This window comes from Arvicanthis niloticus, chromosome 10 (assembly GCF_011762505.2).
Source record: "Arvicanthis niloticus isolate mArvNil1 chromosome 10, mArvNil1.pat.X, whole genome shotgun sequence".
NCBI classification, from domain to species: Eukaryota; Metazoa; Chordata; class Mammalia; order Rodentia; family Muridae; genus Arvicanthis; species Arvicanthis niloticus.
In genome coordinates this window covers 39,658,067-40,234,782 of record NC_047667.1, presented here as the reverse complement: position 1 = coordinate 40,234,782, position 576,716 = coordinate 39,658,067, and the positions used below count along the sequence as shown (strand labels likewise).

The 576,716-nt window shown below is 43.1% G+C and overlaps 7 protein-coding genes, 1 long non-coding RNA gene and 1 pseudogene across 18 annotated transcripts in view; 4 read left to right on the top strand and 5 right to left on the bottom strand.

Moving 5' to 3' along the window:
* The window catches only part of Nmnat2 (nicotinamide nucleotide adenylyltransferase 2), a 166,116-nt gene extending 96,408 nt beyond the window's left edge, over positions 1-69,708 (bottom strand). The window contains exon 1 of the mRNA XM_034513036.2: positions 69,500-69,708. Within this exon, the coding sequence (XP_034368927.1) occupies positions 69,500-69,584 (85 nt within the window). The 5' untranslated portion in view covers positions 69,585-69,708. The remainder of the gene's footprint in view (positions 1-69,499) is intronic.
* Positions 69,709-74,164: 4,456 nt separating this feature from the next.
* Positions 74,165-75,118, top strand: LOC117716293 (small ribosomal subunit protein uS5 pseudogene; annotated as a pseudogene).
* A 42,509-nt stretch (positions 75,119-117,627) lies between these two features.
* Smg7 (SMG7 nonsense mediated mRNA decay factor) lies at positions 117,628-181,162 on the top strand. Of its 7 annotated transcripts, none has more exons than XM_076941342.1 (23): positions 117,953-118,104; positions 140,327-140,465; positions 147,121-147,152; positions 149,426-149,543; positions 151,309-151,441; positions 156,162-156,333; positions 157,511-157,582; positions 158,523-158,809; positions 160,875-161,037; positions 161,510-161,663; positions 163,060-163,130; positions 164,925-164,985; positions 168,474-168,593; positions 169,512-169,800; positions 172,103-172,247; positions 172,661-173,043; positions 173,863-174,234; positions 174,846-174,995; positions 176,706-176,786; positions 177,114-177,273; positions 177,824-177,994; positions 178,115-178,260; positions 178,831-181,162. In XM_076941342.1, exons 2-23 carry the CDS (start codon positions 140,362-140,364, stop codon positions 178,942-178,944), a joined length of 3,498 nt encoding a protein of 1,165 aa, XP_076797457.1. In that variant the 5' UTR covers positions 117,953-118,104; positions 140,327-140,361; the 3' UTR covers positions 178,945-181,162. The 7 variants fall into 7 exon arrangements, with proteins under 7 accessions (XP_076797458.1, XP_034368787.1, XP_034368788.1 ...); XM_076941340.1 differs by having other exon boundaries at positions 117,965-118,104; positions 169,512-169,938; XM_076941343.1 differs by lacking the exon at positions 140,327-140,465 and having other exon boundaries at positions 117,628-118,104; positions 169,512-169,938.
* Positions 181,163-182,290: 1,128 nt separating this feature from the next.
* On the bottom strand, positions 182,291-214,021 carry Ncf2 (neutrophil cytosolic factor 2). Its single transcript, XM_034513292.2, has 15 exons — positions 213,685-214,021; positions 211,387-211,469; positions 204,309-204,417; positions 199,971-200,105; positions 196,992-197,099; positions 195,279-195,338; positions 194,037-194,080; positions 191,323-191,464; positions 191,073-191,141; positions 189,959-190,034; positions 188,329-188,354; positions 187,672-187,823; positions 187,405-187,516; positions 185,010-185,187; positions 182,291-182,565 (listed from the first exon to the last, which is right to left on the bottom strand). Exons 1-15 carry the CDS (start codon positions 213,856-213,858, stop codon positions 182,453-182,455), a joined length of 1,581 nt encoding a protein of 526 aa, XP_034369183.1. The 5' UTR covers positions 213,859-214,021; the 3' UTR covers positions 182,291-182,452.
* On the top strand, positions 187,830-197,710 carry LOC143443691 (uncharacterized). Of its 2 annotated transcripts, XR_013112874.1 has the most exons (3): positions 187,830-188,854; positions 189,312-191,610; positions 193,684-197,710. It is a non-coding gene; the product is annotated as an uncharacterized LOC143443691 (long non-coding RNA). The 2 variants fall into 2 exon arrangements; XR_013112873.1 differs by having other exon boundaries at positions 189,312-197,710.
* A 27,535-nt stretch (positions 214,022-241,556) lies between the features above and the next one.
* Arpc5 (actin related protein 2/3 complex subunit 5) lies at positions 241,557-249,209 on the bottom strand. Its single transcript, XM_034513335.2, has 4 exons — positions 248,936-249,209; positions 246,831-246,903; positions 244,293-244,469; positions 241,557-241,770 (listed from the first exon to the last, which is right to left on the bottom strand). Exons 1-4 carry the CDS (start codon positions 249,076-249,078, stop codon positions 241,708-241,710), a joined length of 456 nt encoding a protein of 151 aa, XP_034369226.1. The 5' UTR covers positions 249,079-249,209; the 3' UTR covers positions 241,557-241,707.
* A 249-nt stretch (positions 249,210-249,458) lies between these two features.
* Positions 249,459-493,395, top strand: Rgl1 (ral guanine nucleotide dissociation stimulator like 1). 4 transcript variants are annotated; one of them, XM_034512785.2, is made up of 19 exons: positions 249,459-249,890; positions 335,622-335,785; positions 387,122-387,232; positions 425,698-425,906; positions 440,979-441,056; positions 455,112-455,296; positions 458,531-458,655; positions 460,194-460,409; positions 464,071-464,174; positions 467,901-467,985; positions 472,434-472,523; positions 474,560-474,646; positions 476,057-476,089; positions 478,697-478,818; positions 480,799-480,888; positions 483,683-483,869; positions 487,228-487,482; positions 490,870-490,984; positions 493,024-493,395. In XM_034512785.2, exons 2-19 carry the CDS (start codon positions 335,654-335,656, stop codon positions 493,209-493,211), a joined length of 2,412 nt encoding a protein of 803 aa, XP_034368676.1. In that variant the 5' UTR covers positions 249,459-249,890; positions 335,622-335,653; the 3' UTR covers positions 493,212-493,395. The 4 variants fall into 4 exon arrangements, with proteins under 4 accessions (XP_034368676.1, XP_076797453.1, XP_034368677.1 ...); XM_034512786.2 differs by having other exon boundaries at positions 249,752-249,890; positions 335,619-335,785; XM_076941338.1 differs by lacking the exon at positions 387,122-387,232 and having other exon boundaries at positions 249,480-249,890.
* Positions 259,210-265,552, bottom strand: Apobec4 (apolipoprotein B mRNA editing enzyme catalytic polypeptide like 4). Its single transcript, XM_034512791.2, has 2 exons — positions 265,450-265,552; positions 259,210-260,390 (listed from the first exon to the last, which is right to left on the bottom strand). Exon 2 carries the CDS (start codon positions 260,358-260,360, stop codon positions 259,338-259,340), a length of 1,023 nt encoding a protein of 340 aa, XP_034368682.1. The 5' UTR covers positions 260,361-260,390; positions 265,450-265,552; the 3' UTR covers positions 259,210-259,337.
* Positions 493,396-502,010: 8,615 nt separating the features above from the next.
* Colgalt2 (collagen beta(1-O)galactosyltransferase 2) overlaps positions 502,011-576,716 on the bottom strand; it is a 98,880-nt gene continuing 24,174 nt past the window's right edge. The window contains exons 2-12 of the mRNA XM_034512788.2: positions 541,936-542,046; positions 538,747-538,864; positions 537,047-537,181; positions 530,832-531,036; positions 525,434-525,553; positions 517,527-517,603; positions 513,328-513,434; positions 510,362-510,494; positions 509,161-509,288; positions 505,177-505,383; positions 502,011-503,613 (exon numbers count right to left, since the gene is read on the bottom strand). Coding sequence (XP_034368679.1) covers positions 503,337-503,613; positions 505,177-505,383; positions 509,161-509,288; positions 510,362-510,494; positions 513,328-513,434; positions 517,527-517,603; positions 525,434-525,553; positions 530,832-531,036; positions 537,047-537,181; positions 538,747-538,864; positions 541,936-542,046 — 1,618 coding nt within the window. The 3' untranslated portion in view covers positions 502,011-503,336. The remainder of the gene's footprint in view (positions 503,614-505,176; positions 505,384-509,160; positions 509,289-510,361; positions 510,495-513,327; positions 513,435-517,526; positions 517,604-525,433; positions 525,554-530,831; positions 531,037-537,046; positions 537,182-538,746; positions 538,865-541,935; positions 542,047-576,716) is intronic.

Sequence of the window (576,716 nt, the reverse complement as noted above, 5' to 3'; positions counted from 1 at the left end):
AGAAACATGGACAAACAAATAATAGTGGATCCATGGAGTAGAATACAGCTCGGCAATTAAAACAAAACAAAAAAACAAAAAACAAACAAAAAGGACACACTATGGTGTGCTTCCAAACATCTTAGGTGTATGTCTAAGGCCTATGCGTGCCATTCTTTGTATATTTTGTAACACTGATAAGTGCAGGGCGTATAGCTCGGTTAGTTGATAAGAGTGTTTATCTAACAGGTTTGAAGCCCTGGATTCTATCTGCAGCACCATGTAAAACCAGGCATGGTAACAGTAGCACACGTCTGTAATCCTAGCACTAGCCGTGTGGAGACAGGGGAACCAAACGATCAAGATCTTCCTGGCTGCATAGTGAGCTCAAGGCCAGTGTGACTTAACTGGAAACCCAGTCTCACCAAATCAAACAAACCAAAACCGAAATAACTACAAAAACTGACGAATCTCCAAAACATCATGCTAGTCCGGGAAGCCAGTAGGAAGCAGTCTGTCCTATGTAGCTTCATTCATCTGGAGCTCATGAATGCAAAGTAAATCTGAGTGACAACAACCAGAACACAGCTGCCTGTCAGGGACAAAGACTGCTGGGAAGAGTACCCCAAAAAATCCTTCAAGGTAATGGGGGTGGTCGGAACCCCACTGTCTGTGTCCAGAACTGATTACATGGGTGGACTTACTTATCAAAACATCTTAGATGTATATTTACAATTTATGCTTGCCATTCTTTGTATATTTTTCTGTCATTTAAAAATACAAAATGTTTTCCACAATGCAAGAGATAATGTGATAATGTGGGGAAATTTGGGAGAGAGAGAGAGAGAGAGAGAGAGAGAGAGAGAGAGAGAGGCTTCTTACTTGCCAATGATGATACACTTTTAAAACTGTAAGTGCTTTAATTGGATGAAAACACAAATCTAATTCTAAAGTCTTTATTGCCATTACTTGACACTTTATTTTTTTATTATTATTAATTATTATCATTGTGATATTTTTATAAATAAAAAGCCAGTGACATAAAGTTACAAGAGAAGGTCATTTACTGAAAATTAAGATCTTGAGTGCAGGTCTTCTTCCTGCCAGTGATCTTGACCAGCTGCTCTTTGAGCAGACACACCACACAGTTGAGAAACACTGGTGAGAATGGCCTCAGTCAAGGGGCTTTTATGATTATGACCTCAAGAATAATGGACCGGGAAGCCGGGGAAGCTTCCTCTGCCAGCAACAGTCATTTCCTGCCTCGAATTTAAATTCTTAATCACTTGATACCTTGTGCTGCCAATATCTCCAACCATTTGCGCTATTACTGCCATTTCCAAGAGTCTAATGACGTGCGCGAGGCCGGAAGATGCCACAAGCTTGCTTTTTATGTAGGAAAGTTGTTGCTTTGATATCTACTGTTCCGACAGTGGGGATGTTGGGGGCACACATGCTTGTAGAGCTGGCCCTTTATTTGCTAGAAAAACCTAAAAAATAAACCAGCCTTTCCTCTATCTCCTCTCTCAATCTGAAAGTCTTATGTAACCCAGGCTGGCCTTTTGTAGCTGAGGTGAGCGTCAGCTTCAGATCCACACCCCTACGACAGGTCTGCATGCACGGGTCTCCCTGCTTGATGTGTGTTTGCTGGGACTGAATCCAGGGCTTCAAGCTTGGTGGGCAAGCACTCTACCAACTGAGCTACACCCCCAGCCGGAGAGAAGTTCTCATTACGGATGTTTAGGTCTCCCATCCCCTGAATGAAATGTATACCAAGAACTATCAAAATGGGAATGTCACAGAATTCAAATGGAAGATGGAAATGACTCTAGAGATCACAGTCTTGGTGCAGGTGCCAGAAGTGATAGTTCTTGAATGAATTACTACAAAGGGAGAAGCTGAATTACACTCTATCCGGGAGCTATAAGGGACCACAATGACTTCTTGTTCCAAATACTTTCACGTTATTATGAAACGGGGAGGGGTCAACGGTGTGAATGTAACATTGGAATTTCTATTTTAAAAACCTTGGTTTCTCTTCTGACCTGGTTTTTACTTACTAGAGGGACAACCTTGACCATAGGCTTAATCTAAGCCTCTTTTTAATAAAATGGAAATTAGAAAACCAGTCTCTGTCACCTCCAATGAAATAAAGGTTTGGGAAGCTGTTTTGCTAACTCTATCAGTGCTGGCTTTTACTGTTGTCCAAGCTGGTAAACGAAAAGCCTTAAAGCCAGCAGCAGTCCAGTCTCCCAAGGCAGCTCCATCAGTCCGGAAACTAGTTCTGGAGCAGGCAGAAATCTATTGTCACCAAGGACAACACAGTGACTATGGAGCCGGGAGCATTTAGAAACTGGGCTGTGTTGAGAGGTTTAGCCAGGAGTTAGACATGTTAGACTGTATTCCCAGCACTCAGGAGGCTCAGGCAGGAAGGTAGTGAGTTCAAGGCCAATCTGACCACACAGTAAAATGAGAGGTCAGCAGAAGAGAAGGAAGAGGAGGAGGAGGAGAAGGAGAGGGAAGGGGAGAGAAGGGGAGGAGACAGATGGAAGGTCAGAAGAGAGGAGGAAAGGGAGGAGAGGAAAGGGAGAGGGGAAGAAGGGGACGAGGAGAGGAGAGGAGAGAAGAAGAGGAGAGGAAAGGAGAGGAGAGAAGAAGAGGAGAGGAGAGGAGAGGAGAGGAGAGGAGAGGAGAGGAGAGGAGAGGAGAGGAGAGGAGAGGAGAGGAGAGGAGAGGAGAGGAGAGGAGAGGAGAGGAGAGAAGGAAAGGTTGGAAAGTGCCCATTTAGTGCAGGTTGGAACTGGAATGGGAAGGGTAGGGAATTAAGAGGATCAGCAGAAGAAGTGTCAGAGGCAAGCACCTCATTCATCACTGGCTACATTCACATGTCCTGTAGTTGGCTCTCTTCAGTGGCTTTCTGGGACAATCGTTCCATCATGGTAGGCACGGCAGCCATCCTGAATCCTTTGGGATGAGAGCCTGCTCGGAGCTTGGAAGGCACCTTTGTAGTCCCTTCTGTGTTTTAGAAGACAAAGTACAGTCCAGCTGTTACAGGTGAACAGCCCCTAGGTGAGAAGAAGTCCAGCTGTGAGGAATCTTGAGCATCTACAAGTTAAAGTTCCTTGGGCAGGAGATACCCCTTTAGCCCAGATAATAATAATATCTTCTTTATGGACTTATCAGGAGAAGGGTAATAGCAACGGTCGGTGTTAACTGAACACTATCTGCTGGGTACTGTTCAAAGCTCTTGGCCCACTTTATCTTGCTTATTCATCACACAGGACATTTGTGGTTGTTAACTGTCTTGGCAGACAGGAGGGACCACGTGTAACCTTCCAATTAAGTTTCTTTTGACCAAACACTCTTATCTCTGCCTTCCAGGTGGCCTAGCCAGAGGTTCTGAAAGAGGCACGTCTGCGCAAGGTGTTAGGAGCATTCATTGATGCCTAAACAACACAGGCATCAACTAGAGTCAGGACGGTGCTTATTAAAGACCAACGCCCCAAGTTAACAGTGACATGAAGGGAGGCTTGGCTGTTCCAGACCCTTGAACACATAGCCCTTTTGGCTGGTTATCATGATTAATGTAGGCAGAGAGCTTGGTCCCACCGCATTCCTTAGGTCAACTGACAACCAGCCTTGCAAGGAAGGGTCTCAGGCTACTGAACATGTCCGTCTGCAGTAGACCAAAGCACCAGAGAGCAACATCTGTCCTGGTCCACCCAGACTCTCATACTGCCTTCCACTGGAAATGGAACTCAAAACAGCTGTTTACCCGGGTGATAAAATGGCTGGTGGCCATTTGGGGGTGCCTTTTTGTTTTGTTTTGGGGTGCCACGTGGTCCAGGCTGGCCTTTAAATCATTATGTAGCAAATGATGACCTTGAACTTCTTTTTAAAAATTTTTTATTTGTGGGGCTAAAGACACGACTCAGTGGTTAAAGAAGGTGCACCCTTCTTGCAGAGGACCCAAGTTTGGTTCCCAGAATCCCCATCAGGCAGCTCACAACCATCTGTAACTCCAGCTCCAGAGAATCCAACATCCTTTTCTGACCTTCATGGAAACCTGTACCCACAATGTGCATAAGTGTACACAGAAATGTACACACTGAAATTTATTTAATATGTGTGGAGCTATGGAGTAAGAAAGACAACTCCATGTGCCACCTTCAGCAAGGGAATCCACCTTTTCTGAGACTTATCATTGGTCTAAAGGATAGGTTGGCTTGCCAGGGAGGTCCCGGGATTTTCCTGTCTCCGGCATTTCCAGTGCTAGGATTCATGAGTGGATACAATCACTTCACTAACTGAGCTAACTCAGCAGCCCAAAAGGTGAATTTCTTAACCTTCATAACCTTCCTTATGCTGGGGTCACAGGTGTGCAACTCTGCCCCCAGCTTATCTAACACTGGGAAATGAACTCAAGTCTTCCGTGCATGCCAGGCAAACACTGTACTAACTGGGCTATACCCTCAGCCTCTCCTGGTCCCGTTGGATGCTGACAACTGTTTCCTCCGATTGGCTGCAGCTTCTCATTGGCAGCCAGACCGGGAACCTGTTTGTCTCCAGTGTGAACACACCTGGCAGGATGCTGAGAGGTATCTGTCCTCCCAGGTCTGTCAAGCTGGGCTGAAGAGCCACAAGCCAAAGGCAAGTTGCCAAGCTGCCAGCGTATTTAATTACAGTATCCAGCAAGTGGCCAGATGTTGGGAGTGTTCTTGACCCAGGGCTCCTCCTGGCAACCTGGATTTATGTTAGGGTGGGGTAGTGACTACCACACGAATATCCTTTATTTAAAGGCAGACTACAGTGAGCATAGGCGTTAAATAATTAGAGCTGATGACAAGCTATGAGCTAAGGCAAGATGTGTCCTCATTCTACCAAGCAGACCACGGTTCTGACAGTCTCCATGACTGCTCCATGTCTGCTAATGCCTGGTACTTGGCTCTCAGATGGCTGTGAACTATAGTTGGGTGCTTTCCTGAGGCTCACTTACTTCAAGATTCGGGAATCCTGGGTCTGTATCATGAGAGTTTTGAAATGGCAGTCGCAAAGTGACGAAAGAATGGAACTAAGGCCTTTGGAACAGCTGGCTATGCATAATAGGTGCCCAATAAATGCTACTTGTCCTTAACTCTGGGAAACTGTTTCCTTCAGTTTTCAGACTCTGTGCTGACGACTCCTTTAATTACATTAAATGTTCCCACGCTAAGAAGCATACAGAAAAGCATCAACCCATGTGGGTAAACTCCCTTTCCTCTCTGGCTCGCATTTCACAAGCCCTAAGCAGAGCCACATAACACCCTATCTAAATGGGCTAGAGACACTGGACTTATGGGGAGAAGCCACAGCACACACCTCCTTTTTGCATGGGCAATAGGGGTGAAGGCTTCCTTTAGAAGGGCTCTGATTCTTTTTCCAGATCCTTAAGAGCTATGCCCCCCACTTTCCATATACACTTTTCCATGGTAGAAGGAAAGAACCAGCTCTCCAAGTTGTCTCTGACTTCATATACAATGTGACAGATACACGTGTGCACGAGTTTGTACGTATGAGCACAAACCCACAACAAGCACAAATTTAAAACAAAACAAAACAAAACAACAACAAAAAACTGTTAGAGGCACTTTGGTGGTCTCATCCTTCCACCAATCCTCTTGTCTTGCTCGGCCCTAATTCTACCCCCCCCCCCCCAGGCAACATTCCAACTTCGTTTTAAGTTTTTTGTTGTAGAGTGTCACTGTAGCTATTCAAAGAAGTCACATTGTACCCTTTCTTGGTGTCATCACCCTTTGTGTTTGACAGACATTCCCTCGCTACTTACCTAGCACAGGTCTGCTCATCCTTCAAGCCCTAGGTGAAGTTGTTTCTGTAAAGCTTTCCCAAATCCCAGAGGCAAGCAAACACCACCATCATCAGACACAGACTCATCATGATAACCTTTGTGTTACTGCTGTAGTGGTACATGTGTTAGTGCTGTTGTGGTATGTTTATTTACTCCCCACACATTACCACACAATGAAATAAACATAGCAACACGTGTGTTAGATAAGACACTGAAGTTCACAGGGGTTAAGTAGCTGACCCCAGACAATACTATAAGAAACACACCAGGGTTTCAAATGCAGGGCCGCCTAGCTCCAAACAGGCTACTTTCAACCATTAGGCCACATGACTCTACTTGCTCTTTTGTTGGAGATAGGGTCTTACCATATACCTGTAGCTGGCCTGGAACTCATTATGTTGACCAGGCTGGCCTTGAACTCACAGAGCCCTTCTGTCTCTTGAGTGCTAGGACTGAAGGTGTGAGCCAGGATTCCTAACACCAGTTTCTCTTGTGTGTACTTCCATGACAGTGTGTAGCTTACACACATGTGGTTGGTTGATTGCTTGATTGCATGCCTTTTTCCTCACAATACTTTCAGATCGTTCAATGTACCATTTTGTCTTTTCTTCATGATTTCAGACACTCTATTTAGAACTAACACCCAGTGGGTACTTTATAACAAATGAGGGCTGGCCAGATGGTTCTGTGGGTAAAGGCACTTGCCACCAAGCTGAACACCTGGGTTCAATCCCTAGGACACATGATGGAAAGAGAGGAAGTTGTCCTCTGACTTCCATGCATGTATTGTGGCATGCTTCTTGACTTCCCTAGCCATACACACACTTACAAATAAAACACAAAGTATAAATAAACAAGCAAACAAACAAGTGAGTGAGTGGCTTAAAGGTTTTTTCAACTTAGTACTATTAACATTTTGGATCGGATAGTTCTTTATCCTGGGGGCTACTGTGTGTATCATATCATAAGACTGTTAGAAACAGTCCTGGCCTCTATCCACCATATATGAAAGGCTCATATTCTAGTTGTGATAACAGCAACTGTTTCCAGATAGTGCAAAATGCTCCCAGGGAGAAAAGCCAACCCCCAGATGAGAACTGCTGGTTAGGGACAATGACAAGTGGTCAGCGGAGAGCCCAATGCCCAGAACCTCACCTAACTGCCGTCCATCTGATGTGAGCTAAGCATAATCTGAAAAGACATCTTGTGATTGAGACATGATTCTCTGCTTACTTCCATACAAACCCCAATACGAATCCTTTCATGCAGCCCTGCTACTATTAGCTTTGCGCCACTTACAAAGCTAAGCACCACTCCCCTCTGGCTGGGAAGGGATCCAGCAAGTCCCTTCATCTGCTTGGATTTCTCTCTAAGACGAAAAGAAAGCCCCGACTCTGCAAACACATCCAGACAATGCTGAACGGAGTATCTAGAGCCCCTACTCAGTTATGGGTGCTTTCTGTGTTGTCATAAACCCCATTTTTCAAGTGTAGAGGACGAGTTGCAGAAGGTGGACCTTCCTTCCCTGTAGAGCACAGGGAACTGATGGACGAGCACCCGCTTCCTCACCTTCCTACAGCCCTGGAAACCCCCAGGCTACTCAGTGTCTGTTGTCAGTTGATTCAGAGCACCAACCTGGAGGATTATGAGAAGCTGCCGTGTCCTAATCACAGCCTATCAGCCTAGACCAACTGTTCTCAACCTGTAGGTCAAGACCCTTTCGGGAGATGCATATCAGATATATCGCCCATATCAGTTATTTACATGAAGATTCATAACAGTAGCAGAATTACAGTTATGAAGTAGCAACAAAAATAATTTTACGGTTGGGAGTGACCACAGCATGAGGAACGGTATTAAAGGGTCGCAGCGTTAGGAAGGCTGAGAACCAGTGTCCGAGACACATATCTCTGTTCTGTCTGTTGCAAATCTCTCTGGAGGGTTTGTTATCGACTAAATTTACTCCGTCAACACACAGTCTCGTCTTTTCACCCACCCCACACGGCTCTTGGCTGACTTGCTTCTATTAAAAACACCATCTCCTTTTTTAGAGTTACCAGCCCTTCCCACTTCCTGCTGGGCTTCAAATGTGAAGTGTCTGTTACGTTTCAAGGCTCAGTGTGTTTGAACACTTGGTCTTCTTGAGCAGGTGATGCCGTTGAAGAGGTCTTGGCATCCCTTCCAGCATGTCTGTCACCCAGCCGAAGGGTGAAATGAGATTCAGGAGAGCTATGTGGCCCAACACAGAATTATAAACTTATTTAAAACGTGGGGCAGAAACACCGTGCTAAAGAGTCAGTAACATCTATGCACCATATAATAGACCCTACATGTTTTATTTAAGTGTAAGAAGTAGAAGGAGAAGAAACCAGGACTCTCTTTGAAGAAGCCTTTCTGTGTGCATGCCATGGTTTGTGTATGAGTATGTAAATGCTGGACTTAGTGAGGACAGAAATCATTTATTTTGGGAATTCTGGAGACTTACTGCTAAGGTCCTCAGATCTCACCTCCACGTCAGTGCCTGTCCAGAGTGTCCCTGAGCATAGGGAACTGCATCATACACAAGATTTTAGAGGCCTCGGATACTTACGTTCTCTTCCACAAAGACCTTTGTACTGATGTCAATATACTAGCAACAGAATGGGGGATGGGGAAAGAGTAGAGGGCCACAGGGAAGGAGTGAAAAAAGAGAAATGCTTTTGTATGATGAAGCAGACCGGCCTACAGGTCTGAAGTACTGGATTGAATGTGCGTGCTAAGAAGCATTGTAGGTGGGGTCTTCACTTACCAAGACAAAACTCCAGATCTCTCACTTTATCCTCCAGTCCACTGCAGATATGAAGAAGGGATCACACTTGCTAAGTTCTTGGCTTTGAGTGAAATCCTGACCTGTGCTTTATTGACTTACCATTTCAGTTTGGATCCTACCATTAGCTAGTGAGGATAACTCCCTGACATTACAGAAGTCTTTACTGGTGATTCAGAAGCAAAGCCTTGCAAGTCACCACAGCTTCCCCCACAGTGCTTAGGGAAGACACAGCTCTATAGTAGGCTGTTGCCAGGGGAAAGGACACTGAAGCAAACTTGGGGTGCATTCAGTATAGCAGGCTACCCCTATCTTGTCTGTCACAAAAATAAAGCATCATCTATGAAATCCAGCCCAGGTACGGGGCTTGGCTGGCTCACAGGACCTGGTCACCTGTCAGCTGTCTGTCCCAGGAGTTGCCTGTGCTGAAATGGCCCAGGTGAAAGCTGCCACACAGATTATGTTTCCTCAAAGGACAGAGCTATGCTAGTCTGCCATCTCGAGTAACCGATTTAATAGCTGCACGCTGCATGGTATGGAAGGCAAGCGCACTTGGAAATGTTCACTGCCAAGCTTAAAAGCCTCTGCTCCTTCCGGTTGCCTAGGAGGAGCTTTCCACATTCACAGCCAACACAGCCTTCGCCTGCTCACAAAAGGACCAGTCAGTCACTCTTAAACCGTCACACCAGCTGAGAAAAGGCTGAACAACTCCCAGGCAGCTTGGGTACTGAAGGCAAGGGGAGAAGCTGAAACGATAAGACATTAAAAGCCTCTCGTTCAGCCCACTGAGAATTTTAAATGCCTTTTCCTCTGGCATATTTGAAGTCTGCGTGTTATCGTCTGTTTAACTTACCCCCGCAAGCCTCTGAGGCAGGCTCTGGGTCAGGAGAGCTGAGTCTTTGCATGATTGTGTGTAATGCTGAGTGTGTTGTTGGCACGCAGAACAGCAGGAAACAGCATGGCTAAAATCAGCGGCAGCCAAAGTGGCCTGCATCCAGAAGGCATAGGCCAATGGAGAAATGTCCCCTTGAGTTGGTGTGAAAGGGCATAATGTTTCCAGAGCTGGAAGGCACTGCTGGAGGAGGAAGGGACTACCAACGACAGATATCTTTCTAGAAAAGAGCACTGGCCGTGCCCTGGGAGAGTCTGGGAGGCAGAGCTGGGAGGCTCAGCCTTTGGAGCCACCCTGCTGCAGATGTTGCCATCAGACACATGTCTCAGGCCAGGTAGAAGGTGCCCTTGCTGCCACTGGAAGAGCAGGAACTCCACAGCTGGGCTTGTTTCTGAAGGCCAGATGGGGCTCAGTTCCACAGGATACTCGAGCACACCCACATGTGTACACACACACACACACACACACACACACACACACACACACACACACAGAGTGAGTTTATGCTAGGGTTTTGAATCCAGGGTTTCCTGCATGTTGGGCAAGCACTCAAACAACCCAGCCACACACCCCAGCATTTCCCACACATTTCTGTAGTTTGCATACATTGAGTCCAGCTGTATACCCAGCACGAGGAAGCACAGTGGAACATTTAAAGGTGTGGATGATACACCTCCACCCAGGTAATAGAACAGGATAGGAAGAGTAACAAGTTAACCAATTAAGAGACCTTACAGGGTCTCTCCCCCCCCCCTTCTGTTACACATCAAAATTTAGAGCTTATAAGAGGATAAGCAAGTCCCTGGACCTACTCACCCACCAAGATCAGGAAACTGTCTTGCTAGGTTTTTGTGCCCTCCCCACAGCCTTGAGCAGGCCTGAAAGACCTTGTTTGCCACAATAGACCAAATAATAGGACCTAGGTGGAGTTATCCACCTTGGCTGCTCGTACAGCCTGCTATAGGAACTTAGAAGAATAAACTGCCCACTGAGCTTGCCTTGAGACATCTCTGCCTGTGACTAAGGATGCGTTCACCCACCCATCTCCAGCAGTGACCAAGAATGGGTTCCCCAACCCATTTCTGGCTGAAACAAGAAGGGGTTCAGTGGGGCTTCCCCTTTAAATTGAAGAACTGAACATTAAACTTCGAGCTTTGAACAGAGAGAACTTAGAGGCTTACACCTGAACTCCTGAATTGCCCGAATCCCCTGCAATCACGGGAGAGATAGAGATAGGAGGATTCACACAAATTTGAGGCCAGCCTAAGCTACACAGTGAGGTCCAGGACAGCCTGGGCTACAGAGTGAATCCGTGACTCCACAAAAGCAGAATCAGCTCTGGAAATGCATTTTACATCTCAACAAGCCCCTTGGGAGCGGAAGGAATTCTTCACGGACGGGGTTAAAGGATGCTGTTACAGACACAAAAGGACAGGCAGTAACTGACACTCTACCTCTGTCTCCGGCTACATCTTACTCGTCCATTCAGTCTATACCACAGCCCTGCTGGGTAGGCAGGTATAATTCCTCCTTTTACAGTTAAGTAAACTAAGGAGAAATGAGGTGCCTTCCTCTGAGATCACAAAACCACTAAGTGGCTGAGATGGAATTCCAGTCATCAGCCAGTTAGTTCATGGAGAGGGACTGAGGGAAATCTCACCAGTTCCAGGTAGAATGGCAGGAACCTCAACTCACCATAGAACCTGTCATTGGGAATTGGGGCAACCTCGGTAGCTATGTCTTGTCACAATCTCCAGCCAGCCCACCTTGGTTCCCAATGTCCCTCCCTCTCACACTCCAGATCAAGGGTCAGCACCTGGGCCCTATTTTTCTAATGCTGTTCTTTTTGCTCAGCCATTCATATCTTCTGTTACTAAGTTAATGGAAAACCATTTGCCTTCTGGGTTTACATGGCAACTTATTACAAGCCTGCTTATTATAAATCAGCCTCTGAGACTAGATCCAGGGGATGCTGTGACCATCCCAACACTTCCTGCAGGGAGGTCCTGACCTGATGAACTACAGGTTGACAGGCAGGTGGCTCTGCCTCCATCCCCCGCTCTGTGCTGATGTAGTTTCTAGTTTGGAGATGTGAATTCTCCAGAAAGGAACACTAGGGTGTCTGAGAGGCCTGGGCCCTGCGTGTGATGAGATGAGTGATCCTCAGAAAGGGCTGGGCAGAGGCTCTGTCCTTTTCTGACTGCATCCTAAGGAGAAGGAAGAGCCAGGGCAAATACTCCCAGAGATCTTTGGAAACCAGAAGAATATTCCCATTTATCTTTGTCATCAATATATGTAAAAGTTGGGAGGTTTTGAAATACTCTGAGTGAATTTCAAGCCAGTAGGGAATCTCATGTCATCGGAGTCTTCTGTCCTAGACCAACTCTGCCTGTGGAAAACCATTGGAAACTCCATCAAATGTCAAGTACCCTGTCATTGCAGAGACTTCCATTCTAAGTATTTGAAGGGTGGCTAGAGATTTTCAAAACTGCAGCTGACTTGCCTCCATATTGCTGGTCTCAAAAAAAAAAAAAAAAAAAAAAAAAAAAAAAAAAAAGAAGAAGAAGAAGAAGAAAAGAAAAAGAAAGAAAAGCAGCATTCTCATTGCCATGGGAACATCTTCTTTGACTCAGCAGCATCCAGACCTCCAGCTGGGAACATCCTGTTCCTGGCCTGGTTGCAGCTCCTGACCTACTTCTTCTTGTTTGAGCAAGAGATCCAATGAGACACCTGGGAGGTAAGTGCCTCAACCCCACTGCCCACACTCTGGAACTGTCTCTCTCCTTCTCTAAGAGGGAGCAAGGAACATTGTTCCACCCAATGTTGCCATGGTTAAGCCGGATGATAACACTGAACTCTCTGTGGTAAATACAGTATGAGTTTAGCAGACAGAAGGCTGAGTCTACGGCTCAGTTGGTAGACTTTGTGCCTACTACGCACAAAGGCCTGGGTTGATTCCCTGATGATGCATACACCAGGCATGGTTGTGCATACCTGTAATTCCACCACTTAGAAAGTAGATGAAGGAGGATCAGGAGTTTAAGATTGGGGTGGATTGGGACACATGAGACCCTGTTGTGGGGGGTGGGGGGAAGAAAGGGAGTTCAGTAGAATAGAGAAGATCCAGAGTCTGGACAATTCTGCTTCCATCGTTTCTCAGCACAAGACCTTTCTCAGACTTGCCAGACTGAGCTTTCTTTGCTCTTATCTCTGAAAGTTTCTTGCCCCAGCAAACAGCAATTAGCCCAAAGACAAGTGACAGAGCAAAAAGGCTGGCTTGAAGACAAAGATAAAAAGGGAAGAAAATGAGGGTGACAGCTGATTGACATCTAACGTGGGCGGGATGGACATGCTCCCCCCTCTTCCTCACATCTGCTCTGCTGCTGTAATTCTATCATATGTCCCAAGAATCATCTTTAACTTGCTTTTCTCCTTCTCCCCAGTATCTGACCCACTGCTAAATTCTACCAGTCTTATCTCTAAACTACAATCTCTCAGTCGCCACAGGAATCACCCAGCAGCCAAATCACCACCTAGGCCAGCACTCTCTGAAAGCTTCATAACCACTCTCCCTTCACCCTTCCCGCCCCACTCTCATCCACCCTTTGCAGTGCCAGCAAGCCACATTTGAAAGCGTAAATCAGAGCATCACTGTTCTGCTCAGAAAGGCTCCTCACTGGGCACAGCACACAATCTCAGCCCCCTCCTGGCCTGTGGGCCCTGCACAGTCCATTCAGCCATACCCTGGTGATGTCACAGTCCTGCTTGCCCAGTCTCTACCAGACTGTTGTGGTGACATGGTCACCAATCTCCAAGTCACGCCTCTCTTTTCCTTCTCACATCTTCCCATCATTCTTTCCCCAGTTTTACTACCTCAGAGCTTAGTTTAGATGCTGTTTCCTCAGAGAGACCTTCCGAGACTCTGCCCCTGTGAGTTAGGGCCCATCTAGCTCTTCCAGAGCCGCTTATCCCTCATCCCTAGAATGCATCACTGCCTATTTCTAGTCATTGGTTTGGCTCCTGGAGCAGCAGCCTCAGTATCACTGGAAACCCAGGAATGCAAATGACTGAAGCCCCGTTTCAGATCCATTGCATCAGAAATGAAGTGTTGGGACATCAACTGAGTTCTAGCTGAACGTCTGGATCGATTTGATACCCACAAAGATTGAGAACCAGTGCCATCATCTGTGGCAGACTAATCAGCATCTGATTCTCTAACTTGAAAAATATTCAATTTCATAAATCCTCAAAAATAATGTCATAAGTAGGCTATCTTTCCTTTTTTTTTTTTTTTTTTTTTTTTTGTTTTTTTTTTTTTTGGTTTTTTTTTTTTTTTGTTTTTTTTTTTGGTTTTTTGAGACAGGGTTTCTCTGTGTAGCCCTGGCTGTCCTGGAACTCACTCTGTAGACCAGGCTGGCCTCGAATTCAGAAATCCGCCTGCCTCTGCCTCTGCCTCCCAAGTGCTAGGATTAAAGGCGTGCTCCACCACCGCCCCGCCTCTCTTTCCATTTTATAGATGTACATGTATACGTATATAATTTAAAATTTAAGACAGAATTTCCCTGTGCAGCTTGTGTTGGCTTTAAACTCTTGATATCCCTACCCTATCCCCTTGAGTTCGGGGATTACAGGCATGTACCACCACATTGAGCTAGATTTTCAAGTTATATTTATCAGTTTTCTCGGTAGCTGAACTTCTGATTCTCTGGTCTCCGCTGCCCCAGATTTTTTTTTTCTCAATGAGCCATAAAGAGTATTTTGACTTACAATACTTCTTCCATAGTAGCAAAGCCAAAAATTTTAACCTAGTTCTGTCCAAATAGATTCTTTATTGTAGCCTCAAGGCTATACTGTTCCACAGAGTCGTGAGCCACTTCTGGTATACTGCCAGTGTGGGGATGACCCAGGGTACTTTGTATCACCATCCAGATGTGCAGGCTAGCATGTACCTGCTAAATCTCAGAGCATGAAAATGTAGTCACTATCATGCACATCTGTTCTGGATCCCAGATGGTTTTGTTTCAACTTGGGCTTACATCTGGCTCCCAAATAGATCACAGGTCTCTGGTAATCCCACTAACATCTTGCTAGACACAAGACCAACTAGATAAAATGTAGGTTCTACATGATAGGTTTTTGACAGTGTGTATTCGTGATACATAAATGAGCTGAGTTAACTAGCAAGGAGGTGAGAGGTGTTTACCTCTGGAAGACAAAATAATTCTCTCAGACTGCAGGAGCTATTTATATAAGTAGAAGATGGAAGTTTCTGGATCAAATCAGATACATCTGAAGATGTATCTCTTAAAACCCAAGCAACTTTTCACTAATAGGGTGATGTCTGGTCTTAGTATTCATAGAACAAATGTATACTTTTTCAATTTTTTCTACTTTTTAAAAAAGATTTATTTATTTATTTTATGTATATTTATTTATTTATTTAATGTATTGCTGTCTTCAGATATACCAGAAGAGGACATCAGATCCCGTTACAGATGGTTGTGAGCCACCATATGGTTGCTGGGAATTGAACTCAGGACCTCTGGAAGAGCAGTCAGTGCTTTTAACTGCTGAGCCATCTCTCCAGTCCTCCAAATTTAATTTTCAGTGCTGGCAGTGGTCTGAGTTTGTACTGAATTCTACAGAACATAAAAATAAGGGCTGTGGATGCCGCTCAGTCAGGAGAGAGCTTGCCTGGCATGCACTATGTCTTGGGTTTAACCCTAACACTCAATAAACTAGTTGTGGCAATACACACCTGTAATCCCAGCATTTAAGAGGGGAAGAAAGGATTATTATAAATTCAAGGTCAAACTCAGATTGTAGCAAGTTCAAGGCTCAAAGAGACCTGTCAACAAACAAACAAAACAACAACAACCAGGCACAACAGCTTTCCTTCAAGAACTTACATTTACGTCATGAGATAAAAGGAAAGTAGAGTGTTGGTGGCAGGTAGAGGCAGAGTATAAGGCACAGGTGCGTAGGTGACTCCGAGAAGAAAGATGCTAAAGTCAATAGAACCCTCCAGAAACCCTGCACAGGGTGTTTTTCTGAAGGACAGTGAGGAAAGAGGAAAGGCTGGGACAAAGATACAAAGTAAATACATCTGGCAAAGATACAAAGTAAACACATCCTGCGACACCTTGTCCTAAGTTCAGATGGAGATAGAGAACTGAAGAGCAGGTCTGAGAGACAGATTTATTTTGGCTCACAATTTGAAGGCACAATCTACCATGTTGGGAAAGGCCTGGCAGGGCTCATCGTATGGGGAACATCTTCCTTACATCTCAGTGGACCTAGAAACAGGGAGTAAGCCTGGAGCCCACAACTCCCACCACATCCCATGGTCCACTTCCTTTAGCCACCCACTTTCCTGAAGATCCTAAGGGTTCTCCAAGCAGCTCCATCAATCAGCTGAGGACAAACTGTTTAAATATATGAGTCTGTGGGGAACATTTCACATGGAGATGATAACTTTCTATCTCAAACCTAAAAAACAAAACAAAACAAAACAAAAAAACCCAAAAAAACCAAAAAAACAAAAAACGCCCAAACTTAATATCAACTGGGGACATACAGAAGTGCATATTATCATATAGATAGGTGATTGTGTTTTTAATGAGCTATCACATTTCCAAAAATAGTATCCTCTTTCTGGACGCCAGTGCTGCATTTACTATCTAGTTAAATGAGAACCTCTTAGAACCCATGTCCTGTGTTGCTATTGGGGGAACTAGGAAAGGGAAATCCCCTTTCTCCGTGCTTGGGGCAGCAGGAGCCATACTGCAGCCCATCTGGGTGTCTGCTTCATTGTGGAAGGAGAAAAGGAATCCAGATAATCCTGTTCTCTGGACTTTCTGGATTATTGTATAACTTGAGTCATGTGACCTTCTAGATGTAGCTGACCTGCCTTGGGTACAGGACAAGAAGGAGGTATCTAGTCATCTTAGGGGACGTATGAGATGGAGACAGGCTCAGGCTCTGGGAAACACAGCCTTCTGGGCTACTTCCATTCTGCTGCCTTGCCAAGGCCTGGCTCAGCAGGAAGCAGGGGGAGGCAGGCGTTTGTTCTTACAGCTGTAACTGGATATGGAATGTTCTAGTTCTTCTTGCAAAGAGCCCCATAAGGTGATGTGGTTTGTTTATTTATTGGTCACAACATTCTAGAATAAAAAATTCATTGTGTGCCTTTGATGTCTCCTCCTAGCATACCCCTTAGATAAAACTAAATAGTAAACATTTTCTTTTTCTTGTTGTTCTTGTTGTTGGCTTTGGCCTGTACTCTGGAGTCTGCTGGGTCATTGTGCAAGTTTGCAGATTTCACTCACCCTTGAGTTCCTCCAAGTCTGACATCCAGTCACTAGGCTGTGGTTCTGCTTTGACTCCTTCTCCGTCATGAAGAAGCCCCACATTTGTTCCCAAAGAACTTAGACTTTGTTTCAGGCTAAAGCTAACTAGATTTCCCTAAAACCTCTGAACTCTGAAGCCCATTCCCTAGATAAGAAAACAATGTCGCAGCCAAAGGCAAATAGCTTTCTAAACCAATTCTGTAATTGTAGGGCCGGGTAAGACAGACCTGCGCAGCTTCACTGGGCTGAGAAAACTCCTTCCATCCCTGGTTGGAATTCTCAGGCTCTCACTCCCAAGCCTCCTACCAACAAGACTCCTAGAGGAAGAGTCTGCTAGGAGATTTCTCCAGATGCCAGCTATCTGAGAAGTACCAGCAGGAAGCATCTGAGAGCTACCCTGCACAGAGCTGAGGGTTTGAACATCTGCCAGGCTATCCATCAACATCAAGTGACAGCAAATTTGCCCACAACGGAAAAACAGGCTGAAGAAGCAAAAAGCAAGTCTACAAAACTGGCATCATGCCCTCTCTGGAAAGGCTGCTCTGGGGCTTACATAGAGAAGACCAGTCTCTGAGGGTCCCTAAATCCTAAATAAACCCAGGGTTGGTTTTTCTCAAGTGTTCTAGAATTGGTGGAAACATTTTAATCAGCTGTGTCTTAGGACATAGTGGATGATTATAAACATTTTTCATGCCTTATAAGGGAAAGAGAGACTGACAGCTGGAGGTGTATTTCAAGCTGGAGGCGTATGGCACAGTGTTTACCTGGCACACATGAGGCTTTAGGTTCACTTCCCAGGACTAAAAGAGGAAAAAAAGGGCAGGGGTGAAGCCATTCTTTATTTATCTGTCCTCTCTCTCAGCCTATACTCCGGGCCTCTCCATTTAGTGATAATCCCTTTCCTCAAACCATGATCTTGAGCATATAAAGGGACTATTAAACTCCCTGTGTTGAGTGTCCATTATGGGCCATTATGTGCAGTTGCAAGCCTTCTTGCGTGTACATGCTTGTTAAGTTGGGAGGACATCCTGGTGAGGTCACAGAGGGAATAAATGGGAGTATGTCTACATGCCATGACACGACCTCGAAAGTCCCAGGACAGCTTGCTGGAGTCAGCTCTTTTCTTCCACCACGTGGGTTCTGAAACTTGAACTCAGGTTGTCAGCTTGCCAAGTGCCTTCACCTGCTAGCCATCTTGGCAGTCCTATATATGACTTTAAATTATTACTGTATTTTTATTTATATGTGTGTAAGTGTTTTTGATTACATGTATGTCTGTGTATCGTGTGCATGCAGTGCCCGTGGAGGCCAGAGGAAGGCATCAGATCCCGTGAGGCAGGAGCCAGAGAGTTGAAAGCTCCCGTGTGTGTGCTGAGAATCAAACCCAGGTCCTTTGGAAGAGCAGCTGGAGTTTAAATTCTGAGCCATCTCTCCAGTGCCCGTGGCAGTTTCTGAATAAGTGAATATATAAAAGTGGCAATTGCTGACCGTAGTGCTAACATTACATTGTTCTGTCCTTGTCTCCTGCTGGCTACATTCCCCTGTGCACCTTAATCTCAGTAACATTCCTTAATACCACCCATATTGAGTGAAGTGTTTTCCAGAAAAACCAAATGAAGCATTCTTTCTCTTTCTGATGTCTATCTAGAACTACACTTCCAAGCCTTTTACATTCCTGGTAAGCATTCTGTAGATCCTTCTCCCCCACCCCCATTTTTATTCAATGTGAACTTTGTTTACTATTGGTTTCAAGGATTCAATTTGATGGGTGGGGTTAGTTTGGGTTTTGTTTGGTACAGAGTCTCAGCTTTGGCTGGCCTGGAACTTGCCAAGTAGATCAGGCTACCCTTGAACTCTCAGAGATCGAAGTGCCCCTGCCTCCTGAGTTGTCAGGATTAAAGGCACATGAGTTTGCTTCTGGTCCATCATTCTGATGGTTCAATTCTGTGCATAGCACCCAGTATTTTTCCTAAGTAGGCGTGGCTACATGCGCTTAAGCCAGCCCTCTGGCCACAAACATTATAGAGCAGAGCATTAATTCTGAGATGTGCAGTTCCATGGGTCTTGGTATGTTTACACAGCTGTCCACCAATCACCACTAAATGATTCTACAGCACTTCATCACCCCAAAGAGACACAGCAAACTCCAGCAGCCTATTGTCATTTCCTCATCCTCTTGTCTCCCGGCAGCCATGAATATATCCTTATATTTGCCTGTTCTGGGCAATTTATATTAATAGAATTATATAATAGAAGGAGTTTGGGAATTGGCCTTTTTCATTTAACATAATACTTTAAAAGTCTATCCACACTGTAGCGTGCTTTAATTCTGCATTTATTCTTATGGCTGAATAATATTCCATTTTACAGATAGACCACAATTTATTTCTATTGGCTGCTGGGATTTGGGCTTTCCCCCCCTTTGTCTATTATAGATACAGTGAATAAAACTTCTATAACTAGCCATGAGCAGATTTTGTGTGAACATGTCATTGGTTCTCTTAGCTATAAAACTTGGAAGTGCTCTTTTGGGGGGGGCCTATGGCAATTCAGTGTTTAACTATTTGAGAAAGTGACAGCGACCATTTCCTTAGGCACTTGTACCATTTTGCATTCCATACCAACAATGTGGGGGGCTTCAAATCCCCCCACATCCTCTCCAATGTGTCTGTTGTCTATTCTAGTGGGTATAAAATGATTTTAATTTGCCTGATGAGCATTGGCATCAAATATCTTTGCATGGTCCTACTGACCAGTTGTATATTTTCTTTGAGGATATGTCTGCTCGAATCCTTTGCCTGATTTAAAATTATGTTATTTATTGACTCCAGATATTTTTATGACTGTGGACAGATATGTGGCATGTTAGAGGGACGGCAAGATCATCAATATTGGATTCTGGCTCTATCACTTACCCATGTGACCTCAAGAAAGATGAATTGATTTCTTGAAACTTCAGATTTATTATCTGTAATGGGGAGGAAAGCATCATAGCTCTCTCCCATGGCTGTTATGAAGAACAAACGAGACTCAGAAACATCAAGTGCACTTTGGGAGCCCCTAACAGGCACTCAACGCTTTAGACAAGCATTTCCTTCGGAAGCCAACCATGACCTTAGTAGGCCAGTTTCAGTGTGACCGGTGAGGCAGATTGAAGTCTAACAGATAGTGTCCCTAAATGGAAGAGGTCTGTGAGGTTATTACTGCAGCCCTCTACACACGCAATGTCTCTACTTTGAAGCTGGGGGTGATATGGCCGTCTGACCTCAGCATTACATTATATATACCCTCTCAGCAGCTAGAAAATGAGGAGGAAAGTGCTGGTTAGAAAAGAGGAATTCTGACCCTTACCCAGCACCGCACCCTGTGCAATCTTTGTGCAGCAAGACTGTAAGAACAGGCTGGCCTGAGAGAGTTGAGCAACACGACATTTGGTCTGGCTTTCCGCAGCAGCCAGTCTGGCTCTTGCTTATTGACAGTCTAGCAATGCCCAGGCCTGTCATTTGTTCTTTCCTTAATGAATGGATAGGCTGTTTAATTTCCTGATAGGCAACCTAGTAATTTTAGTCTCCTACTCTGAGCCTTTGTCTGGCTCATTCCATGTGTATAAAAACAACTTTCTTCCTCCTGTTATGGTGTGCTGACCTTTCCATTATGGCTCAGCCCTGAGGCCGTTTCCCTCTAAGGCTTAAGTAGTCTCCCTTATTAGGCTCATATAAACCCCAAGTGAATGGTCATACTGGCAGCTGCACTTGGGACTGAGATCATTATCAAGCCTGGGTGAGCTTGATGTGGGCAAAACGTTGCACTGTGTACCAGGAACATAAAAAAAGAATATGACACAGTCTTGGGTCCTGAAAGATCTCATAATGTGTTGGGTGAGATCTCTGGAATCTTGGTAAAGAGATACAAATAAAATCATAGTTCGATGATTGCCCTACAACAGTTCTTGTCATTGGAGATCATGGAGAAGAACTTGCTAGAAGAACAGACACTGAAGTCTTGCCTTTCTTCCAGTATCTATGGATGAGCCCTCTATATACATGTAATCAATACTGGGAGGAGTGGGGCAGATAACTCTGTCCTTTATCACATGGTGGAGAAGGAAACCAAGGGAGGAGGAAAAAAAAGAAAGCCTGGGAACTCAGCTCGGTGGCAGAGGCCCCCGAGTTTCATCTTTGGCACTGGAAAAGAGAAGAGGGAAGGAAGAAAAGGGGTGAAGGAGGAGGAGAAATGAGAACAGATTTTTATTTTTCTGAACAGAAACACAGGCACAATCATAGGCATTAAAATCAGTTTACAGGAGCTCAAGAAATGACTTGGTAGCCGGGCAGTGGTGGCGCATGCCTTTAATCCCAGCACTTGGGAGGCAGAGGCAGGCGGATTTCTGAGTTCGAGGCCAGCCTGGTCTACAAAGTGAGTTCCAGGACAGCCAGGACTACACAGAAAAAACCTGTCTTGAAAAACAAAAAAAAACAAAAAAAAAACAAAAAAAAAAACAAAAAAAAAAAAAAAAAAAAATAATAAATGACTTGGTAGTTAAGAGTTCTTCCTGGTTAGATTTTTTTTTTTTTTTTGTCAATTTGACACAAGCTCAGGTCATCTGGGAAGAGGACACCTCAACTGAGAAAACGCCTCTTTAAGCTTAGCCTGTCTGTGGTCATTTTCTTAATGCTTGAGTTGAGAGAGCCCAGCTCACCACGGGTGATGCCAACTCTGGGATGGTGGTCCTGGGTTGTGTAAGGACCGTGACTGAGCAAGCCAGGAAGAGCAAGCCAGTAAGCAGCATTTCTCTATGGTTGGTGCTTCAGTCCCTGCCCTGACTTCCCTTTATGATGGACAGTAAGCTGAAAGATGAATTCAAGAAAGCCTTTCCTACCCATGTTGCTTTGGGTCATGGTGTTTATCACAATAGAAAGTGAACTAAGACACTGTCAAAAAAAAAAAAAAAAAGTTCAAATTCCAACGCCCACTAGAGCAGGCGTCCTGTGCATCCTGTAAGCTTCCTGTGAGGGAAGATGAAACAGGAAACAGCTTGTTGGCTTCCGGCTTAGCAAAAAAACCCTGAGTGCCAGGACTCAAGGAGAAACCCTGCATCAGAGAGTGATATAAAGATATGTAGACATCCCCTTCTGGCTTTCCTATGACCGTACATGCTCCCATACCTATGTATATGTGTGTGTGCACACACACATACACACATGAACACACGCACACAGGCACCCATGCACACGCACAAACACACACAAATGCACATACACAAATAATAAGTCTATCTCTTAAGAAATTAATTCACAGTTCCATTTTGTTATATAAAAGCAGACACTGCCAGAAGAAATTTAAGCAGGGGGAGAATAAATCCCATTTCCCATTTGACCTGTGTCCCACACACAGACTCCTTGGCCTTCTTTTGCTCATGTTTGAAATGAAGACATCACACCAGCCATGTTCTAAGACTCTTTATAGTTCTCCCAACCTGTGAGTGAGGGTGGGCTGTTTGTGTATTTCCCTTCAGTCAGGAGAAAAGAATGAGGAGCTGTCTTAGGATAGCCTTGGCCGTGGGGTCGTGGGGGTGGATGAGAGGGAAGGACCTATCACTGTTCTTCCTTCTCAATGGTGAGGGTAGGACAGTGGACTGTGGCACAGAGCCCTACAGAGCTGGAGAGGAAGCTGGGGGGATCAGCACCAGGAAGATAGCAAACAGCCCAGGCAGCTCTCCTTAGGAAGCACTCAGCATGATGGGACAGAAATACCAAGAATGGACTTTTTGTTGTTGTTGTTGTTGTTGTTGTTGTTTTCTTTTGTTTCTCAAGTTAAAGTCTGGCTCTACAGACAGACTGGTCTTGAACTCTTGATCTGCCTGCCTAAGATGCCCACGTGCTGAGAGTATGAGTACCTCTATTCCAGCTCAAGAATAGATTTTTAAAATAAGGAACATAACAGGTGGTATAGCACAGCACAAACCCCAGGTATGTCATTTCCTGGGGACACTTGTCACAATGCTTTTGTAACTAGGGCTGCAGAGGCAAGATGCCAACATCCTTCTGCAGGGACAGACTGCAGAGAAGCCATCCTGACTCATGCCTTCAACCAAAATAGTACTTTGAGCTAGCCAGCTTCCTTTCCTTCTCCATCAAGAATGTTTTAACCCTTTCTTTGAAAGAAAAATTTTAAATCACATTCATTGTGTGTGTGTTTGTGTATGTGTGTGTGTGTCTGTCAGTTGGTCCATCTGTCTGTCTGTCTATCTGCTGTTATATGGGCTAATTTTAAGTGAATGTAACATAAGCTACCCATTCAGCTACTAGGAATTCCAAGAGGATTATTAAGTCTTCCTTCATGTCTTTAGAGAGCACATGGCAGTCAAAAGCAGTACCCTTACAAAAAAGCGTTCCAGCTTTATACTGCAAAGAAATTATTTAAGATGTAGTAAGGAGGCAGAATTAAACAGATAGTAACAGAATGCACAAACGGGTGAGGGAGGGGAGGAGTCTGATGCAGGGACAAGGATGACGAGGTGCCATTGATACACTAAGGTGAAGTGATTGGATGATGCTTGCAAAGCTGGCAGCTGCACAGACTGGGCATGGAGTTGAGTGATCTGGACCCACGATGCCGGTGGTGACATCACTGAAGGTTAAGCCACAGTGAGGGGACGAGATGCCCCAAAGAGGCCCAGCAAAACCTTTTTCCTTTTCTCAAGACATAATATTATGTTTTTCAGGACTGGAGTAATGGGTAAGCACTGGGTGCTCTTGCAGAGGACCTTGGTTCTGTTCCCAGCACCTACATGGTAGCTCACAACCATCTGTAATACCAGTTCCAAGTGATCTGATTCTCTCTTGACTTCAGTGGCACCAGATGCACATGACACAGGTGTATATACATGCAGGCAAAACACTCATCACATTAAAAAATTAATCTTCAAACTGATTTTTTGATTGGTGCATAGATATTTCACTATGATTTTTTACCCATATATACCTGCTGCACATTGCTTATATTGGAGTTCCCCATTGCAGCAATGATGTTTCTATGAGTGGTGGAGGGTAGCCAGCTTTTCACATCACTTACTGCAGAACTTCTGGTAAAAAGATGGAGTACAGCTCACCATACATAATTTACCTTTGTATAAATTATATACAAGTGTTAAATTACTATTGAAAACATACACAAAATTAAAAGATGCAATAAATATAAATAAAAGTGTCTTAGTTTTAAAACATTGGTCTAGGGGCTGAAGACATGGTTCAGCTTTAGAGCATTGGATGCTTTTCCAGAGGACCCAGGTTCAATTCCCAGCACCCACATGGCAGCTCACAACTGTCTGTAACTACAGTTCCAGTGGATCTGACATCTGCACACAGACATACATGTAGGCCAAACACCAAGTGTACATTAAAAAAACAAACGAACAAACAAAAAAACCAGAGGTCTAGAATAAAGCCATTCAGAATTTGGTTCAGCAACCAAGCACATGTCATCTTGTTACTGATCTATTGCACACACACACACACACACAAGCAGGACAATGAAGAGAGAAAGCCACTTAGAGACTTCAAGCAGTATAATCAAGAGGATGCATGTCTGCTGAATTTGGTAATTTTTTTTAAGGTTAAGTTGGCATGGGAGCTCATACTTGTAATCCCAGCACTTAGGAGATTGAAGACAGATGGTCACGAGTTTGAGGCCAGCCTGGGCTATATAGTAAGTTACAGGGCAGCCTGGGCTCCCTTCTAGGCCAATGATCCTGTAATGGCCTATTGCTGTGGCCTCCTGCCTCAGCACCACACTGTGGCAGCTGTATCGTTCCTGATCTAACCTCTAGGAATCTCTTACCTTCTCCCCATCCCTGCTGACCCTCCATAAATGGTTAGCAAGGCCACTGAAAACATTCACACTCCCCTCTCTTCTCAGACATATTGTGCTGAGACCTCATCATTGGATGCTTTCTGCATTGGGTCTGTAATTATTTAGTCTAGCACTAACCACCAGCTTCAGCTGCTCCTCAGAAGAGGCAGCTCATGGGGTGAGTCTTTGTGCAAAAGGGGGGCAGTTTAAGAAACAGAGTTCCATTTATAAGCTTAATGCTTGCTGTGGCAGCAGGCTCTCTTCCATTAAAATGTCCTGACAGCTGTCTCATCATAGGGATGGGGAACGGTTTCAGATGGAGCTGTGAAACCCTTTCTGAAGGTAGTATAACCTCAGCCAAGTGGCAGGAGAGTGCTACAAAGTTCTGCCAACTTGTGAGCCTTTTGTGGGTGGGGCCAAGACAGGGACCTACATGAGTAAGTACTGTGTGGTCCAGGCTCATCCCTAAGACCTACTGAGGGTGTCATTCTGGTTTCTTAAATTGCTAAGTATAAATAACACAAAATTCAACTTTTGGGATTCACGCCTGTGCAAGTGCACATGCACACGTGTAGCCCAAAGTAGCACTGAATTTGGGATCCTCCCGCTACTGGCTCTCAAGTGCTGGGTTTGCAGGTATGTGCCTGGCAAAACTCAGCATCTTAAACGCTAAAAAGCCGTGGCTTGGTGGTATCGAGGACACGCTCACCGTTGACCTGCCATCACCATGTCTGTTACCATAACATTCTTGTCTTTTTAGACTGAACCTCTATGACCAGGAAATGTAAGTCCTGATTTTCCCTGCCTCTACTTTTAGTTTCTATGGTTTAGTTACTCTGGAACGAGTGGAGAGTTCTCATTACAGAAGAGGAAGCTGGGGCAGTAACTATAGCTTGTCCAAGGTAAGACCACTATTGAAAAGAAAACTAAGATTAGAACTCAGGAACTCTGGCTCTGGAATCTGCAGGACATACTAACAGGAGGAACTAGAAGCTTGTTCCCTTAGGACATCACATGTACCCACACGTCGCAGCAGGCTGACCAGAGCAGAAGTGCAACCAGGTGCTTCAATGTACTGAGTATCTGTCCTTCAAGAGCATGGCTGTGCCTTTCTGAACTTTTTTTTTTCTTCATCTGTGTGAGAATGAAACGATCTACTTCCCGTGTGTGCTGAGAATATAGACAGTGTGCACAGAGCAGAAAACCTCCTAGCATGAGCTCCCGCTTTCACCTTCCTCTCCATTCCCGCTTCCCCGAGAAGGAAAACTGAAAGCCTCCCATGGCACACAGGAGCCCAGGCAGCCTTTAAGCTGCTCTCCACAGGCAGTGTGCTGGGGATCCGGGACTGAAGAAGAAGAGGAGACAGGGCTGTGGGAAGAATTGGTGGGAAGGGAGTAAAAGCCCTGGAACGTCACACGGAGCCTCGACGTGGCCTCAACGTGTCAAGTATTGGCAAGAAAATTGCAAGGGAAGCCTGGTGGGCTCCTAGCAATCCTGAAGAACCAACCCTCTGCAGCCAGGCAGTGCCCGCCTGTCTATGGTCTCCCTGTCTCATGGGGCAGGACTTAAAATTAACTGAAGGTTGAGTGGAGAGCGCCTGACCACGGTGCCTACCTAGGATCTTCCTACTTGGGAAGTAAACTACCTGCACTCAGCTGTGCTTTCCCACGCCCTCCACAAGAAAACAAAAAGCATGGGGGATTGAGTATGACTCAAACGTTTGGCCATCAAGGGCATGAGGCAAACTTCCACACTGTAGATCTGAGGACTTTAGATCCAAGTGCTAGAAGCCAACTGCAGAAGACTGTTCCAGTGATCTGAAGATGGTTAGCCCCCACTGAGGTCTTAGGAAGGTGAAAATTTAAATGGAGCTATGATGCATAAGGCAAAGCCTTTGGGTAGTGACGACTTTGGGTAGTGACTAGAACTACCTATTAGGGGGGAGGGTCTGCAGCTGAATTCGGGTGGATTTATCAGAAGAGGAAAGGACCAGAGCAAGCACACATGATCCCTGTTTCACTGCTGGACACCATGTGTCATGAGATTTTGTCTATAAGAAGTCTACCACCAAATGCAGTCCCTTGACCTTTGGCCTCAAGAACCATAAACCAAACTAAACCTCTTTTTAAAAACCCAAGTCTACGACACAATGATTTTGTTCTGTTGTCGTGGGCCTGTTTTCACCACACTGAGGGATGGAACTGCACACCTCACTAAGGACAGGCAAGGGCTCTAGCACTGAGCCAGTCGATACTGTGTTATTAATAAATCAACTTAGTTACACACTATGTGTACCTACTGTTTGATTCAAACTCTTGGACATCCGGGAATAGACTGGACAGTGGCGACACTAAAAAGACGAGTAGTCGCCAGGGCTTGAGGAAGGGACGATGACAGAGAGGAATAGCACAGTGTCACACTATAATGGTAGCCATATGTCATCACCACTATACATCACCCAAGAGTGAGTCTGAATATACCAGCCAGTGTGATTTCCAGGTGGTGATTATGTATGGATGTAGGCTCAGCAAATGTTACAAGTGTAGCATTCTGGTGGAGAATGTTGTTATGAGAAGACCATGGGAGGAAGGGTATAAAATAAATCTCTGTACCTTCCTCAGTTTCACTGTGGGCCCTAAACTGCTGTAAGAAAGGGAAAAAAAATTCATTTCTTTTCAAAAGATGGGACCCAGCATGATAGCACCTGTCTGTAATCCCAGCATTTAGGAAGTAGAGGTTACAGGAGCAGGAGTTTAAGGTCATCTTCAACTATACAGTGAGTCTGAGACCAGTCTGGGCTATATGAAAGCCTGTCGATAGGTAGGTAGGTAGGTAGATAGATAGATAGATAGATAGATAGATAGATGGCAGCCAGACAGATGTATATGATGGATAGATAGGCAGACAGGTGGATGGATGGATAGATAGATAAGATGGGATGAGAGAAGAGAAGAGGAGAGGGGAGGGGAGGGGAGAAGAGAAGAGAAGAGAAGAGAAGAGAAGAGAAGAGAAGAGAAGAGAAGAGAAGAGAAGAGAAGAGAAGAGAAGAGAAGAGAAGAGAAGAGATAGGACCTGGACCCGAGGTGCTCTGAGCTCCACTGGTAGCTGGAGGGTGAGGAGAGAGACCACTAATGTACTTTGTAAATTAATTCTCTCCTTTGCAAAGAACACATTAAAGGTGAGTTATGACTACTTCTGGGGGAAGAAGGGGGTCAAGCTGGGACACTGAAAACAATTGGGAAGTTTCTTAAGAAAAATATGCCCACAAGGAACCCACCCACTGGACACTGGTTAGTGAAAAATCATGGAAATCACATCAAGAGTGTAGGACATCACCTCAAAAGGGCATAGTTACAGAACAGTGAATCCAGAGGACTCCGCAGCACCACAGGGGAGGGAGGGAAGACAAAGAAGAGGACAGCTGAGCTAGCAGAGACCCAGGGGAAAGTAAGGAGACCAAAAACCAGTCTTGGCCTTGAGTGACAAATGAGTATGTCATCTGCATGGGGCCACCTGTGCAGAAGAGCAGATGGAGCCCCAGGTCCTAACTGTTCCTCAAAATAAAATAGATTCTCATTTGCATAAAATTAATGTTCAGAACCACTGAGGAACTGCATGCTTTATTGTCTGCTACTTCTGCAAGCAAGCAAAAAAAAAAAAAAAAAAAAAAAAAAAAAGCCTTTCTTTTTTCGTTTCATTTTATGGTAGATCCTTTCCAAGAGGCTTTGGCAAATCAAAATCCAAAAGTGGGCCTGGGGAGTGACCAAACTGAGCAGCTGAGTTTAGAGAGATATTGTTACGGTGTTAAGAGACTTTGCTATACCAAAAAGAACCTGCCCTGGAGTCCTGTGCATAGTTCAGCCTGGAAGCTGAAATCGGCAAAGAAATGAATATGGAAGGTTAACACCCAAAGCCTACAGGTAGGAAGCACTCTCCATGGAGTCTTTCTCTGAACCCGAAGACCTGGGTATCTTTCATTTTTGTATTCCACACAAGAAGGACCAACTCCCCAAGGGAGCCATGGAGTCAGGCCTAGATGTCCCACTCCTGGGCAGGAAGACTCTACCAGCTACTTGCTACCTAGTTTTATGTCAACTTGACACAAGCTAAAGTCATCTGAGAGGAGAGAGCCTCAATTGAGAAATGCCTCCATACAAGATAGGGCTATAAGCAAACCTACAGAGGATGCTCTTAATTTGTGATTGATGGGGGAGTGCCTACGTCATTGTGGGGCCACCCCTGGACTGGTGGTCCTAGGTCCTGAAGAAAGCAGGCTGAGCAAGTCATGAAGAGTAAGCCAGTAGACAGCATCCCTCCATCTCTGCATCAGCTCCTACCTCCAGATTCTGGCTCTGTTTGAGGGTGTGTGTGTGTGTTTCTTGTTTTTATTTAGGGTGGGAGGCAGGATGGAAATACAGGGTGATTTAAAGGACTGAAAACAGGTGACCTCCTAATTTTTCTTCTTAAACAGGGAGTACTGCCATTCTGACAGCAGGCTCACCTAAAGGGCACATTTTGAGTTTGTAACAGCATCCTGTGAAATTCTGAAGGAGAAAATGTTTGCTTCTTTTGACACATATGCCCACCAAGCATTGGGTGAGGTGGGTCTGACTGCATTTCTAAGGAGGACAGGTAGAGGTGACTGTGTGTGGCTTTTACTGACCGAGGCTTGTCAGGGTAAAGCTTGGCAGTGGGGCAGAGGACTCAACCACTGGGACAGTAACCAGACACTTGGCAGGGAGGGGATGGCAGAGCAGACAGGAGCACAGGCAGACCTGTGCCAGGGACTCCTAAGCAGGCAGTGCTTTTGAGGAGGGATGCAAGAGAAGAGAGGGGACAGAGACAAGCGAGCAAAGGTCAGAGGGCAGAGGTGAGAAGGAAGGAGGCTTCTGTCAATGGGCTGTGACTCAGGATAGTAAGGCAAGCAAGCCCTTCCTCCAAAGTCACTTTGGTCACGGTGTTTCACCACAGCAACAGAAACCATAAGTAAGACAACCATTAAACCAGAGTGCCTGGAATGGCACCAGCAAGCGGGAGCACAGGGGTGCTCTACCGCGGTCTGCTTTAGGTCTAATAGAACAGGTTAGGTTGCTTCTTCCTGCTGGGCGTGAGTAGCTTCTCTCTTCGCTACTCTGCCTTTCCAGGTATCATTTCTTGACCATTTTAAATAGGAAAAAAGGTAAGACCACAGCACCAAATTAACCATCCGAGTCTCTCCGAAAGACTAGCCCTGTCTTTTTCTGTCTCTGTAGCTCAGGCTAGTCCCAAAACCCGGGATCTTCTTGATTTAATCTCCAGAGTGCTGGGATCACAGGCATGTACCACCATCCCTGGCCAAGAATACTGACTTTTAAGTCAGGTGTGGGGTGCAGCCTTTTTAATTCCAGCTCTGGATCCTTAGTTCCAGGTCAGCTTAGGGTACATAGTGAGATGCTGTTGCCTAAACAGTCAGTATTCCCTAGGTAACTCAAGTACTTGGTTAATGTCCTCTCTGTGGAGCCTGACTGCAAAAGGACAGTTTACATAAGTCCTATCAGTAAGCCCGAGTACTACACAGTCTGTCATGGGCAGCGCCTGTTCTCCACGGCTCCTTCTGTGATAACCTCTTCTAGGAAATCGTCAGGACATCCACAGATCCCACAGTCAGTAGGGAAGAAACAGGTGTCCAGAGCAAGGATCTGCACACTCTGTAAAGAGACTTGAGCTTCATTCTTTATTAGCAATGAAGATGAAAGGGATGCAGAGTTGGCTCAGAGGTTAAGAGCACTTGCTGAAAAGGACCCAGATTCAATTCCCAGCACCCACGTGGAGGCTGGTCACCTCCTCCAACACCAGCACAGTGAGGTAAACAGTCATACACATAAAATAATAAATATAAATTTAAACAAGTAAAGGGGAATGACTTTGTACAGAGCTCTCATATGTGTGTGAATGTATAAATGTATGTATATATGTATATATATGTATGTATGTATGTATGTATGTATATTGACCTAGAAGTTGGGCTCTATTGTCATTGGTTCTCAACCTGTGGGTCACACCCCCATTGCATATCAGATATTTACATTATGATTCATAACAGCAGCAAAATTACAGTTATGAAGCAGCAATAAATATAATTTTATGGTTGGGGGTCACCACAACATGAGGAACTGTAATAAAGGGTCACAGCGTTAGGAGGGTTGAGGACCACTGATTTAGGTAAATCAACAATGGAAACACATTAACTGTTCTCAGGGTCAAAGCTCTAGGGAGAAGGGCTGGGACTGGCCCTTCCTAAGTCCACATTTAGCCTGTACACTAGCATGGCATTTACGAACTTTGAGAAGCATAAATAATTATTTAAAAGCACAGGTGATAGTTCACCAAATGGAAAGACACTCCAGAGAGCTTTTCTCCTATCCCTGGCTCTGGGCAACCTCACCCGGGTGATTCCAGACTAGGCTGTGTGTCCCAGAAGAGAATGCTCATCCCTGTATCTTCTACCCTACAGAGAACAGCCTTTCCATCCCCACTGTGGCCAGATCAGTTTCCTAAACTAAGACAGTTGTAATCAGTCGCTCCAGAAGGGGCTGTGATTCACATCTGAGCTTCAGAAAACAGTGTTCATTTCATTTAAAGGGGAGACAAAACAAGGCAAGTGCTTGGGTGCTAACAGATTTCTCCAGACCTTAATTTGCATTCATTCCGCTTCCCAAGCATTTGATTTGTTTTTATTTCCAAACTGTGTTGTACCACATGCTAGGAAGATAGATTCACTTAATCTGGATCCTGTGATTTCATTGTTTATAGATGTCAATACCAAGGAATGTTAGGGACGCATCAAATGGCTTTCCATGTTCCCTCTGGGAAGCAAACCAGAGAATAAGCCAAGCCCAGGCTTTCAGAGGCTGGGACAGCCATCAGGGCCAACAGCCATACCAACTGTCAGCTCTCAAGATATTCCCATGCAGCCAGGCTGACCTTGGCAGAGATTCGACTGAGAGACCTCAGTTCCTTCCCTAAAAATAGGCTGTGTGTTGATGTTCCCAGCGGGTCTAAACTTGCCCTGTGTTTAGCTTGAGGGCAGACCTATAAACATTTCAAAAGAGGGAAGAATTCCTGCCTGGCTTTCCTGGAGGCAGAGAATGTGGAACTGCAGGACTCGGACCACAGGGGTCTTTGTTCTGTTTCTAATCACTGTGCCCAAATCCCTGAACTTTAAGGGATGAAGGAGTCTGGGCACAGAATTTGAGGACAGACAGCCCACTGAGCTGAGGAAGCCTTAGCAGCAGCAGCATAAGGTGGCTCCTTAGATTGCCTCTACAGGGAGCTGAGGCTCATGCCAGGATCCCCTCCCCTCCCCTCCCCTCCCCTCCCCTCCCCTCCCCTCCCCTCCCCTCCCCTCCCCTCCCCTCCCCTCCCCTCCCCTCCCCTCCCCCTCCCCTCCCCTCCCCTTCCTTCATACAGTCTAGGCTCCCAGCCCTTGAACTGGTTGCTGTCTACGTCAAGGTGGATCTTCTCTTCTTAGCTAAACCTCTTAGGAAACACCCTTGCTGACAGGCCTAGAGGTGAGCCTCCAAGGTGATTGTGATTCTAAGCTGGCAAGGGAGAATAACCAGTGCAGGGGCCATTTGGCATGATCTGCATAGCTTCTTGCCCCATGTGCCTGCATCTACTGAACCTTATTTCTCTGCTCTTCACAAAGCTCCACCATTATATAATTACACAACTCCCTTACTCAAAATCATTCACCACTGCCTACCAAAACAAGATACCAAAGACCTATGTGGAAGACTTTCATTTCTCTATCCAAGCATCGGAGTCTCAGCTGCTCTGTGCTGCCTCATTTGGTTGTGACCACCCTCCTCCTGCTGCCCTTCCCACCCCCCAGCAGGCTGCCCTCATCTCCCCTGTCCCTGAGACTTCACTAATTCCATTTCTTCATTTATTTTTGAAACAGCCTTTTATTGTGTAGTCCCGGCTGGCCTGGAACTAGCCATGTAGACTACAGTGGCCTTGAACTCACGGAGGTTCACTTGTCACTGCTTTCTGGGTGCCAGGCCTAAAGGTGAGTGCCATCTCTGTGCCTTTGCCTAAGCTTCTTCCACATCTCTATATTAGAGTTCTGTTCAGTCACCAGGACAATTCAACCACTTCTTTCTCTATAAAATGTTCTCATATTTCTTCAGGTCTGTGTTAATCATTTCTTTCTGACCTGCTATTGCCCTGTATGCTGGAAGGGGTTCTTCCTGTCTTTGAACCTGCTGACACTGTTCCGAAAGCCTCTGTCTGTTACTTCCTACACTTCAGTCTTATTATTTTGTTCCGTTCACTCACAGTCCATGGTCTCCTCTCTCCACGTAAGTACAGAAAACAACAGCCACTCACATTTATAAGAGAACAGGCATATGAACCCTCTCTCTCCTGTTCTCATAACCTTCTGTGTTGTGTTCATTGATGCTATCCCGCCTTGTGTTTTAAACATAATCAGTATAAACTACTCAGAACAAAAATTATGTCTTTATATTTGTCTTATGGATCTTTTTAAAAATTCTTCAATAGGATCTAACAGCAGGCACTCACTAAATACTGTTAAGATCGAAGATAATAAAACTAAATTTTTTTCCCAAGGTAAACCTTGGGAAAGGATCAGTGGAGAGTCGGGTGTGGGGTCATGCCAGTCAGTGACTGTTCAATCTGGATAACATTATTAGGGAGATTGATTATTAAATTAATTAAATGCTATTAAGAGTAATGGCAACAACAAACTGAAGATTGATGTATTATTTGCTGAGTGCCCGTTAATGACACACATTTGAGAGCTAAGTTAAATACGACAAGATAAATGTGGCATGATCTGGATTTCCATAAGGTCTGCAAGACTACAGAAGACAGAAGCACATGAAAAATCACCCACGAGGATGGGCATGATGGTTCTATCTGTGAGTCCAGCACTCGTGAAGCTGTGATAGGATTGCCCTTCATGCCAGCTTGGGCTACACAGTGAATCCCAGGCTGTCCAGGGCTATACATGTCACAATTCTATCTTAAAAAAAGAAAAGAAATAAACTGTGTTTATTATAGAAGCAGTTCAAACCTGACGTAATCCATATCTAGGACAAGAGGAAAGGGTAAACTAAGTTCACTTTAAAAAATTAAATATGCCACATTTCCCGTAGCTAAATACATGCCAAGTAAGGGATCGACTATTCTAACAGTGTGTCCTGTACTTGGGTGGGTGTAGGGGTGGGTGAGTATATTCAATGTCCCTTTATATGGGAACAGTGTGATAGCAGGTGGGTAGTTTTAGCCTGATAATAAAGCTTGAGAAAGTAATGTAGATCCTCTCTGTTTAAAAAACATTTTTTTGTTGTTGTTGTTTTTGAAGACAGGCTCATGTAACCCAGACTTGTCTCAGACTTGCTATGTAGCCAAAGCTGGCCTTCCTGCTCCATTTCCCAAGTGTTAGGATTACTAGCATGCACTGTGTGCCCAGCTCCCAATTAATTCTTATTTCTATTACTTTCCCCTAAACCCCAAACCTAGAGTCCACTATTCCTCTGTGTAGAACTTGAACTTGAGGATGTATTTCTTTGTGTGGTAGGGAGAGTGAAAACAAGCCTTTTTGCCAAGAAATACAATCTACAGGTGCTATAGCAGCACCCCACCCCAACTCACTCTCTCTCTCTCTCTCTCTCTCTCTCTCTGCAGAGACAGAGTGGCAGTCTCTTCAGGCCTGAGAACTGTTGAGGAACCTTAACTTTCATGAGAGGAGTCAACCCCACCCAGTGAGCTGTCAACACCCCATACTGAGGCTACTTTTTGAAGGTTTTTTCTTTAGATGTGACATCAGTGGCTCCTCAGGGAGAAGTTTCTTGTAGTTCTGGCTAGAACAGATCCTGATAGAAATCCACCCGTCTTCTCCAAGGAGGAAAACACTCCCCAGGAAGGGCAACACAACTACATGGAACAATGATAAGAATTCTCACAGGCCAACCGTCAGTAAGCAAACAATGATGGGATGGCTTCCTATGATGTATTCTGCTTTGGTTTCCTTTTGGTTTTGGTGTCCTTGGGAATTGAACTTGGGACTTTGGTGACACAGTCTTCCTGTGTTATCCAAACACAGGAAAACAAATGCTGGTTGTGTACTTGTGTGCTCAAGAGAGCCTCTTCATTCAGCCTCCCAAGTAGCTAGGGCTGCAAGAATGTACCACTGTGCTCAAGCTTAGAGTGCCGTTCTTAAAGGAAAGAAGGGAAAGAAGAAAGTAAAGAAGGAAAGAAAGAAGAGAAGGAAGGAGAAGGAGGGAGGAAAGATGGGGGAGGTATGGATGGATGGAGAAAGGGAGAAGGGGAGGAAGGAAGAAGCTATCAAAGTAAGAGAGAAATAGACTTCCTTTGACAAACAAAACCAGGTTACTCACTGTAGTGGTCTGAATGAGCATGGCCCCCATAGGCTCATAGATTTGAATGCTTGGTCACTAGGGCACTATTTGAGAAGGATTAGGAGGTGTGGCCTTGTCTGGAAGAAATGTGTCACTGGGGATAGACTTTAAGGATTCAAAATTCCAAGACAGGTCCAATGTCTCTTCCTGCTGCCTTCAGATCTGTCTCAATGAAGAACACTTAGCTACTCTCTAGCACCATGTCTGCCTGCATCCCACCACGAAGATAATGGACCAAGCCTCTAAAACTGTAAGCCAGCCCCAATTAAATGCTTCCTTTTATAAGAGTTGCCGTGGTCACAATGTCTATTCAGAGTAATAGAACAATGACTCAGACACTTATTATCAACAGATCTACGCCACAGGAAATAGTAAAGGAAGGTTTTCAAGCAGAAGAAATGGAATACAAAAATGTGAGCAAAGAAAGGAATAAGGAAAAATAAAGCTTTTTCTTGGTTTTAATCCTTCTAAAACACAAAGAGGATAACAATGTGTTGTATGTTCATAGCATATGTAAAAGTGAACTATATCACAATAATCCCATAGGAAGTGGGAAAGACGGATGAGAATCAATCATAAAGTTCTTATGTTCCACTCCAAGGGATATTGTATGAAGAAAACTCAAGTTACTGAAAATAAGTATTATAGGCCCTAGAATCATTCTAGTATATATTGAAAGTCAATGAAGAAGGTAAAGATAAAACCATAAAAATTTCTCAGGCTGGCCATAATGGTGAGTGTCTATAACCCCAACACTTAGGAGGTAGTAGCAGAAAGATAGGGAGTTCAAAGTTAGCCTCAACTACACAGAGAGTTTGAAACGAACATGTACTACATGAGAGCTTGTCCCTGTCCCCAACACATACACACAACACAAGCATGCATACACACATAAATACATGCACATACATAGACACAGTAGCACACAAACACACAAATACATGCACCCACATAGACACACACTAAAACCAGTATTGTCAGGTTAGATTTTTAAAAGAATCCAATTCTATGCAATCTTCAAGAACCTCTTTTATTTTTAAATTTTTGTTCTTCATCTTCATCTTCATCATCATTATCATCATCACTGTGTGTGTAGATGTGTACACGCCACTGTGCACATGTGAAGGAGTCAGAAAAGAACCTTTGGAGTTGCTTCTCTCCTCCCATGTTGGGACTGAACTCAGGTTGTCAGACTTACCTTTGAGCCATCTCACCAGCCCACAACCCCTGCTCTGAACGTAAGACATAGCTAGGTTAACAGTGAACAGATGGCAAAGGATGAACAGGGGAACACTAACTGAAAGAAAGCTGAAGTATCTATGCTGATTTTAGACAAAGTGGACTTCAATCCAAGGGATGTAATCAGGATAAGGAGACACCTACGTAATGATCAAGGAGTCGACTAGAAAACCCAACAGTCTCAAATATGTAGGTACCTAACAATGGAGCTTCAAACCCAAATGTCTGCCCTTGACTCGGAACAGCAGTGCTTACACTAGAGAGCTTGCCCACAGACTTAAGCTTTCTCAAACAGTCACAACAACTGTATTACCATAGTCAGTAATTCAAGGATTACTTGGAAGACAAACAGTCTACTGATTTTAAATTGCATTTCCTAATCCAGTCAGGCTGTTAGAAAGCCGTCTGCGTGAACTGTACTATTTTAGAACGTCACAGGACTCTTTTCTTGATTGCACTTTGATGTTGTGCCAATGACTGTAGCAGAGAGATGCTGTAAGAAGAGCCCATATACTCTTTATTGGTTTAACGCAGGCTTATTGTCCGGAAAGTCAATAGATCACATGATGTTCTCTTGCTAAGAACCTTATGAGAGAGATTTTGCTCAGGTTTCAAAACCTTGGGACATCTCATTGTTTCTGGTCATAATTCTCCATTTTTTGGAGGGGGGCAGATAGGGAAATCAGAGGGAAGTGTTTAGTTCATAGAAATTGCACGATGCGTTTTCTCTTCTAATTCTAACCCTGACTTCCTTTTTACTGTCCCATTTTTTCTTTTCATCCTAATTTTCCTGTTTATTTTCGTTCTGTTGATCTTCTGCCATGTCATTTTGTGCTGAACGCAATTTTAAGATGGTATAATTTGCATGAAATCAATGAACCCATCTTCCATGTACATCTTAATGCGTTTGGGCAAATATTACCACATCAAACTTGTTAAACATCTGAAAAGCAGTTGGCAAGATATAAGTGTAAATATAAATGTCATAAGGCAGTCAGAACTAAGCGCTATCAGAGAGAAACAGATCCCCATGGGAGTTATAAAAGGACAGAAAATGCTGACTGAAAAGGTACTCACTCAGAAGAAACACAGGCAGAAGCTTCATATTAAAAACTAGTGTCTCGGGCTGGAGAAATACCTGAGTGTTTAGGAACACTTGTTGTTCTTTCAGGGGACCCAGGTTTGTCTCACAACCAACTGTAACTCCAGTTCCGGAGTATTCCGTGCTCTCTCTGGCCTCCAAAGGCTCCCACACAAACATGACATATACAGACACACAAACACAAAAATGCACAAGTCATGACTTCAAGGCCAGCCTGATCTACATAGCAAATTCTGGGCCAGCCAGAGCTACATAGTGAGATCCTGTCTTAAGCAAAACAAAAATAGGAGTAAATAAATCTTTAAAATATTGTCAGCCAGGTGTGGTGGCGCACATGCCTTTTAACCCCACCACTCAGGAGGCAGAGACAGGTGACCCCTATGAGTTCAAGGCCAGCCTGGCCACAGAGTGAGATCTTGTCTCAAAAAAGAAAACAAGTGACAACAACAAAAGAAATAAACAAAACAAATCTCAGCTAGGCATGACACATGTCTATGATCCCAACACTTGGGAGGTGGAGGCAGGAGAATCTAGAGTTTAAGATCATCCTCAGCCAAAAACAAAGTTGGAGCCCAGCCTGGGATACAAGATGGTTTTCCTCAAAACAAACCAACAAACAAAACATTTAAAAAAAAAAAAACCCAATACTAATAAAGATGGAGATGCCTGGTCCTTAAAATTTAAAGTCAGAAATTCTTCTTATTAAAGCAGCTGAAACAAGTAATTTGGAAAAAGAAAGGCAGCAGGTTGAGCTGTGGGGGAATGAGGTCTCCTCATAGAGTAGGAGGTTCTCAAAGCTAAAAGAGGCCGTCTTCTGCTACTGTGCAGGCAATAGGAAGGGGTGCTAACCTTCATCCGAGAAGAACGGCGAGGGAATGGCTTAGGGAGACTGCTTTGTGATCGGTGTGAGAACTGGAGGGATGTCACTGGGGCTTGGGGAGATAGAGAGAAGAGTCAGGGAGTTTTCAGTGGTTCAACAGTAATAGGACACCCTGATCCAACCAAGTACTGTGAGAGTCTGGGAGACATGAGAGGGTGCACTGTGGCAGGGAGTCTCCTGAGAGGATCAGATATCGACCATGAGGTGCTGATGTTCACAGAGGGAAGAGGAGCATCGTGACTGCCTGTCCTGGGTGGAAGATGGACCAGATCTGGGTCTTCCCTCTCCCAACATTCTGAAAGCAAAGAAAGCGCATGTTACCAAGCACACACTCTTACCTAGCCTAAATTAGGGACAGGAGAATATATATATATAAGGTGACCGTATCTTCAATCAATTGGTTAGCTTAGAAATACCAGCTAGTGGGGCTAGAGAGATGGCTCAGTGGTGAAGAGTACTTACTGCTCTTTCAGAGGTTTGATTCCTAGCACACACATGGCTGCTCACAACCATCAATAACTCCAGTTCTGAGGGAAATCCTTCTCCATGGGAACAAGCCATGAATGTGATATATACATATACATATGCATATATATATATATATATATACTTAAATATGTACATGCACACAGACAAAACATTTATATACATAAAAATAAAGAAAAATAAATCTTTGAAAAGATAAAATATCAGCTGTGTGATACACCACTGTAGGCACTAAGCTCCCGTGAGCTGGGAGCGATGATACAGCCAGTCAACATGAAGAACTGGGACACAGACAGAATGAGTGTGTTGCTCTAGACTATACGGATGCTAAGGAGCAGAAATAAGGTCGGAAACATTGGTTCCAGAGTCAAGTTCTCCCGCAGTCTGCTCTAATGCCGATTTCCCTGGACCTGCTAATCACTCCTCCACTCAGCTTCAAACCGCATCTCAGCAAACCCCTGGCTGAAGACAAACACAAATTAGAGAGAAATCACACAAGATGGCTACCTATGGTATTATTTATTTTGTTCCCTGATGGTCACCATGCAGAGTCCCAGTCCAGATGTGCATTCACTGTGATCCAGGCCATCATTGCAGAATACAGACTAGCTACCACAAAACACTGGGGATACTCAATGCTCATGTCTGTGCTTGGAAAATGTCAGCGGTTGTCAACGGCTAAGTGAGGATGGAAGCCTGGCCTAAAATCCACAGTTGGCAGAAATTCCTGGAAAAAAATTCACCAGCTATCTAACAGTCTAAAAATACATCCAGAGAGACAGAAAGAAAGCAGTTCGGACCCAGAGAAGATGAAGGAAAATGCAAGCAGGTTTCCCATCTCCAGGCCCACTGAACTTGCATGTCTTCTGTGAAGACCTGAGGCCTGGAACTCTCACAAAACCAAAGCCTTGAATGGAAACAAACAGACAGAGCCTGGATCCTTTCCAGAAAAGCCCCCACCGCCATGCAGCAGGCCTTCCCGGTCCTCCCGTTGTCTTCGCCTCCAGAGCGAGGCTCGGCCGCCCATACATTTAGGCAACAGATGGCGACTATCTGAATGTGTATGGAGTGGAAATCAACAAATGTTGAAATCTGCGTACGGCACCCATTTGAAATTTGTACCAATTCTCTAAGATATTGGAATGATTCCTTATCACGTGACGACGTGCGGCTCTTATCCCTTACGTTCTGACTCCGGATTCCTCGAGACAGTGTCTGCCCTTGGGACACCTATAATCTAGTCCAATGGTTCTCCACCTTCCCAATGCTGCGGCCCTTTAATACAGTTCCTCGCGTTGTGATGACCCCCAACCATACAATTATTTTCATTTCTACTTCATAACTGTGATTTTGTTACTATTATGAATTATAATGTAAATATCTGATATGTAGGATATCTGATATGTGACCCCCCATGAAAGGATTATTCAACCCCCAAGGGGGGTGTGACCCACAGGTTGAGAACCACTGGTCTAGTCAGAGATTTGCCTAAATTGCTAACTGCTGCCTAAATCAGGGCATGGGAGGTCGGCTGCAGAGAGCCCCCAGGGGACAGGTCCTAGGTACTGAGAGTACAGGACAGCACTAAGCTACAGGTCAGGGAAAACGGAGAAGAGACATTGAAAAATGGAGATCTGATGTCCATTGGAAAGACAACACTAAGAATTAAAGTTCTGTGTGTTCATTTTTGTTTGCTTATTAAACTCTAAAATGTTGTTACCTGAAGAATTACCTTTCTAGCAAAATTATACCCACTTAGGTCTGGGAGTGCATTTCAGTGATAGAGCACTTGCCTAGGGTCAGCCAAGCCTTGTGTTTAATTTGGCATATCACACCACCCACACACTCACCCATGCCCACACCCTGTGAGGTATACACACATTAAACGCACTTTGAGATGATCAAGGCCGTATGTATGTATACACAATGCAAATTTTTTTTTCTAAGAGAAAAGAGACCATATACGTCTAAATACAATTTGAGGCTTCCCAAAATATGCCGCAGGAAAAGTTATCTCATAAAAAAATCTTTATATAACGGGGTCAGTAGAATGACTCAGGGTAAAGGTCCTTACCACCAAACAAGAGGACCTGAGCTCGACCTCCACATGGTGGGGCTCTACACAAATGGCCCTTTGACCTCCCTCCATGGGCGCACACATACATGCACTTGCACTGGCACTATAAATAAACGGTTAAAAATTTTAAATCCTTATAAAATCTCTATTTTGAAGCGTTCTTCAGTTACAGCTACATGCCACTTGGCAGACCTAATATTGACTGCAGACACTTCTCTTCCATGTAGGCATCTGTAGAAAAGGTTTTACGATCTTTTTTTTTTTTTTAATCCTTTTTTTTTTTTTTTTTAAGATTTACATATATGAGTACACTGTAGCTGTCTTCAGACACATCAGAAGAGGGCATCAGATCCCATTACAGATGGTTGTGAGCCACCATGTGGTTGCTGGGAATTGAACTCAGGACCTTTGGAAGAGCAGTTAGTGCTTTTAACCACTGAGCCATCTCTCTAGCCCAAGGTTTTACGATCTTAATAAAAGGAAAATCAGACAAATCTAGCACAAGTATAGTGATTCCTCCTGGGCACTAAAATCACAACAGCAAGGGTGGGCATTGAATATGAGATCTAAAAAAAAAAAAATTAAAGTAACTGTGTGGGATGTTGTTTTTCCATAATCGAAGTTATGTGATCTTTCTATAATTATGTATCATAGAATTATAGAACCTGCCTTTTCCACTTGGAGTCCCTACACCAATATTTTGCACAAAATGAAAAATTCTTTAGCAATTAAAAAAAATGTAACAAAGTATACAGTAATATGGGAGACATCATTTGTACAGTAAAATTTACCCTTGACTGAAAATACTCATTTGTGTAAGATAAGAACAAACTGAATTTTTATTTGCGCTATAGCTAACTTTTTCTTTCTCTTCCTTCCTTTCTTTCTCTCTCTCTCTTTTTAAGACTGTGTAGCCCAGATAGATCTCTAATTTATGGTGATCCTCCTGGCTTATCTTCCCAAGGGCTGGCATTGCAGGCATGTACCTCCACGCCCTACAAAAAGTACCTTGCGTTAGACAACTTAAACATGAATGGAACTACTTGTACAGACAGACTTGTGCTCTGAAGTACTAGTCAAAAATCTTTTGATGATTCAAAAATCCACTTTGCCGTTGACAAAGACCCTGATTTTGAGAATGCCTTTGATGAGCTGGAATAAAGCTGTCTGATGGGATGCAGATGAGGAGCAGCGTTTAAGGCTGGCTGTGCGGTTTGGTGTTAGCATGCTTCCAGAGTTTGTCTGAAGCCCTGGCTCATTTCCCCAGCACTACAAAGGAGGAATGGGCAATATTTATAAGTGAATACATTATTTCGCAGAACATACAATTTCCTAAATCCATGCAAATAGCTATACTTGTAGGATAGATTTATTTTAAATGTCGCTTGTTTGCCCTGAAAATTTATGTGAGTGATGAAAAAAATCCTTATCTGTTTTTTATATCTTCTCAAAAAAATGTGGAATAGCTTGATTTAGAATATATAGTTAATTCATTTGTTTTCTTGGCCAATTCCTGAGGAAAATCTAATAGACAGACAAAACTAGCTAAATAACAACTTAAGAAAGTTTTTAAAGATTATATAGCTTTGAGTCATTTAGATTTGGGGTAACCAGCCCTCTGACCTATATACCTACATAATGATAGAGATCAAGTCAGGATCCTCTCCCAATCCACAATAGTTCCTCATTTGTCGATAAAGACAAAGCATCCTTAACATTCACCTCCTTCCACAGAGTGTGAAACAGCTTCCGGTGCTTATCTGTAGTCTTGACTTTGTGTCAGATAAAAGAAACAAAAACAAAACAGTGTTTCAATGCCACCCATCTTCAGGACTATAGTTCTTCTGCTCACAGTGTTTCCTCTCTTGTTAAAATGGCCTTCTCTGTCCCTCCCCCTAAGTGTCTGCATCCTCCCCCACCCAAGGTCCAATTCAAATCCACTTCATTCAGTTTCATGGTCTCAAAGAGAAACACATCTTTGTTTCATAATCCTAACTAGAGCACTGATCCTTCTGAATGAAGGACAGAGGTTCTCATGAAGGGGAATCTTGGTGAGATTGGCTAACACCAGAACAGAAACAGCTAACTCTAACTAAAACACTGCCTGTGCCAGGTAATCTTCTACTCACTTTAGATACATTATTGAATTTGGTCTTCACAAGAACCTCATGAAGTTGGCTTAACATTAGCATCTACAGATAAGCTGTGGCAAGGGATGTAACATACCTAAGGTGGCTCAGATGTAAGGGATCAGGTTGAGAAACTGGACACAGCCATTATGCTGACTACTTACCTTGGTAAAGACTAGCGGAAAAATGACCAGTGTGAGCAGGGAGACTGATGTGAAGGCCTACATGTTTAGTTGGGGGTGGTAGTGATGTAGAAGCGTTAAATAGGTAGAGATCAAACCAAGTGAGAACACAGATTGGGGTGAAAGTGGGTTCTGAAGATTTTTCTCTCCCCTGGGTCAATTTCAAGGTTCTAAAGAAATGAACCTTGGCCAAATACAGTATAGTTTATTCATTATGGGTACTTAATCTCTTCTTAAATAATAATAACAGGCCTGTCGCATCTTTACTATTGACCAGGTACACTTTGAAGAATAGCCAATTCACTTACTGTACTGTCAGAACTGGACTTTGCACATGATCAATAAAGCTCTATCAAACAAATGTCCACAAACCATCAGTCCTCTAATAAGTAGAGAGTTGTCAGAAATATTTAGGAAGACATTTATTCAACATTTAAAAATTAATTCTGCACTATCATCTCCTTTATAACACTTTGACGTATTGTTTGTTTTTAAGTTGCCCATCTCCCTCAAGTAGGGGATAACAGATACTAAGGGAAGAGCCGTTATCCTTGTTTTAGCAGTATTTCTGGCAACACAAACAACACCTAGCACATAGAGATAACCACGTACATACTCATGAAGTGAATACTTGAAAAAGGACCTGCTTTGAGCTCATTCGCCAGCCCACTGTGGGCAGCCTTCCTTCTTGCCAGGGCCCAGTCCCAGTTAGCAAATAGGCACTGTTCAGTTTCCTTCTTTCATGGCTCAAAGCATTCATGTTTCGGGAACACAAAGAGAAGGAAGGACTTTGCTGGACATCTTGGAAGGCAAGGGGATGATAGAGGAAAATGAATGAGAAAAAGAAAGAAAAGGAGACATGACTTCTCCTTGGTAGGGTGGAGGAGAAGGTTTACGGTAGATAAGAGGGAGAGCATAGCCAGAGGCATCTTAGAAGAGTCCAGAGTGAACAGGGCCAGACTGGGTCAGGCCAAGTGAGGAGGGATGGGAAGGAAGAGCTGTAGAGAAGGGCAATCAAGAAGGGCAACCTGGGCTAAGACACTGGCGTAGGCAAAATGGCTGAGTCATATAGGGGTCAGAGAAACTGGGGAAAGTCAAGCCCAGTCCTGGGGCTGGAGAAATTTAGGGTAGGGAGTAGGGTATGCCAGCCAGGAAGACCCTGTAACAGGGAGATGCTGAGAGATGCTGGGAGAACCTGGTGGCCAGTGTCCACTTTGGTTTGTTACTAGGCATCGTTAGCCATTTGTTCCATGTTTGAGACCTAACAGTGGTTCATTCCCTCCCCGTCAAATCTCTACTGGGCCTCTATCCTCAGCAACTTGCCTTCCCTGCCAGCTGCTATCCCTCTACCCTCTCACACTACCCCCTCCTTTATTGCAGGCCACTGCCATCCTCTGTTCCTCCCACATCTCTACATTTCTCTCATTATTGTTCAGAGTAGAGTCAAGTGAAGAAGAGCAAATGACCTACACATTGCAATACGTTCCTGGCTCCGTAGAAGGAAACATGGAAACTAAAAATACAGTTTCTCTCTTACAAATATCATTATATTTCCTGTCACAAACAAAGGCCTGGATCTAAACTCAGGTCTTTACTATTTTGTATGTGCAGAATGTTGGTCAAGTCACGTAATTCTCCATCTTATAACATGGAGCTATTCTGCAAATTAAACAGGACACAATGGGCAAGAACATTTAGTGTAGAATAGACATTAAGGAAGACATGAGTTTTCTCTTTGTCCCTGAAGTTCTATTTGTCTTGACAGTCTACGGAGGCGCAGCGAGCAAGGGAACTTGAGGTTCCACTGAACAGTCCAATAAAGGTCCATCACTATTTAACACATTGCAGTACCCAGGGCTTGGAGTGTATCAGTTACTCCAGTCAGTGCCCTACGACAACAGTGTCAAGGGGGTCAGGAGTGCTGCTGATTTTTCTGTGTGTTTATGATTCAGAAGTTAGGAAGTAGGGTGAGCTGTATGCCCATCACTGTTAAAAAGAGTTATTAGAGAAGACTAGAAAAGCATGGCAGTGCATACCTAGAATTCTATCCCTTTAAAGGCAGAGGCAGGAGGATGAAGAAATAAGGTTATCCTGAGCTACATGGGAAGTTCTATACCACTCTGGGTCAAGAAAGAAGGGAAGGCAACTAGAGTGGAGGGACAGAGAAGTGGAGAGGAAGAGAAGGGAAAAGAAAGGAAATATCCATGAAGTCAGCCAGCCTTGGAAACAGAGACATACACATCTTAATGACCAGAAGGAATTTGGTTTAATGCTCAAAATGAGGAAAAGCCACAAACCAAGGTCCCCGCCTGTCTTAGTTACTGTTCTACTTTCTCTTCTAGGTCAGATGCTTGAACAGTGCTGGCAGGCAAAGCCAACTCATGCTTTCTGCTTACTAGCATCCCCTCTCACCTACTCGAGGACCTTTGTCCAAGTTTGGGCCCCTCCATGCCTTCCACAGCCAGGTCAATATCTGTTGGATGGTTTCTAGTATCATGCTAATGAGTTATTTCTCCCATCTTGAAAAACTAAACAACAGCAAAACAGCCCGTGGCCCTGTCCTGCCCCACTCCTCTCTGCTCACTCTATAGTTAACACTTCTTAACAGTCTAAAATATGCTCTCTCCAATTCTGCTTTCCTTTCCTTAATATTTTTTCTTTCTTTTCTTTTTTTTCTTCATTCAGTCCTCTTGCTATCTTACACCCAGCTCAGGCCTGGCCTCCACTGCTCTAGCACTTCCCCGATGCCCTGATTAGTTTTATTTTGAAACAGGGTCTTACTATGTTGCCTTGGCCAACCTGGAACTCACTATGGAGAGGGTGCTGGCTTTGAGCTCACAGAAATCCATTTGCCTTCTGAATGCCAGGATTGAAGGTGTGCACCACCACACCTAGTACAGACATCCATAGATTTAAAATGATGTGAGTGCGTGGTAACGCTGTGGAAGGGAGGAACAGAAACTGCTGATGAGTAGAGCAGAAGTCATGTCAGATATCCAGTAATAAGCCACGGGCATGCTAGTCATAAAGCCTGTGTCCAATAAAGAGGTAGATGGTGCTTCAGATCACTGGCTGGGAATGCCACAAAATATGTTATTATACATTGAGGCCTCAAAATGCTTAAGGGTCCCAGTATGGATGGTAAGGATTTGCCTGTGTTAAAGCTAAGTAAAACAGCCTGGTGGGCACAACCAGAGGCAACACAGAGACCAGCGATCAGGAACACACACTTTGTCATAACTTCGGATGAGCTTTCTAACAACTGAAGCTGCCCAGCAAACTGGGAGTGAGCTCAGGTTGTGGAAAGTATCCAATAAGCGAACACATGACCTCTGGACTCTCTTCCAGGCAGATCTTACTATTTTCTGCGAGCCTCTCTCTGCCCTTTTATCATCTGTTCCAATGAGAGACTCCAGAAAAGTAAGGAGAGACCATGGGCTGAGGACAGGCATAGAGATCTGGCCCAAAGCATAGTTTTCTTGCCAGCACTCAGGAAGGATGGCTTGTCGTGTGACACTGTCCCAAGATTCTTCCAGCAAGTAACAGGACCCTGCCTCTGCTGCAAGAAACCAAGGCTGCAGGGAACAAGAGTTTGAAGTTAATCCAGGTCCTCTGTCCACAGGGCACAGACCATTTCTTTTTATATCCCTTTGTTCTGACAGCTAATCATCCCACAGTGATGCCAAAAAGAGGAGCCAACTGCCCTCCACAAGAAGCTGCCTCTTTGTGACTCCAGGAGGCTCGGTGACAATATAGACTTGTCTACAGGCCTTCTGAGGTCTCGGCCAGTTTGCAGCATCCTGGAAAGCAATCACCAATCCTTCTCTGCCTTTGAGCCCTCTTCTCTGTCTATTCACCTGGGCAATTAGGCTTCTGCTGTGACAGTGTGATGGCCCAGGCATGATGTCCGACCACAGACACTGGCTAATATTACCTCTATCTATCAAGCGCTTACTAGGAACCAGTCACTAAGCTGTGTGCTTAGGATTGCCAGGTGTGTAATTATGAGCTATAACCCTGATATGTGTGGTGGGGACATGCCTGCTGAAGTACAACTAGTCAGAGTTTCACGAGCACGATGGCCTCTGATTACTGTAATGAAAGAGGCTAGCTAAGGGACTTAAGAGAGGTGGTAAAGGTGACAAGGACAGATGGGCTGGGGAAGATGGAGGTGGGTGTAGGGAAGCACAGTGTTGCAGTGAGAAATGAACTCACTCCATAAAGGGAAGTACCAACTTCCCTGTCCCTGAAGTTGACGGGGACATCATGGATGTGTTGGGGATGTGATTTTATAGAGATTGCACTAAAACACTGGGGACAGACTCGCTGAAGAGGCACACATTATTTCATTAGTTCCTTACATCGGCCAATGAGGTGGGCGTTATACTCAGCTTACAGGGTATGTGGAGAAACAGGTTATGGAAAGAGTCTCTATGGAGCTTCTTGCCATTTAATATGTGAAGGAGGTCGCTCAGGGAACACTTTGCTAGGCATATACCATACTCATTTCTTATCTTTCTCCACCTTCCAGCTTTGTCAGGACTGAAGAAATACGGTTTTTTCCTTTCATTTCTTTAAACAAAATGTTCACACATCACAATAGACTGAAGTAAACCAACCTGCATCTAAAAGAAATCATGTGTAAGTGCAGGTATGCACGTGACTCGGGTAGGTCAAGTGCAGGGTTAAAGCAGCTGGGTTCTGACCTACCAGCCATCATGCCTTTTTCATTCTCTGTCAGAGTCCAGATCCTAAAGGAAACCACAAAGGGTCAATCAAGAGGGGCGAACCTCTGGGCTTGAACAGATCTTTTCAGTGAATGCTCATAGTCATATGACTTACTGGGAAGCTGTGTAAGGAGCACTGCCGCTCTGGTCTGGGCTCCAGAAGAGTTCTTTATCCATTACATTTAAATGCAAATGTTAGCAAAGATGACTTTATACTGAAAAGTTGATTTAAAGCAGCAGAAAGGGAGGACTAAGGGACAGACAAAAGGGTCTTATTTTAATTTTATACAGAGTTTAAAGTAAAAAAAAAAACAAAAACAAAAAACAAAAACAAAAAACAAGGCAAGAATCCAAATGCTTCTTCCACAGGATCCAATTTTGCCACCAAACAGAATTTGTTTAATTATTTTCCTGCTCTTGTGAGGAAGTGGAGAGAAAACCATTGCCTTTGCTTATCGAGGGCACCTATAGTGGGGTGGGGATAAAACTCAGTTGCTAAAGTACTTGCCTGGAGTGCAAGAAGTCTTCAGTTGGATCTCCAGCACCACGTGCCCTGTGTGGCATGCATGCCTGTGACCCAAGCCCTCAGTTGTTAGAAGCAGGAGGGTCAAAAGTTTAAACTCCCCTCAGTTACACTAATAAGTTTGAAGCCAGACTGGGTTTCATGATAGCTCACCATTAAAACAGAGCAAAAGAGCAAAACAAAAGAAAAGCGTAGTTTGAGGGTTAGTGGAATCGGTCAATTCCTAGACTGGACTCTTATTCTGAATGTGTGAGAATGTACGGCTGTTTCAGCCCCCAAGCTGGAAATCACCGATGCGGGAGCATCTCACTAGTCAGGACATAAAGACAATGGGCAATGTTTTGTGTCAAGGAAGAATGGTCTCTTGTGTCCAGTGGGAACTGCACTGGAGGGATGCCTCGGAGATGGCCCGTGATAAAAGAAGGGAAGGGACATAAATCCTGGGCTTCTGAGGCCAGGCTCATACAAACATGTCACCCCTGCTAACAAGTGGAAGCATTGTGTTGTCTGTGCAGAGACTGTCCCCATACCAGCCCCCTCGGCAACTCAAAGCATCTAGCAAGCAAATAAAATAACCAGAGGAAGACCTGGCTGGGAGAAAGGGTAAGACACACAGAAGCAGTTCTATTGCAGCTGAAAGGGTCTCCCCTTGAAATAACACAAGGCAAGACTGAGGGTGTCAATAAATCAAGATAAGTGGCAAATTGTTCATCCCTAAAGCCAGGCAAGGCTGATAGCTACTCTACAATTCCTAAGAGTGTTCTGTTCACTTATGTATCTGTTTTGAATTTTACAAAGTGGCTTTTCTTTTTTTTTGGAGCCCGCCTTAAAGTCATAAAGATCCACCTGCCTCTGCCTCCCTAAAGCTGACTTTATTATTTTATTTTATTATCTTTTATCTTTTTAAATTCTGTTTCTCTTTGTAAGAGCTCACCTTCCATACTTAAAAGAAACACAGAATATATGTGTTGGAAACGACTAGCCATGGCAGAGAACAAGGGCATTTTCCCCACTGCTATTAAAGCCTTGAGAGTTGAGCAGTGTTCTGGGAGTGGCCAGGAGGGGTGTGGCTAGGTAAATCAGGGTGTTTCAACAGGGACAAGAGTTAGTGGACTTGGAATCTCAGCAGAACACATTTAAAAATAACCACCTTTTTGGTGAAATACCAGAGGAAAGGTGATACTTCTAAGCCAGCCATGGTAGTGTATGCCTGTAATCTCAGCACTGGAGAGACTGAGGAAGGAGAATCCAGAATTCAAGATCATTTTCAGCTACATGTATCCACCCTGACTACAAACAAAACAAAAAAGAAAGAAAGAAAGAAAGGAAGGAAGGAAGGAAGAAAGAAAGAAAGACAATAGAAAAGAAAATTGATAATTTCAGAATTTAGGAAGCTCCAGTCTTTGTTTTCTTCTTTACTGGATATTTTATTTACATTTCAGATGTTATCCCCTTTCCCCATTCCCCCCTGACCCAGAAACCCCCATCACATCCTTCCTCCTGCTTCTATCAGGATGTGCTCCTACCCCTTCCTCCAACTCCCACCTCCCTGCCCTCGAATTCTCCCACACTGGGGCATCCAGCCTTCACAGGACCAAAGACCTCCTCTCCCACCTATACCCGACAAGGCCATCCTCCCCTACATATATAGCTGGAGTCATGGGTCCCTCCCTATGTGCTCCCAGGCTGGTGGTTTAGACCCCGAGGAGCTCTAGTTGGTTGGTATTATTGCTCTCCTCATGGGGCCACAAACCCTTTCAGCTCCTTCAGTCTTCTCTCTCACTCCTCCATTGGGAACCCCATGATCAGTTAGTTCAATGGTGGCTCATGCCTTTAACACCAGCACCCGGGAGGCTGAGGCAGGTGGGTAGATCTCTGTGAGTTCAAGTCCAGCCAGGGCTACATAATGATACTCTGTCTAAAAACAAACAAGCAAACAAACACTAGGAAGCTCCACTGTTGATGCTAGTAGACTTGGTTTAGTGACATTAGAAATAAAACTGAGGGGCCAGCAAGATAGCTCAGCAACCTGCCAACAAGCCTGATGACCTGATTTTGCTACCAAGGACCCACATGATGGAAGGAGAGAAATGGCTTCAGAAAGTTGTTTTCTGACCTTTGGAAGTACAGTATAGAGTACTGGCAGGAAGAGAAACCAGGCTTTTTATGGGGTTGGTGGTTTGGGCAGAGTTTAGCAATTCCCCAATAGTATTTACTTTAAAAAAAAAAAAAAAAGTTTCTTGTATGAGGTAGAGATCAGTGATCAGTGTGTCCTTAGAGCCACCCTGGTCATTATAGTGCATCTGGTCCCTCTGGTCCCTGCAATGGGAGTAGGAAAGCTGGGAAATGCATGTACTATACACTACTCAAAGAGTAAGAAAAGGGCAGGGGGAGTATAAGTTATAGTTTATCGGCTCTTTGTCCATGAGCTCCTGACTAGTCTCAGCTCTGAGACTCTGCAAACCATCTTTCTTACTGAACATCTTTCCCAGAGTATGGCTGACAAACTCATAGGACTAAGCATATGAACGCTGCTCTGCAAAGTTCCAAAGACAGCCCGTTTTAACAACCGGTTAGACTGCTTTAACAAATGGGGAGTTGTTTAACAGTTTAATCCACCAAACTGGCCCAATAGTCAAGATGTCAGGATATCTAAGCCATGCAGGTATCCTAACCTGATTCAGTGAGAGCCAGCTACAACATCACAAATAAAGGAAACCATCACCTACAAAGCCAAGATAAATAGCAGGTCATCCAGTACACATCAGGCCCTGTCAGAATGCTGTTGCATAAACTGGGTGTACCATTTCAAATTGATGATAAGAGATGATAATAAGAGGTTAAAAGAAGAGCCAGGGCACCATGACAGCTAGAAGTGCCATGGCTATCAGTGAAAGGAAGCCTATAGATGAAGTAGCTGGCTTCAGTTGTGTGCATGTCTCACAAGGAGAAGACAAACTAGACCAGCTTTTCGTGTGTCAAGAAAAAGAACTAAGGCCAATACATGGGAGTCCCAAAAAATCAGCATCAACCCTGAAGGAACCTTTCTGGAAAAAGTACAATTCTGCCAAGAACTGTTTGGTGTTATGTAATAGTTTCTTCAGAGATTAAAACATTCTACCCTTGCAAAGAAGCTCCTTAAGCAGAAAGGCAAACAACTCAAAAAGCTTCAGGAAGTCCCTGAAACTGACCAGATTCACTAAGCCCCTCCCTGTCAGAGTAAGCAATAAAAGTTGAGCATCCCTCTCAGATGTAGGAATCCAAGCTGCAAAGAAGACTAAACCTGGTGCTGGGATGAAGCAGAAACCAATAGAGATGCCTGGAAAAAGTTTAGACCAGCTAAGGCACATGGAAAGGACAGGCTCCAACTGTTGAGCTACCTACAGGCTGTACAGTGTGTTCCCAGGTTCCCAGCTTTGTGAATTGTTATGCTGAGGTAAGCTTTGGGATGCAGCTGTCTTTGAGTCATTTCTGATCTTATGACTAATACCTCTCCCATTATCCTGTAACCCCAATAAAACCCCATTAAAAAATAAACAATTGGTTCACCACGTTTTACTTTGGTGGTTTCTGTATTTAGTCTGTTGTGGGCTTCCTATCTGGGGTGAGTAGACATGGTATGTTGCATCTCCCCAGGAAAAGTTTTGTCATACAACATTTGGCACCTTGGAAAAACAGTGCTTTCCCCAGAACTGACAAACCTTGAGTAGAGAGTGGATAGACACTTGGGAAGCCATTTTACAGAGGACTTCAGGATTAGATGCATAGCCACATGTTTTTTTGCTATCTTCCAAGAGAGACTTATGTGATTTCTAAAGATGAACACTGACAAGCCACTGGGCATTTTTGTTACCATTGTTTGTCTTGATCATTTGTCGGAAGCTGAGTACATAATTTACAAAGCTTGCCTTTGCCTGGTGCCGTGCACATAAAAACCTTTTTCAAACTGTGAATAAATCAACTCCACTACTTTCTTCTCCTCAAACCCACGATTATCACACTGAGCACCCATGCCCGGGTGAATGCTGCATCTGCCTACAGGATCCCATGGCCAGCACCAGCATTCAGCTCCACCCTCAACACGTTGCTGCTCAGCTACACACTGCGCTCCCAGGAGTGACTCTCCTGCCCCGACCATCCTCCATTCAGCAGAAGACTGTATTCTATGAGGTGGTTCCTCTTCCTGGAAGCTGTTTTGTCTTTTGTTTGTTTATAGTTACAGTTATTTGGGGCACACACCTATGAGGAGGCTAGAGCATCACTGTTCTTTCCTATCTTGAGAGTCCTGGGATTTGAATTCAGGTTGAAAGGTGGCAGCAAGAGTCTTTACCAGCCGAAGTCTTTTCCTCGGGTCTTGTTTTTGTTTGTCTGTTGATAGTTTCCCTCTGTAGCTCAAGGTTAGCCTCATATTCACCATGTAGCTCAGTCTGGCATCAAATTCATGGCAACCCTCCCACCTCAGCCTCCCAAGTGCTGGGGTTGCAGCCATGAGTCACCAAACTAACCTGAGCATTCTCATTTTGTAGCAAGAATCATCTAATCTTTGATCTGCTTGAATCACTGGCACCTTGTATTGGCTAACCGTCTTGTTTTCTAACACGGTCTTACTTGACGACCTGCTTCCCTTTATTTCTTTGCTCTCAAATAACTGTCTTTTCTCTAACTATTTGTTGTACCGAGATTCTGAATATCATTCGTTTGTGAAATATTCACTGTACCTTCCATGTGCCTCGGAGCACTGTGCTAGGTACACAGAAAGTCAGATGACCCTGGCAAAGTCCCAAGTCCGAGAGGGAGAATGGAGTAGAGGCATAAATAGCCACAACCAACGCAAGATGTGCTAAGTGTTATAAGAGAGGTACAAGCCGCGTGCTGCGAAGGCTCGGAGGGAGGAGAGAGGCTGCAGAGCTGCAGATGCCTGCCTGAGGAGCCTGCAGGCTCAGGGTGCAAAGGATGCTGTGTTTTAAACCTTCCAGTGTAAGGGATGGAAGCTGTGAACAAAAAAAAAAAAAAAAAAAAAAAGAGGTAGCTGAGAGCCAAGAAAGGACTGAGTTCGGAGAAATCGAATGCTCGTTCAACAGCACATGGATACCTGACAAAGACCAGAGCTAATCAAGGTCCAGCATAAGCCAAACACCAGAAAAGTGTCCCCCTTGTATGTCCTCTTGATCATTTGCCCCGTTGGCCAGGAAAATTACAGTTGTGACACTGGAACCACTTGCTGCCTAAGTGAATCTTTTTAGCGACTTGGACAGACCGGAAATTGTTCGTTAAATGGATTCTGTAGGTAATGGCCTTGAACAGCCCTTCCTACTCAAGGACCCTTCAGACTTCCATTCCAACCGCCACAAGTAGACAGCCTTTCTCTACAAAGGGCCATTTTAGATTTTTGTGTTTCTCAGGTTATAAACTCTTTGTTATAACTGCCCAGTTCTACTCTTAATGCAAACACATTTACAAACGTGTAACATGCATGTGAATGAATCTGGCTTTGTGCTATTTACTCCATTAATGATACTAAAATTTTAATTCCAAAAAACTTTCACTCGTCACAAAATAGTACCCTCATTTTATATTTTTTAACCATTCCAAAATAAATAAATAAATAAATGTATGTAAAAGGCACTCTTAAATTTCTCGCACTTTACAAAAGCGGGTGGTAGGCCACATTTGGCCACAGGCCGCTGTGTGCCAACCTCTGAGTTACATGGATCACCCAGTATCACAGAAGAGAAAGTAAGTGTAATTGCAAACCAATCATCAGATGGCTTGTTATGTTAAAGAGAAAAAATGCCTCTGGGGGGAAAACTCAGTCAGTGAACTGCTCAACTTGCAAACAGGAAGGTTCAATCCCTAGAACTCATATTCATAAGCTAGGCAAAGTTGAAAGGCAAGCAGATGTTTGGCACTTACTAGACAGGTAGTTAATCCAGTCTACTCAGTGAGTTCCACACCAAAGAGAGACACCATTTCAATGATCTAGACCAATGACAGCACCCAACTTCTACACGTATGCACACACATATAAACACACATGTGTAATACATGTATATTATACATATATATACATGTCTATTCATATATACATTAATGTATGCATATATATATACACACACAGAGGCAAACACACACAAATAGAATTTTAATAAAGGAGAAAAAATGATATATTTACCCACTTTTATCAACACTGTTTCCAGCAGGGAAAAAAATCATATATTATACATCAACGCTGACTCCCTGGAGCAAAACAAGTAAATAACTTTTTAATGACGCTTAGCAAGATTGGCTCATAGTAAATGAAGTAATTGTGACTTGAATTTATATGTTTACGATTTTATTGTCTTAGTTTTAGTTTATAACGAACGACTCTCGCTAAATTTTAAAACACTGCCTTATTCTAAAGAACTTGCAGTTTATCTGATGAGTCAGGTGCTACTAAATATTTATCAGCACATAAATACTTTCAAAACCAGCATGGACAGTTATTGATGTAACTCAATCTTGGCACATCGTGGAATGAATATTCCACTTCTCTGTGGCTACCAAGATGAAGTGTTGGGGAAAATGTTGAAAGTACTGTGACGTCCATCCCCTCCCTGGAGTGTCATTTAGTTGAGTCTTTAAAGGGGTATAATAATAAGTTTTACAGTGATAGAAAACAAGTTTTATACCAAGAATGGGGATATATTATTTGTTTAAGGCCTCCAGGACAAATTAACAAGTGTCAACGGAAAGGTCTTCCAACTATTTGCTTTTCAGTTAAGTGGAGAAGATTGAAGGCATATCCAGATTCTTCTAAATCATAAATATAACTAGGGTCACGTAAACTCTGGAAACAGCAGAACGGCAGGCACATCCGCCGAGGCTCAGCAAGACAGCAGGGACTTAGAACGAGGTGACCATGGCTTCTCACCAGGGAAGCAGGAGTTTTGTTGTTAATATTTTAGAAGTTTGTATAGCAGTATATTTCATCGCTAGAGGGGGTTTGCACAATGCACCGTGATTTCATTTCAGAAAAATCAATAAATAAAACCATGATAAAAAGAAACTCCCATTTCAAAAGTAACAAAGAAGAATAACATTTAAATATTTAAACATCACAGTCACATATTTATTTCAATTGGAGGTGGCTAGTAGGAGAAATGCTTACATCTGGGGTGCAGGTCCCGTGACTGGGGGGCAACCCCAACATCTCCCCTCTAGGGCTCAATAAAAGCACTGGATTGAGAGTAATTATTTTAAACATTAATAAAACTACTGAGCTTTGTCTGAAGCCCTTAGCACCTCTAGCTGCCCGTTTTTTTGCCTCTTCTCTCTCTCCTTCCCTTGTGCCCGTTCACACAATCATCCTTCTAGCCAGCTTTCTGGAAACTCTTTAGCATGCCACACTGTTGGGGACCTTTACACTTAGCCTGCTGTCACCCCCAAATGCCAGTCCCCATCCTGCACCCTGGAAGCTCCAACTTTCAAACTCAGATGTTCATAGCTACTCTTACCCAAGCCCACGGGCTAAGGTTGAACATTCCTGGATGACCATTCTTCTCTGGCAGCCAACCCCAGTGTTCTCTCCAGACCTGCCTGAGGTCTGTTTATGGCAGAGAAAACCCAGATCCAGAGATGAGATGGCTAGTGATCATGTGACCTGCTGGGTTTGCTTTGCTTATCCCTAGAGACCATCCACAAGATGATCCTCCAGAGGCACGTCGGGGAGTGTCATGAATTTCCAGATTTCTACAGTCTCAGGCATGGCCCAGGGCATATTCAGTACTCAGTAAATACACTTGGAGTGATCAGTGAGTGCTGAGGTTTCTAATGACTCCATGCTTTCTGACCAAAAGCCTACTGAAGCTTTTCGACAGAGGATGGAGAGCTGACTCAGCAGTTAAGAGCACTTGTTGCTCTTGTTCAGGACCTGGGCTCGATCCCCAGCACCTACACAGTGGCTCACAACCATCAGTAACTCTAACCCCAGGGTCTCTGATGCTTCTGGTCTCTGAGGGCACCAGGCACATTTAGGGTGTGCAGACATGAATTCAAGTAGTGGATGATACTACTATCTTGTCTATTGACTCATTCAACAGACGTTGGCTGAGCACACACTGGGTCAGGCACTGTGCTAGAAAGACAGGCAATAAATAAACTTAGCAAAGAAGCCAAAGCTTTGTGGGAAAATGATGAGAGAGCAAGGGAAAGAGGTGCAAGTAAAGTGGGATTTAAAAGACCTGGGGTGGTAGGAGATGCAATATCAGATGTTCTGCCCCTGGAGACGAGGACTTGCCCAGCCCAGGGAAAGAGGTTCCAATATTCAGGGCAACAAATGAGACCTGGGTCTTCCAGGCAGAGCTGAGCATAGATAAGAATGAGATGGACTAGAACTTTAGGGTGGATCAGTGGGAAGAGACCTCTCTCTCTCTCTCTCTCTCTCTCTCTCTCTCTCTCTCTCTCTCTCTCTGTGTGTGTGTGTGTGTGTGTGTGTGTGTGTGTGTGTGGGGAAGTGTCTGAGGGGGAGGATGGATGGGTTGGAGTGGGACAGATCATGTTGACTTTTGCTCTGAATGAAACAGGAAGCCACTGGAGGATTTTGTAGAAAGAATCCTCTCTGACTTAGATCTGGCATACAGTTTTTAAAGGATCTCTTGGACCCTTTGCTTAAGAACTAAGCCCCAACTCTGATTCCACAACATAAATGAATGCAAAAAGATAGGAAAAAAAAAGAACCAGGTACTGATGGGCAAAGACAAATGTAGAGTCCAGTTAAGAGGTTATAGCAAGCTTGGGAGGTAGCTCCTTGGTATGTTCAGCACTCAGTAACACATAAACTGGGTGTGGTGTCCTATGCCTGTGAATCCCAACACTCAAGAGGTAGAAACAGGAGAAATAGAAGTTCAAAGTCATCATGAGTTCAAGGCCAGTCGGAGCTACAGGAGACCCTGTCTCACAGAAAATGGAAACAAATTTTTTAAAAGGCTGTTGCAGTCACTTTGAGAAATACCCACAGTGCCTTGGAGTAGGCGTGTAAGGGAGGAGAAGTGATTGATCCTGGTCACACGGAGAAGACACAAAGGTCCCCAGATATTTGCTGACATTGGTATGGTACAAAAAGGGGAAGAATTAAGCATAGTTCAAGAGTTTTAGTTTAAACAGACTTGTGAAACACCATGAGCTCTTACTTTTACTTGGGGACAATCCCCTGTTCCAGCTCCTATTGTGTGGTAAGTGATGTTTTGGTTTGGTTTGGTTTGGTTTGATTTTTTATTGAGACAGGGTTTCTCTGTGTAGCCTAAGCTGTCCTGGAACTTGCTCTATAGACTAAGCTGACCTCGAACTCAGAGATCCTCTTGCCTCTGCCTCCCAAGTGCTAGAATTAAAGGTGTGTGCCAGCACTGCCTGGCAGTGTATACTGAATGTTAAATAAAGTCCATGGCTGCTTACATGAGGGTAGCAACAGTGAAACAGATGACAACCTAGAACAAGGGTGCCACCTGCCCTTTAGGGACCAACTCTGGTCTCCAACTACCTCTTCCTTGAACTTCACTTTCCCCAAGATTATAAGAACTGGGGGTGTTTTTCATTTTTACTTCCGTTGTACGGGGGTTTTTGCCTGCATGTATGTCAGTGCAACACATGCATGCAGTGACCATGAAGGCCAGAAGAGGGCGTTAGATCCTCTGGAACTGGAATTATAGATGGTTGTTACTAACCACACAGGTGCTGTGAATCAAGCCCAAGTCCTCTGGAAAAGAAGCCAGTGCTCTTAACCTCTGAGCCATCTATGCAGCCCCCAAATTATTGGCTGGCTCCTTGTCCAAGACCAAGAACATTGAGCAGGTTTAATGAAAAGCAGTTGAATGGTGGTAGGTTTTTCAAAGCCCACATAAGGTAGCCCCACAGTGAGGATGGGCATTATGACGGTGGTGGTGGGAACTGCACTTGTCTTTGCTGTAAAGCGCACAGATCTTAGAGAAAGTGAGAAGTGCAAAAGGAAAAGCGAGTCAGTGTCAAGACAGTAGCCTTGGTCACACCATGGAAGCATTGAAACATCATTTAAAGCTAAAATACTTCTGGGACCAGCTGCCAAAAAGTATCAAAAGGAAAAAGTCTGATCTGCGGCCATGAATGCTTATAATTAGAAGCTCTCCCGCAGTGGAAACCTTCCTTTGTTACGAACTGATGCCGCGTTTACTTATTCTGAGACATGACATGGTTCTCTAGCAAAAAAAGCTTCTATGTCATGGGTCCATAGCATCCAATCCGAAAGAATTATTCTAGTGAAGCAAAACTGTATGTGTTGAGAATTGCAAAACAAAACTCATATTGAAAAAGTTCCCCCACCCCCCAACAGGATTTCTCTGTATAGGCCTGGTTGTCCTGGAACTCACTCTGTAGACCAGGCTGGCCTTGAAATCAGAAATCCGCCTGCCTCTGCCTCCCAAGTGCTTGGATTAAAGGCGTGCACTGGAAAAAGTCTTTACTGTGTCTGTGCCTGTTCTTTGGTTTTGTTGTTATTATTTTGTTTCTTTCTTTCATTCTTTTTTTTTTTCTTTTTTGTCTTGTTTTTGGAGTTTTGCTTTGGAGACAAGATCTCACTTTGTGGTGACATCTGACTTGGAAGTCACTATGTAGCCAGGGCTGGCTCAAACTTGCAGCATCCTTCTGTTTCAATTTCCCAAGTAGTGGGATTGCAGGCAAAAGCCCCACATCTGGTTCAAAGAAACATTTTGAAAAAAAAAAAAAAAGCAGTTTTCATTCTTTTCTTTTGCTTCAATCACACATTGACTACTTCTATAACTATTGGTTGCCGATAGAAAAGTGACTTCATGTATCTACACATATCTCTATCAGCATAAAACACACACACACACACACACACACACACACGGAGAGCATCTTAAGAACAGAGGTTCAAACTTCAGTGTTATTTTGTGTTTTCACCTGTTCATTTGAGATAGTCTAACATTGGAGATTTGTACATAAATGTTTCTCTGTGATTCATAACATTTCAATTCATACTAAGTAAGAATTCAAACAAGTTTTGACCAATAAAGACTGTACTTACTTATAGGGTATAGCGTAAGAATTCAATACATGTATTTAATATGTAATGGAAAATTAAAAAAATTTTTTAAAAATGATGAAAGTCTCTCTCTGTCCTTAAACACGTGTGTATGTCAGGAAGCATCAGACTTGTTTTGTTGAGACAGTCCTACATACCCCCAGCTGTCCTTGAACTCTCGACCCTCCTGCCTCTCACTCCCAAGTGCTGAGACTATAGGTAGATACTAAAACAGTCATTTCTCAAACTGTTTCTTAAAGGGCCAATGAACCTCTTAATTATGAGGGGAGTTGGTATACGTGGTGAGTGCACTTGTATGTGTGTGTGTGTTTGTGTTGGTGCACTAGCATTCCTGTGTGTGATGAGACACGGTCTACTACTCAGCCAGGAGCTCGTGAATCCAGGATGGATGGTTAGCTATGAGCTTCTGGAATTCACCTGTTTTCTCTCACCAGACACAAGCCACTACACCACCTCACTCTTGAAATCCTGAAAGTTCTAAGCAAAAAAAAAAAAAAAAAAAGGCTTAGATAAATAGACTATGATCAAGCAAAACAAAAAGAAATAGTTCTTCATTTCAAAACTCTAAGAAAATCAACCTTTTGGGTCACAGCCCTTAGATGTTTAAACTGTGAAACACGACCCCAAATGGGACCCTGTGACTAAATGTGTGAAATATTTGGCTACAGGAAAAGGGTTCTGATGCACAAAGGCCAAAGATTAATTCAAAACCAAATGTGTGGTGAATCTGAGGTGTTTCTGGAAGTACTCACCCATGATGCATCTGGGGACTTCACTAGAAGATACACCTTATAGTCACACTGTGCATTGCACATGTCATTAAGCCTTGTCACACTGATATGTGCTGTCTGAAACTTCACGTAGCAGACAGTTGCATGCTGTGCTGCTACACTTGAAGGTTTTCTGCTCACAGAAACTTAGTGATTTAATGACAGGAAACAAAGGCTTTCCAGGTCTTCTTCTTGTCACACGTCTGCATGTAAGCACCAAAACCGTATCTTTTTGTATTGTATTGTGTTAGAATTTTTATTTTAAAAAAAATTGCTGTTTTGAGTTGCTGGCTTGAGTTTCATAAAATACTGTTAAATGAATTTTGGCTTGGGGTTACGTTCTAGTTTGCTTTCTGTTGCCATGATGGATCCCATATCCAAAAGCAGCTGAAGAAATAAAGAGTTTATTTAAGCTTACATGTTACAGTCTGTCATGGAGGGAAGGCAGGGCAGGAGCTCGAGGCAGAAACTGAAGCAGGAATACAAGGAAACACTGTTTACAGGCTTGCTTCCACTGGCTTGTTCAGCATGCTCTCTTGTACAACCAGGCCCACCCGCCCCGGGATGGTACTGCCCACTAGGGTGTTCCCGTATCAATTGGCACTCAAGAAAATGCCCCATAGACATAGGCCAATGTGATGGTGCCTATTTCTCGGTTAAAGCTCTCTCTTCAGGTATGTCAGGTGACAAGCAAGCCCAGCCATCACAGATTAGGGTAGAACTCCCAACTGTTTCTGAAATGGCCTAAAACACACTTCTGCCTGTGTGTGTACGTGAAGCAGAATTCTGAGCACTGTTGACCATAACATCAAAACAGCAGTAACTCTCAGAAACATGAAGATGTTCCGCACCTCATAGTATCAAATATTCTGTCAGGATTTAACTCCTTGGTTTTTTGGTTTGTTTGCTTGCTTGATTGGTTGGTTGCTTGCTTTTTTTTGTTATTGTTGTTTGGGGTTTGGTTTTATTCTGTGGGGTTTTTTTTTTGTTGTTGTTGTTGTTTTGTTTTTTTTTTTTGGCAGCTTCTCATGTAGCCCAGATTGGCTTCAAACTCATTTTGTAGCTGAGGATGCCCTTGAACTTCCAGCCCTACCCCATATGATTCCTGAGTGCAACACTGAACTAAGTTTATTTGGTGCTGGAGATCACACCCAAAGCCTCCTGAATGGTCTGCAGACACTCTACCAGGTGAAAGACAGCCCCAGCCTTAAGCCTCAATTCTTTATGTAAAAACAAACAAATACATCCATCTCATTAACATGCAAATTTTCTTTAATCTATATAATAATAAATATAATTTACTTATATTTATAATACAATTCATATGTATTATATTTATCTATTTGTACTTAAATGTATTTAAAGTTTATTATATTTATATATTATATTTATAATAAATATAATTTGTCATAATAAAATAACAAAAGTACACGTATATCAAAGAGTTGTTTTAGAATAAATTTTTCTGATTTATTATCAGTAAATGTTTGGTGTGTGTGTGTGTGTGTGTGTGTGTGTGTGTGTGTGTGTGTGTAAAATCAATCGGGGGTTGGGTAAAAAATGCCTTTAGGTAGAAAATTTCTGCAAATAGAAAAATCTTCAGGAGCCCTGTTCTTTGGCTTAGGACAACTTCTCTAGTGGAGATTTGCTTCTTCCAGTCAGCTCCTGTCCGAATGGAGGCAGCCACTCAATTCAGGAAGAGAAAGCCCATCAAGCTGCCTGATTGGACCAGCCCAGCTTTCCTGTATAAGCACACACAGCTCATACCCAAGAAGCAACCACAAGAGCCCCAGGTAGAGCCCTTAGTAGGCCTTCAGTTTAGCCTGTGTTTAGTGGGACTCCCTGGTACTGCTTGATGGTGTCGATACAACCACCATCTTGGGGATGGGCACGTTTTTGAGAATTTTGGGACCTATATATCAGCTATTTGAATTTCACAGCCTTCACTTTAAAAAGAAATCAATTTAAGATCTTGGCTATCTTCCAATTTCATAGTAAAAAAAATAAAACCAACCCTTTTGATCTTTTTAATTTCCTTAATGTTGATGAGCTTCGGCATTGTTGGTGTGTGGAACACTTTGAAGAATGCATCTGGAGCCTCCTGGGAGCTTGCTGTAGAGCAAGCAGATATACCAGGCCACAGAGAGACTTTGAAGTTACCTATTTTCTTCTCCTGCTTTAAAACTTGGTAAGAATATAAATTTCCTAAAGTTTTGAAGTAAAATCCACTCATATTCACTTTGTCCACCAGCTAAAACCTGCTTCTCCTCTGGTGTTTTCTATTATCTGTCCTGGAGAGGCACATACAAACCAGCAAACATGAACTTCTATTCACTCTCTCAGTGACTTTCAGATACACTCTGTGTCCTTCCCGGATAGCAGCAGCCAGGCCAGACGCCCATCTGCTCTCGTGATTCTGTATTGCTGAAATGTGTGCCTAAGAAATCACCACGTTCTCTCCCTTCACTAGACACCTGTGCTCAACATTCAGTTAGTTACAAGGGCTAGAGAGAGATCGCTTGGGGCTTCAGAGTGCTGGCTGCTCTTCCAGAAAACCTGGCTTTGGTTCCCAGTACCCATGTCAGGCAACTCACAACCATCTGAAACTTGGAGTCTAGGGTAAACTATGTCTTCTGGTCTCTGAGGCACACACATACACATAAATAAAAATAATAAACTCTTAAAATCCTATTAAGTATTAATTTAAAAGATATGTCTATTTTCTTTACTTAAAAACAATAGTGTCCCTTCCTTGCCATTGGGAAAAGTCTGAATTCTTTAACACGAGTCACAGGCTTTCACACCTGACCAGACCTCAGGTACTCTAGCATGTGTCCTCCTGTTCCCTTTTTCTTGATTCTGATACCTGATGACTACGTCATTGCCTCAGCCCATGAGCATGCTCAGTCCCTCTGTCTGGCACAGACTTTACACTGTCCTTTTATTTCCTATTTATTCAGCAACTATGGTGAACATCTTCTCTGCGCTGGGTCTTAGGAAAGAGTCAGTGACGATATTACACAGCGTTTCTCTCCTTATAGAAATCCAATTATAGCGTGGAGTTTGAGCTGTGTCACAGAGACAGCATCAGGTGGTAAGAAAGCAAATGTCAGGGAAGCCAGACTTATTTAGGAGTCAGCGCGGTTCTCATGAGAAAGTACTGTTGAAATGAGAATCTAAATAAAGGTATCAGTCAAAGTAAAGAGTGGGAAGGGAAGAGAATGCAGGGTGGGGAGGAGGTGGTAGAAGCATTCTGAGCGTACAGAAAAATTGGAAAAACAAGGCCTATTCTTGATATGAGCAGAAATACCTCTATTGGTATATTTAGCTAGCTGTAAGAGTCTCCTCATCCTTGTTGTCAGCTAAGTGTCAATGGCTCCCTCCGTCAGCAATACTGGTGGTTCTCAGTATCATTCTTGCTGTCACAAGCATAGGCATGAAAGGGTATTGTGGATTCAAGTCTGAACATCTGAAAACTGGTTCCTTCCAGATTTTCACACATACCCTTGTTCAAATAACACACTTGTACTCCCGATTTGCCATTTGTAATGAACTATAGAAATGACCCCTGAAAGTAGAGCCTTCTGCTTTGCCATTTGTAAAGTGGGCTCTCCTATGTTCTAGTTCAGCCAGATATAGTGGGACATAGCTGTTAATCCCAGCAGCTTAAAATGCTGCGGCAAAAGGATGGTAAATTCAAGACTAGCCTGGGCTATATATCAAGTTGTAATACAGCCTATGCTACATAGTAAGAACTTGACTCAAACTCTCCCACTTCTGCCCTGTCTCTTATCCCAAATCTATTTTGTCTCATAGGAAACCAAGCAAATCCATAGTATGGATCACTATGTTGTGTTTAGTGACCATTTAATAATGTAAGCATTTCAAGCACATTAAATGCTCCCCCACGCCCAGGATAAGGTCTTGTGTAGCTCTAGCTGACCTGGAACTCTCTATGTTGACAAGGCTAGCTTCTTAAATGCTTTCTTGCTTTCTGGTAGTTATTGTTGGCCCTCAAGTTCATTTCAGCTGTGACAGCAGAGGCTACATTCCATCTGCACCCACAGAGAACAGAATCAGACTCTTTTCAAATGATCCAATTACTCAAAGGAAAAAAAAACACGCTGAAATAGAAACACTGGAAAATCTATTTTACAGTCATCTAAAGCAGGATATTATTTCTGCTCTGATTAAACCATCTTGTTCTTCTTTTATGCCCAAATTAATCAATCGGCCTTTCTTCTTTTCTACTCAGACTTGCTGCTTGACCACTCAATGTTAGACTTACCAATAAATATATCAATATAAATATCTATTAGTATTCTCTTTTTTTTTTTTTTTTTTTTTTTTTTTTTTTTTTTTGGTTTTTTGAGACAGGGTTTCTCTGTGTAGCCCTGGCTGTCCTGGAACTCACTCTGTAGACCAGGCTGGACTTGAACTCAGAAATCCGCCTGCCTCTGCCTCCCAAGTGCTGGGATTAAAGGTGTGCGCCACCACTGCCTGGCAGTATTCGTTTTTTAATAGAGATTACACATCAGTTTGCTGGAAATGGTATTTCAGTATAATTTTCTTTAAAGTTATGAAAACAAAGAATTTACATAAAGATCCTTGAAGCTTCACATTGTCTTCTTATGTAGTGAGGTCGACCCATGAACAGTGACCTCATTAGTTCACGGTTTTGCTTTGCTAAAAACTTTTTACTCATCCATGAGAACATTTTAGCTGTGAATGAGATGCTGTCAATTATCTTAGTCACCAATACTATGTTTTCCTATGCTTCAGTACAAATTGGATAAATAAATTCAACTCCTCTTTTATAGTAAAAGAAAGATTCATTCTAAAATATTTTACAAATATCCAAAATTGTACTAGGTATAATTTATACAAATGAAGAATGAGGCTTGGGGAATGGCTTAATCGAAAGTACTTTCTTTACAAGGACCTGAGAACCCACATTAAAAGAAAAAAAAAAAAGGTTGGTGACACATGCATGTGATGTCAGCACTGGGGAGGTGGAAACAAGCAGATCCCTGAGGATCTGAGAGGCCAGTGAGAGGCCTTGTCTTAAAAGAGGTGGTTGTCTCCTAAGAATGACATGCACACCTGTTCACACACGTGACCCTGTGCACATATGTGCTCCTGAACACACAGGAACAATACACAAATGCATTAAAAAAAAAAAAAAGGAAAACAGTGAGTTCTTTAGTTCTAAGTGTTGATTTTGTTTGTCTGCTTGTTTATATTTTGTCTCTCCCCCCCCCCTTGGTAAGCAACTCGATTTAAAAAATACAGGTGCTCTATTAAAGCAACTTAAGGGTTTTTTGTTTTTGTTTTTAGTTTTAGAGTTTTTTGTTGTTGGGTTTTTTTGTTCTTTTGTTTGTTTTTTGTTTTGTTTTTGTTTTTGTGATACAGTCTCATGTAGCTAGCTTTACATAACAGAGACTGTCTGGAATTCCTGATCCTCCTGTTTCTGCACCTCAAACTCTGGGTTATAAGCATGCACCCCCAACGTTCACATACCTAAAGAAAGTTTGATAATATAATTATGTTAGGTACTTATGTATTTTGGGGGAGAAAAACCTTAAAGCCATATTTAAGAGGAAATAGTTTTCCGGGCAGTGGTGGCGCACGCCTTTAATCCCAGCACTTGGGAGGCAAAGGCAGGCGGATTTCTGAGTTCAAGGCCAGCCTGGTCTACAGAGTGAGTTCCAGATCAGCCAGGGCTACACAGAGAAACCCTGTCTCGAAAAACAAACAAACAGACAGACAAAAAGGAAATAGTTTGTAGATAGCTTGTCCAATGCTATCATCCACATCCTTTTTTTTTTTTTAAAGAGCTCTTAAGAAAACATGCCACCAAGGATTCAATAAGCTGAAGGCCAATTTCATTCTAATTAGGGAACAGTGCTCATACGATGACCCAACCAAATTAGCCGAGCATGTCTTCGTAGCTTATGCAGTATGGCAGCATCTGTAAGAGGGATCTGCGATGTGAGGCTCAAGTCAACTCAGGACTGGGTGTCCTTGTGCAATCCCAGCATTCAGGAGGCAGAAGCAGGTGTGTGAGGAGTTCAAGTCGCCCCTGAAGCACAGCCATGCTGACGCCAGCCTAGGGCACTTGAGACCCTGTCTCAAAACCAAGTCATTTTATTACCTGCTCAGTCTCTAAAACCCAGTTCCCCACTCACAAAAGAGGTGATGATATCTGTCTTGCTAGACTGTTAATATGACAAGTTTAAAGCATATGTGAAAAGCTTTTAACTAGAAATTGCCATACAAAAGTAATTTATAAAGCCAAACACGGTAGCTCGTGCCTGTTTCAGTACTTGCAGAGGCTGAGGCAAAAGTAACATGACTTTGAGACCAGCTTGGGCTAAGAGTGAGACCCATTATCAAGACATATAAAATGAAATAAAACCAACTCACAAGGAAGAGGCAGGTAGATCTCTGTGAGTTCAGGACTGGCCAGAACCACATAGTACTAGGCCATCCAGGGCAATAAAACTGAGACAGGGTCTCCAAAAACAATGAAAAAGAAAAACAAACAACAACAACAAAAAAGAAATATTATGGGGCTGCTACAGTGGCTCTGAAAGCAAAGATGCTTGTCACCAAAGCTGACAACCTGAGGTCAGTACCCGGTACACACACAGTAGAAGGGCAGCAATTCTCACAAGTTGTCCTCTGACCTCTGTATGAAAGCTGTAGCACACACACGCACACACACACACACACACACACACACACACACACACACACACACACAAATAATAATGAAATAAATGTCATAAAAATCATTTTCAAAATGTGGCCAAAGCTCAAAGATACCAATAAGAGATCCCACAATAAATGGTTTAATATCTATTTTGCCTTCCGTTTCTTGCTTGCTTTTCACATGTTTCTGTACTTTAGAAATGCCTCCATTACATTGTAAGCTCCTTCCACCCAGAGTGAACGCACATCACACAGCCTTTTTCTTGTGTTTCTTTATGTTACACTTAATGGACACTTAAAAGGGCTTTCTTGACAGCTATTCTTGATTGGTCCTCAGAGCCAATGGGAAGTGACTAATGGCCACTGTCAAATGTCTTCTTTCACTTAATCTAAATGTAAAATCTTCTGCTACAACCAGTACCTGCTTTCACATTTTATCCCCAAAGCTCCCGGAGAATTGGCTGGTCAGCATCCCCTCAGTAACCACTTTTATCGCTGCTACCAAACTCTCCAGCTGCAGTACCAGGCCTTTGCTCTCAGTCAAAATCTGACCCACTTCTGATCTTACAGCAAGTGGGATTTTCCACATCCTTAGCCCCCGAAAGAAAGGAGGAGCACCCACTGGCCCACTAAAGATTACTAACGTGAAAGGGTTCCCAAGGAAGCTCGATCCTGCCTGGCCAAGGGAAAGGGAAACAATATCAGCATAAGACTGCCTATGGGAAAATGGGCGAGGAGGACGAAGAGTAGAAGAGAAGACACTGGACTCACAAGAAGGTACAAAGTGGTGGCTGCCCGGGTTGCTGCTACTTCAGAAGACTGAGGAAGTGGCCTACCCTGCTGCTGGTTTACCTTGATGCTGGAACAAAGCATCCTGTTTAACAGGCAAGTTGGTGTCATTTCTGAATAAACACTTTTAAAGCTTACAGAATAAAGTGGAAGGGATGACTGCTTCCTAGGCGTCCTCTTCCCATTCTGTAAGGTGGCTACTGGACCTGCCCTGTGTGCAGGGTAGTTTTATTACGTTGTCCTGAGTTTTTAAATCGTCAGACCCAGTGCAGATTCATCTTTTAGGTTTAGGGGCGAGTATATTTAGCTGGAGCATTGGGGTGGTCTTCACGGATATGCTGTGACTTTCATTAAACAGCCTAGGAAAGCCCTGGCAGTCCTCCAGACCTGGGCAAACACGTGTGCCCGCAGCCAGTAGCAGCGCGCTGCGTTTCAGCACCGCCGCCTGTGGAGAGCGCCTCACCGCAGGGCCGGGTCAGAGACTCTACCCTGTCCTTCTCCCATCCCCAGAGCCCTGACTCTCTCCCTTACTCATTTCCTTGAGTCCCAGCAAAAGAAATCACCCCCAACTTCTAACTTCTCAATTTCTGCTTTTAAAGTGACCCCGCGTCCCTCTCTCAAGGATCTAAACGTGCACACACCCTGCGCCTTTGGGTCCTACAGCAGCAGCCTCTGAGCCTCGTGGCTTCTGCACCGGCGGCGAGAAATTTCCAACCTGCGCGGAAAATCACCTCTTCTCCTGCCTCTCTGTTGGACCTTATGCACGCAACCAGACGCGGGGGCTTTCCCCCTCTCACTGTACGTCCCAAACCTCAAAAACAAACTCGTGAAGACGCGTCCCTACCCCACACACGAGCTCTTACGCACATTTAAACATCCATCCTCACACTCACACCGCAAGGATGCCGAGTGTCATCGCCGCCTTGGCCAACTTGGGCCCGGATCCATATCGCCGGCTCGTGGACCACCTCCCGGAGCAGCCGCCCCGCCCCCTCCCCTTTCCAAGGCTGCCGGAGCCAAACCTCAGCAGGGCAGTGATACCCCTCCCTCGCCATCAGCTAGCATCCACCGCTTTGGGCCACCAAGGCTACAATCCCTAAACACTGTCCGTTGTTTAGGACACTCCCGGAACTGCCAGCCAAGCCCAGTAGTAGTCTCCTTGAAGCCCCAGTCCCTGCCACTGGTGTGTCGTGTGCGAGTGTTTGTGTCTCCGAGGCACATTTAACTCCTTCGAGCTTTCTGACCATCCTAAACAAACACCACGTTATCTCCAGCCCCTCTCCTCCCTTCTTCACACCCCAACCTCTGCCCCTATCCCCACCCTGGCCAGCTAAGTACTCAAACCACCGCACTCCAGGGCTCTAACCTGGAGCCCCCACCCCGCCCCAGAGGACACTCACCCCCAGCCCCGCACCTCCCCCATCCTGGCCCTCAGCGAGGCGATCTGGCCCCAGGCTAGCGAAGCCTGGAAAAAAAAGAACGCAGTTTGCGTCGGCCCGTGTCAGCGGGGATAGCTATAGCTGACCTGGCACCAGCCGGATCAGCGGGCGCACCCCTCAGAGGGGCGCACGCCTTCCTGCTCAATCGCCCTGGAAAACCCTGATATTGGCGAGAGTAGAGCAGCGGAAGCAGCCTCCGGGGTGGGCGGGAGGACTCACCGAACATCTGAATGTGCCCTTTAGTGATGGGATTGAAGCTGCCGCAGGCCAGCAGGATAACGTGGGTCTTTGTGGTCTCGGTCATGATGGGAATAGGTCCCTCGCACTGATCCAGGGGTTGCCTCTTTTTGTGTCTCGATATGTCTGCAGACGGAGAAAGGAAGGCGAGGCTCCGGCGGTGGATGCTGTGGACTCCAAGGAGCCGCTCTAGACGCAAACCGCGTCACTCCCCGCCTCCCTTTAACGCTTGCCACTCCGGCTAGATCCGAGGCTGCTTTTGTATTGCTCTCTCCTTGGCTCTGCTCAGTCCTACTTCCTCTCTAGCTTCTTTTGCGTCACTGGTCCTGGTGCCTGACCTTATCATTTCAACACGCCCTCCCCCTCCAATTCCACCTCATTGCATCTTAGTTTACAAGTCAAGAAGTGGTACCCAAACCCAGAAACTTGCATCCTTATAGCTTGTTACTGGCTATGTCCTCCCTCTGTCAAATTTTCCTGTCTCACTTTTTTGCTCCCTGTATATATTCCCTAACATATCTGACTTCAAAAATGTTTGAATTTTATGAATTTTCTTTCTCGTGGCCTTTAATATTTTAAGTGACAAACGATAGTTTTTCTTTTCGCTATTGTTCATTTCGGATGTTTTGTTTTCCTCTATTATTTAGTGATTCTAAATTATTGACTGGAATCCAAATCTTGACCTGTGGTTACTAAGAAAGCCCTTCTGTTAGTGTTGGTCCTTTTTGTGGGTTGAATTATAGGTTTGAGAGGATATGGATGGGAAATTAGTAAGGCTAGGGATGAGAAAATTCTCACATCAGCTATCTAAGTTGAGACAGTCGCCACTCTCGCTTATTTCTGGATGCTCACTCTCTATTGGACGCTGTTATGGACCCCGCATGATAACTGAATTAACTCACTCTCTGACAGAGCAGATTGGACAAAGAGTCAGAGAAAGCCTCTTTGGCTTATAAGGCAGGCCCATTTAGACAAGGAGTTGTTAGTGCAGAGATGTGGGGACAGGGTAGGGGCTCCTGTGCTTGAGAATATGAGAGAAGGCTCATATAACCAGAAGTCCCAAACAGGTGGGCGGACAGTAGTAGAGAAGTGTGCCCTGGTCATCATCACAAGGGGCTAGGATAATGGGCCAGAAGTTTTTAAGAGTTGCTAACTTACAGTGGAATAATAAAAGGAGGCCATTGAAATCTTTAACAAGAGAGAGTGTAATTGATATTCTTAGGAGATCTCTGACTGTTGGGAGGAAGAGTCAAGGGAAGATGAGACTGTGAGAGGAAGCTGGCAGCCTCAGACAGGTGGCCTTGTCTTGGGACAGCAGAGAGGAAATGAGTCAGCTGCAGGATAGATTTTGTAGCTTTTAGTCTTTACAGATGGATGGGAGATAGAGACATCCAGGAAAACTCCTTAAAATTTGAGTTTAGTAAATGAATGGGCTAAGACTCAGAAAAATAAATAGGGGGAAAGGAAAGGTTTGAAGATGGGTCAGCTGTTCTGTTTGGATGCATTACAGAACCAGTAATTAGCTTAGTGATTCAGAAGCACAAGTATTGCTTTCTTGGACTTTGAGTCGCTAACAGTTCCTTGCAAGAGTCAGCTCTCTCCTGCATTGTGGGTTCCAGGGGTTGAACCCAGGTCATCGGCCTTGGGAGCCAGGGCTTTTGCCTGTTCAGCCACCACACTGGCACTGCTGGTTATTTCTTATCTAAGAGTTTGTGGCAGGCATGAAGTGCATATTTCTTCATTTCTGCTGAGTGATAAATCAACTCCAACTATGGAAAATTTTTCTAGCTTATTACTTTGTATGTGTACGAGTGCACACACACACACACTACAGCACTACCACAGAGCTCAGAGGACAACCTGCAGCTGTCATTCCTCTCCTCTCTAAGTGTGGGTCCCTGGGATAGAACTCAGGTCATCAGCCTCCGTGACTTCTGCTTTACCTGATAAGCCAAAGCACTAACCCCAAAGTTTCTGGTTTCAATATAAGAGTCTTAAGAACCAGTGAAATGCATACAGAAGTTTGTGTCTTCTCTAACACAAGATGCAAATGAGTGATGAGTGGGGTAGAAAGAGCAAGAGATGTCAGAAGCTGGGCAATTAACATAATTATAATTAAGCAATAAATATTTATTGAATGCCTGCCATCTACCAAGCACTGACTTAGGGGTTGTGAACAAGATGAGGTTTGCTGCTTTCATTCAGTTCACACTCTAGGTGAAAACAACAGACCATTAAAAAACGAATAGATTAGTAATTGGCTCATATAGAAACGTAAAGCAAGGAAAGAAACAGGGGTGGGGGGGCAGGGGTGGGGGCGGGGTGGGGGCGGGGTGGGGTCAGGGGCCGGCAGGCTCTTTGCTGAGACAGTGTCTGAGCAGGAACTTCAGTCACAGAAAGGGTCACGTTGCATGAACCTTTGGGGATGGGCCCACAAGGCAAAATGGGAAGTAGAAAGAGTCTAAGGAGCAAGACCCTTTAGGGGGTGTTCAACATACAACCGCAGCATGGCTGAAAAAGAAGGAAGTCGCCAAGAGTTGAGGGATGGTCTGCAAAGTAGGACACGGTGCGCAGAGCTTCCCACAGGCTCTCGGCAGGGCTCCGATTGTTTCTCGGCCAGAGAGGTGGGAAGCCCTAGCAGTGATTTTGAAGAGAAAAGTGACATGAACTGGCTCACATTTGCAGAGATTGGTTTGGCAGGAGACATACATTTTGGAGTTGCTAGTATAGATTATTTTTAAAGTCATCGAGATTTTAAAGAGATCGAGTGAGGTCACCTAGCGAGAAGCAAACACAGAGAACAGACAGGAGGCACTCAGAATCAGCCCAGAGCACAACAAATTAATAACGGTGGCTACGTTCATTTCACATCCAGAAACCCTGGGACTGTGCACTGTTTAATTTACTTTACATTTTATTTTTATTTATTTATTTATTTATTTTTGGTTTTTCGAGATAGGGTTTCTCTGTGTAGCCCTGGCTGTCCTGGAACTCACTCTGTAGACCAGGCTGGCCTCGAACTCAGAAATCCGCCTGCCTCTGCCTCCCAAGTGCTGGGATTAAAGATGTGCGCCACCACCGCCCGGTGGGTAATCTTGATCTCCTGATTCTCCTGCCTCCAGTTCCCAAATGCTAGGATTACAGGCATGAGCTGCTATGTCCAGCCACCAGCTTCATTTCATTATATGATCTGATGATGATGATGGTGATGATGACGACGATGACAACAATTGTGGTGGCAGCAGCGGTGATGGTGATAGCGGTGTGTGGTTAAAATTGTTCCCTCCTTCTACCTTTCTGTAGGCTTAAGGATAAAATTCAAGTTCCCAGGCTTGTATGGCAAGCACCTTTCCCAGCTGAACCATTTATTGGTCCTTGACCACATTTTAAAAATAAAGATAATGGTACCTACTAAGACACAAAGACGTGCTGGTCATTGGTGATGTAGGTAGAATACTGAGCGGATACTAACTGTCAGTTAAGGAGACTGTTTAGCAGAGTCTGGAGCGAAGTTGGTGGTAGTTTGGTTTTTGTTTTTTTCAAGACAGAGTCTCAGGGTATAGCCCTGGCTATCCCGGAACTCACTCTGTAGACCTGGCTGGACTTGAACTCACAGAGATCTGTCTGCCTCTGCCTCCAGAGTGCTGGGATTAAAGGTATATGTCACTAATGACCCCTACTTTTAAAAAAAATTCTTTATTTACTTTCACTGTATGAATGTTTTGCCTTGCATGAATGTTTGTTCATCATATGTGTACCTGGTCCCTGTGGAGATCACAAGAAGGTATCAGATGCCCCGGAACAAGTATTACGATCTTCTGTGAGCCACTGTGTGGATGCTGGGAATTGAACCTGGGTCCCCTGAAGGGCATCCGATGCTTTAAGCTGCTGAGCCAACTCTCTAGGCCCCCCAGAAAGCAAATTTGGAATAAAGTTAAATAAATACATTTTCAGTCTTGTAGGCTATGTCTTAAGTAACAGTTTAGATTCTAAACTTAGAGTGTGAACCTAATAGTGTCTCTTTTCAATTTAAAGTTTTTTTTTTTTTACAAATAATTAACGGTTTACATTATTATTTATTTATTTACATTTATTTATTTATTGAGGAGGTGCAAGGTGTGCATGTAAAAACCCAAGGACAGTTGGTGGGGATGAGTTCTCTCCGTCTATCATGTGGGTTCTGGGGTGGAACTCGGCTCATTGGGCTGCTGGTAAACACCCTTGTCATCTTACTGGCTCTGTAATAGTCTCTTTCACTCTTCATATTCTTGCACATGTTCATATATGCCTAATACAGTTTCTGAGATAGAATGTGAAGACCTGAAGGCTGGGGATAAGGATCTAACTCAGTTGGTAGGGTTCCCATCTGGGTGCATGAATGCTGGGTTTGCTCCCGAGTATGACATAAACTGGGTGTGATGAACATACAGGGTGCAGAGCTTAGGCCAGCTCAAAAATGCATGAAACTCTGCCTGGAAAACAAGGAAAGGGAAAACAGAGGGTAAGATGTGGCTGGCTGGCTCAGCCACTTGCTAATTATATGGCTTTGGGCAAATCCTTCATCGCTAACCCTTTATTTTCTCAAGTGGAGTGGTACCTATTTCTAGGTTGTTGAAATCACTACTATAGCATGTAGTAAGAGTGCCTAGATCCTGCCAGATAAACACATTAAAAATAATTTCACACGCTTCTTTTCTGTGAAAACACCAAATGGTGGATGACGCCGATGCAGCGGGAGGGCCCAGAGGACCCTGGGGCCCAGGGTTAGGAGGCCATGATGGCTTCCTTGGAGGATTCTGGAGGATTCCGGAGGATTCCGCAGCGGCAGTGATCTTACCACAGGGACCATGGTCGAGGCCGCGGGACTCGTAGAGGTAAAGCTGAAGACAAGGAGTGGTTCCCGGTCACCCACACTGGGCCATCTGGCTAAGGACATTAAGATCAAGTCCTTGGAGGCGATCTATCTGTTCTCCCTGCCCATTAAGGAGTCTGAGATTACTGACTTTTTCCTGGGTGCATCTCTAAAGGATGAGGTTCTGAAAATCGTGCCAGTGCAGAAGCAGAATCGGGCTGGCCAGTGGAGCAGATTCAAGGCTTTTGTCGCGTTTGGGGACTACAATGGTCACATTGGTCATGGTGTTAACTGCTCCAAAAAGGTTGCCACTGTCATTCAAGGGGCCATCATCTTGGCCAAGCTTTCTGTTGTTCCCTGTGAGAAGAGGCTACTGGAGGAACAAGATTGGCAAGCCCCACACTGTTCCATGCAAGGTGACAGGCCGCTGTGGCTCTGTGCTGGTGCGTCTCATCCCCGCCCCCAGAGGCACTGGCATTGTCTCTGCTCCTGTGCCCATGAAGCTACTGAGGATGGCTGGTATAGATGACTGCTACACTTCAGCCAGAGGCTGCACTGCCACCCTGGGCAACTTTGCCAAGGCCACCTTTGATGCCATCTCCAAGACCCACAGTTACCTGACCCCTGACCTTTAGAAAGAGACTGTTTACCAAGTCTCCTTATCAGGAATTCTCTGATCATCTTGTGAAGACCCACACCAGAGTTTCTCTGTTCAGAGGACCTAGGCTCCAGCTGTGGCTATCACGTAAGAGTTTTTATACAAGAAAAATAAATGAATTAAGTCTGTTAATTTCACATTACTAGCTGTAAGATGGATGCTACGCTGCACACTCTGTGAATTGTGATGTGAGTCAGAAAAGTGAGTAAAGAGTAGTCGGCTTTTTGTTTGTTGATCTGGTTTTGCTTGAGGCATATTGTCAACCTTACACCAGATTGCAAAATTCTTAGATATAAAACACCTATGGTTTTTAAGTGGCTTTTCCCCCCTATTGATAGCTATAAAGGATGCTTCTGGAATAAACAATCAGAAGGGAATGGCTCTGAGGATGTGCCAATAATTTGTGTCTCAACCAGTGGAAGTAAATAGATGAAGACATTACCAGTAATGGTGATTTCAACAGTGGTTATTAAGAAACAGAAACGGGTAAAATATAGAATGCGGCCTCTTGCATAATGAATATATCTTAATATTTATAGTGCTCTATTCCTAGGGCACTTATTTTAACTTAGGTGGTATAATTTGCTCTAATATTTCAACTTTCTGGCAGCTGGGAATTGCTTTAGGCTAAAAAGGAGTCAGTCAGTCACTATCCCATTGCCTGCCTTGCAGTCCATTTCAAACAGGTGAGCCTCCTAACAGCTCCAGGAAGCTCATTCACCCCGCACTTTCTTATTGTAAGTCCGGTCTCTGGCGGACAGGCTTGTATGTCCATTAAGTTTGGCATGAAATATGCATGGGTAAAGTCAGCTCACACATGCTCATTCATCTCCTTATTTATCTATTGAAAATTATTATATATTTTCTTTTTAAATTGTTTCTTAAGGTTTATTTTATTCTTAATTATAAATGTGTGCATATTTGTGCATGTGAGTACTGGTGCCCATGAAGGCCAAAAGGCATCAGATCTCCTTGGAGCTGGAGTTCAGGTTGCTATGAGCCGCTGGACCTGGGAACTGGAAACTACATTGTGCTCCTCTGAGAGAGCAGCATGTGCCATCTTTCCAGTCTTCTTGCACATTCTCATAACAAATAGCTCCATGTCTATGAAGCTGAAGCCAAAATGACACTAGGAATCATCTCTTGCATTGAGAGCAAAAAAGTGTACTCAGAATGGGGCTCACTCAGTTCCTGGGACCAGGTCATACACTAAACATGTATATTTTTCTGGTAGAAAGGGAAATATGATTCTGAGAAAGCTATGATGTTTAGGGCTCTCTGAAGTTCACCATTTCCTTTATGGGACTTCTTTGCATGGGGAAGGCTAACAGGATTGTCACTGTTCCCCCAACACCACCCCAGTTTCTCTACAAGCAAACACCATTATTTCATTCATGCGATAAAACGTTCTTACAGCAAGATTCTCCAGGTTCAAACTCCACCTCAGAGCTCACTCAGGCTGCTCAATTTTTCTAATGGTTCAAATCCCATATCACAAATGAACTATGTTCCTAAATTTAAAACCTGGTCATCAGTTTTAAACGGGGCACTGTTGCTGTCCTACAGAGAAAGGGGGAAAGTCTATATAATAATCACTGTCTGCTACTAATATGTTTCTTCATCAAACGAGGTATTTGCCAGTCTTCTCTCTCCTGCTTTTCTCAGATATCTGGGATAATACAAACATCACTTCACCAGGAGGCTGAAAATACTGATGTTCCTATTTTCCCAAGTGCAGAGATGGAGCTAAAGAAGTCAGTTCCAAGAGAGTTGGAGAGAAGTATCATTGATTAAGGGGTAAAATTATTCCCTGAAATGTCATCTGAGAGTATCTCTGCCTCCTGCCTTTAAGTTACCATAATGCAAAACACAGACTCAAGGGAGTAGTAAATAAAGGACAGAGAACTTAAAATGCAAAGTATTTTTTTCCCGTTAAGTCAATACTTGTGATACAGTTAGGTCAGACCTAACCTATAACTTCACCCAATGACTCCATGCATATTGTAACACTACCAGGGCCACTGAGACACAGTGGTAGCTTGTCACAGTCACAAAATTTACTGCCAAGGAAATGGAGTAGTAAGAAAATTGTATCACTCCTCAATCTACCGGTCTTGGACTTCAGAATTTATACTCTTCCTACAGCTGGAATGAGGCAGAACAAACTTAGTGACTGCACACTTCCAGATTTTTATCTCCTTGTATTATGCAGAACAATTTCAGAAGCAAGTAGCAGAAACTCAAAGTTCAAACCAAAGAGGGAATTTTGGTGTGTGTGTGTGTGTGTGTGTGTGTGTGTGTGTGTGTGTGTGTGTGTGTGTGATTTTACTTAAGGTAAGCTCTAACTCTGCAACCCAGATTAACCTGAAGCTCCTATGTGTAGAGCATCCTCCTGCTTCTGCATCCCAAGTGCTGAGGTCTGCTCCTGCATCTCGCTGGGGTTTACCTAATCCCAAGACTCTGTTTCTATCTCTCAGCATCTCTAGCCTGCTTTCCTCTAGAACTGCTTTATTCTCAGATGCAAGACCTCCATATCAGAGTAGGACGACTACTGACAGCCTTGCATAGCATTTTCCTTATGTGGATCATGCTCTCATGGGCACTGAGAGCATCTCTCCCAAGAACAAGAGCGAAATTCTCCAGGAAGGGGCTGCAGACATGGCTTGGTGGTTAAGAGCATTTGCTGCTCTTCCAGAGGACCCTGAGTACAATTTTCAGCATCCATATTCGGTGGCTAATGACAGCCTATAGCTTCAGTGTCATGAGGAACTGATAACTTCTCTGGTTTCCACAGGAACTTGTGCTAATGTGCACACACACAGAGAGACAAGCATACGCATGCTCATAAACAAAAGTAATAAGCCTAAAAGGGTCTCAAGAGAGACTGCTTAGTGTTGACCTGAATGCCTGCTGTATCTGATCAGACCCTGTGAGTATAAAGAGGAAATATCCTAATTGATCAACCTTATCAGGAAGGCAGAACAGCTTCATCCAAAGAATTTAGACTGAACAGTACTGAAAGAGCAAAAGAGCTTGGCAAAATTATGTCCCCAGTGTCACAAAAAGGAGAAAGCATACCGCAATTATCAAAGTATAATCAAAACCAGAAAGCGTTTTGTTGATATTAAGAAATTTTAGTACCAAGCTAAAGAGATGACCCAGCAAGTGCAGGCATGTTCCACACTTCCAAGGAACCTACATTCAACTGACATGAAGCAGCTCTCTGTAATTCCAGCTCGGGGAGATCTGATACCATTCTCTAGCCTCTCTGGGCACCTGCATTTCTGTGTGTAGATACATACATGTGCTCTCTCTGCTCTCTCTTCCTCTCTCTCTCTCCCTCTCTCTCCCATGTGTGCATGTATGTGCACACATGCGCATGTGCGCACACACACACATGAAAATAAATTTAAAAAACCAATTGGGTTATTTTTTACAAAAATAAAATTTAAAAGAATTGGGTTATTTTTAAATGTATCCTATGTGTACGGTGTTTTGCCTGCATATATGTCTGCGCACCACACATAGTGCCTGGTTCTCTAGGAAGCCAGACGATGGCATCAGATTCCCTGGGACTTGAGTTACAGCTGGTTGTGAGCCTCATGTAGGTGCTGGAATTGTACCCAGGTCCTCTGGAAGAGCAAATAGTGTCCTTAACTGCCGAGCCATCTCTCCAGCCCCTGAATATATGTTTTAAAAGGAACTCTGGTACCCTGTGGAGAGAAAAAAAAAACTCTGAGACTTACTGGTTTGGAAGGAGGATAGGAGTTGATGGAAAAGGAGCAACCCTAGGTGAATGCAGTTATGGACTAGTGAAGGATGCTTTGTTATAGCTTCCCAGTACTGGAGACACACAAAGATGCAAGTGTGCTTATCTAGAATATTCTAACATGTCATCCATGTCGTGTACCAGTGTGATAGTTTGTATACGCTTCGCCCGGAGAGTGACACTATTTGGAGGCGTGGCCTTGTTGAAGGAAGTGTGTCACTGTGGGCATGAGCTTTAAGACCCTCATCCTAGCTGCCTGGAAGCCAGTCTTCTATCTTCCTTTCAAACAAGATGTAGAACTTTCAGCTCCTCCTGCACCATGCCTGCCTGGGTGCTGCCATATTCCTGTCTTGATGATAATGAACTGAACCTCTGTAAGCCAGCCCCAATTAAACGTTGTCCTTATAACAATTGCCTTGGGGATGGTGTCTGTTCACAGCAGTATAACCCTAACTAAGACAACTAGTGTCTGCGTCTCTTCTCTGTGATCTTCTTTGTCTTGCTGCTCCATAAGAATGCTTTGAGGGGTTTTTTTTTTGTTTTTTGGTTTTTTGTAACCAGACTGAATGTCACGTGACCTCTGGCTTCCTCATCCTGGACGTCTCTTTAGAGAGAATTCTTTCAGCTCAACTCACACCCCACAACCATCCTGGTCCTTTCCACAGTGCTCCCAGATAGCTCTGCCTCCACACATCTCTTGTGTGGGGGTCATAAGCGATTTGTTTCCATCTCTGCTGCTCCAAAACCACCAGATTAAACTCTACAATGAAGTAGTTCAGGAACCGGAAGAAACATGGATTTATGTCACGTGCTCCTTGTGGCCCTTTGGGATGGCTACTTAGAAAAGCTTGGATGGAAAGGTTATCCTTCAAGAGAATCAATGGTATATTTATGAGAAATATTTTATCTTTAGTTATGTGTGTGTATGTGTGCATGTGTGTTTGTGTGTGTGTATTTGTATGTGTATGTATATATGTGTACTTACTCCAGAAGAGGATGTCAAATCCCCCTGGAGCTGGGGTTATAGATTGCTGTAAGCTGCCTGACGTGGGTGCTGGAATCCAGAACTTGAGTCTTCTGCAGGAGCAGTACATGCCTGTAACTGCTGAGCCACTCTAGCCCTTGGCACTGTCTCTAAACAACACTGCAGAATTTGAGGGCCACCAAGGCAAATGCACCTTCTTCTTCCCCACCCAAAGCCTGAAATCGGAATAATGTTAAATAATTATGTGGGCATGTGCTCTCTCAAAGACAAGCAGACAAGACAGCACTGTTGTTCTAAGAGAATAGCTTATTAAAGGATTTCTGTATTCTAAACAAAATGAATAAATTGAAAGAAAAGCTGGTGGAATGTGACTGAAGTAGGAGGATTATGATTTCAAGTCTTGAATGTACACTGAAACGCTGTCTTAAAAAATCAGTACAATGAGATTAGATGAGCACATTGTAACAAAGGGAATAAGGAAAGATAAAGGAAAATATACAGATCACAACCAAGAGCTTACTTGGCTTTTTAGCCAATCACCTGTTGAATGCTTCCAGAATGATACTGCTGTATCTTTCTACCACTCCACAAGTCCTCTTCATTAAAGTCTGGTTACTTTTTACTCTCAGCTCTTGTCAACACTTCAGCCAGAGGAATATCTTCAAAGGTATGAGTCAGATTATACCACCTTCTACCTTTAAGTCTTCCAGTAGTTCATAAATCCCCTCAGAGTTAAACTCTTTAAAGAACCTTAAACACCACTCCTACAATCTGTAAGGTCTCCCACCTCACGTGTATCCCCTTTACCTCACCTGTACCCCTTTACTTTAGCCATACAGGGAGCTGCACTGAGACCTCAGGTGTGACACAAAGGAGCCAGGTGTGGGGGCTCACATCTCCAATCCCATCTGGTGCCCCTGAGCAACTTGTTCAAGCAATATAGTAAGTGGCAGAGGTTAGCCTTGAACCTGAGTAGTAAGCAAGCCATTGAATATTCTACCTTCCCAAACTCTGCAGGAATTTTTTTTTCTCTCTTTTGAACACTTTTATCTCTCTAGTGTCTGTCCCAGTCTGGTACACAGCAACAGTTCAAAACTGTTGTTTTAAACTGTTCAAAACATGTTTGTTTAATAAATGTGGAATGCCATCATTGTTATCACTGTTATCCTCACCATCACTTGATCCAGCCTCCTTGCACATTTAAAAAAAAAATTCTTTCTCTGAGTTAGGTGTATTAAAACTTAAGAAAACACAGGAATAATCTAACTGTCAATTGCAACCATGCAATTTGGGAACCCACTTCCTTCTGGCCTCAAGTTCTCTATTGGACTATGGTTTTGCTGTCCCCAATCTGTAAGGAATTAGAGTTCTTTTTATTACACAGGCTAACATCTATTCCCAGAGCCTCCTATATGTGTTCTTGAACTTCAGACGGCTAGAAAGTTTCTCAGCCTCCTTTACAGCTAGATTTCTGGACACTAACTAGATCCTATCAGAGAGTTGCCTTAGCATGAGATTAGAAGATATTATGGGTGGAAATCATTTTTGTATCGCTGTTGTAGGTATGTGTTCGAGGTCAACATCTGTGTGCCTCTAGCTACCTAAGTCATGAGCATCGAGAGGCGATTTTGACAACTGACTTCTGTAGCTGTTACCGTGTGCCCTTCAAACATAACTTCAGTTTCTTTATCCCTTTTATTGGCATTTAGTTCATTGTTTTTAATCCCTTTCTTATTGAAATGCCTAGTTGTGTCTGTTTCCTGAACTGACACACCCCCTTGATTGCTATGTCTACTAGATCTACTTCTTATGCAGGTAAGATAAATATGAAAATGCAGTTCTTTAGAAATATAAATGTGTGGTGAATAAAAAAATCAACCAACAGGAGCTAGGATGATGGATGAAAGAATTATAGTGTTCGTGTGTGCACACATGCAATTGTGTGTATGCTTCGGAGTCGGGGAATGGAGGTATGTGAAAGGACAAATCAAGCAGATGATAGAAATGACTAGAAAGAGAATGAGAAGATCATCAGAACACCCTAGGGTTCTGCATGAGAATAGCAGAGCTGATTTGGAATTAAGTTACTATTATGAATAGTGTGGGGGCAGGTGAGATGGCTCAATGAGTAAAAAACGATGGCCACACAAACCTAATGACCAGAGGTGGACACTTGGAATCCACATAAAGATGTAGGAAAAGCACCTACTGGACAAAGTTGTCCTCTGACCTCCACATATACAGCACAGCTTAATCGTGCCTGCATAGAAGCACATCCCACACATATACAACTTAATAAAGAATATAGTGCATCCCTATTGACATGATAGGAATGCTCACAGTGCTTAGGTGCATTCACTATCTCAGTGTCTTTACAATGACTGGGTCTGTAAGCTGCATCAGCAAACCCTGTATGGGTGCTGCATATGAGGACAAATGAGGACATATGAGGACAGGCTTCACTCTGGTCAGACCCGAGTTCCAGAGTCCTACTGTAAGTGACTGGCAACAGAACTTACTGCTAGCTTTTAACTGAGTGAGGTTGGGTTTGGTAATGCACACCTGTAAGCCCAGTGCTCAGGTTGAAGATGGTGAATTGAGAGTTCAAAGCCAGCCTGAACTACATAGTGAAACTCTGCTTTAGACAAAACAAAGCAGCAATAAAAGGAATATGAAAAAACTGAGAAATTTGGACTGTCAAAATAAGAGGCATGCTGAGTATATATATCCTGAATACAAAGGCTGCTGGGTCCTGGTGCAAAGCACCTCACTTTTCTTGGGACTAGAAGATGTCTGTCTTTGCCTTTTTTTTCTGTGACTAGTCCCAAAGAGGAAAAGCCTTACTGGCTGGTCACGGAGCTAAAAAGCAAAAATGGAGACAGTCTTTATGTTGGATGAATAAAAAAAATTAGCACTGTGACAGTCTAGGAAGGCAAGTGACTTGATAGCCAATATTTTCTGCTTGAAAATCTGTCTGAACACTTCTTTACTTATCAAAGAAGACCCTAAGGTAAAGTGAGACTAAACCAGATCCCAGTTTCCACAAATCTAGAAGGCAGACATCCTTTGCATGATTGGAGTTGTGACTCATGTGAATGGGACACCTTCTTTGCAGAGAGACCTGGTGACCTTGTACATGGCTTCCTTGTAGTTCTCACACTTACCATCTGGTCATTTCTACTTTAAGTAGGCTGCAAGGAGGGAACATTTGGGGAAGGAGAGAGCAAGATGCTCCTATTGTGTAGCAATTTCCTCTGAATTTAAGCTTACAAACTGGAGAGAGGCTTGCTTGCTGAGGCTCAGGAAGTAAACAGAATATACAAAGCTCTGAAAATAAGCAACTCACAAGTCTCAGGAAGTTCCTAAAACTTAGAAGATTTATAAATCCTTTCATCAAGGTTATATAAGCTGTAAGGAAGGCTGGGGAGAGTATCCCCACCTATGCAACTGCCTGTGAGGCATTTGGATGAGCAAAGAGTTGTTGTGGTCATGCTATTTCTTCACAGCAAAAGAAACCCTAGCCAGGTGGTGGTGGCGGCGCACGCCTTTAATCCCAGCATTTGGGAGGCAGAGGCAGGCGGATTTCTGAGTTTGAGGCCAGCCTGGTCTACAAAGTGAGTTCCAGGACAGCCAGGACTACACAGAGAAACCCTGTCTCAAAAAACAAAAAAAAAAACATAACCAAAAAAACAAAAAAAAAAACACAAAAAAAAACAAAAAAACAAATACCAAACAAAAAACAAACAAAAACAAAAAAACAAAAAAAACAAAACCCACAAAAAAACCCACAAAAACAAACAAACAAACGAAAAACCCTAACTAAGACAAGCCCCCACCACTTCAGTGTAACAAACAATTAGCCATTCAAAAGTAGTTTGGAGGATGGAAGGATGGACAATCAGTCATTTCGGAGTACCAAAAAGAGCTTGCTTGATTTCTTATTCCCTCTGTCCTGAAGGCATTATCTGGTCAGGCAAAAGGAAGATAGCCTATGACAAACAAGCACAACCATATATACCCATGGTTCTGGACCTGACTTTAGAATCATGGGAAGATGAAAACACTTCCTTAAGGTGACTGTACAGCAAGTACCTTTCTACTTTTGTCAGGCCAGCTGCCATTTGACATGTCCTAGCCTTCTTACCAGAAAATCCAGGTAGCAGTCACCCTGGGTTAATTGGGCCTGGATCTGAAGTAGAAAAGGAAATGCAAGAAGGAAGGAAAACCTCACTCAGCTAGCAACTGTCTCTCAGGAAAGAAGGCAAAAAGAGGATGCAGTGAGCCAGGAGAATCTGAACTGGAGAGCTGTCAAGTGTGCATGCATACATAGAACTTTCTGAAATTACATCGAATGTCTACAGGACATGGCAGCATAGTGGATGTCCACAGTACTATGCACATCCTCAGTATTAAGACGGGACCATTTCTTTAAGCTGACACTCAAGAGACATTTAGAGAGCCTGCAAGCTCAGAGCATCTGAGATCTCCTCTTGCAAAGCAGGAGGGGAGCGAACCTTTGTGTGACTCAGTTTTATGGATGCTTTTGGTTCATATTGTTTTCCTAAATATTCATCAGCCTGAGTGGTGAGGTGGCCATATACTTTTCTCCCACCGTTTGCCTGGACAGGGGCTTATCCCACTCTCCACACTGGTGCAAGGAAATGCGCTTTCGGGTGGTAGAAGAAAATGAAACTACAAGAAGACTTGAGAAGTCAGATGCTTTGTGATTTTTCTCTTCTCTCCCTCTCTGTGTCCTGGAGAAGTTTGGAGGGACTGCCATCACATTTCCCAACTGAGGAAATAGTTCAACAGTTTTAAGTTCTTACTGCTCTTGCAGAGTTCCTGGGTTCTATTCCAAGCACCTACATACATCTCACAACCATCTGTAACTCCAGCTCCAGGAGCTCCAGCTCTTCAGATGTCCATGGACTCCTGCATGCACACTGTGCAATCCATACACTCAGGCACACATACACATAAAATGAATATTTTTGAAGGTTCAACACAGGAATTTTGGAGGCACACATTCATATCATAGCAATGAACTCCAGGGATTTATTTGCTCTTTAAATGAACAGTATGATGACAGAAACATTCTAGGCTGACAGCACAAGGTCAGTCTCACAATCTGAGCTTCGTTGATCTGTCCGAGGACACTGGTTTCCAGAGATGGATGGATCCATATAGGCTCCCGACTTTACTGTGTAGACTCTCAATTCACCAATACAGCTTTCTGGCCCGTGTTTCCAGACTGTTCATTGTCAGAAAACAGGCAGGTCTAACAATGAGGCTGCTTGAAATGTACGGCAGACACGACCTTCCCAGTAGTCCCAGGATTAGCCACATCTCTGACTTCAACAGTGGCCAGCACTGCAAGGGCCTGGACGATTGTGATAGAGCCAGCTGTGGATGTGGATGCACCGTCTGCTGTTTGCTTTCTTACCTGCACTCCATTCTAAGTTAAAGGTATCCGAGGTTTCCCTATCACTAGAAAATGCTTTGTAGTTTTATCTGGCTGAGTTGTTTCTTGCTCTGTAAAGCCCCTTTGCTTGTCATTTATACCTCTACCTCCTTCCAAAATGCACCTGGGATGTCTGATCCTGCCATTGACTGTGCTAACCACAGCCCTTCATTCTTTTCCAGATCATCTGTTTCTCTTTGCCTTGAAGCCACACTAAATTTGTGACAGCACAATCATCTCCATGGCAACCGGATATGGTCCTCACCATTGGATCCTGATTTTATCCTGACCAAAAACCAAGCAACAGTAGGATGAGTACTTTTCTCATTGTTGTGACCAAACACATGGCAAGCAGCCACTAAAGAGAAGGTCGGTTGCTTCAGCTGTAGCCTGAGGGGATACAGTCCACCATAGCTGGAGAAGGTGTGACACCAGCTGCCCCATGGTGACAGGAGCCCAAGATAGGTGGTTACATTATGTCCCTAGTGAAGAACTGAATATTTGACAGGAGATATAACTGAGCTGTAAACCTCCAGTAGCCCCCAGTTGCCCACTATCCTCCAGCCAAGATTCCCCACCTTTAAAACAGCACAACCAGCTGGAGACCAAGTCTTCAAATACCTGAACCAGTGGGGAAATAGTTCACATTCAAACCACAGCTGGAACTATATTATAATGTTTTCCATTACTGTTTTTGTTTTTGTTTTGTTTTTGTTTTTTCTTTTTTTTTGAGGCAGGGTCTCAAGTAGCCAAGGTTGGTCTGAATTCCTGGTCCTCTTGAGTCAGCCTCACGTGTACTAGGGTTATAGGTGTGTGCCGTTAGCCCCGGTTCTTGTTTGTTTTCTCTTTGAAAAAATTTCTAATTGTGACTCTGTAATCTTGGACTCGGCCTGAATATATGCTTAAATAATTTATATATGAAGTATTTGTTCAGCAAAAAATTCAATATGCAGGTCAAAAATAATAATTTGGAATAAAAACACATAAACCTACCCCCTCCACCCACACTGTGCTCTAAAACTTAACTGACGGTGCATGACGAGCAGCTCGAAGCCTTCTGGCTTGGAGAGAAGAGAATGAGGAATCCATTTAATAGACACGAAACTTCTAAGGCGAAGAAATAGGCTTTGATGACCGATAAGCAGCGGAAGGCAGCTGACCCATTTCCTGCTCAATGGCTTTCTTATCATGCTCAGCACAAGAACGACACAAAGGGTCTTTTCATCTGAGTTCAGATTATCTAACCAGAGGAAGATAAATGGGAAGCTGTATCCTCATAATTGACCAATACCTGCATATGTTGTCCATTTGCTTTAATCTCGTATGACTTAATTATTGTTTGGGGGAAAACTCTGAATATCATTTGCTATGTTGGGATATTGAATAGGTGTATAAATTTTTTTTTCTTTCGAACTAGTTGCATGAGGATCAATAAAAAGTCTTATCGGTCCGTTCATGTCTTTTAAACAAGTGACAAGGACCGGATAATGACACAGTGCTGGACATATAGCATAATGCACATGGTGCGCATGACAGGAAGGTAACAGACACAGAAGGGAGCATATTGTGTTGTAAGGCTATACGTATAAATGCTTTGTATAGATAGCACTTGTAGCTCAGAGACGAGTGGATTTATAAGAATTGGCCATCTTCTCCCTCCAGCTTCCTCGAGAACCGACTAGTTGAGGGTAAGGTAATGGGTGGGTAATAGTGTAACTATTATGTTAAAAGAGATGCCAAAGTAAATTTTAAAAAGGAGAAAGAGGAGGAAAAGAAGTAGCAGCAGATAAAGCTAGGTGGGAACTCGCACCTGTTATCCCAGCACTGCCAAGGACTCAAACTGCAAGGCCAGACTCTGCAACCATGTCTCAAAAAGGGGAAACAATTACAATGGAAAAAAATCTAGAAGGAAGAAGGTATAGAAGAAAGTAGGAAACTGTGAGCTGAACCCAGTGGCTACAAAGCTGAGCCAGGATATGAGAAGCAACTGTGCTGTGGGCCTTCAGGGAGTGAACAGGGAAGAAAGACTTTAAGTCCTGTTGCTTGCTCTGGGCTATGATTCAGCAGCTTGCTACGTTTTCCAGAGACCGAAGAAAACAAATTATTGTTCAAGCTCTTTAAAGACAGTTTTGTAAAAAATGTTTTTAATGGAACAAAATAGATAAGCCTGGAGGAAACCTATCTTCACATTCTGTCGTTCTTACTCTCTCCCCACTTTCTCCTCTCCCTCCCTCTTCCCCTCCCCCCAAATTTACACACTTACGCATGAGTGCTTGCACCTTGTCCAGGTAAAGGAATTTTGGGGTTTTGCGTATTTGTTTGTTTTGTTTTGCGTTTTTTGTTTTCTGTGGGGTTTTTTGGTTTGGTTGGGTTTTTTTTTTGTTTGTTTGTTTGTTTGTTTGTTTTTGTCAATTTGACACAAGCTAGAGCTATCTTAAAAGAGGAGCCTTAACTGATGATGATGGAAAATGACTCCATCAGACCATAGGCAACTCAATGGGAGTATTGTCTTGATTAATGACAGATGCGGGCGGGCCCAGCTCACTATGGGCGGTGCCGACCCTGGACAGGGGGTTCTCAGTTGTATAAGAAAGCATCCTGAGCAATCCATGAGGAGCAAGCCAGTAGGCAGTGTTCCTCCACAGCCTCTGCCTCAGCTTCTGCTTCCAGATTCTCTCCCTGAGTTCCTGCCCTGACTTCCCTTCACCATCAACTATATATAAGTTGTGAGATGAAATAAACCTTAAATTTCTCCAGGTTGCTGTTTGCCACCCTACTTTGTCACAGCAACAGAAAACAAACTGACACATCCTCATTCCACCCCATCCCCTTCCCAAACCCCCTCCCCCATCAACATCCATCTCTTACTAGTAGAGATTGTTGGCCAGGATTGTTTTACACTTACACCAGCCTTCTATGATCCAGAACCTCTAACTGTATTGAAATTTAATTTTAGCCTCAACAGATTAAAAACAAAATTAGGTGAATCAAAGAAATAAGAGTGAGGAGGGAAAAGGGAGAAGAAAAACAGCACAATTTCCTCAGAGAACCCTAAGGCCACAAATTGAGGCCTAAGAAAGATAGGATAGCATTCCAGAGAGCACCATAGGGCCCGAAGGACAGGCTTTATTGAGATACAACATGCAGATTTGCTCCTATCTGACACTGTTCTTGAATCTTGTTATACACTGCTATTACTTCAGAAGACATAAGGCTTAGCCAGACTCACCGCCAGTCTGGAACCAGCTATGAGACTCTGTCCCCCAAATCCTCAAACCAAAAAAAAAAAAAAAAAAAACCCAAAGAATTTCCTGTTGAACCCATGCATTTTTGAACCCATGCATTGAAGTGTGGTTGTTAATGTTAAAAGTGACCTGTCGCCGGGTAGTGGTGGCACATGCCTTTAATCCCAGCACTTGGGAAGCAGAGGCAGGCAGATTTCTGAGTTCGAGGCCAGCCTGTTTTGCAGAGTGAGTTCCAGGACAGCCAGGACTACACAGAGAAACCCTGTTTGGGGAGGAGGTGGGGGGGAAGAAGTGACCTGTCACAGAAGCTTCCCCATCATTTAACATCATCAATAGCTTCAAGGCACGAACCATCGTGGGGGTATGTGGTCATTCAGAGGAGAGTATGACAAGATAAGGTAAAAGTGACTAGCCGACTATCTGGATAGAAAAGTGAGCTAAGGAGCCAGTATGCAGTCACAGTTAATCCCGTGTCCCAAACAACAGTCTGACAATTTCTGGTACACTGCATATTTCTCCCACTGGGGAAGTGCACACTTCTGCGTTAGAATCTTTGTGAAATACCATCAAGAGGAAAATGTACTGAACTACTATAATGAATTGCTCCTGGGAACACATGCTATGTTTGGAACATTACTAATGCTACAAAACACTAGTATTTTCAGAATATGCATCAATGTATTTGGAGTACATGACGTGTACAAAAGTCTTACAGCCCGCATACTATTATGACAGCATCCTATCCCACCCACACAGCTGAAATGCCCAGGGCCTCTAGGATTCAATCACTGTAAGCTTCAGCCTTTCTAGCATTTCAGTGTAGAGTGTCACCCTCCTGTAAGTTAGGGTGTGCTTCATAAGTTTGTATCTGACACCAGTATAAATTTTAGCTTTTCCTCAATTTCTCCTAAATGCTTAGTGTCCTCTGGTGGCTCATACTACCCAGGAAGCCTGTGACAAACATCTCAATGTCAATTTCTTTATAGAGCCATTTGAGAGTTCATCTTCCTCCCAACCATCTAGCTTTGTGTCTCTAGAAATGGCTCTCTTCCAGAGAACCTGCAAATGAACCCACGCTCATGTTACCAGATGAACCTTGTTGAATATCTGTAGCAAAACACAGGCTTTTTGAAAATGGAATGCTTTCATAATTAATTAATTAATTAATTAAAATAAAACATGACTTCCCAGGACTAAAGCAAACTAACAGGGTTGGTTGGTTTCTTGGTGATTCAGGGATGGTATGAGCGCCATGCCTGGCTAGCCTCTTCTCTTCAGATGAGGAAGATTTAGTCTGCAAGGTGATGTTCTCCTTAAAGAAACCTTTAACACGCTGGAGCGTGTGGTATATTTCTTCAATTGTCAAAGAGTTGCTGTTTCACAAGTAATTTAAGTACTTATGTGTGTGTGGTGGGGGTTCTATTTTAACTTGATGAATAAAGAAATGGCTGCCTCTGACTTCAAGCAGATTTTTATTTTAATTTTTTTTTTGAACATGTGTCGCTCATACACAAATCAAAGGCAGAAAAGGACACATTATGAAATGTATTTTTCCTTCCCTTGGCAACTGTTTCCTCCCCACGTGTAACCTCCCTCACCAGTTCCTTGACTTTCCCTTTAGCAGTGGTCTGTCTTCGCCCACATGCATGGCTTCTTTTCTTCTCACAGATAACATCCCAGTAGGCACTGCTTTGGTGGTCTTCAGTAGCTTAGACGTCCTCTACATTAGTTCAGTGCAGAGTGAAGGCTGGGCTCTTTTGTCAGCTACTTGGTTCTCAATGAATGCTGTGGCATTTTAAGTCAAGTCTTTGGAGAGTCTTGTTGGCCACAGGTTTGCTGATCAACTCTCACAAGTAGAATTTGTGTTCATAGGCACATGTATGCTTATTTTGAAAGATAGCTTTAAATCACTTTTTGTCCCTTACACAGCCTTCAACTATATATCACTATTTCCCTAAATCGGTTATCAAACCAGCATTTCAACAAAAAGTTTGACAGTATGAAAGTGAATACACACACACAGACACACACACACACACACACACACATATACAGAGGAGACATGGGAACTGTCATGGTTACAATATGAACTATCCTTCACGAGTTCACATGAAAAACACTTTGACCCTAGCTGATGCTATTTGAGGAGGTGGTGTGAATATTAGGAGGGGACAGCTAGCTATAGGAAGTAGGTCCCAAAGGGTGTGCTTTTGAAAGCTACACATGGTCATTAGTCCCTTCCTCTCTCTATGCTACTTGTCCCCTATCTCAGGGAACCATGGAGTCGGCTTGGCGTAGCTGCCTTGAGAGGCATGCATTTTAGAGGTTTCAGGTTAGACTCCATGGCTCCTGGGGCACCGGTGCACCTTCCATCACTGAGAGACTGATGCATTCCCTCAGACAGTGAAGCTTTTCAGGCTGCTTTGTATTTCTCTGTATGTTCTCTTGGTAGTTAAGAAAGCATGGAAGCTTGACAGGACAATTGGTCTTGGGCATTAATCTTGTGTACCCTGTGTACCTTGCAAACTCATTGTATCCTGGCAACTACAACTGTATTGACCCTGGCAATTGCCACTATATTCTGTTTCTGATAAAGGTATAAAAAGTCTGATTGCTCTCAACAAAATTGTCACAGCCTCAGGCTTGCTGTGGCCCCTCCGACTGGTTCTCTCTGGCTCTGTCAGGTGGGCTCTTGATCCCATAGTAAGCACAGGTGCTTACTTACCATCCTTGAGGCCATGTTCTTCTTCATTCAGTTCCAGATTCCACAGTGTTCAGCCTTACCTCAAGCACAAAGTAATGGAGCCAGCCAACCACAGACAGAACCCTTTGAAAGCATGAGCCAAAATAAGTGTTCTTCCCTTTAAGAGGTCCTTGGAGAAGTATTGGTGACAGCTACAGAAAACTAACTCACACAGGAGCCCAAAACCTGAGGATTTATAAGCCAGTCCTTGACTCTAGCTTTTCCACTGATATTGTGGGGCAGACTTTCTCATCTCCTGAACTCACCTGACCTGGTAGAGTGGAAGAGTTCTAGAAGTTAGCAGTCGATCAAAAATAGGTTACTTCAAAAAGTTAAAGACCTTTTCTATCACAACCCCTCACATACACTCACTTCTGACGGTGACAGTTTGGAAGGGGCAGCAGGCACAATGCTTCATGGGGGTCTTCTACCCAACGCTATCAATTATCAACCCACCCATAAGTGTAGCTTATAAAATAGACAGAAAACATTTATTTTAGAAATTACTAAATATAAACGAGAAGAAAAAGATCTGCCCAGGTAAAATTCATTTGTCCTCTTCTCTGGTTCACTCCAGCCTCCTAGTCCTGGGGCCGACTTTGGGACCTTAGATGAGCTGAAAGCATTGGATAACACAAGGGTTTTTTCCTCTCTCTTTCCCTTACCTCCCTCCTCCTCCCAGTCTTCCTTTTTCTTTTTTAAAACCTCACAAAATCCCTTTCAATACTCAGCTTCTACTCTAATGGCCGTTTCATCACTGCCCAGATTTGTTCTTTCATTTCCCAGGTTCCTCTCCTCTTTCTCTTCCTTCCCTACCCAGGAACACCCACATCTACATCAATACCATCCATGTTTGTAGGAGAAATGAGTCAGCATACCCTGACTAGTGGCCCATAATGACTCATGCATGTGCAACGGTGGCATCCACATTTTACAACCTTAAGATCTGCCTGGCACATGGAGACAAATGATAACAGAGCTCAGGACCAGGCCAGCCAATCAGATGGCAGCAACAACAAGAGGCAAGATGTCCTGGACCAATGGGGCATGTGTAATGTGTATAAAGGCAATCCCCAATTCTGCAATAAATGAGTCTATTTCTGCTTGTCACCTGACTCTTGGAGTCGGTGTTGCTGATTTTGTGTCATTGATTGATTCCATGCCTCTTACCTCTTACCCTCAAGGACCATCCTGAGGCGCTGAGGGCTAGGGCAACACATGTTTTTCTTCACATCTCAGAAATGTAAACTTAGATGCTTGTACAAGGCTTTATTTTCCTCTGTATTTGGGTGTGTATGCACACATGTATTGTAAGCCAGATGTCAATCTTGGGTGCTGCTTCTCAGGATCCCTCCACTTTGAGGGATCTCTCTGTCTTTGAGGCAGAGTCTCTCTCACTGCCTGGAGCTCACTGACTATGGTAGATAAGCTGGCCAATGTGCCCCAGGGTCCAGTCTCTTTCCGGGTCCCCAACACTGGAATTCTAAGCACGTGCCACCACACCTGGCTATTTGTGTGGATCCTGTGGGTGGAACTCAGGATCTCATGCTTGTGTGGCAAGGACATTACTGAGACATCTCTCCAGCCCCTAAATGCTTTTTCTACGAATAAACTCAACTTCAGTTTTAACAGTTTCTATTCTAACACTGGCAGAAGTCGAATTTTGGCTAATTCCCTTTCTATCTCTGAGCTGTGTCTAAATTTTAGAGTTTAGGAGTTGTATAGTATCACTGGGAATAGATGGATCTTAGGCCCCCATGTCATACATACTGCAACCATTGCATATTAGTTCTGACGTGATGCTTGGGTTAGATAGGAGCTTAATAAACATTCATTAAGTAAACAAATCAATGTTTTCTCATGTATAGTCTTAATGTTTTTCTAAACTTTAGATGTCTCTGGATTATAAGCATTTTCACCTAGGCACGGTATGTCTAAATCATTCCCTAAGTCATCGTGCACATGTGCTATCTCACTAGCAACAGAGGATACATTTCACTTCCCTAGAGCTTTGTCAACACACAATGACATCAAATTTTGAAATTTTTACTAACTAAGGAATGTTTTGATTTGTCCTTTTCTGATTATTAGTGAGGCTGAGCATATTTTACTTATCTAATTTTCTAATTAGATTGCATTATCTTCATTTTACTTATAAAAGTAACTTATATTGTCTGTATGCGGCTTTGTTTGATATATATGATGGTTTGAATGAGAGATGTTCTCTAGAGGCTCGGATATTCACTTGGTTATCAGTCAGTCAGTGGTGCTGTTTAAGGGAAATTATGGAACCTTTAGAAGGTGCAGCATTGCTGGTGGAAGTGTGTCATTAGGGGAAGGCTTTAGGTAGTGTGGTGGTTTAAATGAGAAATACCTCCCCCGTAGGCTCATAGATTTGAATACTTGGTCACCAGGGAGTGGCACTATTCAAAAGGTTTGGGACCTTCTTGGAGGAAGTGTGTTACTGAGGGTGGGCTTTGAGGTTTTAAAAAGCTCATTCCAAGCCCAGAGTTTCTCTCTTCCTGCTGCCTGCAGATTCAGATGTAGAACTCTCAGCTACTTTTCCAAGGTTTCAGCCACAGCTGCTGAGACCAGGAAATATGTACAGTGTGGGGAGTCACTATAAGTAGGTACCGAGAGGCCATTGCATGAGTCTCTGGAAGTGAAATCTAGGTTTCTATGGAGTCCCCAAGATGTTGCAGATAGCTACCAAAAAAGGGCTGCATGTCGGAAGTGGAACCAGCACAAGAAAGAGATATATGCTGCAAGCAACAAAGCTGGAGGGTGGAGCTATTCAAGTTCTTAAACTGAAGCCCCAGATATCAGACATGGGTCTACAAAATTTGGTGTTTGTCTTGCTGGATTCTAGGTTTGCTTAGGTACAGTGGTTCCTTACTGTGCCCCCACTCCACCTTTTTGAAATGAAATTTATATTATGTGCTATTCTACATTAGAATTGTGTAACTGTTTTATTTTTATCTTACAAAGGGGTCATAGTTAAAGAATTTTTGCCTTAAGTCTCAGAAGAGACTTTAGACCTTTGAACAGTGTGAAGGCTTAAATATTATCAGGACTTTTTAAGTCGAACTAAATGCATCTTGCATCATGAGATGGCCATGAATCTACGAAGGCCAGGGAATCAGATGTGGTGGTTTGAATAAGAATCCTCTATAAGCTTGTGTGTTTGAACACTTAGTTCTCAGTTGGTAGTGCTGTTTAGGGGAGACTATGGAACCTTTAGAAGGTACAGCCTTCCTGGAGAAAGCATGTCACTGGGGGCAACTGAGTGTTTATAGCTTTGTCCCATGTCTTAGTTAGGGTTTTATTGCTGTGAAGGGACCCCATGACCAAGGCAACTCTTATAAAGGCAAACATTTAATTGGTGCTAGCTTACATTTTCAAAGTTCAGTCCACTATCATCATGGTGGGAAGCACAGCAGTGTGCAAGCAGACATGGTGCTGGCGGAGTTAAGAGTTACAACTTGATCAGCAGGCAGCAGGAGACTGTTTTTCCCAGGCAGTCAGGAGGATGCTCTGATTCCACTGGCAAGACTTGAGCACATATATGAGACCTCAAAGCCCTGCCTTCAGAGTGACACACTTTCTCTAACAAGGTCACACCTTCTCTGATAAGGCCACACCTCCTAAATGTGCCACTTCCCATGAGCCAAGCATATTCAAACTTCTTGAACTTCTTGAACTTTCTCTGCTTCCTGTATACAGATAAAATGTAATCAGCAGTTTCCTACTCACGCCATGCCTTCCTGGTTACTGTAGACACACAAGGCCCCTGAAACCAACGTATCCTAATAGTTAACAAAGCTTTTATTTTCTTCCAGGTTTAGATATTTCTTTTTGGTTTTCAAGACAGTTTCTTTGTATATCCCTGGATGTCCTGGAATTCCCTCTGTAGATGAGGCTGGCCTCAAACTCAGAGATCTGCCTGCCTCTGCCTCCTGAGTGCTGGGATTATGGAAGTGTGCCCACACTGTTCAAACTTAGGTATTTCTTATTTAGTTTTAATTTGTAGAATTTTTTAAAATTATAATATAAAGAAGTCTGGAGTTCCCCAAAGACTTTGCATGGCCAAAGACATTTTTATATTACTAAAATGCTGTTCCTTCCATTCTGATTCCTCCGTGAGCAATGGAGTCTTCCCAAGGCTTAACAACATGTAACGATGTCATCATTCTGATGGCCAATGAAATGTGTGTTATCTCATCATATAATTTATAAATTTGCTTTAATTTATAATGTAACAAAGATCAATAGATATAATTCATATAATCAAATAGGTGGGGGGACTTTCCATTAGTTTTTTTTTTTTTTTTTTTTTTAAAAAAAAGCATCTCTAAACCAGTTTGAAAACTCCTGGATTAAGATATGATTTCTTGCCGGGCAGTGGTGGCACACGCCTTTAATCCCAGCACTTGGGAGGCAGAGTCAGGCAGATTTCTGAGTTCAAGGCCAGCCTGGTCTACAGAGTGAGTTCCAGCACAGCCAGGGCTACACAGAAAAACCCTGTCTCAAAAAAAAAAAAAAAAAAAAAAAAAAAAAAAAAAAAAGATATGAAGATATGATTCCTTTTTCCTTTTCTTGTTAGGACAGAAAGTCAAAAAACCCTGAACCCACCAGGTTTATGATGTCCAAGTTATCAAATATCAAGCCCCATATCCATTTGTGACCTACTTTGTTGCTCTTTTTAAATGTTGATACATGGCAGGACCTAATACTGTAATCTACAGTGAATCTCCTTCCTTAGGCGGAAGGGAGCAAATTGCACTTCACTCACTTTTTAGAATTGTTTTGGCTTCTCTTAGACCATATCTATACATAAGTGACTTTAGTGTCGGCCTGTCAAATCTCACACACACACACACACACACACACAATTGTTGGGATTTTGAAAACACAAAGAACCATGAAAAATTATACTACTTTTCTTATTGACTTTCTGTTCTGATTTGAATATTATGTCCTTTTTTTCTAGTCCCTTCTTTGACCTTTGGTGCTCAAAATATTTTTCATGAAGGTTTTGCACATTCTTGGCTAGGTTGCTAAGTTCTAAGATTGTTTCTGTTGTGATTGCAAATGAGATTTTCCCCCACCTGTGTACAGGTGCACAGGTTTCCTGTTACAAGGGAATGAAGAACTGCCATTGATTTTTCCTATTGATCCCATATTTAGCAATGATGCTAAGACAGTTATCTTATTTTTTTCCTTGTTGAATCTCTTGTAAGAAATTATAATGTCTACAAATAGTTTTTACTTTTTTTGTTTATCCCTCAGTAGCTTTTTTCTCTTAAATACAGAACATGGCACTTGCGGAATCATGTTTACCTGCACAGGCCACAGCAAGCTTGCTGTGTTCTCCTGGCAGCAATGCTTCAATAGCCTATCATACATTGCTATATGAAGTTAGCCAAGCGATTTTACTTTGAATTATGATTCTTAAATCTTTAGTGCTTTATTTCTGTGAATTTTAATTGACATTTTTGTGTGTGGTGAGGATGGGAGACATATGTGTGCCCAGTGCACAGTTGGACATCAGAAGACAACTTAAGGGAGTTGATTCTTTCCTTCTGCCACATAGGCCCTGGGAATTAAATTCACATTCTCGGGCTTGGTGGGAGGTGCCATTACCCACTGAGCCATCTTACCAGAACTTAATGCTTTTTTTCTACCAATTGAGAGAAACTATGGATTTCTCCTCAGTCTGATAATAAGGTATCTTAGAGAATAATTAAGAATTGCATTACCATAAGAAAAAAAACAAAACAATCAATTGTAGTACCATCTTTAAAATAGTTTACATTTGTGGTAAACTATCTGTCCTTGATATTTTATACTCTTTGCTGGAGTTGATATTATAGCTATTTTAAAGTTTTTGTATTTGGGCTAGGAATGAGCTTCTGAAAGCCTTTTTTTTTTTTCTTAGAGAAACTAGAACTTGTAGTCTAATGTTGGTAAAGAGAGACTTGCCTCCTGTACCCAAAGCCCTCGGTACAATTCTTGGTTGTTTTGTTTTGTTTTGTTTTTGCTTTTCAAGACAGGGTTTCTCTGTGTAGCCCTGGCTGTCCTGGAACTCACTCTGTAGACCAGGCTGGCCTCGAACTCAGAAATCCGCCTGCCTCTGCCTCCGAAGTGCTGGGATTAAAGGCGTGTGCCACCACCGCCCAGCTCCTCAGTATAATTCTTAACACTAAATAAAACTGGGTGTCGTGCTCAGTCTCAGCACTTGGAAGGTAAAACAGAAAAGTGAGAAGTTCCAGGTCTTCTTCAGTTGCAGTAATGAGATACTTTTGGGGGTGGGGAGGATGTTCACAAGTGAGATTCATTTTTAAGACTGTAGTGTTGGGCTGGAGAAATGGCTCAGTGGTTAAGAGCACTAACTGCTCTTCCACAGATCCTGAGTTCAATTCCCAGCAACCACATGGTGGCTCACAACTATCTGTTATGGGATTTAATGTCCTCTTCTGGTGTGTCTGAAGTCAGCCACAGTGTACTTGTATACATAAGACAATTTTAAAAATTAAAAAAAATAAAAGGACTGGTGTGTGCATGTGTGTGTGTGTGTGTGTGTGTGTGTGTGTGTGTGACACAGTGTGTCTGTGGAGGTCAGAAAACAACTTCTACCTGTTGGTTCTGCCCTTTACCATGGGGATTCTGGGATTAAACTTGGCCACCGGGCTTGGCTTGTAAGCACCTTTATCTGCTGAGCCATCTTACAGGCCCCTTTATCATTTTCTTTTCTCTTTCTTCTTTTTTTATTTTGGGACAAGATCTCATGTAGCCCAGAGCCTAGGCTGCTATTCGACCTGTGTATGGTGGTTTACACCTGTAATCTCAATGCTTGGGAAGCTGAGGCAGGAGAACTGCCAGAAGTCTGAGGCCAGTATAGGCTACACAGTGAATTCTAGATCAGCTTGGGCTAGAGTGAGGACTTGCCTCAAAAAAGAAAAAAAATATAGAAAAGAAAAACAAAACAAGCAAACAAAACCAAAAAAACAAATACACAAACAAACCCCAAAAAACTAGGCATGGTAACACACACCTTAATTGCAGTACTCTAGAGACAGAAGCAAGCAGATCTCTGGGAGTTCAAGACTAGCCTGGTCTACATGGCAAGTTGCAGGCCAGCCAGGACTATATAGTGTGATCCTATCTTTAAAAAAGAAATCCAGAATCCTCTATAAAAGAGAATACACACTGTGATGGTCTTAAATCATGCTTACAATTTCTCTTAGCACTAAAAAAAAGGGCCAAGGCCTGCATCTTGAGCTTGCGACTAAAGGTAGAAGGGATGCCTTATGATTTCTGCAGTTGGATGTCCAAAGGCCACAAAAGCTGTTTGCTGGAACACTCTCTGTGGGAATCCCTGAACCTCCATGTAAGAAGTCCAACCACCCTGATGTCATTATGATATGATGAGACCCAAGCCACTTACAAATGTCACATGGCAGCATTCCAATTCATCCCTTGTCACTCCAGCCTTGTCCTCTAAAAACTTCCCAGCAATTTTAAGTTCAGGTTTTTTCTTGTGGCATCTTGGACACTGTGAAATGGAGACTAACTGTGCCTGGTGGGATCTGTGAGCCCAATAACATGGCTGCTATTTCCCGCCTGTGTGTTCTGCAGAAGTTCCTTACACGGAGATACACAGAACACAAGAAGGACATATCTAATAGTATCTTCAGGAAAGAAACAATATAGTGGGGGAAGTTATAATCAAAGATGGTACTGAGAATTTTCTAACATTCTTGAAATTACATATACAACCAAGAGAAGCACTGAGAACTGGACTCCAGTCCTGTGAAAGAGCAGCAAGCACTCTTGGCTGCTAAGCAATCTCTCCAGATGCTGCATTTTTACTTTTAATGGAAAAAAAACCTAAAGTATGTGTTGCACTAAGAAAAGTGAATTTAGAATGAAATTTTAGCATAGATAAACAAATGGTGAGCATAAAAAGTAATAAATTATGCTCATAAATTGGTTCATTGCTTGTGCAGTAGTTTTATGCTCCCACAAATATATAATCAACTTCTAGATGGAAATAATTAACTAATACATCAAGTAACTAAAACATATCTTTTGAGGTATGAGGATGGCTGTATTTTTAAACTGTGAGGAAAAGATAGAATTAGGTAGGTATGCTTAGAAATGTAATGGTAGCTTTTAAAAGTATATGTAGCTGCCTGCGGCCACAAGTCAACTGGGTTCACCTGAAAGGGGGCTGGGAATGAAAGGGGGCGGAGGGCAAGAAGAGATAAACCAAGACAAAATTCTCTGATCAAGGCTCAAAGCTTTAATGTTCAGCTCTCAATTTAAAGGGGAAGACCCAACCCACAACCCCTCCTGGTTTCAGATGAGTGGGATAATCCATAGTCCTTTCCAAGTCATGGCAGGAGATGTCTCAAGGCAAGCCCAGGGGCAGTTCTGCTTCAGTGTTCTGGGCAGCCTAGGTGGGTAACTCCACCTAGATCCTATCACTTGGTCTGTTGTGGTAAACAAGGTCTCTTAGGCCTGCTCAAGGCTTGGGGGTAAGGGTACAAGTATAGACAAAAGGTAATCTTCAGGGCCAGTGAAATGCCTGGCTGAGTAACAGTGCTACACTCTGACCACCTGAGTTTGATTCCTGGGACCACTTGGTAGAAAGAGAAAACAGACCTCCACAAGTTCTCCTCTGGGTTCTTCCACCCTAGCACCCTGCTCACAATAACAAATACAAAGTCCAAGTCAGCAGAGGTAAAGTGAAGTGAAATTTTTTAGTTTTGAAACAAAACAAAAAGAAGAATTACAAGTAAAAAAATCAAAATACATAAGAGGGTCAGGCATGGTGGTGCACATACTTGATTCCAGCACTTGAGAGGCAGAAGCAGGTGAATCTCTGAGAGTTTGAGGCTAGCCTGGGCTACATAAAGAATTCCAGGCCAACCAGGGCTGGGTAGTAAATCTCTATCTCAAACAAAAACAAACAAACAAAGAATAAATAAACAAACCAAAGCACATAATGGAGGCTAATGGAGGATCACCTCATACTGATTATACTTCTGTGAATTTAACTTTGCAGTTATAAACAGAAAGTTTAAATCCTTTCTTTTAAATCCTGAACTTTCTGTTCAGTTATAAACAGAAAAAAGTTTATAAACAAAAGTTTATAACTGAACAGAAAGTTCAGGATTTAAAAGAAATGATACCACAGCTATTTGCTGTTTATAAAAAGAGGTGGCTATAAAAGAAATGAAGAAAAGGGTAGTGGGCTTGATTATTGCTGGTATAACAGCTTCAATTACATTCATTGCTAGCATCACTGATTCTGCAATTGCTTTGACACAAGAAGTTAAGATAGCTACTTAATCATTTACCAAAAAAATGTTACTGATGTGTTGAGTATACAAGAGGATTTAGATAGGTATTTGAAACAACTGATTGATGCTCTTTATCCTATTCAAATTATTGGAAGGGGGTTCAGAGTTTAAGAGTAAGGAGCCATCTCAAGTGTCATGCCAAATACCAATGGATTTGTGTTACTTCTAAAAGTTACAATGATAGTCATTATAATAAGGAAAAAGTTTAAATACACATGCAGCATATTTGTCATAAATTCTAACACCTCTCTGGATGTTTTAACTTTGCATAGTAAGATTATGAATTTAAAGAATGCTGGCTCTGCTGAGCTTTGATGCTGCAGATAATGCTGATAAAATTATCCATGGCTTGAGGTCAGTATTTCCATTTTGGTCAAGCTTCAAGAATGGCATATATAGCTGGGTGGTGGTGGCGCACGCCTTTAATCCCAGCATTTGGGAGGCAGGGGCAGGCGGATTTCTGAGTTCAAGGGCAGCCTGGTCTACAGAGTGAGTTCCAGGACAGCCAGGGCTACACAGAGAAACCCTGTCTCTAAAAAACCAAAAAAAAAAAAAAAAAAAAAAAAAAAAAAAAGAATGATATATATAACTTGATCATGCTAGCCCTTTTTGTCCTTGGAATACTTTTACTCCTGCCCATTGTGTTAAAGCTTGTCTTTAACAGCATCAACATGTTGGCAGCCAAAGTACATAGCTTGAAGCTGAAAATGGACTCCCAGACAGAGTTATTAATTTAACAGGCTGGCAAGCCAAGAACAGGTAAGATTCTACACAGAGCCTTACCAACCTAAGACAAAAATGCCTTACCAACCTAAGACAAAAATACTTACAGGTAAGTAAGGCACTCTTGTCAGAATGACCTAAGACAGGATCAGTCTTGTTTATGAAATAAAAAAAAGAGGGAGATGTGGAGAGCTTTTGGGGCTTCTTGGCAGGAATCTGACACTAGGCTAGAACAAAGAAGTAATTTCAGGCAAAAATCTAAATCTTAGGCTAGAACAAAAAAAGTAATTTCAGGCAGGAATCTAAATGTTAGGCTAGAACAAAAAAGTAGGCTTCAGGCATGAAAATGACTTTGGGCTAGGACAGGGAAGTAGGCTCAGATATTTTGGTCATCCTGATAAACCCTTAGAAACAGTGATTATGAAAGTGATCCAGGGACTTTGTTTATTGCCCTGGTTGTTCTTTGACTATTTGTATTTATTGTCTTGCTTGTTCCTTGACTATTTGCATCTATTGTATTGCTAGTTTCTCAACCTAGAACTAACCTTAATACTTGTTGTATATAATTAAAATGATATAAAAGCGGATAGGGAAAAAAGAATGTATAATCCAGTGAAAGGTATATTGTATATTTTTTCTATGTGAATACATTTAACAAATATGCATTTAAAAATTTTTAAAAAGGAATAAAGAAAGCTGAAAATAAAGGGGAAAATTCCAGAAAGAACATGCCAGAGGAAGTATTCAGAGTACAGCCCTTAGGTCCCTGTGCCCACAGATCTCTAGAGAAACCAGGAATGCTGAACATGCAGGATTGTCTTTTCAATGGAAAAGATATCCTGTACTGCTATCCAGAAAGTTGGGAATTAAAGGTGTTTCATAACTGGTGATCTGTATTATATGTTGGGCCAGGCTATAGCAAGTCCCTACAACCAGGACCAAAGTGGCTAGTTATTTAAATTTCTCTGAAAAACATGGCCTCTCCAAGATCCCTCAATCAGCACCAAAGATACCTAATAGTCTAAATGACCCTTACATTATCTGTATAGTCATAGGTTCTCCCAAGTTTCCACAACCAGTACCAGAGGTGGCTGATAGCCCAAATGACCTCTACACTATCTGTATGACTGAGACCAGAATGGATCCTTTCTTAGGCCCTTAAACTCTTACAGGTAACTTATCTCTAGAACCCATCTTGGAAGAAATGACATGTACCCAAGTTTCAATGTAATTATGGGTCCTTGGGCCTTGGGGGTTGTATTATAGCAGGAAACCTTCTTTCCAAATTATATTTAAGTTTGTTGGTTATAAGACACCTGTTATCAGACTCCCTGAAGTCTTTCCAAAGTCCAGCTTTCCAAAGTCAATCTAAACTAAGTCATGGGGTCTATTCACCGTGCGTGCCTTACTTTCCTGCCTGTCAAGACCACCTGCAGCATCCCACACACAAAAGCAAGTTAAATATTAATATCAGACAAAAGAGTACTAAGCAAAGGTATTAACGACAGAGAAATATCATAACACAAAAAGTTAAAACTTATAAAAGTCCTATCCTGCTTACTATATAATCGTGATTTAAGAAATAATAGAACAACAAGAAAAAAATAGTTCAACAACAATATTGGAAAGATTTCCTGTATCTGTCTTAGGGTTTTATTGTGGTGAATAGACAACATGATCAAGGCAACTCTTATTTAAAAAATTATTTAGTTTCAGAGGTTCAGTCAGTTATCATCATGGCTGGAAGCATGACAGCCTGCAGGCAGACATGGTACTGGAGGAACTGAGAGCTTTACATCTTGATCCAAAGGCAGCTAGGAGAAGACTTATCTTCTGCAGGCAACTAGAGGAGGCTATGGATCACAATGGCCAGACCTGAGCATAACTCCCCTCCTCCACAGTGACACTTCCTCTGATAAGGCTGCACCTCCTAATAGTGCCACTTTCCATGGGCCAAGCATATTCAAACCACCACAGTATCCTTATTATAAACACAGATTAATTAAAAATTGGGAGGTTAGAGGGAACTTTGTGTTAATTTTCCTTGTGTACAATTTATAAACAGAAGTATATCTTTTAAGATTGTTTTATTATGTTTGTTTTGTGTGTGTACATGTATGCGCATGACACTGATCATGTATGGAGATCAGAGGACAACTTGTAGTTGTGAGTTCTTTCTTTTCACGACTCGGGTCATTGGGCTTGGCTGTAGCTGCCTTTCCGGTCTTACCAGTCCACTTCATTTTCCCATGACAGTTTCTCTCTTTCTACCTTCTCCACCCACTTCCTATTTTAGCTTGCTTCTCAAGACATTCAAGACCACATTGTGTGACTTTATTCCTGGGGAGACATGAACAAGTGCCTACTCACCCAGACAGGAAACTGTCATCAATCCAAGTAAAGATACTGACAAACTCCAACGTGGTGAGTCAGTAAGTTTTATTGGGGTTACTTACAGGAGTAGAAATGACTCAAAGATATATGTATCAGTAAAACAGACCAGCGTAGATGACAGCTCACCAACGCTGGAAACCTGGAAACAACTACACAGCTGCTCAGGTAGCCCAGTTGGTCTAAACCTCTTCTGGGTAGCTTGGGTGATTTCTTTTTCCCAGGTCTCTTGGCTGCTCTGAGACTCTTCTAGAAGCCTCAGCATTTGTCTTTTCAGCAGTCCTTACTGCTTATATACACTTGGGGGACAGGGGGAGTTGCCTAATGTATCTGACCAGTTTCACGGACTTCTTGAAGGCTTTTGAGTCGTTTTCTGATCTGAGTTTAACGGGCTTTCTTGCAGAATGGAGTGTTTCATCTCCCCTTAGCATAGCAGCTCTCAACCTGTGTTTTGCAACCTTTTTGGTCAAATGAGGATTTCATAAGGTCACATATCAGATATTTACGATTCGTAACAGTAGCAGAATTACAGTTATGAGGAAGTAGGCAATGTCTTTAGGGTTAAGGGTCATCACATGAAGAACTGTATTACAGGGTCACAGCATTAGTAAAGTTGAGAGCCCTTGTTTTAGACCATTCTGCTGTTTTGCCCTTCTTTTAACATTGTGTTTTAAAATATTCTGATGTTTCATCTCTTCTTTAACACCTGTGTTTTAACAAGCTTTCTCTCAAGATGGAAAGCTGTAATTTCAGAGGACACTACTACACAACACATCCTATCAAGAATCTTTGTAAATTTCCCCAGGACATCAGACTTGAGGTAGGAGGCAAAATATAAAATCTTTCTCCCTGCCTGACTTTCTTGGTTCAGTAAAATTCCAGTAGAACAAAAGTACGCTCTTATCTCGTTGCTGTGCCACCATAGATGCCTTTCTGCACCTGCATTCTGGTACCTATCTCCTCCCTCACTTTCCTCAGAGGCTTCACTCTTGTCTGTTAATTTTTCCTATCTCTATTTGTTTGTGCTGCTTGTTTCCTTTGCCTTTTAATTTGACAGAGCCCTTCTTATCTCTCATTCATTATACGGGCAAACTCTGGGAAAGTCATCCAGATAATCTTCAGTTACTACCTTACGAGCTGACGACCAGCAAACCAGTGATTCCAAACCAGATTCCTCTTAAATTCTCAGATTCATAAATTCTCTTAATCCAGACAAACATATTTCCAGTGATTAAGATAGATAGCTCAGCGGGTAAAGGCTCTTATTGTTTAATCCTGACACCCGAGTTCCATCCCAGAATTGACATATCTGAGGGCAGTCTGAGGAGCCCTGGGTCTCTAGAGTTCCTCCTCCTTCTCTCTCCTCTACTGGTCCAGTTCAGTCCAGAGTCTTCCAGATGCCTCTGGTCTTACTCACCCTTACATCTTCAATAAACCTTCTCCTCAACCACACCTAGGAGAAGTCACGTCCTCATTTGTCAATTTGATGTCAATTCTTCAAGAAAGAATTCTTAAGGCCAGGTCTAACCAAATCAACAAAAAAGGTAAAATAAGATAAAAGCAGCTGTTTGTGCTAATGAGAGACACCAAGAAGATGTGGAGTAGAAGCCACCCAGAGACAGTGTGCAGCAGAAATGACTGCTGCTAACACTTCATTATGTCCTCACCAAATTCTATGTACATCTATTTCACAGTAACACTTTCCATTTTTCAGTCTTCCAGGTATAACGTAGCATGTAAGACTTCAGTCTTGAAAACTGCTGGAAAGTTTAGTTGTATATTTTCCTCTTCCAAACGGAAAATAAAATTTGAAAGCAAAAATCCCAATGTTTCATTCTGACAGAGTTTGTAGAATATTATCTTGATTACATATCTGTATTTCATCTGTAAGTGGAATGACTTCAAATCTCTTTACCATAGCATTCTCTCTTAAAATACTGCTGCCCTTTTATGTAATTCCTGCCACTTTACGCACTGAAAGCAAGACCCTAGCCACTAGCATAGGAGCCAATACAAGGAAATCTTTAATACATATTTGAAGATTGCGTGAAAGAATAAATAAGCAGACACTAGATGATTCTATCAGTACTCTTCTCCTTAACAGCAGGATATGCACACATTGGGGTTGCCAGAGGCAAAATGAGGATCACATGCCTGGACTTGAATATTTGTCTTGGAAGAACAGAGCATTCCTGTCTAGGAATTGATCATTCAGACAGTCTCTTCACATCCTAAACTCTTACATCCACTTAATGTCCCCAAACTCATGGACCCATAAATATTTACCTAAACTTAACCTGCCTCCTTTCTACAGCTAATATGCATTGCTGTGTACAGTGGGAGATGTTGCATTCCAACATGTGCCATGCCTTATAGATTTGATCCAACGACAGGACCAAGTGCTAAAGAATTAAAACCATGTGTGTCTTGTTGAACACAGGATAGACTGACTTGGAGGACTAAGACAGAAGCACCTCAACCAAAGGTTCAGTGAGCACATGGGAGGGAATGGGCAGGACAGCGAGAGAGCCGGGATGGACAAGCCAGCCAGGTCAGCTGGGTTAGCGCCTGAAAAGCTTCCTATTCTCTTTAGCTTTCAGACAGATCTTCATCTCATCTCAAAACTGGGCTGAGACCTTCCCCATCTGCAGAGGAGGGCTGTTTTCTTTCTTAGCAGTTTATCCTTGGCTATGAGCCATGACTGAGTTGGGGGCCGTGCACTCTTTGCCTCCTTCTCCTTGAATGCAGTTCTGGATCACTTTCTGTTTGTTTTTCAAAAAACAGGTTTAGCCCATAATGACGTTAGTATGTAAGTTCCTTTTCATTTTGTGTACATTAGAGCAGCAGCATCTGCTAAGCTTCTATCACGTACCAGCAATGCTCAGATAGTACATGTCTTAGTTACTGTGATTGGGTAGTTTGCCTCCAAGTTAATTGTCTCATTTGCTTTGAAAAAGTGACTTTTCAAGAATCTTATATCAATTTACTTAGCTCCATTCCATTATAGGAGAAAAAAATAACAATAATGTTAGAATTTAGTAACATTTTCTTGATGAAAAATAGAGATGCTTGAACTTTTCATCCCATGCCCTGATGCAAGTTTCTTTCTGATTAAATCCATTATTAAAATATTATTACTGTGTGTGTGGATGCATACTGTGTGCGGTGGATAGGAGGTCAGAGAACAACTTTGCAGAATCAGTTCTCTCTTTCTACCTTTATGTAGGTTCCAAATACAAAAGGCTCATGTGGCAGGTGCTTTTATCCACTGAGCTATTTTGCCAGCCCTTTATTATGATTTATTATTTAGTTTTTTATTGAGACACGATCTCAGTTCATATCCTGGGCTGACTTGGACTGTATGGTGGTCCTCCTCCAGTCTCCAGTACTGGGATTACCAAGGACAGCCACCAGTCTATGGTGGTCCTCCTCCAGTCTCCAGTACTGGGATTACCAAGGACAGCCACCTGCCCAGGTTCTTTACATGGTAAAGTTCCATTGTCTGTACTATTTTCTCATTAGCTGATGGCCTTTCCTCTCCTTTCTAGAAAGAAAGTGCTCTAGAAAGAGAGAGGGGGCATGGAGGCAGATGTTCACAGGTCTCCACCAGTCAAAGATAGTTTTTATATCTAGGTTGGGTATTGGGTTACACTTCTGATTGAGCATTACCAAACTTATAAATCCTTTGATTAACATTTTTAAAAAATTGTATAAAAGCAAAAAGGAAAGGAGAGGCATGGGACAGGGGTTTTCTAGGGAGGGGAAATGGGGAAAGTGGATGGCATCTTAAATGTAAATAAAATAAAATAACAAAAAAAAAACCAAAAAACAAAAAAAATAAAAATAAATAAAAAATAAAAAAAAAAAAAAAGAAAGTGCTCATCTTTTTTCTGCCATGTGATGATTGGCTTGAGACAGTTCCAAATTAGTAACAGAGCTAAATTTAAGACTTGAACTTTTAATGCCTTTTCCATACAGAAGGATGAGATTTTGCTGTGAAATAAACTGAATTTTGTGTGAGTTCCCTTTACTCACTGCCTAAGTAAATGTTATTTAATTAAAATTTTCATTTTGTTAAGTATAAGATCAGGTTTCAATTATCCAGGTGGGTTGAAGGTTCAGTAGAATTCTTTTCTAATTGCTTAGCGATTTCCTTTAGAGAGCATTACTCAATGAAGTGATGAGGACACTTAAGCATGTCCTTAAAAAGTCATGGTCTAAATTTCCATTACAGTTTTTAAGTTAGCTGATTTAAGAAGCATTTATTGAACATGGGTATACCAGCCACTTTGCAAGGGGAAGAGTTACAGTCAGCAAAGAGGAACAATATCTAATTCTATGGAGGTAAGAGTCCAAGGTAACAAACCTGAACAAAGACATGTGTCCAACATGGCTGTCATGAAGAAGGGCACTGTGGGACATACGAAAAGTAGTGTAGCCTCTTCCTTGATGCCCGGGGGGGGGGGGGGGGCGGCATTGAAAGTTCCTTTAGGAGAGTTCAGCTTGCACCCTGGTGCATGAGAAAAGAAGTCTGGAAAGAAAAGGTAGTCATATAGAGGAAACAATTTGTGCCAAAGGCTCTGAGATGAAAAGATTTATTCAAAGATCTAGGAGGTCAAGGTAATGATATCCAAACTGGTCAAGATCAGATTGTCCTGGGGTTGTCCAAGGGGTAGCCGAATTCCTTCCTTGGTGCTGACAAGGAATTGGAGACCAGAAAAGACAGCAGAGATTGCCACAGAGCAGAGCAAAGTACCAACTTTATACATGTGGGAGGGGAGAAGCCTGAGGCTGAAATCTATTAACCAGATGCTGGCTTGGGCACAAAGCCCTGGGCTCCATAGTATAAAGCTTCCCTTTTCACTATTGGTTCTGTCTAGAAACTTACCCTATGCCTTCTTTCTCCTCACAGAGTTTTCTGTAACAAGAAGCAGCTATGTCAGAAAGCCTGCTTTTGGGTTTCCTTGTTTACCTATGTCTTTCTGACTCTAAGGTTGGGTAGGTAGGGGAGTTAGGGGAAAGGGCAAGAATAGAATCATCTAAAGGCTGGCAACTTTGCCGTAAGAGTAGTGAGAAGAAACCCAAGAAATGTTAAGTCATGCAAGAAAAGCTTCTCAGGAAGACAACGTGTTTTGGAGTCAGGTCATGTCTTACTCCAACAATACTAAGAAGTTTTTTTTTTTTTTTTTTTTTTTTTTGTTTTTTGTTTTTTTAAAAAAAAACAAGCATGGGACAAACTATCCAAGTTTCTGATATCCAGAAGTTTTTTGAGCAAGACTGTGGGGAATTAGGCCAAGTAGGAGAGTACTTGGGTACATAGCCTTTGTCATGCTTCAAAGTGATCTTTATCACATTGTAGCTCGAATAGCAAATGGAACTGCTAACGTAGCGATGGCAAGAAAAGGAGAAAGACGTGTGTATTTGCATCTATATATGTTTTCCCATGATTTAAAGAACAGATTTATGGCGATGGCAAGAAAAGGAGAAAGACATGTGTATTTGCATCTATATATGTTTTCCCATGATTTAAAGAACAGATTTATGACAATGAATATCAGTATCTTATAGTTTTTGTGCTAGGAATGGTATCTACCTTACACAAATAAGATAATAAAAAAAAATACTAATTATGTTCTCATAGTTAGATGACATAGAAAAAGGTGGCAGTTTTGGTAGTAACCCAGACTTTGACATAAATGTACTCTTTTCAGATTTGGGACCAGAAGATGTCTTTGGTAGTCTTGTGCTTTGTATACTAAAATATTGTGTGAACACCAAGGCCCTCTGTCAATAGGGTGAAAGAGAGGCAAAGTTTTTTGCTGTGTTTCAATATTCTTCTACCTTTCCTAATAGCATTTGTCTCTACTACACTTTATGTATTTATTTTGAGAGAGATTTTCTATGTGTAGCACTTGCTGTCCTGGAACTCACTATGTAGACCAGGCTGGACCCTTGAACTTATAGAGACCTGCTTGCCACTGCCTTCCAAGTGCAAGAATTAAAGACATGAGCCACCATGCCTGGTTCTGTTTCTATACTTTAAATTAGCAGATTTTCTGGTATTATAATTTCTTAGAGGTGTTTGCTTATTGGTAGTTGTAGAAATTTCTTTGTAGTGACAATTTTGGAATTTTGGTTTCTTTCAAAAACATTATATTTCTCTAAAAAACAAAAATGTTGTAAGAATAGTTTTGTTTTGATCATAAATTAGGGATATGGGGCTTCTTCAGATTGTCTACAGCAGCTGACTATGATTTGTCTTGTGCTCTAGCAGGGATGTGACCTTACCAGCTGCAGATAGTTTCTGATATTGTCTGACATTTGGAATTCTGAGAACGGTTCAGAGGGTATATAAACGCTAGAGCCCCCAGCAGCAGGCTGGGGTTTTAGCTGGGGTTTATTAAGTAATTGTACAGAAGGAAGAGATTAGGTATCCTGACAGCGAAGGCCAAACTTACCCCAGGCCTTCTCTCCACCCCTGACTTTATTCAGGGGTTTCTTTCCTTTCTCTCTACCATTTCTGTTATCTAGTGTTAGGGGTTGAAAGGCTGGAAGAAAGAAGACCCATAAAGTAACTAAGGTCAGCTATAATTCTTAGAGGTTAAAATTTTCTGTAGCAAAAGTAAACATATGTGTGAACATGTGTGTGTGGGTGCTTGTGTGTACATGTGTCTGTGCACATATGTGGAAGACATAATTTGATGTTGGATGTTTTGATGCCTGTTCGGCTTCTAGAAATTTTATCATTATTGTCATCGTCACCACCACCACTACCCAGGAATTCAAATCCTTATTCCTGTTCAACAAGTGCTTTATCCACTGAAGCATTTCCCCAGGCCTCAAATGCAAAGGTTTTTAGCCTGAACTTTGGGCTATAAATCTTCACAACTATTTTTCAAGCTAAATGACTATTAGAAATGCATGTGTAGATAAATACTTGGTAAGTTCTTTGAGGAAGGCTGCTGACCCCTGATCTAGGGAGGCCTGAGTTTGGATGTCAACTTGTATCTGCCTCACTATTTGAAAAACATAAATCACTCATTTGACTGAATCAGCTCTATGGTTTAAGGTGTGGCCCTCAGCAACACCAACAAGCTTCATGTGTAAATGCAGATGTGAAATTCATAAATTCATCTCATCAAAATAGAAACATGTACATTAATATCCAATTGCATGCCTATGTTTTGGAAGCATTCAGAGTATTTAGGCTAAATATTAGAATAAATTAGTGCTTGTTAAAGTCTTGTGCAATGGGTGAGAAGTCTATTATTATAAACAGGGAGGAGACTTGATATGTATTAATTGTCGGGTCATGGAAGCTCTGGTTTTATTCCTATGAAATAGGAATGTTAAGAGTAGCACCCTGAGTTGGGTGGTGATAGCACACACCTTTAATCCCAGCCCTAGGGAGGTAGAGGCAGGCAGACCTCTGTGAGTTCAAGGTCAGTTTAAACTATGGAGACAATTCCAGGACAGTCAAGGCTTCATGGAGAAAGCCTGTCTCAACAAACCAAAGTAACATCTTTGATTCAGTTTTATTTAAGGGGCAGGTCACTGAGAGTTTGACTGTGTTCCAGTGAATATATAGGCAACACAAATTAGACTTGTTTGGTTTTATTTTTTATTCTTATTTTTCTTTTATTTTTGGTAGGGGGAAGGTCTCAAGGGTAGTAAGGCAGACATGGAAGGACTGGAAGTGAGTATGGTCAGGAAGCAAGATGTGAAATTCCCAGAGAATAAAAAAAAAAGTGTTATGTTAAAACAAACAAACAAAAAAGGCTAGCAGGTCAGTAGTGGTGCATACTTTAACCCCAGCCCTCTGGAAAGCAGAAGCAAGGGGATCTCTGTGAGCTTGAGGCCAGCCTGGTCCACAGAGCAAGTACCAGGACAGGGAGGGCTACACAGAGAAACCTTGTCTCAAAAAAAGCAGCATCTTAACAAGTTCTTCGTAGTTGGTGGAAAAGTCAGTTTTTTATGTTCTTGGGTAAATGGTTATATTTGGCAGTTTAGTAGTAATAAAGTCTTTTGATGTTTCAAATATCTAAAGAAGGACTCAATGCTTTGGTGGCCACGGCTTTTTCAGTAACCAGAAGCATGTATAACAAAAATCTATACTCTAGCACTGAATAACAATAGATTTGACAGTGTACTCATCTCTGAGAGTATCACAGAAAAAAACCAGAGCACTATTTTTTAAATTACTTTACAAATAATTTTTATGTTGAAGTGTCTCTAAGTTTCTCTAAGTTTTATCTTGATATAAAAGAGCAAAACAGAAAGAAAATGAACATTTCTTAAGAGCCAGCATTATGTATCAGACACTGAGAAGATCACATGTGTCATCATTAAAGCTTATAGGAAGTCTGTAATAGGTAACGTCTTTAGCAAAATGAAGTGCAGATACTGAGACGGCAGAGCCAGGAGGCACACTCGGGTCTGTTAGCTTGTGAATGTCTCAAGAGATCACTTAAACAAAAGACACACTGCACAACTGCAGAATCAGGTAGGGTTAATGGAATGAGGCAGCTGTAACTTTTCATTCAGTTTACATGTAATTTATATCTATAAGCAGCTGAGTAAAGCTGCAGAATTGTTTGTATTATGTAACCCCACTGGTTTTTGATTCTTTGAGAATGGTGATCAAGGCTCTTGGTTAGAACACGGAGAAGAGAAGAGAATGTGTCCACTGGTGCATGTTTGTCTCTGTCATTGTCCGTTTGTGTCATTTTACACAGAGTTTCCCTTATGTAGTCCCACCTTCCCTGGAACTCATGTACAGAGTCTGCTGGTTGCTTTTATGTCAACCTGACACAAGCCAGAGTTATCTGAAAGGAAGGAACCTCAATTAAGAAAATGCTTCCATCAGATCCAGCTGTGTATTTTCTTAATTAATGATTATTGGGGAAACACTGTGGATGGTGCCATCCCTAGGCTGGTGGTCTTTAGTTCTATCAAAAAGCCAACTGAGCAAGCCATGAGGAGCAAGCCAGTAAGCAGCACTCCCCATAGTCTCTGCATCAGCTCCTGCCTCCAGGTGCCAGGCCCACTTGAGTTCCTGTTCTGACTTCCTCCAGTGATTGATTACAATGTGGAAGGGCCAACCAAACTTGCTTTTGGTCATGGTGTTTCATCCCAGCAATATAAATAGGTAGTCTTCTAACTATGACAGCTAGGCTGCCTTAGACTTGTAATGTTCCTCCTTCCAATTCTATTAATTTTTGAAAATAATTTTAAAGATAGAATCATCATTTTATACTTTGTAAGACACAAATATTACCACCATCCTAGCTACTTATTAGGCATATTGTAAATGGTACTGAAGAATCTTACTACATTCTTAGGAAAGCTTATGTAAATGCAAAATTTGTTTCTGACCTCATCTGTGCTTCTGATTTGTTCTTATCTCAATTACCAAATCCATCACTCTACATTCTCGTCACTTCTTGTACTGCAACCAGAAGGTGAGTTATTCTAAGACAAGTCATCTCTCTTTCACTGTGGTAGCCATAGTAACCTGGACAGTTCCTGAAATGTAATAATTCTCAGTAAATGTTTGGTGAATAGATCAGCCAGTGGTAATAAAAAGGATTTCTCTTTCTTATCTCATCTTCTATTTCCAAACTTAGTAGATATGCACACTTTCATAGAGTCAGCATCAGAAGTACATACATGCTTATTATTTACTGGAGACATATGCCCTGAACATAAAAAGGTTGCTACGAGCATTATTTTATTTAGTATGAAATTACATTTTGGTAAAAATCTAACCAATGCATTTCAAGAAAAAAAACCCATAGAATATTTTGCATAGTGTTTGAAATATAGATAGAGCAATAAGACAAAAGAATGATTAAACAGATATAAACAGAAAAGAAAAAAATTGAAGTATCTCTACTTGTAGATGGCATAATACTGTACTTAAAAGATCCTAAAGATTCTACCAGAAAACTCTTAGACCCCCTACCCACTTTCATCAAAACATTAGGGTACAAAATCTACACACGAACATTGGTAAGCTTTTAATATAGCAATAATAAATCTGTTTATTAAAAAAGTCAGGAAAAATTCCAATCACAATAATTTTAAAAATTCCTTAAAATAAACTCAACCAAGGAAATGCAAGACCTCTACAATGAAAACTTTGAGACACTGCAGCAAGACTTTTCCTACTTGTGGATTGACACAATTAAGAATGTAAAAAGGGACATCCTGCAGAATCAATCTCCAGATTCAAGGCAATCCACAGAAAATTCCAATGACTCTCTTCATAAAACAGCAGCAAGCACAAATTAAAAAGTACACTTGAACGTACAGAGATCACATGGTCTAATCAGTCCTAAGCAGAAAGAATAATGCTGGAGGTATTGCAGTAGTCAATCTTCAAATTATACTAGAGCCATAGTAATAAAAAGTATGTGCTACTGGCAGGAAAAAACAAAAGAGACACGTAAACCAACAGAATAGAAGTGGAACCCACAAGCAAATCTATATAGCAACAAAATTATCAAAATTATACATCAGGAAAAAGGGTGCTGGACTCCATGTATAGAACAACGAAACTTGAAACATATTTCTTTACTGTGCACAAAACAAACATAAAATGGAACAAGGGCATTATAAGACCTGAAAGTTTGAAACAATTAGAATAAAACAGAAAAAAAACATCTCAAGGTGTAGGCATGGGCAAGGGATTTGTGAAAAGGACTCTATTAACACAGGATATAACCCATGGACTGACAAATGAGATTACATAAAACAAAGAGTTTCTACTTCAAAGAAAATAACCACTTGACTGAAGAGACAGCCTGAAGATTGGGCGAAACCTTTGCTAACTACACACCAAATGGAATCAATCGCTAGAACAGTAGCTCTCAACCTTCCTGATGCTGCAACCCTTTAATACAGTTCCTCGTGTTGTTGCTTCTTCATAAGTGTAATTTTGCTACTGTTATGAATCATGATGTAAATACCCGAGATGTGATATCTGACATGACCCCTGTGAAAGGATCATGACCCACAGGTTGAGAACAGCTGATCCAGAAAATGCAAAGAACTGCCAAAAGTAAACACCAAAGGACAAACTATCAGTAAATGGGCTAATGAACAAAAGAGATGGTTGTCAAAATAATAAATATAAATAAAACAAGGGAGCATACAGTATCTTCAGCCATCAGGGAAATGCAAAGTAAAACTGCCTTGAGATTCTAACCATTCATAAAGGCTGTGATTTAAAAAACCAATCACAGCTGGGTGGTGTGGATAGAGGCCTTTAATTCTAGCACTTGGTAGGCAGAGACAGGCAATCTCTGTGTGTTCATGTCCAGGTTGGTCATAAAGAGACCAGGCCAGCCAATCCTACACTGAGAAACCAGACTGGAAAAAAAAAAAAAACACCCTGAAATAAACAACCAAACAAAAAGAAAACAAAGAAAAAAGAAGGAAAGAACAAAAAAGAAAGAGTAAATAAAAACCAAGCACAACAAATGCTGGTGAGGATGTGGCTGGGAAAGGAATTCTTACACATGGCGGGTGACTTCTCTGGAAGTCACTGTAGAAGTCCCTCAAGAAACTAAAAAATAGAACTACCATAAAAGTTTGCTCTGCCAGTCTTAGAGACCTTAAAGATTCTAAGTCAACATACCAGAGATCCTGGCACATCCATATTTATTGTCATTCTATTCCTTATAGCTAAGAAATAGAACCAGATGAGAAAATGTATATATACATAATGGATTTTTCAATCACACACACACAAAAAAAGACTAGAGATCAAACATTAAGAAAAAATAAGCCATAATGGAAAAGACAAATATATTTTCTTTCACACACAGCATCTAGATTTAAAATGTGTGTTACAAAAGTTCAAACAGGGCAGTGAAAAGGGAAGAAAGGGTATCAAGGCAGGGAAGTGCTGGAGAATCTAATGGAATTCACACAATAAAAGCAGAATGGAATACTAAAAAGGGGAGAGCACCAGGAAGAGAGGAGAAAAGTAGAATGGAGGAAATCAGTGAATAAAAAATATACATGTGTGTGAGCCATAATGGAACGCTATATTCTAACTTAAAAAAAAAACAAACACGAAACTAGAATATTTGAGTGTATATAGTAGTAACTTCCATTCTTTGACTTTCAGAGTTGAAGTAGGAAGCTACACAGCAGAGATGTGAACAGTTTCTCACTAGGTGGCTCTCTTTCCCAAGAGTGGGCGGCGCCTTGGTGGAGCATAGGAGCCATTGTACTGCTGCAAATGCGGTGCACGTCATAGCGCATCATACTCGCGCTTGCTTGCAGCATGAGGGGGCATAGTTCACTTTCTATTTCGTTAATGACAAGCTGTCCTTGAGACTTATTTCCAAGTGGGCTGTACTTTCGTTTCCTAAGAACCGAAACATGTTCCAAATAAACATTGTTCTAGGTTAATAGGCATTGGATTCAGAGAAAGACCTGGAAAGCGATTCTTTAGGCAGCACGGGAAAACAGAAGAAATCAGGTACCCAAACTCAAACCAAGATCCCATTGAAATGCTCATTTTAACTATACAGTGAGGACTGCATTCTTGGATCTTATTCTAAAACATTTTAAGATAGCTGCTTATATAATTTATCAGTATCAATTGAAAATAAAATCTGTAAAATGTCACTAATTACTTCATCAGAATGACTTATTTCTATTTTAATCCTAAATCTGACACAAAATAAAATATTCGTTCTCAAAGTGGAAAATTATTTTCTTAAGACTTCCTCATGCTGATAAATCCAGATACTTAAATTTTTTTTTTTTTAAAGTGGCAAGTTCTAAAACACTGTAGATGTTTTTGAGGAGGGGGTCTTTGGAGATCAACCTTCGATGACGAAGCGTCATTTCTCACTGGAGGTACCTCTGGAAAGAATGTCATCAGCCTTTCTGATCGCTCTCAATTCTAAATGCCTAAGAACTGAGTGTTAGCTTCCTAGGCTGGGCTGGGTTCCAGCTCTTACTGAGTCGTCTCCCGGAGGTCTCGCAGGTGATACTAGTGGGAATTAGGCAAGGATCGACCGACTAGGAAAAGTCGAACATTCTCGACTGCCTGAGCCGCATCTCGGTTGCCATATGCCAATCTCTTCCTTTAGGGACCTGGTCCCGGCGGGATCCCGCTGCCCAGCCTCAGACAGTTTTAGGGAAACCCCTTCCCTTTCCTCTCTGACTTCGCAGTATCGCCCTCGCTTTCTCTCTCCAACCCACCACCCACCCGCCAGCCTGCATAACCTGCCTTTTCTTCTCGAGCTGGGCCCTCTCCCCACCCGGCTCTGAGAGGAAACTATGGAGGTGGTTTCCACCCTTGGAAGGCTGGAAATGCCCAGAATGAATGCCTCCGGGTCTCCCCCAATTTTTACTGGGAGAGTGAGGGAGGAAGAAATGGATTTTCCTGCTCGGATAACAATCTCGTCTCCTGCCTTTTTAAAAGGCAGGGAATCCAAGCGGGGAATCCTGGGCGGTTTCCCGGGAACCCGTTTCTCCAAGGGAGGGTCACCCTGTCTACACACAGCAGTTACTATGACAATACAACCACAGCCTCCAGTTTCCATGGCAGCGGCCTGCCCAATCTGATTGGTTTTCCTTTCTAGTTCTCCCTGGGCTCCGCCCTATCCCCCCTCCAACACTCTTCCAGAGTGCCTGGGGAGGGGCAGCTGAGACGAGGGAGGCCTCTGCGTCACTCTCCGGCGCGCGAGGGAAGACAGGAGTCGAGGAATTGGCGGGCGGAACTGTAGGAGGAAGGGGTGGCGTTTCCGGTGGGGAAAAGTGGAGGAGTGGAAAAAGGAAGCGAGAGGTGGGTGGGTGGAAGGGCGGAAGGCTTTGAGTGTAACTCCCGGCTGATCTGGGCTCGATGTTCGCGTTGAGCTTGGGGTTGCCCCCTCGCACGGGAGGAGAAGGACGCATCGTTAGGAAGCCGCCAGGCGCTATCATCAGATCGCTCGGCCGGCGCGCAGGCGCCACACAACTTGCTGATCCCAAAAGGGAGCGATATAGAGAAGCGGAAATCACCCAGAGGGACCGGCACTGCTAAAGTCTCGCGAGAGCGGACCGGACTTCCTTCCTCTGGTTCGCCCTCCTCTTCCCCCGCCCCCTTCCCTTCTCCCTCCTCTTCCCCCCTCCCTAGCCGGAGCGTCCCTGTGTCCCACAGGCCGGAGCCGCAGCTAGAGCAGCTTTCCCCACTCCCTCCCCCTCGCCTCACTCACTCTCCCCCCCCACCCCGCGCCAAGCGAGGAGGAGTCGGAGGAGAGGAAGATGGCGGCGGCCGCCAGCACCCGCGGGGCCGCGGGGCCGCTCCGAGGAGCCTGAGAGACCCACGGAGGCTTCGTGGCGAGACGCGGCGGCGGAGGATGAGCCTGCAGAGCGCGCAGTATCTCCGGTGAGTGCCGAAGCCCGGCCGAGGCCTTGTGGGGCCGGGAGGAGGCTTGGGGGCCAGAAACAGCGGACTCCCGAGGTGGTGGGGGAGTTGCAGCGTCCTTCTGTCCCCGAGCGGGGAGGCGCGGGCTGAGCGGGCAGCTGCGGGAGGGGGCGGGCACACACATGGCTGCCGGGGCCCCCGCCGGGCGAGCTGAGCTCCGGTGAAGCGGGCGATGAGCGGAGGGAGGTTGGGGAAGCGTGAGAGAGAACGTGTGTGTGTGTGTGTGTGTGTGTGTGTGTGCGCGCGCGCGCGCGCCTGTGGTCTCCGGCTGCGGGCCGGGGTAGGGAGAGGCACCCGGAGAGCAGGCAGCGACCCGGGGTAGAGGTGGGTGTGAAGGGGTCTGGAAGCCACCGCCGGGGAACCGTGGGGTGCTGACCGGAGCGATGCATGCGGAGAGTGGAGGATGGAAGTCGGCACACCTGGGGGTTGGGAGGGCGCAGACTGGAGGGCAGATTAGAGGAAGGGGAGCCCGCAGGAAACGCGAGCTGATTCTTTTATCGCGGGTTGGGAGTAGGAGAAATAATGCCTTCTATCGTTGGTTGGAGGGGTAGGGGAGCCCGGAAAGCGGGGAAATGGATGTGGGGAAAGGAGGGAAGAGGGAGGTGCTTATGAACAAGGTGATGTTCTCGAAAGAAACTGTAGTTGGAAGATACCATTCTGAGAGTCGTGTGCATTCATTAGGTGCGATGTAAGGAACTTGTATGAAGGAGACAGAGTGACGCATGGGTTGGTGTTGTGTGTGTGTGTGTGTGTGTGTGTGTCTGTCTGTCTGTGTCTGGAGTAAGGGAGGTTAGCAGGGTTTGATGCACACTTAAAGAAGGCTCACATGCATTGACACTGATGTCGAGAACATTTTGAATGGAAAGATAGCAGCTGTTTGTGCAGTCAGAATAGTTTCATGGATTCTGAGTGAGAGCTAGGAGGAAACTAGAGGGGAAAATAAAGCCTTGATGACAAAGGGAAATAAGGTTATTAGTGCCTGGGGTTAATTAAGGAGTTGCCAAAGACTCGGAAATTTAAAAACTGGGCTTTCTTTCTTTCTTTCTTTCTTTCTTTTCTTTCAGGAACATTTTTTTAAAGGCACATCTTATATGGGAAGATGCTTTTAAAACGTGATTTTATACCTTGAGGAGAAGGGAATGGAAGGGGTAGATAACTGAATGATAAAAGTTACTTCAGCAGTTTAAAGATTAGTGATGTGGAAGTCAATGTGTGAGAGTGGTCTCACATATATTTATATTGCAAAAGAATTGATGTGGTTCTGTGATATACAGGGTGGCTGTTCTGTCCTTGAGAATAGTTGTTCATTACACTGGAGAAAGGATGGTGGGATCTCTGAATCTTTGATGCATGAATTTCCAGAGTTTAGCACAGTGTGTATGTCTGCTATTATAAGCTGACATCCTCTTATTTTAACCTTTGTTACCCTTATTACCACATTAAGTAAACTTTACATGAGCTGTGAATATAGGTGCTGTAGACAGAAATAGAAACTACCAGGACAGTTTTTCATCTTAAGGAATTTACATATCCAGTAGGTGAGTAAATTAATAGCACAGAATAATGTAGTTATCACCACAAAAAGGTACCATGTTGATGAGTCCTAGATGACCCGTGTAGTTGAGGGAATCAGGAAGGCTCTCTTTGTCTGCTCATTTATACTCCTATGATTCATCAGTTGTTTGGTTGATCACCTGTATGTAAGGCATTGTACCAACTGCTAAGAATAGAAAGTAAGAACTCCACCCTCCTACAGAGCTTACAAGTTAGGTTTTAAAAGAAACAACACTTAAACTCTTAAGGATGGACTCTTCTGACAGCTGTGAACTAAGAAAAGGAGATTCTAAATGGAAGGACATAGACAATGAGGAATGGAGGGGAGAGAGGAGTGTTTGCTGAGGGAAGGAGGATGGGCGGTACAGCTGGAGAGCTTGAACGGAGTTTAACTTCTTTCTTTTACATATTAGGAAGGTGAGGCCAAAGAAGTTATTGAGGATCATATGGCTGGTGTGTAAAAACAAATTCAAATGCTTGTCTTGTAGCTTCATGTCAGCTTGCTTTCTTTTGGGGGGCGGGGGGTGTCCAGACAGGGAATTCTCTGTGTAGCCCTGACTGTCCTGGAACTCACTCTGTAGACCAGGCTGGCCTCAAACTCAGAATTCCGTCTGCCTCTGCCTCCCAAGTGCTGCGCTACCACTGCCTGGCCTCATGTCAGCTTTCTGTGCTGCATGGCTATGCTCTCTATGCCTAAGTGTGAATTGAACTCAGGGCGTTCTATATTCTAGGAGCTGAGGCTGCACTGGTGAAAGAAGGGTGAGCATGGGAGAGTATCTTGATAGAAAGTCAGTAAACATGAATAGATAAATACACTGTAAGGTCCTTTGAAATGATAGGAAAATAAGGCCATGCATTTTTATATAAACACAGGAAAACCTATTCTGTAATATGATGCTAAAAGGGTCTTAAATTTTATGATCTTTAGTTTATAGATAAAATAAGTAGACATTAGAAATTTTTGTGATTAGGAATATAGTTTCATTTGTAACATAGCATGCTCTCCTAAACTGCACTAAATAAAACGGAGTGTTATATAGTCAGCCTGTAATCCTATCATTCTGGAAGTGAAAACAGGAAGATTAAAAGTTCAAGGTCATCCACTCTTTAGCAAGGTCAAGGTCACTCTGGGCTTCTTAAGCCCCTGTTGCTAAGAAATCTGAGATGACCTGTTAAGAGGCAATTTGTATGTTGACAGCTTTGAGAAAATTACTGTGTCATAAAATATGCGGACCTTTAGGGCTTGAAATAAGGTCTTGGCAGTTGGAGGACTGTGTGATGACAAACATTAGGAAAGTGCTGATACTTTTAATGCACAGATAGCTGGCTTTGAGAAGCTTCTGTGCCAGTGTATCTATCTTCTTATGTATAAATCTGCTTGACGGGAAGAATTACCCTTAGGTTATGGAGTCAGTGACAGGTTGCTGTCAATTTGGCTCTGAAGAATCAAGAAAAATGGAATGACAGCTACATCTCCAGCTGCAATCCAATAGGCGAAAAGAGAAAGGCATGAGATACAGAAGTCCTTCCAAATTTCTTTTACTTTTCTAGATTTGTCCTAAGTCTAGAAACTAGCAAGTCTGATACTTAGAGGGACATGCAGGAGGAAGGGGGCCAGTAATAAACATTTATGCTAGCTTGTTTTCCTCTTAATTTCAATTAAAAACTACTGAGGGGAGACTGGAGACTGTCTTCAAGGAAACAGTACCTTGAATTTCTTTGAAAATAGAAGCTTATTTTTTTAATTTAGTAGATTTATTTTTATTTTATATATATGGTGTTTTGCCTGCATTAATGTCTGCATTCATGTACAGTGACCATGGAGGCCAGAAGAGGGTGTTGGATTCTTTGGAACTAGAGCTACAGATGGTTGGTTGTGAATGGGCATGTGGGGGCTGGGAGTCTAGCCTCTGGAACAGCAGCCAGAGTTCTTAATTGTAGAGCTATCTCCCCAGCTCCCAGCCCCCAGAACAGCTTGCTTGCTTGCTTTTCTTTTTCTTTTTCTTTTCTTTTCTTTTCTTTTCTTTTCTTTTCTTTTCTTTTCTTTAATAGAAATTAGGGGAAGCTGCCTGTGACCTTGACTTTAGGAAGAGTTTTGTTGCCTACCTTTGTCAGTGGGAGAAGACCATGAGTGGACAGTTTTTAAACTGCATAGCTGCAGATTTTCCCCCATATAGAATGAAAATTTATTTTCTCTTAGCCAAATTTTAGTTTGTTAGAGTAAGTGAGCAGGGGGTGTCTAGTATTGAAATGGTGGGGTAGTGGAAATGTAGGGGCAAGGTGGTACTTTCAAACAGTGAAGCATACGAATATGACGTGAAGAACAAGAAAGTAGGGGACTCAGCATTAGAGGGACTGAATTCATCTCAAAGAAAAAGCATAGGTGAAAAGAAGGAAAGCCCTGTAGAGGAAAGAGATGATACTGTGAACAAGACTGCAGATTTCTTTTATTAGAAGAAAACTATCCTTTTCCTCTCCTAGTAGACTGGCACACTCCTGCCCAAATAGATGTTGAAAAGGCTTAATTTTTATAAAGTAAGAAATGTCATTAAACATAAAAATTCTAGGTTGGAAGCATTGTGAGTATATTACCCAAATCGAAGCAGAAGTCAGATTCTTTCTCTTGATGTGACAAAATGAAAGTTTTTTTTAAAAGACTGAAACTTTGTTGAGTAAAAGAGTAGATTGAGCTGGGCAGTGGTGGCACATGCCTTTAATCCCAGCACTTGGGAGGCAGAGGCAGGCGGATTTCTGAGTTCGAGGCCAACCTGGTCTACAGAGTGAGTTCTGGGACAGCCAGGGCTACACAGAGAAACCCTGTCTGGAAAAAAAAAGAGTAGATTGAGTAGTTTTTCTGTTATGTGCAGAAGGGTGAGGGTAGGCCATAGATGAGATTATAAGTAAGGCATAATATACTTTAAAATAAATATTTTTTTAAAAGTTTATAAATTACATACCAAAGGCACTTTCTTGAGTTCCCAAAATGGTCCCTAAATGCTGGGACCATCCGCAACAGTTGATCGGGAAAATGCCCTAAAGACTTGTCTATAGGAAATCTGATGGATACACTTTCCCACTCGAGGTTCTCTTCCCAGGTGACTCTAACTTGTGTCACTTTGACAAAAATCTAAGCAGGACACATAAGGGAGAGAGAGAGAGAATATGAGAATATTGAAGTATGAGGAAGAGAAGATATCAAAGTTGTTGTAGAATATGAGTAAGTAGAGTTATCATAGTCATAGAGGACACCAGTCAAACAGGTCAAATCCTATTGTAAAGTGTCAGAGGTGTTACCAAATAGCATCTGCTGTCATTGTGAGAGGTATTATTCCTAGTTTGTATACTTTTCAACTTTGCTTTCTTTGTTATTCTCTTAAATTTTCTTCTATGCTGGGGTGTTTTAGTGAAATCAGTTTCAAGTTGATTCCCTGGTATTAGATTCTTTTACAGAAGTGGTCCATAAATGTCTGCTTTGTCAAGAGTTGATACTGTCTATTGAAAGGTTATTCTAGTGTCATATTCCATGTTAGAAGAAACTTTAGAACCAGAAATGAAACAGCAGCCTTAAACTTGTCTTTGAGGTAACAGAAAAATGGTTGTCTTTTGAATTGGAAGGAAAATACTTCCATGTTATTGTAAGATAAAATACATCATGCCAGTCTTAGCTGAGGCTGGGTAAAGTAGCAAGCATAATCATAGGCTGGTGAGAGAAGCTAGGAGGATAGACCATTAGGAGGAATAGATAACTAAGTAGAGTGGGCTCTACTTTCTAGAACAATCTGGTAATGCTGAGTCTGATAGAAGGCCTCAGAGAGACTTGTAAGGTGTACACTGATAAACCCTTGTGGTCCACAGAGTTTGGTGTGTTGTTTCCCCCACCTACCCACTCCTTCCCACCACTCTTAACCTTTCTAGGATGTGAAGTAGCCTTAATTCCAGAAAATCAAACATGACTGGTTTACCAAATATGGCAATTAAAAAAAATAACTTGAGGCTTAGAAGTTTTTGTTATAATATGTTAATAGCACATTGCTTGCTTGGATATTGACTGGCTGAATTATCATGTTTGTTAATTTTTGCTTCCTTTGTGGTTTCAGTTGAATTAAAAATGTATACTTCCTGTCTTAGCTACGTTTCATTCTTTGCTTTCGCACAGCTGCTGTCATCTATCTTTATGATGGAGGAAGCAGTCACTGAGCTTTTTGTTGGTGTTTTTAATGGGTAAGTCATAGTAAGATCTGGACTCAGTACTACAGCCAGTTTCTTATAAAGCACTTGTCAGGGGTGGAGGGTGGTTCATACTGTAAAAGGACTAGGTTGTTTTATATTGTATTAAGTTATCGAGTCTTCAGCTATGTCTCTAACCCTGAGTAGACTTTTGAATTTTTATTGTGTGAATTTGTGCCTGAAAGTTTAGATGGGCTAGTTTAACTGATCGTCTTGTTCAGAGATGAGCAGATAGGTGTATTGAAGAAAGTGGTTTGTGGTTTGTTCATATGTATGCAGTTTGTTGTGAAGGTATATTTAGTTGCTGTAGTTAGACTTAGCAAAGGGCCTGGGAGATTGTCACTAAGAAGAGCTAATCATCCACAGGAAAGTAAGAGACATGTCACATGGTAAATGAGAGCTGTAACCAAGACCTTACTAGTTACATGCAACTGAAGTTGCTCAGGAAAGTTGTTTGATGCCAAATTCTTAGTCAGTCGAAACAAGAGGTAACTAATTGTTAAAGAAATTTTTAGAAAATCTCAAGTACATTAAGTAACAACTCTGGTTGTCTGTTTTTTGTTGTTGTTGTTGTTGTTTGTTTTTTCTTGATTGCTTTATTTTGAAAGGGATTTTTGCAAAGTTTGGCACTTGGTTGACATAATAGGCCAGATATGCTTCATTCAAATGGGCATTGTTTGTCCTATGCACCTTGTGCTATTAGCGCCTAGCTTCCTTAGCCTATACCCACCAAATGCCAATATCATTCTCCCTCAATGTCACCATACATTGAGAGGTGTTCCTTGGAGTGTAAAATTCTCCATCAGCTGAGGATACTGATTTTAAAAAGTATATATTCATAGTATTGTAGTTTTACATCATTATAGGAAATACATAATCAACTTACAGAAACAGCAGGTTTATTTCAGCTTAGTTTGTGGAGGTTTCAAACCATGGTCAGTTGTTCCTGTTGAGTTTTGCCCTGTGGTGAGGTAGCAGGTGTGTGTGTGTGTGTGTGTGTGTGTGTGTGTGTGTGTGTGTGTGTTCATTTGTTTATTCAGTCATGTTACAGTGGCTGGGAAGCAGAACAAGAGACTCATACCCCAATCTCCCCTTTGAGGGTATACATATGCTCAGTGACCTAAAGCCGCCTATGAGACAACCTCCCCCCAGACAGCAATACCCCCCCCCCCCCAATAATCTCCCAGAAGTACCAGTCCAGGAACCAACCTTTTAATGCTTGTGCCTTTGGGAGATGTTCCAGTTACAAATAGACATAGCATGTGTCTTTTTTCCTGTAAGCAATGGATTATTTCTTAAGCTTTCTCATCAGTTTTCCCTTAGGTAGTACTAAGCTAGCTACCATGTTCCTACTTGTAGACACATGTACATATTTCAGCTTGGTTTTGTAAATTTGAGTTTTGCTCTACTGGCAGTTACTGAATATTACATGTAGAGCACCATCCCAGAGCTTTTCAGTTGCAAGTTTAAAGTTACTGGGGACACATGAGTAGCCAGCCAACTTACTCTGTGCTGTAATAGAGAAGCAAAGTCAATGTGTGAATGTAGGGATGCTGCCTATTGCGGTAGGTGGAGATGGGGATGAGATTTCACGTAAGTATTGAAAGATGAGCCGGGCGGTGGTGGCGCACGCCTTTAATCCCAGCACTTGGGAGGCAGAGACAGGCGGATTTCTGAGTTCGAGGCTAGCCTGGTCTACAAAGTGAGTTCCAGGACAGCCAGGACTACATAGAGAAACCCTGTCTCGAAAAACCAAAAAAACAAACAAACGAAAGATGAATGGGAGTTTTAAAGGGGGAAGGAATTGAGTACTTCGTATTGTACAAACAGGCTGAACATGCTCATACATCTTTTTTTTTCAAATACCTTTAAAAAAATTGTATCTGCCCTGATACAATGTATAATATTAAATGTTCTAACCAGGCACAAGTTTCTCAGAGATAGGAGAAGCAGATATGAAAATGGCGGTTTGAACATTTGGTAGCTGGCATGGGTCTTAAAAAGGGAAGAGCAATTAGGTCTTGTCTGGAAGCCCCATCTTTTCCTTGTGCTCTTGATTCTACCTACTATTCTTCCATGACCAATTTCATGTGTGGTGTTACTTTCTTTACTAGTGTTTTCTGGGAAACAATGTCGTTTCCCCTCAAGCCAGTTTTCATTCTGATTTTTCCCTCTGCATTCTGTTGTTCATGCTTTTGTCTTATAGCTAACTCTCAAGTTCATCCTGCTGCCTGTTTATCCTTTCATTGTGCTCCATTTTTTTTGTTGTTGTTGTTCTTTGGTACTGACATCTTCAAACGTGCTAAAGACTTCATAACGACCCAATTTGCCAACTATTTTCCTTTCTATTATCACACCTTTGTCTCCCTTCCTCTCATTGTGTGGTTTTTTCCTATATCTATCTGCACTATCCCACTAGTTCGGTTTGAGCCAGTGTGTATTTCAGGACTCTGGAGATTTGAAAAAAGGAGACCATGCTTTTAGCTGTGGAGGCTTTCTTGTTTTCATCTTTGTTTGTTTTGATAATAGGGTCTCACTGACTCCTGGCTGACCTGAAAATCACTCTGTAGATCAGGCTAGCCTCTTAACATAGATCCATCTACTTCTGCCTCCTGATTGCTGGGATTAAAGATAGTGTAGTACTATCCCTTGCCTGGATGGCTTTACTAAGCATACATGTACTCAGTTATCATGTAACTCATACTAGCTATGATTTATACACATAGCCACATGGAAAGTTCTTAAGCTCTGCTGCTTCCTGCAACCTATTCTGATTACTCAGTCCTGTTTTGTTGTTCTGTCCCATTTCACCAATCAGTGGCAAAAGCAAAGGTGTGCCCTATTATTTACTCCCCTCCCCTCCCCTCCTCTCCTCTCCTTTCTTTTCCTGAGACAGGTTTCTCTGTGTATCCCAGGCTGTTCTGGAACTCTCTCTATAGTCCAGGCTGGTCTCAAGCTCACAGAGACCACTTACCCCTGCCTCCTGAGTGCTGGAATTAAAGGGGTGAGCCACTACCACCCAACAGCATTCTTTTTTAGATACTGTGTCTACCCACAGACTTTTACTGCCATTGAATCATTCTTTACAATTTATCACGCATATTGTCTAAATCATTGTGGTAGTCTTGGGTGGATGATTGGTCTAAGATGTCATTCTTTCCTTTCAGAGACTCATGAATCCCTTAATAAAATGGGACAAAGATAAAAATAAATGCAGTTGAATATTCTTTAAAGTGTATAATCTCAGCTGGAAATGGTGTTGCAGCCATTAGGTAAGACTTTAATTTCAGCATTTAGGAGACAGAGGCAGGTGGATCTCTGATCTACATAGCAAGTTCCAAACTACACAGTGTCTCAAAACAGCAGCAACAACAAAAAGCAGTGTAGTGTTTGTCACTCTGTTGCCCTGAGCAGTTCACTTACACTTTCTGTCCCTCTTTTCTCTATTCTCTTATCTGTGAATTAAGAAGTAATGTCTGTTATATAAAGTTGTAGAGAGTTAATGTATCAAGAGTGGTTCTGGTATATAGTAAGTACTATATGTTTGGGTGTTCATAATCTGAAAGTAGGTGTAGCACTGACTAATCATTTTGTGCCTCTTCCTTCTGGTCATTGGTCATTTGAGAAGTCTTACTGTCCAGGCTGGACAGTTCTATTGCTATAAAAGTTACTTAGAGGGAAAGGGGTTTATTTTAGCACACAATTCTACACTGCAGTCCTTTCGTTTGTGGGAAAGTAAAGGCAGCAGGGAACTTGAAACAGCTACTCGCATAATATCCACAGTCAAGATTGAAGAAAAATGAATGCATACATGTTTACTTAATGCTCAGCTCATTTTCTCCACACTTGCGGAGTTCAGGACACCTCCCCATACCCAGGGAGTGGCGATTTCTTTTTGTTGTTGTTGTTGTTGTTGTTGTTGTTGTTTGTTTGGTTGGTTTTTGTTTTGTTTTGTTTTTGTTGTTGTTTTTTTGTTTTTTGAGACAGGGTTTCTCTGTGTAGTCCTGGCTGTCCTGGAACTCACTCTGTAGACCAGGCTGGCCTCAAACTCAGAAATCCACCTGCCTCTGCCTCCCAAGTGCTGGGATTAAAGGCGTGCGCCACCACCGTCTGGCGGGAGTGGGAGTGGCGCTTTCTACAGTGGGCTGGGTCTTCCCACATAAATTAACTGGTTAAGAATCCAACTCTTTTCCCAGGTAACAATAAGTTGTGTCAGGTTGACAGTTAGGGCTAACCATCCCACTGTCATATCAAACTCTTTCCACTATAGTGCGAGTTTGAAGCCAGTTTGGGATACATAAGGCCTTGTCTTATGATAAGGAAACTTTATATCCATTTATATCCATAAGCTTTCTCATGTTCCTCATTGGAGGCGCTCCTTGGGATTCTGTCCCTCACCCCACCCACCCAGCTTCATTCAGCCTTGCAGTAATTGAGTTCTCCTAATTTCTTTACCCTCCTGAATGTTTGTACCACACTGGAAGTGTTGCCTTTCTCTTGTTTTCTTTTTTCCTCACTGGTTCTGTCCATGTTTTACTCATACCCTTCTAGCCAGTACCTTACCTGTAGTTCTTCCTGTGAAACAAGAAATACTGACCAGGCTTTAAATACTGCTCATACCTTTGTTGTTTGTAAAATGGAACATGGATATGAAAAATAGTGTAACAACTTCTTGTTCTCCTTCAGACTGAATTCTTTTTTCTTCAGACTCTACACCATCTGTCCTACCACAAATACATATTTTGCATTGGTTCCAAATTAATATTGAAAAAATATTTATGTATGGCTTTTCCTTAATTATACTCCTTAATCTGGCATTGTTGGCCTTTCATAAAATAACTCATCTATTTCATTCATTGGTGTCAGGAACAAAAACAAAATGATTTGCCCGTTGTTTCTGAACATGGCATATTTATTTCAGATTAAAACTATAGGAAGTTCTCTCTTCCATTAGCCTAGCTATACTTCACTTTTTAAACGGTGGCTTCCTTGTTTACTCTATTGATTTCTTTTTTGATACTGTATTTCTTTTTAATTTTTCTATTTTCATGTGTTAGTCACTGTAGCTGGATTGTAATAGAGGAAGTGTCCTATCTGTCTGCCTATCTGCTTGTCTATCTAGGTGTTTGAGGGTAGGGTCTCCATACCCGGTCACATGTATTCTATCGTTGCACAAGTCTTCACGAGCAAGTTCTCCCTAGGAGTACAGTGAAAGCTTCCAAACATGAACTCTCAAGTTTTTGTTTGTTTGTTTTCACTTGGGGAGGGGTCCTTATTTTTTGGTGGTGGTTTTCATTTTTTAAATTTTTTATGTGTATGGATATTTAGCCTGCATGTATGTCTGTGTACCGCATGCATGTAATGCTTACAGAAGCCAGAAGAAGACATTGGATCCTCTGAAGTGGAGTTAGAGATGATTGTGACCACACATGTGAGCTGGGAATCAAGCTCAGGTCCTCTGGAAGAGGAGCCAGTGTTCTTAACCACTGAGCCATCTCTCCAGCCCCTGGTTGTGGTGGTAGTGGTGGTATTCTTGAAACAGGGTTGTGGTATACTGCTTAAACTGTTCTTGAACTCCTGAGCTCAAGGAATTTCTTCTGCTTCAGTGTTCTCAATGCTGCACTACCTGCATGTGCCATTGTGTCCAGCCTGGGCATACATAGTTTTAAAGCATGTGCAGGAGTAACCAACCAAGTTAAATATTGAAGAGAAAGGAATACAAGAGAAAGGCAGTAGTTCTTTGGGATATGCAGGATTTGAGTTTTCTCCTCCTTTTAGTAAGTAGGCTCATTTTTCATTAAGCTTTATTATTTATTTGGAATACTTGTAAATTATGTGGGAGATAAAATTTAGCAAGTGAGATTCTGAAAAAAAAATTGAATTGTAGGATTTATTTTCTAGCATTCTCAAGTCCTGTGGTAAGACAGTAGAGAACAGCAGGAGCTTTGTAGTTTGTTCCCAACTGTACCCTGCTCCCCAGCCCTTGCTGGAGATAGAACCCAGAGGTTCATACATTCTAGGCAAGTGCTCTGCCATTGAGTACCCCTTAGCTCATTACAGTTCCTGGTGGCATTTCCTTTCGTTGTTGTCCATCTCAAGTGATAGTCCTGGTTCTGAAAGTCTGTTGTATTTATATAACTGTCATATTACTGCATCAGTTTCCTCAAACCCAGTGTTCACAGACCACAGAGGTTGAGTTCTTTTTCTTTCTCTCTTCTCAAGGCATAGTGTTTCAGGGGTATTGTCAGTTATAATGTAATATATTAGATTCCAGTAATGCTTCTTAAGTAATTCCATTTTTATTAGGCTGTCACCTAGCTATATTTTCTTAGATGTATAGCAATGAGGTGTTTTGTTTTGTTTTGTTTTTTTAAATTGTGAAATTGGCTGAAAAGGTTGGACCTCTTTCATTTGGAAATTTTCTTACAAATGATGAAAAATAGAAAGCTTAGTATTAGGAATTAACAAATATATTTCAATATTAAAGAATTTCTTGGGCATCTCCAAAACTTTGCATGTATGTATATATAGAGCTTGTGGAATGTATCTTAAAGTATATTTACTTTTACTTTTAATATCTAATCCTATAAGATTACATTTCTTAAATTTAAATGACAAAATGTCATTTGTCTGAATTTTTGTTCTTTAATGAAACAAGATTAGAACATTTTGAGAAACACAACTCAAATGATATGGCTTATTGGTTATAAAATTGCCTTAAAGGATGAGAAAAGAGACCAACACAGATTTATTTTCTAATTTAAAAATTATTGGTTGACTAAATTTATACACAAGGGTCTTTTTTTGTAGGCTTCTTAGGACAACAGTGTGGTGTACCATACTGACTTTAGAAGGTCTTTGAATTAAAACTGCCTTAATTTTTTTTTTAAATTGTCCTAAGTTCAGGTTACATATTAGCAGTGTAACCTTAAGCCTCTCTAGTTTTAATTTTACTGCTAGTGATCATGATAGAAGAATTACATGAGAAGCTTGTAACTTTCTTTTTTTTTTTTTTTTTTTTTTTTTTTTTTAAGATTTATTTATTTAATGTATATGAGTACACTGCAGTTGTCTTCAGACACACCAGAAGAGGGCATCAGATCCCATTGCAGATGGTTGTGAGCCACCATGTGGTTGCTGGGAATTGAACTCAGGACCTCCAGGAAGAGCAGCCTGTGCTCTTAACCACTGAGCCATCTCTCCAGCCCCAGCTGTAACTTTCTTATGTAAAGTCCAGTTTAGTTTTACATAGGAAATGAGCCTCTTTTCTGCATTGACTTGATTTTCTAAATTTTTAATATATTACTATTTCATTTTTAAATGGGCTAATATAGCCCTTGAGGTAATTGAGGGGTCTATAGTGTGAAATGAACTTCTTCACTGTATGAGGCTATCATCATACCTTATTAATATAGTTTATACTTTCAAAATGCCTTTATGTAATTGTCTTCGAATCCCTAGAGCCTGTGAATATTTTGGTGTATGTTAGTTGATGAGAAGAAATTAAGGATTCACATAGAGCTGGCAGACTTTAAAATGCTATTCTTTATTGGACTCAGTGTAATCATAAGGACCCATTACTTGTGGGAAAAAGCAGAAGAGCTAGAGTTAGAGATGGCATTCTTTTGTATTTGAATGTGGAAGAGGAGGCCCTGAAGTTAAGGAATTCAGGTAGCCACCAGAAACAAGAAAAGGCAAAAATGCTGATTCTTTCCCCAGAGTCTTGAGAGAGAAGTGCAGCTATGGTGACACCTTGATTTTAGTACACTGGAAATCCTGTTGAGCTTCTGATAATGTAGTTCATTCCAGGCCACAGATTTATTGTAAGCTGTTAAGCAAAACTAAGAAATTAAAGCAGTGTTTTCATAGAGCATCTCAAAGTTTAAAGTGTTGATGATTCCAGCAGGGTTTAAAAACACCTGTTTCAACAGAACCTTCTGTGCATCTCATTTTAAAAGCAGATGCCTTACTGTTTTTATTTGTATTTATGAATGGTAAAACTATCCAGTATCTAGCATATATTAGAATATATTCTTCTGATCAGCATAGCATTCTCTGTTAGGTATGAGGATTATCAGTACTTACAAGACAAAATAAATGCCAGTAGTTTATTACAAATCAGCGCTATTAGTTTTATCTAACTAAAGCTAGTGTTGTAGCATTTAAGTCTTCATTTCTCTACTCCTTTGTATTTGTGAGTTTGATATCTGTGAACCAACTGTAGATCGAAAAAAATGTAAAAATCATGTTCAAATTAAACATACAGACTTTGGGCTTCTCATCACTGTTTTCTAAATAATATAAGAACTATTTATAGAACACACAGTACCAAGTATTACCAGCACTGTAAAGGTGGCTTAAAGTATATGTAGAAATTTATTTCTTCCTGTTTTGGAGTTTGAAGCCCATTCTGGGTGTTAGCATAGAATCTGAGAGCATGGTCACAAAGAACCCTAGCTAGTTCTCTTTAGCCCCTTTATAAGGCATTAGTCTCATTCTTGAAGGCTAAACCTTCATGTGGTATTCATTTCCAAGAGTCAGCATCTCTTAATATTTTTGCGCTGGAGATTAAGTTTCAGCAAGCATTTATTTGGAAGGAGATACACGACATTCAAATGAGAGCTAGTTTAAGTTACTCCATTTCTAAATTTTCTTCTAGAAATTTTATAGCCTAAGTCTGCAATCTTATTTTAATTTTGTATATGTTGTGATGTATTACTTGAGTTTGTTTTTTGGTTAAAATTTTTATTCAGTTGTTAATAGTATCATTTATTGAGAAAATATTTTTTCCTCCTTTAAATTCCTTGGTACTTCTGTCACAAATTGGCTATACACAGAAACATATTCATATACATACACACATACATACGTATGTACATGCATACAGACAGACATGCATACATAAGAGTCTTAGTGCTCTATCACTGAGAAAAGACATATTACCATGGCAACTCTTATAAAAAGAAAGCATTTAATTGGTAATTGCTTATATTTTCAGAGGTTTAGTCTGATATCATCAAGGCAAGGAACATGGCAGCTTACAGGCAGACATGATGCTGTAGATATAGCTGAGAGTTATACATTCAGATCCACAGGCCCCAGCATGAGAACCACTGGGCCTGAGTTGGGCTTCTGAAACCTCAAAGCCCATCCCCAGTGACAATTTCAACAAAGCCACACCTATCTCAAAAAGATCACACCTCCTAATTCTTGTAAGTAGTGCCACTCCCTGACGACTAAACATTCAACTATATTAACCTATGAGGAGGCAGGGGAATGGGTGAGAAGCATTCTTATTTAAACCACCACAATAAGTATATAGATGTTGATTTCTGACTCTTGAAATCAATAAGGTATCTATGTATCTCCGCTCACATTTCCTTGATTACCATAGCTCTTTAGTATGTTTTGAGATCGGGTAACATACAGATTCCTAAACTTTATTTATTTGGAAAATCATTCCAGTAATAAGTGCTTGTCTCCAGATAAACATGAAACTCACTAGTTTCTATCAAAAAACACATACTCTGGTTTTTATTAAAATTGTATTATAATGATAGATCATTTGGGAGTAACTCAGGGGTATTTTAAAAAATGACTTTGGTTCTTACTTTTTATTTATTTTCTTCATATGAATTTAGTATGCCCCCCTTTTCAGCCTCTTACAATAGATGCTTACTTAACTCAGTGCTTTTAGACCTTTCTCAGAGTTTGGAAGGCCTTGCTGCCACATTTGCTTCACACTACACATTGTGCTCATTTTCATTTGGTTCTTTAGAAATACATTTTAAAATGCGACCAACTAACTGCAGCTGGCTTTCTATATTGATTGTGTTTAGTTTTAAATTTCTAAAGAATTATTTTGTGGTGCAGCTTATTGTCTATCTTTGATTTCATGTGCACTTGGGGAAAAGTGTGTTTTGTTTGTCAGAGTATTCTATAGATATTAATTTGATCAAGTTGTTCCGTAGTATTGGTCTAACCCTCCTTGGCTTTCTGCCTTGCTTATTGTATTATTTACTGAAAGGTAAAATTTGAAGTATCTAAGTAATTGTAGATTTTTCTGTTTTCTCCTCTGTGTTTTCTCTGTGTGTGTGTAAAGTTTTAACAGTGTACTTTTATTCCATTTACTCCTCCTTCCCCTTTTTTTTTGCGTGCGTGTGTAGAAAGGACCTCATGTAGCCCATGTTGGCCTTGACTTTTTAAGCCTCCAAAGTCCTAGGATTAATGATAAACACTGCCATGCGTGGCCTTATTACCTCTACCCCCCTCCCCTTTTTTTGCTTGTCCTATTGTGAAATGTCTACATTTGTTTTAATCTCTGTCATCTGGTATTTTTTTACTTAAAGTAAACAGTAATTTTAAAGTAAATTTAAAACAAGTAAAGTGCTATTTTATGTTTACTCACAAGCCTATTTGTGAACATTTTCACCTCTTTGCTTAGTTTCAAGTTTTCATTTGGTATATTTTTTTCATCCTGAAAAGCTTTTAATACTCTGTGAATATTGATCTGTTGGCCTAAAAATTTCTTTGTTCTTTTACTTCTGAAAATGTTTATTTTCTCTTTAATTTTGAAAGATACTATTGCTGGATATAAAATTATACGGGTTGAAGTTTTCTTTTTTCTGTACTTTGAAATGATGCCTCTAGCTTGCCTTTTTTCTGATAGTAATTCAGCCATGGTTCTTACCTTTCTTATTCCCTATAGGACATTTTTTTCTTTACTTGTTTTAAACGATTTCTCCTATTAAAATGACTCCATAGGTTTTTGTTTTTGTTTTTTTTTTTTTTTTTTCTGTAGTTAAAGTTTATTGAGTATCTTAACCTGTGGGTATATGGTTTTCATCAGTTTGTAGAAATACTTGATCTTTTCAGGCATATTGAAAATCTGAATTTTGATGATATTTAAATAACAAGGATCCAAGTTTATTTTCTGTCTGATCTTTATTTATGAGGATGCTACCAAAGAAAGTGGGATAGTGACACATAGTAGCCCTTAAAATTGTGTATTTTTGACCTTTCTCTGTGATCAGCATTCAGCTGTAGGCCAGAGGAAGCCGTAACATTTTTGTGATGTCTTAGTTTCTTTCAGGGACATTCTATAGTTGCCATCCACGTATGTACGTACGAATGTATGTATGTGATAGTTCTATACCATTTATACAAGAAATTACAGAATGCCTATGTTCTTTTATAACTGAATCATTTCTAAAATTGGGGTGGAGGAGTAAGGTAGAGAAGAGGGTATAAAGAAACCTCCTGTCTAAGAGCTTGATCTAGAAACTAAAAACCAAGACAATTTCCTGGAAACTTTTCAGGTTTAAGAAAAGGAGACTTGTAGGTGGACTATATGCTGGTAAATTGGCAACTTAAATCCTAAGCAGTAGCATAATATTTGTAATTAGGGTTTGACTACCTGAGCCATTGAAAAGTGAAAGGTTCTGCATTATGAAAATGTTTAGGCTCCTGAATTCTGGGCTTGAATCCCAGTGCTAAGTCTTTGTAGCCTTCTGCAAGTTTCCTATGAAGTATTCCTTTTTATATTTGGAGAAATCTCAAGTTTTTATGGAAAAAAGCTGAACAATTTATGTATTTTATGTTATGTATTGTAGGCTCCAAGGGATTATTAGTTGTCATTCATTCTCTATAAATTCACTGTTAATTTCATCTAGTTCAGGAACTTTTTTCCTTATATGCGTGTTTGTTTGTTTGGCTATGGAACTGGAAATTGAACCCAAGTTCTTTATGGTAGTTCTGCCATTAAACTATTAATCTCTATGTCCCCCATCCAATTTTTAAAAATTTTATTTTAAAACAAATTGGTCTTGAACTTGTATCATAGTGCAGGCTGTTGTCAAGCATTTGGTCCTTCTGTATCAGTCCCTTCCTAGGTCATACAGAATATTCAGTCAAGTTCCTGTGGCTAACAGGAAATGGTTTTTACCCATCTTTTCCCTCTCTATTTTTGTGTTGTTTCTTATCCTATCCTATCTTATAAAGAAATGTTATATATGCATCTTAAAAATCCTTTTGTAAGCTAGAAGTGACTGAAACAAAAGGATTGCCATGAGTTCAGGCCAGCCTGGGCTTCAGAGCCAAGACCCTATCTATACTTAGTCACAGCTGAATACTGTCTATAGTCTTGTGCCCCACTTTTCCAAGGAAAAATTGTTTTAATAAGATTCTCAGTAACTTCACATTGTTAAATCCAATGGTCACTTTGTAGACCTTATCTTTCTTACTTTTTACCTGTCAGCATTTATTTACAGATACTGCCTTCTTGATGCCCGTTTTGTTTGTTGGTTTTTTTTTTTTTTTTTTTTCCCACTTGGCTTCTAAGATAACCATGTTCAACAATTTAGTATGTTTTCTATCCTGTACTCTATTTTCTAAATGTCTAGATTCCTATACCTCTGCACTTTCTGAAAATGCTGTCCTATGCTTTAAATCATGTTTATATACTGGTGATTCTTGGAGATGAACACCAGAACTCAAAATATTTCCTCTAAACCATATATTCCTAAAAGAGCCATTGCATATTTAAATCTCAGATCTTACCATTATCAAAATATTAGAAGATGTTTCTAATTTACCTGCCAAGTATTGTTGACCCCCAATGAACTCTTTCCTTCTAACACCTATTCCTATTGTCTTCTCCATTAGTATGCTAAATCCTCCCAGTTTTCTTTTTTTCTGTTGAAAACCATGGAACCAACTTGGACCATCTCCTATACCCCAACATTCGGTATTTGACAAATGTTAGTTACTAGAGACTGACCACATCTACTGTCTCATCACTGCTGCCTATTGATAAGTCACTCGGGGCTTAATGTAGCAGCCCAGTGGAACTAAGGCAGGTCATAATTGTGTCTTCAAAATCTCCAGAGATTTTGCCCCAAAACCCCTCCTTTCAGACTAGCTCAAGTTGGTGCTGACCTTCATATTCTAATGCATTCATGGTCTTGGATGGCTGTAAAAGTTGAGAAAATCAGATCTCTTTTTGAGTGTTCTCTCATCCTCAGCTTCATTCTGTGGTGATAGTGTTAGAAAAGGGCAAGCACAAATGCAGATCAAGTGTCTGTCAAAGAAAGTGACAAGACAAAGCCCTGTATCTGCAGAGTTGAGAAGGGTGCAGATGTCAGGAATTATGTTATTCATTGGGGCCAAAATAGTGGATCATAGGGTCTATATGATCTGATTGGGTTTAGTTTATTAAATTATTTGAATATGGAATCCATTTCTTAATCAGATATGAAAGTCAATAAAAAGGAATTGTCTAGATAAAACTAAAAATGGAGGATATGTAATGGTTTCTGGTAAAAACTTCAGAGACCACCTAAAAGTCGAGAATATTCTTTGTATACCATAGTATATAGATTCTTTTTGTAGTTAGCTCACTGTCTTAAGTATTGTTGCTGATAAATTAACTTGCTCACCTCCCATATTGTCTTCGTGCTGCAAGTTAGGCAGTTGGGCTTTGTACCTCTCTAATCTAAGTGTATTTGGTGCTTTACATTATGTAAAGGACTGTGATTACTTTGTCCATTGTCAAAGGATAGTCATACTCCTATTTTCCTTTTTAGACTTAAAAACATTCTCAAGACTTTCAGGTTCTCGCTGAAGTTATTCCTGTCGCCACTTTTTACCAGTTTGCCCTACAATTAAAATCATATATTTAGCTGTGTCAGATTGGCTTTGTTCCCTGAGCAATATGCATCAAGGTTTCTTTCTCCTTTTTCATGTGTTAATAATAAAAAACAATTGTCTGGATGTAACAGATTTTCTACACGTTGTAGGACATCTTGGATGCATCCAGGGTTTGATAAGAATGAATAAAGTTGTTATAAGCATCTGTGTGCAGGTTAGTGTAGACAAAGATTTTCATTTTGTTTGTGTAAGTGCTGAAAGCACAGTTTCCAGATTGTGTGATGAGCATAAAGTGTGAGAGACTTTTCTCATACTTTCTGTTCTCTGTTGGCTGTTACTACTTTGTGCTACCTACCACTGACAGTCAGGGAGTGCACCTGCAAAGCCACAGACTCATCAACACTCTGGTTTTGTCAGTGTTCTGTCTGGCTTGACCATTTAATTGTATAGAGAGGTTCTTTAAATTTGCATTAACAATAGTTTCAGATCTATTTCCTTTTTCATTGTTATGGTGATTTCATATTCTGTTAATCCTACATTTGTTATTCACATATACAAGTATCTGATTTCTTCATTGGTGTCTTTTAAGGTAATCTTTTCTGAACATTTATCTATCGTGATGCTAACTTAGTTGCTTTCTTTAAAAATTTTTTCCCTGAGTGTAAGACATTTATTCATTTTAATGTAGATTGTATTGCCTGCATACCTCAGTAAGTTTTAGGGGTTATTACAAAGAAGTGTTTTTTAAAAGCTCATTTAAAACTATTGCTTTAGTATATCTCATCTAATTTAAAAATTGAGATGAGAAGAAATAACTTCTGGTTGTTGATGGCGTAATCTAAATTTCTTGTTTAATTATGTGAACTACCAAACTGTCTTATTGTATGCCTCAGATGTGTTAATTTCTGTAGAGTTAATTTACTGATCGATACATACTACGTACACTTGAATTAAAAGAGAATCTGGATTTTAGAAGGATAACTAAGTGCTGTGTTTTTCTCTAATTGTATAAGATGGTGATTCCTGAACTTAGAAAGTTTTGTTATTCTTGGTTTCTTGGTTCTTGGATTTTCTTGTTCCTGAAATACCTGAAAACTAGCACCAAGTTTTGAGTAACCAAAAGTTTAGGATCCCGACTTTAAATTGAGACACCATCACACTATATTTATTTGGGTGAATGTCTAGTAATCACCATGCTGGTGATATATATATATATGAGAATAGATCCAACTTTCTTTAGTTGAAACATCTGTAAACCAGTGATTTAATTTGCATGTGCACGTGTACTGGAATAGCTGGCCAAACCATACCTTTCTTACAGAAGTTACCCAACTTTTAAAATCCAAGAAAGAGTTACCCAAATGAGAAAAATGGGAGTGCATTTCAGGTTGAGTTGGGGAAAAAAACGGAAATGAAAAAAAAAAAAAAAAAACCCACAAAGATTTGGATACTGAGAGGCAGAAAGCAAGAAACTCCAGTGCCAGAGGCTGACTGGTCAGTCACAGCTTTACCTTGACTTGCTATGTCAAGGAAGTTGGAATTGCTTTATCTCATTTTTTCCCACGAATATATTCTTTGAAAGGATAGCAACAAAGCCCCCTCCTGCATGCTTGACATTTCTGTCAAGACATACTTTAGTGCTAAACATGAAGAACTGTGCATGCTAGTCTAAAATTTATTGGTATGAGTTCCTAGCTTCACATTCCAAATTTGAAGAAAAAAATATTTGCATTTTTTGATTAATTGGTAGTTGTGATTAACTATAAATGATAATGACAAATGCAATAATCAGTGCTCATGATGTTCATGACTTTTCCTCCCCTTCATCCTCAGAGCATCTCAGTAAACTGGGTAATAGCAGTGATTCACTTTGTTACATGGTTAACAGATAGCAGCGCTTAAGTTGAACCCAGGCAGTCTGAATAAGAAGACATTCAAGTGTCTCTTCTTACACTCCCATTCTGTGAGATCACATATATAGAGCACTTAAGTATAATGTCTAGCACTTAAGAACTATAAATGTAAACAGTGATCAATAGCTAATAATTAGCTCATTTTACTTAAATCATTTGAGTCAATACTTCAGGAAACTGTTGTTTTACGTATGGCTTCCGTTCCAGCACATCATCTGTAATAATAGCACATGATGATTCTGGAACCATGCTTTTAACCACTATCGTCTGTTACCTGCTTCTTTCTTAATCTGTTTATACGTTGGATATTAAGTCTCTAGCAAGGACTGTTACCTGTCTTGTCACTCATTATATATTCTGTCCTTAATCCAGTGCCCAGAACATAAAAATGACCACATACTGTTGTGTGACTGAGAGAAACCTAAAACCTGACCTGCTGGCCTTAATTTAAACATTATTTATGCCACCTGGGCCTGTGCTTTAATTGCCTTTACATGTTTTTTTGTTGGTTAAGAGTTTATCTGTTTGATGTTATACCTGGGCAGTCTCACCCTGCAGATTGCTGCTGGGTAGGAAACTGGTGATCCTGAAGAGATCACTCAGCGTATAAGCACATGAGGGCAACATATAGGATCTGAAACCAAAATCTTTTAGAAGTATGCACAAAACAACATTTAAGGTGTTTAAAGAAACTAAGATTTAAAAAAAAAAAAAAAAAACCTTTGCTTTTTTTCCTTTTTTGTATTGTCATTTTAAATATATTTTTAAAAGTTTTTTTTTTCCCCCAGGGACATTCTCTATTTTTTGTGTTAACTCATATTTTCCTCCTCTCCTCTATCTAGAGTGTCTTAAACCATTCTACCTTGTGAAAAATTGGATGTTCTTACAGATAGTCATTGTGGGAGAAAACGTTTCATTTAAGTCCCAGATGAGGACCGAAAACTTGAAATCAGAGGAGCATCTGAAATCAAGTAATATTAGGTAGGATAACAATTACAAGGGATTTCTGCACTGTTATTAATTTCCAGGATGTATGTTAAGTTTTGCATATTTTGTGGACATTGAGGAAAGAATGCTCGACTTCTTGGAAGGGGCGGGGGTATGCTAAAGATTCTGGTTTTACTTATGTGGCTTTATGAGGAATGATCTAGGTTTACTTTGACATTAGCATGTATGTCTTATGGTTCAAAACAACTTTTTAAAAAAAATGCACTAAAATACATTTCAGGAATTTGTATATTTAAATGTAAAGTTTCTGAGTATTTATAAGCCTTGGGATATGGATTTCATCTTTTTCAAATATAATGTCTCATTTATTTATGTATATGGGTGTTTTGTCTGCATGTATGTGTATGTACCCAAAGCATGTAGTATGCAGAGTCTAGAACAGAGTGTTGGATCCCCTGGGACTGGAATTAGAAAAGGTGGTGAGCCCCATGTTGATGCTGAGAAAGGAACCTAGGTCCACTGGAAGAGTAGCCAGTGCGCTTTAACTGCTGAGCCCAGCTTTTCCAGCTCCCTGAGATTCGTCTTATAAATTATCCTTTAGAGTTAAAGAAAATTTCTGTTATAGAACTAATGATTTATTTAAGTGCAGGTAACATCTGTTGTGGTTCTCTAAGTCAATATAGATGGAATTAAATGTCTCAAAGATCCCTGTAGAATTTTGTGATAATTTATTACAGAATATATTGTATACAAATAATACAGATAATGTATTACAATGCATCTATGTGGTTCATTGTAACTCTTGCTCTCACATCTTAATAATGACATAGCATGTTTGATTAGTATTAGGAATGTGGTTTCAGAACTGATGGTTATAAGTTGATACTATGATTGACGGTGACACTTGGAGCTACTCCAGCCCCCCCCCCCAAAAAAAAAAAAAAACCGCTTTCTTTTTATAATGCTGATGTGCTCTGGTTCTAGAATTACATTGCTCTCCTACTTTCCAATCCTGTGAGAGTGGGATATTTCATCACTCTGTTCCTGTTTCCTTGTCCACAAATGTCCACTCCTGGTCCAATGGAATGACTAAAATTTAAAGTTGTTTGTTTTCAGTGCTGAGGGTCAAAAATGGAGTACTAGCATTCTACTACTGCTACATCCCTACCCATGTTTTGCTGTTTCTTTTAGATAAGAGTCTTGTTATGTACCCAGGGCTAGTCTTGAACTTCTGTGTTACCCAAGGGTGACCCTATACTTTTTGAGTCTTGCTTCCTCTTTCTTGGGACTGCTGATGTGTTACAGGCATATACCCCTATGCCAGGTAAAATGTAAAGACTTTTTAATAGATGAAAGCACAACAGGATGACCTAACAAATAATACATTATCAAATAATATTATTAGGCTATTAAGTTTTAAGTGGTGTGTTTGCACTCTATTATCAGCACGGCATTTCAGTCATTTGTCATTTGGTTCGTTATTGGGTCTCAAGGTTTTAAATTTTACTGTGAAGTAATCAGATATAATCATAACAGGTTTAGAGAGAAATAACAGAACCTAACATATTGATCCAGTTGTTCTGTAATTTCTCTGTGTCTGTTACCAATGTTATTTTCTACTCATGCTAAAAATATAGTGGCTTTATTTTCTGATCTTGAGAACATAGTTCTATGGCATCTGAATAGATTGCTTATTCTTTAGAATTATGTGGAGGAAAAGAACTGGAGCTTTTGACTGCCACCCTGAACTTTGTCTTTAATCCATTGTGTTCTTTGAAGCAGTAGAGGAAGGGACACCTGATTTACAGTTAGAATCCAGATCAGTAAGTAGTTTGGTAGTCACAGATTGTCCTTTGAGAGGCCACTTAAAGCCTTTGTCTCAGTTATTCCTCATGACAACAATCCCCCTACATGCCTGCCTGTATACACTGCAGCTTTCTGAACTACCTCCTGTCCAAGCTAACTCCCTGAAGTGATTTCAGAGTCTTTGCTCTGTGTTTGTGCCCCTTCCTCCCCCTTGCTAGTTTCTTTAGAGAGTTTTTGGAAAGGAGTTTTTCTCATTAGCAGTATCATCCTTATCTCATTCCCAGTCTTGACCTTTGATCCATGCTCCATACATTTGGTATCATTATCCCATGGTATGTATGTGCCCGGTATGTACTCAGTGCATAGATGCAAGGCAACATAGCAGTTATACTGTTAACTTTCAAATCAGCATTGATTTCCTATTACAGAACTGAATTTAAACTCTTGAACACATGCAAGTCTTCTCATGATCTGCCACCTTTCTTGGCTCTCCAACTTCATCTGTAGCTTTTGACTTTACATTTTATCTTTGTTTTACATAGTTTTTGCTCTCATCTTTGAAATTCCCAGATCAGAATGGCCCTTAACAAACTATGCACACACTCAAAAGAATATAGGTCATGGAGTGAGTGTATGGTATAGAGCAGTGGTTCTCAGCCTTTCAAATGCTCTGATCCTTTGATACAGTTCCTCCTGTGCTGACCCCCAACCATACAATTATTCCGTTGCTACTTTATAACTGTGATTTTGCTACTGTTCTGAGTCATAATGTAAATATCTAATATGCAGGTTATCTGATATGTGATCCTTGTGAATGGGTTGTTTGATGCCCATAGGGGTCGTGACTTACAGGTTGAGAACACTGGAACATTGGAGTGTGCAGAGATTTTAAACACTGAGAGAAAGCACATTCATGTTTGTCAACCTGAACTGAGAAAAACCCCTCGTAACACCATCCTTCCTTAGAGTCTCTTCTGAATGACATTCAGCAGGACAATAGCATTTAATTTATTCTTTTGCAGGCTATTAGGAAAAAAATATTATTAGAAAACTTGCTGTCTAGAGAGCCATATACATTATGTGTTTTCTCTGTGTCCATAAGTACATACCCACCTCACAGTCTTTTGCCTACTACTTTGCATAATTAATTACAATTTGGTTTTTATGTTAAGTGAATATTGTAATTATCCCAAATTGTTCCTTAGTACTATATGTTGAACAAAGTAACAAATTTAAAAAAGCCAGTCTTGGCTCTCCCATGGTAGGGAAGGAAAAAAAAATCCCAATTACTCTAACCACTTCTCCCAAAATAAAAGAAAGTGGTTTAGCGTTTGTATGTTTTCTTTTGATAACTGTGAGTTTAGAATGACTTTTGATTTTGTTAAAACAGGGAAAGTGGGTCAGAAGTTCAAGTAGAAAAAAAATCTTATGTGTTCCAGTACTGTGGGCTGTTACTATCATGTTTGAGTCTTATTTTCTTACACTCAGAGCTTAGCTGTAGTTAACTAGGAACTATACTCTGAAGTCAGACTGCTGAGTTCAAGAACTACTTCTATAACCCTGTAATCATGGGCTTGTTACTTAATCTTTATATACTTATGTTTTCTTCCAGTGTAAAATGGAGACAGTAATAGCACATAGCTTATGTTAAGTTATTCCTACAAGGCCTTTAGAACAGTGTCTAGCAATGGTGTTACAGTAGTGTGCTAACTCTGGAAGTAGCTAGTGTTGAGACTGCATTAAATATATTTATAGATCTTGATTCTGGTTTGTGAATTGTTCCAGATTGTTTTAGCCCATTAATTTTATTTTTTTTTTCACTGATTAACGACATAGTTTATTTCTCTTAACAAATAACAAAGAGCTACTAGGTATGGTGGGATACCTGGAGTCCTAGCACTTGGGGAGACTAAGGCAGGATGGCCATGGAAATTCAAGGCCAGTTGGTGATGCATAACAAAATAAAAAGCCGGAAGATAATATATAATAGTATTTTGAAATTTTTATATCTTATAGCTATATTTAATTGTGCTGTTTTATTACTAAGAATATGGTGATTTAAATTTTGGATTCTTGGTATATTCATTCCTTTCACTAACTCCTTCGGCTTAAATAAGAACAAACAGAAACATTACCATTGCTCACATTTTCAGCTGAGAGAGGATATTAAGACTTGTCTCATCCAGGTGAGTGGCCCTGTAAAGGCAGGTGTATAGTATGACTATGAAGACAGCCTGTTCTATAGCAAATTTGAGGACAGCCAAGGAGGGGGGGGGGGGCTGAGAGACTGAGACTCAGACACTAGTTTTTTGGGTTTTTAAAAGATCCATATCTCTTTGTGAGCATATTAATTTTTTTGAAGCTCTTTATCAAGATTTTTGGAGTATAGTTTGTTTTGTTTTTCTATAGACTGGAGAATATTCATTTTGGGGAAAGATCGGTAAAGATGTGTTCTCTCAAGCTGTATAATCTTAATGGTGGAAGTTAAGACCTAAAGTAACCAATGAAGCTGGACTTTTTATGGATGGTGAAATTTGGTATATAACTAAGTATAGCTATCTAGTTATCATCATTCATTTGATTGGATAGTTCTTTTGTGCTGGATTCTCTTCAAAAACAAACAGTGGATATCTTTATAAAGACTAAAGGACTTTATGCAGGCTAAAAGGATTCATTTTATATTTTACTGAAGTTAAAATTTACAGTTACTGAAACAGTAAGAACACTGGCTTCACTCTTCCTTCACTCTTCCTACCCACATGGCAACCTTTAACATCCTCTTCTGGTCTCTACAAAAGTAGTGCACAGCCATATACTTACTGTCTTAGGTAGGGCTTCTCTTGTTGGGACAAACAGCATGACAAAAAGCAACCTGGGGAGGAAAGGGTTTCTTTCACTTAGACTTCCAGTAATAATCCATCATAAAGGGAAGTCAGGGCAGGAACCTGGAGGCAGGAACTGCTTATTGGCTTGCTTCCTTACCTGGCTCACTCACATTAACTCAGGATCACTTGCCCAGGGATAGCATCTCACCCACTCAGCTGGGCTCTCTCCACATTAATCAGTCAGATGCCCTGCAGGCTTTTCCATGGACCAGTCTGTTGAGGGAATTTTCTCAATTAAGGCTTCCTCTCGAATGACTCTAGCTTGTGTTAAGTTGACAAAAATTAGGACACAGGCAGAACACATATACACATGAAAAATATTTTTTTAAAATGTGCAGTTGGTGTAAAATATTTATGTAAATACTGCTTTCTGTAAAATTAATGCTTTAATATTTTTAGCTTTTTGTCAGTTCTTTGAAATGAAATCTCAAGTTGTAATAATCTTTAATTTTTTTTGTTAGTTGACACATAATCACACAGAGGGTACAGGGTGATGTCGAATATGCATAATCGTTGATTAATGATCCAGTCTCCTGGTGTTTGGCATATTCTTCACCCCATGTATTTATCACTTCTTTGTGGAGATGGCATTAAAAGTCTACTTCTCTAGCTGTTAAGATTAGATAGTCAACATGTATTGTTAGCCATAGTCATTCTTCTATGCCAGAGAATTCCAGAACCTGTGGGAGAACTTGTTGTAGAGCTCCTCTAAGCATTATGCTAGTTGAAGAGATTCTAATGATGTGTACTTTTAGAAGCCGTGGTACCTACTTACTAAAGTGACTTTGGGAGCCTAGGAATTTCCTTGCCCCAGCTGGGTTCCACGGGACTCTTTCAGACACAGAGCATGAGTGATTATTGGCCAGTAAAAGTGGAAGTGGTATTCTTAATAGCCCAGGGACTCTCCTTTTCAGAAGTCCAGTGATAAGCCAACTAGACGAAGAAGAGAAGAGTGGTGACAGTTCAGAGACTACAGAATTTGTCACTAAAAGTTTTGTAGTGAAAAATCACTAAATGTTTTAAGTTCAAGTGGATAGTTAGTAAGATCAAGCATGCAAAAATGTCTTTTGGAGTAATTCAGATGAGGGGTGGGTATAACACAGGTGGATGGTTAAAGATGTAATGCAGTAAAAAAAAAAGGTTTAGTAAGTGCTTAGAGAACATCATTTCTCTGGAATTGGCAAATACTGAAACTTAAGAAGAAGGTTGACATAGAGGACTTCTGTGGGGAGGGGGAGTTGCCTTCCACAGCTGTGAAGCCATGATAAAACTGCCAAGAGGAAAAAACACGGAAGAGAATGGAGTGTGGAGTTAGGGATGGACCATGAGGTCAATCTTGGACCTCACTAATAACAGACAATTCTTGAATTTCAGATGGGGGGAAATTAGGTTTTAAAAAAATGTTTGGGAAACTTGAATATGTTTGAATGCCAAAGAGATAGGAAGGTCCAGTAGCACGGGAACTTTAAAGATTGTCAAAAAGAGGAGAGAGTAATCAAGTCCTGAGAAAATGATAGAAGGAGTTGTCCATTGAAATGAACTTTGATCTCATAAGGAGAGCGCTGTGTACATGTAGTGCATGCCCAGTCGTGGAGATTGTTTTCCAGAGCAGGGCTATGCAACTGTAGTTTGCCATTGGGAAAAGGGACAGGAACAGCAGCATGAGAAGAGTGAAAATTTGAAATGTTTATGGTAACCAGTAAATTGAAAACAAACTAGTCTTTAAGGTATTGGGAGATGGGGCTTGTAATATCTTTTTTACTCAGTTTTGGAGAACAAGAAGTGAACTTTTGGGGAAGTTACCAGTTTAATCTGAAGTAAATTTTAAGTTAGGCTATCATGTTAAGTGACCTATTGCTATACTGGGTGTTAAAGGAGGGCGTACATTTCTATACTAAGTTGCCTCGTTGTAATGCATTGTTCAGCTTGATGATTTAGTGTGTTTGTTAACTGTGATTCATTTTTTTTTTTAACTCTTGTTCTTTTTTCTTATCTAGGCAGGCAGAAGTCCTGAAGGCTGAAATGACAGGTATCTGCTGTCTTCTTTTTTACCACTTATTTTGTTCTTTTAAGTTAAAGGAAGAAAATTGCCTTTCTCACTTAAAATGTAGTACCAAACCCTATGCTGGTTCCCAGGAGCAATAACTTTGCTTTAAATGTCTCTTGGTCTTATACTTTGGATTCTTCTTAAAGACTTTTAAGGAATTTAATGTAGTATATGCCTCTACTCAAGAGTATATACTGTATGAGTATTTAATGTGTATGATTATTTAATTTTTATGAACCTTTTACTAATAATTTAAGATATAAAAATAAAATAATTCACACTTTATATAACTAAAGATGTAGTATTTGATTACTATAGTCATAGGAAAATGCTCTTTTCAATTTATAGTGATTCAAACCCAAGTAGAAGGTAAACCTTCGGAAAAAATGTTGATAGGAAGATTGCACTAAAAGTCTGAAATTCAGTGAGCTACCTTTTCTTACACGTCTTTTCTGCTCTGAGTAATATCTAAAGCCCTTTAGGAAGAGTTTTTGGACTTAGCTGCTGAGATGAACAAATAATTTAAAGCTGGTGATCAGCATGTCCTTCATAACAGCACGTGTTATCCTAACCCATCAGATATTTGATATGTGATAGTATCTTAATTTGGGAGGAATGTAGCTATATGTTTAACTCATGAAGAATTCAGCTACTATTGATTGATAACCAGAATTCTGACCAACATTTATCATTGAAGAAGGCATATACTAGCTACTATGGAGGTGGTGTTTCTTCAGCTTTGACAGTTGCAGACTAATGTTTATGAGGAACCTGATTATTATAAGGAACAAAAGAGGAAGAAGGCTTACAGTGCATTCACTGTTGTCCTTCCATTAACATATTTGTGGTCATCGTCTACGTTATATGTTACCAGTGTTGGAATTATACTCTTGAGTTGCCATTGAAAGTACTATCTGTAGAACAGCATCAAGATGCATATACATACCATTTGTTCTTTCCTAAGTTTTGAGCATTTTTTAAAATTTACTCATTTGAATGACTTCTGCAATTCCCTAGAGTTTCACCTATAATCTTAGCTCATGGAAAGTGAAGGTGGGAAGAACACAAGCTCAAAGCTAGTGTGAACTTAAAGAGAGTTCCAGGCTAGCCTCAGCTACAGTGGAATCCTGTCTCCAAATAAATGAACAAAAACTACATTATCAGACCCAAATCTGACTAGCCAACAAACTATTAACTCAAATATCCAAGGCATTCTCTTTGCCAAATAGGATTATGGTAGCATACCGATACTAATAACTAACATAAAGAGGAGTAGAAACTGTGACATCATATAGCAGCAAACTCCTAGATGAAATTGAATTGTTTATCTGGGTATTGGAAACTTATAATTGATAAGGTCATTAAGTAATTTTACTGAGGCAGCTTATTGTCAGCATTTGAACTGATCACCCTATAGGACTTTGAAAAATGTGGCACCAGTTCATAAATACAGAGCCTAGCGCCCTGATTTTCCCCTATACACAGTTACCCTTCCAGCAGTTTGAGCAGTTAAATCCCAGGCTTCTGCCTTTTTTCACGTTAAATGGCTATAGTGTGCACTGATTACAAAAGTGTAATGGCTATGTTCCATTCATGAAAGTAATTCTCATTGTTTCAGTAGGGCAGCATATAGACATTTGCTGGATGGTGACCAGATAGAAAAAAATTGTGAGGATCTTTATAGGAATGATTCAAAATAAAAAGGAAACAGTATTTGGATGGAGATAGAATTATTGGGGGTAAATGACTTACTATAAATCCATTATTTCAAATGGAGTGACTTAACTATCAGATATATGACCTGCTGTGACATGAACAGTCAGAAATCCAAATAAAAGCAAAGGATAAATTATTTTAATGGCCATTTTAATTTCATAGTGTTCTTTTAAAGCTGAAAGATGAGGGCTGGAGAAACTGGGTCAGTACTTAGGAATTCTTGTTGCATGAGCATGGGAACTAGATTCCAGCAAACAGGTAAAATCATTTTGGGCATGCCTGTAATGGGGCTTTCTCACTAATGGCCTCACTGAAAAACCTGAAGCTACAGGCTCAGCGAGAGACCCTGCCTCAAAGTATCAGGTGGGAGTGGTAAAAGGATAGCTGATGCCCTCCCCTCTCTGCGATACTCACCCAGTCTATACACCCCACAAATTCACACATACCTTAGTACATGCACACAGACAGAAGTCATTGGTTTGGCTTGTGATTAAGTGACTTAACTATACAATGATGTTTTTGTTTGTTTCGTTATGCAGATTCTAAGCTGGGTCCAGCTGAGGTCTGGACATCCAGGCAAGCTCTGCAGGACTTGTACCAGAAAATGCTTGTTACTGATCTGGAATATGCTTTAGACAAGAAAGTAGAACAGGATCTGTAAGTATTATCATTTGGGACATTACTATGCAATCAGGAATCTCAAGATTTTAAAGCATTATGGTTAGTTAATTGTTTTTCAGCCTACTCTACTGTAAACTTTTTCAAAGAAATTCTAATACTTGTGACTTTTTAAAAACAAAATATTTAGCCATTAGTGTTTTTTTTTTTTTTTTTTTTTTTTTTTTTTTTTGGTATAGTCTTTGAAGGTAACAGGAGTAATGCTTACATCTGAATTTTACCTAAGGCAGCTCTTTCAAACATTCTGGAATAAACAAATCTAAACATATATATGGTAAATCAGATTCTAAGAATTTATCTGTATTGAGTCTTATATTTGAACTTAAAGATAAACTTTTCTTTGATCAGTGGGATTTTGCATTTTGGTCTTAGTCCAAAGGCCCAGAAACAATGATCAATGTCATCCTGTTTCTTCAACAGGAAAGTGTATTTGCATTGTAAGAAAAGTTTATGTAATCAAATACATGACTATATCCTCCTTCATGCTCCCCAGAAAACTAAAGAAAGATTTTGTGTGTTTAGACTATTCTACTTGTTCTTTCTACGAAGGATGAAATGGCAGATAACCAGATTCCCCAGTGAGTAAATAAAGGTTTTTATAGAAGATCTTGTCTTATAAATTAAAGCAGGGACTGTTAGCTTGATGGAAACTTAAACATTGATTAAGAACATTTCCAGCCGAGCGGTGGTGGCGCACGCCTTTAATCCCAGCACTTGGGAGGCAGAGGCAGGCGGATTTCTGAGTTCGAGCCTGGTCTACAGAGTGAGTTCCAGGACAGCCAGGGCTATACAGAGAAACCCTGTCTCGAAAAAACGAAAACAAAATAACAAAAAAAAAAAAAAAAAAAAAAAAAAAAAAAAAAGAAGAAGTTAAAAAAGACAAAATAATAATAAAAAAGAAGAACATTTCCATCTAGTAAGACCTGATAGTCCACGTTGTGCTGAATTTGGTTTTTCCTTTTTTATGCTGTGTATTTAGAAAATCTAGTAATTTACCTGCCTAACTAATTAGAACTCATGTTTGTAGTATTTGAGTTCGTGATAAGAAGAGATCACCAGTATTGAGGGAGTATTGACAAATGTCCTAAACTACTTTAGAAACCCTCAGGCTCTAGAACCTCAACTTTGATGTTGACATTTGGTACTATATTTCACTAAAACTGAATTTAAGCTGATAATATAGTGACGGTTATTTTAGTATAATGTAATTCAGCACTGTGTTGTTAAAGTAACCAAAATTGAAATGTGCTTTCTGTTTTATGCTATAAAGAATTAAGCCTTAACCTAGAAGATAAAATAAACAAAATCATTAAAGAGGAATGGAATGAGTGCTGTAGCTAATTAGCTTGGGTAGATAGGGGCGGACTTTACTCAGTACACACACAGTCTTGACTGAGGGTGTAATTTTTGTTGGCCCAGTGTGTTAAAATTAGTAATAGTTTATTCGGATTTTTATACAGGGATTCTTAAGTAGGTCTTACTGTAATAGCTCCAAAGGTTCATAGTTGCACCACAGTCTGCCTGCTGGAGCATCTGGTAAGTGTCTGCTAAAGTCAGTTGCATTCTACTGCATGTCTAGTCTTGTTCAAAGAAAAGCATGAAGTTATTTAAATAAATAACTTTAATGCTGGCTTACTGTTCAGTGTGGTATAATATAACAAACAGTTCTTTCTTGTTCTCAGGGGGACCAGTGTCTGCCCAGTGAGTCACTACTATACCAAATAGAATTACATTTTGTTTTCAGCTGGAATCATGCCTTTAAGAATCAGATCACAACACTACAAGGCCAAGCCAAGAATCGAGCAAACCCAAATCGGAGTGAAGTCCAAGCAAACCTTTCTCTGTTCCTAGAGGCAGCTAGTGGCTTCTATACTCAGGTTAGTTCTACTTTGTATATGAATTCTTGTAGCTTTAGTGATGCCCTGTTCTTTGTATACATCTTTTGTATGTATAAACACTTTATATAACAACCATATGAGACATCTGAAAGTTAATCACATATAATCTCACATAATAGATATGTCTGAAATGACTCATTCCGTTTTTTTAAAGATACAGACTTAACGTTTGGGAATGTAGTATGAGGTCCTGGGCTTAAACACCAGTATTGCCAGAGAGAGGGAGAGAAAGATACATGCTTAGGATGGAGGTTTAATTCTGAATAGAACAGGTGTGATGGGAGCCAAGCAGCAGAGGAACATGAGAGTAGCTATGTGATCAGATGAGATGTGCTCATTATGAAGGTAGGAGCTGTGTAGTGTCAGGTAAGTTGTTAACAGTTATGTCTACAGCATTAGCTACAACAGTGGAATTGATATGGATCCTGAAATTATTTTACGCTAAGAGACAGGTATTTTTTTATTTGGTTTGAAAGATAAGCTATATTATCATCACATACTTTTCCTCAGTCACATCCTGGTATAATCTACAAATGAATAGATGTTCATGGAATTTTTTTAAGGTATAATTCCTTAGAATAATTGCTATTTCTGGCTGGAGTTGAGAGCACTTGTTGCTCTCGTAGAGGACTGAAACTCTATATAGCAACTCTCAAATGTCTATAATTCCACTTCCAGAGAATTGGATGCCCTCTTCTGACTTCCATGGGATTTTATACACACACACACACACACACACACACACACAGAGAGAGAGAGAGAGAGAGAGAGAGAGAGAGAGAGAGAGAGAGAGAGAGAGAGAGAGAGGAGAGAGAGAGAAGTATTTTTAATTGCCATGTGCACCATGGCTCATGAATGAAAGTCAGAACAGTTGTGGGCACCAGTTCACTCTACCACATAGACTCTGAGGATCAAACTCTGGTCATCATCCATGGTAGCAATCACCTTTCCACACTGAGCCATCTCATCAGCCCTTGTAATGATACAATTTTTAAAAACTGTGTACTGAAGAAATCCCTGGCCCGTTTTCCCTGTGCTGCTTGCCCCCGCCTATACATTGGCTTTATTTTGGTTTAACCATTTCTTTGAATGAAGTAAAAGAAAATAATATTTGTATTGGAAGATATTAAATAACTGTCATATTTAATTAGTTACTAATGGTAGCATGTGCCTTTAATCTCAGCATGCAGAGACAGAAGCAGGCATATCTTTGTGAATGTGAGGCCAGCTTGGTATATACAAGTTCAGGCAAACCAGGGTTTCACAGGAAGGCGCTGTCTCCCTCTGTAAAAGAAGGAAAAAAGGGAAGAAGGGAGATGATTTGTCTTTCACACTATAAAATCCACCACAGGTTTTTGCTGATAAACCTCAAGTACTATTTTATTCTCAAGATTTATGCCAGTTTTTAGTTGATGCTTCTGGAAAGGGGATTGATGTTCAACTGAATAAATAATTCAAAAGGTAAATAAAGAAAATGAAGCATATACTGGGCCAACAAGATGGCTCAAGGGATAAAAACATATAACCACTTGAATCTTACAGTAAAATGGGAGAATTGACTCTCAACACATGGCCTCTGACTTACACACACACACGTGCACACACACAAATATAATTAAAGTTTAAAGCAGGAACAGGAGAGATGCTTAGTGGTTAAGAGCATTGGGCTGCTCTTCCAGAGAACCCTGGATTCATTCCCAGAATCCACATGCCAGCTCAAAATTGTCTGTAACTTCAATTCCAGGGAATCTGATGGTACACAGACTTACATGCAGGCAAAGCACCTATACACATATAAAAATAAATTTTAAAGGATAAGATGAAAGTAAAGCATCAACTAAAGGCTTGTTCATTTTGCAAGTAACTGTCAGAAAACCTGTTACTTTTTTGCTTTGCAGTTTTGTTTCTATTTTGTTTACTACTAAGACTTTTACATTTGCTGAGTAAGTGCTGTGCCACTGAACAACTTTCAAAGTGTTTGTTTCTAAGGTGCTGTATTAGATGCTGAGACTATGAAGGGAAATGATAAGCTCTGTGTGGTAATTTATGCCTAAATAAAAACACTCAGGATTATTGCAGGTTAAAGTTCAAGACCAACCAACTAAGTTCCGGGGTAGCCAGGTCCTGTCTCAGTGTCCCTCCCTACTACCACCACTATCACGCACCCCCCCCCCAAAAAAATTGAATGGTTATCCTGGGAGAAAGCAAATGTGTCTGTGATTAAGTCAGTGAGATGAGAAGCTTCTTACATTTAAGAAGCTATGCTAAATAGATAATAAGTGTGGAGCCCAGATGAGAACAAACTTAGAGCAATTACTATTATAGTTAGAGAAAGTAAGGGATATGGCCAGGTTGAAAGACACCTACCCTCCGCCCCCAAAAAAGAAAGGTTCTAGTGAGGGCAGAGGATAAGTGATATGCCTTGTTCCGTGCTGTTAAGTCAGAGAAGGGTTTAAGGATTTGGGGTTCTTGTTTTTTTGTTTTTTGTTTTTTTTGAGACAGGGTTTCTTTGTGTAACATCCATGGCTATCCTGAAACTCACTCAGTAGAACAGGCTGGCTTCCAACTCAGAGATATATCCCTGCCTCTTCCTCCCAAATGATGGTACCAAAGGTGTGTGGCCACCGCCTGGCCAGATGAGGTTTTTTAAAGGGGGAAAAATCATAGAAGTCATTGAAAATTTTAATGTGCACCATATTTTTTCCTTTTTAAATTTTTAAAACATATTCTAGGTGGTGCACAGCTGTCATTTCAGCACTTCGGAACTGTGTTCATTCAAGGCCATACTTATGACTTTCAGGATACCTGGCCAGGGATCTGTGGAGAGACTCTTTCTTAAAACAAAACAAATATCAGTGTTTCTGTAATAGGGATACTCTTGCAGGAGAATTTTTGGATAACCAGCATTTTAAAAGGACTATTAAGTTACTGTTGGCAAGATTTTTTTCTTAATATTATATAAAATGGTGGCTCCTCTCTTAAGGCACAGTATTTTGGGTTGATAAAATGTAATTTGATTAGAGTGGTAGAGATCCGATGGTTGTGTGTTTTTTAAAAGTTTAATATGTGATTACCATAATCAGATTTCCTTTGTAAACAGTTTTGACTTTTTTTAATCACCTAAAAGTCAGTACCTCAGGCACTACCGAATTCTTGGTCAAAGTGAAAGCATGTAACATTTTAAGATGCTTTTATTTCCCATGAAGAATATAGTAATTGTCTCAGATAAGTTTCTTTTTCTATAATAAAACACCGTGAACAAAGCAACTTGAAGAGAATGTTTATCTCAATTGCAATTTGAAGTCCATTATCCAAAGAAGTCAGGGCAGAAACTCGGAATAGTAACCCGAGGCAGGAGCTGAAGCAGAGGCCTTCGAGGGGTGCTGCTTACTGGCCTGCTCTGCCTGCTCTCTTAACAATCCCCGGAACCACTGTCCAGGACTGACACCAGGCCAGGCCCTGCTACAACAATCAAGCTTGTGGGACATTTTCTTCTTTGAGATTTCTTCTTTCCAGATATATAGCTTGCATCAATTTGATATAAAAGTAGATAGTACAGTAATAGTTCTTACTCGAAGAAAATGGGAGGAGAAAGCATTGCCATATTCCTATGTAGTGTAACAGGGAACTGTTTGCTTCATAGTCAACTCTTTTTTGGCACAGAGTAAGGAGTAAGGAAAAGAAAAGAAAAAAAGAAAAAAAAAAAAAGGAAAGAGTAAGGAGCTGAGGAAAAGCGGGCAGTAGGTAGTTTTTCCTCAATGAGCAGGATCCCAGAACTGTCTAGTACTGTCATGCTGAATGAATGAATGAATGAATGAATGAATGAATGACTTATGTACCATACACCTGATAGAAGGCAGATATTTGGATGAGTCTAGTTGTATGTAAAGACCAGTGAGAAGAAAATGGGAAGAAAAAAGACAGACTTTCAAATGCTTGGCAAGATGGGGGAGGGACTTCGAATAAAGGAAACAGAAAAGAATGGTTGCAAAAACGTTTAAGAGCTGGCTAGCCTTCAGATCTGCACGTTGAAATGCGGCATGGGGTGCAGTAAGATGGTGGCAGTGTAGGGATCGTTGTGTTTGGCTAGCTAACACATAGCAGGTCATCTGACTGATGCTTCAGGTAGCCAGTGCTGAATTGGGGCAGAGGAGAGTGAATGAAAGTCAGGTGGGAATGGATGTAAAGAGTAAGTAGGTATTGAGAACACAGATGAGGAAAAAGATGGACTCCTTTAGAGGAGTCTTGTGGAAATGAGAAAGACATTATTGGGGTAGGATGTAACAGAAAAGAGACAAAACAGTGGAATAACAGGCCTACACAGAGTAGGTAACTTTGACCAGAGGAAAGAGTCCTTCACACCTCAGAATGAAGAGTCTAGAACTCGAGAAAATAAATGTCAAGACCTTGTCTTGCATTTTAGAAACATTTCTAACCAGTATTTAATGATTATTTTTAAGAAGTAGATACTTTCATGGTGTTCCTTATTTTTAGTGCTTGCTGAATGTTTTTTAAAATGCTTTATATGAAAATGCTTTGATAAATGAGAATTAACCCATCAAAGATTACATTTAATCTCCATACAGTTCTTACTGGAGTCTCTGCAGTATGTGATTACTTACATACATAATCTTGTGTATATAAAGTTACTGTTAGAACATTCTGACATTACTAAATTTTTCTTATATTTTTTCTTCAGTTATTACAGGAACTGTGTACAGTGTTTAATGTAGATTTGCCATGCCGTGTGAAGTCTTCCCAGTTGGGAATTATTAGCAATAAACAGACGCACACCAGCGCCATAGTGAAGCCGCAGTCGAGTTCCTGTTCCTACATCTGCCAGCACTGCCTCGTCCACCTTGGAGACATTGGTGAGCCTGTGGACAGGATTAACGACACACTCATCCTTTTCTTTGAATAATCATAGGAAGAAACTTCAAGTCTACATGTTTGGCCTAGATTGACATATGAAGAAACTACAAAATTCACTTTTAGGAACTTTTTCTCCACGTTTTGAGATTGGCAGAAGGATTTTGGAAAAAGAAATTCTCAAAATTAAAATTTAGATTCTCTTCAGATTTGATCCAGGTATAGGCAAATAGTAAACACTAAAACTGTAGCCAAAGGTAAATTATTAAAGTAATATTGTATTTCCTAAATTAGAAATTTATACTCTTTTAGAATAAAGTTTATAAATTACTTCTTTTAATCTAGTTTGTCTATTATTTCTTCCTACTGGTGCACTGAAAGCTCATTTTATATGCTGCTTCCTTTCAAAGGTTAAATTTGCATTTCCATTATATACATTTTACCTGGGGTTATTATATAACTTATTTTTCTGTTCATTCCTTTAAGGTGACCTAAAAAGGTTATAAAACAAATTAACTATAGGATTATGTTTTGTCCTGAAATAACAAGGAATGAGGAACATTAGTGTGTTTAAATTAGTAGATTTTAGATTTCTTAATGTCATAAATGAGTGACAATTTGAGAGGTCACATCAGAGTTATCAGTGAGCTCTGCAGGGAGGTGCAGTATGTTTAGGTTGGTTTTGCTTTAAATGTCTTCTTTGCACACACATAATATTGCAGTAGATGCAAGGCATTTTTCAAAAATCACTTTATAAGATATTGAGAAAATACTTCATTTTCAGATCATATTGTATAGTGTTTTTTGTTTTGTTTTGTTTTTAAGTGCCATATAACTCACCCCTTCTTGTGGGCCGGCTCCAGGTCACCAGCATAGTCCATAGTGGGAGCTGGTGATGCATGACACTGGAGGACCTGAAAATGGGGGCTAGGTAAGCTTTAAAATTGGTTAACGCTGAATGTCCCAAATAGAGAAGATTGGATGGACACTCACACATAATCCTATAGTTAATTTGTTTTAAATTTTTCTGTCTTTAATAGTCTGTAAAGTAATTTTAATGTCTTTATTATTTCTAGAATTTAAAACTCTAGCTGTTTTGGACATGGCCCTCCTCGTGGTTTTTGTGTATGTTTATGTATATCTATATGATTTTAAACTGAATTTTCTTTTTCTTCTCAGCTCGATACAGAAACCAGACTAGCCAGGCAGAGTCCTACTATAGGCACGCTGCTCAGCTTGTCCCCTCCAATGGTGAGTGGACCTGCCATCTTAAGGGACCATGGTCCTGCGTTCTTTATAGGACCATAGCAGATAGATTTCATTTTTTAAAGTGTATTGGAGCTGTAGATGTTGAATTTCAGCAACATTGAGTTTCATGTTTTTCTTTTTAACTTTATAATTTCATATACTTAAAATGAAACTTTTAAGAAAGTTACTCTATAAGCCAATGTAAATGGAGTTAATCAATGTGGTCTAAAGTTTTCTACAACTCTTGCATTCTTAGTTGGCCTACAGAGTGATGATCTTTCAGGATAGCCATTTCTTAGAAATCTAACCAGTTACCTAAAAGGTAGTGCTTTTGATGACTCCAAAATAGCCATTCTTGGATAAAATTGTTAAACAGCAGATACTTACTGTTACAAGTCATTTGTGCCTAGCTACATTGAAATTTTAGAGTCTAGATAATGTCTCAGATTGAGAGATTATCTGGACACACTATCCATTTCGTATTTGCTTCGTATCAGCTGTCACACCTCAGTAGCAGAGCTGAGTGCTTGGGATGAGTCCCTAGCACCTATATAGTCAAGGAGATTTGCTAGCTAACCCTTTCTGAAACCATGATTGCTTATTGTACTGATCCTAGTTTTATGACTTGTTTTGTTTTGAGACTATCTATGTGGCCCAATATGGCCTTGAACTCTAATTCTCCTGTCTAAGCCTTTCAAGTGCTAGAATTACAAGTGTGTGCCTCCATAGTCAATATTTAATTGTATGACTTTTTAACCTGCACATGATAGGATGTGCCATCCCTAATGTGTACAATTTCACATTATGTCCATCTGTAATTGATAGTCATAAGATTTGCCTTACATAATACTTTGCATTATTAATTCAAGGATTTAACTGAGCATTTGTATTTTGATAGCAAGATTGGTTCTTGGTAACTTTAAATCTTAACCTTCTCCTCTAGGTCAGCCGTACAATCAGTTGGCTATCCTAGCGTCTTCCAAAGGAGACCACCTGACCACGATCTTCTACTACTGCAGGAGCATTGCTGTGAAGTTCCCTTTCCCAGCCGCCTCCACCAATCTACAGAAGGCACTTTCCAAAGCACTGGACAGCCGGGATGAGTTGAAAACCAAGTGGGGTGTTTCTGACTTCATCAAGGCCTTTATTAAATTCCACGGTCATGTATACCTGAGTAAGAGTTTGGAAAAGCTGAGCCCTCTTCGAGAGAAGTTAGAAGAACAGTTTAAGGTTCGAGTTAAAAACAAAAAAATGTCTCAAGTCGGAAAGCTTAAAATTTGGAGAACATTAACTTACAGTTTTGTTATTTTGTGGTGTTGAGGGGTGGAACCCAGGGCCTTGGACAAGCTAGACAATTCCCCCACTGAGCTATGTCCAGAGGACTAGATTCCTAGTTTCTATGTTGCTACGTCATTATGAACCCATAGTCAAAGTTGAATTTGAAATATATGAAGTTCTTGCATCCAGCTTCCCTCTTGTTATCTGAACTATATGGTATCCATTCATTGTTGAAGCAACCTTCTCATTGACACCTGCCAGTTGGCAAAATGGGTCAAGGTATAACTATATTAAGAAACAAGACAGTTATAAATACAGTGAGAAACTGTCCAAAACAACAACACAAAACTTGGACAGTGAAAGCATAAATAGCCAAATGTAGTCAATTTAAAATAATTACCGATAACTGCTGAGTTGATCATTTACAGTAGAAATAGTTTGCTGCAGAATAGTTTTTACTAGGTGTATTTTCTTCTTCCCAGTGGCCTGTTTAAACTTAGGAGATACACACACACACACACACACACACACACACACACACACACACACGGGTGTAAAAGGAACACTATCATTTGAGTGCCCTCAATTACTTAGCCTAGAAAAGAATATTGTAATCTGAATAGAGTTGTTGGATTTAAAGTATTATCAGTATAAATAGCTTATTTAAGAGGCTAGATTCTTTATAAATATAAAAGCAGAAAATAGAAATCTCAGTATACAGATCTGACAGGAGCACCAGTCAGTCTCTGTCTGTCTGTCTGTCTGTCTGTCTGTCTGTCTGTCTGTCTGTCTCTCTCTCTCTCTCTCTCTCTCTCTCTCTCTCTGTGTGTGTGTGTGTGTGTGTGTGTGTGAGATCTTTAGATAAGTCTTACTGCGTTAGCTCTTGCTGATCTCAATTGCCCACATCATTACAGCCATGTCAAACCTGACTCCATCTGATGTATTATCAATTCTTACCGGAATACTAACGACACTTGATTCTGCTGTCCTCTAGACTGCTTCCTGGGGGAGAGATGGACGAGGGATGGCTACAACTAAAAGTATCCATCCTAGTAGCTGTCAACTTTTTAGGAATTTAGGTTTGGAAATTATTCCATGTGGGTCAGATCCCATCACAGATGTTAAAGCAGAAGTATGATCACATTGAGACCACTAGCTCTGAGAATATGCATGGTAATGTCACACGCTGCTTAGCAGGTTACCATGTACACAGTCACTATGTAAATGAAACTTAGTAAAAATCATATGTGGATTTTCCTAGGAAAATTTCAGCATGATCACTTTAAGGTGCTTATTAGACATCCTAATGGCAGCTTCAGCATATCATTTGTCCCTATGTTCCTAAGTATGTGGCTTCTGCATTGTTTATAAAGGTTTTCTTTTTTGAAAGTGAAAAGTTTAGGACAACTTTGTCATGCTTCATGTATCAAGGGTTCAAAATAATACTTGAATGTTTTTGTTTGGAATTCTTTCACTATATACTTTTAATCATTTGTCCCTTTTAAACATTTTATTCAATATATGTCTTATAAGACAACCTCTAAATGGATTAAAACCTCTAAATGTCTAAATATATGTATAGCCCAAATACTTTCTACTCAGGCCATATCACAAATATATGCTGTTTCTGGGGCTGGAGAGATTGCTCAGCTCCTCTTCCAGAAAACCCAGTTCTATCCCCAATACCTACAATATACTCAGGCAAAATTGCTATATTTATAAAAAATAACAGTAGATAAATCTTTAATACATGGACAGTTTCTTAAAGCAAAAATGCTCAAGCAATAGGTTAAACAACTGAGCAGTGCCTGAATTGATCCTTTCTAGTGTAGGTGGGGTTTTTTTTTGTAGACATTAGACCCATATAAAATACTAGAATAAAGAGTAGGACAGTTTAATCATCCAGTAATGCTATTACAGCACTCTGTGATTCTGAGTGTAGATGTTTAGTAATTCTTGTGTCTTAAATGGATCCTGCTCTTGATAATATATGCAGTATCTTTCTCTCCCATTACAGAGACTGCTGTTCCAAAAAGCTTTCAACTCTCAACAGTTAGTTCATGTCACTGTCATTAACCTGTTTCAACTTCATCATCTTCGTGACTTTAGCAATGAAACAGAGCAGCACAGTTACAGCCAAGATGAACAGTTGTGTTGGACACAGTTGCTGGCCCTCTTTAGTGAGTATTAAATCATTCAACTTTGACAGGTGTAATCTACATGTATTTTTGTATATTTGTGTATTTTTGTAAATGTAGCCAAATGCAATGATATATAAAATAAGCCCTATATTCCTTAATATTGGATCAGAGAGATTTAAACATCAAATTCTGCCCTTTTATCTGCTTTATACCACTTATGTACTTTATATAACATTTTAACACAGAAAGTGTTTTCTCTCTTTCTGTTTTTTGATAGTCTTACTGTGTATTCCCAGGCTGACCTTGAACTTCATGGTCCTCATGTTCCAGCCTCTTGGATACTGGAATTATAGCCATGGAGTGCCATGCCTGGCTGAAAATATCTATTTAGAAGGAAACTAAGATATGTGAATGTTTAGTGCAGCAGAAGACTCATAGCAATATTGTAAACTGGTATGCTGTTTGAAATGCTTTATACATTCTGCATCTTTCTCTCCATCCCACCCCCAAGTGTCTTTTCTTGGCATCCTGTGCAAATGTCCTCTCCAGAATGATTCTCAGGAGTCCTACAATGCCTATCCCCTTCCTGCAGTCAAGGTCTCCATGGACTGGCTAAGACTCAGACCTCGAGTCTTTCAAGAAGCAGTGGTGGATGAAAGACAGTAGTAAGTGTTGTAAAATTTTAAGGTGCTTGGGTGGTTTGTTTGATATTCAGAAACACAGGAAAACTGCCTTCTAAAAGAATATTGAACAATTGAAGACTGCTGCCCGCTCTGTGAAAATTGAAATGAAAGCATCTATGCATATTTTCATTTGTTTTGAATTCGTTGTTAGGCACATGATCTTGGATAGAAATTTGTGACTCCTATATTCCCCTGTTCCCAGTTGCCATATCATGAAGAGATAGTCTTCACATTTCAAAATGAACTTGACATTAAAAATCAAGTTGGTCTCTGTAAGCTATCTCTGGGCCACCCTTTTCTGTTTTGTTTAAATAATAAACTTTGATTTTCTATACACAAATTGATTCTTCCTTGTAATTTTTATTATAATTTTTAATTTTATTTTAATTTTACTTAATTTTTATTTTGTTTAACCATAAGTGACTGAAAATAATTCTTACCTTCCTCAAGACAGTAGAAACAGTTCTTAAGAACCTTTGATTTTAGTGATGAATGACATTTTCAGTGTACTTTTGATTGTAGAAATGTTTCAAAGAGACTGCAGTGGCAAAGTTTCTCCCCTGCATATGTTAGTATTTTTGACTCTGAAGTTTCTGCTATACCTGGGATGTACACACCAACAAGGGATTATCTAACTATTAAATAATGGGACCTCATTAGAATTCTCCTCATCCCTAAACACAGATACCTTCATTTTTGACATAGTTATGCATGTGATTTAGGAGTGTAGCATAGGATAGTGTCTGTCTGCTTTTAATATTAATATGGGCAATGCTAGTACAGGGTTTTAGGTACTGCTTTTTTTTTTTTTAAATAAATTATTTTGCTTATGTGTACTCTTAAAAGTCAAACTTGTGTTTTATTTAATAAATTGTCAGGAACTCTAAACTATGGACTCTTTGTTTTCCATTGGCTTACAGGGGTTTAGTGTTTGGGGGCAAGACTTATCTGCTGCTTTTGTTTCTACGGGGATTTTTTCTGTTGCACATGTAGTAGACAAGGAGATTGTAGCTATGTGTACTTGGACCCTAAAAAAAGAATCACTTTGAACAGAGATTTGAATTTAGTTTAGCCATTCTTTGTCACTGGCTGAAGAACATTTCCACTGTTCTGGAAATGTATATATTCAATCTTTGACAAATTATTTTCCACCCATTAAACGAGCATTGGGAAATAGTATAGAGTAGTGCGTCTCTCACATGTGTTTTTGCCTATGTAGTTTTGAAAATGTCTATTGCGATTTTACATAGCCTTTAAGATGTCAAGTAGTGGGACAATGAGTAAAGAGTGGAGTCCTTAGAGATGCCATTTTTGTAATTTATCAGTATTCTAAGTTTTCTTGTATAGAATAAAATCTGAAATTTTCTTTAATTTACAGCATTTGGCCCTGGCTAATTTCTCTTCTAAATAGTTTCCATCCCCATGAAGATGATCTCTCAAGTACTAATGGTAAGAGATGCCTAAAGTGTGTATTGTCTCTCTGATTTTCTATCAGTAATGGGAGGTTGAAAACCAGGGAAATTGGGCTTTTGATGAGGCTTGTTTGTTTTACTTTAAGTTTGGTGTTTCAGAGAGGCTCTGACTTCTGGTATTGATGAAGTGACTGCATGTGGGTAACTCTCCTAAAGTCCCCTGAAACTCGTTAGAGTAGATATTCATGACCTTTAAACTCTCCACTTTCTTCCCTGTCTCGTCATCATTACTAGCTGTTTGGGATCTTTGTTTGGATTTAGGTTTATATATTTTACATGTTTGAATATTTTGCCTGTGTGTGCATATTCATACCATGTATTTGCCTAGTGTCCACCATGACAGAACAGGGGCTTGGATTCCTTGGAACTAGAATTACAGACAGTTGGGAGTGGGTGCTAGAAACCAAATTTGGGTTCATCCAGTACTCTTAACTGCTGAGCTCTCTCCCCAGCCCCACTAGTGATCTTGTTTGGTTTGGTTTGGTTTGGTTTTAAGGAAATGATGTGAACACCAGTCTGCCAGATAGCTACACATCACACAGAATTTAGCACATAAGGCATAAAAGACACACATTACCAATAGATATCCCATAGTATTATAGTTTATATTGTCCACATGATAGTGCATAATCTTAGGACATTCTCCTGTGTACAGACATAATAGTCATGTACTACCTTAAACATGCTTTTAAATTTAGCAGTGTAATATTAACATTTTTATTTGCTCCTAACCAGTTTTTACTGACTGCATAATTTTTTACTTCATATATGTGTCACAGTCTATTATCCTATCTTTGACATTTTCCTTATCAAGGGCCAGAAAACATAACTCAGGTCAGTAAAATGCTCACTTCTCAATCATGAGGACCTAAATTCAATACCTAGAATCCATGTAAATAATTTCCTTCATACCTGGAATCCCTATACTGGCAAGCCAGAAACAAGATGATTCCAGGGCTCTCTTGCCCACCAATCTAGCCTAATCTAGTTTTATTGGCCTAGTTCCAGGCCAGTAAAAGACCCTTTTTTTCAGAGGACGTGGACTACATTCCTAAGGATGACACCTGAGGCTGTCCTGGCACACAAACATAACGTGTACATGTATACACTTTCATAATTTAAATTTTCTTCCTAAATAGTGCTGTACCAAGCAGCATGGGGCTTCTCCCTTCTTCTATCATTAGTAATTTGCAACAAGTCACTGGATCGGACTTGGAATGTTTGGAATAATACCCAAGATTATTTCTCGTACGCTCTCATTGATATTAGTGTTGTCACTGGATAACTTACGGTCACATGTAACCTAAACATTGGGCTTACTAGATTTGATAATGAAGCTCTGGATTCTGTTTTTGATTGGTTTGTTTGTTTTTTCTTTAGATTTTTCATGATAGGGTTTCTTTGTATAGACATAGCTATCCTGAAACCAGCCTATAGACCAGGCTGGCCTTGAATTTAGAATCCACCTGCCTCTGCCTCCTGAGTGCTGGGATTAAAGGTATTGCCACACCTAACTAAAGTTGTAAATTCTTGAGAGAGTAGATGAGGAAGTTCTTTGTGCCCAGCAACTTGAGTGTTTAGTATTGAATGTTAGGGATATCTAGGGCTGAGAGGTGACAGGCAGGGTTTCCTTGGATGACTTACCGAAGAGCAGAAAATGGACATGAAACAGTCTTCCCATACCTTTAATTTATTCACTTTTTCTTATATCTACAAAATAATAAGATTTTAATTGAAATGTTTACAAATTTTGGCGTCTTCCTTTCTTTAGCCACACCACTTCCAGAAGAGTTTGAATTACAAGGATTCTTGGCTTTAAGACCTTCTTTCAGGTAAGTAGCTTTGAAGTGTTTCCAGTGTTAAAATTTGTAGAAATCTGGCCTACTGGTAGAGGAGTCTTTGATTTGTCCAACTGTTTCATCTTTTCTTTAACATTGGTTGGTTGGTTGGTTGGTTGGTTGGTTGGTTGGTTGGAATGGGGGCCAAGGGAGTGGGATATGGGCATAGTTTGCGTGTGTGCATAGGTGGTGAGATCAATGTGAAATGTTTCAAAGAAATACAGAATAAAGAGATGAAAAATAAAAATGTTCTCCCAGGTGATGCTTCACAAATTCTACTTTTTTACTTCCCTTAAAATTAAGGGCTGTCTTAAAAGGGAACCTTTCAGCCATGCATATTCATTCTTACATTTTGAGTCAGGGTCTCACTCTGTTGCCCTGACTATCGTAGAACTAACTTTGTAGACCTGGCTGGCCTCAGACTCAAAATCCCACCTGCCTCTGTCTCCTGAATGCTGGAATTAAAAGGTTTGAGCCACCTTACCAGGCTATTTTATTTTTTGAGACACCGTCTCCATAGTCATTGGTGAACTGAAGCTTGTTGCATAGACTGTATTAGTGTCAAACATGCAGCAATCCTACTGCCCCTGGCTCTCGAGTGCTAATATTATAGGCATGCGCTGCACCACACCGATACTCAGCAAATACTAAATTTTAAGTAAAGTTGACTTTGTTTTTGCATACCAGTTGTAGTGACAGGGCAGTGAACATGGCTCAGTGTGTTAGAATGCTTGTACAAGCATAAGTGTGGATCCCATCATCCATATAAAAGCCAAGCATACTTTCCAGTGTATAGCTGGAAAGAATGAATGAATGAATGAATGAATGAGAAACAGGTTCAGTGAGAGACCTTGTCTCAAGGGAATAAGGCGAAGAGTGATAAAGACATCCATAGTTCTTTTCATGTGAGCATGTGCGTGTTACGACTAAGTCATACACACCAATTTTACAAGAAATTTTTTAAAAAATCAGCAAAGAGGCAAAGTAATCCCCTTCTGCAGTTCCCCCCACTCCCACTTGGTCTCTTCCTGCCCTGCCTCTTGATCTACCTTCTGTCTTGTTCTTTCCTCTCACTTTGCTATCCCCCACCTTTTACTCTGCTTCACAGTGTAGCTCCCACTGGGTTTTTTGGTTTTTTTTTTTTTTTTCCTCCTGTTTCTTCCCAAATAGCTGTCTTCCTTTAGCCTACAAACATGTTTTTTGGTTTTTTTTTTTTTTTTTTTTTAATTCTGTAAAATAAAACTCAGTCAGTCTCTGTCTTTCTCTGTTGCTGTGCATTTCTCAGTACCACAGATTTTCTTAGGAGCAGTTTACTCCTCATTTCTCAACCTGCTGATACTTAAAACTAACCTTGTCATCTTAGTCACCAAATTCTAATGGCTCTGTTCTTACAAAAGCTATGAATTTATTTTTTTTAGCTTCTTTAAACTGCTACACAAATAGTCTATGAAGGATTAATACTGAAAACATAATCATAAGCTTTAACTTCTAAAAAATTAAAGCAAAGACAAAAAGTTTAGTCACAAATACTGTTTAGCATCTTTGTAACAGTTTATCATTCTTGCTTTATTCATTTTTAAGCTGTTTGTTTGTTTGTTTGTTTGTTTGTTTGTTTTTCGAGACAGGGTTTCTCTGTGTAGCCCTGGCTGTCCTGGAACTCACTCTGTAGACCAGGCTGGCCTCGAACTCAGAAATCCGCCTGCCTCTGCCTCCCAAGTTCTGGGATTAAAGGCCTGCACCACCACTACCCGGCATTTTTAAGCATTTTTAAAAATAATTTTACCTTTTTAAATTCTTGTAGCATAAGGTCCATTGACGTACTTTATTTACCAGTCCAGAAATTAGAAAAGCCTTTTTTTTCTCATCAAGGATTATAATTCTATTACCAAAATGCCTTTAATATTTAGCGCTCTCAAGTGACTACTGACAGTGTCTCCTGACTCAAGTTTACGTATTGATCATTATTCTTGGATCTTCTTTAGCTTGATGTCCAAGTTTGAGAACTGTCCACCTCTCATTGCTCCTCACACCATCAGCTCTCACTTGCTCACACCTTCCAGCTTTTAGCCCCTTGGCCCTATTTTCTGTCTCTTTTTCTGCCTACCTCCATTGTGTATATTCACCCTGCACCCACTGTGTCCTTCTGGGTGGCTCTGTTTTTTCTCTGTATACTTGGTTCACGCCACACTAGAGCATCGCCATCTGCTTCTTGGCCTTTTCCCTACTGTCTTGGTCAGTACCTGTTCTGCCTGACAAACTCCAGTTCAGGTGTCACTCAGAAACCTTCCCACAGTTTTTTAGAAGGAATTCAATTCTTTCACTTTTTTATTCTTTATGTGGTTTTATTATAAGGTTATCAGGTTTAATTTTAACTACTTTTTTTCTGAAGATGGGAACTGTTTTTCACTTATCTTTATGTTCCTAAGCCTAACTTGTTCAATGACATTTTGGATTAGAGATATGCATGATTTCATTATGAAAAGCCCAGGGTGTCCTGAAACCTGCTGCCCTGCCTCCAACTCTGAAATGCCAGAATTACAGGCATACACCATCACCCCTGACTCTCTTTTTCTTTTAAAATTAATGACAGGAGATCTCAGGAACCCCTTTGCAAATTTGGTTTATTCTCTGTCCATATACTATATAACAGTTGTACACTTCTGATTTAGAGAACAAAAAGTACAGTGATAGTTTTTGTAATAGGTACCTCAGAAGCTAGAGAGATGGTTAGCTAACACTTTTTTGCTTTTGCAAAGGGCCTAGGTTTGATTCCTAGTACCCACATGGCAACTCAAAAGCACTTGAAACTCTAGTTCAAGGGAATCCAATGCCTTATTCTGGCCTCATGGGTTTCAGCCATACATATGGTGCATATACACACATATAGTAAAACACTTCATGCACATAAAAAAATAACAAATTAAGAAATGTGCACCAGAGACCCTTAGCACTATGTTGTTTGAGACAGAGTTTATTTTTATAGCCTTGGCTGTCCTAGAACTAACTTAGTAGACCAGACTGAAACTGATCTCAAATTCACAGATACCCACCTGCCTCTGCCTCCCAATTGCTGGTATGAAAGGCATGCATCACCACTGCCTGCGTATAATGATTATATTTTTAATTAGTCAAAGTATTTAGAAAATGGGTATTTGGGGTTTCATACAATAATAGAGCTTTTTCCTGGCATGGACAAAGATATGGGTTCAATCTTAGGACCCCAAACAAGCAGAATCTTTAATAACAAAACCTATGGATTATTTGATTTATTACCTAGAAAGTAAAAATATTATATTAATATAATGAACCTTGATTTTATTTCCTGCTTTGTTTCTTGTATTTGGAAATATAAATTCAAGAAAATACAGTTGATCACATGTAGTCTATAATCTGTGTGGGAAACATCTTGATGTGTTTACATTTGCTTTCCTGGAAATTTTTTCCAGTATTTAATCTGCTATAATGTGCTGTGTTATTTTTAGGAACTTGGATTTTTCCAAAGGCCATCAGGGTATCACAGGAGACAAAGAGGGTCAGCAACGACGAATACGGCAGCAACGTTTGATTTCCATAGGGAAATGGATTGCTGATAACCAGCCACGGTACGCCCATGGCCTACTTTTGCACTCCTTTCTGATCCCTTTATTGTCACACACATGTGTACCTCGTGTATGTTTTAGACTTTGGGATAAAACTATGATGAACTAAGAAAGCATTGGTGGCATATCTTGTTAGGAGCCAAGTGATCATAAATGTATTTAGTCTCTCTTTTCTTATTTATGATAAGAAGAATTAATCTTGCCTTTCTTAATTATCATGAGCTGCTCCAGTTTGTAAACATCTGTATTATTTGAATTGCATTGGACATTGTTGTGTCCAGTGAGTGATTTGTGTGGCAAGGATGTGCAGGTCAGTTTCAGTCAGGACAGGGCAAGACCATACTTCTAGCACTAGTTAAAGACAAAGCAGATGAAGTTGCTGGTGTAGTGAGAAGAACACAAGTTTTGGAGTCGGTTAGGTTCGTGTCGTTTCTAGCTTGGATCTTTTCTGCGAACCTGCCATCTTTCTGATGGGACGTATCCTGTTCAGAGTCAGTCACCTACTGTTATTTCTTAGTGTTTGTATTTAAACTCCTGCCATGCTCTGTGCACTTGAATGCTTGCATGTTTAAACAAACTTATACCATTTCTGGGCTTCACTTTTATCTATAAGATAAATATATATAGCTCCCTTATAGGCTATGTCAAGGACAGACTAGTGTCTTAAATCATGCTCAGTAAGTGTGACCACAGTTATTAGAAGAGGAAAGACGGGAGAGTGAATGTGATGTGGTGATGTGAAATAACACAAGAGTCTCAGTTACTGAGTAATACTGTTCATGCTAAGTGAATCTATTACGTTATTCTTTCCCTTTTTTTTGTCTAAAAATAATCATTGAAGCTACACACAAGTCACACAATTGAGTTACTGGTTTTTGTAGTTTATGTTTTTTATATATGAACTTATTCTTGCTTTTTTAGGCTGATTCAGTGTGAAAATGAGGTAGGGAAATTGTTATTTATCACAGAAATCCCAGAATTAATACTAGAAGACCCCAGTGAAGCCAAAGAGAACCTCATCCTACAAGAAACATCTGTGATAGAGTCACTAGCTACAGATGGGAGCCCAGGACTGAAATCAGTGCTGTCTACAGGCCGAAATCCAAGCAACAGCTGTGACTCAGGGGAGAAACCAGTGGTCACCTTCAAAGAGAACATTAAGCCACGAGAAGTGAACAGAGACCAAGGAAGAAGCTTTCCTCCCAAAGAGGTGAGAAGGGACTGTAGCAAAGGAGTAACTGTAACTCAGGATGACGGACAGAAGGACAGCAGCAAGAGGAGAGCTGAGACCAAGAGATGCACCTTAGGAAAGTTGCAGGAAACAGGAAAGCAGAGTGTGGCAGTGCAGGTAAGCTGTATTTGAACTATAAAGCAGGGAGAGGAAGGCTCACACCAACGGCAAGGTTTCTCGTTTTGTTCATAAAGACCAGTACATTAGCCAGCCATTCTGAAGTTTCAGTGCATTCTTTTACCTATAGGAAAGTATGTGTAGACAAAGCCATGGTAGATGGTGACTTTATCAATTTGAAGGAGTTCCTGTGTCAGTGACGTTCTCTTTAACTAAGTGTTCCGCATGGGGTTGTATTTTTCTTTGGAAAGTATAATTACTGATTAATATTACAGAAGAGTTTTGGGTTTTCATAGCATCTAGTAGAATTAAAAGTGTATCGAAGCTTTCTGTCCCCCGTCCCCCCCCTCGAGTTATTGCAGGCTGGGTGTGGTAATAATATACACCTTTAAACCCAGCACTCAAGAGGCAGAGGCATGTGGGTCTTTGAAGTAAGAGACCAGCCTGGTTTTACATACTAAGTTCTAGGCTACATAATGACCCTATCTCAAAAACAAACAAGGTTCACCGTACAAAGTAAAACTTTTTTTTTTTTTTTTTTTTTTTGAGAAAAATGAAGCTCCTTTTCTTGACATAATACCTGTTTGAGCCAGCGGTATTGAACAGTAGAATCCTGGTTCAAAAATTGGTAAAGCAAGACCTTAAATCTTGTTTGAGAAAAGCACTTCCCAGCTACTGTAACCCTTTTTATACCTTCCCAAAAGGGATACTGTTAATTTCATATAATACAAAGGATCTTGATTTTTATTAATGCTATTAATGTTCTGATGACTGTAAGGAGCTGTGTGATTAGTTAGCTCACTGTGGCAAGCGTACATGTGTGCCTTGTGGGCCTCCATTGCAGTAGGCTGCTTATCAGCAAAAATGCCTTGCTTGATGGAATAGGGGCAGGGGTGGCAACAGAATGTGGTTCCCCTCTTCTTTAATTTGATGCGTGTTTTGCTGGTACACTCGTGTACTTATATGAAGGTGAAAGGACAACCTTAGGTGTCATCCTCAGGAAGACCATCTGCTTCCTCTGAGACAGGGCCTCTCACTGGCGTCGAGCTCAGCAGTTAAGCTAGACTGGCCAGCCATCGGGCCTTCTTCCTGGCTCCTCACCAGCACTGGGACTATAAGTATTGCAGCTGGTATCTTTGCTGGGTTTGGAGATTGAATTCTCATTCTCCTCATGTGTACAGGCATTTTACTAACTGAGCCATCCTCTAAACTACACACAAATAGGAAATGGCCTGAAGAGAAGAAAAGGCAAAGAAAACAAAAAAACAAAACCCCACCAAATAACTAGACCCATGTTTGAGGACTAAGTCTAGCACCTTCTGTCTGTCCTCTGTCATGGCCTCCCAGGAAGGCCCACACTGATAGTAAAAATCTCCTTTTCTGTCCTCAGTCCTTCTCAGATCTACTGGTAGATAACAAAAGTAAATCTGACATACAGGTGTGACAGTACATTCCTGTAATTCCAGCATTTAGAAGACAGGCAGGAGGATTGCAACACATTTGAGGCCTGCCTAGGCTACATAGCAGTTTCTAAACTAGCCAAGACTACATAGCAGAACCTTGTCTCAACAATACAGAACAACAGTTTGCAGACATGATTATCATGCTCTTTTTCTGTACCTATTTTCTTGCCTTTTGCTCAGCCTTGAGGACTGCCCGTGGGACCTCCTTGTTAACTTGATATTTAGAACTTTGGGCCTGATTGTTGCTGCTGAAAGTATTCTTACATTTGTTTAAAGAGCCTTAAGAAGTGCTACCTAGTTAAAATTAAACCAGGAGCCATGGTATGTCACCTGTGAGATAAGTTTTCATTAAATCAGAATTCAGCATGAAGAGCCCTAGCTGAGTTGGCGAGTCTTTTAGCCTGTGGGTATGAGATATCTCACTTGTACAACAAATGATTTCTACATTCCTTTTCCTTATTTTTCTGTGCTTATAAGAAAGCAAAATAATTGTGTTAGTAAATGAAAGTCTTTCTTTTACTAGTAGTTTATTTTAATTTTCTTATATTAACTTAGATGGATATAGTAAGGTTTTACATATTTTTCTTAGAGGAAGTGCTTTTTTTTGGTTTTTCGAGACAGGGTTTCTCTGTAAGGAAGTGCTTTTTTCTAATACATGAGTACCAGGTTTTTATGGTTAGTTTTGGTTCTGTTGATTGTAGGTAAAATCCCAGACAGAGCTAAGAAAGACTCCAGTGTCTGAAGCCAGGAAAACTCCTGTCACTCAAACTCCAAGTCAAACGAATAATTCTCAGTTCATCCCCATCCATCACCCTGGAGCCTTCCCTCCTCTTCCCAGCAGACCAGGTAAATACACATTCTTCTGCTTGATTCCTTTAGTGTGGGACTTTCTGTTCAGTCACTGGATAGTTTGTATTCTTAGGGCAGTGTTACTAAGCTGAACTATAAAGGGAAAAGAAGTCCAGCTTCCCAAATGGTTATGGGACTGTGGTTGAGTCATTTCTATATAGTTAACACATTTGTGCTGGTCAGTTACTATGAATATTCCTCCATGCTGTCATTAAAACATGAAAGTATCTTTAGGAGAGTGATTCCTTTATGTTAGAGGAAAAGAAACCAATAGTCTGTATTTCTTAATGTCATGTTAAAGACCTGCATTGCTGCTTTTATAATATGTAAGAAACATCCTCTTCTCAAATTTTACAGCTTTCTTTTGTCAAGTTTCTTTAGAACTAAAGCTATGTTCTTCTGTTTTGAAGGGTTCCCGCCCCCGACATATGTTATTCCCCCTCCTGTGGCATTTTCTATGGGCTCAGGTTACACCTTCCCAGCTGGTGTTTCTGTCCCAGGAACCTTTCTTCAGTCTACAGCTCACTCTCCAGCAGGAAACCAGGTGCAAGCTGGGAAACAGTCCCACATTCCTTACAGCCAGCAACGGCCCTCTGGACCAGGGCCAATGAACCAGGGACCTCAACAGTCACAGCCACCTTCCCAGCCACCCCTTACATCTTTACCAGCTCAGCCAACAGCACAGTCTACAAGCCAATTGCAGGTTCAAGCTCTAGCTCAGCAACAACAATCCCCTACAAAAGTCATACCAGCTTTGGGGAAAAGCCCGCCTCACCACTCTGGATTCCAGCAGGTAGGCAACAATGTGTACTGTCAACTAAAATGGCAAGAAATGCTGAGATAATTCCATGTTTGAACATTCAATAAATACTACTTAAGTTTGTATTGTTGGGAAGGTTAAATGTTTGCCCTGTTGCTTTATTTGCAAAGGGTGATAAGGTAGATCCTTTGTAGATCCTTTTCCCATGCTGCTTAATTGCTAGCTCTATTAAAGATTTTCTGTAAATCTTACTTTCTTAATGTGGGTGTGTACATGTATAGGTGTGTGGGTAAGTGTATGTGTGTTTTGTGCTTTAATGTGAAAGCTGGAAGACAAGTATAGCATCATCCTTACAAATGCCTCCATCTCCTTTCAGACAGGGTCTCACTGGCTGTAGCTCACCAGTTAGGCTAGGCTACTTGGCCCTAGATCCTCCTGTCTCCACTGAGTTTATAAGCATGTGCCATCATGACCAGCACTTTTGCATGGGTTCTGGGGACAGAACTCAGTTGCTATACCAGCTTTATCATCCTTCTCACCCCTGCACCATAAGAGTTCTTCCCTTAACATAGACCTTAGAATAGAAGTAGAATTAAAATCTTAAGGTGTTACGATGAATGTGATTTATATCATGTTCTTATGGCACATGAAACAGAAGGGGGAACACATTCTGTCTCATGTGCACATTCATTAAACTTCTTAAATTATATAATTGAAAAAAGTTGGTAGTTCAAAGTCTTTGTCTTCTCAAAATCTCTGAAGAAGTAAGGAAGCAACGTTTTTGCCTAGAATGTTAACTATCCCTGAGATTGCAGTTTATCTTCATCTTGTTGACAGGCACTTCTTTTTTAGTACCAACAGGCAGATGCCTCCAAACAGCTGTGGAATCCCCCTCAGGTTCAAAGCCCACTAGGGAAAATTATGCCTGTGAAACAGCCCTACTACCTTCAGACCCAAGACCCTATAAAACTGTTTGAGCCGTCATTGCAACCTCCTGTAATACAGCAGCAGCCTCTAGAGAAAAAGATGAAGCCTTTCCCCATGGAGCCATATAACCATAATCCCTCAGAAGTCAAGGTCCCAGAGTTCTACTGGGACTCTTCCTACAGCATGGCTGATAACAGAGCAGTAATGGCTCAGCAACCAAATATGGACCGCAGGAGCAAACGGTCACCTGGAGTCTTCCGTCCAGAACAGGATCCTGTGCCCAGGATGCCATTTGAGGTATGTGTGTGTTTCCATCACCAGGTTCTGTGGAGATCGGTCTGGGGTTGCATAACTTGAGACTATCTCAGATACACACAGCTTTTTAAGTTGATACATATTTATGAGAAGTAAACATTATAAGGACTACTCATGATATAGGACTTGGCCTCTTCAAAACCATTTGCTTAGTTTGGAGTAGAGTTTTGTAGCTGAACTGTACTACTGAACTGTACTGGTCTGGCAGAAAAATTACCTAATGGCATTGTGATAGAGAATTCTGAGAAGAGCTCCTTAGTTGGGTTGAGTCAGAGTCAGTTGCCTTCTTTCTCTCTCCTCACGAGAAGTAGGTGTATAGCCCTGGAAGCGCTGCTGTCTCTGTCAATTACTCACTAGCTGCACTAACGGCTGTGTCCTGCTCTGTTGGTAGTCTAACTCCTTCGTGTCTCTGTCTTCTTCACTATTGGCCTCACCACCTTTCATTTGTATTTTTGCCTTTTCCTCTGTGTGCTACATCACAATTACGTTTCTACCCTTGCCTTTAGTCATGTTATCTGACTAACCAATCACACTACTATTCTTACAAGCTTTTGTCCCTAATTGCATCTCACAGTGATCCTTTCTGTCACTAGGACCCCAAGAGCTCCCCTCTGCTTCCTCCGGACCTGTTAAAGAGTCTGGCTGCCTTGGAGGAAGAGGAAGAGCTGATCTTTTCTAACCCTCCTGATCTTTACCCAGCTCTGCTGGGTCCTCTCGCCTCTCTTCCTGGACGAAGCCTCTTTGTATGTATTTGACATAATTCTGCTTCTTGCTCTAACCACAGCTTCTTTTCTGAGGTTTTTATAATACTTGTATAGGTGAGCTTTTCTTTCTGGGGCTTTCCTCTGTATAGGAATATGAAGTATATTTCCATATTGCCTAAAACTAATCTGATAATGTAGAGCACAGCCAGTTAGTACTAGCTCTAGTTCCCTCAAATTACAGAGTCATCGCCTAGATATGTGTCAGTCAGAAAATGTCTTGTACTGGTCTGCCCATACTCTATGTGATGCTGGCAAATTCACTTCCTTTTTAGGCAGTATGTACACCTTGACTCAAATTTCAGATGTTGTATAATGCATTATTTAAGGATTTAGAGGTTTTTTTAAATTCTTAAATGTACATAAAATATTAAAGGAAATACATTCTAAGTTTTAGAATTGATTAATTGAATTGTTTGGCTTACTGAAGCATAAAAGAGCCCTGGTCTAAATTCAGAGTTGGAATTGTAAAACAAAATGGATAAAAATGGAGAAACTGTCTAGAAAAAGGGATAAAGGAGTGGCTATGAATATATATAGTCAGTATAATATTGAATAAAATGAAAGAATTGGTTACTGATACCTGTTTGAAAACAGTCTTCTAGAACCCAGGCTGTAGAATATCATTCTTTATACTCAGTAGTATTTACATCATTTTAACTAAGGGTTTGGGATATAAACATAATGAAGCCTCTCCTCCCCCACCCCCATGTCCCACCCTCACACACGCACACATCTTAAAACAACTTGAAAAGATTTTTGAGTTTTTCTTTCCTATAAATACAGGGCAATAATCCATTCATCGTAGAGTCAGAAGAAATAGCTGCCATTCCTAGTACTTGAGTGTGCCTGGGCAAGTTGGCAGGAGAGGCTTCCCTGAGGGCGGGAGGTAGACAGGAGCTGCAGCAGCTCCGCGGGATGGCTTGCTACTGCAGGTGTGCCTTCGCGTCCTTGGCGTTTAACTCTACTTACTCCTGCTCATTTGCCTGGAACTGGTGCTGGTGGAATAAATGGGACCTTTTCTCATGTTTCTTTGGTTTTTGTTTGCTTTAAAAAAAAAAAAAAACAACAACAAAAAAAAAACAGTTAAAAAAAGAAATAGCCTTTCTTGTACTTAACATAGTTGACAATGTAATGTGTGTGAAAATGCCTTACATATGGTGGATGTTCAGCAAATTACTAAACTGCTGTCTATTAACAGCAAGCATTAGATCCAGCTTTCTCTCCCCTGACTCCACCCCCAATAACTTTCTTAGGGCCATTAAATAGAAACTCAACTTAGTATATCACAAAGGCAGCTGCTTTAGAAAACATGAAAACAAAACCAGCTATCAAAATGGATTTGAAAAGCTTTTTATGGTCAATAATGTTTTAACATTTTAGAGAGTAAAACCTGCCAGGATAATTCATCTTTTATAAAGGGAATTCCTGAGGGTCATATCCAAAAAACAATCCTGGTTTCTGTCAGAATCTCTGCACTGGACCAGATAAACCCAGAAAAGAAGGTTCTGATTCACCTGTGACAACTGGCACTTAGCTGGTGTCATGGTATTGACAGAGTGAACTTATTATTAAGTTTTCCTAAGTCCTCTACCGTGAGACACAGACACATGCTTAAGCATTCCTCTTTAACTTGAAAATAGAAGAAATCACCTTTTTTTTTTTTTTTCCTCCCTCTACCTGGGACTGAAGAAATCCTTACTGGAGAAGCCTTCCGAGCTCATGTCCCATTCGTCCTCTTTCCTGTCTCTTACCGGGTTCTCTGTCAACCAGGTAAGCAAGCTTAAGGATTTCGTTTTATGTTTGTACTGTAGACTGATTTGTCTCTGATTACTGGTAGACTAGAAACCTGTATACAAGTTTGAGCCTTTTAATTTCTCATCAATACTGGATTTTTTAGAGCCTGGTTGGCTTTTTATGGCCTTTAGATAAGATAGTTTACATAGAGCAAAATACAGAGTGAAAGGCTAGAAAACAAAAGTGAAAGAAGTTAAAGTCATTGCGAGTTTGTCTTGCTAAGAACTTTATAGGTCTGCTGAGCATCCGTGAACATGACTTTCTTAGATCTCTTTTTCTGGGTTGTTAACTTAATCTTTTCAGGAAAGATATCCAAACAGCAGTATGTTTAATGAAGTGTATGGGAAAAACCTGACAACCAGCTCCAAGGCAGAACTGAACTCCTCCGTCGCCTCCCAGGAAACATCACTGTACTCCCTCTTTGAAGGGACCCCGTGGTCTCCATCCCTTCCTGCCAGTTCAGGTATCAGCTTAGTCCTTAGATTATAAAATTTGCCTTTCCTATACATCCATGTTAACTAAACATTAGTCAGATTCTATAGTTAGGGGGTTTTATATGTTGCTTCTCGTTTTAAAAATGTTTTGGGTATTCTTTATGTGTATGACTGTGTGCCACATGTGTGCAATGCCCGTGGGGGCCAGAAAGAGGGTGTTGGATCCCCTGGATTTAAAGTTATAGATGGTTTTGAGTTGCCATGTGGGTGCTGGGAATCAAGCCCAGGTCCTATGGAAGAGTATCCAGTACTCTTAACTGCAAAGCCATCTCTCCAGCCCCCTTTTATTTCAGTTTTATAAAGTCTTAATTTATAATAATTCTTAGGATCTAAGATACAGTCAGATACAACAATGATTTAACATGAACGGTGTTTCATGGCCTTTATTTGGCCTTTTCTCTGAAACCTTATTATAATGCTTTCACTCAAATTTTGACTACCACATCTGAAGAAAATGTTAGTTCTTGGTTTGGTGTGAGAAACCCCTGTTTATGTTCTTACGTTGCTATTGTTCAACAGATCATTCAACACCAGCCAGCCAGTCTCCTCACTCCTCTAACCCAAGCAGCCTGCCCAGCTCTCCTCCAACACATAACCATAATTCTGCTCCATTCTCTAACTTTGGACCCATTGGGACTCCAGATAACAGGGATAGGCGGCCTGCAGATAGGTGGAAAACTGATAAACCAGGTGAGATGCACATTTCTTTATCTGCCAGGTGAAGGGGAATGACTTGCTCTGGTTTTGGCTGAAGTTTGATATTTGCCACTTAGAAAACATTTTGTATTCTTGCCTGTTGTTCTCCCTCAGCCATGGGTGGTTTTGGCGTTGATTATCTCTCAGCAGCGTCGTCATCTGAGAGCAGTTGGCGTCAGGCTAGCACTCCAAGTGGCACCTGGACAGGCCATGGCCCCTCCATGGAGGATTCCTCTGCTGTCCTCATGGAGAGCCTAAAGGTGAGTGGGCATCACAAGGCTCCTGCTGCAGCAGTGTCTCTGCTTTCATCCACGGGGTGGAGAGGCATCTTGAGTACGCTATCAGGGTGTCTGAAATGCTAGAGGGTTTCATTTCACCCTAATGTTAAATTCTGATAAGTTTGAGTTTAGCCTTATTTGACTTACTAATTAAAGAGTGGTCAAGGGCGGTGGTGGCGCACGCCTTTAATCCCAGCACTTGGGAGGCAGAGGCAGGCGGATTTCTGAGTTTGAGGACAGCCTGGTCTACAGAGTGAGTTCCAGGATAGCCAGGGCTATACAGAGAAACCCTGTCTCGAGAGTGGTCAAAGTAGGAGGAATGACCCTGGCTTGGGGTTAAATACTGTAATTTCACTGTTCACAGTGGTAAAATTATCTTAGTTAAGAACTAACTAGCCTTGAGAATTTCGTGACTTTTGTAGAGCTGAGTTGATTGGCATTTAGGATGGATTTAAAGGATATACTTGTCTCTATGGGTGCCTGAGACTTAAATCCCTTTCAGAAAGCCAAAGCATTTGCCCTCTGCTGACAAGTTTTGGGGCTGTTTTTCAGTCTATCTGGTCCAGTTCCATGATGCATCCTGGACCCTCCGCTCTCGAGCAATTGTTAATGCAGCAGAAGCAGAAACAGCAGCGGGGACAAGGTGCCATGAACCCTCCACACTGAGGCCACAGTAGCGACCCAGGGAATGAAGGCTCCATAAACCATGGCATGTTGGGTTTGCAGGACTGGCCCACACAGTCCCTGCAGGTGGCAGCCCTCTTGTCTGTTTCTTGCTGTCGAGAGGGTGTAAGTGTTCCACCAGCCCGCTGAGTGTGCACGAAATGTTCGCAGTGCAACAAAAAGAAAAAACCATCAGGAACTCTCGTTCCCCCGGGGCTTTCCGGAGGGAGAGAGGAGCTGCTGTTTGTCCCACTCGGTTACTGATAGCACGCCTCTCACCTTCTCCACCGCGCATGTCCCCATCACGTGGGAAGTGGAAGCTGAGAAGGGAAGGCAGATGGGAGAAGCCAATAGGAACTTCTCAGTCCTTTTTTCCTCTTTGGGGAATAAAATAGGAATCCATTATGAGTGCTTTGCTGACTGAGAATGTAGTTGAAATTATTCTTAAACATCTTTTATTATTACTCTCAGTAGCAAAATATCACACTGAATTCTTCCATACACAGGCGAATTTCTAGTCAGTGTGGAGCAAAGACAGTCCCGTTTGCTGCTCCTGTGAGAGGTCGGTGGTGACAGGACAGGGAACTGACCTCTTAAGCCAGTGGGAGTGTTCCATAAGGGAGAGCACAAGGCCTCTTAGAAGGTTCTGGTAGAGGCCTTCCTCCAGCCTGGAAACTCCAGCAGGAAATGCCCTTCACTCTGTAGGTGCTCGAGCCCCAATCGAGGATGCAGTGTGGGTGGTGCTGCTGGGCTAGACCAGCAGATGGCTGCTGTACGATTTCAAATTAATGTTGTTGATTCCTACACTTTGCAGTAGCGTAGCAAGCAGTCTCAGAAAAGCAGGCTAGTCCATTCATGGCCTGGAACCCATTTTAATAGGTGGATGCTTTCAGTGTGGTTCTTTTTGTTGAGTTGGTTTTTGTGTCCCCATCCTGCTTCCCAGCCTCTTGCACCAGTCTCCACCCCTTTAGCCATATGCTGTACTGTAGTCATTGTTTTTTTCCCTACTGTGTACAACATCTCGCCAAGAAACAGCAGCATGGGGCCAGCACTTGGGGCCCAAAAGCCGGTCTGAAGAGGAAGGAAGCAGTAGTGTGAGCATCGCTGCAGAGGAGCCAGGTTCTGCCCAGTCAAAGGCTCCTGGCCTTCACCTCAAGGATGAAGTTGAAGGCCACAGGGACAGGTGCACACTGTGCATAGAAGAAAATACAACAGACGCCACTTTGGAGAGGGCAAGAGAAAGGAATAAACTCTATTTGATATTTATTAGCAGGAAAGAGGACTGAACATGTTCTGTGTAGGAACAGAAGGATGGACAGCATTTCTGTTAGTCATTTCCTGGAAAAGTAATATTTTAATGGGAAATTATGGAAACAATCTAAATGTCCAATTGCTGTGCTAGGGTAGGGATTATTTTCTGGGAGGTGTGTGCGTGTGCGTGTGTGTGTGTGTGTCCCCACACATGGCTGTCTACTCTCCCAGAGGGCAAGGGCTAAGTGTGGGAATTAGTGTGGAGCTTAGCTGAAAGACAGCTGTAGAGCAAAGCACATCCAGGAGCCCCAAGTGTCACTGGGGTCTGGGCGTCCCCGCAGTGAGATAGATGGGGTAAGGCATTGCTTGTGGCTCTTCAGAGAGAGTGCTTGAAGCCCCAGGCTCTTAGTTTGATGTGGTATTATTTTATTTTTTTGGTTTTGTTCTGTTCTGTTTTTGAAAGGTCTGAAAGTGAAACCCTTCACTCAATAGCAAAAGAAACTGTCTGTGCTGCTCCAGTCCCTCCCTGTGTCCATCTTTGTCCTCTTCCTGTCCCTTCCCTGCTACCTTCACCCAGTTTGTGTATGTAAGCTCTGCATTCAGACAGCTGCAACATTCCGATGTTGGAAATGTCACTGATTCTTGCACCTTAGACCAGCCAACAGGTTTACCAGCTCCCTCCCTGTAGTGCCCACTTCCCATCCATAGCCCCAGTCTGCATGAGAATTTGGTGTTTGGAATGTTTATGACTCTCGGTGGGGTTCTTCGCCTTGCCATCCTCACTGTGGGGTAACGAAGAAGGGGAGGAGAATCTTCATCAACTGGTTTTGTGTAATAAACTTTCGTGTTTTGTTTTGATTTAATTTGATTTGATTTGGGGTTGTTTTTTTTTTCCCTGTCTGTCTGTGCAAGATCTGCAGCTGCTGAAATCAGCTTTGCCTTTAATTAAACCGTGTTCTCTCCAACCAGATCTCTGTGTAGAGTATTTATTCTACCTTAAAGGATACAGAAGTAAAAATACAGCTTAGAACTTCAACTGCTCACTCATCAGGAAGAAACAAAGATGGTCGGTCACAACTGGGTAGACAGACTTAAAGATGAGTTTTGCTCAGCATCCAGTGGCTTGTTGTAGAAATGCTGGTTTAAAATGGCTGCCATAGGGACTTCTGTAAAGGCTAGAACGGTTCATTTTGTAGCTCATCAGGAGGCAATTCAGAGATAGTTGTCTTCTGGCCTATAGAATTCACTGAATCTAATTAAAAAGCCAAATGTTATCCTTGGGGTGGTTGTTTCTCTTCCTGTTTGTCCAGAGTTTCCAAAGACAATTTCAACAGTGCTGAAGACCAGGGCCTCACACTGGCTTGCAAGCTTCTCATCTAGATTTTGATTCCATGTAACAGTCACATCCCATCTGCTTTTCACTTGCACTTACACAAATTTGAAAAAGAGCAAAGCCATACATGTGCTGCTAGGAAAGACAGGACAGAGTGAGGTCCCTGGCTCCAGTGCTCAGGGAACCTTGTCCCCAGTTAACCTGAAGTGTCACCAAAATGACATGGGTCCTGTCGTGCGCATTAGTCTTGAATAACACTTGTAAAGCCCCAGAATGTCTCTGAAGAGCTGCCTCTGAATGCAGCCTTTCATCGATCCAATTGTTAGTGGTTTATGTTTACTATTGAACTCTAAATAATAAATGTCCATCTGAGAAGGCATAAAGGGCTATCAGTCTAAGAGTTTCCATGGGACTGGGTGTTGTGCTTAATGAGGCCCTGATTCAGTCTGCCTTTTTTAATGACTTGTCTGTGTATGCCTTCAGGATTACACATTAATTTCCTTTGAGCTTCTGGAACCCAAGCTATTAATAAAGGAAGAATATTTTTTTCCACTTAGCTGTTGGGCTTGGACACTGGGTGTCCTATTTTCATAACAGAAAGGTGTGCCCATTGGTGTGCAGCGCCGGTGGAAATCTGAAGTACATTCACTTAGCCAGCACAGCACCCACCCACCCCACCCCACCCCCAAAAAAAAAAAACACTTCATTTCCTTCCAGAAAATTCATCCCCCCATCTCCATCTGTAAGGTAATCTGAGTTGTCATATTACCATGTGACAGGTTCAACTTTAATAGGGAAATGTTAGTCTACATTTCCAAACTGGTGTGTCTGTATAGCGCACAGCAGAGATGGGTAAGTCTTGCAAAAAAAAAAAAAAAAAACAAACAAACAACCCTTTTCTTCAGCTCCGGTAGATTGTAACGCATCCTAAGCTTCTCCAGGACTGCCTTCCAAATTCTTGGCTGCACAGCCTTCAACAAATGCTTTAGGGAAAATGCCAACTCTCCCTTTGCACTCCCCTTCCAGCCATTCTTCATTCACTGATAAAAAGCAAAATAGACACTGATTACTAAAAACAGGGAAGATTGTACCATCATGAGTGGTCCACAGACCTTGTTAGTCATCCCTTGTTCCTGTTTGTGGTAACAAAATAACTGGAAAGTAATTTGAGGTTAAAGTGAACATTAGCATTTACCACCTTAACAGTGTTCTGTTGTAGATGTGATAAATACATAATAAAATGTAGGGTGAATTACCATAAATAAGACTGAACATGAATCAAGTCAGATTTTGTGTGTGTGTGTGTGTGTGTGTGTGTGTATGGTTTTTCAAGACAGGGTTTCTGTGTAGCCCTGGCTGTCCTGAACTCACTCTGTAGACCAGGCAGGCCTTGAACTCAGAACTCTGCCTGCTTCTGCCTCTCAAGTGCTGGGATTAAAGGTGTGCACCACCACTGCCCAGCATCAGATTTTTTTTATTTTATTTTATTTTTTTTTTTGAGAAACAATTTTATCTGAGCTTTTCTGGAATTCATTTTGGTAACATGAAAGGGCATGTTGGTGAGTGCCCTAATAAGATTCAAGACCTTAAAAATTGGAACCAGTGATGGGTTTAGTACGTCTGTAAAAATAAGCATTATAATAGCCCTTTATTTTAGACTTTTAATAAAATACAGGCACTGTGACTAAATACACACTTGGGCCTCACAGTAACTCAGTTACAGCTATTGTCTCCATTTTTACTAAGGACAGGGATATACAGAGAGTTTAATCATTCATCAAATTGAAATATAAGTTCATTATATTATCTAGACAGATCACAGGCACTCAGAAGTTATCTTTGGGTATTAGAACCGTCTTGCCTTCAGAAGTTATGTAATTGGGCAGGGCATAGTGATATACACCTTTAATCACAGCACTTGGAAAATAGAAACAGGGAGATTTCTTGAGTTCCAGGTCAGCCAGGGCGACATAATGAGACCCTGTCTTAAAAATATAAAGACATAATAATGAGACCCTATCTTAAAAAATAAAAACAAAGCTGGATAGTGTGGGAGTGTGACTAGGCATTAGTTTTCCCCAGCTTCTCTCTGGAGACTGAAATGTAAACCATGACCATCGTCCTTCCTATTTATGTATGAGTATGGGTTGGAAGCATCATCTTGGCCTGGGTTTTAAGAACATATCTTAGCCAATGTCCACCTGCAGAGAATCCCAGCAAGTCACAAGCACATTGAAGTTTAGGAAATACTTTATAAATGAAACAAACCATCCGTGACTGGGAGCAGTTGAACTCACTCCCAGCTCCATGTATGCTGAATTCCGTTTCCCATTGTTATCTTGAGTTCAACACAGGGCCCACTTCCCAGCTTAAACCAGAGACTTCCATGAGTCATAGGATACAGTGTCTACGAAAGGTTTTTCTTGTGCGATCTCTGTTATTTTGCCTGACACCACTACCACACTCACCAAAGTTGGATGTTAAACAGAGTGGTGCTGCGTTCTTAAGCCCAGTCCTTACTGATTTTCCAATGTCCTTTGACAGAAAACTTTTCTTCTTTATATGCTCTATCCAGGTAAGCTTCAGATCTCTTGGTCTGTTAGATTTACTGTTTTAATTGGCTGTATGCTACCATGTATCACTGATGCTCAGCATTCGTGAACAGAGGAATGGCTCAACTGAATCACAGCAGTGCTTCCTGATAGTAATTAGACCAGTGTCCCCTGGGAACTGCTGAGAAGTGCATCTGACCCAGACTCTGCAAGATGGGCCAAGAAACTTAACCCTTCAAAGGCTGCTTAGGCATAATGATTCTTCATAATGAGAATCACTGAAGACTTCTTCAGTTACTGCTTCACTTTTGTGTGAGGAAGTGTGTGTGTGTGTGTGTGTGTATGTGTGTGTGTTGTGTTGCCTAAGCTTCTGCACACACAAGGGTCAGAAAAAGTTGAGTGTCCCACTCTATCCGTTGTTCCTTTAAAATGGACTCTCACTAAATCTGGAACTGAGGTCAGGCAAGTCCCACCAAGCCGCCTGTCTCTGCTCCCATAGCACTGGAGTTAGAGGTGTGAATGTGGCCAGATTTTCACATGGATGCTAGCACCACCACGCTACCCTTCCTGCCCATGTCACTGTGTAATCCCTAGGTTCCTAATCAGGTAAGTCACTGGCAATTGTCTGCCTCTACAGCAGAATTGGCCTCCCCTTTTCTCTGGAAAGTACTTGATGGTTTCTAGCAGAGGCAGACTAATTCCAGCCAGTTACATTCTGGAACAGTCAGTATGTTGTCATTTTGTGCCTAATAAAGTAACAGACAGTAATAAAAATAATAAATAAAAAATAAAGTAATACACTTTGAATTCCTAGAAAGATAGGAATTCAGCTGAAACTATTGGCTAAGAGTTGTTTTCCTTTGTCTGCCCTTGACGTTGGTTTTGCTGATACATGCATGAGTCTGGTTCTGTGGCTTTGGAGTAGCACTTACCATGGGATAGTACCAGGATTATATCTCCTTCCATAAACTCCAGGTCTTCTGGCTGGGCAGCCTCATAACTGAAGATTGCTACCACCTGGGTCCCCTCCTTAGGCTGAGGCTCTGTTGTCTGCTTATTGGCATCAGAGTTTTTCCTTTCCTTGGGTTCATCTACAAGACCTTGATCACCCTGAAACGGTAAGGGGCCTATTAAATTTGCTAATTCGTAGCCAGCAAATATTGAAAACCACTAATGGAAGCAGTAGATGCTCAGTACCTCCTCACAGTGCTAACACATTCGATGAATACTGAATGGGTAAATGAAACCGAAATGTGTGCAGAACCCTATGTGGCCCTAAATTGCCTTACATAATAAACCTTACAACAGTCCCAGGGTAGAGTAGGCATTGTTATTTTCAGATTGGAAAATAATTTGAGCCACAAGTAAATAGCAATCTGTGGTATAAATTCAGCTAGTTTTTATCATATTTTGGGGGGCTGAGGGGATGAGAGGACAACTTGGGCAAATCACTTCTCTTCTCCTGTGTGGGCTCCAGGCTCAAGTCATCAGGCCAGCCAGCAAATGGCTTTTCCTGCTGGTAATTCTGCTGTCCTTAACTAAGCTTAGCATTGAATTCACCCCTTTTCCCTAGCACAAACATTAAGGATCTATCTAAAACCTACTAAGATAGCATTCCTTCGAGCCAGCTCTAGGTAGTTCTGATAACTCTCTAAAGCTTCAGAATGATGACTTTTAAAAATATTTTGAGACAGGAGTCTTGCTTTGGTAGCTCAGGGTTGCCTGAAAGACATATTTCTTGTTTTAGCCTCTAAGTTATGAGATTGCTGATGGGTGGTACCATGCCTAGCTGTTCTTTAAGGTGGTCCAATGTGGTGGAAATAGCCCCACCAAGTCTACACTGGTTTGATTTGGCTTGACCTAGTTTGGGTTTTGTTTTCTATTTTATGTGTTTTGTTTTCGTATATGTCTGTGCACCACCTGTGTGCCATTTGGTTCCTCTGGAAGAGCAACCAGTCGATTAACTGCTGAGCCATCTCTATAGCCCAGTCCTAGGATCCTAGGTTTTCATACCTGCTCCCATTTACAAGCTGTGGGTTCCTGTGTAACTGTATAGCGTCTCTGAACCTGTTTCCATACCTGATGTTGAAACTAAAGAATGAAATGAGGGGCCATGGCATCATGACAGTTGGCCCACTGAATCCTACTCTTGTAGCAAGTCTGTCCAGGGAACCTGGACGTACTGGAATCTGGCTGCTGGTGTCTACATGTTGCTACGCTAGGTGTGCACACAGCAAATGGCAATTTGCTTTGCTTCTCCTAATCAGTGGGTGAGAACAACGGAACAGCCTCTGTGGGCAACAGTGGCAGAGAGCATCAGCAGTGATGAGCCTGGATGGCGTTCTAAAGGCATGCTGGGAGTTTGGGGGTGGGGGAGATCAGTATATAGAGATGAATACAGATAGACTGGCCTCACTGAAGGGATAATTCACAGAACATTTTGAGTGAAAGCATTTACATTTAGAGTAGAATCCTCCCTAGACAAATGTTCCCCGACAGAGGAAATTGAAGTTACCCACACAGCGTACACCATTTAACAGTCAAAAGGAATGGGATCAAAATCCACTTTATAGGCTGACAGAAAGCAAATGGAATCACCATAGGGGGACAGATTGAGAAATGGGAACTTCTCTCTGGAAACTAAGGGACAAAGTTCAACTGTCCGCTCACCACTGTCACCGCCATTGTCCCTTCTAGCCTCTAACTTTTCTCCTGATTCCTATGAATCCAGTGAGACCTGTCTAGACTTCACAGCTAGTAAGACAGCTTGGCCTTGTCACTACAGCATGGTGATAGAGCCAGGCTCTCCACCCCTGAGCAGCTCTGGTGGCTAGGTCAGGTCATGTGACCTTTCCCTTATTTCCTAAGTTACACCATGTAATATACCAGCATGTGTAGGAGCACTGGGAACTTTAAGAATTCCTTCACAGAATGCACTTGGCTCAGGGTCGAACCATGATCAGTTCTCAATAGATGCCGACTCTGCGGGAGAGGCTAATACTTCTTCCTTTGTGAAAGAAATGCTTGCTGTCTCCATTCATCCTCAAGTGTTCCTCACAGGAACCCAAGGTGAAGAACAGCTATGAGCTCCGCTTAGCTGTAGCTTCAGGCCTGTCCTTGTTGCAAGTGATGGCCATGATCCTTGACCCAGTCAATCTGGTGGAGACAGCTTGAGGCTTGCTATGCACTTCTGGGCCCCACTCATCTGAAGCCTTCTCCCTGCAATAACTGGATGAGCCCGTAAGCCACTGTCCCCATCACTGAGCCAGTGTGTGACATGCGGGAGATGTTGGAAATGGCCTTCAGTGCCCAACTCCCTCCACTCACCACTGTATGCTCACACCAAAGAGTCAGGCAGTAGTTTTTCACTTGGCTCCAAGCATCCTTCATACTTTCTTCTGACAGGAGCAGAAGCTCGGTGCTGTCCCGACGCTGATAGCTGGTAGGGATGATGGGTAAGGACCAAGGCAGAAAGTATCAACACAGAAAACATCCCATGGCCAGTCCTCTGCATCAGACAAGACCCACCCTACCCCACCCTACCCTATCATCCACCCCTGCTGCATCCCCAGATGCCAGCTTCATGGGATTTACCTCAGTTTAGTATGTTCTGGCAAGAGCTCCAGCTTCTTAGACACCATGTTCCGGAGCTGACTGTAGGGGAGGCCAGGCTGAGTCTCCATGACGACTGTGTATTTGTAATGCACCTTGAGTGTGTAAGGCATGGGCACACTGAGCTTCACTTCCTGAGGGAGGACGAAGAAAGAACACCTTAGAGTCTGAAGCTGTTGGCAACATCCTGGACCACCACAGTCTTCTACTACCACTTTGTGTATAGGCACTAGGAGTGCTCCAGGGAAAAGGGGGGTGTTTAATAAACAAACAACTGCTTTTTACCAGTTAATAATAATTTACCAGTTAATAATAAATGTTATAAAAAACCAAACAACTGTATATAAATAAATAAATAAATAAATAAATAAATAAATAAATAGTAAATAGCCAGTTTCTGCATTCCCTGAGAGGCCTTCAAAGGGCTCCAGTCTAACACACTGAGCCAGAAGGTTCTACTGACCCATGTGCTCAGCTAGGGGCTAGGATGACCTGTGTAGGGGTCCCTAGTCTGTTGATGGAGTGTCAGGTGACAGCCTGTTCAACCCCTTTCATTGATTTTCCACAATCTAAGAGATATCCCACGTTAGACAAGCCACGGTCACCCATCTTCACTTGGAAATAGAAGGAAGAACCTACCTTGGGCCCTTCTTTTTGCTTGTGACCTAAATGGAAAGGAAGATGGTAAACAAACACTCACAGTGGCCCTGCCACCCACAGTGCCCATCTCCCTACCCTTGAACATCCAGGGTGGACCTGGAAGAGCATAGAAAGCACAGATATGTGAGCAGAGCTGGTGTCTGCTTCCAGGGAGCTGCAGGTAGGTCACCATGGGGACTGGTCCAAAGGGCGGTTACGCCAGGAGGATTCATGCCGGAGAGAAGGCAGACGTGTGATGACCCCAGGGCAGAAGCACCAGAACAATTACCATTTCAAGGTCATGTTGTTTTGTGTATGTTTGTAGTCTAAAATGCACAGTATGTTACCACAGTAGTGCATCTGTAAGAGCAGTCCGAGGCTGTTTACTACTTAGGATGTAAGAAGCTCTGCACAGCTGATTATTAGAACCCCTTAGGGACTTTTACTAACATCAATCAAAGGCCTAGGAACGTGGTATTCCAACCTTTCCGGTGTGTGTTCCTTTGTGAACCTCCAGACAGAAAAGGTAAGAAGAAAAAAACTGTGTGGGACACTGAATGGGGCCACTAAGGCATTTGCATGTGGAATAGGTGATATTATTCATGGTAGATGTTCTGGATGGGAAGTACACTCCTTAGGCAGAAGCCATGCTCGTTCACAGGGGACTTAGATCCAGGTAGGCTTGATCGTTGATCTCTAACGTGGAGTAGGGGTAGAGAACAAGGCAAATACATGATGTAAAAATGTGTGCGCGTGAACAAGGGCACACGCCCTGACATGGGTAGAGGCCAGAGGACAACTTCTTTGTGGTGTGGATTCTCCAGTTCCTGCTTTACGTAGGTTCTGTTGATTGCACTTGGGCAATCTCAGAATTGTGCAGCAAGTGTCTTTGGCTATGGAGGCACCTGGCTGGCCCATAGCTGCTGTATTTAAGGGAAAAGTGTTGTTGTGTTCAGTATACCCCACTTTGCACTTTTCTGTAGGCTTGCAACTTTCCAAAGAAGAATGCAGGGGAGGGCCACCAAAGCCGTTTTGGCAATCAGGTGGTGGTGAGCAGGATGTCTCTGTCATCTACATGGCAGTCTGCTGAAGCTCACCAGGAACAAAGGGTCGTCATTTTCCCACCCCAGATTATGAGGAAGCCTCCTGGAAAGATCTCCTATCCATACCTTCCAGTGGTCCTTCGTTCAAGCCCCAGGGCTCTGCTCTACAGACATGCGCACCTCAGTGGTTTGACAAGAGCTGAGGTGAGACAATGCACTTGCTGCAGCCTTTCTTCTCCCAGCTGCTTTAGGTAGTTAACAAGGATCATCTGGTGACTGCTCTGATGGTGGCCACTTACTACCCCTTCATCTGCACTCATTTCTAAGCAGGTGAGGGCAGGGCACTGGCCTCATTTCAGTGGGGGTGATGGATGGTGCAGGCAAGACCAGGCTCTGGGAAAAATGTAGTCATAAAGCAAGGTGCAAGCTGGATAAAGCAAGGGGCATAGTGGGTAAAACAAGGTGCATGCTGGGTAAAGCAAGGGGCATGCTATGCAGAGAAACCAGAGTTTCCTAAATGTCTCTGAAAACAGCTGTCTGTTTTCATGAAGCATCTGAGAGAGAGCTCTTTCCCCACGGACACCAACCTGGTGACAACTGGAGTCTTCCTGGGGGACTAGAATTAGGAGGTGGTGGAATATTGGTTTCCAGGGAGGTGTCTTCCTGGAGGTGACAAGAGGAAACAAAAAGATCAGACAAAAACATGAGAGAGCTTCCTTGGAAAGAAGCTGGATGCAAATGGCTTCCTGAAAGTGTAATGATATGACCCAGGGAGGTGACTAAGGAAAGGGGGACTAATTCTCAGCAGCAGTAAGAACCCTAGCACCTACATACAAAGCCCTTTGCCATCTTTTCAGCCATGTTGAAAACCCACCAATGTCAGGTGACACGACATGCTTCTGTCTCAGCAGCAGAGCGTACTGAGAAAGGGAAAATCCCATTTCCCATTGGCAGGGAATTTGAAACTTCAAAACACCTCAATTTTATGACTCAGCAGGGGGGCTCAGCACACGTGTGTCTCATCAGTGTGGAGAGAGAATCCTGGCTGTCATCGGAGCACTCTGTGTAGCTAAGGATGACCAACTTCTGATCCTCCTGCCTCCACGTCCCACGTGTCAGGAGCATATGGCATCATGTCTGATTTGTTCAGTGCTGAAGATTGACCCAGGGCTTCTTTTTTTTTTTTTTTGGTTTTTCGAGACAGGGTTTCTCTGTGTAGCCCTGGCTGTCCTGGATCTCACTCTGTAGACCAGGCTGGCCTCGAGCTCAGAAATCTGCTTGCCTCTGCCTCCCAAGTGCTGGGATTAAAGATGTGCACCACCACCGCCCGGCGACCCCAGGGCTTCATGCATGCCACGCAAATGCTCTGCTCTGCCAACGGAGTACATCCCCAATCTTTGGTTTCCTTTTCAGTGGCATTGTACCAAACATGTTGACTGTTCTCCCTAGGAATACCGAGCCCTAACTGTTAGGCTTTGCTGCCTAAGTCTCCCTGACCAGGAGGACTCACAGATGTGGGCCAGACCAGTAGAATAACTTAGCTCTGGGCATCTGATACCAGTCTGAGTGGCCCAGAACTACTGAGTTGTGTTTTTTTTTTTTTTCCCCATGACAGGGAGGCTGTCCCTTTCATGACCCTTTCAACCCTAGAGAGTTGTGTGAAGCGTGAGAGAAACAGGATAGGCCTCAGCACAACAGTACCTGGGGCTGCGACTGAGGGTGAATCCGAAGCTCAACTGGCTCCAGGTAGTTGCAAGGGACAAGCCCCTTCTGCAGCGACACATCCCAGAATCCAGAAGGGAAAACAAAGACTCATTAGTCCCCAGAACACAGAACAACCTGCAGCCATGGGTAGGGACAGCACACAGGTGATAACCCTTGGGAGTTCTGCAAATAACGCAGCAGATGCTGTCCCTATGTCCTTAGCACCTCCCCGACCCCTCTCCAATACCTGTCCATTGAACATGACTGTGGCCCAGTTATCACTGCCCTTCTTCAAGACAAAGACGATGTTCCCAGGCATGACCTGTAGTTCTTCTGGTGTCTCTGGCACAAAGCCAAACAACACACGGTGTGCCTCACCTTCCAGAGCCCTGGGGGGTACACAGAAGACAGAGCCCATCATTCAGCTTGGACCACATCTCCGTACTGGAGAAGCTTGGTGCTCACTCTTAAACGCTACATCTTACTGCCTACAAGACCAGTGCAGGGTGCTGCCTAGGACCCCCGAGAAAACAAGGTGAGAATCTGTACGTGAGTGAGTTCCATAACCACACAGGAATTCCCCTTGTCCTCGGGGAATGTGAGGTGATCCAAGAACCCGAGATGGGCACAGCCTTGTGTGCCCGTGCACACAGTAATGTGATGATGCTCACGGAAGAACTGGACACACTGCATAACATGCTTGTAACTCTTGTAGCCTGTGGTGCGCCACCAGATCCAGACTACATTCCTTTCCGCTAGCACTTAATGAACAGAACACTCTGTGTACCACACCAGTCCCCATTACTCATCCATTTTATTTTGTCTTTGTTTCTTGAGACAAGCTGGCCTGAGCTTTCAGCAATCCTCCTGCCTCTTCCTCTCAAAGGCGGGGATTAGAAATGTGAGCCTCTGTACCTTGTTCATTTCCCTAGTAAGTCAACTTTCACGTTTTAACATAAGAGCCAACTTTACAGCTTTGGCATGAACACATGACCGCTCTCAGGGTTACCCTTGCGTTTTGGGTCCATTGTTAGTGAACACAGAAGGTGTTTGAACAAGCACCATGACACTGTGCCAATCCTTCCCCCAAAGATAATATTTTTGCTTTATTTTATTGAGCTTGCTTCTTTTCTATTTTTCAAAGCTTTAGCTATTGTGTCGAGGGGTGGGGAGGGTGGGCATGTGTGCCGCAGTGCACAAGCAGAGAGGTTAGGGGACAGTTCTGTGCAGTCATTCCTCTCCTTCCACCTGTATGTGAGTTTGAGGATCCAGCTCAGGTCAGCAGGCTTGCACAGGCAACGCCTCTCCCCTCTGAGCACCCCACGATCACGGTTTTGTTTTTGTTTCGTTTTGCTTTAACTAACATACACAGTATTAGTTTGTTTGGGTTTTTTTTTGTTGTTGTTGTTTTTGGTTTTGGTTTTTTGAGACATGTCTCTCTGTGTAGCCCTGGCTGTCCTGAAACTCACTCTGTAGACCAGGCTGGCCTTGAACTCAGAAATCTGCCTGCCTCTGCCTCCCAAGTGCTGGGATCAAAGGCGTGCTCCACCACTGCCCAGCACGTATTAGGTTTCATGCTGGCATTTTTTCAAATGAAGTTTGATTTTGTTGATCTTTCCTCCCTCTCTTTCTCTCAAACCCCACTCCCCCTTCCCCAGGACCTTTTACACACACACACACACACACACACACACACACACACACACACACACACACACCCCAACCTCCTCCTGCTTTCATGTCACAGGTGTCCCATCACCCTCTCCCTCCCTTTCTTTCCTTTTGTACTCTCCTGGCCTGACAGATGATCCTGTGTGGACAGATAGCTACTGAGTGGCTAGCAGGCAGGTGGCACACCTCCAGGATATATGTCCCTGAGGGGATGAATCTCAGGCCGTGGGATTGCCTCATGCTGCTTAGAACGAAAAGCAATTTAAAACTTCCTGTGGTTGTTTCTTTGCTTGTTTTTCAGACAAGGAGAGGGATTATTTGGCTCTAGCTGAGGCCGGCCTCACTCCTTATCCTCTTTCCCCTCTAAGGAGGAAGTTAGTTCCCAGGTCTTGTCTGTGGTAGACAGGAAGTATGGGGAAGGCAGTGAACAGGCCAGCCTTGTGGGAAGGGATGGAGAGCCAGAGGAAAGCCAGGCAATGAAAGGCACAGTGGAGAAACTGCAGCTTCTTTGCTTTGTGTTAGCCATGTCCCTCCCCTTCACTGACCCCTCAAGGTCCCAGTTACTCCTCCACACACCTGGAGAGTCTCATTCATGCCACCTCAGTGTGTGAGGAAGGCGGCCCAGGAAACCGCCCGTGCATGGATGTTCGTTCTGCTCAGCCCTGCCCTTGTTGGTGAAGTCCTTGCCCGGTGTGGGGAATGTAGCCTCTTCAGCCTAGAGAACTTGGGAATGAGCTCCTTCAAGCCCTTCACTTTGGCATCACCTGTAGCACCCCCGTACCCCGCCACACACACTTTTCCTGACCCCCCTTTATTAGAGGGGGAAGAAGGCTTGCTTTGTTCTTTAGAAGGATTTTTTTTTTTAGCTGAGGTTAGGCCGCTTTGCTTCTCAGTTTACTGAATGACTTCCTTTTCTTGAATCTTTCCCCTTCTTCAGAAAACGTGTATCAATGGTGAGTGACAACGCCCACACAGGAAGGAGACTCTGATGGCTTCTGGGATCTAGAGAGCTTCTGAGGGGCCTGTAGTCAGTACAAAACTGAACTAACCTCTCTCACCTCTGACCTGGGCTTCACATCAATGGCTTCCCATTCTAGGGTAGCCATGTCCACTGGGACACCAGGTTGCTGCAGCTAGGCCCTCAGTGGTCACCTTACCCTAAGACTCCCATTCCAACGACATCACTTGGTTCTAGCCTTAGACAGAAGTCTACCATCCTTCAGATCCTCACTGTCATCAAGTCAGACATAGAGTGTGGGCATTCTGCATGCAGACTTAAATCTAGCTTACCTGAAGATCTCTGGGGTTTTGGGTCTGGGCGGAGGCTCTGCTGACTGTGGAACATTCAGGAAAAATGAAGGGGAGGATGTCCAGAGAAAGAGTGAGGGGGAGGGAGAGAACAGACTGTTAATGGTAATTTGGAACGTTGCTCCAGATCCAAAAACAAAGACTTCTTTTCTGGGTGGTCTCTTGGGGGAAAAGGCACAATTCGGGAAACTGAAAGTCTGCCACCCACCTAGGCGTGGGTGTCACCACCAGTGCAGCAGCTACAGGACCCGGAGCTGGTGCCCAGAGAAGGTTTTGTTGACCTGGAGCCTCAACTGGACTCTTTCCCAGTATTTTTCAAAAGCTCTGTTCTACAATTAATGTTTGCCACAGTATGTGACATTTCTGGGTATTTAAACTCAGCATCTACCAGCCAGACACGAGTCTCCCTTTAATGTATACTCCCTGTTCTGCACTGAAGGTCATAGAGCATGCCATCTGGGACTTTCCTTCCTTGTCCTCTAGCTGGGCTGGAACTCTTGGGACTGCAGCCAGCCTTTCTCCAAATTTACCATGCCAAAAGGAGTCAAGGAATCTAGATACTGGCCCTCTTTCTGCCCCTGTGCTCATCCTGTCCCCACGGCCCAAGCACAGGTCACATTATGGTCAGGCAGCAATCATCTTGCCCCATATTTGGAGTGGGGATCAGTGCTACCCTAGAGAGTATATATAAATGGCAGGAAGGTGATCAGGTCCTTTCCTCTGCTATTGCTGATGACCCTTCTTACCCATCACCAAGCCTGAGGTTTCCTTAATCTGCTCCACTGTCTTCCTGTTACAAGCTTTGTCTGTCTCTGCCACATGCTATCAGGGACCATCTCTCTGGACCCAGCTTGGGCTGGCACCCTGCCTTGTATCTCTTGTACAGGAGCGATGGCTAGAGAGCCAAGAGAGTCAGGGTCCCCAGGCTCCAAGCCTTGGTATTCCATCCCCCGCAACCCACACTCCTGAATGCATGGAGACGCTTTATTACAAAGTGCAGGAGATGCTCGAAGTCTCATGAGGGGATCAGTGGGTCTCTTAGGACTTGAAAGAGTGGATTGGGATTTGGAAGAGCCCAGTGATATAGCGGGAGAGCAGGAGACAGAGCTGACAGGGCGGGCTCCCGACCAGCCATGTAAACTGGGACTGAGAGTAGGGGTCAGGGTGTGATCACTTTGTCAGTTCCTCTTACAGGGGCTATTTCCCAGAGAGATCTGGCCTCACCTGTGGCTGCAGAGGGGCGAAGCCAGAAAAGTTGTCTTGGTGAACCACAGATGCTACAACCTGAAACAGACAAGAGAGGGTGAGCACGCTGCTGCCAGCTCCTTTTGCCCATTGTCTGTGTTCTTCCACAGAGCCATTCTCACTCGTGTAAGTTCTGGAGGGAGATGGGAAGTAAGGCATCTCTTCTGAATTAGAACTTTCACTCTCTATTTTAGTAAAAAAAGAAAAGCTGCTGACATTCATATAACAGCAAATTAATGACCATTTTAAGTGAAAATTCACTGTCATTTCATACACCTGTCTGGTGCCAAAACATCTTAATCATCCCCTAAAGAAAATGTTGGAGCTACTAAGAAGATTACAGTCAGGGCTGGAGAGAAGGCTCAGCAGTTAAGAATACTGGCTGCTCTTCCAGAGGTCCTGAGTTCAATTCCCAGCAACCACATGGTGGCTCACAACCATCTGTAATGGGATCTGATGCCCTCTTCTGGTGTGTCTGAAGACAGCTACAGTGTACTCATATAAATAAGATAAATAAATCTTTAAAAAAATAAAATACATTAAAAAAAAGATTATAGTCTCCTCTCCTAGCCTGGCAACATAAGTTGGTAAAGACTTTATATAAATAGAATTATATAGCATGTGCCTTTTCTCCTCGTTTTTCGTGTGTGTGTGTGTGTGTGTGTGTGTATCACATCTGGGAGCACATTCGTGTGTATCTGAACATGCAAGTAGAGGTTACAGGTTAATATAAGGACCATCCTCAATTTCTCTTCCACCTAATTCAGTGAGGCAGGGTCTCTCAGTCAAACTCCGAGCTAACTACGATGGGTAGTCTCACTCACTTGAGGATCCTGTCTTTACCTTCCGACTCTGGAATCGCCATGGCTACCTGCCGACTAGGCAGGTCCAAGGGATCTGGAATCCAGTCCTCATGTTTACACAGCCAGCACCTTAACATCTGAGCTCTCTCCCCAGCCCTCGACCATGGCGTTTGTGTTTCTTCTAGACAACATACATCTCCACCCGTGCGGTAGCATGCATCAGTACTTTATCCTTCTTGTGGGTGTGTAGTCCGCCCTATGGACATGTCACACTGAACATATCCATTCGTGTATTGATGGCTCTTTGGGGAGTGTCTCTATTAGTCTCTGTGATTCTGCCAGGTCCAGCCATCCAGACTGGGCAACTCACATGCCCAAGCTGTCAAAAGTCAAATGCAGATTGGATAAGGTCCTACTGCCTCACCTCAAGTCATGTCTGAAAGAATTTAAAACCTGTGTTCAGAAGAAATGCAGCTAAAGAAGGATTCTGGGCATAGGACTGAGAAAACGGGAGGGATTACCCAGAATTCTGAGCAGTATATTGCAAAAGCATCGAGCCAAGGGCATCATCTCCTGCTGGCCTTCTCCCATAGCACTCTCCAGACTCTCAGTGAGCCCCCACCATGTCATTTTTCCTTTGTCTCTGTCCCAAGATTCAGCATCCCAGGAGAAACCTTAGGAGTTGGTGAGGGTTGGGATGATGGAAGAAGCTGGAGGATCCTGAAGAGATTAAACTGGAAGTGTTTGTTCCTTACTGTCAACAAGATCCTCACTGCCATCCCTGAATGCCACAAGGCAGGGAGAGGGGGTGTGTCTTCTTGAAGTCTTTCTGCCAGGCCCCATGCAATCCAAGGCACAGGAGAAGTGGAGAGATGGACAGCCCACCTACCGTAGCCTTGCCCAGATAGTCCTTTTTGGCCAGCTGAGCCACCTGCCTCTCGTTTGGACGGAACAGCCTACCCACAGGGATCACCACGGGCTCAAACAGCTTCTGCTTCTGTAAACAGAATGTCAGTCACATGTCACTCAGCAGTATCCGGTTCATTCTGAGCAATACTCTGTTAGATGAGCTCGTGTGAGCATCATCATAGATTGTGCCTGGACAAACTTGGTGGTTCAGTTATTGTGGAATATGTGATTGGTTGGCCAAAACATCTTTGTATCTCTCAGGACTGTATCTCTTTGTCTGAGAATGGGAGTGATAAAACCATTCCTGCTTTCCTCATCAAATGGACCATGGGAAAACATCTCAAGAGAAGTGCTCTTTCAAACCATAGAGGCTTGTTATTTGAGAGGGCTATGCAGGAGCGGTTGGGTTTATTTATTATTAATTCTTTGAGAATTTCAATGCACTTTGATTGTGTGATGGTTTGTATGTGTTCAGCCCAGGGAGTGGCACTATTAGAAGGTGTGGCCTTGTTGGAATAGGTGTGTCACTGTGGGTGTGGGCTATAAGACCCTCATGCTAGCAGCCTTCAGATGAAGATGTAGAACTCTCAGCTTCTCCTGCACCACGACTGCCTGGATGCTACCATGTTCCCACCTTGATGATACTGGACTGGACCTCTAAATCTGTAAGCCAGCCCCAATTAAATGTCCTTTATAAGACTTGCCTTGGCCATGGTGTCTGTTCACAGTAGTAAAACCCTACCTAAGACAGATCGTATCCCGCTAACTCCTCCTCTTCACTCTCCTTAATCTCCATAGCATTGTGTCCTTTGTTTATTTGTTTGAAACAGGGTCTTGCTGTATAGCCTTAGCTGGTTTGGAACTCACTACATAGACCAGGCTGGCCTGGAATTCACAGAGATCTGTCTGTTACTGCCTCTGGAGCATTGGGATTAAAGGTGTGTGCCACACACACACACCCCCCCATATTCAGCTTCTTTCTCTTTTTAAAAATAATCCCTTAACTCCAGTTTGTGTTATTTATATTCTTCTGTATGTGGCTCTCCACTGGAGTATGGTAGACCTATCAGGAGACACACCCCTTTAAAAAGACTAGCTCTCCTTCCCTTAGAAGCCACCAACTGTCCGTAGCTCTTCAATTAGGGGCTCATGAACCCCTTTCTGCTCCATGCTAAAAGGTTGACTGGCTTGATCCTCTACAGGCAATCAGAGATGCTGGGAGTTAAGTGCAGTCAGTGGTCCTGTCATGTCTAAAAGATACTACTTTATTCTGGTCCTCCATACCTCTGGCTCTTACAATTTTTCTGTCCCTCTCATCTGTGATGGCCCTGAGCTTTGGCGATAGGATGTGACACAGATGTCTCCTTTGCATCTGAGCTCTACTCAGTCATTGATTCTCTGCCCTTAGACAAATTGTGGGTCTCTGTGTTAACCACCATCCACTGCTCCACTGCAAAAAGAAACTTGTCTGATGAGGGCAGAGGCGGTGGTAAACTATAGGTATAGGGGTACTGGTTTAGAGGGCAGTGTGATACTGTGCCCTTTTAGCCAAGTGATAGTAGTAGGTTCACCATTGGGGCCTGTGAGCTCGCCAGCAATGGATGGGTACACGGTCAATTTTGCAGTAGAGGCCTGTGTCTCCTCCTATGCAGTACGTCCTAGATTCAATCATGAAGCAGTCCGTTACCCCGGAGCATTCAGACCACCATTGCACCCCTGGACAGATCTGACAACACTGATCATCACTTCAGTTCACCAGGCTCACAGCTGAGTAAGACTTTTCTCCCAGCAGCCTGCATAGAAACGTCTAGTACCATCAGAGCTAGCCAGCATGGAGGAAGCTTCTTGGTCACCACCAACTTGATCTCTCCACATCCTGTGACCAGTGTGTGTGCTGTCTTAAGCACTGGGGTCTCGTTGGAGCTACCCTACACAGAGGGTGATGTTCATCCCAGGAGCTCAGAGCCCGGGGTGGGATACTTCCCCTTGAACCATCAGACAGGAGTGTCCAAAAGACCACCCCCCCAAAAAAAAAAAAACAATTCAGGCTATTTTCAATGTTCTTGGTTGCCTACTGGAAGTGGTTGGCTTTAACATCACCTTATGTTGGTATTATTTACCCAACACTCTCTTTTTCTCAAGCACTGATCCTTTTCTACTCTGTGTAGTATCTTGAATTTCTGTCCCAGCATAGAGGACACCACTACAAGGATGGCTCAAGAGCCAAGCAAGGGCTCTGACAGTGCTCTCTCGGGAACAAGAATTGTTCATGTACACAGGCATACAAAAACTCGAGCCCTCTTCTGGGTGTTTAAATACAGCTTATTTAAAACTAATTTTAGGGGGGCTGGAAGATGACTCAGAAGTCAAGAGCGCTTTCTGCTCTTCCAGAGGACCCGAGTTTGGTTCTCAGCATGCACATCGGACAGCTCACGACTGCCTGTAACTCCAGCTCTGGAGGATCCAGCACTTTTCTGGATGCTATGGCCACCTACCCACACATGCACATTCTCACACATAGCCACATAATTTTAAAATAAAATAATCTCCAAATAAAGAAAGAACACTTTTGCTTCCCAATGTAATCAAACTCTCTATGAACAATCATCTTCACAATGGAACCTTGGCAGAACTGGAGCACTTCTCTGGGGACCACGTTGAACTCTGCATTGTGCTGGACAGCTAGGACTCAGGGCACAGGAACACGGCCCCTGTCTTCACGGTGTTTGGAGGTTGCACATCTCCAAGAAACCACAGATACTGCCCAGGGCTCTACTATAAGAGATCCAGGGGCTGTACTGTTCCGTTCTCTAGGGTGTAGCTTCTTAGCGCAAATACAGGATGGAAGATGTTGAAAAGAGTATTTGTTGGCCAGAACCAACGAAGAAAATGTTCCACCATCGTGGTATCCCAGGAAACAAATGGGACTCCAAGGAATCCCACCCGCCACCACACTCACCCAGATGCTCTCCATGGCCTTGTCGATTTTGGAGTGCCTGGGCTCAGACTTCATGTTTGTTGCCAATGCTAACTGCTCTTCTGCTTTTTTCCATTCCTCTTTCTTGGCATGCATGAGAGCAATATTATACAGCACCTAGAAGACCAGAGGCCACGAGAAACTTGAATCTGCTCCAAAAAACAACAGGCACCTGGGAAGGGTCCATATGTACACACAGGGAATGCTATCCTGTGACATAACTCCCTTCCCCAGGGAATAGGTAACAATGATTCTAGCTACTGAGTTATATCAGACATAAGTGGTGTTAAGAAAACACTTTATCATCCTAAAGCCAGTATCAACTGCATCCTCTGACAACCAGGTCAGGAGGCGACAAGGGCTAGTGTGTTGTTCTAATAAAGAAAAGCTTTTCCTAGGGCCCCCTGGGGAGGCAGAGACAGAGCTGAGAAGGAAAATGAAAGTGTGTGATCTCTAATCCCTGCTCTTGCCACTGAACCTGGACTGAGCCCTATGTCCAGCGAGGTGGGAAAAGGTTCCAGATGCATTGTTCTGAGCCAGCAGAACCTGGCTGAGATTCTATGAATAGCCCAACTGTAACACAGCAGCGTGCATGAGACAACTCCATGGTCAAAGTCTAAGGAAGGTGGAAAGAGAGTTGCCGTACACAGAGCCCAGGGAAACACATCAGCTGCAGTGGGGAAGGGAATGGCAGAACTTCCCAGGCCTTGAGCTGAATTGTAGGTTCCTTGGTGTCTGCTAAAGCAGACATTATTATAATGCCGCACAATGTACAGAAGAACCAGTTAAACTTTTGTACATATTAATAAGATAAAAGAACGTCAGGCAGGGCTGTCCCATAGTAAGAATGAAGGCCTCTTGCCCAACAAACAATTCTATCATGCTAGACACACCTGGGCGGAGGGACTGGCGTTTCCATGGAGTTAGCGGCTGGTGCTGATGCTGGGAGCCAGGATCAACCCCAGAAGCAAAGTTCTAGCTTCCCTTTCACACTCAGCCCTGAGGACCAATGAACTGGTACCTTCTATACAGGTCATCATTGGCTTAGAGTGGTTGAAATAAGGAGTTTTTTTTTCCACACGTATTTATTGCATGTGTGAGTCATAGCACATATGCAGAGGTCAGAAGACAACGTGTAAAAGTCAGTCCTTTCCTTCTACTGTGTGGGTCCAAAGGTTTGAACTAAGGTCATCGGCCTTAGCTGCAAGCAACTCCAACCCATTAAGCCATCTCCCCAGGCCCAAGGACTCAGGATTTGGACTCAAGATTTTTTTTTTTTAAAGTTAACTATAGTACAAAAGAGAAATACACTCAGTAGAAAGAGGACTTCAGAGTTTTAATTTTGATCTTTCCCCACACTATTGACATACCACAATACCCTCTTGCAATTCGGTTAGTGTCGTAGAGCCTTGCCTCCTACTCGACATGCAACCACAAAGGAAAGCAAGTGGACCACTGGGGGAGGCGAGAAGGTTGGTATGGCGTGTGGGGGGTAGGAGGTGTCTCTGCCACCACCACGACCAGCAGAATAAAAACCCACAGGAGACAGGAAGGCAGTTTAGCTCAGCACGACTAAGCAGCTAGTGTTGGTTCAAACGCTGACAGTCTGACCCCAAGTGATTTATTTTAGGCGTATTTAAGCACAGCAGTTTGGTGGAAACTCAGTCCTGTGTGCACAATAAAGCACAAAGTAAACCAATTAAAGATTGGAGATAGGAACATAAAAACTCTCTAAAGGACATGTGACATCTTCCATAAAGATGGGTTCTGAGCGAACTGGGTGGCAGTACATGCCTTAATCCAGCACTTGAGAGGCAGGGGCAGTGAATTTCTGAGTTCAAGGCCAGCCTGATCTACAAGGTGAGTTCCAGTACAACCAAGGCTACACAGAAAAACTCTGTCACAAAACAAAGAAAAACAGAAGATTGGTTCTATAAACTGAGAAAAACAAGCTTATGGTAGGGGCTGGGGAAATTAAGTGTGGATTTGGCTACACGCGAAGGTCACCAGCTATTGACCACATCTGCCCCAGGCTTCTGAGTTGACAGTGGGATATACATCCCTTCCTTTGAAGGAACGATACCATGTGATTAGCATCCCAGGTCCCCTAGTGCCCATCTGTGAGCATAAGAGGCTCCATGCCTGGTACAACACAGTGGTGTGCTGTGTCATTAAACAATGATGCACGTGGAGTAGGAGTGCCAAATGCATTTTTGACTTAAAATAACGTCCACCTTAACCTGGACTGAGGCTCTAGCTCAATTAGCAGAGTGCTTGTGTAGCATGTGCTACTCCCTGCGTTCCGTCCCCAGCACTACGCAAACCCTACTGGTGGGGCTTGCCTGTGATCTAAGTACTCTTGAGGGGGAGGGAGGAAGACTTGGTTACACAGCAAGTTTAAGGCTAGCCTGGGCTACAAGAGTCCCTCTCAAAAAGAAGGAGAGAGGGAAGAGGAGAATGAAAGAGAGAAAGAGAGAGACAGAGAGAGGAAGAAAAGCACAAGAGACAGGCAGAGAAACAGTCAGAGGCAGAGACACACAGAGAGAAAGACATGAGAGAGATAGAGACAGACAGACAGACAGACACACAAACACACAGAGAGATGGGTTTTTTAATCTGGACAGAACCTGTCATCATAAGTCGAGAAGCATGTGGCACAAACTTAGCTGACCTAACCTATTTACAATACGTGACAGAAAAGAGATGACATCAAGCTTTAAAATTTTCTTATTTTTTTCTCAGTTGCCTTCTCTTTTTTTTTTTCTTTTTTTTTTTTTGGTTTTTCGAGACAGGGTTTCTCTGTGTAGCCCTGGCTGTCCTGGAACTCACTTTGTAGACCAGGCTGGTCTCGAACTCAGAAATCCGCCTGTCTCTGCCTCCCAAGTGCTGGGATTAAAGGCGTGCGCCACCACTGCCCGGCAGTTGCCTTCTCTTTAGGCTTTCCCCCATAACCAGTTTTCACGACTAAAAGGACCTTGGGACTCCTCCACAAGAATGGCTTAGGTAGGGAAAACCACAGGGAGGGCTCCCTCCCATGAAGGAGTTGCTTGGTACCACAAGGACCACTTCTTTTTCTGGAGTTGCCTGCTCACCCCCTTCATACCTGCAAGTGACAAGGGACCCTGGGCAGGATAAATGGCAATGTTTGGAGACCATTTTGATCATCGAAAGGTGAGGTGGGATGCTTCTGGTGTCTAGTGGGGAGAGGCCAGAGATAGAGCCAAAAATCCCACAAGGCACACGGCAGACCTTATAACAAAGTGTTCTACAATTTACAGAGAACAATAATCCCTGCCCTTGGGGAACCAGCCTGATGCCAGCCAATCCCAAAGCAAAGGCACATCTTCCCTTGTGAGCAGTGGCATAGCTGTGTGCCTGCTACAGAGCATGTCACCAGGGACTTGGGCAGAGAGAGAATCTATTTTTATTTGCAGCTCCAAGCAACCCTGGGAACGCTTCACTTCTTGTGCCTGAGAAACCGAAGCAAAAGAAGACGTCTGTTCTGCAATGCTTCTAAATAAAAGTCAATGACATTTCCAGGGGTTTTTGTTTTTAAAGCTGGTGGTATATATTTGGAAGTTTGATAGGAAAGATTATTTGTGGAAGAAAAGTTCATAAACTCACAACTCAAAGCCAGCCATGCCTGTCCTTTTTAGTAACACAGGGAAGAAGTTGTCCTTGTTTGGAGAACTTCACCTCACTGTGTACTTAGTACTTCTCTTCAACAGACCCGTACCAAATGGCTCACGGTCTGTCTTCCAGTATTAGCCAAGTACTCAGATGGGTTACAACGGGCTCCTCACAGACAGAGAACCCATGATTTTGAACATGGTAGGATAATGGTGAGCAAAAAGCTTGTCAGCTTGAATTGCTGAGTAAAATATGCAAATTGCTGTGAATGCTCTCCCGGGCCAGCACACACTCCTGTCTGGTCTCCCTTCAAAGCACACAGTGAGCTCATTTTTGCATTGGCTTTTGAGTCAGAAACTAAGAAAATAAAGTTCCCTCTCAGGTATCTAATGACTCTATAAGGAACCGGAAGTCATCCAATCTCCCCTCCCTTCCTCATTCCTTTCCTCCGCCGCAACCCCCTCTCCCTTTCTTTCCTCTCTTTGTCAATGCTGGGGTCAGATCCTGGGTCTCACACATGCCAGGAAAACACTTTTTCACCTCTAAGCTACACGTATCTCAGTATTTTCTTAACAAGACAACCTGAGTCTCAAGGCACAGAAGTCACGTGACTTCAGCAAGCCTCTGGCAGAACTAGCAGACCACTGTGCTTCCCAACTGTCCTCTCCAGGCCATCCCTGCCCTCCTTACCTCACAGGCAAACAGCTTGAACTGCAGCCCCAGGATCTTGTAGTCTATCAGCTGGTTCCCTCGAAGCTGCGTCAAGGCCTCTTTAAGGTCTTTGATAGCAAGGTCATATCTGCAGGACAGGGGCAGAAGGAAGCTGGTTTCGCACAGGTCATGGAGAAAGGCAGAACCCACATCTCTGTGTTTTTTTAGTCTCCATCCATCTCACTAAAAGAACCCCTCCTGTTCTGATTGACCTTCTACCTTTTCACCAACCCTGAGCTCAAAGGCTCTACAGACTAGGTATGATTTTTGCACACTGGGGCTAACCAGCAAAGCTTGTGGGGACCTTCGGTCTATGACAGCAATGAAGATTCTTCTTCTCTGGGTGTTGTAGACATACATCTTTCTGATGACCCGAGTGACCTTCAAACACAGCTCTCTGTCTCACTGGAGAGCTCCAAGCAGGACCACCCTGCTTCTCTCTGGTAGAGTCTCAGGACAGAGTCAAAGCAGTCCTCACCATCCTCACTCAAGGACAAATCTGCCTGGCATGGCTGCCAGGGGTTCCCTGTTACAGCTATAGTTGTGGGCACCACCCTCCGGCCCACAGCCTTCTGTATTTCCTGTTGAGTTCAGTTTAGCGTTTGGTTTTGTGGTCTCTTGCCTCCTCCACACATTCTGGGAAAGAGGGAGAAGTTACTCTCACACACATCTCAGGCTCTCTTGTAAGGAATGAGAAGATAGGCTTCCTGGACCCCTCTCTGTAAGCACAGGCTGTGTGTGGCTGGCTGTTTCCCTGTAGTAAGGAGAGGGCAGGTGGAGGTGCAAGTGTCCTGTTCTCTGAGCAGATGCAATTCCCACTGTGTTCCACAGCCTGTTTGGGAGCAGGGAAAAATCTCAGAGGGGACACTTTAAGTGTCATCAGCACTGACTTACAACCGTGCCTGCCTCGCTCCCTGCTGAGTTGGCTGAGCAGGTGGTTTTCAGCTGTGGAGATGCCCTGAGTCTACCTGGCACTGTAGGGACTCAGCAAAGTTCTCCGTGTAATTCTCTGTCTCATCAAGATGTCCACAGTGTTTAAAAAAAAAAAAAAAAAAAAAAAGGCAAGTTACCCAGAGTGATTGTTTTGTGTGAAGAAGCTGGTGCCCTGCTAACGTCCATTTGTCGGCGTTATTTTGAAGTAGGGTTTGATGTGTCCAAGACTAGTGTTAAACTCAGTGTGTAACCTGGGATGACCTTGAACTTCTGAATCTTCTGCTTCTACCTCTCGAATGCTGAATTGCACTCAGTGGATGCTGGGGATCACGTGACCTAAGGCTTCTGACAAGCTAGACAAGTGCTCTACCCATTGAGCTACACTTCCAGTCCTGATGTCCGTTTTTAAACTTGCCTTTGCGCAAATCATTTGCCTGGCAGCCCCTCCCACTTGGCTGCGGCTTCTCTTCCTCACCCCTGCGCTTGTGACTTCAGCGGCACCCACAGCAGGAGCTCAGTTTTACCACACGGCTCTGGATCCCGCTGCACAGGTCTGAGTAGGATCCGTTCTGAAAGAGGTCCAACCCTACTGGCCCACTTCCAAGTGCCCTCTGGTGCCATCTGGAGGCTCCCGGAGACATCTGCCACACCCTCAGAGCAAGCAGGCTCTCGGCTCCAGAGGTCTTTTCCTTGGCGTTTCTGCCGTAGACCCCACAAGGATTCCTTAGTAACTGCTGAAGCTGCTCTTTGCCTTGTGCTACCAATACACACAGCCTAGTCCCAGAGCTCATCCTCTGAAGTAAGAGCGTCTCGGTGAGAGGGAGGAGTCAAAACGGGCAATACCCCCAGCATGGTGCCTGTGCAACACCAACAGGTAGACAGGGCCAATCCTCCCAGCCCAGCAGGAAGAAGGCCTTGCCTTCTCCCCTTTCTCGGTCAGCTCCGCCTTATTCTGAAAAGTTTCACCTGCTTGTATTTCCACAGTCTGAATATCTGGGAGGCTCAGGGTATGAAGGTAACTTACAGTGCCCTTCCCCACCCCCTTTCTTTGGAATGACAAAGGTGGGGACAGGGATGTTTGTTGAGAGGGAGAGAGTCACCCTGAGCTACCATCTGCTGCTTGGGAGATGCCTCTGACTTTGTTCTGTTAGAATTTAAGACAAGCAACACTGAAGCCAAGTGAATGAGTGGTCAAGGGAACAGACTGTCCTTGTTGGGAATGACCCTGTTAAGACAAGCCCCACTGCAGTGGGAAGGAATGCCTAACCCACCTCTCTAGGTCGCTAGGTCACTGTGCACTTCCAGTCTGTTCACACACTAGCCCAACTTTGCTTTGCACCACAGTCACAGGCCCTGATGACTTGGTTCCCCTCCTTTTAATCTACGCCTTCCTTGAAGTAGACAAATGTCTACCTCATTTAATATTCATGTAATGAACTCAACTTATATAAAGAGTATCACTATTAGAAGGTGTGGGCGGGGCTTGAGGTCTCATATGCTCAAGACATGCCCAGTGGCTCAGTCACCTCCTGCTGTCTGTGGATCAAGATGTAGAACTCTCAGCTCCTTCTCCCGAATCATATCTGCCTGGACTCTGCCATGCTTCCCACCATGACAATAATGGACTGAACCTCTGAAACTGTAAGCTAGCCCCAATTACATGTTTGCCTTTGTAAGAGGTGCCTTGAAGACGAGAGGTGGCTTAACAGTTAAGAGCACTGGCTGCTCTTCCAAAGGTCCTGACTTCAATTCCCAGCAACACATGGTGGCTGTAATGGGATCTGATGCCCTCTTCTGGTGCGTCTGAAGACAGCTACAAGTGTACTTACTCATAAAATAAAGAGTTGCTTTGGTCATAGTGTCTCTTCACAACAATGAAACCCTATGCAAGACAATGGGTCCGTAAAGATTTCATTGTTTAAAAAATTCCAAAGGAGCCGGGCGGTGGTGGCGCACGCCTTTATTCCCAGCACTTGGGAGGCAGAGGCAGGCGGATTTCTGAGTTCGAGGCCAGCCTGGTCTACAGAGTGAGTTCCAGGACAGCCAAGGCTACACAGAGAAACCCTGTCTCGAAAAATACAACAAACAAACAAACAAAATTCCAAAGGAGCCAGGCATATCGTACGCCTGTGATCCCGGACCTTGGGAGGTAAAGGCTAAAGGACCAAGAAATCAAGGCCAGCCTCAGCTTCAGAAAAGATGTCGCAAACAAACAAATGATTTAATGAGAAGAAAAGGAAAGGAAAGAGAGGGAAAGAGGAGCTGGGAAGGCAGCTTAAGTGTAAAGCATTTACCCCTCAAGCCTGAGGACCTGAGTTCAGATCTCAAGGACACAGTGGCTGGAGAGTGGCTTGGTGGTTAAGAGTCGTGTCTGCTCTTGATGAAGCACACACATGGTGGCTCATAACCATGCATAACTTCAGTTCCAGGGGATCTGATACAAGCTCTGGACTCCATGGGTATCAGGCACACATGATACTCATCTATACCTTACATACTTGGACACATGGAGGACATGGTGCAGATGGGTTTTGACTTTTGCCTTTCTCCCCTTGCTAAAAACCCTTAGATTGCATTCCTAAAGCTAGCCCCAGGGTCTATTTCCTTATTTGGCCACTTCTTCCTCCGGAGGAGGCAGACTGCCAACATCCAGCTATCCGAGGCCCCCTTTGGCTAATTAACAAGCCCAATCAAAACAAACCAACCTATCCTAACTCAGTCACCTTTTACCTATATAAAGTGTCATTTGCCTATGGGCCACATCCGCCTCCTCTCTATCCAGAGGCAGTCCTTTGTCCCTCTGGGGCACCCCTTCCCCCTTTCCTTTGTTTCTTTTTTTCTTGTTCCTTATTCTCTGTCTCCAGTCTTTGTCTTTTATTACATGCCCTTTGACCCTCTGGGGCAAATAAATCTCCTTTGTGTTGAGAACTTGGTCTTGATGTGTCCTGGGCTGACTCTGGTTCTTTCACACACAAAAAAATACTCTCAAAAGAAAAAAAAAAAAAAAAGCCAAGCATGATAGTATATGCAGAGACAAGTGGATCCTGGGATCTATTAGCCAGTCAAATGAACAAAGTGGCCAACTCTGTATTCAGTGAGTGAGCTCTGGCCCTAAGGGCCACTTTGGAAGGCTTTGATCTGAGGGTGTGGTCAGCCTGGAAAGTGGAGAGCTCAGCTGTTGCTAAGAGCAACCACTAGTGCTTATAGACCTTCAAAGGCTCTCTGTAGATGCGGTCAGTTTCCGGAGTGAGAATAAAATGCAAGTCTTATTGGAAGAAAAGCCACGGACACTGGTGTGATGGTTTGTGTATGCTGAGCCCAGGGAGTGGCACTACTAGAAGATGTGGCCCTGCTGGAGTAGGCGTGTCAGTGTGGGTGTGGGTTTTAATAGCCTCATCCTAACTCCCTGGAGGCGAGTCTTCCACTAGCAGCGTTCAGATAAAGATGTAGAATTCTCAGCTCTTCCTGCACCATGCCTGTCCAGATGCTGCCATGCTCCCACCTTGATGGTAATGAACTGAACCTCTGAACCTGTAAGCCAGCCCCAATTAAATGTTGTCCTTATAAGACTTGCCTTGGTCATGGCGTCTGCTTACAGCAGTAAAACCCTAATTAAAACACACAAAGAGCATCTGGAGAGGGGGCCTGGGCTTGGGGAAAGGTGGAGATGTCTGCTTCTACAGACAATGTGGCCGCTCACCTCACAACATTCTCTTCTCATCTCTGCTTCCTGAATCCAGAACCTTCTCCAGAGGTGTAGAATGTCTACAGAGGCCAGCCACATCCCACCCTACCCCACCCCACCCCAGCCTGTTCAATCTCAAAAGAGAAACTCCAAGGTCTTCCTTTAATTATCTCCTATAACCTATGACAAAGAGACAACAGAAAAAGAAAACAGGCTTCCAGAAGGAATTTCTACATGAAAATATCAGTAAGTTCCAGAGTCTGGAAGGCTAAGATTTTGAATAACTTATGGGAAAAATAGGGGTAGAGGGGGTGGGGGTGGGGGGCTCAGACATGCTAGCTTATGCCTGTAGTCCCAGCACTTGGGAACTGGAGGTAGGAGGATTAGGAATTCAAGGTTATCTTCAACTAACAGCCTTTATTACATAAAACCCTATCTCAAAAGCAGAGGAGAGGTTGAGGAGAAGAAAGGAAGGAAGGAAGGAAGGAAGGAAGGAAGGAAGGAAGGAAGGAATGAATAAGATGGGGGAGGTTGAGAGATCCAGAAACAAAATGCAGAACTCCATCTGAATGATAATGGTTAAATCTGAGAAAAATAATCTGCCAAATTTGATCTTTAAGTCTGCAGTTCTCTAATGAGAAAATAATAGCAAGTCTAGCATATTCTTAGCTCTAACTATCTCACCAAGAGATTCCGAGGAAGTGTTTTCCCTGACACACACCTGGTCTCAGCAGGGCTTGCATTTGGAAGCCCATTTGTGATCCTTTTTTTTTTCTTTCTTTCTTTTTAAGGTTTATTTATTATGTATACAGCATTCTGCATGCAAGTATGCCTGCAGACCAGAAGAGGGCGCCAGATCTCATTATAGATGGTTGTGAGCCACCATGTGGTTGCTGGGAATTGAACTCAGGACCTCTGGACGAGCAGACAGTGCTCTTATCTTTTAAGCTATCTTCTCCAGCCCCCATTTGTGACCCTTAAGGAGCCACTGTCTATCAAAGCACTCAGCTCCATGTGAGTAGCCAGCTACTGCCTGTGTGACAGAGTCTACCCAGAATATGTCTGCCCTGTGCCTTGTCAGGGTAACCACCTCTGAAATGCACTTCTGGTCCTTGTACTGGTGCTGCCCTGATTCAGATCCTCATTGTTCATGAAGACAACTGTGTTCACTTCCAAGTTGAGTTCCCAGGGACCAGTCTTCTCCCTTTGTTCATAGTCTAGAGTGACTTAATCCCTCCGTGATCTGCTTGAGAACTTCCAGGAATTCATCGTCCATTCTTCTTCAGGGTATCTCAGTCCCCCTTGATGCCTATGCCCCAGCCTCAACATGCTTGCCCAGTTTCACTGTTGGAAAATTCTTCCTTCCATTCTTCAGCCATTTCCCTCTTCCCTAGAATGTGTGGACACACTTGGACACTTTCCTGAGTCAGTTTGCTGTCTGACTTTACCTAAAATATCTGAAATTCACATTTTGAATATTGTCCCTTTGATATGTGTGTGTACATGCATGTGTGTGTGTGTGTGCGCGTGCGTGCGTGCGTGCGTGCGTGTGTGTGTGTGTGTGTGTGTGTGTGTGTGTGTGTGTATGTTCTTTGGGCATTTGAGGGTAGAATAGGGAGTTGAAGTTAGCATTCATTTTGGATTTTTGTTTGTTTTGTCTTTTTACTTAAAACAGTAAATAGTCCAAAACATGCACAGGGTGATGGAGGGAAAGGGACTTCATTATCATCCCAACATTCAGAAACAACTAGAATGGTACACTGGCCAATGCCTTCCAGTCTGTGCAACAAATGGGTTTTATACAAACATAGTGTTTGGAAACCATTCTTTAAATTTTGGCATTAACTGTAAACTCTATATCTGTCTATCTATCTATCTATCTATCTATCTATCTATCTATCTATCTATCTATCTATCCACACACACACACACATATAACACACACATAATTTGTATGAAATAACTCATACATATGCTGCTAACAGTTTGTATTCTTATTTTTGTGATAGGATCATCCTCCCAACTCCCACTCTACAGTTTAAACTGGGTTTTGCAAACACATTCAGCATGAGTGAAGGCAGGATTGATTTGATTGTATGGTGAGCCTTGTCTTGGGACTGCTCAGTTCTGCACAGGGAGGCACAGTGAGTGTTATCTTTAGGGACATTGGCGGGAGGGCCAGGTAGCCAAACAACCAGCCAGTGGTTGTTTCAGGCTCCTTGAGGCTGTGCCCTGATGACTTACAATGAGGTCAGGCTTGCCTCCCCTCCCCAGAAAAGCCTCTTGCATGCTATTTTTTGCATAACTGCCCAGAAAAAGTAAGCCAACCTTCCTACCCACAGAAGCTGGAGGGTACTTATTGAATGCAAAGTCTACAGAACAGAGAGTGATCAGGTTGCTGTCACACTCGCACAGTGTGAGTACCCCTGGACCACTTACTTCTCCATGCTGTGGTAGAGCATTCCTCGCTGGAAGTAGGCCACTGCCGAGTGCTTGTCTCTATTGATGCTTTTGGTGAAGGCCTGCAGGAGGAAGGGTCCATACATGGTCAGAGAGCCAGGCAGAGAGGAAGTGTCAGAGTATTGCCAGGGAGAGGCAAGACGTGTGTCATAATGATTCAGCAATTCAAGGTGACAAAATTGGCCCAGGGTATAGAGATCTTGGGTCAAAATGCTCTGGGGTGTTATTTCCTCTTTGCATAGCCTGTGGTAAGTTACCTAATCTTTCTGAACGTCCCTGTTTTCCTCCGTAAAATAAGTGATGGGGACAGAGAGGTGGCTCAGCAGATAAGAGTGCTTGCTGCTCTTCCAGAAGACCTACATACAATTTCCAGCACCCACAGAGTGGCTTACAATTATCTGCAATTCTAGTTCTAGGGGCTCTGATAGCCACTCTGGCCTCCTTGAGAATCAGGTACACATGGTGCCAAAACATACATGCCATCAAAACACCTGCTTGCATAATAATGATGATGATGATATACTTAGAACATATATTGATTGTTATTGCTTGATATAATTTTTTGTGCAATCATTTATACTGCTCAAATAATCACAAATAAGAATACAATATACTATTATTCATATTGGATTAAACAGGAAGACAAGGGGGGGGGGATGAGAGTCCTGGCAACAGAAAAATGGAAAGAAAGATCTTGACCAATAGAGGTAGAAGCCAGTGATCTGAGAGTGTGAGGTGGCCTTTGGCACAGCATAGCCAAGAGTCCCAGGTCCAGGCCAGGGTATAAGCACCCAGGGGCTATGGCAGAGCTTTGTCTAGGAGTGCTGCCTCCACAGCTGAGGGGCTCTGCCCCCAGCCGGCCCTCTGAGGGGAGGAGGTGGAGGAGGCAATCCACCCTCCAGGCAGAGGCTGGATGGGCGGTGCTCAGTGCCATCTGCTTGCTTGTGGAGTCTGAGCCTACCAAGTCACTTCCTCTCCTCCTGTCAGGATGTGGGCAGTGTTTGTTCACCTGCTGACCAGAGGATGACCAGTGTGGACTGGTTCTTTAGCGGTGGTTTAGGCTGGGGAGATGGTTCTGTAGGTAAAATGCTGGCCTCATAAGCTTGACAGCCTACAGGTGTGGGATCAACTCACATCCTTTCTGATCTCAGTGCTGGGGAGACAGAGACAGGCTCTCAAGCCAGCGGAGCCTAAGTTCTGAGCCAATAAGAAACCCTACCTAAAAAAACCAAAACAACAACAACAAAAACTAGGGTGGACAGCTCCTGAGGAACTATGAGATGGTTGAGCTGGCAAAGACACTTGCTGTGCAATCCTGGAGATTTGGGGTTGATCACTGGAACCCAGGTAAAAACGGAAAGAGGGAACTCCACAAAGTTGCCATGTGTGCCATGACATATGCAGCCACCCCACCCCACCCCCACCTACCTCTCTCTCTCTCTCTCTCTCTCTCTCTCTCTCTCTCTCTTCTCTCTCTCTCTCTCTCTCTCTCTCTCTCTCTCTCTCTCTCTCTCTCTCTCACACACACACACACACACACACACTAAATCAAGAGGTCTGGTGGTCATGTTGAACACCCTTGATCCCAGCACTTGGGAGGTAGAGGCAGGCGGATTTCTGAGTTCGAGGCCAGCCTGGTCTACAGAGTGAGTTCCAGGACAGCCAGGGCTACACAGAGAAACCCTGTCTTGAAAACAACAACAACAACAAAAAACCAAAAAAAAAAAAAAAAAAAACAAAAACAAAAAACAAAAAAAAAAACCAAAACCAAAAACAAAAACAAAACAAAATAACAACAACAACAAAAAAGATGCTAAAATGCCCTACCCATACCCTGGTGAACTTCATGACTTAATCACAGTGTGGTTTTCCTCAGCTAGACTCAGAATCCTTAGAAAAGTACCCTGAGTTGTTGATCAGAATTATTCTTTGAGCAGACCAGAGAATGGTAAGTTCCTGGAAACCATAAGAGGCATTTTACCACTGGATGCAAGGGTAAGACAGAGAAAGCTTATCCAGGAGGCATTGGAAAAGAAAACACAACTGAAGAGGTCTTCACAAAGGGTTAAAAGATGATCCTGGATCATGTAGAGATCTTGCAAAAAGCAGAGCCCCACCCAGAAAGCCTGCTCGGGCTTTTAAAACTGCCTGCCAGGCCAGGGGCACTTAGTTGAGGCCTCTGAGGTAGTTCTGGAGGGCTTTTGTTCCTTTCAGGCTTTGGGAGATGAGGTTTCCAGAGTGCAGAAAGGCTATAATTACAGGAGCCCCTCAACTTACTTGCTCAGCTGCCTGCATGTTTTCCAGGATGGTGTGCATGCAGCCTATGTTGAAGCAAATCCTCGAGTGGGGGTCCTGCACCTCGCTGAAGGCCTCCAGGGCACCCTTCCAGTCCTTCTTGTCAGCTGCAAGCACCCCTTCATTCCAGAGTCTGATGGCCTCAGCTAGGGACATGGTTAGGTGTTTACCAGGAGACAGGGTGGTAGTTCAAGGTATCTCTCCTCAGAGCTGCGGGGCACTCCAGGCTTCAGGGTCGCAGCCTAGTACGCAGAATGGGGTCTAGCCTCCCTTTGGGCGGCTTCATATCATCAGGAAGTTTCCCCACTGTTCAGGAACTGACGTATAAGCTTGCATGAGAGAGAAAAGGAAAGAGAGAAGAGGGCTGGAGGAGGCTGGGAAAGGGGAAGTAATCAGAGCCGTCTGCAGTGGACCAGTCAGTTCCTCTAAGTGCTTCTGCTAAGTCCTGTCCTGGCCACCTCCTACCTGTCTCTGCCTTCCACTCCCTCTGTGGCAGCTTCAGGATAGGGGGACCTCAGCAGGTCTGGGCACACCCCTGTACTTGACTCTTTTCATCCTTGAAAGACTTCCTTGCTCTGGGCCTCAGGCTCTGGGTCTCAGGCTGTTGACACGCTTGCTTGTGATCTGTGTAACCCAGGCTTGACCGAACTCCAAATGCTCTGGCCTCAGACTTTCAATTTCTGGAGTTATAGGTTCGAAGCCTCAATACTAGCTGTTTTGTTTTTAAATCTGTGAGTGGGGAGGAAGCACGCTACATACTTCTGAGACAGGATGGGGCATCTTGAGTATCCATTCAGGTCTGAGATAACTTTAAGGGAATTCACAAGGGTCTAGTTTCTTGTAAATACCCAAATTAGGAGGCAGACATGACAGCAATTACCATCTCTCTGTCGGTCTGTGAGAAGCTGAAGACGGGACTCCTTGTGTTGATGACTAACGAGGTCACTGGTCTCTGTAAATACAGATTTACGAATCCTTTACTTACTGACCTGGTAAAGTCAAAGTTAATTTAAAAACAAACAAACAGACAGACAGACAATAACAACAACAAAACTTTTCTGAGGAAAACCGAGGTAGTGTGTCTAAATGATGAAATCTGCTGTAGTCTGGACTTCTTGGTAGGCGAAATACAGGGCCAGATACATGAACATAGCTTTCACTTCCCCAACTGGCCTCTATGACCCATGGCTGTGATCCCCCTGTTCTGTCACAGCACACAGTTCCCTCTGATAATCTGTGGGTCAGTTTGTAATTATGTCCCCAGAGCAGAGACAGTCATTTTAGTCAATACTTCCCACTGTTAGCCAATGGTCTTTCGGTCCCTCTTCCTCCCCAAGCATCCTTATGTCAGAACCCAAGTTCTGTTCAAGTACCTGTTTCCTGAGTCTGTGTGAGGGTTAAGTCATATCACATCTCCCACAATGCCCAGAGAGAGGGTTTGTCAAAGGCCAGCTCCAACAGTATGTCCTCAATCCAAGTTGGGGATGTAGGGTTGGTGACAACGTAAAGCTGGTGTACACACACACACACACACACACACACACACACACACACACACAGAGAGAGAGAGACAGAGAGAGAGAGAGACAGAGACAGAGAGAGAGAGACAGAGACAGAGACAGAGACAGACAGACAGAGAGAGAGACAGACAGAGAGAGAGAGAGAGACAGAGAGAGAGAGAGGATGAAGCAAGGATCCAACAAGCCCCAACAACTTTATATACATACATATATACATACATATACATACACATTTGGTGGATGGAGCAAAGCTCCAACAACTCTATTTTTCCTGCCACAGAAAAAATTTCTAAGCAATACAAAAATCACAATATACAGGTGAAAACCAAATTACTACCAAGAATCCACATACATTTGTAACTAAGCAATTTGTTATAGACTAACAAACTGTAAGCCGTCAAGGCAATTTTCTCAGCCAGTTTCTCTTGCTGGCAGGCTGCAATTTGCAGCCAAAAAGAAAGGATCAATTATTTTATTATTTATCTTAAAAAGAAATCTTATAAAACTCTTAAAAGAATCACAAATCTGAACTTTTATATAAAAAACAATCAGTCATTTCTACTTTAAATCCTCAGGGTGCCCACCCATTCACCAACAGTTTTTATTAAACCATACCAGGAAGATGAGGGCAAAAATGGGTACAAGAAATTAATTATCATCTGATTATCTTGACCCAGGTTTGACAAGGAAGGCACATTAGCTAATGTTAGCCTGCTGCCATTATTCTTGTTCCCTGACCTTAAAACATCCTTCTCTCAATAATCCAAAGTGTACCTTTCCAAGTTGTTCCCCAGGATTTTCTACATCAGAATCACTATCAAAAACATCTTAACAACTTAACTAACAACCTTCATCTCCAAATTCTTTCCAAGAGTGGTTGACGTTACTAACCATCTACATCTCTAAGTTCTTTCTGAGAGTGGAGGTTGAACCATTAATCTGCTCTGTCAGCAATGCCTGGAAAAGATCAATCACTATTCTTGTAAGTGCCAGTGACACTGCCCAGTGAGGAGCTGGAAAGACTTTAGAGTTTTTATACAACTCTTAGATCAGGAGGGACATGATGACCTCGAGGACAAGAAGCAGAGCCATGGTCCATAACAGCATGAAGTCCTTAGTCCTCGGGGTTTCTCTCGCAGGGACACACTAATTGGATTAACTGGTGGACCATACTCCATGAGCTCTAAAGTTATTTGCTGTTCCTTTCCACAGCCTGGCAAGTGTCCTGATTGGTTCAGGCACAAATGCTGAGTTTTGTTTGGTTTTGTGTCGGAAGCCATCTAGGAAAGCCCATGGCAAACAAATGAGTTTTCTGGAGATGGCCCACCATTCTGCATGGCTGTGATGGGTGTGCTATGTGATGCAGGGTCCTCAGAGACTTTGTTCCAGGATTGCTTCTTGCTGCTGATATGCCTTTCCTGTCACTGGTGCATGACCTAATGATCCCTGGGCATCCACCTACCCTATTGGGAAGCTCTCTTGCAGAATCAGTGTGAAGATGTATTTTCATGTAGTAATGCTGTGTAGATGAATTGATGATTTCATAATTCCTGATAATGATTTTATACTCCTAAATTAATACAAGTAATTTCAAGACCCCTATAGAATAAAAGCTGCAAAGTAGAGTTTTGTAAACCTTCATTTTCATGAGCTAATTGCTCTATGAAAATAACGCAGGCTTGGAACAAATTCACATTAAAGAAAAACATTCCTTCTAAGTTAGGAATGAGGCCACTCTCTGGTAACTAAAGGTTATAAACTGGAAATGGGCAATTTATTGTAGATGCAAGGACAGAAAATAAATGATGAGGTAGTTTATCTATACTAGACTTAAAAATAATAAGGCACAAAGCAGATAATTTGTCTCTTGACAAATGCTAACTTGGGACATAAGAACTATTGCTTTAAACTTATAATGAACTTGTGGAGCCATAAAATTCAAAATGAATGTTTAGTCAGGTGCTAGTCTTAATGGAAAGACACATAAACAACTCTACTGTAACTCCTGAAGTCTTATTGACCCATGACATGAGCTATTGCCTTAAACTTAACAACAAACTTATGGAATGTGAAAATGCTTTAAAAACCATGTGATCAATTATTCTGAGAAGGTATAAAAAACTAAACAATAAAGTGGTGGTGTAGCCCTTTTCTGCCTCTCTCTCTCTCTCTCTCTCTCTCTCTCTCTCTCTCTCTCTCTCTCTCTCTCTCTCTTCATTCTGGTTAAGGAATCTTGGGCCAGGTAGAGGCCTGAGTCAGAGTAAAGAGCCCTAGTAACTAAGTTTCTTTTCTTAATCCCCTGCTGCTGTCAGCAGGAGTTAATTGTCAGAAGTGGTCAGCTTTTTGCCAACCCCCTGCCCCCCCACCCCACCCCCCATAGCAAGAAAGAGTTAAAACTGCCAAAAGCCATCAGCTTTGGCCCCAGAACAGTAAGAGAGGGTTAAAGGCCAGAGGACATCAGGGTCTGGTCTCCATCTCAGTACCTGAATGTCGGGTTGGGACCCCCGCAGTTTTGTTCGGTTGCTTTTGTTTTTTGTTTTGTTTTGAGACAAAATTTTGCTATGAAGCTCTGGCTAGCCTGGGATTTGTAATGATCCTCCTGCCTCTGCCTCCCAAGTGCTAGGATTACAGATGTAAGCTACTAGTCCTGGATTTTTACATGTACTTATTTGTTGTATATGTATATGAACATTTATGTAAATGTGCGCGTGACACCACACACTCGTGGGGTTCCAATCACAGCTACAAGAGCTGTTGTTTATCCCTTTGTTGTCCCATCTAAACTTTATGCTTCAGCAGGGTACAGAATCCATTCTGGTTTCATCTGGTACTCCACTGTATCTCTCATGTCTATCATTTGATTATTAAATTGTGTGTTAAATATTGATGCCAGGCACAGTCCCTTTAAAATCATGACTGTTGATTTAGTTGGCTGGCTTATTACCCTAGTCACAATGATTTACTCTTTCAAAGAATCCTCATATTAAGCACGCAAGAGACTGGGGTCATTTTCAGCGCTGCATACTTTAAACAATGCCATGCGTCTCCCTAGGGGTTCTTAGTAAAAATCTGATGATTAACTGAATTAGTAATTAATTGAATAAACAATTGGGACCTTACATATGGATTCTCACCCTACATTTCTCTGAAGACTTTACCCTTATCTGTCCTGCCACCCTCCCCTCCCCCACCCCGCCGGTACTGCAGATCAAACCCAGAGCCTCTTACATGCTGGGAAAGTACTTTACCGTTGGACTCCATCTCCAGACTCTTCTCTGGCTTTTTAAAAAAATGACTTTAAGACAGGGTCTCATTAAGTTTCCAAGACTAGCCTTGAACTTGCTTTGCAGCCTAGGTTTGGCTTGAATTTGTCACCCCGCTGCCACCTCCTAAGTAGCTAGAATTCCAGGCCTGTACAACCAGAGCCCACCTGCCTGTCCTTGGAGAATCAGTTTTGACTCATATCCTACATGAAATCCTCCCAAGATGGCCACAGAGATTTGTCTCTCTTCCTCTACATTTCTCTTCCTTCTACAACCCAGCACCCGAACACAAGGGCTCTGGTGTCTAATCTCTGCCTCAGCCACCCAGTCAGCTGTAAGTGCTCGAGGCAGGGGACATCCTTCCTGCTTTCCTTGTTTCCCACAGAACCTACCACCTAACATCCTGCATCAAAAGCTGAGTAAATATGGCGGATCTAAAATATTTTAATAAAATAGCATATCTGGCTTGAGTCAAGTCCCACACACCTTAGCTCTCTTTTGGGGTACAGTCATCCTTTTTGGGTCTGTGTCTTTTCAGAATGCTGAACCACCACACGTTTTCCCTTCACCGAGCTAGTGGGGGGTGGGGCTCTTTCAGGTAACTTTACTGTATTTTTTATACATGATTGCGCAGAGATTGCCTATGCAGTTTCTTCTGCATGCTTCCTTAGGCCTATCGCTAGAAGCTACTGAAGATGAAGTGGCAACTGATATCACAGAACCTGTTGTAATCACTTTTCTTCTCACTGTGATAAAACACCCAGACAAAATCGACGTAATGAAGGCAGGGTTTATTTGGGCTCATGGGTCCCCAGGGTTCAGTCCAACATGGTGGATGAATGAATCGTGGTGTCAGACCCTGAGGCAGCTGGTCACATGGCACCCACTGTCAAGAAGCAGGGGCCTGACTCATGCTCCCCTAGCCTTCTCCTCTTCATGCAGAGAGGGACACAAGCCCTGGTCACTTTTCATAGCAGATGCTCTACCTCAGTTAACCTAATGGGGACGATCCCTCAGAGGTGTGACCTGAGGCTCATCTTGGTCCTGTCAAGTTCTCAACAGGAAGCTTCGTACTGACTTTGTCATCATAGGAAAAGGAAGAGTGACATGAGTTAGAAACACACTCCGAATTAAAAAAAAAAAAAAAAGAAGAAGAAGAAGAAGAAAAGAAAAGAAAGAAGAAAGGGAAAGGAACATGACTGTTCCTAGGTATGGTGGAAGAGACCATTCATTATAGCTGTGTGGGAGAGCACAGCCAGAGGCAGAGACCTGTGGGAGAGTGCTGAGTGGATGTGAACAGACTGAGCTGTACTGTGTGGGAAGAGGGAGGGGGAGGAAGAAGGGAGGGAGGGAAACCAGGCACCGCAGCCAGGAGGCCCAAAGGCATAAAGGGAGCAGGTAACAGAAATGGCTGGATTATACAGGGAAGAGCAGCCCTTGAGGCTGCAGAGTTCAGGGGATGCCTGACAGGAAGCCCTGTGACAGATGGAGGATGAGGGATCAACCTGGTGGTGGCCAGGTCTGCTTTGATGTGTTAAACAGCCACCTTAGCCATTTGTCCCAAGTTCGAAACCTAACTAAGAAAGAAATCTCTAAGATTCTCTGTTGATTCCTCTAAAGTAGCAACTACAAGTGTGGGCCATTCTTCGTGTGTCTGCCGAACGGCAGTAAGTGAAGCACCCAAGTGTGCTCCCTCCCCTTTTCTGGGATCTGTTGTCTAGATCACAGCCATGGCCCATGGACACATTTGGATCGAAGCATTCCCAGTCAGAATACAATGGACACACAGCAAAGCCAGGCCTGTGAAGTTGTAGCTTTCTTTTTTTTTTTTTTGTTTTTGTTTTGTTTTGTTTTTTTCGAGACAGGGTTTCTCTGTGTAGTCCTGGCTGTCCTGGAACTCACTCTGTAGACCAGGCTGGGCTCGAACTCAGAAATCCACCTGCCTCTGCCTCCCAAGTGCTGGGATGAAAGGCGTGCGCCACCACCGCCCCGCTGTAGCTTTCAAGAATCAGAATTTAGGGTCAGGAGAGGGGAGCTGTAGTTTGGCCATGCTCTGCCCTCCCTGAGGTCATGGAAACCAGTCTAGATAGAGAACAAAGCAGGGGTCAGAGGTTGGGGGGGGAGGGAGGGAGAGAGGGAGGGAGGGAGAGAGAGAGAGAGAGAGAGAGAGAGAGAGAGAGAGAGAGAGAGAGACTGAGAAGCACCTAAATTCAGCCTTCCCCAGAGCTCATCTGAATTCCAGCCCAAGCCTATGCCTTTACAATGTATTTAGTGTGCCAGCAAGCTTGGTTTTAGTTTTGGATTTTCAATACACGGTTTCTCTTTGTTAGGCCTGTCAGTCCTGGGACTCCATCAGTAGGCCAGACTGGCCACCTGAGAGGCCAGACCTACTCCATCTTGGGACTGGCCTGCATGTTAAAGAAAAGGAAACAAGTCTGAAAACTTGACCTGCAGCTGAACCCAGGCTGCACCCACGTATCCAGAAGGACCCCACAGCTTGTCCTTGGCCAGAGTTACTCCCTAGCTACTCCTAGCAACAATTAATCAAAGATTAGCCTGATTGTTTCAGGTGTACTTTCAGACCATTTGTGATTGTATACGGTCTTGCTTCAGAGCACCCACCTGTGAGCTTACAGTCATTCTGTTAGATGCTTGCCAGACTGGACACCCCCTTCCTAACCCCTATTGCTCCTATTTTCCTATAAAAACTTGTCCTGCTGAGGGTTCAAGGCTGCTGTTTTCCCTCCCTGTCTTGCTGTTTCAGGGTTGGGTTGGAGGAGAACCCAGGCCCGAGCTTGTCATAAAGAGACCCTAATGCTATTACATTGGGAATGGCTCCTTGGTGGTCTTTTGGGATTCAAGGATACTTCCTGGCACAACACATCTGACTCACAGAGATCCGCCAGCCTCTGCATCCTGACTGCTGGAGTTAAAGGCCTGTGCTACCAGGCCAGGCAAATAAGTAACCATTTCCTTCTTTCCTTCCTTCCTTCCTTCTTAGTTTCTTCTTCTTTCTTTCTTCTTCTTCTTCTTCTTTTTTTTTTTTTTTTTTTTTTCTCCTCAGGATGGGGTTTTTCTGTGTAGCCCTGGGTGTCCTGGAACTCATTCTGTAGATCAGGCTGGCCTCAAATGTTAATCCTCCCGAGGGAATAATAGCATCACTACCACAATTTTGAGCTGAATTTAAAGCAAGCTTTATTAAATACTGGCCAGGATGATACACTCTGGTCAGGCCCATTCATGTGTTCTCAGAAAACAGCAAAGAGTCACATTTTGCAGAGGCTTAAAAAGGCAACCCCAGAAGGCCATTGTAGTTTGATCAGATCCAGTTAGGGGCAAGCATCCATCCTGACCCATTTCCTGCCTCTGCTGTACCTCCCGCCCACATGTGATCAAGCACTTTTGGTGTAGTTGGGTCAACCAAACTTGTTTAGGGGAAACTCTCGAACTCCAAGCAGGCCAGATGCCCGAATGATGGATGATACATGGCTTCTCACCATCCAACAACCAGATCAAAGTATGTGAAAGGCAAGACAAACTCCAGGGACGTCTGTACTTTCAAAAACATCACTAAAGACACGACATAAAGTCTTTCTTAGCACCGGAAGACGTGTGTGTGTGTGTGTGTGTGTGTGTGTGTGTGTGTGTGTGTGTGTGTGTGTGTGGGATTTCAGGGTTTTGCAAGTAGTTCAGTAGTTCAGGGAGTTGAAGATACAGAGTGGGTGTGGGTGGTAAGAAGGCTGCTTTAGGGCCCAGAACGCTGGCTCAGTGAGTAAAGACACGTTTCAAGCTGACGACTTGAGTTTGATCCCCCAGAACACACAGTGTGGAAGGAAACATCTGACTCCCTCAGGTCCTTTGTCCTCCATACTTGTAGCATCGTACACGTGTCTCGTGCCTTCTGCACATTCACAAACACACACCGTCTCTGACACAAACTAATACATGTTTTTAAAAAGGGGTATAAAAAGAAAGCGAGCTGCTCTGAAGACAACCCAGGTATCAAGCCCAGACCCCTTGAATTCTGGGAACTAACAACACCTGCGAGCAAGACCCTTAAAAACCTTGTCAGTAATGGAAGCACTGATTCTCGACTGATGAAATGGGCCAATTCAAGCTGGATTAGAGTATTAAAGGCAGGTTTAGCGGGAAGCAGCTCTCGGATGTGTTCACTGTTCCCAAGGACCAAGGCCAGGGAAGTTGCTATGGGGAAGGAGACAAGGAGTGGAAAAAGAAAGAGAAAGAGCTCATGCATACAGGGAGAGAGAAAATGCAGAAAAGGAGAGAAGGATAGAACCCAAAATAAGTAGGAAGAGCTTCTAGGGGAGGGGAAGCCCAGCCCCTGGGCTGGAAATTCATCATAGAGGGCGGGGTGTAAGAGGTAGGGACTGAGGGATGCTGGGAGAACCTGGAGGCCAGGTCTGCTTTGGTATGTTAAATATCCACCGTAGTCACGTGTCCGGGTCTGAATCCCAACAAGCGCTACGGAGGCTGCGCGCTGGAAGCTGAGACGCTGTAAAGTGGGCAAGTAATGGTTGGACAGGTGGGATTCTACTACTCTAAAACACCAACCATGTATCATTTGACTGCTGAGAGAGGGGAAGGCATAATTCACCCGGATCGTTTGTTTCTTACTGTAGACTAGTTGTGGAAAATAAGAGGTTTCAGCCAGGCACAAGCCTTTAACGCCTTTAATCCCAGCACATGGGAGAAAGAGGCCGGTAGATTTTTGAATTGGGAGATGGGGGAGGGAGAGGGAACAGGTCCAAACCCAGGAAGCGGATGGCTCCCACAACAGTTCATTGGAAGAAGCTCTGCTATATGAGCCAACTATTATTAGCCTTTCTGAGCATCAGATCATGTGTGCAGAGAGAGCAGCCTCAGGCTGTGTCAATAGCAATTCGAACAAGTATTGGATTCAGCGCCTGCTGACTCAACCATGCATGCAGAGGTTCAGAAATCTGTCTTTGGGCTAGCTCTGGAGACTGGCACTACGTTCCAACTCCCATAGCCTCTGCTGTCAGCAGCCGCTCTTCTCTGTCATCCAGGGCTCCCAGCCTGACCTGGCTGGCCTTGGCAACCCTTTCCCTGGAACCTGAATGCAGAGTCTAGTATCTGGAAAGTCCCTGATTCAGTCCTCTTCCTCATGCATACCTAGATGTAGTCTTCGCAAAGACAGCACCCTTCCCTCTGAGGCGTGGTGGCTTCTCAGCTTCACACAGAGGTCATCAGTAAGTGACTCGCAGGGAATCCTCCATTTCCTTCTCAGAGTTGGTATTGAATCTCTTGTCTGAGGACCTTGGCAGAGTTTGAGGGTGCATATGAAGACCATCACCCTGTTCCTGGGACCACCAGAGTGACATGTCCCCCAGTAGGGACATAAATGATTGTCAGTTTGCAAGATGATTTTAGTATATGGCTAGATATTTCTTCCATGGTTCTGGTAGTATTATTTTAATTCATTTAATTTTGGACAAAGTCAATATTTACATAGCTTAAAAATTAAATATGGAAGATTTTTCTCTCCTCCTTGCCAAATGTTTCTGGAACATGGAGAATCGTTTTGTTAACTACTGTGGCACTCTTCCAGTGGGTAGGTTATGTAAGCATGTGCCGTGGAGTTTGCCATCTCCTGCCCTTCTGCACACATACATTTGAAACATCATTCTGTACCTTAGTCTTTTCTTTTGGCATTCCTGCCTCACCAGAAGACAGCATCCCCACTTCTTGTATATGACCGTGTTGCTTTCCATTGTGTAGCCAATCCCGTGCAAGAAGAACAGCCAGGTTGGTTTTAATTGCACACCACCATACTAACTTGGCAACAAACATATATATGTCATTCAGTATCTGTGCACGTGATTATGGGATAAATTCACAAAAACTGAATCTCTGGGTCCAAGAGTCTATTTTAAGTGTGTTAGGGGAAAAATGTAGGTTGAGTGGTGGTATGTGCCTCTAGTCCTAGCACCCAGGAGGTAAAGCAGGAGGATTGCGGGTCTGAGGTCAGTCTGCACTTTAGAGTAAGACCCTGCCTCAAACCAGAAAGAAAAACATAAAGGCAATACAAACCAAACAAACAAAACCCAAATCCACAGTAGCACAATTAGCTTTGATTTTACTTTTCATAACAAGAATACGTTTTTCAAAGGTGAATCAATGAAAGAAAAAATACTAAGTGTGCTGGCTGTCAACCTGACACAGGCCAGAGAGAGTCATTTATTTGGGAGAGAGAAAACCTCAAAAGACAAAGTACCTCCATAAGACTGGCCTGTGGCTGGGTGATGCTGGTGCACGCCTGTAAGATCACAGCACTCGGAAGGCAGAGGCAGGTGGATCTCTAAGCTCTGAGTTCAAGGCCAGTCTGGTCTACAGAGAGTTCCAGGACAGCCAGGGTTACACAGAAATGCTGTCTCAAAAAAAGGGGGATGTGGGAAGGCCCAGACTACTGTGGATGGGGCCGCTCCTTTGCTGGTAGTCCTGCATGCTATAAGTAGGCAGGGCAGGCTGAGCAAGTCATGTTGAGTAAGCCAGTAAGCAGCACTCCTCCGTGGCCTCTGCATCAGCTCCTTCCTCAGGTTCTTCCCTGTTTAAGTTTCTGCCCTGACTTCCCTTAGCAAGGAAATGTGGGCTGAGACTTGTAAGTGGAAGCAAACCCTTTCTTCCCCGAGTTGTTTATGATCATGGTGTTTTATCACAGCAATAAAACCCTAACAAAGACACTAAGCAAACAGCAGTGGCATTGGAGGTCTGAGAATTTAGTTAAAATTAAAATATGGAGATTCCCCTAATGCTATTTTCCCACAGCATTTGAGTAAAGAGAGAGTCAGGTTCAAAGGCTTGGCTAGGGACTTGGGCTTTTCCCCGAGGCTTGTAGGGGCTTGCAGTGTGTTGTAGCCCTGCTTTTCTGGACAGCGATGTTCAAGTCTAGAAAATTCAGTGTACTTGATTGACTGTGGCACTTGTCATTCAGATGTTTCCAGTAAGCTGGGGAGAAGAGAGAAGTCAGAATCTATGCCTACCTTTCCCTTTAACCCAGTTGCTCTGTGAACACTGTCACAGCGGTTGGAGATTGAACCAGACTGGAGCCTATGTGACAGGGCAAGGCAATGAAGGCAAGAGCCCCTCTGTCTTGTAGTCTTTGCTGAGGCCATTTTAGGTTTAACCAGAATGTGGTGTTGATGGAGAATCCTGTGGAATATTACGCAGCCCTGTTCTAGGAACCAAAGGTCAGGATGTCCTAGTGAAGACCCCCAAACTCGGGAGACCCTTCCTCAAGTCTCAGGAAATCATGACCACCCAAAGATCACAAGAAACCATACCTGGATGCAATCAGCAGAGGTTTATTGGGGAGAGTTGGCTAGCCAAGGTCAAAACTGCTCGTCCACGAAGGAACAGAATTTTGACAAAAGGCCAGCAAGCTGAGGGGTTTCTTTTATAGGGAAAGGGAGGAATTTCCGCGCACGCGCGCGCGCAGTTACACATGATTGATTGTATTTTCTCGCGGTTACACATGATTGGTTGCTTTACAAAGTTTGAACACCAACAGGTTGTAACACTGGAAAGACCAAGGGGGAGGGGGGTTAACCCAGAACAGTGGAACATTTCAGAGGAACTTCCCCTAAATGATCATTACCAACTATTTCAGGTAAGCTATTTTTCACTTCTTCCGGCTATAGCCCCACCTAGATGGCTTGCATCTTTCTCTGTGGTCAGGACTGTGTCTTCCTGCTTTGAGAGTTTCCCACCCACAGGTGGGCCTACTGCCTGAGGCTTGAGGAATGTAATCCAGCAAGTGTCCTCTGATTCAGGGATAATGTCCTCCACCTGGAATGTGCCCCGGGGCAGTGAAGGCCTGAAATCTTATTTTCAGTTCCGAGTTCTGGAACCTGCACTTTTTCTGCTCAGGTCTAAGGCAAACAAAGTCTACACATATTTCATCAAATGGCCTTTATAATTTTTCACTCTACATTAGCTAATTCATCTCGGTGTCTGTTAAACTGCCTGTTAGTGCAGAAGCCCCTCCAGCTAACCTCTTACTTCAGCCGTGTGTTCAAACTGTTTACTTGCGGGCTGGAGAGATGGCTCAGTGGTTAAGAGCACTGACTGCTCTTCCAGAGGTCATGAGTTCAATTCCCAGTAACCACATGATGACTCACAACCATCTGTAATGGGATCTGATGCCCTCTTCTGGTGCATCTGAAGAGAACAATAGTGTACTCATATGCATAAAATAAATAAAACTTAAAAAAAAAACCGTTTACTTGCTTTGCAAAACCCTTCCACCCCCTTTTCAGCTACTGAAGACCCCCATACTCGGGAGACCCTTCTTCAAGTCTCAGGAAATCACAACCACCCAAAGATCACAAGAAACCATACCTGGATGCAATCAGCAGAGGTTTATTAGGGAAGAAACCTGGCAGCCAGCGGTCTCACCACGCACTTGTGCAGGAGTGGGGTTCGACCCCAACATCCAGTCCGTGGAGGGTTTTAAAGGGAAAAACCACAAACCAGAGGGAGTGGGAAGGGGGATGAGGGGTTGCCAAGGATACATAACATAAGAATAGTGAAACATTCCAGAGAAACCCACCCTGAATGGTTTACCATGTCACTGTGTCCCACCCTGTCATTTATCAACTATTTCAGATTAACTATCTTTACTTCTTCCTGCTATAGCTCCACCTAGGTGGCTTGCATCTTTTATCTGTGGGCAGGAATGCCTTCCTGCCTTGGGCCTTTTCCACCCATAGGCAGGCCTACTGCCTGAGCTTTGATTCAGGGAATAATGTCCTCCACCCGGAATGTGCCCCAGGGAAAGTGAAGGCCTGAAATCTTATTTTCAGTTCCTCATTCTGGAATCTGCACTTTTCTAAGGGCAAAGAATCTACACATATTTCATAAAATGGCCTTTATAATTTTTCACTCTACACTACCAAGTGAGATGCCACAACATGATTTCTGCCTTCAAAAACTCCATGTTCTGGACACTCAGGACCCTACCTAGGTCCTTGAACACTTGGGTGTGGTCCCAGCTATAAAATTGGCTATAAAATGTGTTTGGGTGGTCATCCTGGTGGGCTCCCTGTAACATATCATAGGTGTGTGGCCTGTGCAATCAGTCACACAGCTGCATGCTTAGGAGGCCCCAGACTTCCTTTGCCTTCATCAGCTTGCCATAGTTAGTGATTCTGAACACAGGCTGCAGTTTGAATCTGCAGGAGGCTGTTCCTTCCACCTTCCCTCACAGGCTGGCTCCTATGGCTCCTAGAGGATGGTGAATGGAATTCTGTCCTACAGTCTGCCCACCCAAACAGCCTAGAATTTAGTCCCTTATTGATCCCAAGGCTGACCCCATCTATCCTGTCAGAGCTTCCTTCCCCCACAGGTCATTCCAGTCACACACACCCCCCCCCCCAGTAGAGAGACTTTTGGAACCTCGTTTCCCAGTCTCCTGGGTTTTTCTGATCCTCAATTGGCTAGATCCTGGGTCTGGAAGCCCTGAGCTCTGTAGAAGCTTTTACACTATGACCTTTTCACCTTGAGTTTCATCAGAGAAAGCACTGCACTGGGAGCCAGAGATCCTGGATTTAACTCCCTAGGTCTGTCATGTACCACCTAGGTAAGCTTCCATTGGCTCCTTCTGTTCCTGGGTCTTAATCTCACCATCTGCTAAATGGTTATAAGAAGAATTTCTAACCTGCTGCTTTCTTGCCTGACTAGAATAATGCCTTTATGATGGAGGGAAAAAAAAAAAAAAAGGAACAAGCGATCTTTTGTCATGGAGCCTGATGCTCTGTCCTGACATTCCCTTCCTCCTACCCCATGCTGGTTCCAGCAAAGAGCTCACAGTGTACTGGCCACCACCCCCTCAGCTGGCCCCAGGAGCTCTCAATTGCACCTCTGTCCCAGCTACAAGCCCAGTTCTCTGAGGCACACTGGATCACACAGTCAGCTGTGTAACCATTTCCTCTTTGTCGTTCTTAGAAGACAGCACTCAGCAGGACAGTTACACACAGTCCAATGAAAGCCGTGGGTGACCACACCCCCTAGGATCCTTACACGCTGACCTTTTAAAAAACACAAAACACTGGAGTTCGTACTTGGAGATCAATTTTTCCTACATCCCCCTTTGCTTTGGATTGTACGCTTACAAAGCACTAGGTGAGGAAAAGCATCTTTTTTCTTCCACCTTGGCTGTCTTGATCTCCATTTATATCCCATACACATTCCCTGGGACATAAAATCCTGGAAGGAAGATGAAGGGAATAAAATACATATTTAAATTAAAAAGATTATTTATTTGGTGTGCAGGCAAAGAGGCCCACGGAGAAGTCAGAGGATGGTTTTAAGAGCACGAGGGTTCTGGGAGTTAAGCTCAGGTCATCAGATTTGGTAGCTCCTCTCTCTGCTGAGTTATCCTACCAGCCTGGCATGAAGTGCAAGGATTAGTGCAAGGATCCTAGCAGGGCAAGGATTCCTATTAAAAAGCCACTGTAGAGGCCTGGAGAGTTAGCTCAGCTGTTAAGAGCATTTGCACTTGCACAGGACCCAGGCTCAGTTCCCAGTGCCCACATAGTGCTTCACAAACATTCATCTCTCCAGATCCTGGAGACCCAACATCCTCTGACCTTCTCAGGCTGTGCACGTGGTGCATATACACGTGCAGGTAAAATACACACATAGAATGATGTAAATATATCTTGAGAAGTAAGCTGTTGTCCTGTCTCATGTAAGGAAGGATGCTGAACGTGGATCCGCATCAACAGAGCGAGGGGGATGCCCACCCCCAACTGCACTAGCAAGCGCCATGCTAATCCATAACCTTGCACTTTTACCTGCTAAAGTCATGCTTCTGGCTCTCCCAGAGCATAGAGCTGAGATTAGCTGCCGTGACCGTATTGTTGTTGTTGCTGCTGTTGGTATTTTGTCTGTGAGAAAATGTCACTGGGGTCTGAGAAGAATGAGGGCAACACAGTCAAGTCAGGACCATAACTCTTCAGAGAGGGAGGAGAGGAGATCAAAGGCTTGGGTGAGGTTACTGGCGGAGCTGGGCAATGAATGGGGGATGGGAGGGGAGAGGCAGCAGGTTGGAATGTGCTGAGGTGGTGGTGGGAGCTAAGGAGCCGTGGGCTGTTTTCCCAGTGACCTTTGCGGTGGAAGGAGCTTGACGTTCCAAACAGGTGGGACTGGCACATCACCCATAACCCCATGTCTCCCTCACTGTGGGCCCCAGGCAGATTGGCCTGTCTGTGGGAATTCCTGTCCATGTGATCTGCTCCTTCTTGTGTCAGCCCCAGCTGCCTTCCGCTTACAGAGAATGAAGCAGCTCCTTGAGGGCGGAAGGCAGTTCATATCATGGAGATCTCTATGCAAGCCCAGGAGAACTGCAGACTGTCAAGAGCGGGGACTCCCGGAAATTCTTTCGAGGGGTCATGTGGTATGCACTTCAGGCCCAGGGCACAATCTTTAAATGTGGGACATTCCTCAGAGGCAGTGAGGACAGATGTGAAGAGAGCAGTGACCACGTTAGCTGGCTAAGGGCTCCCGGAGTAGGTGTGCAGAAGAGGAAGGGGCCAGTTAAGGTTGTAATAGCCATAGGGCAGAGGTTTAGAATTCCTCCGGGGTACCAGGATGCTGGTAGGAACTCTAACAATACCAGTTCCTCTCCGAAGGCTTAACGTACTTCGTGGGCATCATTGACCTCATATATGACCAGTCGAAAGCAGACCTGTCAGTTTCCAAAGCTGATGCTCTGGAAAAGCAGAGGAGAGAAGACCACTCCCAAAGTGTTGCACCCAGTCATAATATGCTGTTGTCCTTCATAGAATTCAGTTTGTGAAAGGCAAGTCAGCTATAAACCGGTTTTATTTCCACTAATAAATAACAAACACTGTCACCTGGAGGGATGGCTTAGTGGTTAATGCCACTTGCTGTTCTTGCAGAAGACCTGCCTTGTTTCCAGCACCAATATAGTAGCGCAGACATAGTCTGTAGCTCCAGTTCCAAGGGATCTAATGCCCTCTTCTGGTCTTCTTGGGCACTGCATGTATGCATTTTGCCACACAGGCGGGCGAAATGAAGTGTTCACGCATATACATTTGGAGAAATGTAAACAGAACAAAACAATAAGCACTGAGCCAGGGAGATCACTTAGTGTTTGAAGTGCTTTCCACACAAGGAAGAAGACGTGAGTCCAAATCCTCAGAAGCCACATAAAAAGCTGGATGAGGTAGCACTTGTCTGTAATCCCAGGAGAATGCCTGGAAGCTTGCAGGCTAGCTAGCCTGGCACTCAAAGCCATAAGCAAGAGACCCTGTCTCAAACAAGGTGAAAGGTTAGGATGGACATGCTAGGTTATCCCCTGATTTTCAGACCCCTTCTCCCTCTCTCTCTGTCTTTTTCTCTCTGTCTTTCTCTCTCTGTCTTTCTCTCTCTCTCTCACCAATTAAAACAACATCACCAAGCTACCAACCAACACATAACAACAAAAGACACAAATGAAGGGAATAAAGTGACTTATAGAGGTGTCCTGAAATTCTGACCCTTAATTCTGAACAGCTTAAGTTCTTCTGCTGACACCCACCGTGCAAGAGCTGTCCCCTCCTCTGCACAGCTGGGAGCCACCATGACCTCTGCAGCTGGAGTAGAGAAGGCTGGGAGCCCCTGAGGTCAGGAATTCAGCAGGGTTGGGTGTGGGTGGGTATGGGAGGGGAGAGGTAGGAAGGTAGGAGGGTGATAACACATACCTGATCCCCAAGATACCTCCTGCTTGATTCACAGCCATCTGATGGTTTAGTTTAGGTAAACTAGATATGTTTCTTAAGCCCATGATTTCAAGCAGGGTTCGACAAAGGCAAATGAATGTAAGAAGAGGCAAAAATAGCCAGATTGGGGGAAAATGCCTGGAGTGATTAGATTCCTGGTTTTCTGTTTAAGCTGTGGTTAGTTCAGCCTCCACAGGAGCTGACTCCTTTGGACTTACACTGCTTCTTGTTTCAGTTTTGATTATTTATCTTTATGTGCATTGATGTTTTACTTGTATGTATGTCTGTGGGAAGATGTCAGATGCCCTGAAACTGAAGTTACAGACAGTTGTGAGTGGCCATGTGGGTGCTGGGAATTGAACCAGGGTCCTCTGGAAGAGCAGCCAGTGCTCTTAACCACTAAGCCATCTCTCCAGTCCCTGGACTTACACTGTTTTAATTGAAGGAAACCGGGGCTGTAACTCCAGCTATCTGGTTAGGTCACTGAACCCAGGTGCCTTCTCCAGTTCCACAGGCCACTTGAAGGGTTTCAAAATCCTTCTTTAGTTTGGGCTGGGGCACTGTGGCAGACACATAGGTATTGGGACAGTTTATCCTTGCTGTAGGATTATAGTTAGGTTCTTCTCCCTCCCTTGATTATCTTGGAATCTGCAAAGCTCCACAGGGCTTAGAGGTCATTAGCCAAAGGCACTTGGAACAGATTGTTCTCAGATTCTGCTTCAGCAGAAAGCAGGTGACTCTTCGGTCCCTTTGGGACACATTTGTCCCATCTGCTGCTGCCCACTGTTCTCAGACAAGTGCTCACTCTGGCTTCTGATTCTTTGCACAAAAGCCTGGGTGCCAGTACTTGGAAAGCCAGGAACACAGCAGGGTCTGGACTCCTAGAGTCCAGGAATGGTCCTGCACCAGTCACCAACAGGAAATGCCATTTTTACAGAGGGTCCTGTTTGTTCCCAAGGTTAATAGCTCTGAGGAATGAATCTTGTGTAAGTGGCCATAAAGCAGCTTTAGCCAACAGAGGCTTTGAACCCGCTTCCAGGCAAATGACTAACAAAACTGCTCTCCGCTGTGGTTTTGGTTTGTTTTGTTTTTACATCTAATGCTCATGCTTTGATTTATGCAACTCAAGATCCAGCTTTCCCTTCCACTCAGGCAGAATGTCACAGTGAGGTGCCTCTAAACTAACTGTCTTCTGAAGCACACAGGAACCATGTTCCAACCAAGCCCGTCCTTGCTGTTGGCCTGTCTTGCTGTTGTTTTAACTGAGCAAAGGAACTGGGGAACAGACACTCAAGGTGGACACCCTCTTTCACTCCTACCTCCCCAACCCTGCCTCCCTGTCCCACCCCACCCCTCTCCACCCCACCCCACTTCTTTATTGTTACAGCCTTAAGCATAGTCGATTTACAAGCTTGAGTGGTCTTAGGAGAAAAAGTTAGGGAACAATCCTAGCCCTGAGGAAACTTAGTGACATGGCTTGCTAGGGTGAACAATGCCCTGCTGTGCCACTATTGTCACACGTGACTTGAAATGATCAGGTAAAGCCATCTGGGTCCAGGTTTGTGCTGGATCCCACTTCCAGAAGCTATGGATGGCTTATACTTAATTTTTAAAGATTGTGCAGAAGCACATTCAGAGTGGTTCTGCTTTCTGGCCAAATTCCAGCAGGGCAGACGACCTTCAGTGAATCAAAGGGATGGTCCCTTTTTACTGTCTCTCAGCACGTGGGCAGCTATCCGAGTTTCCTGTGCTCTTTGGAAGGTGGAAAACGATACAGTACATGGGAGTCAGAGCTTCATGTGGCTCCACTGGGCAGGCGTTAGAACCTCTGCAGCCTCATCTGATTGGTGCCTATGACTACTCTTGCTTTAAATGCTCTTTCTCAACCATTCTTGAGCATCCAAACTGGATTTCTACACTTCGGCTGGTTGCCCCATACTTCCTCCGCCCAGCAAAGGATCTTAGGTTCACTGGCTGTTTGTGAACTATAGTGGGCGGGGAATATATTTGCAGCTTGATAGATGGCCACTCAGTTCGTGGAACTGAACACACAGGCCTCACTAAGTAGGTGTGGGGTGGGAGAAGGGCTCCAGTAGGCCCTAGCATGGCAAATGTGGCTCTGAGAGGCCTTGCTCTTCCCCCAGTCCTTCTTCCTTGCTAAACTGTTAGATTACATTCCCCAAAGCTAGCCACCAAAGTCTACTTCCTTATTTGGCCACTTCCTCATCCTGAGGATGACAACCATGGTCCAGCTATCAAAGTATTGAAGTCCAACAATCAAAATTTTCCGTCGGTTCACTTAATTAACATGGCCAATCAAAACAAGCCTACTCTTCCTAACAGGGTTTTCCCTTTGGGCCAATGGCAGTTTATAGAGGGAAAACCTCTATCCAGAGGGCGTCATTTGTCCCCCAAGGCAAATAATCCTTTCCCCTCCTTCTTGTTTCCTTCCTCTTCTCCCTCATCCTGTCTCTAGCTTTGTCTCTTATTCCCTACCCTTTGTCCCTCTGGGGCAAATAGATCTCCTTTGTGCTGAGAACGAGGTCTTGTGTGTCTGGTGCCTGGTCCTTTCAGTGGGATGAAAGGGTAGTTGGGATTTGGGACTAGAAAATATCACCACTCCTGGGGAAGAAGACTGGGGGCCGAGGTGTCTGTGTTGGGTTCAGGGTTAGGGGAAGCCTTTCCAGCCCCTTCTGTTGTTCGAGACATTGCAGCCACCAGGTAGTGTCTACTAAGCAACTGGACAGCCACCCATGATCCTCCCATTCCTGGTTGTCCCATGTGTCCGATTCAGGGATGCAGAAGTAAAGACAGCGGTGGAGCAGACCTGTGGTCATGGAGTTTCCTAATGTAGTCTGGCCAGCATGGGCACAGGCTTGTGAAGCGTCCATTCTTGACTCAGGAGTACGACAACTCTACCTGAGACAAGATGGTCACCCGTCTCCTGAGAGCTGTGGCTGGGGTGCAGCTGGTAGCTTTTCCTTCCGCTTTGATTTTTAGGCCCCAAAATACATCTTCACATAAAACAAAAGCACATGCTTCAGAGGAGTGTACATGTATGTGTGTGTGTTTGTGTGTGTGTGTGTGCATGCCCCCCCCCCCCATGCCACAGAGCACATTGAGGTCAGAATAACTTTTGGGAGTCAGTTCTTTCCACCTTGTTGAGGTACTCTCTCTTGTTTCTGGTGTTGCATTGTGTACCCCAGGATAGCTGGTGCACAAGCGTTTGGGCAGGTCTGCTGTGTGTGCCTTCCACCTTTGCTGTAGCAGTGTTGGGATTACAGATGCCTGCCACTGCACCCAGGGTTGTTGGTTTTGTTTGTTTGTTTGTTTTGTTTTTTTCTTTTCTTTCTTTCTTTTTTTTTTTTTTTTTTTTGTTTTTCGAGACAACGTTTCTCTATGAAGCCCTGGCTGTCCTGGAACTCACTCTGTAGACCAGGCTGGCCTTGAACTCAGAAATCCGCCTGCCTCTGCCTCCCAAGTGCTGGGATTAAAGGCGTGCGCCACCACTGCCCGGCTTGTTTTTTTCTTAAATTTAGTCTTCAGACACACCAGAAGAGGGCATCAGATCTCATTACAGATGGTTGTGAGCCACCATGTGGTTGCTGGGAATTGAACTCAGGACCTCTGGAAGAGCAGTCAGTGCTCTTCACTGCTAAGCCATCTCTCCAGCCTGCACCCAGGTTTTTAAGAGGGTTCTGGGAATGGGAGTAGGGAGGTCAGACCCAACTTCAGTCTGGAATGTCTCAGGTGGGGGCGGGGCAGGGTGGGTGGGGCAAGAGTTGGGCTGGAAGAAGTGTTAACACTGGAGAATGAGGAAGACTCCAGAGACATTCCCTGTCCTCTCATACTGTGATGATTTGAATGAGAGGTCACCCCCTCCTCCAACAATGTATTTGAATTTTCAGGCTCCAGTTGGTGGCACTGTATGTGTAGGTTATGGAACCTTTAAGACGCGGAGCCTTGCTGGAGGAAATATGTCACTGGGGGCTGGCTTTTGAGAATTTATAGTCTTGCCTGCTTCCAGTTCACACTCTCTGTTTATTTTCAGTCAGAGTTCTGGCACAGCTAAAATGGGTCCCCTGGCTAAGCGATCCTCAAGGCCACAAACAAAGTGGCCTAATACAAATGTGTATTCACCTGTATTCATGCACAGGAATGCACACATGCATATACACATGCATATCACAACACACACACACACACACACACACACACACACACACACACACCAACCCAGAGTGTAGAGAGAGGGGCGGAGGTATCTTAAAACCTGTCCCTCAGTTATCTCAGTATTTCCGACCCTGTGAGCATTAAACAGCAGGCATGCAATTCCCAAGCACAACAGCTCATTTTACTGTCCTTTAAAATGATTGAGTTCCACAGACTTGGTTCCTGGCCTCTTAATCCACCTTCGATGGTGAAACTACATTCTTTGTCAAGAGGACTGCTAGGCTAAGTGGGAACATTACTACTATATGAACAAATTCTTTTTTTTGTTTGTTTTTGTTTTTTTTCGAGACAGGGTTTCTCTGTGTAGCTCTGGCTGTCCTGGAACTCATTCTGTAGACCAGGCTGGCCTCAAACTCAGAAATCCACCTGCCTCTGCCTCCCAAGTGCTGGGATTAAAGCCGTGCGCCACCACCGCCCGGCAGAACAAATTCTTTATTTGAGAACAAAGTGGGTAAAAAGGGACGTGGTAAGATAATTTGATACAAAAGACACTTGCCTTTATTTAACTCAGCATCAGTTGAAGAAACTGTTCAGGGTTGCTTCTGCAATCTCGATTTGATTTTGAGAGACACAGAATGGAGTATGTTAGTCAGCATCATTTGTACTACTGGGGTGGCACCTTTAGAAAAAAACAACTCTATCCAGGAAAGGTGAGCAGCTACTGGGACTTTAGAAGTATCACATGAGTCACTAGAAAGTTCAAAGGGCAGCCACCTCAGGGCATGAACCAAACAGAGCTGGAAGGCAAGGAACATCTTAGAAAGCTGGACAGGAGTGCCATGCCTATTTTCATGCTGTGTAGAACTTCAGGAATTCTTCTAGACAGAGGTGAGGTACGGAGAGAGAATTTGTGTTCATTATACTAAACTTGTGTGGAACACAAGGAAACAAGTAGGAAAGAGGCCAGTCCAGGAGCCTGTCCCTGGGTCAGCATTGGGAAGCAGCGCCACCTACAGGCAGAACACACTGGCCCTGGAGATTCCCCAGGCTGCCCCTGCTTGAGGAAGAGGAAGTACTTACCAGAATGCACAAGAGGAAGCTGACCTGGAGTCCTGCCTGGAATGCAGGGCTGAGGTGAAGAGGGGGACGGGAAGAGAGGCCCAAGAAGAGAACATCTTTGTAAGTGTTAAAAGGCACTGGTTTAACTTAGTGCTTAGTATATCTCTTCTTTATTATTTTGAGGCTTTTTTGTATTTTGCCTGTAAGAAGGGTAAAATTATCAAATTCTAGTTATGACCAGTGTGATGGTTTGTCTATGCTCTGGTCAGGGAGTAGCATTATTAGAAGGTGTGGCCTTTTTGGAGTAGGTGTGTCACTGTGGGTGTGGGCTTTGAGAGCCTCACACTAGCTGCCTGGAAGCTAATATTCTGCTAGCAGCCTTCAGATGATATAGAAATCTGTGCTGACTGCACGGTGCCTGCCTGGATGCTGCCATGCTCTTACCTAGACGATAGTGGACTGAAACTCTGAACCTGTAAGGCAGCCCCAATTAAATGTTGTCCTTATACTGTTTACAGCAGTAAAATCCTAACTAAGAGAACCAGCAATCTTTTGAGTTTGGCTAATGTAACGTAAGAGTGCTGCCCTGGTTCTTGCTAAATGGAATTGTCACAAAACTGAATGGCAGTTCATTAGTTAAAATACATCGTCTGTGCAAACAGACTACTGCGGGTAACTATCAACTGGGTTAGAGGAAGATGCCTGTAATGTAGCCCCACTAGGGAAAGTGGCTGGGTTTTGTGCTGCACATGGTTTTCTTTGGTATTTTTTTTGGGGGGGGATGGGGTGGGGGGGAACTATATGGCATACTTTTTCTAGAGACTTTAAAGTTGTGCTGCGGAGAACTTTCTCAAACTTTTCTTCTGACTTCTCACATGTCAGCTTTTGTTCATAAAAGGCTCCTGGCTTGATCTCACAAGTATCTAAGGCCCAGGGTTTGGGAATTGTAGAGAAAAGCCCAGTCCTCACTTCTCCTAAAACAGCTTTCTTGCCCACGCAGCCCACGCAGCTTGACATAACTGCAGTGATACAGGTCTAAGGTGCTCTGATGTTAGCCGACTGATAGTTTCTGAGCTTCCCGTCTGGAGGTGGGTTCCCAGAAGGGATGGGCTATCCTTTCCAACTCCTCTGTCACCAAGATTCTGTCTTTGAAAATTAAGTCACACTACCACAAACTAGGAATGTCTTCAGTGCCCTGCTGTATTTTACAGAGTTGGTATTATATTCACGTAAAATCAGTGTTAACTCAGGGATACACAGACGAGTGTTGGACTGCTAGCGTCTCAGTAACAAGGCACTAAAGGTCAACCGTAGGAGACAGAATTCACCATTTATAAAAATCAAGAATAAAGAGTAACCACCACCCAAATGTATTCACTTGTGTTTATATGTGCATGTCTCTGTGTAGCATATACACCTGTGCATGTGGGCAGCTGACTGCCCTGGAGCTGGAGCTGCGGGTGTTCTGGGGGCTCCAGGCTTGTTCCCAGATGCTTTGATCCAAACTCCAGGCCTCATGGTTGTGCAGGAAGCACCCAACCACTGAGCCCTCTCTCCAGCAGCTAGAATCAGCTATAACAAAGCTTTGTTGCTAATTTAAGATGCTTTCCTTACAAAACTTAATTTTCCCATTCTTTCTGATATAAAAGGCACGAGACTAAATGACCAAATAATTTATTTGGCTAAAACCAAGCCAAAAGCCAGCTTCTGTAATTTCCTTACCATCCTGAATCCCGAGGAGACTCCTTAGGCCACAGAGTTGTTTTCTTTTTTTCATTTCTTCTTTTGTTTTGTTTTTTCAAGACAGGGTTTCTCTGTGTAGACCAGGCTGTCCTGAAACTCACTCTGTAGACCAGGCTGGCCTCGAACTCAGAAACCCACCTGCCTCTGCCTCCCAAGTGCTGGGATTAAAGGCTTGCGCCACCACCGCCCGGCCACAGAGTTGTCTTCTGTTCATTCTTCTATGTCATTTGGACCCCCTGTCCTTCCCTCCTAGTGAGACTTAGTGTGGACTGATCTGACTCACTGGCTTTGGACTCACCCTGTTTCTGCTGTTTACCCAACACTAACTGCATTCAGTCACCTGTTGAATTACAGACATCAATTTTCAGATACCCAAGGCTTACTTCTCATTATAGGTGAAAGCAACAAGACCCAAATCCCATTCTTCTGACACAGCCCTGCATGATTAATTTGTGCTACTTGCAGTTTTTATCTGTGCACCAGTGCTTTTCCTGAAGTCATCAGCATACTTACCACCATTTCCTAAATGGTGCTGCGACCTAGGAACCAAAAGACAAGTGCATTTGCTATGTGTTTCCATTTTTGGTGTGTGGAGCTTGAGATGAGGACCCTATACAGGCTAGCTCCTACCGCTGGACTAAACTGTCAGCCCTTGGTTTTCTAAGACAGGTTCTTGTTAGCTAGCACAGACAGGCTTATGATCTGCCTGCCTCAGTCTTAAATATCGGGATTTCCAACTGCTCCCCCTCCCCCTTTGAAAACAAGCCTGGTGTGGTACACATACCTATAATCTCACATGGAGGCTGAGGTAGGTCTAATGTTTGAGGCCAATCTGGATTAAAAATTGAGATACTTTCTCTATACAGAACAGGGTCAAACCAAACCAAACCTAGGCACTGAGATGAAAGTCGAAGAGAAACAGGTAGCGACCTGGAAGATGGTTAGAGGCAGAGGGTTTGCTGAGACAAGCACAAGGACCTGAGTCCAGACAGCTTACCCAAGTCAGACATGGTGGTGTCCGTAATCTCAGCACTAGGGAGGAGGCCACAGGGCCCCTAGTGATGTGCTGGCTGGTCAGGCAAGTCACTGGTAAGCTCCTGGTTCAGTAACTCTCAAAAATAAGGTGAAAGTGCGACTGAAAGACACTGGACACTGACCTCTGACCTCACATACACTAGCTCCCACCTGACACTGACCTCTGACCCCACATACACTAGCTCCCACCTGACACTGACCTCTGACCCCACATACACTAGCTCCCACCTGACACTGACCTCTGACCTCACATACACTAGCTCCCACCTGACACTGACCTCTGACCCCACATACACTAGCTCCCACCTGACACTGACCTCTGACCCCACATACACTAGCTCCCACCTGACACTGACCTCTGACCCCACATACACTAGCTCCCACCTGACACTGACCTCTGACCCCACATACACTAGCTCCCACCTGACACTGACCTCTGACCCCACATACACTAGCTCCCACCTGACACTGACCTCTGACCCCACATACACTAGCTCCCACATGGGCAATGAAGAACAACTTGTGTGCCAAAGTACCTGGGCTGTCTGTTAGTTGTAACGACCTAGACAGCTTGTTGAGCCTACTGTCTGCAGACGGCACCCACCCCGACTCGGTTCCTGTGCTGTACGGCCTGCACATTTTCACTCTCCACCTAGCAGAGCCAACAGGGTGATGGATTTACTACATCTATTCCTGTGAATGTAAGCTATGAATACAGCACTTGTCCCAGGACTTCAGGTCATGGAAACAGTGTAAGCACGCTCCCTCTTGTTTCTAAGGTGGTAGCTGTGCTATGCCTGCTTGACCACTTCCAATAGAAACTGCTTAGCTTCTCTTTAACCAAAGTCCTAACCTGAGTAAAGCAGGAATCAGGTGCAGTTGAAAAGCAAAGTCACTGCGCAGACAGGCGTTGAGAAACAGATCTGAGGTCTAACAAGGGAGAGTTTAGAAGCTGGGAGTGTCTCTGACAGCGACAAGAATTTGGTCCTCTAGGTCACTGATATGTCCTGCTGGATCAGAGAGTTACAGAGTCACACAAAGGCCCCAGCAGGGCGCTGACATCATTAGTGGCTTTTCTCTCCACCTGCCCCCAAGTGGCTTGATACATCCTACCATACAGACAGCAGCATTGGAACGCCTTTCTCCTTAACTGGAGATTTACAAGTACTCAATTAAGAAAAGGATTATTCAACACTGACATTTTATTTTCTGAAGTTTATCATAATTGTACAAAACAGAACAAAACAAAAAAGCAGGTATCAAAAACAGCAGTTTATAGAGTTTCTGCACTGGTTCTCACCTCAGTCAGCGACTCTGGAATTGGCATCTTAGGGAAAGACAACCAGGCTGATTCCCTCTCGGCCACGCGCATTCAGGTGGTTGGTTTCAGAACTACTTTGTAATAATAACTTTTTACAAGCACCGGTCATTTTTTGAGAACCGATTTGGTTTGTCCAACAAAGTAAACACTTTTTTCTTTTACTGTGTGGCATTTTTCTTTCTTAAAAAACACTGAGCTGAAATACAGACTATGTATGTATTTGGATCAGAACCAAATTTTCTGAGATCCCCATTTCCTGAAGAACACTGAAGACATCATAGGGCACATGAAATGTTACAGTGAATACTTGTGTAAATGTCTAAGGCAGCTACCTTATTTCTGATGAAAGTATTTCATTCAGAGGCTGCTGGTGTCCTTTCTCTGACTTAGGATAATTTCCCCAGGCAGCCTTATTATCAGAAGAATACGGGATGCTTGTGCCAAACAGGCGCTTATATTGTGTAAATACATTTACATAGATAGAGCAAGACTCCTTGCTCTGGACCCTGGGTCACCACAAAGAGATTGAGAGGCCATGATAACTGGATGCTAACAGGAAGTCGCACACTTACACTCATAACATCATCTGGAGGCAAGCAGAAAGAAAGCTGGAAACTGGTAGTGGGCTCACCCACTACTTGCTCTGGAAACACATTTTGCTTAAATAAGGGAAGTGTGGTCCAGTTTTGCAATGTTAATAGCTGCCAGTCTCTCATTTTTAAAAATAAAGATCACTTCCTGACCAGCAATGAGTTAGAAAACTGGCCCCAACTTTGATCACATCTCCCAGTATTGGTTAAAAATAAAATAAAACCCTCGAACCAGTCAACAGAGTTAAAAATTGCACAATCAAACTTGAATATAAATTACAGAATGGGATACATATTATTGACATGGTTATGAAAGGATCAAACACCCCCACTGAGACAAAATTTTCTCCACATTATTTCAATTTTCTTTAAAAGAAACTGATATGTAATTTTCTTCTTTATAGATATGAAAATGGAAGCAAGAAGGCCAAGCTGAGAGAAACAGATGCTACCCACAGGGCAGCGGTGCCATTTGGTTGTTTTGGTCTTTGTACCAGCAACTCCCACTCCTGTGAGTGATGTCCAGGTCCAGCTGGACTACACGGTTTTTCTTGCAGTCAAAACGCGAACGATAGACCCTACTCCTCCAGCAGCAAGTGCCTAAAAAGCCGAATACACAGAAACGGTGAAAAGGCAAGTCTAAGATCAGGCAAGACACTGAACTCACTAATGTGGTAAGTACTACCTGAGATCAGGCAAGACACTGAACTCACTAACGTGGTAAGTGCTACCTAAGCACCTATTATGCCCCAGGGAGGTCTCAGCATGAAACCAACGACTGTCTTATTACTAGGACTTAACAAAAAACAAAGACCAATCTCTCAGGGTTCTGCCCTTGTGAACTTACTTCCAAACAGACACTAGTCACTATTCTAGTATACTATATCTAAATAATGTTTAAGATGTCTGTAGAACAATGTTTCTGACTAAAACAGGTGTTCAAATATAAATTTAGTACATTCTCCATCTCCCATCCTCACTGAGGTTGGGACCCCAGTCTCAGTTACCCCAGCTTCCACTTAGTTTGCAGATTCCCCCCCTATGGTAAGAAGATACAACTTAAGAGCTAAGAGCTGCTCTCTGACTTGGAGTCTCTGACTTGAGTCTCTGCGAGTCGTGATTAAATCTTAGCAACTGGAAATTTTGGTGTACTTATTTGGTCAACTGTAAGACACTTAGGCAAGAAGAACATTTCAGTATTGTGCATGAAGTCCTGTGCCTTATCTTAAGGGAAGCTGCTAACCTGATACCAGAAAACAGAATGGAGGTGTGAGGGTGGGGTATATTCAGGGAAAGGCTGGTACTGAAGCCTAAGGAAAGAGTGAAATGGGTCATCAACAAATGACAGGATACCTCTGGATTTTAGATCTCATTCCAGTGATTAGGTAGAAAACAGAATGGCACAAACCAGTTAGGACACTACAGCCGCCGCCTTAAGATTCTGCGAAGGGTGCATCAGAGACCCACTGGCACGGATGCACTTGAGTACTCGGAATGTCAACCCCGGAGAGATGTGGAAAGACCAGACAACACATGTATTACTCTCCTCACCTACACGAGTTTTCCCTTCTAGTATTGAACCTGGGTGGTGGTGGCACACACCTTTAACCCCAGCACTCCAGGAGAAAGAGGCAGATGGCTCTGAGTTCGAGGCCAGCTTAGTCTACAGAGTGAACCCCAGGACAGTCAAGATACACAGAGAGCCCGTCTTGAAAAACCAACTTCTCCCTCCCCGAAAAAGACCTCATAGAGCTACGAAGAATAAATGAAATGTAAACAAGAGTAGAGCCTAGCAGTGTCCAAAGTAAGATGACCATACAAATTACTCCACAAGTTCCGCTCAGTGCAACAGGCCGCTTTACTTAGGATGGGTGCTAAACTGGACAATGCAAAGAATATTACTCATAAACACTAGCTCTGTGGTAGTGTATGTAAGATAAAGTGATTTAACTAAGGGTCAACAGCAAATTTTACTTTTAGTAAAATTTACTTATACAGTGCTTTCACTTAGACTCAAGAGAAGGCTTCAAAGAAGAACTGACTTTCAGGGGCTGGAGGAGATAGCTCAGCACATTAAAAGCGCTAACTCATAGAGTTCAGTTCCCACAATCTACACACAAAAAAATCATGCACAAATTTAATGGTTATTACCTGGAATCCCAACATTTCTATGGAGAGATGTGGCTATGCTATTGTTTATATTTTATCAGTACAAGAGCTAGGTATGAAAGGTTACTTTAAAAAAGTTACACTTGCTTTGTGTACACGTGTGCGGGTACAATGTATGTGAGTGTGTGAGTGTGTGAATGTGTGTGTGCGCGCGTGTGTGTGTGTGTGCAGTTAGTTCTTTCCGTCCACCAAATGGGCCCCAGAGACTGATTCAGGTTGTCAGGCTTGTTGGCAGGAGATTCTACTCAACTGAGTCACCTGGTTCACTTACCTACTAAATTCTTATACAGAAATAAAAATAATTTCCTTTTCTCTCCCTCCCTGAGACCCAGTCTCCCAATATAGCATATAATTCATTATGTAGACCAGGTTGGCCTGGGATACCTCTCTCTAGAGACGTACACTACCATACATGGTCAATGACAGTTTTTGAAATACAAAACAAAACTACAGTGTTGGGATCCATGGCTAAGAACGCTGGGCGAGCACTCCCTTCTCCGTGGTCTGTGGTGACTTCTAGTAACTTTCTACCCCTTTGAGCTTACTATTTCAGATTATTTCACGTAAGTAGAAGTATCAACACTTATTCTTTTATGTCTTGTTTATTTCTAAGTTCATCTATACTGTAGAATGTACAAAACCTCTGTTCCCTTTCATGGATGAGTAACATCCCACTGTCTGTAGGTACCACATTAGTCCTTCATCGTAGGTTATTTCTATCCTTTGATTAGTGTAAAAGAATTCGTATTTCAAGTATATCATCACTTAAGTACTAAATATATGGAAATAAATATGTAGTGCAAAAGGCAATCTCTTAAGATCAAGGCTGGTAAGCAAATATAAACTTTTCATTTTAATAAAGATATACAATCAAGTCATTGTTTTTCAGGCGACAGAGGTGTTTTTCTCCGCTTTAAAGGAGCAGCTCTAAGGCTCTGTAAGCTGTAACTTACCTTTTCATGCCACTGTAGCAGCACAGCACTGCTGTTGTCAGACGGGCTCTCAAAGCCTTTATAAATATACTTCATTAGAAGGTCCACACCATTCTTGTCCAGAGACTGAACAGCCTTCTCAATATCATTAGCTTTAAAAGAGATGAGCACCTTCAAGACGATGCTGCCTGCCCGGTCCTGCAGATAAATACATAACAAAGTATTTAGACATGTGTGCTCGAAACCAAGTTTTAGAAAGGCCACGCTAGAGCAACATTTGAAGAATGACATGGAGGATGTGAAAGAAGACGCCTTGGGAACATGGCCAGCGTTTAGATGAAGGAAGAACAAGTGCTGTTAGCGTGGGTTTCAGAGTGTTCAGAATGTTCCAAAGACTCTGGTGAGACAGAGCTGGGTGGTGGGAGAAGTGGGAGCTGAAGTGAGAAAAATAGGAGAGGACAGACCACGTGAGGAACAGCAGGCCACAGTAATGGCTCATGAGAGGACAGGCCACGTGAGGGCCAGCAGGTCACAGTAATGGCTCAGGCTTTTCCTGGGAAAGGAGACAGTGGAGAGCTTCAAGAGCAGTGACCCAATCTGTTTCTCCTTTTAAGACTGTCTGGTGTCTCTGTGGAGGACAACAGTGAGGCAGAGTAAGCCAAAAGCAGGACGCCCACTGGGGTGATTCTAAGAGCTAGTTCTGGTTGGCACGAGAGTTGTGGTGGTAAGAAGGGAACCCCTTCTCTTTGTTTGTTTAGAGACCGGGTTTCTCTTGTAACTATGGCCGTCCTGGACTTTTACTCTGTAGAACAGGATGGTCTGGAGCTCAGAGATCTGCCTGCTTCTGTCTCCTGAGTTGTGGGATTAAAGATGTGCGCCACCATGTCCAGCTCAGGGACATGGTGATAGAACTGAAGGTAGAACTGGGGATTTACTGATAGACTAATGGGAAAATTTAACAATTTATTATAACATTTAAATTCTACTTCTTGGTCAGAAAAAACTCCTAACCAAAGAAGAAAACTGAATTATCTAATTCTATCTTGTACTATCTTTCAAGAGTAGTTATTTTCTTAAAAGATTCCTTTTAAAACCATTAAAAAAAGAACTTTTTAAAGTTTCCTATCTATAGACTTTAGATTTACCTATCTTTATCTCTCAAGTTTTCCTCTGGTAGAGCCTGTTCTAGAAGCAAAGGTATCTCCTAACTCATCATCTAAACAGAGGGAACGTGTAACCGACCCTTTCAACTTCTCACTGCTCCTTCTGTTCAACACAGTCTGTCTTCGGCCTTCCTATGGGTGAGGTTTTACAGAACGTCTGTACCACCAATGTTCTCTTTAGTTTAAAGACTGACTGACATTTTCCTAGATATCTTTGTAACTAGAGCTATCACCTTCTACCCACAAGCTGTCAAAAAACAAAACAAAAAACCAAAATTGCTGGGCAGTGGTGGCCCACACCTTTAATCCCAGCACTTGGGAGGCAGAGGCAGGCAGATTTCTGAGTTCGAGGCCAGCCTGGTCTATTGAGTGAGTTCCAGGACAGCCAGGGCTACACAGAGAAACCCTGTTTCGAAAACCCCCCAAAACCAAACCAAACCAAACAAACAAACCCACCACTACCACCAACAAAAAAACCCCACCAAAATCAATAAATAAACAAATCTAATTTTATCTAATTTTATTGTAAATCTAATTTACAATAAAATGGATTGGTTTCATATAAGATGTTACATACCGGTGTATAACAGAATGCCACAGAAAGAATCTTATTGCTAAGGAAAGATCATATATATAAGTTGAAGTGTAAGATTCTATTTATTTTTTATTTTTTAAAAGAATACAGACCCTTGTAGAAACTCCTTAGGTACACAGCAATACCATATAAGGCAGTAACTGTGGCCCAAGGAAGTTGCACGGTAATCACCTTTTTAAGCTCTCATGCCTTTGTTTTCTATAATATTTAATATTTACATAATTAAGAAAAACTTAGGAAATCAAGAAGCAGCTGTGTGTGTTTTGGAAAAACTACTTATTTTTCAAGCCTGTTTAAATTCAACCTGAGTGGATTCCTCTAAAGCACACACAGAATTGATGTTTCCATTCTTTAAATTTACTGTGTTTCACATAGCATTAACCTAACTCTACATCTCAGTGCTATTTTTCATGATATTTTTACTTATCAAGAGCTTTTAAGTGGTGTCTCACGCCTTTAATCTCAGCACTTGGGAGGCAGAGGCAGGCGGATTTCTGAGTTCGAGGTCAAAGTGAGTTCCAGGACAGCCAGGACCACACAGAGAAACCCTGTCTCGAGAAAAAAAAAAGCTTTTAAGATGGATGTGGTGGCCTTTAATCCCAGTGGAGGCAGGAGACTTTTTGAGTTCCAGGCCAGGCCAGGTTATAGACTGAGGTTCAGTCTCAAAAAAAAAAAAAAAAAGTCGAATTGAAAACTCATGTCAAGGACAGTAAACAGGCAAAATGTTTGTTGACTGTGGGGTGTCAAAGGATTTTGATAATAGTAAAACAGAAGAGATTAATGCTGTAGTTTGCAACTCACCTTTACTGCCTGGCTCTTTGTGTTAATAGGGGGGTTTTTCAGAGCAGCCTGGAGAGCAGCTGTCATGTTTCCTGTAATGAAGGTTAAGGGCATAATAGAAAAGGATGTCCCCTGCTTTACAGGACTATTGGGTTTTAGACTTGACTTTCTCAATAGTAACAAAAATTACTATGGTCATTATGATATTGGAAACTGCATGGGTTTGTTTCCAATACGTCAACCAAAGGTTAAAATACTGAAATTAAAAGAATATAAGATTTATGTTTTTAAAAAGCAAAGATGGTTTTGACCTCGGTCCTATCAATCAAGTAGATTACGATTTCCAATAAACACACACACAATTATCTAGATGGGTATTCAAGAAATCTTAGAATATGCAAGAATTATTAAGTCACCAAACGATGCAGTTTATCAACAAAGTATACTATCTTGTCTGTGTGACTCTTACTGGAAAACAACCCTAAATTTTATACTAAAACTACACTGTGTATTAACTGAAATGCTGGCAGCTTACTCTGGCAATCAGAACGGAACAGGCAATAATAGCTTAATATGGATGAACAGGGCTCTGGATGATGTAGTAACCCACACGACCTGTAGGTGGCAGCTTACTTTATTTCCTACAGGTTATTCACACTGGGCTGGACCATCTATACCTACTCAGTCTCGGAAAGCACTAGTGAGTTAGCAAGCATGGGAAACAGAAGGCCAATCAGACTGTCAGAATAGACAGTCATTTCCCTAAAAGGAAAACCAGAGTCACTTGTGTCTCCATCTGTAGTACCCAACCAATCTGTCGTCTCTCCTGGTTAGAACGAGAGACAATATCTTTATATTTTAAGATGGACTGACGAAAAGGTAGACTGAATTGATAATGAACACAGCAGTAGGAATCACTAGAAATTACCTAAAATACCTTAGTTTAATAAAATATCATATATCCACCTCCATCAAATATACTCCTTATTCTTTGTTTTTTAAAACAAAGAATAAGCTCACCTCTTCTGTGGAAAAGGTCTAGTAAAAAATTATCTACAGTTGGTGATAAACTACTGTCAAGCCTGCATGGTCTTTTAAAGAACACTTTTTTTTTTAAAAAAAAGAAAAAAAGCCCCAAGTATTTTAATAAATAATCAAATTAGTAGCAACTGATGTGAAAGTTGTGGTATTTAAAGTTAAACCTATATGGCACATCTGTGAATGTTCGATGCTGTCTGTGGTTACCTCTAAATATTTTTGCTCACTTACTTCACTATGATCTTAGCAGAAAATTGATGAGGGAAGAGCCGTATGAACAGACTTAATGAATACGATTTTTCTAAAGCTCCAATTTGGATTTTTGTAACATTTCTAATTTTCTAAGGGATCCATGCAAATGAATTTCAAGGTTATGAATATTCAGATATGCAAACCAAGGAACCAGGAACTGACAGCCATGTTTTAACTAGAATGGAAACAATTTCAGAAAAACGATTTTGATTTATAGAACTGACTGACTCATTCTCTGCTTTATTCACTGGGGTTCATTTTAAATTATCCCCAGGGATTCTCTACATGCATTCCCTATCCTTTTTCTAGTGGCCTTTTCTTAGCAGGTCAAAGGTTCCAAACACGAACTGGGAATTTTGGAGAAGAAAACTCCCTTCGTCCTGTTCATGAATTACATGCAACCTTGCCCAAACCCTTGTCTCTTAATAAGTAATGCTGCCGATGAAAAAGCTCATGGGCTGAATGTACGAAGGGCCTCAATTTGCGAACCGCTCCATTTCTCCTGGCTAGGAATAAACTATCCCCGCTCCGCAAACCACACACACCCGACAGAAAAGCAAGACTCCAAGCGGGACGCCCGTGTCCCCACCGGGTAGGAATTTCTGGAGCTCAGAAAGCCCTCTAGGGCGCCGGCTGTGCCCCGGAGAAGGCGCGGCCGCTTAGGACAGCGCACCTGAGGAATCTGGGCGCCGGCAAGTTCGCGGGCGCGGCCGCGGGGTGCAGGCGGCCTGCTGGCCCCGGGAGCTCCTGCCCTCCGTCCCCGCTTACAGCTGGGCACAGCCGGCCGCGTGGCCCCGCGTCCCCACAGCCCCCCGCCGCCGCGAGCATAAGGATATTGCCGCAGGCATGAGTCCACCTCGCCCTCGTCGGGCCCGGCCTGGCCATCGCCGCCGTCCTCCTCATCCACGAACTTGTTCTCATCATATTCGTCCACGTCCACCTTCCGGAAGCGGGCCGACGACACCGTGTTCTTCGACATCCCGGATCGCGATGCTGGCCTCCCCTCCGCGGTGCCTCTTGCTCAGCGAGCCCAGCCCGGTCCGACTCACTTCCCTCTTCCGCTCTGGGGCGTCGCCGGCAGCCGCTGCTCGCTCGCTTCTGGGCCTGCGCGCAAGCCGGCGCGGCTTCCTCCTCAGCTTCCAGCCATCCTTCAGCCCCCGCTCCGCCCCCGCGTCCCCCGGGAGCGCGCGTCGGCAGGGGAGCGCGCGGGACGCACGGCGCACGCGCGGGCCCGCTGCAGGAAAGGGGCGGAGCTGGAGAAAGAGGCGGGGGCGGCGGGAGGCCAGAAAGCTGGCTGAGGCGGCACGGAGACGGGATTGGCCGCCGGGGAGCATCACGTGACACACGGGAGGTTCCCATAGAAACGCTTTTCTGCGGTCCAGCCTTGCGGGGGGTCTTGGGCTGGAGGCTATGGGCACCTCCGGCGCGTGGCCTGGAGTGCTGTCGCCGCCGCCGCCGCCGTCGGTGCCAGCTGCTTGTTGGGGTCCTGTGTGAAGTGTGGGTGACCGGACTCGCGCGTGGGGTGGGATGGACTGGCTGCAGAACCTAGTCCCCTGCAGTCAGCGGGAGTATGAGGCGGAGTGATGCCCAGCGTGGGACTAGTGATCGGAGCCCTCCATTCGAACCGAGCGCCACCGGGGGGCTGCCTTCCCGAGCTGAGAGCCCCTTCCCTGGCTTGGGATCTTGGCACGCTGTCGGTGGGAGTTCCCCAAGGACGGAATCGAAAGGTCACTTCTTACCTGTCAGTGCTGTGTGACAGCGTCGCGGCCGGACCTGCAGAATCTGAACTCGGTATTCTTTCCATCTGGAGGGAGGGAAAAAAGATGCTTGGGCCGGGGCTGGGGACTGGTTGCGAAATTGGGGGCAAACTTGTAGCATTTTCTAGAATCAGTCATCACATCTTAAAATAAGTAGTTATTTGGAGCAAGAATGCCAGAAGAGGGTGGGCGAGTTAGGCTTTTTAGTGCTGAGGGAAAATAGCGTGTGCAAAAATTAATAGAAACTGGACTTTCAAGGTTGTTATTTATTGTTTAAGGTTCCTGGGAGCACGTCAAATCAGCGTTTTGCTATATTCCACATTCCCGTTTCTGAGATCAGAGCTCCTATTGAGGAGGCAGAGGCACTAAGATTAAACAAATAATAGCCGTACTCTGTGTATTATACTGTAGTACAAGTATTTACAGAATAAAATCAATTCGGACACTTGACTGTGCCCTGCTTAGATGCAGATATACCTTGTTTCACAGATAGCAGAAAGCTGGATGTCATCCTGTTGAGTTACCTCGTTTGCTATGCCGTACTGAAAAAGAGCACTGGGCTTGGGATCAGAAAGCAGTGGCTGAGTCTCGACTTTTTTGCTCTCATAGTCTGCATGATTGAGGCACGTTGCTTAAAATTTGGAACCTCGGATTTCTTACTGCTAAAAATGGGGCTAATGTGCTTTTCACAAGAACGTTCCCAGGGTTCAGTACGCGGAAACGCTTCAAAAAGACTCTAAATTTCTGCATATGTGTGCAATGTATTATTGGTTTTGTAGCACGAGCTTCATAAATTACCCAATGATATGTTTTATCTTGCTGGCGAAAGAGATTCCAAGATTCTGAAGAGTTGAGTCTAATTTTTCTTATGTATCTTTTTTCATATAGAATAAAATTAAGTATTGAGAAGGTAGTTAGTCCATGCTTCATGAGTTAGTGGATATAAAAGAGTCACATTGGGAATAGAGAATCAGTCAAAAGGAGAAAAACCTCAGGGTCAAACATCTGTTGAATATAGACACACATATATGTGTATATATGTGAATGCGTTTATGAAGAGAGAGCACTGTATGTGAAGTGTATCCCCTTTCCTTGTGAAGAAGCAATGTAGCACCCCCTCCAGGTATATCATTCAGTTGATAGAAGTGACATTTCCTTGATTAACACATTATGAGCTAGTAAAAAAAACTCTCATGTCTTAGGACAGCAAAGGAGAAATTTCTACCTGCCAGCGGCACTTGTTTTGAAAGTTTCATAATGAAGTATAAGAGCACTGTTCTGGTGATGACATTATGTAACTTAGGATAAAGATTTGTTTAATTTTTTTTTTTTTTCTGTTTCAATCTTGTGTAACTCCCATAAAAGCTGCACGGCACACTCTTTTAGATGTTAAAACTAGCTGTACTTTTTGTTCTGTTAAATTGAGATTTTCTTTGAAGAGAAAATTAAACACTAGATGCACTGCTCAGTGCATCCGGAAAGGAGGAGTTAAGAGCTGACACAGCCCTTTCTCAAGCCCTAGTTTTTCCTATTGTCTTACTTGGATACATACACACACACACACACACACACACACACACACACACACACACACACACACACTTGTTCTCTTTAGAACTGGGAAAGAATCCTGGGGTAGAAAACAACTTAATGGAACAGTGAGGAAAACAAATTCAAGGATGTAATTATCTTGATTGCTCAGAATTTTGGTCTTCATGTGGATTGTGTTAAATTCGACAGTTTTTTTTGTTTTGTTTTGTTTTTTGTTTTTTAATAGTGCCTCACAGTGCTTAGGATGTAGTGGTCGTCACCACTGCTAAGTAATCAACTAATTATCTCATAAATTAATTCCAAGATAACATTTAAAATTTAGTATTTTAATGGATACCTTAATTACCTCCCTCCTATCCATTAGCCAATAGTTATTTTTTTTTTACAAGATTTAAAGGAAATGTTTGTCTCAGAAGAATCCTGTTCTTAATTATCTTCTAGTTAGAAAATGCACAGTATTCTACTTTCTTGTAAATTCTATATTTTTATTGTTACTTATGATACTTAATCAGCATCTTAGGTAATTTTATTTTCTTTGGATTTTTCAAATGAATGCTTTCCTCTTATATAAAGGATTTGCTTGGTGTAAGATGTACTTATGATGCAAATAGCTAGCTTAGCTGAATTTCCAGAGGGTTACAGCTGCATTTGCAGATTCTTGTTTCTATGATGTCTCCAAAAGCCAAGGATCAGGGCTGGTAAGCTGGTGCAGCTGGTGAAGACCCTTGCTGCCATGCCTGAGTTCAGTCACTGAGACCCACATGGTGAAAGGAGAGAACCAACTAAAAAAATGTTCCTTTAACCTCCACGTATGCACTGTGGCTTGAGTGTGTGTGTGTGTGTGTGTGTGTGTGTGTGTGTGTGTGTCCCTCTTCCCCATGTATGTTAAGAAGAAAAGGCCAAGGACCTAGTGAAGTTCTCTTATGAGGTTGGTTCTTAGACGTCTTAAGCTAAGTGCTTTACCTTCTCTGTGCTTTTTTTCTCTCACAAACTCTTGCCACTAAACAATTAAAGAAAAATTCATTGAGCCCCAGAGCATAGCACTGTTTTTGTTTGCTCTCTCTCTCTCTCTCTCACACACACACACACACACACACACATACACACACACACAGAGTTAAAATCTTTTAAGAAGCAGAATTTAAAAATTAAAAACAATATATGTGGATAGCCATTAGGGAGTGACACCTGAGAGTGACCTCTAGCCCCCACCTGCATTGTACACATGTGCGTGAGCAGTGGCTCCCTGATGTGTATTTGTACATGCAAGCATGCATGTGCACGCACACACACACACATACACACACACACACTCTGGCACACCTACATACATGCACACCTCACACACCACATACACTCACACACCTACATACATGCACACTTCTCTCTCTCTCTCTCTCTCTCTCACACACACAGGCACATCTACATACATGCATGCCACACACACACACACACACTGGCATACCTACATGCATGCATGCCTCACACACACACACACACACACACACACACACACACACACACACAGGCATACCTACATGCATGCATGCCTCACACACACACACACACACACACACACACACACACATTGGCATACCTACATGCATTCATGCCTCCCTCACACACACACACACACACACACACACACACACACACACACACACTGGCATACCTACATGCATGCATGCCTCACACACACACACACACACACACACACACACACACACACACACACTGGCATACCTACATGCATGCATGCCTCCCTCACACACACTCACAGTTTGCTGTCATAGCTCTTCTGCAATGTATAGGTATTTGGTCTTAAGCACATTCACATTGTTGTACAATCTTAACCACGATCCATCATTTTACAGAGCTGAACTTCTAGACCCATTAAACAGTAACTCTTTACTTTCTCCTCCCTCTAGCACCCAGCAATCACTTTATTTTATCAATGACTTACTGGGTACATCATATAAATGGACCCCTACAGTGTTTGTCTTTTTATGACCTGTTGCATTCACTTGGTATAGTGTCCTCAAGTTCATTCACTTGTGGCATCTATCAAAATTGCTTATTTTTTTTGAAAGGCTGAATAGCATTCCATTTCATTTTATTCTCATTTTAAATATTTGTTTTATTAATCATTTATTTGTGTATGTGTGTGTTTCGTATGTATATGCGTGTAAATACCAGCAGAAGCCAAAAGAGGGCATCCGATTCCCTGGAACTAGAGTTATAGGTGGTTGTGAGCTGCCATGTGGGTGCTGGGAATCTAACTTGGGTCCTTTGTAAGAAAAGCAAGTGTTCTTTATTACTGGGACATGTCTTCAGCCCATAACATTTCATTTTACATAACAAATGCCACATTTTGTTTACCTACTTGTGTGTCAAGGGATATTTGGTTTATTTTCTTATATCTTTGGGTAATTTGTTACTGTAAATATGTGTTCATAAATGCCTTAAGTCTTTACTTTCAGTTCTTAGAAATTTATACCAAGAAGTGAGTTTATATTTCTCTCTCTCTTTTTCTTTCTTTCCTTTCTCTTTTTTAAAAACAAGTGCTTTTAATTTTAACAAATTTTAAATAAAAATGAGTGCATGAGTCCACATTCCATTTCCTTTGATCCCCTATTTGGTACAGCACAGAGTGAAATAATCTTGGGAGCTTTGGTATGTGGTGCTGTGTGAGGGGAAGTGGGGTGAGTTAAAAGCCAGGGCTCTGGCATCTAGAACATCCTGGGAGTCCCCAGCCTAGATCGTGCAGGGTACTTGGCTTCCTGAGTCTAGAAGACGGCTCTTGGCTGTATACTTTGAGCAGAATTACAGAGAAGTCACAAGGAGGCACTGATGGGCACTGGGTTTCCCAGGGTATCATACCATTAGAGAAGTCCGAGGAATAGAACAGGGGATCTGGAATCAGACAGTGCTTTGACTATCAGCTCAGTCATCAGGTTCTGACTTACTGCTCAGGCCATTACAAGCTCTCTGTGGTACTGCCTTTTTATTTGTAAAACAGGTATCATAATAACACCTGCTTTATAGGATTATTGGAGAGATTGAATGAATTAATATGTAAGTGCTTAAAATACCTGATATACAACTGTCAGAAAATGTTGGCTAGTGATAGTATTAGTTAGTGTGAATTGAGTTGCCATGTGGCTTTCCTTAGAGCCTTGGCAATGAGGTAAACAGAGTTATAGTCTATGGACATTTTGCTGAACTATATGTATTACGAGTCAAAAAAGATGCATAGTAGAGGGCTGGCAAGGTAACTCAGTTATTAAAGGCTGATGCTCACATGCAAAGTCAAGTTACATAGCAGGAATGTAACTTTCAGGTCAGGGCATTAGGATTACACTGTGATTTGATGAAGTTATTGAATATCAAGAAGTCTGGGTGTGGTGCCTCACACCTGTAATCCCACATTCGGGGGCTGATGGAGGAAGCTTGCCTTGAGCTGGAGGCCAGCCTGGGCTACACAGTGACTACTAGATGGCCTGGGTTACAGAGTGAGAACTTGTCTCAAACATCATCAACAATGAATGTCAATAGAAAATCAATATTCTAGACATAACAAGAGTCAGTTATAGACTATGTTGTCTCTTACAGGCTGCATCTACCCAGACACTTCAGGAGACAGAAAGCCTTGCATACACTGTATTATTTTATCCCCGTGACAGATGCCTGTATCCATACAGGTACAGCATCAGACAGCACAGACATTTAACTCATAGAGTCAACTGCTTGAATCCTCATTCCAATCCAGCAAGCTTCTGATTCTGATTAATATGCTTGAGAAGACTGTGTAAGTGGGATGATTTAAATATTTGTATGTACATCCGGTGTATGTCCTACTGGAAATCAGTTTATTAGCTGTCTTTACATGTCAGTCTTGGGAGCTTTGTAAATCTGCCTGTCCCTAACCTAAATCCATTCTTCTTGTGTTGACCACATATGACATAATTGGGGCTACAAAGATGAGAGTCCAACTCTGAGCCAGACTGAAAGTCTCCTCCCTCCTTCCCTCCCTCTTTCCCTCCCTGGGTTTTTTCAGACCTGTGTCACTAACTGATTTAATTTGTTGGGTTCTATTTTATTTATTTGGAATTTCCTTTGGTGGGTTGGCAGTGGTTTTTTTTTTTTTTTTCCTCCTGAGACAAAGTTTCTCTATGTAGCCCTGGCTGTCCTGTAACTCTCCATGTAGACTAGGCTGACTTTGAACTCACAGAGATCCACTTGCCTCTCTGCTTCTTGAGTCCTGGGATCAAAGGTTAGGTGCCAACAAGCCTGATAGTATATTCTTAAACATTACCATTGCCATTTTGCTGAAGAAGAGTCGGAGCATCTAAACTTTTCCCTCCCTCCTTCCTTCCCTCCCTCTCTCCCTCCTTCCCTCCTTCCCTCCCTCCCTCCCTCCTTCCTTCCCTCCCTCCTTCCTTTCCTCCCTCCCTCCTTTCTTCCTTTTCTCCCTCTTTTCTTTCCTCCCTCCCTCCCTCCTTCCCTCCCTCCTTTCTTCCTTTTCTCCCTCCTTTCTTTCCTCCCTCCCTCCCTCCCTCCCTCCCTCCCTCCCTCCCTCCCCCCCCTCCCCCCCTCAATCTCTGGTCTAGCCATACAGGACCAGGAACCCTCTGTGCATTGAGTGAGTGAGACATCATTGTGTGTAAGAACTCACTCCTTGGAAACATTGCTTTGTTGTATATTTTCTTAAAGCAAGTAGCGTTCAAAAGTTCCTTAAAGATGAGTTACATCAGGAATGTAGCTGAATTGGGAGAATGCTTGCTTAGCATGCACAAGGCCCTGAGTTTAATATTGAGTATCCCAGAAAGGGGTGTGGTGGTGCATGTCTTAATCCCAATGCTTGGAAGGTGGAGGTGGGGATATCAGGAGTTCAAGATTATTCCTGCTCTTACTCCTGGTTTTACAGATGAATAGATTAAATTACTTTTTTTCTGCTTTAGAAAAGGTCTCCATGTGGTGGTGTCACAAGCTTGGGAGGGGAAGGGGGAGAGGCAGAGAGAGAGAGAGAGAGAGAGAGAGAGAGAGAGAGAGAGAGGAAGAAGGAGGAGGAGGAGGAAGAGGAGGAGGAGGAGGAGGAGGAGGAGGAGGAGGAGGAGGAGGAGGAGGAGGAGGAGAAGGAGGAGGAGGAGGAGGGGAGGGAGGCAGAGAGGCAGAGAGGCAGAGACAGATGGATCTCTGTGATTGAGGACAGCCTGGTCTCTACAGACTGAGTTCCAGGACAGCCAGGGATCCACAGAGAAACCCTGTCTCGAAAAACAAACAAATAAGCAATCAATGTAGCCCATGCGTGGCTAAGGCTGTATATTTTCTTCTTTATAGTATTGGCTTGAACTTGTAAGTTGTCATTCACCTTCCTTTTCTGAGTTGCAGGCCTATCTAATTAGTATAAAAATGTAGTGATCAAGGACACCTCTTTTTTCTATAGTGTCAACATTTCCTCTCTTGTTATATGCCTATGAAAATCAAATTCGTAGATTCAGGCTCTACACTTTGTAACCTGAGGGATGTCTACTTCACCACTGTGAAGACTGGTTTTGTGGCAATGATTTTATCTTTGTAATTTGGCAGGGGAAGTGCTAGCGACTCAGATCCAGGGCCTTGCTAATGCTAGGCACCTACTATGGAGTTAGATTCTCAGCCACTGGCTCTATTCATAATCAGAAATGCCAAATTCATTATATTGGTGTCTTTTTCCCCAAACATAGCATTCCAATTTATGGACATAGAGTTTCACAGTTTAATAATAAACTTCAATGTATCTCTTTAAATAATAATTACTATATACCTGTGATAAAATTATTTTCCATTACTTTGATCAAAATCTGCAGGCTAAAGACAGACATTTTCTTTAAAAAATTTATTCATGTTTATTTTAATCACAATTTTTTTTTTTTTTCGAGACAGGGTTTCTCTGTGTAGCTCTGGCTGTCCTGGAACTCACTCTGTAGACCAGGCTAGCCTCGAACTCAGTTTTAATCACAATTAAGACAGTTTTTTTCTTATCTCTTCTTCCCCCTTCATGGAATATTATTTAATGTTAATGTTAGCATATTACCTTATTAAGGTAGCATGACTTTATATAAAGATTTTATAGAATCAGCGTTGACTGCATATATGAAAATGTAGTAGGAATTGCATATGAATGCACTTTTCCTATAGTATGTATTTACATATTTTCAAAAGAGAAATAAAGCAGCATGTGTGGGTTTTATATATACAGGCAAAGTAATTTCATTTAAGTGGCTCAGAGGGTTAATCAAAGAACATTTTTTAAAAGAAGTATATTTTTGAAGAACTTCAGTGAATGTACAAATATATATTGGCATAGAAGTATCCAGAAAACTGGAAAGGAATACATATGTATTTGCACTGGGGAGCTGTAATAGAAGAAAGACAATGATAACAGACACAACCAAAGATACCCTGTTGACTGTGGTGAAACAGGCACCGCCCAGAGAGAGAAAGGGATGCTGGTGAGCAGATGCTGGTGAGCAGTGGTTGGTTATTGAGATGGAGAGTCAACCGTGCTGCCTACATTTTGAGTGGATATTGTACTATATGTCACAGGAGAAACCGAAGATTAAGAAGGAGGGAGAAAAGGAGAGGGAGGAAAGAGGAAGGGAGGGAGGGAGAGGGAGAGGGAGAGGGAGAGGGAGAGGGAGAGGGAGAGGGAGGGAGGGAGAGAGAGAGAGAGAGAGAGAGAGAGAGAGAGAGAGAGAGAGAGAATATGAATGTACTCTTTGATTGATTTAGGGTGCCCTATAGGAAATTGCTATCTTGATGGGATAGGAAGTAAAGAACCTTGGAAGCCATCTCAAGTGGAGTGGAGTTTGGTATAACACCGATGGAGGATGCCCTTGAAGATCTCACACATCATTCTGCCTCTATGATCTGCTCTGGAGGGAGTGTTCAGAATCAGAAAGATTAAACGGAGTAGCTGGCTAGGTTTCAAAAAAATCAATTTTTGTAGCTATATGTAATCAGTTTGCAGAAGATCTTTTACCCACACAAAACAATTTTGAATCACTTTAGGAAAAAAAAAAAGATCTTTCTAAAACTCTTTTGACTGTAGTCTACAATCAATGCAAAATCACCACTTTGCCCAGGAGATGGTATTAATGTTAGGAACCTCAGGTGGTCTCTAATTTTGGGGTATTCTTTTTTGTTGTTGTTGTTTTGGTTTTTTTTTGAGACAGGGTTTCTCTGTGTAGTCCTGGCTGTCCTGGACTCACTCTGTAGACCAGGCTGGCCTCGAACTCAGAAATCCACCTGCCTCTGCCTCCCAAGTGCTGGGATTAAAGGCGTGTGCCACCACTGCCTGGCTTGGGGTATTCTTATATTGAAACCAATGTAGGAAGTTATTTATCCTTTTTGGAAGGATGATGTGGGTAGACTAGACTAGTAACACTCTTTTTTGCCTTAAAACATTTATTTTGGGGCTAGAGGGATGTCCTATTGTTTAACAGCATTGGCTGCTCTTCCAGAGGACCTGGGTTCAATTCCCAGCACCCACATGGTAGCTTCCGATCATCTGTAACTCCAGTTCAGGGGATCTGATGTCCTCTTCTGGCCTCCCAAGGGCCAGATGCACATGCTGCACAGACATACATGCAGGCAAAATACCCATATACAAACAAATAATAGAACGAAAAACCATTTATTTTATTGTTGTTAGTTTCAGAGAGATAAAGTTGCTTATGACAATTTTGGATTATGTTGAAAATAGTGTTAATTATGACACTGATTTTTTTTTTAACATCAATTTATTCCCATCTTAGCTAGACCTAGGAGAGAGAATTCAATTTTTTTTTTGTTACCTCTCCAGTAATGTTTGGCTTGATAAGTAGGGCCTGTTTCTTCCATTTGCTTTTGTTCTTCTTATTTGCCTCTTGTCTACTTGCAGACACCTTCATGGCTTCCACCTCCTCCACTGGCCTGCCTGAGGGAGGTTTTTCCTTAGGCCTTTGACCTTGAAGGATGACAGTTGAAGCATATTTAGGTGCCTTACCACGGTCCTGGGTTTCTGTGGGTTTGAACCCTCGTGGATTGGTGGTAGATCTCTGTAAGGCACCAGCATGGAAACGGCAGGAGTCCTGGAGTCCTGATTCTTGGTGGGTTGCCACTGTGCAGGATCCGCATTGTTTAAGGGGTAGTATTCAAAAGCTGGCCAGGCTTTCCCGCTCTGATTCTCTTTTTGCTGGCTTTGAAGAACATCAATGAAATAAGGGTTCACTCCTGTGATCGAGTTGATTTCATAAGCATTATACCTGTCAGCCAGGATTCTCCCATCTGTAAAGGGCTGCAGAAGAGTTGATCCAGAGATATCACTAACAAACTTTTCAAGAATAGAATGCCAAAGGCCACCACTTATTGGACTCAAAGTGACCTGGGGCCATAAGCTGGCCAGGCTCCGGAGAGCTTCACGGTTCCATGCTGAGGTAGGAAATCGGTTCTCTGTATGATAGAGCTGAGAAAAGAAAACACTAAGGGTGAGTTCTGGATAGTTCATCAGGAAGTTGTACATTTTGCTGATGCAGCAGTGCTTAGCCTCGTTACAAGGGGAGTTGTTGGAATACAGAATGATATGTCTAATGTTGCTGTTATGGAATATGACAGCGTCAAGGTAACCATTCTTCTCGAATAGCATTGACTCTGGATGGCTGTGACTCCCAGTGCAGTTGCTAGCAAGGCCTCTCTGTATCAGGTCCTCAGAGGAACTTCTCAGCTCATAAAATGTGAGATGTTTTGTTTGAGGGTATGTTGACCATGGGAATCCAAAAGTCTTATGAAATTCTGTGTAGGGAACTCTCGCTTCCTCGCCTGTCCGAATGTGGTATGGGCAGTTAGTGCAATTTAGAGAGAAGCTGAGCCAGTAGTAAGGTTTGACTATTGTTCCACCTTGGGTTAGATACTCCTCATACAGTGGCTCCATTGCTGATTGTATTATCTTCTAGCTGCAGATCTAAACAAGGAAGAGAAATTACACATATAACCAAAGCAGGGAAAACTGAAGACAGTGCGTGCATTTTCTGAGCTCTTGTTTCCTTTAAGGAATCTAGCACAATTGCACAACTGCTATCAGTAAAGTGCAATTTAACCTAAAGGTGAGACATATGAGTCAATTACAGAGTTCACAATTCAGTTTTCCTTGTTGAGGCTCTGGTAGGCGGTGGGGGAGACTAAAGAGAAATGCAGACTACAGCTTTACCTGTTTCATAGATTCCATATCTGTAGAGTGAACGGGCTAACAAAGTTCTAGAAACAAACTGCCTGCATTCAAGACTGGGTTCTTCTGCTTCCCAGCTCAGTGGTCTAAGTCCTGTAGCCTCTGGAGCTGCAGCTTCCTTGTCTGCACAGATGATCATAATACCTACTCGTAAAGATGTCTCGGGAGTTAATAATATCATACTTATAATAAATGTCAAACGCTTTACTGTGAACCAGACGTGACTCAGCCAACATTTGCTCTTCGCGGCAACAGTCCAAGTCCCACATCATCATGGTGGAAGCCCAAAGAAGCAAGCAGGCTTGTTGTTGTTGTTCATGGTTTCTTCCTTTGACTCCTCTTCTCCGAATGTGGTAGTAGCTGGTATATGGGACACGGGTTCCAAGTGTGCCTGCCTTCAAAAGGCACAATGAGCTGCTTCTGAAAACTATTGGCAGTAACTTGAAGATGCTGTCTTTTAGAATTAGCTCATTGGGTCAGTTTTGCTCAAGGAATCACTACTTTACTACATGCTAAAGAAACAATAATGTTATTCCCACTATAGTAATTTGAGGAACCCCCTCTAACAAGGTCCACCAATCAAGAATGCAGTGGATGGTATAATTTTTCTATGTCAATTACTTCAACAAGCAATGTTCATGGTTATTTATGATTTTACTTTATCACTATAAAATTCCACAGTCTTGCCTCTTTTAGACGTTAACAGCATTTTGGTGAATGTTTTTTATAAGTAAGTCATTTCTATGTCTGATTCTATTCATTTAGTCTATATTCAGTCATACTGTCAGGCTAACTTTGTCTAGGAAACTTTTTTTCCTAGAAAGGCTGATTAACCTTGCTGAGTCCCAGTGGTTAATGTCACCACGTTTGCCCGTTTGAAAAGTGTGCACTGCTATCGTTTGGCTGTTGTAAAGTATACCTGTTCTCTCTAGTGCACCTGGACATATTCCACTTGCTTATTGGTCTGTAGAACTTATTTTTCTAGGAACTATTCTTGACCCCTTATCTTCTTTTAAGCCTAATGGTTTCCTTATTGATTTACAGGAGCTTTTTATGCATTGAGAATCTTATGTCTGTCATTTCTTAAAAATGAAGAGTGCAGAGATGGCTCAGTGATTAAAAGTACTTACTTCTCTTCCACAGGACCCAGGATTAGTTTCTAGTACCCATGTGGTGGCTCATGATTGTAACTCTAGTTCCAGGGGGTTTGATACCATCTTGTGGCCTCTTTGGGCACCAGACATACATGTAGACAAAACACTTGTACATATAAAATAAAAATAAATCTTTAAAAATACTTTATCTAGTATATAGGGGCTTTTGATTATGTTTGTTTATTTTATTTTTTTCTGTTTTATTACACAGGGCTATATAAAGCCATTTTTCATGCAAGCATATAATATACTTTGAGCATTCCCCCAATGTTTAATTGCACTAAATTCTACAGTTTATCTGGTAGCGGTGAGTCTTTACTTTGTGATTAATTTTTCTTGTGGTACCAAGAAAAACCTTTTTCATTAAACATGATTAAATAGTTCTCATGCTTTTTACAATATTGATTATAATGTTACTAAGTAAGTGCTACCATCAAGCTATATCCCCAACCCTTTTTCAGATTCTATGTTTTTTTTTTTTTTTTTTTTTTTTTTTTTTTTTTTTTGTTGTTGTTGTTGTTGTTGTTGTTGTTGCAGATATGCAACAAAATATCCTGGGGCTCAGGCTGGCTTTGAAGCTGATTGTAGCCAAGAATGACTTTGAACTCCTGATGGTCTTTGAACTGCCTAAACTCCTGGCTGTCAATCGCTATGACTGTGGGCATCCTTCATCTTTCCAGGACCCAGCTTTTTTTTTTTATTTTTTTAATTTTGTTATATAGTATCATTAAGTGGTCCCTGTTGGCCTTGAATTTATGTGGCCAAGCCTAACCTTGAATTTTTTTTTTTTCGAGACAGGGTTTCTCTTTGTAGCCCAACCTTGAATTCTTAATCTTCCTGCCTCAGCCCTCTGAGTTCCTGAGTAGTGGACATTGCAGATGTATACACCAGGTTAAGCAAGCAAGTCAAGCAAGTCTGTCTGTCTGTTTGTCTTTCTTGGTTCTCTGAGATAGGGTTTCTTTGTGTAGCCCTGGCTGTCCTAGAACTTGATCTGTAGACCAGGCTGGCCTCCAACTTAGAGGTCCACCTGTTTCTGCCTCCTGAGTGCTGGGATTAAAGGTGTGCCCCACCCCCACTTCTGCTGGGTTGGCTAGCCACACTCCCCAGGGATATGACTGTCTTTCCCTTCCACCAAGGCCCAGGTTTACCTCTATGACTTTACACATTAAGTCTTGGGGATCCCAGCAAGCACTTTACCTGCTGAGCTATTTCTCCAGCAGTCTGACTTCAAAGTTCAAATAAGCTCAAACACTGTTTTATCTTATCAGATGAAACCTGTGAATTTCCTTTGGGAATTATGTCCTGAGTGGCAAATGTTTAAAAGCTTTAGTGTGGCCCAGGGTGGGGTATGGCCTTGTTTACGCTGCCATTATCCGGTGGCCCTGTGGCAGCTCTGGAACTTGGACTTTAGACTGTAGTTTTTGTTTGTTTTAATCAGGTCTTACTGTGTAGCTCTTCCCTGGCTTGATTTGGTACCTGCTATATACACCATGATAGCTTTGAACTTGCCGAGGTCTGCCTGCCTTTGCCTCCTGAGTGTGGGGATTAAAGATGTGTGCCACAGCTGGCCTATGTTGTAGATTTTTGTTCATCTCTGAAGTTCCTTTAACCCACAGGATTGGGTGTTTGCCTCAGCTTCCTCCTTAGGACTGCATTTTCCTCATGCAACTGCATCCCTTCAAGGCTTCCTCATCCTTGGAATAGCTTTGCTCTGGGAAGCTGGTTCTAGCCCTTGGCAAAGGACAGATGTCTTGGAACCTAAAACTATTTCCTGCTAATCTTGCTCGCCAGTCTTCCCTGAACCTCCTCAGCCAAACTCATCAGTCTATCAAAGGTTGTTAAACCTAAGCCTAGTTTTTGTACCTAGCATTGTGCCTTTCATGTGGCTCACCGCTGAGTGACACCCAGCTCACAACTCCCAATTATAGTCCCCGTTTGCCAGGGAATTATGCTGTGCCACAATACAAGTGAAGAAAAAGAAAGGCTTACAAAGGCTTACAAGATGGTTTTCTGGTATGTATAACAAGCACACCAGAAAGACTAGTAGGAGCCCAGAGAGATGGCGCTCATGTTCTCTTTCTCTCTTTCTCTCTCTCTCTCTCTGGTGTGTGTGTGTGTGTATGTGTGTGTGTGTGCTATGCAAAGGAGAGGACTTGGGGTTTGGATTTCCAGAACCCACATAAAAGCATGGCAGCCTATTTGTAATCCTGGAGCTCAAGGGAGACGAGAGAGAATCCTGGGGCAAGATGGCCTGCCAGACTAGCCAAAATGGCAGGCTCCAGGTTTAGTGAGAGAGTCTGTCTCAAAACACAAAGGTAGAGAGCAATGGAGAATGACAGTAAGAGGTCAGCCTCCGGCCTCCACATTCTTGTACACACAGATGCACATACATCCCACCACATGCTCACACAGTATGTACAGGCACACACATGGGCACGCTGGGCACACACACATACACTTAGGACAGACGGGAGGATAGTGATGCCATCAGCAATCAGATGCACTGATACAGGTGAAGTTTTCTCCTTTCGTATCAGTGTTTTGTTCCATAAATGATAGGAAGGGTACCATGGGGGCCTTTTATGCCTTCATTATTATTTTTTAAGCTGGTGTGTGGAACTAAGAATATGGTGACCTTTAACTGCCATTAGGAAAGCAAGAGGCCCTTAGTCTTTACAGTAAAGGCAGCAACATGAAATTCCCGATGACTTTCCCAAAATACCATTATTTTTACCTGTCTCCTGCCTGTTATTTCTCCCCTCTTCAGCCTTAGGCAGACAGTGCATTATTGTTTGCAAGGTGATCTTTATGACCAATGGCTTTGGTAGGAGTGAAGGCCCTATGGAGTCTTGTTTTTCTTAATGGCTTCTCTGTGACAACGATCTGAGGTTCCCTGCAGGAATCTTCTCTGTTTTGAGAGTCTTACCGGGTTGCCTTTCTCCAGCCTGCTCTGAAGGGAGAGTGCCATTCCCTTTAAGCCTTTATAGAACTCAGGGTTTATTGTATGAATTTGTTATTGGTTACTCTTATGTTGATAATTTTTATTATCTGTCTCTTTCTTCTTTCCTATCTAGGTGGCTCAAGGCTACCTCAGCAGCCTGGATTGGCTCACAAGCCAAGTGGGTTTTGACTCTTGTCCCTGGCTACTTGTGTCACTACTACCCCAACCCCCATCTGCTTTGCCTGTGTTTGGTACATATATGTTGCCCTCTGAAGAGCAGATTTGTTGATAGTGAGCATGAGAGATGTGGGGAGCCCAGTTTGCTGAAGGGCGTTCTTTCATAGCCAGTGTGAGTGGCCCTGGACCGTGGCTGAGGGAGGACACACTTCCTTTGTTTAACACAAACACACACACACACACACAGTGAGGACAGGCTGTTCCTGCTTCAGCAGCTGGGACACACAGTGAGGACAGACTGCTCCTGCTTCAGCAGCTGGGACACACAGTGAGGACAGACTGCTCCTGCTTCAGCAGCTGGGACACACAGTGAGGACAGACTGCTCCTGCTTCAGTAGCTGGGATCTAGGGAGCGCTGCTAAGGCACAGTTCGCACTGGAGTAGTTGGGGAATGGAGTTTGCCCTTCCCAATCCGCGTGCAATCTGCTCAGAGCTAAAAACAACTGTTAGCAGTTATAATTACCATCTTTGTCTCCAGGCTTGGATCACACTGCAGGTGTTAGAGGCACTGGTCCATGTTCTTTGTCTCCTTAAAGTCCCATGCCTTGTTTCATGTAGATTCAGAGGGCACCTGTGCCATTAAGACTCACCTCTGATACCACAACAGGACTCCTCTGCTGTTTCAATTAGTTCTTTTAATTTTTCTGGCCCAAGTTAGTCCTTGCTGAGGTGTGGCTGCCTCTAAGAACACTGTTGAATTGGTGCCATGGTAACGTTTAGAAAGTAGCTACTGCTAGGATACGGCTCTGACACTTATTACTTTATTTGCATATCATACCACCTGTTCCAAAGATGAAAATATACGTCTGCTTACTTATTCCAGCCCGGATAAAAGGGCCATATCTGTTTAAGTACATGTGTTGAATTATTTTCCTGGTGACTGTAAGAATAAAACCTCAGGTCCTCTTCTCAGCATCTTCTCTCACAAGTAGAATAGAATCCAGGCTTAGTGTGTGGACAAGGTGTGGGACTCTATTGTCTTTGCAGTAGTCAGGGAGATCTGCCTTTGACTTCAGGAGGAGAGCAAGTTTAGACAAACAGACCCTTATTCCACAAAGGGGCCTTTTTTTTTGGGGGTAACATTAAAAAAAAAAGATTTATTTTGTATGAGAGTTTTGCCCTGCTTGTTTGTATATGAGTGCAGTATCTGAGGAGGCCAGAAGAGTATGTCTGAACTCCTGGAACTTTAGTTACAAACTGTTGCAAGCCACCATATGGATGGTGGGAATAGAACCCAGGTCCTATGCAAGAGTGACAAGCGCTTTTAACTGTGGAGCCATCCTTCCAGCCCCAAAGGGGAGTGTTTGATTTTGTCTAAATACAAGTTATGGGAAGTGATAGATAGCACTCTCCATCCTCTTAAGAAGTTCTCTGGGAAACTCGTGCTACCTGTATGTGGCTTCCTTCTTGTTCAGACAAGCCTCAAACGCTGGGACACAGTTGTGATCCCCTGTTCTTCCTCAGGCTACATGGATGAGTTAGTGCGGACTCTCCGTGTACGCTATTAGTTACTATGAACAGCTTTTAAGCATAAGCTCTGATTGGTTCTCCAGGGAGAATGGGCTCCCAGAAGACCCCACCCCCAGTCTGCTGGTTTTGGTGTTATTTGTGGTGTGTTTCCATTGTCAGACTCCAGTGGCCATTGCCAGCAGCCCTCTCCCAGCCATGGGGCTCCTTGGAGGCTGGTTGTGTCCTCTTGGGTTCTGTGTTTTCCCAGGGTTTCTTGTGCACTAGTCAGTTCTCAGCTAATGATATTCAGTTGCTTTCCCTGCCTGGTTTTTGTGGCACATACGCTGTTCCATCTCATCCTACCGCCTCTTTTGCCTGAATCATGCCCTTTTTGTTTTTGCTGTTGGGTCCAGAACATCTCCTCACTGAATTTACAAATGACTGAAAGCTGATTCTCATAGCTCATCTTCTGCTTAGTTCTAACAATGATACCCCACTACACAGTATTATATAAACAAATTGTGCATGGTGTATATGCCTTTATTCCTAGCAGTTGGGGAATGGGTTAAAGTTTGGCAGATCTTTGTGAGTTTGGGGCTAGCTTTGTATTGAGTCCCAGGCTAGACTATATAGTAGGGCTATATAGTAGGACCTTATCTATTTTTTAGTAAATCTAAAATTTTTTAGAAAATATAAAAAATTACTTTAAAAAGTGGTAATTTTAGAAAACTGTTGAGATACTTATATAATAATAATAAAAACAGGGTTTGGCGTGCCATAGGTTCAGTAAAGCTAGGAAGAGGAAGCAAGCCCCACAGATTCTGGATGGTCGTCCCATGTATGGCATGCAACTTCAGTGGTGGGTTGAATACTTACTAAATCGTGTCTTAAAGAATACTGAACCAGAAGAAGCAGCAAACACACACCGTGTAATATTCAGTTGTGTATTTGGGTGATTTTGGAAAGCTCAATTATATTAAGAATATATATTAAAATTCTAATTATCACATAACAATGGAACATACGTATGTGTAATGATTAGGGTAATTGGTATAATCATCTGTCTTGGTTAGGGTTTTACTGCTGTGAACAGACACCATGACAAAGGCAACTCTTATAAGGACAACATTTAACTGGGGCTGGCTTACAGGTTCAGAGGTTCATCCATTATCATCAAGGCAGGAACATGGCAGCATCCAGGCAGGCATGGTGCAGGGGGATCTGAGAGTTCTATATCTTCATCTGAAGGCTGCTAGCAGAACACTGGCTTCCAGGCAGCAAGGACTAGGATATTAAAGCCCACACCCACAGTGACACACCTATTCCAACAAGGCTACACCTCCTAATAGTGCCCCTTCCTGGGCCAATCATATATAAACCATCACTTCAAATATCTCTTATCTCTTTGTGATGGGAACATTCAAAGTCCTCACACACTTTTGCAGCACACAGTTAACTGTAGAACGTTAGAGGTTGTCCTTTCATCTCGTTGGATCCTGTACTTGTCAGTCTCCTCACTCCACTCCTTTCCTTTCGATTCCCAGACTTTGGGAACTGCTGTAAAGGTGTCCTCTCCTCTCTCCCCTCCTCCCTCTTCCCAGCCTTCCCCTCCCCTGCATGAGTGAGTGTTCAGGTGCCCTTGCATCTTCAGAGGACAACCTTGGGTGTGACCTTCTACCTTGCTTGAGACAGGGCTTCACTGTTTACTGCCACTGTCTCCGGGCTTGATGGTCTCAGAGCTTTCTGTGATTTCCCTTTCTCTGCCTCCAGTGTCTCAGAGGACTTGCTGAATTGCAGATGCTTGTGCTATTGCACTTGGCTTTTACGTGGATTCTAAGGAAACAATAGACTTTATTGTCCAAAAGAAACAAACAAACACCACCACCACCAACAGCAAAACAAAGTTTTACCCATAGTTCTGAAGAACTTTGCTAGCGCATCCTTACCAGAATGGAGAAGCTTCTGTCTCAGCCCACCTCCCATGTTTCATATTCATTCTGAAGAACTATGTGCATTATCCATATAAAAGTATGTCGTTATAATGAAGATTATAAAATCTACATTTAAAAAGACCTTTACTCAGTTGAATATTTCAGTCAGTGATCTGGCAACCTGATTTGGGATATAGCCAGGGTGGCTGTGCTTGCTAAAGACTGCATAGGAAGTGGTGCTCCTTTTGGGTGACAGAGTAATTTATATTTTATCGCTCGGGTTATTAACTTTTATTTGAGCACATTGTACTTAATTACATAATCTATTCTGTGTTGCGGTTTGGTAGATGCTCTCAACACTCAAATCTGTGTAGCAATAATGAGTCCCAGGGAAACAGGACCTGGGTTTAAAAAGCAAGCCTGAGGTGAAGAAAGGCAGAGGACTCAGGAGGCGCTGGGGAGCTTGCCAGGTAGTCCGATGGAAAAGAGAAAACAGAGGGTGGGCAGGAAGGAAAGGGAGACAGAAAAGCCAGGATGCTGGGCATGGTGGCACAGGCCTGTGGCCCCAGCACTAGGGACACAAAGGCAAGAGGATCAGGAGGAGCTCAGTTTCGTCATTGGTTTATATAGGTAGTTCTAGGTTGACCTTATCTCAAAGTGGGGTAGGAGGAGCAAAAGATCTTCAAAAAATCTTCTCATTTGAATTTGTAGATTAAATGGCCACAGGGTGGCAGCACAGTCCAAACTCTGGGACTGTTTTGCCTTTTCTTAATCACACTTTAGAATTCTTCCTTGTGGATTTCTCTCATGGTCAAGGAAACAGCAGCAAACGCTCCGGATTAAAGGTGACTTCCCTGGAGGAAAGGGAGGTGTAGGGAAAGGCGCCACTGTGACCTCTGCAAGCTCCAAGAAGGCTTCAGACTGGCAGGACTCACTTAAAATTCTAATCATAAATACGACTAAACTAGATCTAAAACACAATCATTCTTAAATGTAATATGAATTATTTTATGAAAGAACAAAATGGCAGTTAAAACATAAGTCCATTTTCCCACAGTCAGTCCAGCCGATCTGTACATTTAAAAAAATGAGTGCTTAATAAATACAAACAGAATGCTTGTCTGTTTTTGCTTTTTCTGCCACTGAGAGTCGAACCCACAGCCATGGGTGTGCCAGGTGAACACTCTGCCTTGAAACCATGTGCCCAGCCCTGGCTTTGCCCTCCTTGTGTGTACTTCTGTTTTTGTAGATGAGAAATGGTCACCAAGACCTATGGGGTAAAGATTATGCTCTAGGTTCTCCCAGGAGTTTTAGTTTCGAGTCCTGGTAGCTAGATCTTTAATCCATTTTAAGATTGTGTGTGTGTGTGTGGGGGGGGCAGAGCTCCAATTTCATCCGGTAGCTTGTGGATAATCCAGCTTTCCCAGTAACATTTGTTGCCTGGAGTAGCACTTCCCACTGTAGTGGTGTAGTACCCTTGCTAAAAATCATGTGACTATGTATGTGGAAGTTTATTTTGGGTCTCTATATTTTTATTGGTCTATATGTCTTCCATTGTGTAAATACCAACAGAACAAAGAAAAGAATTTTCTTTGTAGAAAAAGAATAGAATAGAAAAAGACATAGATACAAAAATGATACACAGTGGTTATTGAAAGTATGTATATTGTTAATTAACATTGAGAGTCACTGTGATGTCATCAAACCTATGGAGTAGAAATATGTATGTTTTAAAAGGTGTGTGTGTGTGGGTGCACACAGTGTGGAGGTCAGAGGACAGTTGTTAGATGGTAGTGGGCTTTCTCCTTCTTTTCATCAAGGTCTCTGGTTATCTCTGCCCTAGTGCTGCATCCGTGGTCCAGGCTAGCTGGCTCACAAGCTTCTGTGTGAGTCTCCTGTCTCCACCTCTCATCTCACATAGGGATGTAGGACTACAGATGTGGAAAATTGCATCTGTAACGTGCTGGGAGTTGACCTGGGGTCTGCAGGTTTGCTTGGTTAGTAGTTTTTATCTACTGTGATGTCTGTCTGGTCCATAAACTGTGTATTTACTGTTCTGTGTACACATATTTTATGAACACTTTGTATGAGCGTGTTCATTTTTAAAGTCTTTATTGTGATCAACAGGTTTGCTTTATCTGCTTAGTCTGTGTTGAGTCAGTGTCAACACTAGTTAGAGGATATATTAGTTAACCTGTTATGTTTTTGTTGAAAAGCATCAATAACGAAGAAAATCAGTCAAAGAGGTGTGTTGATGGACATACAGGAAGACGTTTTAGAGCAATCTCACGAGCTAAGGATACCAATCACATGAGCTAAGGGTACCAATTCTAAACACTTATTTGAAATAAAACCAAGGTGTGTTCTCAAAATTCATCACCAGTCCTTTATCCATGGCATTTTCTAACACTTTATTCCAACCACATCCATTGAATTTAAATCTTATGTTAATTAAAGTGGTGGTGAGGTTTCAACAAATATCCTATACACTGTTCCTTTATTGTACAGAATACAATACTCAAGTATTTTATGAATTGTATTAACTATTTGATAATCACTTTTTGCTGATGTGCTATGTCAAAGTCATCCGCTTTACTGGTAATTATTAAATTATGCAACATGGCAAAGTATATTTTTCTAAATACTCATATTTATTTTGTCTTTTCATCTGCTGCTGAAAAACAGGCATATTTTCTATTTCTTGCTTCCTTGGAAATATTAATATTCTACTGAAGATTCTATACATAGGGGAAAATCTGCCTGCTCACTATCTTTGAGAAGTTAGAAAGCTTGGTGTAGTGGTGCACACTTTTAATTCTAGCACTCAGGAAGCAGAGGCAGGTAGATTTCTGTGAGTTCCGGGCCAGCTTAGTATACATACTGGATTCTAGGACAGCCAGGGCTACATAGTGAGAATCTGTCTTGAGAAAGCAAAAAACAGAAACAAAACAGAACTGCAAGTAACAGCAGCAAGTTAGGTTGGCTTGTAGCTGATAGAGGGCCTTCCCAGTATGTACCAAGCCCTGGATGTGAGCCTACGTGTTGCCCCCACCCACCACGCCTATAATACCAAATAATGACCTTGGGCCTGAAAGTGTTTTGTACGTTGGTTATGCAACCTTTCTTCTCTAAACACTGCCAACCCTGTGGTAACTGCTTCTCTTTTCCTGTCTCTGAGTTCTTTTCCCTTTCTAGAAGGTTATACAGTTGGGATCATACTGTAGAATCCAGATGGCCTTTTTCACTTAATGTATCTTTAGGGTTCTGCATCTTGGTACTTCTTTTGTCTGTGCTAAATAATAATCATCCTAATTGCCCAGTTTGTCCATTCTCGAACAGAAGGACATCTTGGTTGCTTCCAATTTGATGCAGTTTTGAGTAAAGCTGCTCTAACTTCCTTATGCAGGCTTCTGAGGATGTAAGATTTCTATTCCTTTGGGTAAATACGAGGGGGCATGGCTGATGGCACATGTGGTAATACTTTATACTTTAACAGAGATTTAAGTTTTCTTTCTGTGTGTGTGTTTGCCTACATGTATGTATGTGTACTGTGTGCCTAGTGCCAGTGGAAGCCAAAAGAGGGTGACAAATCTCCTGGTACTGGAGCTACAGATGGCTATGAATTGCCATATAGTTCTAGAACTAAACCCAGGTCCTCTGCCATAGCAATACGTATTCTTTGTTTTGTTTTGAAACAGGTTTCTTGGTGTGTAGCCCTAGCTGTCCTGGAGCTTGCTCTGTAGACAAGGCTGTCCTCTAACTCAGAGAGACATTTGCCTCTGCCTCTTGAGTGCTGGGATCAAAGGCATGCACCATTACCATTGGCTGACTTTGTTTAATTTAATAAGTAATTACCACATCTTCTGCCTGGCTGGACGTTTCTGCAGGTGTACCAGCACCAAACATGAGCTCTCGTTCCACATTCTTACCAGTATTTGATGTCAGTGCTTTGGATTTTGCCTCTTTTTTTAAAAAAAATATTTATTTAATTTATTTACGTGAGTACACTGTTGCTATCTATCTTTAGACACACCAGAAGGTGGCATGGTTGTGAGCCACCATGTGGTTGCTGGAAGCTGAACTCAAGACCTCTGGAAGAGCAGCAGTCAATGCTCTTAACCACTGAGCCATCCCTCCTGGATTTTTGCCTCTTAATAGATGTATTTTATTGATGTTTTCATGTGACTTTCCCTACTGTCAAAAGACAGTAGACATTTGTCCATATGCTCCTTTGAGTTTGCATATCTTCTATAGCAAGATGTCTGGACCTTGTGTTCATTTTCTTGTAAGACTTGAAGAGTTCTTCCTGTTTTGTGAGTAGCAGTTCTTTGTGGGATGTGTCTTGCTCATATTTTTTCTATTCTTTGGCTTGTATTCTCACTCCCTTGATGTTGACTTTCCTAGAGCAAAAGTTTTAAGTTTTATTGATATCTAACTCAACAATTATTTCTTTTATGGATTGTGCCTTCAATGCCGTATCCATAACATTCTCATTGTTTCCAGGGTTACCTACGTCTTATCCTGTGCTGTCTTCTCAGAATGTCATAGTTTTGTATCTACACTGACTTCTGCTATACGCTTAAGATTCTGTCTCGATGCATTTTTAAAAATCATGTTGGTACTGAGTTTCAGGACTGTTTGTTGTAACGACTGTCTTTGCTCCATTTATTGCTTGTTTGAAACAGAACCTGGAATGGATTCCCAGTATCTCTCATTATCAGTGCCCAGATTTACCACTGTGTTGTTGTTATCACAGTAGGAGAAAGTAAGTGGGGCAGGGAGGGGGACTGGGGGAAGAGGAAAGGACCAGACTAACACTCCTCACACTGACTTGCAAAGAGATTTGTTTAACTCATCTGATGCTCTTCTTGGTTCAGAAGGATGTAGGATAGACAATAGGGCTTCCCCCCACCTCCAGACAGGGTTTCTCTGTGTAGTCCTGGTTGTCCTGTAACTCACTCTGTAGACCAGGCTGGCCTCGAACTCAGAAATCCACCTGCTTCTGCCTCCCAAGTGCTGGGATCAAAGGCGTGCGCCACTACCTCCCGGCTGCCAATAGGGCTTTGACAACTCCATTCTCCAGGCCTTCTGTGTGACAGGGTTCAGACCACTGGCCAACTTTTCAGCAGTCTCTGGAGTCAGGGGTGGCTTTTCCTTGCCTTCAGCCAGTGTGCCAACAGTAGTATTTTTGGACAGTAGTGAGTTGTTTCAGGCAGTCGCTGAAACAGGCTAGAATACATCTGTTTTTATATAACACAGCTGCCATAATCTGTCTCATGTCTCTTGCCCTGCAGTATGAAAAATCCCAAGTGTATGGCTGTCTACCAATCGTAACTGTGACTGTGTGGTTATTAAAGTCAGGCGGTACAGACTGGATGGTTAGCTGTTGTATCAGGAAACTCGTTTGACCAGCAGTGTCACCACAGTGCACCTAATTGTTTACATTACTGATATAGTTTGTATTCGTTTTACACTTGCTACTGACCTCAGCAACTCAGTAGCAGGTTCCCAAGTTGGAGAGTGTCAACCCTCTGGTTTCTTTAATTTCTTTTGGTATAGAGTTGGCTCTTTGGTCTTTTGACTTTCCATGCAAACTTAGAAATTTCATTTTGTGTATGCATGTGTATTGGAATGCACAGAGGTCAGAGGACAACTTGCAGGAGTCAGTTCACTCTTTCCACCACATGGGTCCAGGGAATCAAACTCAGGTGTCATGTTTGGTAGCAATTACCATTACTCACAGAGCGATCTCACCAGCCTCCATTCAAGTGAGTTTGCCAACATCTGCAAAACCACTTCCTGGGATTTACACTGGGATTTCATGGGCTCTATAGAGCAGGCTGGGAAGAACTGACACCTGACAACAGTGAGCAAATTTTCTTATTCATGAGCATGAAGTGTCCCAACACTTACTAGTTCTTAGTATCTTTCATCAGAGTTAGTTTTCTTCAAATAGATCTTGTATAAACCTTAACAGATTTGATATAACTATTTCATTTATGGGGAAACTAATATACCTTAATTTCTGTGGTTTTGTTGCTGATATATATTTAGGAGAGAAACTGACTTCTGTATATTAACTTTTTATTCTTTAACTTATGTATCACTTGTTATTTTCAGAAGTTTTTTTTAATTATTGTGGATTTTCTACATGAATAGTTAGGTTATTGTGCTGGCTAGTTTTATGTAAATTTGACACAACTAGAATTATTTGAAGGGGGTAACTTCTAGCGAGGAAATGCCTCCATAATAACTGGCTATAAGGCAATTCCATAGTGACTGATGGGGAAAGGGCCCAGCCCATTGTGCATGGTGCCATGGGCTCCTGGGTTCTAGAAGAAAGGAGGCTGAGCAAGCCATGATGAGTAAGCCATTAAACTTCTGTGGTCTCTGCATCAGCTCCTGCACTCAGGTTCCAACCCTGCTTGAGTTCCTGGCCTGACTTCCTTCAGTGATGGACTATGATACAGAGTGAGCCAAATACACCCTTTCCTCCCCAGTATGCTTTTTGGTCATGGTATTTCATCACAGTGCTAGTAATCCTAACTAACATAACTAGTAACTAACATAACTAGTAACCCTAACTGACATAGTTAACAAAGACAGTTTTATTACTTCTTTCCCGTTTCTTACACTTTTTATATTACTTATTTGTTATATTGTATTAGCCTGGATTTCTAATGTAATCCTAAAGAGCGGTGGCAAGGGGAGACGTCCTGATCTTAGTGAGAATGCTCTGAGTTTCTCACCATGAAGTATGATATTTGCTATAGGTTTCTGTAGATGTTCCCTACCAAGTTGAGGAAGTTCCTCTTTGTTCCTAGTTTTCATAGTGCTTTTTAAAACTAGTTTTTAGGCTTAGTATCTATGTAGACCATATGTGCATTCTTGGTGCCCATGGAGGTCAGAAGAATGTATCAGATTCCTTGGAACGGGAGCTGTGGATGGCTGGGAGCCACCCTGTGGGTGCTGAGACCCAAGTCCAAATTCTCTACCTGAGTGAATAGTGCTCTTAACTGCTGAGCTATTTCTCCAGCTTCACTTTTTTAAAAAAAATTTAAATCATGAGTGTGTAGTGTTGGATTTATGTTTTTTATGCAGCTGTTGACATGCTCAAATGGTTTTTCTTGAGACTGTTGATGTGATGGGTTACATGAATTATTTTTGAACTTACATGGCTTTGTTGAGAGGCACCCACCAGAAAAGATTGGGTTCAAGCCAATAGAAAGTCTTTATTAGCTGGCCATTGACAACATTGGGTGTTTAGAATCTAAGTGCTGCCTTGAGCTTGTTTCAAGGTGGGCGTTTAGGCACAAAAACCACATTCTTGGTTAACACATATTTGTTATCAAGAACAGTTAGCCAGAAGCAGAACTATAGAAGCCAAAAAGCAAGGCTAGTGCATTTATGGACTTTCCCAGAACTACCGACTTTGATGGATTATGCCTTTATTCTTGTTCTTGGTGGGTGGTGTTGTCTACACGCTGGGTTCCAAGGCCTGAGGTACTTCAATCGTGGTGTCAGTTGTGTTAAATAAGTGGGGGGGGGGGGCTGTTACAACTTAACATTATTTGTGCTTAGTAATATGCATGTTTGAATCCCAAACCAATATTTATACCTTTTCTTAGATATTAAACTTTTGTCTTTGCTTCAAGACACAAACACAAAACAAAACAAAGTATCCTCTTATCTTCTTGGTTATCTCTACCAACAAATGCCTTCTAGAAGGCCCAACTATTACTATCAGTGCAATATTTATTTATACTATTCCATGCTCTTGATTCTAGAATTTTCCTGTTCTTGATTTTAGAATTTTTTTACTTTCCTGTTGGCTCATTTGTACATTTAGAATCTTTGTTATATTTCATCTGGCAAGCGAGGTTGCTCTGTTTACTAGAAGTGCTGCCGTGAAGTAACTGTGCTCTTTTGGCCCCAGCCTGAGCTGTCATCACATATTACTGACACCTGGCTGAAGCAAGTGGGGACGTGCTTGACCTGATGTGCTCGGTTTCCTAGTGCACCCCTGGAAAACAGGCCTTGAGCCTGAGTGTGTCCACAGCCTGTCCTTGGGCTGCTTTCTCTTCATCTGACTCCAGCTGTTCTGTGTTACCCAGGTCCCAGCATGTTTTGCATTCCAACCCACCTGAATTATGTCAGCCTCAGTTCTTCTGTTTCCAAGACTCTTCATCTTCATGGACTTGCCGAGTTCAAGTCTGGTTTCCATGTACTTTCTGCACTCAGCCTTCCACACAGCATCCTGTCCTGACTGGAGAGCTTGTGGCATAGTCCATAGCAATGGAGGAGCGCGTCCAGCAACAGCTCAGAGATCTAGGATGCATGGATGGTCCAGAGAAGCTTCTAACTTTCCATCTTATTAAAGAAATTAATGTATAGGATATGCAAATCCAAAGACTTTTTATTAAATGCTGATAGTATCTGTGCCTTCAGTAATACTTGAAGGCAAGTTCTGACTTAGTTGAGGAGTTTCTAGCAGAGGTCGGCCTTTTGATTTCTTTTTATTTGCCCAGTTGATGAGTAGTGATTGCCCTGTGTTCTAGTCCACACCACCCTTTCACTCTGAGGTCTTGAAAGGAAGGTGATTTTGGTGCAAACATCCAGAGGACTCTTGGCAGTTTGATGGATCATTTACCCCAGTTTGAACTTTTTCTGCTTTTAGGAAACTCTGACAAGGTCACTACTGAAGTTAGTTTTCCTCAGAGGGCAGCCCCTGGGGTTTTGCTGATGTGTTAGTGTTTGGTTAGGAACACGGCTTTGAAGATTATAACAAGTATCTGGTGTCATGAGCCTGCCATGTACTGGCAGTGAACCCACAGGAGCCGTGGGTTACACTGGTGGCCAGCAGTAATGACAGCTTTCATCTATCACGTGATCGTTATGGACTCATTAGTCCCTGTTCTCCTTCAGTCGTCCTCTCCGTATTTGGGTTGGTTTCTTACTTCTTTTCCTTTCTTGGCAGTATCTTCAAAAGAAGTTAGGAGGCTGTCCCAGGAGCTGCCTTTGAAGATTGTTGCAATATGTATACCTGTCAAAAAGAGTTGACCAAGCCCTGTGGAGAGCTATTTCACTCATCAGGTCCTAGGCTCAGTGCTAGCTCTGCTCTGCTCCTCCAGAATGGTCTGAATAGAAGCCATCAGATTGGATTGTAGACGCACAGTGATTTGCGGATCCTCCCTTCTCCCGTTTACTCATAAGGGGCATCCAGAAATTATGAACTCTGGGTGAATCCAGCTTATGTTTGCATGGGATGAAAGAGAACCCCTAATTTCAACTGCACATAGCTTCCTTTCCCTTTTCCCTCCCTTCTGCTTTGCCGTTCCCTTTCTCCCATAGATCAGAACATGCTGGAATCTTCAGGAAACAGGAGGCAAAGCATTATTCTCTTATAAAAATGTAATTTACAGTGGAGCTTCAGAAACGTTCCTCTACTTCAGCCATTTAGTTGATGCTTGAATCCCTGTGACTACATCTGTGGTCCATCTAGGAGACTCATGTTAGCTGTAGCAGTGGGAGACGTGAATGTGCCCATTACAGCTTGAGCATCGACGTGACTTAGCTGCTGTTTATGGTAAGTTCAGCATATCTTACTGAAATACTCATCCACTGGCTTTTAATTTATTTCTTTAGGACATTACAGAGTAGTGTTTTTTGTTTGGTTATATGTTTTTGTTGTGTGTGTGTGTGTGTTTGTGTGTGTATGTGTTTTCAGGCTGAAATCAGGGTTTTAAACAATTTAAAAAAGAAGAGAGAAATAGAAAACAGTGGGAACAGAATAGAAAATATCAATGTTTATTACAAGCTGTCAAGTCTTCTTGTTTAGCATGCAGGTTTCTAGGTTAGTCCCCAACACTGCGCGTGCTAGTTGAGGAGGCACACAACATAACCACCCCAGCACTGAGGAGTACAGCTGGGGAGATCAGAAGGTCAAGATCATTATCAGCTATCTAGTGAGTTTGAGGTCATCCTGTGCTACATGAGACCCTGTCTCAAGTAAACACAAAGCAAAGCAAAATATAACATCACTGTGCTCCACATTGTCTTGATGTTCAGTTTAACCAGTAAATTACTTAATTAAACACACACACACACACACACACACACACACACACACACACACACACACACACACTAGATCTCAAAGGCCAAAAAAACCCCAAACCAAACAAAAACCAAAAACAGCCTAGAAGCCACTGAATGGTACACACTTAACTTCTCTGAGGCATGGACTTAGCTTTCATTTCCTTGGCTTTCCCTGGGCTAAACATTTTCACCGCCTTCCATGCATCCTATCAAGGTCATAAAGTCTCCCTGCCATTCTGAATCCACTTTTGAATGTGGTCTGTGTGAAGAACTGGAACCTGGAATCCAGTCTGGAAGATGCTGTGTCTGTGGTGTCCGCCATCTCCTCTGGCTCTTAACAATCTTTCCACCTCCTCTTCTGCATAGATTCCTGACTCCCGAGGGGAGGGGTTTGATAAGAACATCCAATCTAGGACTGAGCATCCCAAAGTCTCTCATTATCTGTTCTTTGTCCAGTTGTGGGTCTGTATCAGTCCCCAGCTAATAGTAGGAGGTTATCTGATGATGGCTGAGCAAAATCTGATCTATGAATAGAGCAGAACACTGATCTGTGGGCACAGTAGAATGTCATTCGGAGTCTTTTTATTTCTATGTTCCTTTAGCAGAACAATAGTATTTGCTTTTTCCCTAGGTCTAAGGTCTGTCTAGTATCAAGTTCTTGGCACCTGAGCAGTGTCAGGTATGGATTCTGTCTCGGGGTTGGGTTTTAAATCCAATCAGAGTGTTGTTGGTTACTCCCATGACCTTTGTGCCACTATTGCTAGCATATCATGCAGGCAGGTCACCAATGTAGACTTTGGTGTTTGCAACTGGGTTGGTGGTTATCTTTTTCCTCTGGTAATGTTCAGAGAGCCTTCTAGTACCATGAACATTAGTTGAAGGGGTAAAGGCTCTAGTTAGGTACCAACTCAACTTCCCCATGTTCAATGAGATACGTAGGTATTGTCTTCAGCAATAGGGCCTTACCATCAATTGTGGAGACCGGCCAGTCACCTTGACAGTAGCCTGAGGTGTTTGCCTGTTTCCATGCAGCCCCTTTGCCTTGGCCTAGTTTTCAGTTGGATTATGTTGTTGCTGTTATTGTAGGGTTTTTAAATTATATTCTGGATATTAATATGCTGTCAAGTTAATAGCTGGCAAATATTTCCTCTTCCTTCTCACTGAGGGTAGGGGCTGTTACAGACTGAATTCAGGTTCTTTGACTTATGATTGTTCCTTGTTCTCTGGTCCCCAGAGTAACCCATTTTAGAGTCCCATCAAATATGGTGATTATTCACAGTACTTTAAACCAGGGGGAAGAGTAAAATGGGGTTTGCTGTACTGCTAAACTGTTCTTCTGAAGAGGTCATTGTCTCACCAAAACCTGCAGCAGGATTTGAGGCTTGCAAGACTTCATTCCGTGGATAGGATTGCCAGTCTGTTTTTACCAGACTCCAGACTTACCTTTAGGATGAGACCTCTGCCTTCCTCTGTCTGCACTATGGAGCCCTGCAGCTGGGTGGGGTGGGAAGCTTATCTTTCTCCATTCTTTTGAGCTTACCCTTCCCCTCTTTTGAATTTCTGGGGCTCTTTCTCTGTTTTGGAAGAGTCTCTTCTCTTTATCTCGACCCTCTTCCTTCACGACATTACACAGACACAGCTCCTAGCCCACCATTCTATCCTCTCCACACTTAAGTGTTTCTGCTCTTTACTCTTTACCTGCTATTGTGATGGTAGTTGTCTTCCTTCCATTTCTGGGCATAGATAGGTCCTTCATAACCGTCTTTTATGGTTGTGCTTGGCTGATGGCCATGATTTCCCTTAGTGTTAGACATTTCCTTAAAATGTCTTTATTTTTCTTTGGATTCTGAAGGATGGTAGTTACCTCTTGGCAGGAGAAGATAGTCTAAGGAGAGACCTTGTGCCCTTCCTTATGGTAGTAAGAACAATGGAGCCCAGGGCACTAGAATTTCCCCAGAAATCTCTTGCCAGTGAAGGGAAGGTGAACCTTTTGTGCCAGACAGAGTGAACTTGCCTTTGAGGAAGAGATTTCATAAAATTCTGATAACTTGTGGAACAGAACTTGGAGCTGCTGAGACATCCATACTTTGGTGGTGGATGGGACCATACTTTGATCAAGACCATTTAATTACTTAAACCTCATTATCAGTACCCTGAAGATAGACTAGGTGTGTGTCTGTTCCTGGATCTCTCTTCTTGTTCCTCTTCTTAGTGTTTCCACATTGAATACATTCTGTTTTATGCCTTTCATTATTATTTGTTTGGTTAATTAACATATTGAGGATGGGTGGCAAAGCCATCTTGTTAGAGCTGCTATGGTCTAGGCCCGTTCCCTAAATGCTGTGGTAACAAGATAGCCTTGCTGGGTGTAGTCATTTTGGTTCACAGTTATTTTCTCTCAGTACTTAAAATGTGTCCTCCTGGGCCTGTAGAGTTTCTGCTATTAAAACATTTGTCATGTGTCTAATGGAGTTACTTTAAATGTGGCTCAGTGCTCTTTCTTACTAAGAGATTTCAAGTCCTCTATTCTGTTGTTGTTGCTGTGCTGTGTTTTGTTTTGCTTTGTGAGTTTCTCTGTGAAACAGCTATGGCTGTCCTGGAACTAGCTCTATAGAAACAGGCTGGCCTTGAACTCACAAAGATCTGCCTGCTTTTGCCTTCTGACTACCACTGCTCAGTTGTCCTCTGCTTTTGATGGTTTGATCATAATCTTTTATGATGAAAATCTTTTCTGGACATGTATATCTTTTGGGGGCTTTTAAAGGTCTATACATGGATGTCCATGCCTTTCCTAATATTAGGGAAGTGTTTTGTTATTACTTTATTGGATATGTATTTAAAAATTTTTTCTTTTATCTGTATGGCTGTTTTGCCTCCATGTACGTCTGTGCACAATGCCTGCTTGGTACCTGCAGGGTCCAGAAGAGACCATCAGATCCCCAGAAGAGGTGAGTGCCCTGCAGCACTTGCCCTCTGATTAGGCTTGGTACAGATCTAGGTGCTTTCCAGGGGAGGCAAGGGCAGGAGTCATAGCACCCATTGGTGGCACTCATATTTGGTTTTGTCAGCAGTTCTATGATCAGACAAAGTTTTGCAGTGATCAGTGTGAGGGATCTGCATGGGGTATGGTCTTCCCTTCTGCTCTCATGGGCATGCTGGTCCAAGAGTAGAAATCTGGCCCCATGCATGCCACCCTAGCTGTGTGTTCTCTTCCAGTCTTCTACTTATAGTGTCTGCCAGCCATCAGGTAGGAATGGGTCACAGCTGGAACTGGGTAACATTCCTCTCAGCTGAGGTGCTCCCAGGAGCGAACCAGAGCAGAAGCAGCCGACATCTGGCAGTTTCTCTTCAGACCATTTAAGACTGTGTCTCAGGGGTGAGGCTCCAGCAGGAGTCACCTTGGTATTGCTCCAGGCCACCCAGAATGCCTGTGCTGGCAAAGGAGCAATGGAAACTCAGAGTCCTGCCTCCATCTTTTTGGCAACAGGCTCCCTGTGCATGGTGCTGGAGAGCGGGGCCCCATCCTTGGCATCTGCGGTAAGCCATTGGAGGTTGACTTCATACTTCTGGACCAAGAGCAGGCTGTCCCCAGTCCGGGTTTGAGAGTGCACCTGGTGCTTTCCTCCACATCACTACTCTTTATAGTTGGTCCTTCTCCATGGGGCAGTGAGAGTCATTCCACTGGGGCAAGTCTGGCTTGTAGGGCGGTTATCCACTGACCAGGGGAATGTTTGTGGGTCCCAGGAACAGGAGCACACCACAGTTTCTGACCTCTCAAGTAATTCAAACTCAGTGGGTCCTTCCCAAGGTGGCTCCTGGCTGCAGCGCCCCAAGTGCTTGCCAGGAGGTAAGATGAAGTCCTTTCCCAGAGCCAGGATGCTGTGTACATTCAGGTTCTTAGCCTCCTAGGCTGCGAAACCGTAAGGGCTGTGGGACTTAGCAGTGACTAGGTTTTAGATTGCTGGTGTTTGCACTAAGAGAATTTCTTGTGACCCTTCCACTTTTACCCTGCGTGGGACACTCTGGGTGTGGATCTGGGCAACAGGTGCTGGGCCATTTTGTTTTATTTCTTTTGTTGTGTGGTTGTCTCAGATTCATATTCTCTCTCTCTCTCTCTCTCTCTCTCTCTCTTCTCTCTCTCTCTCTCTGTCTCCCTCTGTCTCTCATTCTCTCTGTGTGTTTAAAAATGTGCATGCATGTGTGTGTATGTGTAGCCCGGAGGTAGATGTTGGGCATCTTCTTCAGTCACTGTACACTCTATCTTGTGAGACAGGGTCCATCCATCATTAAACCTGGAGCTCGTGCATTCATCCACATTGGAAGGCTAGCACGCCCCCAAGGACCCTTCTGTCTCTACTTCCCCACTCCTGACATTATAGGTATGTCATGCCCAGTTTCTAAAATCTATTTTATTTTTATGTGGGTTCTGGGCATCAAACTGAAGTCACCACTTTACCAAGGAGCTGTATCCCCAGCCCATTTTCTGTCTTTTATTGTTGTGCTCCAGTGCCGTCCTGTGGTCATGCCTCTCAATGGGCGGTCGTAGACACCTGTTGCGTGGTTCCTCTTTGAGAGGGAGCAAGTGCATGCCTCTAGCAGCTTTCCTGCCGCCCTCTCACTCTTAATAATATTTTATATTAATAAACGTGCTAATTTATGCAAACGACTTAAGAATGGGCATTTAGTAAATGCTGCCAAATGTATTTTAAAACAACACCAAGCTGTTGGCCCATTGGGTGCCTTGTCTGTTCAAACGTCTCAGTGCCTTTGGCATGTGCTGCATGCACAGTGATCTTATGCCTCAGTTTGCCCATGGCAGCCCCAGGTTTCCCTGTTGTCCTGGCATTATTATAGCAGCAGTACGCGCTTCAGTCTCAAGGGCTTGGCTGGGACTTCAGGTCTGTTGGTCTAAGAGTGTGTTTGGGCAGTTCCTCGTTGTAGTTCGAGCTTCTTCTCTTTTGTACTCTGTCAATGCTGTGCCTCTGTGTCAGACACAACTTTAAGAACCCTGTTGAGCTGCCTCTCAATTCTCTGCACATCACCACCATTCTCCTGGTCAAGTGGCACAGCCAAGCTTCAAAGAAGCACCTGCCCTACTGAAGGCCTTTACTCTTTCTGCCAAGTCACCTGGTTTTAATTTGACACATTGTTTTATTCCATAAAGGTCTTTTAGATTCTGATTCTGTCATCCAAAATGTTTACCATGTTAATTCATGCTGTTCATACATTTTTTAAAAAGTTCATTCAACATCTGATGAGTCCCAGCAGCATGACAGGCTCTGGTCCAGGATGGACAGTGGACCATGCTATGAGGCCTTTCCCCCAGAGAGCTGGCATTTCTAAAGTGTGTTTTATGTCTCAAACCAAGCCAGCAGGGCTCTCAGGACAGGGCTACTGTGATGACTATTCTTTCTTGTCAGCTTGACTACATTTATAATTAACAACACCAACAAACCAAATAGCTGGGTACAACCATGGGGGTTTTAGTTAACTGGATCATTTGAGGTTGGAAGACCCGCACCTTCTCGTGGCAGCCAGTGTAAAAGAAAGACACTTTTGCTTTTCACCTGCTCACCTTGTTTTCATAGCAGGCTCACTATCCTGCTGCTGAGTTGTTCCTTCACTGGCATTAGAGCCTCTTCTTCAGGATTCCAATGTATACTGAAGAGCAGCTGAGACAGCCAGATCCTGGACTGAACAACTGATGGAATCTTGGACTTTCTGCCATTGTTGAGCTAGCTGGACCACAGACTGTAAACTATTGGGGGGGGGTGTATAATGAATATACATATGTGTGTGTGTGTGTGTATGTATGTACACATGCATGTATATTTTATTCTACTAGTTCTGTTCCTCTAGAGAGCCCTGACTAATAATACAGCTTCCCAAGAGGTTCATCTAAAGTCCTATGGCTGGTCATTAGACACTATCTTCTGGATTAATATCAGCTAGAAAATAGAATTCAGTCATTATTTAACAGATAATGAGTCTGTATTATCACAGAACTTAGATTTTTCCTTGCCAAAAACCACTTTTAATTTAAAAAAAAATCCCTTTTAAGGAGTACCGAGAGAGAGAGAGAGAGAGAGAGAGAGAGGAAGAGGTGGAGTAAGGAGAGGAGAAGATGAAGGAGAGGAGAAGCTAGGTGATGAGAGAGAGAAAGAGAGAGAAAGAGGGGGGGCATGGAGGCAGATGTTCATGTGTCGCCACCAGTCAAAGACAGTTTATATATATATAGGTTGGGTATTGGGTTACACTTCTGACTGAGAATTACCAAACTTACAAAGCCTTTGATTAACATTAAAAAATTGTATAAAAGCAAAAAGGAAAAGGGGGCATGGGATAGGGGTTTTCTAGGGAGGGGAAATGGGGAAAGGGGATGGCATCTGAAATGTAAATTGAAATATAAAATAAAAAAATATTCCCTCTTAAAACATTTCATGTGCCGGGCAGTGGTGGCGCACGCCTTTAATCCCAGCACTAGGGAGGCAGAGGCAGGCGGATTTCTGACTTCGAGGCCAGCCTGGTCTACAGAGTGAGTTCTAGGACAGCCAGGACTACACAGAGAAACCCTGTCTCAAAAATCAAATAAATAAATAAATAAATAAATAAATAAAACAAAACATTTCATGCCTGGGCCTGGAGAAGTGGCTCAGCGGTTAGATCCTGCCCTGTTCTTCTGGGGACCTGACTTGGGTTCCCAGCGTCTGCATCAGGCTCGCACAGGCTCCTGTAGTTGCAGTTCCTGATGTCCTCCTCTGGCCTCCCTGGGTGCCAGCACACATGTGGCACTCACACACACATGTACATGTAAAGAAATAACTCTGCCATGTCTGTCTCACTTCCTGGGTTTAGTCTGCTGTGAAGGAGGATATTATCTGCTTGAACTTGGTCATCTTCTGTGACTGAGCACTGCTTCCTTCCTGGTGGCTCCACAATGCTCTCCATGTCTACATATTCCAGTGATCTGTTTTAGATCTAGTGTGGTCTAATTGTTTACAGAGCCACAAGCTTCCTGTAGTTTTTGCTTCTGTTTTCTTTCCTTTTGAGTTAAGGTCTCACATAGCACAGGCTAGCCTCAAATTTACCTGATAGTTCAGTCCTGTGTGGACTTGAGCCCTACTGGACCCTCCTGTCATGCTTGGATGGAAGGCTGGCATCAACATGACTGTCTCTTGTGTTTTGAAAATGAGGATTTTCCTTCATTCCCTCCTGTGGTTCCTCCTGTAAGAGTCTTTAAAGACAGAGTTTCCTTCTTTTTATGTTCCTTATAAATATAAAATAACTATCAATGTATTGTTACTTTATATCAGCCAGGACATAAGACCCTGTCCTGTCAGTATGAGATAAGTGAGGAAGGCAGGGTCACATGGTGCTGAAGCAGGGAGCTGGGACTTGGACCTGGTTCAAGAATGATGTGAGGGTAAATGGAGAACAGGATAGCTCTGGAATGAACATGGACCAGGTTCTTGATAAAATGTTACTCGAAAGTCGTCCTGATGTGATGGCACTAACCTCCCACAGAGAATTCCCCATCTCACTGGTACTTCAAAGCTCTTAGTTTGCAGTGTTCTTTACTTCATAACGACGAAGCTCTTAAAACAGATGGGTTTTGATGCAGTGGGGGTGGATAGGGAGTAACAATTTCAGGCAGACTCCACTTGCTTTCTTGTGAAATAGCCATTGCCTATTTATTTGATTTTCCTCATAATCATGAAACAAAGACTGCATATGACAGTGTATGTCCTCAAAGACTGTATGTGATAGTGTGTAATCTCAAAGACTGCATGGAACAATGCATAGCCCCAAGACTGTGTGTGGCAGTGTGTAAACAATAAAACTTTGCTTGATCTCTGTACAGCAGATTGGTTTACCAAACTCTGTCTGTCTGATCTCTCTCTGTGGATTTCTATTTCTTCCCGCCAGGATACTATAACCAGTGAATTTACTTTTTGTTGGTTTGTGTCAGTCTTTCTTCCCCAAAAGATTTCAGCTTCTGTTGAATTATCAACAACATGATTACATTATTTTCTTACTTTGAGAGAGGCCCACATCTCTTTTGGTTACTGCTGCATTTTTAGGTCCGATCAGAGCCAATGACATGTTGCCATGTGAGCTAACTATGTGGACTAATTGGTGAAAACTATAATATATATATATATATATATATATATATATATATATATATATATATATTCTATATCACTTGTATTTTGTTGTTGATGAGCGGGGAAGCAAATGTATACAGATTTGTACACACACACAGACACACACACACACACACACACACATAGTGTGAGAGTCTCTAAAAATGTTACAACCGGAAAGGTACATGGACCTCTTAGCGTTCAGAGAAGCTTTGTGAACGTTTACTTTCCATACCAGCTGTCATCAGTATGGCAGTAATAAAAGAGTGGTTTTCAAGGGTGGAGGCAGAGTCGAGACCTCTCTTGTCACTTGTATTTCAAGCTCCAAAAAGCCTCAGAGGTTGGTGGCGCTGGGCATTGCCATTCTGCTGCTGTCTGCTTCTAAGTGGGAAGACCAGGAGCCCTGGACCCCAAAGGTCAGGAGAGCCTCAGTGTGCAGGTGTGAGCACATCTCGGAGGTGGAAGGCCAAACCTGCTGCTAGCCTCTTCTGCAGGTGCTGTAATTCTTGTTCTTCTTCTCCTCCACCTGAAGCGGAAACTTAAGGGTTCTTTGGAAAGTCAGTTGGATGGTGTTTTGCTGGGGCAAACTTGTGAAGGAACGTTTAGCTGAAGTGGACACAGGTGAAAGGCTAAGGCAGCGTCATGAAGGAATGCTATGCTGAAGCAGACACAAGTGAAAGGATGCTCTGCTAAAGCAAGCGCGTGAAAGGACACGTGATGAAGGCTTCTCCTAATGACACATTCTATTGCCTTGTATTGCATAGCTGAGCTCCATTTGTCGGGACTCCATAGACAGAAACACACCAAAAACCCTCCTGGTAGCGTGTAGCAGTTTCTTGTTGCTTCCATGGACTTGGGCTGCTTGGCAGAGTGATATTTGCTGAGACATACACGTGTTTGGAGGCAGTCTAACTAGAACTCAGTGGACAGCGACGGAGGCTGAGCGAGACTTGCTCACAGAGCTAGCTGTGCAACACTTAGGTGAGGGAGGCACAGCTGAGAACGCCTCCTGCTGATTTGAGCTGAGGCTGAGGCCTGGCTGTGTATGCTAGTGCCAGCACTGCTGATTCTCGTTTGCTATTCTGACTACCAGGCCGGACGGCTGGTGTTTCTGTGAAGTATTTGCCAGTTGAGCTGCCGCTGCTAACCCATGAAATGAACTGCCGATTTCCAGACAACGCACAGGTGGGAAGTTGTTTCAAAGAATCTTTCTAAATAGGTCCACTTCCCCCCACCCCACCGTATCCTTTTTTCCCCCATTACCTCTAGTGGGTGGTGGGCTAAAAGGGAGGTTAAAGCATTTTAAAACCATCATTAAATAGGTTTAAAAAAATTAAAGTTATATCTACCCCTCCTCTCCTCTCCTTTTCTTTTCTTGCTGTCCTGGAACTCTCTTTGTTGGCCAAACTGGCCTCGAACTCACAGAGATCTACCTGCCTCTGCCTCCCAAGTGCTGGGATTAAAGGAGTGCACCACCAAACCTAGCTAGAAGCCATAATTCTAATATGAATGTATCTCAGTGTTGTATTTAAGTGTTTGTGTGTGTGTAGTTCTGTACTTAAACTTCATCTCCGGTACTTATCAGTTCAATCAATATAAAAAAATCTCTTTTTTTATTTTCTCTTAAAATGTTTCAAAGTTCAATTCTGTAGTAATGAAAGATTTTTTTTGTTTTTGTTTTTTTTGTTTTTTGTTGTTTTGTTTTGTTTTTTTCGAGACAGGGTTTCTCTGTGTAGCCCTGGCTGTTCTGGAACTCACTCTGTAGACCAGGCTGGCCTCAAACTCAGAAATCCGCCTGCCTCTGCCTCCCAAGTGCTGGGATTAAAGGCGTGCGCCAAAAGATTCTTACTAAGCTTAATAAGAAGAGGACAAGAAAAAGTTATGCCTGTTTATGACTTAGATAACAGTGCCATCTATTGGTAACTACCTCAAATTACAAGTAAGAACAGGCATGTGACTTGCTTGGGAAAGTCAATATGTTAAGTGACTTTCAGAGAATGTGAAAGGTATACTACTCTGGGTTTATATAATCAAAAGGGGTCCTTATTTCTCCAAACGTAGCAAAGACTGTGGACTTCTATAAGGCCCCTTAATATCTAATTTTAAAAACATAATAATATTGAAAATTGCAGTTAGAAATTTTTGAAACTTACGTGAAAATTTTTTTGAATCGTCAGCTCTTATTTCTGGTAAAAGCATGTGGTCTGCCATGCTAGGACAGTTTTGTTTTCAGGAGCCACAAGTCTGCTGATTGGCCTCTGCCCAGCTTTCCTTTCCAATTATAAAAGCCGGGTGGGTAGTGTGTGCTCAAGGTTGGCGTCCAGAAACTCGGCCGCTGGAACCAGTCACTTTAAACAAGCTTCTATGTAGTTTTCAGGTGTTACACTTGTTAGTGAAATGTTTTTCCTTTCCAAGGGCCCAGGAACAAGCACACCTCATTTTTGTTTCTCCCTGTGGTACTTTCGGGGAACTTTCTGGTTCTTTGCTTTGTGTGCTAAAATAACCAGTAGCCCCATTATCATGGCCAGGAAATTTGGGTTTTCTTTTCTGGTTTTCCTGTTTCTCTCTTGTGGTGGTGTTCAGTTTCCTATGTGTCTGCTAACCACACCCATTCATGCAGTGCTGTGCAGATTTCCCAACACATTCAGATAGTCATCATCCCTAGCTAGAAGCCCTGGAGGAAGGTTAAATGCTGCCTGTCAGCTAGGGTGGTTACACCATGAACCTCCTCTGATCTCACAGGTCCCTGAGTGACCTCGTCTGGTATATGGCTATAAACACCATCTGTAGCTGATGGCTCTGTAGTGTGGCTTCAGTGAGCTTTAGAGGTGTCTATGCAACTGTCTGCTTTCTGTTTTGATGTTGTTACCCTGATGGCATCTCACACATGACCTAATAAGAAAGACATCCTTGATGCCATGACCCTTACCACATGTCTTCCAAAGACTAGTCCATCTTAGCTAATGGCATCACAGAGTGCCTGTTTGCTCAGTCAGAAAGAAGCCTTTAAACAGCCTTCAGCTTCTCCCTCCCTTATGTTCAGCACCAACCCACCAGCCAGGGCTATCATACTTCCCCCAACCGTCTTTTCTCTCTTAGGCCAACAGAATCATCCTCAACTGGTGTTTGTTTGTTTTTCTTTCCTGCGTTTGCTCTGTCTACATTCCTCTTACACACTATCTCGCTACCTTGTTTTTAAAATTACATTCAATATCTGATATTATTCGTGCAGTGATTGTGTCTGGATTTCCTCTGCAAGGCAGAACTCTGCAGTAAGCTCTATAGGGCATATAAATGCCACATAGATCTATAAATGACTTTATTTCACAGTCACTGAAGCTCCTGGCCATAGTAGATTTTATCTGAATCCAGGAAAAAGGGAAGGAGGAAGAGAGGGAGAAAAGAAAGGAGGGAGGAAGGAAGGAATTTAGTTCTTGTTTTGTTTGTTTTATTTTGTGTTTTGAGACAGGGTCTTGCTATGCAGCCCAAGTTGGGCTCAGGTTCAAGGATCCTACCTCAGCCTTCAGAGTGTTAGGACCACAAGCATGTGCTGTCACAGCTGGCTACTGACACGCTTTTAGTAGTTGAAGATTCAGGGAGAAATAATAGCCCTTTACTGTTTTCCTTGGGCATCAGTTATATAATGTTATTATCATTATTATTATTATTTTTTGAGACAGAGTTTCTCTACATAGCCCTAGATGTCCTGGAACTCACTATGTAGACCAGGTTGGCCTTGAACTCACAGTTCCATCTGCTTGCTTCTGCCTCCTGAGTGCTGGGATTAAAGGTGTGTGACACCTCTATAGCACCCGGTAGAAGACTGGTTACTAATGTGCTCTTCAGAATGATTTTGGGACAATGTTCTTCAGAACATAGAGTCATTTAGAACTCTAGTATCTTGTAGACTGAGATGGTTCTGAGAGCTTTTCTGCAGAAAATCCTCTTCCTTTGCCTTGAGTTCCTCTTCCATTGAAGGTCAACTTCAGCGAAGAGGAAATTGATACTGAATTTGATTAACAACTGGTAAAGTTAGAGACTTAAAAGGCATGCTTAGTGATCCTGAAATTCTATATTAAAAAAAAAAAATCAATGGCTATTAAGAAGCAGAAAGCAAAATGAGGGACCGGTAGAAAGGACTCATCGGTCATTCTGTATCTAGACTGAGAAGTTTCCTTTTTGTGTCAGTGAGAACTGGGTTTCAGTTCCAGTTCTGTCTTATGTCCTGAGTGTGTTACTTCTGGAAGGTAGGCGTCTCTGTGCGGGGGCTTGGGTCAAGAAATCTTATAAGTAGAATGCATGCACAATGTCAGCGTTGTGTGCTATACTGATGTCGTTTTCCAGTGCCCTGACTTGGGGACCAGGGTCTCATTCTCTTGCTGTTTTCTACTCTGAGGTCCCAGAACTCCAGTAGATGCAGAAAGGCCCAGCTCTTAACCTGGGGATTTAAAAACCAAGTCTAAGTAATTTTAGATCATTTCTCTGGGAATTTTTTCCTTCTTGTTCTCTTGATTGTTTATATGCAGCTGCGGATAATAATATATAAATGTAATAGAAAAATAACAGCACCATTTTCGTGGCGCCATCTTTGAGGCTTTTGGCTTTAAGCCTAAGTTTGCAAGTTTGCCTCCAGGATACAGGGATGAGGACTTGACTGTGTTGAGAAGCACTCAAGGCTCAGACCTTGAGAAAATAGGAAGTGCCGAGAGGAGCTCTTCCGCAGCCACTTGGCTCACAGTTTCTTCAACTTCATTTTAAAGGTGAACCTCAGATTCACACTGATGCTGCCAGTGTTGTTTAAAGGGCATCCACTGAACAGTGCTGTTAGCTTTTGCTCTTAAAACACAATACATCTGAGGGTCGAATTACTGCACGTACTTCAGCCAGTCCCCTTCCAGTTATGAGACTGCATATTTTCTTCAGTATCTGGAGAAAATGAAATTTTTACAAATTGCAAACAGATAGTTGTGCTTTAGGAATATTGGAAGTGCAGTCACCTAGGTCTTATAGCAGGTCGTTAGTGTTCTTGAAAGATGCTTCATGGGGTTTGGAGCTCAGAGCTGACAACAGGCAGCAGGCTGACTGAGTGGAAACATGGACTAAATAGCTCTCAAACATTCCTTTCTTGATCTTTTATTCTTTAAAGGCAAAATATATAATTAAAATTATATAAAAATTCATCTCTACAAATAAAATAGCCCAATAAAAATGAGTGTTGAGTCAGTTAAAAACATTTCTTACTGCAAATTATAGATTTGGATTGAACTTCCAAATCCCAAATAGATGTTAAAATTAAGTTTTTCGCTGGGTAGTGGTGGCACACGCCTTTAATCCCAGCTCTTGGGAGGCAGAGGCAGGTGGATTTCTGAGTTCGAGGCCAGCCTGGTCTACAGAGTGAGCTCCAGGACAGCCAGGACTACACAGAGAAACCCTGTCTCGAAAAACCAAAAAAAAAGTTTTTCTTTCTTCATTGAAGTACATACTCCTTAAGGTCAGGGGAGTGGCCTTACTCAGTCTGCTTTGTTTCGCTGAGACAGTCTCACTATGCAGCCCGTGCTAGTCTCAGCTCCCTAGTCCTCCTGCCCCAGACTCCCAAGAGTGGGGATTCCAAGTGTGCACTTCCTCCCATACTGGGTGAGTAGGCCTTACTGAAAGGGAGGCTCATGCGGGGCTGGTCTGGGAGACTGAGGAGAGGATGAAGGAGGCGTGCTATTTTCATATCATTCCATTTGCTCTTCTCTTCCTAGGGTGCTTTCATCTCCAGTCCTCTGGTAAACTCTGGTAAACTGGTACTAACTTTCTCAGCATCCACTTCAAACATTCTGTTTTCGGAGATGACTTTCCTAACTTCTCTGACACAGGGTAGGGATTTAAAGCTTGTATAATGAACAGATAAAAGGGAAATGATAGTTCTCAGTCACTGCTCAACATCTTCTAACACAGATGCTACCTGCAGAGATGCCATTCCTGGCCCTGCCCTTCCCCTGGGCTGGAGTGGGTGTGGTGAGCTGGCATCCCAAGCAGGCAAGGGGATGGCTGGCCAGGCTGATTATTCAGCAAACACTTGTTTTGTGTTTTAAGCGTTGTGCCAAGTTCTATGGGGGAGACTTCAGAGGTGTGAAGTATAGTGTGTCAGTTTAGGGGGCTTACTAGTTGTATGAAAAGGCATGCTGCTTGTATGAATCATGTAAAGGCATGTTACTTGTATGAATCATGTAACGGGAAATGACTGGTAAATTACAAGACTTGACGCTGTGTATACAACACAGAAGCCAGAAAGTCTGGAAAGCCCTGTTTAGTTAGAGGAGTTGGGAAAAGCTTCTTAGGAGACCCGCAAGTTAATCTGAGCTCAGCAGTGTTGACTGAAGGAGGTGGCAAGCCATAGACTAGGTAGTACTTGAATGGTTGACTGTGTGGGAATTGGTTTGTAGAAGAGTGTACTCTTGGGGACCAGAGACCTTTTGTACACCGTGTTCAGGTTTTAGAGATCCTTGGAGCCTCTGAGTTATTCAGAGAGTGCTTCATCTAACAGTGTGGAGGCAGCTCTCATGGACAGTTCTCCGGAGAGAAGTTTAGCTTTAAAAGCTAAAAATGTAGATTTTGAAATTGTGTTCCGACTTGTAATTTGAGTCACAGACAGGTAGCATTGATAATCATTTGCCCTTGGCTGGGGTCTGAAAGAAACAGAAGGAAGGATTCAGAGGCAGGAGAAGGATTAGAAAGAGGGGGAGGAAGGTTGAGCTGATTCTTGAAAGGGAAATAATGACATACCTGTGTCCTTCTGAAATGATCTTACCACGGAACTGTCTTATCTGTGGGCCTCCTCGGTGCTGAGAAGGGTCACCTCAGCACTGATGGTACAGTTTGGGGGACAAACACTGCCTATTGAGAGAAATGAAATACTGAATTAAAATGAAGGAAAATATTTTTCATTGCTGCCCAAATGAAAATATTCTGTTTAATTAAAAGTGGAAAATTCTGCAGACTGGGTTGAGATTCTTAATCACCTTGTTTTAACCACTTAACAGTCACTTTTTTTTTCCAAATTATTCTATGTAGCCTTTTGAGTTAGGAGTTGTCTCACTTAAAAATCTGTATCTCATCAAAAACTAAATATAGTGAATTGGACTTGGTAATTTGCCCTGTGTGTGTGTATTCATGAGTATTTGTGTGTGGTTTGTATGTGTATGTATGAGTGTTTGTGGTATGCATGTTTGTGTGTGTATGTGTGTGGTATGTGTGTGCATGCATGAGTGTTTGTGTGTGAATGTGTGTGGTATATATATACAGGCATGAGTGTGTGTATGTGTGCATATATATATGCACGGATGTATGTGCATGCATGTGTGTGCCTCTATGTATGTGTGTGGGGTGTTTGTGTGTGGTATGTGTATAAAAGTAAAAAATGCATAACCAATGTTAATTTAGGAATGTTTAAGAATATAGAAAATAGTCAATATTAAGAAAATGTTGTAAGTTTTCAGATAACATATTTTGTGAAAGACAATTCAACTCCTGAAGATCCCACAGATTTCTCCAATTAGATCATTATGTATTGTGTACATATACTGAAATAGCATGCTGTAGCCTGTAATTTGTATTATTGTATCAATTAAAAATAAAATAAAATTTAGAAGAATATTAAATATCAAGAGCCACATCAGCGACTGTTTAAATCCAGACTTCCTGGATCCTGTATGAATATAATGTATAAATATTTGTTTCTGTAGTAGTAGGATTTCATTTATCAAATCTTATTACTTTATACGTGTGTAAAATGTTAGAATAATAATATATCTTAATATGATAAAATTGTTAATTATATGTAATGCCCTTTTTATTTGCAATGATTTCAAGTTAAAATATAATTATATTATTTCCCCTTTCTTCTCCTCCCTCCAAGCATTCCCATGCCCCCCACCTCACTCTTTATCAGATCTGTAGTCTCTTTTCTTTAATTACTTTATTGTTGCATACACACACACACACACACACACACACACACACCAACAACCTGATGAGTCTGTTTAGTAGTGTATGATTTCAGAGCTAAGCATTTGATTTTGGATAACCGATTAGGGGGCCCATCCCTGGCAAAGATTGATTTTCTTTCTGCCAGCAATCATTAATTATCTGTAACTCTTTGTCTAGGGTTGGGGCCCTGTGAGACTTTTCTCTCCTGAGTTAGCATGTCTGTTAGTGTTGTCTTATTCAGGTCTTGTTTAGGTAGCCATATTGTTGAGGTATTGTGGGTGTAGCTTCCCTGACATTCCTAGGAGACACAATCTCCCACCAGAATTCCTGGTCCTCTGGATCTTAGATCCTTCTGCCTCCTCTTCTGTGACATGCCCAACCATAAAATGATTTCACTGCTACTTCAGAACTGTAATTTTGCTACTGTTATGAATTGTAATGAAAATCAGAATATCTGATATGTGACTCCTGTGTAAAGGGTCATTAGACCCCACAATGCACTGGTTGAGAACTGCTGGCTTCTGGTTTTAGGGGGGACATGGCAGTGGGCAACCAGAGCAGGAAGCTGAACATGGGAAGCAGAGAATGAGCAGGAAGTGGGAGGAGACGTAAAACCTCAAACCTTCCTCCTAATGACATACTTCCTCCAGCAAGGCTGCACCATCCAATGCTTCTATACCCTCACAAAAGGCACCACCACTGTGCACCAGGTGTTCAAAGTCATGAGCCTGTGGGCAGAATTCCTCTTTCAAGCCATGCAAGTTTCCATTCTTTCTAAGCCTGAACAATGCTCCATTATGTTTACACAGAACATTTTATTTATCCGTTTATCTACTAGCTGATACTTAGGTTGATTCCTTATCTAGGCTGTTGTAAATAGTGCCACAATAAATATGTGAGGACAGATGTCTCTTCAATGTACTAATGTATGGATATGGCAGTGCAATTGCTGGATCATGTGGTAATTCTATTTCTATTTCTTGAGGCACCTCCATGTGTTTTTCATAATGCTTCTGCTAATTTCCATTCATCCCAGCAGTGTAGGAGGGCCCCCTTTCCTCTGCATCCAACAATAGCCATTCTAACTACGGGGAGTTAATTTGTGGTTCATTATGGTTTTCATTTGTATCTCCCTGACAATTATTGTTATTGAACATTTTCTCCAAGGTACTTGTTGCCTATTTGCATATCTTTTTTTTTTTTTTTTTTTTTTTTTTAAAGAACTGTCTATTCAGGTCAATTGCCAGCTTCATTTTTTTCCTTTTTTTTCTTTCTAGTTGTTAAATTTCTTCTTTATTCTGTGTTAATTCCTTGTCAGATGAATTTGCAAAATATTTTTCTCTTGCTCTCTCACCATCTCTCCCCACCGTTCCTTTTGGTATATACAAAAACTGTTCAGTCTGATGTAATGCCATTTGTCAGATTTTTGCTTTTGTTGCCCAAACTCATGTCCTGAACCATTTCCTTTGCGTTTTCTTTTAGTAGTTTCACAGTTTCAGATCTTGCATTTGAGTCTTTGCATTTAATTGACTTGTGTGTGTGTGTGTGTGTGTGTATGTGTGTGTGTGTGGTAAACAGTAAGAATACAGTTCATTTTCTACCTCCAGTTCCCCAGCCATTCTGTAGAGACTACCCTTCCCAGTGTATGTTCTTGCTGCCTTTGCTGACGGCTCGTGGCTGTGGATGTTTCTGTCTTACTTTTAAGTCTAATCTATGGTCCTTGCATCTGTTTTTTTATGTCCATACTGTGCTGCTCTGGTTAGGATAGTTGGTAATACGTTTTGGTAGTACTCGGCTATCGCTGGGATATTATAATGCCCCGCTTTCTTCCTTTTGCTTAGCATTGCTTTGGCTATTAGGGTATTTTTTGGTTTTATACAACTTTGGTTCATGCAAAGAATATCACTGTTATTTTGATTGGACTCTCATTGACTATTGATTACATTGGATAATTCTGATATTTGAAACAATACTGATTCTTCTGATCCATGAACATGGGATGTTCTTTTATCTTGTGTGTTCTTGTGTGCGGCCTCCTCTGTTTTATAGTTTTCATTTTTAAAGGACCATCTGTTTCCTCACTTGAGTTTCCCATAAGGTATTTTTTGTTGTTGTTTTTTGAAGTTATTGTGAACGGGATTGACTTTTTTTTTCATTTTTTTTAAAACTATTTTTCATTGATATATGATACTTTTTTTTAGATTTATGTTTTGTATTTATGTTTGTGTGTATGTCTTTGTTAATATATTCATGTATATGTGGGTGCCTGAGAAGGCCAGAGAAGGTGTTGAATGCCCTGGATCTGGAATAGTTGTGAGCTGCCTGACACGGGTGCTAGGAACTGAGTCAGGTATCAGGCGGGAGCAGTATGTGCTTTTCATGTGTGCTGACTCCTTGCCAGCCCCATACTTACTTTCCAGTGTTGACTGTGTATCCTGCAGCCTCTCTCTTTGTCAGCTTTTTACCTTGCCTTGCCCTTCCTCCAGCCTTCTCTTTCTCTTTCTTTCTTTGAGGCTTTGGTTTTTTTCCTCTATAAAACTGTTGCATGCAAGTAAGGATAATTGGGTGCCTTTATTTTCTATTCAAAGTCAGTTTTTGTTTGTAAGATAGAAACTAATAATGGAAAGCTCCCCCTCCCCTGCTTTGTGTGTGTGTGTGTGTGTGTGTGTACATGCACTTACCTGTATCCCTGCATGGAGACTGCTGTTAGCTTTGAGTATTTCCCTCTGTTCCTCTCCACTTCATTTTTGGAGACAAGGTCTCTCACTGACCCAGGCTGGAATTCACCAAAACCAACCAGATTGGTTGGCCAGCAATTCTCAGGACCCTCCTGCCCCTGGGGTTTATGGGTATGTGCTGCCCTGTTCAGCTTTTACACAGATGATGAGGATCTGAGTTCACATCTCCCCAGGCAAGAGAAAATGTTGGAGCTGAATAAAAACTAGGCAAATGGTGCTGGGAGACCACAGCAAAGGGTGGGTTTCAAAGTGTTCTGCTTGCCGGTTCCTAAGCTCTACAGCTTGCCAGTTCCTAAGCCCTTTGGGAAGATGGTATTATGGCAGCTAAGGATTATTTGGTGTGTTTATTAAATTATTATTTTATCTTCTCTTTTAACATAGTCCTTTCTTCTTTCTTAAGTTTGTACTATCTGACATGCCAAGGTGTCATTCTGTGTTATAGAATGTTTGCCACAAGTGGATTCTGGTAGAAGGGACACAGCGATGAATCTTTCTTTTCTGTTGGAGTCCTAAGAGTGGACAGTTGAGCCAGAATGAAACTCGAGAGTGGCAACCTTCCTCCTCACCAGGCACCTGGGATATCCAGGCTAGCTTTGGGGCTCCCTGTTTCAGACAGTCCGCAGTGTTGTGGTGGATCTGGATATGTAGTTTGAATTAGAGTTGAGACAGGATGCAGAAGCTGGGTGTTGTCCAGAACTGATGACCTTTTAGGGTCCTTTGGTTAAACCTCTTTGGTTTGCTCTAGTTCAAGAGGTTCATTCTTTATATACCTTTGAAAGAATAAACTTGAATCTTGGTCCAGAATCAAATTACAATGTCCCTTAGAGAGCTGTTAAGGCATAAGATGATGTGGCTGCTTTCCTCAGTATTATCTCATTAACTTTTTGTTTCCTTGGCAACCTTATTTCTGCTTCGCTGAATGGATGTTGCCCTGGTCATTTGCCCAGAACACAGCTCTAGATGAGGGACCACAGCAGAGAGCTCAATGTAGAAGTCTGGGAAGGGAAAGTTTACTCTTTGTTTAAAAGCACACTGGCTGCATCCATTCTTGGATGCAGTTGTCCCAGGAATGTGGGGCGTACCTCAGCTGGAGCATGTAGTTCTATACAGCTGGTAGCTGTAGACAGCCGAGTGTATGACACAGCTTCCCGAGCCTTCGATTCTAGACCCAGAGTGAAAGGTGAGCTTGAAGTTCTTGACGCCTGTTCTTCACATAGAAACTTGGTTAGCCACTTTTGCTTTTGATCCTCCCTCTAGACTAGACTGTATTTTAAATTTTTAGCAGAGATAATAGAACAACTGGAAGTCTTGGTGTTTGCCAATCCAAATCACAGCCCTTCCTTAAGATCTAACATAAAGCATTTGTCTTATAGCTAGTCTGGAGAAGGATTGCAGACTGTGGGGTATCAGGTTTGTGGTTGGAGTTCACTGTCTGATTTCTCTATCTTCTGTGAGCATCACAACTCAGACCTGCAAGTGTGGCTGCTGCTGGGATGTTGTTTCTGACTGCATTGCATGTTAATAAGTGGAAGGTTGGAGTTAAAGTGAAAGAACAGATGGATTTGAACAGGGAGATTGTCTTGCTTTGAGGTCATGTGCGAAGCCAAGAAATTGCTGGAGCAGCTCTAGTGGGGTTTTCAGGAAAATAATATTTCCACTTCTGTCAGCCTGCAGTCTGCCTGGAAATGTGGTATGAGCAGCCTTCCCCAAAGACCTTGGGTTTTGAGTAGCTGTTTTCAGAACACACACAAAATGAAAAGCAAGGGACTCCTGAAAATTGCTAGCATCCGTCCCCATCACCAGAGCTCTTAGATAACTCAAGTGGAGAGAGCTGAAGCCATGCAAGTGAAGGTGTGCACGGCACAGGGCATGTCTAGGGCCTGCTCATGCTGGTGTGGCACCATTCTCTGAGTACTAAAAGCTTGGGAAGACTTACCAGTGCCACAGCCTGCACAGCAGAAAGTCCTCCATAGGAGTCCTGAACCTTGTATCCCTATTTCTATTATTTTGAATGATTTTTCTTTCTAGTCTCTTGAGACCGTGGGACAATCTGTCCTGGCTTCTAACACCTGATGACCCGACCCGTGGGCCTAGTAATTTGTGGACACGAGAAGGACCGAAACCTGAAAGAAGAACGGGCGAGACAGGGGAAAGGACTCAAGGAAGCAAATGCTTGTCAAGAGTCATATATTTGGGTGCAAAGTGCTTATTTATAATACAGTTTGCAAAGGGAGGGGTAAGAGGGATCCAGGTGATGGGAAAGTAAAGAATCTTCTTGGCCTGTGCCCTGAAACAATGGCGGTCTAACTGCTATTCTCAAAAGATACTATACACTGCTTTGAGTCTATAAGTCTATCTGTAACTGTCAAGCCGGACCTTGTGGTTGCTAGGGGGATGAAGCTGCAGGGGACATTGTGCAGGTGGGGAGAAGTAGGGGGTGAGGGTAAGAGGCGAGGGTCCTGGCTTCTGACAACCTGAAACTTTCCAGTTGCTCCAGTTAGCCAGTGACTTATGTCACTTTCTCATCACTGATGGGAATGAGCTGTATTTGCTCCTAAGGACTGTTTAATGAGGTGTTCCAATGCTATTATTCCAGATTCACAGAAAAAGGTTCCAGAGAACTTGTGGTTTGAATAAATTGCATAAATAAATCATAGGATCATGAGGAGAATACAGTATTTTGTTGTCCCCTGCCAACTTTCGAATAGCTGAAGCTCTCCATATGAATAACGTATATAAGGATGCTCACTACTCTGGGCACACCTGCTGTGCTGGTGCACACCTTTAATCCCAGTACTCAGGAAGCAGAGGATCTCTGTGATCTCTGTGATCTCTGTGATCTCTGTGGATCTCTGTGAGTTCCAGATCAGCCTCTTCTACATGGTGAATTCCAGGCCAACTATGGTTACATAGTGTGGCCTTGTCTCAGAAAACAATAAAAAAAAAATAATAAAAAAAACCCAAAACCATAGGCATAACTAGATTATATCAGTGACTTCTAATTTATTTTTGGCTAATGAACACTATGTAGTATATTGTGTTGTGAGTTTGATTTTGTTCTCATGATTTCTTTTAGAGGTACATGCCCCCCTACCTTGCTTTGTTTTTCAAGACAATGTTTCTTCTGTGTGGCTCTGGCTGTTGTGGAACTTGCTGTTAGACCAGGCTGTCCTCAAACTCACAGGGCTCCGCCTGCCTCTGTCTCTTGGTAGCTGGGATTAAAGTGTGTGCCACCACTGTCGGGAGAGGTACATGTTTCTAATGTTACCTACTTTATAGTTAGTTAGTTATATTAGCAAAGCTATTTATGAAAATAAATATTTGAAATCTGGATTTCAAATTGGTGTTAATTGTAACTTCAATGTTCAGTCTAGTTTTAAGTTTTGCTTGGTTGTTCAGCATGCAAAGTTATTTAAAGATAAATTCTTGCAAAAGGTATACATAGTGAGTTCCAGGCCAAACAGGGATAGATAGTATGGTCTTGTCTCAGAAAACAATCAGACAACCAACAACAGAAAACAAGCCAGCAGGCAGAACTGGGTTGTATCAATGACTTCATATTTTTGGCCAATGAACATTAGATACCCCATAGTGAGTTCCTTATCTGTTAAGACTACTTAGGATTTTGTTCAGCTTGACTGACCCAGACATTTGAAAAGTGATTTATAGGAAGTTTTAGCTATATTTTGAACCACTATTTTGCTAGACTTAAGAGGATTCACTCTTCCTATCTCTCCTTCCTCTGATGTACTCTGATGTGTGTGTGTGTGTGTGTGTGTGTGTGTGTGTGTGTGTGTTGTGCACACTTGAGTGGGCATGAATGTTAATATGCCTATGGAAGCCAAAAGTTGATGTTGGTTCTCTATTGTTCCATTCCTCGATTTCTCTCCATCTTACTTTTACGATAGGGCCTGTTACTCATGGATTGGCTAGACTGACTTACCAGGAAACCACTGGAATCCAGTCCCTACCTCTCAGTGCTGGTATTATGGGTGCACATGGCCACACCTGGCTTTTAGGAGTATCTAGGGATCTGAGCTCAGGTTCTCTTTCCTATGCAACGACCACTTTACCCACTATGTCATTTCCCTGACCCACCGTCATCTCTTAAACCCAATTCAACCATCGGCCTCCTAAACTGTAGTTGTCAGCGTCTCTAGAGACCCCCATGTAGTCAGATGTGAGTAAAATGTCTCAGTTCTCATGCTACTAGACCCATTAATTTTATGATCTTTAATGGACTTCGTTCTAACCTTGATGGCTTTTTCCCCTTCCTGCTCTCTCGTCATGTCCTTGGCTATGTTAGAGACATAACCAGCATTTCCCAACTGTCTGACCCATGGAACACAAGAGATTATTAGTAATATTTTCTTATTTTTTTCCCTAGGGGAAAATGGCACTGTTCTACATGCACAGGCAGGGAAATAATTAATTACATACAGACAGTGATTGTCATAGAGCACTGTCATAATGTTCTCATGTGACTTCAATTAAGGTTCCAAGCTTAGTCCATAGGCATCAGGGGTTTGGTCTAGTTTCAGGTCTGAAATTTTATGTATATGTTGACAAATCCAAAGTTTACATCTTCAGTTTCATCTTCTTCCTGAATGCAAGGTAGTTGGTATTCTCACCAATGTCAGTCCACATCTTGTCTTAAATGTCTAGCTCAGTGTGTTTATAACCAAAACTTGCTTCTTATCCTCAAGGCTGTTTCTCTCAGAGTTGTTCCTAGGCCCCACATGTAGTCACCCCTCTGACTTGTCTCTTCTCACATCATGTGATTCTGTTGTGCATATCTTTCAACTACATCTTGAATCTGTCCAGTTGTTCCTGCCTTTGCTTCCCCCACTGAGGTCTAACCCACATCCTCCTCTGAAGTTTGACTGTTTGGCTACCCTCCGACCTGGCCGCCAAGGTTTACTGTCTTCAAGTTCCTCTAAACACAGTGTCTGTTGTGATGCCATTGTCTGTTCAGAGTCCTTCAGTGGTTTCTCTAGTTAATGAAGGACAACAGCTGAAGACGTCACCTTGCTTCTATGACCTCTATTACTTCTTTTCTGCCCAGTGTTTTTGCTGTTCTTGCCAGGTATTAAACTGCTCCCAAAGCACTTCTGTCTGCCTACACGAGTCATCTTTCTACACTCTCAGGCCTTATGTCTCCTCTCATGTCTGCCAAGTGTGATTAGATGGGACCTCAGTGAGGCCTTCCCCCACAAAGCATTAGACAGCTGGAGAACTCTTCAGTTTTCTTTCTTAATCCATTGCTGTTTCTCTGCATCGTGCTGGTGATTTTCTAGTATATTATTTGATTGTTTTTCTTGCCTCCCATTACTGTGTAGGTTCCACATAGACAGGGACTTAGTCTGGTTTTGTCCAAGTGTCTGGAACAGCCCACCCAGTAAGTAGATGATGAATGCATGTGTGGATGAATGGATGGAATTCCAGTCATTCTAAATGACCGTGTCGCATGAAGTCCTCCTTAAGTGTATCTCATAGCATCTTGAAATGCTCAGTGGAGCTGTTAAAAACTAAATATCTCAGTATTATTCCTGCCAAGTCTTTAATTCCAAGATTCAAAACTGTCATTGGTGTTGCATGTTGAAGCCAAATTTGGATGTTTTTGGAAGCATAGCCTCAATGTATAATTAAGGCTAGCCTTGAACTTCTGTTTCTCCTGTCTCAAATCCTCCCCTCCCCCACACCTGTGCCATCATGTCTGGTGCAGCCAAATTTGAATATTTACTTGCATACTGCTACTTTACCTTCACTTTTAAGTGTCATGCCTGTCAACTCTGTATTGCGAAATTAATTTACTAGAGTATACAGAAATGCCAGATTACAAAAGCCTCAGATCACTGTCTTTCTTCCTAACTCTTCTGTATGGGAGGAGTGATGGTACCAGCAGGTTGCGTTTCTCCTGTGTGATTATCTTTTGACTCAGTAAGACCAAACCAGGAGGAGGCTGTAATGGGATAGAGGAGGCAAGGAGAATGCAGGACATCTTTCCTCTGCTTCTGTCAGCAGCAGAATCCACTGCTGTATCCATGGCTTCACTGCAGGGGCAGGCTCAGGACTTACTGAGTTCACCCAGTAAGTTTCTCACACAAGGGTTGATGTAACTTGTCCTAAGTGACGTTTTAAAGTTAATTTTCAGCATCTCATTCTTTTGGTCCAGACTGATTAGGCATCACTGAAATGAAATTGTCAGTCCTGCATTGGTGTCTGTTCCGAAATTGCTCTAGGCCATGGACTTGGACATAATTCACCTTTTATTTTTGTGACTTCATTACAAAGTCATTCAAGGAGTCTTTGGGCCAGCCTGTCTTCCTATATAGATAGCCTTTCTCTCTTTCGATACAGTGGCTATGTAGTCTGGGCTGGTCTCAAAATTGCAATTTTCCTCTTTCACCTTGAGAGTGATAGGATTTCAGATGTGAGCCACCATACCTGGCTTCTTATTTAGAGTTGTGCAAATAATAGACTGTTCTGTGAAAATGTTCTCAATTTTGTATCTTTTCATTACAGTGTTTGTTCCAACCTGATAGGTTGTGTTAGATCTAGCGGTTTCCCTATGTAGGTTCTGTTCTCACCCTAGATAGAACCACTGGGGCATGTGTGCTGGCCTCTTCTGATTTATTTCCCTTGCTAAGCTGGATGCCTCTGTTCTTTAGCCCTGGCTTTAATAATTTAACCTTTGTTTAGTTCCAATATATGCTCTGTTGTACTCCCCAGAATTGACCCACTGACTCTTTTGGGTCTTGTTTACCTGCCTAGTCATCTGCCTCTTCCTTATTCTCTCTCTCTTCTTCTGGTTTATTTATTCATATATTTTATGTCTATGACTGCTCTGTCTTCATGTGTATCAGAAGAGGGCATCAGATCCCATTGCAGATGATGGGCCTCTGGAAGAGCAGGCAAATGCTTTCAACTGCTGAACCATCTCTCCAGCCTCCCTTATTCTCAACAATTCCCAAGGACATTTAGAGATGTCTTAAATTTAACCCAAAGTCTGAGTTATACTAGTTGCGGGCAGACTTAAGACTTAGGAGGTCTGCCTTCTTGATGTTCTCTGGAGGTCCAGCCTTCAAGTCCCTGGTGCTGTAGCCTCACGTTAGAACATGGAGTCCTGATGTTCTAGTTACTATCATTACATGTTGGATACGATGCTGTGTCTGCCAAGCTGAGCTTTCTCATATCACATGGGGATGTGCTGGTTCTTTCAGCAACTGTGGTCAGATTGATGCTGAAGTCTAATTCATCTTCCCACTCCTATCTCCAGCATGCTCAGACCTGAGCAAAGTAATGAGGCAGCCATTTACGTCCCATGATAAACCACACTGTGCATTTAGCCACTTCAGTCATCATGAGTGATTTTTACAGGAAGAAAGAACTGTAAGTCAATGGTAGTGTCTGTTATTGAGTTAAAACCATTGGGCGCAGCCTCTGAGAAAGGCATTACAGTTAGGTTTCAACTTGGTAAGGCTCTTCAGAAAGTCTCTGTATGTACCACTAGCATAGATCTCACATGAAGTCATATCCCCAAAAGACAGAAAACAGATGTCAAGGCTCTTAGGCAACCAGATGAGGAAACACAGACTCGGACTCATCAGCTGTTATCCCTGAGATCACCCAGGGACTTAGTCATAGAACAGGCTTTAGGTTTTAGTTTTTGGAGACTTCCAATGTTTTGCTGAAGAGAGGGTAATTTCATTCCTCTGAAGCTTTCAAGTACTATAGTATTAAAGGTGCCCTGGCTCTGACCTTGGTCACCTGATTATAAATCTGAATCCTTGCTGTGGCTTGAATATGTCCCCCAAAGTTCATGTACTGAGAATTTAACCCCTGTATAATCATGTGGGGAGACAAGGCTTAATAAGAGTGATGAGGTCATTCTGTCCTGCTTTCCTGAATGGATCAATGCCTTTATTATGGGAATGAAGTCACCTCTCTCCTTGAGAATACGTTGTCACAAAACGCAAGTTTGTCCTACTCTTTCTGTTGGCTACTGTGTGCTCTCTGACCCATTGCCTTCCAACATAGGATGGCACAGAGCAGTGCCTCACCAGATACATATAGACCCTTAATACTGAAATTCCAGGACCATATCCTAAATCACCGGACAGCAGAGCCTCCATTGAGGATTTCCTAGATCAAACTGGATTATGGGCTTGTCTGTGGGGTATTGTCTTGATTGGTAATTGATATAAGAGGTTGCCAGTGGGCAGTAACATTCCCTGGGCAGGTAGGCTCGGCTGGCTAAGCAAGCTAGCTGATTATAATAAGCCTGTATACGTCAGTGGGTCTTCATAGTTTCTACTCCAAGTTTCTGCTTGAGTTCTTGCCCGACTTCCCTTCAGTGGTGGACTGGCAAACTGAAATAAATCTTTTGTTCCCTAAGTTTTACAAAGCAGAAAGGAAAGGAGAGAGCCTCTTTTCTTTGGCCATCCCTGTTGTCATCCTGGTTTGCCCCAGGATCTGAGAAGTGGATGACTAGCAGGACAGGGGTTTATCTGGGTGCTGCTTGTCTGGGCTCTAGCTCCATCCTTGCCTTTGACACTGTGTGATGTGTTCACACATCTTCTCCCTCTGGGCTGCAGTTGTGCTTTCTCTGGGGCCTTTCTGTGGTATTTGAGTTTATCCTAAGCACTTGTTCCTGGAGGTTGATCACTCAGGCTCTCTCTGAGTCAGCCCTCCTGGGCAGATCTACAGAAGGCTTCTCAGGCCTGAATTACTCTTCATACAGTCTCCTGAACTCCAGGAAATGCAAACAGTGCCACATGGAGAGTGTGGCTTGCTATTTAGTTCCTTACTCTGTTGTCCACTTTGGCTCCAGTCAGCCTCTTTAGTTGGAGGAGGCTCCAAACTGTGAAGTCCAGATTCTAGAGCTATCTATTATCAGACTCCCATGAGCTGTCCCTGGATATAGTTAATTGAACATTTGTCCATTAGGCCTGCGACCACTCTAAGCTCCACTGAACAGTTTTCTGGGTTCCCCACCTACCCTCATTCTTCCATCATCCACTGCACTCACTGGGTGTTGGGGTTCTGTATGAGCCTGACAGGAAAGCATCTCAGAGAGCAATGAAATGTTACGGTCTACTCTGGCTGGGTATCCCAACCCCACTCTCTGTCATTAAGGTGAATGGGACCTTTAGACATTCCTTTGGCAGGCCATGTAGGAGAATCCATTTTGCATCATGTTATGATTATCTGAGGAATCCTCTTTGTTTGGAACCTGCTGTGTTCAGTGGGATTCAGCAACACAGTGAGCTTTGCCTGGGTGCTATGACAGATAAACCCACCAGTTCCTCTCAAGATCCACAGTGTTGGCCAAACTCTGGGGCATGGGAGGAGTTGCAGAGGAGGAGCAAAAGGCATTCACAGCTGATACCCCTGATGACCCCCAGATGTGGTACTATGATGACACTTCATCGCTTAAGAGCTCAGCAGGCAGTCACCGGTGCTGCCTCAAATATTGAATACATTTTCTCATTTATAAAATTAGATTTATTACACAGGTTATGAGGATTAAAGTACCCCAAGTCTTGTAATTAAAACTGTCACAAAGCATTTTCAAAATGTAAAGAGTCACGGAAATGAGAAAACTACTCACCAGGAAACCCGGTGAGGGGTGCTGCCTAAACTGTCAGCCATCCCTCCTTGCTAGTGATTTCCTGGCAGGAACTGGCCTGGGAGGGGCCTTGACAGACATTACACAGAGCTCATTTAAGACAACCTGATTGACACATAGTTATTATTTTATCTTTGTAAAGCTGCAGTGTGAGGCCCAGGACAGCGGGAGGAGCCCTGATGTAGTCATTTGACAGCCTGCCATTGTCAACTCTAATGGGAGGGAGACGTCAGTGGCCAGAGGATGGCCTTGGGTTCTAAGTGGTTTACTTTTAGTTCAGCTGAAATAACTCCTGCTGGTGATTTAATGCTGTGACTTCAGAACTCTCCCTGTGTGCTAGAGAAAGGGAGGGAGAGAGAGCGAGAGAGTGCATTAATGTGAACAATGAATGAATAAATCCCACTCACTCACATTGTTGGTAGCAGTGTGCCACATTCTTTTATGTTTCTGAGGTTTGGGGTTAGCATGTTTTCCTGGAATGCTTGGTTTGTGGGATAAGGAAGCTGGCTCGGTAGGGCGTAGAGTTTAATTCATGTATGCCTTCACAGCCTCAGAAACTAGCTGGTCAGCAGCAAGAATTGGAGCTGGGAGGAGGGTGGATTTAGATTCAGTTCAGTTTCTAAAACACACTAGTTCTAAATGAAGAGGTGTTTGTGGCAGTCTTAGATTAGACTTATAGGAATCTATGAGAAGCTGAGAATCTATTGGGCTGTTTTGCCACTGCAAAGTATTAGAGATTTTCAGGGTTGTCACGTTGTCCATCCTGGTGAGCAAAACAGCTGTGAGGCTATAATTTGTATCCGTTGTCATTGGCCACTCCATGTGATCTGTGGCGTGCATAGTTGTCGTTTGGTGACTGGATGGTAATGGAATGAACAGTTTTTGAAAAAAAAAAAAAAACAAAAAACCAATTTTGGTTTTATTTAAAAAAACAAGACCAAACTAGAAGTATAGCACATTGTTTCTCAAATGACTGTTCTGGTTGAAGTCTTACCTAATTCTAGGGTAAGCGGTGAATTTACGTCTTCAGTGTGGTTTCTACATGCTACAGATTATGTTTGTGACTTTCCAAAATTCATGTATTAAAAGCTGATCCCTAATGTAATAGCATTTGGAGATGGGGGTTGTTGGGGGATAAATAGATCCTGAGATCAAAGTCCTTATGAATGGTGTACTGTCCTTATGAAAAAGGCCCCTGAAAGATCCCCCATTCCTTCTCTTCCGAGAAGACCTAGGCAGAAGGCACAGTCTATGAAGCAGATCATTAGACACTAAATCTGCCTTGACTTTAGACTTCCCATTATCAAGAACTGTGAGAAAGACTCTGCTGTGTGGAAGTCATTAGCTTGGAGTTTTCCCTATAGCAGTCTGAGTGGAGGACACAATGGAATGAAGATGCCTGCACAGGTCATTCACCACTGCACCTCAAGCCCTAGAACTAACTGTGTTGTGCATTCAAAGAGTTCAGTAAGCACTCGGAGTGGTTTAGTGGGTGATTCAGTGAGAAGGGACCTAACTGACATTATGAGTAGTTTCTTGGTCTCAGCTTAAACTCACTTTGAGGGACTGCCATGTAGGTGTTGGAAGTGCTAACATCTGAAGCTGCAAGAAATACAGAATTTTCTCCACTGCAGTGATGGTCTGTGAAGCCACCATCCAATGATCTTTTCCCCGTTCCAAAAATATTTCTGAAATAAATGGGCATCATGCATGGATGGGGAATTACTCCTCTTTTGGAACAAAAATTTATTATTTCATTGATTTCATGTAGATGTCCCCTGTGATGTTAACTAAACCCAGATGCTCTTTTCTTCTTCCTTTTTTTCCTCTGCATCTTGGTCACCCTTAGACCCGTGCCAGACAACAGTGCATTTTAGCTTTCCTGGCCATGTGCAGTTTTAAAAGCAAGGTGGTCAGAACTAATTAATTTTGAAAGCTTATATACAGACATTCCATTTATTGCAACTTTGCCTGCACATACAGAATCCCCCAGGACCACAGAATCACAGAGGTAAGAACCACGAGCCAGGACAAAGGAAGATGATGCTCTCCATGAGTCGTTAGCAAGCAAGATTTTAAACTCAGTGATAATCTTAGCTTCATTATAGGATTTCAACCCTTTGATTTCTAACTGAGCCGACCAAGGCCCAAAGGGCTGCAGACTAAAGAAGCATAAGGATGAAACCCTCTGAGTCAACTACATTTTCTTTGCAATATTGCCACAGCTAGCCACAGGGAGCAAGTGTTTTATAAACTTTTTAATAACTATATATCAAAGGAGCAAAACCAGAACAAAGCTCAGATGTTATTAGTGCTATATTTTGACTGTCCCGGCCCCTAGGACATCCGAATGTGCTGTCTGGCCTACTGCCAGTGGGGACTGGGAGCCGGGGGCAGCGCTGTGTCGACGGACGGATGCGAGGGAGCTTGGGCTCTCATTCTGGTTGTGTTACAAGGAAGGAACCAGAATTTACAGAATCCCTGCCATGCTTTATACATTCTATCGCCTTTCAGCCCAGTACCACCTCTGCTAGATGAATATGATGACTCTAGGTTTGTAGATGAAGAAACTACAATTTGGGAAGGTTTAGAATGTTCTTAGATTAGGGCGAAAGCCAGCAAGTGGCACAGCTGCCCTTGAAACTCTGTTTACAAGGTACAGTGCGAAACTTACTGCCTGACTTCTCCCCCTGAGATTTCTTCCCCATCTCTAAATCTGAAGAGTCTATATTGATCCTGACTTTTAAATAAATTGCCGTCTAGCTTTTAATAGTTAAGATTTAATCCACTGCTCTTCCCACCTCCACCTCAGATCTGTGAACTAATGTTTAGGTTTTCATAAGTCTCTCTTCCAGGATGGTGTGTTCAGATGACCACTGAGGACAGCAAACATTTGTTTCTTTGGAGTATGAACTCTAAGCTGTCACTAGCTTAAATAAATAGGCGACAGATTTTTTTTGACACTTCTAACCTTTAAGAGGCAAGGATCTAGTACTTTGCCCATTAGCCTGTGCGAGTGTTTAGTTGTCGTCCAAATTGTTATATGCTTTGATCTGGGTTCCTTTCCTCCCTCTCTCCATCCCCTGTCTCCACATTTGTGGAGTGGGGACTGTAAAAAAATACACTATAAGGAATTACCTCCTGTAATTATGAGGCCAAAAAACCAAGACTTTCAGCCAGGGCAGCTGATAGTGGAAGTTCAGGTCTGAAGGTATTAGTCTGTGTTCCAGCTTAGAGTCACAGAGAGAAAACCCTTCCTTAGCTCACCTTTCTGTTCTATTTAGGATGGATGAAGCCCACCCACATCAGGGAAGATAGTCAGTTCTACCACAGAGATATACTGGAATAATATCTTTAAAATTACTTTATGTGTATTTTGCTTGCCCACATATCTGTGTACCAAGGGCATGCCTGGTGACCTCAGAAGTCAGAGGAGGCTGTTAGATCCCCTGGAACTGAGTCACTATGTGGGCAATCTGGAAGAATGAATAATCCACCCTCTTTACTATCCCCCGGTATAATATTACTTATCTAGTCAGTTTTTGGTCCAGTTGAGTTGATATATTAAATTAAGTATCGTGACATACTAGAACTATTGTTACCCTATCCCATTTCAGACAGGCTGAAGTGACTTGATGGATCAAAGGGAGGGGAAGGTGGTGTGTCACAAAGCCTGTATAATATTCAGATTATAGATTATACTATAGATTATAGTATACTGTTATAGATTATACTGACTCAAGCATAACTGAGGCTTGTTTCTTGCTCATCATAGTCAAGTTATCAGAGTAACAGGGTGACCCTCTCATTCTCAAAGCCACACCAAAATGCCACTTTGAGTTCACCCTCAAGGCTGTGTCTGTCTCAGGCAATTGGAGTAGAAAAGATCACGGAGAAGGCCACATGGGAGGATCTTCCGAGATAGGCTGTTGATAGCCATGCCATGTTGGAGGCCAGGAAGCCCATTTCCCAGGACTCTCTATACAGTGGATGGAAAACATGCATTTTCAGAGCTTAGGTAGGGATTCACCCAAACCCTGGGTGAAGAGTCAGAAGATCTGAATTCTAACCTCATTCTCCTATCAGCAGAAATGAGGGATTTGACTGACAGCCAGGGTATCGTTTTGCTCTGCACATTCCAGGTAACGACAGATAACTCCTTGCTTGGATACAGAGAAAGGTCCTGGGTGAAGGCAGCACATATGGTGGCAAGCTGGGGCCAGTCTAGGGACTTGAATGCTTGACTAGATGAATTCTTATTCATTGGGTGCTGTAGGCATTGGGTTTGGAGACAGTTCACTGTACTTCATTGGGCGCTGTAGGCATTGGGTTTGGAGACAGTTCACTGTACTTCAGGGATCTTCTAGCTTGGGTGTGACTATTGTAAAGTTCAAGAAGATTTTTCAAGAGGTTACAGACAGAAAGCTTAACAATTTCTTATAAAAATCTCTTATTTAAGTTGCTTAGATCAATTCTATAACTCATTCAAATAGTAAACTATACCCTTTAAACCTTAATCTTAAAAAGTAATATTGATTAATATATGGCTTTCATGTTTACATCTCTGTTGTATTAAGACAAGATCCTAGAGCAGAAGTGAAACAGAACCTAAACGCCAAGATGAACGGTGGTTGTATAGCTGGTGATGGCAGAGCAGCTCCTGCCTCATGGGTAACACGTAGGGAGGGAGACAGTATCAGATGTAAACCAGCAAATGCAGATGAGAATTGCAGGCCATGACAGCTCTACACAGCAGCACCATGCAACCTGCAGCATTAGAAGAAGGTTGTTAGGGCCGGAGAGATGGCTCAGCGGTTAAGAGCACTGACTGCTCTTCCAGAGGTCCTGAGTTCAATTCCCAGCATCCACATGGTGGCTCACAGCCATCTGTAATCAGATCCTGATTCCCTCTTCTGGTGTGTCTGAAGACAGCAACAGTGTACTTACATACATAAAATAAATAAATAAGTCTTAAAAAGAAAAAGAAAAAAAGAAGAAGGTCCTTTTACCTTGTAAGGCTGGGGAACCAAGTCAGTGGGAAGTTTAGCTCCTGCTTTTGCCTTGAGCAGTCTGTGGGGCTGGTAATCTGATGACACTGTTTTCATCCTTTCTCTTGGTTCCAAGGACAGAATCACCTTGATGTATATGAAGCAGTTTCAGAATATCTATGGGAGAAGGAGTGGTGGGCTTCCTAGCTTGCAGTTGATGATGAAAGCATGGTTAGTTGTTTTCTTTCTTACAGAGGTTTCCTTGTGAGTTGTATGAATTACACAGAAAGAATGTGGCCCACATGTGGCATCTCACCAATTCTCTATCACGCCTGAAGTGTCCTTTAACATTCTAAGAAAGAATGATTGTAGAAAGAAGTTTGTCAAGTAGCCTGTGGGTAAGCTGGGACTTGAATTGTAGTCACCGTGGAGATTCTATACCATGTAGTGTGTAGATAGTTGGGAAGGTGACACTTTTAGTGATATTTTTATTAACTCTTCTAGACTTCTATACAGTGTATTTTAAATATTCTCACCCCATCAACTCCTCCCATTACCCTTCCCACCCTACATCCTTCTTATCCAACTTGAGAGGTCTCCCTTATAACTCCCTCCCTTTATAACTTGTTGAGTTTAGTTTGTGTTGCCAGCTAATCTTGGTAGTGAGACCTGCACTGGTTTGTGGTCAGCTTGCTAGGATCACATCATTAAAGGAAGCTGGCTCTCCCTCTCCAGCAGTCATCACATGCCAATAGCTTCTCAGGCAGCAGTGAGATATCATGTCTATCAGGAAGACTTTCAGTCCCCAGTAAAAACGAAGGAGTGTTTGATGTAAAATGCTATTTTCTTAATCAGCATGAATCCCGAGGTTTGGAAGATTTACTTTTTAGGTGTTTTTTGTTTTGTTTTAGACAGGGTTTCTTTGTGTAGCCTTGGCTGTCCTGGAACTTGTTCTGTAGACCAGGCTGGCCTCAAACTCACAGAAATCAACTTGCTTCTTCCTCTTGAATGTTGGGATTAGAAGTGTGTACCACCACCACCCAGCTGAAGATTCACTTTTAAAATAGATACCTAGGATCACAAGAAATCATATGTTTACTTAGTCCAAAACAAAGCCTATCTTCTGTAAGTTGCATTAGTCATGGCATTTTATTACAGCAGTAAAAAAAAAAGTAACTTAGACAAGAGTGGCCAGGATCAACACGGAAATATTAGGAAGTTCAGACTGATGGTCAGAAAAACCTTCTGAGAACAAAACAGTTATAGATTGACTCCTCCTAGTTGAATGCCAAGAAAACTACTAACAGCTTGTTTTTTTCTTTTGTTTGTTTTTTGTTTATTTAAGACAAGGTCTCACTATGTAGGTTTGGTTGTCCTGGAACTCACTATGTAGACTAGGCTGGCCTTGAACTCATAGTGATCCATCTATCTCTGTCTCCCAAGTGTTGGACTAAAGGCCTGTATCACCACACCTGGACTACTTGCATCCATAAAAGTAGTTACTGTAGCATTTCAATACAAATATGCTTCAGATTTCATAGACCAGTTTTTTTGTTTTTTTCTTACTTTTTGACTTTTTGAACTTGTAGCATAATTACAGCCTTTCTCCCTTCCCTTTCCTCCTTCAAACTGGTTCTCTTCCTGCTCCTTCCTGCTCGTCTTCACATTCATGGCGTTTTCTTTCATTAATTGTTATTGCATGCATATATGTTTCAAGGGCCCATAATTTCCTTAGCAACTCCATATAGCACATGGCATATCTACATATATATTCCTAAATATAACCTTCTCAGTCTGTACAATGTGACTTGTATGTATGTCTGTTTTCAGGCCTGTTTAGTCCTGGACAACCAATTGGTTACTAAGGAAGACTGCCTCTCCCAGTCCAGCCTTCCTTAGATGTCTGTAGTTCTCAGCGTAGGGCTAAGGCTTCATGGACTCCACCCTGCCCACCTTGGCGTGTCCATTGGTGGCATCTTTGTTCAGCTCACATGTGAGAGTCAGGTTGGTGAGACTTTATGAATGTAGCTTCTGATATTAACAGGAAACCAAGTCTCACAGCAAATTCTCATCTGGCTCTTACAGTCTCTCTGGCTGCTGTTCAGCAATGTTCTGAGCGTGTGGGAGTGTTCTGTAATGGACTGGGACTGGGCTCCACAGCTCTGTTTTGTTTGACTGGTTTTTAGATTTCTGTAGTGGTCTCTGTTGTAAAGTGTTAAAAGTAGCGTTCTGATACAAATAAGTCTTACATGGCATGGCAGACTTTTATTTTGTAAATAAATTAGGAATTTTTCAATAATTACTTGTCAGACACAGATATGAGTTTTTCATATTACATAATTTATACCATTTTTTTTAATTTGATTTCTTGGTTAACAATTGTGTTTTTGAAATTGTCTTGTGCTATATAGAGTTCTATACAAATTATGGGCACTTAAAATAATAGGGTTTTTTTTTAAACTTTTTATGCCACCATGTTTGTTTGTTTGTTTTTTTTTTGTTTTTTTTTTTTTTTTTTTTTTACAGAAACACTCACACAGACTTTCATTTCTAGCACAAGGAAGAATAGGGTCCCCTCCCAACCTCCTCCCTCAAATTTATGTCAGACATCAAAGGGCTGAGTCCTCAAGATGGACACACAGCATGTGAACCAGGAGATGTCCTGGCCCTGACCCACTCCTTCCAGGCAGCTTTTAAACTTTGCTGCAGAGGAGCAGACAGAGCCTGTGCTGTGCATGAGGTGTGAGGATAGAGGTCAAGAGGTCAGGGTTTAGGTGAGCCAAGACAGCTAGATCTCCTGAGACAGTACTGAGGGAGAATGCTCCGATGGCGGAGTTTCCAGAACATGCATTGGGTTCCCGTAAGAAGGGAAAGAAACATTGTTTGATTTTGAGCGCGCCAAGCCATTCCCAGTGGCCACTCCGGCCACTCCGGGTCAGCTGAGCTTAGAGAGGGCCTAAGCCACGGATGGCAGGTCCATTAGCAACTCTGTGAGGCTCAGCTGTTAGTGGTGGGGTGAGAATAGCCCCAGAGTAGACGGTGACTTAGACACTCACTAAAAAGCTTTAGGAAAAGCACTGAAAGATTTAAACTAATCCACAAAAGATTAGGTTCCCATCAGAACAATGCGAAGCATTTTTTTTTTTTAAAAAGGAATTTCAGTCAGCACTTAACACCAAGTTCATGGTGCTGAGCATCTGATTAAAAAAACAAAACAAAACTGCAAAACATACAAAGTCTAGGGAAAAAAAAATCAGTCACTATTTCAAGCTCCAAAATGACAAAGTAAAAGAATTGGCAAAGACCTGAAAACATGGTCATAAAATTACACAATATGATGAGCTGGTGAAAGGAAAATACAAGTGCAAAGAGGAGAAGGATGGTAGAAAAAGACAGAGTCCACTGTCTGGAGGAGCGTCACATGACAAAGGGCCAGTGACAGGACAGACATGGCTGCTGCATGTCTTTTCCTGGGGAGACTCCAGAACATCGCTTCACTTTAAATCAGGCATCAATAGAACAAAGGAATTATTTGTCCATGTCCAGCTTGGTGAACCATGAGTTCATCTGAATTACTGAAGGATCATGGGAAAAGGGTTGACGGGAGCATGAATGACTCAGGGATGTTCATCTACATCACCAAACAGTCCCAACCTGCATAGTAACACCCGAAAGCAGTGTCACCGGAGCCCCAACACCAGTCAATTTAGACAGTAGCACCTACTATGCGAAGCTGGGGCAGGGTACCTGGCGAGGGCTCAGGAAGGCGTGTGAGTGGCTGGGATCTCAGGGGCGGCTCTTATGAGGGTCTGACACAGCCTGGATCCTACGGGAGTTTCCAGTCAGTAGTCATAGCTGCTGATTCCCAGACTGTCAGGAACCATGTCCCGTCTAGAGGAGAGTTCTCCTACAATGATGTTCAAAAGATGCTCGGAGGCTCAGCAATGAAGTCTGTGTCCTGTAACGCTTCCTTCCAGTTATAAAAAGATAAGAAAAATAATAAGATCTGTGAGGCAATAAGAAACATGGGAATTGTGGCCTTCAGAAAAGGGAGAAATAAGAACAGGAGAGAATGTTTTAAAAAATAACCAACTATATATTTTTTTAATTTTGTAAAGAATACAGACTGGATAGACTTAAAAGGCATCAGAAGATGAACGAAGAGTAAGATACAAAGAAGACCACACCAAATCTTCACAATCCATAATCCATAATAGCTCACTTACTGTGCAAAAAAAAAATATTTTTTGAAACTAAATAGAGAAAAGAGAGTATATTTTACCCAGAGGAAGGAGGGGATTTCAGCAGTTTCCCACTTACTGAAACACTGTGAGTTAGAAGACAACAAAAGAGCTTTAAAGTGTCGGACAAATTTCTGCCAGTCTGAAATTCTACATCCAGGGATGAAACACCTTTTAAAGATGAAGGTAAAATAAAGCTTTTTTCCTCCCAGAGCAAGAAAAACCATGAAGGTTTGTGGCCAGCATGCTTATAGAATAAGATAAAAAAGGGTGCCCAGGCATGGTGATCCCAGCCAGTAATCCTGGCATTTGAGGGGCAGAGGTGGGAGGTCCTGCTACATGTGACCTAGTCTCAAAAAAGAAAGAAACAAACAAAAGACCCAAAGGGATATGTTAAAGGAAGTATACCTGATGGAAATGTGGACCTATACATGAGAGTTAACATGCCCAACAGAGCTTTGAAAATGGCAAATATGTGGGTAGATATCAAAGACTCTTACTTTTGTAAGAGGTAATTGATCACTTAAATGTAAAGTAAAAACAACATGTCGTGCGATTTATAGCACAGCACATTGGAAAAAAGCATGGCGTCAATAGTGCCAAGCACAGGAAGAGAATGGAATGAAGTGTACGGTTATGAAGTTCTATATGTAAGAGGTATTGCCAAGGCAGACCAAGGAGTAGAATAATATAAACCATGGATTCAGTTAAAATACAGTAGAGCTAATAAACCAATCATACTGGTAAGATGGAATTGAAAAATAGTTAATAAAAGAGATGGGAGGGCTGGGGAGAGCTCAGTTGGCTATGTGTCTGTTTCACAGGCATGAGGACTGAGGTCGGATCCCTAGCACCCATGGAAAAACCAGGGCGTGGTGGCATGTACCTGCAACCTCAGTGCTGGAGGTGGGGGGCATGCCTGTGGCTTAGGGACCAGCCAGTTTAGCTAAATGGATGAGTTCCAGGGTCAAGGCTCAAGATAAGATGAAGACAGGGGCCGAAGAGATGGCTCACCTCCTAGGTCTTAACAGTTAGGAGCTCTTACAGAGTGCCTGAGTTCAGTACCAGCATCCACATCAGGATGCTTACAACTGCCCGGAACTCCAGCTCCAGGGGATCTGAAACCATCTCTGGCATCTGCAAGCTCTGCACTCATTTGCACACATACACTGATACACACACATACATAAAATTAAAAACAAATTTTCTTTCTTTCTTTCTTTTCTTTCTTTTTTTTTTTTTTTTTTTTGTTTTTTTGTTTTTTTGTTTTTTGTTTTTTTTTTTTTTTAGATAGGGTTTCTCTGTCTGGGGAGATAGCCCTGGCTGTCCTGGAACTCACTCTGTAGACCAGGCTGGCCTCAAACTCAGAAATCTGCCTGCCTCTGCCTCCCAAGTGCTGGGATTAAAAAACAAATTTTCAAAACCGTACATGAATATGTTTTCAAAAGATAAGGTGGGGATGGATCAGAGAAGATGTCTGTTGACAACCTCTGGACTCATGTAATGACTCCTCCCACACATATACCAAAATATGTGTTAGGCTTAACAGAAAGAAAACATACACATTATTTGTGAAATTCAACTGGAGGGATGTTTCTAGGCTCAAACGTGTACATCAGAACACAAGACAACTCTCTAAGCAGAAGCCTAAGCATCTACATTGTACTAGAGAATATCAGTGCAAACAACTCTCAAGTAGCAGATTGTCACAAAGAGCAGAAGAAACATCAGTGAAGCTGGAAGTTGGTCCTGTGAAAATCTCAGTATAGTAACTGCATGCTTATGCTCTGAGATCAAAAATAAGCTGATTTATTGGGATCCAGATGCCTGGACTGGTAGAAAAAATTGTGAAAAGAAATTAACGAAGAGTTACATGTACCAAACACACTGCTGAAGTAATCAAGCCGGAGTGTGTTGGCATAGATTTGACATAGAATCGCTTAACACGATAGCTACCATTCAGAAGTAGACCCATGCATATTAAAATTGATTTCTAGTGAAGATGCTGGGGCAGTTCAACGTGGGAAGTAGTACCTCTCTAAAAAATGCTCTAGAACAGTGGTTCTCAACCTGTGGGGTCACAACTCCTTGGAGGGGGTCACAGGACCCTTTCACAGACGTCACCTAAGACCATCCTGCATTTCAGATATTTACATTGTCATTCATAACAGTAGCAAAATTACAGTTATGAAGTAGCAAGGAAATAATTGTTTGGTTGGGGGGGTCACCACAACATGAGGAACTGTATTAAAGGGTCACAGCATTGGGAAGGTTGAGAACCACTGCCCTACAACAATTTATTCTGTGTAGAAAAATAAGGAACCTGACTTTATCTTATGAGTTATCTTGAACTGTACCAGAACCTCTGTCTGGTTAGCTTTAATTGTCAACTTGATGAAGCCTGGAGTCTTTCCAGAGCACTCTCAAGGGAGGGATTTACTAATCAGATTAGCCTGTGGTCTTCGGCAAGGTGTAATCTTGATGGTTTACTGATACAGGAGGCCTCGCCTACAGTGGGCAGCTTCTGGATCCCTGTGCAGGTGATGGTGGGCTAAGTATGAGCTTGCCAGTGACCCAGAGAGCAAGCCAGTAAGCCGTGTGTCCCTGATTCCTTCCTTCTTTCAGTGATGGATTATGGCCTGGACATATGAATTCTCTCTTCCCCAGGCTGCTCTTGGCCAGAGTGTTTTTCTCACAGCAACAGAATGAGATTAAAATAGTCTCTAATATAAGTAGCAAAACAGCTGGGCAGTGGTGGCACACGCCTTTAATCCCAGCACTTAGAAGGCAGAGGCAGGTGGATTTCTGAGTTCAAGGCCAGCCCTGTCTACAGAGTGAATTCCAGGACAGCCAGGGCTACACAGAGAAACCCTGTCTCGAAAAACCAAAAAAAAAAAAAAAAAAAAAAAAAAAGAAAAACAATAAAACTTCTCAGAAGAAACCTTATAACATTTGTGTAGACAAAGATTTAGTAGTAGGACACAAAAAATGTGAATATAGAAGAAAAAATTCGTAAACTGGAACTTATTAACAATTGAAAAGTAATGTTCTTGTGGGACTGGCAAAATGGTTCAGCAGTTAAGAGCTCTGGCTTTGCTTCCAGAGGACCTGGGTTTGATTCTCAGCACCCACATGACAGCACAAACATACATGCAGGCAAAAAACAAACAAAAAACAAAAAACAAAAAACCCAACAACAACAAAAATCCAACCAAAACACTGATACATATATAATTAAAATTGAGAAGTTAAAATTCATGTTTCTCATAAAATATTAATAAGAAAATGCAAATGAAAAAGGCAGACCGCAGACTGCTGGGGTGAACGTGCATGCATGAGTGCATGAATGTGTGATTGCTTGTGTGTGTGTGTGCATGTACATATATAATTTACATATTATTTTGTAAGGACCATGATTACTTTTCTCTTTACTGTGTCAGAATACCTGGGACAAGTGGCCTAAGGAAGGAAGGCTTTCAACTGTCTCTTCACTCAAGGGCACTGCCCATTATGATGGGGAGACAATGTGGCAGGAGCTTCCTACAGCTTGCTCCATTCCTCCTACAGTCATGAAGTACCCAGGGATGCCTGCTGGTCCTCACTCTGCTCTCTCCTTGGTGATCACTCTGAAGTGCCTCTCCGCACCTCCCTCCCCCCCCCAAGTGGAATGCCATCACACACGTTTAGTTCAATCTAGAAATTCCTTCACAGACTTGATCAGAGGTTTGTCTGCTAGGCGGTTTTACTTCCAGTCAATAGTAACCATCACAAAGTGTGTCTAGAACACGCACTCAGCCCTAAAGTCACTGACAGAATCTTTTAAAACTCAATAAAAAGGGACGAATTTGAATGTGTTCTCCACCAAGGAAGACTGGAGTTCAGTATCAGTTGTTGTCAGAGAAATGAAATTATAGCCACGAGGTGATACTACCACAGGTTTATTAGAACAGTAGAGTGGATCCATTTCAAAGGCTGAAATTCCCACCTTTTGGCAACAGATGTGCAACAGTTCATCCACTGCACACAGGAGTATAAAACTGTACCAGAACCACCTGAGTGAATTGTCTCAGAGGTACCTTATAAAGTTAAACACACACCTACCATCTCATCCAGCCATTCCAGTCCTAGATATTTGTCTAAGGGGAATGAAAACTTTTGTCCTTATAAGAAGTGTGCACAAACATTCCACTCACTTCCAAGTAACCAAACTGGAAACAGCACACATCTCTATTAACAAGTGGATTATAAATAAGACACTTAACAATGGAAAAGTACCCCACAATACAAAGAAGCAAAGCAGTTAAATATGTAGTGACATGGATGAATATCAAAATACAAGTTGTAAGTGAAGAAGCCAAGATGCAAGAGGATACATAGGAATGTTCAGTGAAGCCCTGGGAAAGAAAAGTTTAACACAGGGACAGAAAGGAAATCCATGTTTGCATGGGGCTGAGGGTAGGATTACAGCAACTGGGAAGCAAGTTTAAAAAAACCTGTTTGATGTGCAATAAATGTTCTGTGTCTTGATTTCACTCCCAGGAACGTAGGAATACACACTTGTCAAAACTCATAGAATATCCCTGCATGGCCAGTGGGATGTCTCAGTGGGTAAAGGTGCTTGCCACTAAGCCTAACAATCTGAGTTCAATCCCCAGGCTTTATATGATGGAAAGAGAGAACTGATTCCCAAAAACTGTCTTCTGATCTCCGTATGTGGAGCGTGGTATGAGTACATGAATATGTATACATGCACACAAAGTAATAAATAAATGTAGTAAAAATCCAGGCTGTACATAGAAGTTGCTTAATTTTTGAGGGGCAAGTTCTTGGGAGTCCATGAAGAAAAACTGGATAAAGTTGTTGGCAATTTTCTCTTTTATAAAACTTGTTCTATCTTGACCATTAGGAATTTCTGTGATTTCAGCATTCATGTTTAGGCTATGGTGGAACCCAGGTGGAGGGGAAAAAGAAGAAGGGCAAGAATATTTGTGACTTGATTTCTTCAATGAGCATCTACCGAGTACTTTATATGTATCAGTATATGCTGAGTGCCTATTATGTAAAGGAGATATATGTAGTCCTTGACTGCTAGAGAGCCCCTGGCTACTGGAGTATACGCCATATATGGCATTATAAGTGCCGTGAGCGCAGTACTATGGCTAACGCACACGGGGAAGAGTGATGCACTCCCACAGTGGTTTGGTGTGGGAACAGGAATGAGGATGGAGGGGGATGAGAGGTGATAAAGTCACATGGCAAATCCTGGGAATCAGACTCTGGAGACCAGAATCAGGGTGTATATCTGAATTGATTGCACTGCACATAAGCTTATATACAGTGTTCGAGCCAAACCCAAGCCCCTAAATTCTTAGCCAGTTGCCCTGTCGCCCCGCTCCAATGAAGGCCTGCCTGATGAGGTGACTCGGAAGGAGTGAGGGGAGCATCACCACCCGTTAGGACTTCTGTGAAGATGGGGGAAGCAGTTTCTTTTAGGTGTCTCGCTGGTGTGCTGGGAGCCGTCTTAGGTCTAACGTCATGTGTGGCGGATCAGGGCTCTCCGAGAAGTTGCAGGAGCCTGTGGGACATTACTCTCCGGCCTACTTTTTCCTTCACAAGGTTGACCTCCACATCCACCACAGTTTTGGACCTAGGAAACAATAGTTGCATTTGCTATGTAAACCAATCAGTGGTTAGAATTCTATTTCTTAGAATCAGACTGATTTGGAATGGATTCTGGCTATGCTATTGATTCTGGTGATGTCAAGTTAGAATCCAATAAAAAGTGTCATAAGGCCAACTGTCATGGAGTCATACATGTGCTTCATGAATGATAGCTATTGTGTTGGAGTAGGGTAACAGAAGAGAAGCAAAGAGGGGTGTTCTGGGTATAAGAGACCACGTGCACCAAGGCATGGGAGGTCACAGTTTCCGAACAAGGTGTTGGGCAGTGTTTGGGGGCAGGAGTGTTGGAGTCATATCAAGTAAGCATATGATCTGAAGGCTAGGAGACATTTGGATCATGAAGGACTGCACTATGTCCTGTGGTAGTGCATTCCTGCTGCAGGTTCCTAAACATGGCAGTGGTTTATAAGAGGTTTCTGAGAAGGCGACTCTGAGGTTGATGATGGTGATGATGATGATGATGATAGAGGAGGAGAAGGAGGAATGCAGAGTTCAGTATTGTATCGGTTGCAGTAGTTCAACTTAGAGACAATGGAAGTGTAAGGACAGTGCTCAAATGCAGAGATAGCTCTCGTCTGAGCTGCCTTTCAGAGAATCATCAACAGAATGTGGTGGCACATTGGATAAGGGACTCCATGAACTGGAGCAATTGAAGATAATTCTGAAAAGTGTAGCTTGAGTACCTGGGGGATGGTGCAGTGGTTCCCAGAAACAGTAAGGACACGAAGGAGAAGCTTCTTCCCTGAGTTAAAACAGTGGTTGAGAAAGGTGGTGACTTACAAAGTGTTTGAGTACTGTTCTTAACATACATGTTTTGAGTACTCTCCAATATGTTTAACTATTTATATGTTAATAATATACATACACTTGTAGTCTAATATTCTTACGCATTATAAAACATATACAAAGTAGAAAAATCAGGTGAAATGAGAAACACACATAAATCAAAACCAGGACATAGTATTGAATATCAAGAAGGACAGATGCCACCCACTTTAGAGTCTCAGGGTCAGGTCTCCTGTAGCATCGCAGAGAAGGGACGGGACGCGCTGAACTGCCTTCAGCCCAGGGAAAGCTCGTAGTTCCTTATATTCCTGAACACGTTTTTTTTCTCCTAATTTCTAATTTCTGCTGAGAATGGTCATATTTGTGTAACTTTCTTAGAATCCACATTGCATTTTGCTCTAGAAAGTCATTCATGTAACTCAAACAAGGAAGTGTTAACTTCCTTGGTAGAAACTTTGGCTGTGACATGAAGGACCTTTCCCCCTTAAAAATGTCAAGAGTAAGAGATGGGGCCTCTCTGCTGAGAGTTCCAACCAAGTAAAACCAGGAGAGAGATGCTTACATGCTCTGGCCAGCACAAAGGAATCCATGACCTCGTCTCCTTAAGATAATATAATGAGTGTGTTCCATGACTCCGACAGCTCAGAGTGAAACACGCGACTCTGCACTTAAAATAAATGTCTCTGCTTATGTGCCACTCTAGTCTAGTCAAGGCTCCGCCTTTCTCTTGCATTTTCCTTTGTGGCTCTGGGAGGCCACTTGTGACGGCCTGATAAACACGGAGGGCTGCTGCTGCCAGATTTTAATTTGGAGAGTACAGAACATAATTCTGACTAATTGGTCTAGTAGGAACTGGAGTGGGAGTGAACAACTCTGGGGGTCTGTGGCAAGGAAACGGGGAGACTTCATCAGCTGTCCCCCACAGGCAGCCTCCTGATGGAGTGCCAGGGTCACTTAATCAATGCATTTATGTCTCGGATAAGACCTGAGGACTGATTGGACCAAATTCCACTAAACCGTGTGTTATCTGTGGTATTATGTACACACAATCCTGAGCCTGGGATTCCTTCTAAGGACACAGAAAAAAACCCATGAAACTCTACCCCTTCTTTTGGTGCAGACTGCGGTGAGTAAGGGAGGGAGGGGGCAGAAGTTTGGATTGCCAACATCTGCTTAAGCTGAGCTGATGTGTGAATGGATCTCCAGTCTCTGTGAGACTAGCAATGCAGATCTCTCTGGTATCCAGAATCAGTGGTAAACCCAGCTGGAGCCAAGGCCTGGTGAATCACAAGACCATCCCCCTCCAGAACAGCAGGGGAAAGAAGGCAGTGAGTGGGTGCTGGGATGGCTGCCACATGTGGCTTGAAAAAAGGCTTCAAGTGACTCCATTTACAGATCATGTCCTGTAAGGAAAATTCACAAATTTGAGTAAGGAGCGAAAGGGCTGACTGTCAGGGATTTTTTTGTTGTTGTTGTTTGCTTCTGTTTTTTGACTCTCTGTGGTGGCCCAGCTGTTTATTTTGTGTGGAAGGGAAGGGTCAAGAAGCTGACAGGAGCCAGGGATGAAATTGACCAAAGGAGGCAGGGATGGGAAGGAATTGACCAAGTGAGTGGCGAAGAATCTGAAAGCCGTTCACCAGCAGTGGGCTGTGCTGGCCCAGATAAGCAAGAGCACTGTTTCCACAACCTTGGCCTTTCCCCTGCTACTGCAGTAACAAGCGAGCGAGCGTTAGCATTTCCCTTTAGGTGTTAAAGCTACAGAGTCATGTTTTTTCCTGCTAACCTTTTATGTTAGTTTCCCAGGCACCGGGTTTCATTAGTTGAAAACACACACATGCACACGCACACGCACACACACGTTATCATTTTCCTCTGCCTGTCTCCCCGACTGACCTCACACCCTTCCCTCCCTCCGTCACCTCCGTAATCCGTCCTTCCTCTGCTGTCACATTCATTCCTCTTGTACTTTTGAGTTACGCCCACTTTTCAATCTAGGTTAAGGACATGAGAAAAAAACACGCACCATACTTTCTTCACCAACCGTCTCTTGACGGCGGACATCTCAGCTAGTTCTGTGTCCTGGAGATGGGCACTGTGTAGCAGTAAAGATGGATGCTCAAGCATCTTTAGGATGCCCTGACTTAGGAGGCTGCAGACTGGTTCTCAGAAGTGGTAGAGCTTGGTGACATAGGGACGTCCACACTGACTTCCGCAGTGGCTAGTTCTGAGAGCACACTCTGACTAGCCGTAAGGGTCTCCTTTCGATGCCTCATTGCTGACTCCGATTGTGGTTTTCTTGTTGTTAGCCATTCTGAGTGAAGTGGATTCTCAAAAACAGTTTTTTTGTGTGTGTGTTTCTCTGGTGACAAAGGATGCTGCATACTTTCCCTGGTGTTTCTTGTGTTTGAGAGCCATCTCAGTTCCATAGCTCATTTTCTGACTAATGATTTGTTCTTTCTGGTGTTGAATTGTTCCCGTTCTTTATGTATTCTAGATATTAATCCCTTGTCCCCTGTCCTATGTGTAGTTGACAAAGCTTTTTGTCCCCATGAGGCTGACTCTTCACTTTGCTCTTTTCCTTCACAAAGCCCCAAATCAACATGACCACAATTCTGTGGCAAGTGAAGGTCATAGAAAGACGGTGTAAGAATAGAATTGTTCTGAGTCAGACAGATCTATTTTCAAAATTGGACTCCTCTGTGTGACCTTGGAAAAATCACTCAAATTCTCCATGCTCTGGTTTCACTTTAGGAAGGAATCACTGCTCCCTGCAGAGAGCAGTCTGTGTAGAGCCTCCCAGCATTCTCCTGTTATCTGGAAATGTCTCCTCCTCATATGGATGCTCACTGCTCATGTTTAAGAGATGTCACTGTCCTTATTTACTTTTGTTTTCCCTACATTATTCACCCCTTCTGTGAGGGCTGCTCAGTAGCTAAGTCATGACTTCTCTTTCCTCCATGCTGTTGGATGCAGTTTTAGCATGGCCCTGAATGTTTAGGGTCTTGAAGTTGGAAGTCAGATCGGTCTAGCGCTAGCTGGTCTGCTTCTGGCCAGGAAGCAGGATAGCTTAGTTCTTGTATTCATAAAGTTGCTGTTAAGAACTTGGAATCCAGAATGTTCATGTATGGTTTTACTGGAAATAGCAAGGTTAGTCTGTGGCGCTGAGAAAACTGAAGAGGAGTGGGAAGGTATTTGTATTACCGTGATGCAGCAAGCTGAGAACAAAGCGTTTGTTTTGGTTCATGGTTTGAAGGAAAATGGTCCATCATAGCAGGGAAGACGTGGTGGGAGCCTGAGGTGCCTGGTTATATCATGTCCACAGTCAGGAAGCAGAGATGAACTGGGGAATGAACTGCCTTCCTCTTTGATCCCCTTTTATTCAGTTTGAAACTGCAGCCTATCGGATGATGCCACGTCATAGTCAGCGTGGATCACCCTCCTCAGTTGAACTGGTCTGCAATACTATCGCAGACATGCCTACAGATATGTCTCCTTGGCAAATCAAAACCCAGTCAGGTTGGTGATGAAGATTAACCATCATAGTCCTGTAAAGGTTGAGGAGGAATGACCTAAGGAAAGAGAAAAGAAACTGCAGCCCAGCTGGATGAAACCTGTACAGGGGATGGAATGGTCCTTCCCTTCAGACAGACGTTGGAATGTATTGCATGGGGGCTCTGGAACAAAAGTCCCACATTCCAGTCATTTTTCATTTGCTGGTATAGAAACTGAGGTGTTTCAGCTTGGTTATCAAATACTGTGATGTGTGTGGAAAATGGGCAGATAAAATGGTCCAATTAGACCACGGCAACATCTGTCCAAACCCTTAGCAAAAACAGAATCCAGCATCAAACAGAAGTCCTGCAAATGTACACAAATCACTTAACGCAGCTTTTGAGAAGACTGTTGGCTGACTGTGCTAGACTGAAGGCTGATGAGAAATCCAGACACGGTTCTGCTGGGAATGTGTCTAGCTGTAAAGAAAATGTTAAATTCCTATTCAATATCTATTTAATATGTCCCAGCAAGGTCTTTCCCATAGGCTGAGTTAAAAGCACTTCTGGCATTCCCTATGTAAAGCAGTTTTCCAAATGCATTTTAACCATCTGATTAAAATGTGAGAACAAAATTTAGTTTTTGGTTGTTTCATTTAGGCTTAAAGGTTTTTTTTGTTCACTTCAAAACAATGTATTTTCTCTTTAATGAATCGTAAAGATTAAATTTTTAAATTTCTCCTGCCAATATGCACAGGAATACTAGAGGCTTTCTCCAAAGGACAGTGCATCCACACAGAGCTTGAAGGAGGGGCGAGAAAAGCATGTAGGAAGAAAAAGAGTTGCAGTATTAAAATAATGTCTTTTTATGTGTGTGGATGTTTTGCCTGTCTGCATGTCTTTGTACCATGTGTGTGCCCGTGTCGCTGGAGGCCAAAACAGTGTATCAGTTCCCCCAGAATTAGAGGTAGAGTTAGTTGTGAGCAGCGGTGTGGATGCTGGAAACCAAACCTAAGTCCTCTGGAAGAGAAGCCAGTGTTTGTGACTAGAGCCTTCGCTCCAGCCCAGGCAGCAGTATTGTTAATACTAACAATACTGTTAGTATTAGTAATACTGTGTTAGTTCACTAACAGACACAGGAGTCTCATGAAAAATAGACTGCATTCTTTTCCAATATATGTGGAGTACAGTTCACATCATGATTTTCACAGCATATTCTGGTGAAAATATCATGATATGATATATAGCAAGTTCATAATGAAAAAAATATTAAAAAGAGTTCTGCTGAGCTATGGTGTTGGTGAGGTGGTTCAGTGGTTAGAGCACTTCCACACAAGCCTGATGACCTGAGCTTGGTCCCTGGAACCCTTGGTGGAAGCATGGAACAGACTCTTAAACTTGTCTTTTGACTCTAAAGCCATAGTGTGGCATGATGAAGGGCAACAAAGACAGCTACCTTTTTTAGTAAGCGTGTGTGTGCGTGTTCGTGTGCGTGTATGTGTGTGTGTGTACACGTGTGTGTGTGTGCTTAGATAATATGTGTATGGACATCAGAGCACTACTTGCCAGAGTTGGCTCTTTCCTTCTATGTGTGTTCAGGGATCAAATTTGGGTCATCGGGCTTGGCAGCGAGTCTCTTTACCCATCAAGGCTTCTGGCCAGCCTGGAGCTCAGAGTTCTGACATCCACATGACACTCTTCTGTGAATAGCACATTGGCTTTGTGAGGGGAGGTATGGAGTGGAGAGGTGAACCTCAGGGTCAGACACGTAAGAGAAAACAGGGGCGGGGTGGTGTGTTTCTGCTCAAGTTCCCCTGTCGCTGAGGTGACACTTGTGAGGTATTGGTTCAGTGCCTGTGGGGTGGTCATATGGTCCATGTCACTGTCAGAACTGTTGAGACCTCAGATGAATGGTCCTCACTTCAGCGTGGGCAGGAAAAAAAAAGTCTACCGCTGCACCGCATCTGCTCCCCTGAGGATTCTTGCCTTTCGCCTGTATTCAGCCAGTTAGAGCCAGAGTCTACAGAGTTGTGAAACACTTGTGTCAGGCCAGTCATGTGATTTACAGTTCTGTCTCCTTTTAAACCTTCAAGCACATAATCCATAATGGCTGAGCTTCGGATTGTGTCAGGCTATGAAGTATGCAGTCCCCGAGAACTCCCCTTGGCTGTCCTAGAACACTGAAGGGTTCTTTGTGATCTCAACCTCAGTTGCTCAGGTGTCCTCTCCCCTCCCAACCCCCATGCCCGTCTCTGTGGTTGCGCTGCCAGACTGCCCCACTGAGTGGAGACCAGGACGGGAGCCCAACTCTTTCTTGGGCTCGACAGGAACTGCTGCACACAGAGCAGCCTTTCTCTGGGGAGGTTCACAAAGGCAGTACAAGATCAGTCTGGATATTTCTTTCCTTTTTTATCAAGAAGTTCTGCCAAATACTATCAGAGAAAATATACAAAGTCTGAAGTGCGATGGGTCATCTGGCCCAGCAGCTAAGAGCACGTTTGTTCTTGCTGAGAACCGGTTGGTCTCCAGCACCCACATGGCCCCTCACAATTGACTCCCTCTTCAATGCCCTCTTCAACGCCCTCTTCTGGTTCCTACAGGAACTGCACACATGTGATACACAGATTCAGGTAACATATAAAATTAAAATAAATCTTTAAAAGAATTGAGTGGAATCAAGAAGGAACCCCTCCCACTTTAATTTTTTTCTGCGTTTAACTGGGCCCGGTTGCTGCCAGAGTTGAATCTAACTTCAGACTCTGTTGTGCAATCTTGCTCAGTCTCCGATGAGACTTTTATGTAATAAAAATTCCTTTGCAAATGGTTGTCCAATGATTGACATTTATTCCAAAATTCCATGATGGCATCTGCTTAATTCTTTATTCTAGTGAAGAGCTTTTAATTAAAAGCAAGTGTTTCCAAAGGGCACCGAAATTGAAGCAGTGCAGTAGATTGGTGATGAGTTGGCAGTCTGATGGTGGAGGTCAGAGTAAGCCGTGGAAGGCAGAGCAAGTTGAAAGCAGTCTACAGAATGCAGGCAAACTGCCTTCTATAGGACAGAAATGCAGCTGGCATTCCAAAGAGGAAGTGTGTGTGTGTGGCTCTGTTGCTGCCGTGTCTCCTAGTGAGCTGTCTTATCTATCCATCATGTCACGTCAAACACAGCCAACATTTAACACCGCTGTGCAATAATGTATTCCCTGTGTACTTCTGCATAGTGAGTGCACAATGTGTAAGCGATTAGCCAAGCCCCAATATTAATCCTTAGTTTATTTAGCAATATAAATCCTTCAAGTGATATGGAATAGTGATTCATATTAGTTTTGCTCCCACTTAAATGGCAATGCGGACATTATTTCATAAGTCGCAGGGCTCTACAGTATCATCAGTTCACATTTAAGATGAGAAAGCCGAGGCTAAGGTGAAATCATTTGCCCTTGAGTTACAAAGAAAACAAACTATTGAATCATCCATCATTCGGGCTCAGGTCTTCTGACCACACAGCACTGCTCTTTGTATTAACTCTGAACCTGTGAGTCAAATTGAAGTCCAGAGGCTGCTCCTGATAGATGGGAGAGCTGGAGATAGTAGAAGATAAAGATAAACAAACTGGCTTATCTGGACAGGGCCTCAGCTCATTAGGAAGAAGGATGAGGAGGGAGGGGCTCGAGGGTGGAAATGGTAGTCAGACAGTCACGGGAAGAGAGCGGAGCAAGGTGATGTCAGACATCTGCAGGACTCATTCTTAGTTGAATCTGAAAAATAAAAAGATCTCTTCATGCAGAAGCAAAGTGTTTAGGTATAAAAGAGACACACAGAAAAAGCACTCATGTATTATTAATGCTTGTAATGGACTCTGCAGGGGCAGAGGGAAGCCCGACCCTGACAGAGGAAGGTGAGAACTTCCAGAGCATTCCAGTATGGTTCTGGAGATGGAGCTCTCTCTCTTTCCCATCCAGAAGCATTTAGTGAAAAGAGGAAGGAGGAAAAAAAAGATGATAATTGATGACGGATGTGTCATGCCCTATTTATAACCCTGGGAAGAAAGTGAAGTTCAGCGAGTGCAGGCTGATTTATCATAGAAAGGCTAGTGTGGAGTTAGCAGTGCAAACAGAGACTTATGAGGGCGCTCAGGCCCCAGGGCTTACCCTAAAGCTGTGTTTCAAAAACTGTCCTTTTATGATAGTCACACATAACTTTTATCAAATGATAAGGACACTAATAATAGCAATTTTCTTTGTCCTTAGGTTTCCACTCGATATCTATGTTTCTAAGATTAACCACTGTTCATTGACTTTTGTACTTAGCAGTCATTTAGGGATGAAGCTGTGAGCTCAGACCTTTGTTACAACCATGGGAAATGTGATAATCTCCAGCTTATAATTATTTTTGAAGGAAAAGAAATGATAGGTTATTAAGATCATATGTATGAATAGTATACTTATAAGGATAGTGTTAGGAAGTATTTTAAAAGAATAGACAGGGGCTAGAGAGAAGGCTCAGTGGGTAAAAGGCTTGCGGAATGAGCTTAAGGACCAGAGTTTGGATGTTCAGCATCCATGTAAATGCTGGGTGGGCATGGTGACTTGCCTGAATCCCAGCCTCAAAATGTGGAGCCTGGGCAACCTGCCTAGATAGACTTGCCGATGGGGTTGTGATGACATTCCTATGTTAACATGTGAGATGAGACACAACAGAGGAGACACCCAGTGTCACTCTCTGGCATACATGTCATGCACACATGCATGTCTCTATGTGTGCATGCATATGTGTGCACACAAGCACACACTCTCAAGTGCCCACATCCCACATTCTTGAATACCACATACATAAACAAATACAGACATTAAAAGTACAAATGTAAGTTATAAGGAGTACTCCCTTTTAAGGACATGCATCTTTCTCTCTAGCAGTCATCATATTTTAAAAATAGTTGTTTCACCACTTTTAAACTATCAGTTTCTTCAATTGATACATGATCCTTGGATCTAACTTTAGAAAACCCTAATAAAAAAACAAAAACAAAACCTATTTGGCTGTGGTAGAGATGTAAGCATTGTAAGACTTGAAGTCAAGGTGGCCTTGGAAACCCTTAGGTGACTTGTGATGGGAGCACCTATGTCTGGCTCACCTGGAGCATCTGCCTTCCTTCCCTGCCACCATACTTGCTTTCTTGTTTTAATTTTACTCCCTTGCTTCCTGCAGTGGAGACAGCAGGAAATTTTTTCAAGAAATTTTAATTTTTAATATTTGAGGAAAGAAAAGTTGCTTCTGTGTTCTCTGATGGCATATTTACTTTTTAAATATTCCACTTCTTTCTCCAACCTGGTTCCAACTTAGGACTGATCTGACCATCCAGAAGCTCGATAAAGCGATGGTCAGGATGTTGGGTATGTTAGGATGTCAGCTTTTCAGAACTGATTTTCGTAAGGTTTATGATATCTTATCCTCATCCAGAAGAAAAGATTGCCATTGAATGTTCCGGCGAGTCCGTTGTGTGACTGTCGAGTGGCTCATGTCTGTGGTGGTTGTACAGAGGCTGGGTTTTAACCTTACGAAAGGGGGCACAAGGCGTGGCACAGGCGAGAAAGGGCCACAGATGCCTCCTGTTCTCTGCTTACAAAAGTTGTAAAGCTACCATATAAACTTCTAGCTGAGTTGTTTTAGAAGAATACAAGGAAAGAACACAAGTTTGAAAAATTAAGAAGTATAAAATACTTTATGCTCAGAGGAATAGGCAAGTCAGCAGTAATTTGGAAGTGGGGCAGCCGAGCATTCAGCCAAACGTATGGGATTTCTCTGAGCGAGGGGTCGCATGTGACTAAGCAGGCCAGTCATTCACACCTTTGTAAAGCCTATCGCAGTCAAACTTTAGACAACAATGAAGAGGAAAAGGAATAATGTAGCCCAGGTGAAATTCTCTCTCCACATAGCCTCCTCTTACCTGTGGACGCAGGTGTGAGCCTCTCTCCAGGGGGCGCTGTTGTGCCAGAGGAGACACTGGCACCAACCTGTGTGCCTATGAAGGGGCCACAAGGAGAATAGTCCAGCAGGGATGAGAGGGAGTGAAGAGAGGGGCTTTCAGTTCTGACATGGGGAGTAGAAGCGAGGATGAAGGCAATGCCTTCTTAGATGACTCGGGGGAGGGCTAACGTGGGGAGGGATGGCTTGGGAACCTCCGATATCCCACTAATATACTACAGTTACTTAGCTAGTCTCTGACTCTCACTTTTGACCACAGTAGATAGTGGTAAACATCTTGTAAGGTTATTGCATGGCTGAAGGGAGAGAATACAGTGCCCAGTGGCTAGTACCCGGCATCATTCATGTTCCAAGTGAGTAGACAGGATGAGGATGGGTGGGAAAGACTCCCTGTGTCAGGGGAAGAGGAGGGGAGAATCTTCCATCGTGCATCGCCTTGTAAGAGCTGGCCGCCTCTCTGAGACCCCTCTAAGGTGCCGGGTGCTTTGGGGCTGTTGCCAATGTTGAAATGCATCTTTCCCCCAGACAGGGCAAGGGGGAAGTCAGTTCACAGTGGAGTTCAGTTCCAGCATTGAAAACGGGCCAGCTTGCACCCACACGGTGGAGCTGAGAGATAGCAGCTGTGCTCAGACAGTAGAGTCCTCACTGTGGGGCCGCTGGGCTGCAGAGTGCTTACAAATGTACAGTATTTGTTCTGAGATCTTGTAATCTGTCTCGTTTACCCAGCGACATTTCCATGATATGCGGAGAATGCAGCCGAGGCCGTCTCATGTGCTTTCCTCACTCCGTTTTGATTTATTATTTGTTGTTTACAGTATTATCTCCAGTAACAACCATGGAATTTCCTTCCCCACTAGTCTGGTCTATTTCCATCTTGCCTATTTATTTTCAATTTCCTTTTTCTTTGGCTTAAAAGTTCTTGATGGCTCTGCCTTGTTTATTTCCTCGCCTGTGTCAGTGTCCTTCGTCAGCAAGTTACCTCAGGAACTCTGTCCATTATTATTGTGTAGGTTGCATTGCCTGGTTCTTATGTGAGTGTGTTATGTGCTCCATGTTTCTCACTACTGTGCGATGGCTTGGGCTGTCACTCATGGCCGTTCTCAGCAAGCAGTCAGGCTTGCTGTCTGTGGGCTTCCAGATGGAGCACATGAGACCCAAAGAGAAAACTTCCTCTGTGGAGACTTGTCTCAGTTTCTCTGATGTCAGCCCGGTCTGCTCATTGACTTCGTCTTCCATTTACTCTTATTGGCACCTGGTCACATGAGCATAAGGCCTGTCTTTGCAGATATGCTCAATTCCCTGAAGCCAGAGCCACAAAAGCCATTAAAGATCATTGTTAATTAATGATCAATTCCATCTTGCAATGTTAGCCACTTGGAATACATGCTGAATCTAGCCTTGTTTCTTTATTATAAAGAACGTAGCCTACCAAGCCAGTGAGGTTTAAGGAGGAGATAACTTGACTTTATTACTTGTCATGTGAGTTAGTGAAAACAGTGCCTCTTTTTTAACTTCTGCTTTGTCATGAGTTACTGAATTATTGGGCAATAATGTCAATAATGAATTGACATTAATTTAACATTTACTTATACTTGCTCTGATTAGGACACATCTATAGTCTCAAGATACCTACACGACTTGAAGGTGGAAAAGGAACTGAAAGCAACTAATACAATAAAGTCATGGCCTTTAATCCCAGCACTTGGGAGGCAGAGGCAGGTGATCTTGAGAGTTCAAGGCCAACCTTGTCTACAGGGCAAGGTCCAAGACAGCCAGGGCTACACAGGGAAACTCTGTCTTGAAAAACAAACAAACAAACAAACAAACAAACAAAAAAAACAATGAAGTCATATGGGTGGGACTGTCTACAGGCTGATCACATACATGGAGAGGGAGGGTCCCCATTAGTATCTTGGAGTGTGGACTGGAGGGAACAGATCTCTCTCTCTCTCTCTCTCTCTCTCTCTCTCTCTCTCTGAACAGATCTCTCTCTCTCTCTCTCTCTCTCTCTCTCTCTCTCTCTCTCTCTCTCTCTCACACACACACACACACACACACACACACACACACACACAGAACTAAAATGACTGGATGCCCTGGGGATCTGTGTATGTTTTCAAATGGCTGGACTAGTATGTCCTATGTGGTATAGGTGGTCAGTGGTTCAGAGTAAGAACAGGGAGGTGAAAGGAGGCAGGCACAAAGCACCCCAGCTGTTATGTGAAGGAGTTTGGATTTATTCTCCAAGAAAACTTTAAGTAACCAGAATATCATGAACAGTTAGGTTTTACTTTTGTTTTGTTTTTGTAAAAATCATCCTAAGAAGGGTATATTTGTGGGACTTGAAGAAGATTCCTTAGGACAGTGTGGTACTGAGGCGGGTTGTAATGAGATTCTGACAAGAGCTGAAGGAGACCTTCTAGAATAAAGATCCACTGAAAACTCTTGTTTGGCTCCAGCAATAATCCAGAGCATAAGAAGACAAACCCTAAAGGCAATCTCCCTTTCCTCCTCCCTGCTTCCTCTGATTCTTGTTCTTTTTACTTACTGGTGTTGAGTCTGTCATCCAGGGCCTATGGCATTCTAGGTGTGTGCTTGGCCACGCCCCAGCCCTCCATCACAGTTTGGAGACTTCATTCTGTGGCTTTTCACATGTTATATTGTACTATGCCACATTATTAAAGCTTATTTACAACCTTTCTGCCCTGGAGCCATAGGCCTTGGAAATTTGAGAATGAAATTACTGAATTATTTGTGTGTGCATAGCACAGAGCTTTGCCTGCACAGCTGCCCAGGGTGTGATTGAGGAGTAAAACGCTCGATGCTTTAGCTGGTGTCTTCCAAACTGTCTGTGAAGTACCGGATGTGAAAAGACTACTAAGACTTTTCTTTTTTCTGAACCCATTCCCATGTATCTTCTCCAGGGTTCAGAGCAATAGATACAAACACACACACACACACACACACACACACACACACACACACGAATGCGTATGCACACACATGCGCGCGCGCACACACACATTTCCTATGATATTTGTATCACAGAAGCTTCAGAGCTGGCTCAGCTATTAAAAGCCCATAATGCTCTTGCAGAGGACCCAAGTTCACTTCTCAGCACTGACATGGAACATCTCAAAACCACCTGTAGCTCCAGCTCCAGCTCCAGGGTATATGATGCCCTCTACTGGCCTCCAAGGGTACCTGCACCCATCTGCACATATCCTGCCATATCCTTCCATGTAATTAAAAATAAAATCTATTAAAATAGAGTTTGCATCACTGTCCATTATCAAGATATGTTTTTCTTCTGAAAGCCTGCATTAAAATGCCAATAATAAATATTTGAGTATAAAGAGTGGACATAAAACTAATGACTGTTGTAATATTGTCTTTAGTGATTTCACTGTCCAAAAATGGACCACAGTAATTTGATTTCATATTTTTTCAAATACTATTTTTTATTTTAATCTAGATTTATTTTATTCTTCCAGCAGATTCGTAATGCCTCCTGCTTACCTCTTTCAAGATGGAGGGGAAATCTGTGGGAGAGTCTACTCAAGTGGTGTCTAAAGTCAAACTTTCCACAAAAGTAGAAAACACAGGACACTGGCTGGTGGATGATCACGCTCGAATATGGGAAGTTTTAAAGACAGAGGAGGTAAGACAATGCTAAATGATAGAGCTGGTGCAATGATGAGAAATTCCTGCTATAGCTGATACCTCATGCCAGCTTGAGTGTTTGTTCAGAGACCATAGGCACAGCCAAGGCTGGAGCAATAAGCTAGAGATATGTCCCTTAGACATCATTGATGACACAATGACTCAGGTAAAGAGCTAATAGCACTAACAGCCGAAGCATAGAGTAATGATCTGAGCTCAGACGCATGTAACCTGTCTGGCTGGGATAACCCCGTGGTATAGATGAAGGCTTCTTCTTCCTGTCTTCTTTCCCAAGGTTGCTCTTCTGTGATTTCCTTCTTTCTCAAGCCTTTTACTGAAGTCTCAACAAATGCTAGTATTATGTGTTTGTGTAGTGTGTATGTGTGAGTGGTGTGTGTGTGTGTGTGTGTGTGTGGTGCAGAAAACAGAAAGATGGAGAAACCCATTCATTAGTGGAAGTGATACATTATGGCTTTTATTTTGTTATGTGTTTGAGATAAGCACCTAAGTAATGATGAGGTCCAGAAGAAGTACTTCCCTAAGGCACAACGGAATGAGAAGCTATTACAAGAAGATTAGTCGTGAGGATGGAGTTGAAACCCAAGCTTGGGGAAATCTCATTTCACTGACCTTGGCATTTACCCATCTTGCCTTCTCTGAACTGAACTGAAGGCTAGGGTATAATGGATGGATGGAAGGAGCATCTCAGGGAGAAGGCCAAAGCGTATAACTACAAGACAGCCAATATGGTGTGGAAAGGAGATGGGGAAAACTCTGAACATTTGGTAGCAGGGAGTTGGAAGGTGAAGAGTTTCTTCAAAGGGCTCACCTGGGAGCTCTCACTGCCTGAGAGAGCTGTCCAGGGTCTGGGCCATAGCTTGCAAGCTCAGGAGTATTATTTCTCATATATCCAACAGCAGGGTGCTCCTAAGAAACGCAGTGTGATAATGCAAATAATAAAGGAAGCACATGGCCTTGGAAGGCTGTGCTGAGCTGAGTGTAGACAAGCCTGTATGTGAGTCTTTCCACTTTAATGCCTATTGAGCAAATTTTTGGGGTTTTTAAATTTACAGCTTGTCAATTTGTTCTTCTAAAGTGGTAATACCAATTTGTTCTCCTACCAATAGTATGCAAACATTTCCACTATTCTATGTGCATGTTAACTCAGATTCAGATTTTCCCACGTCCTCTTTCTGTGCCTCCTTCCCACTCTATACTTTCTCGTTCTTTGTTCTTGCTCTGTAACTTCTTTCAGAATTACTGTGTTTTATCCCTCTTTGTGTTGCATTCTCATTAATTTTATGACTATATGCCAACCACCAAAGAAGTATTTTTACTTCTGGAAATATCCTTTTGGTTATTGTTTTTCTTTTCTTTCTTTCTTTTTTTTTATTAATTATGTATTTACATTTCAAATGTTGTCCTTCTTCCCAGTCTCCCCTCCAGAAAGCCCCCCACCCCATCCCCCTTCCCCTTTGCCTCTAAGAGGTGTTGGGAGCCGACTTTTAGCAGAAAGCGGCTATCAGCTTTGCAGCCATCTTGAGCCATATACCCTGACATGAGACTTGGATTACAATAGCCTACAACAGCTGAACACACTCTGATAACATCTTGCTTTAGATACCCAGGACTTTCCTTGGGTGTGTGAGATTAAAGGTGTGTGAGATTAAAGGTGTGTGAGATTAAAGGTGTGTGATTTAAGAGTGTGACCTAGAGATCAGATTTAGAGACAGGACCCAAGGGCATGATTAAAGGCTCGACTTACAGGCATGGCTTAGAAGTGAGACATATAAAAGAGAGAACGATTCAGACACTAGAGATTCAGACACTAGGAGTAAGAGTAGACATTAGACACTTGGAAGAGAACAGATTGAGTACAACTAGGAACTAGGAACTCAAGACTTGGGACTTGAACTAGGAAGAGAGACTGAAGAATAAACGGGATTGAAACACACTCTGTCTGGTCTCCATTCTTCGAGTCCATCCTCATTCTTTCTCTCTTGCTGAACCCCGACCCGCGGACCGGAGCGGCAGCTTGGTCTGGGATACAGTGGCCGCCAAGCGCGGAGTGGAGAGGGCCTCAACATTTTAGGCCGCCCAAAGTGGGGCAGCCTAGGCCCCAACATTTTTTGGCGCCTGAACGTGAAACTAGTGCGGTTCCCAACAAAGAGGGGTGCTCCTCCACCCACCCACTCACTCCCACCTCACTGATCTAGCATCCCCCTACTCTGGAGCATCAAGCCTCCACAGGACCAAACACCTCCTCTCCCATTGATGCCAGATAAAGCCATCCTCTGCTACATATGCAGCTGGAGCCATGGGACCCTCCATGTGTACTCCTTGGTTGGTGGTTTAGTCCCTGGGAGCTCTGGGGGTCTGGTTGGTTGATATTGTTGTTCTTCCTGTGGGGTTGCCACCTCCTTCAGCTCCCTTAGTCCTCCCCTAGCTCTTCCACTGGGGACTCTGTGCTCAGTTCAATGGGTCGCTGCGAGCATCCCCTCTGTATATGTCAGGCTCTGGCAGAGCCTCTCAGGAGACAGCTATATCAGGTTCCTGTCAGCAAGCACTTCTCAGCATCAGCAATAGTGTCTGGGTTTGGGGTCTGTAGATGGGATGGATCCCTAGGTGAGGCAGTCTCTGGATGGCCTTTCCTTCAGTCTCTACTCCATTTTTTTTTTTGTTTTTTGTTTTTTTTTTTTTTTGGTCTCTGCATTTTCTTTAGACAAGAACAGTTCTGTGTTAAAAAAAATTTGTTTTCTGTGTTAAAAATTTTGAGATGGATGGGTGGCCCCATCACTTAACTGGGGGCCATGTCTATCTACTGGAGATGGTCTCTTCGGGTTCTGTTTCACTTCTGTTGGGCATTTCAGCTAATGTCATCTTCATTGGGTCCTGGGAGCCTCTCACACCCCTGGTGTTTGGGACTTTCTAGTGGTTCCCCCCAGTAGCCCCCTGCTACATATATCTATTCATTCTCCTGGCCTTCTGGATTTCTCTCCTGTCTCCTCCCATACCTGATCCTGCCTCCACTTTTTTCCTCCCCTTTCCCTCTCCCACCCAGGTCCCACCCTCCCTCTGCCACCCAGGTCCTTCCCTCCCTCTGCCTCCCATGATTATTTTGTTCCCCCTTCTAAATTTGATTGAAGCATCCACACTTTGGCCTTTCTTCTTGTTAAGTTTCATATGGTCTTTGAGTTGTATCGTGGGTATTCTGAGCTTTTGGGCAAATATTCACTTATCAAGCTGTCTCTGGATGTAGGAGGGGATCTGAAGCACCCAGTCTGCCCCAGGCGGAGTTGCAGGCTGGAAAGGAAGCTGTATCTCTAGCAGGGTGGATAGGCCACTCATCTGCTGGGCTCCGTGGGGGTCCCAGTTAGGCTAGGTGGGGCAGGGGTTCTCACCTGTGAGCACGGTTATGCGGTTATGCTGGACCTCCTGGGAGTCAGGCTGTCTCCGGGCTGGGAGTGGGGCTCTTGGTCATTGTTTTTCAAAGCATCATTACTTATTTGCCTCTTTGGGCTGGAGTATCTTTGTTTGTTTGTTTGTTTGTTTTGAGACAGGGTTTCTCTGTGTAGCCCTGGCTGTCCTGGAACTCACTCTGTAGACCAGGCTGGCCTTGAACTCAGAAATCCGCCTGCCTCTGCCTCCCAAGTGCTGGTATTAAAGGCATGCGCCACCACTGCCCGGCTTTGGGCTGGAGTATCTTATATGTGGAGCTGAGTATTTGATTTTCAGAGTAATGACTAATCACAGCTATCCCATTTAATGCTCTTAAAATATAAATATTACAAATATTTAATTTTAGGTTATAAATAAAATATATTTTAATAGAATATATTATAATCTTTATAAAAGGGTTATGCATGAAAAATATTTTTATAAGATCTCTATAGCTTTTAGTTTTTCAAGTGAACCTTATTATATAAGTTCAAATAAATTCCTTATTATTGTTATGGATTTTCTGAGACAAAGTCTTGCCGTGTAATACGGAATGGATTGGAACTTGCTGTGTAGCCTTGACCTGGTCTCAGATTCACAATCTGCCTGCTTTAGCCTTCTGAGAGCTGGCCTTACACTTGTGGAGCACTGGGCTTGACCAAGCTGTGCACATTCAACAGTTTTGTTATATGTTCATCATATTCAATAAGGCTGATCTTGGTTTATGGGCTTGGGATGGAGGGGTGGAGTTATATCAGTAAGATGGTGACAGCAGGGCAGTGGAGTAGGCATGGTGATAAAATGCCAACAGGTGAGCTGAGAGCAGACAGTGTAGCTTTGACTCTGGTGTGGGCGTGGGTGACAAGGAGAGCAGTGGCAGAGTTCATGGTTAAGAGAAAAGTGGAAGTCAGCCCAGCAAATAGAATTCTAGAAGGGAATTAGGCTGACTATCCCTAGGAGAAGGAAATCTGTGTGTAGAATTCTGTCCTAGAATTTTGAGGGTCTGTAGCAGAAGAGAAGTGTCGAGAGAGGATGCTGACTGGGCCGCTTGGCAGGAATCTGACATTAGGCTAGAACAAAGAAGTAATTTCAGGCAGGAATCTAAATCTTAGGCTAGAACAAGGAAGTAGGCTCAGATATTTTGGTCATCCTGATAAGCCCTTAGAAACAGTGATCACGGGCGTGTTCATGGAATTTTGTTTATTGCTTTGGTTGTTCTTTGACTATTTGCATCTATTGTATTGCTAGTCCCTCAACCTAGAATTGACCTTAATACTTTCATGTAATTAAAATGGTATAAAAGCAAAAAAGGAGGAGGGGAGACAGGATGGGGGAGTTCTAGGGAGGGGAAATGGGGAAAGGGGATGGCATCTGAAATGTAAAAAAAAATTAAAATATCCAATAAAAAAAGAAAAAAAGAAAAAAGAGAGGATGCTGAGAGTAACTGAGTAATGGGAGCTTCATGATCTCGCTCAGAAGCTGTGGGCCCTGGAGTCAACGGGGCTTCATCATGTGGTGGTTTAGGTTTCAGAAAGTCTGTTAGACCTGTGTGGAATGGCCAGAGTGCTTCCAGACCACTCTCCCTTACACCCCCTTTCTCTTCGCTGGCCCTGCTGTGCGAGTCAGTGCTAAACTAGGGATGATTTGGGGATGTTCCCAATAAAACTGTCCTAGAGACCATGCTCTTCAGCCTTACGTTCACCTCATTTATAAACCTCAAAGTGCTGGCGCTCTGCTAGACACGGACCGAAATAAATACCTGACTGACGTGAGTGTTTTCATGATCTAATAGTCAGATGTTTTTCTAACTGGTAATGTCCACCACAGTGCTGTCCTCTGTCCTGTGTGTGTGTGTGTGTGTGTGTGTGAGAGAGAGAGAGAGAGAGAGAGAGAGAGAGAGAGAGAGAGAGGCAGAGACAGGGACAGAGATAGACACAGAGACAGGAGAGATAGACACACACAGATTTGAAATTTGATGTGTTCTTGAGGTAGCACTAAGTTATAGTGATTTAGTTTATTATTATTTTTCTGGTATTGCTGGCTGACTCTTCATAGGATTGTCACTAACCTCTGGACTTAATCTGTATTTGGTTTTTGCATGTGTGAGAAGGCCACTACAATACACGATATTCTCTGGCTCTGGGGCAGACTTTCTCTGTGTGAAAGTGAAGGGCCAAGGGCCTGAATGGAAATAGGACGTGACCTTTCTCCCTTTATCCAGCTCAGGAACAGCCTCCCCCCCTCCGTCCCCCCACCTCGTGTCGTCACATCATGTTCTTAGGGGAGGAAATAGTAATGTGTTCATCATGCATGCTTCGGGGATTAAATCACACTCATGAGGGACATGAAGAGAGGGATCTTTTAAAAACTGGATGACAGTTTGGACAAGCAGTGGGCGTGCTGTGTTAAATTCTGAGGATCCAGCTCTTTAGCCATCGACCTAAAGGCAGGGTTGATGGCAGCGTCTGGAGTCTTCTTTACAGTTCTTGTGAATTTCTTTTTTTTGTCTGCCAAAGTTTTCATATGAGGCAAAGAGACAAAAATTTACTTGCTAGGAAGTTATTAATGCATGAAATGCTTTGAGGCATGACATCTGAGATGAGTCAAGGTGACATCACCAGGAATGAGAAGTTGAGGACTGAGACTGAATGCACTTCAGCTGCAGTCTGTAAAAGGGAGGATAGAACTTACTGAGCGCCTCCTTTATAGTAAGAACTGTGGCTGGCAAGTCAGACTCCATGGCCTTTCTGGTGGCTTTGTTTTTGTTTGTTTGTTTTGTAAGAGAGAGAAAGAACATGAAAGTGGATGTGTAGGGAAGTGGAAAGGATTTGTATTTTATCAATATATTAAAGTATCTCCAATTCTATACTTTGATTTCTTTGTGAAGATCAATTAGGATCAGTCTGATTCTGTTTACTTTCTGTGTGTAGACCTCAGTCTGTGCTGGCTCAGGCAGTAGCCCAGGTCCTAGCACAGCAGTGCAGTTCTCCGAGAGCATGGCTCTGCAGTGTCCTGTAAACACACACCCATGGGCCCATCAAAGCCACCACCTTTTCCACTCTTGACCTTGTTGGCAGTCTTTGTGATGAAGTTTCTGTTTAGGTCTCACTATGTAGTATCTGTCTTGGTTTAGGCAGCTATGAGGCAGCAGCTCAGACAACCAAGCTTGTGACTAGCAGGCAGTCATTCCTCACAGTTCTGGAGGTAGGATATTCAAGATCACAGGGTCAACATGGTTGGATTCCAGTGAGGGTTGTCTTCCAGGTAGCAGACAACTGACATTTTGCTGTGTCCCCATGTGGCAGAAAAGGCTGGAGAGCCCTCCAGGTTACAAACTTTGGGGAACACATTCAATTAGTATCAATCTTTCGGTACTTCTTTTAGCCCCACATGTTGGAAATGGCATCCTGAAACACGAAGCTCTTTGCAGCCTTGTCTGAGTTACGGAGATATGCTCCTTATTCCAAGCTATTGATTTGAACAGCCTGGCTGGAACTTGTATGCTTCACTGATTCCCTCAATACCTGGTCCTTCCTTGGACATAGAGCTGCCCAGAAGCACATCACATGTCCTTGTTTTGTGCTCGTTAGTTAAGCAGTCATGTGTGGTCATGAGAGGGACATGAGAAACTTTTGGGGAAAAAAACTAAGCCAGCTTGTCATGATCACATGAGATAAAGCATGTCACACAAAGCCGTATGAGAAGAGAGTAATGTTCAGGAAGTAAGTGGGGAGAGGTTTAAACCATTCCTATATGGTAGTTAAGCTAGTATGGCAAGGCAGGGCCAGTGAAAGTTTAGGATTGGCTGGTGAGAGGAATTTCACTTGGCTTTGGGCTGATTCTAGCTGCCTGGCACCCAGCCCAGTACGATTGAGATAGGGATAGTATCTCATAACTGTAAGATCAGGGAGAGGCAGTAGTTCTGGGGTGGTTAGTTAACTTATGCAAGTCTTGCTGCTGGCCCATTACCTTTAAGAATTGGTTAGCATTCCTGGGAGGTAGTTTTATGGCCAGGAAGAGTTTTAAAGATACCAATTTATTGTAAAATACAGGAAAATTTAAAGCATTTACAACAAAGTTCTTGAAGCACAGTTATTACTGTGGGCATGTACCTGTAGTCAAGGAAGTTTCTCTGGCTCTAATATGCACTATGACTTTTCAGTGTTCTCTATTGGTCCTTTTGGTCAGACTCTCAAGTTTTCATGATACGTTCCATCAGCTCCATGGTCTAAAGTAAAAGGAAAAACTCAGGAAGTCAAACTTTCATTTTGATCCAGTTTGCATTGGTATTAGACTAGACAGTCTCTTTTTATTTCTTTTTGAAGGAGGATTTCCTTGATATCCTCTGGTCAGGTTAGGGACACTCCTGTGCTTTTCTGTCTTGTAAGCTCATCATGTGAGAGGTATTTTTGTACATTGCCGTCTCACAAGACAGGGTCTCTGTCATACTCATCTGAATCAAATCAAATATTATTCGGTGTCTGGAGCAGATCAGGCACCCAGTACTCACTGAATGAAGAATATGCAGGGAGGGACTAAGAGCATCATTCTGGAGCCACACAGAATCAGCAGATTCTTCCATCTGTATTCTAGTTTTCTCAACTGTAAGTTGGGCATAGAGATAGGGTTCCAGCGAGAATTGAGTTACAGCGTGGGGATTCTTGGAGTAGAGCCGAATGTGTAATACATGGCAGGCAGAGTACTACTGACTGTCTGTGGGGGAAGAGTACCACTGCCCTCAGCCATTTCCTGCTGTAATATCACAAGGCCATCAACTGGAAAAGGCTTACTTTAGCTCATGGTTCTGGTCCAGGGCTGCAGGGCTCTATCTGCCAGTGGCTTTCTGGTTTTTGTTGTTGTTTGTTTTAACTTTTTATTGTTTCTTTGTGAATCTCACATCATGCACCCCAGTCCCACTCATCTCCCTCTTCCCTTGTACCCACCCTCATTGTGGAAGCCGAAGTGTGTCCCACAGCGTAGACTTTTCTCCACACTTCTTTGCTTACAAATACTCATTTCATGACTTGTCTGGTACGAGTCTGCTTCTGCTCTAGTGTCTGCTACTCTATCCACACTGGAACCCCACTGGGACTCCTCTCAGATGTCCTGTTGTTGATCTTTGTCATGGAGATGGTGTAGTTTTGGATCTGTAGAATTGACCCCTCCGTGCACTCCAGCAGTTCATCAATAGGTAGATGGAGGGTAGGTGGGTCAACTCAAAGCCCTGGATCTGGGTCTGAGAGGTTTCTGAGCTGCTCAGCCTGCTGGCTCTCCTGCTCTCATACCTTCAGGGCTGGCTCCCTGGAAACCCCTCAACCAGGGCCAGTTCTACCCTGCTGCCCAGGAGAGGTGCAGAGCCTGCTCTCCTGAGTGTTGAAGCCAGTGAGGGACATGGCCAGTTCTCCCACTCTCATGACCCTGGGGCCAGCTCTCCTTCCTGCCATAGGTGGCAAGAGATGAGGGAAGAGGAGGGCATCCCTCCTTCATCTACACTGGCAATAGCTTTCTTAATGGTGAGTTCCAATACAACTCCAGGCAGTACCTGGCAAAGGACAGACAGTACAAGCTAGTGTGATTTTCTTCTACTTTATGTCCTTAATCACTGAGCCTCCCCTGTGAGGACTAATCTAATTCTCATCTCTCAAAGTCTGTGCCTCTAAACACCATTTTTAGGTTACATTTCTACTCCTTCTTTCCTCCCTTTCATGAGAGAAGTGTGGGTGTGTTTGTCCATATGTGGGTGTGTAAGGGTATGTGCATGCAGAGAACAGAGGAAGACTTCAAGGGTGTGGTGATTTGAGTAGGAACAGCCCTTGTGTTTGAATGCTTGGCCATTAGGGGTGACATTGTTAGGAGGCGTGGCCTTGTTGGAGTAGGTGTGGCTAGGTCTCATATATGCTCAAGTTATGCCCAGTGCAAGACACAGGCTCCTTCTATTGCCTGTGGATCTAGACGGAGAATTCCGAGTTCCTTCTCCAGCAACTTGTCTGCTGCATGCCCCCATGCTTCTCGCCATGATGGGTCAAACCTTTGAAACTGTAAGCCAGCACCAATTAAATGTTCTTTATAAGAGTCATTGTGGTCATGATGTCTCCTCACAGTAATAAAACCCCAGCTAAGACAAGGGGTCCCTCTACTGTTCCTTGCCTTATTCCCTTGAGTTGGAGTCTCACATGCAACCTGAAGTTTGCTATTTAGTGAGATTGGCTCACAAGGGAACTCCAGGATTCTCCTGTCTCTGCTCTCCAGTTTTGAGCTTAAAGGAATGTCAGTCAGCCTAGCATTTAGATGGTTGCTAGAGTTGGAAACTCAGGTCCTTGTGCTTGCACAGCTAAGAGCACTACCCACTGAACCATCTTCCCAGCCCTGTCTGAGGTATCACAATGGGACGAAACTCTGCCATGACTTTGGGAAGGAACAAACTGTATTTAATACATGGAAAATACATGGTCACACCACACTGGCAGTCCAAGTGTATGACAATTGCTTGAACTCAAGATGTCTGCTAGATTCAGGAAATCCTCATAGCCCCTACAATCATTTCTGTTTTTAAATGCTTGTTGTATTGGACCAGGCTGCACTTTTGCTTGTGCCTGTCAAAGATTCACAGAGGGCCATCTTTCCAGAAGACACCAGGATCCAGTTAAATGGCACAGTTTTGAGGAGTACAAGTTATGTTGGGTCTGGGGCAAACCAGTGGTGTGTCAGAACCCCTGGGGGGTTGTCTTCGTCTTCATCTTCATCTCTGTCTCCATCTCCTCCCTCTTCTTCCTCCTCCCTCTTCTTCCTCCTCTTCCTCCTCCTCCTCCTCCTTCTTTCTTCTTCTTCTTCTTCTTCTTCTTCTTCTTCTTCTTCTTCTTCTTCTTCTTCTTCTTCTTCTTCTTCTTCTTCTTCTTCTTCTTCTTCTTCTTCTTCTTCTTCTTCTTCTTTTTGTTTTGTTTTTGTTTTTTCGAGACAGGGTTTCTCTGTGTGGCCCTGGCTGTCCTGGATGGAACTCACTTTGTAAACCAGGCTGGCCTTGAAATCAGAAATTCACCTGCCTCTGCCTCCCAAGTGCTAGGATTAAAGGTGTGCGCCATTACTGCCCAGCTCCTGGGTCTTCTTCTATTCCAGCTTTAGCAGTGTGCTCCTCAGGGCAGTGTTCTTGAGTTCAACTAGACAGGTTCCCTCTGTGGTTTATAACCTTATTTTATCCTGGCTTCTGATTTAGGTTGCTCAGTGGCAGGTATTTAAATGGGAAAAGGCAAACCCCTCTTGGACATAAGCCAGCCTTCTCATGCAGAGGGCTTTCTCCTAGAAAACATGTTGACTTTTACAGTCAGCCTACACTGCTCTCCTAGGCTCCCCTGCCTGGAGTGAGTCTTACCTTCACTACACCAAGCATGGGCAGTTCTTTGAGTTTTCATGTAGAAAACAAAGGAAATACCAGTAAATTTATTTTAAATAAAAGACATGGCAGGGGGAGGCATGAAAACCAGTTTATTGAAATAATTCACTCTTGGATGTCTTCAGTTGTTGGGGGCCGACTTTTAGCAGAAAGCGGCTATCAGCTTTGCAACCATCTTGAGCCATATACCCTGACATGAGACTTGGATTACAATAGCCTACAACAGCTGAGCACACTCTGATAACATCTTGCTTTAGATACCCAGGACTTTCCTTGGGTGTGTGAGATTAAAGGTGTGTGAGATTAAAAGTGTGTGACTTAAGAGTGTGACCTAGAGATCAGATTTAGAGACAGGACCTAAGGGCATGATTAAAGGTGTAACTTAGAGGCATGGCTTAGAAGTGAGACATATAAAAGGCAGAGGCAGACGGCAGAGAGAATCAGACACTTCAGAGAGTACAACTAGGAACTAGGAACTAGGAACTCAAGACTTGGAACTTGGACTAGGAAGAGAGACTGAATAATAAACGGGATTGAATCACACTCTGTCTGGTCTCCATTCTTCAAATCCATCCTCATTCTCTCTCTTGCTGAACCCCCACCCTCGGATCAGAGGGGCAGCTTGGACCCGGATACAGTGGCCGCCAAGCGCAGAGTGGAGAGAGCCTCAACATTTTTGGTGCCCGAACAGGGACTAATGCGGTTCTCAACATTTTGCTCAGGTCCCAACATTTTAGGCCGCTCAAAGTGGGGCACCCTAGGCCCCAACATTTTTGGCACCTGAACGTGGGCTAGTGCGGTTCTCAACATTCAGTCTCTAAGAAAAATATTTTAAAGCAATTCTGTCAGTACTTGTTTCTTTATAAAATTTTATTTATTTATTTATTTATTTATTATTTACTCACTTGACATCCTGTTCACTGCCCTCCTCCAGCCACCCCTCTCACAATCCTTCCTTCCACCCCTCCCCTTCTCCTCTGAGCATGTGGGGATCCCCTGGGTATCCCCTAACCTGGCACGTCAGATCTCTGCAGCACTTGTTTCTTAAAGCGCGCCTGCAGTAACCAAACTTCCGGATCTCCTGTTGCTTGTCAGGGATCCTTTGTGTGAGGACACTCTTCCTCTGAGGCCATGAAGAGGCAGGGAAGGGGTGAAGGGCTTACAGACTGACTGCCTTCCTGTGGGCATTTAACAAGTAGGTTGACAAGTGAGTTAGTTCTGTCCTTCTGACTGACTTGTCCTTCCTGAGGGGCAAACATGAGGAAGGATGATACTATGTCAATTTGTCTCTGCCATACAAATATTGGGTCAAAAAATTGGCAAAGGTTGGACTTTCCTCACCATGGTGAGTAGCTGGTGCTGACCCTCTCTTCCTTGGGCTCAGGTATGAGAGTACCTGCCATGCCTTCACTAGCCTTTCTTCCCCCACAGTCTGGCAGCTCCCATATTCACCTGGTCTTCTTGAGAATGTCTGCTCTAGCCATCTTAGAAAATTGTAAATGAAGAAAATCTCAGATAGGCAAAGTTTTGGGCAGTTGGAAGTAAGGAAGAACACTGGTGGGAAAGAGGTGACATGACATTCTTCAAAAGATAGACTCTTTACTGGCAATAGCCATGCCTCTCTGCACACCGTGTCTCCCCACACACCATGCCTCTGTGCACACCATGCCTCTGTGCACACCACGCCTCTGTGCACACCATGCCTCTGTGCACACCACACCTCTGTGCACACCATGCCTCTGTGCACACCACGCCTCTGTGCACACCACACCTCTGTGTACACCATGACTCTGTGCACACCATGCCTCTGTGCACACCATGCCTCTGTGCACACCATGCCTCTGTGCACACCATGCCTCTGTGCACACCATGTCTCCTCACACCATCCCTCTCTGTACACTATGCACTTCTCCATATTTGAGTGCTGGCTCATCACTTAGACCCTGGGGTTTCCTCCCCCGCCCTCACCACACTGTAACACCCAGTGATCATGGTGCCTATATCCCCACACTCAGGAGACAGGGACAAGAAGACTGAGCCGTTAACTGTCTCAAGAAAGGAGTCATAGCCTTTTCCTTCCTCCTTCCCTCCCTCCTTGTATTAGTTACTTAAAACACTCGGAAAGAAGCAACTTTAGAGAAGGAGGATGAGAGGGCCATAGTTTAGGGGACACCTATCATGATAGGGAGGGAAAGCATGGGGCAGTGGGAGGAGTTCCTTGGCTAATATGGCTCAATCGTGAGGCAGCTGGTCATATCACTTCTTCATTCAGGAAGCAGAGAGGGACTGCACAGGAAGTGGGGCTCAACTGTAACCCTCAAGGTCCACCCTCCAGTGATGCACTTCCACAAGCTAGGTGCCACCTCACAAAGGTTCTAATCTGTGACCTTTAAACACAGCTCCATAGCTGGGGAGCCAGAGCCTGTGGGAGAGGGGTCCTGTCCAAACTACAGCACATGTTTTCTTTCCCTTTTCTGTCCCTCCTCTCTCCCCTACTTTCTCCTCCCACCCTCCTCTCCCTGTTCCCCTTTTCTGGCCTGCGTTTCCTTAAAGTACATGTATTGGTATTTAATGTACCTGTGTTGCTGCTCATTGCTTTGTGCCCTCTTCTAGTACACTGAGTGCCTGTGAATGAAGCTCTCCATGCTCACAGCTGGGTCATTATAATATTGAGATGTTTGTTGGATGAACAAACAAATAGTGAACAGATCAACAACTCTCTTGGTGTGTCAAAGAGGCAATTTCCGTCTCTCAGGATTGGAATTGCTTTCTCTGACATCAAACAAGAACAGCTCCAAGGCGCAGAACCATGACTTTCATTGTGGGGCTTGTACTTGCCAATAATAGGAAGCCTTTCACTTGTACTGGATTTCTGAGACTCAACAGCAACATATGTGCATCGTAGAAACAGTGACAAAGAAACGAGTAGCTGATGAAAAGAGTCTTCTGTAAGCAGAGGCCTCCTCCCACCCGTGTTTATCCTTATGGGCAGCTGTGCTTACAAACTAGCTCATTGTTATTGCAAACATTCATTTTCAGTAAGATAAATGCCATGCCAGAACAAATCTGAATTGTTTCAAAATAGAAAATGTTGACCAAAGCAGTTAAAAATGGCAGACAAGGAGACTGGGACGTTGCGATGAGGTAATCATGCCTTATCAAGGTGGAGGAGATGTGATTTCTAAGGAAGAATTGGGAGTGCAGGAGATTTGAGGAGGCAAAAAGAGCCAGGAATCCAAATGGGTGTTCGTAAGTATTGTAATTTACCGAGAGAGTTCCAAACTGAGGGCAATATTGTCACAAGTGAAGTGAATAATTCCAAGGGGCTTACACTAGGGCTTAGTGGAGGACTATAGGCAAGCCCTTGGTACAGAGCATGTACCTGAGGACCAGTAATCTCTGAGTGAAGGGTGGTGGCAGCCATTTTCTGCTGCAAGCAGGGGCACAGGAAAGAAGATACAAAGGCCTTGCTGGGCCAAACCTGAACTCCAGAGCCACAGACATGGAGGATGGGGCTGGGAAGAGAGAGAGGAGGGCAGGGTCAAAGTGCTCAGCCCTGCATTTCACACTTTGTCTGATTGTGTAAACAAAATTTATACTTTCCTTATAAAGTCTTCCCACACTGCAGACCTAATTGTAGTCTTCTCGGGATCGACCACAAGCAGAGTCCAGGAGCCACCTGGCCAGTGCTTTGCCACCTGTCACCGTAACCAGGGCCGTCCATTCAGCCTTTTGCTGCTGTTCCTCTTGATTTGCTTTGATGGATATAGTATAATACAAATGTATGTGCATATACGTGTTACAATAGGGAAATCTCATGACCTCATTACTTCCTCATTTCCTCCTCTTCAGCGTAGTCGGGTTAGGCAGAATGCTTATGCATGGGTGCTCTGTTTAACATAGTGTTCTGCACACTGAGGAGCAAGAGCAGCAGACAGTCCAGAGTAGGCACTTCATTGATACATTTAGTGAACGGATGTATAAAATATGTAAATCATGTTCTCTGGCTCAGGAAGTTCAAGTTCCTTCCAGACATGGACAGAACTCGGGTGTGAGGACTAAAGGGGAAAGCACCGTGGAGTTTGCATCGGAATGCAGTTGGTTTAAATGTGCTCCTGGCATTTCCTGGCTGTGTTAACTCTGGGAAGGAGTTAATCATTCAAGTCTCAGATTTTAAAAATTCTAGAAGATGCATACATTAATGCTTTTATAGGAAGATTGAACATAATATTGTTCCCAATTTTTCTCTTCTCTAGTTCACTCAGATTGATTGCAAAAGTCAGTAGTATTTTGATTCCTTGAAAAGTCCTTAAAGTTATTTTAAGACATCTTTCACTCTTAATTTTGTGTGTGTATATGTATATGTGTGTGAACATGTGTGTGTGTGTGTTTTATATGTGGGTATGTGCACATGACTGCGGGTGCCCATGGAGGCCAGAAGAGGATGAGAGGGTGTTGAGTACCCTGGAGCTGGAGTTATAGGAGATTGTGAGTTATCTGAAGTGAGTGCTGGGCACTGAATTCAGGTCCCCTGCAACAGCAGTATTGTTGTTATAACCAGCGAACCATCTTTCCAGCTTCCAAAAAAAAAAAAAAAAAAAAAAAAAATCTTTAATAAACTGAAGTACTGTGAAAAACTTTTGACATTTGTCAATTCCAGGCAGTAGCAAAATGAATATGATTTTATATATTTGTGTTCCCTGTGTCTTTTTTCCATATATTTAAAATTGAACTAATAAAAGAATTAATTGTAAAGACACATGTATTATTAGAGAAAATGCCTAAAATGAATTCCTACCTTAGGGTAGGATAATGAATTGAGTCACTCCATTTACATTGAGTTTTGCTTGCCAGTTACTATCTTGAGCGTCAGTACTAACACATCTCTGCCTTGGAATTTCTAGTTCAGGGAGCAGAGTAGGAGTGTCCACACAGCAGAGACCCTTTTTCTTCTGTCTTATATATGCCCTTGCCTGTGGGATAGTGACAACGTCTTCAGGACATCCCATCTCATAAGTCTTGCCTGGAATCTCCCTGGTGTGCTTCACTTAATCTTCTGGGCATCTGTGACGGTTGGGCTAGTTTTAGTTGTCAACCTCATATAATCTAGGATCACCTGGGAAGAGAGTCTCAATGAGTGGTTGTCTAGGTCAGATTGACCCGTGAGCGTGCATGTCTGTGGGAGGTGATCTCCATGATGTTCACTGCGGTGGGACATCCCTGCCTGTAATTGGGCAGTACGTTCCCAGGGGTCGGGTCCCGGAGTGGATGGGAGGAGACAGTAAACAGAGCTTGAATTTGCATGCAGGTGTTCTCTCTGCTATTGACTGTAGCCAGCTGCTTCACCTTCCTGCCCGACTTCCTTCGGTGATCGAAGGCAGCCTGGAATTGTGAGCTAAAATAGGCCTTTCTCTCCTAAGATGCCCATTTCAGGGTATGTAGTGCCAGCAGCAGGAAAGGAAGGCAGTGCAGCATCTTTCAGTCCCATCTAACTGATAACCAAGATTAACAGTGGTAATTGTTATTTGAGGTCATTCAGTGACAGCCCTCCCTCTCTTCTTACTCTGACCTGGCCCTTCTGCTAACATTTCATTTGGAAGTGGGATGTTTGAAGGACAGATTACCTTATAGTTCACTTTATATGTCCAATAATATCTTTCTTTGTAAAACTTTTTATTGATTCTTTCTGAATTTCACATCATGTACCGCAGTCCCACTCACCCACTCATCTCCCCACCCCCTTATATCTGCCCCCGAAACCTATCCCCAAACCAACACACACACACACACACACACACACACACACACACACACCCAAAGCATAGAAAACACCTCTATTGGGAAGCTGTAGTGTGTCAACAGTGTGTCCCACAGTATATCCCTCCAGACATCTTCACTTGCAAATGTTCATCGAAATGAGCCATTGATCTGGTTCAAGATCTCTGGCTTCTGTGACACCATAGATATTGGGTCCTCATTGGGTCTCCTTCAGGTTATCCTGATGTTGCCCTGTGTCATGGAGAACCTCCAGCTTTGAATCAGTGGGAGTGGTCCTTTCACATATCCCAATCATTTGAAAATGATAACAGGTTTTGGGGTGGGCCAACTCAGAGCCTTGGATTTGGGCCTGAGTGGTAGCTGAGCTGGTCAGCATGCTGGCTGTCCCTTATCTGCACCACCCGGGTAAGCTCTCCAATACTGCTCTGGCTAGGCCACCCAGTACAGCTATTGGCAGGAGGCAGGGTCAGCTCTCCTGCTCTGAATGCCCTTAGTGTTGGTGCACTTGTACCCATGCCTTCAGGGCCAGCTATACTGTGTTGCCCAGGCGAGGTGCTGGGCCTATTCTCCCAAGTGCTACAGCCAGTGAAGGGGCAGCGCTAGCTCTCCTACTATCATACTCTCAGGGCAGGCTGTCTCTGAAGGTGGCTAGGAGAAGAGGTCTTCACTCCTACACTTCATGGATGATGAGTGGTGGGGCCAGTTCTCCCTTGCTCTTGCCCTTGGGGCTAGATCAATCTGTGCCCCCTTGATCAGGGACAGCCCTACTGTGCTGCCCAGATGAGGTGCAAGGTCTGTTCTCCCAAGTGCTATACAGCTGGTGAGGGGAAGAGCCAGCTCACCCACTCTTAGAACTCCTGGATCAGCTCTCCCAGCTGCCTCAGGTGGCAAGGACAAGGGGCAGAGGGCATTTCACAGAGGAGTGAGAGAGAGGAAAGGCTGGCTCGGCCTCACTCATGCCCTCAGGACTGGCTCCTCCCCCCCCCCAACACCCCCACCCCATCCCCAGCCAGCTCCACTGTGCTGCCTGGGCAAGCAAGGTGCAGGGCCCACAATTGGCAGGCCCCTGGGTGACATCCTCTAGCAAGTGGGTGTCTGTGGCCTGTCTATGCTTTGTGCCAGCGGGCAGAACTGTGGGTGGAATGGCAGCCTGCAGGTCTCTGTGTGCCTTCTTCCTCCCATGCTGCAGTTCCTGGTGGTAGGTGGGGCTATGCATGTGTACGCTCCCCCCATGGGGGTGGAGGGTTGATCTGTGGGCACTGTTCTCCAGCTGCACTCTGTGGCATGGAGGACACAGCTCTCTGTCTGCCTTCCTCCTCCCGTGTTGTGATACCTGGATTCAATTTGATTTTTATGTGTCCTAGGTATAAAACTGCTTGGCCAACCACTCCAGGCATCAAGCTAGAATGAACAAAGGCCTGCCATCTGCTCTGCTCATGAGTGTTTGTCACGAACCCCCCACGCTTGGGCACCAAACTGTTGCGCTTACTGGAGCCCCACGTTGCAGCCTGTACTGCCCGTTCCGGTCCGAGGGTCAGGGTCTAGCGAGAGAGAGAGTGGGGATAAAGGGGAAGAGACTCGAAGAATGGAGACAAGACAGAGATTCTGATCAAGTCTCGTTTATTGAAGGGAATTCTGAGCTATTTATAGGCTTTTGCCACGTGCCTTGTAGGCGCGTGGATACCACGTGCCTTGCAGGTGTTGATATGACGTAAGCCTTACAGGCGTCTATAGCGTGGACAGCACGTGCACCGCAATGCCTTGCAGGCGTGGATAGCAAGTGTGCCTTACAGGCATGTATGGCGTAGATAGCACGTGGACAGCACGTGAACTGCAATACCTTGCAGGCGTGGCCACCACGTGCACCTTGCAGCTGGGGGCAGTAAACAGCAACACAAAATATGTGGGATATCAGAGTGTGCTTCAGCTGTTGTAGGCTATTGAAAACCAAATCTTTCGTCAGGGTATATGGTTCCAGATGGCTGCAAAGTTGATCTAGCCGCTTTCTGCTAAAGTCGGCTCCCAACAGGTCCCCCTTTTTAAATTTTTTCAAAAGGGAAGGCTGGGAAAACTTACGGAAACCGTGCCTGTCCTAGGTTGGAACAAAGGACCCCAGCCTCCCTTTCCCGTCCTTGGATACTCAACAGCCATTGGTTGAGCTCCTGTCTTAGGATGGTGAGGCCTCCCTTCTTTTAGGGGCAAGGGTCTCGGTATGCTTTCTTACCCGTCACTGACTATCCGGCTTAGCGCGTAAGTTAGGGGTTAATCCTCATCAGTCTTGATGACAGAGGTTTCAGAGTCCCCTACTTCCAGCCTGTAATAGTGGACCTGTATGGGATTCATTTGTATAGTATCTCGTACAAAAGCCATCAGTTTGTTGAACCTTATTAACCCAAGAGACAAGAGACTTAGCAATGCCTGAACAGTCAGTATAAAAGCAACACTCTTTTTTAAGGGTAACACATAACTCCCTCTATCAGAGGAGTAAAAAGTGTAAGCCTCTTCTATTCTGTTTATAAATGTCTTATATCAGAATCTAAATCTATATAAATACAAAACTGACCATAGCTTTGATCTAAAGAAAACTAAGGAAATCCCTGTTCCTGCTCTAGTCAATCTCAAACCCAAAAAACAACTATAGTAACTGTGGTAGTGGGTTTTCTCCTAATCTAAATTCCCACTAAATCTAAAACAATCTAGTTCCCCACTAAATCATAAGTCAGGGAATCAAGAGTCCAATAGAGCCACCCTGGAAATATGGGTGGTGATGTCTTCTTCAGCACTGATAACTTCCCAAGTCAGGTTTACTCGTTGATCTGTTCCAATTTGAAGGCAATTGTGAAGCATCTTTATGTTTCCTGTGAAGAAAAAATACGCTTCTCAGGGGGTTTCTCCTCCCTGGATTTGTTATTGTTGTCTATTTGTTTAATCAGTCTCTCTGGCAGCCAACGTGCAGCATCTGCAGTTTGGGAATATATGCAAACAGAACCTCTTCCCCAGATAAGCACTGGGTCTGGCCCATTCCAGGTTCCAGTTAATGGATCTTTCCAGAGGACTGTTGCAAATTTTTTTTTTTGTATCAGGATGCCAGAATCTATCTGCAGCAGATTTTCCTTCAGAATCCAAATTTAAAAAATTTAAAATGAAGAGTGCATGATGAAGGATATTTCTGGGGGATCCCTTGGTAGGGTACCATTCCCCCTTTTTAATTTTTTCAAATTGACATTTAATGGTTTGATGTGCCCTTTCTACTATACCTTGGCCCTGTGGATTATATGGAATACCCGTTTTATGTAGTATTCCCAATCTTTCACAAAATTGGTGGAAACTGGAGCTTGTATAACCTGGGCCATTGTCAGTTTTTATCTGTTTAGGCACACCCATTACAGCGATTGTAGCAAGCATATGAGCAATCACATGCTTGCTTGCTTCTCCAGTTTGTAATGTTGCATAGATGAAACCACTGTATGTGTCTACACATACATGTATATATTTTTGCTTGCCAAATTCATTATAATGAGTAACATCCATTTGCCAGATACTGTTTGGTATCAGTCCCTTTGGATTTACACCCAAATGAGGAACTGGTAAAAGTTTAACACATGATTGACATTGTTTGACAATTTGTCTAGCTTGTTCTCTGGTAATTTTAAACATAACTCTTAAGGTTTTAGAATTAAGGTGATGTAACTCATGAGCCTTTATGGCCTGATCCAAATTAGATTTTTGATCTGATAAAGTCACTGCAGCTATTCGAGTAGCTAGGTCTGCCTTGGTATTTCCTTCAGAGAGAGGACCTGGTAGCCCAGTGTGGGCTCTCAGATGTCCTATAAAGAATTTACACTTTCTCCTCAAAATTAATTGTTGGCACTGTAAAAACAAATCAGCTGCTTCTGAGGAATGCTTTATTTTTGCAGCAGTTTCTAGCAGAGGGATAGACTGAGCTATGTATGAGCTATCTGTATAAATGTTAATGGGTTGATTTGGAAATGCTTGAAACACAGCAATAACAGCATGTAATTCAACCAATTGAGCTGACACAGATGATGTAGCAAAGGAGATTACTTGATCTTTAAAGGCATAAGCAGCTGTTCCTGATGAGGAACCATCAGTGAAAACTAGCAATGCTTCCTTGATAGGTTCATGTGCAGTACGAGATGGAAAAACAAATTCATGATGATTACAAAACTGAACCAATTTATCTGGTGGATAATGATTATCTATCTGACCAGCAAATGAGGCACATGCAATAGGCCAGACTTCAGAATTCTGCATAAGCCAATCAACCTGATGCCTTGTATAGGGTTGTACTATGACATCAGGATCTTTTCCAAAATATTTTTGACTGTTATCTCTGCCTAACATAATCATATCTGCTACAGCTGCATAGTATGGATTAAGAACCTTCTTGGGGGATGAGGGAAGATGAACCCATAATATGGGTGCAGTTTGCCAAAAAACTGCAGTAGGAGTCAGTTTAGTGTTAAAAATAAGAAAATATAAAGGCTTAGAATAATTAATATGAGTTACAAATTGGGATGAAATAGCATTCTCTACCTTCTGTAAGGCTTTTCTACCCTCCTCTGTTAGAGCCCTGCCAGATTTAGGGTCAGGATCTCCCTTGAGAATATCAAACAGAGGCTTCAATTCTCCTGTTGTAAGTTTCAAATATGGTCTTAGCCAATTAATGTCTCCCAGTAGTTTTTGAAAATTATTAAGTGTCTTAAGGGAATCAGTCCTCAGTGTGGCTTTACTATTAATAATACATGGACCATTAATCTGAAATCCTAAATAAGTATATGGGTCTTGTAATTGCACCTTTTCTGGTGCTATTTGTAACCCTGCAGTCTGTAAAGCTGTTCTAAGATCATCAAAGCACTGGAGTACCTGTTTTCCATCTTTTCCAGCTATCAAAATATCATCCATGAAATGAATCATGTAAATTTGCTTCCACATAGTTCTAACACCCTCTATGGCAGAAGCCACAAACTTTTGGCACAAGGTAGGACTGTTAGCCATACCCTGAGGCAATACCTTCCATTGATATCTTTTCATAGGTTCTCTAAAGTTTATAGAGGGAATACTGAAAGCAAAACGTTTTCTATCATTAGGATGTAAGGGGATAGTAAAAAAACAGTCTTTTAAATCTATAACTATTTTATAATAACCTAAAGGTATGGCCACCGGTGTGGGCAGCCCAGGTTGTAAGGCTCCCATTTTAATCATGGTTGCATTAACAGCCCTCAAGTCTTGCAACAATCTCCACTTTCCTGATTTTTTCTTAATGACAAATATTGGGGTGTTCCAGGGAGAGTTACTCTCTTCCAAATGCCCTGCCTGTAATTGCTCCTGCACTAGCAACTGGGCAGCTTGTAATTTTTCGGTGGTTAGGGACCACTGATCCACCCAGACGGGCGAGTCCCCTTTCCAGGTGATGGGATCCGCACAACGTCCTAGGGGTGCAGCTGAATCAGTAGCCCCCATCAAAAATACCCCAAGCCTCTTCTTTCATTGTTACCATAAACTTCAGTAGGATGAATAATTTCATCTTCACCTTTTCCTAATCCTTTGTCTGGGGAAAGCTCAGAGTTTACCATTTGAGCCATGATTACTTCATTAGGGCTGCACATAATCAATCCCAACTGGGATAACAGATCTCTGCCCCAGAGATTAATGGGAAGGCCTGAGATGACATAGGGTTGTATATTTCCTGTATTTCCTTCTTTATCTTTCCACGTTAGCACCTTAGAGCTTTGTAGTGGATTTTGACTTTGGCCAATACCCCTTAAATTGGTTAAGGTTGGGGTCAGAGGCCAGGTAGCAGGCCAATCACTTTGTTTTAGGATAGTCACATCAGCTCCTGTGTCAACCAAGCCTTGGAATGCCTTTCCATCTAGCCAGATTGTCATCATAGGTTTTTGTTTAACTATAGGCTGTACCCAATATGCATCAGAGGAACCAAAACCTTGATCCCCTCTTTTAGGATTCTTATATTTGTGATTAGTAGGGTACAATGGAAGTAACAATAGTTGAGCTATCCTCTTTCCTGTAGGAATGGTGACTATGTTCTGAATTGCCTGCGCCATTACCTTAATCTCACCCTGATAATCATTATCTATAACTCCAGGAAAAATTTGTAATCCCTGCAGAGTAGTACTGCTTCTTCCCACTATCAGGCCAAACACATTTGGATAGAGTGGTCCAAACACTCCAGTGGGTAAAGCCTGAGGTCCCATTTCTGGGGTTAATACTGTGTGGGTGGCAGAACTGAGGTCTAGTCCTGCGCTTCCTGGTGTTGCTCGACTAAGTTCAGAAAGGGATTGGTGTTTGCTGGTAGGACACTGACTGCTCCATAAGCCTGTTTTGGCTTGTGTTGGTTCGGGGCCTGGAGCTGGCCCCTGTTCCCGTTTCCCTGATCATAGAAAAGGGTGTTACCTTGTGCGTCTCTTTTAGACATACAATGACTAGCCCAATGCCTTCCACGTTTGCAACGTGGGCAGAGCCCAGGCTGTTTTCTGGGCTGTCTCTGGCTTAACTCATTTTCTACTTTGCAATCTCTTGCAAAGTGTCCAGGCTTACCACATTTAAAACATGCCTTTCTGTCTTTATTTGCCAAAAAATCTCTTACAGATTTTCCTTGCATAGCAGCTGCCATAGCTAAGCCCTGTTGATAAGAGGGACCTATGTCAGAACAGAGTCTGATATATCTCGTAAGGTCTGTCTTTTTCCTATAAGGTCTAATGGCCACTTGGCAGGCAGGATTAGCATTTTCATATGCAAGTTGTTTCACATAATCTACACCTGCCTCTGCATTGCCAAAAATCCTCCCTGCTGTTGTCATTAATCGATGAACAAAGTCAGAAAATTGTTCATCAGGCCCTTGCCTGACTGCTGTTAAAGATGCACCAGGGTCTCCCTTTACCGGGAGTTTACGCCAAGCCTTCATGGCTGCATTTTGAATTTGAGCATATAAACCTGGGTCATATTGCATCTGGTTATCACTAGAAGCAAATTGCCCTTCTCCTACTAAGGCATCAAAGGACCAACCATTGCCTGCCTGAATGTTTCTCCTAGCTGTCTCTTTACAATTCTCATGATACTCTGATTTCCAAATAAGATAGTCTCCACCACTAAGAACTGCCCTCACTAACATATTCCAATCACTAGGAGTTAGCCACTCCTCTGCAACAGATTCTAAAATTGCAAGAGTAAAGGGAGCAGTGGCACCATATTGAGATACTGCATTTTTTAATTCTTTAATAATTTGAAAATTAAACCCTGTGTGATGTCTCCAAGCAACCCCTTGAGCGTCTCTGGTCTCTGATACAGGGAAAGCCTTAGCGTCTCCCTCCTCTGGCTGATCTGTAGCTGAACTAAAGCTAGAGGATAGGGACTGCCTTTGGACACCAGGTTGAGGAACATGAAAATCCGGGGGATTTTCGCAGTTAGTCTCTTGAGACCTCTTCCCTGTCCTTAATTTCTGTAACTGGTTACTTAAGCCCTGATACTCTTTTTCTAACTCTATCAGTTGTTTAAGGATAGTAATTTTGTCCTGTAACTCCTTTTTAGGATCTACAACCATTGTCTCCATTGGGGGAGCACTTGGAGGTGGAGGCACATAGAAAGAGGGCATTTCAGCATCATAAAATTTAACTTCCTCTTCCTCTCGGTCAGCACAATCTGGCTCTGACAAATTGTCATCAACCTTTGGCTGTATTTTGGATTCTAACTTACGCTTCTGCTTCTTTTTATTTTGAACCAAAATGACAGCATTCAAGAACAAAAGCAGAAAATTAACACATGTGAGCAGCAAACAAAACCAAAACAGAGAGTTGAATTCAAGCTGACAAATTTCTTGTCCCATTTTCATTACCTTTCTCGAAACAAACCAAAACAGAGAGTTGGATTCAGGTTGACTAATTTCTTGTCCCATTTTTCTTACCTTTCTCAATGCAGCAGATTCCTGCGGCAACCAACAGATTCTTCTTCTGTAAAGTTCCTCACTGGGTCTCTCGTTCCTGCTGCCCCACGTTGGGCGCCAAACTGTCGAGAACCCCCCACGCTTGGGCACCAAACTGTTGCGCTTACTGGAGCCCCACGTTGCAGCCCGTACTGCCCGTTCCGGTCCGAGGGTCAGGGTCTAGCGAGAGAGAGAGTGGGGATAAAGGGGAAGAGACGCGAAGAATGGAGACAAGACAGAGATTCTGATCAAGTCTCGTTTATTGAAGGGAATTCTGAGCTATTTATAGGCTTTTGCCACGTGCCTTGTAGGCGCGTGGATACCACGTGCCTTGCAGGTGTTGATATGACGTAAGCCTTACAGGCGTCTATAGCGTGGACAGCACGTGCACCGCAATGCCTTGCAGGCGTGGATAGCAAGTGTGCCTTACAGGCATGTATGGCGTAGATAGCACGTGGACAGCACGTGAACTGCAATACCTTGCAGGCGTGGCCACCACGTGCACCTTGCAGCTGGGGGCAGTAAACAGCAACACAAAATATGTGGGATATCAGAGTGTGCTTCAGCTGTTGTAGGCTATTGAAAACCAAATCTTTCGTCAGGGTATATGGTTCCAGATGGCTGCAAAGTTGATCTAGCCGCTTTCTGCTAAAGTCGGCTCCCAACAAGTGTTGCTCATGCCTATGAGGACAACAGTACCCACAAGGTGTCTCTTTTCCCATTGCTGAGGGGACATGGGGGGGCAAGAATACCTCTAATTTGCAGGCATTCTTCTTGCCTCCTGCTTTATCCCTCATCCATTATATTGAATGTGCTCAGCAATCCTAAACAGGATCAATTTAGTATTGGCTTCACTTCTGTCCCATGTGGTGACTTTTAGGTGTATCTGTGAAATCTTGTTCTCAGAGGAAGATCTGAGGCCTTGTAAGTGAGGGTTAAGCCACCATAAGGCTCAACTGGCATACAACAACGTAAGTCAGCTGGGGTATTGGCAGTGCTTATGTTTGGAATTCTGTAGAAAAGCTGTGCTATTGCAGGATATTTGATCACAGTGTGAACTCCAAGATTGTGCTGTTTATTGAAAAACTCTGCTTCTAGTCGTGATGTGGCTCAGCCCTTAGCACAGGCCTTTAATCTGTCTGTCTGGAATATAGACATGCCCTTAGCACAACACCTTTAATCCCAAACAAAGAGGGTAGAGTTAGTTTGTAGAAGGAGAAAGTGATGTTTAATTGAGTGGCAGGCAAAATGTCAAATCAGAGAAAGATTTGACAGAACAGGATATGCCTAACTCTCATGAGAAGAGAGAAGAAAGGGGAGCTACTCAAGAAAGCAGTGCTGAGAAGAGGAGGCAGCTTTATTGGGACAGTTGTACAGAGACAGGTTACAGAGAGAACAAGCTAGATACACGTGAAGACACATGAGCCAGAGAATGAGAAGGAGCCAGAAGATAAGAACAGATTGCTAGAGTTAGTTTGAGGTCAAGCAGAACAATTCAGGAGATGGGAGTGAGGGGAGGCCAGGTTAAATAAGTCAGCTTGGAGAGGAGTTTTGAGCCAGAACAGCTAAGTTGAACCAGCCAGCCAGAGTTCAAAAAGAACAAGAAAGGGTGAGCTTACTCAGCAGTAAGTCTCAGAGGCTGTAAACAGGCCTCTATTAGATTGTATGAAGGCTGAAGCTTCCAGGACTCGGCCTAGCTTAGCAGACTGAGGCAGTAAGCCTCAGAGGCAATTACATCAAGTGAATAAAAGTTACTTACTTTAACAGTGTGTCCTCTTTGAGAGAGAGGAGGAGAGGGACATTGGAGATAAATAGGAGAGGACATTAACAGAGTTGATCTTTTCCCAGTGACCTCATAAATAAGTAATAAGGAGGAAACTACATACACACTTAAGTTATATTAAAGTAAGAAAGTAATGGTTAGATACATTTTAATGGTGTAAGAGATTTGCAAATGTTATTTTATATAATATGTTTCTGTTCTTTATGGTGTAAACAGAGAAAATGTGGGTCACCTTGAGAGCCACGGGAGTTAGGGAGTGTGGAGAACGCAGGATGAAAGAGGATGTACCATCCAGACCCAGATTGTCTGTCCTCAGCCTGATGGATTGTAGGTTACCCAAGGTTCAATCACTGTCTCCATTGTGGGCTCAAACTATTCTTCATCAGCTTTCGGTCGGCTTTTGAAGGGGGAAACACTTTTTCATATCATTGCCAAAACAAGCTCAGCATTCAGAGAATTGACAGAATTCCCTGAGGTCTGCACTCCAGCCTCTTCTGAAGATAAATGAACAGCGATGGGGGAGCGGTTTCTAAAAGAAACAATTCCTTTCCCTGGCAGAGTCATATACTTGGTACTACTGAGTTGGAGCTTTCTGTTGACCCTTATTTTAGTCCTTCAAGAGACCCCTGCCAGTGGCTGGCACACACAGTGAGACAGACACACCTTCCGCCACATCCAGCTTCTGTCAGTAAGTGAGCAGACCACCTCCTGCGAAGGCTTGTCAACCTGACTATATCTGTAATAAACTACGAGCCAGAATTGGAAGGGGGCACACCTGTGATGTGAATCTTGAGGCGGGAAGACACACCTTTAATCTGGGTCACACATTTTGCTGGAAGCCTATATAAGGACAATGGAAAAAGGACGGAGCCTTGTGTGACTGAGCAACTACTAGATTCTTGGACTTTCTGTTCACAGCTAGGCATTATTGGATTAGTTGGACTGCAGCCTGTAAGTCATTCCAATATAAATATATTTAGTATATATACATACACACATACACATATGAGAGAGAAATTCTAGAGAACTCTGACTAATATAGCTACTTATTGGGGGGGAGGAGTTGTCAAAGACTTTAAAATGACAATTTATAATGTTTCAAAAAGACCTTTGTTCTCCTAATATCGAAGAGATGCCATTTGAAGATGTACTTACATTTGAAGGCATTAAGACCCCAGTGTTAACTCTAGGACATTGTATGAGGCAGTCCCCAAAGTTAACTCTGGACCAAGGTGTGTGTGAGTGATATTCCCCAAGATTAATTCTAAGATTGGATGTGCTTAGACACTGGTACACGAACTGTTTCAGATATTCATTGTCTTGTGGATTGTTGGAAACTTTCAAGATTCTAGGTGGTGATGGCATACACCTTTATCCCCAGCCCTCAGGAGGCAGAGATAGGTGGATGTCTTGAGTTCGAGGTGGACAGAGAGAGCTCCAGGACAACCAAGGCTACACAGAAACTCTGTCTTGAACAAAACAAAACAAAACAAAACAAACAAAAAAACTTTAAATCAAGGAGATTGACAGAGATGAGGAAAGATAGTCTGTAATTTTATGTTTTCATGAAGAAATGTTGATGTCACACTCTATAACCCAACCATAAAAAGAAGCTGTTGTGTAGGTGAATAACCTGTGAAGGGAGAATTGGGTCAGGTTGAAAAACTATTAGCTTGTAAGAGAGAAAAGTGGCTAACTAGCAGGAAAGATGCACAGGTCAAACAGTAACTCAGTGTTCACTTAGTTTAGTTTTTTTTTTTTTTTTTTAGATTTTATTTATTTATTTTACATATATGAGTACACTGTAGTTGTCTTCAGGCAAGCCAGAAGAGGGCGTCAGATCTAATTGCAGATGATTGTGAGCCACCATGTGGTTGCTGGGAATTGAACTCAGGACCTCTGGAAGAGCAGTCAGTGCTCTTAACCACTGAGCTATCTCTCCAGCCCCTTAGTTTAGTTTTTATATACAATCCTTGGTGAGATGTAGCGGTAAATATTTAAAAGCTGCTCTGTGCTCCTGGTGTGAGCCCACGGCTCTGCACCCACCCAAGAGCTCTGGATTCATGAATGAAAGACAGACAGACGCACCAATGCATGTGCGCGCACACACAAACACACACACACACACACACACACACACACACACAATGTAATTTTAATATGCTTTACTAGCTTAATGGTTGGGTCACTCCTGAACCTCCACAGGGCTAACACACTCCCTTCCGACATTCCTGAGTTAATATTTGGTTATTCTATATTTTATCTCTGCTCCTTCAGACCCAAGCAGGAGAGTAGCCCCCTGGGGCAGCTTCCCTGACTCTTACATGTCAGCAGGCTCTTAAGTTTGATCTCTCTGCTTCCATATTATGTTCCTAATCAATCAAAAGACCAACTGTTGGCAGGGACCAGCAAATTCCCATGTAAGCACAAATCAAACCCCCAACAGTGAGAGATAAAGGATGTGAATTTTGCAGAGTCATGCTGGATGCCATTTCCTTGCTAGGGGACCCCTGTGAGTCTGTAGAACATTCTCCTTTTGTTTTGTTTTAGTTGGTTGCTTAGTTTTGCTTTTTTGAGACAAGGTTTCTCTGTGTAGCACCGGCTGTCCTGGAACTCTCTCTGTAGAACAGACTGGTCTCAAACTCAAAGAGATTCTCTTGCCTCTGCCTCCCAAGTGTTGGAACTCTTACTATGATAAATCGTTTTCTTCCAGGAATGATTGCATTGAAGAAGTGGGTTCATGGTGTGATAGACTTCTTAAGAAACAGGTTGTCTAAGCTGAGCAGTGCTGGTGCACGCCTTTAATCCCAGCACTTGGGAAGCAGAGGCAGGCGGATTTCTGAGTTCGAGGCCAGCCTGGTCTACAAAGTGAGTTCCAGGACAGCCAAGACTATACAGAGAAACCCTGTCTCGAAAAACCAAAAAAAAAAGAAAGAAAGAAAGAAAGAAAGAAAGAAAGAAGGAAGGAAGGAAGGAAGGAAGGAAGAAAGGAAGAAAGAGGTTGTCTGCTTGGTAATCAGTTAGAGGTTGGGCACATCTGTGAGACATTGCTTGATTTTGTTATCCTTCATATCTTTGGAGAAACTTTTAACATTTTGTACTAGGTACATGCAGTTTTATGTAGGTGGTGCAATTTTAATGTCTCTACCATGTTTTGTGTCATTTTGCATTAGCATGATAAATTTGAACTAATTCACTTTGGATGAGTGCTCCTTGTCGTCAGAGGCATCCGTTTTTGAAACAGCTGTTTGGGTTAGGGATATAGGATGTGGCCATGAAACTTATCAAAGCTAATTGGCCTGCAGGGTAAGCAGGCTCATGACCTTGGCCTCATTAGTCCTGGCCTGTAATTTAGCTGAAGTAACCAGCCCTGTGGGCAGGTCACCTTCCCAGAAGAAGCTCCAGCATTTAGAAGTTACCCAACAGGGCTTATAATCTTGTTGCGCTATCTTCTTACCCCAGTGAAGAACATTTGGATGAAGAGTGAGATGGGGAGATTCTGTGAAAACGCTGGGATTGGTATTTGGGGACCATTGTCAGGTAGACAAAGGAAAGTTAGTTATGCCTATGTTACAGGATTTGTTTCTAAGTCAGTGCCAGTGAGTGTTGCACTCAGATAACTAACTGTTGGTAACCTCTTTCCATCCTGGAAGCCACTGGATAGGTTTGAACCAATAGAAAGCCTCGGTGTGTATTATGCACAAATGTTGTATGTCCTTTTCAGCACAGTGGCCTCTTCAGTCTCAGCCTTACCTTACACTTTCATATCATCTAGATAAATCTCTTACATGCCACACAGATTTTGGACGTGCAGTGGATTGATAAAGCTGCAGTTTGAAGCTGTACACAAGAGCCAAGACTCCCCAAAACAAAGGGACCATGCCATTAGTGGAAACAGAGCCACCAGCAGCTCTTGGAGGCCTGCTCTATGCTGCTGGTGTGTATTTTCCAAACCACAGGCCAGTTGCCACAAAGGTTTGTCAGCATTCCCTGGTGGCTGGCCACATGTGGCAGGGGGAGAGCTTGTTTGGTCTTTGGAAAACTGGGACCAAGTGTGACCCTTCATATTTTCATGCACGCACCTGTGGTTATTATCAAAGATTCTTTCAAAGTGAGATAAGTAGAAAAAAATCAGTGAAAAAACCTAGATGAAGGATGACTAGTCTTTTTCTTTGTATTTCCTCCTGTATGTGATACCCAGTGAACATCTTTCTGCAGAGGCTAGCTTCTTTAGCCTGACTGAGAATATTATAAATTTATTGGCTAAGAATCTCTTTTTTTTCCTCCCTTCTTTGCTCATATACCTAATTGCTATTGAAGACATTAACTTAGAGACTCATTAAAAAAATAATAGGATATTAGGTTTTGTACATGTGTTTATGTTGTATCCATGTTCGTTCACCTATGTGTTTCTGTGTGCGGGCCAAACATTGTCTATGGTCTTTCCTTACTGTTTTCTACTTTAGTTTCTGAACAAGAGCTTTCAGTGACTCTGGAGCACATCATTTTGAGTAGACTGACTGTTCTTCCAGCCCATGGGATCCTCTTGTCTCTGCTCCACCTCTACCTCCTCCCAACAAGCAATGGGATTACAGGCATGTGCTTCCACATCCAGGAGGCAAGATGCAAACTCAGGTCCCCATGCTATTCACTGAGCCATCTCTCCAGAGAATCATTGGATGATAATAAAAAGAATGTAAACAGAGTCATGATATATAAGCATGAGTCATGAGTCAAGAAGTGTAAGCAGTCATGTAAACAGAGTTCCAGCTCACCATACTAGATTGTTCTGGAATTAAAAATTGCCAGTTTGTTTGCCCCATTTTTGAAAATTGGAATCTCACAGCCATGATGCAATATGTTTTCTTCTTTGCTTAGCTTCTTTAACTTAACATTATGCTCATGGAATGCATTCATATGATGTCTCAATACTTTGTTCCCTTCATTAATGCTGTGATATTTCATTGACTATATACAGCTTTTAAAAATTACATTCTACTTTTGATGGAAGTTTGGTTGTCCAATTTGGGAGTATTATATGTGTCTCTATAAGGGAAAGAAAAGACCTAGAAATAGATGTCAGAACTTAACATCTGATAAAAGTGGAATTTCTTAAGTAAAGTTCCCCAATATCAGGATAGTTCATAAAATTAAATAAATTTAAGATATTCATTTTAAATTTAAGTTTAAGATGTAAAAAATACATAAAATTTTTTGATGAATTTTTAAACACCATAGCAAATTATGCATCAATAACTATTCCTCAAGTCTGTTTTTAACAGAAAGTTAGACTAGAGGCTGGAGAGATGGCTGAATGATTAAGAGCACTGGCTGCTCTTCGCAAGGACCTGGGTTCAATTCCCAGCACCCACATGGCAGCTCACAACCATCTGTAACTCCAGTTCCAGGGGATCTGACATCCCCACACACAGATACAAGCAGGCAGAACACCAATGTACATAAAATAATTTGAAATTTTAAAAAAATTAGGAAAGAATAATTCTTTAATATTCATTGCAGAAGAAAAAAAAGCACATGTGTTTCTCTGTGTCTTGGTAGTCAGCTCCGTCTAATTGTGTGTTGAGTTTTACATGTAAGGTGCTGTTCTGCACATGCTGTTTTGCACTTGGCTTTTCTCTACTCTCCAATGTTTTATCTTAGAAACGATTTCAAGTTGGCATACACAGTTCAATTCTTATAACCACTGTATAATGGATTATTATGCATCATATAGACATACCATTTTTCTTTAACCAGTCCCAAGGCTGGGAGAAATTTTGATGTATTTTTAAACAGCATGACAAATTATGCTTTAAAAACCATCCCTCTATATCTTAGTGAAATGTTCTGTAAATCTATAAGTGAGTTTCTAGCAGTGACACAACTCTGTCAGCAGGATGTGTGTGTTTTTAAATTTATTATAAAAGCTCTTCACATTTTTTCTAGCACTGGGGATGGGCTCCAGTTCATCTAGGCAAGCATTCTGATTTGGTGGGGTTTTTTTTTTTTTTTTTTTTTTTTTATCCTAAAGAGAACTAAATTCTCAGGTTTTGATAGAAAGCAGCTTTCACTGAATCTAGGATAAGGATGCTACAAAGATGTGCTTTTAATTTTGATAAATATTGCCAAATTGTACTCCAAAGGCTTGTGCCTAATCTCACTGTCAGAGTGTAAACATGCATTTTGAATAGGTGGGAAGGTATTGTATTCTCTGATATGTATCATTGGTTTCTGTTTTTATTCTTAAACTCCTGCTTGTGGGCTAGCTTCTAGCCATGTGATGTATAAATAAAAGATGCACAACTCATCCCTGTTCGCTGTTCTGAGTCTCCATCCAGCTTTGCAGTCCACAGGGTATCTGTCCCCACACCCTGTCCTTGAGGATACCAGGACTGCATCTCAGACCACCATGTTAACCCAAAGAAGGGGGTTTGAGTGGCTGTCACCAGCTCTGTTGCCCACACACAGCTCCATTGGATCAGTGAGCAGGAGAGAATCTTCTCTGATGCTTCCAAAGGAACTCAGCCCCTGGAGCTTCAGCAGGGATGCAGAGCCTATCTCTGAGAAGGGATGCTGACAGGAATGAGTAAGCAATTGAGAGCACTTTGAAGCCCAGTCAGTCACAGATGCTCCTTCATAAAACAGATTCATAGTGTCTCTTTGGCACTGTAGGACTCTTGATCATAGCCTTTAGGTTTGAGCGCTGTATACACACAGTTAAATAGCAACATAACACATGAAAACCATCTGAATGTCAGTATTATTGAAAAAATGCAGACAGAAGACTGTGGCTGGTGGACTGTAATTATTATTATTTTTTTTTGAGATTGTGATCCAGCCTCTACCCAGGGTTTTGGTGGGATTGCTGTCATATTTTCTTAAGTATATGAGAATTCTAAGAGAAAACTTGGGGGGCGAGGGGAGCACAGATTAGTGATACACAGTAAAGGTCGTGCTCCCTGTTCGGACAGTGGCATGAACATTGACAAAGTAAGAAGCAGCGTGGTCTCCACACCTGGACCTCATTGCTTTAAGGAGCAGGAAACCACGTGCTGTGCTGGATGCCAGGATTAACTCCATCCACGTTAACCACACTTGGAAACTCTACTTGTATTAACACGTGTGGGTCTCCTGTGCCTTGTGCTACTGCCCAGTTTCTACAGGATGTTGAGGGGAAGGTAGAGCTTGATGCCCCATGCTTCAGGAGAGACTGGATGGAGACTGCTAAGCAGACACCCAGTGTGAGCTCGTTCACACTCGGACGCTGGACTGTTTGTTGCTCACGCTGTGAAATTGAGCCAAGGCTCTTCTGCCTTTCCCTCCTCTTTCCCCGTCCTCCTTACTCCTGGGTTTTGCTGTGCTAAGTAATCAGACATGGATCTTATTCCCAGGATATTTATTTATATCCTTAGTGAGATAAGACTTGTAAAATAAGAAAGAATGCAATAAAATTCCAAATAGGAGCCTGATAACGGGTCACAAGCGATCAGAAGGCTGTATTATGGTCGGTCACTTCTTTGAGCATACTGTTTATTAGGAATGTCCATGTGGGAAGGAATTGAAGGAAGCCTTCTCTAGACTTTGGGGTTTGCAGGACTAAACTGGGGAATCTGTAAGCATAGGGAATGGGAGGACAAATAACGATGAGATGATTTGGGCTGGAGGGAAGAGTATATAAACATTCAAGGAATCGTTTTTAGTGGCATGTTGGGGACTCTAGCCTCTATGGCTTTGAATGTCTTTTGCTGTGGTTTAAGCCATTGTTTAAAATGGCTGTGCTCAGTACAAGCAGCAGAGTCTAGATCTGCACAAAGTTTGGGGCAGGAACTTCAGAAAGTCTAAGCTGGCAGGCCAGGCACTGTTAGGAGTTGCAGAAAGATACGGCAAGGTGACAGGCTATCACCTGTGCAGGTAGAGTTGGTGTTGGGAGGTGGAAGGAAGGTGCAGGGCCGTGTGGAAACAGGTGGCACTTGGAAATGTAATCAGGAAGGAGGGAATAAAATGTGTGTCAGCAGTTAGCAGGCTCCAGACACTGCTCAGGTTTGTGGGCTGACTTCCAAGCTCTGGGAGGAGAGGGCAGAATGGAAATCGAGAAGCTGGGCCATAGCCACAGAGGGACCAGGCAGAAGGCCAAGCCAGGAATCAGGCCTGGAACATGGGGCCTGTCTAGCACAAAAGATGGCTGGATGCTCCATTCCAGAATGCTGAGCCAAAGGCTTTTCATTCCGTGTGCTTTAGGTTATGACCGATCTTAGATGCTGGGCTTACAGGTGGGAGTAAAGAGGTCCAGCTGTGTGGGGAGGAGAATACTGTTGGCTAGAGTTAGACCTTTGTTTGGTAGGTGAAAGAGGAAAAGCAGAAAAATGAGCACAGGGAATATTTCAACTGAAGTGTTTTAGGGAGATTAGTTTGAGCCTAGTGTGGAAAGTGAACTGGAATGCAGTGAAGCTTCATCTGTGGCAGCAGCACTCTCTCTCTCTCTCTCTCTCTCTCTCTCTCTCTCTCTCTCTCTCACACACACACACACACACACACACACACACACTGATTTTCATACACAAGATTTTATAAAACCAGCTTATACTGAAATAGCAACAGCCCCTGTCTCACACCTGAGAGGCTGGACTGCTCAGTGGATAGAGCATTCCTACCAATGATGGTCTCATACCGGAGTGGATGAGAATTTGCTAGTTTCTCAGTCACCAAAGCTAAGTGCCTGGGAGTCTCAATTTTAAGCTAGGTGCCTGGGAGTCTCAATTTGACACAGAAAACCCGGAGAGCTCCTGGAGAGCCCCTGGTCCTTACTCCGTGATGGAGTCTGTGAATGATGGTTCTGCCATCAGGCAAAACAACAAATGAGAGGGAAGGCCAAGCAGCGGAATGGAAGGGGTGTCTTTCTTGGGTTATGCATTTTTTGGGGGGCTACTACTAGAAGGTTCTGCCTACATTTGGGGTGGGTCTTCCCAGATCAATTTAGGCAATCAGAATAATTCTTCCAGGGAATTCTAAATCGTGGCAAATTGACATTAAAATCAGCCATCACACCTTCCTAAGGAATTCTTGTGGTCACTTCCCTCTGTGCCTCCTTAAATCTTGTGTGGCAGGAAAATGATGGCATTAAAATCACTAAAAGCAATTCATAAAAATGTAATCTTTATCTGTCCTTTTTCACTTTTTAAGTGGGGCTTTAAAAAAAGTTAAACTTATTGTAGTGGCTTACAAGGCATTTCCCTGGAGTGCTGTTCTAACCTTTGTCAGAGCGTGCTCATATCTCTGTTCTCTGTTCTCTCTCTCTTGCACATACACACATTTATTTATTTATTTATTAAATGTGTTTTAATCCATTTGTGTGTGTGTGTCTCCTCATGCCACCACGAGCATGTGGAGTTGAGAGAACAACTTGCAGAAGTTGCCTCTCTCCTTCTATGGACAAAATCAGATCCTAAAGCTTGACAGCAAGTGGCTTTACACACTTAGCCATCTAGTTGATTTCTATTTATTTATTTAACACAAGGTCTCATATATCCCAGGTTGGCCTTGGACTCACTATGTTATTAGGAATTGTTTTGAGCTTCTGATCCTCCTGCCTCTGTTTTCCAAGTACTGGGATCACAGGCCAGAACCACCATACCTGATTTATGAGGGATTGAACTAGGGCTTTGTGCATGCTAGGCGAGCACTCCACCCACTGAGCTACATCTCTAGCTCTCCGAACCTGCACTCTGGCTTTTCCAACATTCCTCGTGGGGTTTCGTTCTAGCTGGGAAATTGCCTTTGTTCTCTTTGACATTCATGCCTTCATCCATGCTGTTCTTTGGCCAAGCGAACACACGTCTTTTTATCTGCTGATGTTGGCTTCCCATTACAGGCATAGATTTAGACAGGTCTCACTGCTTGGCTGTGAATGAGGTGCCTCTTGCAGAAGCTAGGGGATCTATGCTATACGACAGCGATTCTCATGTGACTGGTGAGGGCAGTCACTGGACTTGCTCTTCCCTCAGCCTCTAAGTCCTCGTCCCCCTCATTCCACATCTCCTTTCATTTCTTTCTCTCCTTTCGACATGGGTGTATTGCTATGATGCTCACACTGGTCTCAGACTCTCACCTCAGCCTGTGGAGTAGCTGAACCTACTGATGTGCATGGCCACGCCCAGATTTAACCTATAAGATCGAGAGCTTGGCCTCCCTAGCATAAGCAGTTGCTAACACTACATCTAGGATGACCCCCGCCTGTGTACCTATATGAGAAAACAAATGGGGTGGGCACACCAGGCAGTTCTGTGCCTTCACCGGGGATAGTGGCACTGGGAAGAAGATAAAAAACCCTAGAGAGAGCCATTGAGAACATAGTTCGTGAGTTCTGGTAAGTACATTCCAATTCCCAGAGGGAATGAAGCACAAATGTAATTCCTAAGATGCTGTAGCTCACAAATAATATGGAAATAATACATACTAGCAAAGGTGTTACTATGAAAATGACCAGGAAAAAAAGTCTTTTGAACTTGCTATATTTGGAGTCAAAAGACTTGGAATTTTGATTGTGGTCCGGCATTTATATTGTATGAGGTATTGATGTTTCTGTTTCTTGTGACATAAAATGGCGCTAATAATACTTTCACTTTGAAAGGGAAAGATGATCAAGGGGGCATATGCAGCAGATATTATAAGCTACAAAGCAGCAGAAAGCACTAGTGGCAACCTATTGGTGGTCACAGCACTTATACCTGCAAGTAGGCATAAGTCAAGCCAGTTAAGTTATTAGGACTGAATGCTAGGTAGTTGTGACCTACCCAGGTGCTGCTAAATCTCAGTCACACTGCCCTAACACAGATATGTGCAGTCTTCCCTGCGCACTCAGTGGGGCTCTCGGAATGCCCTTGGGAATGCCTTGCATATGGCGAGTACTGTGACTGCTACGAGTGGCCTTCTTGGTCTGTGTGGTCCTTGATGATTTCCCCCTTCTCTACTTGGAATACTCTCATCTTCCATCCTGTACAGTGCCCCTGAACTCCTCTCCAACACCCTGAAACTCGGCTGAGACTATACACCTGCTTCAGTATACCTTAGCTGGGTGTGTTCCTCTTTCTTCTAAAGGCTCACAGGGCTTAGTACTTCTCAGCTTTGTCCACTTTGAAAAGAGATGCTAAAGGATGGTCTTTTTCTCCCTCTTGCTGGTCAGGGATAGGCCTGACACCTGAGCATTTTCAGGGTGAGAGCCAAGAGGCTTTTCCTTGAAGCCTGGGTTCTTGTCCTAGCTGTGTCCCACCTGAGATGTGTGAGGAAGCGTTTGTAAATGAACACAGTACAGCACTAGCACTGTCACCTGTAATGTGGGGTCAGGATGGCTCCATACAAACTGCTTACAGTATACATTCCCATGTTTGTCTCCTCTATCAGGCTGAGTTCCCCAGAGAGGCAGAACTAAGTATAGAAGAGCTATACCTAATTACAAGGATTGATTCATCCAATCAAAGAAGCTCAGAAGTCACAGGATGTACTGTCTGTCATGGAGAGATCCAGGAGGGAGGTAGTACAGTTCTCTCTGAGGGCAAAGGCCTGAGAATCAGGGAGAACAAGGTTATAGATCCAATTTTAGCTCAAGGTAGATGTGATGTCTCCGCTTAAGTGGTGAGACAGGGAAATCCCTCCTTCCTCTGTCCTGCTCAGACCCACAGTGGTCTAGCTGATGTCCACCCACAGAAGAGAGGGCTGACTCCCTTTCTGTCCCATGTGTCTGCCTGGCTCTTTCCCTCTTTGCCTTTATAGCTTCTCATCGATTGTGTTTACAAGGCAGGTTTCACCTTAAAGATCACTTTCTGTGGAGAATTCTCTTTAAATGCTGTATGTTGGGCTTGTGCCTGTCACCTGTATATCTTCTCTCAGCTTCTGTCATGCAGTAATGAAAGTGCTTTGCTTGCCTGTCATCAGTATTGTGAGGTTGAGTTTGTTCTGAGATGTCTAGCAAAGGGTTCAGTATACAATGGGCACTCAGTAAGACTTTATTTTAGGTACTAATTGGGCAAAGACCTTTAACATCTGACTGATGATATCAAAGACCCTAGTTTCCTACTCTTGGAGATGCGGTGATCTACTCTTACAAAGTGGTTCTATAATCTCTCTTGATTTCTGTTCTGTTTAATGGGTATATTGGCTGTCTTGACAAGTTAAACAACTAAAAACTTCTACTTTTCTTTCCCAGAAATAGGCAACCACTGGCTGGCATGGCTGGCATGGCATCGATTCTGTGATGAGAGAGTCACACAGGCTTTTCCTATCTCCTGCTCCCTGTGGAATGGTTTCCTTGGCCCTTTCTAAAAAGTCTAATTATGTCCTGGAATTCTTGAACCCTGCACCCCAAGTCAATCATTCTTTTGGCTGCTTGGGGACTGATTCTAATCTTTCTGGGTCCTTTGGGGGTTGCTCCAGTGTGGTGTGGATGTTTAGAGCCGGCTGAAGAGCTTGCTAGTCCTTGTCCAACCCTCCACTTTATTCTGAGCTTCCTCTCATAAGAAGACTATAAACTTTGGACTAGGCATAGGTGCCAAGATTGCCAACTGCTTCTTGGTATAAAGTCATGAGCTAAAGCCAGGACCATGCCATGTCCCGGTCCATGACACACCAGCTCAGTAGCTGGGCAGCCTGGCAGTGCTATGTCCCAAGGCCCATGAGATACCAACCTAGCAGGTGGGCAGCCTGGCAAGATAGAGGTGAGAAATCCTTTGGACAAAGGTAAGTGCTCATGTCACTTATTGGACTAGCTGCTTGCCATTCTTTTTTTCCCCTTCCCTTTCCCCTCTCTTCTTCCTCTTCCCCTCCTTCCCCATCCCCTCCTCCTCTTCCTCCGCCTCTTCTATTTTTACATTGCTGGGGATTGAAATCCACAGCCTTCCTTCCACATACAAGGTAAACACTCTTTCACACTGAGCCAAAGTGCACCCCCCCCTTTAACTTTTTATTTTGAGACAAGGCCTCACTAAATTGCCCAAGCTGGCTTTACAGTCATCTGTAACACATGCAGGCCTGAATTTATGATCGTCCTGACTCAGCCTCCTGCATAGCTAGATTCCAGGCCTGTATCTCCAGGCCTGGCTGGGGGGCATCATTTCTTTACAGGATGTTTCCATTGGCTGTATGTTGAGGGAAATCATTAAATTTTATGTCTGCACTTTGAGATGAAAACCCAGTCTCTTCTATTAAGTCTCCACTCCCCTACAGATAGATAGACACTCACCAACCCCCCCCCCCAATCACCACCACCCCTCTGTCTAGAGAAGGAATTAAAAGGGAGAACCAGGTAGTTGGGCATGAGCTCTAGCAACTGTGGGAGCAGCAGCTCCTCTGTCACCTAGAAGAAGCCAAGTGTGCCAAGGGAACTCCCTCCTTCTCCCCCCAACCCCAAGCAGGGCAGGTTCCATCCTGTAGGCCCGTGCTGCCTAGTTTTTTGTCAGTGTGACACAAGATAGGGTCATTTGGGAAGATGTGCCCTTAATTAAGAAAATGCCAGTATGTGAGTCTGTGGAATATATTTTCTTGATTAATGATTTGGGAAGGCTCAGCCCACTGTGAGTAGCGTCACCCTGGACATGCAGTCCTGGGTTGTATGAGAAAGGTCCTGAACAGGGGCTTAAGAACAGTTCACTCAGCAGTGTTCCTCTGTGGCCGATAGACTATAAGCTAGAAGGTGAAACTAAACCCTTTCCTCCCCAAGTTGGGTTGGGCCTGGTGTTTATCACAGCAACAGAAAAGCAAACTGTTATAAGGTCTCACCTCAAGCTTTAAAAGAAGCAGTGTTAGCCACTGTGAACTGAGCCCATCAATTTAACAGACAAATACATACACATCAAGGTCCAAAGATCTACCTAACATTTTCTTGGCAATGCAATGTAGGAAACATTTTCTGTTTTGTTTTTCCCCTTTGTTTTGAGAAAGTGGGGGTTATCTAATGGATACACAACCGGCTTTCTAAAGTGTGAAAGCCACTTGTCTTTGCGTTTCTGCTTCCCTGTGTGAGAAGCTAGCACATTTGAGGCAGTTTGGTTAACTGTTGTTAAGGTTTCTTTCCCATTATGTAGGCTTTTCTTTTCTTTCCACCTTGTCAGACGTTGCTCTTGAAGCCAGGAACTTTCCATTCTTGGTTTCATCCAGAAGACAAATATTTCTGGGAAAACAGTGTTTAAGCCATTCAGCAATTCTGCTGTTATGTAACTGACCACACTAAGGCTTTGAATTAACTTTGGTTACATTTTATCGAAGAGTGTCATAAAATAACTGCGATAATTTTTTCAAAAACATTTGCAGGTTTTCAAAATAGAGCTCGCTTAAAAACCTGCGCAGCATCTAGCAACAATGGCTGGGGGCAAAGCGTGTTTGAAATATCGACAAGTCCATTGACTGTCTTCCAACAGCGACTTCAGTTTGAGAATTTGTAAGTGCAGTGAGCTTTCTTCCCTTCACTACCTCCCACAGCTCTGGCTTCCTCCTTCCCTCTTGCTCTCTTCTCTGGTCCTTTTGTGTTCTGCTTCTGTTTGTTTGTTTTTGTTTTTTGTTTTGTTTTTTCTTGTGAAACACTGATTGTGAGACAGGTTGCATGCTCCACCTCCTAACCCACCCCGCCCCGCCCTCTGACACTCCTGTGAACTCCCATGATATGGACTGACACTTCATTAGCTTTCCCTCCCTTCGGTCACTCCTCTGTCACTATCTCTAGTTTCTTTCTCCTAAGAACTGAGCCAATGTTTTTTTTCCCAAAGCAGAATCCCTTCTTACTTTATCTTTATTTACATGTCCCATATTCTCAGAGTTCTAGTCCTAAAACTTTTAATTTTGTTTATTTATTTCTTTGCTTCCTCTCTCATTTTCTTGTCCCATGCCACCTGTCATCAAGTTGCAGAATGTATCCCTCCCACACCCTCAGATTCATTTCTTCTTCTCTGAGCCCTCCTCTTCCCTCTCTGCACAGCTGCTAATTTAGAAGGGCGTTTCTTCCATGGCCTTCTCTGGGTCCTTTCTCCCCTCACAAGCTAATTTACAGACCAGTATTAGAATCATCTGGTTAATGTGATCTTTTGTCATTTCAAATTGTCTTTTTTAAGTTTTTATTTTTTTACACCATATATTTTAATCATACTTTTCCTCTCCCAGATCCTCCCTGCGTCCAGGTCCACCCAACTTGATGTTCTCTCCCTCTCCCTCCCCACCCTCTCTCTTGCTCACTCAAAAACAAAAACACAACAAAAACAAAAGAAAATCAAAACAGACAAGCAAACTTAGACAGACAAGCACGCTGACCTGGAGTTCCATTGGCACATGCTGACACTGCTGGAAAATCCCATTTCCTCTCCCAGCACTTCTCAATTGCAGACTGTTTTCCTGGACCACATGGATCAAATCTCACCTCTTTCTGTCTCCTTTGAACCACGTGGTCCTCTCTGTACCCATTTGTTTCTTCCAAACCAGGTGGCAGCAGCCTTTGTAAGAAAAACTGTATTACCTGAAGAGTTTAAAGGACACTCTTATTTATTCTTTGACAATTTCATACGTGTATATGGTACTAATGATATCCACCCTGCTTCTCCCTTCCCATTTCCCTCCTTGAAGACTTGAAACTTTTTAAAAGTGTAAGATAAAGTCATTCGTATATGTATGTGCCTATGTGCATTTTAAGCTCAGGTGTCATGGAAGCCTTGCATTCCTGGATCTGGAGTCATAGCTGCCGGCACATGGTGCTAGGAACTAAGTTTGCTTGGGTCCTCTGTAAAAGCAGAATGTGCTGTTAATTGCTGAGTCGTCTTTCCATCCCCTGATAGGCTTCTCAAGAATCAGCCCTGCCTGACCGAGTGTCATCCTCTCTCTGTCCCCTTGCTCAGCTTGCTCTGTTCTGTTAATTTTACTTACTGATCTCTGGCATTCAAAAATCCTTTTCACCCAGTTCCTCTCTACTTTTCCTTCCCTGTTAAAGTATAATAAATACCTTTAAGTTAGTGACAATATCTACTATTAGTCATTCAACCATATTTACTAGTCACTTACTGAATTTATAACATGGCCCCCTTCATCTAGCTGCCAAATCATCTCTCTTTCTCTTTAGTTATTTTTGGCATCTGCAATGCTCATAACCATTTTTGTTCCACACTGAGTGGCATTAGTACAGAATAGAGAGAGGAAGCCTGGCACCACTGAAGTGAAAGCTTAAGGATTCTTTAGAAAGTCACTTGTATTAGATGGTGTTAGTTAGTTGGGGCAAACACATGAAGGGACGTTTTGCTGAAGCAGGTGAAAGGATGTTCTGCTAAAGCAAGCATGTGAAAGGACACACGATGACAGATTCTTTGCTAACAATACACATGTCTTGGTCTGCCTTACACTGTGTAGTTGAGCTACATTTGTCAGGACTCCATAGAGAGAAATGCACCAAGAAACTTCTGGTGATGTGCTGCAGTTTCTTGCTGTCCTTAGACTCCAGCTGATTGGCAGAGTGATGTCAGCTGAGGCAAGACCCTTGGGGGACATGTGATGTTTGGAGGATGTAAATAAGACTCTACAGACAGTGATGGAGACTGAGCCTGGCTTGCTTATAGGGCTAGCTGTATAACACTTTTGGTCTCCAGTCTTTGCTGATCTTCGATCCGCCAAGAACTTCTCCTGGTCCCTCCTGCTGGCTTGTGCTGAGGCTGAGGCCTGGCTGTGTCTGCTAGGTAGTGCCACCACTGCTGGTTCGTGTTTGCTATCCCACCTCTACCAAACTAGACTGCTGGTGTATCTATGAAATGTTTACAAGTGGATCGAGCTGCCACTACTAACATGTGAACTGAACTGCTGATTTCTAGACAAGGCAGACCAATGTTGCTCCAAAGAAACCTTTCTAAACAGGTCTACTTTCCCTGTATTCTTTCTTTCCCACCACCTCTGATGGGAGGTAGGCTAAAAGAGAGGTTAAAACGTTTAAAACCATCTAAGCTTAAAAAAAAAAATTAAAGTTACACACCATCTCTGCCTTCGTAGTGTTTACAGTCTAGTAAAAGCATCTGACAGCTGTCAGTATGCATATTCAACTGTGGTTGACTTACAAGGAAAGAGGAATAAGGTGTTGCACATGAATGATATGGATATTTTACCAGAGCAAGAAGAGGCTTGGAAATTATGTCCCGCCCTCTGGCAGGAAGAGTTGGACATGTCCATGACTTTGTCAAAAACATGGAGTTGGATAGCACGGTAGGGTGAGGGGAAGGAGGGTAGGAGAAGACAGGGGCTAGCCACTGCCAGGCTATATGGGGCACAGGAAGGATTTAGGCATTTATCCTTGGCAATAGGGAACCACTAGAAGGGGTAAAGGACAAGGGGAAAGGGTAATGTCATTTGGAAAGAGCACTCTGTCTAGGGAGAGAATGGATTGGAGTAGGCAGGATTTTTCTGGGGTTGTAGCAACTCAGTAGATGCTGCCCACCAATTACACAGTGTGAGACTTAGGGTTCTTGCTGTGATCTTTGTATCATGAAATTCTGTTTTCAAGCTAGAATCTTGAGCTATTAAAAAAAAAAAAAAAAACAGAGGGACATGATTTTTTAACATCATTACTTTTATACGCTTTGCAATTCTTTAACCTAACTGTTACATGCAGCTCCTACTGCTAATAGCATTGAGTAGTAACCGTGGTGTTGAGTACTGTGCTGAAGGCTTGACTTCTTGACTGTCTTGATTTCTACTTCAGGCCAATGGCAGAAGTGTTTGTATTCCTGTCTTCTCAGTAGGACTAAGTGGGTTGAAGTGAAGGTCTTGCCTCGGAGTGAAGTGGTCAGGCTAGACCTCAGCTCGAGATGTCTCTGACTGAAGAGCCATGGCTCTTTGCCACTTCAGCCTCTTTACTTGAGGCTCACTGCTATTTCAATACTGTGTTTGTGACAAAAGGAGGGCCCTTTAGCTTTGGGGAAAAAAGGTGATCCAGCTAATTGTCCAATAACGATCCAGACTCTTGGCCAAAGCCCTTCACCTGAAGCGTAGGTCACCCACTCACATTGCCCTCTGACTGTTTCACTATGTGTCACCCAGAACCTGGCGACATGTCTCAGCCGATTGTTGTGTTTTGATCTTTTCATCTCTGTGGACACATTACTGGCTGCATTCTTTTTTTTCTTTTACAGAAATCTATAATTAGATGATGCACTAATGTACATTAGCCCCAGGTACAAATAGTATTCCACAAATCATCTTTCTCTGTAAGTGAGCATCACCACCGATTAAAAGTGACCACCAACAAATGATTAAAATATTAGTTGAAAAATGTTTTCTGATACGGCTGTAGGAGCCCTTTGTCTTGGGCCTGGCAGTGGTTGAATGGTGTTTACTTGTATTTCTTCTGTCTTTACTTTCCATCCCTCAGGGCAGCGTTTTCTTTAGTTGCAATAGGACTGTCTAAAATGCTCATAATTTGCTTACATGAATAGAAAAATCTAATAGCAAAACATTGAGAATTTTAATTGATACCTTAGAGTGTCTCTGTGATAATTAATAAGGTCAGTTTGGGCTCAGAAAATGACAGCAATTGTCCACTGTGTAAGAAGGGTTTAAGGGACCATTCATCTTTAACTAAGCATGACTGGCTCCTTATCCTTTGCAAAGCAAGGTTGAAAGTTCAAGCAAAAAGTAGGCGAAGGGAGCACCCCCCAGGGTTTTTGTTGTTTTTTTGATTTCGGAGTTGGTGATTGAACCCAAGGCCTTGTACATGCTAAACACACACTTTATCAATGAGTTGCACCCCCAGGCCAGGCCCAGTTTTCACAGCTGGAAACAACCCTAACAGAATGCCCAGCTGACACTGGGGAACTGAGTGTGGGAAGCTAATTGCTAAGCAACCTAGTACACAAGCCTGAAGACCAGGGAGAAGCATTCATGGTCTGTCCATAGGATGGAGTAGCTTCAGCCATTCTTAGATATTGCTGGAGCTAAAAGTTAAGAAGTATCTGATTTATCTGCTTATATCTTTTTTCCAGGTTATTGTTAAGGACCTAGAGGTAGCTGAAGGTATAGTTATTAATAAAATTATTGCAAATGCCTTTTACTAGTTTCATTTAAAATCTATTAGCAGTGAATCGGAGAGGCTGCCCTTTAGGTAGTAGTAGTGAGTACGGGGGGGGGGGGGGAGAGACAGTTGCTACTCAACCACAGTAAGGCAAGGTCATAGACCACTCTCTTCCTCTTCTTCCTAAAGTTATTGCTATTACTCCTTCTCTCTTAGAACTGCTTTCCTCTAAACTTTTGACTGGGCATAGGCCATTGTAGTCTAGCCTTGAGTTTGGGGATGTCAGAGCTAAGGTCTTGCTATTTTTAGACACCTTATATTGGCATTGTCATCTTCAAGACAGAATTTTTAACTGACTTCATTAAGGTATGAGTGACATGTGGCATCCTGTATATATTTAATATTTATGATTTGATGAGCTCGGAGACCAGTACAGAGTCATGAAACCATCATTACCATCAAGGCCAGGGACAGATGCATCTTCTTCCATGTTTCTTCCTGCCCCATTATTACTGTTGCTATCATATCAACATAGGGTCTACTCTCAGGCAACAGTAGCTGGAGGTTCTGTGCAAAAATTATCGCCTATAACCGAAACTTCATATTCTTTGACCACTACCTTCTACCCCCACCCCCACCAGGCATCACCCCTTTGTTCTGCTTCTACGTGTGTTTGATGACTCCACGGAAGTGAGATCTCGGGTTGTTTTTCTGAGACTGACTTATTTCCCTTAGCATAGCATCTTCCAGGTCCATCCATGTAGTCTTTTTAAAGGGACTTCTGCCTTTTTAAAAGCTGGAGAACACTCCACTGCATCACATTTTCTTCTCTCTGTTCATCCATTGATTGAAATCCAAATCATCTCTGTAGCTTGGCCATTGTGAACAATGCTGCAATAAACATGGAAGTGTAAAGCATTTCCTAGCGTTCTGGAAAATCTTTCTTTTATAAATGCCACAATTGGCATTACTGAATTTTATGTATTTTTAATTTCTTGAGAAACATCTATGATTTCCTTCATAGTCCGTGCGTCTTACGTTCCCAGCAACAGTATATCTTTTTTCTGCATCCTCATTAGCACATGAACCTCAACACTTCCTTCCCTGACCCCTTCCCTCTTCTTTAAAAATCCATTTCTAGTGAGTGTAAAGCACAGTATAGCACTTTCTTAATACTCCTCATTGTCCTTTGTCCCTCCTTCCTTCTCCCCTTTGGTGAATGACACAAGATATGTTTTCATATACTTACGTGTGTTTTTATAATTTTTTTCTAAAATGACTACTCAGGCCTATTGGCCATTTTAATTGAATTATAGCTATTCTTTTGCTATTGAGTTATAGGACTCTCTTGTCTATTATGGACATAATTTCTGTATTGGTCAGGTATTTTACAAGTTCTTTCTCTCATTCTGTAGGTTGCCTTTTCAGCCTAGCTGGATTCCTCTCCTGGGCAGAAGCTGTTTGGCTTGATGTAGTTTTGCTTGTCATCATCTGCTCAAAGCTTCTCTTGGTTGGTAATTTGGGTTAGCATGGACATCTAGCATATTACGTCTTGAAGATTACTAATAGGAATTAATTAATTTATTTATTTACTTATGTCAACAGAAGATCAATTAGAACTAATGAACAAATACATTAAAGTAACAGAACACAGAACCAAAGTTCAAACATTAGTTGTGAATCCCCAGTACTGAGGCAAAAATGACTGGTTAGGTGGCTCAGTGGGTACAGTATTTGCTAAGTTTGTAACCTCAGAACCCACATAAAAGCTGCATGTGGTAGCATAGACCTGTAACTCCAGGGTTGGTGAGCATGCTCACACACATGTCATACCACCACCTAAGATTAAAATTAGGATAGCCAGTCATAAGAGCACCAAACAGAATAAGATACTTAGAAACAAACTTATCAAAAAAGAACAGAGTCAGACACAGACGCTTCAGAGCTGTTCTTTGGTGGCCTGTTAGAGTCTAGGTAAAGTGTTTACCAGGTGAGTTAATCCACACTGACTGATAAGTGAGTTACAGCTTTATGCTCCTCACACACTAACTAGTACTTTAATCCAAAAGCCCTGGTAAAAAGGTAATATTGATTACATTGCCTATAAGTGAAATGTTTTTTGTTTTTTTTTTTTTTTTACCAGCTACATAGGATCAGTTTTATTCTTTTTCTTCCTGGATTAAAAGTGTTAAAGAAAAGACTACAAGCGTCTCTGGGGAGCACACTAAAGGGACAGCACACACACTTCCCTGCTATACCTTACCATCAGGTCTACAAGTCCCAGACTTCCCCATCAGTCCCAGGGTCCCCGAGCGGGCTCCAGCCCCTCTTTTTGTCCCTTTGCAGCAGTGCAGAACATCCTGTGTTTGGGGCCTAGTGCTCATTGTAAGTGAAATAGCTTAAAATAAAAGCCCTCGTTGATTTCAACATTTGATAGTTCTAAATCACGTAAATTCAGCTATTTGGTTTCTATCTTTTTCTTTCCTTCATAAAAGGATTTTTACAAAATCACACCTTCTCAGGAATAAACACAAATAATCATTCTTTTTTTGTTTTGTTTTTTGGTTTTTGGTTTTTGTTTTTTTTTGAGACAAGGGTTTCTCTGTGTAGCCCTGGCTGTCCTGGAACTCACTCTGTAGACCAGGCTGGCCTCGAACTCAGAAATCCGCCTGCCTCTGCCTCCCAAGTGCTGGGATTAAAGGCATGCGCCACCACAGCCGGGCAACAAATAATCATTCTTGGTAAGCCTCTCTGGAACTTTAATACAATTTGGAAGACATCATTTCAGATTTCTCCACATTGCAGACATGACACAGCTTCTCATGGAGTCCAGGCCTGTAGCACTTAAGGGGGGAAAGGCAGTAGAGAGAATGGAGCCTTCTGGACAACTCACTGTGAATGAGGTGATTTGCATGTTACTTTATTTGACCCTTTCTGAAATTCTGTGAGGTTTGCCCATTTTGTAGCCAAGGAAGCGAATTGGAGGGAAGCAGTGTCTACCCTGATTCCTACTGTTAAGTCTGGGTTTGAACTGGATTCTGTCGTCATTCCCCTTACAGGACAGGTCAAGACACTGTTGTAGGACGGGAGAGCTACAACCTGGGAGGGGCTTGTGAGGGTCAAGCCACCTTCTCCAGGGATTTCTGAACAAGAAACAGCTTTTGTGAAGAAGTTTTTCAATTAAAACTTGCAGCACAGATTAGGTTAGAGTGGTGGTGGTGAAATTAACCAAAGCGTTGCTTACCTGTCCTGGGTTGCCTCTTGCTGTCTTCAGAATCACTAAGGAAGTGGTCTAGGTGTGACCTGGGGCCCTGAGGCAGCTAAGAAGCCTGAGGTAGGGCCACCACATATTTTCTCTCTAGCTCCTGGGACACTATGTTCTGAGTACTGAGCACGGCAGAAAGAATGTGTGTATATGTTTGTGTGTGAATTTATATTTAAATTACAGAAACAGCCACTTTGGTTGTAAAAGATCATTCTTCTCTCTACACAGTCTTGGACCCCTGAAGCCTGAGGCTTTATGAGGAGCATTTGACTGACTTGAAGACATTCTGCAGTGTGCACAGACCCTTTGGTTGCTTGGTGCGCCATCTCTGTCATTTCTAATGCCCTTCTGGAGACATCAGTGCACTTGATTGCCTGACTTTTCAGCTCATGATATATTCATTTTTAACCAAATCTCAGTGCTATGCCTTTGCACAGCAATCAGGAGGGGGTCTTTTCCCAATTGATCAGGGGTGACACCTGTAAAACACATGAGGTTTTTGTAATTGGCATGGAGTTCTGGCAGGTGCAGTTTTGGCTGCATTACTATGGGTTATCTCTTGCTGTTGATTTATTGAAACTAGATCTTTTAAAATGTAATGTATTGTCCCACACAGACCATTGTGTTAAGATAAAATTCCAGCATTGTCCTTTGAAAGGCTTTCCCTGCAGTGATTATCCCCACTGTGCACACCCCCCATGGCTGCTCACAGAGGCTCCAGAAACCCCCAGGACCACTTACAGCCTCCATTATACTGTCAGATCCAGCAAACCCCTCAGCTCTTACCCTCAGGAGCCAGTAAGGCTGTAACTATAGCCTTATCAGAACGGGTGGTGGAGCTGATGGGTGCCTGCAGTCTCAACACTCAAGAGACAGAGGCAGGAGGATTGCCACAAAAGTTCCAAGTGTTCAAGGCTAGCCAGGGCCACCTTTTGTTAAAAAAAAAAAAAAAGAAGAAGAAGAAGAAGAAGAAGAAGAATTAGAAGAAGCAAGAAAGCCACAAACAAGAATGGGCTTTAGGAACAAAGCCAGGCAGTTGCAGGTGCGAGGGGTGGGGGTGGCAGGGGTGGGGAGGGTAAGGCCCTGGGCACGGTTTTTAGATACCCAGATAGCTTTTGACTTTATCCTAATGAAAATCTTCTCTGAAACTGAGGGAACTCTGATTTAATTGCTCTAAATTCCAAATAGCAAGCAGATAACACAAGAGTCTCTCATCCTGAATTTCCCCCAGTTTCCTTCAGTGAAGCAGGCGGAGGCTCACGTCCCACGGCACACATGGTTCTATTTTGGCACCTGGTGGCCACCAGGAAACCCCGATGAAGCGGTCTACTTGAAAGCATCGTCTCTCCACCACTCCGGAGCTGGAGAAACGATTGCTTGCTCCCTTGATCCGCGGGGCTTCCGAAAGGGAGAGTGTGCTCGCAAGCACAAACAGGAAAGCCTGACATCACGGAGCGGCGGGGAGGAGTCTGCTGCCGCGGGCTCCCGGGCTGCCTGCTCGCTGGCCGGCTCTTCTTTGTGGCCCGGTCGCGCGCGGCGGCGGCGGTGGGGCAGCAAGGCGCGTGGGAAGCGCGGGGACCCGGAGCCGGGCCAGAGAGACACCCCGGCCACCTCGGAGCAGGGCGCACCATGCAGCGTCCGTGTGCCGGAGAGAAAACTGAGAATGAAATTACTTTGGCAAGCTAAAATGGTAACGCGAGCTCCCCGCCCTCCCCGGACGCTTCTCTGCTGGGGGAATCTTCCCATCTCCCGCTTTCTCGGGCCGGGTTGTCGGAATCTAACTGATCGGAGCCACCCGGACCCCCGCGCTCTGAGAGGAGCTTTCTTACTCTGCTTTGTATCTTTCCCCCTCTCTGTGCCTCTTCTCCCTAGAAACGATGCCTGTGTTTTCAGGCATCGCCTGCGGGGTGATTGGGACAGGCAGATGCGTGTCAGGAGAGCAAAACTTGGAAAGGACGGAACTCAGTCTGGGGGAGCAGCGCCGCGCTCTGCTCTCCAGCAGCAGCCCTTTAATACAGATCCGAGGTTTAGCTGGCAACGCGGCCATCCAGGGGGTTGGTCGCTGTGTAAATTTCAGTGGAAGCTCCGTGAAGATGTGTAGCTTTCTCTGCACTTGCCAGAGGGTTTTTTCTTTTTGGAAATAAAAACTTTCCACACCCCACGTAACTTTTTTGGGGTTCCAAAAAACAGTAAGAGGAGAAAAAGAAGTTGAACTTCACTTCCCAAAGAGGGTTCTTGGCATTAAAACTCTTGTTTGAGGGAGTTTAAAATCGACATTGCTCAAATGTTTGTGTACTTAGAGAAGTATAAACTTTTTTTTTTTTGCAAATAAGTTATTTTTCCTTTCACTTAAAGGGACAGAGTTGATCAGGACTAAACCACAGTTTCCTTATGAAGGGAAAAAAAACTTGAAAAAACGATTTAAGATATGTGGCTAGTCTATGAAAAATAACTGAACGGAGAGGTCGGAGGATCCTGATACCACAGGAAAAGGCTGCCAGCCAAGGAAATCTCAGCCTTGCCTATTGCAGTGTGTGTCTTGTGTTGCTCTGTTTGGAGTATTTCGATTCCGAACAACCTGTCTTGGGCTTTAAGAGCCGCTGTAAGCAGGGAAGCAGCTGGGATAGATTGTGGTTAGCCAAGGGGGAAGAAAACAACAACACACACTACGACCCTTTTATTCTTTCTCTTTATCCTGTCCCTGGCAGAGCTCGATTCAGGACTGGGGTGAAGAGGTAGAGGAAGGAGCTGTTTACCATGTCACCCTCAAAAGAGTCCAGATTCAACAGGCGGCCAATAAAGGAGCGAGATGGCTAGGGGTGAGTAGCGCTTCCGAGATCTTGAACTTTGGAATTTCAGCGTCTGCTCTTCTGTGAATATCATTATTATTTAGCCAAGGCAGCCTCACCGCCCCCCTCCCCTGCCCCTTTCTCCCCCTTGGTCTTAAAAAGGAAACTGCTGATGGCCAAGTGTTTGCACTAGCTGGACAGGTCTGTTTTAGTACTTGGTGTTTTCCTAAGCATCTTCCCTAAGTCTGTCAATAATTCAGAACCTTCCGGAAACATCTTGAGGTATTTGGCAAACAGACTGGGGGTGTTGTGGCAGAAGAGGATAGAAACACAGAGAACTGGCCAGAGAGCACTACTAGGTTCTACAGGTGTCATAAACCACTTTGCCCTTCTCTCTCTACTCCTTACATAGTGATGCCAGCAGCCCAGTCCCTGCTCCCAGAAATTCAGAATGCACAAGCAACAGAGGCCACTCAGACCTGCTTCCTTCGAGAGGCGACAAGTTTTCCCATTGTGACCTCCGTTTTGTAGAATAGGAGTAGGCTGATGCCTACTTAGTCTTCAGACTTTGCCTGTAGAGTATGGAGTGTGTGTGTGTGTGTGTGTGTGTGTGTGCGTGTGTGTGTGTGTGTGTGTGCGTGTGTGTGTGTGCGTGCGTGTGTGTGTGTGTGGAGGGTGGCGGCAGACACTTGGAAAAATCTGCTTTCCATAAACAATTGGGATTGGGGAAGGTCATGTGAGTTCTTAATTCGACCAATGAATCTTTCAACACATCCCAAATGAAGGGACTGTGCAAAGCAGAAAGCCTGGTGAGGGGATCAGGGAGGCAGGGTGGGGTAGGTGCTTCCTGGGCTTCATTAGAGCCACACTAGGACTTGTGGGCTATGGTCTTGAAAGCAGTGGGGAGTGTGTACTTGTATCGCAGTTTACTGACCTTAGTTTCAGAACACACAAGGTTTTGGAGCAGTGTTCCCAGGTAGAGTGTGGAGTGCCCAGGGCTTCCTGGGAGGAGCGGAGGCAATATGACTTGTAAGATTCAGAGTTGAAGGCAGGAAGCCAGGAGTCCTATCTTCCTCAGCCTGGCTGCTGACACAGGATCTCCCCCCACACCCACATTGACCTTCTCAACCTGCCTTAAGTCAAGACTTCCCTGCTACTATGCTTGCTTGGGTCAGGATATTGTTGACTAGGATGGTAAATTGCTAGTGACATTGAAGATATGGTCTACAAAGTTAGGAACTTTCTCAGTGAAAACTAGAGGTCTTTACTTATCAAGCAGGTACCTTACTCAGGACATGATCTGAACATAACTGTCGTTAGAGTGCTGACAAACCACTGTGTTGCTTTTGGTGGCTTTATGTATATATACATTATTTAAATGTGATGTTGGTGTGGTTTTGACCTGCGTGGCTATTTGTAAATGATCAATAAGTTCTAAACCAGCTGCTTTCAAATAGACTTTGCATTTTCTGGTGTTGGGTAGCCCCAACCATCCTGGAACTAGCTCCGTAGACCAGGCTGGCTTCGAACTCAGAGATTCGCTTCCCTCTGCCCTCTGCCTTCCAACTGCAGCAATTAAAGGCATGCACCACCGTGCCGGGGCTGTTTTACTCTTTCTAATGATGCAAAATGTTGCCTGAGTGGCAGTGTTAATATTTAGCCAGATATAGTAGCAGTGAATGAAGTGTGAGCAATCGAGGGGACCCCGACCCAAATAAACTGTTCTTTGTTTAGATGCTGGCAGTTGCTTAATGATTCCTATCAGCTACTCTGGTCATTGACTCCACTTCCCTTCTCATCCCGCCTCTCTCCATAGCCTTACAGAGTTCAGAGGGGTTGGCTCTGAATTAAACTGAGAAATACTGAGAATTAAGATCATGCAAGCTTGTTTTTGGTTCACAGAGAAATCCTGCCCTCCTCCCATTTGAACAAGTGACTCACAGACAACCATTCTGCTCATCAAAAGTCAGTTCTTAGAACTCTCTGCCTGGAATGCCACATGATTTCTTGTCTTAGGTGTCCTATGAGGAAGCTCTGTTTTTTTTTTTTTTTTTTTTGGTCCTTGAAAATCCCAGCTTAATTTAATATGACTCAACCAATTGAGCCACAGCAGTTATGGAATTCTTCTCTTTGGTATCCAGTCAGCTTCCTCGAGTTTGCTTTCCTACATTCCAATAACCTAGTCAGAATTCTTCAAAGTGAACAATTTTAGAGTTAATGGGGTTGAGGTAAGGCAAGGAAGACGCTTGCTCTGTGCACACTGGCATCTGACAACAACTTTATGGGGAGGTGGTATTACAGTGTTCTCTTTCATCTTTCCTTTATATACAGTGCCCAGAGTGATCTGCTCACTTGTCTGTGGGGTCATATAGTTAAGAAATAGTAGAGGCTGGATTTGTATATGGGTACAAATTTGTTGTCAAAAACTGCCTGGAGCTTTAAGGCTGTTTCCATGGTTCTTGAGGATGACCTTGGTGCACAAGGGAAGGAGGCTTAGGGCATGGCTCCCCTAGGGATCATTCTTGGTGCAGGATTTGAAAAACGTAGCCTTCTGACCATCTTTATGCTTTGAATGATAACCTGAGCTGTAAATTATACGATGTGCTGTGGTGAGGTATATCTAATTTATAAGCCTAACACTTGGCATGTATAAAGTGGCACATGAACGATGTATATGAGGTCCTATAGCATGTGAGGGTGGAGCGGAGTCTACGAACTATGTCTGGAGTGATCTTCAAAAAGCTTACCACCTGTAAGCCTAGCACTCAGGAACATCAGGAATTCAAAGTCATCCTGTGCTACATAGTGATTTTAAGGCCAGGCTGGGCTACACAAGACCCCATCTAAACAACAACAACAACAACAACAACAACAACAACAACAACAACAACAACAAAACCCTCCAAAACAAACCAAGATTCGAAAAATGAAGTATAATTTTTTTTTAATTTTTCTAGTGCTAAAATCTCAGGATAATTAATATTCAATTCTAGGAAGTGTAGCTAAATAATTAGATATTTGGGGTGGGAGAGATGGCTTAGCTGTTAAAAAGCACTTGCTGCTCCTGCAGAGAACCTGGGTTTGGTTCTCAGAACCCACATGGTGGCTCACTACCATCTGTAATTCTAGTTCTTGGAGGGATCCAGTTCCCTCCTCTGACCTCAGTGGGCATCAGTCACACGTGTAATTCACATACCTTTATGCAGGTGAAACACCTATACACATAAAACAAATAAATCTAAGAAAGGCAAAAAATAATCCCACATTCTTATATGAAGAACATAAACCAAAACACATAAGTCACACTGTTTTAGTTTGTTTGTTTGTTTTTTGTTTTGTTTTTTTGGGACAGGGTTTCTCTGTATAGCCTTGGCTGTCCTGGAACTCACTCTGTAGACCAGGCTGGCCTCAAACTCAGAAATCTGTCTGCCTCTGCCTCCCAAGTGCTGGGATTAAAGGCCTGTGTCACCACCGCCCGGCCATACTATTTTATTTTAATTGCTAAGTTTGTGCTTAGTTTGTGATCATTTTAAGAAAACAATATGTCAGTGGTCCTAAGACAGATACTGAGGATGATCTAGGCCTGGTTTGCTTATACATGCAATGGTAGTCTGGCCCATTGGCAATGTGGCCGATGTATATTGACAATAGCATTAATTTTTTTTTTTTTTTTTAAGATTTACTTTATTTATATGAGTACACTGTAGCTGTCTTCAGACACACCAGAAGAGGGCATCAAATCCTATTACAGATGGTTGTGAGCCACCATGTGGTTGCTGGGAATTGAACTCAGGACCTCTGGAAGAGCAGTCAGTGTGAGTCAGTGACTCACACTGACTCATTAACTGCTCATTACTCATTAACTGCTGAGCCATCTCTCCAGCCCAGCATTAATTTTTTAACCTACCTTTTCTTTACAATGATATCTAAGTTGGACCGTTTTATTGACTTACAGCTCTCACAGGAAAGTGGCTCCAGCCAAGTCACAGAAACATAAAACCTCAAGACTGGAAGAGACATTAAAAATTAGTTTCATCTAACTACTCTCTTAGATTGTAGCATTTTGAACTACTCTCTTAGTTTGTAGCATTTTGGAAAGGCAAATGGTCAACTTGTGTTACTTGTCTTTGATACTGGCATTGGGGCTGTATACCATACATCCACAGTGACAGGAAAAAAGGCATTGAGAAATACCGGTGTTCCCTGAGGCAGGGAAAGTGCGTGTTAGACAAAGGCCTCAGAAGAGTTCAGGGAAGGAGCTTTAGAGTCTTTAAAACAGGACAGATTGATGGCCCAGAAAAGAATGTCTCACACTTAGGATAAGCTTAACATTGGAGTGTTGGTAATGGGTTCACTTTGCATTGTCTTTGGGGAGTGGACTGGGCCAGTGGATAGTCTTGTGGGTTTTTTTTCACTTGTACACTGCAATCATGTGACCCTGTCATGTGACCCTGGTGCCTCCTTTACTGTGTCTGGGGCTTGTCACACTCTGGCACACTTCAGCTCTTGATGAGTTTTTGTTAGGATGAGTTGAATTTTTGATAGGTAGGGGACGGGCAGAAACCAGTTAAATAGAAGAGAATGGACTGTAGAAATAAAGGGCATGGAAAACGAACACAGGTCCATGGAGAGAGGTGACTTGTGGCCCGCCTTTGGGTTTTGGGAGTGCCTTGGAGAATGTTGGCGATGGTGATATCTGCACCGATTCTTGTTTATACTGGTTGCCCTGTTTGCATCAACTCTACTTGATCACTCAGTGGTCCTGCTGTGTCTTCATGTGGGGAAATTCCTTGAGTTGTCAGCTACCTCTCTTCTGGTACTCTTCTTTGACACCTCCCCCACCCCCACCCCAACCCCCACCCCCTGGAGCAGGTAGCCGTGCCTTTTTGTGCTCCTGAGCATTCTGGGTGTCTTGTTACCTGTTTCCCTTATGCTGCTGAACTTACCTGTTTATATCCCCCATTAGATAGTATCTTGTCATTACAGCCAATAAATGTTTACTGAGTGGATGAATCAGGCTTCATCCCTTTTTGGGTGGGGGACTCATATTCTCTTGATAAATATGAATGTATCGTTGTTTCTCATCTAAAGCCAAATCACAATGAAGATGTCAGCCTATAAAGAGGAGCAGAAAAGTGTAGGAACGAGAAACACCCATTAGGTAATGATTCTGGCTGACTCAACGTTCTTTCTGGAACAGAACAGGGCACACACAAAAATAGTGATTATTCTTTTGAATAAAATAAAATTTCCCAGTGCCTTTTAAAACCACAAGCTCTGATTGTGCTTGCCTACTTGTGGACCACTGGAGAAAGAAGGGCAAGGCAGGAGTTAAAAAATCCTGGCAAGCATTACAGTTCTGTGTGGTTGGAGGGAGCAGGAGTGGGATTTTAGAACTGAAAGGAGATAAGCCCCAGAGGAGCCTCTGGTTTACTGTTGGTCATCCTTGTTTTCATCTAGGAAAACAGTCCTTGGGTTGAGCCAGTCATGCCTGTTGGAATGCTTAATTTAGGCTTTACGAAGTAAAGCTCCACATTTAACAACCATTTGAAAACTAAGCAACTGGTATTTTTCATTTTGACTCTGGGAACGCATTTCTCAAATAATTAGTCAAAATATGGTACCCTGTGCCAACCAAGAAAACACAGGTCGTTAGAACTGCCTGAGATATGGGCATCTCATCATTGCTTTCAAAATCTCTCTGGATCTGAGCAAGCAGTATGTGATAGCTAATTAAGAATATCCATTTCAGTTTGTCAACCCACAGAATTTAGCTTTAAAAAAAATGCATGTCTAGGGATTGGCGAGAGGGTACTCTTTGAGGTGATCTGGGTTTGATTCCCTGCACTCCACGGTGCCTGACAACCCTCTGTAACGCCAGTCCCAGAGGCTCCATCCCCCTCTCTGGCCTCTTTGGGTACTGCATGCACATGATAGACATACAAGTAGGCAAAACATATGTACATAAAAATAATAAATAAAATGTTCACAAATACTAAAAAAATACACATCCACCCCTAGCAAATAAGGAGAGCATAAACCTTAGAGGCATATTCACTCTTTATACTTAGAATTATACCGCCTGTTCCTATTACAGACATGTTTCTTTCCTCTCTCATGCTATAAGGTAAAAGCCCCTGAGTTTCAAATTGGGAAAGAAGAGAGAAGTGGAGTGCCTCTCCACCTTAGCTCACTGTTGGAATCTATCAGTGCACTGGCCTGTTTGTTTCTGTCTCATTAATCCCCAGCGTACATTTCCTTTCAAACTTCCCGTTCTAAGTTATCAGACTTCACTGTAACTGTCACACACGCACTACATTAGAATACTTGAAAAGTTAAGTGAGCCGTCTCGGCCACGGTGTGCGTCTTGGCAGGAAAGGCTGATTTCTATAAACAGAGCAAGGCAAGGAGTAGAAATGTGGAGAGGTCATGAAAGTTGCCTCACTCTGTCAGAGGGATGCAGCCAGCAGTCTGTCTCTGGCCTGCCAATGGGCGTGGCTAGCTCCACAGAGTTGATTTGGGATTTTCTGGAGTTGCTGGGTCATTTGTGGGTAAACACAATCCTTGTGAGATCTCTTGCTGGTCTTGTATATCGCCTGTTTCTGTCTGTGTGTGTGTGTGTGTGTGTGCTCGCGCGGGCCTGTAACCGTACCTTTGATAGCATCTGTCACTTCACAGATGAAATGATAAATATGGGGATTCAGAGTTTAGTAAACAGTGTTCTAGAAGGGTTACAAGTGAGAGAGACAGACATGAAGCCAATTCCAGGGTGTTGTGGATGTGACACTGGTTGGGGACTGTGGGTGAAGCAGGGGTGGTGTGCTCCCCATGCAGGCTGCACTGTGGTGAGGACTTTTCTGTGGAGGTGTATGACTCAGGAGGAACTTAAAGCCCGTCTTAGAGCCCTGGCACATTTCAGTCAGAGAACACAGCATGTGAGGAGGTAGGGAGGCCAGGAATGGGATTTCTACATGAGGCTCAGCCTGGGGAAGAGGCCAGAACTTGGTGGGTGAGTGACAAGAGACAGGGCTGGAGGACAAGGTAGGCACCTGGCATTTCGAGCTGTGGTTCTCAGTTGTGGGCTCAGTAGGCTGTGGAATTGGAGTTGTGCTATTGCAGGGACAGTCAGTGCAGGGTTCTAAGCAGGGCCGTGTGGCCAGATTATCATTTTAGAGTACAGACAGACTGAGGGGGGATGCGTTGGAAGGAAGCCAGACTGGAGCAAGGGGGACCCCAGAGGAAGGTTGCAGAGTCAAGTGATGAAGAAGGGCCTGACAGCCTGAAGGGAGACTGTGATGGCAGAGCAAAGAGCATTGGGGAGAAAGGGTAGTGGGTAGGGCTAGCTGGGGCCCTCTTGGCAGGTTTTCCATGCACTGGCCAGACCAAAGCTGGCCTGCTTTTCTGAGGACAGTGTCACTCCCGTCTCCTCGGGTCACACGCACTAAGACAACTCACTAGCAATGCCTCCTTTCCCAGAGGGAGAAACTCCAGAGCTGGGTGTGTTTGTTGTGTCACAACCAAGAGATCCACTATCAGTGTAGGCTCACCAGGAATGAGGCAGAAAGCTCTGTGGAGCTCCCCAGACTCCAGAGGACTCCGTGGCGTGGCTCTTCTGGTTTCCCTTGCAAAGGAAGCACATGGAATCTGAAGACCGAGGCGGGAGAGTAAATAGAGAGCTGTGATCACAGAGCTGTGTTTTTAGATAATAGCATTTAACCTAATAATCATGTTGCTAGGGACACAGGACATTTACAGTTAGGTGTTCTGGTCTTTATCTCTGTCCCTACTCAGTGTCTACCCTCCCTGATGCTACGGTCCGGCTGCTGGCATTCCTGCTTTCCCAGGCTCACTATGATTGCTGGCTGTCTGTCTCTCAGCCTCCCCGTTCAAGTCTTTCCTCACATCTTACCTTGCAGGATGTTGAGTATCTGTTCTGTTACATTATAGCCTCTTCTGGATAATTGGTCAAAGCTTGACCTTGGCCCCCTTTCCTCAGCCGTGTGATTATTGAGATCACCTGACTAACTTTAATCTGAGAACCACCTTTAGTTTAAAAAAAAAAAAGACTACAAATAGAGGAAGGAATAAAGATCGAGCAAGCCCACTGCGCTCAGTAATTAGTTACCTGTTGCAGGAAGCTCTGTCTCTGCACATAGAGAAAAGCTTGGTCTTCCATGGCTCCTTCTGCATTTCCACACTGCTGTGACCTTGTGCTGTGCTCTGATGGTGTGAGGCTCTGGCTAGCTTCCTTCTCCACACCCATCTTCTCCTTTATACTGTTCAGAGTATGATTCCTTAGGACACCAGTTGTGACGTGTGTCAATGTCTCTAGATAATTTTTTAAAACTCTCATTAAAACAAAAACAAACACCCCATTGCCCCAGATCTTCTAACTTTTTATTGCTCAGTGTAGTTTGTATATATAAATTCATTTCCACAGGTAATCTTATCCCATGTACACAAACCCCAGACATTTTCTGGATGTTTGGTTTTTTTTCTGCCTTTTTCGTGTAGATTCAACAATGCCGTGATTCTCTTGCTCTGTGTGAGTGTTGTTTCTTGCCAATTGAATATATTTGGTATAAGCAAAGCCAAGGCCTCATCTTTCATAATCCTAAGGACAACTTGAAGGCCCAGACCATGTCTTTTCTCCTAACAATGACTGCTGTTGGTTGGTCCATCAACTAAGTCTCTGGTACCCTCTTACTAGTGACACCTCTTGTGGCAGACCATTGTGTGCCTGCCACTTCTCTCGATGCTAATGTTGGGGCCGGCATCTGTGGACAGTTTTTATCTACAAAATTAAACACAAAAAACATTGTATGGATATATAGGTAAGAATAACTGAAGCTGGGTTGGATGTTGCTTAAAAATACACTGCTTTGCCGGGCGGCGGTGGCGCACGCCTTTAATCCCAGCACTTGGGAGGCAGAGGCAGGTGGATTTCTGAGTTCGAGGCCAGCCTGGTCTATAGAGTGAGTTCCAGGACAGCCAGGGCTACACAGAGAAACCCTGTCTCGAAAAACCACAAAAAAAACAAAAAACCAAAAAACCAAAAAACCAAAAAAACAAAAAAACACTGCTTTATGGTCATTCCTACCCTCACTTGGAATTGCAACACTTGAAGTTGTTTGTTGAGCTAACTATAGTTCTAAATGGAAAATCCCAGGAAATCGGAAGCATTGGGTTAGTTTGCAAAGCATAAGGAAAAGACTGGCCACCTCTGTCCAAAGGTTGACTTCTAATGACAGACACAATAAACAAATTCTTTTTTTTTTTTTTTTTTTTTTTTTTTTTTTTTTTTTTTAAATGACTTGAGCAAGCATTAACAGGGGGAGCTCAGCGCCATCAAGGCCTGGCTGGGGAATTAGCACACTGGTCTTTGAACTCTGCTGGGTTTTCCTAGGAGCTGGCCCCTCCTGGCTGTTCTTCCTTTTCAGGGATATTTCCTGTGGGGTAGGGGTGGGGTGGGGGGAGGGCTGGGGTAAGTAGCCTCCTTGGTGGAGTCTAACAGATCTGCTTTGAAAAGGCATCCTACCCCGTGTGTGCTTTGCTGGACTAGAGCTAAGAGGTTTTGTGCCTGCTCTAAGCCTGGGTTCTTCTGCTATGAGGTGGAGACAATTCCAGTGCCTTTCTGTTTGTATTGCCATGGGGTACACATGACTCATGTAAGTAAGGTACTTGGCACAGGGCATAGAATCTGGTGGACGTTTGCTCACTGAGAGGAGCCTCTGGTCGGCTCCCCAGTGCAGAACCCTTTTTGGAGCCTAGCCATGGAACATCAAAGAGATTCATGACTTTGCTACACGTGCCTCCTGAAGCTTGGGGTTATGAGCAAGCCCTGGATGCCTCAGACACTGTATTAAACACGTTCCCAGCTTTGTCCTCTCGTTTTGCACACAATAGCAGAAGGCCCAACCACGACAGGTTTAAAATTTGTTTATTAAAATAGTACGGTGTTCACTTCCTAATAGCTTAGAGAATGCTGTACCTCAGTGTTTAAAGGGATTTATTTTGTTCACTATTTTTTTAAGTTTCACTCTGTCATGGGAGGGAGGAGAGCAGAGGAACAATTTGTAGCATTTTGGACAAGAAACCCAGAGAAGTGACGGGAGAGGTGTGGAGTATAAGATGCAGCCCCAAGGATGCATTGCCAAGGACCTATGCCTTCAGTCAGGCTCCGCCTTCCTTCCACAGTGTTGCCAGCTCCCAGCAGCCAATTAGGATCTTCAATACAGCAGTAGATTCAGCCCAAACTGTCCAAGCTCTCCTGATGTAAAGCCCCTGGGAAGGGCTTCTCAGACACACCGCAGAACAGTCAGGTCCATCCTCGAGATTAATCTCAGTTAGATCCTCAAGATGAACCCTCATGAATATCTACTGTGTTTTTCTGTTTGGCCACTGTTTTTGCACAGTGAAAGATGAAATTACTTCTTAGGACCCAACAGTTTGCATTTTAGCTTCTTGCAGTTTTTCAGTTGCTTTGTTGGTGTTATGTTTTTAAACTGGGGCCGGAGTGATTCGGAGTACTTGCTGCTCTTGCAGAGACTGGTGTTGAGCCCCTGGCACTCATGTAGGACGGCTCACAACCACTTGTATCTCTGACTCGGAGAGATCCAACACCGTCTCCTGGCCTCTGTGGGCACACCCGCCCACACGTATACCTACAGGCACGCAAATTAAAAAATAATAATAAAATTTAAAAATGACCCAATAGTGGTTAATATTCTGTCTTATATGATTGATATTTCTGGTGGGAAAATAGGTGGAAATAAGTTCTATTTCACTGTGTTAGACTCGGGTGGACAAAATTTAGGGTGCTAGCAAATTGTGCTTGCAGCATAATATCAAGTTCTAAACTACTGTATGAGTAATGATAGACTCTCTCCTTGTGCCCCTTGCTGACCAGTTAATACAATACTTGGGTCCCAAGCCAGTAAGTAACTGTGTGACTTTGAAACTGTCCTATGATTTTTCATGGGGCTCTTCATCTGTAAAATGGGGTAGCATCTGTTTTCTCTTCTGCCTGTGGGTTGTCTGAAGATCACCTGAGTTAGTTGATGACTATCACTGAGTTGTGGTACAAACATTTAAACTAAAGACCGCTCCCTCTGTTCCCTCTCTACTGTTGCTTGATGCATATGTTCTGCCCGTGGTCCTGCCTCCCTTCCCTCACTCTGTGAAGGATATTCTGTGTTTTCCTCTTTCCACTGCTGCTTCCCTAGTGACATCTTCCACTCTGCCACCCCAGTCGGTATCTCTGGTGCTGTGGCCGCAGCGAGCACGAGCGGCACTGGGATTTGTCTGAACATCAGCGGCGGTGGGAACAGATAACCCTTCCTCACAGGATTCTGAAGACAGTTGTCATGAGCGTCTTGCATAGGGAAACTCTGTTCTCTTCCATGCTCCTCTTGCTGGTCCTTTTAGTTTGTTGCACAGAGAGTAGTAAAGCGACTGCAAAGGCAGCCCTCAGTTTGAAGCCAATGTGGGACTTGAATTCATGACCTAATGCCAGGAGCAAGACTGTGACTGACCACCCAGAACCAATCCCCTGCCACGCAGGCATTTGAAGTAGCTGTGGCTGCCCTCTGTGCTTCCTTCTTCCCACCCCCACCTCTTTCCCTGCAGCACTCCCGGCCTCCCTCCAGTGTTCCCCACTGCCTTTCCACTTGCTTGTTACAGATGCTTCCTTCTTGCTGTCCCTCTCTCCTGTGTGAGTTCCTTTTTTTGTTCTTGTTCCTTCCTGTCCTTTCTGGATTAAAAATAGCTTCCAGGGTCTTTGGCTGGCTGGCCACAACTCTGACCTTCCTTCTATTCAAGTGGGTCTCTCCTGAGCACCTTGGATCCTGTTCACTTGAGATAGATACCCCAGGACCCACGCTATTAATCTGTGCCTATTCTCAGCTGATTTGTGGAGCTCACCGACCCTTGTACTCAGTGAGCTAGCTGAAAATTAAGTCTCCTGTACCAGGATGCTTAATCAGTGACTTTTTCACTTTGTCCCTGACAAACCCAGAGCTTTCCTCCCCTGCTGACTGCCTGTGGTGCAGAAGTGGGAAGGGGCTGTTGCACCTACTAAGACATTCATCTTTGTGCACAGCCATGACTCTGATCAGCTCAAGCTTAGGAACCAGCTTTCAGATACCATGCTATGCAGCATATCCTGGGGGCGGGGGGCACTCCAACTGTTCTGTGCCCACTGAAATACCTCTTTGTGTGTGTGTGTGTGTTGGGGGGGGTCATGTTGCTTCAAATGTTTCTCCGTGGGCTGACTTTAATTGACGTCAGAAGACTATATTCTTTACAAAAATAGCTTCCTAGCCAATGTTGGATGAGACAGTCCCCAGATGAATGTGTGCTCTAGGATAAGTGCTTGGCAGACTTTGATGACTGGTGACTGAGGGATGACGTCAGCCTCTACCCCAATCTGTACATTGATGTCCAGCAAGAGGGTTGAAGAGGTTCTGCCAGAACCCATGCTGGACAGAACATGATCTCAAAGGTTCCCGTTCATCTGGCCCTCTAGCTCCCTGCATGGCTGACTCCATGAAAAGCTGTAAATGTCATTAGACTGAGTGAAGCTCACGTTCAGATTCTCCTATGCCATTGTGTCTGCCTGCCAGGCTTCCAGTCTCACACACTGATGACCACCCATACTTACCTTGCAAGTCAGCTAAGATGCCATCTTTTGTCTGCTATTTTTCCGACCTCCTCAGGTTCATTGCCTTTTTTTTGGGGGGGGGGGCAGGGTGTTCTTAGCACTTACAAAAGCACTGTTGCAGCCCTTGCTACCCTGATAATTTTTGTTCCTTGAGTCAGGGTCTTGCTATATAAGCCAAGGCTGGACTCAAAGTCACTGGGTAGCCCAGGCTGGTGGTGAGCTTGTGGTTTTCCTACTTCAGCTTCCCAGGTGTTCAGATTACATCATCCTTGTGCTCCATCATCCTGGGCCCTTGAGCATGTTGTTAGCTTTCCTTTACCCTAGTCACCTGAGTGCCTGGAGGCTTGGGTCACATTTCATTAATCGTTGCATCCCCATAACCTGGGCGTCGTCTGAGATGTCACATGTACTCAATAGCATCTCTTTCCATGTTTGTTTGTTTGAGATAGGGCCCTTCTACTTAGCCCAGGTTGTCTTGGAACTAAAACATGTGTATTTAATGATGTCATTTCTTGTCATTGGTTGTATGCTCAGTGTTAGTTTCTGAAACAAAAGGGACGTGTTGACTAAGTAAGCTGATTGGATTTACAACTTCTTATCTAACCAATTATAGGACAAAGGAAGGGAATACTGCCTTTGCTACCTTTTGTTACAGACCTCTCGTTTCCACGCTACATGATCTTGTGAAGTGGTGGTGAACTTTATAGACAGATGGGCTGGCGTGGGGTTCAGACTTCACCTGTCAAGTTCCTAAGAGATGCAATGGCTTTAGTTACCAGTCAGGAATCAACCTCTGGGAACTTCATTGTTGAGCTCCAAAGTCACCCTACTTAGGGTTTTCATCTGTGTTATATATCTGATACCTAAACTCTGTAATTTTCCTCAAATGTATATGAACCCAGTATCAAGCAGGTCTGGCTTTACTCTGTTGAATATGTTTATTCAGAGAGACCTGGCACTCTTCGTGTGCGTGCAATCGATCCAGCCTCTTGAGCTGAGATGGGTGAGGTAGGCTTGCTGTGTGGCTGCTTTCTGAGAGGTGCTCCTCTCATTGGGACTCATTGGCAAAAAGAGTCAAATAAAAACTCAGCTCAGCAGGTGGAGTGTTTGGAGTATGTACGAGGCCCTGGGTTCTGTGCCCGTGCTGTACAAGCCAAGCATGTTGGCACATACTAAGTCATCCCAGAATCTGAGAGGTGGTGGCAGGGATCAGAAATTCAAGGACATCTCTCCTCAGCTACAGGGCTTGGTGGAAGATTGAGCCCAGAGACTTGGTTGAGAGGAAGAGACTTAGAAATAAGCTACATAATTATAAAGTATTCTCTGTGTAGTTCATTTCCCAGTGAGATGCAAACCGCTTTGTTTTCTTGCCTGCATCCTTTCCTCTCCCCTGTTATCTCAGCTCCTTAACTCTAAGTTTCTACTTTGAGCAACATGTAAGGCTGAAGTTGAAGCTGTTTGTCTGTTTAATGCTGTCCATTTCTAGGTGCTTTCAGAGGGTCGGGGTTCCGAGGTTTCTTTCTGACTGCCCTGGCCATCCCTTCCCGCTTTGCTTACCTTTTCCTCGGGTGGATATCCAACAGAGCATGCGCTTGCTTTGGAAAAAAAGGAAGCACTAAAGACACCTCACTTTTAAAGGAGTGCTGCGGCTATTTTGAACAATAACAATGTCCTTCATAATCTTACCCTGTAAGTATGCGGGGTGTGGGTAGGGGTGGGGGTTTTGTCTCTGACCCTGGTCTTGCTATATGTATAGTCCTAACTGCCTGGGACCCCTCAGAGATCTGCCTGCCTCTGCCCCCAAGTGCTGGGCTAATGGCATGTGACCTCTTGTTCCCACAGTGACAGTTCTTCCTACTGCTTCTTGACCTCACCCCATCTTTCTTCACTAGTGCTGTTTGATATAGCTGCTGTTGTGATTTCTGGTCAGCTTTGGGATCAGCAAGTATTATTCTCCTAAACAAGTTCTCCCTCCAAACTTTACCTTTTGATTTGCGTTGCTTGTGACATTGGTTAAGTTTCTGATACCTCAGGGCCCTCATTCCTAACCTCAAAGCTTCCCGACTTCGTGCCTGTGGTGTTTCAAGGTGATAATCCCTGTTGTTGGTTTCCGAGCCTCCTTTCTGGTCTTTTCTTTGTGAAATTCCTGGCCTTTATCAGAGCTCTGGAGCCTGTGGAGGAGCTGGAGGCTGATAGCGCTGTGTGGGTTGAGGACATGTGACTGGACATGCAGGAGACTCAGCAGGAGTGGACCAGGCCTTCCTTCGTCTCTGCAGAGTGCCGTGGGACCAGAAGACCTTGCACTGTGCTGCCCAGTGGTAGCCTCCAGAGCTTTTGAAATGAGGCTGGGCTGGCTGTCTGCCCCATACAAAGTCCACTTCAAACTTTGAAGACTTGGTGATAGAAAATATCACAGTGATTTCTTGTAGTGAGCTTATGGTAAAGTGATGATATTCTGGGGATGATAGATTAAGTAAAGTATTGTTAAAATTTATAAAACAGGTTTCTTTTCACCATTTTAAATATGGCACTTACAGAAGTTACCCATAGCTGGCATTGTATTTATTTTGGACTACGTTGTTCTTCAACCTTAGTGTTTAAAATATAGGTTGTGGGGTCTCAAATTAATTCAGAGATTATAAAAATAATGTTTTAAAATTAGGATAGAATGGAATAGAAATATCAGAAAGGCCAGCTTATTCTAGAGCATTACCAGAAGAGCTGGTCTGCTCTACCAGAAGACAGGTTGGTGCCAGCAACATTGTATAGATTTAAGGTTTGAGAGGTTGAAGCTGATCTGGAACTCCTCAGCTAAACCAGACCCTACAGGAACACAAACCTGCGTATCATCTCATCTCAGTCAGCCACGAGATTCCAGAGAAAGGGCTCAAGGATGCTGCAGTTCTGTCTCTTGAAGGCCTGTCTTGTGAGCTTAGCCCTAAGTCCCCCCCACCCCCTCCGCCCCCCAGTCAAGAAGGGACTATTTTTGTGTGTTTAAAACATTTTTCAAAATGTTCTCAGGGGTTGTGATTCTTTTTAAGAAGTGAGATGTTTCTTAGTGATCTTGAGCTCAAGCCAGACTTAATAGATGTTGTGTTTTATGAGTGCAGAGCCTTTCCTTACTGTGCCCCATTCATGTCTGAAGAGGCCACGGGCTGGGGTGTGTGTGCGTGGGGTGGGGGTGGAGGGATCGGAAGAGGCTGTTGTTCTAACCTGAGGTCACATTACTCTTCCAGAAAAGATGTCTTTACAGTACATTAGATATAGGGACAATACATTAAAGAGCATCAGATGTATGCATGCATGCATGTATGTATGTATGTATGTATGTATGTACATATGTATGTATATACACATGTATGTATGTTTGTTTGACTGGGTTCTAAACACAGGATACTTACAGCATGGGGAGGGGACAAAGTCCCCCCCCCCATAATAAAGTTTATGAGTTTATGGCCTTGTATTTATTCTGACAGTTGTAAAAATTCTTTTGAGTTGACCCATTTTTCCTTTCTTAATTAAAAAGAAAAAAGTCTGGCAGGCAAGAGTAAGAAATGTGAGGCACGTGACTCAGTGCTTCAGCTCCGTCTCCTGGAGCCAGAGTCTTTACAGTTATGTCTGAGGCACGCTTGAGTTTTATAAAACAATTGCCCACAAAAGCCACCAAACATTTGCTCCTGAAGCGTGTAGATTTAGATGGTATTTGTCTCCAGGAAGGAGTCACTGAACCGGAACTGTCTGTGGAGCGCTTGCCCCGGTGAGTTAGCTGAGTTAGCTCACCCTCGGGTTGACAGAGAGCCAAGCAGGCAGCCTTTGCCTCTCCTACCCCTGGGTACCTCCAGCCTCGTTGGTAATCACACAGGATTTTTAAGGGAGCTGGGTTAAAAGATCTGCAAGTTCCTTTGTCGATAGAAAGCACCAGAACACCAAGGACAGCCTGAGTGTTCACCAGGCGTTTGAAGGGCTACAGATCAAAATCGTTCATTCGTTTATTTACTTATCCCTTCAGATCGGGGCCTCCTTATGAGGATCATACGATTTTGGAGCTTTTATTGAAGACCACGAAGAATCAAGTTCCAGTGTCCCTTTCTGGGCCAGTTTCCCCTGGCTCCTCTTTGCACACTCCATGCTGTAGCTGACTGGGCTGCTTCCCTGTCTTATGGTCTCATCTCTGTTGTCAGTACTGAGGAGCCCTCCTTTCTCACAGCTCTACCTCATCTTACTCATACTGGCCCTCATGTTGCTTTGCCCATAAAGCTGTGTCTACTTCCCAAAAGGCGGCTAAATGTCCTCTCTCTGCACACCAAAGCACACTGTACTGAGGGCTATTCCGTGTCATCTTCTAAGCCACACTCCATGCAGTCATCACTTTTGTGTTAACAATGGTCAAGTATTGGCAGTTTTCATATAGTTCTGTCTAAAGTTGGCTGTGCTCTGCATAGGACTTGAGATAGGTCTCTGCCAATGTGCTACATTCAAGACATATTTAGCAAAAATTCTTTGGTCTCTTTTTAAAACTAGGAATCACTGTTAAGTACCATTAAACTATCTTAGTAGGCCTGTGCTTAGAGAATAGGTGTCTTAGCATCTTACTGTGGAAAATATTTACTTTCCCTAAGTTTAATTTTATTAGTCATAGTCATATTTTTCTCTAGTTTTTCATCATCTTTTAAAATCCTGGTTCAGTCAAACAACGGCTCAGCTCTAGCTTTTAGTTCAGTTTACAGAGGTGCTGTGTTATCCGCTCCCTCACACTGCGTCCCCATTGACAGGCTTCACATGGAGTTTGGACTCAGATCTAGCCAGCAACACAACTATTCCTCCATTTTGGATCGACTGACCAGAGGGGAGAGAGAGGGTGGGATGGTCCTGGTGTCGGTGAGGCCTGAGCAGGCAGCAGGGGTACCAGTGTGGGTCAACACACAAGGATCCTTAGTGTGGTCTGACTTTGTTTTTCTCACGATACCATGTTAGCTGCTCATGACCAGTATTTGCAAAGCAGTTGTGGAGTTTTGGCCCAGTCATGGGAATAGCAGCCTATCGTTGTGGTCTCCGTTGCTTGTGTTCTTTGCTTGCTGCCATGTTAAGACGCCCCTTGGGCTCTGCTTCTCTTCCGTTCATCAGTGCTGTGAGCACTTCTGCCGAGGCTCTCAGTGCCTCCTGTCTCTAGAGACGTCAAGTGGCTTACAGGGCTAAGTGCTGCTCTTTCTGTCCGTTCGCTCTTGAGCTCCGGTTTCTTCCTTGTTGGGTTGGTCTTTCCTTTCCAGCTCAAAGGCCTTTTACTTGATAGGGAAGGTAGAAGCGGAGATAGGGTTGAGCGGTTCTGCTTTCTTGCATTGTCAGTCCTGGTGACCCCACCTATCAGCAGTGGGCCACACCCTTCCTTATTCTGGCTCCTAGAATGGTTGAAGAGAGCCCTTTAACTGGCCAAATGCTTTTCCCTGTGCTCATTGTGACTGCTGCTGTTCACATTTCTGTGTCTGGGGCTTGTGCTACTCTAAGCAAGACCTTTCTTCATTGAAAGTTAAAAAGCCTTTTAAGTGAGTTAATTTATTTCGTGTGTATGGGTGTTACTTACATGCGTGCCTGTGCACTGTTTGTATGTGCCTGGAGCCAGAAGAGGACGTCGGATCCCCTGGAACTAGAGTTGCAGGTGTCTGTGAGCCATCGTCTGGGTTCTGAGATTTCAGTCAGGGTCCTGGTTAAGAGCATGGCTCTTAACCACTGACCTATCTTTTCACAATCCCTTTTATCTCATGATTTAGAAACCTGGATAATAACTGTATTAAGGGTTTTTTGTTTGTTTGTTTTGTTTTTTTAACTTAAAAAAAAAAAACCTTTTTTACTCCAAAGAAAGAAAATGAGAGCAGGTCAAGTCTTCTGTATTTATTTATACTTATAACATGTGTACTGACAAATTTTGGTGATCTATCTTAATATGTTTTTATAGATATACATAATGTATTTTGGTCATGTTCACACACACACACGCACACGCACACGCACACACACGCACACACCCCTCTTACTATCTCTTGTCTCCCTCCCACTCAGGCTAATCCACTTCCCAGCTGGCTCCTTTGACGTCTCTGTTTTATTGGTGCCTCACTGAGTATCTTTATAGTTGATTGTAGCATCAAGGGACAGGTTCGTTTAAAGGAGCATGGGCTTCTTACCAGGGGCTACATCACTGAAGAAAGTGTCTCTCCCTTATCAACCATGATGCTTATCAATCTTCAAGGAGAGGCAGGGCCCTCCCTGCCTCCTTGACAGCCTGCTGCTGGACCTGAATTAAAGGCAGAGAAGAGTGGGTGGGGCCATTAACAGAGACAGAAGCGGTGCACAGGGCATTTTCACGCTGCTGGGAAGCTAGTGATGCAATATTTGCATTTTAGACTTATCGTGCTGGACTGGTTTCCAGCTTAGAAGCACTCTGGGGTAGTGAAGCATGCACATAGTTTTAAGTCTATGAATGAAGTAACGACCTGAAAACATAGAAGAGGGCTGAACTTGTACTGTCACATTCAGAGGCCAGGGTGTGGAGAGCAGTTGGTCCTGGAGTCACAAAGGGTGGAGTTAGGAAGATCACAGTCTACCTGGGTGGCCATAGTTTGAAGATGTTTAAAATCTTATATGTATTTTAAAGATGAGGACTACCATTGGGCTTTTGGGTATTTCAGTTTTTCCTTTCACTCACTCACACACACGCGCACGCACACACACACACACACACACACACACACACATTCCAGAAGCAGCAGCAGATTTGAGAAGAGTAGGTTTGGAGGCTGACAACACTTATAACAACAACTGGACATCCTAGGGACAGGCTGTGGTCACAAGTCCCTTGTTAGGAGGCTTTCTCTGCCTACTCATCTTGGGCAATCCTTCCCCACCCTAGAGGCCTTTTACCCCCTTTGCTTCCCTTTCCCCAGGGCCATCACCAGTGCCTTCCCTTCTTCATCTGCTCACTCACTCGATGGCTTTTCACTTTCCTTCTCTAGAATCCACATTCCAGAGGCCATGGGGTTTGTTCCTTCCCTTACCTAGTACTCTAGATGTCAGGCAGATGGAAGATACGGGTATCTGTTGGATGAATGTGTGCAAGGAAACCATGATGGTTAAAGTCTAGGGAAAGAATGAGCAACAGCATATGAGACTGTTCAGTTTTGGAATAAGCACATTTATCTATTTCAAAGGCACACACCACAGCCCTGGTCATAGTTGGTGGCCTCCTGGGCTGCGAATGAAAGGCTAAGTCACACTCAGTGTATTCTACTTTTGAAGGCAGAAAAAGAGTGTATTTCTGAAACATTTCCTTCAAAAGAAATGAAACTTTTAAAATGCTGGTGTTTGAAGGGCTCACTCCTTGGGAAAATGGCTGCTTACTGTACTTTGAATTCCTCTAGTGCACAATTTGAATGGTGCTTCTTTTTAACATTTGTTTTGGTCCTCAGCCTTATTCACACCCTGAACAACATCGTCCCAGATTTACTCGAAGGTCATTTTAAAGATATGCTTTCCTCCTTGCCTCAGAGACCTGTATCCAGAAGGCATGGGAGTGGCTCTGGACTGCACAGGGCAGTGTGCTGTGCAGCCCTGTGGAGTCCTGGGCTCCCTGGCTGGGCTCTGTTGCGTGATGTCAGTGGTTCATTTGAGCTTCTCATGTCTATTTTGGAAAAATTAATTGATAAGTGTTCCTAAGTGTCTACAGAGAGTCTATCAAATTACACAAGTAGATTTGAAAAATGCTATGATCTCCACAGTTGAGCCTTAGCGAAAAGCATAGGTGTTTAGTAGACGAGTCTGGCTCTTTTCTGTGCCTGTTACCTTTGTGCATAGTTGGCTCCTAAACCTTAAAAATACAACCTTTTTATTTTTGTCCTTTCTTTTCCTGTTGTTATTTACGTGGGAGCACAACAGCTATGTCCATGATTTCCCTGGCTGAAAATAGTCTCAGCTTTATAACCTTAAAAGCAAGGGCAGGCCGGGCGGTGGTGGCACACGCCTTTAATCTCAGCACTTGGGAGGCAGAGGCAGGCGGATTTCTGAGTTCGAGGCCAGCCTGATCTACAGAGTGAGTTCCAGGACAGCCAGGGCTACACAGAGAAACCCTGTCTCGAAAAAACAAAAAAAAAAAAAAAAAAAAAAAAAAAAAAAAAAAAAAAAAGCAAGAGCAGCTTTTGAATGTGAAGGGAAGGCCTTCCCGCTTTGGTTAGAAAGACAGCAGTGTGGCATTTGGTAACAGGCAGTCACACAGCTCCAGTGGTTACATAATGGAATGGTCACTCAGCACAGATACTGGAATCCACCACCCAGGACCATTGTGTCCCGTCACAGAGACAGTGCCCTCTTTGTATGCAGCAAGTCAGCAGCTTGTAGTTACTAGCTTAGCTATTAGGTTAAATCGCATTCCTGGAAAGGAAAAGACCTCAGCTTTTCTCTCTCTCTCTCTCTCTCTCTCTCTCTCTCTCTCTCTCTCTCTCTCTCTCTCTCTTTCTCTCTTTCTCTAGGGGAGGATGCCTATTTGAAAATCCAAACATGCAATTACTGCTGGCAACATGGCCATTACACTTCTTTGACAAGACAACTTGTGTTTTTGTTAGATCTAGACAGTTATAATTTTCCATAGTCCCATGATTTCTGTCATGTTAATTTGATCTAAATATTTGAAGGGGCTCAATGCCAGTGAGGAGGAAATGAAAGCATTATTGGGGTTAAACATGGTCAAATACATTTTATACCTAAAGAATTAAAAACTTACCTTCAAATAATGTTAGTAAAACAGGACAGGTATTTCATCGTTTGCCTACAATGGTGCTTTGGTTTGGATAGGGTTCTCCGGGGCTTGGTCTCAGGGTGCTGGTGTTGGGAGGTGACATAGAGCCTCTAAGATGTGGAACTCAGTTAGAGATGTGCAGGACGTTGGAGGAGCCTCCTTTAGGGTTAAGATTGTGGGATTCCCCAGGTTCTTATGTGACAGAGCCACTGCAAGAGCCATCCTGGCTCTCCGAGTCACTCTTGCTTCCTATTTGGAGGTGATTCTTGCCACTGTGTTGCCATCTTGCCTTCAAGGTCTTCACTAGAGCTGAGCTAATATGGTCACCTCGACCTCTAATGTCCAGAACTGTGAGCTAAATACAAATCTTTTCCTTAGGAGGTTAGCCTGCCTTTGCCATTTTGTTATGATAATAAAAAACTAGTGGCTGCAGATGCTGTGTGTGGGTCCTGAATTTGCGCTTCATTTACAGCATCATCCTACATGGAGTAGGCGCTTGGTATCTGCCATGTGCATCCAAACGTCAGGAGAAGTCTGCACAGGAGAGCTCTGACCTTGCCAGTACCATACCTCTAAATGGAATTGCTGTGGGCTTCTGATGAGAGTGTATACAGAGGAAGTCTCTGAGTGTTAGAAAAGGCCACACAAATAAAAGTAGTATTATCATGTCTGAAATCTACCAGTCAGATGCAAACCTGCGTGCCGTCTCATCTGCTCCAGTGGGAACAATCCAAAGCAAATGTTCACTCTGCTCTGAGTGAAACTGCTGCCAGTCGATGACTGAAAAGAAAACAAATTGGCACCTTGTTCAAGGTCAAGAAGAAAGAGGATTGGAGGAGAGAGGGGGAGTGCAGAAATTCTAGAAGTGGAGAAGTAGATTTCTCAATTTCCCACGACATCGCTTTCCCTTTCTTCATCCTTGGAGATCATCTAGGCCTGGCGCCGTGATCCCTGTTCAGTCATGCTTGTTATAGTGACATGGGCTGAAGCACACAGCCTCAGTTATGACATTTGGATATAGCGGGTGGTAGGTATGCACGTAGCCTGCCATTTACACCCATTAGTACCCATGATGACTCTGACATTAGAGTGTGGTCCACAGTCTGAGATGCTTTGCTCCGGTTATCTCTTGTCTTCTAACGGTACCTCCTCACTTGTCGCAGTTCATTCTCCCTGTAGACTCCACAGTGTAGACCACGGTCATGGCACACTCATGTTTGTATTTAGTACTCGTCCCAACAAACTCACTGGCTTATAGCCCCTCCCCCAAACTGTTTCCTAAACATGACTAGTTTAAGATCTGAGTCCTCCTGGCCCACATTTTAGAAGATGTTTAGGATTTAAAGCATTGTTTCAGTTATAAAAACTTACTACAAACTCAGAGGCCTCACACAGCCTTCCAAGTTCAGAACCTGGCTGGGGAGAATGGCAGATGAAATCCCGACTTCCTTTGTGTGACATCTTTTGTGTGTGAAGAGCAAAAGCTGCGTTAGTGGGCACCACACAGGTACATCTCTTGCAGTGTGCATATTCACACTCACGTCCTGTAGCTGCTGGCTTGATTGTGCATCCATTTCCCTGACACTCTCACTTGGAACTGTCAGAAATCAAGCAAATGCAGATTCCCACTCTCTGTTTTCAGAGAGTGAGCCTGTGGATTTATAGGAGAATTTGCAATTCACGTCAGCTCTGTGGCATTTATAGCTGATAGAACAGAGGGAGCAATGTGACTCTCAGAGACCAAAAGTTTGATTCAGCATCTCCATGTATATAGGAAGGGAATTCTGGAGAGAAAAATATCTCGTGAGTTTAGTAATTTTTAGTTATAATAATGAGCTGTAGAACTGACTCGTCCCAGGACAATGCTCAGAATAATCATTTCAGCAGATGCATGGCAGCTCCTCACTGCTGTGAGGAGAACGCACCAGCTTACTTTATCTATGAGTTTCGGTTTAGAATTTTGTATTTTTCATGGGATCATATGTGGAGTCTCATACACTTTTCATAGATAACTAAATGTCTACTTTGATTACCTTATGTGTTTTTCATTCATTATTGCAAACATTTATAGACCATTTATAGCATGGTAGACCCACCATGACCAGTGACAGAGCCTGGAGCAAGACAGACAGGATTGCTGCTCTTCTGTTTACAGATAGTGTTTGAGGAGGTGTGCTGTGGCAGGGAAACGTGGGTGGTCTGACTTGGAGGGATGCTGGGACATTGATTTGTGCATATAGTGCTTGTTCATAAGAATGAGCCAGGAGCCATCCAGGAGGCCACGTGTGGCCCTCACAGCATGGAAGGAGATAATGCAGAGGTCTGCAGACAGGAAGGGACCTGATACATTTTAGGAACCCACGGACTTGCAGGGTAACCAGGTGGATGGCTGTGGTGGTGAATGGCGAAGGGATAGTTGGGAGTGGCCTTGGTAGTTCTAGCAGAAGGTTAGATCGCTTCCAAGTGTCATGGAAAGCCAAAGAGAGGTTTTAAACAAGAGAGTGACATGACCTGAAGCTAAGGGTAAAGCTATGGGTAAAGAGGAATGAGTCTTCTAGTCAGAAAGTTGTAAAGACTTGTGTGGTGGCTTTGCTGCACCTGTTCATGCTGTAAACATTCTGATCCTGTGCACAGTGAGGGCTTAGTCCAGGTGGAAAGGGCATTGCTCTGTACAGTCCAGTACTCTCCTAAGCTCCTGGCCTGCTCTGGAGCACAGAGTAGGGGGACTGCTACACAGATGAGTAATCTTCATTCTTATGATAAGTGGCAGATCCCTGCAAACAAATACTCTGATATGGAAATAGTATGGCTGTTATGAATAAACTCATCTGTCTTCATCTTCTGATAGACAGACACTCGGTGCTGTTGAGGACATCCTTGGGACGAACTACTGAGATGTGGGCTAAATTTAGATTCTGTAGGTACTTGGACTTTATTCTAATGCAAAACATGTACTTTAGAAGTATCCTCGTGGCTACAGATGACAGGTTAAGGAGAGGTTGGAAGCAGGTGATGAGAGTTATTACATATCCTTAGTTAAGGTATGGGGTCTACATTAAGACAAGGCACTGGGGCTAAGGAGGTAGAGTAGAACAGAGAGACATAAAGACAGGCTGAGCAACTAGCGCTGGGCCTGTGGATTTACAGAATTTGTAAGTGCAGTGATAGCACTGTGGCTAAGTCAAAGTCTGCGTCTGGACCACTTGAATTTGAATCCTTGCTTCACCTTTTACTTAGCATGTGATATGGAACAAGCTATTTGGCTTCTCTGGGCTTCGGTTTCCTCAGTTATAGAGAGGGGATAATAGATGTATCTGCTATATAAGCTGATTATGAGATATATGCACAGTATTCTTAGGATCTTAATTGTTATCTTCAGTTTTTCTTAGAAGAAAACAGAGTGTTGAGTACCCTTCAAGGGCTGAGGAACAGCTAGAGTGCCATTTATAACCTATTGTTGTTCTTGAGCAAAAGGGTCAATGGGTTCCAGGAAAGCATGCACAGTGCCAGTTCTGTGCTCACCACAGGAAGTAGGTTTTAAAACATTTCCACAGAGTGGACAACCAGTGGGAAGAGAAATGAAGGCAGAGGCCAACTCCGTAGGCTGACTGAAATGCCTTCCCTTCTCGTCAAAAAACCTGCTGGGTTCAATGACATAAACACTCAAGAAAGATCACTATGGTTTTCTTGACAGTGTCTTGGACCACTGGCATGAGTGTGTCCGGAAAGTCTTCACATGCTGGATAGTCCTTTAATCTCAAGTATTTGGAGTTTTATCCCACAGTTAGAAAAGCCATTTTCATAATGACAAGATGAGTGAGCAAAGAATCAGTGACAAGAAAACAGAGAGAGAGGGGTCAGATGCCTTGTCCAAGCTTGCTGTGGTTGACTTCTCTGTCCCCTCCCAAACCTTGTGCTTGTTTTCACCCTGGCACACTGTGTTTCTCAAATGGCAGCCAGCACACCAAGGCCACTGTCCACACTGGGGCTTTCTTTTAGGTCCTCTGGAGCACAGGGTTAGAAGTCCTGTCACCCAGAATCCCAAGTGATTTTTCTTGAAGACCCTAGCATTTGAGGGAGGAGATAAGTAAATCTCTAAGTGCACTGTTTCTTGGTAAAAATTTAAAAGTTAAACTATTTTTAAATGTAGAAACCTGTCTTTGCTATGATGAAATACTAGAACCCATTGGTAGGTTCCCTGGAGCTGCTAGGGAAGTGACAGGGCAGAGGACCGCTGTTCATCTGCATCTGGCCAGGGGTACATCTGCTCACCACTCAGTGATAGGAGGAACTGGGCTTCCTCTCTGTTTTTGCTTTCCTTGTGTGCATGTGGCAACGAAGCAGTCGCATCTTTTTGGCATTTTTAGCCTGCTCCCATAAAACTCACAGATGCAGAGAGCTTGAAGACTCTCTCTGTGGGATTGGGGCCCCAGAGGCTGGCATTAAGCAGTCAGCCATGAGCCCAGGAATCGCTTTCATCTTATTTAATTGCAGAGTAGTCCATTCATCTGGTGATATCTAGGTATCTTGTCTGTCTGGTTCTATGTTGTGTCTGTGACTTCCAGCAATCATGTAGTAGAGACTCAACAAGTATTTGTTGAATGAATTAATTGACTTAAGTGCATTTAGGAGCAAACATAAATACAAATTATAAGTTAGCCCACTGCTGAGATGCATAGGGGACACTAGCAAGTTCTCAATGACTTATTAGCCCAGAATTAGAAATAAAATCTGGTTTCTTGTCACGTTTACTGTTACTTGTAAATCTTACTAATGAACCTCAGGGTTCTATAATTTCCCATTTAAGGTTTCTATCAGCCACTTAGCATTTCTTTAATGTTAATTAATGTTAAGCTTTATCCCTTTGAGTCATTAAGTAAAAGAGTTTGTATTCGCACTATAATCTGTACTATTAGATTTTTAAACAGTAGAACCCCCTCCTTTTCTTCATATATTAAGGTTTCCTTAGTATCTCATTTAAATACCTTGCACAATAGAGGGTATGTTGACCCTGTCTTCACTAAATAACATCAGGAGTGCATCACGAGCCATGGGAATGCTGAGCATGTTATCAGGCAGATAAGCCTTTTCTTTACAGCTGACACCTGCCTTTTTACATGTGTATTTTTAACCACTAATGCTTAGTGAACAAAATGTTTGCTATTTCATTTTCTTTTCATTTGGAGAAATTGTACCTATGGTTCTTCCCAGCCCTCAGTATTTTTGACACGCTACCTTTATTTCCTCTCCTAAGTATCAGACTTTATAAATCTACCTTTTTTCCTATATCCTGTTTTCAGTCATAATACAATTTTGTTTTTGATTCTCTAAAACTCTGTGACTCTAGAGTAGACTTAAACCTAGCATGTAGGCAAATTAATTAACAGAAGAAACTCAGGAGAGGCTATGAGCACTCCCTAGGAACTGTAGCTGTTGTAGGCATTCTGTAGTTCTGCATGCAGCCCGTTGCTCTCCTGGCTTCTCTTGCACCCTTTGCTGAAGCTGTTCATCCTTCTTAGGCACAGTTAGTTATTGAAGACCATGTAGTGATGAGGGACACTTGGTTTCCCCAAAGAAGTCCTTTAGCGCTAAGTCAATATCACTTTGAAGTGTTAACGATGTCAGTATAGCAAGGAGTTAAAAATGCTGGAGATGACCAACTTTTAAGTAGTATGGCTAGAGGAAGAATGAAAAGGAATTTAGTACTTCACATACAGTATTTTATTTGTGGACAACGAGTAATATGTAGGCTTATACTTTACCTTGTGTCTGTTATCTAATCTTACAGTGTTCTTGTGGGATTATTTGAAGTAGGAGGGTTCTAGGCTATTGGGTTTTGATAATCTTAAGTATTTAGATATGGAGACTGAGTGTCCAGTACCGTATTGCTTTATGTTATTAGGCAGCACATTACCATGGTGCCAAGAAGCTACTTTTAAATCTTAACCCTGCTGTCTATACTGGTTGGTTGAGTAACTTTGGTTACTTCTTTGCTTCTCCTCAAGTGAAGCAGTGACAATTCCCGTCATAACAGCTGGCTGTAAGGATTGGGCATCTGGTCCATAGCGACGCTCAACATTGCATGCCAGCTCTTCTCCTTCCTCTACATTCACAGCACAACAGTGATGCCAGGAGAACAGTACTCGACATGAGAAAAATGCAGTGTCTCTTTCCAAGAGATGTGCTCAGGATGCTCAAAAAATTAAATTAGGTTCTGTGTTTGATTATCTGATCTTATGCTTGAAAGAGCCCTGTTTGCTCTGTCAGGGAGCCTGGGCTGTAGGGTATACTTATGCTAAACACAGTCCTGAGAGAGAGGACCTGCTAGAGACCCTGTGGCCCCCAACTTTGTACAAACTATAAAACTACAGTTTATATCTGAATTTTCAAGCCACAATAATAACTTTATTATTATTATTATTATTATTATTATTATTATTATATTGGAAAGGAAAAGAAACAAGCTACCTAATATCGTTGCTGGGATTAAAAATTCCAGGGAGTAAAGATGTCATTGGCAGTTTGATATGGAGCTTAGTGCTGTGTCTTTGTGTGTGTGTGTGTGTGTGTGTGTGTGTGTGTATTCATGTGCATGTGTGTGTGTGTGTATTCATGTGCATGTGTGTATGTGGAGCAGGACATTTATGAACCTATGTGTAATATATAGAGGCCAGATGTCTTTGTCATTCGCTTGCCATCTTAGTTTTTGAGACTGTCTCTGATTGACCATGGAGCTCATGGCTTTTGCTAAATTGTCCCACGGATCTTTCTTTCTCTGCCTTACAGTGCTGAGATAACAGACATGTGCTGAAGTACCAAGCTTTTTTACTTAGTGAGTAGAGATCCTAACCTGGGTCCTTACTTTTTTTTTTTTTTTTTTTAGATTTATTTATTTTTATTTTATGTGTATGGATGTTCTGCCTGCATGTATGTCTGTGAACATGTCTAGAGTACCCATGGAGGTTAAGTGTTGGATTCCCTGGAACAAGTGTAACAGACATTTTGAGCTGTCCCATGGATGCTGTAATAGAACCTGGGTCCCCAGGAAGAACAATTAATGCTCTTAACCACTGAGCCATCTCTCCAGCCCCTAAATGGTGGGAAATATTTAGTTTGGTTAAAATTGAACTAATCCCATAGGAAGATGGGGAAGAGAGATTTCTTGACATGATATATATAAAAGAAGAATCAAGCTAATGACTAAGTTTGGGAATGGCAGGCAATCTGCCCCCACCCAAGCTTAGGGTCTGTGAATGGAAACTTGGAACTCCTCTCAAGGAGATAAAGCTCCAGGGGGCCGTCTGAGGCCTCTACAGGTTTGTGGGAAAGCTCAGGGCTGTGGAGAAGGCTTTCCTTTCATAACTGGCTTCATCCATAAAGAATAGTAGGTCACACAGAAGCTCACTACATCCTGCCAACCCTTACAGATAGATAGTGGTTGGGTTATACAAATCAGATGAACATCCAGACAAGAAGGATACCCATGAACCTGGGACCACAGCATTTGCTGACCTTGGGCATTGGAAGTTCTCGATGAGAGAGGACAGGGAGGGGGTTATGTTTTGGGGAAGTTTGCTTTGGATTCTCCTCTCTGTGGGACAGTGTGTGAAGCTGTGCAACAGGGGCTATGCTAATTTAAACTCTTAAGTCCTTGGACTTCTCAAGGTAGCAGATGATATATAGCTTCTTATAAGTAGATGACCAGAACCTTTGGAACTTTAAGGTTTAGCTTTAGTTTTCTATAAATTAACCTCAGAAGCAGAGACAGGGTGCAGTAATCACAGGCATCTCAAGTCTGGTGGTGGTGGTGGGGGGTGGGTACTGAGGCAGGAGGATCACCAGAGTGCTTGGAGTTTGAGGCCAGTAGCAAGACCTGCTTTCAAGAAAAGGAAAAACAGAGAGGAGGCAGGGCTGGAAGCATTCCCAGGGACTCTGAACCCTTAGAAGATGACCAGAAATAGTGATTTGTGCTAGAAATATTAAAGAAGTAGTCTGTGGAAAAAACAACTTCCTGTTTTCTCAGGAAGGGTTCCTGGACTTAAGGGGCGATCTAGGAAACCTTGCTGAGACAGGATGGAGGGGGCTGGGGTTTCTTTGTGATAATGGCTGGCTATTGTTCCATGTTAGTACTCCCTTAGCATCTTCCTGAGGATGAAGGACACCCATTTCAGAGGCCTGGCCAAGGGGCTCCATTCTGACAGGTGACTTCATGGGAGTTCAGTGCCCAAGCGTTGTTTTGATTGAGTTCATTGTTGTGAACTTGCTCAAGTACCCTCCTCCACGTGTCTCCTTTTTTATCGTATTCTAGGCTCCATCTTCTCTGAGGTCAAAGACCATAGTGGCAACAAAATACTTTGCTTGCAGTGGACACAAAGAGAAAAGTGTTGAGCTGCCATCCACAGACTCCGAGCGGGACCTTTGAGCAGTGGGATGCCGAGAAACCAGCTCTCCAAGAGCCATGTTTGTCACAGTTGATGTACATGTTCCCAGCATGGTTGAATCCATACTAACACGATGGCACTGACTAGAGTCAAGGGAGGGTATGTGTTGTTGGCAAGTGGTACGTGCTGGCTTGGGCAGCATGCGCTGCTGGCTAGGCCTTGGTGTATTTGCATGATTAGATGGAAGATGTAGGGATATGTGTTTGTGTGTCTGTGTGCAGTGCAGTGAGGATTTCTTCTGGGTCCTCTGCCCACGAATGGCACCATGGAATCTGGCACAGTGCAGGTGTGTCTTCCCAGCTTGCTTGCTGCCTTCCTCTTGAAGAGCCTCTATTTTTAACATTCGTTCAGCCGCCATCCTCAGCCAGTCACTCCTGTTTTACATAACTTACTGGAAGAGTGAATCTGGCTGTTAGAACAGATTTCCCTCTGGAACCCCTCTTCCCAGCTTTTAGATTTCCGTTTACTATTCTGGTTACGTGGGTGCCTGGTGCGAATATGTGCACGTGAGCGCAAAGACACCAAAGACACCAGTGCCCTGGATGTGGATGCTGAGAACTAAAGAGCAGCAGGTGCTCTTAACCACTGAGCCATCTCTCTGCCCACTTCTAGATATTTTAAAAATGCCCCCATTGGATGTCCTCAAGTTAGTTCATACCAGTATAAGAATCCTCAGAGAATGGTCAAGTTGTACATTTTTATTTTTAATTAATTAATTAAATTTGTATGTGTAGTATATGTGTGTGTGTGTGTGTATGTGTGTGTGTGTGTGCATGCATGCATGCAAGCACATATACATGCATGTGTATGTAGAGGCTAGAGATTGACATTTGGGTTTTTTCTTCAACTTCTATTCACCTTATTTTTTGAGAGAATCTCTCACTGAATCTGGAGTTCACTCACTGGCTGATGTGGCTGGCCAGCATGCTCCCAGGATCCATCCACCCATTGGCACCTACTTCCCAGTGCCAGGGTTACAGATGTGTTGTGCCCTGGGTGTTGGGGATCCAGACTTAGACTCAGCATTTTAACAATGAGCCTTGTCCCCAGCTCCTCAAGTTGTGTAATTTCTAAACAGAATTCAGTCCTTCTCTAACCACACCCTTGCCCCCTCTCTATTTTCTTTGATTTGGTGACACCATTTGTGGTCAGTCAGCCATGCCACAAATCAGGTAAACATCCTGGATCCTTTCTTTGTCTTTATCTTTTACCTCTGTTCTTATTGTTCTTCATGGTTTTCTTCTTCTTCTTCTTTTGTTTTTTTGTTTTGTTTTTTGGTTTTTTTTGTTGTTGTTGTTTTTTTGGGTTTTTTTGGTTTTTTTTTTTTGTTTTTTCGAGACAGGGTTTCTCTGTGTAGCCCTGGCTGTCCTGGCTCCTGGCACTCACTCTGTAGACCAGGCTGGTCTCAAACTCAGAAATCTGTCTGCCTCTGCCTCCCAAGTGCTGGGATTAAAAGCACTTGCGCCACCACCACCCCAGCTGGTTTTCTTATTTTTTAAACATCTCTCTCTAACCAGCTCTTTGCTTTTGTGCCAGCCTTTCCCCAGGCTCTGCTGCAGCACAACAGGAGATCACCAGTTGTTTTACCAGCTGAAAAACACTCTTCACCAGTGCTCTCCTCAGCACCAATTTTTCTGACCACAGCTAGAGCATTCCCTCCCCATCAGCTTCCTACTTCCTAGAGGACCAGCATCTCCACCTTTTAGGGCGCATCATTGAAGACCTCTGTAGTCAAGTAGGACCTTGTGGAGTATCTAGCCAGGCCATCGTTCCTGTTGTCCCATTACCTTTGCAACTGTCTCCCCCCTCATGCTTTATTCTTTTTAGTGACTTTGTTTATGCTGGGCTCTGTGCCTGCTGCGCCCTGGCCAACACTGCAGTCACAGAGTGGGTACGGCCTACTCAGGAAGCCTTTTCTGGCACCTCTAGCGCACCAGTCCGTCTTGGTGTTTCCAAGATATGCTGCCTGTCTCTCTCCACATTTCACTCATGTTGAGTTATGCTGGGGCTCAGAAAATGACACCCCCAAGTAGGTACTTTGGCATATGGATTATTTTGAACTGAAGTACAGGAGTGTAAAAGCAAGATCTTTCTGACCTTTTGACTTCTCTTCCCCTTTATCTTCTCAAACAGAAACTAAACCACCGCTTCCCCAAAGCTGTTTGGAAGAACTAAAATGTTTTTAAAAACTCTCTCCACTTTTTTTGTGTAAGGTTTGCAATAAATAAATTACCTGATTTACATCATCTAGTAATATTGGTCAGGACCCTCATCCCAGAAAGGGTTCTGCTGTGCCCTCAGAGAAGACAGATAGGGTGTTTTGAATGGGATGTTCTCAGTATTCTTGGGCATCTGAATACTTGGTCCCTAGTTGATGGTGCTACTGGGGTGAGTTTAAGAGGTATGCCCTTGCTGGGGGAAGTATATCCCTGGGTGCAGGCTTTGAGGATTCAAGAGCCATGCACTCTTTCCAGTTCAGTTCTGTCCTTGTACTTCTAGGTTATAGGTTGAGAGGCAAGCACTCAGTTGCTGCTCCAGCCACTGTCTGTGTTTGTCTAGTACAGTGTCCTTCTCCCCCATGGCGATGGACTTGTATTCTTCTGGAACCATAAGCCTTCTTCTACAAGTTGCCTTGATCATAGTATTTTATCCTAGCAGTAGAAAAGTAGCTAATACAGCACACTATGCAGGGAGAGTCTCAGCAGGCTGTGCCAGGTCCACCTCTTGCTGTTGCTGAGGTCAGATCATGTTCTCTTTGCCTACTTCGGTCTCTCCTTGTCTCCATCCTGCACTGAGCAGAGGCATAGGCATAGGCATAGTTTTTTCCCTGAGCCTTTTTTTCTGAAGACTCACAGGTCATGGAAAATCTGAGGTACCATTTGCTCTAGGTTTCTCTTGTTAACCTGTCTTCAGTTGTGGGGATGTAACCTGTGGCCTTATGATGGGCGAAGAGCAGTAGCTTCCCTTCTGCTTCTGTGTGCTCATGGCTTCCTTTCCTGTTTTCTCTGTTGTACTAGATGGCCTGGATGTTTAAACTGTGAGGCTTTGCTGGCTGGTGGTCTTGTTGTGTTAACATGTGAGTTAGTAACTAGATAAACAGGTGGAGGAGGCATCTATTCCTCCCCTACTCACTGCGTGCTTCGAGCGTAGGGCTGAGGACCTCATTAAGAACAATATAGGACACGCTACCAGCATGGAAACCATATGGAATTGCCATATAATCAAAGCAACCCCACCACAGGACACATCTCCAAGGAAGTGCAATCACTTAATTACTTACAAGAGAAACCTGAACTTGCCTGTTCCTGCCAGATTATTTACATTAGACAAGGTGTGGGATTAATGGGTGAGTGGGTTGTAACGGTGTGCTGTATATATGCACAGTGGAATATTGTTCATCCTTAGAAGGAAACTGTTACTTGCAGTAACAGAGACAGAACTGGAGGCACTATGTTAAAGGGAATAAGCCAGGCACAGAAAGACAGATGACATGTGTTCTCACGCAGTTGTGGCTGTCTAGAAAGTTGATCATGTCTAAGAGAATAGAGGTTTCTAGAAGTTAGAAAGGGAAGAGCGAAGGTGGCTGGTGAGAAGGCATACATCTAGGACCATAGACATTGATGTTAGTTATGCATTTCAAAACAGCTAGAGAGGAATATATAAGTTAGAAACACGTGGGGACAATGATACTTCCGTGATAGAAGTGCTAATTATCCTTGTTAGTTCACTTAAATTATAAACCCGTCTTGACTTACCCTACCCATGAGTAAGTACACACATGTATATATACATGTATATGATCTATGAGACTCATATTTACATTTAAAATAAGGAGTAGAGGTTTTTAGTTCTGTGGGCAGGTCCCAAATACCACATGAGACATTTCTGTATGCTCCCAAATTATTTAGTTATTATTGTTTATCTGCATTTAAATTTTTGTTCAGCATCCTTTAACTGGCACGATTAACCTAGAGAAAGAATGAGTCCATACCTAAGCAAATAGCTGGTGCTGAGCTTGTAGTCCCAGACCTAGAGTCTTTGGGAGCTTTGGTAATTAGGAACTTGTACACACAGCTCAGTTACTTGGGCAGAATTGTAGATATTTATGCCACAAGAGGTAAGCATGCTCTCCTAGACAAAGCTGAGTTCTGGTAGCAAAAGAGTTGACCAAAAACACAGCCATATAGCATTTCTGTGGCCTTGGTATCATGGTCTTGTCAGCAAAGTCATGGGTTCTGATTAAACCCAGATTGAGTTGCTTCCTGTTAGCGTGCTAACCCACAGGGCAGGCTTAGGACTCCTTGTCTGGCTTTCCAAGTCTGACTTACTAAACACTGTCTGCCAAGGGCTCCACCCTTAAAAAAAAAAAACAAAAAAACCCTTCAATTAGAAGTTATTCAGATAATATAAGAATAGGTTCTGAAGTTCCTTAAAAGAATTATGGACCTATGAACTCTTTCGCTGCAAAAAAAATGAAACTTTTTAACATTTTAGTTTATCCAATCTGGTATATGATATTTAAAATTTTTTTCATTTATTTACTTGTTTAGGGGTGTGTGTGTGTGTGTGTGTATAAATGCATTTATGTATGTATGTACCATGCATGTGCATGTGGAGGTTAGAAGACAACTTCTGGGAGTCAGTCCATTCTCTCCTCCCACCATGTGGGTCTGTGGGATTGGTTTTAGGTGGCCAGTCTTGATCACCATCACCTAAACCCACTGACCTATCTTGCTATCTCAGTGGATATGTTTTTATATTTCATTTCTATACAACTTCACTTCAAAATAATTCCAGCAGTTAGCAGATAGTTCTGTTTTTGTTTGTTTGTTTGTTTGCTTGTTTTGTGAGAATGTACTGTTTGAATATTGCTCACCTAAAATCCTAGCAAAACAAAAAAATCTGGTCTGACTCATGACAGCAAACAGCCTTTCGTGTATTCATTAAGAATATAGAAGCTTCATAGAAAACTTTAAGCAAATGCGCCAGCCCTGACCTTCATCGTTGAGGTTTGTGAAAATGATTCCAGCCCATGGCATGATTCTGTATTTCACTTTCTGATACTGTTGCTTGCTTACTTCATTCATGAATAATAATCCTCTACATCTGAGCATCGAGCATATTTTACTAAGGGATCTCCCAAGTCACCCTTGCTTCTTCCTGATGTACACGCTGAGAAGCAGGAATCAGTCAGGACACAAAGAAACATCCTGCATGCAGAGTGAGAGAGAGAGACCGGCTAGAGCAGCCATTCCATTCCCCAGGGAGTGCCTGGCAGCCTGCCAGATCCGTCCTCTGGCAGGAGAAGGGACCCATGTGGTCAAGTCCTCTAGCAAGCACTTTTCTCTGTGTTTGAGTTCTTGGCTACATCAATATCAGTGAAAAATTAGTTCTTTTAAGTCAGCATTCCTTTCAGTAAGAAAAGGTCTTGTTTGCGAGTGGAGTTTGCACTTCAAAGTAAGGTGAGATTCATCACATTACAAACCTCTCAGTAAGGGAGCCCTGGCAGATCACAAAGTAAGGAAGTCTGATCTAAAATTAGAGCCTGACCATTCCTACCAACGGAGAAGCCGTGCCTTGTGCCGGTAACACTTGGCATTAAATATTTTTTAATAACTTGTATAGTATTGTGTAGGTAGATAATTATCTTGACAGTCTTTTGAAGTACAAAGCAAAAACTACAAAACGTCCTTATGTTTTTAGTCTTACCATAAGAGAGATCAAAGAGATACCGGTATTTTTAGATAAATATTTTTATTGAATTTAAATTTTAATTTTTATACTTTATTTATTTACTTGTTTGTTTATTGAAAAAGGGTCTCACTTTGTATCCAAAGCTGGTCTGGAATTTACAGTGTAGCTCATGCTGGCCTTGAACTTATAGCCATCCTTTGTTGTCAGCCTGTGGATGGCTGGGCACATTATCAGTGTGAGCCATTAGGCCTGGCTAATTAGCATTATATTTTATATTGCCGTCGCTTAGATGTTTCTCTGGAAGTATAAAGTGGTGAACATGAAGTATGTCTTCAGTGCACTGCAGTTCATCACTAGGTCTTGTAAGATGTTCACAGAGTAAAAGGGAGTGGACCTGGAAAGGCTGCGTGTCACACCTACTTGGTCGAGTTTAAGGTCATGTGTGAACACATTGAAGGCTAAGAAAGTCAGTGGTAAAGAAATGTCTGTAGTCTCTGAAGGTAATGCAATGAAACAAAACAATCGAGTGTTTTACAGTACCCACTCAAAACGGTGCTGTGCGTAGTGTTTACAAATGTAATTAGAGTTTGAGACCACACATCTGTCACTCATTGTTTCTGCTTTAAGTGGAACTTTTGGGGACAGATGGACATTGTGGCTCACTTGTTGCAAACCAAGTGCAGGGTGAGAAGAAGAAGAAGCACCCAGACCTTGCCCCAGCCAACGGTTCTAAGAGCGTTCTAAAAGCTCCTGTTTTTCCTGCATCAGACCTATGTCTTTAGAAAATTTTTATAATTTTTAAGTTTTTATTTATGTGTATGTATTTTGTATGTGTTTGTGTGTGTGTGATGTACACACATGTGTCACATGTGTGTTTATGCCTCAGGGGCCAGATCCCCTAGAGCCTGAGTCCCAGGTGGTTGTGAGCCACCTGCCTGACATGGGTTCTGGGAACTGAAATTGAGTCTGGGAGAGCAGGAAGCATGAACTGCTGAGTAATCTCTCCAGCCTCAGCCTTAGAAAATTAAAACCATTAAGTAAGAAACAGATCCGTGTGCCTCATACACTGTGGTCCTTGCATCAGTTCCTATCAGCAGCTAGACATGATGACATTAAGCTATTCTAACCTAAAAGTGGTTGCCACCATGTGAGTCTTTCTGAAAGCAATCCCTGGGTTTTCTTCCTGCAGTTTAACTTCTGACAGGGCCAGAACTCAGTAGCCACAACTGTCATCGTTAGAGGTTCATATCTTGTCACTCTGATTTCTGTATATATGTATTTCAGTTTAGGACTTTAGGCAGTCAATATTGAGTAATTTAATTTATAGTTCAGATGAACTGCCTGGTAGTTTTTTGTACCAATGAGAATCTTTGCATCAGTGAGGATAATTATTTGCTTTGGAAACAGATTTACTGCAGAGCTCTTCCTGGTAGGTCAGCATCCATGAAGGAGTTCAGCTTGGAAAATTACATCTGCATGTAATTTGCTAGGCACAAATTTACTGAGAATGCAAGGCACACCCTTATTTTTCTGCAGTTTGATTCTCTTCCCTCAGCCTCAGTTTTCAAGCCTTTTACATTTTATCACTAATCTTTCCACATTATGGTTTATGTGTATTAATGTATAGTGATAACCGTAGGCCTGCTTTTCTGTGCTAGCTGCTTCTCATAAGTACTTATCCTTTGGTGTTTGCACATTTCCCGAGAGCAGGGCCGGGAACCATCACAATTTCCATTGCTCCCCTGGGATAAGCCCCAGGCTTTGCAGAGCAGGTGTTTCTCACCCAGTCCCCTTGGTTGCTGGTGGTGTGAAAGTAGAATGTACATCCTGCCTGTGACTGAAGGCCGTCGGATGGGTGATGTTTAGGTCTCTATAAGGTGCCATGGAAAACAGGCTTCCTCCAGCCCAGATCTTTCTTTCTTTTTTTTTTCTTTTTTTGGTTTTTGGTTTTTTGAGACAGGGTTTCTCTGTGTAGTCCTGGCTGTCCTGGAACTCACTTTGTAGACCAGGCTGGCCTCGAACTCAGAAATCCGCCTGCCTCTGCCTCCCAAGTGCTGGGATTAAAGGCGTGCGCCACCACCGCCCGGCTCATCCCAGATCTTTCAATCTGTGACCATAATGTCAGTTGGCTCACATAAACATTATGCTGTGTGTGTGTGTGTAATATATATTATATATGAATATGTGTATATGTATATGCTGTATGTATACATATATATGTATGTATATATGTGTGTGTATGTGTGTGTATATATACATATGTATACATGTACACATATGTATACACATATATGTATATATATACATATGTATACATATATACATAGATATACATATGTATACATATATACATAGATATACATATGTATACATATATGTATATATACATATACATATATACACATATATACATATATACACACACACACACACACACACACACACACATATATATATATATATATATGTATATATATATATATTTTTTTTTTTTAAGTTTCCAGAACTATTATGTATTGACTCTTCTGGCATACTGTGGTAGACACTGTTTTTAAAAATGAGATTGAAGACATATCTTTAATAGTACAAAGAGGATCAGATAGTGGACAATTTGCTAAACTTCAAACTGTGACAGACAACATCTTTGATAAAGTATTGCCATCAGCCTTGATGTCACTAGGGGTGTAAGGAGAAGCCATTGTATAGCTGTGAAGTAAGAATCTCTCTTTCTTCAGGAAGAATTGGCCGCCACCTCCACACATGGCCACCATTCTGCCACACTGAATTCACAGGACTGTACACTGCCTTACAGGACTTTGAGAGAATCAGCATGAGAGTAGACTAAAATACTATTTCAAGGTTTTCAGTTTTACATCAGGGAGTGATGCCGTCTGATGCTAATAATGAATTTGTCCCATAGGTTGAAGGGGACCAGCTGCCTCCAGGACACACAGTGAGTCAGTACGAGACCTGTAAGATCAGGACAATCAAAGCTGGCACACTGGAGAAGCTTGTGGAGAACCTGCTGACAGCTTTTGGGGACAATGACTTTACCTATATCAGCATCTTCCTGTCGACATACAGAGGCTTTGCCTCGACTAAGGAAGTGCTGGAGTTGCTGCTGGACAGGTAAGCTCTAAGGGCAACGTCGAGGGGAACCGAAGGCTGTGCACAGGGAACACAGTGTTCCTGAATCAAGGTCACTCAGAAGTCCGGGAAGGAGGAAGACAGAGATTAACTAGAAAAGCAAACCTTTGGAACGAGTGTCATGCAGAGAGGCAATTGCATGGTCTGTTTCTAGGGTAAGAAATCCCATCCAAAACGTTCAGAAAGGCTGAATATGGTGGTATATGCTTCCAGTCTTGGTATTTGGGAAGATGAACCAGCCTAGACCACATAGCAATGCTTTGTCTCAGAAGCAAAAGCAAAAACAAAGAAAAACTAAGTAATAACCTGCAAAAAAAAATAACAGAAAATTAAAAGTAGGTATTATAAACATAGATTTAACTATTTATAAATTTCAGTTTCTGTTTGCTACTCTTAGTTTCAAATTTGATACAGATTAATTTTTACGTTTTATAATTTCTATACAAGTACTTACCCAGCTAGGAATCTCCTTGTTCTGAGGACTGAGTGTGCTCATGTGTGTGATCTGTAGGAAGAAGTTGATGAGTCGGGGCTTCGGCAGTGGCAGTCAGGATTGTCAACAATCACCTTGGAGTCAGTGTTTATGGTCATGTGTGTGAGTGATGTCCGTGCTCCCTGTGGTAAGGAGCATGTGCACCTCAGCAGTGTACACTGTGACTCACACAGGACAATCTTTGTTTTCCCTTTACCTTTGTTTTATTTATAGTAAAACTTAGGTACTTTGTAAACATATTATTATGTTGACTTAGTCCTGGGACAAAGAAAACTGTCAGCCAAACAATTGTTTTAGGATCCTGAGACTCCTCATTCAGATCCTTGTAGTCTGGGGTTTCCTGCCTAAGGAAGGAAGTGGGAGCCAGTGCTTTTGTTAGGCTGTGTGTGCGTGTTTGTGTGTGTGTGCGCGCACACACACGTGTACATTTATTTAATTTTAAAGGAATACACAATCATGTTGAAAATGTTAAAAATTCCTTTATGATGGAAAGTATGAAAAGAAATAGTAAAATTTTCTCAAATTGCTGTCTTTCTCAAGAAACATTTTAGGTTTTGAAATATAAATTTCATATACACATGAAAAAGTTACATTCTTAATATACAAAGCATCATAGCTATTGTCTTTAGAGACATATTCGTCTGTCAGAAGAACTTATGGAGTCCCTTGTAAGAGGGCTGCAGGCTGGGCAGTACTGACAGCCCTGCCTGCCTATGTGGATTCCCAGCACGTATTTAATACAATGGAATCAATCAGAGTAACAAAGTATCCCACAAGCTTTATTTTCTGTATTTATCCATCTTGTAGATATTTGAGTTCAGTCAGTGAATCAGCATTTGTAAAAGGCTTATAATAGTGGCTACCATATTTAAAGCACAAGAATTGTGAGTTATTATTCCAAGTAAGCACACGTGGGTAGGTTTTCCAGCTTTTTTAGTGTGGCTTCCTAGTACTACTGAGTTGATGATTTCATGGATAAAGAATTAAACACTTTTTAAGTTTTTAAAATTGTTTTGAAAAATTTGTGAGAACAATACCACAAGGATCATCTTTGTACATAAGCATGCTTTCTTAATGCTGAGAGTCCTATAGTATAATTTCATGGAAGAGTAACTACACCAGGATATAGGGATTTAGAAGCCTGCCATCTGGGCCTCCAGAAGGTTGCACCAGTCATACTGCTGTTCTGAGCATTATCTGTGGCCTTATCCCAGGCCACACCCTCCCCAGCTACCAATGTTTGTCTCCTCCACTGAGAGGTCTTTACCTGATCTGTCCATTGAAGAATAGGTCCAGGACTCAAGCTTCTCATGTTTGTGAGTAGAGTTTGGTTCAAAAACCACACCATTAGTTGGGTGTGAACTCCTCCTATCCTATACTCTTTTCCTTTGAACTATTTTGACCTAGTTATTAGTCATCAAATTATAATTCTTTGTGTATTAAAGACATTCAGGTTTTGGTTTTTTTTTTTTTTTTTTTTGCTTATAATTATATTGGGAATATTTTTCCTAATGTGTTCTTTGATTTTAAAGTCTGTTCATTAAGACTTGGTATATAACTTTTATGTGATATTTCTGTCTGTCTTCAGAAAGGCTTTGAATAAACAACTTTCTATTCCAGGTTAAGGTTATTGACAAGAGTAGTGTTTGTTAGCTTTCTGTCCCTGTGACACATATCTGACACAGTCAACTTACCAAGGGAGAGGGTTGATTTCGGGCCCAAAGTTTAGGAGGTTTCAGTCTGTGATGGATCGGCCCTGCTGCTTTTAGTCCTGTCACAAGTCAGTGTATCACGGTGGGAATGTACCGTGGGGCGAAGCTGCTCGCCTGTGAGTACAGAGTAGAGAGAAGGAGGGCTGAGCTTTTATACTCTCCTCTCAAGGGGGCTAAAGACTGCCAAGTAGGAAATGCCATGTAAGCTTCCACCACCTCCCGCTATCCCACCCTGGAGGCATCAGACCTTTAACACAGAGACGCTTTGGGGGTACAAGATCCTAAACATTGGGTCCATGTTTTGTGGGTGCACACACAGAAATGATTGGCTCAGTGTTCACATTCAGGGATACTCATGAAACATATATTCTTTATGGTACACTGATCTGCCCACTGTGTCCTGTGCTGTGACAGAAAGATCTGTGTTGTTTTCTGCGTGACAGTACTTGACAGAATATTAAGCCTGGAATGAAGTGTGAGGGTGGTGGGTCTTTTTTTTTTTTTTTTTAAATCATGGTTCTTATGTAATAGTTCATATGTGTAAGTAGAACTTGGAGAATTATGTGAAGTTTCTCTTTTCAGTACTTCATAGCTGTGTTGGCCGTCAGTATGCGGAAATGAAATTCTCTTACAAGTTCACTTTGAATCAGTGACCTCTTCTCCATAGGAGGTAACTTCACTGATAATAGCCCACAGATGTCCACAGTGTGTAAAGGGATGCACGTAAGCTCCAGCTGTCTGTCTTAAAGACTGGACACACACGCACACCAGGAAATAGAGTGTTTAGTCTATGACATTTTATTTGGTGATTTAAAAAAAAAAATCTATTCTTTGTTTTATAGATAGAATCATTGGGTTTTTTTTTTTTTTAAACACTAACTGGATAACAATGATTAAGTAGTAGATCCAATATGAATTCAGATTGCATTGAATTCAAACTCTCATTTGAAGTATAGATGAATAAAAAATTAAGATTTAGTCTGGGCCATGTGAGTAGGCTTAAGGCTGGCTTTGAGCGTGATCTCAGAGTTCAGTCCATGGCTTGTTTCTGCAGTGAGGGGATTAAGGGCAGAATACCTGTGTACTGTAATATGCAGCAGGCATTCTGCAAGACATGGAGTAGACAGGACTCAGAGAGAAACGATTCAGTCTCTGCCCCGAGGTAGTTCAGAGATGCTTTACTCTGAACTGATGGTGCTTAAACTCTGGGGCTCTTCACTTGAGGCTCTTCCCCACGACTCTACCCTCTTAATTTTATATTCCTTTCCCTTGCGGGAACCCCTCAAATTGCAAAGGCCAGTTCCATCAGACTTAGACCCACCCCTCAGAACAACATTTTCCTGCAAAAGATAAGGCTGGCATGCATGCACTAAATAAGTCATCATACAGGGTGGCATAGAGTTCTACTCTGTGTTGGCAGAGAAGTTCCGAGTTATTTTGCTTTCTCTGCAGACATTTAAGCTTGTCTGTGTGTGTGCCAACCTCAGCAGGAATACTTCTTCCTCACCTCATTCCTTACTCAGGCTGAAATCTCCTGGCCCTGTCTCAGCCTCCACCGAAATCCAACTGTAGATTCTGTGAAATTAGATTCCTAAATTGGTTGTTTATTGTGCAAACTCACCTATGCTGAAGATAACCATTGGAAATACCATTTTCACACCGATAGGTTGATAGGCTTTTTGTGAGCCTCAGACAGAATTTTTAAGGTGTTTCTTTTGGTGTCTACAGTGGCCTGTGAAGGAACGTTGAGAGCTGAAAGCAGTATGTGCTAATCCTGTAATAACCAGACAAGAATAGACGCATGCAGCTGCTGCTGTGTTCGTTTCCCACTGGAGTCTGGCTTATGTGAAGTCAAGCTTTGATTTCCCTTAAGACTTCCGGTTGTAGCTCATTATGTATAGGACTGTTTACTTTCTGGGATTTCTTTTTAATTTGTTCATAGTTTTGTCTTGTTTTTTTTTGTTTTTTGTTTTTTTGTTTTGTTTTGTTTTGTTTTGTTTTTCCCTAGTTTGGGTCTGTGTGATTGACAAGTAGTATTTTGAAGTCATGAATAGCTAATTCCATGTTTATTTTATCCTTTATTTATCCTTTATCGGGGTGATCGGAAACTCACAAGGGCTCCTGCTTGCCGTTCTTTTTTGCCATGGCCCAGACCTAGGTTTTCTTTGCTTCCTTTTAACCTAAGAGGAAGTTAATTAATTGGGGGTTGACTGTGTTGGGCTTTGAGATTTTATTTTCTCTAATGTCAAGCATACATTTCACTCAGAGAAGTCTGGGTAAAGCCCCATCCCACCATTTAAAGAAGCAGGGAGAGGATAGCACTGAACATGCAACCTCGGATGTTGGCAGAGGCCCGCCTCAGCGAGTGGTCCTCAGTGAGAGCTGAGAACGGCCCACAGAGGTACAGACCCTTGTGTTTTCAGTCTTGCTTTCTCTCATAGCTAAGTTAGCAAATGCTAGCATCATGGTGAACAGGGAGAGCCAGGTCTCCAGAAACCCTGGCCAGGCCATTCTCAGCCCCCAGGTTAGTGTGGAAAGCACTAAGTTCTCATGCATTGCAAGTGAATTCCCTGAAAGGACTCTTGGGAAGCTTAAAGGTGGAGGGCACCTATGAACGGAGACAAGGCGAATCAGTAGGTTTTTGAGTAAATTTCTACTTCCCGTATCTGCTTGCCATGTGTTTTCACAAACATTATCTCACACCATTTGTTTATTACAACTCTGTGCTCACAAATGAGAATCCAGTGGCTTAAGCAAACATTCAGTGGGCAAGCAGCAGAGAAGGGATCAAAGCTTAAAGCTTCCCCACGTGATTCACACCCGCTTTTCTGGTGTGCCCAGCACCTCCCATGCTAACTCACAGAGAAAGGGCGACTGGGGAAGCCTTCTTAGTCATTTTCCTGGCTGCTTCCTCATTTCATTTTCCCTGGAAATGATATTTCACAAACTTGGGGAATCCACTACAGCAGTACTCTCGGTTGCCAACTCCGAAGTTGCTTATCAGCTGTTTAATGCAAAATGCCTACGCACAAGGCACTATGTGAAAATGGCGCCAAGCCTGCCACAGTTCCCACCATCTTAAATATGTAATGCGTGCTGGTAGACAGGACACTCATCAAGCCAGCTTACAAAAAGATGCAAATAGTTAAAACTGCTGTGACCCTCATGCCAATAAGTCCAACACTTGGGAAGCTGAGGCAGGAGAATCACTGTGAGTCTGAGGTTTGCCTAGGATACAGAATGGGACCCTATCTCAACCTTATCTTACCAAGATGTTTTAAATTTACTTGGGGTGGGGGGAGGTTTCCTTAGGCCAAAAATGCTTCCTGCTTTCAGAGTTTTTGGATATTTTATGGAAAAAAGCAACTTTCTCTTTCTTTCAGTATGAGATTTGTGTGTTAGGCAGGTACAGTGGTTGAGTAGGGCATAGGAATTTAAAAAAAAATTAGATTTATTTCCAGTTTGTACTCTGAAATACTTTTAAATGTCGCCCAGAGTCTGTGTGAGAGAAGCTTAGATCCTAGTGAGGTATTGTTGGGGGCGGGGAGGGGGCCTACAGAGGAACCATAGTGACAGGTCTCCAGGACCTGGAGGCCTCACAGAGGACAGGGAGCCTCACAGAGGACAGGGAGCCTCAGTCCCTCCTCCTTTGCTTTTATTCTTCCAGGCTGTGAAGTAAGCAGGTTTGCTCTTCCATGCCTTCCACTGTTATGTGCCCCCTTGCTCAGACAGTCAAAAACAACAGGGCTAACCAAGCATGGACCAGAGTTGAGCCAAAGTAATTTTATTCTCTTTATAAATTTGTAAATCAGATATTTGTTACAGTGAGAGAAAGCTAACTGACTGGCTGGCTAATACATACTCCTTCCTGGTTTTTAATCCTCTCAGAGTTGGGTTCTGTAGGCATGCAATGGTAATATCAAACAACACTTTGTTGTAGGGTCCTGTGTCTTGTTCCTTAACCACACAATGGTAATATAAGGTAACACTTTGGTTGAAGGCTCCTTCTGTGCTTTGACTTGATAGTGAAGGGAAAATTTACAACTGGAGAACATGACTGGTGTTTTCCTTTCTCTGTGGTGTTTTGTGATGATCTGAAATTCCCACATTGACTTTGTGTCAATTCTTGGACTGCCACACCTCCGAGAGGAATGATGCTTGTGGTGGGAGGGGGTGGTGTAAGGAACAGTGCCTAACAAATATGTCATTCACGGCTGTTGGAGTGTCTGGAAGATATCGCTGTGGATGTCACTCAGATTGTGATCACGTCTACTAAAGGGTCTAACCTGCCTGCTGAGCGTACTGTCCTATCAAGACAGTGAGGACTAAGACATGTTCTTAGTAAAAAAGAAAAGAAACAAAACTGTGCCCTTGACAGCTATGAACTGGTAGTAGTAAGTTTTGTAAAAAGCATGTCATACAAATCTGTTCTCAAACGCCTCTGTAGAAGCAGCTGGCTAAGGATGCCCGAAGTACAGTATGTCCCAAATGACTTCACCTCACTTAAAAATAACCAAGTTTTCATCTAGTCCCAAAGTTAAACTATGCACTGGACAAGTAGTCATAGGTTCATGCTAGCATGTTGCCCAGAGAAGACAGGTGATTCTTTGCTCTGTGTTCCTTCTGGAGGTGGCAAGGTATCTAGTATCCTTTCTCTGTTCTTTCTCTGGAAAGAGGCTCTCAGTGGGCAAAGCTGAAAGAAGCAGGTACTGGAGTGGCTCAGGTGTAATTTTCTTAGTACCAGTCGTGGCTTTTCTAACCTTCTGCTTGTCTTAAGAGTACAAAAGTTCAGCTTCCATCCCTGCTGCTAGGAGTTTTTCAAAATGATGGTGTTAGTTTTAGTGACTGTTCTCCTGAGTTCCCACAGGACCCAGTGGAAAGAAGGAGTCTCAGTGCCTGTAAGCCTTCTTCCTCTGATGTATGAGGCTGGAGAGACTTAACGGCCTGTGGGCTTCAGCTCATTCTGCTGATACAGGGCAAAGCCTTTCAGGAAATCTCAACATTGCTTTGTTTCTTTGTTTCTTGTCTAGCTTAAAATGCAAACATCCTGGATATCCTGATAAGGATGGCAGTTTCTTAGTAAAAGATTTCATTTCATTTTTTAACTTTTTAAAAATAGTAGATAAGTTTAAATATCTAGGTCTGGGTTTTGATAACTCCTTGGGCAAAGTTAAAGCCCTTGGGTGTGTTTTGTTAGAAAAAAAAAGATAAGTTGAGGTGAGGTTGGCCCTGTGTGAGAGCTGGGGTTACTGATAGTGTAGGTGAGGGGACCACGGGAAGCTGTGGGCATCAAAATGTCTTTTGCATAAAAAAAAAAAAAAAAAAAAAAAAAAAAAAAAAAAAAAGGAGTTTAAAAAGTTGTAGGTCGCCTTTAATCCCAGCACTTGGGAGGCAGAGGCAGGCGGATTTTTGAGTTTGAGGCCAGCCTGGTCTACAGAGTGAGTTCCAGGACAGCCAAGGCTACACAGAGAAACCCTGTCTCGAAAAACCAAAAAAAAAAAAAAAAAAAAAAAAAAAAAAAAAAAAAAAGTTGTAGGTCCATTTTTTATGAAGTGTTATTTTCCTGCTCTTGCGTGTTTTCTCATATTGAGAACTATTTAGCTCACAGAACTGCAGAGCCTTTGTAATGATTTACACATCCATCTGTAGCAGGCAGAGATGGAGGAAGGAGGGCATGAGTCCTTGTGAAAATGCATGTGGAAAGGAACGTGGTCCAGCTGACAGCTTGCCTTTCAGTTCCCTGAAGCCCGTACATTGTCTGGACTTCAGACCAATGTACCTGTTAAACAGTCAGGTTGGAAGCTCCTGAATCTGTGGCAGTTGGTTGTAGCAGCAATAACTAAGAAACAAGGACATCTTAGGGAGATTGTCTCCTAAAATCTCATGTTCCTGGACTCAGGGGTGCCAAGGGTCAGATGTGTACCCTCTGCCTTTGTTTTTAGGACCCTATGCCTGATCATCCGTGGTCTCACAGCTCAGAAATCACTGCCAGAAGCCTGGGCCTCAGCAGACAGGCACTGTTACTGTTTTCTCCTGTAACTATGCCAGTTCCCTTGGGTTAACCAGAAAACTTTAATCTGGTACTGTTTTAGAACTACCTCTAACCATAGTCACACGAGGGAAACTGGAAACAAGTTCTCTCCTTGGCTACTTTGATTTGGTAATTCAATTGATTTTTTTTTTTAACCAAGTGGACCTACATCCCACTCAGCTGAACCGTGGGAATGTCTGTGGAACCCAGGAGACTGCAAAGTCCTGATCTGTGGGACTGTAGTGGAGTTCTGCTAACACAGACACTGAAGGGATGCTGTCAAAGGCTTGGCCTCACATCATGACCAGTCTTTCTCTTCCTGAAGTAGGGTTTGTAAGACCTGAGATACAAAGCTTTTTCTTTCCTTCCCCACTTAGCAACAGCGGCAGGGCATGCAGGATACAGGATACATTTACCTTTTTTTTTTTTTTTTTTAATCTGAGAAGAATATTGAATTACTTTGAAAGATTCTTTTTAAAGTGTGTATATATTTGGAAGTTAGAAAACTGACAAGAGCCAGGCGGTGGTGGCGCATGCCTTTAATCCCAGCACTTGGGAGGCAGAGGCAGGCAGATTTCTGAGTTCGAGGCCAGCCTGGTCTACAGAGTGAGTTCCAGGACAGCCAAGGCTACACAGAGAAACCCTGTCTTGAAAAACAACAACAACAACAACAACAACAACAACAAACCAAAAAACCAAAAAACAAAACAAAAAAAAAAAAACAAAAAAGAAAAGAAAACTGACAAGAACTTGAGAGAGAATGTGGATATTCTGAGTGGTAACTGGAAAGTTTTCAATTTAACTCATAATCTAAAGCAATAGTTTTTGACTATTTTCTAGCAATTGGTTAAAAAAAAATGTAGATCACAAACTCCTTTAAGAGTTTGCTCAAGGTCCTCAGGGATGGCCCGGTAGGTCAGAGCACACACGAATGAAGGGCCTAAGTGTGAATCCCAAACATCCCCCTAAAACATCAGAGTGGCCACCCCACCTATAGCCCCAGTGCTGTTGGGGGTGCAGAGGCAGGAGAATTGCTGGTGTCGGTGCCAGCCTCTCTCCAGATTCAGTGAGAATCCTTGGCTCAGAGAATGGTAGAGAATGACTCCCCTACGCCCCTCCCTGTGACCCCTCATTCTCTCTGGCCTCTGCATACATGCGGAAGTGTGTGTACCTGCACACGTAAAAGTGCATACACTACATATATACACCTCACTCATACTTACACACATGCCCCGTCCCCAGAAGAGTCTACTTGCTAACACCAGGATCTTTCTTTAGAAAAAAAAATGTTGATAATAATAAACTTACTCAAGGATCCTGGCTTCTGTTTCTCCAAGCAGAGGATGCCTAGAATATGTTCTCCCCCACCCCACCCCCATGGCTTTATTCTTTCCCCTCCAGTAACCAGCTTCACAGTGGGAACTGCACTTTTCCAAGATAGCCCAAGTGACCATGACCCAGTTCTTTGTCAGACCTGGGAGGTGGGAGTGCCTCCCAAGGAGGGCATTATTCAGGGTGCTTCAAAACAAGCCTGTCTGGTCTGTGGGAAGCAGTGCAAAGCCTTCCTAGGCTCCACGTGAAGTTCCAGACAACTGTTGGCCGCTGCATGCCTGGCGCTCTCCCGAGTGAAGGTTCTGGACATTTCTTTCATGCCTTACAGCTTGAGTTCTTGTGGGTCAGTGAAAGGATGCCCAAGTGTTCTGAAGCTGGGGTTCATTCAAAGACTCCCAGAGGGCCTTAAGTCAGCAGCTTCCTGTGTGGTCTCTTCTTCTTCCACTTCCCCCCCTCTGTCATTCACTGTTCCCACCAAGTATCCCCTCCTTCCTCTGCCCTTCCTAGGCTTTCGTTTATTCATAGCAGGAGAAGGTAAGCTAGTCCTTGATTGTGTTGACTGTCCACTACACCAGGCCCAGGGCTGTAGTAGGAGGCAAGAGAGAAGTAAAACCCAATCTCCTTCTGATGTGCCAGGCCATGCTGACCTCCAGGCTTGCCCAGGCCTCACTGCTCTGTTCTTTACTCTGCCAATGTTCAGGCGTGCAGTGTGCCGTGTGTGTGTGTGTGTGTGTGTGTGTGTGTGTGAATGCGTGCAGTGTATTGGCAAGGGTGTGTGATGGCATGCAGGGGAGGATGTTAGGTGTCCTTCTCTATCCACCTCATTCCCTTGAGGCAGCGTCTTTCGCTGAACCTGGAGGTAGCTCCAGTAATCAATCTTTCTGTCTCCATCCTCCACTGGAGTTTTAATTATATGCAGCCATGCCCAGCTTTTTACATGGCTACTAGAGATTTGAACTGAAGTCACCATGGTCATTTAGGAAGTACTTGTACCCTCTCAGCCATTTCCTTAGCCCCTGTGATTTATTCTTAATGTCTAGAATAATAAGTACCTGGGCACAGTCCTTAAAAAACAATCCTCATCCAATGATGACTAAAGCAGTCCAAGAATGAGCTCATGAATGAGTGAACTGGGTCCTGACATCATAAAATGAACAAGTAGATAGGACCTTCCTTAGAGCATGTGTGGGAGGGCAGTGACTTAGCGCTGGGCCCAAGGCCTGCCTGCCAAGGTTCAAATCCCTATTCCACCTGCCAGTGATGTTGTCCAGGCTTTATTACATACACTTTCTGGGTCACACTTTGCCTCTCTGTGAAATTGGAAGAGTGATAGCACCCTGTAGGGTTATGGGAATCGAGTGAAACAATCCACCAAAAGCAGTTGGCACAGCTCCCGGCACGTAACAAGTTACCTGCTATTACCAGTGGCTCATTTGCCAGCATCAAGCAGGGCTCACAAGGTTCTTTAGGATGACTGCATCCTGGTCTGCTTCTGTTGAGACTTCCCTGTTGGAGCACAGATACGAGATGGTTCTCTCTATAGAGATACGGTGTCTGTGGACAACTTAGGACTTCTCTGAACTACCAGTGCCTGTCATCCCTCACTTGAGATGCATATTAAATACTTTGCTCAGATGGGTTTCAAATAAACTCCTTGAAAGTGGCTCTTCCATATTTAAACATTATGTTTTTTCTTTCTCTTATTCAAGTAATTTTTAGGTTATAGTAAATAATTGCTTACAGCTACACTGTTCAAGGCATTTGTAAGTCTTTCTTTTTTCCTGATGACAGCATGAGAAACCCATGTCAGAAGTTGTCTGGCAGTGTGGATGTCAGTGTAAGTTTTATGAAGACAGGCACTTGCTCCTTGGTGAGCCAGAGGGAGTTGAGCTTTGATCTCTAGCCCTAAGGCGGCTTTGTGGAAATTGGAGATGACATTGTTGACGGGTTTGTCTGTAGCTTTTCTGTTGCCACTAATTAAGCACATACACGTGTACATGTTCTGTTTACCCCCTTGGAGAAGAAGAAGTGAACTTGACTTTGATTTTTGATGGGAAGCTGTGAGCAGGTTCAGGGAAACATCAAAGAGGCATTCTGGTCTGGTAAGACCAACTCTGACATGCACATTAAAGCACTCTCCCTTCCAAAGCTAGATACATTTTGTTTTTCTCATAGAGCATTACTTCTTCATGATGATAAGAAAAGGGCAAGATCAGGCAATCACCCCTGCCTAGTGCAGTCAGTTCTAGAAAGTTCTCCCACCCTTTGCCTTTATAACAGTACATATACCTTTTGGTTTCATACTACTAATACCTCCAGGATTTCTTTTCTTTCTTTCTTTCTTTTTTTTTTTTTTTAAATCTTAAAACTTTTTTCGTGTTAATTTTGGATGTTTTGGATAACCATAGCCAAAGCTCAAAGTAAATTTTTTATGCTCCTAACCCAGTGGTCTCAATCTGTGGGTCACAACCCCGTTGGCAAACCTTTATCTCCAAAAGATCTACATTCCACTTCACAACAGTAGGACAGCAGTCACACAGTAGCAACGAAAGTGATTTTATATCTGGGGGTCACCTCAGCATGAGGAACTGTAGTAAAGGGTCACAGTGTTATGGAGGTGTGAACCACTGTCCTAAGCCCATAAAAGACCCTGTGTGCATGGGGGCAGATGGTGCTTTTGCAGTCTCTGAACCAAGTATTAGATCGGTCCGTTGGCCTGTCTGCAAGCACTGTTGTAAGCTTCAAAGAGCAGTGGGCACAGAGTCAAAAATACTACTCACCTAAAATGTATGTTCTGGTCAGTACCCAACACGACCACACTGCCCTCGTACCATGGTAGGAGACATCACTGAAAGCTGTAGAGAGAGTAAGGGGTGACAGGCTGGTGTTAGAGTTGGGTTGTGTTTTAGACCGGATGTCCAGGGAAGGCCTCACTGATAAGACAGCATTTCATCAAAGACCTAAGGGACCCAGCAGCAGATGCAAGAGGCAGCTGAGAGGAGGAGGGATGATTGACAGGTTGGTGAGGCAGGTGGAGATCAGGAATGAGTGAGGGGAAATGTGGAAGTTATGGACAGAGTGCAGTGAGCAGAAGATTTCATGGTTTCTGGGAGGTGAGACTTGTCTTTTCTCAAACTGGAATCATGGGAGGGGTCTGAAGGGAGAAGGGCCTGGCTCTGACTTCTTTGAACAGAATTGTCTTGATGGCTGGGTAGACACCCACAGAAACAGATTAGTTAAATGGCCGTTGAGTTGCTTTAACCTGAAGATGGCCAGAGTAGAAACAGATAAGAAGTGTTTGGACTCAGGTCTGTAGTAAGTGCAGAGCTGGAGGTTTTCTGCATGGGTCAGATGGAGCAAGATTTGAGCAACTGGACCTTGTGCCCTTCCAACCCTTGCCTGATAATTGACAGCTGCTGGAAGCCTCTGAGTTATTTTTAAACCGTCACCTTGGTCCCAGTTGTGAACTGTGGACAGACACTGGTAGTGAAGAGAAGAAATAGTTATATAATTTAGCCATTGTTAATGGTAACAGGCAAGTTAGTGTACAAGAATGCTCAATCTTTCTTAGCACCAATGGACAGTAAGCTCTGGGGTAGGCATTGCGTTCTGGGGGAGGAACTGAGGTAGGTGTTGGTGCTACCCAGCCTCCACTTCAGCTTCAAAAAGACCCAAAAAAGGAGCAGGGGAGCAGGAGAAATACTAGAGACAAAAAAACAAAAAAATAAGAAGATCTGGAAACTTTGAGTGAAAACCTCTGAAAAGAAAGCTATCAGTAAAATGCACATCTTTTCCTTGAAGGTGCAGTGGATGGATTGTCCTTGTCTATTTATATCTCTCACGGTTCCTAGCTAGCCAGAAGATAAAGGACATTTCCGGAGAGAACAGACAAATTAACATAACAAAACAGAGATCAAGAGCCCTATTTAGTAACTGAGGGCTGTTGGGAGGACAGGAGAACTCGGTGGCAGTACAAATAGCCTCCCCTCTCCTGCACTCTCCCCAGACTCTCCTACTCCAGCAAACCACAAATCCGCTGTGAGGCAACATGAGGACACAGTTCACTATGATGGTGGCCAAAGGAAAGAGCCAAAAAAATCCCACTTTGTTTATTTACTGGGATCTTCATTTCCCACCCTGCCTGGCTCATGTGGGGTTGAGGAAATCTTAATCTGACTGAGCTCCTGTGTCAGGAAGAGCAGAGGGCAGCCCTGAAAGCTGTCAAGGAGCAGGTGCTTCACATGGTGAAGAGGGCAGGAGGGTCCAGATCATGGAAAAAACCACTGTGAGGCCAAGAGACCAATCAATAAGGCTGATGATTTGGAGAAAGGAGCAGGGTGTGTGTGTGTGTGTGTGTGTGTGTGTGTGTGTGTGTGTGTGTGTGTGTAGTGCCCAAAGATACAACCTGGGACATGTCAGGATGGGGTGATTGGGACACCAGATGGATTGACAGTGAAAGCAAGCTTTTTTATATTTTAAGGAATTTGTGAATCCTAAGAACAAGGCGCCATAGGGCAATGGAGCTTTTAATCCCATCATACAAGACAAAGTGTGCTCTTTAAAAATGTAAACCCATCAAATATAAAATTTCTAGTATCAAAAACCTTGGGGGCGACGAACAGCTTTTCCAACTGCAGGGACTCTGAATTCTTTCTTCTTGGGAGGAAAAACTGCAGAAATAGTCCAGCCCTTTCGAGTTAGTGGAATGTTCCTTAAGGATTGAGTGTCAGTTACTAAATACATATTCTCTTATGTTGCTTGCAGAGCTGGAGATTGAAGCCAGGGCCTTGGACATGCTAGGCAAAGCACTCTACCACTGAGCCACTCTCCAGCTCCTAGATATTCTCTGCAAAACAAAACATGGTATATCAGTACAAAATGAACTTTGTCATATGTAGAGTTGAAATAAAAGCTTATTGTATACTTAGGAACTGGTCAACTTCTTTAGTAAAAATTTGAGCCTGTGACAAGCAAAGTTTAAAATACTAAGCACTGACTTCTTTCCCCAAAACAGGACCCTTGTTCTCCTCTCAGCCTGCTTCTACATCAGCCTAGCTTAGGGTAGGTGTAGTCACAACTCCAACTGTTGCCTGTAGCAAGGCTCTATTCTCCACCCCAGCCTCTGAGTTCAGGGTTGTTTCCAGGTCCCTCCAACACTGATCCACTCAGAAGGAGACCACACTCGCAGGTGTCTCATGGATGCAGCACTTTTGTGCCCGTGTAGGGCCTGCGTTTCACAAGTGTGCTCACACAGCTGTGTGTCCCTGGCATAGAGACAGCAGAGGGGAAGCCAGGCCTGTGAGAGCTCCTGAGGAGTCCGTCTGCCTTCTTTATACTGTGTGAAATCTGGTCCTCTTGCTGAGATGATGCCCTATGTATAGAAGACATTCCAGGGACTATGGATTATTGTGACATGTTGTCTTATGCCTGGATTTGTATAGAGCAGCCTTATGACTATTTTTGTTTGCCCATTTTCATCTTTAAAGGTACGGGAACCTGACAGGCCCAAACTGTGAGGACGATGGAAGCCAGAGTTCACCGGAGTCCAAAGCCGTGATCCGGAAGTGAGTGCATCTTTCTTCTCCTTAGCACCACACTAATTCTTAGTCAGGGCAGGGTCTTGGCCAAGCTCAAGCTTGGTGGATTGACCAAGCCAGCCCAGTCAGTCAACAGGTTCTCCAGGTCAGGGGTGCGGATTTAAAAAAAAAAAAAAAAAAAGACGCCGGGCAGTGGTACCACACCCCTTTAATCCCAGTACTTGGGAGGCAGAGGCAGGTTTATTTTTTCCCCAATCTGCTTTTATACCATTTTAATTACATGCAAGTACTTAGGTCAGTTCTGGGTTGAGGAACTAGCAATACAATAAATGCAAATAGTCAAGGAACAAGCAGGACAGTAAGCAAAGTGGTCACTGTTTCTAAGGGCTTGTCAGGATGACCAAAATATCCGAGCCAACTTCCCATCCTAGCCCACAGTCATAGTCATGCCTGAAGCCTACTTTTTTGTTCTAGCCTAAGATTTAGATTCCTGACTAAAATTACTTCTCTGTTTTAGCCTAAAATTAGATACCTGCCTGAACTTACTTTCTTGTCATGACCCAATGTCAGATTCCTGCCCAAAGCCTATTTCCTTGTCTTTGGCCAATGTCAGATTCCTGCCAAGCGGCCCCAAAAGCTCTCCACAGTGGGTGAGCATGGTGGTGTGTGCTTGCAATCCTTGTTTTGAGTTTGTAAAGTAGAAAGTGTGATGAAGGAGTCTAGACAGCTGTCAGGGTGAGCACAGTAAGTGGGAAGATAGAAGGGGTAGCTGTATCCCAGAAGCTGTGTGAAGCAGAGTTCCAGATGGGCTACCCACCCTGTCCAGTGCTGCCATACATATATCAAGTGGAGAGGGCTCTGAGAGTGACTTCCTGCCCAGCAGTCCTGGGGGTTCCAGTGATGAGGGCAAGTAGTTTTAGCGGATGGAGGGAGGTGTGGTGAATGTAGAGACGGAGGATTCAAATCTCATAGCACACGGTCTGGGGGTTAGGAAGGCTTTTTGGTTTGTGTACCAGGTATGGTCTGTTTTAATTGACAGTTGTTCACAGTAAAGAGAATGATCTAGAAGACACTGAAGAAGAAATAGCCATAGTGTGGAGCTAGAGGCCACTGTGGGGCTGAGTTCTGGAACGGGTTGGATAGATATTCTGGGATCCAAAAATAATCTCTAGTGTCAAATACTCATTTGGGGCCAAAAATCAGAGAGTGGGAACATGGTTGGACTCTTCTGTTTAGTTTTTAACTCTCCAAAAGATTTCCTGACGACTCCCAGGCCTTAGAGACTGTAGGTGTGGAAGTAAGAGATCACAAGTAAGATCTCGGCACCTTAAATTTCATTGATTTTTTTTTTTAAATAATTTTATTGCAGAAAAGTAGACACACTAATGTACATATTTAAAAGTCAAGGGCAAAGTATGGTACAAGAAAACCATTACATTGTTACTTCAGGAGATGGGCTCTGGGAGGAGTGACATTTGAGAAATGGTCAAGCCTTGGATAGGAGGAACTGGCCAAGCAGAGGGACCAGTAGGGCCAGGTCAAGGAAATTCAATATATGTGGAATTTTGAAAAGCAACAGAGAGCAGTTAGAGCTACTTTATGGTGTTACATGTGGGTAAGGAGCGTCTATGGGGCTGAAGCTAGTCCGAGGTTACACTGCAAAAGACTTTAATGGTTCACATGAGGTTTGGATTTCCCCTAGTGAGCTGTGGGCCAGCAGATATCAAGGTTTGTGTAGATGGAAAACATTTTAAGATAGATCATCAGGATGGGATCACCTACAGCTCAGCATCCATGAAGCTCTTTAGAAATGAAGACAATCTGCTTCTAGGCCAGTGGCTCTCAGTCTGTACCTCACCACCCCTTTGGGGTCACATATCAGATATCCTGGATATCAGATATTTATATTACAATTCATAGCAGTAGCAAAATTAGTCATAAAGCAACAAAATAATTTTATGTGGGTGTCATCACAACACGTGGAACTTTATTAAGGGGTCAGAGCATCAGGAAGGTTGAGAACCACTAGTCTAACTTGACCTAATGGACTAGAACCTGCAGCTTCAGAGCCTCGAGTGAGTCCTGAGCACGTTAGGGTTTGGAAATCACAAGCTTAGAGTGTTTAAAATGATTTTTGTTCACCCATGAAAAGTCACTAAAATGTGATTTTTATACTGGTGGGTGTTTATGAATATCCAGAAGAGGGGGCGTCAGTGACTGGCGTGGCTGAGTGGTGAGCTGTGAGTGGACTCAGTGCAAAGCACCCTGTCGTCCACTTGTCAGAAGGCAGTCAGTCTGGAATTCTACCGTTTGATTAGCCACAGGAAGAAGCAAGAAGAGTACAGTCTGAAACATACCCAGAGCCTTTCTGCTTCCCAGAGGGTGTTCTAAGATTAAATGGGTTTGGGGGAAGTAACAGTTAGGAAAATTGATTGTACCCTGAATGTGAAAAGCCATGTTCATTATTTTAAAGCCCCACTGAAATTCATTGTACACTCAGAACACTACTGTGGGTGAAACTCCAGGCTAAGCTGTTTTAAAGGGCTTTAGAGTTTTAAGCATGTGAGACCTTAACAAAGAGCTTCACACAGTACTCCCCTGAGGGGTCCGTCATCTGGGGACAATAGTCCTTTCCCAAAGCCTTACAGTGACTTGGTGGAAAGTTCTTGACCCCTTTGCTCAAACTGAGTTGCCTTTTTAAAAGAATTGTGCCTGATGAACACATAGCACTTGATTTTATAATAGGTCGCTCTGTCCCCCAGACTCTGGAATGTTGAATGCCGTCTCTTGGTGACCTCTTGCTTTCTTCCACTCCCCTTTCTTCCAGTTTTTCTCCCTTTATTAATTTGTATTCCATGTTCCCATTATCGTCTTACACTGTCTTTTCTGTTGACTATCCTTCTGACAGTGTCCATCTCTACATGACCACTGCCTTGCTTTCCTGAGAAGAAACCAGGGGAGCACCTCCCCCAACCTGTATGTAACACTGCAGATCCCTCAGGCGCCCACACCTCTGGCCCCTGACCCAGGCAATGAGTATGGGCTTCCTCCTGGCTGTGGCTGTGTAGAAAGCGTGGTTTTGTGGTACTGTTCTCACAGGGTGACTGTCTCCCCGAGAGCATTGACTAGCTTTTGGAGACACTTTGGCTGTGCCTAAGTTGGTGTGTGACACTGGCATCTAGTAGGCAGAGGACAAGATGACAGTAGACACCCACAGTGCGCAGGACGAGGCTTGTCCCTCCCATTCGGTGATATGACATTAAATAGCTCAGTGCCTTGGTTGGAAGCCCTGCCTGCTGCACAGCCTCTGTGGGCCTCTAAGCGGGCTCCTTTGAAGGCTATATCCACTTGTGTTCCTTCTCATAATCAGGTGAGTCAAATGCTGCAGCGGTCCAGGAAGCCACATGGAAGGTGAGACTCCCAGCTCCTGCCCCTTACCAGCCAAAACAACCTCTGTGTAGTCACTTTACGTCTCTTGGTTTCAGGGTTCTCATCTGAAAATTGAGCTCTTGGAACACACAATTTGGTTTTTAGAAACAAAAACCAGAAATGTGGTCCAAGTACTATACTAGGCTTTTGAGAAATTTCCTTGACTGTTTTCCTCTGAGAAAGCATATGTAACAGACGGAATAAAACTGTCAGAAAAAGGAGTCAGGCTCTGATTGGCTTATTGCTCCATCATGACATCACAGCTGTTTCCTGTGGTCATAAATAAAGAGCTGAAACACTGTGCAGTGGGATAATGCAGGGAGTGGCAAATGCCGCTGTTTTCTTTTGCTGTGCATCTGTCCCCTTGTGATTTCAGGTGGGCAGCATGCAGCAGGAATCTAGTGACTTTCTGAAAACCAAACACTCCACTTCAGGGCAGTTGCCTTCAGTTTTGTGGACCTACTGGGAACTGGGAGCAGGGCCTGCAAATCACTATTGGATTTACCCGTGAATTTTAAGGTGCCCAAAATGGTTTGGTTTTTTTCCGTTTTTGTTGTAAATTGTAGTAGGATCCATATACTTTATATAAGCTTCCATGTACCAAGTTGCCAGTCATTTCTGATATTTTAAAAATGGATGTAATCAAGCAAACAAAGGATTAATAAGATGGAAAATATGGAAATACAGATGAAATGTGGTTTCTGGTGTCTTGAACCTGAACTGCCTGGTGTTCTTTATGTGTTAAAAACAAAACAAAACAGCCAATTTCTCGGGGTTGGTTCCAGCCTTTGTGGTGCCCCACTGGAGTTCTCAGCAGTCTCCAGAAAGTATCAGCTGGCTCCACAAGAGGGTCTCAAGTTGCCAAGAAGTCTGTACCCACAGCTTCCAGTTTTTAAGACCTTTGCCACAGTGACTTCTAGTGTTAGGACTAGAGGACTAGAGCCATGTAGAGAACAAACTCCCCTCCCCCCCCCCCCCCCACACACACCCTGACTCCTAGAAATGACCATTATTTGGGAATCAGGAAACCCACTTCCTGCTGTGGAAGAAAACAAGCCAGCTCACATCCATTTCACCTGTGCCCTCTCTGCCCTTCCGCTGACATCTTACATGATAAAGCACTAGTTTTCCAGTGGCAGAACTTGAACCAGAAAGGAAAAAGAAACTTTTCCTAGGACAAATTTATTGTAGCTCTCAGAAGTGAACAGATGCAGGGAAGGGGCGGTAACCAACCAGCTTTCACACTTGAGTTCTTTAAAATGTATGAGAGAGAGGTCTGTGGGGGGGGGGTTGGGGTGGAAGTGGAGGAGGTAGGGTGTGTAACTTTATTTAAAGAGATTAAAACCCCCCAGGCAATGATGCTTTATTATTTTTCCTTTAATCAGGACTCTTTAATGTAGAAATAGCTTCTGTTTCTTTTCCTTTAATTGAGCCCCATCCTTCCCCTTCTGGAATGCCCAGTCTGCTTTCTCAGCCGCTTTACTGTCACCCTGCTTCAAATGGTTAACTCGTCTTATTTTCCTTCCCCCATGCTCAGAGGATACAATGTTGTTCTTGTTAACTTTCTTTCGAAGAGGCTGGGGGTGCTGACCCCAGGGCTCAGGCTGGTAAGAGAGCTAGTAAAAAGTATTAATCCAGGATGTCCAACATCTTTAAAGAAAAGCTGAGGCCTGGAGTTATTAGTGTCTGGGGAAATGGAAAACTCTTCCTGGAATGTTTGCAATCCATAGTCATTCCAGAAAATCCAAATGCCCTAAGAAGGCAATTGAGATTGAGCGATTGCAAGGAAAATGGGAAAGGAAGAGAGATTTGAGGGGCGAGAAAGTGGAAAACCCATAAAAAGCCAAACATAAAGCTGGGCATGGTGGCGCACACCTTAATCCCAGCACTCAGAGGGCAGAGGCAGGCAGATCTCTGAGTTCAGCCTGATCTACAGAATGAGTTTTGAAACAGCCAGGGCTATGCAGAGAAACTTTGTCTCAAAAACCAAAACAAAATAAAAATGAAATATAACACACCAGGCTCTGGCATGGAGGTGCGTATCTGTAAAGTCAGCACACTTAAGTTTGAGTCCAGCCTCAGACACAGAGTCAGAGTCAGTCTCAACCAAAAACAAATGCATGCGCAGAACAGTGCAGTTAGGAGTGCCGTGGCGGTTAGAAGAGCTAAGGGTTATAATGTGAGAGACATATGTATTCATCCTTTAAGTAAAACAGAAGAAATGAGTGATGTGTCACATTAAAGAGAAAGCCATTGTCTGTTAAATGTCTATACAGGGAAGAAAAAGAAAAGGTAAACCATGATTTTTAAAATGGTTTCTTTTTGTGGGATTCGGGCGGAGATTCCCAGAGGGGAAGCTGGTGCTTTGACCAAAGAAGAGTCAGTCAGTGACTTAAGCTGGGCTTAAAGCAGCTTTCTTTAAAAAGAGCAAAAGCAGAGATGACAGTATTTTATTTTTAAGAGTTATTATTTGTATGTGTATGGTTGCCTTGCCTGCATGTATGTCTGTGCACCATGTTTGCGAAATGCCCTAAGAGGGCAGAAGACGTGTCAGATCTCCTGGAACTATTTTTTACAAGCATTTGTGAGCCTCCATGTGGATTCTGGGAATCGAACCTGGGACCTCTGTAAGAATTCTTAATGAGCCGTCTCCCCCAGCCCCATGATGGTATTTTCTACCTGTTGGAAACAGTTTAACAGACATCCTAACCAGTTATGTTTCTGTGGATTCTTATCTCTGTAGAAGACAATGGTTTTCCTCTTGCGACTCTAGCCGCCACCTTTGCCGTCTGTCTGTGGTGTTCTTGCTGCAGGACTCTGTTTTAGTTACCGAATATTTTCTTTTGCCAGCACAAATGTGTGGAGATCCTGCCCTCACTTCGTAGGCCATTAATTGAAGTTTAATCAAACTTGTGTGCTTTGGCCAAGATCAGGCAGTTAGTTCAGGGCCAAGTATTTACAATCAAGTTCAGCTGGGCTTCATACATAGGTCTTTGGTTCTCAGGCCTGCCATTTAGGGCCAAGCATGGGGTTTGCTAGCAATGAGATGGCATCAGTACCCCCAAACCCAGACCAGTGGGGTCTCCAATAGCTCTTGTGAAATGTGATTCCCTCAGAAGGAGATGGGTTGAAGGACCGGAGGAGAGATGGAGAAAGACCAAGTTAGTCCCATCACAGGAGGGCTTGCTTCCTGTCCTTGGTACCTGGTAGCACCTGGCACCTCCAAGGGAATCTCTATCATGGCTGAAACTTCGGCAGGTTATAAGTAGAAGCCTCCTGTTTATAATGCACAAACTCCCTCCTCAGACCAGGGAATTGGGGAAGGAGTTAGCGAGGTCCTGCAGCTTGAATTTTCATGGGTGGCTGATGTGCTTTTCTAGTAATAGCTAGAAGTTATTGATTGCTGAGTAAGAACAGTGCACCATGTGTGCTTTAGAAATCCTGCTAATGACCTTCCACAGTACTGTCCCATCCACCAGAGAGTAGCCTGGGTGGTGGAAGAACTTGTCCAGGGTCATACAGTGGAGGGGAGAGTGCTTGGAGCTAAGCAAGGCCATGCTCTTACAGCAGGGATCCGTTCATTCTTCCCTGAGATAAGAATGAAAATATTTCTTGTAAGTGTGGGAATGAAAGACAGATGTGTGAGTAACCTAGACTTGGGTAATAGGGTCTGGGCGCAGCTCATCCTGCCCTTTGTCTCTGTGTACCCTCCTTCTGGCTAGTCTTGCTTTGAGGCTATTTTTTTTTTAACTGCTCCTTCCCCCACCCCCCACCCCGCAATCCCTGCCTCCTGGTGCTTCGATCTTGATTTTGGCTTTGTTTCCACTTATCTCCTCTGGCCCTATCACAGCCCTCCTTCCATTCCCACCCCAGAGTTTTAATCCTTATTCACTACAGACACCACTGTGTGACTACGGAAAGTACCAAGTACCGGAAGCTGAGCGGATGACCCTGACAAGTCCAGATTGTACTGTGTCACTTCTTCTGGGAAGAGGGGAGGAGAAAAGAAAAGAAACTTTGTCCAGTCCTTTGTTCTTTCCCATCAAGGAAACCATCTTGCTGATAGCTTCTATCTGCCAAATTTCCCTGAGACTCTGGAAAAGCATGCAGTGACTTGTAGAACAAGGTAGAGGGCCCAGCTCTGTCAGGGTCAAGGTTGACAGAATGCATTACAGCCCACCAGCATGACTTGAGAGAGGCACAGCCATGTTCCCCAGACATGCGAGGTGTTCTTAGGCTGTACTTTCTCCCCGTTTGCTCCAGGACTTGATCGAGTTTGTAGAGAATGTCCTATAATAAGGAAACAACATTCTGCTCTTTTTTGAAAAGTTTCTATGTCTTATCTTCTGGCAGTGATTAAATATGAGCTATCATTTCAAATAGGCTCTAGGACAGGAAAAACATACCTCTCAGTGGTCAGAATTATTCTTTTTGTGTGGTGGTAATCTTATTTCTGGCTTGGTATACATTAAGGGTGAGATGATATGCACCCCCCAAACCATTGTATTAAACGTATTAATTCTAGAGTGTGTAGTCACCATTGGAGTTTTAGGATAATTTGATGACCTACTCATAGTCTCTGGGTTTGTCACAGCTGTGTTTGGAGGGCAGCTGCTGCTTTGGTGGCCTGTCAGTCCTCTCGCTGTACTCCATGAACCCAAAGGCCTAAGGGTGACTGGAAAGTGTGGACAATTATCCTGTGCTTGCCCCTTTAGCAGGGCACCTTGCTAACCAGGTGTTACCAAGTACAACCTGTGCTGGCCAAACAGTCAGTAAGCATAGTATGTGTCACCTGGGCATACCACGTGTCACTGCCACGTGCTCACCCCCTCTCTCTGTACTTTCATTAAACACTTCTCAAGTTTACTCAGTGTTTGGCTGTCTTACCTTGAGACGACCCTTGCTTACAGTGCTGCTCCAGTTTCCATGCTACCGATTCTGATTCCTTCGTATCCTTAAGATCTCAGCTCCTAGGCTGGGCGGTGGTGGCGCATGCCTGTAATCCCAGCACTTGGGAGGCAGAGGCAGGCGGATTTCTAAGTTTGAGGCCAGCCTGGTCTATAGAGTGAGTTCCAGGACAGCCAGGGCTACACAGAGAAACCCTGTCTCGAAAAACCAAAAAAAAAAAAAAAAAAAAAAAAAAAAAAAAAAGATCTCAGCTCCTAGGGAGACCCTCCTGAAATCTTGACCAGGTTCCTATGAAGGACAGGACTTCCGTGGGTCCCTGAGCCCTCGGCTGTGACATTTACTACATAATTAGTGAGTGGGTATGGAAAACAGTACTCAGTAATGCTAGCTTAGTTAATCACGTAGATTCTCCCCGAGGTCTCTCCTGGAAGGAAGAGCCTTAAACTTAACCTCAGCAGGCTCCACACTTGGACCTGTGACCATGTGTGTTTCTTTCCCATAGGCTTTTGCAACAGGTAGGAAGGTGATTCTTGCCAAGAATACCCAAGGTAGAAAAACTGTATGCTGTCAATTCCCTCTGCCATCAGGCTTGGATGCTGGAGCTGCCACCCATCTGGCATGTCAGACTCATACCTCCATTTAGGACAGGAGTTCTGCTCTGTGACCTGTCGAAGTGTTGCTTTGGAAAAGAAGGCTGTACATTGGTCTTTCTCCTTAATGCAGACTGCCGTATAATCTTAATCTTTCCATCTGGTTTTGGTATTCCTCTGGTCTACATAGACTTCCTGTCTTCTGGTTAATACTCTAGTTTGATGTCTTTGAATTGCTTTGCCTTAGTGTGACCATTAATGTATGTGTGTGTGTGTGTGTGTGTGTGTGTGCATGTGTGCATGTTTGTGTGTACATACATGGTCCTGCCCACATATGCAGTATTTGTTCAAAGCTATGACCTTCTTCCAGCAGATGTGGGGTCAGAAATGTTGAGGCACAATTTGTCTCTGTGACTGGTGGCAAATTCTTTGAATTGATATCCATGACCTGATTTCACCAAGCCATTTATCCTTCACAGTCCCTTCTTTTTGTTGCCTTTGGTAGGTCTTCTTACCAATTATGCCTCTTTTGATGTATCTCAGATGGTCCTATTGACATTATATCATTTCAAATCACCACTGATCAGTGTTGGATAGATGCAGGCAGGTGTTTTCTGTCCCTTCTCCAGATAGGGGTCAGTGAGACTATGCGAACAAACTCCACGTTGACATGTGGACCTGATGGTGAGGATCGGGTTTTCCCTTCTCCCAGCCCCTTCTTGTTCTCTGCACAGGGGCAAGTGACTTCTTCAGTGGATAGGCTCACTTTGCCTATGCATTTGTGACTACAGCCAGTATCTCCCTTCCTGGTAAGGTTCCCTAATCTTCCCATTCAGTTTAGTTTAGTTGAGGAGCCAAGGCCAGGAAGATGGAAAAGCTGCTGTCCCCTTTCCTCTGTCATATGTGCGATGTCGCTTTTCTTCTTGGAATCTTAACAGCCCGGCATTTGTATCTGTTGCTTGTTCTATTGAGAATGGAAAGTTTCTTCCCAGGCCTGGCAAACATAAGGCTACTGTGAACTTCGGGCAAGGGTCCAGGCCTTTCCAGAAACCCTCCGTTCCTGGCAAGCTGAGGAGCTCTGCTGGACGAAGGGCAAGGGTCTGCTCCTTTGCTTAGACGATCTCTGTTTTTCTCTTCTCTGATTTCTTCCTTCTCCCCATTTAGTGTGTGTGTGTGTGTGTGTGTGTGTGTGTGTGTGTGTGTGTGAAAATGCTTTTTCTGTCTAAGATTGCAATGAATTCTCAAAACTTTCTTAGGCTAAGCCATAGCGAGGTCACTGTTAGAGCAGATTAGATGAGAAAGTCTCTCATCCGAGTGAGTTAAAAGTGTTAGGTTAAGAACAGAGTGGGCTGATTCGGACCATGGTCACTCCAGCCTCTCTGGGCTCCTTCTGAAGCTGTGACTTTTCTTGGACACAGACTGCATTGCACACTTTGGGGAACTACTCATACATGTACACGGACACAGACCAAGGCACAAATTTTATAATTGTTTACAATCACAAGAACCTGGAAGTTATTTCAGTATCCATCTGCCAATCAAAGAATCCTTCAATTCTTAGATGTATGCCCCTGCAGTAGGACACAGTGTTCAGGAGAAACTGTTAGAAAACTCTAGAGGCAGTGACTAGAGAGGTGGCTGCAACATGCTGATAAGTGGGGAAAATGTTGATTTATATTTGCATATCATGTATACTGAATATGGATAGCCACAGAATGCCTAGATGTATGTATATATTATAGAATGGTAACAATCATTGGAATGGTTTGGACTGAAGGGTATATTGCTTTTTAGTCTATATAGATTTGTGAGAATTACTATTTTTGGTAAGTGATCTTTTATTTTAAAGTGAGCAATGACTATCAGTTAAGCAGTGGTTGATACAGTAATATCACTGAATTGCCTGTAAGTTAAGATTTCTTCTTTCCCTTTTCCTTCCCTTCTCCCTTGCCCTCCCCTTTGAATGGTTGGGACACAGTTTTACTTTGTAACCCAGGCTGACCTGAAACTCACCCTGTAACCCAGACTGTCCCAAAACCCAGGCAGCCCTTCTGCCTTAGTCTCCAGAGAAATGGGATTGCAGGCTCGAGCCTACAGCCTTGGCTTCTAAATTTGGATTTCTATGTGGACATACATCCCTTTAGATTATGAAACACCAAGGCCCCCTTGTTTTTACCTCAGTTAGATCAGAGCTCCTTTTGACTTTTGTAGTGTGGTGTGAGATTGTCACCTCTCTCTCTCTCTCTCTCTCTCTCTCTCTCTCTCTCTCTCTCTCTCTCTCCCATCTCTCCCCCTCCGTCTCCCCTTCTCCCCTACCTCCCTCCCCTCCCCTTCTCTCCCTTCCCTCTTCTTCTCTCCCCCTCTCCCCCTCCCTCCTCTCCCTGTTATGTGTGTGTGTGTGTGTGTGTGTGTGTGTGTGTGTGTGTGTTGTATATATTCACTGGTTTCACTGGAAGGTTGTATTCTCTTGGAAATGGGAAGGGAGTAGTGATCAGCCACCTTTATTTTAAGAATTATAAAAGTGGTCCTTTGTAAGAGTCTAGCTTATATATTTAAATGCAGGTTTTCTGTGTTCTGGCATCCCAACTATGCATCCATAATAATTCTGTGCTTATCAAAGGAAGGAAAATTACTTACAAATTATATTTGTTATAAAAAATAAACATTTGCATGATAAGCTGCTTTTTTATTTTTTTATTCTTTGACAGTGTCATACATGTGTACAATATATCTTTACCCTTACCTCTACCCTCCCACCCTTGCCAATTCCTCCCAACCCTTGCTCTTCCGGCCTTGTGTATTCTCTCTCTCTCTCTCTCTCTCTCTCTCTCTCTCTCTCTCTCTCTCTCTCTCTCATCCTATTAGGGCCAATTAGTGGAATTATGTAATATTAACTGTTGCTAAATATTTAAACTTATGATATTTAAGTTTGGAAACTGAAAAGAGCAGTTGACAGCGTGAGCATCCAACTAGAAAGCCTTTGACTCCACTGTCGTCACGTTTCAAGTGGTTGTATGTTTGTCTCTGAGACTGGGTCTCACTATGTGTCCCCGACTGTCCTGGAACTGGCTCAGGCCTCAAATTCACAGAAGTCCGCCTGCCTCTGCCTCCCAAGTGCTGGGATTAAAGGTGTGCACCACACTACCCAGCTTGTGTTTTCAATTTCAATACAAAGACTAGGTTACTTTCTTTCAGCTTTCTGGAAGGAAATAATTAATTAAATAATCAATTAAATAATAATTAATTAAATGTTAATTTTTTAAATTTAAAGATTTATATCATTAAATGACTTCTATTATGAGGTTAGTTTAATATCACTTGTTTCATGTAGATAATTAAATATCAGCAATCCCAGATGTCATATAGACCACAGAAGCAAGACGGTGATGTCCACATAGAGCAACAGTCACTGTGGGAACATTCCTGCCCATTGTACTTGACTCCGAAAGCTGACTTAGCTCTCAGTGGGCTTTTGTGGTAGCCATTCCTTGGTTGCAGTTGAACTCTTGGTATGAAAGTACAGCATGGGAGTGAAGACTGTAGCAGGCAGATGGACTCCTGCACAGTGGATACTGACTTCCACTCTAGCTTTTAATTGCATGAGCAATTTGTTTAAGTATAGTAGATAATTATAATTTTCCTTTTTTTTTTTTTTTTTATTCTGATTCTGTGGACCAAACCCAAAGAATACTTATACACATTAAACAAATTCTATACCACTGCTATATTCCAAACCCTTAAAAAAAAAAAACATTTTGTGGTTCTGGGGGGCGAGGGAGATAGCTCAGTCTGTAAGATGCTTGCTTCACAAGATCTAGGACCCAGGTTGGATCCCCAGCACCTGTGTATAAAAAGAAAAAATGTTAGACATGGAGACATGTGTTTATCATCCCACTGCTGGGGAAGCAGAGACAAGAGTATTTTTAGAGCCTATTGACCAACCAGCCTAGCCTAATGGTGAGCTCCAGGTCCCAGTAAGAGACCCATCTCAACAAACAAGGTAGATGGCTCCTAAAGAGTGGCATGGGAGGTACCTCTGACCCCCCCCCCCCCACCACCACACACACTGTTTTTGGGTGGGTGAAAGAGTTTTATCACTGTAACTAAGACAATGTTGTGGTTTCTTTGCCTTGGGATGCACAGGGTTTATTGGTTCTCCCTGATATTTTCTCCAGGGAGCATCAGTGAACACCCCTTGTGATGAAGTTGTGTGTTATTAGGGAGGCACAGTATCTGTTTAAAAAAGGGACCCAGCCTGGCATGGATCTGACTCTGAAGTGTCTTTGAAGTCTTCTGAATATGAAGCGTGGAATAATGGCACTGCAAACAGTTTACCCCTTTGTCATTGCTCTGACTCTGCTCTAGAGGGAGGAGCTATCCATAACTTATAGGCAATGCCCTGTGTTACTCAGAATGTGTCTACAGCACAGCATGCCAAGCACCCAGAATGAACCTGACTGTCTTTGTGTTTTGCCACTTGGGGGGGACCTTGTGACTCCATCACCCCATGGTTCCTGAAACATGGTCTCATTATAATTTGAGAAACAAAGGAATAACTTTATAAGGAAAGCTTTGGTCATTGTGCTGAAGTCCTAGTGATTTTTGTAAGATTAAACTGAGGCATTTATTTCTCCCTAATCCAGATACTTCTTACTCCAGATGGATCTCTGGCCTAATGGTAGCCAGTTATGTCCTAAGTTATCAATATGGCTAGTTTTAGGTTCCTTTTCTCTTTTATTACATTTGTTCATCTATTTGTGTATGAGTCTGAAGGGCTGGCTCGAGCATGCTACAGCACAGGTTGTCAGAGGACAACTTGTTAGCATTGTTTTTCTCTTCCCACCATATGGGACCCAGGCATCATTGAACTCATGTTGTCAGGCTTGGTAGAAAGTTTCTTACTTACTGCGTCATCTTGATAGCCTGGTTTTCTGGCCTTTAATTTGAGCAAATGCGCAATTAGTGGCTTGTGTTTGGATTGTTTGGAACTCAGTAACTCCTCTTCTCATGTTTCATCTGCCTTGGTTGGATTTTTTCTAACAACAAAACATTATCAGTCCCCCCAAACCTCCTCCAGCTACCAGCTGTGGCATCCAGGGCCTGTCTTGAGTCCCACAAGCATCGGGTTCACTCAGTCTCCATCATTCCTTCCCAGTGCCATTGCTTCCATCCTGAGGGCCTGGCTTGACCAGTGTGCAGAAGACTTCCGGGAGCCCCCTCACTTCCCTTGCCTTCAGAAGCTGCTGGAGTATCTCAAGCAGATGATGCCTGGCTCCGACCCAGAGAGGAGAGCGCAGAACCTTCTCGAACAGTTTCAAAAGCAGGACGTTGATTCCGACAGTGAGTACCTGTTTGGTCCCAGGGAAACCTCTATTGGGACGCTGCAGTGTGGGGGTTCCCCATTTGTTGACTCAATAAGAAACTCTGGTACCCTCAGAAAAATGGGATAGGTGTACAATTATTGAACCGTTAACTTCAGAACCTTAAAGTTTCAGAGTGAAAAGAGGGATTTTCAAGACTGGATTTATGATTTTAAAGATTAAATTGGAAAACCGGCTCAGAGAAGCTAAGTAATTTTCTGGGGTGCCTATTGTTACCAGGAACAGAGTTTCCTTGGTTGTTTTTATTTATTTATTATTTTGTTTAACTTTCCCTTGTCTTATTCTCTGCCTAACATGTTCTATCAGATATAATCCGGTGACAAACAACTAACCCTGTGTGGCTGGCAAGGATTCAAGTCCATTTCCCTCTTACAAAAGCTTGGAGGTGTTTCTCCTTTGCCCTAAAAACCATTACTGTCGTGTCCCCTGGCAGCCTTGATTACTGTCATTTACTGTCTCTAATGACGGAATCAAAGGAAGTTTCTGAGGCTGTTTTTTCCTATTGGAGGCTGACCTCTAGTTTCCAAGGACAAATGCAGGGCCACCACTGCTGGCCACAGCGTGTGTTGACTACCAAGCTTTGCAGAAATTAGTCAAGAGGTTCCATGGGGCTCCAGCATGTTGATATATCCTTTCACTGAGGTGCTGGGTAACAGTTTCCATGGCAGCTGACCCACTTGGAACTTCTGATGGGCATTTCCTTGAAGTAATGTCCAATTTCCTCAGTGAGGGAAAGGAAATGGCTCCTAACACAGATAAGGGATGCTACCCCAGAGCCAAAGCAAATAGTCACTTTAAATTCTACCCAGTACCTGTTGAGTGGTTTATATGTACTGGAGACCAGAGAAGGGGAATGCAATTGCATCATTTGGCTCAGATTGCCAAAGGCTTTGTATCTCAGATGACTTCATCTGCCGGGAATGCTTGAATACCCGGGAAGCTCCAGCTGCCAGACCTCAGCTCCCTTCAGGGCCTCCCTCCCACCCGCCCAGCTTTGTGCTGGAGTGGAAAATGCTGCTTCTGCTGCACTGGAGCCCAGCTCTCCCCACTGGGGCTGCCTCTGGCCCCATGCCTAATTGGGGAACCAGTGGGACCAGTCACTGGTCGTCTCCAGCTCAGGATCTGGAGGGCAGAGCTCTTTTGGCAGGCAGAGGCAGGGGACTAGGGAGGTAGCTTGACTTCACAAAAACTTTTAGGCAATATCCAAGAACGAATATTTTCATAAGTATGGGCAATTGTTACCAAGACTGCTCCAGACCCTGTTTATGAAGTACAGGCTCCATTCCTGAGGAGGAGTGTTGAGAGTTTGGTTCCCCCCCCTTCCCCATGCCCCTCACCCTACCCCATGTCACACTGTGGAAAGCAGCGAGCTTTCCTGTGTGTTTGCAAAAATAAAACTGCATAGAGATTTTTATATAACCCCTGGAGAGTCAGGCAGGAGTGAAAGCATAGACCAGGTCCCAGAGAGAAAGGATCATAGTTTTCATACATAGTGACATTCTAGGTGCATGCCAGACTTACAAGTACTTGAGTGAGTGAGTGAGTGAGTGAGTGAGTGAATTAATCTACTTAGTAGAAGCTGGATAGCTTCTGCATTGTTTTACAGGTTATCAAAGTACATTGTAGCTGTCAGGAGGGATAGAAGGCTTCTTTGAACCTTTGTTTGGCACATCAGATTTCCTCTTCACTGAATGAGAAAGTTCCAGAGTTGAGTGGAGGAAAAGTACTGACATCAGGCTCTAACATACTCCTCGGGTGGGATTTTAGCTCTTTAATGGGTACTTTTGCTTGTATCCAAGATAACAGGAGTAGATAGTGATGGTCTTCCACCTTTCCCAGATACAACCCAATCCCATTCACATCAGAACCTTCAATTTTGAGGTCCAGAGCCAGTCCTGTAATCACAGCCCTGCCACTAGAGTGGGCAGGTAGCACATGGCACTGGACAGGTAAAGGACTCATTTTGGGCACCCCATTTCTCATCGAAAGCTTTGAAGAAGCTGCATCAATTCAATACAAGATGCCTAACAACATTCCCCATAAAGACAAAGAAAAGGCTTAAAAACATAACCATGCTGAGGGAGTAGTAACACAGAACTGAATTTCTGCCTGGATATCTCTGTGTGCAACTAGGCTCTCCCAGCCCCAGAGGAAGAGAGCCAGGAGTGTGGTGGGAATGAGGCTGGGAAACAACTCAAGGCTCAGGAGAAGACTTGAGTAAGGAGACTTTAAAGCGGAAGCTGGGGGCTCCTGGAGCTGGGCCCGTCAGCGGTTCAGATGGGCTTCTGGACAGTGACTTTCTTTCTTTCTTTCTTTCTTTCTTTCTTTCTTTCTTTCTTTCTTTCTTTCTTTCTTTCTTTCTTTTCCTTCCTTCCTTCCTTCCTTCCTTTCTTTCTTTCTTTTTTTTTTTTTTGTTTGTTTTTTTGAGACAGGGTTTCTCTGTGTAGCCCTGGCTGTCCTGGAACTCACTCTGTAGACCAGGCTGGCCTCTGCCTCCCAAGTGCTGGGATTAAAGGCGTGTGCCACCACCGCCCCAGCATGGAACTTCTTGATTTTCATTGACTTCTTCAGGCTCTGACCTGTGTAACTTTTGGATGGATGATCAGCTGTCTAGGCTTCCAGGGCATTTTCTTTTAATCGGTTTTAAACCTTTACACTCCATGTGTGATAGCTGACAGCAGCCCTTTGATTTAGCAGCATCCGAGTCTGCTCAGTATTGTTGAAAGTTCTACAGGTCTCGTCCACATCTGTGAAACCCAAATGACCTGTCCTACCTTACCAAACCCTGGCTGGCTGCCCTGCTCAGTCTCTTAGGAGTCTAGTTCTCTGTGGCTCAACAATTAAGGGTTGCAGGGCTGGGATGTAGGTATTAGCTGGATTAGTCCCGGAAGTGGTGATGGATTTGGTGGGGGCTGAGACAAGGTTGTGCTCAGCTTTGCCTCTTTAGTCTTTGCCTAGGCTAGCCTCTGAATGATTTCTCAGACACCACTCAAGGCCTCTCTGAGCTTAATAAGAACATGAGAACACACAGGATTGGGTCGCCATTTTGCTCTAGTATATCATTCTTGTTCATCTCTACCTGTGTTTCTGAAGAGTTAGCCCTCTTCTTCCTGAATGAAAGAGGTGGAGCTTGGCGATATGAACCAAGCCTTCTGTGGCACCCATTTACTGATTGCTTCCCTGTTGTGAACAGATGGACTTCTCAACACCATCTCCTTCAGCCTGGAAGAGGAAGAGGAACTGGAGAGCGGAGGGTCAGCAGAATTCACGAACTTCTCAGAAGATCTCGTGGCAGAGCAGCTGACCTATATGGATGCAGTAGGTCTTCTTGCTATATCTCAGATGTGCGACGGCAGTGGGCAGCATGGGGAATGTGCTACAAGTCCTATTGAGTCTTTGAGAGAGTCTGTGTCTGTAAAAGGAGAGTTAATGGCTCTGTGTGAATCATTCGTGTGAATAATGCAAGCCCCGGCTCTTCTTGCAGTCCTGGGTGAAAGTGCATTTTCTTTGGAGCTCAGGTCACAGAGGGAAGTAAGAATTCTAATCCTAGTGAAACAGAATCTACCCTGTTCTGTGGGCATTTCTCTCCCTTCGGACTCATAAATATTTCAAGAGCTGAACTGTTTATTTGGAGGACTATAAAGGGGTGAGAGCCTATGTTAGGATGAAGTAAGTTCATGGAGTCCACATGTGACTATATCTGGCAGCCTGTCTCCACGTGTGCTTCCAGCACATTTGAATTTTGACCATTTCTGTGTGTTGCGCATATTTGATTGTGTTAGTCATATTTCATAGCTTGGACTTTGCTGGAAAACATAGTCAAAGAATTAGCAATTATCGGGGTGGCCTTACTGTTTGGCACTTGACTTTTGCAGCCTATGAACTGGCCAAGGTTTCCATCCAATGGGAAAGCAGATAGAGTATGGGAAGTAGACTGCATAGCCTATATGGAAGACATACTGGTCATCTCTTTTATACTAGCTTTTATATATCTTATATTCAGTTGTATAAATGAGAATCAGATCTATTCAACCATTTGTTGTTGTACAACTGCTAGAATAAGGGAAAGATTAAAAATATCTTATTTTTGTTGCTTTAAGGAAAAGAGCTGAAAACCAGGCTTTAGCTCCTCCATTCTTCTGCGAGTATGTGAGGTTGATTTTTTTTCCCCTTTGTTAGTTTCTTTCTCTGCTTTGAAAAATGAGACACAGTTGCACTGCGAGATGTGGCATGTGTTATACTTACACGCACGCATGTCTTTCCAGGTGGCCCCAGAGCATTTGTTTGCATGGTAGACAGCTGGTGTTCCTGCGTGTCCAGGGCTCTGAGGCTGAGTGGCCGGTCCCCACTTTTCCTTCTTGATTAGTAGCACAAATCTTACTAGAGTTATTTGACTTTAGGGGCAAGGTGGGTAGATAAAAATGGCTTTCATGATTTTAAATTTTTATTTGGTCATTATTTTCCCCTCAGTTAAGCAAATGTAAAAGACCATGTGGGAGTCGAGCTGTGATGGCTCACACCTTAAATTTCAGCACTGGGGAGGCAGACACAGGCATAAGCAGATCTCTCTGACTTTGAGGCCAGTCTGGTATACATAGGATTTTCTAGGATGGCCAGGACTACATAGAGAGCTTCTGTTTCAAAAAACAAAAACAAACAAACAACAAATCATGCGGGTCTTTCTGATCCATTCATCCATTACTTATTTTGTGTGTTAAGACGGGACACCATGTGGCAAGCCAAGCAGAGAAAGATGGCTTGTCCACTTACACAACCCTGATTTCCAGATGTCCCAGATGACATGTTGTGCAAAAGCACCTGTGTGTTCCTTATGTCAATTCCTCTTTTGTTTTCAGCAACTATTCAAGAAAGTAGTGCCTCACCACTGCCTGGGCTGCATTTGGTCTCAGCGGGATAAAAAAGAAAACAAACATTTGGCTCCTACAATCCGTGCCACCATCTCTCAGTTTAATACCCTCACCAAGTGTGTTGTCAGCACCGTCCTGGGGAGCAAAGAACTCAGAACGCAGCAGCGAGCCAGAGTCATCGAGAAGTGGATCAACATTGCTCACGTAACTGTCTTTTACAAACTTATCTTTGTGTTTGGTAGATGGCCTTCCTGACGTCAGACATGAATTATGTTCTGCTGAGGCTCGGAATCTTGTCTGTCAGAGCCACCATTCCCACCCCACATGACTCGTGTCTAACACTGTAGAAAAAGGCACAGTCTCTAATTTGTTGTCCATCTATTTTGTGAGTCCCTAGTGTGTTCAAGTTACAACATTATACTTTAGGGCTATAATAAGATAAACCACAACTGATTTAGCTATACAGGACTAGACTCACTGAAATGACCTCACCCTATGCAGGACAGAGGTCAGCAATGGAAATGGTATAGAAGTGGGGGAGGGAAAAGTTACCTCTGAGTAGCTTGATCAAAAAAAGACAGTAATGGGGTTGGATAGATCTAACGCGCCCCCCCTAGAGCTTTGCATCCGCGGAGAAATCACGAGACGCAGAGATCAGGTAGTTACTGTAAACGAGGCTTTTTAATCTTTATCACCCACGTGGAGAAACGTGGAGAGACGTGGAAGGAAGGGGCGAGCTGAGGAAGGGGTCCCGCTTAAGTACAGTCCAGAGTGACGTATTCACTTTTGATTGGCTGTTCGCTCACCACCCAATATGCCTCGGGATTGGCAGTGGCTAAGGCACGCCTATCTGCCTAGCAACTGCGCAGCTAAATGTTTACATCTGGAGAAACATGCGGCCAGGGCCAATCTTGGAAATGCAAACGTGTAGCCACTGAAACAGCGGCTCACTACAGATAGATGGCTCAGCAGTTAAGAGCACTGACTGCTCTTCCAGAGGTCTTGAGTTCAATTCCCAGCAACCACATGGTGGCTCACAACCATCTGTAATGGGATCTGATGCCCTCTTCTGGTGTGTCTGAAGACAGCTACAGTATACTCATAAATATAAAATAAACAAATTAAAAAAAAAAAGCAAGAATGGGTCTCGCTTTATCAAAGAGTAGGATTTTAGGTTCTTGAAGATGAAAGTTTTCTCTAGGCAAGAAGAAGCTCCAGTGAGAAGGATTGTGAAATGAGTTGATGTATAAATTCCCCATTAGTCTGTGTTCTGGGCCATAGATAACCCTCAAGCAGAACACGCTTGGCTTCAAGTCCCATTAGATGTATTTATCTACTACGCCTTGTTTATCGGACACAACGCCCAAGTCTTTCACATTTTCTTTTATTGTTTTTGACCAAAGAGCAAAGCCACAATAGTTCCAGATAATTTGCCTTGTTTTGAGTCTTTAAGATGGCCTGTTTATTACCCCACACATGCTATGTATGTGTGTGGACCAAAACAAAAAAAAAGAGCAAGAAACAATTTTTTTCATAAAAATAACTGTAAAAAGTTTTGAGGGAACATGGTACTGGCAAGGGGTAAGAAAATATTTTTGTTCAACATTTATGTCTCAAAAGCAAATGGTTTCTATGCCTCGAATCCATTGACCTTCTTAGACAGCCCAAACACAGCATCCTGTGTGGGGCATAGTGACCCAAGTCGTGGCTTTCAGTTGAAGTTAAATATAGATTGTGTGTTTACATGATAAGGAAACTCTGAATAGCTCCAAGTGTATTCCACATCCCACAGCGTGTGCACAAAGCCAAGAGTCCTCAGCCTTGCTGTGACAGTGGGTTCCCCTCAATGTGGAATATGTTATGTCTCTTGAAATTGTGGACAATAACTTCATAAAACGCTAAAACTTGCAGGTGGTTTCCTGCCAAGATTTATTTTATTCTTCCTTCATTAGTCATAGTTGATTTCTGTTGAAAAAAGAAGTTGGAGAAATGATATTAATTTTACATGTAGAAACTATTTCTGACCTAATATGGGTGTGTATCTTTGGCCTGGCCTCCGCTGCAGTTTTGGATTTACACTGCATCTTTTGGAATATGCCTCCTTTTCTAGAAACAGGACTGGATGCTTCATGTGTTCTGTAAACCCTTAGCCTCAGCCTGTTACTGAATAATGTGTTCCATATGTTTATTACGATGGACATGATATATTGGGGCCTGGGTGTCTTTATTTATTGCAAGTTTCCTGATTTTTAGAACATAATTTTTGGGATGCTGAACCTTTGTTGAACCATGCTGTCAGAGAAAGGTTTCCAGACAGCAGCATGACTACAACCCCCTTTCTTCCCATCTCTCTTTCCCTCTCCCTTCCTCCCTGGTCTCCTCCCTCTCTTTTTCCCTCTTCCTCCCTTCCTTTCTCATATTCTTCCCTGACATTGCCTCCCTCCCTTCCCTCCCTCTTTTTTCTTTCTCCCTCCCCCTTTCTGTCTTTTCTCTTTCTCACTTCTCACATCTCACCTTCTTCCCTCTCTCTCCCTCCCCCTCTCCCCTTCCCCTCCCCTTCTCCCCCTCCCCCCTCTCTTCTCCCTCCCTCTCTCCTTCCCTTTTTCACCCTCCCTCTCTCCCCCATCTGTCTCTCCCTGCTTTCTTCCTCCTCTGTTTTCTTTTTAAATAAAGGGGACGTCAGGACATTTTAAAAGATTGGGCATGACTTTTATGGAGTGGAGTACATTGAAATTTACGCTGAAGACAAACATTTGAGGGTTTGTTTAGCACACAAAATTTTGTCATGACAAATTGGAGAATTCTGTTTTTACTTCATAGTCCAGGAAATCATAGCAAAATGATTCTTGAAGCAAGTTGCATTCATGCCCAACCATTCTGGCACCTCTTGCCTGAGATGTTCTGCAGGAAGCCAAACGTGTGTTCATGCAGTGTAGTCAGCTGCAAAACCTAGATACTTTGTGCTCCAGTGTACCTATACAGTGACTTAGACAGACAGCACATTCACCGGGTGTGGCCACACCCCCAGGCCAGCCTACAGTGGGATCCTTTCGCAGCTTTACTGGCCCTACTATCTGTAGAGCTTTTCCTCCACTGACTGCCCACACTGGGGGCTTGTCCCCTTAGGGTAGGGCACATTCAAGCAAGGAGGCTCTCTGCTTACCCAGAAAACGACACCCAAAATCTTTGCTGTTCTTTTTCTGTTTTGTTTTAAAACACTGCCAAAATGAATCTTATTTTTAAAAGCCCAAGTTATTTTGAAAGCCTTGAAGTACCAAGGTGTTTCTGAATGTTTACGATTGTGGGACAAGCCAATTTGAAACCAAATGAATGTGTATAAAAATATTCCCCCCTTGGCTAAGACCATGAAAGCTGAAGTTCAACTTGTGGTGAATTTTTATTGCCAAGTTATATACCCCTCTCAGGCCTGGAGCTCCTTGTACCATCTGAACTTACGGTGGCAGCTTTCCGCTCACTCGGAAGGCTTGAAGGGCACAGTGATCCCCACGTGAAGTTTTAAGGCGTGCACATGCTTTCTGCTGAGTAAAGTTACTCTCTCTGCATTGCCATGCATGCTCGCCCCCTCGAGTTGTTTTTACTGGGAAAGCTGGAAATCATAAAACTGTAACAACAACGCAAAAGTATATTAGAGGGGAAAAACAAGCTTACAGTGCCAAAATCTATAAAGTGTTTTGGTGACTGGGGCAGGAGGAAGGAGCCACCTTTTGATGTCCAGTATTTATACAGCTGCCTATTTAGAGGTAAGAATTCATAGCAGCTGTAATACCCCTAACACAGGAAACCAGCAACTCACTGTAATTCTGATATTTAAATGCCTTTTATGTCTCCATCACTCCCCACACAGGAATGTAGAATCCTGAAGAATTTTTCCTCCTTGAGGGCCATCGTTTCCGCACTGCAGTCTAATTCCATCTATCGGTTGAAAAGGGCTTGGGCTGCTGTCCCGAAGTAAGTTCCCCGGTGTCTGCTCTGGTGTTCTGGTGTGGGGTGGGGAGGATCAGTTGTTGCGTCCGTACCATGAGTCCTTACCATCAGAACACATATTATGTGACAAGAGAAACATGTTTGAAACCCTCTGTATATTTCAGAAAGGGTGCATTAATGAATTTCGAGGGTGGGCAGCTACAGAAACCACACTCACTCTCCGTGTGTGCCAGAGCCAAGGTCCCCAGCTTGTTACCAAGCTCTTGAGGGATGAGGTTGTGGAGTCCTGAAGTTGTTGGGCGGTTTGCATGACTTCTGGTCATTTTTCAGCCTCATTCCAAAGCCCTGAGCTGCGCCAGAGTATGAGGGGAACGTGTGCCATTAGGATCTCAGTTTTGGAGGTTTAGTAGGAAGAGTTTGTGTCCACTTCCAATTCAGCATATTAAAATGTCTTAGTGGGGGGCGGGGGGGGCGGTTCCTTTCAAGGTGCCTGACTGAGATTATTAGCGTTTTGTGCTGTTTTCCTCATACTCCGTGGTCCAACCTCTGGAATAATGGACAACACAGAGATCTTACTCTGTCATTACTGTATTCCTTTCATTTCTGGAACTTTGCTTGTGGACCAGAGGCTTTTTTATTCCCCAAAGGAAGGGACAGACTATTCCCACATTAGTTCAAATTTAGAAGGTGTCTTAGGTTGAGTCTCTACTGCTGTGAACAAACACCATGATCAAAGCAACCTAAGGAAGAGGGGTCCGTTTTGGTTTACAGTTCTAGAGGCTGCAGAAGGTGAGGCAGTGGGAACCAGAAGTGGCTGGTCGCCCTGGATCTGCAGTCAGACAGCAGAGAGCGTTGGCTGCTGCTACTGAATTTGTTTTTCCTTTGTTGTTGAGCTCAAAACTCCAGCCTGTGGGATGGTATGACTCACATTTAGGTTGGGTCTTAGTTAACTCCCCTATTACTGTGAAGAAACACCATGATCAAAGCAATTTATAAAGGAAGGCATTTGGGTACTTGCTTACAGTTTCAGAGGATTAGTTCCTGACCATCATAGCAGGGAGCATGGTGGCAGGCAAGCATGGCACTGGAGAAGTAACTAAGAGATTACCTCTTAGTCCACAGTCGGGCTCAGGGAAGGAGTGAGAGGCAGGGGAGAGATGCTGGATTTACCATGGGCTTTGAGACCTCCACGCCCAGTCCTAGTGACACACCTTCTCCAAGGCCACACTCCTAGTCCTTCCCAACAGCTCTGCAAACAGGGAACCAACTGATCAAATATATGAGCTTCTGGGGGAACATTCTGGTTTGAACCACCACAGGTGGGTTTTCCCATAGCAACCAAATCTAGATTTTTTTTTTTTTACAGACATAATCAGAGATATATTTCCATGGTGATTCTAACATGGAAATCATGCTGTTAATCCTGTAAGGGTCCCACATTGGGAAATCAGAGTTTTGTAAGTTTATGTTGAAAAAAATGGGCGCCAGAGAAGATGAGATGCTCACAGATGAGATGAGAATCACTTTATTGGTTAGGTTATTCTTTGATGCTTTAAAAAGAAGGAGTTAAAATGAGTGATGCTAATCCTAGCGCACAGAAAGCAGAGCAGGCGGACCTCTGTGAGTTGGAGACCAGCCTGATCTACATAGGAAATTCCAGGCTAGCCAGGGGTATAATGAGACACACCCCTCCCTTTTTTAAATTGTAATATGCTTCACATTACAGAGCCATGGAAGCCACACTCCATGGGCCCGAGAGCTTGAGCACAGGCCCTGCAAATGCAGTGCACTGTCTTAACTCCTACTCTTGTTTCTCTTACTCTCTCCTTTTTTACGATCTTCAATAGTGCATGTTACTCTGTATGAGAGAGATGGGTTGATTAGTTTTCCTCTGAACATAAATTTAATGAAAGATGTCGGTCCTAACGAGTCATTAGTTGGCCGTTGATATCACCTTCCCTCCCCCTCATTACTGTTTCCCATAAACAAAGGAATGGTCAGACGGTAAAATTTGTCTGACTTTCAGGGAAAAATGGTCATGACATTTTTGGTGGTTGACAAGCACAGTTGACTACTATAGAAAGTTACCACCCTGGCCCAGGATTTCTTCTCCAGCGAGTCTGAGTCTTAAACTTCAACTTCAAAAACTAGCACGCATGGGGGCTGGAGGGACGGCTGAATGATTAAGAACACCCCATGTTCCAGGCTATACCTTTGCCCAGCAGGCATTCAGGAGCCACTTACCTGGTTCTCAGTAAACATTGCTGACTGAAGAGGCTGTGCATTACAGGCTGGCCCAGCCTCTGACATAAGAGCTGTTTTTTGTAGAGGACCTGAGTTCAGTTCCCAGCACCACATCCCAGTGTGACTTGGATTCCAGAAGACCAGATCTTTCTGATCTCTGGATCTCTGAGGGCATCACACTAAATAAAGCACCTCACATACACAGACACGTATAAACACATAATGAAAAGTAATAAAAATAAATCTTTAAAATACTAGTTCACAATATGCATGTTTTAGTTTCTTGGGTTGCCAAAGAGAAGATCCATTCTTTCAGCTGTCTTTTAAAACAACTTTTCAAAACAAAGGAACAAAAAATTTCTCAAACCTCAATCCTGTTGGACACGTGTGATTTGCTTCTAGGTTGGATTACATTTTGGGAAGGATGATATTGAACCTCACAAGCCTTTTCTACATCCGTCCTGTGTGCTCTCCATGGCTACATTTAGGGGGAGCGGAGTCAAGGTGTCTTATTTGTCACTTTCATCATAGCCTTTTACATCTCTAGCTGGTAGCAGACACAGGCTACCTACTCACTTCTTTCTATCGAATACTTGTATAATTAGGTTCTTAATTATTTTCTCCAAAATAGAAATAGTTTTCATGGTTTTGTTATACAAATAATATTATACTCATTAAAATGCAAATAAGTCTTAATAATGGCCTTTTCTGATATTTTATGGCAGTGAAGATGTTGTGTACATGGCGATTTGGCTGCTGATCATGTGGCCTTCAGCATCATTATCCATTCGGTGGCTGTGGAGAGAGGCTGTACAGACAGGCAGGGTGCTCCCAGGGGCAGAGCACAGGGAAGGAAGGGCCTGAACCCCACAGGCGCTTTACTGTCTCATCCTGCAGTAGGTTTCCTATGTACAGAGGAGAAAATAGGAGCCAGAAAGTTAAGCAACTTGTCCAGGATCACTGAGGAAGTTGTGAGGTTAGATTTGATAGGGGAGGTTTGAACCCATCCACCGTGGTGGTAGAGATGGGGCCACTCAGACTCTGAGAGTAAGAACTCTGGCCCAGGATGCCAAACATTTGGGTTCTATATCTGTAGTTAGCTGTGAAACTAGGGCAAGTTCTTGGCCATGACATCTTTCTCTCTATACTTAGGGGTCTGGCCAAAGTGACCCCTGCAGGATTGTATGTGTATTATTAGGATAAATGCTTTTTAAACTTACTTAAGGGAACATCTCTCTAGAACTTGATGCCCCAAATGAATCATCTTTTTTTTTTTTTTCAATTAAATAGGTATGATAAGAAAAATTCCTCCTGTCATTCTGGTAACCATGTTCACCTTTTACAAAGGCTATGCACATGAAGACACCATCAGCTCCATGTCTGTAGCATTACCCCGAATCCTGAGGTCCAGCCTTTCCAGGCAATAAGCACTGAAGACAGCTAAGCTTAGGTGCTAGATTTCCTGAATCTCTGTTGCTTATTTTTTTTCTTCATTTTTCTTCATAGGGACAGAATGCTGATGTTTGAAGAACTTTCAGATATCTTCTCTGATCATAATAACCATCTGACCAGTCGGGAACTACTGATGAAGGTGAGGTTCCTGGGCAGCCTCTGGTAACTGGGAAGAGTAGCCTCTGGTAACTGGGAAGAGTAGCCTCTGGTAACTGGGAAGAGTAGCTTGAAGGCTGCTTAAGTTCCTTCAGCCTCCAGGGAAGCAGAATTTTTATCTTATGCATAATCTGGGAAACTTGAGAGCGAGAAAATTCAAAGCCCAGTTGAGCTTTCCTCTTTCTGTCTTTCCTCCTTCTCACCCACACAACTGACATCAAAACCTGGGTTCAAATGTGTATGTGTTTAACAAGCAGATACTCAGTGCTATGGGTGGCATATAGCATCCCTTCTTAGCCACACAGCTCCTACAATGACTGGGGCCAGCCTGCAAGTCTGCATCCTTTTTTTGGACCAAATTGCACAATATTTTTTCAGTTGGCAATGTTTATTGAGCACCACATAAGTGGGGCCTCCTGAGTCTGTTGGGCAAAGGTGTAGCCTGCCTTTTTCTACTTCTTTAGAAATGTGTTGAGTGTCTAGTTTTTATAAAACATTGAACTTGTCTTTAAAAATATGAAGATTGATAGCAGCCCCTGTGTCTAGGAGTTCACCCATAGTTGATGACGGTGGTAACTATACAGTAATCACTAAATAATGATGAATAACTTTATGCACAATCAGTGGTCAGTTAATATGGGCCAGTTACTATGGTCACAGTTTTCTACCATCTAAATTTTGTCATCTTTATTTTATAGATAACTAAGTCCCATAGGTAGATTTAGCATGCTTGTAATTCCCAAAGTCCACACCTAACATATAGTATAGCTGAATTGTTTGGGGACAATCAAAGGCCCATGCCTTGTTTTCCCAATGCCTGCTACAGTGCCTTGCATGAACTATACATCCAGAAGCCATTGTTTGACTGCATGGATTAAGGGCTTGTCTTTCATATAACTGTGTTCTTTTCCCGCTCCTTCTAGGAGCAGCTGATAATAGGGTAGGCAGTTTATGCTGATGTCTCATGAACTGCACACTAACCAAACCATGATTCCTGGGATTATGTTACTCCTTGTTTCACATCTTTCTGGATTTGCAGACTTTAAATGGAAACCCATCTGGTTGGGAGGACATGGCTTAGTGGCCTCCCAGTCTGCAGCACAGAGCCAGACTAACTGGAGCCTCACACTGAAATCCCAATAGCCCTGAACCATCCTTCCAAAGGCAGATAAATTGAATTGTGTGCAGCTCTTTGCCTGGTGACAGTCTTCTGGCTGAAACCTTAGAGGCAAGGCTATATCTAGACATTAAAGATCCCATAAACCTTTCTCAAATGGAGACATCCACCTCAGTACTCTAAGTTAAATGTCATATAAGGCTCAAATCCCAACTAACTGAAAAACTTGGCGATGAGTTGGGGTGGCCTGTCCATTGTCATGAATGCTGGTGGAATGCTCTGGGCGGTCTGTGTGTGTCTGCAGATCCTTTTCCCATCATCTCTGTTGATCATTATTCATGTGAACTGTATAGTTCTGGGTGTAACTTCTCAGTACAGTTGTAAATAATGAGATCAAGGTACTTAAGTTCTCAAAATAAGCACTAAGAAAAACTGCTGGGCCCTGTTTCTAATGTGTCACTCCTAGACTGATTTATAGTTGGGTAATCTTGGTTTAAAATGATCTATCTTCTACTTGTGGGTGAAGGGAATGTACCACTTTTCTAATACTATGGCCCAGACAACAGCATAATTAGCAAACATTTGTGGTTTTCCTTCTAACTGTTGAGAAAAGATTTTTTTTATTTCTTTTCAAAGTCTGTCTTAAATTTATTATAACCTTATGATTTCTGACACTTAGAATAATTACAAATCATTGAATCTATAGATTTCAACATAAGATTGAAATCTATAGATTTCAACATTATGTTGGAAAGCAGAATATCAGCAAATCTTAGTTCTTGTACAGTTATCCTTGGTTGCAATAATATAAACAATGTGTAAACACCTGCAAGAAGTCTGGCTGTGGTGGAAATGAATAGTTAGTGAAACTCTACCTCATGTTAATATCAAGGTTGGAGCAAGAGGCCATCCACACTGTGAAGACCTATCCAAACATGAGTTTCCAGTAGCTTCCGAGATGCAACTTAGCTATCATATTTTAAAATCAAGCCAGCACCCAGTAGACAGTCATCCGAGACCTAGTGTAAGTCTCTGAGGTACAGGAACAACAGGAGGCAGCTGGATTCTGCAAAAGCAGGGATGAAGGAAAAGGGAGACAAAGGGAGAAACTTGCCTCAGGAGAAGGCCGGAGGTTAGAGAGCGCAAGAGGGACAAGGATCCATGTTGGAGGATGCACGGGGAGAAATTTGAAATTCGTCAGCACAGAGATGATTGAAGTCACTTCCTGTGATAAGTCTGTGGGAAAACAAGATGACTTGGGAAGCAGGAAGAGTAGCCAGGAGTGTGAGTAGCAAAGGAGGCGGGAGGACAGAGCCAGGGTGGTGCATTGCAGGAGGCCGCGCATGCTCGGGAAAGCTCTGGTACTGTTGTGGGGTGGCAATGTAAAGAGTTCTAGGCCGGCCGAGGAAATAAATGCTTATGCTGGATATGACAAGTGAATGGATTTCCGGCTGACATTCCATTGGGAAGAGCTAACAGCAAACAGTCACCTCTTCTTTCTTTCCTTTTCCTTTTCTTTAGACAGCATTTTACTGTGTGGATAACCTTGAATTCATGGTATATCCCAGGCTAGCCTTGAACTCATGATCCCTCTGCCTTGACCTCCCAGGTGTTGAGATTACAGGGATGTGCTGTGCATGGTTGACTTGTCAGTTTTGTGTGAGTCCTGCAGCCAGGGATGGAATCTCATTCTCATCAACAAATCTTGCTCCTTGTCTCGAGTCTTTTCCTCCCCTGCTCATAGGATGGAGTCTTCAGTGCTCCCTAAGATCCCTCTGCTGCTTTATGATTCTTAGGGTTTAACTATTTAATAGTCCCTACTAAGAATTTTAGATAAGCCTGGCATGGAATCCACTTTTAGTCCCAACACTTGGGAGGCAAAGGCAGGTGACTCTGTGTAGCCTGAGCTACTTAGCAAGTTTTAGGCTAGCCAGAGCCACACTGTTAAACTCTGTAAAAAGAAAACCGAGAAGGAGGAAGAAGAGGAGGAGGAAGAAGGATAATAATAATATTATTAATTATTATTATTAAAATAATAATAAATATTATTATTACTATTATTATTATTTTAGATAAATCCAAAGTAGTTTCTAGCACTTTCCCTCTACCCATAATTGAGGTTCTGGAAGATGTTACCCATTAAGAAGCAGTGGGTGCTTGTCTTCATGTCAGGCAGAGTTAATTTCCACTCCAAACTAAATCCCAAGGATCTGGGAGCTCTTGCAGCCACCTGGTATGGGAAGTGGCGCACACTAGATTCCTATCATGTGTCCCCAAGAAAACTGTGGAATGTCATTAGATGACAGCTCTCTCTTATCATCTGTGATAGACTTCTGAAATGGACTCTGTCCCCAGGGGCATGCACAGCCAGGATCACAGCTGGTTACCAACATGCATTTATGCCCTGGCATCATTAGTCAGGCCCTGACACCCAGAAGTCCTTTTGTAAGTGTACAGTGATGTAAGGTCACATGCTACCGTCATACGATAAACCCTGGAGAAACTGACTAAGGAAAAACTAATATAGAGGTTACACTGAATTGTGAAATTGCCATTCATTCAAGCAGTTCCTGGAAAATGAGAACTAAACAAGACCCTGAAACCACAAAACTGAAACATTTTATGTTCAGTCAGCAAACCCATGATTAGTTGTTACGTCGAAGCTGGATTCTTGTTCTAGGCAGCAGGCAGGGAACCTGGGTGGTCATCTGTCCTCAGGCCTCCAGAGGAAGGGGTAGTCTTGTCAGAGTTCCAAACCAAGGAGGCATCTTATGAGGACTAAGGGAAACCCGCAAACGACTCACCTTTCATTAATTAACATGTGCTCCAACATCGGGCTTCCTCGAAGCCTTGCTGTGTAAAGGTCTCGCTTAGCTAAGTAGCACCACCTAGTGCCCTTCCTTCACAGAAGGCTGGCACATTCATTCCAGGCCAAGATAAAGAAGTCAAAATGAACAGGAAGAAGGCTTCATTTTTAAGATATAAGATTACTTTGTGTGAAACTCGAGATGTACAAGAAAACATCTTCCATTTTGGGAATTGCTGGCCTTATGGTGATGATTGATTTTCTAGTCAAATTAGGGACTCCGCTTTTACCGAGTTGGGGGGGGGGGGGAGGGCACTAGGACAATCCCTGACCACACATTCATCTGCAGCAAGGCCCCAAAGCACAGCCTTAACAGCCTGAGGGCCTGCAGGAGGCCTGCATGGCATCTTGGGACACAGGAAGAGATTGTATCATAGAACCCAGATAACCCTTTTCTTCTCTCTAGATTGGCATCCTCCATGACTTTCCTCTGTGCCCTGTTTCTTAGGAAGGAACCTCAAAATTTGCAAACCTGGACAGCAGTGTGAAAGAAAACCAGAAGCGGACCCAGAGGCGCCTGCAGCTGCAGAAGGATATGGTATGTCTGCTCCTGTTATCCAGGAACTAGCAGGAGAGAGGCATCAGCGTGTTCCTCCTGCAGGGTGCCCACACTTGTCAGAAGGCTCTTCCATTCTGTGCCTAATTTTTTTCTTAACTTGGGAGGTCTTTAGCAAAAGTGTTAGACCCAGTGAAAATGAATACCAAGAGTTAGAAATTCCACAGACATGTTCGTGTGAACACACACAAACTAGATGTTGACGGAGGGGTGTGCAGTGGGGTATCTCCATCCTCCTGACATACACACACCAGTCGTTGATGGAAGGGTGTGCAGTGGGGTATCTCCATCCTCCTGACATCTCCACCCACTTTCACTTGCTTGCTGCTGCCACTTTGGTAAGAAGCCTCCAAGGCCCTGCATCAGCATCGGCTTTGGGGTGTAATGGCCGAGGAAACACACAGTCTCCTGTTAGGAAGATTTGGTCTTTGTGTTAGAGAGCATTGTTCCCTTTGCTTCCACGCTCTCTCATCACTGGTCCTAACCAGATCGTGTTGTTCACATCTCAGAGAATACCATGCATCCTTTCTGAAAGCAGAAGGATAGTTATTATCATCTTCCTTCCTGTCCTTAAGTCACCAACTTCTAGCATAGGGTGTGGGGACAGAAGAGGACATTAGAGTCTAGACAAACAAATATTTTCATCCTTGCCTGGAGAGAACTCTCCTTGAGGGTGGATATAACATGGCAATGTTTTTGAGAGCTAGAACTCTCCTGTAACCTAAAGCTGATCGAACTCAAAGTGTTTCAAACTTTTTGGTTGTTTAAAGACAGTTAAAAATAGCTGCTGCTGAGGGAGGGGCAGAGATTATTTTAGTTCAGGATAAGACCTTGCACACATATCAGGGAAGGACAAACTAAACTGCAGTTGACAGTGAGATTCTGAAGGACAAAGTCCTGTGCGGTGTGAGCTGGCTGAGGACACAGCCCACCTTGAGCCAAGAGGCCTGGTCTTGGCCTGGTTCAGATTTTGTGTGTTCCTGCCAGTTTCCCTAAGTACCTATACATATGAGAAGGTGTCCATGCACCACTCCAGCCCTCCCCCCCAGCCCCCCATTTATCTTTCCTGTAGAATGTTGTGCCTCAGTGGCCTTGTAGAGAACAGAGACTCAAAGGAGATTTGGTGAGATGAAAGTTAAAACATCTACTCATTTCTCCCCACTTTTAACATCATCTAAAGTGGTGGTATAACAGGCAATCCTAAGAAATGCACAGACAGAATCCTGCCAGTTAAGAATCTACATTTCACTTGGAGTCCACCTGTCTGTTCTAGGACTCAAGTCCAGCATACCAACAGCACTTAGCTGTCATGATGTCCTAATCACTTCTGGTCCATGGCAGCTTCAGAGTCTGGTCTGTCATGACCTCCAGAGTCATCAAGTCACCTCGGTGTCCTGTAGAGCATCCTACAGTGTGTGTTTGTGTTTGTTTGTCTAGTGATTAAGCTGAGGTCATACCTGTTTGGAAAGAATTTCACAGAGATGAAATACCCCTCTTCTCACATTCTTTGAAGGCTGTGTGTGTCAGTGCGGCATCTGCTGTCACATTGATGGTGATGAGATCACTTACCGTTAACATGGTTAAAGTGAAGTTTGCCCAATTAACCTGTCTGAAGTCCCTGTTCTCTCTGTCTCTCTGATGGTCAGTCACTCATAGTGATGCACCACACACCTGACAGCCTGCACTCTCTCGTTCATCAGGAAATAGTGCTCTACTCCTAGTAATGCTGAGGCTGTGGCTATCTGGGGCATTCCAGACAGCTACAAGTGTCTACACACACTGAAGAGAGCAGCCTGCACTGGCCAGAGCCTAAGCACAGTAGACCCCACTGTGAACACACTGCATGCATGTGCAGTCCCTGTCCTGTTTGTGTAGGCTTTAAAACAACTTCAGTCCTGCAAGAGACACTAATGATTCCAAATTAGTCTCATCCAGGTGCATTTTCTCTGGTGTGTGGGTTGTGAAACCTTTAACATTTCAGTGACGGTAAAGGCAGCCCTGTTCTGCTTCCTCCTCAGGGTGTGATGCAGGGTACTGTGCCTTACCTGGGCACCTTCCTGACTGACCTAACCATGCTGGACACTGCCCTTCAGGACTACATTGAGGTGGGTTCTCTGCAGTTCATGCAGCCGGGCCTGTAGCCTTCTTTTTGGCTGCATGGAGAAGAAGTTTGTTTCTCTCAGGATCTATTTAGAGTCCACAATTCACATGGCTAGGTGGTAACAAACAACGCAAAACAAACCCCAGATGATGGCACAAAGCCCATCGAAAGAGAGCACTGCTCGTCAAAACAGCAGCAATGGCTAGGAGTGGCAGCAGTGTGGGCAGGAATGCGGTGAAAGGTAAGAGACGTAAGGGGCGTCAGATGATGGAGCACAGTCATCCCCATACGCACAGACATGACTGCACTGCCTTTTGAGGGCTGGGGTTGAGCATCCGCTCCACGATCGATTCCAGGGGATAATCCACCCTGGTACTCTCTCTGTCTGGATATGCTACAGATGAGACAGATTAATGAATTTTCAAGTAGGCCCCCCTCATTCCTTTCTTTAATGATGATGTCACTGCTGCCCATTCTGGAATGCTTGGATCCATGTCCTGCCTTCCTTTTGCAATGAAGGAAGAGGTAAAATCTACTTGAACAAGCGGACTGTTAGTAGCAGTAATAAAATGGCAATTAGAAAAGGATTTGGTATTTGAAAGGAGATTTAAAGGTAATGTGTAGGCTGGACTTCTAACTCCGAGCACTTGCCTCTGATGTCCTGGTTCAGTTCCTAATAGTGGTAAACAATCATAAATCACAGAAAAAAAAAAAAAAAAACCACAGTAGGTGACAAAACAAAGCAGCCTGCGTCTGTACCCATGGCTGTTCTGCTGTGCATGTACTGCAGCTACAGTGGGAAGCTGTTTTACATACTTCCAAGGATTCTTTCAGTGGTGTAGACATGCTCGTTCATTTGCATTTCCCACGCTCGAGTCTCTTCACATCCTCTGCCTCAGCATAGCTCAGAAAACTCCCTTCAGGGTGGAGAAACTGCAGGGAGTGAACCAATACTGAGGAATTAAGTTTACTCTACTGAGAACAGGGATAGTGGTGATGAAGAATTGAAACTTAATTTCCATGATGCTATGGAGAAGTGACTTCCCTTATGATAAATCATTGACAGTTTGGCTTCCAGCATGAGTCAGTGGCCATCTGTTTTTGTTGTTTGGCCGAGGGGGAGAGTGGACTGGATCGTTTGCTCCTCACTAGCTTGGCAGATGTGTCTGGATTCTGACTCACAGTGCCTTCATCACTATTGTAGGTGGCTTTAGACATCTCAAGAGATGTTCCGTCATAAATAAAGGGCCACTTTTCTCCAAGAAAAGGCGGGTTGCCTTGCTCCATAGTCGCCATGTTTATAAAATCGTTAATAGTTACAATTTTCTCATGTCTTTAACCTATTCACTGTGACCCCAAACAGCACGAGGCTCTGCAGTTCAGGTGCTTACGTTCTTCCAAACATTTCTTTCAGGGTGGACTGATCAACTTCGAGAAAAGAAGAAGGGTAAGTACCACCCTCGCTTGCACTTTGCCATTTTATTTCACCTGGGCATGAAAAACTGAAAGAAGCAGAGAGGGATTGTGTTCTTTTGTTTGTTTTTGGAGACACAGAAAAATAATAATCGCCGAGTATTTTTAAATATACCATTACATTGGCATGTTCCTACACATCACTCCACAAGAGCCCTACAGGCTCCTTGTCCACATCTTCAGTTAAAGGTGAGGATGGAAGAGGTTAAGGACTGGTCCAGAGTCGGCTGGTAGTAAGCCAGAGTTCACATTTCGTCTGGCTGCAAATCTCATTAATAAAGGGAAGGTAGTGTAGAGCTGGGGCGCACCTCAGTGGTAGGGCACGTGGCTAGCACGCATATGGTCTTGTATTTAATCCCTAATACAGAGACAAACAGATTTTGAGAGATTTCTTTCTTACCATTGCCTTCTTCACAGCTACTTTTAGAAATACAAGCTAACTCTATAGTTAGGAACAGTGTACGAACTGTAACATTCCTATGTAGGAACATATGAAAATCATTGCTGAGAATATATTTGGAATATTCTTCTCCAAAGAAGTATGTGAAACAATTAGTACATTAGTTAGCTTGATTTAGTCACTTCATAGCAAATACATATTCCAAAATATCATGTTGTATACGCCTTGTGTGTGTGTGTGTGCATGTATCAGTTAAATAAATAAAAAAAAAAAAGGCAAGTTTACTTAAGCAGTTTCTAAAAGTGAATTAACAAAGACGACTACTCCTGTGGGTCTCTCTGGGAGAGGAAAGGACACAGTGTCCTTATTAGAAGTAGGTGATTGTCTTTTCTGTTAGTATAGGAAGGCTATTCTATATCAAACTTGATCTTTCTGTGGATAGAGTAGTTCTGCACTATGTTTGTGTGTTTTATAGTTTGTTTTTATTTTATGTACATTGGTGCTTTGCCTACATGTGTGGGGGAGTCAGATCCCCTGGAAGAGAAGTTACAGAGAGCTCTGAGCCGCCATGTGGGTGCTGGGAACTGAACCAGGGACCTCTGGAAGAGCTGCCAGTACTCTTAACCACTGAGCCATCTCTCCAGCCTCCTGCACTGTGGTTTTTTTTTTTTTTTTTTTAAGTGTAAATTTTGCTATAATTTTGTGTCACGTGGACATGAGATAGGCGTTTGAGTGTTTGGAAGGAAAGTGAGTGAGCGCAGTTACTCCGTGTGGGGCCCCACTGTCCTCTACTCTTCCATTCATCCACCCACGCCACCTGTGCTGGTTGTGTAGTTGTGTACCGACCAGGGAGTTTGAGAACTTGTGCAGTGGAAAACCAGAGCCCTGCCCTCATGATGTCTACAATCCAGGAGGGAGAAAGACAGATGAGCAGGCGGCCATAATTTATCTGTACAAGCTCAAAGCAGAGGTGGCAGGTCTTTCTTAGAGAAGTAAACAGGAGGCTGGGTCTCCTCTCAGCTCGTGAGGCCAGAGGACCATACAGGGACTAAGAATGTTACGCAAACACAGTGCAGAGAAGCTAGCTGGGCTAGGCTCCAAAGCCACAAGATACCGATGTGAATCAGCCAGAGCTTTCTGTCCCTCGTCCACTGAACTTCCTGTGGCATGGTGGTAAATACTCACCGATAGCACTGGACCAAGGGATGAGACCACTGATTGGAAGACTGAGACCCAACGACTCGGCCAGCTCTCAGTTGCTTCTGACCTGTCCTGTTACACCTTCAGAGTGCGCCATTCGAGGTCCTTTAACTTCAGCATGGGGGGGGGGGGCTGCCTTCTTTCCCTTTAATACTAAGAAGCTAAATAAACACTTACACAGTTAAAGCTACAGTTTGCCCTGCCTGCTGACATTAAGACCTTGAAGCATGTGAAGCGGTATAAGTGATTTGGGGCATCATTATGTACTTGCTTCTCTTGTGAGCTTTAGAAGGTTTAGTTGGATGATTTACTGGAGTAGTAAAAACCCAAGGATTTGGAAAACCTAAACGTTCAGCTTTATGAGACCCTGGACCATTTAGACAGTCAGCCCCACTGGTGTGGATTCATTGAGGGGGAAGAGTTGGAGAAGCTACAGTGGGAGCTGTGAGCTTCTTCAATCATTTCTCTTCTTTTTAAAATAAGAAGTAGAAGTAAAAAAAAATTTTTTTACATATTTCATAATCTTATATTTAAAAGAAAAAAATCCCAAGAATGGCAACAACAGGAAGGAAACACCATTATGAGTTGAGTTGGTGACTAGCTGGCTTCTCTGGATGCCTTGTTTTATCCATATGAGTTCCTTTTTCAAGAAGAAGAGATAGAGAAACGAAGCATACAAGGACTTAAGGAATTCAAAGTGATGTACATGCGTATTTTAAATTTTGTTTTTGTTTGTACTGGGGATTAAAACCAGGGCATTATGTATATACCAGGCATGCACTCTTACCACTGAACTATATCCCAGCCCTGAGTTAGAACTTTTAAGATTTATTCATTTACTCTCTAAGGCAGTGGGATTGCAGCGTCTTCTTTAATGGCATTTTCCATACATTGCCCTTAAGAGCATTACAGTTCCATGATGAAAAGATTTACATTTGTTTCATCATATTATTAAGTCTCCTGGTTTTCTGTCTACTTTAGGAATTTGAAGTGATTGCCCAGATAAAGCTCCTACAGTCTGCTTGCAACAGCTACTGCATGAGCCCAGACCAGAAGTTTATCCAGTGGTTCCAGAGGCAGCAGCTTCTAACAGAGGAGGAGAGGTAGGCTGACCTATCTGTCACCTGTCAGGGGAGGGATCATGGTCCGGGCAAGAAGCATATAGTGTCCAGGACCTTGTCCGGTCATCTGTTGGACATCTTGGTGGTTGTTGTAGGGTTCTGGTCCTTGCTTTTCAGAGGGAAGCTGACCAGCAGGACTAGAGGCTGGGTCTTAGGTCTGGCCCTGCCACTTACCATTGAAACCTAGAACAAGGCTTTTTCCCTTCCCCATCTGCAGGATGCCTGTTTGTAAAATGTTTGTTTTTAAAGTACAAAGCCATATCCTGGAAAGCCCTATTAGAATGATAACCACGCTCTTCACCACCGCCCCTGCCGCTGACCCAGAGTTCATGGTGTGAGCTGTCAGGGAAAGAGGCGTGGGAATCGGGAGGGATGGAGGAAGAGGAAGAGGAAGAGGAAAAAGATCTCAGGAAGGGGAAGAGGAAAAAAGAGATCTCATGAGAGATGAAATTGGAGAGTAAAGTGCTGTGGACCTATGGGCAGGAGCAGGTCACTGGCCAGGAAGTGGTGGGGCATGGGCTAGATTGACAGATACTACCAAGTAGGCTGGGCTGGGGAGGGAGATATCACCAGAAGAGCTAGAGAAGAACATTCCAGACAGAGTAAGATAGGAACATGAGTGAAGGCCTGGGGTCCTGACAGCCTGGGTGTTTGGAGGCCAGTGATACCTCTGCTGTGGGTGGGGCCCAGGACACAGCTTTCAGAACATTGGCTGATGTGCAAAGAAAGACACACTGATTCTAGTGCTTTGACTGCTGGCCTAGTGGGTTCCGACCTTTCTTTCCTCTCGTCTGATGGTTGTCAGATTAGTCTGTAGGCCATATGTGGCCCACTGCCTGTTTTCACATTTTTAAGTGGCAGAAAAAAAAATAAAAGAATGTGGCATGAAAAGTTGTCATTTGAAATTCAAATTTCAGGATTCATAAATAACGTTTTAATGGAATATAGCCCACTCATTCACATCCATGGTTGCTCCTCGAGCGTTAAAGACAGACCATATGGTCCACAGCTTAAAATACTTACTATTTGGTCTGATTCAGAGAACATTTGCTGATCCCTGAGGTAGACCGGAGATTTTCTTTGAAGACTTCCCATAAGGAAGAGTGAAATGAATGGCAAATAAGTATTTGTGAGTCTCGGGGCCTTTGAGGGGGCACTGTAGTCATGGCAGGTCGGCCTGGCTACTCCCTAGCTCTGAGGCACTGGCATGGTGGGTGTCATGACCCTCCTACCTGCTCACCCTGAACCTGTGCTAGCTACAGCCTCAGGCTTTCACAAGAAACACTCCAAAGCAGAAACTCTTCTTGTATGTGTAGCAGTTAGCATTTGCCTGACATATCAGTATCTGAAGCGGGGCCATTTTTAATTGAGACAGTTTTTGGCCATTAAAGATAATGTCTGTAATTATATTTATATATTTTTATAACTAATGTAATAAATATGTCTATTCACCAAAGGTTAGATATTTTACAAAAATACCTTCTTTCGCTTTTCTAACATAATGTTAGAAAACAACATAACGTGTGCATAGGCACAATCACATTGGAAGGAGGAAGCAGAAAGGAAGGGCAGATGATTCATGGAGGGAGGATGATCCTCCCCCACCCTTCCCTCCCCCTGGCCTTGGGGTTAGATGAGGATGATCAAGGGCAGGCTGCTGTCAGCTTCAGCTCTGGCCAGTGTCACACGTTTTAGTGTTGAAGCCTGCAGACTGGACACACTGTCCATCTGCCTGTGAACGGAGGAGGGGAGGAGGAGAGGCGTGCGTTATCAAACGTGGCCGGCCGTAAGCACGGCCGTCAGCAAGCTCCCGCGGAGACTCAGGCCAGGATGCCTCAGTCTATAGCTTTACTTTGGATATGCAGAACCTTCCTCTAAATCCAGTATTCTAGTACATCACATGAGTTGGGAATCTGTTCTTCTGTGCTTAAATTGACCTCAAACCTCCCCTGTCTTTCTCAGCTATGCCCTCTCGTGTGAGATTGAAGCCGCTGCTGATGCCAACACCACTTCCCCTAAGCCTCGGAAGAGCATGGTGAAGAGGCTGAGCCTGTGAGTCCCCCATCAGGGGTCCCATCAGGGAGGGGAGAGGACACTCCCCCAACATATGGCTTTGCAGTCATATGGCTGTCCTCATATGTCATATGTCCCAACAGTTCATTCTCCACTAAATAGCCTGGTGATCCTTTAACAGTAGATTATGTTACTTTAAAAAACACCCAATGGTTTTATTTTGAAATAAAGTCTCAATTCTAGGTCCTAGTTTACTAGGCCTTAAGGGGTCTACTCCCAACCTTCCCTCACTTACAACAGTTGCTCTGGTTCACCAAGATTCACCACACCAGCCTTCTAGTCAACCTTAAAACACACCAGGCTGTTGCCTGCTCAGGGCCTTCACACTAGCCCTTCCTATGGCTAGAAATGGTCTTTATTCCTAGCCAGCTTCCTCAGATGTTGGCCAGAATGGTTTCTCTTAAGATATCTTCCAGTGGTGCAGTCTCCTCTGGTCATTCTCATTCCTATCGGCTGTTTCCCACAGTTTAGAGTAAGCAGTGTTATAACAGAAACATTGCTCATCGTGTATGGTAGATTAGGAGGCCTTCTGTGGTCAACTTTGAGAGACCTCACTCCATTTGGATAGAATCCAGAGGCCTTCAGACTGTCTACAGAACCCCATTTCCCCATAGCATCAGCACCACCGCCCTGTTGGCTGTCTCCATCTGTCTGTCCCCTCTTTCCGGTTCACTCCACTCTTTGCACTTCAGCTACCTCAAGACCTCCTCACACACACCAGGAAGTCATTTTTAGTTGCCTTTGTTCTACTGACTTTTCTCCCAGAGAGCAACATGGCTCACATTCTCACTTCCTTCAGGTGTTTCAGGTGACAGAAATGTCACCTTGACAAGCTTGTTGGACACTATAGCCCTTCATCTTACCTGTCCTTGGTGCCTTCCCTTGGTTGTCTTCTGTCTTTGTTTGTTTGTTTTTTTTTTTCCATCGCATTAACCTCTTCCACCATACTGTATACTCTATGTCTGTATAGAACTTAGACTCCATGGAGGGACGCCTTGGTTGTATTTGTTGCTCTGTTCACAGGATCTAAATGCTGCCCCCAGCACAGTAAGTGATTAGTGAGTATGTTTAGAATGGATTAGTTGAGCCGAAAGCTAGGGCTGTTATAGAGCAATACATATGTTTATCAAATCTACAACATGATCTAGGAAACAGTTTCTATAATTAGCTCCAATCATGGAGCCCAGGAAACGGAAGTATGGATAAGGTGGATCATGTGTTTATAATGGGAGGACCAGAATGCATACTCAGCCCAGAGTTACATTTACACAGATTTTATCAGACGGTGAAATTACATTCTGAAGAAAGAGAGAGATGGAAGGGTTAAGGGAGAGGAGAGAGAACCATAGGAGAGGAGAAAGGGAATAAAAAAGGTGCTTGTTCAATCCAGACTTTGATTGCACCAGTTTCTGTAGCAGGAGCTTGAGATGACCAACTGTGCGCCATAAAGCTGACCTTTTGCTTCTCTCTCACACAGATTCCTTCACTTACAAACTTGAGACCAATCTTTTGGTGGACATTACCTGCATTGGCTAGGGGCAAACAAGGACAGTCCTTAGGGAATATTGGCCAGTTCTCCCTGGTCAAGTAGCCCAGGCCAAGTAGTTCACCTGACACTTGCCAAGCCCACCAGTTGCCTGCAGACATCTTGGTTTCTTTGTGATGTGAGGGTGTGGTGCTTCCTGGATCAGTGGGCTGCTGTGGCTCAGAAGCTCTGGAATCTTCTCAGACACTGCATCTGTCTGTTCCCTTTTCCAGCCTCAGTGTCTCCTGGCTCTCCTCTTCCACGTGTGCAGGACTTTCTGTGTTTTTATTATACCCCTTAACGTCTGTTTCATGTCCATTGGGTCCATCATGCTTAGAGACATTATTTCTTCTGTCCTAATTTAGGCCAGGACAGACAGACTCCCCTGTTGTCTCCTGTGCCTGTGGGAAGATACTTTTCTAGCCTCTCTCCTTACTGAGGGTAAAGCCCTTTGGCTTATATATGAGATTAGGTTTTATCGACCTTACTTTAGTAAGCAGAACCCCCATTTCACAGTACTGTATATGTGTTAAATCCATGATCAGTTCATACTGTATACGTGTATGGAAATATCAATGGAACCTTATTATTATGTATAATTAAATTGTGCTAGTATTTTTTATTTTTAAACAATGACTGTTTGCCAACATTCATGACTTCCGTTTCCTGGCCAGCTGCAGAAATAGCTCATCAGCTTCCGATTTTCAGTTCCCTTTTTCTATAAGGCCTGGCCTGTAGGGATTTCCCTTACATCTTACCAGCTCAGCTCAAAAGAGGTTTTAATATTTCTTACCTAGTTGTTTTATGGAGAAGGGTTTGGGTTATTTTAGTTTGCCAGATGGCTCAAAGCAGAAGTGTTCTTCCATGGCTTCTTATTCAGAGCACGCCTACCCTTTCCAGCTTCACAAAGTTCAAAGTTCACTTTAGGCTAGGAAGCAGTAGGGGGTGGGGTACTGATATGCTACTCCTGTCGCAGCGGTCCATTGACTGCTAAAAGATGGAGGACCAATGACTTAGACTCTGGCTCCATCAGTTCCACAACTGATGTTGAGGCTGGACAGAATCTACCGGGACAAGATCGTCACTACTATTTGTTAGAAACATTATAGTATTTTTTTTAAAACAGTATTTACAATAGAACATACATGATTGAAAAAACATTAAGGGCTTAATTGTCACACATTATTCAGTCGGCCATAGGTTCTGGGTTTGTAACAGCCCGGATGTTTGGCATTGTGTCTCCTGTAGACTGTTTCTGGGGTCTGACATCATCCCCGGGAGCACCCCCACCAAAGAGCAGCCCAAGTCCACAGCCAGCGGGAGCTCTGGGGAGAGTATGGACTCAGTCAGCGTGTCATCCTGTGAGTCAAACCACTCAGAGGCCGAGGAGGGTTCCCTCACACCCATGGACACACCGGATGAGCCTCAGAAGAAGGTACATACTAAGCTTTCCCATAATTCTCTCCTCTTGCAGCCCCCAGCCTGCTGCTTGTCATGTGAAGAATGTCTGTGTCCAGGTTTCAGTACATCAGAACCAGAGTTCCTTCAGGGGATACAAAGTACTAAGGAGGTTGGCGTATTCCTTTGTCCCTGGAAACGTTTCTGTGTCCATGTCTAAGTGCACTGAAGGATTATGGCCCATAAAAATAAGTATAATTTATTCAAGAGATGCAGGATTGCCTGAGAAGGAACAAAGCGTGAGAAATAGATGCATGCCAGCTTTTTGGTGCCATGCACTGTCCTACCCACATATGTCCCACAAAACATCGCATGGGAAAGTACTCTAAAACTCAGTGATGTAGAACAACCTCCATGTGTCTGGGGACTGGCTACTTTGGGCTTGGCCCTATACCACAGTTTTAACTTAAGCCTGCTTTAGTTATCTGTCCTTTATTTATTTATTTGGAGTAATGGGCTTTCTAGAACATTCTCTGAGCATGCTGAAATGTATGAAGAGGAAGGGAAGAAGCCCTGCCCTGTAAGGACACACAGGGAGAGCCTTTTCTTGGTCATACCCACTAACAATCCATTGCTTAAAGCAGTCATGTGGCCCAATCCAACATAAATAACTGAATCAGAGAGATTTGATCTGGCTTCAGTGGGAGGAACCATGAAACAAATCACAGGGCAGAGGGTGCAGTTTGCAGCGGGGTGAAGATTGGATAATGGTGATACAGTGTACCACAGCGGAAATAGATGGCAAGCTGTATGCACTGATAGTGGGAGCCCCAACCCGTCCATTCCTCATGGCTGCACAAATACGTAAGAGAAAGTATCTCCTTCAGTCTCCTTACTGGTCAAGGAGCTTGGCTCAGAGAGGCCAGCTCTGCCATGACTAGAGCCCACAGCATTTTGGGGAGAGTTTTGGCCATCGGACTTGTTCATTTGTCATTTCTTCTGGCCTTTTGGTTTGGGTTCACACCAGTGAGGAGTACAGGTGACAGGCCCTATGTCGTCTGCCCTGTAGGGGGCACTTGTGTTGCTTTGCATGCTGTCCTCAGCAGTAACGCCAGTCTGAGACCCTTCAAGTGTCCCCAAGTCGTAATTTGGGAGGTAGTTTAGGACTCACCAGGTAGAGGTGACCCAACTATTCTTGTTCCTCACCTTTTTGCCACTGATGGAGCAGATCCAGTCCTCCATGTTTCAGATGTTGAAAGAAAAAGGCTTCAGACAGCTAACATCTGGCTATTGTCTCAAAAATCACGTTTTCTAAACTCAGAATATTATTATTCTCCATGACTTGACGTCAGTTGGATCTTAATCCAGAGGGAGATGGCTCAGTGACAAAGCACTTGTCACACAAATGTAAGACCCTGAGCACAAAAGCCAGACAGCTCTGTGCACCTTGAATCCCAGAACTACTGCAGTTAAGATGGGAGGCAGAGACAGGAGCTCCTCAGAAGACCCCTTCTCTCTAGGGCCTCCTCCTGGTCTCGATTGCTCTCCCATAGGAGGTTGTTTTCTTTAAAAGGAAAGTGTAATTTGCATTCCTTTCTTCATGTGCCATATCATCACTTATAGAGAGTTATGTTTCTGCTTGCTCCTTACCACTCAAGCCCTTGGAAGGATGTGGGGCCGTCAGCTGTTCTAACTCGCGTGAACGTGCCATCCTAGTGCACTGTCCCCTCAGCTAGACATGTTATTAGGATCACGGAAAGCCCAAGGGAAGAAGGAAGGTGAAAGTGACAAACTCCAAGCAGCTTTTGGAGAACAGAGAGAGCTTCCTGGCTAATAGACTTGCAGGCAGGACGATGCTGTTAAAATTATCCACTCTGAGTAAGGGCCTAAGCTGAGTCACTTGGAAACAGAGGAAGAATTCCAAACAGCATCAGCACATGATGTCATGGCAGTCCCTGTAGACACTACATATTAGAGTTGGCATTGCAGCCTGCTGGCCATAGTAGAATGCCCAGGCTGTGGACCAGCCCTTAACATAGGATGCCATAGGAGGAAGCAGCCCTGAGAAAATACAGATAACATAGTCCCTATATTTTTTTGAAGCCACATTATCAGAAAGCTAAGTTCCTTAGTCTGTTTCTGTGGAATGGCGCGCATATATATTTTATAGGATTATTATAATATAATCCAGCTTAACTCATTCTGAATATTACACACACAAACACACACAAACACACACACACACACACACACACACACACACACACACTTTTCTGTAACAACTCAGGTTTAAATGGTTCAGTTTAATGGTTTTATGGCAGGAATACATCCCAGTCAGCTTTAAGCATCCCTTTGTCTAGTAATTAATGTCAGTTGAATCTTAACTATTCAGTCACTCAGAGAAGCATGTTTCGGCAGCCATACATCTCTCAAATGGCCTTGATGTAGATTGTGAAAGTATATCTTGCTGGTCCCACCAGCAAATGTGAAAAGGGGCCGAGATACTCAAAGGCTGTGTCTTGGAGGCAAGTGGCCCGATTTTGCTGAATTGTGCTCACGGCATCGCTATGATGCTGTTTTAGATGCCCCCCCTCCCCCCACCCTGCAGGCTGTGACCTAAATGAGAAAGATGAATGAAAGCTCATCAACATCTCACAGTGCTGAAGGTACCAAGGCTCTTAGCACAAAGTAGCTAACTCATCACAGCTGCATATGGCTTGGTGCTTGCGTGCGGTGCTCTGTGCAGGTGCTCTGTGCTTTCTGTGCGCTTGCTGTGTGAACACCACAGTAAAGGGGGATGGAGTGCTCTGATCCTAGTATAGTGAGACTGGGTGGATGGACCTGGGTGGGGCCCAGTGTTCTCTCTGGGCCTCTGGCTTCTCTATTTGGCCAAGGGGTCAGGCCCTCCCAGCAGAACTACACAAGCAATAGTCCTTATCTTAGATGCTTGTAAACATGAAGACATTTATCTCTTACTACAAAATCTGAATGTGAAGTAGTTGGGACGGAATGTTCTCCATGGCCACATTGAGAACTGTTGGTGGAGAGAATCAGTGAGCTCTTACAAAGGCTTCCCAGCATCTGTGAACCCAGCCTATACAGCCTGTATATTCTGGTATCTGCTGCCATCTCCTGGTTAGCTTCCATACAGACAACTAAAAACAAGCCATCAAAGAACCACTAAATCACTGACAGTCACATGAGCCCATGGTGTGTGTGTGTGTGTGTGTGTGTGTGTGTGTGTGTGTGTATGTATGTATCAGAGACAAGAAACCCATGAGATATTGAGGATATTGAGGAGGAAATACCCTAAGTTGATGAGGCTCTGTATCTACTTCTGTTTGGTCCAGGTTCTAATGGTTTTGTTTTCTCTGGGAATGTGCTAACTCTTCCAGCTCTCTGAGTCCTCCTCCTCCTGTTCCTCGATCCATTCCATGGACACGAATTCCTCAGGGATGTCATCCCTAATCAACCCCCTGTCCTCCCCTCCAACCTGCAACAACAACCCTAAAATCCACAAGCGCTCCGTCTCTGTGACATCCATCACCTCCACAGTACTGCCTCCCGTTTACAACCAGCAGAACGAAGACACCTGTATCATCCGCATCAGCGTAGAGGACAACAATGGCAACATGTACAAGAGCATCATGGTAAGGGGCCGTCCTGCCCGGGAGGGTGTGCCGGCGGCGGCGCGGACAGACACCACTGAACACACATGTTTATCATGCCTGTCTGCACTCCCACAAAACCAGCATGAAAAACAGCAGCAACGTCTTTTTGGGTGCAGATTAGTGGTATGTGTATCTAATGGCACAGGTGCATTAGAGGACATAGTCTTGTCATCTTAAGAACTGTTTAAACCTCTTCGTGCAGGTTGGGGTCTGGTTTCATGATGATGAGCGTGGGTAACCGTGGGACAGTGGTCCAGGGCGGACGCTGTTGCTTCACACGTCTTCTTGGAACTCTTCCTACGATTGCCCTGACTACTAAATTAACACGCTTTCTCAGTAGTGTAGTTCCTGGTGACTCAGCTTTCTCCCTTAGCCATCTGGACCGCGCTGAGCTCCTGAAGTGGGGGATTAAGGCGGAGGTGCAGTCTGGATAAGCAAGAGCTACACTTCAGCAGTAAATGGAATTGAGTTTTATGTGCTTCTTATACAAACTACATCAGACTAGGAAATTTTCAAGGCTACTTTTGATGGTAGCTGTCTTTCTGGAATACATACTCGGCCCCTTATGGTGGTAACCTTAACTGTGTAAGGTTTTGTGTTAGGTGATTAAACTCCTTAGTCAGTGGGGCCTATCATACACTAAACAGAATAGAAAAAAAGAAGAGAAAAATCTTTTCTGTAGTAAAAAATACAATAAATTTCATGTCTTCATTTGCCTCCGAGCTGAGGTCTAGGTGTGCCTAGGTGGGGCAGAGTCATTGTCTTTAACCTTCGCTGAACTATTCATTGAATACAGTAATTACTGAGGATGTGTTGTCACTAGTTATTGCCCTGGGCTTTGAGGAGAGAGAGATGACTAAGACTCATTGATCTTTGAAGAACTTGGAATGGAAGAGAGAGGTCACATACTAAATGCTATTCTAACAGAAGCCAGACCAGGTTGGAAATGGTCTGCTGGCCTCCTCAGGGGACTTTGTGTTGATTGTACAGGCGGTAAGGTCTCATGAAGGCATCATGTTAAGAAATGACCAGGTCTGTTCACGAGAAGCATAACTAGCCTTGTGGAGGCTTGCTGCTAGAGGCTGGAGCAACAGGAGGAGCTCTCTGGGTGGGGAGCAAGCTAAGGAACCTGCTCCATCGTTCATGCAGGGGATGGCGAGGGCTTGAATGAGATCCCAGGCTGGAGATGAGAGGCCAAGTGTCCTGTGCGCTGTACTGTAAGAGCCCCCTCATTCCGTTATCAGCCTTTTGGTAACTTGTGGAGGGTAAGGAAGAGGGAGGACTTCTATGGAATAGGGAGGACCTGGGGCCATCTGGTGGCTGGTGGCTGGTGAAATTACTAGAGGAGGCAGCTTCACGGTCTTTAAATTAGGCCATCCAAATGATATTGTTTAATAGATTGCCAGAATCACGGTGATTCAGGGTTGGTGCTGGAGTCCAATAATACATGTCTTTCAGTCCACTGAATGGGAACGAGTGTGGGACGAGGCCCAGGTCATCGTCATAAGGGAGTAGCTAACAAAGACACACTAGAGGAACAGCGGCTCGTGGGAGCCCAGGTCTTCTGTTACATATGCCAACCAGAGAGATAGGAGCCATCTACATGACCACAGTGTCTGGAATCAGAGTACAAATGTATGCACCCAGCGGTTAATGCTATGTGCCACGCCCAGGGGAGTGGGCTCTGCTCTGTCGGGAGAAAACCCGACGTGTAGGAGACATCTTGGATTGAATGTGCTGGTGTTGGGTAGGTATAAATAGATGAGTCCCCAGAGTATTCCTTCCTTGGAATAGGGACTGCTTTTGGGAGAACGGTTCCTGTCACTGACTGTCCCTTCCTGGGTGGGACCCTTTATGTTACACAGGGTGAAGTCTGGAGCCTTCTCTGCTGTTAATACTAATTTTAACTATTAATTCTCTGTAGCATTTGTGCCACAAAATAATAAAGACCCAAGGAAAGCTCTTGGCCACTGCCAGTATTTTGTGATCTGGTTTTCTCGCTGAAGAGGAAGCCTGGATTTCTAAACTGAAAATTTCTCTATCTTAGCCAAACGTTTGCCCCACAAGTGGCTTTCCCCTCAGCATTACACTCCCAGTCGACTTTGATTGTTTGGGGATGATTTCCTTTATTATTATCAAAAAATATATTTCCTCCTTTAAAACGTGTGTGTACCAATTCTTTCCTCGTAAGTCTATAAGCCAGATGTTTTAGTATTAGATAAATCCACTCAGCTATTATTACTGTTCATTGAATCACAAAGACCAGCTGCCATGAGGGTCAGAGGGAGGCAGCTAGGCCCTGAAGAAATGAAGCTCTGTGTGTGTGTGTGTGTGTGTGTGTGTGTGTGTGTGTGTGTGTGTTTGCACATGTGACAGGCTCCAGCAATCTGCTCCTGGTGAGAACAGATTTTCTTTTAAAATATGAACGACCTGAGTTTTTCTTCACTTCCTTAGCCTTTAAAGATATCACTGAAGACATGCCATGCAGATGTTCCTCTTTCAGGCCCCCTGAGCTGTGTTCAAAATGAACTGCCAGGCCGACTGAGATAAAGGAAAGGAAAACCACACTTGAGGATAAACAGACCCTTTGTGCTTTAATTAGAAGCTGATTTTTATTGTAGTGTGATTTACAGTTACAGATCTTACTGTTCAGTTCTTTGAGTTTTAAAAGTCTGTGTATGTATCTGTCTGTCTACCTCAATCAAATGAAGACTCCCCGTGGCCTCCCAGCAGTCAGTCCTCTTTCAGCTTGAGGCTGGTTTTCTGATGCCGCAGATACAGGCTTTATGGTTAAAGCCATCGTTCTTTCTCATTTCCTTTACTCAGCACATTTGTGAGTCTTCACCACTACTGCAGGCGTTACTTCCTAGTCTGTTCTTCTTAAGTGGCTCAGAGGCCTTTGTGGACATAGGTTTTCATTTCTTTTAGCAAATGGTTTGCTGGCTCATGTTCGTTTTTTTTTTTTTTTTTGCAGTGTCAGTGGGCAGAGTTATAGCCATTCCTTTCTATTGGTTGTCGGCTAATGTCATAGTATTATGCTGGCACATGAAGATCACATTGGCCCAGGGCTCATGCTACCTTACGTTGATCATTGTTCTCATGTATATTCTTTTATTTGGGAACTTAACTAGGGTGGGGTGATAGGTGATTTTGTTTCCCCCATTTTAGTTGGGGAGGTCGCACTATGATAACCACCTGCCATCTTTCACCTACTCAGGCAGAAGTAGTACTAACACTCAGGAGTCTGGCTCTTTGTCCTGTTCTTTGCCACTCACTTCGTCCTTCCTAGAGACAGCAAAGGTCAGAGGTCAGGAGCTTAGGAAACATGATCTAAGTTCAGTACAGATGTGTTTGTTGTCTTTGCAGTTGACAAGCCAAGATAAAACCCCCGCTGTGATCCAGAGAGCTATGTCAAAGCACAATCTGGAGTCGGACCCAGCTGAGGAGTATGAACTGGTCCAGGTCATCTCGGAGGACAAAGGTAGGCACGCTCTCTACATATGGCAGGTGCCAGCCTCATGCACACTCCGCTTAGCTGCTGACAGCAGAAAGGGCATGTAGTGTCTTTCTTTTCATTGGATCCTAGTGGTGGTGGAGGCATATGCACATGTTTGTATGAGTGCACAGGTGTGTGTGTGTGCACTTGTGACCAGCACAGTACAAAATGTGTCCTTGCTCCTGAGCCTGGAGCAAGGCTGGTGGCCAGCAAGCCCAGGCTGTCCTGACAGAGGGAGCTCTCATGCTACCTCAGATCACCTCTCCTGCCCCTGGTGGTGTTTTTTAGGTGTGGCAGAGTGACAAGCTACATAAAGCCTTATTGTAGAATCAAGTGTCTCAAGCTGCTACCCCACCCCTAATGTTTGTTTGCTGATTATTTCTGGGCTTTTCTGTAGAATTCTTCTTGTCCACTGTTTATCTTCCCCATGGGAAGTTCATTTTTCATGAGCAGTCTCTGTGTGTCTCGAGTGGGAAGCAGATGGAAGCAGTGGGTCTGGGCAAGGCCTCACACACATCCTTTACTTGACATTGTGATTCTCAGTCCTGTCTGACCCGCCCGGAAGCACTCATGTTACAGTTTCAGAGTTTTGGGTTTTGTTGTTGTTTGTTTGTTTTTCTTTTGGTTTTTAATTCCGGAACTAGAGTCACAGATGGTTATTGGTGTTGGGAATCAAACCCCAATGCTCTTTAACTGTAAGCCATCTCTCCAGCTGCAAATCTAGCTGTTTTATTTTATTTTTAAGTGTAGGTTCTAGGAGTGAAATCTAGGACCTTGTGCCTACAAAGCAAGCACTTCCCAGCCATTCCCTGACTCTCAGTTGTATTACCTAAATATAGCTGCAGTTAAAATAATTCCCCAACGTGGTCTGTTGAACTGTAGCGCGTGGATGCAGAGAAGAGCAAGGGGCAGTGGATCTGCAGATCCAGCGGCTCACGGGAAACCTGGGCTCAGCTTTGCCCCCAGCTGAGTGGTCTCTATAAATAAATGCCTTCCCGGCCATAGTCCTTAACCAGCTCCCTGGAGACAAAAGCCCTCTCTGGTCACTTGGACGGCACAGGGCAATTATGAAATCACCATAAATAATGTACTGGAAAGAGCTGTGCAGAAATGCTAGCTGCTGTACAGATGGGATTGCCATCATTATGGCCCCAGAATAGGTGAGTGGGAGTGTTAGTCCCTGTGGCACACTTGGACGTCATGGACCAGTCTTGGAGAGCCTGTTCATCTTGGGCTAGCTGTGGGGTCCTGGTGTGAGGAATTCACCAGAAGCTCACTTCATGCAGTTCTGCAACCAGAAGCCTCTGCCATTTTCTTTTCTGACCTTATGTCCACAAAGCCCCATCTGCCCATTTTATTCTATGGTTTTAAAAACAATAAAACAACTTCTTGTTGACATGATTTAGTATTCCACTGGTAATAACAACCCTTGTTTATAAATTACAGGTGTTTAATTGGGCATCACTGAATTTGAATATTGCTTAAAATTTAGTGGCATGTACTGTCTTATGTGGATGTTGTTGAGTGTTGAAAAGCAAACTCTGGACAAATTGGTGGCTCAGAAAGAATAAATAACTGGTTTGACTTGGAATTATGTCAGAAGTATCTTAGTTTAATCCAAGTAAAGATGTCTGACAATTGCTATAGGTCTTGTTTTTGTGATTGGACTCCCTTAGGCTGTAGGAGTGCATGTGTGTACTTGATGACAGGAGGCTAGCAGGAGCCTGTGGTCCTGGGACCGTCCTGCCTTTGGTGTCCCTACCCCTGTACCTTCTTCAAGCTCTAACATTCTGTATTTGAACAGTTAAGTTCATGGGAGGAATTCTGACACCTTGTGCTCAGTTTCAGATAGGGATTACGTTTTTGGAACCAGTCATGAGGAAGTATCCACATTGCCTGGTCTAGGTTATAGTCAGGAAACAGAGACTCCATTCAGGCCTTGTGTCTGGGCAGAATTGGCTTTTGCCAGTCAGGGAAGGGCTGCCCCCCACACACTGACCAGCTGCTGTCTGTCTCTTTCCTAGAACTGGTGATCCCGGACTCTGCAAACGTCTTTTATGCCATGAACAGCCAAGTGAACTTTGATTTCATTTTACGCAAAAAGAACTCAGCAGAAGAGCAGGTGAAGCTGCGAAGCCGGACCAGCTTGACTCTGCCCAGGACAGCGAAGCGAGGCTGCTGGAGTAACAGACACAGCAAGATCACCCTCTGAAAGGGACAGCATGCCCCTACTTGCCAAAGGCAGAGTGAGGCTGAGCACAGCCGTGGTGACACCAGCCACCACCCGGTGTTGAGGATCATCGGTGAAAGCAACAGATATTTAGAGTCCAGCTGTATGGAGAACACTTTGTGGGGAAAGAGGAAGTGAATTTGATATTAAAAGGATAAATGATTCACCGATGCTCTTAGACCTGAGAATGAATACAAAATGGTCCATATTTAAAATATATGTATATATACATACACACATATCGTGTGTGAGTGTGTGTGTGTATGTGTGTGTGTGTGTGTGTGTGTGTGTGTGTGTAGATATTCCAGAGGGACTATACAGGATACTCTAGACTATGGAAAAACCAATTTGCACAATGGCCTGGGACATTGAGGTCACTTTTTACAGGGAAACAGGAGGGACTGAGAACCTGGTCTCATACCTTCCAAGTAAATAGAATCAGACTTACCGATACAGAGTGTTCTTCATGCCAGTATTACAGGCCCAGGCTCTATTTTTGTAAAGGGAGAGGATTACTTTCTCAATCATGTGCCACCAGATGTCCAAACTGCAGAGGTTGGAGTGACCACGGGCTGCATGAAAAGCCACCATGGAACGGTTCGGATGAGTCAGTGGTCTCTGCCCTCTGCCGGGCGTCTGCTGGAGCTTCAGAGGCCTGTGTGCCTTGCTGATCCCCACCACAATGCCTCTGGGGTCAACACAAGCTTGTTTCAATTCCTGGAACCCCTGTTGTGTTTCTGCGTTCTTTCCTAAAGAACACGCCGCAATCATTACTGCACAAGTCGCCTCGGTCTTCCGTAACTTCTCAGCCAGAGCAGAAGGCGCAGAAGAACAGCGGCTCCTCTGGACTCTTCTCTGTCTTGGACCACTCCGCCATCCTCTGATTGCCCTCTGCATGTCAAAGTGTCTGTCTGGTCTTTTGCCATCTGGAGTCTCGTACCTTTATCTTACGTGCAATCTGTTCCTCAGGTGTCGACCTTTCTACTGCAATTGCCAACATGCAATCATTTCAAGCCTGTGAAAGATTTCAGAGCAGCAACGCCTCTGCTAATAACCCCTCAGAAATGTCCCCCGCTGACTGTCAGTGGCTAGTTTCCTCCTTTACTTCTGTAGCATTCCTGTGCTCGAGCCACAGGGAGAGAATGGGGACTTCAGATGTTGTCTCCGCCCTTTCTCACAGAGGTGCACCCTTGTTGATGGGAACAACAGTGCTCTTCCTTTCTCACCCCACACTTGCTCTCCCAGCAGCCCTGGTAAGTGAAGGATTTTGTCTGTAGTAACAACAGCATCATACTCATGCTTCCGATTTGAGCTATGCTGGGATCTGAATGAAAAAGCCATACAAGGGGGAGCAGACATGTACAAGAAGCACTTTCAAATTATTGTCCCTTTTTAATTTTTTTCCACATACCAGTTTTTATTTCAAAAATAAAGAGAATGAACACAGGATATGATGTCCAGATTGTAACAGGGAGATTTTTTTCTAACCCTGTACTATAGCTCCCAAAGGTTCTGTAGGGTTTGTGTTATGTAAATAGCCATATGAACTCAACAAGAAACACCAGGAAAAGCTCAGAGATTTGTGGCAGTGGACCAAAGAGAGAGCCAGGAAGTCATCCCTTGTCTTGTACATTCCTGCAAAAGACACCAGATGTACTCTGGTGTTTCTAGGAGACTGGACTGGAACGTGGAGACCAATTAGTGTTCAACTAGTTATCAGAAGGCACTTTCTTCTTTTTCCTTTTTTTTTTGTTTTTGTTTTTGGTTTTTTTTTTTTGGTTAATGCTTCTGTGCATGGAGGGGAGATGGCAAGGATTACAGCCATCATGAAGACTGAGGTAAACCTAGCCTCAGCCTTGCTTTCTCAGTGTCAAGGTCAAAAAAGTCAATGCAGAGCTATTGGCCTGGTGTAGGGTGTGGCTCATAAGACATACGTGTTATGACAATGTGCTCACCCTGTGTAATATACTGTATATGTAGAGCCTAGATTTATATACTGCAATGTAAAAAAAAAAATATATATATATATATATATATTTACCTTTTTAAAAAAAGACAATGGAAATCCCAAGTGGGTAAAACACGGCCTCATTTATTTAATGCCACTTCAGTTGTTTTAATTTTGCTTCTGGGTAAACAGCTGGATGTTGTTTCCAGCTGCTCGCACGCTTGTCTTTCTGCATCTCCAGCATCTGTTTACCTTTTGGTTAAACTAATAAACTGGTTTGGGACTTGGTTGGCATGTGCTGCCAGACCCAACGGGCTTGTATCTGGAGTGTTAATCCGGTGGGTTCCGGGCTCCAGGTTTGCCAGCGTTCAGAGGCCTTTTCTGAATCAGCTGGACAGCACAGAGGGACAGCAAGCGGCAGAGGGCTGTCTCTGCTGGCAAGGGTTGTGAGCTTAGAGGGAAGAGACATGTTTTCAGGATAGACCAGTTGTGCGTTCCTTCCTGAAATTGTCTTTCTCTTCAGGTGCCTACACTTCCAATCTAAGGGATTATTTACATCGCTGTTCTCACCAATGATTTCCTTGAGAAATGGCTAAAGTGAAATGCTACTGGAAGTGTTTATTAGGCTTTCCCAGACCAGACTGAAGTAACCAAAAAAATCCCAGTAACTTAAACCAGAGAAAACTTAAACACACAGTGGAAGCCAGGCAAGTCCCTTAACCAGTGACTTGGGACCCAGCAACTTCCTGCCTCCCAATTCTACCTGCTTGATTTTTTTTTTTCCCTTCAAGTGACTGTGACAAAGGCAGTTAGCCTTAACTGTTCTGACTGGCTTAGACCAAAGGAACACATAGTGCTTCCTGGTCCTGTCACTATGTAGCTTGGGCTGGTGTTTCTGTGCAGGAGAGGCAAGACACAAATGCCCGAATGTTCCATGCCCCCCAGAGACAGTGTTTAGAATAGATGGCAGGTACCTAAGAAGGGGCTACATAGAGCAAAGGAGAAGCTGAACACAAGAGGTGTTAAAAGGAAGAGAAGATATCAGAAAGACTGATTTAAATTTGTCCAAGAGGCGGAACAGTTCAACAGGAGCCAGTAGTTTAGATCAGTTTGCCATGGCCCACAGAATCCCAACCGAGTAACCTGTAACCACTGTAGAAGTATTCCATTTTACTTAGCAGTTTGAGGAGTCTAATTTAAATCATACCCCACTCTTCTTTCTTTTCCGTCTCCTTCTTCCCTTGCCCCTTTGTGAGGGATATGTTGATGAAGATCTCACTGTGAAGCTAAGGCTAGCCTTTCTGGGAGAGCCAGTCCTAAACCCTCCTAGACCCTTAAAACGTCTGTGCTCAGTGACTGTATCCCCACCCTTTATCACACCTTCCCACGGGGAAGCATCATGCCCCTCCATCACTAGTTAACAGAACAGTATGCTGTGTCATAGGTCCAGGCTCGTACCCAAGCTTACAAATGAGTGCCAGGACATCATCTTCCATAAGAGACGATTGAAGTGATTTCCGAATTGCTCCCATGGCTTCTTTCAAAAAATCAAGCTGCCAGATTTGAAATGGAAGCAATCTTCTAAATGATAGTTTTCTCCCACACATCCATGATCCTCATTTATATGACAGCAAACAGCCAAGCCTTCAACAGAATCTTATCTGAGAATGTACACTATGGTATGTTTGATAACTTTTTGAATAATTAGTATATGAGATACATGGGGGGGGGGAGCTATCAGACATTTTGTTGGGGCTATAGTTTGCAGTTTGTGTTTATGTGTGTGTGTGGGAGGGTGCAGACCTGACTGCTGGGAAGACAGGCTTCCTGGCCACTTACCACCTTAGGCAAGTTATATTATTTACCATTGCCTTAGCTGAAAAGCAGTAACTGACAGACATCCCTACCCCTTGAGGTGTACTCAGTATCTAGTGAGAGAGTATGCACAAAAAGCTATTCATTTGAGTGCACAGTCTCAGCTGGCTGCAGTCTTCCTTCAAGCCCAGGGCAAGGGAGCCCCAACATTCTTGGCTAGGGGAGCAGTCCCCACTCCAGGTGTGAGATGGGAAAATCACCGAGGTAGGCTTCCATGCATGGAAAAGCACCCTGGGAAAATCTTAGCCTGCTGCTGCCTCAGGGAAAGTCTGACTCAGAGTTGGAACACGCCTGGGACTCCTGCAGCTTGAGAGACTCATGAAGACAGGCATGTGGGCTCTGCATAGCCTCGCTGGCCAGCCTTTAGGCTTTGGAATGAGCGGGCCTTTGACAGGCGAGCTGAGCCCACCTTCCTGGATGCCCTCTGCAGATCTGTGGGGAGAACCTCGCTCACTCCTGGGTCCTCTTGTGTGAGAGTCTAATCTCTGCCTCTTTCCTGTAGGAAGGGGCTTTGGCGCCAAAGACCCAGCAGAGGCTTACATGCCTGAATCCAGGTTACTACTGTCCCAGGGTTTCATCGCAGGCCTAAGCCCGCCTCAGCTTCCCACTGTGGTAGGTTTAAGGATTAAGTGGTCACTTGAAGGACTAGGCTGGTACCACTTCTGCTAAACCTGCCTCCTGCCACTGGTTTTCACTTGCTTTCTTTTCTGTCCAGTCTGAACCAACATCATTACCTGCAAGCATAGCCTGGCATTCTCTTTTCTCTTGTCCTATACTTCTGTCCCAGAATCCCTCTGGGCATCAGGGCTTTGCTCGACAGGCTCCCACTTTCCTCTCCACTCATGGGTAACCCCTCTCCTCAAATCTGCTTGGTGTCCTCCTGCATGGCCAGGTTGGACAATCATACAATCCCCTTCAAGTCTTTCCACTATCAGACTGGTTTAGAATAGCAGTTCAAACCTTTCTGCTTACACCACCGGCACGCTGGCAAGTCAGCTGCAGCCTGCGTGCCTGTTCCACACATCTGGTTCCCGCTTCTCACCGACAACTTGTAAGAAATGGAGAGAGTGCTGTCCACTGCATCCTGAAGGACATCATTCTTCCAGGATTGAGATTCTAGGCAGTCCTGGGTTGAGAACTGCACAGAGGAGCTCTCTTGTGGCCCCCAGGGGCTTCTAAGCAGTTGCTTTTCAGACCTTGGAAGTGCTCCAGCATGGGATCTGACTTGCACACCCATTTCAAGGGAAACTAAGATGAAGAAACTAGGGAGGGGCCTAAAACCAAATTAGTTTATTCAAAAGTCAAGAGAATTGATTCTTGGGTGATTATTCATTCTACCTTCCCGCCCTTCTCAGATCAGGGGAGGATGACTTGGGGTGTGAGCAGGGGCAGCACTGTTGGTTTGCTAGAGGCAGCCCAAGTGAAACCATTTTAATTATGAACATGTGCAGTTGGAGAAAGAAAGCAGACACACATACACACACATACAACATGCACACCCACGCACGCACGCACGCACGCACGCATGCACGCACACACGAGGGTTAGGGAGAGGGAAGGAAAGACCACAAGAGGGCAGGAGAGAGAATTTTCAGTGAATTCATAGAGCAGAGAGGAAGAGCCTCTTCCAGCTCCCCGAATTTTAATGGCACAGCTCACCATTGGCCCTTAGATTGCACTTAGATTGTCTAATAACTTCCATCAACATTTCCTGAACACTAAAGCAAGTTCATCTTTTCCTGTCCTTGTCATGAGGAGGCACCATTTTCTATGCAGTCTTCAGTATTGAAGCCACCGATGTTCTCCAAGCAGACAAACAGAAAACCCTAGGCTTTTCTTCCTTGCCTTAGCTGCCCTGTGCTGAGGGGACTGTCATCTGAAGCTCACAGGGGACCCCATGAGTCCTTTCTCCTTCCAGCCTCATCCCTCAGCCACATTTATGAGAATGTCTCTGAGGCAGCAAGTTGTCTCTGAAGAGAAGAGCCCTACAAAAGTGGACATGGCCATACTGACACCCTTCAGGGCTGCCTTTCCCCAGGTGTAAGTCATTACCTTCTGTTCTCTCAGACACCTGCCTCATCTCGGCTTTATTTTGTTATTTAACTCCTTAGTAACTGATGTCAGTGAAGGCGATCCCTCGTGGACCATTCCCTTGGTTGGAAAGAGTATCTCAAACACTGTGTTGTCCTAGTGTGTCCTGCCTGTCTGATGGGGTGCCTGGGCACAGCTGGCGTGCCACTCAGAGGAGGCAGAACAAAGTCTGGATGGTGGTTCACAGCCCATTTTTTCCAGAAGGAGAAACAGCAGAGTCTGGGCTTAATGCCGTAGTTCCTGGTCTCCTGTGTAGCAGGAGCCACCTGTGAACCGCTAGGAGTCAGGAACGAGGTCCTGGTCCACAGGAAGGGAAAATGTGGATCCCTGCATGGGCTGAACTCAGTCTGATTCACAGTGGGTGCAGAGAGAATATGGAGGGGTTGGAAGAGAAAAGGCTCTCCCTTGGAGATTTAGGCATGACTCTACAAGGAAGGCCTCCCCTGCACCCATCTGTGATGAAGAGACAATCCTGTCTTGTTCAGATTACTTTATTTAATGGAGGATGTGAAGACATACACTTTATTTGGGGTGAACCATGGATTAAATACCTTTTGTAGGAAGGAATGTCCAGGAAGGGGAGCTATCTAGGTACCTCATTAGCATGGAGAACTCTGGGTATTTATGCTATGCGACCCAGTGTCCACAGTCGTCTCCATGGGGTGTCAGTGGTTATATGTTCCAGAGCAGATAGAGGTAGGCAGGGGACGGCTCCACTCCTGGATCCACTCAACCCTAGAGTTTGAGCTCGTTAAACCTTACCATTTCTCCTGCTTGTCAGTTACAAGGTCTCATATAGCCTTCATACACTGTGGAAAGCCTCCTGGGATGTCATTTTTACTCACTTGCTCCAACCATAATGAGAAACAGTAAGATTAACAGGTTCATGCCCAAATGGGAACCTTTCTGGCTTCAGGCACCAACTTTATCCCAGAAGCGTCTGTACTGTCTGTCAGGAAAGGAACCAAACCTAGAATACTAGACTTCCTCCCCAAACTGCAGCCTCCGTCTTAACGATCAGAATGTAATCAAGTCAGCTTGTCAGCATTACCTGTGTCCTGTTGCATCATCAGACCCAACAATCCCACAGACCCTCCCATTAACTCTGGATGGTCTTTCACGGGCCTCCCTTTTCTGTCCTGAAAAGGCATCTCCAACTGCTGCACCCAGCCCCATCGTCTGTAGACCTCCTCGGCAGAATCAAGTCCTCCAGGACCCTACAGCCCACTTAGTCCTCTCTAGTCTCTAAAATACTGCTACCTGCCTGTATGGTTCCTAAATTGACTGGACTCCCACAAAGGTGGAGACCTCCCCTCGTCCCCTGAATGTTTCCATTCCCCAAACAGGGCCTGAAGCCAGGCCATGCTCACACATGGTTCTGGAGGCTTGGGGGAAATTTGATTTGAAATACTAGAGTCACTCTCTCCACCATTTTATCTTTGAATGATTGGATAGACAATGCCTTAGCACAGCAGTGAACAGTGGGCACCCTCAATTTCCTCTAGGGGGAGACTTCTGCCTTGAACATATGCCATACCCTCAATTTCCTCTTGGGGGAGACTTCTTCCTTGAACAGAAGGCATAATCCACACCTGCTTGCAACTCTTCATCTGCCAGCATCAGCTCCCACAATGCCCTATCTCATTTGCCTTGGGATCTCATGACAGTCAGTTCCTGATCCTCTCTGGTTTTCAGCACTCTGATGCAGACATGGAAGTCCCAGTAGTGTTGGTCACTGGCAAGGGTTTGAAGAGCCAAGCAACGAGTGTAATTTAGAGATTTAGAAAATTTGTTTGTTTTATTTTTATGGAGAGCTCCGGAAGGCAGCTGCTTACTTCTCTACCCTGAACAGCACAGCAAGACAGATAGGGTGTGTGGCTGCCGGCTCCATCAAGTTCCCACAGTATCTCAGAAATGAGTCTTCTGAAGACTACAGTGGGCAGCCCACACTGGAGTGCTACATTATCAAGGTCAGGCTTGTCAGAAGATCCCAGTTTGGATCCTGAGAGGAGTCCACATGGGGTTCAACTTCTCAGGCGCCAAGAATAGGCTCCAGGGCCAGAGGCAAAGCTCTGAACTGAAGGCCTCAAGTGTCACTCACTGAAGTGGCCAGGTGTCTTAAGTTGAAGACCAGAAGGGAGGCAAGGCAAACTATCTGGATTGCTAAAAAGATGCCTTTTTAAAGTACTAGATCTACAGTTTATAACAGTACATGAAAACATTATGAGGGACTCAAATCTGAGCCGGCAGAAACACAGGCTAGACTAAACTAACAGAACCAGAACTTTATTCACAGTTAGGAAGGTCCTAATCTAAAATTCAAAAATTGAAATCCAATGGGGTCTTTTAAGAATGAAAATTCTTAAATCCGTCAGACCAGCTGACAGGGCAAATGGGGAAAAAGTTCCCCATTAAGACAGCAACAACAACAACAACAACAACAACAACAACAACAACACAAAAGGCAACTCAGTCTCCCTCCACTCCCAGTTCCCCAGCCACCTCCCAACCCTATAAAATACACGGTTAAAGCCAGGCAGACTCGCACACATTCAAATTACAAACAAAATATCAAACACCCAAGGAGACCTCAGGAGTCATTTAGGGTTCCTCAGGCGCTCCCCGATGCTCTTCTCTGTTCTTCTAGACGAGAAGAGACAAGCTGGAGCTGGATATGCCTGGCTTCTCAGCTTCAGTCTAGAAGACTGAACCACAGCCAGGAAGGAAGGGCGGCTGAGGTGAAGCACCCCCAGCTGCATACGGTGACACAGTCCCGCATCACACCTGACATAAAATTAGCCTATGAAGAATTAGGAAGGTGTTTTAGGGGACTTTTTTTTTTTTTTTTTTTTTTTTTTTTTTTTTTTGAGAATGATGTCTATTTAGGGTTTTTGGCTCTGAGAGCTGTGGATCATTGACTTAAATCTATTGCCTGGACTAATGTCTCATACGTTTGCTGGAGAATAAGTTACTTCTAACTGGTTAGCCTGTCACCAGCGGTCTTCCTTGCAAAAGCCCAAGCTGGTAAATTCAGACAACTCAGGCGGTCCAACCCATGTGTCTACACTGATATCCCCCAGTATGCAATGAGAGTCTGAGACATCTGTTTCTCTGCTTCACTCTATAGACAATGGTTTTTCCCACATTTGTAAAATAAATAATTCAGAATATGATGAAAATCCAAGGACAGTTGTGAGGCTGAAATGTGTTCTGCCTCTCAACAGTGACTAATTAAACTCACCAACAGTGACTTATTAAACACATACCTGCAGTTCATCCCCAGGTGACGGGGCAACGCATAAGGTGTGAAGTTCTGGGTCACCCCACCCCTCACAACCTGTATATATTACAGTTTTCTTTATAAATAGGTATATTGGACTTAAGCCACAACACAAATGCCAAAGGTTGAGATCTTTCCCCCATAAATACCTAAATATCATAGCCACATGGCACCTAGATATTTTAATGAAAGATCTAGCTGCCATGATGGTCAAGAGCCGTGTCTCAGCCCAAACCAGTTACTTTCTCCATTGGATAATAACTGCCAAGCCATCTCTCCAGCTCCCGCTCCACTGGATAATAAAGCCAAGAAGAAAACGTCCACTTTGCAACAAGCTCAAGACGAAGCTCCTTTGAATAAAAGCCCAATTAATGGTTTGACTCCGCACCCCCAGACACTTGTTACATAGTACAGTCTTCAGGGTCACATCAAACAGATGAATAAATGTAGTCTCGATGGCTTGATGGTTTCGGGGTCACATCTGCCACATAAAATGGACCACTCAGATTAGTAAACAAGGTCCGCTGGCTTGTCTGTGTTGACTGCCCACTTACTGATGTGACAGCTCGGGGTGTCATTTCTTGGACGAGAATATGAGCCCTGTTGCCGTCTCAGTGTGGCTAACAGCATTCTATGGCCAGTGAGTAGAACTGGGAATTTGGACTGAGGTTTAACTTGGCCATCCCAGGAATGGTTTCCTAGGGAATTTGGTTTTCAATTTCTCCATTCTTCACTATTCAAATTATATAATTTTGATGAATCACATCAAACCACCTGATTAGATGACTGCCATCTCTATTGAACAAAAAAACCCCAAAAAACAAAACACCCCCAAACTGGCGCAAACAGATGAGTAGCCCTTTAGAAAATCCAGACAGTGATGAACCATGCAGACCACACAGCCAGGAAGCTCTCAGAGCTCATCCCTTGAAGGCACAGTGTCCAGAGAAGTGGGTGGTGGTAGTGCTTCTGTGTTCTTAGCATTGCTGTGGATATGTCCTTGTTTCCGGGACTTCCAGGAGTGTGTCCTGTCCCAGTCAGTGGCTACTGTCTCATTGTCCCAGATGGTTGATGTTTCTGTGTCGCTCAGATACCCTGGCTGGCCTGTGTAGTGCGTGGGGTAGATGAGCAGAGGGTCGGCAGAGAAGGCTTTCAAGTCCCTGGACTCATAATACTCCTTGTACTCGGCCCTGTAAAAAAGAGGTGCACATCCACATGAGGGGCAGAAGTCTCGGGGAACGGGGAACGGGGAACGGGGAACGGGGAACGGGGAACGGGGAACGGGTAATGGGGAAGGCGGAGGGCCCTGCTGTCATCTCTGAAACCTATTGGGTTCATTTCTTGCTTTTGTAAAGTTGTATCAATTGTGGGGAACCTTAGACTACAAACACAAAAAGGATTTCTTTAAAGTGTTCAGAAGATCTGTACAGACAAGCAAAAGGGCCAGGCTCAACCTGTTGTTGTTGGTAGAACCGTTTAGTGAATGAGTTTCAAGTCTTACTCTGAACGGTAAAAATTCAACTCTGTTAGACTCACAGCAGTAAATGATCAACGTGATCAATTCCCAATCAGTGTTCCATTCCTGTTTCTACTGATAAAGAAATGAAGACAACTGAGACCTGGATAGCGGCAAGGGACACGGGGAAAGGGACATGGAGAAGGTTTGGAGGCATGTTAGCTGGCCAGTTCTTACTTGTTGCCCGGCTGTATGCAATTGTAAAGCTAGAGGGACATCTTTGCTTTCCTCCAAGGGTTCATTGAAGTTGGAGGGTATCTATATAGTATCTTTGTTCATGGGAGAAATAAGTACTAATTAAGTACTATTTTCCTTCCTGTTTCAGGAGATAGTGGCTTGACTCTATGTTTCTGTCAGGATACAGAGGTAAAGCTTTTGCAGTAAAGATGGCACAGAGCTCCAGTTTTACTGGTGACAAGATAGAATGAATGAACAAGCTGTATCGTGGGGACCTAAACAGCTATAACAAAGGTCAGAGACAGAGATCACTTAGCAACTGAGAGAAGGACTCAAGGCTAGAACCTGGCCTCTTGTTCCACTCATGAGTTTAGGAAACACTGGTTGAGCAGCTATTACAGGTACTCTAAGGACCCAGAGATGTGTGGCTATTCCTGCCTCCAAGGGTTCATAGCCTACTGTGAGGATTAACAGGTAACCATCATTTACCAGACCTTTTGATAAGTGTCAGGTCAGTCAGCTAGCCCTTTGGGATTTGAGCACTGTATTCCTTCTTCCTTTGATATCAGGCTCAGAAGGCATCTCCACATCCCCTGAATTTCTTGCCACCTCCATGACTGTGAGTGTCATGATACATCATGAATATTTGTTCATGGGTCCATGTTATCTCCCAGAGGGTGCGTACTGAGAGGATGTGTACACTACTACCTAGTGGTACACACGGGGTGAGCAGAGTGAACCTAGCGTAAGTCTAAGGTGGCTTAAAGGTGACCTTTAGCTTCAGGTATGTGAAGTTACAAAGTCAGAAGAACATACACAAGTAGATTCCGAGCAGACCATTGTCCCATGCACTGAGTAATGAAGAGGATATTAGACAAGACAGTCACCTCCTCTGTCTCATCCTGTCCGTTTAAAGGTCTACTCAACTTTTCCAGGTTATGACTATAAAAGGATTCTTTAGAAAAGCCATACAACTATAAAAAACACCAAGTTCTACCCAAGAGGCTTAATTTATGAGCAGTATGTGTCTAAGGGACAGTGGCCACGGCAGGAGGCTTACACAGGATGCTTGTTGTACATGATTGGCAGAAACTCATCCACTGGCAACATCTTCCCAAAGGGATCAGCTCCAACGAGCTTCTGTGCTCCTTCCAGGGAGATGGCGTAGCCCAGCGTCCAATAGGAATAATCAGCTTCGACAAGGTTTACAACATTGGGCACCGACTTCTCTGGCTCTTTGACTTGCATTCTTTTCCGACCGATGTAACTGTAAGGAGATGGGAAGGGGAGAAAAGTTCCAATTCGAATATTAGAATATTGAGTACTGTAAGAATAGAGCACATATTTAGCTTTAAAGGCTGTTTTAAAGCCTGGATTCTCGTGTCTTTTCCTAATGTGTACCACCACAGAGATCATTCCTTCAGTATGCATATTTGCAATTGGTCCTCATAAAGTCAGTTTCCCATTTATCAGCACCCCAACTATTCAGGCCTAGTGGTCTGTCTTTAAACCAGAAAGGGAAGATGCAAAGAGATGAAAGATTTGCTTGGATGATTTCCCTGGGATGATATTTCCAGCTGTGTTTAAAGAGGTTGGAAAGGAACAAAAAAAAGCCAGATGTGAGAATCTTGAGTTTGTTGTCTTCATGTCCACAGAGCTTCTGCCTCAGATGCTTCCTGTACACTTCCCATGTGCTGGCATTAAACAGCACAGAAAAGGCTATGGGTGAGAAAGAGTCTGTAGCAGAAGAACTAGAGACCCAAGGGGGAGCCCCAAAGGGTTCCTTCTGGGGAGTCTGAGTGACAACTCTGAAAGTTTTCCCCCTTACACTCTGCTCATACGCTGAAGAAGACACTGAGGCCCGAGGAACAAGAACATATTTTGCTTTCAGCTCTTCTAGGGAACTCAAGCATATGTCCTCAGAGTTTGACTTTCTCAAGTGCAGTAGAGAAGAAACTTCTAGTGAGCATCTGAACTGTGGCTACAAGGGCTGAGGAACTGACTTTGTAATCTTACTAATTTAAATTCCAACTTAGGTGCCATCTGACCCATCTCTAATACAACCTGCACGTAAAGATCACGAGATATCAAGAAAGAAAGGGTGGGATGATTGTGAGAGCCAGAGGAATGGGGTATCTGCTATGAGACTGCATCTCTTAGGAATGTCAGGGAAGCTACACCATGAAGTTTCAACAACATGGCTGCCTAAACAAGACTTGAGTAAGTACAATACCAATAGACACAGAAGGGGGAAGTCTTATGCGGTTTCAACCTTAGATAAAGAACTAAGCAAACTAAGGAATACTGAGAGCAGGAACCTCCCCAACCATGGGAAGAACCCCCTGTCTTAGGGTTTTACTCCTGTGAATAGATACCATGACCAAGACAACTCTTATAAGGAGAACATTTAATTGGGGCTGTTTACAGGTTCAGAATTTCAGTCCATTACCATCAAGGTGGGAGCATGGTAGCATCTAGGCAGGCATGGTGCAGGAGGAGATAAGAGTCCTATATCTTCATCTGAAGGCTGTTAGCAGAATACTGATTTCCAGGCAGCTAGGACTAAGGTATTAAAGCCCACATCCACTTTGACACACCTACTCCAACGTGGCCATACACCTCCTAATAGTGCCACTCCCTGGGGTGAGCATATACACACCATAACACCTCCAAATTGGATATCCAATACCAAGTGGTCAGCCCTGAAATCATACATCTGTAACATTCTATAGATCAAACAAGGTTGTACTTATATATTTAGGGTATATATTATACATATATGTAATAACAATAAAGAAAAAGAGTCCAGAGGCCATAGATTTGAGAGAGAACAAGGAGACCTACATGGAAGGGATTGGAGGGAGGAAAGGTAAGGGGAAATGACAAAATATATTATAATTTTAAAAACAAAAAAGAATTTTAAAAATAAATTAAAAATTTAATATTCTTAGCTATGTAAAATGCTTTTTTTTTTTTTTGCAAAGCAAGATTATTATTTGGTAGAATTATAGTTTAGCAGTTGACATTTTATTTTCTAGGTTTAAATATGTTCAGAGTGTAAGCATAAGCAGGTCTTTGAAGATGGCACCAAAACCATAAACTATCCCATTCATGCTTAAAAATAGTATTTACATGCTAAAAAGGTAATCCTTAGATATATTTGGTTAAATAAAACATATTAAATATAACTTATTTTACCTTATTTATTTTTTATTTTATTTTATCTTATTTTATTTTTATTTTTATTTTTTTGGTTTTTCGAGACAGGGTTTCTCTGTGTAGCCCTGGCTGTCCTGGAACTCACTCTGTAAACCAAGCTGGCCTTGAACTCAGAAATCCACCTACCTCTGCCTCCCAAGGGCTGGGATTAAAGGCGTGGGCCACCACTGCCCGGCTTGTTTTTTAACCTTTCAGTCTAGTCAGAAAATTTGAAATAACATATATGGATTACACTGTATTTTCTACTGAATAAAACTCCCCAGATAAGTCCAGTGACTGTTTAGAGTGTCCTGATTTATTATTCGGGTTTTTCCCAGAAACAACACAGCCACTAATCATGGACAGACTAACTTCTGTATTTGGTTTGAGTAGCACTTCTTCATTAAAGCAGTTAATGGTTCTTTCAAAGACAAATCTGTGGCATTTTAGGATACTCTTTGACTCTTTCTATCTGTATCAGGACAGGTGGCCTTCCTTCTTGGATCTGGTAATGCTCTGTCCTGAGAATCCATGCTGCCCAAGAGCGGGCATGGATGCCGAGTCTCTGCTTTAGGTGTCCCGGATGGTGTTTTCTGTGATCACTGAGCATCAGAGTTGCCTTTGAGTGTGTCACATAAGCACAAAGCTTCCAGTATGCATGGGCGTGAGACGTTTTACCACAGGCTATGTGGCCACAGATTCAGAAGTGTTGAAGAGCGGTGACTTCTGGAGGCTAAACCTGTAATCCTAACAGACTGTTCAGAGTATGGATTGCATGCCTCAGCTCTGACAGGGGAAAGGCTTTTTAAAATTACATCATATGATTTTTGAGGTCTATTTCCTAGTTAATTGGACCATTGCTGGGTCTCTTTTTAAGTTCTTTTTAAGTTTAAAAGAGGAGTTCCATCAGGGTCCAAATTTATCTTCCCTGCTGCAGATGGAAGGGCAGGGAAAGCTAGGCTATTTCAAATGAGCAGGCTCTAATTTGGCAAGATTACCTTAGATACACAGTTGGAAAACTTGGGACATTTCTGCTTCATTGGAGGGAAGAGAAAGTGTTGCTTATTTTACAAAGAAAAGGAGAGTAGTGGGGGAGAAAGGCAAGAACGAAGGAAGGAAAAAGAAAAGATGCTAACCCAGAGGCAAGAGGCCAAGCACTAATTAGTACCAACTCTGAGCCAGCACTCTCTGAGTGAGCCTGGCTTCCCATCACAAACCCAGTGATCAGCGTTTTTCCCTTGTTAGACAACCCCATCCCTGTGGAGGAGCTTTCTTCTGATCCTTCCACATCCTACCCCATCAGGGATGGCGGAGGCAACTCTTGTCCTGGGAGCTGACATTCAAGTACACGTTGCTCTTAAAATGAATGCTTGCTACTCCCTCTTCACACCTGGCCCACAGGCCACTTTGCTTTGCAGGTGAAATTTCCACTATTCTCCCCAGTGGTCCTCAGGGCATTTCCTCTGCTGTCAAGAGGCCCCTGATCAGCTAGCTGACTCCAACCTCATAAAAAATAAAATAAAATAAAATAAAATAAAATAAAATAAAATAAAATAAAATGTAAAATAAAACCTTCAAGAGGAAATGGAGGCAAAACCTGCCACCCAACCTTTCCCTACTTCTTATTTCTGGGAACATCTGTGGTGTAGAAATCAGGTAAATGGAAGGAAGCTTCACTGCGTCTTCTACCAGCTGGGGTGTTGGGCTTTCTGCGCCTTGGAAAGGACTATCAGAGCTATCCAGAGCTATCCAGAGCTATCCAGAGGTATCCAGAGCTATCCAGAGCTATCCAGAGCTATCCAGAGCTATCCAGAGCTATCCAGAGCTCTCCACTTTTGTGACTCACATCAGTTCCCAGTCCAGCTGAGCCTTGTCAATGTCCTCCATCAGCTTCATCAGCTTCTTCTTAAACTGATGCTCAAAACGCACATCGTCCTCAATGACGAGAGTCTTCTCCAGCTCTCGGTCAATAACCTGCAAATGCGTCAGTGGGGGACACCGTATGAAAACTTTGATACCCATTTTTATTTTTAAAGGCTCATGACTTGGATGCAAGATAAGGTCTGTTCGCAGCCGGCTGTATAGATGATTGTCCCATATCATAGCAATGAAACGATATGATCTACAACGACCTTAATGGTACAGTGGTAGCAGCCTTGCAGGTGAAGATCTCTCAAACCCAATACTGAGCAGTTGTATGCATTGTGTTGTTCAAAGACAGGTCATGCCACGCTGTCACATGTCAGGATGGAGGTTACCCTTGGGGAATAATGACCACAAGGCCATACAGAGGGGGCACCTCAGGGCATGCCTGCCACCTGTTTCTTGATCTCAGTATTGATTGACATTGGTATCTTATTTTATGTGTGCCATTTTGTTGACTGTATCTTATGATCTATGTATTTCTATATGTTTCTATGACATTTTATTTAAAGCATAAGAAAAGACCAGTCAAAACTGGACCATTAAAGGAGAGAAGGCACAAAGAGGTCCTTCTTAGCTTTTCATTTCCTTTGTGTTCTTCTCCCTTCTTGTGTGAAGTGACTCTTGTTCATGTACTCTGAGCTCCAATGCCACCTCCAATAGTATCGTGATGTATAAGACACGGTGTCCAGTTACAGCTCTTCCTCTTCCTACCTGAAAACAGTTAATACTTTCTGCCTGCTGTGTGAAGAATCCATCCTGCCTAACCTGGCCTCGCATGCCTCCTGTGTGATTCCTGCATGAATTCATTTGATAAATGATAACATGACAGACATACACAAAGCATTCCTGTTTATGGGGAAGGGGAACTCAGGAAAACAAAGTTCCTACAATGTGAAAACTGTCACCCACCATTGTGCCACTGAGGTGGTGCTGAGGCCACCATCCTAGTACCTTTGCTGCTGGCCTTGGGCTGATGGGACACACAAAGCAAGAACAATTTTCAAGCATACAACTTTTTAGAGGACAATCATGGGCTCCTCTTGCATCTGACCCTAATTCACTTGGGAAGTTCCAGTCTCCCTTTCTCTCATTACCAGAGTGTTACTCTCGAGAATATTTACCTCTTTCCAGACAGAGAAGTGACTAAGGAAGCAACCGATTTCACCCCTGGTTAAAGGCCTGGAGGAGTAGGGGTCCCGGTAACCTGGTAGCATTTCAATGTTCCAGGCCTTCAGCTGGCTTGTGTTGAGTGCCCTGAATGACAAAGAATATGAATGAAGATTACTAGGTCAATATGTCCCCACTCCAGATCAGGGAGGGAAAGAAGAGGACATAGGGAAAGAGAGAGAAAGAGACTGCATGTTTCTTTAGAGCCTTTCTATACATGGAGAAAGACTTCTCAGTTTCCTATTTGATAGGCTTCATGCTTACCCTCGTTGAATTCTTTTCTCCTGGCCCAACAGCATCCTTGAAAAACAGTCACCCCACAAAACCATGAGTAGTCGTGAAAACTGGGGTTGAGTAGCTACTGAAACTGACAGGGTGGACGGGCACTCCCTGAGGACTTGCTTCTGGGACACCATCCTTATCCAAGCTAACAGTCTTACAGAAATACATTATAGAACACAAAACAACACAGAACACACACACACACACACACACACACACACACACACACACACGAATTACTAAAGTCAAGAATAACAGGATAAGTATCCTATTGACATTATAGAAGTAAAAACAATTATACTATAAATGTTTGTTTGCCAAAATTAAAACAACTTATATTAAATGAGTACATTTATACAAGGGCAAAACTACTGAAATTACTTAAACTTAAGAAATTCTGAATAAGTTTAAAACAAGTAAAATAGGTTGAGTTAGAAATCTGAAATCTTTCACAAAGAAAAAAACCTAGAGCCAGAGCCAGATGTTTAAAGAAGAATTAATAAAAAAAATCCTAATAACCTTTGAGAGAGAGAGAGAGAGAGAGAGAGAAGAAGAAGAAGAAGAAGAAGAAGAAGAAGAAGAAGAAGAAGAAGAAGAAGAAGGAAGAAGAAGAAGGAGGAGGAGGAGGAAGAAGAAGAAGAAGGAGGAGGAGGAGGAGGAGGAGGAGGAGGAGGAGGAGGAGGAGGAGGAGGGGGGAGGGAGCCAATCCCAAAAGATTCTATGAAGCCAGTATTATCTGAAACGAAACAAAAAAACTAGAGGCCAATATTCCTATTACTATAGATGCAGAATTTTAAAGAAAATACTAATAGCATCCAGCAACAGAGGTGGGAAATTATACAGCAGGACAGGTGAATTTGTCTCTGAGCATTACAACTGTACTTTAACCTGTGAAGATCTATAAAATCAATCCACCATGTTGATAGACAAGAAGCTATGTGGTCATCCCAATGGCAGATGCATTTGACCAACTTTCATGTTAAAAATGATAAGAGAACAGCAATAAAAGGTCTACACCATCAGCTCAATAAAACTGCACCTTGTATAGTATTTAACAGAGAAAACCTAAATGCTTTTTCTTTGAGATCAGGAATAAGACAAAAATCTCAGCTCTCATCATATCCTTAGAATGTTGTGTTCAAGGCAATAGCCAGGCAGGGCTGTAAGGCAAGACAAGGAAATAAGAGCTATCTAGATCGCAAAAGAGGAAGTACCGCTTCCCCCAATTGTAAATGACAAGATCTTGCCTACAGAAGAACCAAAACAATGAGTGTACACACACACACACACACACACACACACACACACACACACGCACGCACACACGCACGCACGCACGCACGCACGCACGCACACGCACATGCACACACCACACAATTAGAATTGATAACTAAGGCTGCAGAATACCTGATCAGTATACAACAATTTATAGTGTCTTTATACATTTGACAGTAAATACTAAAAACAATAAGTTAAGGAAATAATTCTATTACCATGGCATCAACAAATGCCGAAGAATAAATTTAACAATATAAACGAAAGACTTATAAACTAAAAGCAATACACCCTCATTCAAACAACTGACATATCTCTAATAAGTGAAGTGACTTGTTATGATTCTTGGCACTTCTTCAACTGACCTGTAGGTTCAGTGAAGCTCCCATTAACACCCAAGCTAGTGTGTGTGTGTGTGTGTGTGTGTGTGTGTGTGTGTGTGTGTGTGTGTAAATCTATGTGTAAACTGACAGGATAACAGTAAATCTCACAGAACATCAGGCACCTGTGGTAGGCAAAACAGTCTTCTAAATAACTAACAAAGGTGCAGGACTCATGTTTCCTTATACAGAAAGCTACTGCCATTAAGTCAATATGCTACTGCCATTAGGATAGATTTATGAATTAACTTAATGAAATTAAGAAGTCAGGGGCATTCTCTAACATTTATGGTCAACTGATTTCTGACAAAGGTTCCCAGAGTTCGGAGGTAAAGTGTAGTTTTCAAATAAGCAGTGCAGGGAAGGCCAGACGACCATATGGAGATGAGAAGGGGATTTCACTTCGTATCCCACATAAAACACTTAGCTCAACGTAGACCAAAGGTGTAGGAGATAAAACTGAGACAAACTCTGTAAACCCCAGAACTCTGGAGGCTGAGGCAGGAGAATTACAAGTTCAAGGCTAGCCTGGGTTGTAGTCAGTACCAGGTATGTGTGATTCTGCTGTCATATCTCAAGGAAAACTGGCCACTGTGGTCAATCTAGTATCTAGATGTTTCACACAACAGGACGCACAGACCTTTATCTATTTTTCTTTGTTTTCTTCAGACCGGAACATGGTTGCAAACATATTCCCTCTATGACATGAGAGAAAGCTGGAAACCGCCACAACTCTGAGAATGGCCAGAGACTGGGCCATCACATCTAGTGGTGTGAGATGCAGGCGTCACTGGGTGGGGAGTGGGACCCAGGCCCACTCTCCAGGCTGAAATATCACTGCTCCTGCGTGTATCTCTCTCACAGGTCTATCGTCCATGGCCAGAGCCTCAGAGGTCACTCCCTCCAGGACTCCCTCTCAGTCAGACAAGGCACCACCCTGCTCCAACCACGCCTGCAAGGGGGCGGGCAGAGGACTGACTCACTTCCCATCCACGGCCTCCACGATCTTGACCTCAATCTCCTGTTCGTAGAGTGTGCGCAGCATCCTGTCCCGCCTGTCCTTCCTGCGTTTGAGGTTGATCATGAAAATCTAAAGCAGGATACAAAAGGGCAAAGAACCACGCTGGTTGAAAAGCGTCGGGAAAACAGAAGCTTAGGAAGACGGATGTGAGGACCAGAGGGGTAAGGGGTGGGAAGCTGTGGCATGGCTTTTTGGGGTAGGGGAGAATGCTATTTTATTGGAACAGAGCTGCTCTCTAAACGCAGCCATCAGCAACAGCCTAACCTGCTGTTCCCGAATAGTCACTGACGGACACATTCCCTCTCTCGTCTTGAGAAAATAAAGTTCAAAAAATGATCACCACAAAGGCCAAAGGTGAATTAAACTGCGCTCACAGCTCGGAAGGGGAGACGTGATTTGCGAGTGGCTAAATCAAGCCAAAGGACTAAATGCATCCATGTACTTCAGGTTCAATACTGCCGCTTGCTGTCTGTCTAAGGCCTGTTGCTTCCATGCCTCAGTCTCCTCATCCAGGAATGGGGTCCATTGTGGCTCTACTCAACAAGTACTATGCTTGATATCATCACAATTCATATCCACTAAGTAAGCTTTACAGGCTTCAAAAACTAATGTGTGTGTGTGTGTGTGTGTGTGTGTGTGTGTGTGTGTGTGAGTCCAGGATTCTTCAACTCCCTAAAAGGATAAAGACATTGAAGACAGGGGCCCACCATTCCCCTGGTTGTTATCCTTGAGAGAGGAGAGAGTAATACAAAACATGATTTGGGTATGAGTTTTTTTAGGGTGCTCAACAGAGGGCACCTGCTGACTTGTGAATAAGGAAGAATGTGCATTTAGGCTTTCTGAGTGAGGGGCAAGTCAGTTCATACCCCTCACCTTGGCCTGAAATACCTGGTTGATGGCAATACTAATACATAGACATCATTAGGCGACTAAAGCCTCATGAAGACTGTTGCCAAGAGTTAGCATTTTCTATCTATCTATCTATCTATCTATCTATCTATCTATCTATCTATCTATCTATCTATCTATCTATCAATCAATCATCTATTATCTATCATCTATCTAACAATCTATCTATCTATCTATCTATCTATCTATCTATCTATCTATATAGTGTATATAGTGTAACTGCATGGCTACTGTAGGTACTGTGAAGGTCAGGGGACAATTGGCAGTCTTATAGCTTGGCAGCAAGTGCTTTTAGCCACCCAACTGTCTTACCAGTGCATAAGTTAGCATTTGAATAAGGGCCTCTGGCTGCAAGCACTGATGAACTGATTTTGAATATTAAACTATTGGGAGACATTACCAGACAGCAGGAATCTATGTCCCAGTGAAGGAGAAACCTGTAGAACAGGGCAGAGGACACTCGTTGCCTCCTGACTGTCTGGGTGATTCTGGGGACAGCATTTAATGCTTCTGTGTAGTTAGCTCTGCTATCTAGAAAAGGAGAGGTTTGAGCAAATCCACCCCTCAAGCCCTCTACATAGGAGAATTTGTGCATATTGGTTTATAATAAAGTTGGCTTCATGTTAGGAGATTCGTGAAGACATCCTATTATGTAATCAGGCTGAGGTCCAGACTATACTGCACTGAGCTTGGCTCAGTGGTCACTCTGACTATCATTTTAAATGTATGCTTTAGTAAGAACAGAAGTTACACTGAGCTTTCAACTCTCCTTGCAAGATATTCTCGTCTCTGTTCACAAACAGAGTTCTGGGAGCAACAGAACGCTCCTGGCAACATCTCCGGAGATGCTGGGCAGGGCAGGCACTCAGCAGGATTTGATAACCTCTTGGTTTACTTAACTGGATGGTTATTAATAAATCAAAAAAAAATCCACCATAATTTCTGTGTGATGTATATTTGGGACTTCATAGCCTAAAGCATGTGCTGTCTTCTTTCATGCTTCATCTTCTCTGTCTTTAGAATCCTAACTGTCAAGGGCTGTGTTCCATTGCCGGGTTTTACAGACACAGGAAGGAAACGGCATATCCTCCGTGCATCCACAGAGCCATCTGAGGTCACTCAAGGAGACAAAGCTAAACAAAACAAAATAAACAGAGAAGCATCCAAAAAGTCCCCTGCAAACCAGAGGCCTCCAGTCGAGGAAGCTTTTAGTAAATAATAGTCCAGTCCTGGGCCCTGCCAGGGCAAGGGCAATAAACTCAGTAGCCATGAAGAGAAAACATAGACGGCTCCCTCATACTTAGTAAACAGAGCAAAGAACCGAGTGCCAAATACAGCCAGACTCGAGCAACCAGGTCACAGGATTGGAGGGTGGAAAAGACCTCTGACACCTCTTTTCCACAGCCCATGTCTGCTGCAGACAGAGAGGTGATTATCCTGGGCTGTGGAAAGCGGAGTCCAGGTCTGCCTCACTTTCTAGGGCTGGCCTAACTAACACCACGTCCTGCCCTAGGCGGAGCAAGATGGTCGTGGTTTTGTTTCATTTGCTGTGATCTGGTCCTCACAGAAATGTGATGCAGGAGGAAAAAGAAAGACACTGAAAGACACTTGAGCTCCCTTTGCGAGAAAATGAAGAGAGGCCAGAGTCTCTGGGAAGGAGAACTGTGCTCAGACAGAGGCGGCTGTGTGGGAGCCCCTCCCCCCGCAGCAAGCACCCACCATTGTGGTGCTGGTCAGTCCACCCTTGTAGCAGCAGTCAGTTTTGAAAACTATTTCCTATTTTTAGTAAATAGGAATAGACTCACTAGGGTCTATTTATACTTTGCTACATTCAAATTCGTCTCCCCCCCTTTCCGCCTTCTGTGGAAATGGCACAATCACTATTTGGTATTCATGAAATACCCATTTCCAACTTTTGGAAGTCTAGCTTCAAGACCGTTTTGTAGCAGAGATCCCAATTCCTGGTTCCATTAGCTCCTTGGGATGAACGTGATTTGGAGACACAGATGTTAATGTTCCAATGTGATAAGGCATTTTCTTCCAAAAAGCATGCTGGGCTCAAAGCACAATGCTTGACTTAAATCCAGAACCCCTGGAAGAATTCTGTCTCAGTGTGTGGACTCCTGGCAGGTCATAGCTCCAGACCACAAAACTCCTCAGCACTGACCAGCAACCACATAAGGGGCTGTGAAGCGCTCATGGCACAGACTCACAAGTCTGGCCCTGGCGACCATCTGTTTTACACGCTACCAAGAAATTCCCTTTCCTTCCTTCCTTCTTACCTTCTTTTTTCTTTCCTTAACTCCTTCCCTTCCCTCTTCCTTTCCTTCCTCCCTCTCCCTTCTTCCTCCTCCCTTCCTTTCTGCCTCCTTCATCTCTCTCCCCCTTTCTGTATCATTCTATCTCTCCCTTCCCCTCTCCTTTTCTTTGTAATGGTAGGAATTGACTCCAGGGCTTCACTTATTCTAAGAAAGTGCTCTACCACTGAGCTAAAAGCCCATCTCTGCTTTGCTATTTATGTACTTAAAACTGCACAGTAGATATGGCCCTGGAGAAACTACTCTAAAGTTCCTGCCTGTGGAAAGACAGAATTTTAGAACAAGTTTTTCTCTTCATTAGTCCTTTCAACTCTGCCCTCCAACCTTTTTCCATGGAAGAGAAGCAGAAAGTAAACAAAACAGAATATTCTAGAATAGTTTCCATCCATTCAACTATAGCAGAATAAAATTAATGTCCTCCAGAACCTGAAACATATATTTTCCCTACCTCACCCTTGAACCTCAATACAAAGTTTGTTAAAATATATAGCAAATTTACATTCATTGCCAAATAATTCTTTCTGATTCAATTTTCTATGATTCTCCTTTGTAAAGACCAGAAAACAGAACGACAACAAACTCAAGTCCTCGGGGCCTTTCCAGTTGCCAAACTTGCTTCCTTGCTCTCAGACAGATGTTCTGTGTTCTGTTCCAGCATAAACACAGAAGTCTCTGTACACACGTGCATATTAACGCACACATGTGCACATAAGGGCAGGGGCACACACAGAGACATAGGGAGAGAAAGAGGGAGAGGGAGAGGGAGAGAGGGAGAGAGGGAGAGAGAGAGAGAGAGAGAGAGAGAGAGAGAGAGAGAGAGAGAAGAGGAGAGGAGAGGAGAGGAGAGGAGAGGAGAGGAGAGGAGAGGAGAGGAGAGGAGAGGAGAGGAGAGGAGAGGAGAGGAGAGGAGAGGAGAAGAGAGACACTTTCCTACCTCATCAAATCCCATCTTGTCTGGATATTTAGGGACAACTGACACAAATTGGGAAGGCTCCATTGGAGGACGGTCGACTGGAAAACAGAAGAAACAGAGTACTTTATTAGAGAAAGGGTCAGGAAACAGAATTCTACCAGCACTCCAGTCTTTAGGGCTGAGAACCACGCTTGACAAATCAGGGCAGGAGACAGATGCTCTGAAGTTCCTCAGGACTGAACAACTTCACAGGGACCCTAATGGTCAGAGCAATGGCTTCAGAACACCTGTCCATTTGCACATGGAAATCTCTGCTCCATTTTCATTAGCATTCGTTCTAAGAATATGATGGTGGCAGTGTAGGGTGATGACTGAGAAAAGGCTCAGGAATCAGACCCGTTGAACCCAACCCTTAGCCTAAAAGGCCTTGAAGATCTGTTTCTTTATATGTAAGTTTGGGATAATACACATATCTATCTCTCAGTGTACTATAAGATTTGGGTGAGACTCGCGTGCAAATCTATTCAGTATATTAACAGAGTAAATACTTATAACTATTACCTAGTATGATCCTACAAAACATAATCTTTTCTCTTGAAGAATGGTATTTTCTACTCTTTTGAAAATTCCAAAGTCTGGGCCACTTTTATTCTATCTAAATAGGGGTGGCTGTAAGTGTGTGAAATTCCCATTTTAACCCCAGCTTAGCTCCAAGTGCTGGTTCACATCTTAGAACTTGGTACAAGAATAATAAATGATTTCAGGTGGGCGGGACATTGTATCAAGTAACACATTTTTAAAAGTTACTTCGGTGCTTTAAAAAAAGTCATCTTTATATACTATATACTCTTCTACTTGGGAATAATTTTGATGAAGAACCTGAGAAGGCCTGGGAGGTTTATTAATCTATAAATTCAAGAGTTAATTTGAATTCCCTTCATACTATAAGATGACAAAAACTTTAAGTAAGAGCTGGTTGCTGAAGTGCTTAAAGAACTACCAATGAGGCTGGGACGATATCTTAGTATAGTGCTTGCTACACAAGCATGGAGACCTAAATTCACTGATGTAAAACCCAGTGCAGTTGTGCACATCTGTAACTCCTGAAACAGCACGAGAGATAGACTTCCAGTCAGTTCAGCCAATCAGCAAGTTCTGATTTTAGTATGAGATGCTGTGGACAGCAGTAAATTACACATAATATCAACTTCTGGCTTCCACATGTAGGGGCACAGATATGCATGTGCATCCATATACCACATGTAGGTGCACACATATCCATGTGATCCATATACCACATATACACAGAGACAACCATGGTCACACAAACAGAACTGATAGTGATTGTTGTGCGGCAGTTTCTATTTAGGAGAAAGGCTCTTGGGACTTAGGAAGCAAACAACTCACAAATCTCAGGAAATTTCTGAAACTAACAATCACCTTAACAAGATTCAGCCTCCTGCCAATCTTCTCTCACAGGAAGCACATGTCCAAATTCTCCATATATCTCAGTGTTATGACTCATGTCTACTCTGTTCAAACTCCTTACCTCCCTTACCATCCTAGCCATTCCCTTGTAGACATTCTTAATTTTCTACCATTTGACATTTGTTTTATAAGATCCTAATGCTGGTTATACCCAACTGAGCACTCACTCAGTATCCAAAAGACTATGGCAGGAGACAACCATACAAATTCATCACGTGAGTCACTTCAAAGTGACAAATCATAATACCAAATTGGCAAGTGACCCCATCAGACATGGCTCCAACAGTAAATTCACTTCCCAGTGTTTCAGAGATCTGTTCTATGCCCTGATTTTACTGGAATCTCCAATAAATTTCCCAAGTCCAAGAAAATATGCAGAATCCAATTAGATTTTTTGCCCTCTCCCAAACCTCCAAAGCCAACCACATGCACATTTCTGCTTTTCTACTTATAAAGGGACACAATTCTTGTTTCTACTGAACACAACCGTTAGAGAAGTGGTTTTCAACTTTCCTAATGTTGAGACCCAGTTCTATGTTGGGGATCATGCCATGGTGGTCCCCAGCTATAAAACTATTCCATTGCTACTTCATAACTATAGTTTTCTACTCTTATGAATCTTAATGTAAATATCTATCAAGCAAGATATCTGATATACAACCCCCCAACAGGTCATAACCCACAGGTTGAGAACTACTGTTATACACTATTTTCCTAGCCTATGATAACTACTGTTTTCCCAAGAATTTCAGTCTTACAGATACCTTCTGTCCCAAACTATCAAGTTCCCCTTTATCTGAGATCCTTCCCATCAGCACACAGACACACTGTAGGGCTCTTAACTTAGGCAAATGAACAACACTAAGAAACCAAGTCAAAAAACAGATACAAATAAAACAAATCACTCTCAGCAGTTCTTCCCATATCCTTATTCCCCATCAAAGGTCCATTTTCTCTTCTCTTTGGGCCATTCTAATCAGCTTGTGTTCCTATCATTGCATTAAAGTACTTCTTACCAAAACTGGTAAGAGAGCTCTCTCTTCCTCCCGTCCTCTCTTGATGGGACTCTGTACTCTAGACTACTCTGGAACTTTCTATGAAGCGCAGGTTGGCCTGAAACTCTCAAGGCTGCTCCCTCAGCCTCCTAAGTGAGAGGATTACAGGCATGAGCCGTCGCAGGTGGTACCGAGTTCTAGCCCGACACTACTGGGCACCATTTCTTCGCCCTTGTTTTACTTCACTTCCTAACATCATTTGGCACTTTCTCAAAACACAATTTTCTTTTGCTTCCCAGCTTTCTGGCTTTTAGTCTACTCTGGGGAATCTATCCTCTTTTGTTTTACTACATGAGGTCACATTGTTTTTTTTTTTTTTTTTTTTTTTTTTTTTTTTTGTTTTTTTTTTTTTTTTTTTGGCTTCAAATATCCTTTTGGTGTTATGAGTCTTAAATTCTTTTTCCATGGAATCTTTTTCCTAAACCCATAGATTCATAGATCCACTTATTTCTTGGCCTCTGTTCAGACTTGAGATAAATACTTCAAGTATACATGATGGAGTGAAGCCTTTTTTGACTCAATAAGTTGAATGGACTGAAATGCTAGTGTCATTCTTAATTTCCCCGTTGCTTCATGGGCTGCCTCCAAGCTCCTATAAGTACAATGGGCTCTGCCATTAAAATGCACCTTAAGCCTGTCTGTTTCTCATTACCTTCTTGCTACAGCTCAAATCTCAACCACTAACATCTCTTAACATGAGCTATGTATTAATTCCTTGTACTCTAATACCCATACCACAGCTTGAGTGATCTTTTAAAACACATAAATCACATCACACCACCTTATAAGTTCACGCTGCTCTTAGGATAAAATCCAAATTCCTCGCCATGGCCAGTGTGTTCTGCATTCATCCGTGACTTCATCTCCTTGTATCCAGCTCCTTGCTCCTCACCATGTTGGCCTCTGGCCCTGGACCACTCCCAAGGTTTCTCCTCTCTAGTGGTCTTTATTGTTCTTCTTGCTTGAAATTCATCCTCCAAAAAAGATCCATGGAACTGCTTCCTTAATATATTACCTATATCTATGTCAAAGTATAAATTCACGGTGGCAAGGCTTTGCTTGGTTTCTCCATTGCTGTAATTCATTATTATGGAAAATTATGTACAGTGTGTGTGCTGAGTTTATATAGCCTGATCCTTTTTTTTTATTATTTATTAAAACCTTCATTGTTTCTTTAGCATGGATATTCTATTTCATCTGAATTGTCCAATTAAAGACCACTTCATTCAAGCCACTTCAACCTCTGAAACTTTATCTTCTCCTAACATTTTAGCCCTCTTGCTTCAGGATGGAAGTCATTTGTCTGCTTGTCTCTTTCCTCATCCTGTGGTGTCCTGACTGTATCAGCCCTGTGGTTTGAGCTTCTCACTTCCATCCAACATCAGCTGAGGAAGCCTCAGGGCTGGGTGTGAGCACACAGACCACAGCAGCCTGTCTGTGGTCTAAAGTACTGTTGCCTTCGCATCTGCTCAGTGCACAGCGCACTGTATCATTCGTGTCTTTTAAATATTAGTTCTGACTCCACAATTAAACTGTGATCCTCTAAAAATTGAGGGTCGGCTATAAAACGCTTTGACTTCCTAATACCTTTGTGAACTGACATAGATCCCAAGTTTGCATCCCACATCTCCTCACTAAAAATGACATGTTCTAATGCTTCAATCATTATTTCCCAGCAGCGCTGCTAAGTAGCTAATTCCTACTGCCTATGGAAATCCAGATATTGGGTAGTTTAATATCTCATTCTCCTCTATTTAGAAAGTTTATAGCTATGATTTCATCGTTACCAGCATGTTATCCTTCGTACATGGGACTTCAGTTCACATTTTTGCACTATAAGCATCAACCTTTTTTCTTTAATGGAGCAAATCATTGAGACCAAAGGAGAGGTCTGCGAGAAAATTCCGCGAGTTTAATTTTAGACTCACTGAATGGCCTGTGCCTTTCCAATCGGCTTCGTATTTCAATTATGTCCTGTACCGTAAAGTTGAAGATGGGAACACTTAACAGAGTTATTATCAGAAACAATAAATGCAAGGATTAAATCAAATGCCATACATATGTTGCTTGAGTGGCCATGTGTGGGATAAGCAGAGTGAGAGGCAGAACTCACAAGCTCTTCTCAGATGAAGTCTACCTGGCTAGACAAGGGGCTGTGCATATTTGTAAACTATAATCATTAAGATCTCTATTGACAGCCGGGCGGTAGTGGCGCACGCCTTTAATCCCAGCACTTGGGAGGCAGAGACAGGCGGATTTCTGAGTTCGAGGCCAGCCTGGTCTACAGAGTGAGTTCCAGGATGACCAGGGCTACACAGAGAAACCCTGTCTTGAAAAACCAAAAAAAAAAAAAAAAAAAAGATCTCTATTGACCACGCGTTGGAGAACTTTTCCCATGCTCAGGCATGTGAAAGAAAACAGGTGAGCACAAGGTCTGGTCGGTCACTCTGTGAGTTGCCATCTGCTTGGGAGTCAAGGCTGTAAGCCATGTGATGGCAATAATACAGGTTAACATTTTCATGAAGAGCTAGGTGGAGTCATAATAATTGTCACACTTTAATTCATGTTTTATAAAGCTGCTTATATATATTTATAATTGTCACACTATTATTTTATGAAATTTATTATGTATGTAATATATAACTGTCATACTTCATTATATATGTAAATATAATTGCCACACTTCATTATGTATGTGTATATGTAATTCTCACACTTTATTATTTTATGAAGCTGACTATATATATATTTATATGTATACACACATATACACACACAAATACACACACATATGTATATACACACATATATATATGTATATATTTTACTCTTGGTTCTTCAAAGTTAGTTATCTTCACTTTACAAAGAAAGAACAAAAATAAAACTGAGGTGATTCTCTCCTCATAGGTGACAAAACCTGGGTTCAAGATGACTCTTTGGGGTCCAGGTTCAGTGCTCTTGTCAATAAGTCTCCATTCACTTATTAATTCATTTTGATCATACATTCAGGAAACACTTCTTTGCTCCCAACCATATGCCGAGCACTATGTGAGGTATTTGAGATACAAGGCAACAAAATAACAACCTTGTCCCTCGGGCCTGAGGCATGTAAAAAGAGACAGAAACAGCACATACACGCTGTTGGGGTGATGGCTCAGGGGATAAAGGGCTTGCAATGTAAGCATGAGAACGTGAGTTCGAATCCTAGAACCCAGATAAATGCCCAGGGGTGAGATAGTGCAAGCTTGTAACCCAGGGTTGGTGGGGAGAGCTGCATAGACAGGTAGATTCCCTGAGCCACTCACTGGTCAGGCAGCTCAGCCAATCTGTGAACTCCAGGTTCAATAAGGTGGAGAGTGATAGAAGAAGATGGCGGTTTGTCTTCTCCTTCCACATGTGCACATTCAGCCATACCTGTATACACATGTGCACACATCCATAAACACACAGACACATACACAGACAGACAGATACACACACACACACACACACACACACACACACACACACATACACACACACACATACACACACACACACACATACACACACACACATACAGAGAGAGAGAGAGACAGAGACAGAGACAGAGAGACAGAGAGACAGAGAGACAGAGAGAGAGCCCTAAGGGTTGGTCCAAGGAAGTGCTGTCAGTGAGTTAACCCCCATTCTGTCCTAAGCTCATCTGTTCATCCACTCAATCATCAGCCAGTAACTATGGGGGACAGTGGGATGTGTTCTGCGTCCCGAGACTAATATGGTGCAAGGGAAATTTATAAGAGACGAAGATGGGAAACGGGTACTCACAGACAACTTGGTGGGTCTGAAGATAAAGTTGTGTGCTTCTCTTTAAAACTTTTCTTTTGCTTTTAAAGCCTTAGTCCATTTAAAACTCCTAACATCACGTAGCCATCGGAGATGCTTCCATACCTCTACCATTTCTCATTCACCTGTGGCCAACTCTGGCTGCATCTTCTTACATCTGCATCCTAACTTCTGTTACTTCATTTTAAAAATTCTTTTCCATTTCTATGACGACTGCTTTAGTTTCAGACTCTAACCATTCTCTGCCTAATGTGTCATGTAACATCCGAAGAGTTCTTTTCAGCTTTGGTGTAGACCAGCACCTAGCTGGCTCATGACCATTCATTCTCTCTTTCTAGAGCGACCTCCCTAAATCTGAATTTCAACCTAACTTCACATCTTATCTCAAATTCCTTCAAAATTCCCCCCCTTCAAGGAAAGTCCAGTGTCCTCTGCTTCACTACAGGTCCCTCTGCCTGTGCTCCTGGACATGCTCCAGCCTCACTCACCTCCACTGTGATGAGACACAGAAAAGATTCCCTGTGGGAAGCCACCACTGGTACCCTCTCCAGGGTTGATGGGTCAATTAGCTTTTCTTCTTTGGCCTCCAGTAAGTTTAGCTACTGGTGATTAAACATTTCCAAAATTCTGCTGGACTCAGTGGCAATGACAACACAGTGGTTGAGACCGTGGGATTTGGACGTACCACGTTTGATTCAAAATGTAATCTGCCACCAATAGCATGGTAGACTCACCTACACTTGAATTTCTTCAGCTTTATTTGGGTGATAATAGTTCCCCTTCATGGAGTTATTGTGATAATTACTGAGAGAGTGTACAGAATGTACAAAAGGTATTTAGCATTGTATATGTTACATCATAAGCTGTTGTTAGGTTAAAGTTATAATTGCTGTTCTCGTGTTAAAACACACACACACACACACACACACACGCACGCACGCACGCACGCACGCACACGCACATGCACATGCACAAGCACATGCACACGCACAAGCACACATACGCGAATCCCCCACCCCCAGGCCAGAGTCATATCATTAGAAAGTAGTAAAGATAAGATTTAAATTCATTTTACATAGCACTATTATAACATTTACTGCCCCGTAGAACAAATATTTACTCACGGATCTAGCTACCCACCAAAATAGGAAGCTCCCTGAGACCTTATCATATTTGGGTTTGTTGTTTGTTTGTTGTTTGTTTTTGAAATAGGGTTTTTCTCTAGAACAGCCCCGGATGTTCTAGAAAATTTTCTTTATAGACCAGACTGGCCTTGAACTCAGAGATTTCCTGCCTCTGCTTCCTGAGGGCTGGAATTAAAGGTGTGTACCACCACTGCCCAGCTGACATTGTCATATCTGTATCTCATGGAAAAAAAATTTAAGAATTCAGGGGCAGATGAATGTCTGTGCCTCAGCCTAGACAGAATCATGGCCATGAAATGTCAGATTGAGAAGCAGAGAGCCAGGGCTGGCCATAGCTGGCGGCGGCTGGCCATGGCTGGCCTAGTTACTGTGACAACAAGCTAGGCGACGTTGCCCTGGCTCCTGGGTCACTCACTCATTGCTTCTATCTGCACATGGATGAGGTTCTCGATGTCCTCCTGCAGCGTCTGGTGAGGCTTCAAAGGGATGGGCAGGTAGCCATAGTGTTCTTTGTTGCATAGGTACATCTGGATGCCTGAGGAGGTGAGAGAACAGTAAACCAATCAAAACCACAATTCTTAGTAAGAGAGGGAGACTCCCTGGGGCTGACATGGATTCAACATTGAGGTGGTTTCTTTGGGGAGTTGTCTATAGAACTTTACAATATTCTTTTATTAAAAACTTGAAACTGAATTGAGGGTCTCTTAAAAACCCTGGGCCATTCTTCACTCCAGAGGAAATTGATTTTTCTTTCCGAAGAACAAAAGCACATTTGTGACCTGAAATGGGCACTGTAGAGGCATGAAGCCATCAGACAGGAAGAAGTAATTCCCATTCCAGAGAGCAGAATGGAACACTCTAATCCACGCACAGGAAATAAGAAGAGGACAAGGAATGAAATCCATATTTGATATGAAAGCACGCAGGAAGATCCCGTAAGGCCAACAGATTATCAAAGCTAAAGCCAAGCCCATGAAAAACAAAATATTTAAAAGATACAGAGGAAATATATCATTTCCCATGATTCCTCTTGGTTTTATTGTTTTCCTGCACTGGCATGGATTTAGAATGACCAACGAACAAAATTCTCGAGAATAAGTTAATAATGACAAAAAGAGAATTCCTCTCAAAACTTATTAAGCGCCTACAGTGTGGCAGAGCCAGTGATGTCTTAGTTCTGTTTTAGTCAGTCTTAGCATCCACAGCCCACCGTTGAGCAGGGCAAACTATAAAGCACCTCAGTTCAGCCAGACAGCTAAGAAAGAAGCTTCAAGATGGCCTCAGACAGTCCCAACAACGGACCAAGCTTTCTTAGTTGCAAGGACAAACCTGCCAAGCTCTGGACTGTGCACTAAAGCCTCTGGTTTGATAATTACTACAACCATCCATGTTTTCCTGAGGAAATTATCTACATAGTGACATCTTTATTTGGGGCAGATGAAATTTCAAGCAGTGAGCTTCAACACCTGCCAAGTCAAGCGAAGCTGTCTTAGGGCATTAGCAGAGAAGAACAAGGGGAGAAAGGGGCCTTTGTCCTCCATCTTTACTAATCCTGGTTGGTCTCTCCAGGTGCTGTCACCTCCTCTGACTTGTTTAAGTGAACTCACTAGCTGTGCTATTTGCTGACATGACTACTTCTGGGGATGCAAACAAGAATGTGACTTTTTAATGAAGTTGTACTAATAACATGGAAGAAAAAGGCAATGTTTATGTTGTCTCTCTATGCTACTTAGACACCCCTCCCCCCATTATTTAACTTCCCAAGGCTTCCACTAAAAGGCGATATGATACTTAGCCAAACTATCCATCAGGTGAGCAGGTACAAGAAAGGCATTTCCAGATGTGAAATGCAAGTCCGTGAAACATTTACCTTCCATCACACTTTCTCAGGAAGTTACTGCATGATGAAGAGAAAGACAAGGAGGAGGAGGAGGAGGAGAGTAAGAGGGAGAAGGAGAAAGATCACCATGCACAAGAAAGACTCAAGACGCAAGAAAGGTGATGTACAACAGAAGCAAACTTAGTCTCAAGTCGATGGCTGTGAACCTCAGAGATTAGAGTGCCTCAGAAGATTTCAAGACAGACATCTTGGAATCATCTAACATGCAAAAGAGGACAGCGGATAATTCTGAATACTCTAAGAGGAAATGAATAATTAGCTTTCAATTGTATTAGTGATCTCCATTTCATACACACACACACACACACACACACACACACACACACACACACACAGAATTACTAAATTTGATAAAGGGAAAAAATTTATAGTGTATAAAAATGTTCTTGGTGTTTTAGGATCATGTGATTATAATAAAAACCTGAAGATCTTTTAAAAACATTTAATTATTCTTATTTGTGTGTACTTGTGAGTGCCCATATGTATGTCCATGTACCACATGTGTGCCTGGTGCTCAAGGAGAAGATGACATCAGACTTCTTAGAACTAAAGGTTCACAGTTGTGAATCACCATGTGGGTGCTGGGAAACAAACCCACATCTTCTGCAGGAACACCACATCTTCTTAATTACTAAACTACTTATTCACCCCTAACACCCAGCATATTAAATTACATCAAGAGGACAAGGTGAAAGGAAGAATGTATTTTCACACAGAAGGCCAAGGGAAGTGGTCTCTTACTATCTTCTGTAATGAAGAGTTAGTTTTGAAGGGGAAATATAAGTCAGAAGAAAAGAAAGCATGAAAGAAAAGAGGAGTGCATGCTACTTAGAAACAAAGATACTAATACAATGCTTCTGTACCCATCTTCGGGAGTGATACATTGGGAGTGTTCATTTTAATAAATCTTAGGTCACTGGACTCTTTCAACTGTGTATATAGATAATGTGATAAAAATAGGGAGTGCACTGATAATTACATCAAGTCTCTGAGAATGAATATCTTGTAGTAACAGTTTCTGGTGGATCTCTGGGAAGGAGAGGCAAGTGTTACAAGGGAAATACTTTGTTTTCCTAATGAAGGCACCACATGCTTTCCTGAGCTCACGTACAAGTGAATCACAAAGACTGATAAATAGGAGACATCAGACATGGGCTGGGACTGGGCCACATAGTAAGTCATTAGCACCAGATCTTTGTCCCCGAGGGCCAGTTCCAACTTCTCTCTCCACCTAGAGCTTACAGCTTGGTCTCAAGGCCATTAGATCCTGGGACTGCCATCCCTATCCTGGGAAGCACTTATGACCAGCACAAGTGACACAGAGGCAGATCTTCCTGCCCACCACTCACATTTCTTATTTGGTTTGCAGTGGATGAATTATTTGCAAGATGCCTGGCTAGTGCAGAAGAGGGCTCCTGTGGCTATGATACAGAACCATTGTTACTAGCTACATGGGAGGTGAATTTTTGCCCTCGTCTTCATTATTGCCACAGAGACTCTTCTATCTGCTCTCTGTTCCAGTTAGATCAGCTCACCCAAACCTTTGGAATGCACTATCTCATCATTCACGTCTGCCAAAGTCTATGATCTGAGATGTAGCGTTAAGGTTTGTGATCCCAAGGTCCTGCCTCACACAGAGGGACAACTTGATTCTTCTGGCACATTGTAAAAAATGATGTTCTGATGGATAATTCACATCCAGAGAACTTGGGAACCGTGAAAAGCAAAGAATTGCAGCTATTTTTTACCCGAGACTCTGTCAAGGTAGAGTCACGTGCTTGTCTTTGGACCCAAGGAAGAAAGAAAAAGCCTCGAGATATGCCACGGGCTAAGTGATCCATTTATACTTCTCTTGAAAACATCAGTGAGCTGTAACCTCAGGACACTCAGCTGCCAGGCAGTAGCCTTCAGCCGTTCTCTCTTCCCCGTTTGCAATCAGCACTGCGACTCTGGCCCTTGGTGTTCATAGCTCTCAAAACTTATTGTTTCCCAGCTAAGGATCTAAACTTCCCAACACATATAGACTCTAACATAATGCTGGGCATAATTATAGGGCCTCTCCTTCCTTTTCCGCCTCTTGTTTCCCTCAGATGATTTGCTAACAGCCTTGGGCATCTATATCTGCTTTTAATGTCTCACAAATATGTCTGGGAAGCCTGACAAATAGTGCATAAATTTGTGGTGAACAGGCCATGTAAACAGCAAAGACGAAAAGTTCCAGCATAGCCTGCATCTGTCTCTCAGACCTAACACCTGTGTGTTAGTTTAAAATAGATAGATCATCATTTAATTCCTGCGTCACAAAGATGCCTTGTGCAATGGGCACAAAGGAGATCTCTGTTAGGCACCGACCATCGCATAATCACCAACAGCCTAGTTTCTTGGAACGTCCTTTTTTCAGAATCTAAAGCAAAGGCTTGGCAGAACTTGCTGGAACAGGAAGGCCCTGTCTCTGTTTCTGACCCTGGAGATGCCACAGCAAATCACACTTCAAGCAGCAGCTTCGATTAGCATGGACACAAGGGCCTTCGTGCCAACTTCCAGGCCATATGAGGAGCGCCTGCCCTTGCCTTAGCGTAAGGCCTCTAAATGCCTATGTCTGACTAAACAGTCTAAATTGGTCTACCAAACATGGAAACCAGCCTCACCATTTCTACAAAACATTCTCCTGCTTTTCAAAAGTACACACACCAGTGAGTGGGGCATCTGTGACTTTATGTGCATGTCACAGCTCGGGTTTGGTATCAATATTCTTGTCTTCTAGCAACTTTCCCAGCTGTCAGGGAGCTTTGCAAAGTCATTTTCACCGCAGCTTACGTACCCATATTTCACCATCTTCTTGGTTTCTAAACCCATTTTGTTAGAGGACAAATGATGTGATGCACAAAGTCCCAAGGACTGACAGGAGGGCCCGATGTACTTAAGAGAGTTTGTCTTAGTAACGTCATGAGTCTTTCTGACCTGTTTCTGTGAATTAGTCCTCTCTGAGGGAATGGGAGGAAGGAAAGAGAGAAAAAAAGGAAAACCAAACCAAACCAAACCAAACCAAACCCTTTTCCTCCCTATTGATGTGGGTTTGTCAAGAAGCCCACAAACTCCAGTGGCAACGGTTTTCTAGTGACTCACCAGGCACCTATGTCTGATTTTGCCTCTCTTTCCACAGAGATGGAGGCTGAGACTGCTGATTACCTCCGATATCCATTCTCAAGTGTGAGAGAGTTGGGTTTTATGACTGCACAGAATACCAATGACATCCTGAGCCCTCCCAGTTAGGAAAAGACCTCTTGCTAAGCTCTGACTAAGAAGACATACATAGAAATGCCGAGTTCAACTTCTGGACGGGACTAGACTATGACAGGGGCAGAGGCCTACAACCCAGTGTCTACCTGGATGGATGGTGTATCCTGTGTGGTGAGCTATCTTGGATCCTACAACTAAGGGTAATGCCTCTTGAATTATGGAATGGTAGTGCAGAATAATATCTGAGCTGTTAAGAACTGTGGGACGGAGCCACTACAGTGGCACAGATTATTTCTGAGAAGAGACAGTTTGATTTGTGAAGCCTGGAATTTTACCAGTGTTGTTCTAGGTTTCAATTTAATAACAGGATTCTTGCAGTTAGCAACAATACTAGAGAGTTAGTGAGATTTTCAAGGCCCCTGTTATCCTTGTCTTTTTCATTAGCTTAGATTCTCATCAAACAGGACTGGAGTCCTGTGTGGCTGCCAGCCCCGGCTCTTGAGGTCTTTGGTGCTCGGGGACAGGAACACAGAGGATTCTGGCATGGTGACTACAAACAATTCATTGACTCTAACAGAAATTGAGATTGGTGTGTTTTAAAATATGCACAGGACACAGAAGCATGTCTTTTGCAGTGTTTCTATGGCAGCCCACAGCTGAACACAAACAGTACCTGCTTGCCTGCTGGAGAAGGCAAAAACAATGATGTCATCAAAGGTCCAGGTGTAGTCCTGGTGTGGGGGGTAGAAAGCCAGCTTGTCAGAGGCCTCTTTCCTGAGGTCAATCAGGAAGGTGGAATGGATCATGGGGACGGGGAAGCAGCCTGTCCTCTTCCACTCTCTAATCTGAAGGTAGTCAGGGGTCCTCTTGTAGAAGCCCTGGAAAAGAGCAAGTAGAGAGGCTGTGTCAGGCATCACCCGTCCAGGCGTCTGGACCCTCTAAGCCATCACAGGGCAATGGAAATCTCCAGTGTTGCCACTTTTATTATCACGAACTACAATTTCTAAATGAGCTCAAGAAATTAATCTTCACTTAAAATATAGAGGGGTTTTAATAGCAGGAACCATTTTATTTCATTTCTGTTGATTTAATACATTCACAAAGTATAGTAGATAGTGATTTATGATTAAACATGAAGGACTAATATTAACAAGGAGGGGCCAGAGCAGGCAAGTATGGACACATGTTCTGGTTCAGGCCCTCTGAGTTCAAGCCTTTCCTCAGTTCCTTATTGTTTATAGGTGTCTCACCTGACCTGACCTTGGCATGTCTCTTTCCTGAGCTCTGAAACAGGAACAGACAATATTATCTACCCCAGAGGTTTTTCTCATATAATTAAGTAAGGTGGAGCTATGAAGTACTTAGGGTAACGTCTAGCATCAAGACAGCGTCAACCAGTGTTGGGTAGCATTGAAATGACACTTGGTTAACATTTGTGAAACATACATTATTTTCACATATACATCCGGGTCTTTTTTTTTTCAGTGTGCTCTGCACTTTTTGGGGACCCCTAGCCCCACTTTAACACATCCTCCGGTGTGAGAGCACAGTTTAATCTATTAACCATTTTGTGGTTCTCAGTAACACTGGTGTGCCTCTACTTGTTTTCCATCCAAACTTGGTTGTCCATTCAACTAATAATCACGGAGCCTCAGCTGTGATTGAGATAATAAGTGACAGAGAGTTAATAAGTGATATAGCCCATGTAGGGTGTAGAATGTTGTAGAGGGCCTCTACTCCAGCGGTTCCAGGCATAAAGACCATGAAAAAATTCCAATATTCTTTAGAGCATGTAAAAGCTTTTAAAGGCATTTTAAAAAACATACTGTAGGAGATGCAGACTCAGGGGACAACTGGAAAGTTACACAAGACTACTGCGAGGCACACAATGTTCACTGGATACTCAAGGTTCTAAGTGTTTAAGCATGCCTACTCCTTTATGGTGTGTTTCTGATTGTGATGTTGGCACCAAGCACCAGGCACCGCACCTTTGTCTACTTCTGTGATATACCTTTCAGGGTATGGAACAGTTTCAGCTGACTTAAACTAACTCAAACACCCCTCCCCCCTAGGATAAGGACCAAAAACTGGGACTTGGAAGATTTGAGTCTGTGATGGTTTGTATATGCTTGGCCCAGAGAGTGGCACTATTAGAAGGTGTGGCCCTGTTGGAGTGTGTGTGACCTTCTTGGAGTAGGTGTGTCACTGTGGGTGTGGGCTTTAATTTAAGACCCTCATCCCAGCTGCTTGGAAGTCAGTATTCTGCTAGCAGCCTTCAAATAAAGCTGTAGAACTCTCAGCTCCTCCTGCACCATGCCTGCCTGGATGCTGCAATCTTCCTGCCTTGATCATAATGGACTGAACCTCTCAAAGGGTAAGCCAGGCCCAATTAAATGTTGTCCTTATAAGAGTTGTCTTGGTCATGGTATCTCCTCACAGCAGTAAAACCATAACTAAGACAGTATCTTAGATTCATCTTAATTCACCTTAGATTCACTATCTGCTAGCTATGAGATCTTAGAGCATTGGCTTCTGCTGATGCTTCAGACTATGAGAGTTCTTTAGTGGGTGTGTGTGTGGGGGGGCATTCTTCAAGAAGTTTACTACAGACTGAAGTCAATACTGTTAGGAGTAATGGTGTCAGGATGAGAAACTTGGAAAATTTAGGTGGACGATGAATCATTTAGTATCCTGGGAGAGAGGATGGTAGGAAAGGAAGCAGAGAGAAAAAGAGAATCAATGTGCTTCATAAAGAGAGGCAGACACAATAGAGTTGTTTCATTCTTCCAGGAGAGCTAAAGTTTATTGGTAATAAGTCCTGCTCATTAACTGCACCATGCCAAGTTTACTTTGTTTTGGTTATGTTTAAAGGATCTGGAGAGTAGGCCTGCCTTGAGCTTATGAAGTCACCAGCCACTTGTTCCTTTCCAAGTTGAAAATGGACTGGAATGAAAGAAAGCCAAAACCAGATGAGGAAGGTTATAATTGGCCCAAGTTGCACAGAATTGAGTTTTGCTCTGCAAAATAAGTGAGCACATTTCTCCTACTTGCTTTTAATAAGGAACAGAAACTTGCAGGCTGCGGTGAACAGGATAACCTTCTCCCACCCTTGTTGCTGGTGGCAAAGCAGAACTCACCAACAGTGAGCCCCAAGTTGCCCTGCCGAGTAGAACATTGCAGATGGTTAATGGAGAGTTTATTCTTACTTAATATAATGTTTTCTACAAAGAAATGGATAAACTTCTACATATCAATGTGTCACCTCCTCAAAGTCAGGTAGATGGTAAGAACCATTTAAAAGCTCTTAGGACAAAGATATATAACCCCAATAAGGAATCTCTGGTCTAGCGCTGTGTTGGGGCCACTGGTTATTGCATTCTCGGTTTGGCAAGCCATTTGAGATGTTGGTAAATTCAAATGTGTAAAAGCAAAAATCATGTTAACACTGTTCTGGTGAGAACTTGTTTTTTGGGACAAGGCTTTACAATGTAGTTTAAACTAGCCTTGAACTCTTGTTTTCTGTTTCTGTTCTGATTGGGACAAATTTTATGTAGCCCATGCTCTGACTTCCTTAAGCAATTGAGAATGAACATGAGTTACTGACCCTCTTCCTCTACTTCCCAGATTCTGGGATTTATAAACATGCACCATTGTACTCTCTGGCCTCGAATCAATCTCTCTGTGTCTGTCTCTCTCTCTGTGTGTCTGTCTTTCTCTGTATGTATGCTTCTGTGTGTGTGTGTGTGTGTGTGTGTGTGTGTGATGTATTAGTTTCCCTTGAGATTGAAATATTCTATCCTGCAGGGAAGCTTCTTAAGCTGAAAGGTAAACAATTAAAAATATCTTCAGGAAGTCCCTGAAACTGATCAGATTCACTAGGTATCTCCATGCCAGAGTAAGCAATAATTTTTCTAGGACTAGCTGAGCTGCAAAGAATTCTCTCAGAAGACAAGGCAGGCTGCAAAGGGGATTTTGAGACTAAACCAGCTTCCTGGGAGAAGCAGAACTGCCCCCCACCAAGCTGCCTGGAAGATGTGGTTTAGATCAACTGAGTCATTTGGCAGAGGCACTCTCTAACCTGTTGAGCAGCTTGCAGGCTGTGCAGAGTGCTACAGGTTCCCAGCTTTTGTGAGTTGACCCATGCTGGGGTAGGCTTTGGTGACACAGCTCTCTTTTAGTCACCTTTGTTCCTGTAACTAATCCCTCACCTAAATTCCTGTAAGAAATCCTGGTGAAACTTATGGTTCACCAAGCTGGGCTTTGGCAGTATTTGTACGTTGTCTGTCATGTGCTGCATATCTGAGGTGAGTAGGCATATGTGTAGCATCTGCCCAGGAAAAGTCTTGTCATGCAACATGTGTCTGGTTATGTGCATGATGCAAATGTGTTTGGAAATGTGCATGTACCCATGAACACATATGGAGGGCAGGAGGACATTAAGTATTGAAGGGACTTTGGACAACTCAAGTGTGGCAAGGCATGGCTCTGGCAGGCCTTGCCTCCCTCCCTTTCCCTCTGCCTTGATAAAAACCATTAGATTGCATTCCTCAAGCTAGCTACCAAGGTCTACTCCCTTATTTGGCTACTTCCTCCTCCTGAGGCTGACACCCAAGGTCCAGCTATCAAAGTATAAAAGTCCAACAATCAAAATCTCCCTTTGGTTCACCTAATTTACATGCCCAAATAAAATTAAACACACCATCTAATACAGAGTTTTCCATTTGACCTTTATAAACTGTCATTTATAGGCCATGTCTGTCTCCTCTTTATCCAGAGAAAGTCTTTTGTCTTCTAAGACATACACCCCTCCTCCTCCTTCTTCCTTGTTACCTTCTCCTTCTCCCTCATCCTCTATCTCCGGTCTTTGTCTCTTTTTCTTGCTCTCTGTCCGTCTGAGGCGAATAAATTTCATCTGTGCTGAGAACTTGGTCTTGGTGGTTCTGAGCCGATACTTCCCTTAACAGGTATCATGCTCCCTCATTCTCCTCTTCATTCTTTTAAGGCAGGTTATCTCAATGATCCTACTAACTCCACTCCCAACAGCACTGGGGTCGTAGGCACACATGGGATCATGCCTGGCTTTTTTGACATGGGCAGGTCCAGTGCACATACAGAAAACATGAAGCCACTTCCTCAGCCCTATACTCTGGACCTCTCATCCTCCTGCCTCCAGCCTAAGTATTGGGTCATGCCTGATCTACTATGCATTTTTAATAACCAGCTCATCAAGTGGCTACATTATAGCTCTTTGTATGAAATTATTTATTTAAATCATAAAAATTAGAATACCCTACCAATTAAGGTTCCCTCTGCAAAAGCCAATGATTAAGTATCCATCATACACTGGCCTTATTCCTCATCAAAATCCTAACCAAACATAAAAAGAGAGACAGAGCCATCAGAATACATTTTTCCTTTATTACATTTTTGTCTTATAGTGATATATTTTATTGGTCAGTTTAATTCATGTGTCAAATTTACTAAGAATTGAAATAAAACAGTCATTGGCATTTACTGCAATAGATATCTAAAATTTAAGATTTTACTACAGAAAAAGAAGCGGTAGAAATTCACATTTTTAACTTCAATTTTTTTTTTTTTTGGAAAAGCAAGCTTCTATGTCAGTTTCAGTCAACAAAACTCCATGGAAATAAATTTGTTGATGTTTTATCAAAGACCATCAGGATAAATTTTGACCCAGTGATCCCATTACTCTGGTGGTTTGAATAAGAATGGCCTCCATAAGCTCATTTTAATATGTTGAGTCCCTAGTTAGTGGAACTGCCAGGGAAGGATTAGGTGTGGCCTATTGGAGAAGGCGTGCCACTAGGGGTGGGCTTTAAGGTTTCAAAAGCCTAAGCTATGCCCAATCCCCACCCCCTTCTCTCTTCTCTCTCCTTTCTCCTCCTTCAGTGTGTGGATCATATGAATTCTCAGCTACTGTTCCAGCACCATGCCTGCCTGGTACCACGCTCCTTCCTATGATAACCATGTACTAACCCTCCGAAACTATAAGCAAGCACTTAATTAAATGCTTTCTTTAAAAAGTTGCCTCGGTCATGGTGTTCCCTCATAGCAGTAGAACAGTATCTAAGACTAATAACTAATAACTAGCAACTGATCCAAGGAATTATCTTAAGAAAATCATGGATAGATGCAAAAATTGTGCACCGATAATATGGTAATTATAATTGTTAAAAATGGTTGTAAACAATTTGAATGTTCAAAGTAAGAGGCAGTTTGAGTAAATTACAGATAGCCTTTGGTGATGACACAGTCATTAAAGAAATGCAAGTTTCTGGAATAATGGTGGGGTGAATATTTTTGGCTGTTCAACTTTTTAAAATACTTTTTTGTACTTTTTTTCTAATGTGTTCTTATGTTGATATTTTAGTGGCAAAAAATTAATTAATCCCTGAACTGGATTAAAGGGATAGAAACTCTATTATACTTTAGTGGTTACTTGAAACATCTAGCACGCCGGGCAGTGGTGCCGCACGCCTTTAATCCCAGCACTTGGGAGGCAGAGGTAGGCGGATTTCTGAGTTCGAGGCCAACCTGGTCTACCAAGTGAGTTCCAGGACAGCCAAGGCTAAACAGAGAAATCCTGTCTCGAAAAACCAAAAAAAAAAAAAAAAAAAAAAAAAAAAAAAAAAAAAAAAAAAAAAAAAAAAAAAAGAAACATCTAGCACTAAGCTCTTTACAATGTTTTGTTGATAATTATTCCTACTGGGCTGTGGTCTTTGATGTGGATTTACCTCCTTTCTTGAAAGTGCTTGCTTCAATGACACATATGTCTAAAGAGGAGATGAGAAAGAGCGGATTACTGTTCACACAGCTCTGCCCTCTCAACACTCACAGCCTCTGTTAGCTAATCAAAAGACTTGCCTGAGGTGTGATGCCGCACCAGAAGTTAGAGTAGAGACCCCGGGACTCCAGCATGGGCGCCACGATGGTTTTGTTTTCCGCAATCATTAGGTTCAGGGTCTGTGGATTAGTCAGGAAGTTGTCGACATCTATGAACTAGGAAAAGAGAAGGGCAAGGTCAGGGAAAAGGTTAGTTCAATAACAGCACAGCCAAAAGGTCCTGCACTCCGGGGCCAGTTCTTCTCTTCTCCCTCCTTAACAGCCCTCACAGTTGGGAAGTTTTCAGTCAGTCAGACATATTTAGTCTAACTTCCCGTGTTCAGCTCTAAGTTGTGAACCAGTACTGCCATAGTGGGTACATAGAAAATTAACAGGACACAAGTTGCACATTGGTAAATGACTTAAGTTCAAGATGTCAATGGTTCCTAAGCTCACACAGACTCATGTAAACACATACCCAGTGCCCACCCTCAGTATTCATCAGGAGACCTATTTAGGCTTTTGAGAGTGCTGCCAAAATGGCCATAGCAGATCCCTGGTGCCATCTTAATAATACCAAAAATAGGAATTTGGTTTAAATGTCATTTTATCAACCCATGCTAGCCAGGTAGCATATTTCTTAGCAGAGAAGTTCATGTCAGCACTGATTCATTTATAGAGACAGACTCAGATTCTATCACAGAGAAATGTTTGCTTTAGTAAGGCTCAAACAATAGATTTTATATTTTATGTGATTATAATTTACAAATAATCAGAAACATTGTTAGTCGATTTGCTTATAAAAAGTTTTATAGTTTAGAATTTGTAGATTTTACTAATATTTTACTAGTTGCATATAACATTAAATACCATAGTGAAATTTTAAACTTTCCTTAAAGTTATGTGTTGACAATGTTTCTAAAACATTATCAAGCTGACTTTTTTCTGAGTGGTCAGAGGACTAGAGAGTGGCATTAGATTAGAAGTGTCCACTTCACACAGGAATCAGAGGCTGTAAAATCAGATGCCCGGAAGTGTAATATGATAACACCAGTCTCATTTCCACTGCCACATAGAAAACATTTGCTCAACAAACCCATGGAGAAAGGGCTTTTGGGACAAGGGCTGGAGGCCCATTTCTCCTTAGGCAGGAGAGATCCTTTCCAACTGAGGGGTTCATCGAGGACAAGGGTGCATGGACTCTTAGTTCCCAAGCCCTTCATTTATTTGAAGCACTCTGTAAGCTCTCATGATTGTGAGGGAACCTTCTCGGAGAAATTCTGTGTGAGAACTAAGTGGTATCCAGGAAGACAAACAGGACATTCCATTTCCCAGATCACCCAACAGATAAAAAGAAAGAGTCCCAAATGTGCTCACTTTTATCTCATTTTATATAATCTTTTTCTTATGTCTTTAAAATTCTTACAAAAGCCATTAAGACATTTTTTTTCTTGCTCCACCTACTAAAATGATTCAGAGCTCCTTATGCCTGTGATAATGAAACACACCTCACCATCCAGAAGCCTCACCATCTACACAACTCACTGCAAAAGCATTCCAAAGGGGATTTGAGATGAAGTCCAGGTATTACACTATTTAACCACAAGAGTTTTCCCTTGAGCCTTTCATGGGAAAGGTGAGGCCTAAACAAGATCTTGTTTTGACTGTTCCCTGGGTACCACTTCTTGGTTGTAGATACATTTTTGAAAACAGTTGTCAAGGAATCAAGCATTTGTTTTTACCAGGATGTAGTCTGACCATTTTTCCCTCGCAGTTCGAAGGGCTGCCTGTCGCAGTTTCATGACGTGAGCAAACCGGGAGCTTGGCCAGTGCTTTGGTCCAATTTCATCAGGGTAAGACCTGAAAGAAGAACTTACAATCACCGAGCATCTGTATGGATGTAGCCTAGCCCTTGAATCTTGTGTGCAACGACTCCTCCATCACTCTAGGAACCAGGCACAAGAGACCAGGAAGTATCATCTCTGTATCATAGATAAGCAAACTGGAACATCGAGAAATTAAGAAATTTGTTTCCCACTGAACATAACAGTCTTTATATAAAATATATCAGTGGATTTTCCTTCTCTTCCTCTATGGCTTCCTCCTCTTCCTTGAGATGAGGGAGGTCTCATTATGTTGCTGAGGTTGGTCTTGAATTCCTAGATTTAAGTATCCTCCTGCCCTATCCTTCTAATTATAAAGTGTATAATTGCCACTGTACCTGGCTTTTCTTCAGCAGGCTCTAATACGTGCCTTATGAAGTAATCCTATGACTTTCTCCATTTCAAAGATGACAATACTGGTATAGAGTGATTAATGTTACAATGTTTAATAGAGTATTAATGTTACTCCCCAAAGCTTATATTTTTAGATACTTTATGTATCTTATTAAACAAATGTGAAAATTCAGAGTAAAGCTATGAGGGTCTTACTAAAGTCAAAGGTTTAGATTACTTGTTGAAATCTCAGTAAATGATTCAATCAAGTTTAACACATTGACCTGTCTTGTGAGGCGATGGAGCAGACACATAATGTTCTAGAAATTTCTGTTGACATTCATGAGACAGCTAGACTCGTAAATGGCCACAAAGGCAAATGATTCAGTGCATTCTCTAGATCCTTCTGAAAGCTCTCAGCTGAGGTGGATATAAATGTCACTCCAGCTGGCTGCCAGTTCATGGTCTTGGAGGTGCATGGGCAGAATGTTTGCCTTAACAAATGAAAAGTCACAAAACACTAAGACTGTAACTATACAAATAAAATACATATAACCTAGGAATTCTCTGGAATGTCTTCCTCAATTACTGTTTCAGTGGAAATTACTGGAATTTCTGTTTTTCTGACTATATTGCCCAAAATTAATTCCTTATGAAATATTTTTCACACTGACCTTGGCATATAATAAATGAAGTAAAAACTCTGGCTACAGAGAACATATCTGGGAAGCAGAGTAGGGCCACAAAGTCTTGCTGTGCAACATTTTTAAGAGTAGGCTAAATTCCATCCAAGAAATACTCAAGGGCTGCTTACAATCTTCTATAGTGTTCAAACTTAATCGATTAATTTGCTTAATATGTAGACCATTGACTTGGGTTTTATTTATTTATATATATATATATATATATATATATATGTATGTATATATATATATATATATATATATGTATTCAACTATTATGTGTATTTATATATGTATATGGCAGAGTCTAGGAGAATATATTTGTTCTGCAATGACATTTGTTGATATTATTACTCTATACATTTGGCTTTCAATAAATGGCTTTTCTTGTACAGAAACGCAGGCTACTTATTCATTCAACTTCTATAAATCCTGAAACTGGAATCATAGTTGCCTTGGGAACAAAAATACATTTATTCTGTATTTTATTCACTCATTTGTTCATCCAGCAAGTTTTGATTTGGTGCCTTCTAAAAATACAGAGCGTGGGGCGGGGGGTCGGGGTGGGGATGGGGACTAGAAAGCGTTTGTATACCCCTTGCCAATAGCTCATGGTTAATTTCAAAAGCTTGAATAGATCACAGTTAATTAAGGCTAGCTCAATGAACTGTGACAAAAGGACAGCATAGAAAATCAGCAATCAAAGTAAAAAAGTTCTTTACACGTGAATAAAATGGCCCCTTTCTCTAGTGTCTGTGATTTAGGATGATAGCTGGTTACAGTGGAGAAAACCACTTCCAGGACGTGCCTCAGACTTGGGCATTGGAAATAAACTTGACATTCTGGATAAAGTATATTTTGGGGGTGGGGGAAGAGCAGGAATTATGAGAATCTTTGTATGTCTCAGGGGTTTGGACTTTGTTCTGTATGTACATGAGATCTAGTTGAGATCTTTGTAATATAAAAAAATGACGTTTGTATCTTAGGGAGATTTCTCTGGTTGTATGATACTGTGACTGTTGATCTTGTCGACAACTTGATTGGGTTGAGAGACACCAAGGGGATTAATAAACTGCAGGTGTGTCTGTGTGTGCCTTTTCAGTAACAGGCAAGACCCACCCTAAATGTGGGTGGCACTGTAAGAGATGGGGGCCTAGGTAGCATAAGCAGGCGAACTGACTCCTGTCACACCACGAAATTGAGCCCTTGGCTCTTTCAACCTCCCAAGGGAACTCAAACAAATAACCCTCCAGGTGTCCCTAAGCCTTCAGCTGGGACTGTGGGTTCACTTTTTCTTGTCTTAAAGCTTACAGCTTTATGGGTTAAGAAGCTCCTGGTTTCTCTGGCTATCTAGCATGCAGACAGAGAGATTTTTTTTTTTTTTCCGATTATCTGTTCTCCCATCCATAAACCAGTCTAAAAACCAATCACCAGTATATAATATTCTCTGTATATACACTTATATATTTCCTATTATTGCTCTTTCTCAGGAGACTGAAGACTAATATAACTATATGGGCTGACTTGGAGCTGGAAATTACTAAGAAATTTCTGTGTTAAGTGTGAAATAGCCTATATGTTCATCACTAGAATATTGACTAAATAATCTCAGTCTGTGACAGATACTACGCAGTTCAAAGTGAGTTAACCTCTTGAATGATTGCTTTGCAATAATCTTCAAGGCATAACTTAAAAGTAAGGCATGTAAGGAAGATTTATAAACTTTCACCATGATTTCATGAAAATAAACCAGTTCATCCTAAAAAAAGCAATAAATAGAATCAATATTTAAAACATAGACTGCCATTATAATTTATAAGCTGTTGAAAACAGCTTGGCTGGCAGCCCAGGAGCACAGAGGAACAGGGAGTTTGTGCAAATCTATTAATAGAAGAAAGGCTGCATTTGCAACTCAGATGCAGAAAGGATAGCAGTGAAAATCGATGTGCACCCGCCTCGATATCGGAAGCTCAGATGGCTGGAGAAGGAGCAGAGGAGGCAGAAGGGCTTCTGCATCCCTCGTGTCACTCACTCTGGCTCGTCCATAGGCCTCCACTCCACGTAGTGATACAGACGCTGCACATTTCTCAGCCACTCCCTGAGTATTTCCGTTGTATTGTCCACATTGTGATCAGTGGCCGCCCTGCGTGAGGGAAAAACACACAAAAAACATTCAGTCACATCACCAAAACAACAGCAGTAACAACAAAATAAAAACAAAACCCTAAAAGGAGAAATTCGGGGGGGGGGGGACTATATATAAATTAATTCCCTCATGGGCCACACTAGACAGGACATCTGAAGTGAGAGCTTTGGCTTCTCATCATTTTCATGTCATTAGAACACAAAACAAGGCTCAGCCAAATGTCGAATCCACACCTGGTTCTATCAATTAACACATGAAAACGCTAAACCCCACTAAGCGCAGATGAATTAATCTAGAGAAAGTAAGACTGCTATCGAAGATAAAATCTGTACTCTCTAATAATTCCAAAATTGGAGTGTTTTTTTCTTTCTTTTTTTTTCTTCCAACATAATATTTTAATTAATTACTTAGGAATTCCATATGCTATTTTCATTTCAAATCAAATTTCAAATCACAACAAAATATGTAGTCAGGACTGCTTTAGTCATTCCTCTGAAAGAGAAATAACATGAAATTTTTGAATATAAAACCCTGAAATCTAAGATAGCTTGGCCTATTCGGAATTAGCTTTTCCATCACTTACACAAAGGAGAGAATTTGAAAAATCCTTCAAATAATATATGCAAGTGTATGTCTGCTCTACCTAGAGAGTTGAACTAGCATATACACTTAAAGAGGGGCTTATAGGACCTGGAGAGATGGCTCAGCTCTTACACAGGACTTGCTGTGCCATCACGATAACCAGAGTTCAGACCCTAGTACCCATATTATGAGCCAAGCATCCCACAAGCACCCGAAACTCTGACTCCAAAAGGTCTGATACCTTCTTCTGGTCTCCATGCAAGCACAAGTGCAGACAGACAGACAGACAGACAGACAGACAGACAGACAGACAAATGGATTTTTTTAAAAGGAAGCTTAAGTAGCTTCTAAAGTCAAAACTATTTTCAAGTTATATTACAAAATAAAACCTTGCTTTGTACTGTAGGTGAGATTTGCAACTTGATAGAGATTGATTTGAAACTTGAGCTTGCACAAGTTCAGTATTAAATAAAACTAAAAGAGGAAAGAAAGAAGGGATTGGGAGGGAGAGGGAAGGAAGACTGAAAAGCGAGGGACCAAGAAAAAAAGAGTCCTGGGCAGACATTCATGTCTGACACCCTTAAAAGGTCTTATTAACAATTATTAACAATTCAACTGCTCCTCCATGGAGGGAGAGAGGCTGAGCCTGTGAGCCGCTGGCCCCTGGGGAGCACAGCCATGACAGGAGCAGAGGAAGAGACCTGAACACTAAGCACTTGGCCATATATGGCAATGTTAGAAAATGCATTTTTTGCTAAGCTTGGTCCATAATGGATTTCTTGTTATATTCACTGGGAATTTTGTTCCAAGAGTAATAGAAAAAAAAATCTTTAAGACACAGAATGTCCAGGAATGTTCAAGAATGAAGTAAGTTGCTAGATAAAAACATAGTGAATAGGGAATACATTTCTGTAAAATATTAAATAACTGGAGAGGCTGTGTGACTTTAAGTCATAGGTATGGAGAATAGAGGCCTACAATCAATATTTGAAAAAACTTATCGTTTGAAGTAGATAATTTGAAAAACATTTAATTTAAGACCAGCTTTATTGATTTACTTTATACAAGGCTTGTAAAATTCTGGTTGAATATTAACAGGGTCTTCCAGAAGTTTCTTATAATTTTATAGTGTGAGAAAGGGGATATCAAAATTTTACTTTTTTTGCAAAACAAAGTAAATATACTAAAAATTATAAAATTAACTACCTTGGTACAGAAATTCTGTTAAGTCTGCAAAGTCTAACCATGTTTCTTAATATAAGTTTTAAAATATTTTCTGACTTTTCTCTTGATAAAACCCTGATACTGAAACTGGAATGAGTGTTACAATTCCAGGGTATTTCTTCAATTATGGTTAACTTAAGAGCTCACAAAGGCAAGCTAATATAATTCAAGGTCAGAGAAATTAAGGATAATTCATCACCCCAATAAAACCAAATCAATTTAGAAAGGCAAAATTATGGAGTTAAAGCAGTGGTTCTCAACTGTCCCAACACTGCAGCCTTTACTACAGTCCCTCATGTGGTGGTGACCCCAACCATAACATTTTTCACTGCTACTTTAATTCTGCTACTGTTACGAATCATGATGTAACTATCTGATATTCAGGGTATCTGATATGTGACCCCCAAAGGGGTCATGACTCACAAATTGAGAACAGCTACAAACAAACATACGTTCCAGCATTTGAATAAGGGGCACAGATGATTTGATTTTTTTTTTCTAGATCTAATTGTGTCATGGAATTTCGGTGTTAGTGGTGAATAAACGCATAAAAACATATTCGATAGTGAAAAGTTTAACCTCCAGTGTGAAGCATCTCAGCCTCATAACAGACATTCTAACTGATTAAAAATTCATTGAAATACATAGACTTTGGGTCTGGTTATTTTTGGTGTGTAGTGTTTTCTAGTTGCAAGATTTTTTTTTCCCTCTTAATTACGAAGTTCATTAAAATAGATACTTAAATTAAAAGCAGCCTTATTAAAAACATCACTCAAAAGGTAAGGTCATCAGAGGCCAACTAGAGAGTACTTTCAAGTGTCTTCTCGAAAGTGGACCAGAAATAGATCCTTTCTTCATGAGGTCTAGAAGGCACAGCCACCCACAGTGTCCCTGGGCATTGTGCTGCCCGGACAGGGAGAGGTGCTGTGTGACATGGAGTAGCGTGGGATACCAGGAGTATCTGAGGACAAAGATGGGTTATAGGAGACAGCAAACAGCCAAGGAGGTAGGAGGTGGTTCCAAGGGAGGCACAGAACTGCTTGTGTTTGTGCCAAGAACTGAGGTGTGGCAGCTAGTCATATCCACTGGGATACAGGGACACAGGGACACAGGGACACAGGCTACCACTTCCCCATGGAATGGGTAGCCACAAAGAATGCTAGGAGCATCAAGCCACTCTCTCATGCAACGAAGCATTTGTAGAGTCATTCCTGGACCAGAATTAGATTTATAGCATAGCATTCTTCACCAGAATTCCACTATTTTAAACTGTTTTTTAAGTATTGTGGAATAATTTATTTTTCTTGGTGGTTGTTTCTTTGTCACACAGGACTTACATTCTGTCTTCTTTGCATATGGAAATGTTTCCCAGTCCCCTTTAAAATACTGTTATTCAAGGAAATAAAGGTTTCTGGTCTGTAGATGAAACAATCCCTGAATCTGCCTAAATATTCACTGCTCTTCTGGGAAGGTGGTTGCATGGACTCTGCAGAGATACCCATGTGCAACTGAAAATAGAAGCACAGAGTTAAAACGGGCCCACAGCTCCTTCCCAGTGGGTAGGGTTGCCTTTGTTCTCTGGCTTCCGCAGAAAAGGAAGACTTCCTGGCTGCAGCTGAGGGAGAAGCTGTTCCTCTGACCTTTGATGTTCTGGGCCCATCTTTCCAACAGCAGGTCCCAGAGGAAGAAGAGTGCTGCTACACCATCCCAGCCCAGGGAGGAAGCCTTTCATCTCCCACTGAGACTTCCCTAGTTCCTTGGAAATAGCCAAATACACAGAAACCCAGGCAGACAGGTCTGATTATAGCTTTTCTGTTCTTGTACAAATAAGTGTTTCTGTGTATTCACAATAATGAAAGCACGTGGGCTCAGGGATACTCAGACTGGCTGAAGCAGGAGAGAGGTACCAAAGGCTCAGATGCAGGTTTCCTGGAGGAAACATGAGGCTTGTATTAATGGTTCTGTTTCCAGAGTCCTGCAGAATAATGTACCCAGGGAGGGGCAGGTTCCACCGTAAGGTACTGAACACAAAGACTTCCCACTGAAAGCACAGTATATGTGTGAATCCCCTCAGGAGAAGCTGAGGCTGTCTGATTCTTTGCTTAACTTGAGAGCTCCATCAGATCCAAATGAAAAGTGAGAATTCCCCAGAGTCTTTTATTCTTCTGTCAGACAGACCAAAATGGGGCATCCCTCAGACACTGAAGAAAACCAGTGATGTGGATTGGGATATGGTTCAATGGTAGAACACTTTGATAGCATCAAGAAAGTAAAATCATGCCAAGCAAACAACAGCACAAACCCACCATGGTGCAACAGATAGCTGGACACCATGACACGTGTTCCGGAAATAATCTGTGGCCACTAAACCAGACACTGTCCACAAAAACACAAACATGGTGGTAGAGTCCAAATGTTTCTCTGGAATTCAATCAGAAGGTGGGACTTAGGGTTAATGTGATCGCATACAACTCTGGGCCTTTAGAAGGCTGTTCACGCAAGAGGGTGGGCAAGCCTTAGAAGGAAGACAAGCCTTACGGGCTTCTCCTGCTATCTGAGGGTGCAGAAACAAGCTACCAACTATGAGGCAAAGGTGGAGCTCTTATCAGACACCAGCTCTGCCAGCAACTTGATCTTGTACTTCTCAGGCTCCAAAACCAAGTCTTTTGCTTACAAATGATTTAATCTAAGATATTTCGTTACAGTAGCTCAAATTAAGTCGCATGTACTTGCTGGAAAAGCAGTTTCTTGATCATTTATCTTTGTCCCACAATCTCTCTGAATTATACTAGGGTGAGAGCAGAGCTCAGACCTTTCCGAGCTTTAACGCTGAACAAATATGCCTGAGCTTTATTAATTTTTTTTTAAGACCAGAGTCTTAGTTTTGAAGACCACTGTCTTAGGTTTCTATTGTAAATACCATGACTAAAAGCAACTTGGGGGGGGGCGGGGAAGGGCTTATTTTAGCTTATCACACTCAGTTGACACTTCATCACTGAGGGAAGTCAGGACAGGAACCTGCAGGCCACTGAAGAAGAGACCATGGAGGAACATGGCTCCACTGAGTTGCTTCTCGTGACGTGCTCAGCTGCTTTCTTAAAGAGCTCAGGACCACAGTCCAGGGTGACAGCTCCCTCCACAGGCTGGGCCCCCTCACTTAAATCATTAATCAAGAAAATGCCCTACAGACTTTCCTACAGAAAATTTGATGGAGGAATTTTCTCAATTGTGGTTCCTCTTCCCCAGTAACTCCAGCTTGTGTGGAATTGACAGACATGCAACCAGGATGGTCAGGTGGGGACAGGGCATTTTCCTTGCCTCTAGGGAATACTTAGACCCTGAAGCACTGAGGGGTGACTCTCATTTTTTAGGGGGACTATGGATGGCCTTGGTGCTCATGGTTAGGCCCTCTCTTTCCTTAGGATCTCTTTGCATATTTTTTCAGTATCTTTAAAGGGTTTTTGTTGTTGTTGTTTTGTTGTGTGGTTTTGTTTTTTTTTTTTTTTTTTTTTTTTATACAGGGTTTCTCTGTGTAGTCCTGGCTGTCCTGGAACTCACTCTGTAGACCAGGCTGGCCTTGAACTCAGAAATCCGCCTGCCTCTGCCTCCCAAGTGCTGGGATTAAAGGCGTGCGCCACCACTGCTCGGCTAAAGTATCTTAATTTTGTAAAATGTTTTGCCTATAGCATTTAAAATATAACTTTATAAAGCAATAATTATAAGAATAAGTGAATGAACACCATGATATCACATATGATTTGTGATTTTATAAAGAGGATAACAAGGAAAGGCTGTACAGGACCAAGGTCTTCATGTACGATTAAAATTACATAGCTAGTGATCTGAACTCTAATTATCAACTCAGTCGTTAGTTGTAATACTCAGAGAAATCATGAAGAGAACAACCAAAACCATACACTGGAATAAATGAAAAAGGAATCAAAATATTACTATAGACATAGCCATCTAATACAAAGAAATGGCATCCCGGAGGCCCGAGGAATTAAAAAAGAAAACAGAAAATAGAATCATCACAGAAAATGAAAAAAAAAAAAAAAGTAGATAGGATTGCCTCCTTCCATACAGAAAGCCAGGGCTGACAGAAACAGACACAACACCCACATGGCTCCAAGGGACACACAGGCCACCTCTAATGCTTTTTGTGTACCCAGTCTTCCTCACCTCTATCTTTGAAAGTCAGCAAAGGTTCAGGCATCAAAAAAAGTCAAAAGCAAACACACTGGAATTGTGGCCAATAGCACATATAGGACTGTGTCTGCTGACGAAGGCCTTGGGCTGATGGCACATTGCCACCGGTTGGTTGGAAGAGAGGCCATGGGCCACTGAAGAAGCCTGTCCGTAGGCTGCCAGGGCTTCGGGGATGACAGGGATGAGGCCAGGTCTCAGATTTACCCGGTGATATCTAAAACCAGAAAACTAAGCCTGCCATCTCTCCGTGTTCCAGAGAGTCAGTTTTTAATCCCTAAATCTTGGCTCTTAAATGGTAACCAGCTTGAAACAATTAGAACCGGCTCATTTACATTAACCGCATGTCCTTCGGAGGCTGTTAGGGCTGCACTCACATTGGTGAGCAGAGGGCCGCTGGAACCCTGCTGAAGCTAGACTGGATTTCTCAGTTATTGAGGGCATGCACTCTCCATCACTTCCATATGCACTGGGTCCTGGGGAACGTTCTTGGCTTCTCTAGCGCCTTGGAATGTCTAGGCCTTCGGCATATGAAGTAACAGGACTCCAGTGGATGTCAGAAAAATGGCATCTCTGAACAGCAGCTGTTCAGAGAAGGGTGATGGAATGAACATTGCTAGTCGGGGCCTGGACAATTCCCACCATGAGTAGTAATTGGCAAAAAAGTGAATTTTCCAACTTGAGATTTTAAACACTTGATTGAACCCACTTCAGTGGCTGTTTTCAGTCAGTAAAAGCTCATTGGCGAAGATAAAAAAATAAATACACCTAAAAATAAAATCCCCCCCTTTTTTGAAATAACTAATGAAATTAATACTCAACTAAGGTAGTTCATAAAGCACACTGTCTTTATTCTGATCCTAGGAAGATCCTCTCCAGCATTGTGGACCTACCAAAGGGAGCCATAAACTTAGCCACTGCCAAGTATGCCCATTGTTTCTCGCTTCCTGGTCATCCTGTAGGGTCTCAAATATCTAGAACCTATCTTAGTGGGTGAAAACTAGATATAAATTATATATATATATATATATATATATATATATATATATATATATATACATATATATACATACATATATATACATACATATATATGTATGTATATATATATGTGTATACATATATGAATGATATAAATACAGACTAGGGAACTAGGAAGTTCTACCAATAAAACCCTTTTCTTAGGTCCTAATAAACCAGGAAATGAGATAAATTTGTTTCTCATGAAACTCTTCTCGTGAACAAAATAAATGTCTGTGCTTCAGCCACTCCCTCAGTGCACCTTCATTCTAGAAACAACCATGGACATGGCACCGAAGCCCAGGTAAGTGCTACATAAGATATATAAGCCACGTGGGAGTAGCCAACCAATGTCTGATTTGACTTCAGGCCTACTGCATGAGATGGATTCCATACCCGATGCTGCTTGGGTGACCAAAACCCTGAGAGTAGATATCCCAGGAACCTAAGGTAAAGCCAAATAGTACTGTACTACCAAAGGAACGTAGCAATAAGATCGTTCTTCCCCCCACCCCCTTCTCCTTCTTGCTCCCGCCCCTCTTGCTACACTGTAGCTGTCTTCAGACACACCATAAGAGGGCATCAGATCTCATTACAGATGGTTGTGAGCCACCATGTGGTTGTCGGGATTTGAACTCGGGACCTCTGGAAGAGCAGCCAATGCCCTTAACTGCTGAGTCATCTCATTCTGCTATGCTGATAGATCAGTGCTTCCTCAGCCATCGTCAGAGATGCTTCCTCCTGTAGCAGATGGGAGCAAATTGAGTTCCACAGCCAGACATTATCCAGAGAGGGAGAGACCGTGCAACACTCAGCTGTAAGCAAGAGGTCTCCATCAAATCCCTCTTCTCAGGGCTCAGAGGACCTTGTGAAAGAGAAGGCAGAAAGACTCAGAGCCAGAGGGGATGAAAGACACCAGGAAACAGGGCCTTTTAAACACAGCAGGAGCAAGGCACATATGCACTTGCAGAGATGGAGGCAGCATGCATAGGGCCTGCACAGGTTGGAGTCCTGGAGCAGAAAGAAGAAGCGGACACATATCCTACTGTCTAACACAGAAGCAACCTCCAATTGATAGCCACTTAAAAATGAAAACTTAGTTTTCTCCAAGGGAGTCTCATTGGGGAAACAAATCATTCTTAAGGGTAGGCTGCGTGCCCGGCACTAGATGCTAACACAGAACAAACTCAATGGTGTCTTTGGATGGTCTTTATCTCATAATGTCACATCAGGGATTTCTCTTTCTTTCTTTTTTTTTTCTCTTTTATTTTACCCTACAGGTCCTTAGTGCTTTTCTTTCTGGCCTTCTGAAGTTGAGTCCCCAGCTCAACTTCCCATCACACTGTCCCAACAGGAAGTAGATGCACACGAGACACCTGTCAGACCGAAAGGCGCCCTGTACCGTGTAAGGTATATTCGTCTACACAACCAATACGATCTCTTCAGGATGAGAGGGTGGAAATTTCCCAACAGGAAACAAGAAAAATGGACAGGCTCATCTGTCTGCTACAAGCTTTGCTGGGGCTAGTTCATCACATTTTCCCTTTGAGTCTATCCATTTTCCCCACGAGTCTATGAAAATATCAAGTGCATTTATCTGAGACAGGACCAATCTGTTCTGCAGTCGTGCACCTCCTTTTCCTGTTTTTACAATCCTTTGTTCCTCGTTTATTCTTTTCCCCACCCGTTTCCACCCACTCTTCATTTCCTTTTTTTTTTTTTTCTATCGCTACTAAGTCCTTTCTTGTGTACAAGTACTCTGAAGACAGTTAATGATGACATGGATTCCCATGTGAAGCAAGACTAAATGGTTGTCTCCAGGAGTCTGATGCCACCCGTCCACATTAGCCGTCTCCGCCTGCCTTAGATGCCTGTATCTCTCACTAAGCCTCCACTGCTGCATTTGCTCGTATATTATGACCCACTGGTTTGATTTCTTTGTTATCAGACCCGTCCCTGGGGATAAGGACTATCCCGTCCTTATCAGGGTCTGTAGTATAAAGTAACCACTGAGGGTGGACTTGACGATTGAATGAATAAAAAACCTCAAGGGGACGTATCCCATGCAACGCGTTTTAAAGTTGGGCACAAATCGGAATGAGCTTCGAGAAGGAGACTGTTAATGGGAGACACCCACTACAGGCTACATCTGATTGTTGCCATGAGAGACTTTGTTCAGAAACACTAGACTTTTCAATTGTTTAAAGGAAGCCAGGTATGCAGGTTTTAGAGATAAACGTCTGGACTTTTTTTTTTTTTTAAACCTATGAGAACTCTCAGGCTGAAATGCCATGAAAATATTCCAGCCTGGCAGGGCCTCTCAGGAAACCATGAACTCAACACAAAGACGACATTATTTCAGCTCTTGCTAGTCTAGGCCCATCCATCTCCTGCTCAGAGCACATAGTTTAGTAATTAAATATTTCAAATATGCCTAGGAGGATAGAAAAAAATATCACTTCTCTGTTTGCATCAAGACAGAAAGCATCTTCAATGCCAGTGGAAAGTTACACACAGGTGGAGAGCTCTGTTTGCTTCTGGTGCTGTTATAAAACACTCTGATGAAAAGCAGCTTAGGAGAGAGATGTTTGCTGGTTACAAATCCAGGTCATAGTCTATCACTGAGAGAAGTCTGGGCAGGAGCTCACTCGGGAACCAAAGCAGAAACCACGAAGAACACTGCTTGCCTGCTCACTCTGAGTCATGTTTAGCTAGCCTTCTTCCAGGACTACTCACTCAGGGAATGTGCTGTGCCCAGAGGCTGGGCCTCCTACACCAATTAACAATCAATACACACCCCTACATACACACACACAAACACACATACACACACACATACACACACACATACACACACACACACACACATACACACACACACACACACACACACACACACACACACACACACACACACACGACATGCCTATCTACGCTAGGCAATTTCTCAATGGAGGTTTTCCCATCAAGCTATGTCAAAATTGACCGTTCAAGCTAACTAGGACATAGAGCAAGGTCCACATAATTTTTGGAAGAAGAGAGGGTGTTAGTGTGGATTTGATCAAAGCACTGCACACATGTATAACATTCTCAAACAAACAAATGAAGCAAGCACCATAGAGAAAGTATGTCCCAGCAACATGCCTTTGCTTGTTGAATAGCAGCTGAGACATAGTACATGGTGAGTGGTGGGGATCTGAACTCAGGCCCTATTGTCCCATCTTACAGATGAGGCTGAGGGACTCTATCCCAAAGCTCATTCTCTTTTTACTTCTAATCAAGCCTTGATACATAGTTTCCTAACTTTTGAAATGCCCAGTTGTCTATTTTGAGGTATAGGGCACTCCCCGTACTTCACAGTATGCTGACTTCATGATATGAACAGATGCAAGCACTCAAGAGTCTCGAGGGCAGCTGTAAGTATGCAGGGAGTGTCAGGTCTGTGTGGAGGAGCTGAGCAGAGAAGCTGGAACAAGATGGGATGACGAAACCCCAGAGGGATGGACAGCAGCACTGCTTCATGGTGAGACTGGGTAAACGTTACAGATGTAAACACTGAGCCCTAGGGCCTGGCAGGGCAGTGTCATGGCAAAACATGGAACATGTGAAACATGAGGTCATGGTAAGCCAGAGCCAGGGTGACCACAGAGAAAGCCACAACCCAAGGCCTGGGCTTGGCTTCAGCGCCAGGCGCTGCTTTGGATAAACTATTCACGGTGTAAGGGCTACCTGGTTTCTGTGATGAAGACTCAGGAGGAGGCTGTTCAGAAAAATCAGCTTTGGTTCTTTCCTTTTTGGAAACAATTGCAGTTAAAAGTGATGTAAGTGTTTTGGTTACCTATCAAACTGGGCTCCTTGACTATGTAACAAATCATATCAGTAATGGAAACAAGCAAACAAACACCTGTGGAGACTTGGGATATGATTCTACCATCTGTCTATGTCTTGGTTTTTTCCGTCTATAAAATGAGCTAACAATGTGTGGTATATGCAAATAGTTTAGGGGGTATCATAAACTTCTTTGAAAATTGGCCCTTTTCTGATAACTATTTCTACCATACATGCATGTTAGTACACATGTGAATGTACACACATGCATACTCACACATGTAGGAAATCGACACCTTGTGTAATCAGTTTTAAGGTACATGTAGCAATATTACAATATTCAACATGAGCAGTTGAAGTGAAGGATTCAGTTATTATAATTTACTATTGTTAGACAGGCCATAGGCCCTAAGAGAGAATAGTAGTATTATTTTGCTAAATGGATGAAATATTAAACTTACTCTCAATGACTTATTATTATATCTACAGATCAGTGCATCCCTCAGGCCTCATCCGAGAAGCTTCTGTTTGCAGTAGACATTGATCAACACAGAGACCCACAAGTGGCCAAGGTTCAGAGAACAAGAGACTGCAGAGTGTCCAGTCCTGAATGGAATTCATACATTCCTCCCCCTCATCACCTCCTCCTCCTCTTCTTCTTCCTCTTCCTTCTCCTCCTCCTCCTCCACCTCCTCCTCCTTCTCCCTAGTCTCAGGGATCATTGCAAAAGATGGTACAAGAAGATTATAATAAATTCTTAGACGGTGGATAACTATAAGAACACATTGTCTTTTGGACACAGCAGGGAGGTTGTACAGAACTCACAGTGGTTGCAACAGCGTACACAAAATCCATGCATGGAGGTGAGAGGTGGGCACACACTCCCACCCAGGCAGTGGAGATATTGGTGAAATCAGCTCAGGGAGAGGGAGAGACACTTTTCTCTAGGTGTGGTCTCGGGTAAGTTGACTGTTCCAGTGGAAGATCACATACCCAAGAATACTTGGGCAGCACAAATTGATCTTTATAGGCTGATATAAAAGCACACAATGTTTGGTGACTAGGGAAGAAGGGATAGATCTGGGAAGGGTTGGGTAAATGTGACCAAAACACATTGTATGATATCCACAAAGAACTAATAGAACTAATAAAAATACAGATGCCCGTTTACAGAAGGGAAATAAAAAGAATGAACTCAAGTATTCAAAACCGTTTTTCTTTCTTCCCAGTAGAACTTAACTTTGCCTATGGCCGTTTGTGTTAGATTGAGTGTATGCATTGTGGAAATAGTGTTACTTGTTCCACCCTCTCTCCATCTTTACATTAAGCCAATGCCTGGATATGCTCCATAGGACTTGCTTGAAAATACTTACTGAGTGGTTCCCTTCTTACCAAACCCTTCACCTAACAGGAACTTCCAAAAGCACTGTGCCATCCTCCCAGTTCAACACACACCTCCACACCTCTCCTTTGTGCCAGGGTCATAGCAGCAGTTGAGAAATCCTAGCTTGTCACTGAAGCCAAGGTAAAGAGAGCTCCTCACAGTTCAATGGTGTGCAAGTATTTATAACCTTCGTGCCAGTCACTGGTGCTAGCGGGGAGGGGATGCATGGGGGAGGTGAGGGATAGGCCGTGGAAGACTTCTCTAAAGATGGGGAGCCTGAAAGAAACGTGAAGAAGAGCAGATATTTAGGAGGGAATGATAGAAGAATTTTCCAGAAAGAAGAAAATGTATGGAGAGGTTCAAGATGGTTTCTGGGAAATAAATATCAATCTGCTGGGCTAGGACTTCTCAGTGAAGAAAGTGAGACAGACCAGAAGTTTGGGGTGTCAGAACGTCACAGAGGACATGGGTCTAGCAAGCAGTGGTGCTGTGTGCCCCATGTTCCTGGGTCCTTAGCTTCTTGTCCTGCTTGAAAACAACGAACCAGGGAGTTAGTCCATGAAACAATGCATCGTTTCAGAGTGTGATGTTGTCTTCAGCACACATTTGCTTTCTTTGAATTCTTCAAGTGAGAAGTATGCAATGACCAGACTCCATGTCCTAAGCAGCCACATTGGTGGATTCAAGCACTGAAGGTCGAAAATGCTGTGCTCGTATTGAATATATGCATACTTGTTATTATCACCTATGTAACACCACACGGAAACACTTACAGGGCATGCGCATTGTATTGGATATTACAAGTAGTTTAGAGGCGACTCCAGTAAGCGAGATGAATGCAGAGGTTATGTGTGCAGAAGCGAGGCCATGATACATGAACACCTGTGGATTTCAGTTTCTGCCAGTAATGTCTTGTATACCAAAGGAGGGACCATTTTCTACTTTCATTCTTAGATTCAGTAGTCATGTAGGCTGGGAAAGGTGTGAAGTCTGACATTCTGACACGTTTTCTCCATAGCTTCATTTGTACCTCCCAGCTTAAACATCCAATGCTTCCATTCAGAAACTGTTCCTGGTAAACAGTAAATTCTCTCTCTCTCTCTGTGTGTGTGTGTGTGTGTTGCTGAGTGACTTCTAGATGGATAAGCAAATGTTCACATAAGCCAATGACAAAATGAAAACGTGCTTCCTAAGGTTCTGTACTTAATCAAAGGAAACATCAAAAGTCTAACAGGATAATATCAGACCTGCACAAAAGCATTTTGGTCTTGTGTTTAAGCCCCCGAACTCATTCCTGCCACAGACCTTGACTCACCATTGATAGAATTAGGCTGGAAACAAGAACCAAGGGAAGAAAGACCCAGTTTGCAAACTGAATTCAAGGCTGTTTTCTGATTAGACAAAAATTTGGCTCAACTGACACAAAGCTGCAGTCCAGCTCATCTTAGCTGTCTAATACCTGTTGTCACCATCTCTGTGACAACATACCAGCCAGCTCACCAGGAAGAGAAAATGTTTGCCTTGAATTTACCTTCTTTAAAAACTCTTAAGTCTTCCCATGTCACCTCGTTTGTGGTTTCCATCTGTGGAGGGGCAGACTGCCATTGGCTGGTACTCCATATGTGTTCTTTTTCTTTACCCATGGCCACTCACAAGTTGGGGCATCCCAAGAGCTGTTTTCTGAAGAGTCTCGAGTTATTTTGTTCAGAGAGGTGGTGTCAGAGAAAAACAGGAGGCTATGCTAATGATATTTTCCCTCCATCCCTATTATGGAAAATTTGTGTCAGAGGAAAGGAACACTGTGTACGCTTAGAAGTTTTTCAGGGCTTGGGTGTCTGTGTAAAGTGTGTGTGTGTGTGTGTGTGTGTGTGTGTGTGTGTGTGTGTGTGTGTGAGTGTGTGTGTGTGTGTGTGTGTGTGTGTTTATATAAACACACAGTTCATAAATTCTTTGATTGTCATTAGAACTTGCTGTCTTCTGCAGAGGGAAACAGAGAAGACAAGTTTGAATATTCCTTATCTGCCAGACTCAGAATTCTTACAGCATCTCCTGTATTTCTCCTAACTGCATTATAGTGGAGTGCTCTTTTTAGCTCCATGATTCAGATGAGAAAAGTCATGGCCACAGAGGCCTGAAGCTTCAGAGATCATAAGAGTTGGAGCCAGTCTTTTGTCAAGACAGCTGGCCTCAGAAACTGGTCTCCTCACCCAATACTTGATGTCTTACCTGGAAATTGTACTTAGGAGGGAAGTTCAAATCCGAAGGAAATACTTCAGAATATGTAGATGTAGAAGGAAAGCAGTAACTGTTCCCTCAGAGTGCTAGGCCCATCAGCAGGCTCTGCGTTGCCAGTAAAATTGTCTCGGCCACAGGGAACGTGGCCGTGTTTGGGAGCCCTCACTAGCCATCCTCATTACTCCAGGAACAAGTGAAGTGTTCATGATTTTGAATTAGTTCTTGAAGAGCCCACAGCAAGTACTTAAGCATAACTGGTTGATGGCTCTTCTTCATGCTTCTCAAACCATTGGCTTTGTCTTCCCTCCTCCAACAGGTAGGCTTAAAGATCTTTGTCCATTCATTGTGTGTGTTCTGTTTTATTTTAGTCAGAGTCTTGCTATGTAGCCTAAGCTGGCCTCAAACTTGAAATCCTTTTGTCTCAATGTTCCAAGAGCTGAGATTACAGATCTTCACCACCAGGCCCAGGTTTTGCTGTTGCTTTGAATTGAGATTTGTATAAGGACAAGTAAAACATTTGCCTTTTGAAAGCTTGTTCCAGATTCTATTTGGTGACTCAGGAAGATAGGTTCAGGATTCTGTATCCTAAACTACTAGCTTAGTAAAGACTTCCCTGACCTCCCCAAGTGGGTCAAATCTCTGACTTAGTGTTTTTTTTTTTTTTTTTTTGATACCACCACCCCCTTTCTTGTTATGAAACTGAATGATTTATTTCTACCTTCTAGTATATAGTCTCCACAAAAATAAGATATATAACCGTGGCCACCACTGTGTCCTCAGGCTCAGGAGAACATCTACCAGCAGCAAGCAGAGTACTGTTAAACAAATTATTGAATGCATTTGTCTCTCTCAATGTATAATATGCAAAGATTTCATTCATAGAAATAAAAAGTCTCAGGTAAAGATGGTGAAGTCTTTGGGGGCACATCCTTTCTGTTTAATCAACTATCTGGACAGTTTGACTTTGAAACAGGCTCTGAAAGGAGGCTGGAGTCTGATGCTGTTTGGTGCAGAGTTGTTGAAAGGTGGTGGAGAATGTGATCCATTGCTTTGAAGGTAGTACCCAGAGGACACTGGGCCAATGCAGAACTGAAGCAATTGGGACTGGATGGTGGTAAATATGGCAAGAGATGAGTCATTCTTCTTCCCATCTCTCATTTGGGTGTGTCCTCTGGGCCAAATTAGAAATCCAGCAGAAGGGGTTGGCACTCACCATTGTAAACAGAGTCCAGCTGAGCTGCTTCAGGAGAAGACAGCAATTTCCTTTGTAAGCTGCCCTAGGACCAGGCAAGTTAGTGGTAGCCCTTCCTTCCCCATCCCAGGCTAGCCCATGCTGAAGGAGTTCTTTAGAGACACAATGAAAGGATGGCCAGTTGGTGTCCGGTCATCTGAATTCATTTCCCTGGAGCTTTCCAGCTAAGCTTTCAATTGTCTGTCTCTACCTTCTGTCTTGCTGGGACATTGTGGAAAGTCTTTCTTTCGTCCCCAGGAGCTGAAGTGGAGAAGCGGGGAGAGCATCCCCAGAGCCATGTTCAAACCTATTGACCAAACTTTCTCCATTAGAGAACCCAAAAAAGGAGCCCACATTTTAGAAGACTGTTAACTGAATACCGTGCATGGTGGAAACCCTTTAGTGCAGAACTCAGATTCTGGTAAACAAATCACATGCATTCTTACAAATTCCAGGAAAGGAGTCATGTGCATTTTCCTTTTAATTCTTACAAATTCAAGGAATTAGGTGTCTTCCATTTCCTGGATGAAAAAAGACAGTCACAAAGCAGATACAGATTGAGCACTCTACTCTGAGAAAGCCTAAATGCTCCAAGATCTGAAAGATAAACAAAACAAAACAAAACAAAACAAAACAAAACAAAACAAAACAACCTTGGAGTACTTTGGATTTAGGGATTAGGAATAAAATTTATTCAAATATTCTAATATCCCAAAGACTCTGAATCTAAAATATTCTGATCCCAAGCATTCTGGATAAGGGATACATGGCCTGTGACTGATAGCCCAGCCTAATTAATCTGTAAATTAAAGAGGAATTCTTAAAAGAAATACACAATGAAGACATTTTGTCTGAAGTCTCAAGGGCAGCGATAACAAAATGTTAAAGTCACCTGCGGCTGACTTTCTGCTGTCAATAGGGTCCATCCTCGAGCGGGGCTGAATCCTCTGGTTATTCAGTCCTGACCGGGTCACACCATGCCATAACCACCAGTGTCCCCACTTATCCTTAGATTTACCACGAAGGAACAATATGGAAGAAAAAAACCCACGAGAAGCAACTGTGTGTGTGTGTGTGTTGTTTTTGAAGATTTGCTATGTAGCCCCCAAGGCTGGCCTTGAACTCATGATCCTTCTGTCTTCACCTCCTCCTGAGTGTTGGGACTATAATCATAGGCTACCACACCCCATTAACCGGCATTTTTAAGGTGTAAAATGTCTAAATCCTTGTAACCATAACTTGCAAGCTTAAGTAATTCATTAATAAGATAAGTATATGTCACAATCCAATAAAAGACAGTTGGCCTTGATTCAGTAGGAATAAAATCTTCCAAATAAGCAAAGCTTTTAAAAATCTCATTTTCTTGCAAAATGGCACATAAAGTAATGAATGGTTCCCAATGTGTATAGTCATGTCCAAACACAGATGAACAACAAACTTCTAATAAATCTTCTAAACCCAGCAAAAGACGTGTGCATCCCAGTTAGCTGGAGTGCCAGGGAAAGGACAGACTCCTGGGATTCTTCATGGTATTTTTTCCAGCTAGAAATTCTTTGCAAGTCTCAGCCTTGAGAAGTCACCCCACACCAGCTAGCCAGAGCTCAAGGGCTTCTCATTGTACTTTACTGTGTGTTGTGTTTGCGTCCACGCAGGGCATGTGTGTTTTCTTTGTTTGCCTATTTGTTTTTCTGTGGAAACATTCTGAATTTTCTTCACGATTAAAAAAAATTCAATACCTGAATTACTTAAAATATTCTAAATACCTTAATGTTTATAAACATATTATGTTCATCTTCAGGTATCCGGTTGAGATGTTGTTTCTAATTGCAGCAATTTTACATATTTATGAAGTACAGTGTGATAGTTTAATGCATGCATACTGTGTGTGTGTAGTGATTAGATTGGGGGCTTAGCAAACCCATCACCTCAGATAGTTATCATGTCTTTGTGTTGGAAATATTTTCAAATCTTCTTGACTAGCTATTTTGAATCTTCTTGATCAGCTATTTTGAAATATATGATCAATTGCTATTAACCATAGTTATTGCCCTGTCCTGCCCAGAAATAGCGATGTGTTTTTCTCTGAGCTAATTGTGCCCCTGAACCCCAGCATCCCTCCTTTCACCCTCTTCCCTGGGCTCTCCACTTGCTGTCTTGGAGTTGAACCTTCACGAGCTAGGATGCTATCCAGCCTTCCACTGTTCTTTTTATTTATCTAACTTTCAAAGTGCAACACTCATACGATCTTTTTTTTTTCTCTCCTAACATTTAACTTTCTATTATAATGGAAATAATGTGATAATGTGTGTAATTTTTTAAGCTTTTCAAATATACCAAGTGTTGTTTGCTTTAACTCTTGCTCTGAATTTACTGACTGAATCAACACTGTCATTCTTTTATTTTTAAGTTTATAATAACCTTTCAGTTTGCTTTGTAAACTATGGTCTAAGTGGTTTGACTTCCATTATTTAATAAACTGCCACACTTATGAGCTATCAATCATAAATACTGTATTTGCTCCAGATACAGCAACCTCTCACTCCAGTTAGTATAGACTGCGGGCTCATGAGGAAGGAGGACACAGGCTCTATCTTCTGATTTGTATCATTGATGCACCCTCAGGAAACCGACCTGAGCTGCCTCCTGTGGTGCTTCTGACCCTCTTAAGTAACAGAAGAAAAACCACAGGAGGATAGCAAGGCAGAAAGAAGATCAATCCTAAGAAGCCGGGAAGTTTATCTAATGATACGTGATTTACTAGGCAATGATTGAGTTTTAGTGCTCAATAAAGAGACCCAGATATTAGCATTGATGATCCAAAATGGAAAGAAAACAATGAATGAGGAGCTGAAATAAGGGAGACCAAGCCTTAAGCCTTGGGTACTGAGCTCTGAAAAGGGGCAGGCAGACCTTGTGAGAGGCGCTGCTTGGAGGGGGAAGAGCTGATGGGTGGCTGCTGCCAGCACTGACTTCCCTAACACTCACAGGCTACAATAGAAGGTCACAGGCCTAATAGTGAGAATCATCTGCTCACAGAGACCAAGTTGTGTGTGTGTGTGTGTGTGAGAGAGAGAGAGAGAGAGAGAGAGAGAGAGAGAGAGAGACAGAGAGACAGAGACAGAGAGAGACAGAGAGACAGAGAGAGACAGAGAGAGAGAGACAGAGAGAGAGAGGATGACCTATTATAAACATGATAACTCTGCATCCAGAGGGCACCACCACCTAGGCAAGCCAACTATTAACTATTTAGCATTTTTCCATTCTTGATCTTCATTATTGAAACAGTTTCATTGTAGTACTGGAGTCCAGAAGGGACACCACACACATTAGGTATTTAAAGGAGCAAATGAGTAACTGAGAACGAATTCATGACCTGGGTCAGTGGCGAGTATCAGAACGTTTTCTGCAAATAAGAAGCCTAGTGTCTGGCACTGAGCCTACCACAAACCTAGTGTGAAATCTCAAGCAAATGAATTTACCACTCAAGTTTGTTTTCTGCAGACCCAAACTGTCTTTTGCTTAACGGAGGTGTTATAACAAATTTAAAATAAAAATATTCACTGGAGAGTATCACTTAAATGTAAGACAGTGCCAATTGGGCCGTTTCTTACTGTAATTTGTATTATAAAATTATATCCATATATTTTAAAAGTAAAAGGTAAAGAATTGATCTATTCCTTTAAGCAGATTTAATTAAAGAATGTGTAAATAGATCCTCTGTTATAGAAATGGCTAGGATTTGTAAGTTTACATAAATCAGCTACATAATGTCATGGCTTATTTTATGAAATAAATATAAGAGGTTTACATTTTATTATAAAAAGGCCAGACGTGCTGGCATACGCCATTAATCCCGGGACTTGGGAGGCAGAGGCAAGCAAATCTCTGTGAATCCAAGGTCAGCTTGGTCTACATAGTGAGTTCTAGGACAGCCAGAGATAAATACATAGTGAGACCCTGTCTCAACAAAACAAAACAGAACAGAACCAAACAACAAGAAGTATCTTCTAGTTTAAGTATATATCTTAGAAATTCACTGTGTGCTTCCCTGTTGCCCAATCTCTAATAATAACTGAAATATTGGCCTTTAATTATCTGCTGTGTGTCTGTGTATGTTGTATGCACACATGTCAGAGTACATGTAGAGGCCAGAGGATGTCTGGTGGTATTTGCTTTCATCACATCTCCACTATATTTGTAATTCTCCCACTTAGCCTGCTGTTCACCCACGGCTATGCTGGCTGGCCATCCCTCTCAAGGGCATCTCCATTTTCACATACACCCAGTATTTGGGCTCACAGGCTGAGATCATGTGGATGCTGGGAATCCAAATGCAGCTCTTTATGCTTGCCCAGCAAACATTTTACTGACTGAGCCATATCCCAGGCTCCTCTTGCTCTTCAATAAATATGTGTAACCCAGGACGTGCTACATCTTCATTTAGACTGTTTTTGAATTTCATGTAACCAGACTTTAGACTATGCATATTTCCTGTGACTCTAGCACTGGCATTGAAGTTCATACAAGTTGACATTTGTATTTAAAGTTAATCATTGGGGCTGGAGAGATGGCTCAGTGGTTAAGAGCACTGACTGCTCTTCCAGAGGTCCTGAGTTCAATTCCCAGCAACCACATGGTGGCTCATAACCATCTGCAATTAGATCTGACGCCCTCTTCTGGCATGCCTGAAGACAACTACAGTGTACTCATATATATTAAATAAATAAATAAATAAATAAATAAATAAATAAAATCTTTAAAAAAATAAAGTTAATCATTGTTAGTACTGTAATACTTCATTCTACAATTACACCATGGTAAACTACCTGGTTGTCACTGTCCAGTTCTGCTACTACAGATGATGTTCTCTGACCTCTCTTGTACAACTGTAACCAAGACTTGGCTAGGGTTTAGACTGTTTCCCCATCTTGCTGGGTAAGAAATGATCTCTCACTATGGTGCACATCTGCGTCATCTGTTCACTGAGCACCCACACACACTGAGCTGTCTCACACACACGTGGCTACCAATGCTTTTTATTTGTGGATGTGCTGGGTTTACCTGTGTCTGTTGGGTTCCTGGTCACTTATGAGTTTTTGTACACTCTATATACTACTACTCTGTCTTTGGATTCTCAATGCTGTCGCCCTGTCTTTTTGGAGTTTCTATACTATTGCGCTGTCTTTTGCAAAGACGATATTTTTACTTAATGTTTTGTTTCTGCTACTTATGGCATCTTTTGATTAAAAGCTGTTCCTTAAATTAATTGTGATTATGAATAACTGAAGGTTTGTACTGAGACCTTTGCTCTTTCAAATAAATCTAAGATCATGAATAATCCTGCTTGGTTTTTATTTTTGTTTGTTTAAAATTATGTTAATTCTTTTTTTCCCATCTGTTTTCCTTTCTCCCCTGTGATAATTAATGATTAACATAGAAATTAGGATGTGTGTGTCTAATATGACAAAATTTAAGTTTAATAAACATTTTTATCCTCTCCAAGCAAATAACCTTAGGACGACTTAACATCAAGTAGGCTCATACTTCAAATAAAACATTATCATCATGCCACATTTTAGTTCCATCTCTATTTTTAGACACTAATTATGCCCTAATTAGACACTTGATATTTTATGAAGTCAACAGTCTCAGATTCCCCAACATGTTGCTGCTTTCCTTGATTACCATTGCTGTCTGCACCCTGGTTGTTCTTTTTGATACTGTTTTCTTTACTTCTGAAGAAGATGCGGGTCGGTGCTTCCTTGGATATGTTGGATGTGTTCCCCCAAGTTCACGAGTTAGAAGCTTGCCCTCCCCCATGTGGTGCTGGGAGGTGTTTGAGTCACCAGGGCCTGGCCCTGTGAGTCTCCTGTTGTTGCTTGAGAGGAAAAGATTCATCATCATGGCCCCAGGCACCTTGTAAAAGGACAACTTTGCTTTCCTTATACTCCATCACCAGGATGTGCTCCCTCCATTCTCTTTGTCAGATGAGGACGACTTGTACTATCTGGCCTCTAATGCAAGAAGAGTTTGAGCCATGGATTTCTGTTCATTAGAAGTTATTCAGACTAGGATACAAATGGTCTTTTTCTAATGATGGCTGGATGGAATATTTCTCTTCTGCCATGGTGGAGAGCAGCATGCACCTGGTAGCACTTGCCCTCCTAGCTTTTCTTAGTTGCAATATGTGGCTGATACACACTTGAGAGACTGAGCAGCAGCAGAGAGCCGGAGCACATAACAGGAAATGCCTGGAGCTCTCCAGGGCCCAGTTGCTAAGCTGAATGGAGTTCAGAAGGCTGAACAGAATAAATACTTTTCAACATAACCATTTTACAACTTCCGATGGGTTTGTCTGCATAAGCTACCGTGTGAGCCGAGGACCATCAGTATTCTGTGACAGCATCACAAAACATACTAAGAGAGTGTCTACCAGGAGTAAACTCTTTCTGATTTGTCTGGTTTTTGCTTGAAAAGGTATCCAATTGATTCTTTTGAAAAGGAAGTTCTGCTAGTATAGAATTTTACAATCTGAAGGCTGAGTTAGAAGGACACACTCGAAGCCACTGCTGGGAATATCCCACAGGACTAAGAGTTTGGACCTTATGGTTGTAGGGTACAAAATTTCATTTCTTTTTATAATAGTTTTTCCCAATAAACTCCCTAATGGCAATGGTTAAAGCCCTAGCTCAGATATTCCATGCTTGTCTTCCTCAGCCTATTCTGAAAGCTGTCATTTGCACACATCACTACTATAGACATCAAGCATTAGGCTGCTCAGAGTTTGGAATGGGCAAAATGCTTCTGCCCATCCCGGGCTCCTCTGTAGACCATACCACATATTGCATATCTACAACCTTCAGACCAGAGGTCCTGAACCTGTCAGTAAGTGGGTTTGGTTTAGTCTGGACTGGAGTGCTGTCAGGTGGCAGCTGCCTCAGGCTGCAGAAAGAAACCTGGGGTGGATTCCAGGCTGCAAACAAACTCGTGGCCATCTGTACTGCAGTTCATGACTCAGCTACTTTTCATGAAAGGGCGCACTGTGTGAGGAGCAGGAGGCCAGGAACTATGAAAGGAAGCATTGCAGAGAACATTACAATTCAAGTCAAGACACCACACAGCTGACCCAACGCCAGGACTGCTGTGTAGCAGCAGGAATGGAAATCACCAGCTCAGGAAGAATTATGAAGATAACTTTATGGTCACTGTACAGGCACCACACAAACAAAACAGGGTCAAATAACCTTATTGTGGTCTCCGTGAGAAGTAATTACATTTGGGTTGGGCTGGAGAAATGAGTTGGGACTAAAATACTGTTCTTGACCATTTAAAAAAGGGGCCCAGATCTAAATTTGTACTCTCTGCTTTCTATCTTTGGGAATTGGGGCAAATTTCTTACTATTTCTAAACTTCACTTCCACTATAAGAGCCTTAGAGGTGACTCATATGAAGGAACAACACAAAAACTTCTGGCAGCCCTCTGGCACTCCCTCTCCTCTTCTTCCTAAGTGGTAAGAATTGGGACATTGTCTGGGCAAACTGCCATTCATGTCAAAGCTGGCACTGTCCCAATTCCTCACCTTTGTGTGCACGATTTTAGGCTAATGATATTTAAGAAGAGGTCCATAAATGGCTTCCAGGAAGGCTCATTAAGGCAGAGAGATGAGATGGTTGCTATTCTCTATTTGACAAAAGACAAACTGGAGGGACTTGGGACGGAGAGCTAGAAGATGGCTTTCCTGATGTTATGGAATCACCATACTGGTCCCAGACTCTCTACCTCCAAATTCCCTCATGGAGAAAAATAATTCCTCATGCGTGTTAGCCATCGTTATTCATAGGTCTTGGCCAAAGCCAAGATGATCTTCATGCGATGATATAGCTCTGAGAGTCCCTAACATTTAAACTTGTTATGGCTACTCTTCAAATAAGGAATTCTACTCAGAAGACCAAATCCTATAAACGCAGGTGGCCACATTCATAAGGAGAGACAATAAACATATATTTGTTATATCATCCATCATGGTACCAAATGATTGCAAATAACTTATGTTCAGCAGAAGGTGGCAGTTTGAAGCAAATCAGGTCCTACAGGCTGTCAATTACCACAGAGCTGTTAACAGTCTGAGGAACCTACTGTGAAATCATCTCCAGATGAAGCAAACTCGGGATTCTGGACTATGTTACATTCCAGCACAGCTGCAACAGTATCTCCTATTACACTATATAGGCTGGGCATCTCACCCTTCAAGGATGTGGCCTAGGTCCCCTCTTAAATCTGGGCAGCAAATGTGACGCTGTGGGACTTCTAAAAAGAGAACAAGGTGACTTCCTCCTTGTTCAGAGCACCCATGCCCAGAGAGGAAGGTTCCTGTGCAAGCTGCTGCTGTGCTCTGACACACACCTCCCACTGAATGGGCCTACTCTTTGAATCTGCCTGGTCCACCCTGATCTGGGGTGGAAGAGCCTTCAAGTGGCTCTGACTTCCTGGCCTTCAAGTTCTTTGTGTTGAGAACCCACAAATCATAGAGCAAAGTCCCCATTACTGTGCTTGCTCAATTTCTGAGCCACAGAATTAGTGATGGTGGTGAGACAATTGTCCCTGCGTGCCACTAAACCTGGGGGTGTTTGTACTGTGCTCATAGTAGGTTCTTAGAAATAGCCCCCCCGCTGTGTGCTTTTTCACACCAGCCCAAATTTTCCTTTTACCACCTCCATTATGCTTGATTGCATCTTCAGGTGCATATAAAACAAGGACATTTGCAAAGATGTATCACCAGGAAGAAACAGGTCTCCAGCTCCTGTATGATGCGCTAAAATGTCCAAGGATCACAAATAATGCTCAGGGCTTCATAGTCTTTAAAATCAGATAACCTCCTGGCAGCCGTAACAACTACAGCATGTCTGTACACCACATGCCTTGTTAATAGTCCCCTTTCCATGAAAAACTAGTAATTAAAAAAAAAACAGGGAGTTCAGTGCCCAGGCTTGAAAAACTGCCCCATTTTCATCTAGACTGAGGTGCATACTGAACATTACTTGCATTTCATACATCTCTGAATGGTGAGCCAGCATGGCCACGGCCAAGGCCACGGCCACAGCCACGGCCACGGCCACGGCCACTGTAACACTGGGTTTGTTCTAGGCAAGGCAAGCTTGAGACAATGAAGTGAGAGCTGGAGGGTTGAAATTCCATCAGTCTCTCTTTCCTAAGCATTACTGACAAACAGGACACCTTTGGAACTGATACACTGTCCTTCAGTCTGATAATGACATGGGGTGGGGGGGGATAAAACTTAATAATCCTCTTTGCACAATGAAGAAGCTACAGAAAACACGTAGATACAACCAGTAACTCCAAGTAATATAAGGAAATAAGACAGAAAAATAACAGACTGGTTTTTGTTCATTAGAGGCAGGGCACATGTCTTTAATTTAAGCACTTGGGGAACTAAAGCAGGTAGCTCTCTGAGAGTTCAAAGGGAGCCTGGTCTATATTATTTCCAGGCTAGCCATAGTGGGATTCTATCTCAAGAAATAAAGAAAAAGTCCTTTAGTGTGTTCTATACCTTCCTACAGTACTTTCAAGTTTATTTATTTAATTTACAAATCTTTTGCTGGAGATGTTAGCTAGCAAGAGGTAACGAGTTCTCTGCAAAACCCACACAGCAATCACGAAATAAATACAGCACGGGGTTTTCCATTTTTATAATGTCTAAACCAGCATGGGAGATGGTGCATAAACATCCTGGGGATTACAATGGCCCTTTACAGACTCTAGAGAGGATATTAGCATTCTGGGAATTCTGTGGGAAATGGCTTTCATACACTATATGACAAAAGAGTCTCAGTGTCGGGACAACAGGAGGTCATGGCACAAGGGAAGAAGAGGCAGCGGGTGGAAGTCGCAAAGTACCCTCTTCTCTCAAGGAACCCACAGTTCATTACATATTTAAAATGTTCCCTATAGCAGAAGGTTTGTGAAAAACATTGAGAATAATTAATATTTTATACTGAAAAGGAATTGTCTACGACCTCAGAAAGAATCCCACGCTGGAGTCAGGAGAGCCTGAGACACGGTGGGAGGAGGGGCAGACTTTCTGTGAGCATTCAGAAACTTTCTATCTCCTGGGTTGCTGGCCTTGGGCCAAGGACAAACAGTACACCACAGAGAGGATCGATGAAGGCTTGCAGATGAGAGATTTGCAGGAAGCCCCAAAGTTCTCCAAGCTTCCTGAACCTATGGACACAGAGCCATCAATATACATGAAGTCCCTAATGGTAGTAGGATGACTAGTAATGAGAACCTTTTTGGTCAGGGGTAGTTTTTAGGCTTCAATATGTGATGAACACGCTCTCTAAGGTCCATCCAGATAATTCTCTGGGACCTGAGTTGGTTCCAGACTTGAAAAAGATCCTTTGATTCTAGAGTTCCTACCTCATGCTTTTCCTGTCTTGAGCTGTGTGGGTAGGTTAGCTATTCTGCTGCAAGCTGTCTTAGCAGCATGTACACCCCCACCCATATACCGTCTCTCAACTGATGCTCACCATGTCAGCAGGCCACACCCACACGGATTTCATCTCTGGGTGCCGATATAAGTGGGGCTGTTCCCAAGATATCTTCTTAGAACCTGTGTAAATCCCAGAACCTGTCTTCCAGTGGGCCCATCTCAAGCTCATCAGCAGAGGCACATCATGCCTGCATCCCCAGCATGATGGAGAAAACCCATGACTCCAGCACAGTTTCTCATTGCAATGTGCATGAAATGGTGAATTACTGCAGAGATGAGGAAGCCAGTCCAGAAGAGAAAGCCAAAGACCTGAGGCACATCTTTATCTGTGGTTGCTATCTTGGGAACTCGGAGATTTAGGTATAGAAGAAAGGAAAAGGCCTTCTCGTGCTGTTTGAAGAGAGCTGTGGGAAAGGAACCATACAGACGCAGCTACTTTCTACTCTCCCGTGTGTCACATTCTATTCTAATATGTGGCTAAGGAAAGATGGAAGTTTGCTGCGCAAGTATCTCCCTGTGTTCCAGGGAGCGCGGGGTTAAACACTTTGGGGAGACGTTCTCTTACTTCACTCTCATAGGATGAACATTGTTCTTGTTTCCAAGCCTTTATTCTTAGAAGTGCTTCTGTGATGCATGTTTGGTTCACAAAACTTTAACTGTGTCTCTTATAATTTTCTTAGAAAAGAGACCAAGCTATGAGATTAGCAGCAAAGGGACATCAGGGCATGGAAAAAAGCTATGCATTTCTGCTATAAACCACCTCCTGCAAGAATAACAGTTTACAGTGTAAGAGATACCCAAGCCTGACTTTACATCCTCACCAGCTTTGCATGAGATCGCTATATTTAATTCTGCTAGTTCCTCTTTAACATTCCATATACAAGTCACACTTCATTACTGCCTCGGACCTCCAGCTCTGGATTCACTGGCACCCTGCAACAGCTAGCATCATCGGTCACTTGAGACCAGGTAGCAGGTGTGACTTCCTTACCTGTGCTGACAGATGTGCTTGCTCATTCTGGTTTACCATCTTTTAAAACTTTCCAGTCAAAAGTCACTTTGAGAGCATCCAAAAAAATAATCTGATGTCACACAGACTGATAACATCAAATCAGAGGTAACATCGGTGACTAAGAAGAGAACTAGGAAACCAAAGGAGACCATGTTTCCTAGCAACACTATCACCTAAGCTCAAGGTGGCAGAGAATAAGGTCACGTATACAACAGACCCTGGTGACCTGGATGGGGACAGTGCTGGGAACATGGACTCCGCTGTGATGTTTCAGACACATCTCAGTCCATTCCCTTTTAAAATATTTGCTTTGCATTCACTCACAAGATATAAATAGCTATGTGTCACATTTTCAAAAGAGTCCTTCTGATAAGCATGAAACAGTCTAAACGATAAGAAAGAATTACATGACTTTTAACTGTAACTTTCTTTCTCTGCATACACAAAATAACAGCATATTTCAGACTGGATGAAATACCAAACTTAGAAACATGAGAGTATTCTATGATAATAGAAACTGAGGATATTTCAAATGGTATTTAATAGTTGTAATAAGTCACGTAGCTTTTACTTTTATCTGCTTTTTGGTCTTACCCTCTGACTAGGGTGTTCCTCCTTGAAGAAACATTAGGATGAGGGACTGTGGCTACTGAGAACGAAGACAGCAACTTCATTTGGTGTGGATTTCTGTGACTCCATTCAAAGTCGCCCTGAATTTAGGGTGCACAAGCCAATGCCAGATTCTCAGCAGATTGCCAAAGTTATTTTCATAAAAACATGACAAAATTAGAATATTATATACACATTCTGAAAGTTCACCTTATTCAGCAGCCACTGCTGCCAGGGTGCATGCGTTTCACGGCAGATACACTGGGAAGCACTGAGTGCTACCTGCTCACCGGGAACTGAAAATCTAATGAAACCAATCACCCATCCCAAAAAAAAATGTCACTATACAATAGAGAAATTAGAAACACATCAAGCAATCAGAGTTAGCATCACCTGATCTAATATTTGCCTCTATACTTACAGATGAGTGCAGTTCTCACACCTCATCAAGAGAAGAACGTATATCAACCTCCAAAGAAGAGAAGCCATCAGTTTTACCTAGCTATGACACCTATGACCCACAATGATGACCCGCATCCAATGATAACCCTAAGGGTTCAGTAGTAGCACACATATCATTAAAATCAACAGCTCTCTAATTGCATCTAACACTTGATCAACAAGAGGGAACTCATGCCTGATTGCAGAGTCCCAGGTAGCTATCAAGGGCTAATGGAGGGATGGATCCAGGAGAAGAACCTAGAGATGCCACGTTACTAAATTGGCATAATCCTTAACTACATTCTAAATATTTGCCCTTAAACTCACAGACTAGTGTGGTTCTCATACCCCATCAAGAAAGTTTCTCTGCAGCAAATAGAAAATATCACAGAAAACTGCAACCAGTCAAATGGAAAGCTATGGAGTCTAGCTTCAACTGATACACCAACAATATTGATCAGTAGCATTGACAATATAATTGATAGAATCGCCGAACCTAAGGCTCCAGGACCATTGCACAAGAGTGCATGAAACTGGAAGAGCAGAGAGTTTGCTGAGAGATTGTGTCTCTTTGAGTTGTCAGAAGCCACACCCATGAAGTCTCATCAACATGGCTCTCTAAACATGAACTTAACAGGAGTGACACCAATAAATGGGCTAGCATAGAAGGAGGAAATCTCATGGGGACTCAACCCTAGACAAAGAAATACAGGTATCGGAGGAATACCAAGGGGTGGGGGGAATAGTCTTCCCCAAGGAAGAGTACACCAATTGGTTACTTGTTAACAGTTAGCTTTGAAAACTTACATATAAGTAACATTATTTAGACTGAGTAGATTGTATATATGTATTTAGGAATACATAAACATACACATGCTCATACATCTATGTGAAAAGATTAGTAAAAGACAGCAAGGAGGGGTCTGTGGGAGGGGTTGGATGGAGGAAAGAGAAGGAAGAGACGATGTCTTAGTCATGGTTTTTATTCCTGCACAAACATGATCAAGAAGCAAGTTGGGGAGGAAACGGTTTATTCAGCTTACACTTCCCACATTGCTGTTCATCACCAAAGGAAATCTGGACTGGAACTCAAGCAGGTCAGGAAGCAGGAGCTGACTCAGAGGCCATGGAGGGATGTTACTTACAGGCTTGCTCCTCCTGGCTTGCTCAGCTTGCTTTTATATAGAACCCAAGACTACTAGCCCAGAGATGACACCACCCACAATGGGCCCTCCCTCCTTAGTCACTAATGGAGAAAATGCCTTACAGCTGCATCTCATGGAGACATTTCCTTAAGGGAGGCTCCTTTCTCTGTGATAACTCCAGCTTGTGTCAAGTCGACACACAAAACCAGCCAGCCAGTACAGATGATATAATTATATTACAATCTCAAGAAAAAAATTGTTAAGTATCAGATGACTGGATCTGTGTGGGTTTCATTCTGGGTAATCTGTTCTATTTTGTTGATCTAAATATCTGCTTTTGTGCTATTATTATGCACATTTATCTGTATTTAACTATAGCTTTGTAGTATAGCTTGAGGCCAGGAATTTCAGGGTCTCCATTGTTGTTCCTTATACAGGATTGTTCTGGTAATCCAGGATCTTTTGTGGTTCCAAATGAATTTTAGAACTCTTCCTCCATGTTTCTGGAAAGAACACTCTTAGAGATTTGGTGGGGATTGAGCTGACTCTGTAGATCACTTTGGTGACCTACAGTCTTTCTTTCTCCTCCTTCTCCTCCTCCTCCTCCTCCTTCTCCTCCTCCTCCTCCTTCTCTCTCCTCCTCCTCCTCTTCCTCCTCCTTCTCTCTCCTCCTCCTCCTCTTCCTCCTCCTTCTCTCTCCTCCTCCTCCTCCTCCTCTTCCTCCTCCTTCTCTCTCCTCCTCCTCCTCCTCCTTCTCTCTCCTCCTCCTCCTCCTCCTCCCCCTCCTTCTCTTCCTTCTCCTCCTCCTCCTCCTCCCCCTCCCCTCCCCTTCCTCCTCCTCCTCCCCCCTCCTCCTCCTCCTTCTTATTCTTCTTCTTTGCCTTCTCCTTCTTTTAAACATTAATTCTGCCAACTCATGATCATGGGAGGTCTTTCCATCTTCTAATGACTCCTTGACTTCATTCTTCAGTGTCTTAAAATTTTACTTCCTTCCTGATGTTTATTCCTGTGTATTTTATCTTTGTGAACTTATTATAAATGATTCTTTTTCTGATTTTGTTCTCACCCTGCTATGTAGAAGAGTTACTGATTTGTGTGCCTTGGGTATGTATTGCCATGCTTTGATGAAAGTACTTATCAGCTTTATCTCTCCAAGATAGAGAGAGGCCCAGGCAAAGTTTCTGAAAATTGACAGCCGGGACTCAACGAGTAAAGCAATTTCTGGGCAAGGGTGATATCATAAATTCAGATGCCCAGAGCCTATGGGATGCTGGGCTTGTTGATGTCATGAATTCAGATCCTTGGAACCTATGGGAAGCAGGGCTTGTTTATGGCAACTCTTCAAATTGTTCCTGTTTCACAATCTGCCCTCTTAAAAAATCCTCCTCACTCCCTCCAGACAGGCAGCTGTAACTCCAGTGCTCCTACGGTAAGAGGAAGGATCATGTCCTCAGAAAGTCGTGGGCCAGCTAGAACGGTATATGCAAAGGCAAACAAAAGCCCCTGTCTCAGACACAGTGGAAGGCAAGAGCTGACAACTAAAGCTGCCCTCTAACCTTAAAACTGCATCCGATTAATGTATGTCACTAAAAGAGAAGCATCTAAAAAAAAAAACAAGACAAAAATTCACAACATTAAAATGTAGATAGTGGATCAAAGTATTCTGAACTTCCTGAAAGAATTAAACTGAGAATAGGTGGGAAAATCTTCTTGTTTCCAGGAGAAAATACACAAGAGCACTTTGAGATGAAGGAGTGTGAGGCGTGAGGAGCACGTAAAGCTGTTAAAAAGAATCCATACGAACGCGCACAGAACGGCGACAAGGTGAGACAGAGCATTGGTGTGGTCTATGTGAGATCGCTGCATTGCTCTTGCAATGTTTTGTAATGCTTGAATTATTTCAAAATTAAAAGTATTTTATCTTTGTGAACTTATAATGCTCAGAAAAGCTTTTCGGTTTTTTATTTATCTGTGGTGTGTGTGTGTGTGTGTGTGTGTGTTACCTCTGCCTATATGTATACACAACCACATGCATGTCTGGTGCCTATGGAGGACAGAAGAAGGCATCCGATCTCCTGAAACTGGGGATATGGACAGTTGCAAACCACAATGTAGGAAAGCAAACCTGGGTCCTGCGTAAGAACCTGTGCTCTTAACTGCGGAGCAGTTGTATTTTGTTGTATTTACAAGATTATAGTTAAAGGAAACTCCACTTGTAAGCTGTAAAGTTAAATCTGGTTGATGGGAAGGATAGCTGTGTAGACCTACCATGCTCAGTGTTACGAATCGACACAGGACTCTCCAAATCTTCAGAAGTGAGCCCAAATGAAGATCAGAGAGGTGGCTGTCAGCAGGAAGCATGACTGTCAAATGAGGAATCAAGAGGAACACAAGTTTTCTTGCTCCAGCATTCCTGAGCCGAATTTTAATGAGAGGTTGACATACTTATAATCAACCTAATTCCCTCTAATCCCCTTTAAGACAGAAAAGGTGTAAACAAATGGACAGATGTACGAGTCTCATAACCTGGCTTGTCAATGGCAACTCTACAAATTACTTCTGTTTCTCACTCCGCCCTCTTTATAAATACCCCTCCCTCCTTCCACACAGCAATAGCTGGGCCCTTTTCAGATATAAACTTTAAATTACATTTGGCTACATAAGGCCATCTTCGTGCACGTAATGAGCCTTGAGTACGGCCACTCCCATCCCCCTAATACCCTCCCCTTTCCTTCCCCTCCTCCTTCCCATTGGTCCTTTTGTTCCCCTAGACAGTTTCCTTTCTGCTTTTAATTGTCTGAGAATATATGGTCTTATTTATCTGTTATAAGCAGGTAATCTTGAAGATTAATTTCAGATTAGCTACATTAAACAATACCACTTTCCCTACCCCACAAATTTTCAAGTTACTCAACACTCAGAACAGTAGTGATAATGAAAGAAGCTAAGAGATACTGAGAGAGTGTGCTTCGGTGGTATTTGTGCTGAATATGGTATTTTTAAAATGTGACTTGTTAGACATAATTGTATTTATTCTCCTCTTGCTCATGTTCTGTGAACAACACAGAGCTGAAGGTTTGCCCAGAGAACAAGATGAGCAACCCTGATCCGCAGACACCGGAGAGTGGGTACAGTTCTCACACATGACCCACAGTCCTGTAGGCACCATGGCACTGCCAGCTTCTGTCATACCATCAGGCAAGTGCTGAATACAGAGAGAGCTCCAAAAACCCTGGCTCTGGGATCCAGGTTTTGTCCCTAAGAGATCTACAGTACCAGCTAGTAACTCAGATAGCTGGCACTGGTGAGAGACCATGTTCTCTAACTGAAAGCAAAGTCAGTACTCTGAAAACTAGAACCTCAGGCTTAGGGATATCAAGACTTCAAATTCATAAAGAGAACCAAAAAAATCCAGTTTCCTTTTGTTTGTTTGTAGAAAAAAAAATTAGCCCTTGATAGTTCATGGTGCTTTGAATGAGAATGGTCCCCATAGGCTCATATATTTGAATGTTTGATCCCAGTTAGTGAACTGTTTAGGAAGAACTGGGGTGTGTGGACTTGTTGGAGGAAATGTGTCTCTTGCAGGGTGAATTTGGGGGTTTCAAAATCAAGCTCCAGACTCAGTCTCTCTCTTTACCTCCATCTTGTAGATAAGATGTGAGCTCTCGGCTGCTGCTCCAGTGCCATGGCTGCCTGTCTGCTACCATGGTGACCACAGACTAACCCTCTAACATTATAAGCAATCCCCCCCAATTAAATACTTTCTTTTATGAGTTGCTTTGGTCACGGTGTCTCTTCACAGCAATAGAACCCTGACTAAAACAGTGTTCCTCTAGCTTCTTCACCAGGTTGTCCTCATAGGTCCCAAGTTTAGGATCTCCCTAAGAGTGTTCAGCCCTCTGACTCCCCTCTGAGGTTGACAGCCATGGCTAGCTCTTCTGTGTAAGCATTGGATAGCTCCAAGCCACTCTAAGGCCTGGAACAGCCCTATGGGACAAGGAAGTAACCAAACTCCAAAGATATGGTGATCTACAGCAAAGTGGCATCTCTAGAAACAGAGGTTACATGTCATCTCTCCTCTCAGTCTTCCCATCCTCTTCTTAAAGGATGGGGTGCACAGACTTGAGCAATGAAGCTCCTCTACCATGGCTATAGGGAAAGCTGGTTGCCTGAAAAGACAGTCAGAAAAAATCACAGGGCAGCCAAGAGTCTCAGCCAAGAGTTTTCTGACATCCCACAGGAGAGGATGTCAAGGTTCCTCAGGACCTCGTCAGCCTTTTTTTCTGCAAGTCTTGTCACCTCTCAGAACAGCAACAACATGAATCTTTTGTCTAGATTTCAGGGAGCAGGAACAAATGATTACCAGGTTCCAGGAGTTGCATGACAGCCACTCAGTTAACGTTGACAGTGCCCTGCAACCCGGGGAAGCAGATACAGCAGGCCAGTGGGAAGATCCAGTGGCACCATGTTGTGGCTAAGGGACAACAAGTTGGGAGGTGGCCATTACCTCATATATAATTACCAGTGACAACAATATACTAAAGAAGCCACTGGAAGACAATGGCTATTTCAGCTTTTTTTTTTTTTTTTTCAAGAAAGTATTCAAAGCCATACAGGAAGAATAAAACCCACATCTCCCTATCCCCCAGATAGAGTGTAACACACAGCCACTGCTAGCTGGGTACAAGGGTATCCAGAGTATATACTGAGCACTGAATGAAAACTGGAAATTGAGCTTTCATTTTGGGGCCTGTTCTCCAACACAGTTCTCTGGTGACTTAAGGAGGAAGGAGAAATACCCAGCAGGGAGTGGGGAGCAGCCAGAGCTGCAGGAAATCCATCCTGTAACTCTCAATCTCCTCTTCCCACCTGATTTCTCATGTTAAGTCCAACCTCCTGTTACCTGCAAAGCTGTCTGCTGAAAGTCTTTCCCAAAGAAGAAAAAGAGGTGTGTGTTTGTGGTGGGAGGGTAGATCTGGGAAGACTGGGTAGTGAATGAGATCAGATGCATTATGTAAAACAGCTAAATAATCAGTAATACTATGTCGGGGGAAAAAAGAAAGCCTTTGGCACTCTGCTGCTGGTGATCACTGTGATAAATGTCCAGTTCTAATTCTTTCTCAGGGTGCCAGCCAGAATCTAAAACCCATTTTCTATCCCAATTGCTGCCTCTTGACATTAAAAAACATTTTATAAAAAGATTTTGATTTTAATATGAAATTGTATGCCTGTGTACATG

Coding starts and splice junctions, on each gene's coding strand:
- Smg7 (XM_076941340.1), top strand. CDS start 140,362: ATGTTCTTACAGATAGTCATTGTGGGAGAAAACGTTTCATTTAAGTCC. Junction 147,153..149,425: donor CCTGAAGGCTGAAATGACAG/GTATCTGCTGTC, acceptor TTCGTTATGCAG/ATTCTAAGCTGGGTCCAGCT. Junction 169,939..172,102: donor AGCAGAGTGTGGCAGTGCAG/GTAAGCTGTATT, acceptor TGTTGATTGTAG/GTAAAATCCCAGACAGAGCT.
- Ncf2 (XM_034513292.2), bottom strand. CDS start 213,858: ATGTCCCTAGCTGAGGCCATCAGACTCTGGAATGAAGGGGTGCTTGCA. Junction 204,418..211,386: donor CTCTACCACAGCATGGAGAA/GTAAGTGGTCCA, acceptor CCTGTCCTGCAG/ATATGACCTTGCTATCAAAG. Junction 182,566..185,009: donor AATCCTGGTACTATCCCATG/GTAAGTGCTACT, acceptor GCTTTTTATCAG/TGAATGAAGAATGGCTGGAA.
- Arpc5 (XM_034513335.2), bottom strand. CDS start 249,078: ATGTCGAAGAACACGGTGTCGTCGGCCCGCTTCCGGAAGGTGGACGTG. Junction 244,470..246,830: donor CAAAGAGCCAGGCAGTAAAG/GTGAGTTGCAAA, acceptor ATTTATCTGCAG/GACCGGGCAGGCAGCATCGT. Junction 241,771..244,292: donor TGCTACAGTGGCATGAAAAG/GTAAGTTACAGC, acceptor TCGGCTTTTTAG/GCACTTGCTGCTGGAGGAGT.
- Apobec4 (XM_034512791.2), bottom strand. CDS start 260,360: ATGGAGCCACTGTATGAGGAGTATCTAACCCAAGGTGGAACAATAGTC.
- Rgl1 (XM_034512785.2), top strand. CDS start 335,654: ATGGAGGGGAAATCTGTGGGAGAGTCTACTCAAGTGGTGTCTAAAGTC. Junction 458,656..460,193: donor AGCTGACCTATATGGATGCA/GTAGGTCTTCTT, acceptor TTTTGTTTTCAG/CAACTATTCAAGAAAGTAGT. Junction 490,985..493,023: donor GGTCATCTCGGAGGACAAAG/GTAGGCACGCTC, acceptor TCTCTTTCCTAG/AACTGGTGATCCCGGACTCT.